General features: G+C 40.9%; 21 protein-coding genes across 34 annotated transcripts; 12 read left to right on the top strand and 9 right to left on the bottom strand.

Moving 5' to 3' along the window:
* The first annotated feature begins 1,444 nt into the window (after positions 1-1,444).
* foxd5 (forkhead box D5) lies at positions 1,445-2,811 on the top strand. Its single transcript, XM_034118062.1, has one exon. The coding sequence runs from the start codon at positions 1,575-1,577 to the stop codon at positions 2,619-2,621; it is 1,047 nt and encodes a 348-aa protein (XP_033973953.1). The 5' UTR covers positions 1,445-1,574; the 3' UTR covers positions 2,622-2,811.
* A 1,575-nt stretch (positions 2,812-4,386) lies between these two features.
* Positions 4,387-30,825, top strand: pgm5 (phosphoglucomutase 5). Its single transcript, XM_034118061.1, has 11 exons — positions 4,387-4,644; positions 6,440-6,602; positions 6,746-6,892; positions 6,988-7,113; positions 7,229-7,419; positions 8,341-8,495; positions 16,591-16,706; positions 19,353-19,488; positions 20,131-20,314; positions 26,339-26,476; positions 29,934-30,825. The coding sequence occupies exons 1-11, from the start codon at positions 4,387-4,389 to the stop codon at positions 30,021-30,023; spliced, it is 1,704 nt and encodes a 567-aa protein (XP_033973952.1). The 3' UTR covers positions 30,024-30,825.
* Positions 30,826-31,957: 1,132 nt separating this feature from the next.
* Positions 31,958-34,108, bottom strand: LOC117473054 (transmembrane protein 252-like). The gene is made up of 2 exons (XM_034118528.1): positions 33,661-34,108; positions 31,958-32,809 (listed from the first exon to the last, which is right to left on the bottom strand). The coding sequence occupies exons 1-2, from the start codon at positions 33,930-33,932 to the stop codon at positions 32,551-32,553; spliced, it is 531 nt and encodes a 176-aa protein (XP_033974419.1). The 5' UTR covers positions 33,933-34,108; the 3' UTR covers positions 31,958-32,550.
* Positions 34,109-48,435: 14,327 nt separating this feature from the next.
* Positions 48,436-99,292, bottom strand: LOC117472743 (zinc finger SWIM domain-containing protein 6-like). 2 transcript variants are annotated; one of them, XM_034118118.1, is made up of 14 exons: positions 98,860-99,292; positions 69,085-69,441; positions 67,666-67,814; positions 65,416-65,566; positions 63,471-63,650; positions 62,837-63,007; positions 62,572-62,718; positions 61,917-62,063; positions 60,878-61,159; positions 59,774-59,909; positions 53,747-53,904; positions 53,459-53,622; positions 52,198-52,279; positions 48,436-52,093 (listed from the first exon to the last, which is right to left on the bottom strand). In XM_034118118.1, the coding sequence occupies exons 1-14, from the start codon at positions 99,290-99,292 to the stop codon at positions 51,228-51,230; spliced, it is 3,423 nt and encodes a 1,140-aa protein (XP_033974009.1). In that variant the 3' UTR covers positions 48,436-51,227. The 2 variants fall into 2 exon arrangements, with proteins under 2 accessions (XP_033974009.1, XP_033974010.1); XM_034118119.1 differs by having other exon boundaries at positions 51,228-52,093; positions 60,878-61,138.
* A 2,360-nt stretch (positions 99,293-101,652) lies between these two features.
* smim15 (small integral membrane protein 15) lies at positions 101,653-103,808 on the top strand. The gene is made up of 2 exons (XM_034118426.1): positions 101,653-101,761; positions 103,043-103,808. The coding sequence occupies exon 2, from the start codon at positions 103,074-103,076 to the stop codon at positions 103,296-103,298; it is 225 nt and encodes a 74-aa protein (XP_033974317.1). The 5' UTR covers positions 101,653-101,761; positions 103,043-103,073; the 3' UTR covers positions 103,299-103,808.
* Positions 103,809-104,301: 493 nt separating this feature from the next.
* ndufaf2 (NADH:ubiquinone oxidoreductase complex assembly factor 2) lies at positions 104,302-118,201 on the bottom strand. Its single transcript, XM_034118425.1, has 4 exons — positions 118,006-118,201; positions 108,236-108,325; positions 107,222-107,262; positions 104,302-105,040 (listed from the first exon to the last, which is right to left on the bottom strand). The coding sequence occupies exons 1-4, from the start codon at positions 118,118-118,120 to the stop codon at positions 104,804-104,806; spliced, it is 483 nt and encodes a 160-aa protein (XP_033974316.1). The 5' UTR covers positions 118,121-118,201; the 3' UTR covers positions 104,302-104,803.
* A 113-nt stretch (positions 118,202-118,314) lies between these two features.
* Positions 118,315-129,828, top strand: ercc8 (excision repair cross-complementation group 8). The gene is made up of 12 exons (XM_034118781.1): positions 118,315-118,672; positions 119,991-120,086; positions 120,297-120,398; positions 120,744-120,867; positions 121,981-122,062; positions 122,925-122,993; positions 123,230-123,296; positions 123,845-123,948; positions 124,607-124,731; positions 127,134-127,331; positions 129,068-129,163; positions 129,552-129,828. Exons 1-12 carry the CDS (start codon positions 118,596-118,598, stop codon positions 129,615-129,617), a joined length of 1,206 nt encoding a protein of 401 aa, XP_033974672.1. The 5' UTR covers positions 118,315-118,595; the 3' UTR covers positions 129,618-129,828.
* A 2,081-nt stretch (positions 129,829-131,909) lies between these two features.
* On the top strand, positions 131,910-139,504 carry elovl7a (ELOVL fatty acid elongase 7a). The gene is made up of 8 exons (XM_034118108.1): positions 131,910-132,018; positions 134,804-134,932; positions 135,372-135,562; positions 137,165-137,245; positions 137,344-137,400; positions 137,508-137,613; positions 137,710-137,846; positions 137,955-139,504. Exons 2-8 carry the CDS (start codon positions 134,830-134,832, stop codon positions 138,201-138,203), a joined length of 924 nt encoding a protein of 307 aa, XP_033973999.1. The 5' UTR covers positions 131,910-132,018; positions 134,804-134,829; the 3' UTR covers positions 138,204-139,504.
* An 8,700-nt stretch (positions 139,505-148,204) lies between these two features.
* On the top strand, positions 148,205-322,626 carry pde4d (phosphodiesterase 4D, cAMP-specific). Of its 5 annotated transcripts, XM_034117982.1 has the most exons (17): positions 148,205-148,340; positions 172,046-172,104; positions 186,142-186,368; positions 299,588-299,779; positions 301,518-301,554; positions 301,640-301,716; positions 302,170-302,219; positions 306,464-306,576; positions 313,280-313,373; positions 313,649-313,824; positions 313,973-314,071; positions 314,185-314,349; positions 314,671-314,770; positions 316,148-316,302; positions 316,397-316,519; positions 318,266-318,448; positions 318,807-322,626. In XM_034117982.1, the coding sequence occupies exons 2-17, from the start codon at positions 172,060-172,062 to the stop codon at positions 319,389-319,391; spliced, it is 2,421 nt and encodes an 806-aa protein (XP_033973873.1). In that variant the 5' UTR covers positions 148,205-148,340; positions 172,046-172,059; the 3' UTR covers positions 319,392-322,626. The 5 variants fall into 5 exon arrangements, with proteins under 5 accessions (XP_033973873.1, XP_033973872.1, XP_033973874.1 ...); XM_034117981.1 differs by lacking the exons at positions 148,205-148,340; positions 172,046-172,104; positions 186,142-186,368 and adding an exon at positions 194,246-194,544; XM_034117983.1 differs by lacking the exons at positions 148,205-148,340; positions 172,046-172,104; positions 186,142-186,368 and adding an exon at positions 235,237-235,505.
* Positions 322,627-324,751: 2,125 nt separating this feature from the next.
* On the bottom strand, positions 324,752-336,414 carry rab3c (RAB3C, member RAS oncogene family). 2 transcript variants are annotated; one of them, XM_034118503.1, is made up of 5 exons: positions 336,261-336,414; positions 334,384-334,608; positions 329,965-330,083; positions 327,344-327,468; positions 324,752-327,117 (listed from the first exon to the last, which is right to left on the bottom strand). In XM_034118503.1, the coding sequence occupies exons 1-5, from the start codon at positions 336,276-336,278 to the stop codon at positions 326,927-326,929; spliced, it is 678 nt and encodes a 225-aa protein (XP_033974394.1). In that variant the 5' UTR covers positions 336,279-336,414; the 3' UTR covers positions 324,752-326,926. The 2 variants fall into 2 exon arrangements, with proteins under 2 accessions (XP_033974394.1, XP_033974395.1); XM_034118504.1 differs by lacking the exon at positions 336,261-336,414 and adding an exon at positions 335,683-335,861.
* An 8,774-nt stretch (positions 336,415-345,188) lies between these two features.
* On the top strand, positions 345,189-356,510 carry si:dkey-190g11.3 (uncharacterized protein LOC567059 homolog). 4 transcript variants are annotated; one of them, XM_034117995.1, is made up of 6 exons: positions 345,189-345,214; positions 354,425-354,604; positions 355,113-355,217; positions 355,324-355,464; positions 355,554-355,604; positions 355,696-356,510. In XM_034117995.1, exons 2-6 carry the CDS (start codon positions 354,437-354,439, stop codon positions 355,882-355,884), a joined length of 654 nt encoding a protein of 217 aa, XP_033973886.1. In that variant the 5' UTR covers positions 345,189-345,214; positions 354,425-354,436; the 3' UTR covers positions 355,885-356,510. The 4 variants fall into 4 exon arrangements, with proteins under 4 accessions (XP_033973886.1, XP_033973882.1, XP_033973883.1 ...); XM_034117991.1 differs by lacking the exon at positions 345,189-345,214 and adding an exon at positions 350,524-350,762; XM_034117992.1 differs by lacking the exon at positions 345,189-345,214 and adding an exon at positions 350,524-350,799.
* A 239-nt stretch (positions 356,511-356,749) lies between these two features.
* plk2b (polo-like kinase 2b (Drosophila)) lies at positions 356,750-362,637 on the top strand. Its single transcript, XM_034117990.1, has 14 exons — positions 356,750-357,310; positions 357,405-357,512; positions 357,619-357,735; positions 358,019-358,148; positions 358,318-358,501; positions 358,690-358,888; positions 359,017-359,164; positions 359,410-359,504; positions 359,762-359,894; positions 360,064-360,144; positions 360,509-360,668; positions 361,039-361,168; positions 361,319-361,429; positions 361,594-362,637. Exons 1-14 carry the CDS (start codon positions 357,125-357,127, stop codon positions 361,783-361,785), a joined length of 1,974 nt encoding a protein of 657 aa, XP_033973881.1. The 5' UTR covers positions 356,750-357,124; the 3' UTR covers positions 361,786-362,637.
* A 47,882-nt stretch (positions 362,638-410,519) lies between these two features.
* Positions 410,520-417,740, top strand: mier3b (mesoderm induction early response 1, family member 3 b). 2 transcript variants are annotated; one of them, XM_034118167.1, is made up of 13 exons: positions 410,520-410,603; positions 411,434-411,458; positions 411,706-411,851; positions 412,242-412,364; positions 412,507-412,630; positions 413,615-413,688; positions 413,813-413,885; positions 414,005-414,153; positions 414,361-414,442; positions 415,106-415,200; positions 415,304-415,431; positions 415,541-415,692; positions 416,186-417,740. In XM_034118167.1, exons 1-13 carry the CDS (start codon positions 410,595-410,597, stop codon positions 416,623-416,625), a joined length of 1,620 nt encoding a protein of 539 aa, XP_033974058.1. In that variant the 5' UTR covers positions 410,520-410,594; the 3' UTR covers positions 416,626-417,740. The 2 variants fall into 2 exon arrangements, with proteins under 2 accessions (XP_033974058.1, XP_033974059.1); XM_034118168.1 differs by having other exon boundaries at positions 410,563-410,586.
* Positions 417,741-419,063: 1,323 nt separating this feature from the next.
* Positions 419,064-426,810, bottom strand: elac1 (elaC ribonuclease Z 1). Its single transcript, XM_034118169.1, has 5 exons — positions 426,565-426,810; positions 425,677-425,880; positions 424,805-424,863; positions 420,122-420,332; positions 419,064-419,931 (listed from the first exon to the last, which is right to left on the bottom strand). The coding sequence occupies exons 1-5, from the start codon at positions 426,719-426,721 to the stop codon at positions 419,444-419,446; spliced, it is 1,119 nt and encodes a 372-aa protein (XP_033974060.1). The 5' UTR covers positions 426,722-426,810; the 3' UTR covers positions 419,064-419,443.
* Positions 426,811-428,423: 1,613 nt separating this feature from the next.
* Positions 428,424-443,342, bottom strand: me2 (malic enzyme 2, NAD(+)-dependent, mitochondrial). Its single transcript, XM_034118250.1, has 15 exons — positions 443,182-443,342; positions 439,359-439,512; positions 436,516-436,649; positions 436,218-436,367; positions 435,688-435,763; positions 434,116-434,277; positions 433,816-434,029; positions 433,513-433,610; positions 432,646-432,759; positions 432,394-432,505; positions 431,719-431,861; positions 431,465-431,567; positions 431,219-431,289; positions 430,551-430,649; positions 428,424-430,227 (listed from the first exon to the last, which is right to left on the bottom strand). Exons 2-15 carry the CDS (start codon positions 439,470-439,472, stop codon positions 430,060-430,062), a joined length of 1,758 nt encoding a protein of 585 aa, XP_033974141.1. The 5' UTR covers positions 439,473-439,512; positions 443,182-443,342; the 3' UTR covers positions 428,424-430,059.
* A 9,086-nt stretch (positions 443,343-452,428) lies between these two features.
* Positions 452,429-466,494, bottom strand: mapk4 (mitogen-activated protein kinase 4). Its single transcript, XM_034118756.1, has 9 exons — positions 466,039-466,494; positions 463,227-464,618; positions 462,488-462,663; positions 457,649-457,793; positions 456,384-456,466; positions 456,090-456,168; positions 455,626-455,845; positions 455,265-455,430; positions 452,429-455,112 (listed from the first exon to the last, which is right to left on the bottom strand). Exons 2-9 carry the CDS (start codon positions 463,591-463,593, stop codon positions 454,162-454,164), a joined length of 2,187 nt encoding a protein of 728 aa, XP_033974647.1. The 5' UTR covers positions 463,594-464,618; positions 466,039-466,494; the 3' UTR covers positions 452,429-454,161.
* Positions 466,495-471,204: 4,710 nt separating this feature from the next.
* tspan36 (tetraspanin 36) lies at positions 471,205-477,184 on the bottom strand. Its single transcript, XM_034118325.1, has 7 exons — positions 476,971-477,184; positions 473,978-474,169; positions 473,721-473,795; positions 473,496-473,591; positions 472,917-473,066; positions 472,621-472,704; positions 471,205-472,390 (listed from the first exon to the last, which is right to left on the bottom strand). The coding sequence occupies exons 1-7, from the start codon at positions 477,028-477,030 to the stop codon at positions 472,310-472,312; spliced, it is 738 nt and encodes a 245-aa protein (XP_033974216.1). The 5' UTR covers positions 477,031-477,184; the 3' UTR covers positions 471,205-472,309.
* Positions 477,185-481,898: 4,714 nt separating this feature from the next.
* On the top strand, positions 481,899-484,788 carry LOC117472928 (macrophage-expressed gene 1 protein-like). The gene is given in 3 exon segments (XM_034118378.1): positions 481,899-482,210; positions 482,213-482,406; positions 482,660-484,788. Coding segments are annotated over 3 exon segments (2,118 nt in total). The 5' UTR covers positions 481,899-481,957; the 3' UTR covers positions 484,331-484,788.
* A 1,537-nt stretch (positions 484,789-486,325) lies between these two features.
* Positions 486,326-489,421, top strand: mpeg1.1 (macrophage expressed 1, tandem duplicate 1). Its single transcript, XM_034118633.1, has 2 exons — positions 486,326-486,786; positions 487,061-489,421. The coding sequence occupies exons 1-2, from the start codon at positions 486,337-486,339 to the stop codon at positions 488,645-488,647; spliced, it is 2,037 nt and encodes a 678-aa protein (XP_033974524.1). The 5' UTR covers positions 486,326-486,336; the 3' UTR covers positions 488,648-489,421.
* Positions 489,422-490,825: 1,404 nt separating this feature from the next.
* prf1.5 (perforin 1.5) lies at positions 490,826-494,099 on the top strand. 2 transcript variants are annotated; one of them, XM_034118104.1, is made up of 5 exons: positions 490,826-491,284; positions 491,636-491,911; positions 492,057-492,328; positions 492,633-492,774; positions 492,913-494,099. In XM_034118104.1, exons 2-5 carry the CDS (start codon positions 491,642-491,644, stop codon positions 493,798-493,800), a joined length of 1,572 nt encoding a protein of 523 aa, XP_033973995.1. In that variant the 5' UTR covers positions 490,826-491,284; positions 491,636-491,641; the 3' UTR covers positions 493,801-494,099. The 2 variants fall into 2 exon arrangements, with proteins under 2 accessions (XP_033973995.1, XP_033973994.1); XM_034118103.1 differs by having other exon boundaries at positions 491,616-491,911.
* Positions 494,100-494,314: 215 nt separating this feature from the next.
* On the bottom strand, positions 494,315-507,416 carry smarcad1a (SWI/SNF-related, matrix-associated actin-dependent regulator of chromatin, subfamily a, containing DEAD/H box 1 a). Of its 3 annotated transcripts, XM_034118100.1 has the most exons (24): positions 507,293-507,384; positions 506,938-507,111; positions 506,272-506,407; positions 506,069-506,198; positions 505,758-505,827; positions 505,398-505,492; positions 504,894-504,995; positions 504,307-504,385; positions 503,451-504,178; positions 502,711-502,907; positions 501,941-502,031; positions 501,414-501,513; positions 501,122-501,181; positions 500,863-500,938; positions 500,607-500,742; positions 500,322-500,453; positions 499,914-500,009; positions 497,864-497,981; positions 497,637-497,752; positions 497,287-497,475; positions 497,055-497,173; positions 496,720-496,902; positions 496,397-496,503; positions 495,473-495,534 (listed from the first exon to the last, which is right to left on the bottom strand). In XM_034118100.1, exons 2-24 carry the CDS (start codon positions 507,038-507,040, stop codon positions 495,473-495,475), a joined length of 3,225 nt encoding a protein of 1,074 aa, XP_033973991.1. In that variant the 5' UTR covers positions 507,041-507,111; positions 507,293-507,384. The 3 variants fall into 3 exon arrangements, with proteins under 3 accessions (XP_033973990.1, XP_033973991.1, XP_033973993.1); XM_034118099.1 differs by lacking the exon at positions 507,293-507,384 and having other exon boundaries at positions 494,315-495,534; positions 506,938-507,040; XM_034118102.1 differs by lacking the exon at positions 506,938-507,111 and having other exon boundaries at positions 507,293-507,416.
* Between the last annotated feature and the right edge of the window lie 1,026 nt (positions 507,417-508,442).

The following is a 508,442-nucleotide window of genomic DNA, read 5'->3' as shown; positions in this document are numbered from 1 at the left end:
GTTATTTTAACACTTGTGACTCAACTATTGTAGGTCAAGACATGTTTCACAAATTAAGTTTTCTAAAAATGCGTAAAATGTAGTAGCTTTAATTATTATGCCTAAAAGGTTACCATGCAAACCTGTATTGTTTTCATATACAGATAAACTGGTTGGTTCGTTTACTGTATTCAGCTTCCCCTATAATGAGACCTTCATTAAAAACTATTCTTAATTTGTACCTATAATAATGTAGTTTTCTTGCAATTAGTACTTTCTAAGCATCAACTCTGCTTCACTTAAGACTAAATGTAGAATTTCAGATTGAATTAAGTTGGTGCTTGTGATACTTGACAAATCACAGCCATTCGGGTATTTGTTACTTTGGGCTTTATTGGTATGCAGTCATGTGAGAGCCATCTCTCACACAGTAGGCGCAGTAAGGTGAGGAAATAGGTGGAGTTTTCACAACGTAGTCATTTGCAATGGAGATGGTTTAGCAGCACGGTTTTAGCACATATCCGCTGTAGGACCGGTTTGCTTTGAGGATGGCTCAGCTCATTCATCCCGGTCGTAAAGCCGAGCTGAGCCCTGTAGCCCAGAGCGCAGCGTTCAGCTGAGCCGTTTCCTACTCGATTCTGATGCTGATGGCCTCGTTAAGGCGACTATTGCCTCTTTTCTCTCCTGCCTGCGGGACGCCTCACCACGGCCATTTTCATGGTCACACCACCCACGGGCATCCAGAGGTGGCAAACTAAACGAACCCGCGGGGGTTCCGAGGGGGAAACACTTTATTTCTTAGCGGTGGCTAGGCGTGGTGTTAAAATTCCCAAGAGCATCCAACCGCCGACTGTGATGCTGTAAGACTTGTAATATCAGATGATTAAAATATCAAGAATGAACTTTAACATATTTTTAATGATTTTTGTTTGTGTATCATATAAACGATTGCATGCCCAACACAGAATGCCTACACCGGACTCAAAGTGGCTTGAGCTAGACAACAATCACTGAATGGGTACCTACTGTGTATGCTGCAGGAGTGAAAAAAGAGATAAGTCAAAAATAAACCTGTGGTGATTTTTATGTGTAAAGCCCATACTTATCGATGGTTATTTAGGCTGAGAAATTACATCAAAAGTAAGATTTCAGTATTGTTTTTTAATATTGGACATTTAGTTTTATATTATGTAATTTCGTGATGGCACTCACTTTAAACGTTGGGCAATTTCAATAAAACACATAAATGAAATAAGGAAATCTAAACGTTGAGCTTTCTTAGGCCATATGCACTTCAAGACCCCCTAAGCCCCCCCACCTGTGTGATCGCATCCTCTGGCTCCCCGCGGCGAGGGGCTCCTCTGATAGGTCCAGAGGGTTAATGGGACTGGCCTGCAGGGCAGCAGTTTCCCCTCATATAAAGCCTCAGCCCTTCTTATCACAGCAAACAGCCAGTAAACAAGGTTTAAGGAAGAACCAAATGATACATGCGCTTTTACGCATGATCAGAGGCCTTTTGGTATTACGCACGGCGAAACATTAATGCAGCTTTGGCACAGAGTTTTTACGCGTTTTTGACCACTCTGCGTGTGAACATGACTCTCTCCGGTGAATTTGAGGCTCCACAACACCCTACTTCGCTTCTAGAAGAGGATGAGATTGATATAGTGGGCGAGGACGAGCCTACCAGTGTGCGTATTTATAGAAACAAGTGCTCTACGGATCCCGGTTCCTCGGCTGAATCTGGTGCTGAATTTGACTCTTCCGAGCCAGACTCCTCGGGGGAAAGCGAGAACAGTTTCTGCGCAGACGCCCCGCTGTCCAGGAAAGCCCAGAGCAGCTCTGTGAAGCCTCCTTACTCCTACATCGCCCTCATCACCATGGCCATCCTGCAGAGCCCGGTCAAGAAGCTGACGCTCAGTGGCATCTGTGACTTCATCAGCAACAAGTTCCCCTACTACAAAGACAAGTTCCCTGCATGGCAGAACTCCATCCGGCACAACCTGTCCCTCAACGACTGTTTCATCAAGATCCCGAGGGAGCCCGGAAATCCGGGCAAAGGTAACTACTGGTCTCTGGACCCTGCCTCAGAGGACATGTTCGACAACGGCAGCTTCCTTCGACGCAGGAAGCGCTTCAAGAGAAACCAGCCCGAGTTTGGCAAAGACGGACTTATTTTTTACTCCAACTTGAACTGCTACCGGCCATACGGGCAACCGTATTGCGTACAGGGCCAGGTAAGCCCCCCACCCGCTGCTCCTATCCGGTATATGCCTCTGCAGGAGGGCATTATGATGCCTCCCTCTTCCTATCACATTCTACCACAAACTTTGAACAGTCACGGGAACAGCAACGGGCCTAAAGACTTCAGAGCTCAGCTTTGCTCCACAGACCCTGCTGAGCCAAAGCCTCGCCTGCAGGCAAAATGCTCCTTCAGCATTGACAGCATCATGAGCAAGCCCTCTCCTTTCAGTGCACAGAACCTGAATCCACCTCGCAGCTCTCTCGGGTACGGTCACCTGATGTCTGGCCCTGCTGCCCGTTTAGTCCCCACGCTGATGCAGGCTCCATTCTGTCCTCCTGCCATGCTGAGCAATGCTCCTTTGAGAAACGAGCACCTCAGACTCTCTTACCATCACTGAAGCCTTCACAGTGTCTGTGTGTTAGATGCTTTGTGAAGACAAGTTGGTGTAGATTGTTTCTTAAAGAAATGTTTTAATTGCATGATATTTATGTGACAAAGTTATGTCTTAAATGAAATAATTGTTAATAAGATGGTTGGTAATATATTTGTGAGACATGCTGCAGTGGAAAGCGTTTTGTGTGTTTTTGTTATTAATTAACTTGTGAAAATAAATATCTGTAAAATATCTGATGTTTCATGCTCTTTTTTGGTTACTTAAAGCACTATTTTAGTTACATCATCATTGTTTGGGTCAGGCCAATGCCAAATATAAAAGTAAGAACAACAATATAACAACAGTCTAATACATTTGAAAAGCCCCTGATAAGTATTGTGTTCCATAGCATGTAGTGAAAAATGTATTGTATCTTCAGATGATGCATAAACTGTCAATGTACGAAAGTTAAATTCTCTGACATAATTTTACATTATCTCCAAAATATTATATGTAATATAAGTCCAAACTCTCAATAATTCTATATTCTCCAAGTCAGATATATTCACTTATACTGTCATTTGTTATTGATATTTAAAGATGATTAAAATGGTCAAAAATCCTGGTTAAAACACAATCAAAATGTTGTAATGGAGTTTCAACTATTGAGATAACATCTTGAAAAAATTAACGTAAAACAACATTTCTAACCAGCAGATTAAAAAGGGTCATGCCAGCTCTAAACTAATGTCCCCAAGACACTTGTTGATTTGATAAAGATTAAGAGACTGTTTCTGCATTTATTGCTCTTGATTTTAACAATAAAAGCCCACACTTTTATATTAGAACTATATAATTAATACTAGAATATCTTTTAATTATAAATGATAGATACCAAATATCTGTTAGGTTTCTTGTTTGCTGTGGAAGGAAAATATTTTTTTTAAGAGAACTTTATTTCTTCCTTTCTGTCACAAGGTGGCACTGTTTACCATATTTTGGCTTCAACACAGTGTCCTTCATACTTGCAGTGATGGCCTAACCCAGACGTGTAAAGGGATTGCAAACTAATACATGCAATGTCACAGATTACACTTTTGTATTTAAAAAGAATATGCCTACTAAAACGATACGGAGATAAACTTCAATCAGTAGAGATGGAGATGTGAAACAAATTAAATTTCAGTGACAATTCAAAACTTTACTATCAGGAAGTACAGGTTTGCTCATTGCGTTGTCATGCTATACTTATAAAGTCCTATATGTGCCTGCCAGGCTTATATGCTTTTATACCGGGCAGTGTGGACAGCACAGACACAAACAGTGTCCGGTTGCAGACCGGTTCCAACACAATTCCCCTCTGCCATCAGTCAAATGTCTATTTTGGTCCATGGGGCTCAGCTGATTGTGGGCCTTAAGGTTCTGGCCCTCCCTGCTCTTTTTTTTCTTTAGTCAGTTGTTCAGGCTTATTAGGAAAAGAGGGAGGTCTGACAGCAGAGGAGAGTGGTGGATGTTCAGTCCAGTGCTGAGGGGTGTAGCTCTGTAGGCTACAACAGAAGTCGCCGAGGTGAGTACATTTTGCTGGCTGGCTGTTTCCTGCCATCCCTGTGCGGGACTAGCTGTCACCCCTCCTCGGTTGGGACACTGCACCTTCAGCCTGACAGGACCCTCAAGTGCTGTTTATTCTCCAAACTAAGACCACTTTTACTCAGTGGTCGAATACCACCAGAAGCAAACTTCAATAACCAACTTCAGGTTATTTAATCCACGTCCTCCCATCTGGTGGAGGATGGAGACGAGTCCCATCCCGGTGGTGACGGTCCAAACCGCCCCCTTCGAGGACCAGCGGCCCGGTACCAACGGGCTGCGGAGGAAGACAGCGGTGTTCGAGGGGAAGAAGAACTACCTGCAGAACTACATCCAGAGCCTGCTGTCCTCCATCGACCTGCGGGACCGGCAGGGCTGCACCATGGTGGTGGGCAGCGACGGCCGCTACTTCAGCCGGGCTGCCACCGAGGTGATCGTGCAGATGGCAGCTGCCAACGGGGTAAGCAGGGAGGGGGACTGCCATAGGCCCGCTGAGACTGGATAACATGTGTTGCATTATGTCAACTTGGGTTCTGGAAACACTTCTTACTATGCACAAGACCATCGTTTCAATTATATTTATTTAAGTGTTAAATACATATATTGGAGTGAAGGCTATTTTCACTTTTCAAGTAAGTAAAAGTGTATGACAATACAACAAATAATCAGTTATCAGCAAGTTAAATCCAAATGAGATTTAAGTACACTAAGAACTAAGAACTGTAACTAAGAACATGGATAAATAAACTTGCCATTAATGATTTAAAAGTTGTACAGTGTTTAACCCAAGGGTAGTATTATTACTACCTGTGTAGTAAATGTAAATCAAAACTAAATGTTATCTTTAAAAAATATATATATTTCTCATCTTTACTGCACTATACGGTAAAGCTTCAGGTCTTTAAAACTATGATAATAAAAGTCAGAGAAGTGAAAATCAATACTTATGATTTGCTAACAACTCATATGCACCTTAACATTGAATTTTAAATAAGGGAAGCACTGCCAAAGTCTAAGCAAGAACAGTGATAAGGTGACCTAACTTTGACTAGATTGTTGTTACACACCTTCCTAAAAACATAGTGAGAAGGACTTGTCAAAATGTATTACATATGAAGACACTACATTGCATTGGTCAACATTTGTCCAGAATTTCAATTATGACTGATCACCTCATGCCACTACTTCTTGTACACACTTGAAAGCTTTAGGTTAGGTTAAAGTAATAATGTGTGATATTAACACATGCAAACCCATCCCAAATATGTGTTTAATGTCAACAAATAAATGAAATAGGAAGACAGAGTGAGGAAAGTCCCTACAGCTCATTTAAAATGCTGGCTCGGAGATCTCTGTGATTGATTTGGATGAGTTTCAAAGGAATCTGAAGAGAATATAATGTGTTTTTCGAGATCAGTCTGTGTTTTCTGCTGTCCCGGCCAAATGTCCCTAGATGTCGGCCTTATCAGCACTTCCATCCATCCTGCTCAGTTTTCCTGCCGACGTATGTTCCCCGTCTCTCGTTCTTCCTTCTCTCCAGGGCCAAACGTTATGCTTTTGAGGATCCCCTTTATTGAACCAAAAGTCAAGATAGTAGCATCAGTTGCAGATAACCCACACACTATGGACTATGTTTCTACCACTAGTTATTGAATAATATCAAACATGGTGAGTAATAAGAACATTTATCATTTATGTTCTTAAATCATTACACAGAACAGGCTAAATATGTTCTGAAGAGTACATTTCTTCGGGTTGTCCCTCACTTTTCTTTACAAATACAACTTGCCGGATGTTAGGAGGATCCACTGACGTAAGGAGAATAAATTCCTCTGCAGTGAGGACACTTTTATTTAGAATAGCTGTTATGCAGGGGAATTATGGGATGCTGGTGGTATTGCCACTTTAAATGTAGCATACAAATTATAAATAAAGAGGGCAGCTCTGTTATTTTGGAACCCTCTTGGGGCAGATCATTTGCTTTTTTAAAGCTGGCTGTCATTTAGTCACCTGTAGAATGACGAGATGCTTTGGGCCATGGTTGCCTTTTGTTCTAGTTGGACAGATTGGCTCTTGAACTTTTTCAGGTCAGTGTAGGAAAATAAATTCCACCATAGATGGGCAATTTCCCAAACATATTAACCAGCATTTATGAAACATTTGAGGCAGCCACAAAACAGAATGATCCCCAGAAAGCATTACATTACTGTAGGTGACATCTTACTTTGCTTCTCTTTATAATCTGTGCTTTGCAGATTGGTCGTCTGGTTATCGGCCACAACGGCCTCCTGTCCACCCCCGCTGTTTCCTGCATCATCAGGAAGATCAAGGCCATCGGTGGGATCATCCTCACAGCTAGCCACAACCCTGGAGGCCCCAGTGGAGACTTTGGAATCAAGTTTAATGTGGCAAATGGAGGTGAGGACTGCTTGTTTAATGATTTTTCCCATAGCTTCTTCTTCCAATGGAGAATGTATGAGTCAAATGTAGTGGTTTGAAGTCATGATCTAAATGAATGCCATTGAAAGTCATATGAATGCAAGTCTTTCTTTCTTGGGCAGGCCCGTCTACGGACACAGTGATGGAGAGGATCTGCCAGGTGAGCCGGACACTTGAGGAGTATGCCATCTGCCCCGACCTCCACATTGATCTGTCCAGGCTGGGAAGACAAGAATTTGACCTGGAGAACAAGTTCAAACCATTCAGAGGTACAACCCTCATTCACTCCTTTATTCTTTCTTGAATGCACAAATGCATACAACCAAAACAACTTGACAAAATGACCTCTTCTCTGTGTCTCTAGTGGAGATTGTTGACTCAGTTGAGGTGTATCTACAGCTGCTGAGAAACATCTTTGACTTCAGTGCCATTAAAAGTCTTCTCACAGGACCAGATCAGCTCAAGATACACATAGATGCCATGAACGGAGGTGAGACAGTTCATCATGTACCGTATGTAACCCCTTTAGTGTTGTCAATGTTATTGAAGAATAAACTGTTGCTGTCTTTTCTCCTCTCCTCGCCTCCCCTGATGTATTGTTCTAGTGATGGGCCCTTATATACGTAGGATCCTGTGTGAAGAGTTGGGAGCTCCGGCTAACTCTGCTGTCAACTGTGTCCCTCTGGAGGACTTTGGGGGCCGACCCCCAGAGCCCAACCTGATCTACGCCACCTCTCTGGTAGAAGCAATGAAAGGAGGGGACTTGGGCTTTGGAGCTGCATTTGACGCAGATGGGGTAAGACATCTGATGATAAGCATTTGTTAAATCCACTTGTATTCTCTTTGTATGAAAAAGTGTGATAAGGGTGGTAAATATGCCTCAAGCCATAAAGCAATACCTTTTTGTTACTCTTAATTTTCTATGTGGAGATTGGAAGACGTTGATAACATTTGGTGGTTTAGCTTTGTTTACAAATATTAGTATGGTAATTGATTTGTGCTAAATAAATGACCTTACATGCCGTTGCATATCCTGGTTTAGGTCACTAATGTTCAGATTTGTTTTCACCGATTAAGACTGAATTAATGAAGTTAGGCTCCACCCATAGATACAAGAGAGCAAATTATTTATTTTGTATTTGTTTTTGCTCATTGATAACAGGAAGACATGCAATGGGGGCTGAATAATACTGTATCCATGATGATCCAACAAGCAGCTCACTTTTTCCACAATGTCATCCAATAGTCATTTCTCACACACACACACACACACACACACACACACACACACACACACACACACACACACACACACACACACACACACACACACACACACACACACACACACACACACACACACACACACACACACACACTTTGCAGAGTAAATTAGTCAAAAGAATTGTGTCATATCTGCTCTGTTTCTACCACCAGGATTGGTCGCTGTTTAATAATACTGTAACCAATATTATACACAAACTCTAAAAGGACATTTTGATTGTTGGCAAAAAGAACCTTGTTTTTCACTTTTATGTGACTTACTGCTTTTATGTCAACCTAAACGTTCTGCTGAATTTGATATATTATATGTTTAATCATTTGGGGAACATTGGAAGTCTGTGGCACCGAGGAGCAAGTTATTAGTAGGTTTAGTCCGATTGCAATTCGAAATGTATGACTCATCTCACATTGTACCATATTGTGCTGCTTTCAGGACCGGTATATGATCCTGGGAGAAAACGGCTTCTTTGTGAACCCGTCGGACTCTGTGGCCATCATGGCTGCCAACCTGTCCTCCATCCCTTACTTCAGACAGCTGGGAGTCAAGGGCTTTGCCAGGAGTATGGCCACCAGCACCGCCCTCGACAGGTACAACACACACTTGCACACACTCTCAGGAGTCAATCTGAGGGGTTCAAGGGGAAGAGGGACTGGAGATTGATATACAGCCGTTTATAGGGAAAACTGACCAAGGTTTCTATGCTGCTGTTTTTTCTTTATCAGAGTCAAAGACGACAGAGACATAAAACAACAATTTAAAGTCAGCCAAGATCACTTACCAGATCAGCTTCATGCACTACAATCACATCAGAAACAATGAACACAAATATATCTCTGAAGTTACAAACGCAGTGCAAAAACTAAAACTACTGCATCAATCAAATGCCATAAATTAGAGGAACCACACCATAGGGACATTTCCTCATGTTGACACATCCTGGGACGCTGCAGTTTATGTTTTTGCATTCTGTCACATTACCTCGATCTCTCTACAAAAACTCCTCAAGCAGCCCAATCTCTGGAGAGGGGCCACACTTTCAGATTAAGACTCACCCTCTATGAATAAGACTGTGAGGTCACATACACACAACCCCCTCACACACATTTACTCACCACCTATAAATATTGTCTGTTATGTACCGGGTGCTGAGTGAAAGGATGTGATCATTGCTAAAGTCACCCTCATTAACATTGTTCCAGTAGGAGGGATCCCAGCACTGCACCCCAGTGACACACAATGAACGTAACGCCGCCCCATAGAAGTGTGTCATTCAGTACAAAGTGAACCAGAACAAATCTACTCTAGTTAGTATTGAAGATAGATTATGTTTTTCTCCATACATTATCATCAGTCCTTCAAACCTATTCATATATGTAATAATTCACTGACTTTACCAAAAACAAATGTATTGTCCTAGTAAAAAAAGATGTTCAGTGCTTTACTTGCTTAATTTTTTATTTATAAACATATATTTTTCAATTAATAGAGGTAGCTATGGTTAGGTTAACGATATAGTTTGGTTAATGCCACTCAAATGTTAATGTATAGAATATTTCAGATGTACGTTTTTGTACACTTTAATCCCAGAGACAACTGTAGCAAAAATGTGTAGCTGTCAGCTCATTCATCACAGTACCCTTGATCCCTGGAAGACAGACGGGCATTGGAGTCTGTCATATGGTCTTTTTTAAGAATCCCAAAGAGGGAGGCAAAGTAAACCGGCCTCATGGTTAAATAACTCAAATGTCAACATTGACTGATGGATCCGAAACATTCACTTATGTTTGATGCATTATAAGAGCATCACATATGTTTCAGTATTGGTATAGCCAACAGGATTCATAGGTTGACATATGTGTGTTTGTGTGTGAGAGTGCGAGTGCATGAATTGGTATGTCAGCACTATCAGACATCAAGGAAGTGACCTCACTGCCAATTATGGTCTCTCTGGGTTTCACAGCTACAAGAGAGAGATTCTGCTTAGATATGTGAGTGTTACATCACTGGATTACTGGTTATCATTTTAGAGTAGAGACTTGCACGCATGTACACATACACATACAAACACTTCAGACTCCTCTTTGCCTGAAGCACACACACAGTCTATTGTCTATTTTCTCAATATTTGGTGTTTTGTATTAATGATAGCATTAATTTAATTTCCTTGAAACTTAGTTGTAAGATCTCCTGAGAAATGGAAATTACTCTTTACAAAAGAATTACAGATAATACCTAAACCACAGACAATATCATGCTCTGGGCTCTCTGAAAAACTTGGTCAGAAATACATTGTCTCTGTCAAACCATATTTCACTGGGGAATGCAAAGCACCGACAGTATCATTCCAATGAACACTTACTGGCAATGTTGCAGGACAGGGTCACTTTGTTCAGCTTCATATCCCCTACCTAATTCCCTGAATGTAACACTTCTCTCTCTGGATGGGAAATATACATATCTGCAGTGTTGAAGTACTGAGTAGTGTGTTCTTGGACCCTGGACTCAGCCCAAGTGTAGGCCTTTTTAGGGGAGTTAGGGCCTGTGTGTGTGTCTGCGTGAGTGTTTAGACTGAGCAACCCTCGCTGCTGTCTGTTTATGCATAGTCGAGCAAACTGTGTTATTAAAGCCTTGATAAATGTGACGTGTATATACTGTATGTAGTTGTGTGTATTCAGAGGGGAGTAAGGTAAAACGACAGAGAGAATGTGTTTGAGTTCAGATTTACATGAGTTACAGGTGTCAAATGTGTCAGAGAGGTCCGTCTGTCTGCTTTTATGTACTGTATGTGTTTCTCTCACATATTACAAATAAGGCTGATGAATAGAGGGAGGGGACGGAGGAAGAGAGAGTGGGAGGGAAATATTGGTAAAGGAAACATCTGCCTCTCCTTTAACCGTTCCAGAGGATGTAAGGAGAAGAGAGGCTGACCCTCTTGTTAGCCAGGGTGAAGTCCCAGTTGTTGTACCAACTATCTGATTAGCAGAGGGAAGTAGAAGGGTTACATGTTAAAGAGGACATGTCATGACAAAAATAACATGTGCTGGTGCAATGTGCTCATAGATGTCTGTAGTGTCTACCAAACAAAAACAGAAAAAAAAACAATCCTGTCTGTTTTTGTGGGCTACCTCCCTTAGAAATTATGGGATTAAACAAGCTATTCAGACTTGGTCCCCTTCCTACAATGCATGCATGAGCATTTAAATATGGCGCCCCTCTTCTAAGTATTTCAACAAACTACAGAACTACCTTTTGAACTTCTTCTCGCAAGCCAATCAGAGCAGACTGAGCCTTTTCTAGAATTGGAGAGACAGGTATCTACAGGTATATTCAGACAGGATGACAAATGTATGTGTATTTTGAACACCACAATTAGTTTACATGATGTATTAGAAACCTGAAATACAGGTATAAACCTAAAAAAGAGAATTATTATGTCTCCTTTTTTTCTTCATCCATTTTTTTAGTTGTTAGGATGACCAAGGCAATCAAAATATTATATTGTCTCACAGCTGCCAATGCTTAAGCCATTTTAAGTGCTACTACCACAGGCTGTGCTTTTTGTGGATTCATTTTAATCCTACGCACCCCTTGAGTATTGTGGTATTTGTATCATGTTTTCATAATGTTTTGCTGGAAAAATAGCAAAAAATAAAGAATAAACACAAACGATTGGCACAGATGTTGAAGCTTGCAACATGAAGTAATTGCCCTATTATAGACCCGTGGCCCATTTTAGGTCCACAGCCCCATCAGAAGAAGTCAACTACAGATACCCCCCTACTCATCCATTGTGTCATTTAAAGTCCCTTCAAACTGGATGACTGTTTTTCAGTAGGTTTGGTTTTCACATTCTGCCTTCTGCCTTCAACCAAGTGTCCATTGTTTTTAGCTTTTTTTAAACTTCTGTGCTTGCTAAATTGTCATGCACTCATCATGACAACCTGTGGGGTCGAAGGTGTGCAGTCCGTCTGTCATAGCCTACTAGTTTATTTGACAATAAATACATACTTGCATTATTTTGTAATCCTATTTGTGTATTAGTTTGACCTTTTCGAGACCTAAACCTCCTTAAAGAAATACAACCTGACTGATACTGCTGTTTTGGATTGAATTGTTATAGTGTACTTTGGGATGGATTATAGGCATTTTCACTTTTACAGCAGACCATATCAGACCAATTTGGTAGGACTGTGTGTTACCATGTAAAGTTTCCAAGACTTAGTACATTTGTGGAGCTGTGAAAAAAAAACAAAGAAATGCTAATAAAACCTACTAGAGAAATATGTGAAATGCTGTCATCAGGCTTAAATGTGGTATTATAAACAAGTATTTTGATAGAGAGCAATGTGCAGAATCTAGCCAAATCAAACATTGACCCAGCAAGCACACTTCTCAGTCCGACAAAGTTATTATGATAAATATATATTTTGACACAGTTTTGGAAAATTCCAGAAAACAGTTTTGAAATTATGTCTCAAAAGTATTTTGATACTAATCCCAAAAAACAGTGTAGGTAACAGCTTTGACCATTTACAGAAATCATCTCAACTTTAATTTGCATTCTTCATTTTGAAGGAATTTTCTGAGTTGGCCACCAAGGCAACATCTTTAGTGTTCTACATTTCTGCGTTGTCCAGATAGGGGTTCTAGTTAAGGTCAAGAAGAACATTTCAAGACCAAGTAAAGCCCCAGCATGCTAGGCTTTTTGCCTGAATACCATTCTTAAGCTGGTAATTCCGGGATGAGCTCTCTTCAAAAGAAGCTGTGAGGAGAGAGGCCGCTGGACGCTATGTTTGGTGAAATAGCGAGTCAAGGCCGAAAGCTGTCAGTATTTCAGTCCGCAGATGTAGAGATTTTCATACCTCACATTACTGCTTAATATTTCTTGATGCATGAGAGAGATACAAAGATAGAGCTAGAGAGAAAACGAGGTAAAGGTATTGCTTTAACGTGTGTGTTTATTGACAGTGAAGTCATACTGTAAGTGTGTGGATCAGTTTGTGTGTTTATAATCCTGGGAGCCCAGAAAGTGAGTGAGTTGGAGGGAAGCTGAGCGTTGTTATAAAATATCTGACTGCTTTTTACCTTGAAGTGGACCTATCATGCTATATTTGAATAATATATTGTAGGGCCATACCTATATAAGGTATATTTATACGTTTTCTTTTTCAAAATACCAAGCAGATCATGCATTTTAGCCATGCCTCATTTCGCTCTATTTTGCTCTCCTCCACCCTGTCTTTGCATGCGCTGCAGCTGACCACGCCCCCCTGCAAAGGAGGGGGGCGAGTTAGGAGCGTCGTGTTACCATGCTGTTACCATGCTGTTACCATGCCACGGCAACCTCTCATTCCCCTGATAGGTCAGCTCCTCCGTCCTGACGTCAGAGAAATGTTCAAATCTGGATCAGTTTTTATCAGATCCGTTGCAGCCCCGTTTTTAGAGATTTGGGTATGGAGGAAAAGAGAGAGGGTTGTGTTTTCTGACACTTGGTGAGTTCCCTGGAACACCGGGGACACATATTCATGTATAAAAGACATACAAAAGTGCATTTTGCATGATAGGTCCCCTTTAAGGGGTCAAAGAATTATAATGATGGACCTTTTCTGCCTCTGTTCAATAGAATTTCAACTACAGATAGGATGGGTATTTGTAGTTATTTTTTCATTGTCGCCTCATTTCTTGCTGTAGTATTCTCCAGCATGAGAAAGGTTGCACCAGCCATCTTACAATATGTATGTGTATTCAATATAAACTGTATTGCACTGCTGGAACAGTTCATAATTTTATGAAACCATTTACTTTTTGAAAGCCTATTCTAAAAATTACTTAAATCTATAAAAATTAACTGGCACTTTTAATTACGATTACAATGATATTGATATTTATTCTACCACACACTCAAACTTACATGCCTATATAAGTTATTTTGATCTATCAATGAAATGTGTGGCTACTGACTTCTTTGAAGTCTGACAACATAATTATCCTGCAGGCATAGTCCAGCTTCCATACATAGTCAATCCTTATATTCAGAACAAAAACATATTTAAAAAAATCAATACAATATTTATTGTTTTGCCTTCAAGCTGCATGATTAAGTAACTTGAGCACACATTGACTCTGTATACTAAGTCTGCCTGTTTCTAGTATATAATAATGGACATTGATAAAGCCTTACAGTAAAGTGGTCACACCTAAACAAGGGGGATAGCAGCCCTAAACAGAAACGTCCTTATTGTGTCTCCAGAAATACTCATCTGCCAGAGAGAAGCAGCATCAACCGAGCCATGGTTTGATTATGATGATAGTTCCATGTATTGTTTGACTTCAAGAAGCTTTTACTAATGAATCTAAATGAGAATGAAAAGGGATTGTTGATTAGGCCTGTTTCCCTGAGTTTGTGTCTGTACATCAAGGCTATGTCTGAGTATGAGTGGGCTTTCCACCCCAGTGGTGATGCTGTTGTCCAGGTAAGGCCCACCTGGGCAATTATCAAACTTGGGAAAACCTATTTTGCACTATTTTCACACTGTTGAGTTCCTGCATTTTGCAACAAAAACAGCGCTGCTAGGGGTCGTGCTTATGTTGGCTGCGTACGTGCCGTTTGACAAGTCAAAGGCTCGTCAGAAGGCCAGAGTTTCTGTTTTCATTTAGGAATGCCAGGCTTTCCGTTCCAGCTCTGGCTTCCCCAGAGGGGAATAAAGCTAGTTACTCTTTTTGGTAAATGATCCCATCCTCATGTAAACAACTGTGCTGGGCACTGTGAAGTTTATTTATGTGCATGATGATTGGGTGGATTTGTACGACCACTTCAAAACTCTGAAATCTACCCACATCCTCATATATTGTACCAGGAAATTCAACAGCATCCCACAGTATAAGCTTATGAGTTTGACAGTTCATGTTTATTTCTGAAGGAACAACAATTGTTTATTGAATTTAATATTTATTTCGGCATTTCGTAGCCCTGGGAGTTGTGTTTACATGTTGCAGTGGTTACTGAGGAGGTGTGGTTGAGGAGTGAAATGTTTGGAATGAGAAGGACACTGTTTCGCCGTTAGAAACTAAATATCTCTGCAAGCAGGCTTCGGGGTGGTAACTTCATAAAACATTATTCAAGAGGTTTTCTGAGTCCTTCTCCATCTTTTTGCTATCACATTTCTCACTAAGTTCTAGGACACAATGGACCAGTGTTTTAGAAATACGCAGATAATGAGTCCAATATCCCCTGCTGAACCACACCCCACTTTTTAAACTTCTAAATATCTGAACTCATAGAACTTTAAAAACTCTATCAATGCTTTCTTTCCACACTGTCAAAAATGTAATTCTTGCACATTATATAAGCAATATTTTATTTTTACTGTTATTAAATCTAAAACATGGTAGGATTTGAACTTGCATTAAGTGGTTGTTTGATCACTGTGCGACTGGTAGCCAGAAAAAAGGTTGTAAAAACCAACACAAACCTTGTCTGGATGGTATATCAGAGCTTTTTTCCCCTGAGAACAGCTGCCTGCTGCTAGAAACTATGCTATGAGAGCATTAGTGAACCGAAGAATGTGCGGGTTGTAAAATCAACACAATGAGATGAGAGTTGCTCAAATGCTCTGTAGAGCTGAGGGAGAGGCAGATAGGAGTGATAATGGTCTGTGGGTTCAACACTACAAGTGACTTCTCTCACATACTAGTCTCCATTGTTGTTAACATGTTGATTATGGCACCTTCAAAGATACTGCTCCTCAAAACCTGGCGTGGCAGCATTCGAAAATCCACAGTGTACACTTTGTGCGTGTAACTGTAGAATGTAAATCGTTTCCAGAAAGAAAAATTAGGACATGACCTTAAGAAACCAGTGCAAGTGGCTGACTTGCCATAATTATAATGATAGTTAGTTTACAATATGGACAGAAAACCCCATGAACAGCTTTTTAGTTGATGCTAGCTAGAAGACGGGGTGGTCGCATGTCTAAGTACTCTGATCTGTTTGATTTGAATTGAGGCTAATTTATTCTCATGTTATTTTATTTTAGGTTTTGTCGACGTGTGTCAACCCTATTCTAAAATATATTATATCATGTTACTAATAATTCCATTGTATAAAGCCAGTTACTTTTCTGCTCATTTAAAAAAAAAGTTGTATTAGTCTTTTTCTTTGCCCTTTTCCCCTCTAGTCTGTTTCTTTGCACTCACCTCTCCTTCCACATATTGTACTGTCTTCATCTTTGTCCCTCCCTAGGACTTAAACATACACACACACACACACACACACACACACACACACACACACACACACACACACACACACACACACACACACACACACACACACACACACACACACACACACACACACACACACACACACACACACACACACACACACACTCGCTCTCCTTCATGGCTCGGATTCAAAGCAAACATCAGCTAAAAGGTTAACTCACTTTCTTCTCGCTGCCTTTGCCTTATTAAGTTATTGGATGAGCTGCTGGCAGATGAGGCTTGTCATACAACATTTGGTTTGCTTTATTTCAAAGGTCAGATCATGGTTTGTAAGTTTATCTCTATATCATAACTGAGAAAGGCTGGCGGGACATATTAGAGAGAGATAAATCCATTGTATTCTTGTGAGCATAGAGTAATAGCTTTGTTTCTCTTTGTGTCTCTGTTTGTTTGCAGGGTAGCCAAAGCCCTGAAACTGGCGCTGTATGAGACTCCCACAGGCTGGAGGTACTTTGGGAACCTGATGGATACTGGGCGTTGTTCCCTCTGCGGGGAGGAGAGCTTTGGGACAGGTACTATCCCTCATGCTACAGCACACAATCCAAACTACTTCACTCATCATACTCAATGTCATCAATACAGAAATCAGATGAATACAGATACATAGCAGAAGCAGCCTTTTACCGTGTGAAGAGAAGGAAACTGATGTCAATCCATTGACAAGCTTGGGAAATATGAGTGGGTGGGTGACACGGAAATACCCTCCTCTCAGCAGCAACTGTTGTTGAGGTGCCTGCAAACAAGGCCAGGAATGCGCTGGCCAGCTGCTGCTGACAAATACAAAAGTGTCCAGTAAAACTCTGTAAATTCAATTGAAGTTGTCAGATATTAACCTTAATTTGACTAACCTTTTAAAAAAAACCTTTATCATCCTTTGACTACTTGTATTTTTTGCCACGTACCTGGCAATAAACTTGATTCTGAAAAAGGATCTAATTGTTTAGGAAATCAGCATTTCCTTTTAGATTTTCTCAAAATGTCCCTTTTCCTTTCTCTTCCTCACACACTCCCCTGCCTGTTTCATGTCCAGAGTTGTTAGCAGTGCATCCAGTCAGACTTGTATAATAGATGTGAGGGCTGTGACCCTGACTGCATGTGTAAATAATCTCCATTCTTCTGCTATAAAAGGAGACGGGGCTCCGTGAATCACTGCAACATGGAGACAGGCCTCCAGTGGCAATGTTGTCTATGAATGCAAACGCAGATACACACATACGTGGTCAGAAAATATAAACAATATGCATGCACAAAAAATGCACACACATCTGCTCTTGCCCTCCCTCTACATCCTTTCCACATTTTATTTTCCTCTGCCCTTGTTTCACTTTCTCCCTACATCCTTCTAAAGCTAATTTAATTTTAGTTTTATCCCTCTCATTCGATCTTTCTTGGTTTAATTGAAGATGTTATCTTAAGCTTTACGTGAGAAGAAACATAAAAGTAGGTATGAAAAGAAGAGAGAAGAGAAGCTTGTAGGAAAGAAGGAGTTGGGAGAGTTTAAACATGAGAAGTATTGACATGGTGGAGAGAAATAAAGAGAGCAGACATGCGAGAGAACAGAGGACTGCGAGAGCTTACTCGTTGTCTACCCATGTAAGGATAAAAGCTCAGCGAGAGCCCAGAGTAGTAAATCATCAGAGCTGTACTCCACTCCTGCTCTTACTACCTCTCATACACATATTCTGCCCAGCACAGCCTTAGCTATTGCAAGTGAAGATTTAACCAGTTCTGTAACACTTTATGTAGTTATTGTTACTTTGATTGTATTTCACTGGTTTGCAGATTGATAAGGCCATTGTCAGAACTTTAAAGTTATTGCTCACAACATGCAGTTAAATGCCATCTGAAAAAAAAGACTCATTTGCATTCTCCCAAGAAACATTTGGGCTCTGCTGAGGAAAAGAATGAATCGGCAAAAGCTAAAAGGGTCAAGAAAGTATGTAGGCAAACAAATAATAGTTGTGTATTACATTTTTTTTTTTTTTTTTAAAGCAAACCGGTCTCCGTAAAGCAAATGGGATATCTATAGCTTCGACATCAGCAACCTCCTTTTTTCCACAATCAAAGCATAGCTAGCAGGATAGAGAAAAGGGGCATACTTATGTTTTATTTCACACTGTAGTTGGAGGTCTGAATTTGGTTTGGTGGCATAATAAATATTTCAGTTCCACTGTGTGCTCTCTCTGTTCTGAGAGTGAGACACAGGGAGACAGACAGTAGAGACGGGATTAAATAATGACAACTGTCAGTTTTCCTAACGCCGTATAAAGCTAGAGCCGGACACAGAATCTTAGAAGTATGCTTCTTGTTTCTTAGTGTGCAGTGTAGAAGATAAAGCAAAGAAAGGTGTCATGCAATTAAACAGAATGGGAAAATAAATAAATATAGCCTTCATGCTTGTCTATATAAAATAAACAGGCAAAGTAGTCAATTTCCTGCTCCAAACTCGGGTTCGGAGACATGTGGCCCGCTTACAGATAACTTTACGGGTCAGCTGTTTTCCAAAACCAGACACATAGACTTCCCCAGTGCAGTGTGGCGATCGTGTGTGTGTGTGTGTGTGTGTGTGTTGGTGTGGTGTGTGTGTGTGGGTGTTGTGTGTGTTGTGTGTGTGTGGTGTGTGTTTGTGTTGTGGTGTGGTGTGTGTGTGTGGTGTGTTTTGTGTGTGTGTGTTGTGTGTGTGGTTGTGGTGTGTGTGTGTGTGTGTGTGGTGTGTGTGTTGTGTGTGTGTGTTTGGGTTTGTGTGTGTGTGTTGTGTGTGTGTGTGTGTGTGTGTGTGTGTGTGTGTGTGTGTGTGTGTGTTTCAGGGTGGGGAGCAGCAGACAATATTTGTGTGGGGATGTTTGTCTCCAAGACCGAGCACTCTCCTTGACCTTCTGTTACTTAGAGTGGAGTTGAATACTTAGATTTAAGTCATCATTATAACAACACCATCTTTTAAAAACCCCAGCATTTTTAAATATGGCTCAGTAATTAGTGGAATATTTCTCTTGACCAGCCTTTTGAAGAAACTTTACTCAGTTGTTTGTTCTTTCTTTGACACTTACATACGCTTTACGTTATCTTGCAGACAATAACAAATATACAAGCCACCTAACAGAACCTCCAAAGCCCACTAACAAGTACATCATGTGCCACTTGTTTTCTTTCTCCCCCAGGTTCAGACCACATTCGTGAGAAAGATGGACTGTGGTCGGTGTTGATGTGGTTGTCCATCATGGCCGCCAGGAAACAAAGTGTTGAGCAGATCGTCAAAGAACACTGGGCCAAATTTGGACGTAACTACTTCTGCAGGTAATCTGCAGAATAATCTTTGAACTAAAGCTGTGACTTCACAAGTATGTCTTCAGTCAGGTTCATTTGGTTAATCATTTATCTCTTTATTGGTGTACACATGTTTCAATCTTGAAGCTACTTTTTCTGGTTTGAATAATGATTGAATTTCAACCAGCACCGGGATTGACTTCCCTTTTCCCAAAAGTCTGAATTCCTAGGATCCCTACCAAAGCCAGATATGTCTCCCAGGGCTTCACCTTCATCCATTTCTCCTCCAGGCCTCCTCACTGGTCATCACTTGTTCTTATTTTAACCTCTCCCTTGTGAGAGGCACAGATAGTTGCTGCAGTCAATGTTCCCACTGACAGTTGCTGCAGCATTTCATGTTCCCACAGAGATCTTTCCTAATTTCATGTAGATTTTCCCACAACTTGTAGATGGAGAGGCCAACCAGGCCAGGCCAAGTACCATATCCTTCAAAAGAGAACCCTAAAACACACCCTGACAAATCTTAAGCAAAACATTGATATTAAAATGTATATTTATCCCAAGTAAATTATTTCCCTGAAAGCTTTTCCCCTTAATGCTTTTCTAATGCCAATCTTCTGTGTGTGTAAGTAGGCCAATGTTTCTGAGCATTTCTTCTTTGGTGCTTTTCAGGTTTGACTACGAAGGCCTGGAACCACGCGCAGCCTTTTACTTGATGAGGGACCTGGAGTCAGTAATGTCAGACAAAGCATTCACCAGCCAGAAGTTTGCTGTGGGAGACCACGTCTACAGCGTGGAGAAGGCCGACAACTTTGAATACATCGACCCCGTGGACGGAAACGTGGCTCGAAACCAGGTCAGTCTGAGCTAAGAGTACAACAAGGAAAACAAAACAAATGTGGTATATAGGATATAGAAAATGCTAAGAAATTAAAGGAGTTGAACATTTGTCGTATTTCCCTAAGCCTCCCACTAACACCGTAAAAGAGGCTATACCTGGAACAAATGTGTTACATTGATATTTCAATACACAAAACAATAATACTGTAGATTGTTGTTTTTATTGAATTGTTAAGATTCGAAGAAGAGGATAGCAGTGTGGTGCTGTATCATATTATGAAACATGATGAAGCCATACATTCAAACCAGTCCATTTTATAATCTGGTTAACATTTAGTTCATGTTGCTCATGTGATCATGTTAAAGGGGACCTATCATGCAAAATGCACTTTTGTACGTCTTTTATACATGAATATGTGTCCCCGGTGTTCCAGGGAACTCACCAAGTGTCAGAAAACACAACCCTCTCTATTTTCCTCCATACCCAAATCTCTAAAAAAGGGGCTGCAACGGATCTGATAAAAACTGATCCGGATTTGAACACTGTCCTGACGTCAGGACGGTGGCGCTACGGCTATTGGGCCAACTCCACCAATCAGGAGGAGACAGCCACGGCCATTGCCGTTCGAAAGCGCTGGAGACACTGTAGTACATATGCCAGGCCTGTAAGTGGCGCTGTAGTGTGCCACAAAAGCAGCGAAGAAGACTTGGTTACCATGGTTACCCTTCTGTTTATTCTCCGCTGTGGCTTTCTTTCTCCCTCCCCGAGGCAAGCGTTTGCTCCTTCTGCTGCTTTAATTAAATGCAATCCCTCCCCATCGAGGCAAGCACTGTAATTCTCTCCGGTTAGTCCACCAGCAGATGACAAACACCCACCTCTCCGCCTCTTCCAAGGAACGAGGGGACCGTGCGGCAGAGTTTCAGTTTCAGTTTCTTTCGCCGGTCAAGATGTCCGTTAAAGTTTAAATCTTCCGGACAAAATTAGGAAAGTGCCGGTCAAAGGTCTTCTTTGTTATTTATTGAACTTTAAAACAAATGAATAACGACTCTATAGGCCTATAATAACACGGAGGACGGAGATCTCTTTTTCTCCCCCTCTTCTGACAGCCCAGCAGCTGATCAGAGCACGTCTCCCCTCTCCTGCAGGGGGGCGTGGTCAGCTGCAGCTCACAAAATCAGACCCGTAGACAGCAAACAACACATAGAGCGAAATGAGGCATGGCTAAAATGCATGATCTGTTTGGTATTTCGAAAACAGAAACGTATAAATATACCTTATATAGGTATGGCCCTACAATATATCATTTAAATATAGCATGATAGGTTTCCTTTAAGTTCTTGGATTTCTCTCAGTTACTTAAGAGCTGAAGCAATTTAGGTCATAGCTAACCGGAAAATGAAGAAAGTGGGGTTCAAGTCAGGTCTAACTGAAGCCACCTTTAACATGCACACACACTCACACCAACACCTTCTCTGTTGTCTCTTTAAACATATGCACTCTCTCATCTGCCAGCAAGACCACCCACTCAGCTTCAATGTCGTCTCATTAGAGAGGTTCCATGTTTGGACATGATAGTTTATCTTTCCATTCGAACCATAAACAAATGCATACACAGACACATTACATACAGGACATATCCTTACACACACACGCACACACACACACACACACACACACGCACACACGCACACACGCACACACGCACACGCACGCACGCACGCACGCACGCACGCACGCACGCACGCACGCACGCACGCACGCACACACACACACACACACACACACACACACACACACACACACACACACACACACACACACACACACACACACACACACACACACACACACACACACACACACACACACACACACACACACACACACACGTCCCTCGGTCAGTATACCCTCCCGGTCTTCTCCCTCCCTCATTCTCTGTGAAGTTTACCCAGCTGACTCTCTCTGTTCCGTCCAGAAATGTGTGGACTCATTCCAAGCTTCCTGGTGTCAACACTTCTTAGCCTGCACCCCACCTATTACAACACGCACACACACACATACGCACGCACGCACACACACACACTGTAAACTCTGGTGTGAGTACTGTCCGTCATTCCAGTTGTCCCTGTACATAGGTGTCGACCATACACTTGCATGGCCTTCACATGTTCACACTTTTGTCAAGGTTGTGCCCGCAATTTGTCTGACAACTTAACCTTATGTGTCTTAAAGTCTCACTGTCCCACTGGAAATACTTCTCTGTGTTACCATGGTTACATCAGCTCCACAGCTAGTCACCCCAAAATGCGATTTAACCTCAGTGGTAAACCCTCAGCATCCCAGTCGCCCCAGTGTGTGTTATTACAGCACACATTCCTCTCTGGACAGAATTATATCAGCTGTCGTCTCACTCGCAGTGTCTCCCCCTGCAAGTGTGTTTGAAGGAGGGGAGAGTTGACACACACACACACACCCACACACACATACACACACACGAAAATACGAAAAGACGAAGCATGGGGGATTTACACAGCAGTGGCATGGCAGCCTTTTGTAGTCGAGTACTGAATTAATTCTACATTGTTTCATATATATCTTACACATCGAACAGACAGCTAGACAGACACAAAGACAAGTTGGAGATTCCAGAAAACAGTCTTTCCCTCAAATTTGATGATGTAGGTTTTAAGGAGCATAACATCAGTTAAGATGTAATGGGTGATTTCAACATATTTACCAAGACAAAGTTGCATTAAACATTTGACCTAGGGTAAAAACATAGCTGAGAACATAACATTATAAAAGGTCCTTAATGTTCCACATTTAGATAATATTTAGCTAGGTAACATATGAACCTGGGAACATACAGCAGATACATTTGTCCCTTGCCAAATGTATGACTATTCGACCCAGAATATTGTATTTCAATGGCATCCTAATTAGTAAGTAGTAGATGTCAAAAGATCAGGACATTCCTCAATTTTGACCTTCATTGAGTTAATGTGTTGCCTCTACATAGCTGAATGATTGCCAAGGAGGAAATGATCCACAACCTCCAGTGAAACAAAAACGTAGTGCCTTATTTAATGTTTTGGTTCATATTTCAGGTACAGGTACAGCGGCTGGTACACGCTCCACTGAGGGCCTCTGAACTTTGTATCTCACATTGTTTCTAACAGGCATTAGTCAGACTCCTGATAACTGCTCCTCTATTGTTAGAGATGAGCTGACACTCACAAATAGAAAGACAGACAGGCGGACGGACATCTTTCATTATCACTGGCTCCTCACCCCGACTCTGACATGTTACACTCCCGAGCCAAACTCAGATTAGGAGGGGGGTGAGGGGTTTACTCTACTTTTATTATCTCTGTCCATAAACTACGAGCTGGGTCACAGTTTGGAGAGGTACTAGGATAAGGTCACTGTCATACTTGGACAGTGTACCAGAATGTTTTAACTCCTATAATAGTACAACACTTCTGTTGTACATTTAAAATAAACTATGCATCATTTGTCAATAACAAGACATGATATACTTTTTTTTAGCCATGATGAAAATGAATGACCGCACTACTTTAGATAACTATCAACTGATGATCCTGTAGTGTGGAGGGTTTGTTTTATGGAAACTATTCGCACATTAAGCCTATCTATGCTGCTGTCCCTCCCCTGAGCTTCTAATGGAATAAGGGAAGAGGCACTGTGGAATTTAGGACGGATAAGTCATCACAGATCCATTAGTCAGAGAGTCTTATCTTCCTTATGTCAGCCAGCAACAGTTGTCGTTGGTTACCCCAATGCATCAATATCCTGTTTTTCCTGAGAATGTTGAGGTTAAATTGAAATGCTAAAAAGAACTGTTAACACTTTCAAGTTCATGTAGCCAACACTGAAGTACTGAAGTGGTTATGACCTCACATAACTTTACAATACTAGCATGTTCCTGTAAAGGAATCCAAGTTGAACACATTTACAACAAATCACACAATGACATCTAGTGGGTGTTTGTAGCTACTGCACCTTAAAAAGCAGTTTTTCTGACTTAACCATTAATGTTCTATAATGCCTGTATTCACAATTTGCATGACTGGAGTATTTACACTTTTAATATGTAATAGTCTGACACTCAAATGATTTATATGGTTTGATGCAGCTCATCAAGGTTTTTATTTTAGTAGAGTAAAGTTGTACATTACGTTTGGTATGCAATGCCAAAAGGGCTATTTTATGGATCTATAAATCATGTTGACAATTTATCAAGCAGATGTAACATGCACTGAATACTTTGGTAGAGGTTGTTCTTAATTGTTATTTGTTACAGCAATTATTGAGTTTAAAGGTCACCTATTATGCAAAAAAAAGATTATCTCACTTTTTGTCCTGATCCATTTATATAAAAACCTGTCTGAAAATAAGCTGATCAGATTTTGGCCACTCTATGATGTCATAGCGATGTTTTGGCTTGTGTAAACATTAGCCAATAACCAACCAAGGTAACACCCCCCCACCTTATCACCTGAATCTCCTCCTAGAGCACCATTGTGTTCTTTTTAACCAAATATCTCTCTGATGCCCCTTTCACACCAACGTGTTTTCAGCGCCGGCTCGGAGCTAGAGCCTGAAAAGTACCGTTTTTTCCTGTTCACACCGCAGCGGCGCCGCCTCTTAGCTCCGGAATACGGTTCACTTCCAGCTCCAAAAAATTGTCGGTCTAGAAGCAAGAGCTTCGGAGCTAAGAGGCGGCGTCGCTTACGTCTCTCTTATGTCGAGGCGTGCAGGAAACTAAACCCACCTCCCCTGAACATGGGTCGACTGAAGAGTCTCGTCATGCCTGCCTACAAGCAGTAGCGCTGAGCAAAGTGACTAGTAGAAGGCAACCACACACTTGTAAAACAAAAACACGCTTTATAAAGTCAGGCAACACTAACCAGGCTTCGTGTGATTCTGTTTAATTGTACTTTACTTTGACCATCCGTTCGTTGTTATTGATCATTGTGGAGAGCAGGCAGACGTTTTGTTTGTTATTATAGCAGCTATCGGATGGAATCAATACATGGGCTGCACAGGTTGTCATGTCCGACTATCACAAGTAGAATCATAATGATAAATACGCCGGTAAAATGTGCCTGTAGAAAACGGCTTAGCAAGTAGTCAGTTTAGCTTCGGTTGCTATGCTAACATCACCCATGTTATACCAGAGAAACTTTCATAACAGCGTTGTGATGCCAAACAGCGTCAATTCAGACTGACACACATTCACTTAAGGGGAACTGGGGATATGTATCAGCTGCTTGTGTGACAGTCAGACAGTGAATACTTTAGAGCCGTGTGAGCTAACCCGGAGCTAACGGGAGAATAAACTCCCGTGGAAGAGCAGCCAGCACTGCAGCGGTCGGTAAATGCCGCTGAAACACATTAATAAACAATGAACCACGGCACTCTGGAGAAAAGTATAAGGTTGGAGAAGTCGTTATTTAATTTAATCTGGCTTCGTATGATTTAAGCAACACGATCATCGACCCGACGCAGTCCCCCGCTGTTGTTGTTGTGAGCGCCGTTGGGGAGAAAATCAGCGATGTAAACGGTGACGTCATGACGCAGCAGCGGCAGCACCATCCCGGCTCTGGGCGGTGTGAACAAAGCGGGAGCAGAAAAGGGAAACCGGAGCTGAACCAGAAAAGCTCTAGCTCGGAGCTAGAAAGGGAAAAGCGCTGGTGTGAAAGCCGCATAGGGGCGTGGGGAGTGGCCCCTTATTTTCATCTAAAGTAACAGACCCAGAATCAGCACTTTTGAAACAGAGGGGATTATGGGATGCTAATGCATGATCTGTTTGGTATTTCAAGGCAAACACTTCAGAGGCATGTTTTGTATATATCTGAGACCTATAATATATTGATGAAAAACAGTATAATAGGGGACCTTTAAGCAGCATTTTTTACTTGTGTTGGTCATTGGTCTAAGAGAAGGGAAAGTAAGTCAATCAATTACAAAAAACATAACTTGTGAAATTGTAAACATAGTTTTTTCTGATTCTAGGGCTTAAGGATCGTCTTCACGGATGCTTCCCGCCTGGTGTTTCGGATGAGTGGGAGCGGTGGAGGGACGGGGGCCACCGTCCGCATCTATGCAGAGAGCTTCGAGAGAGACCCTGAGAGACACAACAGAGAGACACAGGTAGAAGGACAATAATATGACCCTAAATCCTCTTCCCAAAATGACTCTTTTGCCATTTTTCATTCAGATATACCATTTTATTGACTTATATCGGACATAAGTATAACAGGATAGACATCATTGTGCATACAAATGTTTAATAGCGCTGTCAGCCGTTTACAACATAAAGGCACTAGTAAGCCTACATTTAAAAATGAGACAGGCTTCTGAGCTGGCATAATTTAAGAACGTTGTTGCCTTTCTTTCTTTCATGCTATACATTTTCCTCATATCTTCTTTTGTTTTATATTCACCTCCCCTGCAGCCTCTTGAGTTAAAGGGGAATTCTGATCTGTTGAGTTTTGATAAAATTGAACACCAAGCAGAAAACACTGAAATGCCATCTCATGATCATGTGCCATGCAGCTTCATGTGACACTGTTGAAGCTAATTGACCTGTAGACTTTGGAGAGATTAGGAACCCTAGCTTTTTGTGTGGTCATGAATGTTGGGATAGGTGTTGTACTTTAACCATACCCAGGGGTTGTAAAGGTGCAGTCATGATGGCTAGACTGCCTCATTTAGAATTGGCCACCTAACCTCACAGCTTTATCAAACAATGTCTGCTAACTGAGGTTAAACCCCTCCTCCATTTTGTGCAATTCTTTCCAACATCTACAATTCAAAAGACTACATTCACGCAATACCAGTTGGTGCAAGCTATTATTTAATCTTTATTTAAAGGGGATCTATCATGCAAAATGCACTTTTGTACGTCTTTTATACATGAATATGTGTCCCCGGTGTTCCAGGGAACTCACCAAGTGTCAGAAAACACAACCCTCTCTATTTTCCTCCATACCCAAATCTCTAAAAAAGGGGCTGCAACGGATCTGATAAAAACTGATCCAGATTTGAACACTGTCCTGACGTCAGGACAGTGGCGCTACGGCTATTGGCCCAACTCCACCAATCAGGAGGAGACAGCCACGGCCATTGCCGTTCGAAAGCGCTGGAGACGCTGTAGTACATAGGCCAGGCCTGTAGGTGGTGCTGTTCTCACAGAATCAGCCCTTGCAAAAACAGGGCTAAAAAAGTGCAAATAGAGTGGCGAAGTCCCTCCCCTTCCGGTTGAGCCCCATGGGACCTTATTTCGTTATGCATTGAAGTCAATGGAGAGAGAAAGATTATCTTTCGATCCCGTTTGAATTGTGCCACGAATTACACATATGATGTTTGTCAATTTAAAAGATAATTTTGCAAGTAAAAAAAAAATAAATGTGTCGTAAAACTGTGAAGTAACACATTTGTTTGTGTGAAACGCTAAATGAACTACATCTCTGGTCAACCACACACGTCACCAAGATGGCCGTCACTACTGTCTTGTCAACAAACGATTGACTATCACCACAATGAAACACGTCCTGAAGAATGTCATGCAAAGCTGCCTGCCTGCCTTCCTTTGATTCTCTCTGAACTGCCTGGTCGTTTTAATGTTTAATGTCAACCATTTGTGCAGATAGCATGAAGTAGAAAAGATCGCCGATGCTAACGTTAGCGTTAGCATTTCTCCCCCGGAATTAAATGGTGTATTATAGAATGATCACACCGGTGACAGTACTATTCAAAGGGTTCACGAAATATGACTACTACTCTTACTGTTTAACATTTTGGGTTACTTAATGTTACTTCATGTTAAGGCTAATAAAAATGACAAGGCTGTAATGCTAACTAACGTGCTATCTACTAGCTAGGTAGCTAACTCGATCAAGCCACTCCTGGTCGTTTCATCAGACGGGAAGCAAAACAACGAGCAAGACCCATTGCTGGTATAATAACAACCTGGTACTAAGCACACAGGCATCTTGTTAAAGTTATCTTATCTTAGCCAGCGCCATATAGATAGATTATATCTATATTGCGCTGATCTTAGGTATCTGAATGGTGGAGGTAAACAATTGTGACATCACTTACGCGACTCTGGGATTTGTAGTCTTTCTAGTTACGTATTTTTCATAGTCTTATATTTCAACAGTTTTACGACAAACTGTGACTTTTTTGACATGGAAATGATTTTTTAAGATTGACAAACATCATATGTGTAATTCATGGCACAATTCAAACGGGATCGAAAGATAAGTTTTCTCTCCCCATTGACTTCAATGCATAATTTTTCCGAAATAAGGTCCCATACCCCGGAAGTAAGTGGGAGGGACTTCGCCACTCTATTGAGCGAAATGAGGCATGGCTAAAATGCATGATCTGTTTGGTATTTTGAAAAAAAAAAAGTATAATTATATTATTATAATATAGCATGATAGGTCCACTTTAAGTACAAGAACTTAAAACACATGGGACAGCCTATTATTCTCTTTGATATATAGGCAACTTGAATATAAAATGTATATATCAATGTTTTCCAACTTATAACTTCAGGATCCACCCATGAGGCATGCACCATTTATTGATAAGTAATACATAGAAATACCTGAATGAGTTTAGTTTATATATTTGAGTCAATTAAACTGTGCTGTTGCTTTGGCACTATCATAATATTTGTCCTTGTGCTTATTGTGTGACCTACACTTAACCCTTGAACAATCTGTAATTGGATCATAAATGCAATGTTTAATCATTCTGCCCTTTTAGCTGATGCACATAAATCACAAGACATGACACGAATCATTACTATTGATACAAAAACACAACCCTGTGCGATGAAAGGTTAAAAAAAGTAATGTCATACAAGTTTTGAGCAATTTTGGTGACGTGCAGCAAGTAAAGACGTGTTTTAAATGTTTCAAGATATTAAGCTGCACATCGCCCATGATACACCTTTCATGAAACATGTCCTCATATCTTATTTCTTTATTGCACCAATGTGTTCACATTGTACATGATTTATGAAAGTAATAACAGCTGGTTAACATACAGAACTAGGCTCTGTGAAATTATCTGGAAGCGCATGTTGACTCGGTTTGTCTTTTTAAAAGTTCAAAGTCAAACTCTGTTATCTGATCTGGAATCTGTTTAGCTATCATTCCTTCTGCATCGTGTTTTTAGACCAAAACTTACATGATATCTGCCATATATGAGATGTTATGCACAATGAAAGAAAGATGAGGTTGATGTTGTGTATTTAGTTATTCACTACTGTGAATTGGTGTAAGATCAATGCTCCTATAGCCAAAGCCTCATAGTTATTTGTTTAATTTGCTGTGCTAGGGATTCCTTTGATATCTTTTTGGATTATAAAGGAAAGTGTTGGAATGTCAATTGATATCATACAACATGTAGTGATTTCTGCGATTGAACACATTTAAAATACATCAAAAATGCCTTTATTATTACAAAATGAGTTAAAGGTGCAACACAATACAGCATATTCACTGAAGCAGTAAACAAAACAACAGTGACACTTCATCAAAAGTCTAATTATCATTGTTAAACATGTATTCTGATATGTTCCTCTCTGCAGGTGGTGCTCGGTCCTCTCATCGCCATCGCTCTGAAGATCTCCAACGTCCATGAGAGGACTGGGCGCCGTGGTCCTAACGTCATCACATGAGCAACCAGGAAAACTCACAATCACATGCACGCACACAACTAACTGCTCACACAGACATAACACATTTTCCTTTACCCTCTGCCATTTTGAAAAGTCCTTTTTGTGTAGCTTCATAGTCATTTTTATTCTTTAAATGAAACTTGATGGGGTTATTTCGCTAAAAAAGCACAATGTTTTCTCAATTGTTTATAGACCACTAACATATGTCAGCCATAGAAAACACCAGTCTAAACCAGGGAGGTTCTTTCATTATTGCCATGAATAAATAATGAAAATTAGCAAACAGAAAACCTTTATGATTGTGCAGACTTACTGTTAATGTTTGTAACTTGCAGTTGAAAAGACTTCTTGGCTAAGGGCAGCCTTAGATACTTTTTTAAATTCACCATGCTGTTTTTGTATAAAAGTGCCGTGTTCACTTGTCATTTAGCTTGTATACCTGTCCTGTCATATTATGTAATTTTCTTTAACCATTTCATGCAGAAATAATCACTTGTCTAAGTGTAAAATAAAACATGTCAAGCATAAAACCTAATCAGTGAATTGATTTGCAATTAGTTTATGTTTGATATAAAATAACGTGAATGCTCGATGAAGAAGCGGGAGGATGTTAGACTATTCAAAATGTAAGATAACCAAGTGAGCCCAGAGGCAATGAAAAAGAAAATATATATTTGAAATATTTTTGCTAATCTGGCATTATTTTAAATGTATCAGTTTATGCCTTTCGGGAATGCTGTATAACCATATTTGAATATATCAATTCCTTTCTTTTTTAATCCAAATAAACTTTTTTTGTGTGTAGCATGCATCTTTTTTAAATGAATTGGACAGGTTTAATGGTGACAAATTAAAAAAAATCAGTGTGAGATATGATGCCTTTTGGGATTTTAACTAAACGTAGTCTTCACAAGCACCATGTTTTGCTGATATATCATGCGGTAATTGAACGTCCTTGAGGAAAAGGAAGCTTTTGTTTGTCGAACACAGCACCTGCTTTTGTGCTGAGTGTGAACGTGTTGTGTTGAGATAAGAAATAAAGAGGGCTGATCTTTAAATGGCCTGAATGAGACGCAGAGAGCAGGAACTCATAAACACACTGATTGCCGTCATTATGGGTCGAGGATATGCCAGTGGATATCCACAAGGAAACGTTCACTCAGTCAGCCATTACAGCTTATTGCCCCACCCAACCGTTTTATATTGTCAGGATTATTCCTGAGGATCGATGCCAGTTTATCACCTTTGAATGTGTCACTATGAAGACGTTACACAGTAGCTGGAATGTGTTAGAATCTAGTCTCTAATTGGCAGGGGCATGCTTACATGGATACAGTCCTTTAAAGTACGTGGCAATTTAAATGCTGCCAACAACCCCCCCTCTTCTTTATAGTATGCATGAACATCAACAAGCTGTGAAGGTGCAGAACATTGTTATCTTTACTACGCTGAACTTTTCAACTAAGGTACAGGTGGTGCTTTAGAGAGAACCTGTAATCTATTAAAACTGTTTCTTTGAAAATATCAAAGTCAAGCACATTTACCACACAAACACATTCTGCACAGACTGAAAAGTCTTGTTTGCTTCGCACGTCTGTGGGAAAACTCCTGTTTTATATTTGCAAACCGGTTGTCTGTCCCTGACGTGTAGTGCTGGGAACGAAACTCTTCATGTTTTCTGTTCCAGCCAAGAATAATTATTATAATAATAACTTTGTTCTATTTTGTACAATTTGGACGTTTTATCTGGAATGTTTTATCCTTCAGTGTCCAAAAGAGGTTTATCATCTCAACAAGACTTGCCTGGTAAAGGGAACTTTGTTTACATCTTGAGAATCAGCTTATACATCTTGACAACTCAGCTGTTTAAAATATACAATTTATTGTAGATTTAACTTTGATTTACATTGACATTATATCAGGCAGACTGGTGACAACATTTACTTTTAAATGATTCTTTATGAACAATTGTTAATTAAAAATTGTCTTGAGGAAGGGGAGAATAAATTATCATTATTTATATATATTATAAAAAATAAGTCTAGCATAGGTTGGCGATATATTGAGAAACACATTTTATACAAGCAGCCCTCAGCTTCCTTCAGTCCTATACAAACAGTTGTATTACTCTTGTAATAATTTAAAAGTATACACATTTAAGCTACAGTGCAGGTAAAAGTCAGTGCTGTTTGTCAATTCAGACATCCATGGATCCAACTGCATAAATACTGTCCTCGGTTATTTGTCACACCACCAAGCAGCAACTCCAATGTGCAGCTCATCCTTACTTTAGGAAACCAGAGACTCGAAACAGAATCACCTGTTAGTGCTCTGCAGAAACAGGCCTGCAACTCTGTGTAGGGTCAGCACAGACTTCAGAAGTTGGGTGTAGACTGATGGCCCAAAGGTGGTATCAACATGTCTCGGAGTTTCTTCTAGAACGTTCTCTCTCGTCCCAATCAGGAAATAATGTCTATCTCCATTCCTGCATTTCTCCCAGCCAGTTAGATCAAAACATTTCTTCCCTTCAGTGCTCGGCCACGGCCTCCCTCTGCCCCCCTGCGTCCCCCTCCCCCTGCTGAGTACGCTCCACCTGACTGTATGGAGGAGGCAGCTCCCTGCTCCACCTGCAGTCTGTAGGGTCCGAGCTGTCCTGGCTGTACAGAGGGGGGGCGAGGCTCATCACCACCTCCACCCCGTCAACCACAACAACAAACTCCGGCGCTGAATCAGGACCCTCCTGGCTGCCCTGGGACTCCTCGTAGGATGGAGGGAAGGAACTTGGTCTAGGGGGAAACACGTATAAGACATCAGGGGCATTATTGAAGTTTGGTTTTAATAATACATTTTAAAGCTCATTGATTAGCAGACAAAAGAACAGTGAATTTAGAGTAGCAGGATACATTTGATCTGTTTCATCTGGCAAGATGTAATATAAAACACACTATAAATATATAATAATAGTTAAAAAGACATTTGGGATAATCAACAAACAGTATGTAAGAAATGTTATTGACAAAAAGCAAACATTTATATAGTGTAAAACAAACAGTGCAGTCTATGGAATGGAAGAGTGACTTTACTTTATAGGTTTGATGTGTTTTTTAACAGTTACAGTAAATATTTTACAATTGGGTATACTTGAGGGTTTACCTTAGTAAAATATACTCATTGTGCATTCAAAGGTCCATGTCTAATGCAGTACATAATTATAAGATGTTTGGATTTACTTTAAAAACGATTGGTTGCTTGTTTTATCTACAGTAATGGATCATACAAATATTGCCCTTTTTTTGTTCAGCTGCGTGACAACTTCTTAACTAGCTTGTTATTCTTAAGAAGTTAGACAAATATTTTTATCTGAAAAGGGTACATTTCATCACAAACATTAACAATCACCACATCCTTGAGATGTTTTTCCATTGACAGGATAGGAATGAAATATAAATAAATGTACTTTCACTGGCCCAAATATTAAGACTAAAGGTTGCCATTTTCTCAAATGAATTTGAATGTTTTAAGATATTTCTTTTTCCATAAAGGCCGCTTTGTTGCTCTGTAATTTCATTGAAAGTAAATAGGCCATTGACATTTTGTTGTTGTTGTGTGTCTGTAGCTACAGGGGTAGGAGTCTTACCTCTGGATAGTGTAGACCTCCATGTGCTGTTCATGTCCTCCTCTCTGGTACATCTTGCTCTTCATGCTGTGGCAGATGCTCCAGAAGACTCCGATGAGCACAGCTAGGACGCCCATCAAAATCATGAAGTAGGCAAGCATGACCTTCAAGGTGTACTTGTGCTCGATCTGCAGGGACACCAGGTAGGCCCCGATGCAGGTCAGCACACACCCCACAGCGAGCAGGGCCATGCGGGCCAGGGACCACAGCTGCTTCCTCACCTCTGTTATCATTTTAGCCCAATTCTTGCTTCTTTATTGAAGTGTTCAGGTTCCCTGTTCTTCTTGTTCCTGTCTTCTGATGGAGAGATACACTGATGGCAGGCGGGAGGTTTTGTGGTTTAATCTCCTTAGTACCTGTTCAGGGTTTAAAAAGTTCAACCTGGAGTAAATCCTCCTACCAAGTTTGAGTACCAACAAGTTGCTGTTGAAGGTGTCTGAGAAAATGTCTTTGCCTCTCCAGACATGAGGGGAGGCGGCTGGGATGTTCCTGCCTCCTCGGTTGTATATTAACACAGGCTGATAGTTGATTCGGCAACAGGATGACCATAGACTGAACTTCATTATAGAGCGGTGTGTATTCAAACCTCTTCCTTTTGCGTGGTGAAATCATTTTAAATCATTATTCGTTTATGGTTGAATAAAATAAAATATGCTTGGTGCCATATTGACTGTGTATATGCACACAATTGATGTAAAATAGATTTATGATGCTGCAAACAGGAATGAAATGATTTACAGTACATCCATGTCAAAGTCTTTCAATAATGTCAAATGTTTCAAATCTATAATTCAGCCCAACCTCACTGCCAAATACTATAACGAGCCATATTACAAATAGACCAACAACTCCAGTGGAACATTTTGTTTGCGTTATCTCATATTGGTATTATTCCACTGCACACACTGGACTAATTCTAACTTTTAAAAAAACAACCAAAACAATACAATTAAATAGATTTCAAGCAGGTCTATGAACATCCAAGTAGGGAAATTCCTTTTTAATTTAATGGATGGTCTTTAGTCATGTCGGCCAGCTGATAAAATAGCTGTGTTGCACAACGTGTCTCTTTGGCCCAGCACAGTGGATTGGATACAACATTTGTTAGCATGTGTAACTTCTCCAAATGCCCTGCATGTTGTTTGGCCTTGATGCTTATACCAAGCTGTAATGTTTAAACTTATTTACAGTTTATAGTATGACTTCCTTGTTACATAAAGCTGAGTAATAAAATAAGGGGTTGAAGGGCCACACCTGGAACAAGGTCAGGTGCTGAAAACATATATTCTTATGTTTACCATGAAGACACTTGTTGATCTTTTCTTGATCATCCTCCTAAGTGTAGGTGTTGCATACATTTATATGCACATGGACTGGATATGTTTTTGTTGTGCTGCATAGGCTGCTTCGAGTGTTGTTTTATTATGGAATATACTACAACATTTACTGTGTTTTGTGGATGGTTCTCTAAATGTACACAAATCTTAAGCTTTGCAAAGACGGATAGCATGCAGACAGTATTTAAACAATGTAAAGAAATTGTAAATGCAAAAGAAAATATATAATTATATTCTGATTCATGACATATGCAACTCTTTTTCCTTTAGTCTTTTGCTCTTTGCACCTGGCTCATATAGGTCAGCATTATCATAACTCATCATTTAATAGGGCTTCATTATGAGTAGGCCAATCTTGGCTGGCATTATTCATGAAAATAAATGCTTGTTGTGAATGCAGCACATTCATTTGAGCTCTTATTGGCACTCTGAGAGTTTAATGGTGTAATGGTTTTATGGGCCTTATCAGTGTTATCAATGTGGAGTTAATCCTCTGAGCTCAGCTTGGGTAGTATCTAGAAATGGCTCCAGTGTTTCTTTTTCGACAGGTTAACACACCCGTGTGTCTGATGCCCATGTGAGATAGAATATTGGCTTCCTAATTGGCAGAAAATACCAAGTAATGTGGCACTTATAACTGTTAAGTTGGTTATAAATCTTTGTGGCTGCACATTCAGCAGTCTGATGTAGCATGCAGTGCCCTGAGATGGCAAATTGTGATACTTTAATACAGGAGGCATTTCATTGATGGCACGAATGAGCTAACATGTAAGAGAAAAGAAAAGAGCAGAATCATTGCAATATGCCGCATTGACAGTATTTAGCAAAGCGTCAGCAAATAATCAGAAACAAGTGTTCACCTGTGATGTAGTGTGATTTTCATCTGGGAATGCATTATTGCTCATGGGGATTTCAGTGTCTGTTCATCATAACAGATCCACTGTAGGTGAGAAATGCTATTTCAAAGTGTTTTATCTCTGTTTCTCTGGAGGCTTGTTTTATTTGTGTAAAATGACTGTACTGTATGCAAGTGTGTGTTTGGGCCTGTGTGACCTCATTGTCTCTCGTTGGTCTTATATGCACCTGTTTGAGCCCTGCTGAAAAGTGGGGGGAAAACCGGAAGAAATACTGATGGGGACCCTCATTACCGGCGCCACAGTCTCATTATAAGTCCATCATTAACAGATTAGGTGACATTATCTCTGGTATTACAGCTTTACAGCTACTCCACACAGTAGCTGTTTAATTACAGTTTTTCAGTGCAAAGCATGTCGTATTATATGGATACAGTACCATTGTTGAATATTGTCCCCCATCTCTAAACCTTCAAATTAAGCACTCCCTTACCCTCACATGCACACACACACACACACCTTCCTTAAGAGCTCATTATTGAGTGATAATTATAGACAGAGAGAGACAGCGAGCCATTAGTTGTGAGGGAAGGAGTGAAGGGTCCGTTATTAATCAGCTGGACTGATGGGGACCTGCCATCCCCTCCGTCATTAATACACATCAGGGTCACACTGCACACTCAGCAGTACACAAGATCTCTCATTATAGGTTCACTAAATCTGCATAGAAGACACACAAAGAGCAGGTGTATATCCATTTTGAAATTGTTTAGATGATTGCATGTACATGGTTAGTTTATGCAGTGGTTATTTGCAGTAGTATTACCATGAGAGGTCCAGTGGGGGCGATGTTGCATTATTTTCTTTCACTATAGCCAGTGACTGGTGAGCAAAAGCCAAGCAGCACGGCCTGGTAAAAGAAAAACTATTCAATTAGGGAAAATAAAGATATAAAACGATGGTATTTTCTTCCCTCACAGTGGGTGCATCATGTGGTGTAAAGGTTTCTCCCAGTCCTTCAGTCACACATGATACTTTAATATGATCCATTTGTAGGCAGGCTGAAGGTTCCAGCCTGCCTGGTTTCGATAACCATGATGCTCTGTTTCACTGGGGATTGTGGTTTTGATTTTCTCTCATTTTGTCATACATTATAAATCCTGTGTTGGATTACATCTTTCTTCTGTAAAACCATTCAAGCCGTGGTGTTACTTTATCATTTAGGAGATGCTTTGAAAGATAAAAGAGATATCTTAAATGTGAGCAGTGTGTGAAGAAAAAGAAAATAAAGGGAATGGGGGGGAGAAGAAAATATGCAAAAATGAGGGAACGGAAGGTTTTAAACTTGTCAAACTTTCACTCCCACCGTATTCTTTGTGTTTCGTTTTCTAAGTGGCTCTCTTACGTCTCTTCCCATGTCTGTCCTCTGGTGTTTCATGTGCTCTTGCCTGTAGTAGCTGTATAAACCCTCGCAGTTGTCTGGACTAGCCTAGGCAGGAGGGGATCAATGAAGAGATCGATAGGGTCCCTGGGAGTCCTAATAGCCCTGTTACTGCTCCCTGACTCCCTGCCTGGCTGCCTGATACAGCAGCACACTGGGGGCTAAGCACAGTGTGTGTGTGTGTGTGTGTGTGTGTGTGTGTGTGTGTGTGTGTGTGTGTGTGTGTGTGTGTGTGTGTGTGTGTGTGTGTGTGTGTGTGTGTGTGTGTGTGTGTGTGTGTGTGTGTGTGTACAACCCCTCGCTGAGTCTGTACTTACACTCATGTCATGATACAGCAAAACAAGTTCTGTAATTGTGCCTATCGATGGAGCTGATGGCTGAGGGTGATCTGTGTGTGCTATAGGAGGGCTTCTACTGTGTTCCCTTTCAGTCTGCAAAACATGTTCCCATGAAGAAAGGAACAGCTGGCAAACCAGTGATGGAAAAACCTTTGTAGTGTACTTAAGAAGTAGGGATGTGGAGGTTGGTCTGGTGTGCAGCACATATGACTTTCCTGCAGGAGAATGCTTTTTACCAAAGTCTTTCCCAAACCTTAACTGTACTGTATTTGCCAGGTGCAAATTATGTATGAAGTTGGCGTAAGATGCACAAGAAGTGTCACTGCTTATACTGTGAAAACAGCTGAAGAGTACAATGTATTTTGAGGCGCTGGAAGGTACTTTTGGATTCAAAGCCAAACTATCTAAGCCTATTCTGCATCAATTTGGATAATTTGGACCTTTCTTTGTTACATGGTACTTGATGCTACATGTGTTTCTGTAACTGTCTGTGTCTAGTCTGTCTCAGTTATTCAGTGGCTTTAGGTTACATCATGCTATTGTTACATAAATACATTAATGGAATACTGCTTACAATACTTGCTGATGTCCCAATTTTAAAGTAGAAAAAACGATATAAAGTCACCATCAGCTCCACCTGGTGTTCATTTGGTACTACTGAGGTGTACAGTGAAACGTTTGCAAACTCCCTGTGTAGTGACAAAATTCCCACTGAATTAAGTTGCTTAAGAGGCTAAGTTTGGTTCTTCATTGTGACTAGTTCCCAATAGGCAAGATAAGGAAACAATCAATTACAGCGAGACCATACAAAAGGTATCTGAGCCAAATCACCCTCTTTGTCTATCCCACGAGCCCGGCACACAACAGGTGGACTAAATACCTTAAACCAGGAAGTGACTAATTACAACGGTGTGTGGTATAAACAAATAATGATACAAATATAAATAATCTACAATGGCTGTGAAATGTCCAACTTGCAGCTGATGTAGTGAAGCCTTGTCTGCTACACCCCCACTGCCCCTTGTGTGCCTGCATTGATATTTTACACCATACAAATTAGGTTCTCACAGTATACCCACCCAGAATTAGTTGTGAAAAAGTACAATTTATCACTACTGCCAAAGCTTGCTTCTCTATGAAACACCCCGCTGATTTCCCAGATTATCAGGCTTCACACTGGCAACTCAGTTGTAGTAATAATAAACATGTGTAATGGAGGTGTGTTGGTCAGAAAATGGGCAAGAAAAAAGTGTGTCTAACATAAGTGATTTGACCATTTGTACCAATAGGATCAGTACATTAGATAAGAACGCAGTGTTTAGTTTAGTAACCAGATTTCTCTGCAGTTGGGTCATTGCTGGGTTTCCCTTCAACATCAAAAACAGATGGGGAGAAAAAAGAACTACAAATAAGCATGTGGAGGCAGCTGCATCCGAGGGGCCAACAGGAAAATATTTCTGCAAAATGTGGGCTTCAATCACACTGCAGACACTTTTATTTGAGGTGTGGTGGAACTTCTGAAAAGCAGACAGACTGAGTTACAGGGCATGCAACACACCTAAGTGGGTTTCAGCTTTAGTGCCAGAGAGGGAAAGTTCATAATTTTCCTGATGTAAGGATCAGGAAATCTAATTAAGTGTAAGGAATATATACAGAATGCCCACACTACCATCAGCCAATATGCTTCTGCAGACAATTATAGCTCTCCACAAACAATCCTGTGATCCAAGTCATTCACCACATCCATCACATGCTCTGGATGTGAGGATGTAAAGTTCAAAGATCCGCAGTGGAGTCATGTTGAAGGCAGATGTTGCGCTGTATATCAAGACTTCCCGCATTACGTTCCTCCTGGGTAAGATGATAGGATGATAAGGCCAGGGCCGTCCTGCAGGGGCCGGGGGGAGAGGTAATAATCGCAGCGTATAATTCAGGGTAATGAAGGCTCCGCCACTAGATCAGCCATAAAGAATGATAGGAGAGGCAGACGGGGAACCGCTCATGTGTTTGACCTCCACTGGCATCCGTCCACCTTCTATACATTTATGCTGTGGTCTGACTCCAGGCAAAGGAAAAGCGAAGGCGAAAGGAATGAGATGGACGGATGTAGAGGAAATGGAGAAAGAGGGAGTGGAAAAATGAGTGACAGGGTAAAAGAGAGAGAAGGTGAGCATGATTTAGCCTGAGCTCAGACGCAGGTCAAACGTTGTTCTTTGATCTTTGGAGAAATATATGTGCTTCCCGTGTCCTTAGAGACTTCTGGTCCCAGAGAAACGCCTCATCAAGTCAGGATGTAAGGCCTGTGAGAGGGGGGGGGGGGGGGGGGGGGGGGGGGCGATGAAAGGAAGAGCCTCTTTGTTTAATTCCTTGTGATTTCAAAAGTTTAAGAATGTGCGTAACAGATGAAAACATCCCCAAAATAAACTATGGCATCTTTCACCATCAAACAAGGAAACGTTGAGCCATCTCTCACACAACTCTCCCCCTCAGTGTGTCACTCCCTCTCCGTTCATCGGTATGCAGGCGGTGTGGCGCTATACTGTGGGCAGACTGGGCTGCGCTGCTCTCCTCTACATGTCTGCTAAATGACAGTAATTATTTTCCTGGGCTGCAGGCGACTCATGCATGTTTTATTTCCACCTCCACCTCCCCCATCTGCCTGCATGGAGATGCACACACCGTTGTGGAATGAAAGAAAATACAGCGGAGCATTTTATTTCTCTCCATACCTTCCTATGAGTCCCCACTGGGTTCTCCAGCGGCGGTTCCTTTACTGAGGGGGCCCGCTCTTTTATGGTACCAGAGGGGGTTTGCAGGGTCTGACAGATGCTGTTAGGCTGGTCTCATGATGGCCCAGACACAGATAAAGATACTTAATGGAGGTTCACGTACACTCGCTGCAGTTGTAAGCATTTTGCCACAAAATGGCCACCGTGTTTCAACTCAGGTCCAGGTGTCACTAGCACACTAGGTGTTGGGGGGACATCCATCCATGTTGATTTCGCCAAACCTTCAGTGGGTTCTAAACAAGGATTGAGAAACTGCAGGACTAACAAACATTTTCAGCGTAGACAGAACAGTTGAAACAATAGAAAAAACCAAGCCTTTCAGAACTCAAGGTTGCCTGATGAATTCATCCTATTAAATCTGGAGAAGGTTGTATCTTTTTCCCTCTTCATGGCTCCGTGTTGTGTGTCACGCCGTCCTGTGACATGCAGCTCGTTTAGTGTGACTCAGGGGATCTCTAATACCCCTGCAGCTTTCATAATGAACATGTGGCTTCTCTCTCTTGGGCACAATTTAGCGTAATTCATAAGCAGAGGACGGGGCATTAGCCAGATGGTGCTGTGGGTGGCATCCTTTCTCTGGCCATCCATTAGAACTGTGTTGGTTACAAAATTCCAATGTGAGGAGACGGACAAGGTATTCGATTTCCGCATCCATCTAATTGTGTGTATGTGTGTGTGTGTGTGTGTGTGTGTGTGTGTGTGTGTGTGTGTGTGTGTGTCTCAACAGTGAGGGTGTTATAAGTGGCTAACTGGGATCTCTGCAGCCTTGGTTTCCTCAGGAGACAAGAGTAAAACTTGAGAAATAAATAAACACCGTAATAAATTCAGATGCAATGAAAATGTGTATAAATATGTTATGCCGTCGCTAATCTGCTAAATAGAAAATAAAGATACAAAATATCCCAGCAAGCCACAGGGACTTGGAAAGGCTTGAAAATACCAATTCATACCAGATTAATTTGGGGATTAATTACTCATCTTGTGTCCCGCCTTTTGGATGCAAACCCTTTAACCAAATGATTAAACAACTAAACAAAATAAATAGTGCTTGATTTGGGGTGGTTCAAATGTATATTCATTTTGGTAACAGAAAAACACAGCAAGATGGATGATGAAATTAGCCAGAAATCTGATTCTTAATGCTGTCAAAATTGAACATTTTCACAAGAACAATGTGACAAATGAGATCCTGTAATGTGAAAGGCTTGTGTGTAATAATGAACAACTATTCATCACAAAACTACAGTTCCCCATAGCTCTATATGAAGCACTTCTAGTATTTTTCAGCGCATTGTTATGATTTTACAGGATGTGACTTTACTGACCCGGTTTCATAATGAAAGCTCTTTTTCTCATTTTTTTAAGCAAAATTGCTCTTATAATCCTCCTGTACACTCCCTTGCCCAGCACCAAATGGCAGGTACACGGAGGTTATGATTAGCTGGTGAACTGAGTGCAGCATTTACATGGCAGCTAAAAGCCAGAAAATATTTCAGTAACCCTGTGCCCTACAGAATAATGTTCAAAAATAAACTGCATTCTCAAACAAGTTCAAAGCAGAATGATGTAAAGGAGAGTTAAAGGTACAGGGCCCAAAACATAACTGCAAATGAATTCTACTATGCGAGTATTTTTCCTAATACAGCTTTAGAGACTTGAAAGCAACAAGTCCATCTTGTTTCTGAAATGAAAATTGATTTAAGTTATAGACCTACAATTGGAAAAAATCCCCAAGGGCAAATCCTTAAGACTACTTTTATATGTTTGTATGTTATTTTCTAAATCATTTTAAACCAGGGCAGTGTTCTGCCAGCTGTCCAATGTTTTTGTTTATTTCATTCTGTCTATGTGATTGATTTTTTTATGATTTTTTTAATTCTGGTTTTCTGCCACTGTACACTGAATACCATTATCTGTATTTTTTTTTTTAAAACTTGAGGGCACATTTTCCTTTTTAGTTAAGGAATTTATTGTATTTGAAAACCAATAATAATGTTACTATTTAAAATATGCAAGCTGAGAACAGAGCTTTTTATATTGTGGAAAGGTACACATTTATAAACTATGTGTTATGCCTTTGTTTGTGGATTTCACCATATACCAGAAAAACTTTTAAATTAAAAAAATATTTAAATATAAAGTGAAGTGCTGATGAATAAAGTGCCTGTTTCAGCTGAAAATGAGTAAAAGGCACCAATTATTTCAATGTGTGCATAAATTGTTAGTGATACACACACACACACACATTCTGATCAGCAGCTCAGCCTTGCGTGGCTCTCACTTCGTCAGTGGAGGTGTCAGGGTCCCCATGGCAACTGTATAATGGGGCAGGCCTAATTCAATCCCAGGGGCGAGTGGTGGGTCTGGCGGAGACGCAGAGGGAGAAGTGGTCTGGGTCTGAAACCTATTCAAGTCAGAGCTGATGCGTTTTAGCTGCTGGATGCTCAGTCACTGAGGAGAAAACATTCTGTCTCCACTCTCACCAAACTTTCGCATCCACTCTTAATCTCTTCTTTTGGAATAAATCCTCTCCACTCACTTCTTCCTTTCACTCTCTCTGATTATTTTCACCTTGTTCCTGCAACAATTTTCTCTCTTCACATGACTACGCTTTCTTGTTCGTCACTCCCTCCCTCTCACGCGCTGGTCTCTATTCAATCAATACCTCATACACTCTTAGTCTCCTCTCTCTACCTCTCTCTCTGACATTCAGACTCAGAAACCTGATAGGATTTCATTAGTACCTCAGGATCTTGTTGTATTATTGTTATCCCTCCCAGAAGAAGACAGGGATTAGCGCTGGGGCTGGAGACAACTTAAAGTAATAAGCCTGGAGCTACACATACACAGATGTACTCACGCATGTAGAAACATACACCCACAAAGGTGAGCGAGGAAAGGGAAGGGAAGACGAGGCCGTTAAGATCCACATGCAGAATGGAGGAGGCAGCCAGCACATCATTCCCGTATTGTTATGACCGTGGCAAACCAATCACATAGCTTCATACATGCAGCTCAGTGAGAGCGAGGCTTCCAGCTTGTTAGGGAGGGAACAGTTTGTTACAGGGGAAGAATGGTGCGTAACTCCTGTCACTGCTTCTGCATATAGAAAGGCCTGGGACTGGCCTGAGGCTATCTGTGTTTGCAGATGGGGGATGGGAGGAAGGAAGTGGGTAGATTTGCATCCCTTTGTGACTCTATATCTCTAAGCACCAGAGGAAGAGGAAGAAAAGAGGAGGAAGGAGAGGAGAAGATGTGTGAAAACACCAAACAATGATACTGAGCAAACTGTTGGTTGGTTTGTTCGGAAGCTGTTGCTGATTGGCGCCGTCGAGCTATACTCATGCAAGCGTTTAATCCAATCTGATTTACATATTGTAGTGTTCGCCACAGTTGCACTTGACATAAAGTGTTTTTCACTAATACAAGCCCAGCCACACTCATGAGAGGGAGAGAGAGAAGATCTCGAGCCAAACTGTTCACACAGCCATGCACAGGCGCAGAGATTGGCCATTACATTGACTTGAATAGATTTCTTGTGTGCATGAATAGCCCAGTGAGAAGGAAAAAGCCATGTTTCCTCTCTGTGGGTTCATATTGATATTCATAGTGGCTCTCCACACCGAGAGCACAAATGTCACTGAAATCGGCCTTGATATATGCTCTCATTCTCTCCTCTTCCTGTCGCTCCATCCCTCTTTCTCTCTGTCTCTCTTCACCCTTCTTTGTTCCCCGTTCGCCGGACGCTCTGTGCCTGCTGCTGCCGGAAAGAAAGAAAAAAAGAAGCAGACTGGATGATGGAGCGGGTGGGGGACATCACGCTGTTACTCATTTAGGCTTTTAATCAACCAGCGCTGTAATGTTAAAGCTGTCTCTACCTGTGAAGACTGCTAACCTTGACTATGGTGTTGTTTATTCCTGCAGTGCAGATCCAGAACCTCAGTCCATGCTGCACTCACTACTAAATGTCACAACACCTGGATCTGAAGCTCTGTATTGGCTTTGCGTAATAGTCTTCAAAACTAAAAGAACATGGAAGCTGACATTGAAATGTGTCTATTGTGTCTTTATCAAAGTCTGTAACATTGTCATGATATAGAAACATTGTCAAGTGGGTCTTTCCTCAATTTCTCAGCATTCATTGTGACATTATAAACACTGGCAGACAGATTTAGAGTCTTTGGACAGGCATCCGGCAGAGTGCTGGCAATAACAGTGAGAGATGAAGTGAAAGTATTTTGGGTGGGAGCACTCGGGTCGCAGGTGCATAAATCTCTGTATATTTGTTAATTGTCCTTGGAAATCATTGGATGACAGCACTGTTGGCTCAGGTTTGTTGCTGGGGCTGGGAATAGGCAGAGTGCAGGGATAAATCAAGAGAAAGTCATCTTTCTTCAGCATTTGTAACGAAGCTGTGAAGAAAATGTTAACTTACCTATCAAGATGCTGACATTTCACATCAAGCCTTAAAAACTACACTAATCATTTTGATACTGTGCTTCTAAATTAGCAACAATCTGTTTCAGTAACGTGCATTTAAAGAGTACAAACTTGACTGTGAAAGAATGATGAGGCACTGCAGTAAAAAAGATATGCATAAAACACTCACCAGATGAGGCCCTGCAGAGTAGCTGCATATTTCAGGGCGCATCTCCCCCGATCTTCTGGTAGTTCAAATGACATTTGGCTGACTTGTTTTACATAGCTTAATATCTTCCAATAGCTTACAATGATTACCGATATTGGAACCAATAAAACATTTGTGGGCCAGAAATTGTGAAAGAATAAAATTAAATGATGTGTGTAACTTTGTTCTAACATTTTATGTCCCTCCAAGGCTCGTTCCGCTCTGCCTGAAAACGGCGGGAATGTCAAAAGAGGTAAAAAAGATGGCACCACAGTGTGTGCTCAGGGTGTAAGTTATGGCCGTAACTTTCTCACTCTGTCAGGCGCTTTAACCGCCTGTCCTGGAGGACACATTAACTTGGTATCCTTAAATAAAGTCCTTTAAATAAAGCTGGGGGAGTTAAATAATGAGAAAGCTGCTCCCACTGTCCTTTCTGCTTTTAAATGAACCTCTGCCTTTCTTATTAATGTCCCCTTATCGCTCATCACGGACACTGACCCGCTGCTGTAACCCCTTTCCACTCAACCACATGAGAAGCTCCGGCAAGTGGTCGCCGCAGAAGTAATTGAGGGCAATTTTCAAATTAAAAATTAAACCCCTCGTCCATCTTCATGCGGTGGGAGGGGGCGGAGGAGAGGGGTTTTGGGGCTGATGACTTGATCAGGTTTTGCGAGCTGGGCAGGTACTCAGGCTGGGCGAGGTGGGATGATGAACGAGGGGCATTAATCTCTGTGACAGAGAGAGAGGAGTTAGCAGCAGTGATAGCAGCGCTAACGGCTTTAATTAGCATTTAATCAGACGCCTCAGGGCCGATGGAGGGGGAGAGAGGAGATCAAACTCCAACGGCCTTGTGTGAGAAGAGGAGGAAAGGAAGACAGTCCCTGTCGTGGCTGGGCCGATGCTGCTGGCTGTGTTGAAGAACACATGCCTGTGATCCTTTTTGTACTCCTGGAATGATAGCAAGCGCGATGCACCACAAAGGCCCTGGACCTTTTGCAGATAGAGGTAGTGTTAGTAGCACATACACTGTCCTAATAGCCTACTGTAAATGTTGGGCCTGGGCTTTCCTTGATTGTTTGACTCCACATGTACTTAAAAATCATTTAAAAGATTATCGCTTTCAGAAAGGGTTGATACACAGTGAGGTGCATATTCATGGCCCCCAAATAAACCAGGATACAGGGTAAATTGTTTTTTAGAGCAGGTGGACTTCCTAACATTTTTAAATGATGCAAAAGTCAACAAGTAACTTGTTTTTTCAATGCAGTAGTGCCATACATAAGTAGCAGATGCTAATGGAGAGCGGGTGCTAAAGCTAATGCTAATACAACAACGAAAGAAAATATCAGCTACTTAAAACAGTAGCTTTTCACTTTCATACTGTATCAGTTTTGGATACAGTTTGCAGCTATGTGGCAGTGTTTGTTCCCAATTGTAACAATGAAGTGTTAATGAACACTGATTCACAACTCTGTCTGATTTGTTCTCCATAGCAGTGACGGTTCAGGCTGAGCAGGATTTCTCAACCACAAAAGAATAAAAGTGATATCTGTTGGGCAAAACACAAACGCAGACTATTATCGAGGAAAGGTCTGTGTTTTAATTATTTAAAAAACATTAAGCATAATAATGAAAACTTCCAGAACCAGTGCAGCCCTGAACCACCATAGCTCTTGTCAGGGGACTCCAGCAGAGAACTCTATAGAAACACCTGCAGATAATGACTTTTAACGTCAAAAATAAAATATAAAATGCACTTCATTATGCAGCATTTGGCTGCCACTATCTACATCCTATACAGCACATTTGAAACTCAGATTCAACACTTAGCTTTTTGAAAATATGTTTTCTATAGGTGACACTATAAAGAAGAAAAGATCTGCCGTTCTAGAGGAAAGTGTCAAGGCCTTGATGTGTTGTGGAACCGGGGCAGAGTAAGTGTGTGTGAAAGAGAAAGACACAGAGAAAGAGGGGGAGTGAATGCTCTAGATAGAAGTTTTGATGGTGATGGTGAGGAAGAGGGCTTTTGGCATGAAAGAGGCCGGTGTGTGATCATGATGTCATTAGGAGTATACAGTGAGACAGGCCGGAAGAGGCTGCTGCACCGCGCTGCACCCAGGGGACGTCATTACCAACTGGAACCGAGCAGGGACCTGCGCACAGGTCAGACACACAGGAAGTGGTCTCGCACACACACGAACAAGTGTAGGCTTACTTGCATGGATACACGTTTGCTTTTATGCTCCGACACACACACACACACACACACACACACACACACACACACACACACACACACACACACACACACACACACACCACACACACACACACACACACACACACCACACACACACACACACACACACACACACACACACACACACAAACACACACACACACACACACCACACACACAACACACACACACACACACACACACAACACACACACACACACACACACACACACAACACACACACACACACACACACACACTTTTCCTTGCAGGCAGGCATCCATCACATAACAAATGGACAGTTCTGTCTGGTCTCTGTCAGCACGGGTGCTTTTGTTGCTAAACCTGACGAATTCCTCAATATCTAAGCGGACACCTCTATGGACAAATGTGCCTCATTAATGAGCGCACACAGATGGACAGCGTACACACACACACACACACACAGACTGAAAGCTTGTGCTGTGCTAAGTTGCAGTGTGTATACCGGTGTAGCCGTCTGCGCTTCATTACTGTTCACACACAGACAGTTGCAGTGTTTTTGTGTCAATGTTTAATGAGGGGCTGGGAGTCTGGGGACCTTACTGCTGTCAGGAGCTCCTGTAGTCTGGAGCTACCACCTGTTCACGTTCACTCCCTAAAGGCCTTAACACACGCACACACACACACACAGACATGCAAACAAGATGGAGCACACACAAAAACATGTCTATACAAACACACACACCTGACAAACATACACTGATTTAGTCGTCCTGTGGCCCCACTGTCAGTGTTAGAGGCATGTAAACAGGTTACTGTGGTTGGATGAGCCGGGCTGCCTGACAGAAGCTACAAAGACCATGGGAATATCAATTGATACGTTTCATATTCCTCGTCGGCTCGCATGAGATGACAGCATGAAAGCTGCTGCCAGTGAGAGTGATCTCTCTCTGACGTTTTCTGACACCAATGTGTGATGGAGATCTGAACGATGCTGACTGATCGCCGCTCAATGATACGCAGACCAACTCTCAGGCCACGTCCCATTATAATCCATACAACTCTGTGAGAAACAAAAAGGAACATGTATCTTGTCAGGGTGCAAAACAAAAAGCAGGGAGCGTCAATATACATTTCAAAAAACTAACTTTTATTAAAACAAAAACAAAAAAAAATCAATTATTGACTCATTAACAAGATTATAAAACAGTGATTTAGTTACATAAATAAATTGATATCGGTGTATCAAATCTTAATTTCATAAGCATGTATACATGGGTCATTGTAATAAATAAAATGGGAGCGCAGAAGATTTCTACACAAAAAAAAAAAGAAAAAAAACAGCTAGAAAGACTCAGAGGAAATTGCTTCTGAAGAGAACAAGAGACACTGGACAACGTATTGTTTCACCAAACACACGTGAGGAATTGCTTTGTTAAAGCATGAGTTACACAGCCATTCACTTACTAATTAAGGACACTAAAGCTGGGACCAAGGTGGGTTGTCTCACCTCTTAGAACGCGTTTGGTTGTTAGATAGATCTCCTGTTTGGTTACTTTAAAGCGTTAAGACAAGGCAAGAGAAAAGGCTGCTTTTATCTTTAGTGAACACAAGATAGAAAAAGATGCACAGAAAAAGAAAAATCAGACGTATGAAGAAGGTAAAAAGGCAAGTAATGATAGGACAGCTGAACATTGCGAAGGAGACACCGGAAATGCTGCGTTGAATGAAAGGGAGAACTGAGTAGTTTTTTTATTCTTAGCTGGATGAAAACTGTGCATAATTGTCAATGCAAGTCTTGTTGAGCTGCACAACTATGAAGTTGCTCTGACAAGCATTGCACCATGAGGCTGACATCAGCCAACGTATTTAATGCATGTAAGGCTGAACACAAAATACATGATTTTCAGGCAGATTCATCTCCAATCAGCTCCTGTTTGAAGTACATTACAGTTTTATTTCCCCATAGCATCCTATGGAGAACTAGGCTAGTGCAACAGCTTACATGCATAATTAAGTTCTGTATTGTGTTTTCAAACATTGATCAACCAATTGTCAAAGGTAGTTTATGTCCACCCCCCTTTCCATGATTTTGTCGGAAGGAATGAACAACATTGTTTTCCCCCGCCATCCCCAATTTGAATCAACCTGCATTTCATGATGAGATCCAGCGTCCCACATATGAACAAATGAGGCCCTGTGAGTCCAAATCGCCATCAACAAAGTCAGTCTTTCTGATATGTTCTGTTTTCAACAAAAGAGAAAAGAAAAGAGAAGACAAAAGAGAGAAGGAGAACGAGAGAGAGAGCAAACTACAGCGGCTTCAAGTATTTCACATTACATAGAATACTCTGTATAAATTAGTTAACATATACTTTCAGATCCTCCATATTCAGACATATACTATGGCATATATACAGAGTACAATAAATGCTCGCTCATGTTGTGTCATGTTTTTGTCTTTTTCCTGTAGTCAGTCGTTCATTTGTTCCGCCTTTTTTCCTGTGTAGAGAAATCCCTGAGAACGTTCTGGTTGACAATTACTGAAGGTTCCACACAATGAACTTTAACAGTAGAGAGTCTAATTTCTATGATTCACATGCACAGAGGGAAATGACACTGGCCTAGTCTGAAAATACCGTACAATGGTGGCTGTAAGAGATGAGAGGGGACTGACATACTGAAGCATCGTACAAGTCTGTTAGAGCCAATTGTGGGGGTGTAAGTACCGATGCCGGGGCAGTGACGTACAGCAGAGTCCAGCGCAGAAAACACTCTAACTCCACATCTCCTCATAACCTCACTCGTGACTCTCCTTAACGAAAAATGTCAGCTATCATAGATGATACATATCATGATTTCAACCAAAAAAAAGGAGGGTGGGGGGAGCAGGTTTAATACCATTTCATGAGGTAGTCGTCTCCCTCTGGGTATCTACTTCAACTAGAAAACTCAAATATAAAGTGTATTAACTCAAACTTGGGGTGTAAAGAAAACACAGCTGTACTACATTACGTGAATGTAACAATAATACTCATTATCTTTGTGTAATGTGCCATCACTGTATTGCCTGCGTACTGTCCTCTGTCTTAAACAGGTAGTCATTATGGAGGTGGGTCGGGGGGGTTTCGACAATAACATGAGTTAGCTAAGAGCATTGTTGTGTGTAATGAAGCTAATGCCTGGGACCCAGAGAAAACTAATGGCTGCTCAAGTGCTGCTGCTGCTACTGCTGTGTCTAAAGAAATGCTGATGGCGGCTTTCTGTCAGTGCTAACCCAAGCTGTGCCGAGCCGAGCCGAGCCGAGCCGAGCAAAGCTGTGCATTGCTGCCCAGCGCCCACTGCTGAGGGCCTGGACAAGGGGAGGTGCTCTGTGAGGTTTAAAGCCTTAGTTTCTCTTTGAGGGTGCCGAGACTTAGGTTTTTTTTCTTCTTCTTTTTTATGTTTTTACATGAGCGCTATTGAAGAAGGGGCTTCAGCCACTTGACAATATATAACTCAATGTACACTTAAAAAAGGGGAAAAAGGATGCTTTAAATCATAAACATAAAAGAACTAAAATTTAAAAAAAGCAATTTCACTTTTCATTTTCCTCTCACACACATGTAGAGAAATACATACAACATTCACAACGTGACAAATTTCCTCTCTTCTGAAAAATAAAAACACTTCTGTACACATAGTAGTAATAATATTATTAATAATAATAATAGTAATAATGTTTATAACAATAACAACAGCAAGAACAATAATACCGCGTGTGGCTCTGTTGATTTTTTTGTCATCTTTTCCGTTCTCTTTTTGCTTCATTCTACAAGTCACATCCCTCTTTTTATTTGTCTATTTTATAAGTCCAAAAGAAGTTCAAAAGGCAGACTCAAGTTAATATAAAAGTACTAGATGGGGAGGTCAGCCTCCCTCTCAGCCGAACCTCTCCCTCACTAGCATCATAAGTTTCTTTTTGCCCTTGTAGATCTGTTTTAGGTTGTCTATGAACTGGGTGAACTGAATGTGTCCGTCGTGAGCCATCATGAACGTCTCCCGGGCCTTACCCAGGAACTCTATGAACTCACTGTAGTGGCGCGGGCTGATGTGTGTTAGCCGCGAGTGTGTGGTGTTGATGTAAGCCCCGATGGTTGCGTCCAGCAGCTGCCTGAGCGGCGCCTTGTCCAGGGACATTAACTTCCCAGAGTTCCTGCGGCTGTGAAGTGCCGACACCATGCCCGGCGTGGTCAGCGTGCACCGCCGCAAAATGTCCGAGAGCACGGTGGCGCACTTCACGCTCTTGACCACCAGGGGGATAACGGCAGCTAGCTCGTTTTTCCCCAGCGAGTGGCTGAGCGCACAGGCCCACAGCACATCGTTGATGGCCGGGTGTGTGTCCTGGTTGTAACTGAGGTTCAGATGAGCCATGGCTAACGTCGCCAGCTTATACGCCCTCATGGGGTAACCCCGGTGTTCCATGTAGCGTGCTATAGTGAACAGCTGCGTGTAGCTCATCCCCGTCGCCGCTGCGTCCAGTACAATCTGGTAGGCTGTCTCAAAGGCAATATGGTCCTTTTCACAGAGTGTAAGAGCAGAGAGGGCGCAGTTTTGGGGGTCCTTCATGGCACACTGCAGGGCGAGGGTCCGGGCAGACGAGGCCAGGTTCTCCTGCTGGTGGCAGTCCAGGTGAAGGCGGACGATGGTGCTGTTGGACATGACGGTGGTGGCCACGATACTGGTGGCTTCTGTGGGGGTGAAGAGGGTGAACCAGCTCTGCATGATGCTGTCCAGTGCATACACACCTGGCAAACGCACACGGGACAGAATGAAGAGAAAGGGATTAAATTAAGTACATTTTACATTTAAACAATCAAATGGAAACCTTTAAGGAGCCAAGCACACTTACCCACTTCAGTGGCACATGTGACTAACCAGCGCACCATCTCTCTCCGCCTCCAGTTTAATGTGGATAGAGTTATTCTCATGACCTAAGAAGGATGGGAAAAATGGGGACGCACAGTTGAGTTTCGGAAGAATTAATTTAAACAACAATAAAATCTCTAACTTGGGGCCATCTGCACAAGGAAACTGAAATATCTCTACCATTCCCATTGAGGCCTTTTTTTAATATAATATATTATACAGTAGGGCAAAGATTGTATTATAATTCAAACAGTCATTAAACAGGGACTCATTTTTCGGTGGTTGATTTGTCATCAGATACTTAAACCTTCTTTATGTTTTACTTCACATTTTCACACAGCTGCTTTGGGAATGACAAACCCTTAGGCAAACCTTCAAAGTAAATACTTGTAAAATGGAACACAAGGGGAGTATTAAAAGGAATGTAGTCTGTCCAAGATCGGCTTATTTCACTACAGCAGTGCAGGCTTGCTTCACAAATGTCAATGAACTATTTAACAATGAATTCTACAACTTCTTTGTGTATGTGAATCAAATGACACCATCAACCCTGCGCACAATCAAAAAAAAGTATTTTATGTAAGCCTTGTTTTTGCTTATGACAGAAGGAAACAATGACAAGCACGATTATAATCAGTCTAATCAGATAATCATTTGTATCCAACATCAACTTTTGGCCAGGATCTATTAATGTAGTCCTCAGAGTCATCTTCAGCGTCTTTTACAACACCCAGAAATGTTTACATTTTCAGAAAGCTAAAGGATACACATGGTCGGATCAGTAATGGTATGGTTGATATTTCACAGGAACGAATGCAAATACTGTTCCTTCAAGACGATAATGCCAACACAACCTTTTTCATGAAGTTTCATATACATCCTTGAACCTAACATCATAAGTGAACCATCCTGGCAGTAGTTTTCATCCTCAAAGGCTGTTAGAGCTCCCAGTATAAAAGTTATCATACAGCTAACATTTCAAGAATTCAAAGGAGTTTCATGGGGGTCTCTATTTTAACTTCATTTAAGTAAAGCATCACCGTCACACATACATAAGCAGAGGGGTGTTATGAATATGTGTCTGGTTTCCTTATCATTTCTATCCCAACTAAACTAGTAAACCTAATAAACCTTAACATTATTAAAACCCTAATGTACACACTTATTTGCAATAACAGCAGGACAAGCTCTTTAAAATGTGCCAGTAAATATACATCAGTGCCCATTTTGGCGTGGTCACGTACCTGCAGTCCGAGCTCCAGAGAGACTTTGAGAAGTGTGATGTCAGGAAGGCTGTCCATCAGAGTGGCGATCTTGAACGCATCTTGTGCAAGTTTGAAGATGTGAGACGAGGAGTGAATGTTTTTCTGGATGGACTCCAAGACTGTCTCCAGCCTGCGACTGTCACCTGGAAGGGATTTGAACATGAGAAAGCTTTAGACTAGGATTATATGTGTATGTTTCTCATACTTCCAGAGAGTGTTCACCAACAGTCTTTTCCTGTGTGTATTATATTGTGAATATATGCGCACCTTTGGCAGCAGTGAGCATGGTGGAGGCAAGCTCACACTGCTGAGACTCTATGTGGCTCAGGGTGAACCAGCGGGGGTATCGGTTGGGCACCACAGACACGATGTGGTGGGGTCGTGACAGGTCACCAGACGAGGCCGTCGACTCCAACACAGGCAACCTGACGGAATCACAGACAGAAAATTAGATCCATGTAACGCTATTCTGCGGAAAACAATTAAATACATGATATCATTCAAAGAAAAGTTTTTAGACTTTGATTATCATATTAGGTGAGCATTGAATGGAGTATGAAAGAGAATAATGTAAGAAAAACAGATGGGCTGAGAGATAGAGTGAATGAGAATCAGAGAGAAACACCAAAGGTCCAGGAATGATCAAAATCTTGTGGAAATCAGACAGAAAGAACACTGTTCAGACAGAAAGAAGTCTTCATTATCATGGTCTGAAAGTGACTTCAAAATGAAAATGACTTTAGTGATCACAAGGGGATTACAGTTAGCCTATCCCTGCAATTTACTTCCAACCTAGTATTTAATCACCTAGAAACCACGGTATAAATAGTATTTTCTTCATTCTAATTGGTCATAATGAAGTCAGAGCTGTGCAACACCTGCTAGTGGATGAAGGGGCTTCTCTAGTTTCAGTCTCTCATTATAATAATACTGACAGGGCCAAGTCTTCACCAGCACCATTACCACTGTGGCCGGCTCATCTCCTATTCTGCTTCACTTCTCTTCCCTCCGCTCCCACCTCAGTTTCAAAGGTCTTCTTTCCCTCAGAAGACAGCACAACCTGGCCTTCTCTCAGCCAATCACAAAGCTAATTGAGTCCACGGGGAAATTAAGGAATTCACCTTCCAGCCCCGTAAGGCTGGACACACATCAAACAAATACCGACACACATGAATGAAAAGTGCCAACACACACACACAAACACATGCTTGCTCACACACACACACACACACACACACACACACACACACACACCACACACACACACACACACACACACACACAACACACACACACACACACACACACACACACACATCACACACACACACACAACACACACACACACACACACACACACACACACACACACACACACACACAACACACACACACACAACACACACACACACACACAACACACACCACCAACACACACACACACACACACACACACACACACACACACCAACACACACACACACACACACACACACACACACACACTTTTGAAAACACATCAAAGCAGCCCAGTAAAAGCAATGTGATTCTAAATGCCAGTTTCAATTTCAGAGCAAAGTGCATGTGATACTGTTGCCACTTGAGTGAAGGCATATACAAAAACAGCCTCCTCTTCACTCAGTTTGCCCAAGAGAGCACAGGCAGGAGAGAGAGAAGGCGACAGAAACCTAGCCAAGATGCGTGCGTGTGAACACTGACATTTGGTGTAAAATGGAGATGTTTGTAAGCCTTAGCAACAGTCGGGTTCATTCCCCACACATCTAAAGAGCTGCTAAAAGCATACACCACACTGGGGCCTTCTGGAAGATTCCTGGGGTGTAGCAAAGCAAAAGAAAGTTCCTGGGTAAAGATGGAGGCCTCATCAACATTCCTGTCTTTGTTTGGTTTTCACCAGAGAGCCAGAGGCCTCCATTGGATAGGAGCTTGAGAGGCCTGGGTTGCTGAAAAATAACCCTCCTCAAAATGTTGGGAGGAAAATCCATACTGGGCTACTGTTCCATGAGAAACCAGCGAAAAAATAAACGATGAAAAGATCCGAATGGACAGCTCTGAAGCATTCAATCTCTGCCCGAGTACGGTATATTTCCTTCTGGGTACATTCTTATCGAGCCCCTTGTAAACTACTGTAAAATGGTGCACACTGGTTATAAACATGATCATATTCTCTATGCAATAATACTATAGAAACTCTCAACTCAATTTCAAGTGTGCTTGAAACAACAAACTAGGCATATATTTCTTTACAGCACTGCCATGGCTTGATATAAATATGTACTATCAATGATATATAAAACACTAGCAGGGAGCTGGAAGAGGCTATCAATCCCTCTGTGAGGAAGTGAGGGAGGGGGGGGGCAACTCTGGTATCAAACGGCACTGCAACACCCTGTCACATCTGAGAGTGACACAGCAATACATATCGTACCAGAAATATTTAAGGTGGCGATGTGGAGGGAGACTGAAAGTGACCAGGGAAGACAGACACTATACAATCAGTGGACAAAATATGTTAATTATATATTTTGGAAGGACTCATGGTAGAAGTTTGAGCATATTTGGAGTATAGAATAGTAGGTAGCATGTACAATACATACTGAGATGTATTAACATATAAAATCGACATATAGGATAACGCAAAAGAAGTGAAAGCCAAGACGTACGAAGGAGATGTTGATAAAAAGCAGTCCCGTCATGTTTTACCTCAATCCTGACGCTCTTTGGGAGTTCTGGTCAGCATCACCATGACTACTGACCTCTCTACATCATGCTCCTTTCCCCTTTTCACTGTAAACACCCTTCACTTTTATAATCCACCAAGCACACATCTATCAGCAAAGTGTCGCATCCGCTGGATGACCTCCACTCTATACACAAACTCAGAGTCTGAAACCTTCATAAAGGCTGACAGGAGGGATCAAGACATACATGACCCAAATGTAACCCCTAATTTTAGTTCACTCCTCTTAAGTGCCTTGGATGCTTGAAATGACATGTATGGTTTGGGTGAAGCATTGTTTTTTATACAGAAAGTAGTTCACCAGAGAGCCCTCACTGTCAGGGGAATATCTCCAAAATATCTCAGTCCCACTTCTCAGTCATCTTAGAAAAAAAGCCTTATTTTTAGCTTTTTTGTAAGGGATGTCAAACAAGTTTTTGAGCAATTAAGGTTTAAAGGATTGTCTCCAGTATAAGTACAGTTATTTTGTAGTAGTTTTGGTCAGGTATAAATGCTTAGTTATAACAAAAATAAAAACAAAATGCAGATTATTTCGCACCATTGTTTTTGACAAGTAGTCCATTTTATCATTAATATAACCTGTGTGTGAATCTGTGACATTATACCTCATTTCGCTCAAGTTTAGTAATAAGTTAGAATTGTGAGGTAATTTTCAATTAACTTCATGCTACCATTTGCTGCAGATAAAACCTTAGTACATTATAGAAATATATACATTTTTAATCCACTACATTTATTTTCCAGCAATAGTTACTAGTTTGCTTTCCAATTAGGGTTCTAAATAAAAAAACTTCTTTACTTTGATGCACCGTTACATAAGGCACAACCCAAGAAGATTATGTTGCAATCAGCTTCACCTCCGGCAGAACACTTAGATGCTGCTGACATGTTATGCATCAGTAATGATTTATTAATAATGCATTTTTAAATGCTGAAACCTTACTTGAAACGGAAAATGTTTACATTGTGCTGTGCATACTTTCTATAACTTCAGAAATCAAAGATGATTTCCTCTACTGCTGCATCTACAGATTTCTAGTGTTTTGATATTAAATCTGCAGGATTGGAGGATACAATTATTAAGATAATTCTTTTTTATAAACTGAGTATGAAACTTAAAGGTGGGGTAGGTAATTTTGGAGAAACCAGCTCGAGGGAGCTAGAATTTGAAAATACACAGCCGGAAAAAATCTGCCACTTCCTTACAGAGCCCCTCCTCCAACACACACGAACGCGCACATGACCAATGAGGGCACGAGATAAGTTTGTGCACAGATGGAAGGCTGACAGGCAGGTAGGCCATCCAGTTATTTTAGCCGGCCTGCTAAAATGATTGGTCGTGCTTTTTACAGTATTACGGCTTCCACAGATTACATTTTTTTATGGATTTTTTGTCAAAGCACTTAAGATATTCATTGCTATCGGATGTTAAGAGCATTCCATGGAATATAACAAAAAGTGTATCTCGAGCCGGTTTCTCAAACTTACCTACCCCACCTTTAATAGGGCTACAAAGGTTGGCCTACCTGCAACCTGTGAGTGTCATTGGTATGTCATGCTATTGGTTTATCCTCATACTGCAGTTTTATTATGCAGCGTGGTATATTGTAAGATTATGGATTATGCAGAGGATCAAAGGTTGTGGATTACAGAGGATCTAGATTCATTAGCATTGGAAGACTCGTATCTCATATGGAAATCTCAAATGATAACAGACGGCAGGGATTTGTCTCTGTGGCTCTTCCAAAGAGTTGCGATAAGGACAGTCTCCGGAGAGCGAGCTTCTTTTTACTGAGGCTGCAGTCAAATTCTGGGCAGCCTGTGAACCAGTAGGCAGCTCCTCTGTTTGTGTGTTGGCCGCTCACACCAAGCTATCTCACAGCATATGCTGCTCTCACACGCTTTAATTAACTTCATGCGCAGCGCATAAACACATCTTAAAAGACTAAATATGCATTTGTGTATGATGAAGGCAGTCTGACTTCCTTGTGTACAAAAAATGTAAAAGAAAAGCTGGCTTATGAGCAACTGCAAAGGAGAAGACAAATAGAGCAAGCAAGTGAAAAGGTGTGTGTGTAAATGAGCGATGGAGCTAGACTTTCGCTCTCTCTTCGTACCAATGATAGTGTTATAATAGGTCCATTAAAATAGCCCTGGTTCCTTTACCTCCTCCTCTATATTTAACTGTCCGCCGTCCCGTGGGAGCGGGGAGGTATATGCTATCATATTACACTACGCTACATTACACACATTCATTATGTGCTGAGTAGACACCCGTGGCTCCCAGGAGCACCCATAAGTGGCCATATTATTCTAAATCGCCGGTTTCACACCACAGGAGTGAGGATGGAGGAGTTGAGGGGAGGAAATGTGGAAGGTGAAGGGAAGTAGCGATGGAGGGAGGGGAGTGGCTGACTCAGGGAAAACAGGTTTGGGACTTTGGTTTTGAGGTGAGGAAGGGACACTCAGCGGTGCAATGTGCAACCTTAAAACCACACAGCCCCTCATAGAGAAACCCAACCATGTTGTTTTGGTTTTGTTCGAACGCTATTTCAATTCCTGACGCCTCCCAACTGGTTAACTGAAGGGATATGTGAATGATGCGTTTGTTTTCCTTTTGTTCTCCATTTGTGCGACTGTGACACACGATGGTACAAGCCAGGAAAAAACGCACTCCTTATTCATTGACTAATCATTTGCCAGCACCTCAGCGATGGACTGTGTAGAAACACAACAAACATCTTCCTCACACTGCCCTCTCCCTGCTGGCCCTGCATGTGTGTGTGTGCTTCCTCCTCATTACAGCCACACTAATTACACTCTCATTAATGTAATTAATATTCACTGATCCAGCTCCCACTAGTCACAACATCAAAACACAGCAGCGCAGACTGATTAACACACATACACATGTACACATTGTCCACAGAGGAATACACGCAGGAGCTTAATATAGAGAGAACACGTGGAAAATGCAAAGTCAGACCCACAAACAGGACAGGGCCCCAAAACTAGAAGCAGAATCAAAGGCATACATAAAAAGACAAATGCTCTAAACCTCTAATCACCATGATTGACTTTAAAGTTTGAGTAGAACAAGGATGTACTAGTTGGCACAAGGAGAGGTCACCCCATATTATGTTTTAATGTTGAAGTTAGTTACTTTATCAAAAGTATTCACATGTTTAGAGTTGGAAACTGGACATGTGAATAGGATTCTCCAGTTTAAGGCGTTCAAAAACGGCAATTTTAGTGCTTTTAAAAGGAATTCTGACTCTATTTACAGTCTAATGACTACAGTTTGAGGTTTTAGTAATTGCTTTGGCAAAACCAGACATATTTTGTGTGTAAACAGTTTAATAGTTTGCGCAGTATTCTTTTCAAAAAGCCTCAATTAGCCCAAACTTTATCCAAAGATTAGCAGTAAAATCTTTAGATGAAAATCAATCAAATGTGATTAACAAAGTGTTGACATGATTACAGCAGAACACACACAGACATAGACTCAAGCACACACACCCACACTTCAGACCTACCGCATGGCTCTCAGTGCAATTTTGTACGACAGTTCAGCGTCGTGAGGTAGGAGCGAGGTAAAGAGATAGCGGGCGAAGGTGTGCATGGGAACACTCTCTCTGTGGACGATCTCTCCGAGGCCAGAGTACGGGCCAGCTGTGCAAAAAACAAAGAAAACACACACATATTTTTAATGACTCAAGGAAAGAGGTGGAATAAATTCACTCATAAAACAATTATCTGTCTCGTCAGGTCAATAAATGTTATGGTTCGGTGTTGAAATTGATGTTATCTACAGTATAAACAGACAACAAAAAGCAAGTGAATTTTTATTTTGTTGTATATTGACTTTTTCTATAACGCACTGGGGAGTGACTTTTCCCTCCCAGCCAGGAAGAAGCAAAGCCACGCGGCATTAAAACAAACTGTGACGCGAGAAACCATATGGTCGTGTGTGTTCAGATTTTGCTTTCCCTTCCCTCCCCCTATCTCTTCGTGCACTTCCTCCCGTCTCTGGTGGGTTATTTTAAACCCCAACAGGCTCCTAAGCCACAGACCACATCACAGAGCGACTGCAGCCTCCAGGGGCCCGCAGAGGCCTCACAGCCTGGTGCTCTATTAGCAACGGAGCCAGAGGTGGGTGGTCGCGCCGGGGCCGAGGCAGAGCTGGGGTTTGGGTGGGGACAGGAGACTGGGCCGGGCCCTTCAGGATGTGCCACCTCCCCCCCCCTTCTCCTCCTCCTCCTCCTCTCTTTCCCATAACCAAACCTCATTCTGTTCTAGCCCCAGCCCTGTAAATGTACACACTGTTGTGAGTGCACGCATGTGTGTGCTAACACAATACCCCTGGTGTTACTGTGTAAAGAGCTCATTTTGGTCTGGCCCAGGGCAGCTCAGCCTCTATTTGCACCACAAAATGAAAGGATAATAAATAGTGAGACAGAGGCCAATGTGTTTTTTCCTGTTTTAGCAAGAATGTGTAGGGTCTTGGTGTGTGGGAGGGAGAGAAAGGGAAGAGAGGAGGTTTCTCTATGCAGTGTATGTCTGAGAGAGTTGAGTCTGCTGGGACATGTGGTGAAATAAAGGGACAATAATGGCGAAATATTATCCGTTAGCTCCCTCACCCTCTAGCAGAAAGACGGCCTGTTTACGGAAGATTTTGACCAGGGAGTCGTCCACTTCCACTTCCTGCAGCTTGGCCAATAGCTGCTCTTCGTTGCGACACACCTTCTCTTGAGCGTACAGACCGTCGGGCATCACCCGTTGCTGGCCTAAGCCAATCAGAGCCGTCTCCACTGCCAGTGCCACGTACGATTCCCCGTCTCCGAGTAATCGCTGCACGGGCATTCGCTGGAGCTCTGCTCGGCTTACGACACTGGAGCAGTCTGCAAAGAGGGGAGAGAAAACTGAATTGGCATAAAGCGGTAGTCAATGTCTCTGAGGTTTTGGGCAATAGAGGAGTCTGTCTCCTGTGGAAAACCACTGTGTCAGTCACACAGTGAGGTCTGAACCCAACAACCATCCAAAATAAAGATCAACGCCTCAGGAGCATTCCTCTGTTCACTTCTGTACCTCAGAGGACAGAGGGCTATTTCTGGGAGCAGAGGAGGCAATGAGGGACCTCGGAGCGTAGGAGAGGAGAATTGAAAAAACACAAGAGGAGTCGAGATAAAATAAGACAGAGGGACTGGAGGTGAATCTGCACTCAAACTATTCTTTCTAACTTAAAAAAATATGAAAGTCCTGAAAATAAAAGTCTTAGTATGCAGCTAAACTTAACAAATTAACTATAGTCAACAAATTAACTATAGTACAAATCATTTATATTGGCATTCCATATTTAAAATCAACTCCTCTGAATAATATACTAAATGTTGAAAAATAATATCGTACAAGCATTAAAAAAAGCAGAGATGGGCCGTTGTATAACTCAGTAGGTTGAGCTGACGGTCCATGTACTGGGGCTTTGGTCCCCAAGCGAAGGACCCTGGTTCAAATCAAGCCTGAGACCATGTGCTGTGTGTTACACCCTCTGTCTCCCCCTTTCATATACAAATATATACAGTATATAGTATGATCTTTTTGGATCTTTTTGTGTGTGGCTGGCTCAGATGTGAGTAGAGTGTGTGGGTCTATTTGCTTCGTTCAGGCATTCAGCAGTACCTGACAGGTCTAAGCAGGTGTTGGAGCCCTCCTCTCCCCCTCGTCCCGGCTCTGTCAGGGTGCTGAAGAGGGTCCCGATGGGATCCAGGGGGTGTCCCACCCAGCCCTCCATGTTGGTTATGGAAGTATGGCCTTTATGCAGCAACTCTAAAAAAACAAAAAACACAACAGATAAAGACACATTAAGCAAAGAGTGGCAACAAACTGACGCTGTTAACACAATGTCAACACCATCAACTCTTATATTAATCAAGGGCCTTTACAACTCAGAACAGCGGGGAGCATAACTCTATAAAATGACCTGCAATAGGAAAGTGAACAGTTCTTAATTAAAATGCAATGATAACAATAATGATTAAAAATGAAATGTAAGAAAGACTTTTGAAGCAAAACTGTTATTAAAAACAGCCACACAACATTTTTCTCTTTGGTATTGCAATTAAGTCATCCAGCTTTGAAAAATTACGACTTAAGAAAAAGCTTCTCAGTATGATGAATGTATCTTTCTCTCTTTTATTTACCCTTGGTATTAGAGGGTTGTTATGTATGGAATGGAATGAGGACAATGGGGTTAATAAGTATAATAAATGATAATTATTTGCTTTCTAATTTGTGTTCTGACAATAAAAAATGTGACAATAGAACCTAGCTTCACCTTTCTTGTGTCTGCGGAAGTGCTCAAGTTGCCTCTGCTGTTGCCGCCGTAACGTGTTCACCACGGCGATGGCCAACCGAAGGGCTTCTCTGGGGTAACCATGCGATCGCAGGGCGTCCACCCTGGCACAGGCCGTCGGGACGTGTTCTGAGGGAAACACTACATTTTAACTCAGATATTCTACACTTTAGCTACTGCACATTCTCAGTCCATTGTTTTGTGTATTAATAACACATCACACACACCTACATGCACCCAGACTCACCATGCCACAAGGGCCAGCCCCGTGTATCAAAAAGGGAGCCGTCCTGGTTGTCATGGTAACAGTAGTTGGCATAGAGGTCACTGGCAATAATGTGCTGGAGGTGTCGGTCCTGCCAGTGCAGGTCACAGGCCTCAATGGCCCGTGTGAACACAGTCCTGTGGGGGCGCATCTCTGCAGAAGAAGAAGAGGGACAGAAGTGAGGAGGAGGTGTGAGGAGATTTATGCTGCCTCATCTTTAGGGAATGGCAGGAACACTCACACGCCTGGTCATTTGGTTGCTTTTCTTTTCCTATATGCCCACACATTTTAACATTTATTAATATCATCATTTATTAGGGAATTAGCATCATTTTGATAAACAAACAGAACAGTCACCCACAAAAATGGCAGCCTGTCCTTGCTTCTGATCTCTAAACTACACCTCCAATAGGATGACAGTTTGTTGATAAGGATTAGTGAAACAAAATCAAATAAAAACCCGAAACGTTTTGATGCTTGGGATAACAGTAGTGCTCCGTGTGTGTCAGAGAGATGTTTACAAATTCTTTATGCATTGACAACCCCTCCCACTGAGATACGTTTTAGCAATGTAAATAGTTTACTGACAGACATTCAAAACTTCTCAATCTCTGACCTTGGTTGCCATGGGCACCCTGAGGCAATGAGTGGGTGAGGTTGGGCAGTTCATTGCCGTGGTTACCATCCTCCCAGGGGCAGACGTCCACGCTGTTCCATCTGCGCAGCTGGCGCAGCCACGATGACTTCTGCTCCGATTTGCAATGGGGGTTCAGTACGATGCACATCCACAGGGCACCTGGACACCCACACAAACATAAGCATCATACACAAAAACACACACACATTGTAAGTCAGCTGCCCTACTTCTATATGTGTGACCACAACGTCCGCAATGAGTCATACAATACAGGTAGGTGTGTCTTTTAAGTTTCAAAAATCCTAAATACAATAATCATGCAAGAACTGAGAGCTGGAGGCAGTTTTCGAAGATGTGGAGCATTCATAACATTCTTCATTTAGTGCACATTTTGTATGCTGGCGCCATCTTGCACTGGAATACAGAACTCTGTGAAAACAGAGAACTTAACTAGTCCCGAGGCAACGCTGACTGCACACACATCATTTTGGAGTAAATTGGAACAAACAGAATATGAAAAGTGGCTTTGTCTCTGGGGATACAAGCACATTCAGGGATTTTACTCTCAATACTGCTGGAGATATGTACACTCTACAGTGTGTGCGCGATTGTGTTGCACGTATGCATGTGTGTATAAAAGCAGAGAGAGTTTCGGAGGAAGGACGAAGACAAGGACAGAGTTAGAACATGAAGAAAGAAACAGAATACAAAAGGTGCGGAACAGAGGGAGGGTAGAAAAAAAAAGGAGATCGAAAATGAAATAGGAGCGGAGATGATTTGGACAAGGAGACATGGGTGAGGACAAGTGAATGAGGCTTGGCTTTGTGTCTGGAGGAGAGCGGTAGCTGCTGCTCAGAGTAGAAAGACAAAAGAGGGAGAGAGAGAGAGAGAGAGAGAGAGAGAGAGAGAGAGAGAGAGAGAGAGAGAGAGAGAGAGAGATAGATAGAGAGAGAGAGAGAGAGAGAGAGAGAGAGAGAGAGAGAGAGAGAGAGAGAGAGAGAGAGAGAGAGAGAGAGAGAGAGAGAGAAAGAGAGAGAGAGAGAGAGAGAGAGAGAGAGAGAGCGGCGCCGAGAGGCAGCATTCACCACACATCAGGGGGAGTGATAAGGACTTGGGAAGAAGGGTTTGAAGTGTGGACTTCAAAGAGACCGTACACACACTTCCAAAAATACGTGGGATTGAAACAGATGAGATCACTGTGCTGTCCTTACAAAGTGCAGAACAAGACCAAAGGGAGAAAACGAACATCATCATCAGCAACAACAGCCGCAGTTGGAGCAGCAACATCAAGCGAGACATTAGAGGAAAACAACAAAGACAGGAGACAACACTGCTGCTGTCCCGGTGCCTGTTGGTTTTGTGGTGTGTGAAGAAGTGTTTCGCTGTAGGTACAGTACATCTGTCAAAGCAACCGCACACTATATCAAACCCAGTGACTATATGGCGAGCAGCTCTCTGTCACATCAACTAAATATATAATGTGAAACATCACGGAGGTCACAATATTTGGGGTTTTGATGTGGCGCGGTGTGCTGCATTAAACGGATTGTGATTCAGAGAGACACTCTTGCTGTGCTGCCAAACCTGCATTCACAGTGAGAGGGAGAGACGGGGCTGTCAGTGACGCCTGTGTGCGGCTGAGAGTGTGTGTGTGTGTGTATGTGGGCTGTCTCTGACACAAAGGACACATAAACAAACAGGAAGAAAAAATGTGTGTGTGCCTTTGTCTCAATGTCTAGGTTCGATCGCCCACCTTGCTAAATCTGTCCGTGACTGTGCATACTGGGAAGGAAGTGTGTGTGTGTGTGTGTGTGTGTGTGTGTGTGTGTGTGTGTGTGTGTGTGTGTGTGTGTGTGTGTGTGTGTGTGTGTGTGCGCACATTTGTGGGACAGTCATTGTGTGTGGTGTGCGTTTCCTCTCTCACCTAGCTCGTCCCAGAGCTGTCTGTACTTGTCGGTCATGGTGGTGCCCTGCTGTCTCCACAGCGCCAGCCGAGGGTCGGCCATGAACTGCTCTGTGATCAGTGTTAACATCCTCGCTCCGTTGGAGTCACGCATCTTCAGCATCTCCCTCACCTGCAGGGGGAGAGAGGAGGAGACAGGGAGGACGCGTTACATACACACCCCAACACACATGATACATAACAGAGAGCAAAGATCACACACAGTGACACACACAGTAATATAGAGACACACCAAACAGCTCTCACAACTCAGGGAGAACACAAACAGAACGTTTTTTTACTGCATGCTCAAAATAAATGACAGAAGTATGCAAACTTTATCAATGATACAAATTAAGTGGTTATTTTATGCTTTTTTACAGACTCATTAGTTAAGTTGTGTATCTTTGTAGTATTGTTTTTAAATATCTAAGGTAATTTATTTGTGTATTAATTACATTTTTCACAAAGTTGTTTTTAAATTAGCGCATACTTTGTATTTTAATGTATTTAGTGTTTTAACTGCTGAATACAATTTTGTTAGTTACTGTATCTTTTTATTATTCTTTTTAAATATATATGCTAATTTATTTGTGGATTAATTACCTTTTTCACCAAGTTGTTTTAAATTACTGCACATTATGTCTTTATTTATTTTGTGTGTTAACTGTTGGATACAATTTTCATTGGAAGGATAAATAAAGTTGATTTGAATAGAAAAAGGTCTTCATAAAAAAAAATCCTGCTTATTTGCATACACAGTTCCACCTCAGATTACATTTTCTTACAATTTCAAAACAACGTGCCTTAAAAAGGACACTATTCTTTTACCAGCTACTGAATGTCTGTAGACAAATCAGAGTCAATGTCCCAGACTGGGCAGTGGTCTGTTATTAAGAGAGGAGCGTCTGACATTTAACTTTCATGGTCAAATGAAATTTGCCTTGAAGTGGCACAAACCCTCAGAATTAGGAGCATGTAACTCGAGCTAAAAAAGGATTTTCTCAAACCAGGAGAATAAATTCCTCTTGTACTGTCAAGTACAAGCACTTTCTACACATTCTGACTTGAAAGATCCAATTCCATTCAAACTACTTTTATGCAGTCTAAATAGTTGTGTAGTTTTACTTTAGAAATATTCTTCAAAACTAGAGGTCACAAAGTAAATCCATTCACTTGCAATGAACACAAACAGACAGACACAATTGTACAAAAAGCTAAATAGTTTCATTCTTTTCAAATCAAGAAATGTGTCAACGCTATTGAACTATTGTAAAAAGGAATTGTTAAAGATCCAATAATAATAAAAAACAGATTCCATAGACTGTTTTAATTTTAACCAGTTTCTTCTTGCAAGTGGTTCAAATATTTGTATCTTAATTGCAACAGGGACTAATTTATTGTAAACATAAGTGATCAGCATCTGTTAGCAACAAAAACATACCCACTCTTGGGTGTTTTAGGAATATAAAATGTTGTAGGCTACTTTATGGACGTGTGCACACAAAAGCACATCAATTCTGTGTATTTGTCTATATGGTAAGAGCAGTGAAACATTTATTTACAAACACACAAAGAAACACAGATACACAGGAGCACATACAGTATATACATAACGCATATTCAGTGGGCGTGTGTTTATCATTTGAGGGCAGTTCGGTGTACGTACAAATGGGTACGTGACTCTCGCCGTGGGTGTGTGAGAGACAAGCGTATATGTGGCTGTCAGTGGGTGTGTGTGCTGTAAAGAATAAAACAAGCATCAAAGAGCATAAAGCCCAGAGACATTCTAAAAGCAGGCCAGGGTGGATGATAATGGCCTTGGCTTGCAGTTTTTACACAGTGCACAACATTAATGCTGGCCTAGCGCTGCCACTGTAACAGAGAGAAGCGCACATCTCTCATGTAATCGCTTTATCGCGGGTACAGGAGGATAGTACATAGTGCAGGCTTTCTCTCTCTTTATGTTACACTTCCTTTCTGCAATTAGCCGCAGCTAAGAGGCAGCCCGCCTTTGAATGTATGTGCCAATATATGTAAGTTGTTTTGTCTGGGGAGAAGCAGAGGCTGCATGTGTGTGCTTTTGTAGAGAGAAGAGAACAGCTAAAGGAGGGATGTGACACAGCAGGATACACTGCATGTCTGTAGCGTTCAGGGTCGGTATGTGCTGTATGTGTGCTGCGTGTGTTGTAATGTTCTGTATGAAGATGAACAATGCTGCTGGCTCCTGACCTTGCTGAAGAGCAGGTTGAGTTGCTTGCCCGAGCCGTGGTATCCTCCCTGCGACAGGAAGAGCTTGACTTGCTCCTGAACCTGCTCCTCGTCCAGATGCCAGCAGTTCTCATCGTCCACACTGGCTCCTGCTGTGGGGTCCGGGGCCCCTACACACATACAAATACAAATGTTGAATGTGCAGTTTGCCACCTGGTATATCATGGTTCATGCAGGCGTATACGCTCATACATAGTATACCTTACAGATGCATTCACATTTCACTTAACCTTGTCCTACTGAATGTACATTTTATCGTTATCTACCCTGACTTAAAATCATTTTAACATGAACATGAAAATATAAACCATTACCCATATTTGGGAGAAGATGAAATTGTCTCAAGTTCAAACACTAGTAATTTGCAAATATTTATTTTGTGTCATTAGAATTACAAGATAATACACTCACACTGAAGGCAGTAATGTATAATTCATTTCACAGAAAATGAATTAGCAACTATTTTGATTATGGATTCAGTGTTTATGTCAAGGATTTGTTTTCTTAATATCTTTAGGCTTTTGACGGCGTGTTGTACAAAGCATGAAGCAGCACCTTGGAGTTTAGGAAACCATGGGATTATTTGAGAAAATAATCATCAGTTTGTAATCAAATAAAAGGGTCATTTCAGTCCAGTCTGAACAGGGGTAACATAACAGCAGCAGCAGTAACTATTATTAATATGAATCGGCATACCCTCACTTGTTCCATCTTCTACTAATATTATTGACAGTTATTTTGCACAGAATTCATACGTAATTTGTAAAAAGGACCCCAAACAAATAATCCATTACTTGTAATACATACATTGATTTTAACATACCAAATAATGTGGAGAGCATAATAAGCTTGGAATGCAATAAGCTAATAAATGTCCTTCTAGGAGAAACAAAATAAAAGGACTGTAGTTCTGAATAAACGCAAAATTAAATGATGACATTTCATTCAGTTTTCACAGTTTTAAACACATGCTTTTCAGACCCTCCTCTTTTGCCTGTTTTCACTCATTTATTTCCCTGTGTTGCCCTCCCTTCAGTTTCTCCCCTCTTAATAAGGTAAGTGCAGTATCGATAAGAAGAGATATGCACTCTTCTTTACCTCACAGAAAACTCTAGGCCTCTGTCTCTGTATGGTTCTCTTGCTCTCAGAGGTAAATAACGGGTCTATAGTGTTGATTAGAAGCACACAGTCTCTCTTTTACTGTCTGGATCTCACTAATGAGTCATATTGATCCTGCCACGCTTTACCTTCATCATGCAGTCAATACAAGCATGCATTTAGAGGCAAGAACACACAAATGCACACGAATAAACACACCTGCATGGTCATAAACATGCCCCACACCTACTCTCTGACACACACACACACACTTTTCCTCACCGTGGACCTGGTTGATCTCCGAGTTCTGCGACAGGATTTCGTCTGCCAGTTTCTGCGCAGTAGGCAACACTTCGGTGTGGTGGACTGAGATCAGGTACTGGACGAACTTCTGCAGCTGGTCTCTGCTCATCTGGAACAGTGTTTCTGAGATGGGCAAGTGCAGTTTGACCTGCTCAGGCTTCCGTACTCTGTAAAGCGACAGCGCCACTACATGGGCGCAGTAAAATATGTCTTTGTTGCCGCAGGTGCATGTTACTGCTGTGATCTTGCAGCGGTCGAAGCTGACGCTCACGCTGCAAACTAGTTCTGGGGCGGAGGGTGTGGCGGGGTCCGTCACTGTGCCGCTGAGATGGAAACCTGAACAAGGGAGAAAGAGAAGAACAAAATGTCAAGAAAGATATCTTGTTTTAAAGAGATTAACAATATGTACAGGTATTCCTTCAGTTACAGCTGTCTCATCCTTACATGTTTACTCCATAGCATAAATTAATATTCATTCAAATTAAACCAAGCTACAACATTTTGATGATCTGCTGAAATAATTTCTGAAACGAAAATGTCCAAATGTAACTGGTTCCAGATTCTCAGATATCTCGCAAATGCTCTTTGTCTTGAGAGTTCAATGAATATCTGGGTACTGTGAACTTGTGATGGGCTTATGGGACATTTTATAGAACATATATTAATTGATTTATAAGATAAATGAATCACCCTCACCCCAATCACTGATGCAAATGTTCATTAGTTGAATCCCTGCGCCACTCAATTTGTTTGCTTTTACTCAGAAAGAGATAAACCAATACAGCACATTTGAGCTATTAAGTTTCAAGCAGAGCAACTTTGATTATAAGTACAATGAGAGGTACATCATCAAAGTAATTCAGAGATAAGAGCTGGCATCTATTGTCTCCATACAGAGCCAACAACTGGAGGTTTGTCCTAAACATCTATGAAATGAAAATTGGATAACTTGATCATCTCATTGACTGTGCCCTATAGTAAATGACATTACTGTATAAATGTCTTTAGGAATGAACACGCTCAGGATGAAACAGACTCAGTTGGACAGTCACCTGCCAAAAGGGCCCATTTTTTCTTATCTTCAGAGCACGATCAGGACCAGCTGCAGACTTCAGTCATGAATGTGAAAGTCAATGAAAGCGACAGAAACCTAGATGCAGGGTCTCGGATCGGGGATGCACTGGCAGGGGAACTGAGAGAGATATGAGGAAGTGAGCCGTGAGCACGGCTGTTACAGTATGAATTATACAGCCTCTTGTTTGAATATAATGTTTGATCTCATCTTGACTGCGCTATCCGGAGGCGCGGCTAGTCATTATGCGAGGATGAATATGAATGAGCAGGGCGGGGTCCCCGGCAGTGGCCTAAAACACACACTGATGAGCATATGAAAGAGACACACATGTACGCACACACCGCGAAGCTGTGTGAGATCATGCATTTATTAATAATGGGAGTGGTTAGGACAGGCAGAGAGGAGCTTATGAATGCATTTATGTGCACAGGAGAGATCTCTGAAATGCATGTGGACCAGGCAAAGACATACATCTCTTAAATACTTTTATCAAAGGACTGAGCACACGCATTGCTGTGATATCAAGCATGTATTAACGCAAATATCAAAGTGTATTCTAGGCCTCTATATTAAGTAAGAAGGGAGGGATTTGAATATTTTATAAGATATAGATGGAAATGGGTGAGGGGAACACAAGCAAGATGAACAGAGGTCAGATTCAACCACTGATGGTTAAGGGTTGCACTAAGAATGCAGGTGCATAAGAAGAAATAGAGAGCAGAAAGTAAATAGGGTGACAACCGTTAGCTATAGTGTGCTGATGCCCTTAGGCTGGACAGAAAAATAAAGCAAGCTGGTTATATTTCTCTCCCTAAAGCACAAAGACTCAGTCAGGAAACCCTTTTAACCACCATATACACGAGTGAGACCTAGGCCTCATACAACATTAGAAATGTAATATTCAAAAAGCTCCATTAGCACAGATTTTGCAATCCTGCATATTTGCAAGAGCATCACAACAGAAATAGCCATGTTTGGTTATTGTATTATAAGTGTTAGCTGCAAATATCCAACGGTGCAGAACGGCAGAACATTGCCATGGAGATATGCTTTTCCATTGTGAAAGCCAGCTGGCAGAGGAAGTACATGTTAGTTAACAATATCCACAGAAGAGGGGTATGGCAGCAATCTGCATCTGCAGTGATCATAGCCTATATACAGCTGAGAGAGGGAGAGAGGGAGAGAGGGAGAGAGAGAGAGAGATACTGAGTCACTCTTAAACGAGACAAAAAGGTTTACATGGTGCAGCTGGTTGAAGAAAGGAGAGCTAACTTTTTTTCTGTAATGACATAAAAATTAGCAAATGCTTTTAATATTTGCTACTACATTTAGTTTGTGTATGTGTATGTGTGTGTGTGACAAAAGCTTATGTTTCAAGAGTGGCCCCTGGTCCAGAGAGGGGAGAGAAAAAGAGAACATCAAAAACATGTGGGGTTGAGAGAGCTCATAGAAAAATCAACCTCTGATACACACACACACACACACACACACACACACACACACACACACACACACACACACACACACACACACACACACACACACACACACACACAGCACACACACACACACACACAACACACACACACACACTCACACACTACACACACACACACACACCACACACACACACACACACACACACACACACACACACACACACACACACACACACACACACACCACACACACACACACACCACACACACACACACACACACACACACACACACACACACACACACACACACAACACACACCACACACACACACACACACACACCACACACACACACACACACACACACACACACACACACACACACACACACAAATTTTCTTATTTCTTTTTTACACTTGGAAAAGAACAGGAATACTTTACGAAAAAATTAAATGCATGTAGTATGAAAAGTGTTTGTGATTAAAGACTTATCCTTGTTGGAAAAGTCAGCTGTGTTGCTTTAACAGACACTCTCACTCTCTCCACTTCCAAGCCCTTTTCATGTGTCCCTCCCTCCATCCACATTCCCACAGCTCTTTCTCTCTCACTCTCTGACAGATGGGTAGGTAATGAGTTTCGCCTTCCCTGTCCATTCGTCTGGGCACCAAAAACTGCCCCCCCCCCCCCCCCCCCCCATGCCAAAAATGCCCTTTTAATTTAGCCAAGCACTGGGTACAGGGCTATTACTGTTTAGGTACACTAACACGCACGCACACACAAACCTCCCATGACTCCTGGATGGGATGGTTTGAAACCTTCAATGTCTCATGTGCTAGCTATTAAAGAGCTTGGTTCCCCCCTCACCCAGTTCACCCAGCTCCCCTCCCCGAGTGCTGCTCAGGGCTCTTTTCTGTGAATGTTCATGAGGCCAGGGTTGGCTTTCAAAGTAACCATGGCGGCCATTTTTAGAACAAGGCCTCTGTGAGGTTGCCCTAGAAACCCCTTGTGACCGCCCTGGTGAAATCACACTTGGCCCTAGGAGCTATGTAAGGCAGCGAGAACTGTGTGTGAAAGAGTGAGTGAGAATTAGCGTATGTATATATATGTTCAAATCCCACAAAGAACTGCAGACCACCCACACTTTTTTGGAGGGATCCACATCAAAGCATTCCCCCAAATAGAGCTTCACTCTATCTTTCTCTCTGGTTTTGAACTTGTATAAGTGCCGATAAGCTAGCATGCGCTCTCTTGACCAGCTAGGGCCACTTCTATCTATTCAACAACAAGGGGTCCCAGAAATACCAGATTCCTGCTCTTATTTCAGGGAGGAAAGGCCCAAACTAAGACCTGCAACTCCTTCACCATACATCTGCTGTGATGGAAGAATGCCGCCTTTATACGCCGCATATAAAACAGGATTTAGCTTCCCACATGAAGGCAGGCGGCGAGTATCGGGGCCGGGCCAGAAGAGTTTGCTTGCCTAAGCACAAAAGTGCTCAGTGTTCTAAAAATCACTGGAGTAAATTAGATTGAGCAACATACATATATTTCCGCAATCAAATTAAGATTCCAAGTCCATGGAGAAAATTCTGGCCCAGCAGTGGGGAGGTCATTACGTTTATTGGCTGAATTGGTCCGTGAGTGACTGTCACCTAAATCTAATATGGCACCATGCAGTCCGGTGTGTGTGTGTGTGTGTGTGTGTGTGTGTGTGTGTGTGTGTGTGTGTGTGTGTGTGTGTGTGTGTGTGTGTGTGTGTGATTCTGAATACATAAGTGATTTCAGTAGGGGGAAATAGGATGATACAAATAGGCTGGTGTGAAAGTGAGTCAACAAAAAGAAACAGAGAAGCAAATAGATATGTAAGGCCCATCTGCGTGTGCCCATTAACTTTAGCCTTGCACATTAATGAAATGATCTTATGAGCTTCAGACAGGAAGGAGAGCAACACCTAAATCCGACTCTGCCCTGTTAGAGCTTCTATGATCTACAGGAGACCACTTGCAGCAGTTGGAGCTTTAACGTGGGATCCGTTTGACCAAAGATAGCCTTCTAAAACTTCACTGAGAAAAGGCCACTGGACTGGAATCCAATCTGTTTGGTTGGACTGAACTGAGAGGCCCTACTGAAATGAGATCTGAACCACAACTGTAGACAAGCAAGGCAGTTCGAGGAAAGGTCCCCCACCTCTAACACCACCCCCATCCCACCCACAGCTAAAGGACGATGTTCTACCAATGGGGCTCCTTGAACAGGCCCAATTAATAATCCTATAAAAGACAAATACAAGGCCTTTCAGCCTCTTACAGTGTAGGTCTGCGTAAGTTACAATGAGTACATGCTTGTGTGGTCCTATAAGGAAGCACCCATACAGAGACTATAAACAAAGATCAATGCTATCCTGCAGGAGACCTTGCTCCAGGCGTGCGTGTGCATTTCTGTGTCTCCTAGGTGTGGGACGGGCTGGAATAACACAGCTGAGCTCCAGAGGCGGCCATATTTATGCATTAAGCCCTCTGAACGACGAAAAAAAGGTTTTCTCAACCACCCGCACATTCACACACATGCACCAAATGAAACTCGTACTACCTCTGAATACTTATCCCGACAGACACAAATGAGCATGAATTAATGTCCATTGGAATTCTATGAATTTCAATGCTTTTACTTCCGCTTGAGATTCTGACAGCAAAATATGCATGTTAATCATAGGGATGGGAGGTAAAGAATACGTGTGTGTGTGTGTGTATCTGTGCGTGTGCATTGACGGCTGTATGGGTGATTGGAGTTGTCATCAGCTGGCGGTGGAAATGACAGTTGACTACTGGGCTGCTGCCACTTAGTTGCCATGCGGTATATCAGAAATGACTTGCAATTTTCAAACTATCACTTTCAAAATGGATTCAAATTTTGCTGGATTGGGCCTGTCAAGCAGAGCCGATGCTACTGCTCTGCTGACTGATCCCAAAGGTTGGCTTTCAGAAGGCTATCCAGCACAGAAAGACAGTGGAGCCTCTGTTTAAGGATGTGATAGACACAAGACAAAAAGGCTAAAGTGATGAGAAAATGAGATATGCAAGTAACACATTAAAATCCTGTGTGCAAGAATTCTGAAAAGAAACTGATTGACATTTAGGGAAAAACACTATCTTGCAGCAAGTAAAATGAGAAAATAGAAGGTGGAGCCAGCACCGAGTTAGCTTAGATTAACACAAAGACTGGGAGCAATGGGAAACAGCTCGCCTGACTTCATCCAAAGACAACAATATTCTCTTACCAGCACCTCTATTACACATACATGAATGCGTAATCGAACAATATATGTATGCAACTATTTGTTACCCTAGTAACAGAGCCAGGCTAGCTGTTTCCAACTTTTAACATACTAATGCTAGGCTATGCTAACTGGTTGCTAGCAAGTTTGTATCTTCCTCTCGGTAAAAAAGAAAAAAGCATATTTTTCAAAATGTCCACTATTCCTTCAAATGCAGATAACATATGTTAACATAACTATACACCACAATGTCGAAGCTATTAACACAGATAACATTTTCGAATACAGCTACTTTATGCTAAAAAGGAAATACAATCATAGATTTTTGGTGGATATAATTTACTACAAGCCAGGCTTTTTTTTTTGTAGTTAACTAATACATTTTCATTTTCATTATAGTCTAAAATTAGTATTAGGAGTTATTTCAGAACAGCATCTGTGTGGTATTGGGTGAACCGTCTGTAAAGCTGCTATTCAACAAATCCCTGTCACTGGAGAAGCCATAGCCTGCTAATTCTGTCTCCTGGCTGTACATTAACTTTACATTACCCCAATCCATGTGCAAGGTTCATTAGTGTGAATGAAATTACAGCTGGCTGGAAACGAATGTGTGTAATTAGCAGAGGTCTTTCCCAGTAGAGCCAGGCAAGCTATGGACGTAGGTAATGGGATCCATTGAAAAGCCATTGTCTGCTACTTGAGGGCTTCGCTATCTTTCTAATGACAAACCTATGCAGTTCAGACATAACAATGCTAGCGTCCTTCATCTTATGAAGGAGAGCATGGGTTGAGATGGGCCAGGCTGTGTCTGTTAAAAACACTGCACACAGAACGTGGTTAAAAGAATAAAGAAAGAATATGGCCATGCACAGTTTTTAATGATTTTGTAATGTGTGTTTGTGAGGCGGAAGCTGTGTTTGTTAGATCTTGCACATCATTTGCAAGCAGAAAGTGTGCCAAAAGGACATTTGCTGTGGCTGTCAGAATTGATTACAGATGTGTTTCTCTTGTTTAATTTGAACTCTGCCCCATAAATCCTTTTGAGATTAATCTTTTTGATAAAACAGCTTTCAAAAATTAATCTTGACATCAAAGCTGAAAACAAAAAGGGTATGAAAATGGCTGAACAAAATGTAGCAAAAATATTCTGTAAAGCTAGTAAAGCACACAGACAAAAGGGCTCTGCTATTGAGGCTAACATGGCTGAAAGTGAACAGAATTCATTTGCATATGAAAATAGCTAGCAGGGCACCATCAGCACTGGACTGAAAATTACCGCATGACTGTGTGAGCACATGGGCGAGTACGTGTGTGTTTTTAGGTTCACTTATCCACGCCAGGAAATAACCTTACACTCTTTACCCTTCCCATTTCGTTTGGAAAGTCAACCCACACACTCCACCACATACACACACACCCACACAAATGCACACTACCCCACCCTTTGACACACTCATGATGCCTTCATGCATGCACGCATACTGGCTTCAGTGACTCCCTGCAGTCAACCTCCTGCTCACAAACAGCCCCTCCTCTTTCCCTTTTCTCTCTCCAATAACGGACTCCTCCCCTGTTCCCCCCTCCCATGACACACACACACAGACACACAATGCCTAGCCCTAAGCTGACCCGTTGTGTGTACTGACGTCACACACTAGACAAGGGGAGGCATCATCTCACACACACACACACACACACACACACACACACACACACACACACACACACACACACACACACACACACACACACCACACACACACACACACACACCACACACACACACACACACACCCACACACACACACACACACACACACACACAACACACACACACACCACACACACAACACACACACACACAACACACAACACACACACACACACACACATCACACACACACACACACACACACACACACACACACACATCACACACACATCACACACACACACACACACACACACACACACACCTAGTTTTAATCTACATTCCAGCACATTCACACATACACCATCACCACGCCTGTCTGTGGGAATCATTTGTAGCGCTCAGCTTTAGCGATGATGATGGCCAGGAGTGCGAAGGGGTATTTCAGTGAAGGGAGGAGGGAGTGAGGGCTCTGAGCCAGTGTTCCTCTGAGCTCAGCACTTCCCCTTTCAGCTCCAGCCAGCCGCCAGTTTGCGTAACGCAGCCCATGCAGGCCTGCTGGCTCGTGCTTACCCCTTCCTTCCTGGAGTCACTGAGGTCACACTCGCTGTTCTCTGTTCAGCGGCGCATGCCACATCCTGGCATAAACCCGCCCCTGCTCAACATCCCCCAACATCCCCCTTCTCAGGCTTACCCATAATACCACCGAGCACACTGGCCCAATACCCATACATCCACATTATTACCTGACAGAGATGGGAGGAGATACACACACATGTTTAAACACAAAGAAAAACATTCACCAGGAAAATAGGTTAACCTTTTATGTGCTACTTTCTTTATTCAGTGGCTGAGAAAATCCACCATTCTGTGTCTTCTTTCTGATTCAATGAAGGTCGGAATAATCTAAATACATAGGTAACCTGTTTGGGAGTGACCTGATTTACAGCGACATCTCTCTTTGAAGACAAAGACAACACAAAAGCACCGCAACCACTTAAATACACACTCATTTGTAAGCAATTACCAAGCAATTATCATTCCCACAGATTAATACGCAGCGCACATAATGATAACCTTAACACATAATTGTTTGGATTATGACAATACAAAGAGTAACACATTTGTAATTTAGATTAGGTAGAGCATGTGTACACAATATCTATTCAGATGTATAGGCATTGACCTTCCAGGAGCTTATGTAGGCCAACGTGTCTGCTATACCCACAGAGATGTGAGGCCTCATACATCAGACGTGGCACCTTCCCCCCTAAAAACCCCACTGAAAAGTGTCATAGCTCACACTAACCACAGCAGACACAGTCCACGGCGGAGGGATGGGCAAAGCAGAGGGGGGAGTGAATGAGGGAGGAGGGGAGTTTCTCTCACATTTAATATCACTTGACACGCGTCATCCAGCATCTCTCAAAAAGCCGCTGAGCCTGTGTCAAAGCTGCGGCCCTGCCGAAAGATATTGCGCGCACGTAAACAGGGCGCACCTTGTACACACACGACACACACACTGTGCTTAGCCCCCAGTGTGTCTGTGCTTAGCCCCCAGTGTGTCTATCAATATCTTTATTTTCAGATTAGCGAGGACATAACATATTTATACACATTTTCATTGCATCTGAATTTATGAATGTGTTTATTTATTTCTCAAGTTTTACTCTCCTGAGGAAACCAAGGCTGCAGAGATCCCAGTTAGCCACTTAGAACACCACACACACACACACACACACACACACACACACACACACACACACACACACACACACACACACACACACACACACACACACACACACACACACACACACACACACACACACACACACACACACACACACACACACACACACACACACACACACACACACACACACACACACACACACACACACACACACACACACACACCACACACACACACACACACACACACACACACACACACCACACACACACACACACACACACACACACACACACACACACACACACACACACACACACACACACACACACACACACACACACACACACACACACACACACACACACAGGCTCTGTGATGGACGGTCTGCTGCAGTGAACGGGAATTACTGGGATGAAGACAAGTGAGGGAAAGAGGAGAGAGGGGGTGCAGGAGAAAGGTTGAATAAGTCTCTGCTGAATTGTGGTGGTCGATTCTCTTGCCTGCAGGCTATTCCTGTAAATATTGACGTTGATGTTAGGACCACTCTCTTAAGGATAAGCTATAAAGCAAGGGGGTTCAATTTACTCTGTGCAAACTGTAAGCATCTGAAATCACACGCTACGCTTGGCCTTCTCCAAGCGTGTTGAGGGGAAACGGTGAGAGACTTTCAGGGTGATGCACAGAGCTGCAACCACATGTGAGCTGGGAACTGAGCTCTCTCAGTAGGTTTACAGCTTGCTCCTCTCTCTCTCTCTCTCTCTCTAGATGGTTTAGGTTTCCACTCTCAAGCTAAAAGCAGGCAGCTGACATCAAAACCTTCAGAGAGACCCCTATTTCCCAGAAACGGCTCTCGTTTCATGTAAATAGCTGCTTTTCATGGCTACATTGGGATAAATTGCACCCTGCTGGACAAGACGGAGACAATCTTCACCCTGGAGCTTATTTTGTTGACATCTGTATGAGTTACCATGACAACACATTTCTGCCCGTTGCTTGCGTGAATGTACCTGTGTGTTTGCTTTCATGGGTTGTATTTGTGGGGGGAAAACACATTGCATATTATGTGAGCAAACACACAGGAAAACAGGCAGGTAAAGAATTCTGGTACCCTTCTTGTTCGTACTCAAACATACACAAGCAGGACTGCACAGAAAACAACACATGAGTGTGACAAATACACTGAATGAGGTTAGACTACTTGTAACTACCATGTCCTCGTGGGAGGCTGCAGGCACAGAAGTTTATTACTAATCATCTTCGCGCTAAAAAGGGCAAAACTAATCCAACTATGACAAAGCCTTTTTCCAAAACCCTCAAGAGGACTGTGTGTGTCCAGTCAGCTGGGATTAATCTGCTAGAGGAACACAATGATGCATGAATTATTTTAAAACAAGTGGGTTAAAGATGCCACTCCCCCTTTGGGATCACCAATGCTCTATAGACTGCAGTCTAACTTTAACTTCTAACCATCTAACTTTGCTGAGGGAGTACAAGCCGTCCAAGCAAAGCATTTCTACACTGTTTAATCAAAGTTTCTAAAGTTACCATTTTCATTGCTGACAGAAGAATATTCATATCCGTATGCAATTATGCTGATTATGTCTCCTCTGAGACTTGTGAAGTCAAGGACTATGCCACCTCTGAGACATTATTAAACAATGGCCAACTGCTTTGTTTATATTTGACCACGTGTCTGTACCTCCTCATTACGTTCATTGCTGAAGGAGGCTATGACAGGGGGTCTAATGGGGGCTCAAGGAGAGGCTAAAACACAGCTGAGGGGGTATATGCCCAGCGCCATAGCAACCAAAAAGCAGGTTGAGGTTGTGCATATTAATCATAAAATAATAGTATGTGTGTATGTGACTGTATGGAAGAGAGGATCTCCTCCCGTGGGCAAGTCAGCATTCACCCATGAAGTAGGTCAATGAAATTTGCCTAAATTAGGTCAGTGGCAGTCAATGGGTGCCATCCTGGAAAATAGTAAGAAGAAAGGTGGAAAGAAAGAGAGAGAGAAGGGAAGAGAGAAATCCATACGGTTAGGAGAGCAGAACCAAGCGGCTTATTTCATCTTAGCTTTAACACTTAGTTAATTACTGCTGCGATGGTCCATGTAGAACACACATACTCCAAACACACGCACAACAAAAGCCTCTGAACCAAAGCTCCTCCCAAAGCAGAGAAGTCTTCACAACTTCAAGCCGTCACTTTTTCTCTACTCAAACATCCCAGGTATCAGAATCAGTGCGCATCAAAACCCCGTTTTGATTGAAAATGCTTTTGAAAAGCAGTCCGATTTGGTTACATTGCTTAGGTCTGATTATTTAGCACCCCTCCTCCTCCCTCATCTCCCTCTAGCTGTTTGAATGCGAGCTTCTTTGTCAGCTGCCTCTGTTTCGTCTAGCTGTTTCCCTCCCTGTTTTGAAGAATCCACACCGGGAGAGAGGTTGTTGTGCGTTGTTGCCAATAAACGGAGGAACACAGGAACCTTTGAAGTGTGTGGCACGTTGTGATTCGCTTTCATCGTCCCGCATCTGTCAGTCAACAAGAGAAAATGTGACTCCAAAGGAAACTTTTGCTGCTTTTTTCCCCCAATTTCCTTTTCCACACATATACACAAAAACAAAACAACACAACATGACAACAAAGACGGCAAGAATGACAAAGGCTGTATTGGGCATTAGACAGACAGGGAGTGGGCTGAATAAAAATCTGAGAGGAGCTGCGAGATGTTGGAGAAGATTCTGATGTTGCTTCAACCGGCGCAGAACTCCTTCCTGCCGGGGCTTCCTTAGCCCACTTGCACACAAAGGGTAAGGGTGCGTGTGTATGCGTGTGCATCTCAGTCTTGCTATGCAGTGCTCTCTGAACTTTATTCTGTCAGCCCTCTGTCGCTCGTCTCAGAGCAGTTGGGTGTCAGAGAGGAGGAAGAGCATTGACAGGTGTCTTCTGTGGGCAGCGTGTGTTCAGCAGAGTGATGGCGGACCCTGGGCCTGCACCTAATCACACACGCCTGCAGACTTGCTCTGACAGCCACCGAGTGTGGGGAGGGGGGACGGACGGACAGACGACAAAGGCTCCCATCCCTGGGCAGCGATCAAACTCGAGCCCAAGGCTTGCCTAGAGATGTGACAAGGCCCACTTCCTCTTTTGCTGCTTCCCCCCCCTCTTCCCCCTGCTGCCAATCATGTGTCGTATGTTTCACACTCTTGCACGCGTGTGTGTGCTGAGCGTTTGTGTTTGTGCTAAGGCTAAGCCTGTCTACACAAGTTAGGAGACGTATAGAAGCGAGAGTCGAGGAGACAAAGAGACACACGAGGAAACAAAGGGCTTAGCAGGAAGTGTTGAGCCAGAAACGACAAAATGTACAAGCTGACTGTGGCTTGGAGTAAAGCGAGCCACAATGAGTTACAGTGAGAGAAAGATGCCTGGCCAGAGAACTGAACTGCAGCCAACCTGGATGAGGCTTGGTCCAGATACGCTGGGACAGTACTAGGGGCCCAGCTTCAGTCAGTTAGAGCAGGGGGGGGGGGCGGTAAATTAGTAAGAAAATACAGAGTGGGAAAAAAAAACAGAAAGACAGAGAAGAGGGCAGGCTTATAGGCAAACAGGGAGAGAGAGAGGTTCTGAGGCTTTTCAGCTCCGGAGTGGGATGGAGGGGGGGTGGACTGCTGAGAGTCAGGCAGTGCTGGAGCCCAGGCTCAGAGGAAGGGCCAGGGCTGAGCAGGGGCTGCTGAGAGAGGAGCCAGGGCTGGAGGCCAGAGGAGGGAGGGAGGGAGAGAGAAAGGAGGGCTGAGAATAGGAGGAGGCTGTGGCAGAGCCGAGGCTGAGGCCAGGGCCAGAGCCAGGGGCCCGAGCTTTAGATTTAGTCAGCTGTTCCCCTGGCCAGCAGCTGGAAGGACGTGAGGAGAGAAAGGGAGGGGAGGTAGCAGGGGAGGAAAGGGCAAAGACTCAGAGAGGGAATCGCAATGGAGAAACGGAAAGTGAGAAGAGATGGAGAGGCGTAAGAAAGGAAAAAAATAGCCCATCAATAGAGAGGGAGAGAAAGAAGAGAGAAAGGGGGAGATGGTGGTGGTGGAGGTTTGGAAAGAGGACAGTGGAAAAGCCATTAGATTCCTATGAGAGAGAAAACAGCGCTGAGAGCAGACAGACTAACAGAAGGTGGTTAAGGCTCACTGGCTTTGCAACCACTCTTCCCTTCCTCCCTCTCTGGTCCTCCTGTTCCCTCATTCCTCTCTCCCCTCCCTCCATCCATCTCTCCATCGTCCTCCTCTCCTTCCGTCACCGGTGCACTATTTACTGGCTATACTTTTCTCAACCGGTTGTGCTTCTGTAACAACCCTGCTATTCATTGCATACGACCTGCAGGCATGACCCTAAACACACACTGAGATCCCAAACAGGTGCCCCACACACACACACACACACACACATACACACAGCAGGAGCAGCAGCAACGGGACATGTGACTGAAGGGGGGAGGTTCACAGGGAGAGTAGTGAGAAGAGGGAGCTCTCTGTGGCTGCCTGAGAAGCAATGCAGGAGAAACAACAAGGGAAGAGGGGTTGAAAGAAGAGAACAAATGGAAAGGAGAAGGAAAAAAACGATGTAATTAAAGCACAGCGCATACATGCTTTGTTTCTATAAAAGTGGTGAAATGAGATTTGGAGTAGAAGAGCAAAGGGGCAAGGGTTTGCCGTGGGGCAGGCAGCCACTGCTAGCAGAGCACTTTATAGCCTATTATATTCTATTCAGATGGACCAGTCTGGAATAAAAGCGTTAAGTCTGTGTGTGAGAGAGTGACTCAGCACTTAGAGCCTTTCCAGGTGGACCCCTTCATAACTACACAATGCATATGAGTGAAGTGCCCTGCTTTATGCATATGGTCACTCACTCCCACACCTATGGCTCTTTTTTCTTCTCCTCCTCCACCTTTTTCCTCCTCAACCTTTTACACATCCTTGAAGAAACACTTATCTGTTGTTTAGACTGTTTTCAGCTGGATTCAACTAATTCCACCTGTTCATATGTATAAGAAAGAGAATAAGCGGAAGTGGAAGAGAATCAATGGGAGGGGTGTGTTCGGAAAGGAAAGCAAAAAGCCTGACACATGCATCCCTTAGCAGATTTCCTGCAATGTACTTTTTCTTTTTAACTTTCATTCAAATTAGGAGAAGTGATTTTTGTGCAAGGCCCTCCTCTACTCCTCCATTTCCCTCCCCTCAATTGCTTCCTCTCCATCACTCTCTTGTCTCTCTACAGCTCTCCCTCCACCCATCTGCCCTTTCCTCTTCGTTCTACCGCTGCGCCTCCCTATCCCCTTCTCTCCTCCCCTTGGTGGTGGTTAATGGCAGAGGGATCCAGCGTGGAATATAGATCAGTGCGAGATGGATGGGGCACCAGGAGCTCAGGCCAGTCCCGTAGGTCCCAGACCAAAGATTAACTAAATATTAGCTGACAGGAAGAGAGAGAGAGGCAGAGACGCAGCTGCTAGTGCCACTGCCCGCAGAACAAACGACAGAGACTGTTTTTAACCCCATTTGCTCTCGGGAGAGGGAGAGACGCGTGCGATAAACACACAAGATGCAAAAATACACACAACGCATTGAGCATACATACTGCTGTGCACGTGTACACACATGCTATCAGAGGCACCCTGGGGGAAGAAGTCCACTAATCACATTCTCTCCTTCCCCTCTCTGCCCTGCCAAGGCTGATGGCGAGGGGGGGAAAAAAGGAATAAATCTTTATTAGGCGATGTGTCCCTGCTTTATCGATTGCTTCGCTCCTTCCCTCCCCTCCTCCCTCTCCACCCCCCCCCTCTTTCTCCACCCTCCTTTTGTTATTTTAGGCGTGTGTCTGCCATCCAGTCCAATTGAGTCAGGCTGTACATCAGAAAGGACCATTACCCATGTCTCCATGGGCTGGGCTGTCACTGGATGTAAGGGGGTGGGAGGTGAGGTGATGTAGCCACCCAGGAGGGACAGCTAGCTGGATAACGGCTAGCCTGACAGCCAGGCAGACAGACAGATATGAGGTTTTGAAAAATTAGGGAGACTGAAAGGGTGGCAACAACAGAGAGGGACATCCTCAACAATAGGAAGTGAGAACAAAGGTAGATTTGCACCTAGTCTTTCAGCATAGTATTGTGCAGACACTCCGTGATTTATGGTGCTAATTTCCCAGCCACTATGATAACAAAGTCACAGCTTTTTCCCGCTTACTGCAAAGGATGTACCCTAAATGATTTAAACTGGTTTTATTTTGGATACAAAAGTGTTACTTTTTACATTTTGATTTATATGAAGAAAAAAAAAACATTAACACATTAACATCGTACATGTTACATATTGTATAACACAAGCAGTACAAGGACTTGTTAATTCAAAACAAAAGTCAGGATTTATCTGAAAGACCAAGTAAATGGGTTTATAAAGTGGACCAGAATTTCCAAATGCAATACTCTGGGACCAACATAAATATTAAGGTATATAGATATTGAGCAAAACAGTGAACTTCTCATTCAGTGCATCAGCTAAATGGCTAGCATAAAAGATTTCCGAAGGGTAGGCCATGCTTACATCTGAAAAGGTTCCAGGAAGATCACAATTCAAGGATCATTAAAAAACGTCTGAGAAAGACACAACAGCAAATAGGCCAAGTCCTGTTACTCTCCTCATTCCACAGAGAGGCAAACAGAGCTCCTAAATGTAGAAACCGTGATAGCCCCTGAGGTCTGGATGCAGACTAGCACTGAGCAGCAGCTAGCAAGCGGGCTAGCTTCCCTTTGGGAGTTTAGACACAGGAAACACTGTGGAAACATGTTGTATCTAGATAGGGGCAGTGTAAATAAGATATGAGTTTATATTGCCTTGGCTTGGGAAATGAAACTGGAAAATTGAGACGGGAAGAAAAAGAGATCATGAGGGCTTATAAACACAAGGAAGGAATGCATAAAAGAGAAGGAGGATAGGCACAGGTATGGAGTGATTAGGAGTACAAGGGCAAGCAAATAAGACTACAAGAAGATGAAGGGCAGGAATGAGGAAAGAAAAAGAACAAAAAAGCAAACCAGCAAATGAGCAAAAAGAAAAGAAAGAACTCCTTCAAGACAAAACTCTTAAGAAGGGCAAGAACTAGATTCCATAGTCAGTTCAAAGCCGCCATCTCCTTCCCTTTGAATTTCTCTCATTCTCTTTCTTTGTCTGTTTCTCTGTCTCTCATGCCTGGGGAGCTTTTCTAGCTCTATTCAGCCCTGCTATTCTACAGAGCAGTGAATGCATGTCTCACATGCCACACAGCCACGACATCGTTGGACCAGGCACAGCCAGAGGCACCTCACACTCTCAGGACCTACTCCTCTGCATAGCTCACACGGCACTTGAGCCTGCCAGGCAAGAAGAGAAGGTAAACTCCCCCTCTCAATCTGGCTCTGGTTCCCAGTTGTTCCACAAAAGTACAGACAGGCCGGGCATGTATTCTGTCCCCTCTCTGACGATCTCTCAGGTGAGAAATTGCTTATTGGGGCACGAGAAGCACGCATCCACCCATTCAATCAGGCAAGCAATCTTTTCCTTTGGTCAGGTGATGTTTATTGGAAAACAATAATGTGAGAAGGGTTTCGTCTTTCAAGCAGAGGAATCGGCCACTGGAGGGACAGTCTGACCAGATTGACCTTTGGCTTTTGTAAATCCCTGGGGGTCAAGTGAAGTGGGCCAGCTCAATGCTGGGGAGGGACCAGTCGATGTGTGTTAGTGTGGGTGGGGGTGTGTGTGTGTGTGTGTGTGTGTATGTGTGTGTGTGTGTGTGTGTGTGTGTGCACATGCGGCATGCATGAAAGTGTAAAGGGGAGAGGATGATGAAAGACGGGAATGTCGTCCACCCTCTTATCATTAAAATGCCTTTATTGAGCCTGACACACACCGCTATCAACACACTCACTGTGCCATTAACACAAGTCATACACACACATGCTCACATTCACACAAAGATAAAAACAGGCTAAGGAATCTTCGTGCTCAAAGTCCTGTGTAAGTATGTGCTAAAGAATATGTTTGTCCAGGAAGCAGCCTGAACAGATAAATGCACACTCCATTCTTATGGGATTAGTTTTGTTTCATAAAGATAAAGCAACACTTTCTCAGAATCAAGCAAAACTAAGAGTTTAAGAGAAAAAAAACTGAGTCAAGCAAAATACATTTAATTGATTTAATTGATTTGCAAACAAATCATTTGTGTGATCATGTAAACTATAAGTCTTTTTTCTTTGTTTTAACATATCTTTTTGTTTGCAGTTCTCTTTGCTTCTTTCTCAATGATCAGACTTTTGCTCTCGCTGCAGCTCTTCTCGTTTGCGCTCCCTCATTTTTTGTTTTCGATTTTGACACAAACGTCTCAGGTGGGCGGGACTTTCAGGTGTGCGTCCCCATTGGCTACTCAGTTTTTGAGTGACAGCCCAGTCCTCCAGCGATTGTACAGTGCAGGCAGCTGCGGATAGAACACCCCCAGAAGAACCAGCATTTCAATTATTATAATACTACAAGTGAAAATATATGTAAGTATTGATCATTTGTGTTGTTTGTGCTGTACTATACGGTCTGTTTCTTTATTGTGTTAAGTGAGAAGTAAAGAAAAGCTGTGCTATGAAAGTTAGCTTTTGCTACCTTTAGATCCATAACAATAGAGTGGCGAAGTCACGCCCACTTACTTCCGGGTAATGGGATCTTATTTCGGAAAAATGATGCATTGAAGTCAATGGGGAGAGAAAACGTATCTTTCGATCCCGTTTGAATTGTGCCATGAATTACACATATGATGTTTGTCAATCTTAAAAAATCATTTCCATGTAAAAAAAGTCACAGTTTGTCGTAAAACTGTTGAAATATAAGACTATGAAAAATACGTAACTAGAAAGACTACAAATCCCAGAGTCGCGTAAGTGATGTCACAATTGTTTTCCTCCACCATTCAGATACCTAAGATCAGCGCAATATAGATATAATCTATCTATATGGCGCTGGCTAAGATAAGATAACTTTAACAAGATGCCTGTGTGCTTAGTACCAGGTTGTTATCATACCAGCAATGGGGTCTTGCTCGTTCTTTTGCTTCCCGTCTGATGAAACGACCAGGAGTGGCTTGATCAAGTTAGCTACCTAGCTAGTAGCTAGCACGTTAGTTAGCATTACAGCCTTGTCATTTTTATTAGCCTTAACATGAAGTAACATTAAGTAACCCAAAATGTTAAACAGTAAGAGTAGTAGTCATATTTCGTGAACCCTTTGAATAGTACTGTCACCGGTGTGATCATTCTATAATACACCATTTAAGCCCGGGGGAGAAATGCTAACGCTAACGTTAGCATCGGCGATCTTCTCTACTTCATGCTATCTGCACAAATGGTTGACATTAAACATTAAAACGACCAGGCAGTTCAGAGAGAATCAAAGGAAGGCAGGCAGGCAGCTTTGCATGACATTCTTCAGGACGTGTTTCATTGTGTTGATAGTGAGGATAGTCAATCGTTTTGTTGACAAGACAGTAGTGACGGCCATCTTGGTGACGTGTGTTGTTGACCAGAGATGTAGTTCATTGAGCGTTTCACACAAACAAATGTGTTACTTCACAGTTTTACGACACATTTTTTTTTTTTTGACTTGCAAAATTATCTTTTAAATTGACAAACATCATATGTGTAATTCGTGGCACAATTCAAACGGGATCGAAAGATAATCTTTCTCTCTCCATTGACTTCAATACATAATTTTTCCGAAATAAGGTCCCATGGAGGTCCACCGGAAGGGGAGGGACTTCGCCACTCTATAGAGAGGCGAAGTCCCGCCCTTCTACTTCCGCCCCATGGGACCTTATTTCGGAAAAATTATGTATTGAAGTCAATGGGGAGAGAAAACGTATCTTTCGATCCCGTTTGAATTGTGCCATGAATTACACAGATGATGTTTGTCAATCTTAAAAAAGAATTTCCATGTCAAAAAAGTCAGAGTTTGTCGTAAAACTGTTGAAATATAAGACTATGAACAATACGCAACTAGAAAGACTACAAATCCCAGTAAGTGATGTCATAATTGTTTTCCTCCACTAAATATAAGAGATAGCTAAGATAAGATAACTTTAACAAGATGCCTGTGTGCTCTGTACCAGGTTATAATCATACCAGCAATGGGTCTTGCTCGTTCTTTCGCTTCCCGTCTGATGAAAGGACCAGGGGCCTCATTTATAACGCCTTGCGTAGGATTCACATGGGAAGGTTGCTTACGTAGTACAAAGCAAAAAAATAGGTACAGAAATGTTCCGACATTTTCCGATTCACAAAACATTGCGTACCGGCGAGGGAAGTGCGTACGGCACTTCCTACGCCTGTTTCCCTTTATAAATCACAATCGACTTCGGGCTTCACGTAACGCCCATATTTGCCTCTAAATAGTCAAAGAAACGCCCATTCATTCATTCATTTTGACTGACTGCATGAAGAAGATCGCTGGAAAAGAGGACAGAACAGCTAAAAAAGACATCTCACACCGTGTCAGATTTTGGTTATTTTGGGGAGGTCGAGATAAATCATATTGTTTGGTGGATGCAGTTTGAACCAGAGTAGCAGCATGGAGGTCGGATCGTCACCAAAATAAATAAATAAGTGGTCCGAAAAAGGTTAATGACAAAAAAAATACACATAACCTTCCTCAGGCAGTGTATTTGTACCGGGGACAGGAGACACCCCCTTGATGAGAAACTCTAAGAAATGATCGGGGAATCCCTCCGGAGTGGAGTCATGACGACTGGATCTGAATTATTTTGTTGTATTTGGTGGTTTGTGTTCCAGCTTTCGATCAGCAACTATATATCCATAATCCACAAGTTAAAGGAAATACAATGTGTTGTGTTATATTAGCTGTACAATTTACCACATATGGTGTTCTTAGTTTCCATACCTCCTGTGTTTTACGCGCGACTTATCAAGTCTTGGCAAACGGCATAAAACACGATTAAACGTGATAGTATATAAAACCATGCTCGTATCTACAACCTATAGAAATGCAAAACGGCGTCAGTTTAGACGTAATTCTGTCCTCCTGCTTACCGCATCATTTATGAGAAAACATTTCATAACATTGACACAACATATTCGAGGTGGTTTTAAATAACATATCCGTATTTATTTATTTCTCCAAGTTATGTTTTTGTGTGCGCTGAGGAGTCTCAAACAGGCGTTTGTTTAATCATTTTAAGATTGGCTTTAATCAATGTTTGAAAATGAATTCTTTATATATGATATATAAATGAGAGGTATTTTATTTATGGTATTATTTCCACATATTTCTCTCCATTCTTCCTTCTGCCAACGGTGTCGCAGTTTCTCGTCTCTCCCGTTTTTGTGCTTAGTGCGTACGCATGGGTTAGAGTTTGCGTGGAGGACCGCACATTTTCCCGTCAAGTTAGTATTTTATAAATCGCAAACATTGCGTAGAAACTGGCGTACGCCATTTTTTGAGCGTATATCCCTTTATAAATGAGGCCCCAGGAGTGGCTGGCTGGATCAAGTTAGCTACCTAGCTAGTAGCAAGCACGTTAGTTAGCATTACAGCCGGCTTAGCCTTGTCATTTTTATTAGCCTTAACATTAAGTAACATTAAGTTAACCAAAGTGTTAAACAGTAGAGTAGTAGTCATATTTCGTGAACCCTTTGAAGAGTACTGTCACACCGTTGTGATCATTCATCTATAATACACCTTTAAGCCCGGATGCCCCCGAGGTAGACATGCTAACGCTACATTAGCATCGGCGATCTTTTATTACTTCATGCTATCTGCACAAATGGTTAACATTGAACATTAAAAAGATCAGGCAGTTCAGGGAGAATCGAAGGAAGGCAGGCAGGCAGGCAGGCAGGCAGGCAGGCAGGCAGGCAGGCAGGCAGGCAGGCAGCTTTGCATGACATTCTTCTGGACATGTTTCATTGTGGTGATAGTGAGGGTAGTCAATCCCTTGTTTGGCAAGACAGTAGTGACGGCCATCTTGGTGACGTGTGTTGTTGTGCGAGACCATAGATGTAGTTCATTGAGCGGTTTCACACAAAAAAAGTCTTACTTCACAGTTTGACGGCAAAACATTTTTTTTTTTACTTGCAAAATGATCTTTTAAATTGACAAACATCATATGTGTAATTCGTGACACAACGGGATCGAAAGATAACTTTTCTCTCGCCATTGACTTCAATACATAATTCTTCCGAAATAAGGTCCCATGGAGGTCCACCGGAAAGGGAGGGACTTCGCCTCTCTATGCAAGCTAAGTAGCCTACAGTTAGCTACATAGCTAGCAGTGAGTGAGCGTTCAGAGAACTTCAGACACCGGCGCACACACTCAAACGGACTCTACCAAGTCCAACAGGCTTTCATGATTCTGTTTAGATATGCAAGTATAAGCCATGATAGCTTATTTTATTAACACGCTAATTTGATATGAAAATCAATGGACGCTGAGTTAACTTTGTAGGAAAACCTACCGTCCATGACTGCCCCTGAGCTGTGTTTTATTTGTTAACTTCATATTTTTCATTTCCTAAAACATTTATTTTCCTCTCATATTAACAGTGTGGATCATTGAGACAGCGTGGTGTCCAGAGGTCTTCTCCCGTTTTCCCACTTCCTCTGAGGGGACAGCACGGAGGGGGGGCATGAAGAAAGACCTGGACCAGCTTCATCCACGCTGGGCGTTGCTGTTATCACTGGCTCAGTGTCATTTCATTTGACCAAATGTCTTTACATATACATTTAATAGATGTTATTATTATCCACCTTTTTGTTTTATGTCCTTTTATTTAAAACATTCTTTGAGACTTCATCTTCTGGTTCAAATTTCAATAAATGTAATTTGTATAATCACTCTTTTGTCTTTATTCTACATGAAAATGTTAGAGATTCCATTAAAATCTGTTGATTATTCATATCTTCCTCAGGCTCGGAATAGTATGTCGAATTTGTCATGCTAAATGTATATCATTTTCTCACAGGATATAGAATGAGACAACACAACATCCATTGTGTATGAATAAATGCTTCAGCTCTTCAGACCAACATAGTAAGATGTGAGCATGTTCCTAATTGTGTTGGTATGCAACCTAGGTCTGGTCTGTTTAATAAAGCAAATCTGCCACTTTTAAATTGTAGAATTTGTTAAATTAAAGCAGTCTTTAATTGTTTGTCCTAAACATAGCAATATATGCTTTTGAAATGTAACATGTCTTTGAAAAAATAACAGTATACAGTTTATATTGTGTATCACCTTTAGCTTGAAAATACATAGATGTGGTTTTTTTTATCTATAAAATAAATAAATAGACAGACAGACACTTTATCAATCCCAAATTGGGAAATGATTTTACAGCAGCAGTGTGTTCAGGTATTAAAATATTTAAAGTTGGAATAAAGTATAAACTACACTACACAAGTATAATGCACAGCAATCCATAAGATAAGTCCGATATGTTCATGAAAACTCCCCAGGAGACACCAACACAAACGTGGCCGAGTGGACTCCGGAGTTTGCTGCATGAGTTGCAATGTATGATCTGTGGTGTAGTGGACTGTCACTCAAAAACTGAGTAGCCAATGGGGACGCACCCCTGAAAGTCCCGCCCACCTGGGCCGTTTGTGTCAAAATCGAAAACAAAAAATGAGGGAGCGCAAACGAGAAGAGCTGCAGCGAGAGCAAAAGTCTGATCATTGAGAAAGAAGCAAAGAGAACTGCAAACAAAAAGATATGTTAAAACAAAGAAAAAAGACTTATAGTTTACATGATTACACAAATGATTTGTTTGCAACTTATAGTTTTATTTTTGAAATTACATTTATTTTGCTTGATTCTGAGAAAGTGTTGCTTTATCTTTATGAAACAAAACTAATCCCATATATTCTCAGCTAACACTCATTTACAATAACACCAAGAGGTCAGTTGGTCACAACAAGGAAAGATCCTTGTTACCTTGGTTAAAGTTAGCTTAATGTAGACAAAACACTACAAGCCAAAGTCCTGCTATTCTCTTATTTGTCTTTGATAGATCAAAAAGATTGGCCTTAATCTGGGACAAAGTGGTAACTTTCTACTGTCTCAGTAAAGTATAAAGTGATTATCTGCACACACAAATACACAACAAAATATCATTGCTGATCCAGAGCTGTTTGGCTTCTGGCGAGAAACAGCTGTTGACCAAACTGCACAGAGAGGCTCTGATCTGGGGCAACAGTGAAAGCATATGTTGTCTCTAACATGTATTCTCATAGTCATGTATTAACTACACACACAAAGATTACGCTTTAAACCTGCCACTGCAGTACGCAGAGTCTTGGCCTGCTTTGTGCTTATTTCAGCAGCCCATTGGTGCAAAGAGGAATTCATTAAAAAGAAAAAAAGTGAAAGGAAGCATGAGATAGGAGAACGCTGAGTGCTGCATTCCCCTGTTGTTATTATTGCCAAATCGAAGAGAGAAGGGCGGCTGGTAATAAAAGTCATTAAATGAAATAGAAAAAACAGCTTTTAATAGGGCCTTGTCATTGTGGATTTAGTATCCTTTCTATCGCCTGCTCCCTCTGCTATGTTCCCTGTGCTCACAGTGAAGAGAGGGGCAGAAGCTGTGTGGAAGCACTGGATTCCTAGACAGAGTCAGCCAGCCGAGGAGCTGTGCTGACGCACACCCAGCAGCCAGTCTGGGACATGAGACAAGTCAAGCTGGAACAGGGACTAGAGCAGACGTTAGAGGAGTCATGCTGGAACTTTATAACTTTAGCTGGTTTATTTTAACAGGCTCGATGAACGCTGATCTTGTAAATTGAGATACTCTGAAAATAAGCCAGTATTACCACGCAGACTCATTTTGAAGTGTGGTCTTGGGGCAACCTGGTAATAGACCTGAGAGTGTGGCAGAAACAAGGAGGCCAGAGCTGGAACTAGGAATGGTTATTTAAGAGGGGTGGGGAGGAAACGGCTACAGTAGGATATGTGGGACCAGGAATGGGGTGGAGGCTGGCTCCAGTCAGGTGGAAAGACTGGAAATAAGGCAGACAGCTAGCTTGGGATGGCAGAAAGACTGTCTAATGGTACATCTTGGGGACAGTCTAGTAAATGTGAATAGCAGGAGACCATTATGACTGGGTGTAGAAGATGGAACATAGCAGAAGTTATGGTCTGTGGTGGGAATAATCTATCTGAAAGCACATCTTGGTCTGGGAAAAGGAATGGTTAGATTGTGTAGTTGGGACTGTGGCGAGCTTTGGGACCTTCTGGAAACTTCTGACACGCTGGGAACATGACAGAGCAGGCATAAGAGCCAGTGGTCATCTATCACTTGATGAGCACAGCAAGGATAACGGATTTTTCTTTGGGTTCAATCGTTGAGGGGGCCACCCAGACTGAAAGCTCCCCGGGGCTGACTGTCTGTGAGTAATCGAAGGTGGAAACTGAGCTTGTGCTGAAACTCATTATAAGAAGAATGAAAGTAATTATCACGTAAACACGTTTCAGATTTACAGCCTTGCTTACTCTAACTTCAGTTTACATTGATGACATTCTGCACAACTAGATGTGAACAAAAAAGTCATTACCTGGATTACCTCAGTTCAATGTCACCACGATGTAACATGGACAACATTGACGGCTATATACAATGCATAATATTTTGTCAATAAAAAAACATGTGCACTAATAGACACTTTTGCACAAAGAAAGACTTAGCTTACACGTTTTCATTAAGCGACGGCTGAAATGTATCCTATCTTTTTCCATTCAGCCAACATAATGGGACAAAGGCCTGGAATCTGCTTCTCTCAGTCTCTCAGATACACTCAGTTAGCCAAAGAGAGCACTTTCCCTAAAGAATCAGTGTCTCTTCACATGGATGTGGTTGCTGCCTCTTTCTCTCTCCCTCTTGGACAGCCATTTGTTTACACTAGTCCTAGGCTCAGCCATGTTTCCATGACGATACAATCCCAAGGATAGTCACATGGCTGGGGTAGACCTGAGGCGCTGGCTCCAGGACCACTGCTCCTTCAAGACTCCAACCTTCGAGCTCGGTCCATAAAAGATATCCGACAAACTGACCTTAAGGTTTACTTTTCCAGTTTTACTTTGGGGAATGATTTTCTAAATTCACGAGTCATAGGGTCACATGTTGAGCCTCGTAACATCTTGGTTTTCACAACAGCATTAAACAGCATTTTCGGAAGTGTTCAGTCTTTCTCCTTCTCTGATGGTAGGCATGTGGGCTCATTCTTCTCTTTTCTTGTAAAAAGATAAAGGAACTCTCTAACCTAACAGGAAAATAAAACCAGATCCACCCACATGAAAAGAAACAGCCCACACAAAAACAGAAAGAATAAGCCCTCACCCACCAAAAATCCAGCCTGATAGCGTCTTGCATACAACATGCTCATGCAAGATTTACGTTTGGCATCTTAAATTCTGCACCTTTGTGGACAAAATGCTTGAAATGTCGATGTAGGTCCTCAAGAAGCTCTTTGAAAAGCCTTGTGAAAATAGTTGAGAGTACAAAAATGTGTTTGAGTTTGTGTGAAGAGTGTGTTCTTGCACAAACATCCTCAGTGTTACTTTGTAAGTGGTTCAGATCTCTCCTTGGTATTTGGCTTAACGCTTTGTAACGCAAACAATAACCTCCAAGTGAATGTGAATATTCTTTGTTGTTTTATCAGCCCCTTTGTTTTGTGGGTGTGTTTTATTGTAGTAAATGATGTCTGATATTTCGATGGTTCTGCCTGAATGCTAAGCAAACATGTGATTTAAATTCAATAGGAAATGACATATGGCGCTACGGCTTCTCTATTCTCACACCTAACACATGCCTTTTACGAGCCAAACATAAGGGTTAGGAGAGTTTATGTTATGATTTTTACCATCTGTGGTACAAAAAAAGGAACAGGTTAAAATACAGGGAACCACCGGCCTGGTTGTTATTTCACTGTTTCATTGACATCATGATGAAAAGAGGGTGAGAGAGAGTAGATGACGCAGAAACCTAATTAAGATTCTCCCGAGCGTGAGCAAATTAACCTGAGTTATGAGCTTGCAGAAGCACAAGACTGACACACACATTCACACACAAATTTGTCTTTGAAATAGGTGGAGCAGATGAGAATGGCATTCACACTCAAACAGGCATGACTGCCATGGACGTTCAGTGATATTTTAAGCAGGGTAAAGACAAATATTATAGGCCATCTAGTCCAAAACCACTACCATGGAAAGTACACCAAAATAGGCTACAGGATATGCATATCGGTTTTCATTCTTGTTGAATTTAAAACAGCCTCAACAGCCTCATCACTCAGATTTGGGGCAGCAGCATGATAAAATGACATGTAGCTTCATGTGAAAAATTAGCCTAACAAGGAGAGCTGGATAAATAGGCTGTAGCATGTACCGTACGCTAATGACATTGCAGAGAGCGACATATGCCAGGCATCAGTATGTCACTCCATAGGGACATGGGGCTTACGGTAAGAGGATAGTAAGAGAGAGGTGGTGCTGTGTGCGTGTGTGTGCGTGTGTGTGTGGGGGGGGGTGGTTATGGTTTATTTACCTCTTGGCACAAAGCCCTGAAGGCAGACAGAGGGGGTGGGAGTTAGAAATACATGGATGAGGGGTCAAAGGGGGGAGAAGCAGGACAGCACATGTCATATATGAATGAGAGAAGAGGGGATGAACTTGACCCAGACTGGAGGACTAAAACAGGAAGGAGGTAATGAAGTGCAAACATGCTTTGTCATGCCATGTTAGAGCCATAGGATTAGAATTCTATAATTAGAGGACGGGGCACCATAATACTAGCCTTCCTTTCAGCATGATGAGCTGCCGAGTCTAAATTACACAAGGGGGCCGGAGAACAGCTGCTGTGATCAGAACAGGCATCTCGGGAAGTATTCTATACCGGTAAAACGATGCTCAGTTACGCCCTGGTCTGATTGAAAACCAGAGAAGAAACTTGGCACAAAGGTGAGATTTGTACTAATATTTCTATGATCAGCTCGTGACAATGTAATGTTTATGACAGACAGTCTTCCAGGTCCAAAAGCGACGTGCATAGTCATTGTATTCATCTGCAGTTTTTGATGTATTATTACACACAGGGTCTCATGCAGGTTGAGGTTACATGTGTTTCACTACCTGGTCAGCGGCTGACAAATTCATCACTGATTCGACGGTAGAAAGAGTGCAAGAGAGCTGGAGCTGGGTGGTTATAACACTGCTATAACAGGAGGAGCAGTGGACTGCTAGATGACACTTGCTTTCATATATGAATATTTATATTGAAGGCTGGCATTGGAACAGATGAGCTCGCATGGGAGAGAGAACAACCAATCCATCTCACTCTCTACCATTCTCTGTGCTTCATTCTTTACTTTCAGACATCCCCATCTCTTGCAATCACCATTTCAATGCCTCTTTCCTCTTTTGCATTTTCCACCCACTTTTTCCCTCTAGGCTTCCCCTCTTTTTCTTGATATCACCCAATCTATTGCTCTTCCCCCTAAACGCCATCCCCCTATCCATTGGCTCTCTGCAGCACTGATGTATCGAAAGAGATGTAGACAAAAAAGGAAAAAAGCGTGTGATTAATGTCTTTGAGAAAAAGATAAATAATCACAGGAGACTGGGGGCTGGTAGTTGGCCTTAGGGGAGTAAATATGGAGAGTTTTATAGCTGCTCACTTGGGAGAGAGGGAGGTAGAGGAGATGAGAGGGGGAGGAAAGGAATACAGCGACAGCAGATCCATTCAAGTATATTAGCTTTCCCCCCCATACACAATAACCTCCACATCTATTCTATTTCTCTACTGTCTTTCATCATCAACACTGAATCCCATCCTACTGACAGCACACACACACACAGGAAGCCACACAAAGCCACACACGCCTGTATGCAGACACACACACCCTCACAAGCACCCTGCACTTTTTTCCAGGGCCAGACCCACTGTATGTATTTGATGGGCCAATACATGTGGTGTGTGATGTGGCTGACAGCCCCCTCCCATGCTGCCCTGCTTTTAAGCCCTCATCCTCCAGTGGCTGCCTGTCCCCTGGAGTAGATTGCATCTTTTATTTATCATTTTCTCTTCTTTAGCTTTATTTCCCCTAGCCCCCCCAAACAAATGCTGTGGCGAAAATTGCAATCAGCATAACATGCCCTCCTCCTGCTGTGTACTCGCCTGTCATCCTCCACTCTCTGTGAGCATGCAGGATGAGACTGACAGCCCGTGCAGACGAAGACACACACACATGCACACACAGATGCATGCACAATCCCCCTCAGTGTTTATCAAACCCCCACACATCATCTTGTCTTTCTCTTTCTCTCTCACACACAACAAAAACACATGCATGGCCAAAGAGAATGAACCCGTTCCCCTCTTTGTCTCTATTTTGAACTATTGCAAAGCACACAAACACACATGAATGTCCTCACTGACGCCCTTACACTGTTTTACTCCGTGCTGGGTGTTTAGCTTCCTGAAGCCCCAAAAGAGTGAGCACATAAATGAGTCTAATGCTGGGGAATCTGGTAAACAGGCCAGAGAGGGAGGGAGAGCTGCCTGCCTGTCTGCCTGCTCCATGGCTACTATTGTGCACTGCACATTCTCTGAGCCCACAAGAGCTGAAGCCATCTCCACACAGATTCTTTGGAGGGATAGTAAGCCAAGAAGTGAGAGAGGGAGCAGGGGAGAGAAAATGAGAGGGTGAAGGAGGGAGGAGGAAGAAGATCATGCATAAAATCTTGTTTGGAGAATGCATTAAGATTCAGATGAACTGGGGAGGGTAATGGGATTAGAATCCTGAACCGTTTCCAAGGGTGGGGAGTCGGATTGACAGCTGAGTCTATTGCACTGACGATTGCAGTGAAATATTGTGGCTCTGGCAAAGGCAGCTAGCCAGGCATGGAGGCAGGCAGGGAAGCAAGGGATTGCTTAGCCTAGTACCTCTGTTTACTCCAAGCTTTACCACAAATAATACAGAAGACAGGGGGGAAAGCATCTCTGCCTCTATCAGCTGCACATAGCCTGGGCTTTAACTGAATATTGGGAAAACAGCAGAAAAGCTTCAGTCTGTCTCACAAAAGGTGTTTGGCAAACAAAACAGAAGCACTGTGGCTTTAAATCGCCCTCCCTCCCACCCTTTCTAAATATCTTCTATTTAGCCAGCGGTGAAAAGATATAGGGGGCTTTTGTCTGCGTACCCATTGGTGGGGGCATGGAGAGCTGGAAAGACATAAAAATAGGAACAAAGTACTAAGCTTCCAATTGGGATGGCTCTGGGCAATTCAATGCGCTCAGCTCAGTGGGCAAAAACAAGGAGAAGTGGGCTACTATTACGGGCTTATCTGAAAATAGGCTATTCTCACACAGCTATAGTATAGACTGGTGTGGAAATACCCTGCATTGTTTATAATACACACGGCTATGGGAGGCAAACACAAGCCCTGTAAAAGTCTGCCATGGCTCCATAGAAAAGGGCAAACCGTGCGAGTTAGACGTGTTGTTCATTGTCGTCTGTTTTGCTGCATTTCTGTAACGTTATAGTCCACTCACCGACTTGCAATACGTTGTCCACCCAGCCACCCTCTAGCAGAGTGACACCCCGTAGGAAAGGCAGCTGGGTCTCGTCGTTATTGTCCCCGCTAGTTCCACTTTCCTCTCCTCCGGCGTTGAAAGAGGAATACATACAGATCTCCTTCTCGCTCCTCGGGAATGACCAATATACGATCCTCCGCTGGACGGGTTCCGGGATCCTCTCGAACCGCTCCTCCACCCTCTGAAACGGCCACTTCTCCGCGACTCTGCGTGCCGCGATGTCGAGCAACGACTCGGGGTTATGTTTTTTTCCGTTCCCCGACCCTCCCGGAGCGGACCCTGCGCCGCCACACAGGACTCCTCCAGCCCGCTGCCCCTGCCTGCATGCCGGGTTGTAGCCGGGCCTGCAGCAGAGCCGCTTGGCTGGGGGCTGCTGGACTCGCTCGGCCATGATCGCACCGCTTCCAACCTGAAGCGCTGTTCCTCTCCGATCATATAAACGGGATAAGGAAGAGAAAAGGGCAATCTCGCACCGATTGTTTGCCGTACATGGAGAGACTGCCCTTATTTGGAAAGGGAGGCGGCGCCTGCGAGTTCCGTGAAGTCCTTTGTGTTGTCAAAGTAACCGGGAGGGGCGGGGTCCTGGAGCGCAGCCAGCGCACGAGTGGCGCTATAAAAGGAACTGGAGGCGGAATTCCCGAACGTCGGCAAATCCTTTGTGAAGCCGTTCGGGAGCGCGAGGGCGGAGCCCCGGCGGCCGACGGCCTTTGAAGTTTCCTTCTTATTTGAGTTTAAAGGCGGGGACTTAATCCAGGGGCGGTCTCGCAGTTTCCCACAGGGGTAAAAGGGGGCAAGAAAACTGACTTTTTTCCTTTGGAGCCTGTGCTACCACCCCGGGCTCTAGCTTCTTCAATAACAACGTGATGGTTGTTTTCGAGGCTTAAGTCCAAAGGACTCTCAGCTGTCAGAGACAGAAAGGGCGTGGGAGGAGGAACATAAAGATATGGAGCTGGACATGCTTGTCCTCTGTATTCACTACTCAGGCATGTTGGTTAGTGGCTGCTGCAGCTTATGGACAATTAATTGTACTCGAAAATAAAGGAAAAATATCTTCCTTGCTATCTCTCTCTCTCTCTTTCTTTCTTTCTGTCTCACACACAGACACTCATTTAACTTGACTAAAAAACAGGGTGACTTTGACTTATGATTAAAGACTTAACAAGCACATATTTGACACAGAGCTAAGACTAAATTAAATAAAAGTTGCTGACATTAAAACGAAGCCTGTGAAAAGAAAGGCCTCTTCTGAGGTATGAAAAAAAACGATCCCTGGTGATGGTGGTATATTCATTCATTTTACATTTAAATATTAAACAGTCAAGTCATGCTCTATTGAGGAAATTACTCAAGGTCTGGCCAGACAACTGGGTTTTCTTGTAATCATTATGACACACACCATAGCTGGTTAACTATCAAATGTGGTGTAGTCGTTTTATGGTCCTCCTTCCTGTCTGTTGATAATGCTTGTTCCACAGCTTCGTCATGAAAAGGGGGCCCACTTCTGTAGGAGTCAAATAGTCATCAGGGGTTTAGGGTGCGGCTGCATTGCCCACCCCCTGGGTTCTCCCAGGGAGACATGTAACAGAAGCTAATAATTATAAGCTAAAGCCATAAGATGGGGGTGGGGGTTAAATTGTCTATAAAACTTGCCCAAAACTATGCTGGCAAACCAGAAAGTGTGTTCGCAATGTGTTTATCCTCTGCATGTGTTCCCAGCTGCCCCTCTCTTTCCTCTGTGAGCAGGGCTAAAAGGCTGGCCTTTGAACTGCTCTGAAAGTGATCCATGCCGTATGGACAGAGCAGATGTGGCCTAACCTGATTTGGTTTCAATACTTCCCCACAGGAAGTTCACAAAGCCAGCAGGTCCATCTTTGTTATGTTAGTCATCTTTCCCAGAGGGCCAGTGCAGCCTTTTGCTTCTTTCTTTTAAATAGCTATTTCCTTATAGTTTTTTCTATTCTTCAAGCAGAACAGTTACACACATGGTCAGTTTTAAGAACTAGACGTCATCTGAACAGAGTAGACCATATTTGTCAATCTGTATCCAATAATTTAAGTTAGCATATTCGTAGCAAACTAATCATATTATTTCTAAGTAACCATGACCAACAAGAGTGTGCTATATCCAAACAGATAATATTGTAGCTTCAACCCCACAGGTAAGCTCTACATATTATCAAACTTGATCATAATGTATCAAACACATTTATGTACTCACTCACAAAGACCCAACCATACATATTGGTGCCAGATGTTTAGTGCATTTATATTAGCTTTATTTATTTATTTATAATGATCCTGTTATGTCTATCTATAGCTTTTAAAAGTCGTTTCATTTATTTTATTCATATTTATTATCTTATTCTGTTGCACCTACTGGACCAGCTCAGAAGAAATGTCTCTGTGCCCTAACAATGACAACAAAGTTCTTGTATCTTGTATTTTTCACTGAGATATAGTTATTTTTTTATCCTGCACCTTAAGGAATAGGTTAAATAAAAATCTGAAATGCTATGATTCAGAGTATAGTATGGCTCCCTGTTTTTAAAGTTATTTCAAGTGCAATTATTCCTTTTGTTATGTTCTTAAAATGTATAATATACGTTTTGCAGGCAATGTGATACAATATACAACATTATGGCCAAACACTGCATAAAATACAGTTTACATTTTGCTCTGTATTTTGATTATTTGTACGCTACATCTAATTTCCTAGGCTTGAGGACTACATTTCCCATCTTTAAAGCGGCGCGTCATATCCAATCAGGGCGAGGAATAGGACCACATCACGTTACACTACCCGGAACTGGGAGGAGGTGGTACTAATTATCGCGGATATAAACACAATCTCTGCACATTGGTAAGTTTATTTTGTATCTATATCGTTTTTACCACCAATAACCAATATGAGAATATATATTATTTGTTTTGTCACGTTCACACGCATAGTTGTTGAGCAGTTTAGCCGAGAGTCGAAGCTATCCTGCTCCTTAAAGTTAGGCCGTTATGAATGGGCAGGTTAGCAAGCGTCGCTAATCGCAGTAGAGAGGTTCATTTCTAAACCCGCATCTCAGATATTCAGATCAAATACTACTAGCAGTCTAGGCAAATGTGTCAAATGAGCTTGAGTATATAAGGTTTTATCTAGAGTAGATAGTTTGTAAGGGTTTTCGGAATGCAGTTAACGGAGCTAGCTTTTGGCTCAGCTTGACGCTACTTAGCTGCTGGAGATTAACTCTAGCGGTTCATCAGGCGGCTTTTTGGCTGAAGAGCTCAACAAGTAGCGATAACCAAGGTTAAATATATTGGTTTAACCATATTGATGACGATAATGATGGATTTTTCACTGCACTGATGCCAGTGGGTAGCATTGTGATAACGATGTCTAATGTAACGTTACACTTTCTGTGGTAGCTTAAATAATAAGCTACCACCGTTTATAAGTGACTGTTATTTTGTATATATTGACTGTTGTGGGTTTTTATTTATGCCTCTTAATGTGTATATGTGTGTATATATGCATATTTTCGAATATGTTGTATTCCTTGGGATTGTGAGAAACAGCATTTCGATCTCCCTGTCTGTATCTCACACACAGAAGATTTATAATAAAGTTGACTTGAAATGAAATGAAATATTTTTTTACCTGGATTATTAAAAAACCCTAGTATTATTTACCCAGTGAAACTTACCTCCCTACAAGCAATTTTACGACACATTAATTCTGATGAATATCAATGTAGATTAGACGATATGTACCATGGGATGTAGCAATTTGTTACTTTCAGAAAGTGTCTAAATACTTAATTACCATGAATGCTATTATTAATGTTCATTATTCGTAATTTTTGTTTCAATAAGACAGTTAAGAGGGAGCAACAGGAAACAATGAATCACATTTTCTTGACTCAGTTTTATAAAGTTCCTTAACTCGTCAAATCTGCATTTAGCTGATTAACCAGAAAGTAAAAATGTCTGTTTCATTACTTTATAGGGGTGTTTTGTCCGTAAACAGTTTCGTGAGATTGAACGCATAATAACAACTCTCCTTCTAACATATTAACCTGTTATTATAATTTGTACATATTAGTTGCTTTTCCTCTGGATATTCATTGCTTTCTCTCTTGGTACCCTTTCTCAGGTCTGATTGCGCCTCACTGTTGCTAAACAGGATGATTGACGTTCGAGCATGGGCAGAGTATGTGGTGGAGTGGGCTGCCAAAGACCCCTACGGTTTCCTCACCACTGTCATCCTGGCTCTCACACCTCTCTTCATTGCCAGTGCACTGCTGTCCTGGAAACTGGCCAAGATGATCGAGGCACGTGACAAGGAACAGAAGAAAAAGCAGAAACGTCAGGACAACATAGCCAAGGCCAAGAGGACCAAGAAAGATTGAGCCTGTGGGTAGGATGAGGGCATATACAAGGAGGAGCATCCACTACACATGCAGCCCTCCTTATTCCAAATAACTTAACAACGTGGAGCCCTTTGTGTCCCAGCCCTACTGTCAGCACAGGGCCCCTCAAATCTGGGGTGGGAGACTGGCCCCACAGGCTAACAGTGCTGAGACGGACAGTACTGCCCGAAGGAGGCTCGTCCCAGTGGGACTCTGGTCAGCAAGAGCACAGTGGTCATCTGTATCATGTAGTTTTACAGAAATCCGCTGATAATAATGTGCAGCTGTTGCAACTCTTTGCATTCCATTGTTATCATCCATGTTCTTTAGAATTGAAGATGTAATAATGAGCTTACTGGAACTTTTTCCAAAATATCCAAAATACTACTTTCTAATCAATAAAGTTTTCATGTCGAATAATATGATCTAATTTCCTCATTATGGATTTTATATTGAAATGGAAAAATTATGTAATTCTAATTAAATGCAGATAAAGTATTCATCCCCTCATCTTTAATTGTATTGTAACTTTGAGCCAGAGTGCATCATTCAATGTTTATGTTCAGATTGACAGAAAAGCCTCGGAATGTCAAACAGAATGACATACAAATCCATAATCCATATAAATGAATCACAAATGTTTAGCAGCCAGTCATATTTAGCAGTTGCAAAACTGCATGTGAGAAGGGAATTTGGGTGAAATAGACACATTTAATGCAAGCTTAGTTTAAGCTTCTCGCCTTTTCTGATTACAGGGTTTAATTTAGAGTTAAAAGTTGTGTTTTATACATATTCCAACCCGATGAAACATTTTTTTTCCTTGTGCTTCATCAAAAAAAATTATGCTTTTCATCTTGACAAAGTAAAATGTTGCTCTTTGAAGAACATTTAAAAAGGATGCACAGTATATTTGGTCATGGCTGAGATCTGCTCTTCTGATCACCTTCAATTTATACATTTACAATATTTATATATTTCATTTTGAGATTAAGCAGTCAATATAGATATTACCAAAGTCACAATTTATTAGAAATTATTTCTTGCAATATCCACAATGCATGATACAGTATCTATAATTGACTATTGTGAAGTACAAGCATTCCACTTTTTCTTTGCTTTATTAACAGACCTTTTGGCTCCATTGAATTATTACTTAAAGTCAGCTTCAAGATGAGTGACGCCTATTGTCTTGATTATATACAATATATGTACACCAAGGGACTACGGAAATAGAAACCTGACAATTTAAAACAATCCAATAAAACATCCTTGAAATGATTACAGCCGAGATCAAATTGAGAGATTTAAACTCTGGTTATTTCTGAAGTCGCAGGTTGTGGTGTGGACTTGAATGGCATTATACTGAAAGTTGCTTCTAAAGTTACACTACAAAGTTTCAACTGAATGGGAATATCAGTTTCACATAGGTAGTTCTTTATTGCAGGGCTTATCTATTGGATTGTGTTTTATTGTACAGCGGTCTCCCTGAATGTGGATGTCTCAGTCTATTTCTTGGGCAGCCAGGAGCCGGGCTGAAAGGTGTTGGCAGTGCTGCTGGGGTCCTCGCTGATCTCCTGCTTCCCGAAGTCGGTGGAGGCGGCATGGCCTTTGGCAAGAGTCTTTGCAGGAGTCGTCACGAGACCATCTTCATATTCCTTGGCCTGTAGGATCAGATCTTTCTCCTCCACCTCCCTGGCTTTGATTTTCATGTTGTCCCTGTAAGACTGATTCTTCAGCAGCTCCTATAAAACACAGAGGTGGACATACATGCATATTCAGTGTTTTTGCAGTGTTCAACACATTAAATATAAGATAGTATAACACGTTTTTAATAAATCGTGAAATTCAATTAATAAAAAATAAATAAACAGTCAAAAGAATGATGGAAAATCAGTAGGCAGGATGTGGCTTAGAATCAGAATGTATTGACATTCAAAGCAGTGCTTTCCAGACATACAAAACAATAATTTCTTGTGATATAATCAATTTACATCACCCGATCCCAGATAAGTGTCAGAGGATTGATGGATGGATTAACCTATTGAAAATTGAATTAATTTAAGTTTTTGCTGAAATCAACACTTCCTACTTATGAGTCGATAAGCTTCCTTCCTTCCGAAGCTGGCAGTGTTTTCTACAGTTTTTTCGTTGTTGACTAAAACTCCCATGCTCCTGAACATGCAGTCCACTTTCAAAACAAACCCACGGTGAGTTATAGATGTAAAGTCTCCAAACAGCATACAACCTGATTAAAAAATAGTTTGAACTAATGAGACTGTATATAGAAGACAAGGAAGAAAAATAACCTACACGACATGTTGATACTTTACTTTAATTTTTTTACGGATGTTATTTCTTGAATTTATCCTTGTCATAGTCTGTGACCTCTTATAAATTGTGGGCTTTATGGGTCGGTGACCCTTCATTGTAAAACATGTTTAAAATCAATAGTAAAAACATGCTTATACATTTCTTGATAGATTACATATAGCAGCCATGCAATATTGCCAACGATAGCCACCAAGGTAAATTAAAGGGGCAGCAATCACAGTTTAAATGGCATGGCATCCAACACTTCACAAATGAATCATGACCAGACAGCATCTACCAAGTTCTGTGATGTTGGAAATGTTAAGGTGGCAGTTTCCTAAGAAAAGAGGATTACCTATTTCGAACCTTCAAACTCACCAGACAATAGAACCAGTTATAAGTCCCCTGCTTACTATTCTAACCCTGTTTGTCCGAAAGGCACAAAAAGTAAATTGCCTAGTCAAAAGTAGAAAGATATAAAAATGGATTGGAAATCTTCCAGGGACAAATGTGTGTGTGTTTGCGTGTGTAGAGTATAAAGTAAGACATTTACTAGCAGAAGAGCAAGTGTGTTCAGTTAACCTGCAGTATATTGTCCAATAAAACCTGGTTAAAAATGTAGTGCTTGGAACAAATTGGTAAACTAACATGACAGGAGGCATTCGCAGTATAAACAACCAGTCCAGCTCATGGAAACAATTATAGCCTGAAAACAGTCCACCAGTGGAATAGTTACCCACTTGAGCCACAACTAGTGTCCAGTGATGTTAGCCTCTCCCTAGCATGAGAAGCCAGAAAAGAAGGGAGGACTGGGCATAATGCTGTTGTGTGTTGGCAGAATTGAAGGACTGGAAAAGAGAGGGGAGAGCTGTGGCCAAAAAGCCCCGCTTTGGGGAGAGAGACAAACATACTGAGCTGCTTTTCCAGCCTGTTAATGACAGGATTTAATCCAATCAATTTATGTCGGCTTGGACCGGGAAGAGAGGGAGCGTGACAAGGGGTAGGGTAATGTGCTGGGAGTGAAGCCTTGGCCACATCAACACTGTCCAGCTGTCGATGGCAGCTATTGGGCAGACGCAAGGCAGAAAATTGGAAGAGAATGTTCTGGCAATAGAGACAGGGGATGGCATTGGCCACTGGCAGGGAGAGAGGACAGAGAGACAGAAAGAGTGCCTCGGTATCGGCCTTCCAAGGGATTTCCTATAGACCTACATTTCGCCGTCCAAATAATTTCCAGCATTCTCACATTTAAAGAGCAATAAACCCAGTGAGAGGTACGCGAGGGGAAAAACTGCAGTCCTTCACCATTCCCATCCTAGAGACTGCCAGAAATACAACAAAAATCAGGCTTTTACTGGGAAAAAGAAAGTAAACTAGGACATGGTGTCAGTGAGCCGCTTGTTCAGAAGCTGTCTTTGCTCTCCGCCTCGCCATCAATGCACTTCAGCTGCTGTTTATTTTAACACCTGTCCCCCGAAAGTTCCAGGATTCAGTTCCAAACTGTAAGATAAAACAAATCAAAGCCGTTCCTTGCTTCTATCTTTCCCTCCCTTGTAACCAGCCCTCTAGAGTCCAACCATCAGCACAGCGGGGAGGCTGGGGGGGAGACGTACCTCGACAGAGGGGGGCTCCTTCCGTCTGCCTCGGATCCACGCTGCAGGAGAGAGGAGGAAAAAAGAAGAGTGAGAACACCCACACAAACATACGCAGCACAAACAAAACCTGCAGTGATATTTAAAAGCTGCTATGGCATCGCTGAGTTTCAGGGCACAATGGTAGCTTGGTGAAAACAGAGTTACCAAGCAAGATGGGAAAACACACAGTATCTAGGGTTTTTATCATTTCATTTAGTGAACTATAGGGAAACATGCAGAATGGTAAAAGTTACACACATGATAAACTCAAAACCATAATCCTGCTTTAGTTTAGGCAGAGCAGGGCCACTGAGTGCTGTGTCTCAGAAGAGACAGTAGGAGTCTGCTCTGATCTTTGAATTTGAAAGTAGACGCTGTCATTCTCCATCAGTAGCTCTGTCCTTCTTTCTCCTCCAGAGTAGAACTGTGTATGTCTGTCATATTTTTTCACTTTTAAAAGGAGCTCTATTTTGGCTGAGCTGGTTGCACAGCAGAGCAGGTTAAAGGGAGCCAGAGAGAGAGAGAGAGAGAGAGGAATGAGGTTTTCTAACTCTTCCCCCAGCTAGCACAGGGATTCTGGGCCTCTTTTATCCCTTTCTTATTTGCATCCTGATGAAAATGCATGAGGGATGGGGCGAAGCAGGATGAAGGGTTTAAGGTGGATAAAGCCAGTCTGAGACAGAGGGAACAGTTTGTATCCAGTTGTAAGACATTTGAAACACTATTTTATGATACGGTTGTATAACACCAGCAGAAGGCGTCTTTGATAAACTCATGAATACGCTTCTCCCAACCCCCCCTCTTGCAGTTTGAGACAAAAAAAAGAAAGAAAATCAATGGATTAGCCTAGGCCCCAATAGATACAGGCATGCATTTGTTATTCCATTTTATTTGTGCAGCCCTTTATATACTCTGATGGGTAGCTTTCTTATTAACATTCATCCATATTAGTGATATTAAAAGTATAACAGTGATGCTGCGGTCCACACTTACAGTCCCACTCCATTGGTATGCTGCCTTCCACATATTCATATTCTGTAGCATTAGCTGCCACCACCATCCGCCTGGCACGGACCGACCTGCCTGGGAAACAAAACAAAAAGAAGAGAGGAAGACGGCGAGAGTGAGATGGAGATGCTCAACAATGATGCATACAAAAACGCAAAGGAATATAAACAAACACAAAGAGCAGACACAATGCTCTCAGACACACAGATACAGACGGACGCACAGACACACAAATACTCAAGAGGAATGACAGCACTGTGACAGGCCATGGATGATTACCTCGTGGCCCTCGGGCCCTTCTTCTCAGATCTCGCTGAGTGGCTCCAAATCTGGGCTAAGCCTTTATGCAAATCAGCCTGACTTTAACCCAACCAACCACAGCCCCCCTCACTCAAAGCCTCTTCCAATCACAGCGCTCTGGCTAACAATGCCCTCCAAAATCAACATCAAGCCGAGCAGGAGACAAAAGAGGTCAGATATCACAGAGAACAGGAGAGGCACGAGCTGCGTGGAATATTAAGTGCTCCTCTGCCTATCTGTATACAGCACGATGCTCGCTAGCAGCAAGGCCACCGCCAATTATTTTTGGTCGAATCTGCTGATTAGACAAGTTTGGCTGGCACACAATGACATGGAGATGGAGGTATATAGGGGGGTGGCAATGGAGAGGGATGGAGACAGAATAAGAGGGGACAAGATAATTAAAAAAGAGCACGTTGTATCTTTGTGTGTTGCTGCAGAGCTTTATACAGTGTTCAGAACAAGTATTTCCATAGTTTCTCCTCGCTGGTAGCTGGATGTCCATCGCTCGCTCCCATCCTTCTGAGAAATGATGAAGCAAGGACGGAGGAGGTAGGAGGGAGAGAGAGAGAAAGAGAGAGAGAAAGAGAGAGAGAGAGAGTGATGATGCATGGCAAACACGGCTAGGAGAAGAGAAATGGATGGGCAAGGAAAACAACACGCTCCAAAACACAGACAATCTGTCAGGATTCCATCACCGTTTCTCCGCAGATGACTGGACATGGACAAATGGAGGCAACCACCTCCATGCACAGCGCAGACTGATGGCCTTAATGTTTACTTCAGCCATAACATATAGCTACTGCACCGAGATGGATGAATGATGACATTTCAAAGTGGCTAAGTGTATACGGGAGTGCCTTATAATAAAAGCTTATCTGTTTTCTTCCAATGAAGACATTTTTCATGCATGTGCTGCTCTGCAATTATGCATTATAAAGTGATGATTCCTTCCCATACTTTATCCAGCCTATTTAGTAATCAGGTCAGCTAATTAGGCTAGCATTGCTTTGGTTCTGCTTTGGTTCCCACTAGATTGTCACTATAAGGCCTCACAGGCTCCAGCTTTCTGGTATCCAGGTCTCACAAAAACACTGCATTCTCTCACCTAGCTGGCCCAGCGACGTGTAAAATGCATCCTATGATCCTCACGTTTGTTTACATGCCTTAAAATGTCTTCTGAGAAACAGCTTTCTAGAAAACCCCCCATGATAGCAGAACAAAAACAACTGCCAGCAAACAAAAGACTGTTCTCAAGGCAATACTCACAAATACATTTAACAGGTATGCTAATTAAAACAGATTCTATCCGTATTTGCATTGGTGTGGGTGGCAGCAGACTGAAATGGAACAATTATGATACAGTCCCCACAAGCAATGTGCTTAACTACAACTAATGCCTAGCTAATAAGCATCAAGAGGCACCCACCTTTTCTCCATCTCTCTCCACTGCGGTGCATCCCCCCCCCTCTTCATTCTGTCACACTCCAACCGAGCGCTCCTCTTGTCTTGTTGCTTTTGCAGCATGACTAAACCTCTTCCACCATGGCTTTTATCCTTGGATTTGAGTAACAAATACAGTATGTACATATATTTATGAAACATGGCTGATCCTCCCAACACATACACATTGGGAGGAGGCTTGTCAGTGGGATTGCTGTGAATATCGCTCTCTTGGTAATATTTTAGATGGTACAACTCCAGATAAACACACACACAAGCTAAAAGCTTTATAACGTGCAATTCTACAAATATATTGCAACATTTCAACATAAACACATCCTGTTACCTCATGTGAGATGATTGAAGATGTAGTAAAGAAATGTGATGACTTGTGGATATTAGGTTTGTGATTACAGATGTAATCTACACGTAACATAGCATAACAGAATTGGCCTGGCACATTGTTTGCATAGTGATTACTCAGCTGAGGGCGGTGCCTGCAACTAATGATTACTATCATTACTAATTAATCCATAGATTATTTAAAACAAAAAGTATATTTTCCAATCTAAAAACAGACCATAAAGTCATACCTTAAAATTGCTTACTTTGTTTGACCAACAGTGAAGAATAAAAAAATAATTGAGTGTTATAATAATACATTAGGAAAAAAAAATAAGCCCCTTATATTTAAAGCTGTAGTAATAAACACTGTGTTCAAACCCCTCCCCCCAATCATTTTTGTTATGGATTAACCATTTGTCTCTGAAATCATAGAAATTATATAAAATGTTGATCATAAATTACTAGAGTCCGAGGTTGTTTTTTTAAGTTGATATCCCAAAATGGTGTCATCAGGTTAAGCTGCCTTCACAATACGATAAATCAATGCAATACCATTTTCACATTGACGAGATTAAATCATCAAATGTTTTGTATTTTACCTTGTTAAATATTAATCAAGACTAGTTGGCTATCAATCAGTCAAAATGCTTGATTTTCCTCATTATCGACTAACTGAATTATAGACTCCTTAGTGTTAGTTTCATAAAGTTTATCATATATAGTCTTACAGGATCCCACATCCAGCACAGTTCCGACCTCAGACAGATATGAAAGGTGTTAGGAGCTCTCCATCTCAGCAGGCCCCCATGTGACAGGTCTTCCTTCTCATCACTCACAAGGGGAAACCACCCACACACACACACACACACACACACACACACACACACACACACACACACACACACACACACACACACACACACACACACACACACACACACACACACACACACACACACACCACACACACACACACACACACACACACACACACAACACACACACACACACACACCACACACACACACACACACACACACACACACACACACACACACACACACACACACACCACACACACACACACACCACACACACACACACACACACACACACACACACACACACCACACACACACACACACACACACACACACACACACACACACACACACACACACACACACACACACACACACACACACACACACACACACACACACACACACACACACACACAGGGAGATTAACCTGAGGGACAGGAGCGAGGACGCAGTCTCTTACCGTGAAGGACAAACGCAGCGCTGCGTTGTTGAGGGGGAGGGGCCAGCGGCAGGAGGAATGAAATCCCAATGCATAAATATTCATGAGCCATCTCACCTGTCTGAGCGCGACTCATCTGTGAGCCTAGCTGTGGAACCGGGGGGAGGAGGGGAGAGGTAAGGAAGGAAGGGAGGAGACAGGGAGGCAGGATGGGTGAGGGGTTGCCTTGGCAGCCAGATCGGGAGCCAATCAAACGGCAGGTACACCTATCTTTCCCGTTCGTTAGAGTAAGACGTGATGCGCTCTGAGGGCTGCTCTTTGAACCCTGAACACACCCCGCTAAACTCCATCACCTGCTTCAACAGACACACACACACACACACCACACGCACGCACACACACACAACTTCACACATCAGCTCCCAGGTGAGAGCTGCTCGGGGCGACCTGAGAGGTTTCTCACCTCCACATTGTCATTCCGGGGCGTCTTGCTCGCTGTGTGTCTTCCTCCTCCACTCGTCTTTGATTACAGACACAGTTCTGAGGGTAACACACATAGAATGACAACATCCGGGAAATGGAGAGCCCAAAAAAAAAAATCAGATAAAAACTAAACGGATTTCCAACTGGTGGACCTCCTGCTCCTCATCAACACAGACTTCTTCTGCACCACCACGTACACTTGCTTTTCAACAGATTGCAATTTAGACAAAAGCTCCCATCTGGAACTCTGGAACTCAATCTCAAAATAAAGAGCTTCTTCACATTCTGCAAGATAGCGAGAGGTACACTAAAACAGTGAGTGTTGGGCCTGACACTGTGGTGCAAAAGCAGCAGTCCCATCATCCTGTTGTGAGCCTAGTTTAATTCTCTCCAGCTGAGCCGTGTGCAGAGGAGGGATGGGGGACCAATACCTGCATGGTAATGGACAGCTTTATGAAGATGGAGTGATCGGATAAGCATCAGTGATACAAGGACAACCAGGTACCAATACCAGCACCCTGTCCTTCCCTCCTCTCTCTCCTCCTCCAATCTCTTATCCTGTAAAAAAATAAGAATTGAGGGGATGTGTGATGCCTGTAACCATGGTTACCCATTAGCCCTGAGCCTAGTGAAGCTGGTTTAGAGGGAAAAGGCCAGCCGTTGTTTTTGCCTCAATTCTGGTAAAAGGAGGGGCTTACAGGCGTAAAGTAGGCCTGCCACTGCTGCTGCTCGCCTTTTTTATTCAGCCCTCATTCTGTTTGTCCCTGTTGCTGTCGATCCCGCTGAGGCTTGAGCGACTCACGGCAAAACAGAGAAGAATAATTCATAAAAAAAGTAATAACATGCTGAAAAGAGTACTCTGATTTCCCCTGCGTGTTACTCTTAACTAAACGCAAGCATACTCGAGGGTGAAAGGGATACTTTACCCCCTTCCACTTACGACCACCCGTCCTCTTGAAGTCCCGTCTCTGCACGATGGGTTATAGAAAAGGACCGTGGCGAGCCAGGAAGTCAGCGTCCTTTGTGAGGCTGTGGAGCGGTGTGCACCCCCCCACCACCTCCTCCTCCTCTCCAGCTCCTCTGAGGCCCATACGTGTGATGTCCATACAACAAGCTGTCCACCCCTTTCTATTCACCTCCATCACTCTCATCCAACCCCCTTCCTTTCCCTTCCATTGCACCTTCAGTCCCCCACTCTCTTCCTCCATTAACCTACCTCCACCTTCTCTCCCCCCCTCTATCTGTCTGCCTGTTCCACCCACTCATTTCACCCTCTTTCTGTCAGAAACCCTCCTTTTACTTTCACTCTCTCCATTCTTCCCCCCACTATATAATTTCACCCCGTATGTCAGCATCCCCCTTGTTGTTTGTCACTCACTTTCTATACCCCACCTTCTTTTGCACCCTCTGTGAATCTCCGTCGGCCTTATCTTTCCTTCCTTACTGCTAGCCTTATTTCTCTCTGCCTGTCTGCTTTATTAAAATATTCAGGATTGAATAAGCAGCGGCGGGCTCCAGGAGATGTCTGCTTTGTGTTGGTCTGTCTATCAGCCTTTCTGGCTGAGTTTCTGACCGACAAGGAGCCCCGAGCCACCTTACTGGCCATTTGACCAGAAAGACACACAAATGCACTGGACAGCGAATCAGCGCCTATAATTATTGTAATTAATTTGTTGGCACCATCAACTGCCTAGGGTTTTTCACCACGTCGCATCATGTTAAATGTGTAGGTAGTGAATCAAACATGTTTACAGATACAGGTCTACTGTTAAAGCAGTGTTTAATAGACCTGCAAGATGCTTAGAGTGCCGATATTGGAGCTAGGCCCATTTGTAATACTCTACCGTAAGAAATAAATGTGCCTGTTTCTTATTGTGAGCATCCATCTTTTCCAATGCCTTTTTAATGAAGTAGTTAAACCACTCCATGGTGTTCCACCACATACACATACAAACACAAACACACACTTGGCAAACGGTGGAAAGCAAGATGAGCTAAACCCACGTGGTTTCGTTAACGATTAAACAACCTTCATTTAAACCCCATGCATTGCAAAGCTGCTGATCAATTAACATGATTTACTGTGGCTGCTCTGGACATAGCTGCTCCATTGCAAACACTGACTTGGTGTCCTACTGTATGATAGACCTTCCTTCATCACACCCTGGGGATGACTTGTGGCAGAATAAACAGCCATTTGGACCCTCGTCTCTCTCCGCTGTGACTCTTTCCATGGAAATATGCGGCTTGAATCAACGCTCTGATGACACACAGCCATCTGTTGTTGTGTTAAGTGTGTTTGGGCATGAAGTGGAGAGAAAACACACTTGCAGTTTTATTTCCTTTTTTAAAATACAAAGCAGATACTAATGTGCACATACACACAGTGTGTAGTTTTTATGCCAACACATGTACACAACCACAGATGCACACACTGATATCACAACACACACACCTCCTAACTCAGTCCCCAGAGTCACCCAGCCTGAAATAGCAGAATTGAGGCCTTTTCAGTTTTTCACTTCATAGAACATAGCTGGGGAATCAAATAAATAATAGACAAAGAAAGAGGGATAGTGATAGGACGACAAGTCAATGCATCTTTTCTCTGCAACAGCGTGGCGCACCTCGGAAGAACCTCTGAATCCCTCCAATTCTCCACACGGTGGAGAGGACCAATAGATTAAAACTGCATGGCACACACTGCTAAAATGAATAGCGCTAAAAATACATCCTTTTTACTAAGACATGAAAGGAAACTGCCTTTCCTCTGTCCAGTATTGAGCAGCCATTGATTCCAAGACAAAGGCTACACCTCCTCAAAGAGGTAAGAAAAATAGCAATCATACAGGCAATTATTTTCAAATGTGCCTGCAGCGGCCGATAATGTCAGTGCGCCTCTCTTCCTAAATAAAGGGAGGGAAGGCAGGCGTCAAAGCTGCAGGCCCACTGCTGAAGACGAATGAGCCCATCCGCAGAATGCTGGGCTTTCATCTGGGCAGCATGACATGGTGCCCCATGCAGTGTGAGGCAGCGCTGGGCCTGGGGGACAGACGCACACAGAAAGAGAGAAGAATATAGATTCTCTATTCAGCTCTATAGAGCCAACACCAAGGCAAAGACCCTCTAAAGACCAGTGGCCAGATTGCCAGTGGCTTTATCTTGTAGCCCTGCCATAGACAACAATCACTGGGGCTCCACAGCCTATAGCACAGTTCTCTCTGTGGGGAAGAAGCACAGTAGGCCTCTTAGCTGGACCGTTTCTAAAGACACGGACAGACATTCCCCCTCTCTAGGCGTGTACTTCAGACTCAGGCCTTTTCATTTTGATGTGCAGCAGCATCTGAGGAGAGGGGGATATGAAGCACTCTGCTGGGTATAACCCTCCACACTGCTGAACTACTCCAATGTTGTGAATAGAAATCTTCACCAGAATGTCTTCAAAGGAGGAAAATCGAGAGGCAGCAATGGTAGGGAGGGGCAACGGAAGGAAAGACTAACTAGAGGCAAATAAAGAGGTCACCCGAAGGAGAAGAATGGGCAGTTGTTGAGATTAGATAGGACACAGTCATGTAAAAAAGCAGCGGCTTCCTTTTATTTTTCTGTCTTAGCAGCCATTAAAACCCTCATATATAGCCTACCACACACAAGAAATTGCTTACGCCCCAGTTTTCTAAAGTTAACAGATTGAGAGAGGTAGAAAATGGGAGCAGCAAAGCATAGATAAAGGTAGAGAGGGATTGCCTGAATACTAGGGATGGACAAATGAATAGAAGAACTAGGCAGAGTTGAGAGGGAAAGAGAGATAGAGAGAGAGTCTCCTCACCTACTTTAACCACTATGCGCTGCAGTGGAAAGCCCTGCGGTCCATGCCTTAAGGCCCTGAGCCCACGCTTGGCCTATCAGTTTAAGATCAAAAAGAACCCGCTTTAGCAAGACATATGGACTGAATAATGCATCTGCTTTATTTCCACAAGGCTGGACTGGGTGAGTGGTAGAAATAAAGAGGAACATGTGTGTGCCATATATTTTTATTTGTGTATTATAAACGTATATGAGGGTATACGTGTACGCACCTGCCTTGCATTTCTGAGTGCGTTTGTTCAGAAACCAGTTTTTCCACAGGCCATCCAGCCACTCCACAGTGTCAGTCATTGTGATTGGGCAGTGAATATGGTAGCCTGTCGCGTGCTAGAAAATGGTCTTGTGTGATGTCTCATTTAAATAGTCTGACAGCCAGGGGTTGAGGAGCAGCCTTGTAATGAATTATAAATATGAGGTGGGCACACGTTTCCCTGCAAACTGCTGAGAAAAGGTGAACCACAAAGTCAAGTTCAGTCAGAAAGATAGCAGGCCTGGGACCTGCCAACGGTCGGTCCAAAACTGAAAGAAAAAACTCTTGGCTTCACTCTCTGAAAAAGCATCACTGAATGTTTGCACTGTAACATACCTATTCAGCTCATGCGTTATTGAAGTTGTATAATGTGGCACCAAGAGAGGGAGACAAACACATGGGTAGGAGGGATTACTGCTGTGTAGTGTGTATCCCATATTATAAAAAAGACAGTGTCTGCAATGGAACTGAACTCATTCTCAGGCATAAGATTTCTAATGAATATCACGATGCATAATATCACTTCGCTAATAAGTCAAAGGTCCATGGCTGGTTAACCAACAGTATAATGTCTGGAAGGTTGGCTCTTTGACCTTTGACCAATGCCCTCTATAGGGACCAAAAGGGGAAGGGGAAAGTGGGATTAGCTGTGATTCTGCTAATCAAGTTCCTCTGCAGGTGTGGATCTGACATTGACACATAGATAATGTCAATGCTCTGAGTGTTTTTGTTGTAAACCTCTCATTGTCTCATTTTAAAATGACACTCAGCTATGATGGCATCTCCTCCTTGTAAATATCTTGCAAAAACACAGGGGTGATGTGCTGGGCTTCTCAAATAAAATCGTTACTATTGGTAAGTTGAGTCATACAAATTGCCTATCTCTCTCCATCTCCTAAAGTTAGGACAACTGAGGAATGACTCACGGTAAGACCAGACGTTGAGTCCACTAGGCCTACAACTGTGTCCTTGGCCTTCAAGAAGGTGTGAAGGACACCATTGGCATTCCACCATGGATTAGCCTGATGATGACACAGTTCTACTGCTTGGCTTGAGCATGACAAACTGTAGCACTGCCATGTCTCAGTAGGGATATATGACCTCCTTCTAAAACCTCATAACAGACAAGAAATCATTTCCCCTGCAACAGTGGAGGACATGCTTTCTGCTTTTAAGGCCAGTGACAGTGGAACTGCCATGTTTTTGGCAGCGGAATTACCGCTCCTATTATTTAAAGATTTGAGAGAATATATTATTGATAGAAGCAATAAGGGTCACTTGAGGTCATATTTGTCAAATAAAAAAAAATACACTGAAAAGGGAATGAGGAGGACCCTTTCTGCTTTGAGGGCCCATGACAGTGGAGCTGCAGTTATTGTGGCCCCAAAATGAGTTAAATGTTAATCTTGCTCAATTTTAATACAGACTAAATCTATTTTATACAATGAGATGTTCTGGGTGAGGTATTTGCCCCATCTACTGGCGAGCTTTTTACACTACAAGGGTCAAAGGGAAGAAGGAAAGTCATACATGCGCAATACATTACATACAAATAGATACATTGCTGGAATATCAATATGTAATATGCAGTATTCTTAACTAGATATCAAAACAATCAGGCTAAGAAAGGCTAAGTTTGTTATGGAGTAAACAAACAGGGCCAGGGACAGAAGAAGCTTACTGAAGTTTAGACGAGGCTTTAAAAAAGCATGCATATCTGTAGGGATCAATACTGTAAATACATTCATTACTGGCTAAAGTAAGCACAACAAAGCTTGATTTAGAGGACATGTTACATTATATTTACCTGTCCATGTCTTCTGTTCTGGGATATGGTAATACTTATTCCCCACAAGATCTGTCCCGACGTGCTCGCGTACTATTCCAAACGTACGCCGTAAAACTCCAGCGACCCTGTTCATATTTACAGGAAAACTTGAAGGTTTTTGAGTATTTCGTGTCCCTTGTTAGATGTGTGTCCTCTCACTTGGTTGTTTATGCAAGACTTCTTATGTTGGGAATAGAATGAATAAGCCGTTTTGTGATTGGACGCTTATTATTGAACAGCCAATCATCGCATTTGTCATTGAATGTTGTCATTACGTTCCAACATGGCGGTTCATTGTGTTGAGCAGCTGGGAAGTTAGAGAAATGTTATGTTAAATAAACAAGACATTATCAAAGCAAAGTGGCCTTTCGACATTTAAGTAGCGTATTTAGTTATTAAGAGGCTCTATGTGCAACAACATGCCTTGTTGTTTGTGCTTCTTTTCAGTTACGATTGAAAACTTAATTCAATGTAGTCAACATGCTAGCCTTTGAGCTAGGTTGGCTAACGGTAGGATAGTTTGGAGACTAGTCCTTTTATTAATATAGTTTCATCTTCAAATTATAGCAATGTTGGGGTTTCTTACAGCCAGGCAGGCTGGTGTGGATGATCCTCTGCGACTGAGGCGTGCAGAGTCAACGCGGAGGTGAGAGAAAACAATAATGTCCCCTGCACACATATAGCAACAAAGACTAGAACACCTCTGTTGTGTAATATATAATTTAATACAAATACCGCTTTATAAATATTATTACTGGCTGCTTTATCTTTTTTAGACAATGCAACTACTGTAATACATTTGTAAATAAACAATATATATACTTCCTATTTCACTACTGTGACTTGGCTGCTATCAAACTGCTTCATACATCCAACACTTATTTAAAATAATATATTGTTATTGGTAATTTTTGTAGTCCACCTGGATGAGTATTTTTGTAATTTGTGTAATTTATATGTTTATATTTTATGATTTTATATATTTGATATTTTACTTTTGCTGTAACAATTGTACATTTTAATAACTTTATTTGTAAATGACGAATAAAGGTATTCTGATTCTTATTTTGAACCAGAAAGGAAAATAAATACTGCTCTTTAAGGGGCACATTAATGTATATGCATACTCAGATAGCTCATAAACCTATAATCTCAACATATGTGATTGTAAAGTCTAATTTTATGATATATTTAGCTGTTTGCATTGAAAAGATTTGACTAGCTAATGTTTGTAAATGACTCAAAAACTAACTGTGATTATCCAAATATCAAAACTTCATTTTCTTTTGATTGTCTTAGTAATTAGTCTAATAATAACTTTATTTTATTTGTAATCTGTGTGGCACCTTTCATCCAGGACAGGCAGAAAAAACATAACAACGATATTAACATAAATAAAAACTAGTTACAAAAATAAAACAGAGTTCGATCACAATGCAATAAATCATGGAAAATTAGACTAGTAACCTTTGCCTGAATTAAAAGCCATAACTATGAAATAAAAAATGTGTAAAATTCAATAATACAAACCTGTTATAAAAAACAAAACAGAAAGAGTTAAAATACAATAGTAATGGTATTAGTCCCATTGTTTTGTCTCATTATTATTAGGTTTTGGTAAGTGAAAGAACTGCATTCATATATAAGAATTAGGTGGACTAAATTACAAATAAAATGTTATTTGATAATAGCATTTTCAGTTCCACCCTACATATGTATTGATTTAACTACAATGTAATAATCCAATGTAAATGATCATTTGTAAAACTATAATATAAAGATAATGTAAAAAATCATAAGGCCATTTTACTTTTTAACACCAACTCTGTCAATTTCTAGATTGCAACATTGTGTATTTCCTTTGCTGTGTCTTTTTATCCACTTGTGCCTCAAAGGTTTGATGCTAAACATTTTATTGGTTTTCCAGAAATGCTTGACTCTTCTTCCTTTCTTAATCTCCAAAGGGTCCTGGGTCTGAAGTTGAATCCTGACAGAGATGTTGATAGAATCCATGGAAACGGCATCAACACCATTGACATTGAAGCAGTAGAGGGCAGATAGTAAGTCCACTTTTGTCATAGTTTGTCATAAGACCCCAGTAAAATGGAGGTATATGATATGTAGTTTTCAGCTACACAATCTTAATCCAAACACCTTTCTGTGATAATCTTCCATTAAGAATGACTGCAGGTTTACCTTTAGAAAGCAATGTGGCAGCTGTGTTGGAGGAAGTAACTCAGTCTGTGAAGTAAACCCTCTCTGTTGTTTAGCATGTTGTCTGGCGGCGCAGATGGAGTGATTGTCATCTATGACCTGGAGAACTACAGTAGGAAACTACTGTACACCTGCAAGGCAGTTTGCACTGTAGGCAGGTGAGTGTTGTTGCCTTTACTCATTCTGTCCTCTAGAGGGTAGCACTGCCTTCCCCAATCTTTTGTTTCCTATGACTGCATTTTAATGGTAATGTGAACAGATAAATCATACTAATTCTTGGTTCACTTCAATACATGGCTCTGAAATCTAATTTGTGACAATGTGGGTCTCACCATGAACAATAATGTCATCATTTAGTTACTGTTGCTCCATGAAAGTTTAATGTGGTTGTGCACTATTCTCCATTTGTTCATTTGATATTTCAAACATAACTGGGGGGTGCAGATCACTAAAGACATAAGTATGAATCTGGTCACATGTTATGTTTTTTATTTTGTATCTAGGTCGAGTCGGTATGTCCACAAATTCAGCGTAGAGACAGTCCAGTGGTATCCTTATGACACGGGCATGTTTGTCTCGAGTTCCTTTGACAAGACCATGAAGGTCTGGGACACTGAGACACTGAAGGTAAGACTGTCACCCACAGACTAGGTTACTCCCTATTACATGTGATAAACATGTGTTATATAAACCTAGGCACAATAAAGCTGAATCAACATATAAACCTATGTGGATGTCAACATTAAACAGGTTACTTGGTGCACATTTCAAAGTGGTTTATCACGCCACTAGCTGACATTTGTATTCTTATAGCTCCACCACCCTTTCCCTCGCTTTCTAATGTTCTGCTTCATGCTTTCTAAGTTTCTATGCAAAAGTCCCATATGGCAGGCCCGAGCTGCTCTAGAGTTACACTGGCACTGCGGTTACCTCAAAGGTCAGGGAAGGGACAGCAAAGAGCCAACGACCATTCATTGGTTTAGCTTACTAAGTTAAACTCTACGTGTTTCTGTCTCTGTGTTCCACATAAACACACACACTTATGCCTATTACATTATTTATTGTGGTCTGTATTTGCACATTAATGTGTGCTTTGCATTGTTGTGCACAAAGTCCATGTGTATTGGTGGTATTTTATGCAAACAGAGCCTCCTCTGTGTGAGTGCCCATTGGTCGGTGCTGGCACTCACTGACAGACGGGGCACAGAGAGGCTTTTTATGTTTGCTGAAGAATTTGCATTGTAACCGCCACTGCTGCTCGGGTGAGCCTTCTGAGCCATGGTATCCCTTCTCTCTACTCTTCTGTTTTTATTGAAGTCCTTCCATTAACTTTTTTTCCGCAATGTCGGGAATTTATATAATAGTTACATCTTCAAGGCAATGGCTTTGTGTTAAAGGTCATGGCTGTATATTTGTATTATTAAATTAAGATATCATTCAGCATACATACACATAATAATAATAATAATACATTTTATTTATAAAAGCGCCTTTCAAGGCTCTCAAGGTCGCCGTAAAAGGTACAAAAAACAAAACAGCACAAAAACAAGACAATATAATCAATAAAAACCGAGCACGTGTGATCAGGTTGGATATGCAAGTGTGTAGAGATATGTTTTGAGACGTGATTTGAAAATGGAGAGAAAGAGTCAGTTTTCCGGATGTTTACTTAGCAATTAACTCAAAGGAAGCTGACTACAGCTAACTGTACTCCCTTTCTTTCCCTTTGTTATTCTTAAGCCTGCAGAAGTCTTTGAGTTTGAGGGCAATGTCTACAGCCACCACCTCTCCCCCATCGCCAGGAAGCACAGTCTCATTGCAGGTGTGTGTCATAATTCAACCACCACTGCTTTCTATGGGGAATAACAAACTGTTCTTTGTCATCAGATACCCTGTGATCAGTTTTGTTTCTCCAGTCAGTGTACTGCATGCTTCCACACAGTGCTGTGTACCCAAGTTTTACCCCAGGTTACAATGTGCTATGTACCTTGAGGCGACAGAAGCGTGAAAGATTTCAGGGGGAAAAAATCGTAATAATCTTTGTGCCACCTCACCACGTTGCCCAACTGGACAAACAGGTTTCTCGTGCCTGCTATTTGTGTGTACTCATACATGTCCATACCCACACAGTTTCTCTGACACACCTTTTTCTAATCCTGGGACAATCACAGTGTCGTTTTTTTTAGCTTGATGTCCGCCACTCTCAGGGGTGTTAAATATCCTTGTCAAACATTAGTTTTCAAAAGGAATCTGTTACTCGAAAGCATCACTACATTCATTATTCTTAATGCTGGCTGTTTCAATTTGAATGAACTCCAAATCATCTTCTTTGTTCTTTTGAATGTTACTCAATATCTTGCCCCCCTCTGATGTATAAATGGGTGTGTTGGCTCACGTTTATCAGGTGTTGTTATCAGTGATTTTTCAAGTTTACCACACCTGTTCTTTTAGAACCTAGGTCTTCTGATTTGACTCTTTTGAAGTGCCTCTCCCATACACGTTGTAGGAAATTATACTTACACATGTACTAGGATCTGTACACTTTGATAATGATGATAAGAAGGAATTTAAGATTTGAACTACTGTCCTAACCTATTGCAAGGAGCTTTCAGATTTTACGCCAGCCTTGTAATTCCCTATTTTAAGGGTCTTTAACTTCAACTTTTTGTTTCTGTGTTTTCCAGTTGGCACCACAGACCCTAAAATCCAGCTGTGTGACCTGAAGTCTGGTTCACGGATTCATGTTCTTCAGGGTATGTGAGCTAGAGACAATAAATGAAAGCATGGAGTATTAGAGCCAAATATATTTTTTGTATTGGAGCTGGGGGAGCTTGTAAATAACTTTATTAATCTCAGAGAATATCCAAGTTTTTTGGAATGTAACCCCCTTCGCCGGCTCTGTTATTAACAATTTGTTTAACCTACAACAATAATCATTTTCCGTTATCGTTTTTCTTCACACGCATAAACAATAACTTTTTCCCTCCAGGCCACAGAGCAGAGATCCTGTCCGTGCGGTGGTCGCCCCGATACGATCACATCTTAGCCACTGCCAGGTAGGCACTGTTAACTGCCAGTCCATCTGTAGAGAATCAGCATCACCTGGTTCTCCCTCAGATCAAAGAAAAGTGTCAGACGCAGAAAAAATCCCCACAATTCCGTGTCCCAGCGGTTCCTGTCTTCTCAGTGTCTGCCCATCTGGCCACAGTGCAACCCTGAGGCCAGTATAATGCCACTACATCGCCAGCAGACAGGTACTGTGGCCCTCTCAGCGCAGCATATGGTAGATACAGTCCCCACCTGTGCTATGCTACATTAGACATGCTAATTAACCTATTGGGATTACTGTGCTGCCTTTCCCTGTGGACTTTAAGTGATTTTGAAAACAACTGGCACAGAGAAGTGTATGCTATTCTATTATGGAGCAGAATGTTAATTCCCAGCAGAAATCTGACCTTTAAAAACAAACACTAGTGAACATGAAGCTGTATTAATCCCTGTACCGGACTCGATCAAACGTTTTTTTGAATTGAATGAACAGGACTTAAGGATAATTAACCAGGAGAGTGTAAAACTAAAATAATTCCCTCATTTTCCTTCTAAGTGCAGACAGCAAAGTGAAAGTATGGGATGTGCGTCGGGCTTCTGGTAGTCTCTTCACTCTGGACCAACACAATGGAGACAAATCAAAAGCATCCTCTGAGGCAGGTACTGTCACCTCTCTCCTTTTCTTACTTTTCCAGTGTTTATTTATAATCCTGTTGTAACAATATCAATTTGCAAAGCACTGTCAAAAAAGTCCTTTTAGCATCTCCAATGTGCTGCACTGATGGAAAAAGCATCATGAAGTACAAACATTGATGTAGAGTCACAGAATTCATATTTTCTGGTAACTGATGACGATGCATTCAATGGCTGGTTATAGTAGATAATCAGTCAATCTTACAGATCTAATAATAATAATAATAATAAATTGAATTTATATAGCGCTTTTCATAGTCTCAAAGTCGCTTAAAGTCCTAGCTTGTTATTTTATTAACTTTCAGGTTAGTCCGGTTAACACAACAGCGTCTGTCTCTATCTCTGGATGAGATGTCAACATTCTTACAGGATGTGTTTTCCTTCCTGAGGCCCTGTTTGTGTTTCTAATCAAATGATTCAATGTCATAAAACCAGTTTGCACAGTTTATCTAAGCCTTTCTGTGTGATAAGGAGACAAGAGATGTTTAACAAACATTACACTAAAAGCATGCCATTTATTGATAATCAATTGTATAAAATAAGTATCTACTATTGGTTTTTGATAAAGATGGAGGATGAAAGACATGATAAATACATGTTACCATGCTTCATTTGTGTTTATCAGTGAACACGGCGCATAATGGCAGAGTGAATGGCCTGTGCTTCACTGGTGATGGCCTCTACCTCCTCACCACTGGAACTGATGACCGTATGCGACTATGGAATAGTGCAACTGGGGAAAACACCCTGGTAAGTTGTGTGTGTGTGTGTGTGTGTGTTTCCTCCTCATAACATACCTGGGGTAACCTGTTTTTACTATAGTACACTGTTCATCATGTACTCGCATAACATCAATGTTATGTCTCAGTTTAAAACTTTGCTTTGACTAAGGCAGCAGCTGAAAAGTTCCATATGGCTTAATGGTTGGTCCTGTTTTAGTGCCGCCTACATGCCTTCCCTTGGTTGATGTTCTTTAGAAACATAGGAATATTAACATTATTTAGCAGACATCATGTAACTGTATTTCTGTTATTGTCATAACATGGTTTCTGATGTGCTATTTAGATAAGATAAGATGGACCTTTATTGTTCCCCGTAGGGAAATTCAACTTAAAGCTGCGTTACGTTAGCTCTGACAGAGCTATCACACGCTCATTGGTTTAAAAGTCGTGATGAATGTAATGGGTTTTTTTTCTAAGAAGGTTACTTACCTGAATTAACCTGGAGGTATCTCAGTGGCAGCCATCATAAGCAGCAGGTTGAAATCTGTAAATGATAAGGAGTGGCGCTCCAATGCTATCCCACATTTCCTTGCAGCAAACAACACACAGCAATAACATCTATCGTTGCCAAATTACACAGCCTAATCAAAGTGCAAACAGACTCTCAACAATAAGGTTGCAAAACTTTAACAATGAGCAATGTAGGGGAAAGAAAACAAAGAGTTGGGTGTTGTTGTATGTAGTGCATTTGGCACTGTGGCAACCTTTCTCCAATAGTGTCATTCGGTTCAATTTTAAAACCATAATGTTGATCAATATTCATTGATTGATTAAAGGACATCACATGTTCCAGTGTTTAGGGTGCTACACGTGATTTATGCACGTATTTGTCATCCATTACTCAACATTTTACCTTACATTTAAATGTTTTTAATTTTGAAGAACACTCTCAAAATTAGCTGCAAATTCGTTTTTCTCTTATTTTACCTTAAAAAGTCATGGTTTTGGTTTAAAATATAGATGCTGCATTGTCACTTTTTTACGATTATATTCAAATTTCAATGACACAGGGGATACTTATGAATGGCAAAATACTCTTTGTATGATTTAATTTTGGCAGAGAGAGGTTGACGAATTGCATGAATGTTTGTCATTCTTTGCTCAGATTGAGTAAACAGGATGCTACTGCTACTCTTAGAGAAACAGTGTTTGATATTCTTGGGTCTACATAAATGGAAAATATATTAGCTCCATCTCCACAACCTACAAACATGACCTTACCCTAAAGCTCAGGAAAGTTATGCTATTGCTCCTGTTCTAATTTTCTGCTCTGCTGCTTCATGCTGAGGTTGCCATGGCGGACATGTTTCCATCTTCGGGCTGTAACACTAGACGACTAGACACAAGGAAGGGTTTGACCTTCTCTCCCGGCAAAGATAAGAGTTGCAATGAAGATGTCTGGTGTACGTTTAGGGGGAAATGCTAATGTTGAAATGCTAAAATGTTAAAGGAAATGCATTGAACAATTCAGAGCTGTTTCATCGGCATGAATAAAGCCTTGTAATTCTACACCATGAAGGTGAATTTATTTGCTTGCTTGTTCCTGTTCGTCTTGATTTCAGGGTCATTGCAAGTCCTGGAAAAGTCTTATATTGTCTGAAAGTATCTAAATTGAAAGCATCTGGTCCAGCATACCCTACGTTTCAGTTTCAGAAGCCTTAAAATGATGGTTTCCTCTTTACTGTACTGTTCTTCTGGTAAAAAGTATTTATTTATTTCTGAGTGGTTGTCACACTGTTCCACAAATCTACATCCATGTTAATGCAGCAACGTGCCAACGAAGGCAGTGAAGAAGAAGACAGCTATTTTTAAATAGTATGAATGTATTGTTTACATCCATCTAACTAACTTGCAGAGGAAATACAATTGTTAGACTTCAAGGATACAAGCGTTTTGATGGCAAACACTGAATGTAGCTCTGGTTGTTTTGGTATAGTGCTTGAAAGGCATAACATATTATTGTTACATAGAGATGTATGATATAGATATGCTGAAATATCCTGATACTATGTTTTGTGATACTGTATGAACTCGGAAAAACATGGTGACCATTTTTTATAAAAATGACATGTATATACACCGATTTTATTCACATGGCGATATGAATAATGTTTATACAATGACATTTCCAGGTAAAAACAGATGTTTCCATAAATCGTCTTGATTACAGTATCGCAATATATTTAAAATATCATGTCCTCTGGATCATGATACGTATCATATTGCCAATACAAGAAATTGTCAGTATGTTGTCTGTTTCATAAAAGAAAAACATTTTATATTCATCCCACATTGATTAGCTTCTATAAAATGTATATCCTGGCATACACACATGTTCTGAACCCTGTGTGTCTTCTTTGTGTCCTTCAGGTAAATTACGGGAAGGTCTGCAACGAGAGCCGTAAAAGGCTTCAGTTCACAGTTTCCCGTGGCTGCAGCCCAGAGTTTGTGTTTGTGCCCTGCGGCAGCTCGGTGGCTGTGTATGCCCTCCACACAGGAGAGCTGGTCACCATGCTCAGAGGGCACTACAACAACGTGGACTGCTGCGAGTTTCACCCAGACTACCAGGTGAGAGTCAATGCAGTGGTATTAATTGCACCATTAAAATGCAGTAGTCGAAAACGAGTTCACTCTTTTGTTGAATCAGGCACAATGTAAACAGCAGCAACTAAAACAATGGAGGTTTTCTGCATCTGAATAAACCCATCTCTCTGCAGTGCTGCTTTGTTTGTATTTCCATCTAACTATTTCTGTTTGTTCAGCTAGTCAGGTCTAGCTGGTCCCTCTACAACTCGAGAATTGACGTTTCTTTGCGTCCCCTTTTTTAATCTCTTCGACTTCTTTGGTGTTGCCATCACAGTAAGAGCTTTTCAAAATGTGCGATCACCATGGCAGTCCAAAATGAGCCGCTTGCCCCAGTACAGATAGCACTGTTAACATCTACTTAGCTATACTGAGCTACTATAAATGCAAATAATGGCATCTCATTTGTTTGAACCCATTTTGTGCTCCCGACCTGAATGTCGACTGTTGCAGTTGCATAAGTCACAAGGTGCCCCTGCACGAAAGTAAATCTACTATCTCCTCTTTCAGAGTTAAGTATACAGTAGGTTTTCGTTTAGTGTCACCATTATCTGTAACGTAAACTTTTTATTGAGCAAATGTACTAACACACAGGCAACAACTGATTCAGGATTGCAATATTTAAGAATCACAAATTGTGATGAAATTCATTAAAAAACTAATATTGAGATAAATGCATTTTGATGCAATAAAAACACTACATTTTATAATAGTACTGCATAAAAAGTACAAGTGCTCTCAAAATATGTAAATCTATATGACACTTATTTGCCAAACGCAGCATAAAATGCACCTTTTTTATTTTTTGGGTTAATTGGATATGTACTATTTTTTGCCCATATTTGACAATTGCAATATCAGTATACATACTTGTATACGCTTAATAATAAACAGTAGGGGAAAACAATGTTAAGAGCCTATTCTTTTTATTCTGTTGCTGATTTTACAATGGACCAACAAATAAGCCAATGGCCACAGATTGACGTAACTATAACATCTGACTCAAACCATTATTCACTTTCATTCAAGCTGTTGGTTTGAATCAGGAGTCTGCCAATACATCTGCAAATCTCAGGTGTTTGCATCTTGGTCATACAATTCTTTCATATGCTAAACTGACAAAGTAAAAGTTTATCAATATGCTTATTCAGTTTTGTATTTGTACTTACTCAAGTCTAGTATAAAAACTGCCTAATATGGCAGTGTCCCACATTTATTTGTCAGTATTATCTTTTTAATTGTAAGGTAACTTTTGCAAGGTATAATCATTGTAAATGAAAAGCCCTATCAATGCCACGCTATCTGCCCACGTAAACATCTGGTTACACTCGCTGGTTTGACAGGTGAAACATAGGAATGCAGTTTGTCAGCTTGTCACTCTGGAAAATTCCGGAAAAGAAGATTTCGGTTTTCTTTTTAAGTGTTTCGCTTCTTACAGGAACCTCTGGTCAGATGTAATGAAACTGAGCAGCCCTTTGACACACAGAATGTGTCCCATGTGTTCACTCCTGTTGCATGGACAGTTTTAAGCGTATTCATTATTTTACTCTTGGTCCCTATCATGCTTGTTAACACGACTGTTCCCTCGGGGCTGATGTCATTGTTTGGAGGCGCTTCAAGGTGAAAGTGATGCTGTGACAGCAGCTCTTCTTTTGTTCCCTGTAACCGTGTGTGACTCAATTAGTCAGAACTGAGTTGTCTTTGTTCTTGTTTATGTTTAGGAGCTCTATACTGGAGGTAAAGACTGTAACATCCTGGCGTGGGTTCCTGCCCCTCGTGCCCCAGATGTGGAAGAAGAGTCAAAAAGTGCAAATCAGGTACTAATAAAATGAAACTAGATATAGGAAAGACAAGACCATGACACTCTGTGGATTAAATTAACTTTGTAAAAGTAACAGTTAAACTCTATTTCAAGAGTCAATATGTTGTTATGGCAATCTGAAAACAATGTCTTCATTTTGTTATTTGGTCTTCATAGTGTTATTGTAGATAGACTGTACATCATCTTAAGAATTTAGATTATGACAATCACCCAGAACATACTGATTTAGATATAACAAAGTACATTCTATCAAATAACAACCTGTCATTTTCCATTTGAACTTGATTAATTTATACATTTATAAGATAAGCCACAGTGGTCTTACCCATGCATACTTTTTTATTCAGGGTCAAGTATCTTCATTCAGTGTTGCTTCCTTACAGGCTGCTGCTGACCAGTCCTCAGTGAACCCGGCCTTTCAGGATGCATGGAGTAGTGATGAAGACTAATGCTGTTTTTCTTCGTGTGGACATACAAAGTGTCTGACTATGGAAATGTGCACACATCTTGAAGATGATCCTCTGGGGATAAATGTGAAGATAATAACGAATTTGGGGAAATATCTCTTGTTTCATCATTGCAGGCATAGATAAAGATGGTAAATTGGAATGTGTAAATAATTGTATACTATTATAAAGATGCACAAATGTTTTTTTTCTACATTCGATATTACTTTGTTATGATTTTTTTTTATTTGGATGTAAAACTGACATGGTCCTTAGCATGCATATCAAGTCTTACATCTTGCCAAAGTCCTGTCACCAAGTTCCAAGCCAATTTTGTATTTTGAATTATTCAAAGTAGTAATTGGGGGAATATCTGCCATTTTTTTCGGCAAATAAGAATATATTTATTGTTAGGTTTCGAGTAGGGATGCTCCGATCGATCGGCCGCCGATCGTTATCGGCCAATATTCACTCTCGGCCGATCGGTGCTCTCTAAGGCCGATCAGGAGAGCCGATCGGCCCCAAAATACACGATCGGAGCATCCCTAGTTTCGAGATCAGCAAAATACGTATCTATTGTCAGTTTAAACACCCACACACATGTTATGGTGCTGACATTATACCAGTTTGAGACATTTTGTAACATGTATGTATACATATTATACATACTACATATTGTACACATGTGGGGTGAGTCTTTCTAAGTGTTTTTTTCAACACATTGGAAAGAGACTGACCACATGGGAGTAACTAATAGGTACTAAATAGCACCCATTGTCTTATCATTCCCAGCTAAATTTACATTTCTTTGTTAGTTCTTCTGACAGCCGTTTAAAGGGGACCTATCATGCAAAATGCATTTTTGTACGTCTTTTATACATGAATATGTGTCCCCGGTGTTCCAGGGAACTCACCAAGTGTCAGAAAACACAACCCTCTCTATTTTACTCCATACCCAAATCTCTAAAAAAGGGGCTGCAACGGATCTGATAAAAACTGATCCAGATTTGAACACTGTCCTGACGTCAGGACGGTGGCGCTACGGCTATTGGGCCAACTCCACCAATCAGGAGGAGACAGCCACGGCCATTGCCGTTCGAAAGCGCTGGAGACGCTGTAGTACATATGCCAGGCCAGTACATGGTGCTGTTCTCACTGAATCTGCCCTTGCAGAGCAGAGCTAAAAAAAGTGCAAATTGAGAGAAATGAGGCATGGCTAAAATGCATGATCTGTTTGGTATTTTGAAAAGAAAAAAGTATAAATATGCCTTATATAGGTATGGTCCTACACTATATTATTCAAATATAGCATGATAGGTCCACTTTAATGAAACTAGCTGTCCTTGTCTCTGTCCCACCCTCCTCATTGTTATACCTATTGCCTCAGACACCTTGACCCAAATGAGGCTTAAAGGTGGGGTAGGTAATTTTGGAGAAACCAGCTCGAGTGCGTAGAATTTGAAAATACACAACCGGAAAAAATCTGCCACTTCCTTACAGAGCCCCTCCTCCAACACACACGAACGCGCACAAGATAAGTTTGTGCACAGATGGAAGGCTGACCGGCAGGTAGGCCATCCAGTTATTTTAGCCGGGCCGGCTAAAATGATTGGTCGTGCTTTTTACAGTATTACGGCTTCCACAGATGACATTTTTGTATGGATTTTTTGTCAAAGCACTTAAGATATTCATTGCTATCGGGATGTTAAGAGCATTCCATGGAATATAACAAAAAGTGTATCTCGAGCCAGTTTCTCAAACTTACCTACCCCACCTTTAATACTGACGCCAAAAATAACAATAACACATCAGTCATTAATACAGTTATCTTTTGGCATATCTTTCATGTAATTTTGAATATGAAAACATTTTATATCCAGTATACTGTTTCTGTCTCTAGCATAATATCATGAAGCAGTAATTTATCTTTATCTCACATTACCTGAAGTGTCTTGAATTGTACAGTTTTAACTATTATGTCTTATAATAAAAACACTGGGAATGTTACCTTGTTCTTTTATCAACTTCTGTGATTTGAGTGTGGTTTTTAGGAGTTTATGAAGAAAAAAAACCTCCCTTTTTTGCACTGAAACCAGTTATTAACCAAGTTTGAACAGGATATTCTTTCTGTACTGTTGTACATCTTGACAACTTTCGATGAGGCATCACTGAAGAATGAACTAGTATTGGGCCCAAAATTGACCAATCAGGAACAACATGGAACCGTAGCTGGGAGACAGGCCACGCCCTCCAGGGGTGCCCATAAGAAGGGAGGAGAGCGCGCCCTGTCCGCGCGTGAGCAGAACAGGAGGCACACCTGTTGGGCAGGTGAGTTGTGAATTGGGATACAAAAGAGTGGTAACCGACAAAAAGGATTTTCATCGAGTGGCTGCGGTAATTCAAGGTTTGTAATGTGACTTTTTCTTAACTGAATTTGAGTCAAGTGATAAGACAAACCAAAAATAATACTGACGATTATCCAATTAAAATGTGATGGCACCAGTGCGTCGAAGCACAAGCGTGCCCGTGATTACTGAAACATTTCCTGGCGTTGGGAGTCGCTGGTACTCGTTGGACCTGTTTTTCATCAGTTGTCTCACCTGCTCTTCATCATCAGTGATTACAGCGATACAGGCGTGGAGATGTATCTGGCTATAACTGTATCTTGGCAAGACCATTTGGATTGTTTTTTTATTCATAAAAATGGAGCACAATTTTACTGAGTATAGTTTTATTACATCCTTCCGTTGGAATGGCTTCTAAAAGACTTTGCAATGTACATTTAAATGTAATGTACCATGTTCAAGGCGGTGTTTTGGTTTTATCTTAAATACTGCGTTTATTGTTTTTAACCCATAAGGACCCACCGTGACACGGGTGTCACATGAACTTTAAATGTTCTGGAAAGTTCCTTATACAGCTTTAGCCTTTATTTTATCTCATGAAGTCCCTAAGTGACACACACTGAACAGTCTGGTGGGTCATGGTCCAGGACATTTTATTTTTGTGTTCCCATAACATGTCCAAGATGTCCATGTGCCAGGCTAACACATGTGACAGAACTAGCTACATTTCAAAAGCTTTTTTGTTTGTTGCTAAAGGTACAATTCAAGCCATTTAAGAATTTAAATTAAAATGCTTAAATAACATGTCCTTTATTACATTTAACATTTATTGATCAAATTTGATATGAAACAAATGAGATAAATATCGCTGTGACACTGGTGTCGCATCGGGACTTTAACCCTAAACTTTCACAGTAAACCCAAAGTGACATATATGCACAATAGAAATATTATTATGATCTGCTCAGTTAATTTAGCTGATTCAATTATATTGAGTTAATATGTTCTTCTTCTTCAATTCAAAGAATGTTCAAACTAATTTAAACTAAAAAATCATCCTCATTAATTAAGTTAAAAATAAGAGTTATTTTACCATTTAAAGCCCAATGTCATTTAAGATATTTGACACTAGAGGGGGTTTCTTGTCAGAAATGTGTTCTAGGTGGTCTATTTAGTCTGAATTATGTTCCCCTTAATTTCCCCAAAAGTAGGTCCGGGTTCTTATGGGTTAAAGAATGGCTATTCTATCAATAATTTTCTTTCCGTTAATAATTTAGCACCCACTAACTGCATTTGTAATGTCTTTTGACGATCCTGTACTATAACGGCTTTTACACACATTATATAATGAACTTTATTTACTTTTGAGATGCTTTAGGACTACAATTCAAACATGTTATAATATGTGGGAGTTGACACTTAATGTACACAGCATAAGTCAGGTAGCCTTTACATTAGGATCCCTGACTATAATGTTTATTAAGCCTGTGTCGAGACATGTCTTCATTAGTGAAGAAACTCCAGACAGCCATGCCTTTTTTTTTGTTACCGTTCACCTAATGACTTACTCATGCTCAGTTCCTGTTGCATTCAGCTAGACACACCCTGTCATGTATTGTTCTGTATACACTTGGCAGAATACGGGTAATGGGGGTTTATTTATAAAAAAATGGCAGTGTCTGACTGAAAAAAAAAAAATCTAACCTGTATATTGACTTGATAAGGATTTTATTGTATGTCCCTAACAAAGGAATATACCCTTGGCATATTTTCCAAACTACAGGCAAGTCTTTAAACCAGTCAAGCCACTAACTGGGAGCCTTATCTCAATAGAACAAATGTTGACCCTGACACTTTTCCAGTCACTGTCCCCTCGCTGGAAACAGATGGGTTGCGTTTTACACAATTTGTAACTTTTAAACCGTTCCTGGCTCATGATTGTCACCCTTTGGGAAAGTGTCCAGTTAAAGCTTAGTGTACTGACCACATTGCATGGTGTGCCGTTATAAACATCTGTACTAAAGTGGTGATGTCAGTCAACCGTTTCTTGTCATTGTAAAGTTATTATTATTTTTTTATGCAATAGTATCTGCCCACTTGCATTGCTTCCTGCCAACTCTTAAAATGTTCCCATTGAGAAAACATTATGGCAAAGTTTTACTTGAGTATCCAGTATTGAGTGCCAGTGTTTTGTTGACACAAGCCTTTACAAACACACGATTATAACTGGACACTGTTTATTTTTTTATACATTATCCATGTGTACATTTTTCTTGAATAAATTAGTCCTACCGTTTTTGCACAGTGACTGCTACTCATTGTACTGCCAGTACACTCTTGGCTTTGTCTTTCTAAGATGCTCAGAGGGGCAGCAAAGAATGGCTTTTTCCTATACAGTCCAGTCTTTTAGCCATAGCAGTTAGATTTTTAAGTAAAACAAATGGCAATTTTATTTTTGCCACCAGCTACTTGGGTAAACATGGTTTAGATGTTGAGCAACAGTTTAAAATTCCATCCTGATTATGAAAAACCGGTTGCATGTGGAGGAAATGTGAGCTCTTTTCATTGAAATTTGCAGCAGTTGTTTGGGAGAGGCCTACATACATCCTGGTGGGAGTTTATAATGAAAGTGGAGGTATTCTGGTTGTGCATTGTGACATTGTATTGTGATTATTTTCTAATGTTAAACTTTCTCAAATAAAGTGTTTAAACAGTTTAACAGTTATGTAAACGAATAACGTTTTGCTGGTTATGGACCCTTCTAACTAATTGTTTCTGTGCCGGGCTTATCATAATGCGAGTGAACTCATGTCTGACTTGTTGACTTTGCCTTTGCTCTTCCAGGCAAACTGCAAAAATCTTGTTTGAAAATGGAGATTCTTGGTAAACTGCAAGGGTCAAGTCTCAGAATGGAAATTGATGACATAAAGTCCTCAGCCGCACTCATGTATTCAGAGTTCATCAAAAATGCAGGTGAGTCCTAAGCATTCAAGGTGGCTGTATGACCCATTGTGATCACTTGTGAAAGGGGTGTCCAAACTACGGCCAGGGGCCAAGTGCGGCCGTGGTCCATTTCAAATCGGCCCGTGGTCCATTTCAAATCGGCCCTCAGCAAATTCAAAAAGTATAATGGACTATGGCCCACACATGAAACCTGTGCTTGTATTGTACTTCTTGAATATACATATTCAAGTATAAAGCATCATTTACCTACATTTGATTGATTTTGCTAACTTGAACTATAAGGCAATATACCTCAACTCTAGTGAGTGGCCCAGCCTTTTATGTTTTTCTGTATGTGGCCCTCAGTGAAAGAAGTTTGGACACCCCTGCGTTGTGATTTTGTTTCTCTATGTAAACATGATTACCTTTTCTCTATCTGAACCTTGTTGATCTCACCAACCTGTTGCAGACAGACGGACGGAGACCTGGTTCCTCATGTCGTCTCCTCTGCCCCAAACGTTCATCATTGCAGCGTACATTTACTTTGTCACATCGCTGGGGCCACGGTTAATGGAGAACCGTAAGGCCTTCGACCTGAAAGGAGTTCTCATTGTCTACAACTTCAGTGTGGTGGCTCTCTCGCTCTACATGTGCTACGAGGCGAGTCGTGTTATCATTTGGTTGGCATGACATTTATGTCTGTGGAATTCATCCTTCTGAATGGAAGATTTTACACAGCTTTGCATACCACAGGATCATAGTAGTCTGTACTTGTGTTGTTCCCTTTGTTAAGAACAAATACGCGACACATGCCATCAGAAGTCTTGTGAAAAGCTTTTCATGTACATTTCTTGTTTTTGTTGTTAACATGGGTATTGATGTGAGGTTTAAACCGGAGGCCTGTACTACGAAGCCGGATTTTCCTAACCTGGATATGTTTGAGTTAGCCGGTTGGCCCAATCCAAAACATACGCGCTCTCGCTAAACTGTACTACGACGCTGGTTATCAAGTGGATCGCTCAAGCCAGCCATGTCCTATCTAGTTAGGTGCGCGTTCACATGAAAGGGGTGGTATTTGGAGCATTCGACCAATCTCAAACATGGAGAAGCGTACTGACAGCGCAGCGTCATACTTCCTGAATGAAAAGTGAACTTTAATATTAGTCAAATATGAAGAAGTTAAACTTTAAACATCCATGACTTAAACACTTTATCCAGGATAAAAGCCACATAGCTGCACCTGCAAGGTGAATACAGCTGGTAAAAGAAAAAGCGTTTGAATGCGTACATTAACAGGTTTATGAAATCACTGCCCCGTCCAAGACACGAGTGGATCTGACTTTTTAATTAGGAGAATTTGACTCGAGTGTTTCATCAACTTAATGTGTTGCTTAAAATAATACTTCTGCATACAGTATGTGACACTGCGAGTGTTGCACGGCCAGATACGGCTCAAGAAGCTGACTCAGATAAGGAAATATATGATACATTATGATGTGATGTGATATGAATGATAATGGGACACATCTACGTCTGCACTCACAGTGCCGCGGACTGTACTTAATGTTACTCTGATCCGGTTACTTATGTTGTGGCAGATATTTAAGTAAGCTTTCTTAACGCTAATGTTATAATAGTCAGATTGCTCTGAAGATGGGAGGGGATATTCTATTAATTTTCACGTTCACACAGTCAGTTGATTTTGGCCTGCCGTCTTTCCTGCAACGGCAGTTTTTCTGTATTTCCTCTATCCTGTAATATGACTTGATAGCTTTAAACTCCGCACACGGAGCTCTGATTGGTCAGCAGGCGGTGCTTTCACTGAGTTGATCTCTTAGCCTGCAACCTAACCTCCTCCCGAGGTTAGCCGCTCAGCATAAGTTACCATGGAGATCTAGCCCGCTAAAAAGAGAACCAGCGTCGTAGGACCGGAAAGCCCGAGTTTTCCCTGAAGTCAGCCGGCTAAGCGAAAATCCGGCTTCGTAGTACAGGCCTCAGTTCTTCGGGTGTGTTCTTCCCATGCAGTGGTTTCAAAACATTGCCTAAAGAGCTGCATGACCTAATCTTGTACAGCATATTCCTTATGGAAAACTACTTATTTGTGTTAATGAACTGGATTTCAATTATAACTGACCGACGCAGCTTTAGTGTATTGCAGTCAAACATTGAGTAACGCCAACATTTTTAGATCAGAACTAAACATGGAGAAAAATCAACAACCAGTTGCTTGTGAGTAACCAAACTTTGCATTGTTCTCTACAGTATGTGATGTCAGGATGGGGAACGGGATACTCTTTTCGCTGTGACCCAGTCGACTACTCGGAGTCCCCCCAGGGTGTGAGGGTAAGCTGGTGTTTATACATCTGTAGGCCCATGTTGTTGTATCTGATATGACTCTATTATTGTACCTGTACTGAAATACTATTTGCTGTCTCCTCTAGATGGCGGCAACATGCTGGCTCTACTATTTCTCAAAGTTCATTGAGATGTTGGACACCGTAAGTTGAAAGATCAGTCAGGCATTTGACTTTGACATATTTCCTCATTGTCTTGCACAAGATTCAGATTGTATCACACAGCAAATCTTTATTTTTCTTTTTTTCAGATCTTCTTTGTTCTGAGGAAGAAGTATAGCCAGGTGACATTTCTTCATGTGTACCATCACTCAATCATGCCATTCACGTGGTGGTTTGGAGTATGCTTTTCTGCAGGTAGGATTTGCTCAACTTATAGTTTTAATGATATTACTTTTTTCTTTTTAAAAGGTTGTCTTGATATTTACCCCTAATACATGTTTCTATTTTCAGGTGGAATGGGGACATTTCACGCCCTGCTTAACTGTATTGTCCATGTTGTCATGTACTCGTACTACGGCCTGACTGCTTTGGGCCCAAACTACCAGAAGTATCTGTGGTGGAAGAAATACCTGACTTCCATTCAGCTGGTATGTTGGTCTGACTCAGACTGCTTGTCTCTCTCCTTTTCAAAGTGTACCATGAGAATCTGTGTGAAATCTTGACTCAACCTTTTGTTTTGATCTGTTGCGCCCCAGATCCAGTTTATGATGGTGACTACCCACATCTCCCAGTATTTCTTCATCAAGGACTGCACCCACGAGTTCCCCATCTTTATCTACATCATCGCCTCCTACGGCCTGATTTTCCTGTTCCTCTTCCTCAACTTCTGGTACCACGCCTACACCAAGGGCAAGAGGCTGCCTAAAGTGCTGCAGAATCAGACATGGGCACACCACAGCAACGGAGTTATGAATGGAAACGCCAATCATGAAAAAGAAGAGTGACGCAGGACTCTGCTTGTTGGGGCTTTCGGGGTTGACCTCATTTACGTAAGAAAACTTCTGCAGACTGAGATTCAAACCCAACATGTTTGGATTGTATTTTCTGATTGGTTTTCTACATGCTACTGCAAAAGACAATCTTTGAATTTTGACAAACTATATTTAAGAGGTTTATTGACTAAAGCTGAAGAGTTTTATCTTTTATTTGTGTGTCTACAAAGGAAGGTAAAGCCCAAGTCCTGCTATGGTAGATCCCATATATCCCTCCTTTCTGCTACTTTATGGTTTTAAAATAATTTCAAGCGTCCAAAATCGACTCCACTATTCACACTTGAAGACTGTGAGACCCTTGACTATACAGCCAAACTGGGCTTTCTCTAAAGGCTTCTAATGCTGAGATCATTTTAAACTTGTGACTTGATCTTACTTCTCAGAATAGACTTCTGTTTTTAGGAAACCAGCTGAGGGTTTTTCTATTTAAAAGTTGTGCACTAAAGTTGTTTATTTCACCTGGCCAAAAAAAGTGACATTGACTGTTCCAAGTCGATATATTTTAAATGGTGTTCAGGCTACACTTATCCTGTTATTCAGGTCCTTGTTAAATGGTAACACGCGCACACAGAACAGGGTGTTTTTGTTTTGAGGTTATCACGTATACAGGCCCACTTCTCTATGGTTTGAGTCACAACTGCTGCTGATGGGAAAGACATTCAGTAAAAAGAGCCATCTTTGTACAGTGTTTCTTCCCCCGACTAAGTTCTCCTATGAAGCAATGATGTGACAGAGATGCCAGAGGAAGGCTGATGGACCACTGTGGTTTTTTTAAGATCCAGAGCTTGAGCTAGTTGTACTACTTATTGCAAAATAACAGTTTTACATGCACACTGTATTAAAGGACTGCATTATGCATTACATGGATTCACTATTTAGCCAACCAGTCCGAAAACATGAGCCTTGCTTGCCTGCTTTGCTTCATGTGTTGACGTTCTGTGGCTGACGGTCTTCAGATAGTGCCTTTGGACTGAGGTCAGTACGTTTATATTCAGTTATGATGATCTTAAACTAAAGGGAATGTAACACTGAGCTCACAGGATTGAACTTGATGTTGAAAGAGTTCCAACTAAATTCAGGCGCAAGCCATGTAACACTAAAGATTTACAGATACACGTTGCGTACAAACATATTGTTTTGTTTTTTATAGTTCCTTGTCAGATCCCCCTCATATCAATAGTTAATACTGCATGATGTGAAATGTTTATAATTTATATGTATTTATAAGAAAATAAATGATCTATGTACTTTAAGAAAATGTTGTTGCTTCTTTTAATTTCAGTTATGGATGGTCTCTAGTCAACGCTGCCTTGTAAAACTATGATATGTTTTGAATTTATTTGATGGTTGGATCAGACTGTAAAGGACAATTTCTCCACTAGGTGGAGGTGTTAAACTAAGACTGGAGAAGGTTTGCTGTGTACTATATTAGTGCCTCATGATAAGATGCATCAACTTTTAAAATGAGTTTCTCTTTCAATTCGGCACACTGTTGGGTGAAAAGATGGTTTACTTTACTTTTTGTGCTTATATATTTATACATATACATTTCAGAAGATGTTTTTTGTAACCAGACAAAGCCTTTGTATCATAGAATGATGGTGAATGTCCCAGTGTCCACATGCGAACCCTGAGAAACCTTTTTTCACAGACTGCTTCCAAAAGTGCACACACTTAATACTGACTCGGTGAATATATATATATATATATATATATATATATATATAAAAAAATGTGTGTGTGTATATATATATAAAAATGTGTGTGTGTGTGTGTGTATATATATATATATAAAAATGTGTGTGTGTGTATATATATATATATATATATATTCGTATGCATTGGCTTTTAAATTTGCATTCATTTTCAAAAGCCACATTGTAATCTACTTTGTGTAAATGTTGCAACACACCATTAAAACATCAGGTGAATGCAAGGTATATCCTCCAAAAATATACTTACATTTTATTTGTAGGAAAACATACACATAATTTCCTGTCAGACGCCCACGCTCCCTCCTCTCCGTCACAACCAGGAAGCAGGAGAGCACCCTGACCTGTTTGAGTCCATCTGCACTAAGTGGGTACATAACGATTACGCCTTCAAAGAGCCCCTGTGCTTTTTATTGAATGACATCCAAATATAAGAGCTTTCATACATAAAAGGAAACTCACGTCTGTGTGAGCCACAACTACAAATTATAGTCTGTTGCTTTCGATATAAATAAACTGTTACATGAGCGCTGATTTTAACCAGTTGAAAGAAGAGATGAGATGAGATGAGAGACAGGACAGGACGACCTAACCCTTGGAGGGCACGGATGTTAGAAACAGTCATGTTCTTTTTATAATAGTTTTCAGAGTAATAGTCAACATCTGCCATCCTACTCAATTTTAGTGACTCGATTTGTTAGAAAAGTAACCTCTGGTTTGTCCCATCCATCTGGATTCACAGGCTAGTTCCTTATCTGGAACCTTAATAAAATACATAGTTATATGTGCCGTGACTTTTTCCTTTATTTGAATGCTTTTTACAAACCGACAACTAACAGTAAAAGCATCAAGACTTATACAAATGCAATTATTTCGATAAGATATTTTAAAACAGTAAATTCACAGGAGAGATTTCATGTTTTTTTTCTTTTCTTACTGGTTATAAGTGACACCCAGCACAAATGGCAGGCAGATCATCCTACAGTTGTGTTTCTATAAACTCTTCAATGGAGCCACTATTGAGCCTATAGCACTAGTTATCTGTATGCACATAGCTCTGTATGTACATAGCTTTGAAACTTCCACACCAGTCATGTGCTTGTACCTGATCAAATTGGGTTTAATGGTTAAGAAATATACATTTATTGGTACTCTTATGCAGAAGTTTCCAAACATCTGCTATAATTGACATAAATGTGAAACTAAATGTTGTTACTGTCAGAAAGACTCATGAGGCTTTTGAAATGGAACAGTCACAGTTCACAGGAGGAGAGAGAGAGATAGGAAAAAGGCTAATGGTAATTGCCTTTCTTTGTGGACATTGTAACTCACCAGATCACGATGCTTCCAGGCAGCGACACTATCATTTTAGCATCTGTTTCTTTTCATGACTGCACTTGTCATGACTCCTTAGAACAGTTTGTAAAAAGTACATCATCCATATGTCTCTTGATTTTCTCACTTGTAGAGGGGTGACAGCACCTTAGACCCTTTCCAGTAAAAGACAACAATGGGAGAGAAAATAGGGTGCTGCAGGGGGAAAGAGACCTCAAAGTACAACAGGATAAACAAAAGATATGACGCAAAACGTACTCAGTTTAACTGTTAAGATTGTATAAACCTCTGTGACACGAGTGTGTGGATATACACGCACTGGCTCAACTGATGCTATTATGGAACCTCTTAAATGGGGATTGTGCAAAGTGAATTTTACATTTTGTGAACAAAGTGTTGCCATAGGGCTTTTAAATTAACAAGGTCAAAACTGTGTGTGTGTGTGTGTGTGTGTGTGTGTGTGTGAATAAAAACTGGCTGTCCCTGGAGTGCCGTGAACTTCATCCTAGCACTCAACCAATGGATGAAGTGGATTTACCAGTGCGCTCCTCTGCATGTCAGGTCCCCAAATCCTGTTCAAGGATACGCTGACGACGTGCAGGTGTCGTCACGACAGGAGGATGTCATCATTGGCATGCTAGCACGCACTGATGAGTTCCTCCAATGGTCAGGGCTGGAGGTGAAGCAAGCTAAGTGTGCCGTACTCCATGAGCGCCGCAGTGGAGGCAACCGCTGGTATAAGGCCAAGAACGACAAGCCCCCCTCCTTTCTTGTAATGGGCCAACCTATTAAGGTGTATTCCCGTAATGAGACCTACCCATACCTTGGCTACAGGTTTAACATCGCTGGCGAGTGGGGGGAGCAGGTCGAGGAGCTCACTACAGAGTTTCTCCATCGTCTCCACCTGATTGACTTGTCCCCCCTCCCCGTTCTCATGAAGTTCCAGGCTGTGAGACAGGTGGCTTTGGCTAAAATTCAACATCTCTTTGCCAATGTACACATCCCTCTCAAGGCACTGAGAGAAATGACAAACAAAACTGTCCAGTTGGTCAGAAAGTGGGTGGGCCTCAACACACACTCCACACGGGGCATGATCTTTCTCCCATGTGGAGAGGGGGGGCTGGGTGTCCCCAATGTTGAGTGGACCTACATAGCCACCAGGCTAGCCCACCTGATCCACATGCTTAACAATGATGATGTCACCGTAAGAGAAATGGCCAGGGCCTCTCTCCTGCTGGATCTACAAAGAAGGAAGATCCCCCTGGCCAGCGCAGACCGGAACAACTTCCTCGGCTTCAGGAGGAAGGACTCTGGGAAACTGGACTCTCAGGCCAAGGGCTTCGGGGTCTGGTCTGACTGGCCAGATCTCAATGACCTCTGCAATCGGACTGGAGTCCAGCTGAAATGGACAAGACTCAACACACAGACTGAAGTCCCCGTCTCTGATGAACTGATCACAGACCCCAGTGTGGTTGTGAAGGCCGACATCACAACACCTCAGGAAGAGACTGTGGAACTGCACCGAGACTCTGCAAGGAGGGTTCTGCTCAGCATGAAGCAGTCTGAGATCAAGCAGCACTGGTGTGGACTCAGATTACAGGGAAAGCTAGCCTGTTTGGGGTTTGCTGACCACTCAGTCTCACACTCAGTGTTTAAGAACGCCGCTGTTGGTGAGGATGTTCTGACATTTACCATCAAAGCAAGACTGCAGGTATTACCCACTAAGTACAATCTGTCCACCTGGTACCCTCACATTCACACTCCATTCTGTTTAAACCATCAGGATTCACAACAACACAGAGAATCCATTGCACACATAACAAATGGATGTAATGCATACAAACGCCTGTACATAGCCCGTCATGACCGTATTGTGGACATTGTGTCTGATGCGGTACAAAACATCTTACCATCTAGCGCAGCAATGTACAAGCACACTAGAGTGTTACCCGAATGGTTTGGTTTTACCAATTATGTCTTTGCTAACATCCCAAATACACCTGATGTTGTTTTTGTTGACACCAACCACAGGGAGGTGCTAATATTAGAAGTAGGCTGTGCCTTTGACCTGTACATGGACCAGGCTTTCCAGGACAAGTATATCAAATACCAACCACTGCTCGATGTGATAACCAGCTTTGGGTACAAGTGTAGATATAGCATACTCATATTCGGAAGTCTTGGCCATGTATATAAATGCACCATGATTGGTCTGAGAATTGCTGGAATGTCAAAGAGAAAAGCCAAACAAATTGCCAAATATTGCTCTGTTTCAGATATTATTGGCAGCTTAGCCGTGTGGAGAAGGAGATGCTATGTGTTCCCTTAAGGCTGCTGCTTAGCCGTGTGGAGAATGAGTGTGTTCCCCTAAGTGTTCTGTGCTGCTTAGCCCCGATATATTTGATTCCCTGTCTTATGTAATATAATTTGTGGAACCAAATAAAGTATTCAAATGTGTGTGTGTGTGTGTGTGTGTGTGTGTGTGAGTGAGACAGTGTGTGTGTGAGCGTGTCAGTAAAGAACAGATGGTTCTTGGAGAATAATTATTGGTATTTTAGATAATTGCGGGTGTTCAGATAACCTTTTCTCCCTTAGTCTTTTTCCCCCGTCTCTTTTCTCCTCTTAAGATCCTTTCAGCATAAAAAATAATAAATATAATTTGGCTTATTACAATTTTAAATAACAGACACCACGCTCCGTTCTCAACATAATCCGCTTTCATTTGCTTTGCCATCAAATTGAAGATGTCTATGTGTGATTAGAGTTTTCAAAGCTTATTTAAAGGGAAGCTTGGTTTTCTTTTTGAAATACTGCTATAGCTGGAAGAACTCTTGCTCTGCAGCCAGACAGGTTTCTCAGAGTCTGTAACTTATCATTATGTCTCTGTGTTTATTGTCAGTCACCACAAAAAGATAATCTATCATGTTGTGTTCTCTCTTTAAAGACAGATAGCACTGTGTAATCTGATAGTTTGATGTCAGACTGGTCTTGAGGTGGAACAGATCCAGACTGTAGTGTCAGGGAATATACTTTGATTATGTTTAGGGCTGAAAATGTCTATTATATATCAGAGAATAATGAAAACTGTCCTTTATGATTCGTGCAAATCCTCAAATTCCAACAGCTCAATTGTTTTTGCATTCAACTCCACAGGCCTCTATGTGAACCTGAACCTTACATCTCCAGAAGCATGTTTTCCACTGCGTTCGTCCCTTCGGGCGTTTTTGCAGAGTCTCCACACCTCACAGGACCAAAAACATCTCCTTCCCCTCTCTGTGATGGTTACTGTCAACATCTTCTGCAGCTGCTATGGGTGCAAAGCAGCGGAACAAAATACAGGATGTTTTCCAGGTACCTGCGGGTGCTGCAGTATATCATTCATCCCAAAGCAGACTTATTGATCACAGTCTTGTCTTCCATAAGGCCTCAGTAGACAGAGTCTCTGCTGTGTGTGTGCTTGTGTTGGGGTGTGTGTGTTTTCTGTGTGTGTAAGCTGTCATCTCTGCTTAGGGACAGGCAGCACAGAAAGGTTATTTATTTAGCCTACTTTCAGATTTCCCATGTGTTAAAGGAATTTTCAGATCCTTCAGGATTCATAGATCAAAGACTAAACAATTCCCCTTTGCTCCGACAAATAACAGTTGTAAATTTGTAATCATTTTCTTGCTGTTTGTCCAATTGCTAAATGTTTTCAGTACAGCATAACAAAGCGTACACCCTTTGCATAGCATTTGCATAACCCTTCCACTCCTGTGAGTTTTGACGAGCCTTGGGGCCAGACAGCTCCGTACAGTAGCACTCAGCGTGCTTTGCTGAATCCCAGGCTGCATGCATGTTTGCCTGGCTGCTCCCTCAGGGCCTGCTACTGCCTGGATTTCTGTCTGCCTGCCTTTTCTGTGTTCTCGTCATAAAACTCAGTTTACTATTTAAATATACAAAGTTAAACCTTCAAGGAATAATTTGACAATTTAGGAAAAATGCAATTTTACTTTCTTGCTTCTAGTTAAATGAGGAGATGAATAACTGTCTGTTGAATATAAAAGCAGAAAACGGTTAGCTTAGCTTAGCATTTAGACTGGAAGGAAAAATGGCCAGCCTGGTTCTGTAAAAAAGACTGCGCATTCGAGGGTCCCTGAATCGAGTTATAATGTGCTTATTGGTCGGCTTTAGAGGTGCTGGTATATTTATTGTGTTGCATTTGGACAGAGACAGGCTAGCTCCCCCCCCCCCCCTGTTAATTGTCTTTATGGTAAGCTAAGTTGAGTCTCTGTTTAGTCACAGTCATTGTTTCCTGCTTCCAGGTCAAATGTAAAGGACCCCTTTGAGAGTGATATTGAGTTTATAATATAACTCTCACAGTGAAAGTAAAAAAACGTATTTCCCAAAACAATTCCTTTAATTGCTGACCAATCTTTTTGTATTACTGTAAACCGACACACAGCCTTGAATGAAACAACCTGTGACTCAAAATAAGCTCAGAAATAAATAATCTTGTTTAAAAATATGCAGTTCTGTCTTGCACAGGAGGTAGATGAGAGATGCTGAGATGTAGTCGGATTCAACTGTCATCACAGTGTGAAATATGGTGGGCAGTTACAGCTGTTTATGCTCCTAGTCAATATTTGGATGAGGGAAGAGGTGAATTACCCTCAGTGTGTATTTTTATGAAAAAGGCTCTACACTCAGGGAGCAATGGGAGCATTAACTCAAAATGTGCTCTCAGAAATTCTAGAAAGCAACAACAGCAAAGTAACATTTGCTGGCTGCTCTTTCCAATTATCTCCTCTCTGAGTGTTTTGTTTGGTTGTATGGACTCTGAGCTTTGTTCATTCTTGTTATTGTAGTTGCTGTTTCTCATACATTTTAGTTTTACAGTGAACATGGACAGAGGATGTAATGCCACAGCAATCAGCAATACAAACACTGTGAGCAATATGATGTTGGGGATGTTGGATGAGAGCCATTAACTACATTTCCAGATATGTGAAATCAGACAGGAGGCAGATTTAGCAACAGTTGTCCAGAGAGGCCTATCATAAGGTACACACTTTAATTTAGATTTGATATTTACTGTATTTGCCATGTACTCTTTGTTAGCATTCCAGCTGTAAATGGCCCAGAGCTTCTATAATATTCAACCTATTACCCTGGGTGAGCACTGAGTGAATTTAAACTACTTTGACCAGTGTAATTTAATTGTATGGGATGCTCCAACAATTGAATGCTTAAAGATATGCTTTTATTTAAAGTCCAAGCTTTAACTCCTTTAGGTCAAGCACCAAAACTGCAAGATCATACACTTGCCATTATGCAATGATGCAATAATGTTACTTCATCAGTTCTTCCTGTCTGGTGAAAACCCATGTCTTTCAATGCATATGCCACAAAAACATGAGGCTTTCTGGCCTATATTGAAACCCCAGCTTCATCCAACCTGATGACAACACTATGATATCAATAGAGTCATTTAAAGACCAGCTGCTTCAAGCTCCTGAAGTTATTATACCACTGTTACAAAAACACCGGTCCATTTCATAGCTTTCTCCCAGAGCAAGTAACTGCAAGTTAAAAGGTTGAGTGGAAAAGTTGACCATGAGTTTAAGAGTTCAATTCAATATTTTGGGGAAAAAACACTTATGTGCTTTCTGGCAGATAGTTACCTCTCTCATAAAGATCCTTTCATGCAACTGGTAGCAAGTTACCAAAGCTTAACACAAAGGTGAGGGGAACCTCTATCTCTGTACCCCTGAGCTTTGGCCACTTCACTCTTTAGAGAACACTTACACACATTACCTTTGTCCAAACACAATATGCACACAAACGTTCCAGCACAATCTCAGATGTTAATCCAAATGTTGCAGATAACCATGTAGCAGCTCAAAGTCCTGCCTGTTTATATTCACATCTTGAATGAGGAGAGAATCTCTCTGGAACAAACACCATGGCTCCAGTCCCTCCAGGGAGAAAATAAAGGTGTCTGAGTGTGTCTGAGTGTGTGTGAATGTGTGCGTCATTGTGTGTGTCACAGATAGCTTTGGAGCATAAATAAATAAGACAGAGCAGACGTTCATTGGCTTTGCAACACAAGCCGTATCAGTTTTGTCAATGTTTAGTTACATACAAAGAACATTTTGCAATTAATGTTTTTTTCAGGGCTGTATTCCCCGTCGTCACTGAAGCACGAGAGTCACATCACCTCTGGGAATTACAAGTGCATTTGAGTGTACTTTAAATATGTCAGAAATGATGAAATCTTTTTTTTTCAATATGGCAATATAATTTATACTCACATGAAAATATCCTAAGAAGTCAGCCAAGGATTTATTTAAAGAGTCATTGACCTGTCATGTATCTCTTTTCGCTTCTCCAAAAGGAATCCACAATTATCTTGTTTATCATGGGAGCCAACATTAAAGGAAAAGTTCATCAATTTGGAAAATATGCTTGTTTGTATTCTAACTGGAAAAAAGCTTCCAATATAATAAATAGTGGGTAAGGTATTCGTAGATGTATAAACTGGTTTAATTATTTTTTGGCAACCACTAGCAGTTTACACAACAGCTTCCAGAGTTTGGTCATCTTACTGTGTCTGACATTACTCTTTCCCTAATGGAAATGATTTACAAACGCTCCCTTCTAATTCTTCCATACTAAATACTACATCAGTTCTTTCCACTTCTTTCCCTTGTACTCCCTTTCCACTCCTTTCGAGTCTGTCCACAAGCATGGGAACTTTCAGCAGGAGGGGGTGGTGTGTAGGCCGGAGCCTGAGAGGCTCGTCATTGGCCAAGAGGCAGGAACCACTGTGACATGATTGGCTGTGAGTCTGGGAGCTGTGATCAGAGTTCCCTCCTTATTCCAGAGAGCATCAGTGAGCAGCGGAGGGGGACTGGCTGTGGAGATGCACACCAGATACTTCTGTTTGTTTTGGTTTCTTTGACTGGGACTTTCACAGAGGAAATAGAGGAACAGAAGATACTGTACGGAGCCCAGGAGTGATCCACTCTAACCTCTTTCTGGAACTTTCTCAAAAATATATAAAGTAAGTTTTATTTTGTTACCATTGTTCTTCCCTGTCACTAGTTATAACTATAACTAGGAAAGCAGATGTTCTTGCTGTGGGTACTATTGGAACAAAACTCACATCATAACACATAAAGAGAAACACATCAGTTATTGTGATGAAAACATTTGATACATAAATAATAACACCAATTTACCAAGGTTTTATATTCTGAAATTAAAAGGTATGAGTGCATGTGCAATCGTGTGAACATGGTACATGCATGAGTGTTTATGTATATGTACACATGCATGGGGATGCATGTCATGCACTTAGCTGTGTACATGTGTACATGCACTGAGAGTACTAACATCCTGTGTCTTTGAGGATGTAGTCTTGTGCTTTATGGTAGGCGACGGTGCAGTGCGACTTCACGGTGACCAACCTCATCTGCAAACTTGTCACAGCAATGCTTTGCATTGACTGAGTAGCTCAAGGACTCCCCTCCCAAAATCTCCTGGTGTGACTTTCAGGCTGCAGGTACTCGGCTATAAATAGGCCTGCTCCAAACTGTGCTGCAGTCACACATACATTTAGAGGTAACAAGAAATGACAGTCATTGTTTTGTTTTTTCAAGTTAGGAGCATTTTGATTCAGCAGTCACAATTTGACTCCGGTGTAAACACCTAAATGGTAAACAGAGCTAACCAGAGATGGACAGTTGAGTTAGACGATGAGATGATGATGATTAGAAGATGAAAGCATGTATCAGTCAGTCAGTGTGTGTGTATGTGTGGGTGTGTGTGTGTGTGTGTGTGTGTGTGTGTGTGTGTGTGTGTGTGTGTGTGTGTGTGTGTGTGTGTGTGTGTGTGTGTGTGTGTGTGTGTGTGTGTGTGTGTGTGTGTGTGTGTGTGTCAAGTGTTAGCCTGTCTCAGAGTTGAATGTTTAACAGTAGAGCAATACTCAGCATACTCCCTTTAAGGTTATCACCTCTGCTGCTCACTCAAACAACAACTCCCTTGATGCCATGGAAATACTTATCAATAACTATTCAAAGCACCTTGCTATAGCATGCGGCAGACAACCTGTCACAGTCCAGGATTGTAGCTCTGTCTTGTTATGATGTGTACTTCTAAACACAAGAAGAGTGGGTTCAAAAACGTACATCATATCAGTACACACAAATTAGACCAAGGAGGATTTCATGTTTTAGCCAGTTAACAAACATTTAAACCTGTTTCTGTGTTTATGTGTCATAAGGAGAAACAGTGTGTTTTCACCGCTGTTCTCCGGACCTTTATTCTTCAGAACAGGGGACTCAGCCCGCTGTTTTTACCCGTCTGTCAGCCTGATGGTCTCAGAGCTCTTTTATTGCAGCGTAGAACACAGGGAGCCTTGTGTTGTACCTGACCTCGACTATGCAAATTATACTGTCGTACTGGCAGCCAGCGATGCACTCCACCTCCACGTGGACGAGTCCTCAAGATGAGAGCACAACACAGAGATCATTGTTTCACCTGAGCATCACCTGAGTGCAGAGATAGAGACTCACAAGCTGAGACAGACTCTGACCTACAGTATATGACAGAGGAGTACACACACTCCTCCTCCCTTCTAGTTCTGTGATGAAGCGTTTCCTGCGCAGAGATATGAACAAATCAGAATTAGCTGCATAATGCATGGCTGTGCTGATTTGGCAGTTATTATAAAACCACACAGCATCAGAGGAAATTCTTATGGAGCACATATTATTTTTCTTCTTCTTATATTATTCGTATATACTTTTTGGTTGCCCTAGGTCGGTTTTCTGAATCAGTGTTGTTGCTTGCCAGAGCGAATGAATGGGAGCAAAGAGTAATGAGCTTGGCTCGATGTACTTCATGTGTACTCTAGAGTCTACGGGGACAAACAGCACCTGCGTTGCTACTGATTTATTAGTATCAGTCTTCTGAAAAACGATCCCTGGAGCTGTGTGTGGATGCACTTAAGCTATTGTCTCAACTGTTAACAAGTCTTTGTTATATTCAGATGGCTCAAGCAGCTGAGTTATACAGAGCGATTGGGCTTTTATGAGTTTCCAGAGGTAAAAGGTCAGGGAGCAACATTGGAAGACTGCAGCGTGTGGTGCCAACAAAGTCAAATGTCACAGGTTTCCCTGAGCCATTCTTGACATTTTATAAGTGGGAGTTAATGGAAAATGTTTATATTTGCTTCCCAAAGCATATTCATTACTGTAATAATGTCAGTGTTTGTTTTCCTCCCTTTTTCTGGCAAGGGTAAGCAAAGGTCCTCTAAAGCAATGTGCATACATACACACAGACAAGCACACACAAACACATAAGCAAGCAAGGCCAAAAGCATTTACTTATCTTTTTTATTGGATACTCTGTTCCCAAAACAATGAGCAGGAAATTGCTTGTGTTCTCAGGGCTTTAAGCGGCCATTCTTGGACTCTGCTGGTGTTTGGAGCTTCAGTAACATTTACTAGGCTGGTTGATTGATTGTAAAAGTCCGAGCCTTTTAAAGAAATGCTTGAAACACATCTTCATCAATTACCTTTATATCTGTTTTTAACTTTAAAGTGACAGGAAACAGGTTTTTGGAATCAAGATTGGTTTGTTGCTTAGGCAAATGATGTTCCCTGCCTCCAGATGTTTGGCAACATTGTCATGAATCCCATGACGAATGTGCTGTTTGATATTTAAAACAAGATGTGTGACTTTTGAACCTTTATTGGAGTCTCTCCCCTTGCACACCCTTAAAAGGCAGCCCCAAAGGCATGTCTTGAGACCATCCCATGACACATAATGAGTTAAACAGAACAGCCATGTCCAAAACTTGCACAGAGAAAAAGATACAAGAAGATACATTGTCTCCCTGTTTTCCTCTCTGTCTTCTTCTCTCTCTGTAGTAGAGCCAAACATACCCTGACCTTCAGCACAGCTGGATGGTATCAAGGAAACCACAACACACTGTCTTAGTATCAATCTACTGTCATGGTCAGCATTGGGGCTGCGTCAGATAGCCTTATACTGATGTCATCCACACCAACAGGAGCAGGGACTGACGAAACAAATGACGAGGATCTCTGCCTCTGCAGCAGCATCTGTGTGCGATAACTTTGTTTCGTTAGGCAGGAGGAATGACCTCTAAGGGACCTGAGAAGAAGTGTAAGAAGAGGAGAGAAACAGCTTGTGCATACTACTCTTTTTTATTTCCCTTTCCCCTTGTCACACAGGAACGCCTGTCAATGTGTTTGTTAGTTATTTTGTTTTTTAAATAAAGAGCAAAAGCCTAGCCTACTTTTATAGATGCAAAGCTAGTGATCTGGGATCTGCCATTATCTGGATTGTGTAGGGAATAGGCGGGGGGGCCTGATAATGTCTCGAGAGAATGATGGTATGCACTGGTCATCTTTTGGTCATCTCTCGCACGGCATATCCTGGTGCTTTGTTTAACGGACAGAGAATACTTTGTTTTCCAAAACTTTCCGTTAGCAACTGTTGACATTTTCTATGTTTAGACTGGGTCATGGCAGTGTTGCTCTTAAAAACATGAGACGCAGACAGAAGACGACAGAAGCTTTGTGCTTGTACACACACACACACACACACACACACACACACACACACACACACACACACACACACACACACACACACACACACACACACACACACACACACACACACACACACACACACAGTGGAAAGGACAGTGAAATGAGTGCTTCTCCATAGAGATCAAGCACCTGGACAGTGTTGTACTGTAACATACAGTTTGAACTTGTCTCTTACTGAGAAGTGTTGGCAGTTCTTAGAGTAAGCACACGCCGCAGAGTAATTGGAATTAAGTGCCTTTGACAGCTAGTGTTTGTGCAAGGAAGGGATGAATACACATATGGGGTGGCACATGGATAATTTGATTTCCCTGCAACATGGCCAAAAAAACCGCACTCGAGCTCATCCCTAATATTTGCATTGAGCCTTCACCTTCTTCTGCATTATATCCACTAGTTAAATGCTTTCTAGTTTGCAAGAGTTTTATTCAAACAAGGCACTTAGTCAGGTGACCAATTTTATATCATTCCATGGGCCTGATAAGAACCCTGTTTGATGTAGGACTGTGGATGGAGTAGAGCCAGACTGGAATAGTCTGCAATTAAAATGGAAACTGAGCAATCTGGTGCCACTCAATGTTTTTAAAGCTCGGTTGGATGCTACTCAATCGGAAGCTGTTGGTACCTGTGCATGTGGATAGTTATGTAAATTGTAATCCCTGTAATGCTAATGTATGATGTCCTTTTGTTGTTCTGTTTATGTTTTTAATGTTTCATGTGGAACCTACTTGAGCAGGTCTCCCTTGAAAAAGAGGTCAATGATCTCAATGGGATACAACCTGGATAAATAAAGGTTTGAAATGAAATGTAGAGAGTAACGAAGTAGTGTAATATATTACTTTTTTTTAAAGTAATATGTAATATGTAATATATTACTTTTTTTTAGTAACAACCCCATCTCTGCTGGTGACCCAGTGGTGAGTAATGGTGAGTCGGAAAAAGAAGAGTGAATATCATCAACCTTTTTTTCAAAGTAGTTAACAAAGTCGCTTGGAAGAAGGGTGTTACGGTTTTGTATTTATGTTTTCATTTTCCACCTTTTGTTTTGAAATGTTTTCCTCCTTGTATCTTCTCTGTTCCTTCTTCCTGTGTTTGCCTTCCTGTCGTTAGTTTCCCTGGTGTGTCTGATTGTGTTCACCTGTTGCCCTTGTGTTTCTGCCTCCCTTACCCCAGCTGTGTCTTGTCTTGTGATTACCCCTCTCTGTATTTAGTCTTGTCTTCCCCTGTGTGCCTTGTCAGTTCATTGTTGGTTTTTCCTGTCTCCCTCCATGTTGGTCACGATCGTTTTTGGTATTGTATCTTCCTCGTGTTACCTATGTGTTTCATGCCATGTTATTTACGTTCATCAGCTTTTTTATTAAAGCTCACTTTTGTTTTGAAACCCGCTTCCCTTTTAATCTGCATTTGGGTCCTACCTTTTGCCGAACCCTAACAGAATGAACCGACCAGCTTTGGACTCAGCAGATTCAGATTTTTTGATGCTACAGGCGGAACGTCTTGGGTACTCTCTAGAGTACCTTTTTTATACCTGGTATGACGCCACATCTATACGGGGTAGAGTGGCTGCTTTGAAGGAGGCACGCCAGGAGGTTGCTCGCAAGCCCTGGCTCAGGGGTTTGTTGCCTGAGTGGCTACATCTTTTTACATGTAGTCCTGGAAACTTTTCTCAAGCCTCTAACCCTTTCCTGGGATCCGACTACTGTCCTGTTGGAGGTCCACGGCGTCTCCAAAAGGCCTCTAAGAGACACAGGGCCAGGATTCCAGCCCGTGCCCCAGCAGCCATGGTTTCAGCCCCAGTTCTGGCCCCAGCAGCCATGGTTCCGGCTTCAGTTTCGGCTCCAGTACTGGCTCCCCGGCCGACGCCAGCCCCCCGTGTTTTGTCAGTGGTTCGGCCCACTCCAGCCCCTCGTGTCCTGTCGGTGGTCCGGCCGACTCCAGCACCTCGTCTCCTGTTGGCTCTCCGGCCGACGCCAGCCCCCCGTGTCCTGTTGGCTCTACGGCCGACGCCTACTCCATGTCCTGTCCCATTGGGGGTCCCGCCGACTACTCTTCTGCCGGGGGTCCTGCCAACCCTATGTCCTGTGCCGTTGGAGGTCCCGCCGGGGGTCTTGCCAATCGTATGTCCTGTCCCGTGGGGGGTCCCGCCGACTACTCTTCTGCCGGGGGTCCTGCCAACCCTATGTCCTGTGCTGTTGGAGATCCCGCCGACTACTCTCCTGCCGGGGGTCTTGCCAACTCCATGTCCTGTCCCATTGGGGGTCCCGCCGACTACTCTTCTGCCGGGGGTCTTGCCAATCCTATGTCCTGTCCCGTTGGGGGTCCCGCCGACTACTCTTCTGCCGGGGGTCCTGCCAACCCTGTGTCCTGTGCTGTTGGAGGTCCCACCGACTACTCTCCTGCCGGGGGTCTTGCCAACTCCATGTTCTGTCCCATTGGGGGTCCCGCCGACTACTCTTCTGCCGGGGGTCTTGCCAACTCCACGTCCAGTATCGTTGGGGGTCCTGCCAACCCCATGTCCTGTCCCGTTGGGGGTCCCGCCGACTACTGCTCCGCCGGGTTTCCTGCCAACACCAGATCCTGTCCTGTTGGGGGTCCCGCCGACACCTGCTCCGCCAGATTTCCTGCCTACACCATATCCTGTCCTATTGGGGGTCCCGCCGACACCTGTCCCGCCGGGGGTCCTGCCAGCTCCATGTTCTGTTCTGTTGGGGGTCCCGCCGACACCTGTCCCGCCGGGGGTCCTGCCAACTCTGTGTCCTGTCCTGTTGGAGGTCCCGCCGACACCTGTTCCACCGGGGGTCCTGCCAACTCTGTGTCCTGTTCCGTTGGGGGTCCAGTCGACACCAGCCCTTGCTCCATCCGGGGTCCCATTGACACCAGCCCATGTCATGTTCAGGATCCCGTCTACGCCTGTCCCGTCGGCTCCGGTTCCTGTCCGGCCGATACTGGGTCCTGCCCGTCCTCCGGAGTTGTCCCATCAGCGCCTTCCTGCCCGGCCTCCGGAGCTGTCCCGTCAGCGCCTTCCTGCCCGGCCTCCGGAGCTGTCCCGTCGGCGCCTTCCTGCCCGGCCTCCGGAGCTGTCCCGTCATGGCCTTCCTGCCCGTCCTCCGGAGCTGTCCCGTCGGCGCCTTCCTGCCCGGCCTCCGGAGCTGTCCCGTCGGCGCCTTCCTGCCCGGCCTCCGGAGCTGTCCCGTCATGGCCTTCCTGCCCGTCCTCCGGAGCTGTCCCGTCATGGCCTTCCTGCCCGGCCTCCGGAGCTGTCCCGTCGGCGCCTTCCTGCCCGGCCTCCGGAGCTGTCCCGTCATGGCCTTCCTGCCCGTCCTCCGGAGTTGTCCCGTCAGCACCTTCCTGCCCGTCCTCCGGAGCTGTCCCGTCGCCGCCTTCTTGTTCACCCTCGAGCCCGGCCCCCTGAGTGCCGCGGTCTTCGCCCTCGAGCCCGGCCTCTTGAGTTCCCCAGCCGCGGTCTTCGCCCTCAAGCCCGCCCCCCTGACTCTTCCAGCCGCTGCCTTCGCCCTCGAGCCCGGCCCCTTGAGTTCCCCAGCCGTGGTCTTCGCCCTCGAGCCCGGCCTCCTGACTCTTCCAGCCACTGCCTTCGCTCTCATGCCCGGGCCCCTGAGTTCGCCCGCTGTGGCCTTCGCCCCTTTTTGGACTCTGCCTTGCCCCCGGGCCGTCCGCCCGGGACCCCTTCCGGGCCCGTCCTCCGGACCCCCTCCACCCACCCTTTTGGTCCTGGTTGTGCTTTGTGTTTTGGTATTGTATCTTCCTCGTGTTACCTATGTGTTTCATGCCATGTTATTTACGTTCATCAGCTTTTTTATTAAAGCTCACTTTTGTTTTGAAACCCGCTTCCCTTTTAATCTGCATTTGGGTCCTACCTTTTGCCGAACCCTAACAAAGGGAGGAGGGGGAAGGGGCTCTGGGGGGGTCGAGGAGGGTGGAGAAGATAGAAAATATTTTTGGGGGATTGGAGTAGGAAGATTGGATCTTATCTTGAAAGAAAGTGCTTTTTGCCTGAGAGATTGAAGATGAGGAGAGGAGAGATTGATAGAGTAGGAGGTTGTCAGGGTGTTTGGATTTCCACCATTTCCGCTCGGCTGCCCGAAAGATGGTTCTATTAGCACGCAGTGCGTCATTTAGCCAGGGAGCAAGAGGGGACTGATGAGCCTGCCGAGATGTGAGAGGACAGAGAGAGTCCAGAGAGGATCAAAGAGTCGAGAGGAGAGTTTCTGCAGCAGAGTTTGGAGGCAGAAGTTGGAACGAGTCAGACGAAGGGAGGGCTGAGAGCACCGATGAGGTAAGAGTAGAGGGGGAGAGGGAACGAAGGTTATGGTGGACAGGTGCAGAATTAGAAGAGATTAGTTTGTTATGTTTGAAAAGGGGTAGAGAGAATTATATGAAAAAGTGATCCGAGGTGTGGAGCGGGTTTACAGAGAGGTTAGAAGTAGTGCAGTTCCTTGAGAATATGAGATCAAGGACATTGCCAGCTTTATGAGTGGGTGGGGATGGAGACAGTAAGAAAGCAAAGGCGGTTAAATATTAATTCAGATATCTTCTCTGTCTGGAGGTTGAAGTCTCTGAGAAGTACAGTGGGAGGGATGTGTGAGAGGAGATTATCTAATTCCTCCAAGAAGTCTCCCAAGGCGCCTGGTGGACGGTAGAGAACAACAATGGTTAATTGTATAGGATGGGTTACTGTGACGGCATGGAATTCAAAGGTGGAAGGAGTGAAGTTATGTAGTTGGTAGAGGGAAAAGCTCCATTTGGGAGAGACATCAGGAAGGCTTTGCTGGCTAAGTTACCACTTATGTAAAACTCACTCTGAAACACACATCCAATGCATCTTTTCAACTGGGTTGGTAATCAAACTAACTTTGCTCTACTGACTCCTTTACTTTGCAAAACAGAGTTGACAAGAATCCAATTATTTTGCATCCGGAAAGTTCTTGGTAGAATAAATGTGTTTTCCCAAATGTTCTGCTGAATTGCTATGGGTTTCGCTTCAAAAGAAATAGCTGGCACAACGTGTTCAATATGTGTCTGCTCACATTAATAGGCAAACGCCTAACAAAAACTGCTGTCATTAAAGGGGAAAACATTTACTAATTGTTTAAATATGGGGCGCATAACAGGTTAACACTGGGGGTTGACTTATGGAACAATATTTAATGTAAACTTGCTCTGGCCCCTTCACAACATAATTTGCCATTCTATGAAGTTCATGGTAAACACAACATGGCTTGCTTCACACATTGTCTCATTGAAATACTCCTTATCGATGGACAAATGTTTGATCTTAAAATAAAATGTTCATGTGGCAGCTTGCTTTATCTTTGACATCATCATAACAATGAATCTGCCAAGCTTGTTGGTTTATGCTCTTGCTTATGGCAAGCCATTTGAGTATTTATTCCATATCCTTGATATCAGACGGCAGCTGCCTACACTAGTTGGCTCTTTGATTTCACTTGTTAGATATATGGTCAAACTAGTTTGGCACTCTGCTTTACTAGTTAAATAAAAAATTACACTAGTCACTCTTTTTCAGCAACTAGTGGCACTTTTGTCCGACTAGTTACCACATAAGCCTTACTAGTGACGCCAGGAGCAGCACTTGTAGCACCAAAGTCCCAACTTGTAAGCCTTTTGATTAACTAGTGACCCTCTGACCGTACTAGTGACGCTAAAAGTCTTACAAGTTAACTAGTGCGCTGCAAAAGCTCTGACATGTTAACTAGTTACAAAAAAGAAGCAGAACTAGTTAAGTAGTGGCATACATTTGTCTACACTAGTTAACTAGTAGCACCCAGAATCACTCACTAGTTAACTAGTAAAGGCAAGAGGTTCACTAGTTAACTAGTTGACGCCTCTTTTGACCTTACTAGTTAACTAGTGGGGCTCAAAATGTCTACATGTTAACTACTGAACCCTTTGCCCTTTACTAGTTAACTAGTGAGATACATTTAAATTCAACACTAGTTGCACAGAATGCTAATGAGGAGGAGGGGAAAGAATGCATCGAGGTCTCCTATTGGCTCTAAGCTATAGAGCACCACCCAGCCCAAATAGTTTATTTAAGAGCTTAAATACACTGTGTTTTAAAATACAGTCATAGGACCATATTTACAAAAATATAAAACAAAAGTATTTTTGTAATTATGATCATATGACTGTTTATCAAATTAGGTAAGAACATTGAAGACTTTCTTAAAATTAGAAAGTTGCCTTAGGACTGCAGACAGGAATATAGATCCTTTTAAAAACATTTTATTAAGCTGCAATTTGAAAGGTGCTTGGATTAGAATGGCATTGTGATAACAGAGTGACATTATTGATGGATAGAAAGAGGAAGTAACCCTCTTCGGATCACAGCTTTGAGAGATCGCCGTGACTTCCGTAAATATTAGTCTAAGGCAAAATATGGAGAGGTTGTTTATCATACGGATCTATCGTTATCCTGATTTTAAAGGAGACGTGTCATGGCCATTTCCACTGATCATAATTCCATTGTTGAGGTCTACTAGAATAGATTTATATTGTGCAATTTTCCAAACTCACATTGGTTTCTCATACAGCATCTCTGTAAACTACTTGTATTCACTGAATTTCACTCTCTGCCTTTAACGGCTCGTTGGAGCTCCAATAGCTCCAGCCCCCACCCTCCCTGTGAGCACAGTGTGCTCTGATTGGTCGGGACGTTGTGAATCGCGCTGAGCTCCGTGGAGGTGTGGTTTCCTTGTTTAGCGATACACAGCGAAACTCATCCTGAGCACACACAAACTCACAGCCGAAGTAAAAACAATAAGTGTGGCTTGATATTGAGTAAGAAAAAGGTTGATAAACGCTGTGAGAATGGGTCTGCAGAGAGAATTTCGCCGCAATCCCAACTGTCTGTTATCAGCCTGCAGCCAGGGAGGAGAAATCAGCAGAGCTGCCTGCACTGAGTGTGTGTGTGTGTGTGTGAGGAAGTCCGTGGATTGGTCAATTTGGACCAATCAGCGGGGGCTTAACGTAACGGCTCCGCGGACGTAACGTAACGGCTCCACGGATTGGTCCATTTGGTTCCGGGTACCGCATGACCGTATCGCGTCATAGCTCTGGGCGTGGCTACTGGGTATCCAGACGTCACGATGCCCAGGAAGAACATGAGAAATCTCCAACGAGGCGTTTTGGGGAGGTCTTTTCTGTGTTAGCGTTTTACTCCCTACAGGGTGTACTTTGAGGGTTTTTGACTCTGCAGACCGTTTACATGCATAAAAACCTTCATAACACACAAGGGGACGGGTAATAACCGGAAAAGCATGACATGGGCCCTTTAAAATATTGTCCGTGGGAAGTCAGTCAGTGTGTGTTTTGCCTAGAAAAATACATGTTTCTGTTTCTGCTTTGTTCTGCTTTGTGTGTGTGTGTGTTTTTGTTGGTGCGAGTGTGCGTATGCTTGTGTGTGAGAACACCGGCACTCGAGACACAAAAGTATATGATCGTGGGACATTTTATAAGCGGTGCTCATGAAATTAATAAAGCAGAAACACTGGACAGATCTTAAAATCAGGATAACGATAGATCCGTATGATAAACAACCTCTCCATATTTTGCCTTAGACTAATATTTACGGAAGTCACGGCGATCTCTCAAAGCTGTGATCCGAAGAGGGTTACTTCCTCTTTCTATCCATCAATAATGTCACTCTGTTATCACAATGCCATTCTAATCCAAGCACCTTTCAAATTGCAGCTTAATAAAATGTTTTAAAAAGGATCTATATTCCTGTCTGCAGTCCTAAGGCAACTTTCTAATTTTAAGAAAGTCTTCAATGTTCTTACCTAATTTGATATACAGTCATATGATCATAAGTAAAAATACTTTTGTGTAACTAGTTAACATGTCAGAGCTTTTGCAGCGCACTAGTTAACTTGTAAGACTTTTAGCGTCACTAGTACGGTCAGAGGGCCACTAGTTCATCAAAAAGCTTACAAGTTGGGACTTTGGTGCTACAAGTGCTGCTCCTGGCGTCACTAGTAAGGCTTATGTGGTAACTAGTCGGACAAAAGTGCCACTAGTTGCTGAAAAAGAGTGACTAGTGTAATGTTTTATTTAACTAGTAAAGCAGAGTGCCAAACTAGTTTGACCATATATCTAACAAGTGAAATCAAAGAGCCAACTAGTGTAGGCAGCTGCCGTCTGATATCAAGGATATGGAATAAATACTCAAATGGCTTGCCATACTTGCTTCACTCGCTGCACACATGGCCAAACTAAAGCTTGTATGGGATTGTAATCAGTTAAATATTTTAAAAGAGGATGTATATTGGTTGGATTTCAGGATTTGGTTAAATCTCCCTAATTTTACTTGACACATATTCAGAAATAGTACTTTCCACACGTGCACCCTTTAATGCTTATTTTGACATCATACATTGCTGAGTGTGGCATGTAGGTGGGTTAGGGTTAGGGAAAGCCTATAGATACATAATATTAATTTAACATCATTCAGAGGTTTAAAATTATTACACGTAATCTGCTTACTGAAATAGCATAGAATAAATTCTGCCCATCTCTTTCTCACACATGTTGTCAGTGCCACAATACAGTCCCAATAATAGTACATCCTCACTTCTATCTGAATAAACACCATAATATTCACATCCGAATGTAGCTGTTTTTTATTCATACAAAAAGGTGTGGGATGGAATTTCACTTTACACAGATAAACAAAATGTTTCCTCAAAATGAGTTTCCACTCTTCCTGGTTTCATCTGTCTGCTGGTTCAGACTAGATAGATGATTTTTGCAGTAAAATGTCACTCTCTATTTTGCCTTCTCTCTGTTTGTCTCACCACAGTGGGCGGAAAAGTATTCAGTGGATATTCAGTGTCTAATTCCATGTGACTGTCTGAGGATGTTGGCTAACAGGCCTTGGGCGGCAGACATAACATGTAACATACTGTAGGGACTTGTTTGCATGCTCTGTCTCATAAATCGGTTAAACAAATGTTCAAATTATACAGGAGCAGGGTTTTAAAAAACGTACCATATACCATTTGATGAATAGAGTAGATGTATCATTTTACTGAATGCATGCAGTATGGACTGTGTGCTTTACTGCATACAAAGGTCACCTATCATGGAGTTAGTGTAGTTTTGACTGAAATTAGCTTTTGTGAAGTTTAATTAACCATATAATTGGCTTGCTTACAACACTGGGTTGAATAATGTTAGTTTGCTTTACATTATGCACTAATTCCATGGTTTAAATAGCTGAGGGGAATAGAGAAATAAATCTGTTCTGCCATTTTACTTTGAGCCCTTAATTAATGGGAAATGCTTTCCATGGATGAGCAAATTGGGTTACCCTATCTGCTGGAAAATAGTTGGTTGAATGGTTGTCTGTTATTACATAGACAAGATGTCAGCATTTCTGTGGTTTGATTCTGCTTCAAACTGGCAAATCCGATCATTGCACGGGTTCACTGGATAAATCAGCCTTGCCCTAACTGTATTTCTGCCACTGGAAATGTTTTTATAAAAACAATATTACAGATATGTAATCAGCTTTCTGGCTCCTCTGATATAATCCAGGGCGAACTAGGCCTCAGAGGGTGTGCCTACTTTACATAACATGACGATAAATCAGCAACAGCATCTCACCTTTTGAGCAGCAGAGTTTTGGCAGCCCTTTCTTGAGCGGAATGGTTTGTTTACTTTGCTTATCTTAACCCAGCATAACAATCACACAACCTGCTGAGAGAAGGGAGCTCCTCCACAGGCAGAATAAACCACCACCTCACACACCATCATCGCTGTGCATCACATGTTTAAGGACAGCTCAGCTGATTTTAACCACCTTATGTCCAATTGTGAAACTGTGCAATGTGTTCTTGACTACAGTTACATGGAGTCAAGTGACTTTGTTTAAATCTGATGCTAAATGTGATTTATCTGTGGTTTGTTATACATAATAAAAAAAACTGGATGTTGCTAAAACCCAGGGCTGGAGATGAGACTTTGAACGTAGCTTAATGACAAACAGCCCCTTAAGATACAGTACACTAAGATAAATTGGTACAACAGCGATTTGGTATAGAAACTAATAAATTTGTTTTTTGTGATTGCCTGAAATAACTGTTCACCTTTTTTTATTTTTTTTAAATTGTATTCATTATGAGGCTTTATGGCTGGATATACATGATTGGCTTTTCTCAAGAATTGTTCTCTAAATGACATCATTTATTGACTTACTTTAGACATCATTTTGAATAAATAATATTGTTATTCTATGTACATTTTATATTCATAAATCCAAATGTATAAAAGCAAAACCCTAAATTGTATGTAGTTTTTAACTTGTTTTTTTAAAGCACTTAAATTAATGAACAAAAATGCAATCAACCCTTAAAGCATAATTGAAAAATAAGATTGATGTAAAAAGCCCTGGCCCTTTGTTATACTTACTTAACTTTAGTTTATTACTTTAATGTCGTGTCAATGTTTGTGATGTCAATTATTTTCCTCGGTAGGTAGGCCAGTCTCTGAAGGCCATGTTGTTTGTACATGCTTTTTTACAATAAAGATTAAAAAAAAAAAGCTTCACTTAAATAGGCCTACTCATGTGCGTGTTGTAGACAAGTGCACGACAACAAGAGATTGTAGTTGTTCTTCAGTGGAAGACACGCCCCAAATATAGCCAATTCCTTAATGAAGGGTAGCCTACTACCAGGGGCTCAAATTAGCACGCCAGCTAGGATTTACAAATGTAAAGATAGCTAGTAATGCAGCTTTGAGAGCAGGATGTTTTTCTCCTTCTATGGTGGAGGCTAACCGATGAACGTTAGCCATATAACTTCAACCCATGCTCCAAGCCAACACATCTCAGAGCAGCATGCTGAGTTGATACTGTGAATCTTCATCACACTTCCGGTAAGATAGTGAACTCCTACATGTTGAATTTACTTAGGCATAGTTCGTGTTGCAGATTTAACGGTGCTAAATGTTGTTAGCTCACACAAAAGTTAGCCTAGTTAACATGACTTGCTTACTTAAAAAGTAACATTAGTGTAACATATCAAGTTAATAAACGCTGCAAGAATAACACAGATGGCTTAAAACAAGAGTTACATTTATAATATTTAGTTTTCAAATGTTCTTCTTCTAATGCTATCAACCTGCATGAGGCTGCAGGTGAAAATGTGCCTTCCTACACCTTGCGAATAATACATTCAAGTCTTTATGTTAGTTATTGTGCATTGTCCCTTCTTTTTTTTTGAACTTTTTTAAAATAAAATGTTCACATAATAAAAAGAGTAAAGAAAAGGAGCACAGACAAGCATAGAAAAATAAGAAATAAAATAAGAAATTCGGTCAATGAGTCACTTATTGTTTGTATAGTTAAAGAGAAGAAGTCAAGCTTGGGAGTTTCATTCCAGTCTGTTTCTGTTTCTCTTCTGAATCGTCTTGTCAGATCAGTTTGTGTCAATATACACAACAGCCCCCTCCAACGAGCATTGACAACACCAATAGCAATAAGCAATAGTTCCTCTTGTATGACAATACAGTGAGCATTGAGAGTGCATTTCAATTAAAAGTCCGAAACAGAAGTTCAATGTCCAGTTTGTTGGTGTTCTCAATGCTCGTTGGAGGGGGCTGTCTTCTCCATAAACATACATAAGGAATACAAACCGTTGCTCTTAAATGCATATGCATAAATGCACAGACATATTTACTTGGACACATACATGTGCATTGTCCCCTTTACAAATAAAACTTTGTCTAAACCCAGAGCCTCTGTTCAGATAATATCCAAAGACAGAGCAGGGTAATTGGGAGCATTGTGAATGACTGTAAAACTACCATACCGCAGATCTAAATTTGGACAGTCAGCTTTCTACATTTGGGTTGTCCAAAGGTCCGAAGTCCTTGTAAAAAGCTTAATTTTATATTTGTTTGGCAAATGTCAGTTAATTAAGGTTTATTGTTGTAGCCTAAAGTAATCTTTTTTTGTATTGGTGTATTTGTGTAGGTTATGTGTGTAGTGTGATCTGTATTTTATTGTCTTTACTGATTTTGAAGTGTATTGTAGTTTTATGATCCTGAAAGCTGTACGTATATATTTTAATTATATTTGTCAGAGCACTAGGGAAAAGAGTTGGAAATTAGCATTCATACACTCTGTAATAGTGTGTGTGCATCATGAAAGAAAGGCTTTACAAATATTGTTAGACGAAAGGTGTAACACTGGCAGAGCAGACACATTCACAAGGACTGCAGCTATTGTGCCAAAGGAAAAATGGTGTCTTGCCTTGGGTGAAATGTTTCTAATGTGCTTTCACACACTGTCAGGTTTGTTGTGTGTCTGACCCTATATATCGGTGTGTGTTGCAAACCTCTGTGTGCTGTGAGCTCCACAACATGCAGAAATGCGCTGGAAAGTAAACCAAAACTCTGGCCTGGATTGATATATAAAGACACTACAGTGCAATTATTACCGTTCCAGTTTCACTTGCAGTACAATATATGAAAGGCTGCCCCTCCTCATGTTTAAATTAATTTGACCCCTTACATAAAAGCATCTGTCTTTGCATCTCTGCTTAGTCTGGTACATGATACCAAGCCTTTGTATGGAAAAAGACTGGCAAGGCACCCAGCATTAATTAAGCTGCCAGTCATTCTGTAACTAGCCTCATCATTAGAGGGGCACAAACCACGAGGACTGGGTTTGCTGCTTTTGCATTAAGCTGCATTGCTGTGTTCAGTCAGTCATCTGTGTCCCATATTGAATCATATCAGATGAGAGAGATTCGCCTCACCACTGCTTGCCTGCTGTTTTCTTCTAGGCTGTACGTATAGTAGTGAGTCATCCCCCCCCCCCCCCCCCCCCCCCCGCTCTGCAGGGGCTACTTCTGCCTGGGGTCAGTGATGTCATTAGGCTGTCGTGGGCCATGTGTATGAGAGAAACAGGATAGTAAATGCCTTGTGTGTAAAGCGATGTGAAAAGAGGTTCTTCTTTAAGGATAAAAAGAGACACATTCTAGAAATGCTTAATATGGTGCGGCTGTGGTTGTGGTTGTGCAGTATAGTGGCAGCAGCTTTGTAAGCAAGGCATAGTGTGCATTTACAGCTAATGTGGATTTAAAAAAGCAGACAGATATTTCGTATGATGTTTGCAAATAATATCAGAGGACATAAAAGATAAAAGGAGTGTAACTGGTGTGAGACAAATAGGCATCTTAATAACTCTGGTGACCTCTGCTGTTATAAACAAGTAGAGCAGCACATTTGTCATGCATCTACACTCAGTATGCCTTGAATAATGTAAACATCTTTAAAATATCGTAGGAATGACGTTCTTTACATCTGTTAATTGACAGTCTGCTGTTTCTGCACAACACACCAATGTGGCTTGTGGCTGCTGCTGACTGGGACACTGTAATTGACTGCAGGCTTTAATTAAACAACCTTTCTTTGGTTTAACGGGTCCGGTGAGCTATAAACTGGTGTTAACACAAAGGCTTTCCTAACTCAGTGAGCACTGGGAAGAAAAAAGTACATCATTTTTATAGGCGACAGACAATAGTCCAAGCCACCATTAAGCCTTTTATATTGGCTCTTTAAACACATCCCAGTAAAATAAGGGGCTATTTATTCTGACTTGATAGACTACAGTTCATGGCCAAGACTACTGAAATTACAGTGTAATTAAAAAGAGGTTTGGTAGAAGAGACTAGTTTTTGTTCACAAGTATATTAGCATGAACATGTATGGTGACTGCTGACATGACCTTGTATTGAAGGAGTATTATTTGATTAATTTGTTTTGTTCACTCTAGGGACTTGAGGTCCAACATGTTCACCAGCTAGTTGCTAAATGGTATGTCAGCCATTTGGTATTATGGAGGTAGCGTCTAGTGGGTTTACCTCTTAGTGGATTAGACAAATAGTTGATCTTTTGCTTAATCCTGCCCCTCGAACGCAGATTAGCCTGTCACGCTGTAGCATCAGAGATCTCCGCCTAGAGTCCTACAACTATACGACCCCGCTCTGTGTAGTACGGATACTTGTTAGCTAAGCTCAGAAGGAGATGTGTCTACCAGCCCCAACGTACCTTTGGATCTAACATTAGCAGATTACGTTAGAACATCTTTTACTAGCTGATGAGTTACTGAAGGTAAACTTAATGTATACACTTTTTAATGATTGCGAGCTATTCTGCTTTACAGGAACAGTGTTTTTCATTACTATCAATGTTGTTCTTCATCTCCAGGTGATATGGGGCTTGACTTTTAACGTAAACTGTTTTAGCTACTATACAAATAATTGTATACTATTTGAATGCATATTGTGGACTTTCTGTCTGCTTCTCTCTGACATACTTTTCCCTTTTCAAAGAAATGAGTAAGAATCAGGGAGTGCAGTTAGTGTGGGCTCCGTGGTAAAGCTTTGACAGCTTGACGAGGCAGCAGCGGGGGGTAAGGCTTGGAGAAGGGCAGTCAATTGTTTTTTTTTATGCTTTTTGCATGCTGAAAGACATTTTTCCTAGAAACACATGATTGATTGATTGATTGATTGATACATTTTATTTCGAACAAGTAAAATAAATAATTACAAAAAACAAAGAAATGTTGCAGTGCATAGTCATGTAAAAGAAAACAAACAAAGTGACATTTACAACAACAACAACAGCATTAGCCGCATAATAATAACATAACATGATCACATCTCTAGTACACACAACATTTAAAATGAATCTTTTGCAGTATCCTTTGTGGAGGATAACTGTTTTACAGTTCTGTCAATTATTAGACTAACTAAATAATAAGTCAACAAAACCGTATTGGGGTTTTGTTGAGGAAGGCCCTAGAAAACAGCTGCATGAAGAAAGGTAAATGTGTGTCTGGAAAGTGAACCAAACAGTAAAGTTGCTAGCCGTCTGTCGACACTGAGCTTCAAAACTTGTGATGATGTACTCTCATAAATGTAAAGACTATTGAGTTAAGTTATGATTATACTTGAAAGGCTCCTGTGATTTAGTATTGCTCTACTATTAAATTGAGGTACTTGTAAGAGGTCAGATTGTCAAAATATGAACGGATGTCCTTTCACATTCACATTTTCAAAGTGGAGGGGGTGAGAAATGGTTACCGAAAATTACCTCCAGCCATCACACCAGATGTCAACCTGGGTAAATGTCATCTCACTTAGTGGAGATTGGAAGCTTTTCTCTGTTGAAGCCACACCATTTTATGTAAAATCCTTTGAGTTAAACTGAATGTTCAATAGGCCTACATGTATATACAGTGGAACTTACTTGAATAAAATAAACCTATTCTTTTAAACAATATTTATTTTTGTAACATTTTTACTATAAAAATAACGTTAGTCATTCTTAAACTAAGGGTTTTGAGCCCCAAGTAGTGAAAATTAACATATTCCTTATAGGTTTTTCAGCTTTTTAGGGAAATATCAGTAAGTGAATCCCCTCTTTCAGTGGTGAGCGATCCAACGAGTTGTCTGAAGTCCTGCAATAGAAATCATTTGAATCAAATAGTCTTTCATTGTCGACGCACAGCTGAATATCAAACTGTTTTCAAAATACTCCCACATCTGATCACCCCAATTTCACAGCACAAAAAGCAATAAAATGTGTGACTCATACTTGGGTCTGATAAACAATAGGTTGAATATAAGACAATTATGTTGAAGGAGCTAGAGGTGTGAGAGCTCATTTACATTTCAAGTAAATGGTATTGTATTTTCATCGCCGGTCCACTTGCTGTGAAATTGTTTCGAGCTGCTACAAAGGGCTCATCACTGTCAACAAAGTGCCACGGGAATTAATGGAAAGGAAATCGAGCGTTTTTTTTAAAGATATGGCTTCATAACAGGCAGTCTCAATTTGTCCATACTTGAGAGTGAATTGTAGCTCCTACATTCACTGCATGTGATCAAGTAGAGTATAAGGACTATCATAATACCTCCTGAAGTGAAGAGCCTGTCCAAACATCACATGTCTATCATTTTCAAGATGTCTTTCAGGGATGTGTGTGTGCACATGTGTGTTAGTATGCCTTTGAATTTGAGTGCAGGGGTGTTTATGTGAGGGTGATTGTATTACAGGATGTGACAGCCCCCCGCTGGTTTGATCCTGGCTGATTTATGTGACGTATGGATTGTTGGATTGCAGTGGCAGATGTTTGTCCTCCTCAGCATAAAGGACAGGTCAAGGTCAGGCAGCCACTCTCACTATAGTCTCTCCAAAGAGAATATCGAATAGAGCTTGAGTCTCTTCTTTATTATTTCTACTATCATGTCTTGTGAGTGCAGCACCACTTGGAGGAGCCACTGCTGTATTTCCGCTCAGTGTGCATGGCTGCTGCCCAACAGCTGAGGCTGAGGCTAAAGGCTGAGGCTAAAATGTCTATTTATTTTTTCCCGCTTCAAGAGCATATCTTTCCTCAAAAGTGATTAAGCAGTGATATTTAAGCAGCAATCAGTGACCAAAGTACAATGACTAAATCAATAGGATAATCATTTGCACTGCCGTCTTTAGATGAGAGAAGGAACTCCACGAGGTGGAAAAATCCACTTCAGTCTATGGCTGGGAAATGAATGAGATTCATTAGAAGGAGCACAGCAGGGAGCTTTTGGTAAGCATCAAAGTGTCACTGCATATTGACTTTGAAAACACTGTGATGTATAATTACTTTAATTTATTTTAATTTGAAGAATGATTTTAGTGTTTACAATGTCAGCTTGACTATTAATCTTCCAGTGGCATCTCTCTGCAATATAAGCATGATGACACATTCAGAAAAAAGCTTACTTGATTAATATAGTCTGTGCAGATCTGCCTACAAAGAGATAAAAGAAACCGGCTATTCGAACAAAGCCACATAGCCCGCTCATCTCGGCTGATTGAATGGCTACAATAAAAGGCTGAGATACTTTTGAGCGATTATTCAATAAGCAGCTGTGGGAGTTAAACAGAAAAAACGAGACGTTTCACGCACTGAAATTTAAAGCACATTAGACAGCCATGACCTTATCCTGCCGGGTGAGGAGAAACCATAGCTCAGCTCAATTTTTGCTCACTCTCCTAATGTGATCACACGGGATAAACTCTCATCGCTCTCCTAAAGATGGCAGGAAGTTAATTGAAAAAGCCAACGGTGGATGTATCAAAGGGACAGGGAAAGAAATAGCATCTGCACAGGGAAGTTTTCATATCTGTGTCTCTCTGGTGGGGGATCTCTTGGTCTAATCGCACATCACATAACTAATACTTGACAAAAACCAACCCCCTGTGGTCAATCTGTAGACACACACCCTGACGCACTGATCCATCAGACACACACAGACTCACAAACAACAAGAGCTCCCTACCTGCAAACCAAACAAAACAAGATCTGTTTGTTTCAGTGCACAAACACCGCAGTTGCTGACTGGCAGGATCTACAACCACCAGCTAGACCAGTTGTTACCCAATGATGCTGTCTGATGGAGAAGATTGTCGTGTGACTAGTTATTCCATCTAAAAATATACTTTTGTCTCAGAGAGTGCACACAGCCTAATTCAGATCACTGTGGTGGCGACGATTTAGAAAAACATGAGTGGGGCTTTGCTGCAGTTTTCATTTATATTTGTGCATGTCCAAATACTGCTTTACTCCTACTGCAGCTTTCGGGAGAATGTGTTAAAGGTGACTTATCATAATGGCTGGCTGAGATCAAAAGTCTGATGTTGTTTATCATTTATATCTCCCTCTGCGTACTTTGCATCTGTGCTATGTCTCCTGTTTATTCAGTTTTTGCTTAATTGCCCTTGTGCTCTCAAGGCTGAAATCCAAATTATTTTTGAGAATCATCACATTTGAGCTCTAGGCCCAAGAGATGGCAAGCAATTGAACAAGGGAGAGTTTATATCAGTCATTTAATCAGCTCCTTAAAGCCATGATAGACCTTTTAGCTGCCAGCAGTTAATCGTGACACTGGAGTTTTATAAGTGGTGCTTAATGACACATTGTTGTGCACTAAGACACAGAGTTCTTGACAATGGCCAATGTTCTTGCAAAATGTCAGCTGCGCCGCCACATTTAGGAACGGTTGTATCACTCTGTCTGTTAATGAGAGTTTTCTCAGTCTTTGCCTAGCACCACCCGGAGAAGAGTTGGATTGACGGAAATAGTCGTTTTAAAATTGTAGTCTAGTATGTACATATGCTACCTTCACATATTTTCCTGGCTGTGTTAAGACAAATGAATCACGATCCTCCAGCCTGTAACTGCGGTTCACCCTTGCAGCGATTTGAGCAAAGGTCAAGGTTGTGGTTTGCCCTGAGGTTTCTGTGTGCTTTGTGCTCATGAATATTTGCTTTGTGTGCAGATTACACTCTCACTGCACCCCACTGCTGTTCAATTACAGTTAAAGACAACCAAAGCTACATTCTGTGTGCATTTAAGCTTTGCATTTATCCTGTTCGCTATAACTGCACATGGTGCTCTGTACAACATCAACACAATGCAAAGCCTGTGCATCACGTCCAATCGCTCTCCTCTCCTCTCCTCTCCTCTCCTCTCTTCTCCTCTCCTCTCCTCTCCTCTCCTCTCCTCTTCTATCCAGTGTTGCTAAGTTGACTATCTGGCTGACTCGCAGGAGGTGCCGGCAGTGTGGATTTCTTGAAGGGGCTCCTGAAAGCAAGACTGAGGGTGGAATACACCTATTATCACATGGTGGACAATGTGCAGGCTGTCAGTCATCTTTGGGGGGGATGGAGAGCTGATTCTTAATCCCTAGTGCTTTTTGATTGTTTACTGGCTGTGTGTTTTCTGTATTTTTTTCGGTTTGTTGTTTTCTTCCCTCAAGTGATGAGGTAAAAGTGGTATGCTGAAAGTAAAAAAAGGGACTTTAAATACCCCCAAAAACCTCTGCTCTCACTTCTCCTCTCCTCTCCTCTCCTCTGCTCACTTCGCCTCTCATCTCCTCTCCTCTCCTCTCCTCTCCTCTGCTCTGCTCACTTCGCCTCTCATCTCCTCTCATCTCATCTCCTCTCCTCTCCTCTCCTCCTCCTCTCTCCTGTCCTCAGAGCCAAATCGATGGACTCTGTCCGGCCAGCTCTCTGTGGTCTGTGGTAATTACCTGGCTGTCCTGTCACTCCACATCTATTTAGTGTTGATGGGCTTGAGCTGAGGGACCGGAGGAGAGGATAATGTGTTACCCGTTCGGCTGATTTCTCATTCAAACTACATCCAGTGTTACTGATGAGTCCTGGTAGACGGGGTGGATATGGTGTTGTTTCTAAGCTCATGGACCATGTAAATGAAGGCTTGTGTAGTAAATAGCAAGTGACATCACATTACATTACATGTTACTTGTTAGATGCTTTTATCCAAAGCGACTTACATACTGCAAACAGGAGCAATTTGGGGTGAAGTGTCTTGCCCAGGGACACAACGACATGCTGACTGCAGTGGGGTTTGAACCTGTGCTCCCCTGATCCGAACACCAACGCACTAGTCCACTGCGCCACATGCCTCCATGCAGGTAAATGTATTGCCTTGCGTGGAATAGGCTGATAAAAAGACATTGTTAGACAAATTTGGAAGACAGACAACCAGAAAGAAAGTCACTGTTGTAGGAAATATGCATTATTCATCGACTGTTTATATGCATGTGCACACAACCTGGTAGAAATATATAAAGAAAGGAGAGTGTGAGTTGTTATGAAGAAGCAGAGCAAAAATGATGAGTGCTTTCTGGATACTGCTCGCTGGTTGATAACAAGACAAAGTTGGATGTGACAGGAATGCCAAAACATAAATAGACTTTCTGTATGTGTTTCAATCAAACCAAATCAGAAGTTGTTTTCTTATTTCTTTGAACTTCCTCAGGATTTTTCCACACACGTACCAACCATAGACTGTATAAAGGGTACCAACCCTTTACAGTGTATAAAGCGGTATTGGATTTTTCATTGAGTAAAAAATGTACTTACTCAAAGTAACCAATCTGTTTGATTTGCTCTTGAAAGTTGACATGCACAGTTTGGGAGTGGGTTGAGATGGGCGTCCAACTCACAAAAGTATTATCTTGATATTTCTTTGTGTGTATGTATGGGACTAAAACCTGTCCATTTTCAGAGGTGGCACGCACCATGCAAAAGAATGACCGGTCCGGGGACGACGGCCAGCAGGACAATGTAAGTGAACACAGCTTCTCTTTGTCTTTTTATTTTCCTCTTTACATCCTTTTATCTTTCATCTTTACATTACTCTGCACCTTGTTGGGAAAACCGTTTTTACACCATGGTGATATGGTTAGAAAACCCAAACGTGGCACATTTAGGAAATGTGAGATTCAAATTTGGAATGAGATATTTCACATTTGCAATTGCATGTACACCTCCGGATAAGTAAGAATTAATTGAACTGATTTGAGTGCAAATCATGACTGATCTGTTATGGAAAAAAACATAATCACGATTACTTCGGTCTACTTTAGGATCACGACTACTATTACAATTACTCATTCATTATGGCCTACATCTTTATTTTCATTCTGCATCAATCTGCTGCTTTTTGTGAGTTAAATTAAGCTGCTATCTGTATAAAGAATCTTGTCCTCCTGTAATTAATTTAATTGTTTACACATTGATTGTACCGATATGAATGGTGATGATAAAGCATAAAGAGTCATATCCATGGTAGTCATTGTAAACAATACATTTTCAACAGGGGTCATACTGTAGCTATGCAACATCAGGTAGATTAACATTTACTATAGAAACGGAATGGTTAAATTGTGTTTAAAAAAGAACTCTTAGCTAAATATTTCAGGTGAAATCTATTTAGTCTTTATCCAGTACAGTCAGCTGTGCTATTTTTTGTCACGCTAGTTTAAACTGGTATTTTTCTTTCATTGCATATCTCCTACATGATGACCCATCCCCCACAGCAGCTACACATCTTTAGGACTGTGTGTGTGCTCTCACACGATGTTGTTGGGGTTGTGTGCAAGCTGTATATCACCCACCACTATCCATCTGGATTATATAGGCAGGTTCCTGGAAATCTTAACAAACAACTAGAGAGATCAGAGCTGCTGGGTTGAACTCGAGCTGGAGCTGGGATAGAGCAGCAGCAGACACTGTCAGGCTTATCCCCCATGTCTCAATACGATATCCAATCAGAGTCCTTGGTTCTTGACCTTGAATTGAAGTGCAAACATACAGCCAGTTTGCAAGTGTTTTAAATTGGCTGACATTAGAGATGAAATACATTGAGTATGCAGATGGAGCATTTCCCATTTCAGCATAGCAGAAAAACACATTTTTGCGTGAGTCATCGAGAAAGATGTCAAAATGGCCATTACAGTCATTACTGCTGTCCACACATTTCCACCTTTTCTTGGCATGAATGGAAACCATATTTTCATCAGTTCTACAGTTTTTATGTACCACTGCCGAAGACTCATGGGATATAAATGCACTACACCTGTGTTGTATTGAACAGTGTTTTATTATTTATTGGCGGGGACCCTGACGCGGGCAGGGAAGATAGTGGCCGACCCCTCCCACCCTGGACACAAACTGTTCACCCCCCTCCCCTCTGGCAGGAGGCTGCGCTCCATCAGGACCAATACCTCTCGTCACCTGAACAGTTTCTTCCCCTCCGCTACCGGCCTCTTAAACAAGGCCCGGCCCCCCAACTGACACTTTACCTCTGCCACATCAGACTATATGCATTACATTAATGCACACAATGTTCATACTCCTTACTGCACATATTCTTATTCTTATTTCACATTTCATAGTTTATATTCTAAAATGCATTCATAGCATTCTATTTCCATGTAAATTACTGCTTTATTTCAATTTTTATTGCTATTTAACTATATTTTATTACGGTGTAAAATATTTTTAGTTTTATATTAGATTTCTTGTTTTTTATATTTTATGTATGCACCATGACATCAAGCCAAATTCCTAGTATGTGCGAACCTACCTGTCAATAAACCTGTTTCTGATTCTGATTCTGAACAGTGATCTACTGTAAACTGTCATTTCAAATTCAGAAATTATGAATTGCTGAAATGCTTAAGCCAGAGGTCACCGTTATAAAAAAAATCAAAAGACATGATTGCCGGCAAGATAAACTGCTCAAACTGATGCATAATATTATATTAAAACAAAAAGCATGTAGTCACATTGGCACAATATTAAAAGGCGGTGCATAAATGTTTACAGAAAAACCAGGAACAAAATGACCTTTAGAATGAAATAAAACCACAGCTAATGGAACAAAACCGATTGATGATTCACATTTTGTGTCATTGAGAAGGCAATGTTTTTTTTATATTACACAACTGCACATTACCTAAAACATCTCCCAGGGAACAAATATAACATTTTTAATGTTTTCTCGCTTCGTGAGTAGTGGGAAGCTGGAGAGAGCGGGACTTGTGAGCGAGCAGCAGTATGAGGTTGTGATGAGAAATAATTCATGTCCGATTTGCCTTTTCTAAATGCCTTCGTTAAATAAGGAACAATGAACATAGCAGGGCACGAGGGCAGAGAAGAGAAGGGACTTTGCGAGGGGAAATGGTTGGGACATTAACAGCGGTCAGCTAATTAGAGAGAGGAGAAGAGGTTAAGGGGGGGGGGGGGGCGCGAGGTTAAGAAGAGAAGTCATGTGAAAAACAAACTGAGAGCAGCAGAGATGCTCCCTCATCATCCTGAGGGGCATATCGAGGTAGAGCAGGGACACAGGCTGCACTGATGAATATGTTTCGCAAAGGCTCTCGGGGGCTGTCCAATCAGAGAGCGCCATTGATGAATAGTCATGAGTCACCTTATCAGCATCACCATGGTTACGCAGATGTGTCTGTGGCCCTGTGAATGTGATGAGGGAATAGAAGTGGGCCAAGCGCCGCTCAGTCTCCTTCCCGCACACATCTTGATGGCCAATCAGAGCCCAGTAGGGAAGCATCCAGGCAGTGTGCTGGGGCCTCTCTGGCCTTGAGGATAGGGAGAGTAGCTTCTGAATGAGAGGACAAACGGTGGGATGTGACGCCGATGATGGTTAAGGTTTTAATGAATGGGAAGAGTGCAAAGTGGGAGGAGGAGCTGGATTTAGAATGTGCTTGAAGTATTTGATCATTTAAAATCAAGTGAATCGCCAGTAAAGCCAGTTGACACTCAGCACATACAGGTGTAGGCTGGCTGGATGAGAAGAAGGGAAGTGGATGACAAGATATTAAATGAAAAGAGCAGGGAAATTAGATTGAACAGGATCAGAGGAGGGGAACGTTATTACAGAAGCGGAAAAGTGACAGAAGGATGAGCAGGACATGAGACAGCTGCAGGAGATCAAATAAAGAAAAATGGACGAAGGATAGGGACTCGGACAACACATAACAATTTGTATAATTCACTAACCTCTCACACAGACACATTTTTAAAGTGCGGTTTTGTGATGATCATTCCACAAAAGCCCCTGCTCTGGCTGTGTACACTTGTTGGAAAGCCCTTCAGGATTTGAAGGCGTCATTTAAAGAAAGGTACCACTTATATTATCCAGTATTGTAAGGATGTCTTTTTAAATGTCTCAGGGGGAAAGGGCTCCTAATTTTTCACTCAAATGAACATTTTACTGGATCATACAAATCAACCGTTATTTCTAGCATAAACTTGGGCAGTATTCTTATCACTCAATTGACATGCTCAGTGCAAACAATGTTGATTCTTTTGTAGCCACTGCTTATCTGCCTGCTTATTTATTTATGAGACAGTGGAGCAATCTACTGCATATTACAAACATGTGATGAGATTAGAAGGCAGCTCCATACAATGAGGACAAACTCAGGCACTCAGAGAAATTATATGTGTTTTCCCTCTCAAGCCTGCCAAAAGTCGACAGTGCAAATGACTTTTATTTATCTGGTCCACTTGTCAGGGTCTGTCTGCCTGTTCTGTTGTCTGTTGGGAGGCTGCACTCAAAGGCCAATCCACGCACATAGGTAGGTAGACAGGCCAGTAGCGTAGGCAGAAATGTACTTTAGGGCGGGCCTGTATAAAATAGGGTGGGCCAGCTTTTTCCAGGGCGAAAAATGACTTTAAGGTAGTAATAATAATAATAATATATAATAATGCCCATTGTCAAGCATCGTTGTAGCATTTCCCTCTGAATAATGGTCGAAGACTTGACTGATGATATGAATTTATTGAAATCTCCAATATCAACGTAAGAGCTATAAAGACACAAACATAACCAATACATTTAGGCTCCATCCGTATAAGAATCACTTTAGCATACTACCAAATTTTAACTGTAAACAGACAGCAAAGCTACAAAACAGCATAGCATTAGCCTACAAACGAATTAGGACACAACCCACATTTTTATATTATAGTTAATACCAACCTTGTGCCTCTTTGGGGGGTGCTTAACTTAAACATAAACTTTATCCTTTACTTTCTCCGTCTTTATATGTAGATATTAATCCGTTAATCTCCGCTCCTTTTCTCCGTCATGTTGTTTCCATAGCAACAACTTCCTGTCAACAGCGTAAACTCGCCTTCAAAATAAAGGCATCTAAATAAAACAGGAAGTTAACCTAAATTACATTTAAGAAATATATACAACTGCAACGAAAGTAACAAAAACAGTGGGAGGGAACACTGCTAGCGCCGTGGAGCAAGCGGCCGTAACAGTATAGTCTCCGGAGTCGGAGAGCCTGGCCCTGGATCACTGCTAGATGAGAGCATCATTTGCAGGCAGCTCTCTCACGTTACTAATTGGGCGCGCGCCGAAACCAACAACCAGTTTTTACCGGAATGAGTTCCGTTCAGAGGATAAAACACATACAACATTAATTCTACTCGATATTTGTTCAATTAAATGTCACTTTGAATGCTTGGATATTCTCAATGGGTGAATAAAAAAATGTATAATAATACAAATAAATAAATAAAAATTACACCGAAGGTTTCTCAGAGCGGGCCAATGAGTAAACTGGGCGGGCCTGGCTACGCCACTGAGACCGGCTCAATATTTATTTATCTTGCCACACCTTGTGCAAAGAAACATTACCACCCGCTCACCGTTCTCATTTCACAGCCTGTTGACTACGTTTAAAGTGTGATTAATCTTGCATAAGGTGTTTGGCAGCGTGCTCAGTGTGGATGTGGGCCTGATGCATGAAGAGTGGTGTGTGAACTCTGCCTGGGAAAGGTCGATATGGAGGATTCATGGAGAGACAAATCTGCCATCCTGTCCCAGTTTAGCTTGATTTATTCATGCATGACACATGGTATATTTCTCTCTCTCTTGGCTATTACACATCAAGCCATACATTGATGCTTTATTATATTAAGGAGCGCGTTTACTGCGGGAAGATAGAAAACAATGCAAGTAGGCTTCACTTTATTTCCTTCTATATAACAGCACAATGACCCTGAACCTTTGCACTGATGTGGAAAAATAAGAATAATGGTGGTGTTAATAAATTAGTACATTAGCCAGTGTTATCCAGCGTTTCTTTCTGAATCTGCTTCAAATGTTTCCCCCTTGCTTTGATTTAGGGTGCCTCCAGGGTATTTCATTGCTATGTGTTGCACAGACCAGTGCATCACAGAGTTGTGTCAGAAGCCGAGGCCGAGTCCAGGTCCCTCCCAGAAATGTCTTCTCGCTTCAGGCTACAAGAGGGGGGGCCCTTTGAAACAAATTGATTCATCTCCCTCACCACGAATTTGACACTTCAGTGCACCATTGTTACTTCCTGATCAGCTGTCCTGCTAGTTTTAATCTTTTCTTACTGTATGTGTCATTTTTGTCACTTGCTTTCCCCTGCTGAGATAATCTGGACACAAGCGGCTATGTGTTACTATAATGTCCTCTGTGTTTGTTTTGCCTTAACAAACTCACATATTCTGCTATCATGCTGCAACACAGGATGTTTTTTCCCACCTTTTGAGAAACATATATTAAGGCAGGCTATATAGAAATTAACATGTTAACAATTGGACCTGATGGCATCCCTGGCCGTGTTCTCAGGGTGTGTGCAGTTCAGCTGGCAGAGGTGTTCAGAGACATCTTCAACAGGTCCCTGTTGTAGTCTGTAGTCCCCACATGCTTCAAACACTCCACGATCGTTCCTGTCCCGAAAAAGACAATAATCACCTGCCCCAACGACTACCGCCCAGTAGCACTCACCTCCATCATAATGAAGTGCTTTGAGCGGTTAGTCAAATCATTCATCACCTCCTCCCTCCCTGACTCTCTGGACCCCCTGCAGTTTGCCTACAGAGCAAACAGGTCCACAGACGACGCCATAGCCCTCACCCTCCACACTGCCCTCTCACACCTGGACCCGAAGAACAGGAACACATATGTGAGAATGCTGTTCATTGACTACAGTTCAGCATTCAATACCATTGTGCCCTCCAAGCTGGCCATCAAGCTCAGAGACCTCGGGCTCAACAGCGCCCTCTGTGACTGGATCCTGAACTTCTTGACGGGCAGACCCCAGGCAGTGCGGGTGTGAAACATCACATCCTCCACCCTGATTCTCAACACCGGAGCCCCTCAAGGCTGCGTGCTCAGCCATCTCCTCTACTCCCTGTTCACTCACGACTGCGTGGCCACACACAGCTCCAACACCATCGTGAAGTTTGCTGATGACACGACCGTCATCGGCCAGATCACAGACGATGACGAGACGGTGTACAGAGAGGAGGTCGAAAACCTGACATCTTGGTGCCAGGATAACAACCTCCATCTCAACATCAGCAAAACAAAAGAGCTGATTGTGGATTACAGGAAGCAGCAGGGAGAGGGACACGCCCCCATCGCCATCAATGGGACTACGGTGGAGAGAGTCAGCAGCTTCAGGTTCCTTGGGGTCCACATCACCGAGGACCTGACATGGTCTCTTCACACCACCACCATCACCAAGAAAGCTCGACAGCGGTTCAAAATGGATTCCAGGATACTCTGCAACTTCTACAGGTGCACGATAGAGAGTATCCTCACTGGCAGCATGACGGCCTGGTACGGCAGCTGCACCGACCTTGATCGTAAGGCTTTACAGAGGGTGGTGAAAACTGCACAGCACATCACCAGGACGGAGCTGCCATCCATGGAGGACCTTTACTCCCAGCGGCTCAGGAAGAAATCACTACGGATTATCAAAGACCCCCATCACCCCAGCCACAAACTGTTCTTTCTGTTGCCGTCTGGCAGACGTTACCGCAGCATCCTGGCAAGGACAAGAAGATTCGGAGACAGTTGCTTCCCGCGGGCAGTGAGACTGTTAAAAAATTGAACTGTTGAAACAACTTCAAAACATTCTTCAGCTACTCAATAATATGTATCTAATACCTAATATATATATCATTCCAATAACTTGTATATAGACTCGTACTGCACTATTCCACATCATCACTTTATTTTATAACTATTTTTCTTTTTGTATTGCTCTTGCTCTTATTGTTATTATGTTATTATGTTGCATTGTTGGAGAAGCCTGTGACATAAGATTTTCAACTACATAATTACTCTGTAGCTATGTCAGATTGACAATAAAGAACCTTGAACCTTGATTGTACAGCCATAGGGGTGAGGCAAACGTGGATGGAAATGTAAGACGGCGTTACTTGAGATAGAAATGGGGGGGGGGGGGGGAAATCTCATGCCTTAATGTATGCAAGAAATGCTTCTATATTTCTATTCTAAGAATAGAAAGTCAATTAGCATATAACACAAGCAGCATACACCAACAGTAGCAGATGGAGGTGTTTGATATCCCACACAATGGAAGGTAAATAACACAAGAAGGTTTGAATTCTGCATTACTGCCACATGTTGTGAAGCATGCATGCACACTGTGTGATGAAACTAAGGTTTGCCGATCACTGATGGAGAATAAAGACCTTCCGAGAATCACTAAAGGTCTAGGCCACTGACTACCACTTTCAGTAAAAACATTATTGTCTACAGTGCGCAGTAGAAATCACCTCATTATTTGATGTTATTTTTGCTCGAGCTGTAAACCCATAGAAGTATTATGTTACCTATAGGTTTGAAATATAAATGTACCTGTAAAGTCAATATGACCTTGTTATTTCTATGGAATCATTCATAATGTGGATCCAAGGCAAGAAGAGGAGTGAAGCTAAACAATGTGCCCAACAAACCACCCCTTTTTTCCTTTATCCCCTGATAAATCTGTTGTGAAGCTGTGAGCACTGTGTACTGAAGGAGATGAACTGAGTTAATTTTTATCAGCCCATAGGTCACTGTGTTTTATATCTAAGTAAACAATTAAATCAAGCAGTAAAAACACACACCCTGGTTGTAAATAGCAGTAGCTCTCAGCATGGAGCGATAGATTAACCTCTGTTGTTGAGGCAACCCTTTCAAAAAGATGGAATGTGCCAAGCAAACCTATGATTGCACGGTAACTTGAGTCGAGGTTATCAAATTTGCCTACATTCATTATGCAGCATACAGAAGTGTTTCCTTGAAAGACAATTCAGGCTTAGGAGGTATGGTTGTAGATTAAACCTTCTTTCTCCTTCGTTTGCATGTAGAATGTAGTATGGTCTTCCAGGAAGCAGAGAGCTGCCTGTGTACCATCAGATAAATGGAAGGACTACATTGTTTTTTCAACCAGGTGATTTACTGCTCCTCCTCCTATAGCAATCTTTATCCCTTTCATCTCCTCTCTTTCTCTCTTCCCTTTCTCTGCTTGTGTTAACTTTTATCCCAGTCACTTCTCATGTTGCCTCTGGCTTTAGCCAGAATCCATTTAAGATTCATTTTCAGATACAAATCAATCATAGCACAGAGATGAATAATGGCACTGACAATGAAGGGTTGCACATATTGAGTAAAGTGCAGGTTGTCCACTGGCTTGATGGGATGATGGTGCATTTCTTTAATAGAACACTTGAAGCATTTCATTATCAAAGGTTTTTTGTCAAGTAGCTTACGGCAAATCCACCATGCTCAGTTTAATTCTGAAGGGATGTTCTGGACCTTTCAGCTGATCCAGTATTAATAAACCTGTTATTTGGAACATCTTAACTTGGATCTTGATTTAGTGTCTGTAGCTTTGGAGTGTGAAATGGTAATGATTTAACAGAGGAAGTGGGGGAATGCCTCTCAGCTCGGTAGATGGTGTCATTGATTCAAGCTGCAGAAAGATAAAGAAATATGCAGCGAAGGAGAGAGGCGTTGACACATGTTGTGCATCTGGATGATTTCACCTTTTTTATATGGTCACAATTATTTTATAAGAAAAAGAGCTGACAGGGTTGAGGGGCTGTCCAGATGTTGTCTTCACTGTGAGCTCATAGAAAAACAAAAAGGCCGACAACAGACCAATGTTGGTGCTCTCTCAAAAGGTCAACAAAAAAGGTTCTAATGAAAAATTCAGTTTATGAAAAAGGAATGGCTTCCTGTTTGCTGAAAATTGGTCTAATTGATCATAATTAATTCATAAATCATGCGATGGTGGGACTTTAACAGCAGATTCCCATGTGACAGTCTGATCTAGTGATGTAGCTTAAAAATGGAACGTTGGGGGGTAAACAGAGAGGCCTGATGTTTGTTGATCAAACGCTACAACCCTTAGCAGAAAAAAGCTAGGGAATTATTATTTTTGTAATTGTATTTTATGTTGATGTGCTAACATACAGAGCTCATGCTAATAAGCTAGCTAGTGGCTACAGCTGATAATGACGTTAAAGCTGTTATTTCAGCCTGCAAAACTGTCCATACAATAATACACAATGTTCCAAGATAACTGTGAATAACAGTTAGTACATCTGCCACAACTGTTCATGTACATTTCATAATGTCATGTTAGATTGATGGGGTGAAACAAATGGTTATTTTGATAACTGACTACAAATGAAAATAACCTAATTTATTGACCTTTACGTTTTCACAAAAGATCGAAGAATGTTTTAAAAAGGCTGCTTATTTCACAAGATCTGACCTACCAAACAGACCACCAATGGATTGCACATACAGTTCACAGAGAGCACAGAAGAGTCACAGCAGACCAATTAACCTTTCACTGATCCCACTTATCATAAAGGGCCACTTCAGTCATTAGGAGAGACAGCACAAGTGATTGAAAATGAAGGACTGTGTGTATAATCTACAGTGGGAACACACACACACACACACACACACACACACACACACACACACATACACATACACACACACAGTCTGCTGTCCTATCCTTTGTACTTTCTGCATTCTCGTAGACGTGACAAAAATAAGATATTTTACCCTTTTATTTTTCTTTGTTTTTTTTTCTTTAGGGAATCTATTTATTATTTAAATGTTATTATTTTACTTTCCTCAGATGTCAATAACTTTATAGATCAAACATTAGTAGTCCTTACATCTTTCATTTGGACTCTGTAAAGGAAAAATTAAGAAGAAGGTGAATACGCTTTATACTACTCTTATTCTGCTCTTAACGCTTTTAGTGACAAATGTACGTTCATACAATCAATTTAAATACAAAAAGCAAGCACTAATGAATTGAAGTGCTTACATTATTGCTTGAGGGATTTAATAGAAGGAAAGTAGTACTAGTGTAATGTAACATCAGTACCCTGTATCACTATAAGAGTAACAGAAAGAGCAAAGGAGGCCATTACATACGATGTTTAGAAGTCTGTGAATATCCATCATTCCTCTACTCTACCATGATGAAAAGTGAGGGTTAATCATGTTGGCTCCCTCTCCCTCTCTGAAAGCCACCGTCTGCAGCAACAAGGCTAATACAGGTAATTATGTAGGCATGAAAGGCTCCATGGCTTCCTGGATGATGATTGGCATCTTGATGGATGCAGGGGAAGACAAGGTGGGGCGAGGTGTTTTGTTGAACAATGGAGGGGAAAGCAGAACAGTCATGAAGGAGAGAGAGATATGGGGAAACACACACACACACACACACACACACACACACACACACACACACAGACACATACAAAGCTGTAAAGGACAGCGTATATGACAAACTGCCAGGATAATTTATTAGTTTGCACCTGGAGGGCAAATAGGTGTTTTTATCCAGCAGGCTGCCCCAGGCCATGCGCACATTGAGCGGCACAGGCCAACATTATTAATTTAAGATTTAATTTGCCCCTGCTTTTGTTATTTTGTGATTTGTTTTAATAATGTATTTGTGATATTGCCTTCATATTTTAGGGATTTCTTGACTTTGAATTGATAGAGCAGCAGTAGTGAGACATGTGGGGGGTTGATGAAGCAAAATCGAACCCTCTTTTGTAGAAAGCAGTTATTGATGGGAACTTGGAGGCAACACATGCATCACTGTCGGTGGGATGAAACGTAAACTTTGCTATATATATCTGAGATGGGTGTGTATAAAGGAAATGTACAGTAGTAATGTAAAAGGGTTGGCCCATTTAAAAGAGCTATGTGGAGTGTAATTGTTACCAGTAGAACCTTACATGGGAGGTAGCTCCTAACTCCCATGGTTTGCGACAAGAGTAATGGCACAAAATCAGCCTCAAATTATCATACCGTCTCCCCAGCTCACCCCGTGTGTGTGTGTGTGTGTGTGTGTGTGTGTGTGTGTGTGTGTGTGTGTGTGTGTGTGTGTGTGTGTGTGTGTGTGTGTGTGTGTGTGTGTGTGTGTGGTGTGTGTGTGTGTGTGTGTGTGTGTGTGTGTGTGTGTGTGTGTGTGTGTGTGTGTGTGTGTGTGTGTGTGTGTGTGTGTGTGTGTGTGTGTGTGTGTGTGTGTGTGTGTTGTGCCCTAATCAAAGATAGGAACCACTCAATACGCAAATAACCGATCACCTCTGAGCTTTCCCCAAGGACAGTGCGCCAAAGAAACAGAATATTGAGCGTCTTATAATCCACTTTTGTCCGGAGTCTTCGTGTGTTATTTGTTCAGGCGGAAAAAGGCCTTTTGTGCTCAAAGAAAGCAAAACAACAATTTGCATATTAAGATAGTCATTTGCATTAAGCAATGTGTTTAGTCTTTGTCAAAATGAGATTGTTATCTCCTAATGGATTTCCCGGTCCATATAGTCAGTGAAACATCCAACTATAATGTAGGGGACCTGAAGCAGTGTTTTTTTAAAGGTAGAGTCTGTGCTTCTGCCTTTACCGCAGCACAATAAACTTTTCCAGGAACTACTTCATGGTTCATTGACCATCTGATGTCTTTCCTCCAGGATGACTTTATATCCCATCACACTGGTCTAACCTCAAACGTACACAGTCTCAGCCTTCAGATACTGACCTCTGTGTGATGTGTCATTTCCACATGGAGTTTCGTTTCTTTCTAGAGCTTTCTGTTTGAACTCAACAGTGAGAGTAACTCATCATTTTCTTTCTCTGTCTTAGCACATCTCTTACACTGGACGTCACATTCCTTCTAAAAAGCCTAATAGTCTTATCTAAAAAAACTGCTGATTTTCCACATGAGGCATTTCATATCATTCTCTCATTAATCAATAATGTGATGAATACAGAAATGTGATATACATTAAAGGTCCCATGTCATGGCCATTTCTACTGATCATAATTCCATTGTTGAGGTCTACTAGAATAGATTTACATTGTGCAATTTTCCAAACTCACATTGGTTTCTCATACAGCATCTCTGTATAGTATGTGTATTCACTCTCTGTCCTAAACGGCTTGTTGGAGCTCCTGCCCCCCCCTCCCTATGAGCCCACTGTGCTCTGATTGGTCAGCTCGCCCACTCTGTTCTGATGAGTCCACCACCATTACAGTGGAACATCAGTGATTATGTGTTACAATGGCGTTAGCAACCAGAAAATAACACCAGTAATGACAAACCGATGAGAATGCTGCGTGGGGTCTGGGTGCCGTGTTGGCGGGACGTTGCGCGGCTCGCTGCTGCGAGGAGCGGACAGTGTGCGCTGGGTTAATTTCCTGCTGCGTGGGTCTGCGAGACAGCGAGACATCTCGAATGGACGCGGGAAGGGGGGGGGGGGGGGGGGGTGCTGAGGGGGCTGCAGCACCCCCATCTGCGAGGCTCCACTAGCCTTCATAGCACACAAGGGGACGGGTAATAACCGGAAAAGCATGACATGGGACCTTTAACATTTATGAGATACATTTTGATTTAAATTGCTTCTGTGAAATGGTCTCAAATCATGATTGCAAATCAAATATAATGCAAAAATGCAAGCAAAACTATTTCACATACTAAAGTAAGACACCAGGCATAAAAGTCTAAAGGACTCTAGGTGTTTAAGCAAAAATAAGTTTTTATTCAGTTTTATTTATGCATGAGAATATATAGGCTGCACAACTGTATCTTTTTTATGGAAGCCCGTTGTTCGTATAAATGTATATGTTACACTAAATTAAACACTAATGTATTGTAAGCAAATGTTTGCTACTGTATGGTTGTTTCTTGGATTGCGTTTGAGCTCCACTGGAGCGAGCTAGCTGAAAGCCGCATATTGAAAATAAACAACATCCCCTCAGGGATCCATAGAGTCTATTTTTACTATTTAGCATTTACTCTGTGGCTTACCTCCTTGTATACAATAATTTATTCTGAGTTGACACTATTAATCTTGGTGTATTTAATAAACTGACCTTGGGCGTGTCTTATTCTCAAAAATTATAGGTCATAAGAAATGGAATTGAGTTGTCCTTTAAGGTACATATTTCCTAAAACACAAAGTCAGTTCATTATAATCCTGTGTTGTTCAACACAATGTATCACTGCTGCAGCTAGGTGCTTCTTAATTAGAAAATGGCTTCTTCATAACTAGAAGAACATTTTACTTTAAAGCAGATAAGGCAAATATGTGCTAAAACAGAAAGATAAAATGTACAACATTGTAACAATGGCCTTTTATGGCTATATCAAATAAAGAATGTTATTGCACTTGTTACCCTCCAACCAAAACATATTGCACGGCTTGGACTCATTTAATAACTGAATGCTGCATGGACAAAACACATTTACTGGCCACTTTCCTTATAAGGTCTGGCTGTTAATATGCTTAAAGAAAATATACCCTTCCAAACATGTTGGGAACTGCACAAACACACACTTTGGGCCGCCAGTTCACACAAATTGAGCTACAGCCACCCCCTTAGTTGAAGTTTTATGAAAAATATCTGCATGCTCTAATATTCTGATGCGGTCTATATTTTTCTTTGAATTCAACTACAATTATTTTCTCTTCATCCAGGTGTACGGTGATTCATCCGATTCCCCGGAGCCAGTCACCTGCATGGAGCCCTACTTGGTGCGGAGGCTGTCTTGCCGGACTATCCAGTTGCCCCCTTTGGCCTTTAGACTGGCCGAGCAGTATTATTGTGATCGCAAGTCCGACTCAGACACAGTTCCTACACGGCCCACAACACTGCTGCTACGCACCCCACCACTCATCGCCATCACCTCCGCTGACAGCAGCAGGTAGGATTACCTTTGTGTGTGTGTGTGTGTGAGTGCGTGTCCCCTTTCACTCCAAAATGTATTTTAGTGGAATGGGTAATCAGAGCAGAGTGGAGTGGTGCAATCAATACAGAGGCTGCCTGAATTGACTGAGGACACATCCCTTGCTAAGTACCTGACACTGTGCTTACATGTTCAAATGTGTGTTTAAACATTTACTGAAGGCTCTGCAGTGTTTTTTTATCCCTACAAATTGTGTGTAGTTAACATGTTGCAATCAAAAGCACTGCATGGTTTGAGGTTATGTGCTTGTTCTCCTCATAAAGGTTAATAGCATATACAAATCTGCTTAAAGAGACTCTAAACTTGCAATCCATCATCGTTAACATTTCATCACCTTTATTTCTTGTCGGAGTTATGGTGTTTTTGCAATGGAGTATTTAAGGTCTACTGGGCGAGTTTGCAATTTGTAATAGTCAGCTGCTCAAAGGCATTGTGACAACCATACTTTCACAAATACATTTAAGACTGGTCCATTGTGTTAAGACAGTCTTCATTTTGCTCTTAGACTATTCTTATGCAGGTTACACTGTTTCATACCAAACGTTGTCCAGCCAACTCTTTTTTTATTTTCCAAATGTACTCTGACAACAAATGCTGTCACATGACCACTTAAAAAACCCCACAATGAAACAGAAAATGCTTTTTAAAGAGGACAGAATGTTCATGGTTACGGATTACCAACCCCACCCAACTCTCTATCTTCTTCAAATTGGGTTAGAAACCATAGTGAAATTAACAGAAACTGTTGGCTGCTTAAAAATGAAGGTATGTGTTGGAAAAGAGTTGACAGTATTGCCTGGGGTGTTGTAGACTAATAACATGCAAACCACTGGTATTTGAATCATCTTTGACTGGCTACATGCTCTTAGTGTGACTCATGGAGAATGTTATTCACCATTTAAAAACATGATGCACAAGATAAAAGCAACCTCTCAGACGACTGCATTAAAGATGTGTCCCTTCTTGTTTTTGAAAAACCTTTTCCTAATGTATTTTCACATAAAGTACAATACAGTACCAATGATATAATTTATTAACATTTTCTTTTCAACTGTAGGTATATTCAATCTTTGCATTTGAAATGTTTCTTTAGCATATTATAGGTGCAGAAGACCGCTTCTGGATTCAGTTCCAGAGGCGGTGGAAATGCTTTTATTTATGACACAGAAAGAGCACAAACAGTGTTTGAGAATCGGTCAGTATTATTTGTGTGCACTCACAGTATCTCACGCTTGGAAAGCATGACCATACAACAACTGAGAAATACAATCACACCCTATCCTGAAAACGCCGCATAATGTATCAGAGAGGTTTAAAATGAAATGAGGTTTGCCAGAGACAGGCGCCAAGTCTCCAACAGTCTTGTCTCTGATGGGAAAAAACAACAACCTAGTAAACAAAAAAAGCTGTATCAAAGACAGTAGTGCAATGGAGAAGGTTTAGTGTTGTACATGTAAACAGATGGGAGGTTACTCGTCAATCAAATAGAAAGTGGTACTCCAATGGCTTGTCTTTGATCATGATGGCATGCTTCAAACAGCTCTGTCTCTCACTCATCAGCACCATGCTACCTCCATAACATAGTTCAAATGCTTGGCATGTGGCAGATGAGAAAGAAATGCATCCTCTGTCCCCTTAATGTTCCTGTCTTGTCCCTGTTCTTTCTCTTTTCCTCTTTCTTTAGAGACTAAAGAACTGAGGTACAGCTTTCTAATATGGACTAGCTTGTTAAAAGGGCTTTAATTAGAGAATATGTTAGAAGGCGTTGGGGAGAGACTTTAAACAAGAAGAAAGTGGTATTGACTTGTAGACTTCTTTAGAGGGAAACAAGAAAAGCTTACTCAGAGTCACTTAGTTCTGAATGACATTATCAGGCAGCAAGAACAATTTTCATGGCCACTCTGATGCTGAGCAGTACGGAAATAGATTCTGCTGCTTCAAAATGAGTGTTTTAATATCAAGAACCTTTTGACTCCAACTTCATTTTCTGCAGCCATGTGTGTTGAACTTCTACATTTCTCACAACAGTGTCTTCTGAATCACTGACAGAAACGGCTAACCAATATGTTGAAACATAGTCAATACTGAATAATTTACTCTAAGTCATTGGGAATGTGATAATGCCATAAAGTGTCAGGCATTAGATGAAGAGACTGCCCTTTCTCTCTGAATAATTGTCAGGAAACTGAAATGTGAACTTTAAAAAAGGGCAAACTATTTCCCAAGTGTGCGCTTCTTCTCCCCTCTTTGAAAACTGTAACATTAGCTGGATAAGTATTGGGTTATTTGAAGGAAGACAAAGGCTAGACTGTGTCTGCGACTTGAGACATTTTTGTTGACGATTTTGAATTGTGTCATTGCATTTTTTTATTCAAAAGCTACTTTTTTTTTGTCACATACCGTTGCCTGCAGCTTTTATGTGTAATATAGTTTATGCTCTACAACATTTTGACAACCCTCTGACTTCAAAATTAACCTACCTAGTAAACAATCAGTCATGTTCCATCATCAAGCAAGATTGACTGCTTTCATAAACTGAAAATACTATGTATATGCAGTTTAAAAAAGACTGAACTGTAGGGAGAAGAATGGGTGATGGGGAGATTTTAACAAAGGCCATACATCTTAACTTTGCTTCAAGCTGAATTCATCTATAATTCAGCACAGCGGTGAGGAAGAAATATACGGTTGTAACCCATTAAGGATGAAAAGCATGCTGCACTCAATGGTCCAATTGCAACTTTTTGGAGAATTTAGCGACATTAACTTTGTATGAGGCATAATGAGACTGTCTGCAGTATTAATCTATGGGCCAAGAAGTAGAACAGAGTAGTGCACTGTTTCCATTAGATCAGTGGTTCTCAAACTTTTTCTGTCATTCCCCACTTTGAACAGGTGGGCCTTTTCAAGCCCCACCTGTTCCTCATCGCTCCAATAAAATGGTAGGCCAAGCTTAAAATTGTCAAATGTATCGTTCTATAACAGGAGTCTCCAACCTTTTTTAGGATGAGAGCTACTTTTTATTTTTATTTGCAGTGTATATATTTAGCACATTTTAACATTATGATATGCTTACCTTTAACCTTTGTGTTAAATGCATCAATCTGGTGCACTTTGAGCACAAAATGAATTTCTGGATACAGCTCTCAACACTCAGATGAAAGGGAGCTGTATACTTTTCAATAATCCAAACATCTTTAGAATATGATCACAACCAATAACAAATCATTTAAACTGGTTTATTCTTATCTTATGTTACCTAGTTAGCATTCTTTCTTTTTATTTATGCATATTTTACTAATCACTCCCCTTTTAAACTGTATTTGTTTTACTGTCCTATAGTACACATTGGAATGATTTCTTACTTTATTTTGTACAACTATATTAAATAGATAAAGGTGTGCTCTCTCTAGCTCTCTCTCTGTCTCGCTCGCTCACAGACGCTGTGTGCTCCTCCGTGGCGATGACGGCTTGCGTTAAAAAAAAAAAATAACATATTTGTAAAGTGGGGGGACACAAACGGGATTTCGAAAAGTGGGGGGGACATGTCCCCCCTGTCCCCAGTGGAAATTACGCCATGCGGATGTGTGCGTCAAGTGAAATAAATATATATGCAAGTTGCAACACACACACAGTAACACTCTGCCCCTCATGTGTCGTATAGGCTGGCACGACTAGGCTGTTCAATGGGGCTGATGTGTTGTGTAGATTCTGCCAGAAGGAAAATCACGGTCACACTCCTTATGAAGTGGTGAGGTGCTGCTCCACATTGCCTTTCTTCCCGACTGCAACGCTGGTCCCGCAAATCAGGCAAGAACGTGATTGGTCGATATTCATTGTGGGGGGTGGGGGGAGGAGGGGTGTTAGATAGATATAGAGTTGTAGTAAGTAGATAGAGTTAGCTATGACTGAGGTTTCGTTTATGCATAGGGTATAATAATCCAAAAATCTTTAGAATATGATCACAACCAATAACAAATAATTTAAACTTGTTTATTCTTATCTTATGTTACCTAGTTAGCATTCTTTCTTTTTATTTATGCATATTTTACTAATCACTCCCCTTTTACATGTAAACTGTTTTTTTTTTTTTTTTACTGTCCTATAGTAGGCTACACATTGGAATGATTTCTTACTTTATTTTGTACAACTAGGCTATATTAAATAGATAAAGGTGTGCTCTCTCTCTCTGTCTCGCTCGCTCACAGAGGCTGTGTGCTCCTCCGTGGCGATGACGGCTTGCGTTAAAAAATGATAATAAACATAGACCTATTTGTAAAGTGGGGGGACACAAACGGGATTTCGAAAAGTGTCACGGTTAAACTCCTTATGAAGTGGTGAGGTGCCGCTCCACATTGCTTTTCTTCCCGACTGCAACGCTGTTGTGTGTGTGTGTGAGAGATTTTTACTTACGTCTGTAAATGATTTTGGTTTCAGTTGTGTGTGTGAGCAGGCTCGTATTGGCCATCGGGAGATTCGGGACTTTTCCCGGTGGGCCGCTGCCGTTGGTGGGCCGCTGCCGTTGGTGGGCCGCTGCCGTTGGTGGGCTGCTGCCTTCGGTGGGCCGCTGGCTCTGGCATAGGTGGGCCGTGGACTTTCACAGCGCCGCTGCGCCGGTACCGCATCCGCCGCCACCGCATCCGCCGCCGCAAACACCCGCCGTTGCGAGGCTCCGGCGGCTTCGGCGGGTCCGGCGCGGCGGCGCTGTGAAAGTCGCGAGTCTCCGGCTGTAACAGTCCACTACCGCCCGCGAGGACCCAGGTTCGATTCCGGCCTGAGGTCCAAAAAATAAAAAATAAAAATAATAATCTCCCGTTCATCGCGTCCATTCGCGACCCACCTATCACATCTCTGCGCCCCACTAGTGGGGCGCGCCCCACACTTTGAGAAACGCTGCATTAGATGCTCTCATATCGGGAATAATAAACAATGATTCTGACCATTAAACAGTTCCAGTGCTCTGTCTCTCCCCAGTGACTAGCAGGCACTTAGTATGGTGACTTTTGCTGAATATATATATATAGAAAAGGCACAGATTATACATAATTGAATGCCATCAGTGCCTCAAAATTCATAAACATTGATTGTGCCGGTAGATGCAAGTCTAAAGAGCGCCTGATTGGCTGGTGCTACGAATAACATACAACATGTTTTGTTCTGTTTACATAAATGAATAAAAGTATGATTCAAGAGAAACCCTATAATTGCATGACTGACAATGCTCACGGGGGAGCACAACTCATTGTAAAACATAAAATGATCTGACTGAGTCACTGACCAACAGATGTTTATAATCTTATTAATATGTGAAAATGTTTAAAGATATTAATTTATACTGTCCAAGTCTTGGCCAATATCAACACATTTTCTTTAATATTGGTTCCATGCTGAATCAAAACTCAGTACATTACTAAATAAATGTTCCTACAGTAAACACAAACATTTTAATGTTAAAGGTGGGGTATGTAATTTATTTCAGAAACATTTTTTGTTATAGTCCATGGAATGCTCTTAACATCCCGATAGCAATGAATATATTAAATGCTTTGACAATAAATACATAAACAAATGTAATCTGTGGAAGCCGTAGCGCTGTAAAAAGCACGACCAATCATTTTAGCCGGCCCGGCTAAAATAACTGGATGGCCTACCTGCCTGTCAGCCTTCCATCTGTGCACACACTTATCTCGTGCCCTCATTGGTCATGTGCGCGTTCGTGTGTGGGGCTCTATTAGGAAGTGGCAGATTTTTTCTGGTTGTGTATTTTCAAATTCTAGCGCACTCGAGCTGGTTTCTCCAAAATGACATACCCCACCTTTAAGAGTCATGTGGATTCTGTCAGGGATCAATTGAAAATTCACTTTTTATCTTGGTTTATTTTTTCGAAAAACCCATGCATGCAGATTATAAATAAGTATGCATAGGTACAACTTCTTTCTTTCCTCATACCAACTTCGACATCTCAATTCCGATACCTATATTTATCGTACATATATTTACTGGGGAAAAACTAATTATCTGAAACATTAATAGTTATCTCAGTCATTTTCCCATTAGTGCAATATGAAATTCTAATTCACCATAAGTAGGAAAGAAAACAAAAACGAGAAAAAAATAATGAACTGCCTTATAGTATGAATATAAACTCAAACTGAAGATAATGTATATCAATATAATAAGGATATTGTATTTTTTTGGTGACGAAGTCCTTCTTATGGCTAGAAGCTCTGATGTTGTGTTTACTACTGACATATTGACATGTCAACAAGATGGATGTTTCAAAATTATTAAATCCAGTGGCAAACATATTTGGAAGGTGTGCAGTGTAGAAAGTTACCCGTCCGGTACTTTGTTTGTTAAAGTTGACTCCAGCTGCATGATGAGATATGATCTTCCCAATAACCTTGTTTAGAAATAATCAAACCTAAATGTGATTAGTTTACAAATTAGGTTTCAGTTCAATGTCTCTGTATGTGCGGTATTCAGTTCTGCTGTTGCATCAGTGCATCGCTGTGGGGAATATGGTTTCCCTCTGTAAGTGAAGGTGCCAACACAAACTTCTCATGTGTTCATGAAAGGAATACTCGTATTTCTCTGTGCACTGTCCTGCCACCATCTCATTTACCTGTCACTTCTGTTTATAAGTTACCTTATTTCTGAGATGAAAACATTTCTGCCTTGTAAGCAGATACGATTGCATTTCCCTCACTTGTTAGCTACCAGAGTAATGGGCCTGAGCAGCAAGGCGAGTGTAGAGAGAGAAAACAAAGACATCAGACCACTTTCCCTGGAAGTGATGACAAACATAACAGAGTAGGAGAGGTTTAGGATGGCTTCATGTTTGCGCTCCCCTCTACCCCACATACATCACGGGCACATACTGACCTTCTGTAACATCTATTACTGTCAAGGTGAGCTTTTTTACCTGCTGTGTCTTTAATGCCCGTTCTTACTGATACCTTCTCATATGTTTAATTCTATCAAGTGTATGCCAACTCTTCAACAAACTGATAATTTTGTGAGAAGCTGCAATCTTTATTGGTCTATAATACAATAGGTTGTTGTTATATGATTTGGCCACCTGACTCTCTGCCCACTCCCATCTCCTGCTCTTCACTCCTGGAGGATTTTAGGGGAGGTGCTTTGGGTGGGTCCCTCATGTTTATGTACCACAGTGCTCCCTATATCCCGTCGCAGCCTGTTCCTTCCAGGGGACTTGAGAGGAGAAGGACAGTATTGGATGTTGTCATGTCCGCATGGTTTTACGCACATCGTGGGCTCAGTTAACCAGAGCCGCGGGGGTTTGCATGACATTGTGGGGACACTCTTCGCCTGTGTGGACTGTCCTGGATAGCTATTACCGTCGCAGCAACAAAAGCACCTTGCTGAGATGGGCGTGTACGGAGAACACGGGGAACATTTGGAAACCGGACTAAACTGAGTTCCTCCTCGCAGCTCTGTCCGGGACACTTCTCCCCTCTACACCGTAGTTCTAGGTCTCCCTCGTGATGTGTAAATGGATTAATGTGTGGCTCTGTGCGATGTGTTTCTGCAGGGCACTGAGGATAAAGTTGATGGAGTTTAACTCAATACGTGAGCCCCAAAACTCAAACTGGACGGAAATCACCAAGAGTAACTAAAAGTTGTTTCTATTACTTAAAGGTTTATAATGTTGCATTCGGAGTATTCTTTTGGTTTCTAAAAACACACTTTTACTCGGAGTGGTGTTAACCCCCCCGGCCCCCCTCCCACATCCGCCTCAAAGTCATTCAATTTGAATTTAAACTGTTTATATTTATTTTACAAAATATTTACGAAGCAACGTTGCGAGGAGGATGGACCCTGCCGGCGGGAAAGTGGGCACGGCGACGTTGGCCACCGGCGGCGGAACCGGCGTTAGTGCGAAGGCACCGAAACATCTGTGGAGGCAGCAGAACCAGCCCGCGCTCTCTCCGCTCCACCACGCGCTGGTAGTGCGCAAGAACGACCGCGTGAGACAAAGAGGCTTTTCGGACACCGAGAGATACCTCAAGCCGAGGAACATGGACCGGACTTACGCTGTGGACACGGGGCACCGACCCGGGCTGAAGAAATCCAGGATGTCGTGGCCGTCGTCGTTTCAAGGTCTTCGACGGTAAGGGCAAAGAGGAAAACCGCTTTTGTTCGTTTTGTGTGTCCTTCTAATTCCTCTCGATGAAGATGGGCGTTGTGTGCATGACAGACGCGCGAGAGCGGATAAGTATTTTGCCTCGTTTTGAGTCCTAACTTTGAGGAGGTTAAACATTTTTTTGGTTAAGCCTATGCTTGACCTCTGTATAAGATCACTTTTTGTCTCGCTCTGTCGAAAACATTTACTATGTAGCGCACACTACTGTGAAAGAAAGAAAGGATGGATAAAGTACATGGTGGGTAAATCCAAGGTAAAGAAAACAATGGAATACAGTCGCAAAATGATCTTCACTTTAGAAATGTGTATGCTTTTTTCACACACATACACATGCCATCTAATAACTTATATGTTTTTCGAATAAAAGAGTTCACAGGCGCATACAGTTGACTGTTAAAATTAGGTCAGAAAGATGTGTCAGCCCGAAAAGAAGAATATGCATGCATTTGTTCAAAATCAATAGGAGTCTTGGTAAACACAGTTATCTTATTGTTTTTATGTTCATATCTATAGTGAGGGAACTATATGTGGCACATGAAGAGATGCACTAGAATGAGAACAGATACTGATGGAAATTAAAGGTAGGCGTGAACCGAGCAGGTCACAGGGATTATTCAGTCCCTTTATACCTTTTTTAAATAGTGTTAAATGAGGTTCTAGCGATTAATACCACTGAGCTTTGGGATCACTGGGTAGCCTAGTGTTTCTGTTTGTCAGTGAAATTACTCTCTGCTGTGTATGAGGGAAAGCGATACAATAGGAGGGCTTTACATCATCACTAATACAAGATGACCACATTCCCTGAAATTAACCTCACAGTAATCTGACTCACTACAAATGACTACATGGATAATGTTAGTGCATGTATGACAAGTGCTGTCTCTTTAGACATTGCTTGCACCTCAGGATTTATCAGAGTTGATACGATAAAATGACAGCTGTAATTTTTGCAGTAATAACAGTTTTAGTGAAGGCTACCTGCAGAAAGACAGGCACAAAAGCAGCTTTGCTCTCTGACAGCCCGGATGTGTGGGGAAATGTTTCTGCTCTAGTTACTCACTGGTTCTGGGAAGGAAGGAGAACAAAAAAGACAAACTGAATTGAAATCTGAGAAGGTCACCTCAGATCCCTAGCTTGAGTGATTGTTGCGGATGTAATCTTTTGTCAAATGGCTTGCTAGTTTCTTTCTTTCTTCCTCTTTTAAACAAAGTGGTTGTAGACATGAGTGATACTTGCCTGCAGGAGCAGTCAACTCAAGACTGCACAGTGGCTTGCATGGTCGACAGAATGGTCCCTGTCACAGTGGCAGAACAGTCACATGGAGAAGAAGCCAGAGAGAAAGAGAGGGAGGGAGCGAGCGATGAGAGCACAGATGGAAGTGACATTGCAAAGTGGTGTGCTGGACTAAAACACCCATGTGATGTTAAAATGTTGCATTGAATTCATAATGTATTCCAACAAAGATTTAACTGGAAATGTTCATGTAATTCAACCACATTCAAGATTATTCAAACACTTTTTCCCAATTTGCTTCAGGGGGGTAATTGCACATAGATTAACCCAAACAAATCAAATTGTGCACAGGAGGCTAATTATGTAAGAGGCACATTTCACTCCAGCACATATTCAGGAACACTAACAGCAGGCTAAATCAAATTTGACCCCTTTTACACCATGATCCCAGCACACCATTATTTGCAGTTGGTCGATAGTGTTATTCTTATTTCAACCTCTCCTGCCTTTGGGACTAGCAAACTACTCTGATCATTGTCCACAATAACAAAGCAAGTGATTACGCGATGCACAACATATTGCAAGACAATCGGAGCAGCAGCTGTTGTGTGAAAGCAGAACAGCTGCAGTCAAAGTGTGTATAGTAAAGGGATGCAGCTCTATCTCAGAGTTACTCGAGTCTTTTCATTTGGTGTAAATAACATTCCACTGAAACCTTAAAAATAGCTAGTTAGTAAGATAAGGAAGTGACACATTTGTAACATTTATAATCCGTTGTCATAAAAACAACAGTGTTTGGCACATTCCCTTATTGATTGTGTTGATCAAATACCAGAATCTTCTCTCTTGGCGTTGGATTTAAAGGCCTTTGACACATTTTGCAAGAAAGACAGCTATTTTTTCTCTATACTGAAATTGTTTAAGCATTTAAATATAAAGGTGGCGCTTTAGCTTGTGTTCACATTAAGGCTCCATGTTTAATTTTCTTTTCCAACCAACAAGGGATCAAGTCACATATCTTCATATAGAAATCTTGGCATTGAAATCATGTTTATGCTGGAAGTAAGATAAACAAGACTTATTTAATGAGTGTACTGTAACAGACAGATAGAAACAACTTCTAGGGGTATGTCCCCTGTAGGAGAATAATAAGATTTGGCCAGCTACTTGCTCAACATACAGCTGACGTCAATCATGCATATGGAGAGAGACAGCAAATCTTTCCCCCAGATGACTATGGATGTGGCTGTGTGTGCCTGAGCGCCTGGTGTGCCAAGGTCCAGCAGCCCCAAGGTAAAACACATCACCCAAATGTGTCACAATGTAGGCTAGGCCTGGGCGCTGCTCAAGGCGTCTGTGAGACCTCAGTATGAATCTGGAGCATCCTTTGAAGAGGAGATGGCAAGCTTCCCATTTCTCTCCAGCTGCTTGCTGGAGAGAAGGAGAGAATAGCCCCCCATCCTGCCATGGGGGGCTTCTTTATCTGTCACTGAAGAGAAGGATCATGACTTTTGTTGTCTCTGTCAAATTACATTTAAGATTTGATGATATACTGTTTGGACAAGTGAACACCAAAACAAAAAAGGATAGAGCTTGTAAAGAGAAGCAAGAAGGGATGGAAGGTTCTCCGCTGGGACAATTTCTCTCCTCAGGAGCAGCAGATAGGAAAACGTACCCTTGCTCGCCCCTACTATGCTGTTGTTAACAGCCGTTGATTTTCCTTCCGCCAGTCCTCCTCCTACTGTGACTGACTACTGGAAGTTGGCAGTGAGGTTTTTAGCCAGTATGAAGCATAACCCCCGGCTGTGTCATTAGATCCTAAGGGTGTTAGTGAGCGAGTCAGAAAACGCTATTTGGTACTTGGCTATATATAACCACGGCCATACTTGCAGTCATACTGCATATATTGCTACAGAACTGGCACGATACACATCTACTGTATGGCTATACTCCCAGGCATGTGAAACATTTCCAGAACATGTTTATGAACACATTGTGGACATGCTACCAAACATTTAATTAACAGAGATCAGCATCAAACACAATGTAGCTCGGGTAATGTTTTAAAATTGTGAGATGTTCTTCTGTGGTTACTGTCACAGTATGAAAGGCTGGCAGAGTTGATAATTATGTGAATGCAGCGCCTTGTCTGGGTCTTATTGACCCGTTCATTCAGGAGGAAAAAATATGATGAATTGGAATACGTTCCTTAGGCGAGTTCTTTGACTTACCTTGGCTTTGAAACAGGAGCAAGTGCAAGTCATTGATGCAGACAGTTTAAGGGAAGTACATTTTGGTCAAACACGGAGTAAAGCCACAGCTGCTTAAGAGAGAGCCAAAAAGTTATTTGGAATTTGTTATTAGTGCTGCAGCCTTGATCCTTATCGAAACTTCCTGATATGTTTATAATAGTATCATGGTTGTAGATGTACAATTAATATCAATACTGAAAAGACTCATATTGAATCCAGAAACTTTATTTGTTTTGTATACAGCTATAGATACTGAGTTTCTGCATGAGGAAGGGATTAGATTTCTCCCCCACGTCAAGTTTTTGATGCATCTGGGATAGGTTTCCCACATGCATACACACAAAACAAATGCATGCGTAGTTGTGAAGCTGACCATTGAGCGGCCCGACCAAGCAAGGAGGCAGAGGCAGAGAGTTCAAATACAACCCGGTGTGGGCATTTATTCATCCTTGTGGTACATGATACACAGCCTCAATATGACTGTCTCACGTGAACACAGTCACCAGCTACAAGGATCTCACACACACCCAGACTAACAGGAAAACAGAACCTAAATACACCCAGGACTAATCAAACCAACAAGACACAGGTGAGGAGGGAGGAGAAAACACAGGGCACCAGGTGAACGCAATCACCAGCAACAGACAAGACGGGAGGGGGAACACTTTTCAAACTAAAACAGGAAACGGAGACAGACAAACTAAAACATAGACAGATCGTGACAAATATATGCATAAATTACATATAATCACATGCTTCCTGTGCAATGTTTTAGTGTGGAACAAAGTAATATACTTCACCAATAATGAAGCTATATAATCCGTTACATTAGTAATGGATGGAATATGGTTATATTCGATTCCTTTGTGGAGGAAATATGACACAAAACACTCATGGGAAACCATACAAATCCATGCCACTTGACAGCTACTCAGGAACCATTAGCCATTAGCCAGTGTACAGTCCCTATTTCAGTCAATCGTCCTGTCAGTGTCTTATAATTCCATCATGAAATGACCTGCTTTATGTTAAACTCTGTTCAAAAAATGTCCGTACCTGCATCTATAACACCAGAGTGCTCCATAGAACACTGACCTTGTATTCTACCGATTATTTATTGTATAAATATTAAAATCAGATAACAAATACTTTTTATTGCTTCATAAAAGGACAACATTCACAAAATTGAAAATAAGACCCAATAGACCTCTTTTAAATAACATACAATACTCTAAAGTAAACACATACATAAGCATTTTCTGAACAATTGGCAACAATGTTTTTTAGTAATTTACTTACACTTTATTGTTTTAGTCCTACGCCTAAAGGTTTAAAAGTCTTGGTAAATGTTGTGGCGATAAAAGCATGCTTCATACATACACATCATGGTTGCCTTGTATATTTTTGCCACTGCAGTGAAAGTTTAGCAGCCTCTGATGCTTCTTTGTGAAGCGTGCAATGACAAATCTGGCTTAAAGGTTGCTATCAATCTCGGTGTCACATCATATAAAATGGTAGCAGAAATAGCTTTCTGTTTTTCTCAAGTTATTACAGACAGTTCTCTGATCATTAAATTACCCAACTACTCTCAATCACAACTGCATAAAAAGGGAACAAATACAATCTTGCAGGAGTCAAAGCAGATACTGTTGAACATTTTATTCCTAACTTATTTTGGACAAATCTCTTGTGGTGCAGCACTGCTGTAAGACACACAAAGTGGGCTGCTTAGGGAACATATTTGTCCAATGCGATAACTGGGCAATGTCCAGCAGGAACCGCAGGCCAGTGATTACGACTGCCTCTAGGAAAACATTATTGCTTCAGAAGACTGGAGCTGTGCAGAAATGGGGATATCTCAAATACAAAACAGAGCTCCAACAGCGTATTTGAATCAGGGAGGATTGGCCATATAATTATCAGCAGGAACAGGCTTTTTTTTCATTGCTCTCATCTGGCTTGCCTTTCCTCACTGGTCATCTGCTAGGCTAATAAAATCCATTTTGAAGGACAGCCTTGGAAAAGGATACGAGCCAAAGCCTCTCTAGACTGCCTGCTTGATGCTGGGTGATTCCCTGAGCTCTTGGCAGGCTGTGCTGATCACATTACACTCAACAGGGGGATAAAAACTCTAGCTGTGCTAGTGACTGCTCTGGTCTACAGACTGCTGATAGCTTTGATAAAGACCGTACAGACGCATTAATTATTGATTGTTTCTGTCAGGTTATCTGTATCAAAACTGTGTATCGAACTAAGAACACATTCATTTATTGACAGCATTAATGATTAAAAGACACATGGTCTTTTTAGGGAAGAACTCTACTCTATTGCATCTACTTATATTAATAATTGCTAAACTTGTTTTCAAAAAGTCATGAACTACTGCAATGTAAAACACTGTCTACAGTATGCCATACATGAGTAGGTATGTGTTTTAATAAAGATAATAATAATGTTTTATTGAGCTGCCTAATTTTCAGTTTTCAGTTTATATCTGTAATGGTTAATTAGCAAGGAATACATTGAAGGACATACTGTATGTCTCTTTTTACCTTTAAGATTGGATAGACAGATGTTGTGCTGGTGATCAGATTCTTTGTGGAGGTATTGGTATTTATTATCAGTATGAGCGGGCAGGAGTGATATTGAAAAGGGAAAAAAAAACAGTTCTGTGCACACATGTCATTTTTCAATGGCATGCTGACAAGTACACACATTACTGAGCAATGCATTTCCTCCCATCCAGTAATATCACATGTAACCATCCATCTATTGCTCATAATGGCTGCAATTGGGTTGCAACCAATGGGCCGTCGTCTAATACTAACCACCTGCTAAAATAATTCTGCTGACAATAAACATCCTGATAGTAAGTAACAAGGTTTCACGAACAAGAGCAGCATTTCTAATACTGTACTGTAGTGAAGCGAGCTGTTGTGGGAACTGTCAGTCCCATGCATGGTACTTGGTTTCTCAGATTATTTCCCATAGCTATTGATTTTCCTTTTCTTCCTTTGCCAATTGTCTTTCTTTCTCTTTCAATCAGTGCATTATCTTGAGACATATATTCTTTTCCATCTCCTGATTCACTGACGCAAACACGAATAACAGCATTGGTTTGCGCACATACTGACAACAGTAACTCCCATGCTTTCATCTTCTCCCTCCATCTTCCCTTTTGTCTTTTTCTGCATCTCTTTTGTTGTCACACTTGTTGTTTCTATCTATGGATCCCCCTTCCCTTTTCAGCAGATTGGTCCTGAACACATTGATAAAATAATATTTGCTACATTGCATGAATGGAAAAAGCAGAAATTGAGGAAAGACGATACAAAAATGTGCGAGGTAAAGATTATTATTAATTATTTTGGAAAACATGCCCAACTGATGACATGCATAAATAATGTATGGGTCATCATTGTTCCTGTGGATTTACTGTGTTAGAAAAGCAATTTGCCATGCTTCATATTAAATCAGCTGTTAAAACCAAACCTGCAGGCTGCAAATAAAGCTTGTTTATTCATATGTATTAAATATTTTGCAAAATTGAGTAAGAAATTCTGCTGAACATAATAATGGACAGAACAAAAGTGGATTGTGCGTCAGGAGTTTTATTTTATTTTAGGGGTAATCCACTGACATGAATTCAAGATGAAATACTTAACTGATAATTTACAAGCCTGCAAGGTGAGTATCTTTGATATTGAAAACATTTTAGGTGGAGTAGCAGTTTAAGACTGTGTCTTATGAGATGATTTCATGTTACTGTGGGGATTTGACTATCGAATAAATCGGCCCAGAACCATTTGCTTATTAACAGCTGATGGATTTTGTAGCAGACCCATGGGAAAGAGTAGAGGGGCTGGTCTTAATGGCTTCTATTACAGAGCCATTAGTAGAAATGTTCAGATTGTGTAGCGATCTTTGTTTTTGCATCAACATAAGAGACTGTGAAGCTGTACATTATCCAGGTCTGCTTTGGTTATCACCTTGAGAATGACTGTGAGCTACACCATATATATAATGATGTAGACACATTTTTTTTTTGTCCACATCATAATTTTTTTTTTTTAAATAGTTTTTTATTGAAGACACATAGAAAAGACATTTGGTACATTGACAGGGACCACAGTTCAAAGCTACTAGTAACCATTTAGTCTCTACTATTGTGCATCCATACATGGTTAATTTTCACTTGAAGGCATACAGTATTTAAGCCACCTTCATAACTTAAACAGACCAGATAGCCAAAATATAAAGGAGTAGTGTACCGACTAACAGAACTAAACAAGATAATAATAATAATACTAAAACAATACAAAGACAAAAAATTAGTATACATACATAATAAAGAGGAAAAGGGGGGGGGGGGGGGTGTCCATCAAGCAATCAGTAGACAAAAATGTGAGAGATTGGAAGAAGGTTAAGAAGGGTTGCCACTTAGGCGCCGTTTACACGAGGAGAAAACGGCTTGTATCTGCATAGTTTCGCGTGCGTATAGCCCTATTATTTACACGAGGCCGATAGAAACTGACCCCACAAACGATAACGGGTCCCAAGGTGGATAGATTTGCAAACGAAACGCTCTGGGGGGTCAACCGAGTCCGTGTAATCACCTCTATACGAATATTTCCTGAAAAAATAGCGATAGCCCCACCTTTCCTGCTCACTGCTGTAGCAACTATCAAAAATAGCTGAGTTAATTAAACGCACAAGGGGTTCTTGAATGAAATAATATTATAAAAGGCAAACCAGAATTGTTAACGCCCAATATACTCCTTAAACAAAATAAACAGAGTCAGATTTCATGCATTGATCCATTATATTGACAAAGGAGCATCTCACCCGGTGTTTGTAGAGAATATCTCTCTTTCTGAGCCGTCCTCTCCACAGAGACGTGCTTCTTGGTCGGTCGATGCAATATCCACAGATTCGGTTTCTTTCAGTTAACTTCCCCGTTGCATTTATCCATATGCTGAGGAAATGACTATATCCCGCTGAATACCAGCAATCGCCACACACACTGACTTCCTCCTGTCAGTAGCTACTGCTAGTGCTACTGCTACTGACCATGCTACAGATATTAGTGCAAAATATACAGCTCCTCTACCACAACCATCAGCAACAAGTGGACATGGAGAATTACATGAACTACATGTTGCTAAATACACCGCGGGGCTTAAACAGAAGGGTAGCCATGGCAACATTGCGGCGGGGCTGCTCGGGCTGCTCTTCTTCGCGGCTTTTGGTGTATTTTGGCGGAAGTTACAGCGCCACTTACAGTCCCGGCATATGTACTACAGCGTTTCCAGCGGCCTCGTTTGAACAGACACGTTAAATGAAACGAATGCATGTGAACGGAAGACTTTTTTGAATACGCATACTGTGCATAAACGCAAACGTTCCCGTGTGAGTGGGGCCTTAGTGTAAAACTTAGAGGTTCCGCCTCTTAAGGAATATTTAATTTTCTCCAAGTCCACATCATTATTGTAAATGTTGTGTAAACCTGGACTGTATTTTTCGAAGTAATACTCTCAAAAACACTTTGTATTAGCTGAGAAATATATATATATGAGATTGTAGCTCTGGTATTTCGTTATCTATGGTAGAAACATTTCATTTACTAAACCCTTGCAGTAGGGTTGAAAGGTGTCTCGGAAGAAAGTGTCAAACTCCTCGGAAACTTCTTAAACTACTCCTACTTCCAAGCCCACACAGGATGAATGTTTTGTATTAAAATATTTTGGGTTGAGTGCTATTCCTTTAACTTGTCATGAGCATGCAAAAATAGCCAGTTTTTTCTTTTTGCATTGGTGCTTTTGGTCTTTCATTTGAGGTTATAATACGGTTCCACTACCCGCTGTCACATACATTCAGAAGTGTCTGAACAGTACTCATAAACACCTACTGCAGCTTAGGGGTCCTGTTGTGTCTGTTACTGTTGACCTCTATTAGCCGCTATTCTACTCTTCCATCTTCTTTGCTGCTATAAACGGATCCATCTGTTCAATTTAAATCTTGCATTGCAACAGGCTCCATATGCAAAGTGTCTCTCCTGGCCCAGTTGTGGCACACTGACTGTCTCTCTGCCTGAGTTTCTGCCTTTGCAAAGTATTCTTGTTGAGTTTAACATTGGCCATCTGCATTAATACTCACTTCTGTCTGGGCTATGACTTTAAATGTCCATGACAACAATTTGATCAGTCTGAGCCATGCCTTGTGAAGTCTGAATCCAAAGACGAATATTTTGCCATAAACATCACAAATGTCAATGTCACTCCCACAGAAAGTAGGGTCTAAAAACCGCTAAGTAAAGACTGTCGCTTTCACCTTTCACAGACGGTGACTTGACAGCACACCTTCAGCAGCTTTTCAGAGTAGACAGAAACTAGTCCTTACCTGCCAATCTTATAGAGTGAGAGTAATAAGGATGGAAAACCTGAGGAAACCAGTGCAACCTTTGAGCCCAAGTAGACTAAATGTTGACAATGACTTCCACGCCTTCACTTGGGCTGTGAATATGCACAGCACAACTTCAGGGCCAGTTGAGCATTAATTGGATTTATTAGGTTGGAAAGAGATCTGTCCTGTATTGAGGTGAAATATAATCTGCCTGCAATTTCCCTTAATGCTTTCACGGAAGTTCACGGTGCTCATTTGGGACATAGTCGCCATAGCTACAGTAGTTGGGGTGTGCTGATTTCATTAGTGATGAGATCTCATGAGGGTGATTTGAGGAGAGTGAGCAGAGTGCAGGAAAGAGGAGTATAGGGAGATTATTTGTGGAGTGTTGAACAGTATGACAAAGTTCTTGTCAAAAGTCATTTTAATCAAGAGCTTAACTGGGAGCTCACTTTATTGAAAAGTATGCAGCATTTCAAATGTAAAGTTACCCTTTGAAGCTTTTGAACACTACTAGTGCTTAGGGCTGCTCGATTATGGCAAAAATCATAATCACGATTATTTTGGTCAATATTGATATCACGATTATTAAATATGATTATTCATTGACTTTGAAAACATCCATTTATTGAACTATTAAAAAAAATAATAATAATAATTTGAACAGTTTGTAACAGTTGATTACCCTGAACTTTAAGTATAATTCAACTGCAAAGTAATCTGCTGAAGCTACATCTTTTTCAACTTCCCCACGGCATTTGTCATATAGGGCAGGCAGTGCATATCTGGTGAAATGATGCCGAGATGGCATCGAGTAACGCTTGTCCATAGTGTTAACCAGTTGTCCATAGTGTTAACCAGTTGTCCATAGTGTTAACCAGTTGTCCATAGTGTTAACCAGTTGTCCATAGTGTTAACCAGTTGTCCATAGTGTTAACCAGTTGCTTAAACCCCCGGTTGCTAACTGGGCTAACTGGGCACATGTATTTAGCTATGTAGAATGTGATCTGTTATATCTTTGTGTCTGTGCAAGCTGGTTGAGTAGGCCGTTGCACTGTAAAGCGCGTCCTTAATTGATGACTGTGAAGTGGTGGATGAATTAGAGGGGGCACGCTCGTGAACTGTCAATGGGGGGGGCAGGGGGAGCCTCGCTGCGGGGAAACTGTGGACCTCTGTCGCCTGTCAGCGCAACTGAAATGATGACGTTTCAAAAAAGCGGGCCGGCCCGGAATTGGTTTTACCTTTCTTGTTCACGAGTTGCTCTTGTTCTGCCATCTTCGCTCGCGCTGAACTCACACAATTATTGTCACTCACAACCTGGCCGAGAGGGCTTTTAGGGAGGGGCAAAAGCAGCAAAATAATCGTTTTATTTCGATTACGTTGTTTTCGTAATCGTTGCAAGACAAAATAGTAATCAAGATTAAAATACGATTAATTGCACAGCCCTACTAGTGCTATGTTGTAGTCATGTTTTTACAAGTGGGGTCCTATTTTGTTTGTAATTTATGAGTGCATGATGGGGCACATGCATGCACATGATTATGCAATACAATACACACTCCCGGCCGAAACGCTGTAAACATTGCACAATTTGAATGTTAACGAAAATTGGCTGTGCCTCAAGCATGCACACAAAGCATTTTTATGAGAAACACAGTTTTTTCACTCATTTGAAAATCATGTCAAGAAAAGTTTGCTTGGCAGTTTGTTTTGTGCAAGGAAAGAGTCGAAGAAGGCGAGCCAATACAGGAAGCGCAAATGCCCTGCTAGTTGTGTCACACCTTTTTACTTGGCTATCTATGCACACAGCAAGGCAGGGCAAGGGAAGTGTGGTAGTTAGTATACTTTTTTCTAAATGCAAGAGGTGATATAAAAACCCCTGATGTTTCTGCAGTGCTTCTTGGAGCATCAAATGACTGTGCCCTACTTCCATCCCCTCCCTCCGGTATGCCCTACCTGTCTCTTTGCATCATTTATCCCAAGATAACTCAAGGCTCAACATGTCAGATATTCACCTTCCAAAAGCTGCAAAAGTACAAAAGTTGGAAACACAAAATGATAAACCTTGACCATTTGAGACAGAATTGCTTTGGTAAGTAATGTGCTGCAAAGAGTGTTAGATTATATATTCAGAAATCAGCTTCCTAGTCTTTTTTTGCAATGGTTATGGATGCTGACACTGAAGGCACAAATGACAAGTTCCTCTTCTTAAATCTACACTTCATGCAACGTACTGTGATCTACAGGTCTACCCTCAGAGTCTGCTTGACTTATTGTCACCATGCTAGCCTGACCTGAAAATCTAAAACCATGCCATCCCCATACAGAGAGTGCACCATAAGGGAGTTAAATCTCATCGGCATTTTAACCCATTTTTCTTCTCTTGTCCTGCTCCCTTTGTCAAACACACCCACTGCCAGGACTCGCACTAGCTATGAATGGGCCGAGGATATATGGAAGGAGATTAGTTGGATTTATGTCACATTGTTGAAAGATCCGGTACATTTACAATAAGAGTATACTTTTTCTAACAAAACAGCAAAATACAAGTAGGCATTGGAGAACTTAATATCTAATACGCTGCTTCAGCACTCCTCTTACCAACTTTAGTACCTTTAACATATCTTTACAGTACACAAACTTGATGTCGAGCGCCTGTGCCAAAATGAGTGAGGTATGCCCTCTAGCATATTTCCCCTGAGTCAGAATTTAATGAGACGGCAGGTCTGTCCATCATATTGAATTATTGTAAGTCTTCTTTTTGCCTACAACTTTAAAAAACCTGGTGTAAAACTTTAGGACTTGGTACATAAATATTAAGAAAGATAATGATTTTCATCTCCAAAAGGCATGTTAACTGGTAATTCAAAATATAAGAAGTCTTTATAAAATAACCACCAAACCTATTTTTATATACTCCTTTGTGAAGCATAAAGCTGGTAAGTGGTCTTTCTCCTGCTGCTTTTTTTCTGGGTTTTGTCCTTGCCTGCGTAAGCTCAGTGTTCCTATCACAAGGGCATGACGCTGATCCTGTTTCTAAAGCATTTAATTATTTTCTTTATAGTGAGAGTGACAATGTGTGTGACATTTAACCAAGCATACCCTGACCTTCTTTGAGTTTACTGGGCTAACTGAGATAGATAGAGAGCAGTGTTTCCGCCAGACCAGAGCTGAGAGGGCGACCACCCCGGGGGTGGTGTGACGTCACGTCGTGTCACGTGACTTGAATTTTGAATTGAGCCGTCCCTTATAGACACTATCTCTTTACGTATTAGTGATGGGAATTCCGGATCATTTGGCTCGGCTCACTAAGAAGAGCCGGCTCTTTCGGCTCCTAAACGGCTCTTCATTTTACCACAGTTTACCACGGAGCCTCAGTTTCGCCGCTGCGAGGCTCCGGTGCTCGCAGTTCACGTGCCTGCTCCACTAGCACCCCCCGTCAAGGCTCGTCGGCAGTACACTTTCCATCAAAGGAACACGCTTTGCTGGCGGCGAAAATAATCCCACCAGACTCCTTTGCCCCTCCAACAGAGGGATGTCCTTGTCCTTTTTCCTTTTCGTCATTTCAAGCGATAAAAACTCTCGATCTTCTCTCGAATTATTATTTTTTTTGGTCAAATGACGGCAAGACGCCCCCCTGGCGGAAACGCTGATAGAGAGTGATAAAATCACAAAGGGCATTTCAATTTATAATATGTTCTTCGGAGTGTGAATATTTTCAGCTCACTCTTTACATACAACGACCCTAGCCTCTATATCTTTATAGTCTCTGTTGGCTTACAACAGAATATGTGCGTGTGTGTGTCGGGGGCCGGGCGTTTTGAGATACAATGTACAACGCAGCTTGAGTAATTTTGTTACATAGGACATGATACCCTATATATGGTGGAGAAATTCGCTTTTTGAGAATTTGTTTAATTATGTAGCTATGGTTGTCACTGATTGGTCACCATTGAGCCAGAAGATACATATACTAGACTTATAATAATAGTCTTTTTTTGTTGCACAAATAAATAGTTAAATGTATTACGAACAAAATCCTAAATTCCTTGCTGAAGTGGACATTAAGATGCACAATGCAGGTTTCAGAAATGCATATACATTGTTGTATGCTTTATTGAGCTTTGATCGGACTTGGTTTATACGATTTATTTTTTTCTTGTTATAATTGTTTTGTGGACATCTTCTGTTAGTGTAGACCACACTTGATGATATTTACCAACTTTGCTCTTGCTTTCTCTTCAAGCAACTTGCTTCTCTTTCTCGTCCGTACCTATTGCTCTCTTGAGTGTTTCTAGTCTTCCCGAGAGGAGAGTTGTGTCTAACTTTCCCCCCAGTGTTCTTGTGTCTGCTCCCTGGTGTCTCTGAGTTTTATCTGGTGATGTATAAAGCTGTATAGATGTGAAAGCACTCAGGATTTAAACTGCACCGAATACATGGTGGCTATAAACCACTGTCCCTAGGGTGCCACATTAGCAAGATGCATTGCAGCCACATTGACATTTAAAATGCTGTTGCTGTACTGAAAGCAAATATGGGCCTGTCTGGATGTGAAGAGTTTACTTAGTTTGGCAAAACTCATGGTGTCATATATTTTAGGCCTCTCTATTTCCTTGTTTCAACTGGTGGAACCAACAAAAGATCAATAGGCGCGTTCACACCAAGTACTTTTCCCACAATAGTTCATGAGAACTTTAGTTCATGAGAGCTCTTTTAGTTCTGATGAACTAAAGCAGATCGCGTTCATACCAAAATGAGTTCCTGGGGGTGGATTAGGCAAATGAACCGCTGACGTCACTTCTTCTTCTGCTTTGGGTTTACTGGCAGGCCGCAAACAACTTCACGGCGAGTACAGTAGGTGGCGGTATGCACCTTAAAGTTGCAATCCGCCAAAAAACCGAGAGAAAAAGAAGAAGAAAAACCTCCCGCGCCCACTTGCTGTAAATGAGGCGTCTGTATACCTTCCGACCTCAGACATGAGCTTCGTCTGCGTTATTTAAGCAAACACAAATACAGATCGTCGACCAGTCAAATGCAATAGCAATGCTGATTCGGAAGCGAAGGCGGTTAAGAAGGATTGACAAAAGGATTGGACGACGACATGCACGCGCTACGCTACGTGTGAAATGAATAAACTGTGCCAGGTGTGTCGTATGCACACTAAATAGGCTCAGCAGCTAACACACCTTTATTATATATCCTCCTGAGAGCAACTGCATCTGTCTGCCATGAACCCTACAGAAACCTACGTGTTAGTTTTGGCCCATAGTGGCCTCCATTTGTGTCGTGTAAAATGGGGGAAATCAAAAGTTAGCAAATCCCCATGTTCATAAAAACATTTAGTTTTAAGTCAAATAATTATTACACTGCTCTGAAACTCACTACACTAACTCCTAAGATGTTCCCTTACTATAATTAATTAAAAATATTGAACTCACAACACTGGTAATAACAAACTTAACCATTTCTCTTTCTATAAATAAATAGTCCTTGTGTTGGACGCCATTTTGAAATACAATGAAATTATCTTTTTGAAAGCCACAATAAATAAAGCTTCGCCAGTTTATAACCGATGAAACATGATGTTATCAGAATAATAAGCAAGCTTAGTTACATGAAATGTAATGAAAAATTTAAGATACAGGCTCTGTTTAATCGCCATGTAGGTTCTCTTTTATTGCACACTCAAGACAATATCAACAGCATCACGCTGTCCCAGGTGTGTCGTATGCATGTAAATAGAAGTTAACATTTTCAATATCAAATAAAGTGTCAGTAGTATCAAAACATATATATATATATAATAACAATAGATAGGCTCAGCAGCAGACACACCGTAGTGCAAAGTGAAGTGTCAGTATTAATAACAGTGGCATATATATATTAGGGATGCCAGCGATTATTCGATTATTCGAATATTCGTTACAGTCTCCATAATCGAAGATTATTTTTTAAATTCGATTTTATTTATGGGGGGGTGGTTGTCGAATAATCGATTAATATTCGCCAGGGCTGTCCGATTTTCGATTTTGATCATGGTCAGTTTCTGACATCCCTAATATATATATAATCACAATAATACAAAATTAACTGTCCCAGGTGTAGGCAATTTGGGGTGAAGTGTCTTGCCCAGGGACACAACGACATGCTGACTGCAGTGGGGTTTGAACCTGTGCTCCCCTGATCCGAACACTAACGCACCAGACCACTGCATCACACGCCTCCCAACAAGTCATCGTACAGTTTATCAACGACGACAAGTTTTTCTTTATTTTTTTTATTGAAGGCCTGTTGGATTTAATCAGCTCGCTTTGCACTGCCAGAAGTCCAGCCTGAAAGGTATTTTGTTGCTCCACCTGGCGCGCTGACACCTCCACCTGGCGCGCCGCCGAGTCAGCATGGCGCTGCATCACCATGAGCAGCTGGTCGTCCGATTCCTGGGCCTTGTGTGAATGCAGCAGCCGTTCGTCGTGCATTTCCTTGGCACGCAGGTCCTCATTCTCCTTGCTGACCATGGCACGGCGGTCCATCGCCATGATGGTGTCAAGGAAGCTGTCATCGCGTGCCCGCTTTCCTAAGGTGAAATAAGCAAGATACAAGATCAGTTTAATCGCAACAACGAGACAACATTGTTCAACATTGGACATGGTGCAGGCAGGGACAGTGTACAAAATGCAGGTGTAAAGTAGAAGATAAGATAGGATCAAATAATATCAAATAAAAAATAAATATCAATGTGCCCTTATTTATTGTTTTGTGCTTAATGTATGCTTGAACTTTGTTTTATAGGGATTAGTGGACATCAGTTAGATGTGTAACCTTCTTTCAAGGCCAGAGTAGTTACAGTGTAAGTGGATTGACATCTAACATAACATGGCTGAGTACAATTATAACAATCAATAAAAAAAAAGGAAAAATAAATAGAATTTCAATTACATTTCTACTTAAATGTGCAAAAAATATTAGAACATCAGTCTTTGTGGCATGCAGGTAATCAACTGTTTAAGCTTTTACCATTAACATGTAGAATGAATGTTGCAAATGACTTTAAATTATAGCAACTACAATGTATTGTTAGAGGTAGCATTATGTCCAGCTAGCATGCTAATTGCTAACGTTATATTATCGTTTTATCCCGGAGGGGAAAACTAGTTTCTAATCCAGAGAGAAACACCTCGCCTGAAACACACGATTAGTGCCATGAGTTAGTGAAGCAAATTACAGAACATTGCACACTTATTCACAAGTCAAAACGTGTTCATAGCGGTTACGGCTGAGAATAGCTAGCTAGCTAGATGTTGTTAGCCAGTTTGGAGCTATGATAGCAAGTTCTAACATGGCTAGCTCGATCTACTGAGCAAATAAAAGTACATCTAAGACCAGTATTGTGCAGATTAAAACAGTGCAGTGCATGTATTTTATTTTACCTTCGTAGTCGTCCCGACATGACTTTGCCAGGTCTGCTAACTTTGCTGAGCCACGGAAACTGCATTCAGTAGAAGCTTCTGAATGCGGCGCTTCGCGTCCTCCGAGTAAATCGCCAGAAGCACCGACACATCCTCATCACTCCACCGCTCCGATGATTTATTTAGTGTTGCTATAATAACTGCTTTCACAAAAGTAATCTCTTCGGGTGCGCTGGCCGAAGCGAGCAAATACAATGGCCGCTTACAAAAAAAAATTCAGAGTCAAACGGGCGTGGTTTGCATTCTGCACAGCCAATCAGACGTATGAACTATTTTCTCCCACGACAGTCCCTGCTCTCTAGCAGGGACTGAAAAGCGGGTCAGATGAACTAATTTGAACTACTTTAGTTCCTGGGGCTTTTTGGTGTGAACGCAAATATATCTTAGTTCTGATGAACTATTGTGGGAAAAGTACTCCAAAGTACTCCGGTGTGAACGTGCCTAATGTCTGTTTAATTTCCCCCCCGAATGGAATTGCATTAAGGTGTTTAGAGTAGTGTCGCAGCTGAGGCTGTGTTTTTGCAAATCTGAATCAGAATACCTTTATTCGTCCCACAGAGGGGACATTTACATTTGTTCCAAATCAAATCAGTTAATGCTAGCATTTCCCCCCCTTACTTTAGCTTAAAACTGTGATTCTAACAGCTTTTAACACACCTCTCATTGCCAAACCAGTGGCAAAGTGCAATTTGTATTCTTTGCGAGCCAAGACACAAAATGAAACCTTGAAAGCCTTCATGTATGTTAATTATTGCCTCTTTGATCTATAGTATTTAATCTAGTAAACTTTTTGGCATTTTCCCCTGTTCTCTGATAATCTATGGACTGTACAATTACATCATATAAAGATCAGAAACAACAACCTTTATTTTGCTTTACTACATTTTAGTTTGACTAGAAGAGGCACCATTTTTTTTCACATGTTTTTTTCTGAATGCAAATTTCAAACACTGATTTCTCTGATCAAAGCTGAAAACAATCTTCTATCATTTGAAAGGATTGTAATGTGAGTTGTTGGTTCAAGCCATCATGTAAATAGCTCAAACACGCCATTGATTTTCTCTCAACTTATCTCAGTTATGGTCTGGAGTTATTTTGCTCATGTTAACATTCTACAGGGAGACCAACAAAAAAATTGATTTCCACACATAGAAACTTCTCATTGACACAGACTTCAGTGTTTAATTCAGTAATAATGCAAAGGATTCACAGAGAGAAAAGCAGCAACAAATTCTCCCAAGCTCTTTGAGAGCTGAACCATTCTGGAAATGATGAAAATGTGGTCGGATATCAAAGTTGACACCAAGAAATGTGTTTCTTCATGCTGGTAAAGTGAAGCTGCCAGTGGAGGGGTTCAGGCAACAGTGAAACGTTCTCCTCTTGATAAGGGTCTGGGGTCTATAATTGGAAACAGCCTTGTCTGTGGTGTTGTTCCACAGAGGGGGAGTAGACACAGACATGGCAATGGATTAATCTGCTGTTGGTGTATCCTTGCTTTTGCTCGATTTCTGAATTTCACATTTTATAATGCCACTTCGTAAATCATACTTGGCTTCATGGATAAAGAAAAGAACATGGATGTTTCTAATGACACGGTATGTAACCATTCGAGGTGGTGTGGTTTAGTAACAACATAGGGAGAGGCCTACAACATGTCTACTCGTATGGGCCAGTGTTTCTGTGGTGGGTCTGTTCAATAATATACCTTTTCTCATATGAAAACAGTTTTTTTGTAATCCATTACATTTTATCAGTGTGATTTGTATGTCAGGAGTTGGTGTCAACTTCACCGTAGGACAAGTGAATTGTGAACGTTTTACCTGCTAATGTGTGAAATGTTTCAGTTTCTAAGTGGTGTCTGTTGGGTCCATCATGTCAGATCCATCTGGCTTAAGTAGTCGAAGTGTTAGGTTGTTTGGTCTTCTGCAGATAAGCAGCTCTTTGGATCCTTCCAAAGCTGTATAACGAAAACCTATCGAATGAGACAAAATGACATACTGTATGGTCCTCAATCTCTTAAAGAGTTGTCCATGCGACTTAAAACGCATGGACAACGATGGAAGTTAATACTGAGTTTTATTGAACAATGTAGCATAATTACTAAGACGTCTTACTAACACATATGACACAGCAAATTCTATCCTTTTTGTAGATAATTAAATTGTGGAAAGTTCAACATTTAAAGAGCAGTTGTGTAATGTGAGATCGATGCGTTGCAGTAATGCCACAACTGCCAACTGATTTAATTGTTGGCAGTGGAGGGGTTCAGGCAACAGTGAAACTTTAGCAAATCACATATCAGATATTTTCTCAGTGACATCAGCTGTGTGTCATCGCTTTGTTTCTGTTCTGCTGTCGATTCTTCTTATTGTTTTTGTTGCGAGTCTGATGGATACCTAGAGGCCTGCAGTAATAGATGATATCCCTCTGGGGTGTAAATGTGTTGTCATCAGAAGCAGTGTTGGAGATAAAAGCTTGTTGTACTTTTCTAACAAACAGCAGTTTAATTGCACCTCAATTGTTTCTTTTGCCATTATTAAAAAGGAAATGAATACAAATATTTTATTTCATAACTCTCAGTGAAAGACGTCAAACTTCCCCTTAAAAGTCGATAATTAATTTAAATGACAAGGCATTAAGCGAAAGAACACCTCTGTAGACAATTAACCTTCTTCAAACAAATCTTTCTTTCGTTTATATACAATTACAGATGAGACAGACACTCTTTTATGGGGGAAATCCCATGTCTGGATCACTGCCACACTTGGATCAGCTGTTCCTTAAGTGTTTCTTTTGTGGTTTTTCAAGACATCCTGCTTAACCTGTTAAGCCCGGAGCCCAGCGTTTCCGCCAGGGGGGCGTCTTGCCGTCATTTGACGCTCTTATTCAGCTCGGGACGCCCTGAACTCGAGCCGAGGGCGTCCAAAAATATTAATAATTCGAGATCGAGAGTTTTTATCGCTTGAAATAACGAAAAGGACAAGGACATCTCTCTGTTGGAGGGGCAAAGGAGTCTGGTGGGATTCTTTTCGGAGTATTGAAGATCGTTTCCCCGACATCGGCGGTGCCTGCTACAGCACAACACGGAACGTGCGCGATTTGGACGCGATGAGTGGTGCTAGTGGAGCACGCATGTGAGCTGCGAGCACCAGAGCCTCGCAGCGGCGAAACTGAGGCTCCGTGGTAAACTGTGGTAACATGAGGAGCCGTTTGGGAGCCGAGCCAAATGATCCGGCTCACTAACGTAAAAATACAGTATCTATAAGGGACGGCTCAAGTCAAAATTCAAGCACCCCCCCCCCCCGCTCCGCTCTCGGGGTGGACGCCCTCTCAGCCCTGGTCTGGCGGAAACACTGCCGGAGCCTGTTTTTCAGGCCCGCGGGCCTTGAGTTTGACACCCCTGATCTAAACATTACCATTGAGGAGTTAGAATGATGCGCACGCAGTTTGCCCAAAACCGGAAGCTCCGTTACACTCTATATGAAAAATACATTTATTGCCATAAATATGATGATGGATTATCAGTAATCATTTAAAAGTGACACAGAGACATTGGATTAACCTTCAGCAGCGTTTATATGCGTTTTAATGCCATTGAACACAACTTTTGATCAGAAAACAGCTAAGGTAAGACGTATTTGCCGTTTTGGCCCCGTAAAGTGAAGTTGTGTGTTGTCTTTCCTGGCTTTCGCTGCCTTGAGTTTTGGTTGCACAGTGATGATACTTATACCAATGGAATCTGTGAAATCTCAGCTTTCATATAATATCTAGTTTGTGCATATAGCATGAAGTATACAATATTGCTACCGTGAGTTATGTGCTAAGTGCGTTAGCACTCTTTCGCTTAGGGCTGATTCAGACGCTTGGCGTTAGACTTGTGTTTCGTTTAGGTAAAAATGGTTCATATCGTCAGTTAGCTGAGTTTCTTCCCGTTAAGTGGGTATGACACATTAATGGTTGTTGAATGTTAAGAAGCCCTGAGACACAGTTTCGTGAATATTGTTGTTGTTTGCCCCCGTCGGCGGCGGCATCGGGTTTAACAGGTTAATGTCAGATTAATTCACTACCGGGGATGAAAATGTAATCCTGATGGAGAAGGCAGTACTCAGTCACCGTATTCTGGCATAACAGTGGCTTTACTTTGTATGAGCTCCTATCTCTGTGAGAAGGTGACATTCTCAAATTTTAAATGGTAAGATGAAGAGAGGGATGCCGATGCACGTGGGGAGCGAATGGCTTTGTAGAGGTTCTCCTACCTGAGAGATGAAAATGTGCATGCCATGTCTTCACAAAGGGGATATTCCCTAGAGAGGAAATACGATATATTGAGGTCAGCTGTGGTCACATCATAGAGGTCATGCAGCTCTTTGCTTACAGGTGATGTATATCAAAGCTGTGTGACATGTAATAGTGATTTTCCTGCCAACACAGATCAATTCTGGCTAATGAATGTGTGGCCATAGTTAATGGGTTGCTATAAATAAATTGATGGCTCGTTGCTAAATAAAAAAAATAAAAATACAATATAAAAAAACGGATTCAAAAATGAAAATAAATAAAGACGGTGACAAAAACGTGTTACACGTGTAGCATAGATTGGTATTTTTCTTCATCAAATGTTTATTATACAGACGGAGAGTGAATACATATTCTCTAGGGCGCTCATTAATATCCACACTCCAATGTACACACAGAGCGTAGTGTAGTGTGCGTTTGTGTGGATTGTGGCTTTGTCCTCTTGGAAGCAGAAGGTGGGCTATACTGTAGGCCTGTCGCGATAATCGATTAATTGACTTATCGTACGATAAATAAAAATGGACTCGATACATTTTCTGAGCTCGATAAATTGCCGTTTACATAAAGATGTGACCAGCATTTTAGCCAGGAGCGCTGTGGCTGCCAGGAGCGCTGTGGCTGCCAGGAGCGCTGTGGCTGCCAGGAGCGCTGTGGCTGCCGGCCACGTGCGCTGTGAGGGGCGGGGCTGACACTCCGCGTGCACGTGCAGCAGCGTAGCAGCCAAATTAATAATATAGCGACAAGCGGGAGACAACGTGTGACTTACTCGCGGGGAATTTAAAGGAGAGGTGTCATGCTTTTCTGGTTATTACCCGTCCCCTTGTGTGTTATGAAGGTTTTTATGCATGTAAACCCTCAAAGTACACCCTATAGCGAGTAAAACTCTAACACAGAAAATACCTCCCCAAACCGCCTCGTTGGAGATACGTCATTGTCCATTTGATTCTTCCGGGACGGCATGATGTCAAGCCGTACCCGGAACGAAATGGACCAATCCGTGGAGCCCTTACGTTACGTCCGCGGAGCTGTTACGTTAAGCCCCCGCTGATTGGTCCAAATTGACCAATCCACGGACTTCCTCACACACACATCTGTGTGCAGGGAGTAGGCAGCTCAGCTGATTTCTCCTCCCTGGCTGCAGGCTGATAACAGACAGTTGGGATCGCGGCGAAATTCTCTCTGCAGACCCATTCTCACAGCGTTTATCAACCTTTTCCTTACTCAATATCAAGCCACACTTATTGTTTTTACTTCGGATGTGAGTTTGTGTGTGCTCAGGATGAGTTTGGTTGTGTTTCGCTATGTATCGCTAACAAGGAAACAACACCTCCACGGAGTTCAGCGCGATTCACAACGTCCCGACCAATCAGAGCACACTGTGCTCACAGGGAGGGTGGGGGCTGGAGCTTTGGGAGCTACAACGAGCCGTTAAAGGCAGAGAGTGAAATTCAGTGAATACACGTAGTTTACAGAGATACTGTATGAGAAACCAATGTGAGTTTGGAAAAATGCACAATATAAATCTATTTTAGTATACCTGGACAACAATGGAATTATGGAATTATGATCAGTGGAAATGGCCATGACACCTCTCCTTTAAAGTGAAATGGAATTGGTTACAAAACCTAACTACACATCTCGATTCTCCGGTGTGGCAGTATTTTGGATTCAAGCCAAATCAACGAGGCGAACCTACAGACTTGAATGAGCCGGGCGGTGTGTCGCATTTGTTTAAAAAAGGTAGCGACAAAAGCAGGCAATACCACGCATTTTAAACTACACCTAAAACACAACCACCCCATTCCGTTTTCCCAGCTGGTAGCAAACACGGCAGCTGGTGATGGAGAACCCCCACCTTCCCGACAGTTTACAATCAAAGATGCATTTGCCCGACAATGCAAACATGTTGGTGTTCCTTGCTCGAAATCTTTGAAAAACAGATTTGGATATGGCCTGTTGAGGCATCTGGGTCTTTGTATGGACAGTGGACTGTACACTTGACTGTTGTTGTAAGGAGGGTTTTTTTTGCTTGTGAGACAATGTGTGCTCATATTTATATATATATATATAAATATATATATATATAGATGGATAGATAGATAGAGAGAGAGCTCTGTTTTCCAGCCTGAGTCTATTTAATTTATTGTTTTGGTTGTGTGTGATTTAATTTATTTATTATAATTTAATTAATTTGTTTTATTTATTATATATAATTTATATATTTTAATATTATTTCACATATCATTTGCAATGTTGAATGTTCAATAAAAAGTTATGTTTGAAAGGATGTACTTGAATTATTATTATATATTATCATTATGTCAGTGGTCTAAAATGGTCTTACAACAGTGCCGACAATATTATTGTTTATCGCAATAATTTCCAGGAAAATGTATCGTCCAACAAAATTAATTATCGTGACAGGCCTAGTGGGCTATCCAGAGCAAGTCAGACAAATCAGCCATATAACCAATTCCCCAGACGAGAAGAAAGCGAAAACAACAGCCAGCCAGCCAACCAGTCAGGTGACTCACCATCTGCCATCACCGAGGCATTCAGTCAGCCAGTGTTCCTCCGCACTCTTTCAGTGGATAATGGAATACACATTCTCTCTGTCTGTCTTGGGTCAGTTACATTAAACATCTCACATGAGCTCAGCAGCCCCGTCCATGTCCATGCATGCTAAAACACCTTTTCCTTTGTCTCCCGGTGCTGCACATATAATGTAGGAGAAGCAGCTTTCCATGACCAAGAATCCAGCGAAGAGACTGAACAGATTTATTTAAGACTGGTTTGAATCACATACACTTTGGCACATTTTTGAATGAAAACAATGAGCTGTAAACGCCTCGTCTTTTCTCAACCAATATTGTTGATTTGCTTTTGAGCAAGGCACTTAACAGCGAGATGTATCTAGGAAGGCTGCTCAGTGGAAGAAGAAGGCTTAGGCTGTTCAAGTTTATCCAGTGTGAAGCAAATCCCACTAATAATTATTGCATAAGCACTTGTTGAACTATAGAAATTGGCTGGTGCTTATATGTGCTCTGAAACTCTGCAGCATGCATTTGTACTTTAACTTGATCCATGTAAATTTGATTAGTTTAATATAATCACCCAGGGCTAAAAGGAATACAGTCAGGAACTACATTGATATATGTGTGAGAGATATCCGCTAACCCAGACTTCAAATCATATGAATTAGTTATGACCCTGCCAAAACGTGGATCCACTGTACATGGATGTGCTAATAGGCTATACATCAGGGAGAGGCCCATTAAGAGATGTGGTTGTTGTTTGAAGTGGATGGAGACAGCTAAATGCCTGATAGCTTTACACCAGCAGAGATGAAAGTGGAGCAGATCTGAGAGAAAGAGCAGGGTTTATTTGAGCTGGCGGGTTGCAAGTATTTCTACGCAACTTGAGTGTGAGCACTCGACTTCTCCTGCCTGTGAAGATGCAATCTCTGACATTCTTCCTCGTCTTGTTAAATATCATAATGTTCTTACTAATACCTTACTCTCACTAATTCATCTTTAATTAGTAACTGAGTAACTTTTAATATAGTCAGAAAGATACTCTATGTAGAATTTTCAATTTCACTTGATTAATTCAAAACATGGCGAGCAAAGCACTTGACATTTTTCTTTGAAGGTTCTGTATCTCTGGGTGACCACTCAAAGCTCTCTAGAGAAGGGCTAGAGAGCATTTTCTACTAAGTAGTGCAATATGGCCTCTCAGAGGTCAAGCAATCCTTGTATTAGTGTGTTTGGGAGAAGACTTTGAGAGGGTCCTTAATATGACTTCATGCCTCAGATCAACAGGAGGTAAATGCATGGTATGCTGCAGCTTGGTCGTTTAAAATAAGATTATTTTGCCGTTTGACTTGATACTAGATAACATAATAGCAATGTTTGAGACCATAAAGGAATAGTTTGACATTTGAGGAAACACGTCTGTCTGGTAAATATAAAGTAACAGCTTAGAATAAAGAGTGAAAGCAGGGGAAAGAGCTAGGACAATGTCTGAATGTCAGCCTTATCTCCACACTGCTCTCTGAATCTGTGTACACAGGCTGGTGCTTACAACTTAAAACGTTGCAGCCCACGTACATCCCAACCACATGTGACCTACCGTTGGGATAAACGTAACTCCTCTTTCTAATATTTTTTGTCATCATGTATTTGTCATCTGTGTGCAGTGTGCTGTGTCTTTAAGGGCGTACATTCAGAAGCCAGTTCATTTCTTTTGCATGTCTCTTTCCAGCTGTGTCCAAATCATAGTAATGCTAGCACTAGCCCAGCTCAAAAGCATGAGGACAAAAGCCCAGCAGGTTTGTTCAGTAATTACCTGGTGCTTGTGGATGGATTGTGCACATATGAGAAAAAGATGGCACATGCACACACAGTGTCCTCCTGGTGTGCAAATAGGGAGTAAAAAGGGATAACAGGAGAGAGGACAAAGAGCCCCACCTCCCCTCTTCACTCCTCCACCTCCACCACCACCACCACCACCATCAGGCTTAGACAGGGGTCACACCCACCATGTCCACTGGGGCCACAGAAACGACAGCGCGTGTTGAGAAGTAGACAAGGATACAAGAGAGGATAGAGAAACAGTGGCGGGGAGAGTGGATGATTCTGTACTGTTAGGCTCTGAGGAGTCGAGGGCTGGAGCACATGTGCTGCTTTGAAAAGCTAAGAGCAGTACCACTGATAAAAAGCAATCAATGCAGTGAGTGCATGTGGTCAGAATTAGATTAAATTCTCTGTCTTCTCCAATAGGTTATCATCTATGGAATATATTATACAGTATGCAGGAAGAGTCATTAATGCTCAACCCTGCAGTAGATGAACACTTTCTCACATTTCTGCCTCAGGAGAAATATGATAATTTAAAGTGGAGGTGAGAAAACCTGCTTTTTTCTATTAATTAATTTGACGGATTATCTGCTCATGACACTAAGAATAACAATACTGCTGTGTGACACCCCACACTTAATTATGGGGGTTTCCGAATTTACGTAGATTGGAAGGCAAATCAGGTTCCTGAGATCATTACCGTGTTTTGTCTGCCATAACGTATTGCAGCTGAAGATAGACAGTAAAGAAGAAGAGAGGGGGGTGGCATGCTGCAAATATTCTACTGTACGCCTCTGCTAGTATGGTTTTTCATTATCCTCAACACATACACAAACAAAGATACTCTCCTGCTAGAGCATGTAGTTGAAGGACTGAATTAATATTAGCGAGCACAGGTAGTTTCTATGGGAGTACAAAATAAAATGTTCTTCAAAGTATTATTAAAACTGAATTGTTGCATTTTTTTCTATTATAACAAATGATGCTCACAACCAAGCACTTTTAACAGAAACTTACATTTTTGTTTACTATACAGAAAATTACAGACAATTTCTGCATGACACATTAATGAGCTGACAACACTTTATGCCTGTGTGTCCTGTCTCATCGCATGTCACATGCATCTCCACTAGTCCTGAAGGGCATTGTTAACACTGAATATAATTATCACTCAAAGTGCAAAAAAGGATCTTCCACTATTCGTTTAATGAGTAAATGTATATATTACATTGTCATATAATCGCACAAAAAGCAAAAGTATAAACATTTAATCATCACTTTGTTTATATTTTTAGGCAGTGCCTTGTATTGCCCTATAACAGGGGTCTCCAACCTTTTTTAGGATGAGAGCTACTTTCAAAAAATAAAACAAGTCGTGGGCTACTTTTACTCCTCTTTTTTTTGTTTTTTGGAGTGTATATATTTAGCACATTTTAACATTATTATATGCTTACCTTTAACCTTTGTGTCCCCAGTGGAAATTACGCCATGCGGATGTGTGCGTCAAGTGAAATAAATATATATGCAAGTTGCAACACACACACACAGTAACACTCTGCCCCTCATGTGTCGTATAGGCTGGCACGACTAGGCTGTTCAATGGGGCTGATGTGTTGTGTAGATTCTGCCAGAAGGAAAATCACGGTCACACTCCTTATGAAGCGGTGAGGTGCTGCTCCACATTGCCTTTCTTCCCGACTGCAACGCTGTCAAATCAAGCAAGAACGTGATTGGTCGATATTCATTGTGGGGGGTGGGGGGAGGAGGGGTGTTAGATAGATATAGAGTTGTAGTAAGTAGATAGAGTTCGCTATGATTGAGGTTTCTTTTATGTATAGGGTAGATTCTTTTAATTACATTTCCTTTTTTTGTGTGTATTTTTTACATTTTGGATTTGCTTGGCAAGCTACTTATTGAGGGCTTGCGAGCTACCGGTAGCTCACGATCGACGTGTTGGAGACCCCTGCCCTAGGGTTTAATGTAATATGTGTAAAGGCCACATTTTGAGATGTGTATTTGAATACTTCCAGAATACCACAGATATCACAGACATCACTCTCCTCAATTCATTATTAGTATGCTTCAAAATATATAAATACATGTGTGTTTTTATTCTGTTTCCTTGATAAAACATGCTAACATGGTATATGTTCCAGAGAAACAATGCAAACTTTTTATTATTTTTTTGGATTTACTGACCAAAGCTCTATTAGGGATCATTACTCCCCATTCCCATGACATTTTTACCTTCCCAAGGTCATACTGGTATTCTAACATATTCTCCTTTGTTAAAAAAGGATGAGATAGAGTTGGTGTGCATGTAAATATCCTGGGAAGTTAATCTAACAGCTCGTTCACTAAAGCATTCATTGTTAGTCTGATGTGTCTGTAATGATAAATAAGGTTCCAAATCCAGGTGGCCAAAGCACTTGACTTTGGATTTTCAAACGATCTTGACCTCACACTGAATTTGATTACTCCTTCAGTGAAATTAACTCCTAATTATTTTTCATTTCTAATTCACTTTTAGTTTGACATGCTATGTCTGTCAACCGTGCAGTATCAGAAGCGCAAAATGTAATTTCACCCCTATTAAGGCGACATATATACCTATATTTACCCATGAACCGCAGGCCTTCAATCTGCCTTCACAGTGCTTTACAGATATTTAGAGCTGGCACTCGCTGGAAACAAATCAATTCTGTCAGCCAGCATCATCAAAGTTTGATATTATTTTTTTGTGCAACCTGGCAGCAAATATATTAAGAAACCAAGATGTGGACATTTTCGTGTTCAGTAATTTAAGATAATGAATACTTTGTAATGAAATAGGGGCTTCATTACTGAAAATGCATATTTCCAACTTGCATCATTGCTTTGTAGAATTTAATTCCACACACACACACACACATTACCTAGGTGATATGTTGAAAATAGAAATGAAAATGTCTTTACTCATTAACGATTCAGTGTCAGTTTTGAGGAGTAATTAGCCGTGTCGTCATGCATCACTGGCCCCTCCAAATCCATGTCTGCAAATCCCAGCATCGTGCCGGTTTTATTCCACTCCTAATGAGCCATATTATATTAGATTTATCTCATTAAACACATAATTTGTAATGAGCATAGTAATTTGTTTGTTTTTTTGTGTTTACTCTAAATGCTGTGTCTTGTGTGTGTGTGTATGTGCATGGTTTGGATGTGTGCAGTTAAGCTTACCATAAGACAATCTTACTATTTTATTGTTAATACCAATGCCTTTTTGAATGAAAGTGTTTCTATAATCATAAAACCATTAAAACTGCTTTCACAGTAGGGCTGAACGAGATGTTGAAATAACATTAAAGCGTTTTTTTTTCAGTTTGTCCATTGATCAAAAATGTTCCTTTATGTCTGTATTGTTTTAAAATCAATGACTAATTATATTGTATGACCAACACAACATAGGATAGAGTCCACATTTATATACATTTGTGACATATAACTGCTCCTACGTGTAGGTCAGACATACGTGTGAGATTAAATGAGATGAATTGTTGCAGATGTGAATAACATATTAAGCTATTGATTCATAAAAAACATAATTAACAGTAATAAATACAATATCAATAATGATAAATTCAAGCCTATTAAACATGTAATTTAATCACTATGACTTCACTTTTTAGTAAAACAGGAACAGGAAAAAGCAGCGGTGTGAACTGTAATATAAGAAAAACTAATATGAATTACTGACCTGGCTTCAGTTACAATAAAGATAACTGAAGTGCAGTAATCCTTAACACACTTTTTATTTATTATTTATTGCAATACAAATCGATGAACGACTCTCCCTTTTAAGGCACATGGTCATAGACCTGTACACATCTGAGGCTAGAACACCTACAATACAGTACAGTGTGTGTCTGTTATTGTTATATTCTGCACACAAAGCATGGTATATGTTACAGAAAGACTGTTACTGAGTAAATTGTCTTAGCAAATGCTTTCAAATCTAATATGGATATTCAAGTTACAGGATATACTCTTATTCACAGTTCTCTTTGTTTGATTTTTGATCCTTTATATTTTTTTGCAATACATTTTTTTCATTCTACATGGCAAGGCCGGTTTGAATTCGATGACATTTTTAATATAGTACATGACCTTAATGTTTGAAGTGCCTTAAGGCCTCCTTTCAATTTCCACCACATGAATAAAGCTATGGTATTATCTGCTAATTCATAGAGGCACATGAACACAAAAAACTGGCTTGCACATTTAAACATGCATTATACACAGCCATGCTTATATACTGTATGTGTCTGAACATTAAATGCATACAAACATGTGTCCACAGACCCCCACACGCAGAGAAACAGGACCACCCTATTTACAACCATGCACTATTTATGGATCTACTCTGATCATCCTGTCCTCCTCTCTCCCCTCGTCCCCTCTCGACCTCTCTTCCTTATCCCTGTGGTCATTTGTATTCATCCATGTCCATTTACTGTCACCATGCTTCAGTTACAGCCTGCTGTGAGCTCTTCTCTCGCTTTGCCACTCTACTCGTTTCCCCCTCTCACTTTCCTCTGTCCCTCTGTTCTGCATCTCCCCAACCCATTTCCTCTCATCATGGCAGGCTGTGTGCAGCTCAGTAAATAACAACTATGGCCAATGTTGCAAAATAAGTGCAACTGAATCACTAGACAGATACACAAAGACTACCATTCACCAGCATACACGCTTGCATGCACACATTTAATCAAACGTTCCTGTCGATTATTCTGATGGATTCCTGGCTAGAGTCTATATTACTTCTTTTATATTTCCCTGGCAGGGAACCCAGTAATAACTGAAGACTCCCTGAAGTTTGAGCTGACGAGGTCATTACTCAGTCTGGACGCGCACTGGTCGAGTCATAATGCTTTGAGAATTGCACTGCTGATCATGGCAACACTAATATATATATATACAGGGTTTCCCACACATAGACTTTACTTTTTCTTTTAATACATTTTTTTATTCGTCCGCGAGCACGACGCCATCTGGGATCGATTAACTAGTGGACAGTGATCCCTCGCTCTACGCCTCCTGTACCTGTTCGCTCTGCTATCGCGTGAAGGGTCTGCTAACAAGCGACTAACAGAAAGGGAGACCTTACGAGAAACAGAGAAGACGAGAAAACACAACCCATACACGGCTGCATTTACTGCCCACAGGCAAAAATAACCCAATTACCGATTTGAGTTTTAGATCTACACATCTAAAACTGTAACATTGGCATGTATGTGTGTGTAGATTTAGGCCTGGGGAGGAGGATGCAACCGTTGACCATTAGTGGAAGAGAGGGAATTATACACAGTCCCTGTCAGGATCACTATAACAACTATGCTAGCCAATTAACTATCTATAAGATAGCCTCACTGCGGCTGAGACATCATTACATGTCTGCAGGAAGCTCTACCTTGATAATAATGAGAGGGAACATACAGTAGCAGGTAGAAATATAAGGATGGAAACAAACAGGAAAAGTAGGTTAAATAATCAGTTTTACTAAAGTAGGAGAGCCTTAAAAGGGGAATACAAAATACTTTTTAATACTTAGAATATGTGGTCCAACGATTCAGATTTTAAGAAAACAAAACCATATCAGTTCATGAATATAAATATGAATAGAACAGGCACCATTCAGTACCGTTAAAGTGAGTTTGAAAGGGATTTGCTTTGATGACACACTTACATGCAAGACAGGTTTCAGTTTTCCCTCGTGAGCCAGTGCTGGCTTTTTCATTTGTGATGATGAGCAGTGATAAAGAACTATGGTTCATTTAATGACTGCCTGCCACATCTGATGCCATTTGTAAAAAACCTGGAGTGGTGCTAAGATTTCAGCCTCAATCTACAGTTGTTAAGGAGTGGACTTGTTCCATTTTGCATTCACAAGGCCAGCAGCTTTCACCGCGGGCAGTGAGTCATCCAAAGCAAAGGCTCTGTAAATGTTAATACTATAAAGAAAAATGTCACTGCTCAAAAGGAGGAGAACACAGTGCTTCTTAACTGCCTTGCTTGGTCAGGTTGACAATTATATAACAGTTCATATAACTGAAATTGTAATGACATTATCGCTGTAGTGACCCCACATGGCCTGTGCTGGAAACGAGCCCTGAACAAACTGTGAAATATATCCAAACCTAACAGGGTGTAACTGCCGTTCCATCACTGTGGGACCTCCAGCACCCGGTCAGGGACACACCAGAGTGCTCTGCATTTTTAAATCAACCTGCATGTAATTGTGTTCTGCATCCTTCTGATAACTTTCTCTTTTCAAGAACATATTTCTACACAGATGCTGCCATCTATTGGTCAAACACCTAAAGATAACTCTGTGCTTGACATTGGATTCTCCACCAGAAACAGTTTTAAGACTTTGAGGTTATGGTACATGTCTCGCTCATTAGAGCCTGTTAAGCATTGCTATCATATCTATTTGATCATCTAAGGCACTTTCTTCCATCTATTACTTGACTATGACAAATACATATAAGTACAAGGGTTAGTGACAGCTATAACGGAACATTTGAAATAAACAATCCTGTAGTATAAATGTAAACCCAAGTGCAGACTTTTTAGTGCAATGACTGGAATAATCTGCATGCCTGAATAAATAATAATACAGTTTTTATGGTAAAAAATATTCAAATGGATTTTTTAAGTTGCTGTGTGGAACCAGGGTGGCCTGTGGTGCGCTTTGAAGACTCTGATGTGCGTAAATAAGTTTTCCCCATTTTCCTCTATGGCTCAAATAGTGTGAAGGAAGGCTGCAATCAAGATTTTGAGAAAGTGATTGCTTAGTTGTTTTAAATATATATATATATATAATGTAAATATGCATGTATACCTAGATACATACAGAGATATTTGCTCAAATGCGCAATCTATTTTACAAGTGCACAGAGATTTCGTAATAAAAACATTTATTTTAAAATAAACCTTTTCAAACTTATAATGGCAATCTGTACACCAGAGAGAATTTAATATATTTTCACAATTTGATTTCCTCAAGTGCTGATCACTTAAATTTGATGGTGTGAACTAAATCATGAGTACCAATCAGAAGTGATAGTTACTCTGGGTGAAGACATAGGCCCAATTCCAATCCACCCCCTACACCCTACCCCTACACACTACCCCTCCGTTTGCGCTTTCGTGCGGAGGGTCCGCCACATTAAGTGCTGTTCCAAACCAACGAGTGTGGAGGGGGAGTGGGTTATCAAGCCCTCAAACAGCGAGTCTGCATCGGTGCTGACTTCACCTGCTGCCATACCTGACCGGACTCAATGCTGTGTGTGTCCGTCAGGAAACAAGCTGTGTACAAACAGTTCCTGCAAACATTCACTGATAAATTGCGATGTTAAGGGTCATACCTGTGTTTAGTCATACCTATGCATTTTATTATAAAGTTGTGTATGTTTACAGAATGTTGCAAAAACTAAGAAGCTCATAAACATCAGGTTTAAAACTAAAAGAGCTTTACAAAAAAGTAACACAATTAAAGATGTTTGGAGTTTTATTTTAGTTATTAATTTACATTTTTTGTCCAAGAGATGCTGATTGGAAACCGTTGTTACATACAGTTACGGCATTTCCTGTTTCTGCCGGAGAGAGGGGAGTTTGTCCTAAAGCTTGCCGCTGTATTTACTCCCTCCATCTGACAGGAGGGAGCCTCATTCAGCTGCGAGTGTGTGATTTGTAATTGGGCTATACTCACCACTGTGGTTCCTGGACCTGTCACTGAGTCTCTCAGTGGTGTAAGATGTCCACTTGAGGGAGGCAGAGCTGCAGTAGGGCTTTTGATGCATTTAGTCTGTTAGTAACATAATGGCTTGTAGACTCTGGTCTACATTGAATTGTAGAGAAACTGTCTTTTAATTCAACCTTTAAGTCACCCCTTTTGTTAGCTATTTAAAGATCACCTATTATGCAAAATTAACTTTTTCATATCTGTTATACATAAACATGTGTCCCCTCTGTGTAAAGAGATTCTGAAAGTTTCAAGAAAAAAGATTTGCTCACTTTTTGTCCTGATCCATTTATATAAAAACCTGTCTGAAAATGAGCTGATCAGATGTTGGCCACTTTATGATGTCATAACGTTTTTTTGGCTTGTGTAACCATTAGCCAATAACCAATCAAGGTTACCTTATCACCTGAATCTCCTCCTAGAGCCCCATTGTGTTCTTTTTAATCAAATATCTCTCAGAGGGGCGTTGGGAGTGGCTCCTTATTTTCATCTAAAGTAACAGACAGAGAATCAGCACTTTTGAAACAGGGCTGAAACAGAGGGGTTTGTGGGATGCTACAATGCACGATCTGTTTGGTATTTGAGACATGTTTTGTATATATCTGAGGCCTATACTATATTGATGATAAACAGTATAATAGGGGACCTTTAAATGCTTGCCACCCCCTCTCCTTCCAATAAATACTATTCCAATATCAATCCAACACTATCCCCTCACAATTCAAATGTCTGCTAGACAATTACTGTACATGTATTTAAGTGATACCTATAGCAATATGTACATGCTATAAAGGGTCCATCATCGTACGCATCTTAAAAAATAACCTAATATACATTTTACTGATTTAATAAATGAAATGTCACACAGGGAACCCTTAGCCAATAACATCCCAGACTCCAGACTGTGCTCTCTGAGGTGTCAGTAGCCAGTGTCCTGCCAAAGAAAAGGCAACCAATCTGTCAAGAGTAAACAATATTTAGCAAGGAGATCGGGACTATGAGCTCAGATTTACATACAGACTTGAGGTATGTTTTGAGCGGATAGTGTGCCCCTTTCATTCTTCACAAGGAGGTTTAGTTTTTCTAAAGAATACAAATGGAAAATGAAAGTAATTAGAAAGAAGATTTGTCAAAACTGAGTCAGAGTTTAATTTTGTGTGAAGGGGAATACAAACACATGGACTAAAAAAACTCTGCGGATGGTGTAGTTCAAAGACAGATCTGAAAATCAGGTCTGAATCATACACCCGTTACACTTTTGTAAAGCATATACGGTTCATTTTTTGCTGTTTATTTATATATATTTTCATTTTTGAGGCCCTGGAGGGTTTTTGTCAATACAAACTCTATTGTATTGTATTAAGCTATTTTAGGAGTATTGAATTACATTTCAATGCTAGGTATTTTTCTAAATCTACTATTTTATACCTCTGTTTTTGAGAAGAGAATAAATCACAACTGCACTGTGAAGGAAGATACAGAATATATTTCTTTACACAAAAACTTTGAAAAAAAACATTAGACCTTGTGTTGTGTTCGGCTGCAACTATGGATTATCGGTTGATCTAAAAAAATGTGAGATAAATGTCACTCCCAATATTTTACATGCCAAGGTGATATGTTGACATTTCTTGTTTTGTCAGTTCAAACTCAAAGCTATTAATTTTAATAAGATGTACATCGTGAAACACTTTTTCTGCCAGTTTTACATGAAAAATGTATTTATCGATTAATCAAATTTTCCAAATCCTTTTTTTTATGTTGAATGGCTAATGGCATAGTCATCTAATTGTTGCTGTTCTACGCATATTCCAGCTGCGCTTTGTGCATTCATTTGCAATCTCAGTGCATGTCAGTTTTGTGTCTCTGTATGTTGTAGTGTTTGTGTGGTATGACTCTTTTTACTAAATGCATATTCACCACTACAGATTTGCCCTGCAGAATGCCTTCCCTTTCTTTCTTTTGTTCCTCCAGCCCTTAGTTCTTGACAAATCCACTTGTATGTTGCCCTTGGTAACCAGGGGGAAATGCACATAGACGTCATGCGCAAGAATAAAACATTTTTACAAAGAGAAGGAGAAAAGCAGAATGGCTGTAAGACAGGTAGTAAGATAAGATAAGATAAGATGGTACTTTATTGATCCCAATTTGGGAAATGTTTGCGTTATACAATACAAATTCAAAGACTAGAAATAAACAAGAAAGTAGAAAATATACATGTTGAATTTAACAAAGTATTATATATACATAAATATTAGTTAGTAGGAGAGAAGTAAAAGGGAGGCAAGGATTGACGGTAATGATCTGTGTTCATCATGTGAGAGAGAGAGACAAATAAAACATTAGGTGAAAGAATGGCATTCTTCTCCTTTCACTATTGTGAGTTGATGATGGAGTTACAAGCTGTCAAAAGAAGGCCAGCCGCTCTCTGTTGCTGTCATGGCTGTCTTTGACTGCCTGCCATAGCTCTGCAGCATGGGATCCTTCAGTAAATGAAACATTTAGAAATGACCATGACTGGAGAACAGACAGGAGCCCAAACAGGAAGATTTGGTGAGAGGCGATAAGGACACAAACACAGCTGACTCTCTACTCTCTCACAATTCTGCAGTGTTGTTGGTCGTCAAAGACTTTATGAGCTGTCATTGGGAGGTGGACCCCAATATTTATTTTTTCTTTCTATTTCTTTCTTTCTATTTCTTTCAATCTTTTCTCAGTTAAAGTTTGTTTTTTAAGCATAAATTACAAGTAGTACACCCTACATGTACCTACTGAGGATTCAATGTTTTTCAAGTTACTCTGTCTGAAAGAAATAGGTGCAACGATGGATTTAAAATGGTTTTATTGGAGGGCAATTTATGTGACTGCTATACTATGCTATTGTTCAAGGTTCAAGGTTCTTTATTGTCAATCTGACATAGCTACAGAGTAATTATGTTGTTGAAAATCTTATGTCACAGGCTTCTCCAACAATGCAACATAATAACAATACAGATAGCAAGAGCAATACAAAAAGAAAAATAGTTATAAAATAAAGTGAGCATGTGGAATAGTGCAGTACGAGTCTATATACAAGTTATTGGAATGATATATATTAGATATTAGATACATATTACTGAGTAGCAGATGAATGTTTTGAAGTTGTTTCAGCAGTTCAATTGTTTAACAGTCTCACTGCCCGCGGGAAGAAACTGTCTCCGAATCTTCTTGTTTTTGCCAGGATGCTGCGGTAACATCTGCCAGACGGCAACAGAAAGAACAGTTTGTGGCTGGGGTGATGGGGGTCTTTGATAATCCGTAGAGTTTTCTTCCTGAGCCGCTGGGAGTAAAGGTCCTCCATGGATGGCAGCTCCGTCCTGGTGATGTGCTGTGCAGTTTTCACCACCCTCTGTAAAGCCTTACGATTAAAGTCGGTGCAGCTGCCGTACCAGGCCGTGATGCTGCCAGTCAGGATACTCTCTATCGTGCACCTGTAGAAGTTGCAGAGTATCCTGGAATCCATTTTGAACCTCCTCAGCCTGCGGAGGAAGAAGAGCCGCTGTCGAGCTTTCTTGGTGATGGTGGTGGTGTGAAGAGTCCATGTCAGGTCCTCGGTGATGTGGACCCCAAGGAACCTGAAGCTGCTGACTCTCTCCACCGTAGTCCCATTGATGGCGATGGGGGCGTGTCCCTCTCCCTGCTGCTTCCTGTAATCCACAATCAGCTCTTTTGTTTTGCTGATGTTGAGATGGAGGTTGTTATCCTGGCACCAAGATGTCAGGTTTTTGACCTCCTCTCTGTACGCCGTCTCGTCATCGTCTGTGATCTGGCCGATGACGGTCGTGTCATCAGCAAATTTCACGATGGTGTTTGAGCTGTGTGTGGCCACGCAGTCGTGAGTGAACAGGGAGTAGAGGAGAGGGCTGAGCACGCAGCCTTGAGGGGCTCCGGTGTTGAGGGTCAGGGTGGAGGATATGATGTTTCCCACCCGCACTGCCTGGGGTCTGCCCGTCAAGAAGTTCAGGATCCAGTCACAGAGGGCGCTGTTGAGCCCGAGGTCTCTGAGCTTGATGGCCAGCTTGGAGGGCACAATGGTATTGAATGCTGAACTGTAGTCAATGAACAGCATTCTCACATATGTGTTCCTGTTCTTTGGGTCCAGGTGTGAGAGGGCAGTGTGGAGGGTGAGGGCTATGGCGTCGTCTGTGGACCTGTTTGCTCTGTAGGCAAACTGCAGGGGGTCCAGAGAGTCAGGGAGGGAGGAGGTGATGAATGATTTGACTAACCGCTCAAAGCACTTCATTATGATGGAGGTGAGTGCTACTGGGCGGTAGTCGTTGGGGCAGGTGATTATTGTCTTTTTCGGGACAGGAACGATGTTTGATACTTAGTTAGTTATACAAGATGGATCCAAGGTGATGCTTAATGGTGGGTCTTACTAGAAGATTGCGCTTGTGGATGGTTGGTGGTTGCTAGGGTTGTTACTTGGTGATTGCTGAGGGACGCAGTAAGGTAGGTGGTTTTGCAACATGATACTAAAAAGGTGGTTTCTAGTGTATTTATGAATGACTGCTAGGTTGTAACCATAGTCTGTGTAAAATAGGTGAACTGGCCTCTATTCATTTGTGTACTATTATTTTAAAGCGTCATAGCGGCAAGACAGACTATAAACAATCGTGCATGCATGAGGATAAATGGGGTGCCATTAAACTGTACATACATGAAGCAAAGGACTTAGCCTTTGTACATTGGCAACACAATCCAGCTGAGCACCCCTAAAAATCAAAACATTTTGATTTAGTGCCGCTAACACATTGACACTTTTTGTTGAATGTTAAAGGTGTCTCGACGCCGGCAAAACATGCTACCTGCCAAACTAATGACATGCCTACAAGCCCCTGCTAAACTTTGTGACATTATGCCTCCCAAACAACAGCTTGTTAACAATGTCACAGCATTAAGGTTACAACACTGCTGTGGTGCCACTGTGCAGAGCAGCTAGCGTGTTTCCCCTCAGGAATATTAACTGTAGTGAGAGAGATCCACAATCGTGTTTGATGTGTCATTTCACAGTTTTTTTGTTACTACAAATCTGAAGTGCCTTGAGAAGAGGAAGCTTACTGTTAAGATGCAACTTAATAATTCCAACATACTAGTTTCTGTAAATGCACAATATGCAAAGATATTCTATTCATTAAGTAATTAGTTGTTTTGCATTTATATTGAGATTATTCAGCAATGAATAGCCTTGATGAGAAATGCTTAAAATGTGACTCTTTAGGTTTGGTGCTGGGCCAGGTTAACATTACTCATAGAAATAATTAAATGATGTGTTGCTGTGGGGCACTCGTATGAAGTGGATATATAAAAATAGTACAGTAAAATTGTTGTCACAGAGAGGCAGCTTTTGGTTGAAAGTGGAACGACTTAAAGCTGGTTAGAGGCAGGTACACTGCATTCCAGATAAGCTGCTGGTTGCTAGGCTGAGGAGGGAAAAGGCTAGGGAGTAGCAAATGAGATTCAGCGGATAATGCTTCCATATTTACCAGCATGTCTACCTTCATTTGGAAACCTAATAGAGTGAAAGGGAGTGGCAGAAGACGGAGGATTGATGACGTTCGTTGCACGAAACCTTCCTATTTTTTCTTGCGTATGTGCAAATGCTAGTAAAATGAAAATGCAAATATGTGCACATGCGCACATACAGTGTACACCCATGGCATCATTTGCTGTTCCTTGGGATATCCTCTCAAGCTGAGAATGGAGTGTAGGTTACTCAATAACTAATGGGTGCTTTTAGTGCAGTCTGCTGCATTGACAAATGCACCCTCAAAGATTCATGTGCCTCTGCTCCCAAGCGCATGCATGCATACATCATTTTTGTACAGTGTTACTGAAGCTTACCATAGCTCTCCTCATACCTCCTTGTTTTCCTTCTCCCCATTGTGTGCACACACACACACACACACACACACACACACACACACACACACACACACACACACACACACACACACACACACACACACACACACACACACACACACACACACACACACACACACACACACACACACACACACACACACACACACACACACGCTCTGCTCAGCTCCAAAGGATCAGTAGCTTATAAACTGGCTGCAGTCAGCATTCAGTCTCTCTGTGGAGGGGGAGGAAGAAAGGATAAATTGCTTCGACTAGATGGAACGGAACTCAACACTGATTCGCTGCTGGGGTTTTTAATGGGTAACCATCCCATATTCCCGATTGGCTTCTATCAGATTGGGATGTTTTGGACTGGAGGAGACTGAATTAGTTCAGCTAAACTCTTGCTGAGCTGTATTCCACTGGACTGTGTTGAGTTTGCATGCAGGCCTGGGGAGGCAGAGCTGGAATAGACGGAATTCCCTTTTTTTTTGTTGCATCCCGCCCTCCCTCTCTCCTTCTTCAATCCTCCCCTCATGTTCTCTCTAGCACTTCCACAGCACACATCCAGTGTTGCAGAGCAGGCAAAGGCAGCCATCCTCAGTGCTTCTGTTCATCTGCTGGCTCCTTAAACGACGGAGAGGAAGAAAGGGAATACGGATTTGTCTTCTCTTTTATATTCCCTGCATTTCTACAGAAGGATCTGCTGGTGTGAGGAATTACCATCAGATCTTTTTTCAGTTTATCATCCAGAGGATTTTTGGATGTGTCTTTTTTTCCTATTTTATCATTTTTCCTACATTTTGAGGAAATTGTTGGACTCTGACAGGAGAAGCATTTATTAGCGCCTGCATTTCTTAATTCCTCGTATATCTTGGCTGCCTTTACTGTCCATTCCTCTGGCTGGTGCTGGTGCCGGTGCTGGTGGTGGTGGTGGTGGTGGTGGTGGTGAAGCCGGGGCAGGCATGGCCCAGGAGGCAGGCATGGGGGTGACCCTCCAGGACACCCTGGCAGTGCCCCCCATGCCCAAGCACTCCGGCCTGAATGAAGACCTGGTGAAAATTCTGCGGGAAAACCTGCTGCAGCCGGAGAGGCCAAGAGGACAACGGCGATCACCGTCTTCCATCTCCCCCCGCCTCTCCCCCCGCAACTCGCCACGACTGCTTCGCCGCATGCTGCTCAACAACAACACCCACAAACAGAGGCGCTTCACTGTCGCACACACATGGTGAGACAGAGAGAGTAGACGATTGATGGCTATTGTCACTGTGCTGTTGGATGTGGAGCTGCATGCAAAGTGCATATTCATGTTTGTCTTTGTCAGACATGTGGTTTAAACCGCACCCTGGCAAACTTTCAAGGTCGGGACTGTGTTTGCTGAACCATGTTTGTGAGGGAGGTGGCCGTGTGCTAAGCCGTTTCAGTAATTAAACTTTGTTTGCGGTTTAACTTGAATGCGTTCCTCTCACAGAGAAATGACAGGAGTGTGCATGAGCAAATCTATTGTAGGTTATTCACGTCCCATCTCCGAGGAGACCCTCTTCTCACCTTAGATAATGAGTTTCTCTCTCTTCCTCTGTCCAGCTTAATCTCTGTTAATATGTCCCCCCTTGTGTGTCCAATCCTCACACCTCTCACTCCACATATCCCCCCTGCCCCCCCCCCCCCCCCTTTCCCCCTGCCGACTCTGCCTTTATCTCTATGTGATAAACAGTAGTGTAGTGTGTGAAGCTGCCTGTGTTGTTAAATAGGTAGAATAGGAAGCCATCCATCACTACATGTCTTCCCTCCAGCTGTGCTTCTCTCTCCACACCTGCCTGCCTGCAGTTTTTGACTATTAATTAGTCTTCTATTCCTGGCTGTCTATCAGCCTGTGCTGCACCCGCCCACGCCTCACCCCCTCCTTTCGTCTCATAGCTCTTCCCCATTCACTCCCCGTCTCCCCCTGCACCCATTGTTTCCTCCCCACTCTCATTTTTTTCTCCCTTTTTAAAATGTCAGTTGTTACCCTCCACCTCCTTCCATTTGCCCTAACCACCCATCATCTCGAATTTCTTATGATTTAGATCTCTTTCTCTTCCATCTCTATTTTTCACAAGACCCCCCACTATTATTCTGTATGTCTTGTGTCCCACTTCTTTTAGCCCACATCTCTCCAAGTAGCCCTGCCTTCTGGCATCTGGATCTGTCTTATGATGTAATTCAAAAATCCTGTTACTGTCCTCGCACATAAATTCACATTTCAGAAATACTTTTCATTTCTCTCCTTTATTCACCCTTCTGCTTTTACCTCAAGGTCTGTTTTATCTCAATTTTTTGATCTTAGACAGGTGCTTTGAGTTCCCTTTTATATTCTCCACTTACTCTTCTGTCTCAACCGCCCATTTTCCTTTTTTCTAGCATCCATCTTTCCTTGACTTTTTCATATTAACACATACATATTGTATAATCTCTCCTCCCTCCTTCTCTCCCCTGTTTGCTTCTTATAACTGATGGTGCTATTAACGTAGGGAGATACACAGCATCTCATGGCTTCTACATCACTTTGCTCATTTAGAGGCACAGTTCTTCTTGTGTCTGTGTGTATAATTTAAATGTTTGAATTAATCATCTGTGTGCACAATTATACCGTGTGTCTCTGTGTGTGTGTGTAGGTGCAAATGTGATGATTTATATGGGCTTGTTAATTCAGTTTATGTAATTTCACACACCACCACCATTGTTCTCCCATGTGCCCCTTTAAGCAGAAAGCTATTTCTTGCAGTTCCACATTGAGGAGCAAAAGCACTTGAGTACTTGGAATGGATTTTCCCTGTTCTGATATGATGCTTCAAGTTGTTAAATATCTGCAATGATGAAGACGGCAGGGGTGAAAAGAGCAAGTGGCACTTGTTGCATGACGTTTGCATTTATTATAGACAAGAGAAAAGACCAAATGTTGCCTTACATAATTTTGATGACATGTTGCTCAGCGTATTCTGTCATGATGTAACGCAGTACACGCATGGAGGGAACCTTCTGGCCCTTTTTAAAATGTGTCTCTACTGAACCAATGATTAAGTGTCAACGATTCACACCTGCTCATGCTTTGAGATGCTTTCAAGCACGATGTTTGTAATAGCCGGTTGTCTCAAGGTTTCCAAGAATCTTATTTTGTAAGTACCGTACTATGACTGAGTTGTTTTCCCTATCCTTTCATACATCCATGCAAACCCATGCAGTATACTTCAAGGTTTCCAGATTGCTATGACCTAAAGTAGCTCATCAGAAAACTAATGTTATGAATCTGAAATCGCAGAGCTATGCCAGAATAATAATTGGAAATGAAAAAAATGCTCTTGTCTGTCATTGAGAATCGTGTGTTAAGCATTGCTGTACATAGATTACTTTAATGAAATACATTCATAAGATCAATGTTGGCATTTGTTTACTCTTTTGATTGTTATGAAAGATGGAGAGATAGCAATACTTTATTCTGTGATCAAGAATGGTCTGTGCAGCCAAAGCCTGATAGAGATGATGTCCCCAGGCCAAAGAATGCTACTGCAGACCAATACATATTTAAAACACATAAAATGGCAATACTCAAACTGCATCAGTAAGCATGTTCAGCAGCATCCTGTAAGAGGTCTACTTTAAGAGATTGATAGTGAAGTAGCAAATATTGCCAGCCATTCTTTAAAAAAAGGTTTTTATTAGTTTTGGGGCATAGCGATTGTGCATTAGAATGTGGCTTTACAGAATAAAATGCATTTCTTGATAGGAATATTAAATTACAATAAGATTAGGGCACTATTTGAAATGTAGTCTTATGTTTGTTTTCATTGCTATCCCTCATTGTGGTGTTTATCCTTGACTGCAACATTTGAACAAAAGCCTTTTCTGGTTTCCACTCACACATTTGTCGCAGTCAGTATTTGATGCTGTTTAGCCTTCACCCGAGTCTGCTGCAGAAAGCATCTCCGTACAACAAATAGAAAAAAGTAACGTGTTGTTTCTGCATGATCTGTGGATCGGAAAGTTACATGTATATTTTGTTAGACACTGCCATTTGCATCATGACTGTTGACAGCAGTGACCATTTAATCACTGAGTAACTAGTGGGTCGTGTACCTGTGTTGGCTCTTGACATTCGAAAAACTGGCAGACAGAGATAGAGAGAGTGGGGAAGGTTAGGAGGAAATTTGCTGTGTGTGTGCAAGGGCACTGGAGAGAGACTATTTGTTTATGAGAGAGAGATAACATCAAATGGCTGTAAGCAGGAGGGAGGTTGACAACTGCAGTGCAATTTACTCTAATCATGTCCTCATTGTTTTACAGCTGCAGGGAATCACAGGGCCACTGTGCAGTGAATCTGGTGACATGCATGGCCCTCAGCGGCTCCACTCCACACTTCATTAACAAGATAATCCTTCTCTATGGACAGATTGGCCTGATGTACTGTTCGCTGTCCTTATCAGCACAGCACCGTTAAAACCATACACAAATTGTTTAACAATTACTTAGAGAATACTTTAAAGAATGCATCCCATATGCTGTTTACTACAGTAAGTAATAAAGGATGTACATTTGGGGATTAATGTAATATAATGATTTGTGGGTTCAGATCAAAAGATTTGAGTCTATGTTTTAACTCTAAACAGTCCCAATTGAAAATGTGATAATGGAATTTTGAAAGCTTAACATATTTGAGCATTGCTGGGAGGATTTCAAGTGTGGTATTACCATTATTTATACTAACAAAGCTGCACAGCACTACCTCCAACCGCAGCATTAGTTTGGTTTTCTGTTTGGAATTCAAGTCAGTGTCTGTAAACCAGGTGTGTTTACAACATACATAACACTGTGTAGGATCAAGCTGTTTCTGGCAAAAAGCTAAACCACGTTAGCGCTGTAAGAGTTGGAAATGTGAAATCATCAATTTGACAGGGACAGAAGTTGACGGTTGTGATATGTACACATTGGTTCTCTGCCAGAGACACTGCAGTCGATAATACTTTCTTTTATATTTGATGTTTGTGACATTGTATTTGTATTATCAACTGTCTTTCCGATGTAGTGACACATCACTAGCATCATCCCCCTCTCTGCCATCCTTACATGTTTGTTCCTGTGAAACAGTATTACACGATGTTAATTGTTTTCAAGCGTCATGTTGTGTCTTAATGCTTCATAATAACTGTGTGTTGAGAGACCCTGATGGACATGAATAAATGCCCCTGCATGTGCGCACATAATTTAAAATCTCTTAGAAATATGATAATTGCTTGCTCTCAGCCTCACAAAGGCACGACACATAAAGCAGGAGTGAGAAGTCTGTGCGCTCACCTTCAAGTGACCGACAATACTCACGACTCAGTTATTGTATTATCTCCACCAGAATAACTCTGTTGTTATCCTGTTTTCCACTTTCTTTCTCACTGACCCTGAGGTATTTTTTATACTGTTGCACAACAACAACAACTGATGCTGCATTGTAACATCGCAAGTGTCTCTTTATGTAACATAAGAGGGTGCTCTCAGCGAGGGGAATACAGGTGGCTCTGACTGACGGTACTTATGCCAGTCCTTCTCTGGCTGAGTGATCTGACTGAGGACATTTGGTGGGGACGTCTGGAGGGTGGGGGACATGATGGATGGATGGATAGCTGGGTGAAAGGTTTATGATAAATGAGGGAATGCATGCAGGCAGGGTGGAATGGATGGAGGAAAGGAGGAAGGGAAGAAGAGAGTGTGGGAGTAAGCTGAACACAGAGAGGTGCTAATCCAGGCAGAGGATGACTCTGCTTCTCACTGGGTTTATATCATCTCCCTCTCCCTCTTGTATTTCTTTCTTCAAGGCAGCAAATTACGTTTTTTCATTAATTGTTAGTCATTATATTTGGAAATGTTTTCAGGTACGCTCTTAGTGCATCTGACTCATCATCTGATTTATTAGACAGGTTTAGAATCCAACAAAATGTGCATTTCTCAAACAAATATTAGTTTGATGGTGATTTGAAGAGGCCTCTGCACCTGGCCAAGAAAACATCTGGTACATCGTCTCTACTCTCTTATCTAAACTTTTCCTTGTCACACATAGGTGTTTTGTATAGATTAACCAAACAAGATATAACATGCTAATTTGTGGCAGATTCTTACACGCTAGTTGTTGGTTGTACACATATTACATTAAGCACATTTCCCAAAACTATTCCACTACCTAAAGTTGTTAAATAAATGTGGTAGGATTATTATTTGGCTGGATGTTCCTAATTTACCACACATTTTTGGCTACAAATTATTTATAGATCTATCTTTTAGTTAACAGCAAAACACCTAACTAAACCAAATCACTTAAGTGAGTGTTGGTCAGGTAAATTATCCTTACATAAGTCAAAAAATATTAAGCTTGCAAGAGCAATGCTAATGTGTTTAGGGTAACCTTAGAGGTGATACCACTCTGTAAAATAGTGCCTGAAATCCCAACTGCCCCAGTGGTCCAAATATAAGATGTACCCGCCGGTCCACTTTCCTGGTTAATACAAGGGAAATATGCGGTGGTTCAGATGGTTGAATTCTGTACTACTGACTGTCAGAACAATGTTTTTGTTCCTCAGTACCTTGCTGTTGACATCGATTTGTCCATCGATGTTTACCCTTTACAACTGAAGCCCTCTTACTGCCTCCTCAGTGTCCGCAGAGAGTTTTTTCAGCCATTGTGAAGTAGCTGTTCCAGCTGAAATAAGACTCTATAGGTTCCTGTTTGTTGCGTGAGATGACATTTCTATTAATATCCAGCGCCATTTTGCCTGTTCTTTTTTTATTTCCAGCCTCCCAGTCCATTGTCCATACATTCCTATCATTCTTTGTTTTCAAGGTGTAGCTTTGCTCAAGTAATTACTTTCCATTCCTTTGAGGAGGCTTTGGATTGCAGCTGTCATCCTGCTGTGCAGCCTAGGAGGATTTTCCAGGTTTTATCAGACCAAACACTGCTCTCCACCCGGGAGAATAGAGCGTCTGTGATTTGCATACATATGCTACTGCTACTATGCTAACAGTGCTGGCTGCGTGACACACCAGCACAGGACAGGCTTTTCATTTGCAAAAGCAGGCACATTTGGACTAATCAACAAGATCTCATGAACATAATTTTGCATACATGCAGGCAAATGTACACTAATATGCACAAACACTGTATGTTATCATCTCACTGTTAGAGATAAGACAGGACCCTGGTTATGACTCAGCTTTGACTTTGTATTCTGAGCTGGTGTCCAAGTCTGTGTTGGCTGAGATGAATAAGAAAATTAAGATTATATAACAGTGTTGCTTGAAGAGACTGTGAAGAAAGAACGAGGATAAGTAAGTGAGACAGGGATAGAAGAAGAGTTATTTCTCATGTTTTTTATGCTGATAGTGTATTTTATTTCCCAGGAACTGTAATATATCGCAAAAAGGAAGAAGACCCCTAGGGTTGATGTTCAAATTCAATTATCCTATTTATTATGGAGTTATTCAACATAGCTGGATTCACTCATCACCTGTCCATGTTATAAATAGACCACATGGTCATCTACTCAACTCTGTGTTCTACCTTTAATTCGAGTGAAGTGGCCATTGACTGACCTTAAATGACTGCAGAGGGGAAATACATTATCATAAATACATTCAAGTTACAGGAAGGCTCCAAAGCTTACCTCAGAAACACCTTTAACTGCTGCAAAGCTTTTACAAAGGCTCCTTACAACTCAGATATACTGTCAAGAACCCTTTCATTTCTTTTTGGGGATTTGGAAACAGATCCTTTCTCTGTATTTTTTAGCGCGTCTGTTTTTTCCTGGAATGTTTCAGTCATAAAACTTTACAAATTAAATCACCAAAACAAAATTAAAGGCACAAATGGAAGGACATTCTAAAGTAAGGGACTAAATTAATAATGTTGAATCTGGCATGGATAACTGGTTGCACAGAGCTGAACCAATACCACAGTTAAATAAGTGTAAGTAAAGTATCTTCTAATATATGAGCTTCTCCACGCCCAGGGTAATGCCAGAAGTAGTCAGACTCACAACCAATACATGTCAAATTACATAACTCTTTTGAAAATTCAGCATGGAATCGAACAATACATCCAGTTCTGCTGGCAGATATTCTTTTCTGATATAAAACCACACTGAATGGAAGATTCTCCTTAAGCATATTGATCATCAGGGTTGTATGCATATTCATAATGATTTGCATTCAACAGGTCCAGACACATAAAAGTGTGTTAGCAGTGGTTACTGCACTACCTGATTTAATTAAAGGACAACCAGAATGAATGTGAGTTGAAGAGGCCGCAGCTGCAGGGCTTCATCAAAGGCCTTTTGATATGCTGATGGATTTTTGGTTCTACAAAATAACTGATACATTCTGTTAGTGCTTGCTCCAACATGTCAGTCATTCATGCATTTTTGTCTCTATTTATATATATATATGTCTATATATACAGGTATGTATGTATATACACACTGTCTTTTTTTTATTCTCTTCATTATCCTCAGCTGGGTTTCTTTCTGCTGATTTCACCACCAAACTTGATTGCTAATGGATATTCATTTACTGATTATGAGTCTGCTCTGAAGAATGCATCTGCACCAGAGCCTTCACAGAAGAGCCTGAGGATGGAGTAGAGAAGAGGACAGCTGATATGAGGAGATATTTTTAAATAGCTAGGAGTATCTTGGACTGCAGATTGCCATGTACCCTTTTGAGCATTTTCTGATATGGCCTCTGTGAAAGTGGATGGAACTCGCTACATATTTGTCCCTTTTTACAGCCCCAGACCCACTGTAGTGACTCAGTAATTAAGATTGTCCTTATCCCAGAGAGAAAAGAACATTTTTACCAATCTAAATGAGGGCTGGATGTGTCATTGGCTTCCATTTGTGTCTGTGAGAGAGAGCCTTATTAGCCTGTGGTGAGATCCACTAATGGTGCATGGCTGTGGTAAATCCATTGGTCATGTCTTGATTATAGTATGCAGGCTCAGCTTATTAAAGAACAATTTAAGTATAGCCCTAACAAGCAATAATGTCTATCTAGAACATTTTAGGTCCATGTTGATTTGTACATACAACAAACATGAAAATGTCTCTATTGGGTTCTCTACTGAAATTATTTCCCCATTGTTTCTATTTGGATAGCAGAAAGCTGATACACTTTAGAAAATATGTTTTAAGGAGTTATTAGACAGTAGTTTCCTATAAGGTATCTCCAAATGAAAGAATGTAATTTCAATATTTAGGTTAGATATATTCCAAAGATGGCCACAGAGCCATACAGAAGACACAGGCTTGTTTTGAAAATGATAAATGTGTATGAGAGATATCTGGTTAAGGATTTACATTTAGAATTCAGGAAATAATTTTGACCTAAAGGAACTATAAAATAAGAAAACATTGTCGGCCCTTGCAAAGAAAGTTGAGCATTTTTTCCATCTCTTTCTCTAAATCCGGCACTTGTTCTTTCTTTTATTTTCCTTCCGGCTTATACTGATCAAATACCTTTTCTGTCTGCATCCTATATCAGCTGTTCAAGGCTAAGTCTGATATTGAGTATATGCAAACAGAGTCATCGTATGTGTTCTCTGAGTTCAGGTCATTTTAACATGATCCCCAGGCCTGTTTCATCATTTAGAATTCACTTCACTTCACTCTAGATGTGAATGTGTATGTGCACGTAATGACTAGGCAATTTGAATTAAGTCATCCATGCAGAAATTCCAAAGACGATGTAGGACAGGAGTAGCACATAGGACTTGTAGACTCCAGAGGCTTGTAGCGGTCTAACCCTAACCCACTGTGACTGGCTCTTTCATTATTAGTGAAGAATGTGAAGTAAATGCTCAAACATGGTTAAACTTTGGGTCGCATGCATCACCTGTCAGAGAAATCCAAAGGGATTCTCTCCCAGTTTTGCAACCCCCTCCCCTTTTACATCCTCTGGCTGAATGGAGCCTCAGTGGAGAGTGTCCACCTCCAGCCCTTCTAATGAGTTGCATTTCCAATTAAGATGCAGCTGCCTCCTCTGTTGTGAGGGCCATCTTGTCATTGATGTCATCCCTTGATCATTTTTCACAGCTGCTTCCAATATCCTGTTCTTTATGAAGGTTTGTTTTCATCTTTTATGTGCTCTCATTTGTGTGCATATGTTTGTGCAAATATAGACAGTGCAAATACATCTGCACATTTGCGTGTGTGCTTCTTTACAAGTGTGTGTTCTTGTTTATGTCAGTGCCTACCCTGATTACTAGTCTTCTGCTTACCGTCTGTCTGACCACTGTCTCCTCTGATTGCATCGATTCAGCCCGAGGGTACATATCCTGCATTGAAACAGCAATGTAATATTTGTATTATGATTACATTCAATTCATTTACATAACCTTTTTAAGGTAAATTGTTAGAGTGACGTTATATTGTGACTTTCTTAAACATTTCCTCACAACATATAAGCCATACAAAAGCAGATATTTAGTTTTGCAGCATCACATTGCTGTGCAGAGGCTTGAGTGGCAGGTTTATCTTTGAGCGAGCAGATGGTTTCGAGGGATGACCGTGGACCGAGATGGAAAATAAGAGTGGAGTCGGGATGGATGGTATAATTTTCTCGCACCATGAAAATTAAGAGTGGCAGATTATATTTGTTGTAAGAGGAATCCCTAACAACCTGGCCATCTACGGTCTTAGGTCTATCCCACTTCCATAGCACTCTTCATGCTTTGTCTAGACATGTTTCAACAATAGGAGTTCAACAATCTATGATACATTTCAATGGCTGTTCCAACACTGCAAGATTTATTATCATAGACTCGAATGCAGTAGGCAATTTTGAGGTGAGATGCTATTGTTGTTTTTAGCAAAATTACCAAAATGCATCCCCTTGATAACCCTTCCATCCCCCAGTAGCAGAGAGAGTTTAGGGTCGGAGTGTTTGTTTAATTGAATGTTCGTCTAGTCTGCCTGCCTACTTGATCCTCACTCGTCCAGCTCTCTGAAATATCAGTATCTGAAAGGACTGCCCACACCAATAACTATAAATATATTATCATCAAAATTGTTCTCAATCAAGTGGATCGTGGTGTCCAAACCACAACTATGCCAGTGGTGAATGATATTGTTAGGATATCTTGCAGAGTTATGAGGCAATAATAACACTGACAGTTTTATCTTGGATCTTTATAAGAAGGCAGTACTAAAAGTTGTTCCTGGGGCAGGTGGCTTGTCACATGTGAGCAAGCCATCCATTAACACTTTGCCTGATGGGTGGGTGTGTGCTGGTTCTGGTTGCATTAGCAAGGATTTTTGGTAGCATTCAAGGAATGTCTGGATCTTGACCTGGAGAGGAAGGATTACTGCAGGTTATAAAACAGATCAGCGCCTCTGACCACTTCTCAATGCCTAAAAAGGCTGTTCTGGCAAGAGCTAATGTCATGCCACAGGAGAGTGAAAAGATAGAGAATGGGTATTGGAGATGAGTGTGTGTAAGCCATGATCTGCTGCAGGTTTTACAACATCAATCAGATTGTTTCCCTCAAATTAATACAATTCACCTGTACTGTATACACCAAATCTACTGTACCTAAAAGCACAACATTGGTTACATCACTTCACTCACATAATGCTTTGTTTAACTAGCTGTGACTGTGTTAATAGACAATGAAAAGGTTCATATGGTGTCATTTTTATACTTAATTAATTGGCTTCAGTTGTTTCTTTTTGACATTACCCAGTGATTATAGGCAGCAATCTGAACAAAGCCAGCTCTTCAATCCCAAAGGCTCAGTAGCTTGGCAACATGCACTGCAGTAATGCCCACACATAGTGTAAACAGGAAAACAGGAAACACACAGGAAAACAGTTACATCACACTTCCCCCAGAACACACACACACACACAACACCACACACACACACACACACACACACACACACACACACACACACACACACACACACACACACACACACACACACACACACACACACACACACACACACACACACACACACGCGCACAAACGCACCCAAATCCACACTCGATATGTGAGATGGATAGCCAATAATACTTTTTGCTACTTGTTAAGGTTATTAAAAGGAAATATATGTACCTGTCTCTCGCATATAATGGATACATTTGTTATGTAAGCTGGCCAAAGCTGCATATTTCCCGGTGAGCATGAAGCTTTTCAGAGTGGGGTTTTTCTCAGCTACGAGTTCTTTTGGAAATTGCTCTCCTTATCCGCATGCCCCCTGATTGCTAGGCCCTGTCGGGTTAGAAACTGCAGACAGCGCAGTTGCTCCATCATTCCATCTCTTCTTTTTTCCTGCTCAATACGCTGTTGTTTGACAAGCTGTATGTTGACTGGTGTTTGACTGAAGAAAGCGCACTTTTTTTTAATACACGCTCTGTGGAAATTAGACTTTTCGTGGCTGTCCAGGAGGCTTGGGCACTTTTTCCAGTTATTAACTCCGATATTAACAAAGCTATCATCTCCACATTTTGAGAAAGTTACAAGCCGTTTGACAGCAGCAAATCTGCATATTTCACAGAAGGCCCGTTTAGTGGTTTTGCAAATAATGAACCACTCTCTGTTTTTGTACCATTCTGCGTTGAAGTACCTTTCTCTTTGCCCAAATAATCTAGCGGTCAGTTAGCTGCAGCTTTACCCGTCTCAATGTCCCGACAACAAACCTCCATGCAGTCAGAACCAGCCTGTTTCGGTTCAACGACGGCGGTGGCGGCGGTTTTGACAGTCTCTGCGGCCGCAGAGCTGCTGCTTTTGGGTTTATCTGGCTTCGCTGGTTCTATGATTGATGAAGGTCCAGGCTCCGGAGACGTGGATGTCAGGGATGTGACCTTCCAGTTGTTAATTTAAGTTTAGATTGACTGTATTTAGTTTTCTTCTGCGCTGGTTCTTCTGATGTGTTTGCTGTATATATTTTTTCTATCTAGGTTAACGGCTGACACACACAGAACAACGTAACAAATAAAGTAAACAACGTAACAAATAAACAAATCTAAGCTTTTTTATTGGTTGTAATTTACATGGATACATTTGAATGGTGTGACAATGTCCTATTTGATTGGGTTAAAATGTACATATTCTTCCTGTTATGTCTGCCTGCTTTATTTTACCTAATGCAAAGTGACCTGCTCCATTGAAATCAGTCGCATTGACCCGAAGACACATTTTGAGTTGTATACACTGTTGGAAAGAGGAGATTCATAGCTTTCTAATGATATCAGGATTGTTGTTGTACTCCAAATATTAAGCAAAATATGTCACATTATATAATAACTGTTACAGAGTCATCATTTTGAGAAAAAGGCCTTTAAAGTTTCCTCTTCTCTGGATCGATCTGATTGATTATTAGCGGAGCAAATGATCAAAATAGTACGAAGGGAAGATAGGGGAAGCCCGTGAGTGTGTGCGTGTATATACGTGTGTGTGTTTGTGTATTTTTGCGTTTGTGTGTATTGTGTTTGTTTCCCGGGGAAAACACTCACGAGAAACACCGGCTGTTATGCCTGCAGTGACGTAAAGTTACTCCGTTGCTTGTAATTATGCCGTTACAAGCTTCAAAGTTGTATTTATCATCTGAATTTGCCGAAACAAGTTTAATATTCTGAAAGCCAAGACTTTGTTTATTTGAAATCAGATAAAAACAAACTGTAACGGACCCTGCCGTGTTATCTATGATTACTATACGCCTTACATTCATAATTTCAGCAGAGGGAGGGGAAGCGGCGCTGTGGAACAGCAGAGTGGCGAGTGAGAGCTTTACAAGCTTAAAAAATGCCTGTAGCTAATGAGATTGAATATAACAATCAAACATAACAAAATATACACAGCTATATCAGATCGCGTTTTAGATGCGACTTTAGAGTAGAGGGGAATTATTGAAACGGGATTTGTACAGTGTTCCACGGCATCCGCCGCTGCGAAGATGTGGGGCAGGGCTGAAAAGTGGGGGGGCCAATGGCCCCCTGGCCCCCCCGCTTCCGGCGCCCTTGATGTGTACGGCTCCTTATGGGTACTGCAATTTGTGAAGTGGCGGAGCGGCGTTCTGGTGCTCTCCGTCAAAACTGCACCCCTGTCAGACAAGACATATACCACGTGATGACACGTTAGGCTCGTGTTGTGTTCAAGGACCCTGACCTTGGCCAGGAAAAACAGGCACTCGCTTGTTTAATTATTTTGCGGTCTAGATTTCTTTCATTTTTTTATTTTTTGCGTGTGTTTATAAATTATCTCGAAGGCCGTACCAAATGGTCCGTATACGGCCCGGGGGCCAGAGGTTCCCCACCCCTGCTCTAGAAGATCATTTAGATTCATTACTACATGCTTCTGCTATTTCATCAGTGGAACAGGAAAAACCTCCACCTCTGGCGTGAGCATTGTATTGTGTGGTTCTCACATTTTATGAAAAGCCCGATGGCAGTGTAATCCCTTATGATGCATTCATTCAGCCTCCATTTACAGAAGCAGCACTGCACGTTTTCCCAGTGTGCAGTAACTGTTTTCTTTTTAAACTTCCATTACCTTTGTGTTGCCTCTGTAAAGGCTGCAGCTTATTCCGCAGACCCCCAAGGGGAAGGAGGGTATTTGGTCTGTAAAAAACAGCCTCCAGATGCTCACCTTGGCCGAGCCTCATTGCTAAGAGGGGGAATTAGCTGTTGTGCATAGCAGTGCACAAACGAGGCATCTGGGGTTGTCTCCTTAATCAAACTCTGCATTTCAGATGTGATAATAAGGCAGAGGCTGGTCTCCTCTACATGATGGTTTTATTTTTAAATACACTGTCACTTGAAGCAGCAATGTTTGCTGTTTCAAGCAAACAATGGCTTCGAACAATATCCTGCGGCTCAGAGGGAGTTTAATCTAGCTTTCGAAGGTAAACTTTCAAATGTGTTTTCCATGAGATACTCCTCTTTGTTTACAATGACGGATCCAGCTGTCAGACCGACCTAACTTCAGTAAACAGTGAGCGAGGACATATTTATTCTGCAGATTTTCAGTGAGCCTCTTGTAGCATCAAGTTATTGATATCTGCTTTTGTTATTTATGCGAGAATAATAAAACAAATCAAGGTGGTTGCCATGCTGGTTCCTACTATTATCAGTCTTTATTGTAAGCTATTGTAAGCTAACTGCTGGCTGCTGCTTTATAATAAGTTAAGAGATGAGAGTGGTATTGATCTTCTCTTCTAACTCTGGGCTAGAAAGCAAATAAGCGGATTTTTGTTTGTGGATATAGCTCATCTCTCACTTTTTTTTGTGGAGCTACTTGCCATCTACCTGACATTAATGTGAAAAAACATAATTAGTGGTTTATACTCACCTGTCAAAAAGATAATTTTCTTCAATACGGCTTTCCATGAACTATTACAGATTGTTGTGTCTGCTGTCACAACAAACTAATGTGACAACATTGTTAAAAATAAATAAAAATATGGCTCATCCTTTCCATCCTGCCAGTCTGTCCAGTGTTTTAACATTGCTCAAGGTCGAGAAAGATGCGAGTAACACTGATGAACTCGGAAGGACCTGCTCATGCATTTAAAGTCTTTAAGACCTTTTACATCCACCACAGATGTATGGTTCTGATTCAGTGTTTTTCATTCAAGTCTATGATACAGGATACACTGAGCCTCTCAATGAACAGAGCTGTGGATTTAAGGAAGCTGTAAAGGGATGTGTTGATTGATTTCTAAGAACATGTGCTTTCACATATCAGCTTCTTTAAAAAATACTCTTTACTGTCTGTGACAACAAGCAGCTAACCTTGATATGAACTCTTCAGCATTAATGAACTGCTGTGTGTCCAATCATGCTGGAAGACTGTCAGTTCAAACCCACTCTGCTTTGTTATCTCTTGTGGAGAGATGACCTTTCTGTATCTCTGTGTGCCTTCACTCTTCTTGGTTTGCTTGCGTGTCTTGTCAACAGTTTCTATTCTAAGGTGCTTAAATTACAGTGCTCACTCAGGGCCTTAAGAGTATCTGTTCTCTTTAGTTATTTGAGAGATTGCTCTGTTTTCTGACCTGCAGCTTGGATTTTACAATAATTGGGTTCATTTCCTTGTTTTACTTAGCTTAGAGAAACAGGAGTGGTAGCTGTTGTAATATTGATAGTGAGGAAGAAATAAGAAGCTTATTTTAGAATCTAATTTTCCTCGATATTTGGCTAAGAAAATAATGGCTATCGTAACACAGCTTCTCCTAATTACCTCTGGTGTGTGTTTGATTAATGTGCTGCAATGCCATGTCTTCTGTGTGTGTAGGACTGTGCGCTCAGGCTCTTGTGTGCTGGTGTGTATGCGTGTGCACTTGTCTTCATGTTGCGCTGGGGAGGTTAAAATTGTTTTGAGAACCAGAACTGCTTAATCTTCTTTTAAAATTGGTATTCGACAGAAAGCTTATCTCAGAAGCCAGAGAGAAGGAGATGGAGGAGGGAGAGAAAACGGAGTGGAGGAAGGAAATGAAAGTGTCTTTTGCGTCATTCGCCCGATTCTGCATTGCTTCCTTTGTTTAGACTTAACTTGACCAGAGAATGGTAATCTGTATGTTTGGAGCAGAGACAACCAAGTAGCAAGTCTTTCACTATACTCACTGTTGAAAATGGGTTCAATACTCTCATTATTAAAGGAAATAGACATGGTTTTCTTCATCATAGTGAAAGAGTTATATAACTATATCCTGTGCTGACTAACCCTCATGGTATGAAACCACACAAAAATAATTTGCCTGCACAGATGAAGAGACAGATAAAGTATTATCTTGTCTTTGACTCTTTAAAAGTTATAAAACATAATATGTTTCTGTAAATGAAAATACAGCAAAGTAGAATGATGTCAAAGTGGACATTTTCTCACTGAACAATATGAATGCTAATTCAAAAGTAAAGGGAAAGTGATGGAATGTTCACTCTAGGTTGGAAGTTCCTTTCTTGAGTGAAGAACCTGAAGTATTTTGGGGTCTCGGATTCAAACAACTAAAATAATTCTTACTTCATATCTTGGGTTCGGGCTGGATAAATGTATCCGGAGTATGTGTACTATAGGAGGTCATTGGGGCGCATCCAACTAGGAGAAGACCCCAGGGCAGACCCAGATTTTTTTTGGGTGGGATAACATATGCCAGCTGGCCTCAGAGTGCCCAAGGAAGAGCTAGTGGACATGAAATGATATATCTGAGCAACTCGACCAGCCGGCTGCCACCACAACCCGATAAACAAAAAATGAATGAATTTATGGATGAAAATAACCTAGACTCTTGTTCTCACACTCCAGTTTCTTAAAAACAAGCACATGATTGCTGGTACTTCTCTGGACTCTGTTCCCTAAAGAACTGAATCTGAAATCAATGAGGATAGCTTAGACCAGGGGTGGGGAACCTCCGGCCTCCGGGCCGTATACGGTCCGCGAGACCATTTGATACGGCCCCTCGAGGTAAACACACGCAACATTCTTTTTAAGAAACCTAGACCGCAAAAGAATTAAACAAGCGAATGCCTGTTTTTCCTGGCCAAGGACAGGTTCCTTGAACACAACACAAGCCTAACGTGTCATCACATGGTGTAGTGCTGACGGAACGCACCGGAACACCGCTCCGGCACTTCAAAAATGGTAGTACACATAAGGAGCTGTACACATGCTGCAGTTTTTGCATGGCTGTGTCTTTGGTTGAAAGCCCAGTGGCGATCTATTCATCTGTCATACTGATCATACAGTCAATAACGCCATCGAAAAGAATATGATACATTACAGTACAAGTACTTCTGGGTCTTTGTGTGTCATTCAAGCTCGGCTGTGTGTGTGTGTGGCACGAGCGCATTTTGTTTGAGCGAGCGAGAGAGAGAGAGTGGTACTGGGGATTGTTGTTATTAGCATCTGGTTAGCTAGCTATGCTAACGAATATAAGAAGCTTTTTCTACAACCAGGTGGAAGAGATCTCTCTCCTGTCAGACTGAGAGGCTGATAACCTCAGCTCAGTGAGATAAAGGCACACCTTTATAGGATCATTATAGTTATATAATAATAAATATATATATATATATAAAATATCCATAAAGAAAAATAAAATCTGCTTACAGTTCTGTTTCATATGGGTGTTGAGAGATGTATCCATAGATCTCTTCATTTTGCTCTCAAAGTGCACCAGATTGATGCTTTTAACTTCAATCTTCACGGGGGAGCATGCCCCCGGACCCCCCTACAGGAGGTTAGGTCCTCCACCCACTTAAATCATGTTCACATGGATAGGATACTAAATACATTTGCACACATCTTGTGTCCATATCTTTCTGTTTTGGTGGTCATGCCACAACCGTGCACGTGCATGCATGCGCGAGTCATGGCAACATATCTGGATTAAGAGGTTGCTTTTTCTTTGCACAGCATGAAAGAAAGGCCAAATGAATGGGCTGTGATTTTAAATTTTTTAAGCAGAGGTTGAGTTCAATCATTTGCACGGCCCTCGGAGGATGATGTAAAAATTGAAATGGCTCTTGAGAGGAAAAAGGTTCCCCACCCCTGACTTAGACAGTTAACTGTATGTACACAATGTCATGTCTTTTTATAATTGCTGCTGTATGATGCAACTAGTAATATAATGTCCACTATTTGGCAGTTAGAGCAGAATGGATCAGGCCTTTCCTGTGTCTCACGGTAAACATCATTTTAGAAATACTGGTATTATGCCAGTGCGTTGAGCCCTCCATCGGGAATAGAGACATAAAACATACGCACACCAAGCATCAATCAAAGTCATATTTCTTTACCAATATTATTAAATAATTGTTATGTATATATATTAGAGATGTCCCGATCCGATCACGTGATCGGGGATCGGAGCCGATCACGTGATTTTCAAAAGATCGGAATCGGGAGAAAAAAATCGGGGATCGGGAATTTTTTTTTTTTTTTTTTTTTTTTTATAAAATATTTTTATTATTTTATTTAATGTTACAAAACAAAAATGACCATGTCTTAAAGTCATCCTGAGGCCTTAGTTTTGGTTTAAAATTACACAACATCATGTATGTGTTGCTTCTTTTGGGCTTGTTTTCATAGACCTGGTTGCTTATTTCTCACAAATCTGGCAACAGAGTGGGCGCAGTGTCTAATAGTAGCAGTAAGCTAACGAGAGGCTACGTTCAGCTGGTGACTCGGGACAGAGAAAATGTCAGGAGTTTGGAAGTATTATAAAATTGAAAGCGAAGGCAGTGTAACAGCCAGATGCAATGTTTGCAAGGCGGAGGTTCCGCGTGGTGGAAAGAACAGAGCTACGTTCAACACGACCAATATAATACAAACACCAACAACAACACGACGAGTACACAGCGGCCACTCAGGTAACGGCACTGAAACAACCGACACTTTCAGAGACTTTTAAAAGGAAAGAGAAACTGCCCCAGAACAGTGAAAAGGCCAAAAAAATAACAGCCAAGATAGCTGAATTCATCGCGTTGGATGACCAGCCGTTATCTGTTACCTTTTTTTTCTCTTAATGCATTGCATAAAGATCGGATCGGGAAAAATCGGTATCGGCAGATTGTCAAAATCAAATGATCGGAATCGGATCGGGAGCAAAAAAAGGTGATCGGGACATCCCTAATATATATACTTATAAATGTAATAGAAACTAACATGAATCCACATCTGTAAAACTGTAATTAAAATCTATAAGATTTGATCCATTAAACTGAAAGTGAACATGAGCTTTTTTAGAAAAGTCTGTCACAGATGATGTAAATTAACATTTTGTAGGGACCTCATTTATAATTTTGGCATTCACAGACATGCCACATGAGGAAAGAGGGCCTGCATTATTCATGAAGGTGGCAAAAGGCTGTAACAAGCTGTGAGAGTAATCTGATGATGATCATACTGATGATGATGAATATGATATTATCTCGGAAGACATTCATTGTGTGACAGGTTGTCAGTTGACATGACAAAACAAACAATAAAGCAACACCTGTAAGTATACAGTAATCCATACAAGTCTTGAATAACTTGTATGGAGTCAGTATGCTGTGTTTTAACCTTTTAAAACACAGCATACTGACAGGCACATAATCCTCCCATCATGCTTTATGAGGCTGACACACCCTGTGCAGCTCATATTTTCAGTTTAAAGAATGAGCTGGTTCATTACCAATGATGAATCTCGCTGGCTGCATTCCCATTTTCTTTGATCTTGTCTTTGTATCTTCCTGTTGCAGAGTGAAGCCATGCAACAAGAAATTATGTGCTACAAATGAGAGGTTATACCTCTCTTAACTCTAAACCCTAACCCTCCCTCGATGTTTTCATTTCTGTCTTCCTCACACATCCTGTCTCATCAGAATATTGAACTGAGAAGTGATCTGTAGGGTTAGCTCACTCCTCAAGAGTTAGTCCCTTAGTCTGTTTAAGGGGTGAATACAATTATGGAATTGGAAGGTAAGAAAGGGGCGACACAGCAGTATTTACTCTCAAATGTTCACCCCTCTTTCACTGAAGGACAAATGGTTTGGGAGATCAGCATGATTCAGAATGTTTAACATACAGTAGTTTATGCAATCAGATATCTTCACTACTGCTCCCAATATTCAAACTGCGTGAACCATATATCATTTATGACATAGTATAACTAAGGATAACTGTCTCCAGAGAATACAATAAAAGGATAAGGCAAGATGACATCCTGATGTGGAACTACATCGTTTTTCTGACACATTTCCAATTGCACAGGAATATAATCAATTCTGATGACATTTGCTTTTTCAAGATATTCCATTTTTCTCTGGGCATTGCAGCTCTTTTCATTCAAAGCAGCCACCTGCAGGTTTGTTTGGCCACTCAGCGGTGGTGGGGGAGGGGGGGGGGGGGGTAGCAATATGTGAAAGAGTGACGTCAATGCAAACGTTCCCGATAATCACTTCACCACCTCAGGCGTTTAGTGTTATAATATGTATCCACATAGTTCCTGCATTAGTTCCTCCGGGAGAAAGAAGGAGTAGGAGCTTGCTGAATGAATTGCAGACAAAAGTATAAATCATCAAAATCTCCCAAAACTAATTTGAGTATGTAGCAAGCCCTTTGTTGATGTTATGCAAGGCTTGTACATACAGAATGTGGTCATACAGGGCGACAGTATGCCAGGAGAGGGTGTGCTGACATGTTTTTGCAGGTTGACATAGATAGACAAAGGGTAATTGTCCGTCTGTATATGAACATGTGCATGCGTGTTATTCTACGTAAGCATGAGTGCATATACCTGGCATTACCTGCATTTGTTTGTAAGCATATTCATGTATGTTTGCTAGTATTGTGTAAAAGCCTTTGGTGTGCACTAGCAATGCCTGCCAGTGGTGGGAAAGCAGCTATTGGTGGGTTCCCAATTGTAGAACGAGTCATGGGGAATAAGCTGCTATAGCTCCGGTCTGGTATCTTTGTTTGTTGTGGAGCTTAAGTTCTTAAGCGAGTACTGCTTAGAGGTGAGGCCTCAGACTTGCATTCCTTCCTCTTCTTGCCTTTTTTTTTCCCTTTACGTCATCCTCCGCCTCCCATCATTTTTTCTGTTTTCCTTCCTCTGATGCCCCTTAGAAAGGACAGTGAAAAGACACGATAAGAGGCGTTCATGCCAGAAGACAAAGACAGTGTTTTATTTTGTGGTAAAGCAGGATGTGGTAATAGACCTCTTTGCGTCACTGCTGTATTTGGTGCATTCATTGTGGTATTGACGATAAAACACAAGTGTGCTTACTGTAGAGAGGCTGCACGTACATTACGGACACTTAACTTGCTGTGCCCGGGAGCCACTTATGCTAAATGACATAATGCCAATGGCCAGTTAATACAGCTCTGGTCTTAGCCTGGACCTCTGCGGTGTGGCACTTCATTTTTTAAATAAACTGAATTAGTTTATTTGAGACATTTCACAGACACACACACAAATAGAAATACGCCTGAGATATGCACGCAAATCCATCATGAAAAGAGCAAAAATGCAGATACAACTATGCATTTGTCTTTTCATGTAACTCCACGCTGTCTTTCTCTCTCACACACACATGTGCACTCTCTCCTCTCCGGGACTAGTGATTAAAAGCCATCATTATCTCGCTATGGCCGTAATGAGAAGCACACACCTGTTTCCCGCAGCTGTTCTCCATCACAAGCTGTCGTCATTCACTCTCAGACCAGACGCTTCGGAGGTGATGACTATGTGATGCCATAAATCACCAGCCGAGAATCTAGTCACCACGGGAACAGGGCTCATTAGAATCAGCTAACCGAAGACAGTCGTCCTTTTTACCCTGGACGCAGAAGTCCAGGAGCAGAATGGGCTTTAGTCACTGTAGCTTTCAGCCTAGCTTCTGGCATGGAATGGATGCAGGAGAGATGTACTGAATTCATTGTTCAATTAATGTACCAGTAATGACCATCTTCATGAGTCATGAAGCTTTTGCAGCGGACACATGGGTTTGGCGTGGCTGACATAGTGGAGCATAATATATATCGCAATTCTCTCACGGCAGTCAAGCGTGCAGATACATTTGTTTTATCTTTTTACCATTTTTTTATTTTGAACACACAGGAGAAATGGGCGAGGCTTTTTTGCCCCTTGATCAGAACAATTTTCGGACATTTGTAAATAATGACAATGAAAGTTTTGCTAAAGTTTCCATTTCATTTATCTTTTTGAGCTACTTCTCATTAGAGCGAATCTTTCTGGTTTATATGTAGGCCCACTGTCTAGACTGTGATGAAATATACTTATCTGCCAAGTTATTTGATAAAAAACAAAACAATATATTACAATTTTCTATTTTATAAATATCTACTCTGAAAGCGAAGTAAAAGTCATCAAGCCTGTGTTCAAATACTGTGCACGGCCAAGTGATGTGTTTTGAATTGCTAAGCCATGGTTATTCATTATTTTAAGATGTGTAAATGTCCTCATTTTACGTCTGTGACTTTTCCTTTCTAGCTTCAACATTGACAGTGGGTGTCGAGGAGAGTTTTAAAGGAACATTTTACAGCCAAATGTGGTTTGCTGCTGGCTCCAAGCCAACTGAGCAATTGAGTTATTTTCCATACCTGTCAGTGTGTCTGCCCTTTATGGCTTTTCATCATATCAATGTGCCTGGCCTTCCTCTTCTGTTTACCACTAATTGTTTGTGTTCATAGAAGTCAACCGCGCAATATATATTTTAGCTGCATTTTACTTTGAGTATGCCTTTCCTTCTGATTACATCTTCAAGCTTTGTCTGCCAGCGACCAACATCACACACAAGAGAGAACAGAGAAGGAAGATACAGGGAATATAGACGGGTAGGGGATGAAAGGGGGGTTAATGGATTGAAAGACTGAGAGGTTAACTGGGTTATTAATACAATTAGGACTTGATACCACTAGAGTTATATTATATACTGTACCTGGAGGTGTAGGCACCAAAAATAAATCCTCTGACATATTTCATATCACTCTATATATTTTTGATTCATACAATCTGTCTTCTAAATTGTCTGCAGGGTGTCCATTAACTCCTGATAATGGACACCTACTAAGTAGTTCAAGTGAAACGGTGCGTTCCCCATTCTAAATGAGTGTGTTGGCTGTAGCTAATAAAAACACAATGTATTGCAATTATTTCACGTTAACAGGCTATCTAGTTGCAACAAAGTGTGACTATAACATTTCCTTAACCCATTAAGATAATGTGAACATGGACGACTGTTATGCAGGTAAAGATAGAAATGGTAAAAAAGGGAGACGGCACAAGGAGTAAACACTTATCCAATCACATAACAGATTATAAATATGGAATCAAGACAAAGGGAACAAAATATTTTTATATAAATAAAACTTGATTTGATTTGAACAACAAAATGGACAATTAATACACTGAGAGGCTTCATTGCACACAAATGAATGGACACCAGCTTTGAAAAGCACTGCTGATGAGACCCTGCAGCGCTCTTACACTTCCCCTCTGAACTATCTTTGTATCACAAAGCAGTGATCTCACATTCCATTAACTATTCAACCTACTTCAGGCTGACAGTACGCATTTGTTTGTAAAATACATACACAATGTTATGGCCTTCCACAGCGGAGCCAAAGTATTCGCTATGGAAGTCAATAACGTTCTTTTGAGCTCAGCGGACTAGATATAGTATCTACTGCTATTTCGTATATGGCTGGTTCTATTTAGTGGAGCAGTGAACAATGCTAGTTGGGACGTAATGGGACCAGTGTGATGGGTTAGCACAGACATCCTGTTTCCTCCACATCCTTAGCAAAACTCAAAGCCACCTGGGAGATGTAGTCCCCCCAGCATACATCAAAGTGTGTGTTGGTCACTTAAGTGATATGTGCTTTTAATCTGATGTAATATGAATGTCACTGGTATCATATTTGTCATTTTCCTCCCTGCAAGTAGGCTCGTTCTTATATAACCCCTTATTAGTTGTTGTTGACATCATCTGTGAGTCGTGATTCTACATTTAGTTAACAAAGGGAGAAGGGTTTGGGGAGAGATGAATATGAGAGGCTTGATTTGATCAATGGGCTTGCACTGGAATGGAAAGAATGAGACAAGGAAAGAGCAGTTTTCTCACCGCTGCAGAATATTGACATACACTCCCAGTCTTCTCATTACGTGTGTGTTTGTGTGTGTGTGTGTGTGGTGTGTCCACTTAGCCTCGCAGGAACAAGCGGGTCAGGAGTCATATACAATGTGCCCCGATGCTTGTTAAAGCACAAATGACATCTCACTGCAGTCAATAGATTGTCCTGATAACTTCTGTCTCTCTCCCCTTCTCTCTCTATGTTTCCTCCATATCTTTTCTCTTTCTAGGTAAGTTAAGCAAAAACAGCAGAGGTTTTATCTGAACATGAGATGGCTTGAAAGGTAACACAATATTTGTTTTTGTGTTTTATGGGCATGAAAAGTACATCTTTATGGTGGCTAAACTCAACTCCAGGAATTGTATTAAACAATATTTTGCATCAATTGACTATTTTTGCAAAACCGCACTGATCTTGTTGACACACTAGTGATGCATAATAATAAAATGCATACAGAATTATCTTTCTGAATCAGGCACCAGCGACATAATAAAATGTCTTCTTATTTTTATCACCTACTGTAAGGTTGCCAGTTTGTTTAATAGGCCTGGCATGATCAGTATGAGCCCGCACTGCTTTCACCTAATGGTGGTGTTGTGTTTTGCTGCTAATCTGTTTATCTAATCAGATGCTGAGGTTAGGGGGTCTATCTCATTAACTTGCAGGATATTGATTTCCTGTATTTAGTGCAAAGTGCTCTGCAGCAGCCTGCTTCTACATTCCCAGATGGGAGGAAGAATGCAGGTTGCTTCCCTTGTAGCGCATCAATCTACCCCGCCTCAGCCCAGGGTTGTTGTGCTGTGTGAGTTTGTGTACCTGCAGTCATGCCTAGGTGTAAAAATAGATACCAACGCGGATTGATTGTTAGAGAGACATGTTTAATGTCAACGTGTCGACACAGTTTGAGATAAAGACGGAAAGGTGGATGGCGTTGAAAAAGATTTGGCGATGAGCATTGTCTTAACATTCTTCTTCATGGTATGATACACAAATCATTACATAATCACTGTGCTGAAGCATTTTGACATATACAAAATAGTCCACACTGCTGGGGTCTTACACAACATAAATTATGTTAAGGAAGAGCCTCCCACACAAAATATTCGATGGTTGAAAAGGTTCCTAAATACATGTGTATTGGAGAGCCCTGCAAGCTTGGCGCCCCATGTACATGTCATGGGTGTGTGTACATCAGTAGATGGATCGTAAGCTTCATTTCTTTTTGACAGGGACATTTGCAACCAAAAAAGATCAAAGTTAGTTCCACTATTTCTGCGAAGTTCAAAATCCAGCACAAGACATCCAGCTGAGCAAAACTTTCTTAATCTCACCTGTCAGAATCACACCAACAAGGAGAGGCATAAGACACTGTTCACATTTCTGTCTTTTTCTGGTTTGGTAAGGAAAGGCCATTATTTTAGGACTCCATGCCAACAGCAAACAGATCTAAGGCTACCTGTTAATCTGACTGTATTGATTTAATATTTGATGGCCTTTAAAACTTCCACGGGTCAAACTGTACATGTTGCAGTCTTGCTCTTCTGCTGCCAGGCAGTTTTGTTATGAATGGATTGTTGCCCCTGCTGTCGCCTGCTAGATTATGCTACATTTGCTGGAGTGGCATCTATTTTATAGAGCACATTAATGTGAATGTGTGCCATTTACTGCAATGAGGGTGTGTGTATTTATGTATGTAGTAGGTGTGTATGAGTGCGTGTGAGAGTGTGAGAGTGTATAAGTGTATGAGTGCGTGTGTGTGTGAGTGAGGGCAATGCGTCATACTGCGACTTGCAGAAGCCCAGGAGCTCCCCTCTGGTAGCTCCCATGCTGCTTCTATCCGTTATGTAACTACACTGTTCTCACACTATTGCCCTTTTCTAACTCTAGCTCTCTATCTCTCTCTCGCCCCTTCCCTCCTCATCCCTCTCTACTTTTTTTTTTGTATGTGCAGAGTGTTGCATTTTCCCAGCCTTGGAGATGTGATACTGTAGGTTGGGATTTGGGGAATCTTTTGTGCTGATGTGGAAGTTTGTGCCACAATGCAGAGGACAGCAACTTGTAGAGGCCAATCAGCATTCAGTTTATTCTCTCATTATGTCTCTGCTTCATTCCCTCTGTATCTTTCCATCTGTGTCTTCCTTGTACAGTAGTATAACATTATTCTCTCTGCCTGTGAATCCATCCCCACCCACTCATTCTCTGCAGCATACCTTCCTTTGATAGAGCTACAGTCGCAGCTAGAGAAAACAAGATTTATTATGAGTACTCACTTTTAACCAGTCAGTTTAAGAGAATTCAGTTCTGCACCAGGGATTCATTACTTCTCTTAGAAAGAAAATTGACAGAGAAAGTGGTTTGGAGAGGAGGAACAGGGGAGAGGATGAATTGAAATCTTTAATATACAGGAAAGTTAGTGGCAATGATTCATTTACCCAAGTATAACCATGTCTTACAGATATATTCAAACATGTTTTTCTGATATTAATGAAATTAGATGTTTTTATTGTACTCAAAAATGGTTAAATTACGACTTGATGACGTCTGCACCGCGCTAGATTCCCACTTCACATTACTCTGCCCTGGGAAGCAGCTGTTTTACAGTCAGTGGGAGTAGGTTTTTGTTAGCATGGCATACCCATTACAGTACCTTTATGGACAGTTTTATTAGCAGTAACATGATACTTTGTTGATCTCTGTGGTGAAGCTCACTTTTTGTTTGCAAAAGTAGAGGTCACTGTGTACAGTCACATAGAGAACAGCACACCAGAAGACATGTGTGAAAATCCAGCCTAAAACCTTGATGAATGGCTGTTGGAGATGTACATGTACCTTGTATTTCTGCACAAGTCCTATTATTTGGTGAATAGATTATCTCTTGACAACACATAGTAAATTCATGATGGTATGAAGATTTGGGAGGGGATTTGAGAATCGTTTTTTGATAAGAACCCAATTCTAGTTGTCCCTCTGTTACTACCAACTACTGAGTAATGCTATACACTCTGTATCATGTTTTAGTTTTTTTGGGACTGGAGCCATGGCTGAGAGTAAAAAAAAGAACTCATTGAGTCACAGATAAACCCGTATGTACCTGTTTTTTTACACAACACTTCATCTTGAGTTGATAAGGGAATATGATAGCAGAGTGTGACAAAAATCATGTATTTCTCCAGCAAACACTGGAGTGTAGTTTTGTGTTCATTTACCGGTAAGACTTCATCTCTCACAGTAAAAAATGATCATGTTGTTAGAGAGTGGGTACACCACTTCATTATAGAATAATTCCTCTAGCGCTCTAAACAACAGGGAGCTTTATATAACCTATCCGAGGGTGAACTATTCCTCAGCTTCTCTTCAGGGGGCTGAATACCCAGTGATTTTGCTTAGTGCTTGTCCTCATTGTGTTATTTTCCACATTTCTGTCATTTTTTACCAAAAATATCTACTAAAAGGTTATAGTTTCCAGTCAAGCAGTAGGATTTCTCTTTGATCTCATGTGACTAAAATGTAGAGTTGCGGTTTCTGCCTCTCTGCAGTCGCCTGCCTGTTCGAGCCTGCAACTACATCAAACACACAGATGGTACACAGAGGCATATCCATATGCTTGTGCACACAGGCAAGCACGCAGCCTCTTACATAGTCATTTACATTTGAATGTTTTTAACCACAAGTTCACATAAGCGAAAGTACAACACACACTTGAAAGTCAGCTGTGTTGATGTCCTCAGGTCTCATCATCTGTTTTTGTGTGATGGCAAGTTTACTTTATTGTGATCCGTTTCAACATTTCATCAGCTACTATGACAACACTAGTCACAGTCTTTGCTTCTTAGACAGAGAGCAGAGTGAGTGACACTGAATCAGTTGCTTTCAGTTCAGCGAAGGATGTCGTAATTTCTTCCTCCTGCCAACCTTCACCTGCACCAGCCTCACACAGATTTCTCACAAATGTAACACAGATCGCTTCTCACGTCAATCCCCACACTGACTTTCAAAGAATCTTAACAAGCCAAACTCCATTTCCCTCCCTTCTCATCTACAGTACAACACTGCATCTTATTAAACATTTACTGGAACCCTCTCCACTCTGGGGTTTTCCTTTTTCTCCTTCCTCTCTTGCTGAAGCCTCCTCCCTCCTGTGAGCCATCACAGCAGCTGACAAGACCGTCTCATTATGCTCCTCAGCTTTTCGTTTAAATTCAGTCAAGAAGCAAACACAGAATGCTATCATTGCCTTGATAGAGAGAGATGTTTTTCTACTATTGTAGTAACGTGAATACCAAAAAAAGAAGTTGATGTGTTCATAATCTAACTGAGCAGTCTGCTTTTTTAAAGTTATGAATTCTTGTGGCGACAAACTGCCATTGGTTAAGCATCTTGCCTAGACCTATTTAAGTCTCATTACTTCCTATTTGGTTAAACTAGGCCAATTCACAGCAGTCAGAACTACCGTATCATTTTCTCTGGAAAAGTAAGAAATCTCTTCTGTTGCATAAACTCCATAAAATGGGAAGAACTTTGATTCATTTCTTGAAATAAAAGGTTTGGAAGTTGCTCTTTAAAATGCAGTAGTTTAAAGACAAAGAAAATATTGTTTCATAATGTCTTGGAGCAAGAAAGGATTTATCTTCCGTCTCACATGCACACTGGGAAATAAGGTCTTTCAGAAGTTGAGAATGTATTCATTTTGGTTTTAGCTTCAGAGTGGGAGTTTGAAGATCAGATATGCAGCTTTGTATCAGAAGCTGATCAGGGAGTTCATTTGTCCAGTTACATTTCACAATAATGCATCATTCCATTCATTTTGCAGGCTCTTAAATCAATTACACGTTAGACTTAATTATTCTACAGGCTTCTTAATGGTTATCCATTAGGCTTAGGACAAATCTGTTTAGGTGGACTGCCCACATGCAATATTATGCTAATAGATCTGGAAATCTCACAAAATGTTCCATCATTTTTGGGTTACAATGCTTGTCATTAATTCCATAGAAATGTGACACATTTGAAGTATAGTCCTCAATTCGGAGGCGTGTGGCGTAGTGGGTTGTCCGTAGGTGTTCGGATCAGGGGGTCACAGGTTCAAACCCCACTGCAGTCAGCATGTCGTTGTGTCCCTGGGCAAGACACTTTACCCCAAATTGCTCCTGTGGGGATTGCCCACAGTATTGAGTATGCAAGTCTCTTTGGATAAAAGGGTCTAACAAGTAACATGTAATGTAATGTAAAGTTCATTTCCATTCAAAGTGTTTTGCTTTATAATTCGAAAGCCCTGCATCCTAGTGGTTTGTTTTATATGTGTTATGTATCTGCCCTTACATCAGTTACATACACACATTGAGTAATATGACATTTGTGTAAACAAATCCCCTTTAACAACCTTAGGCCTTAAACCGTGCATATAAAATGTATATTGTGTGTTTTCAACTAGTTTTGTGTTTTGCATCCACACTGCCCATTTGATGTTGTTTTATATTCGTGCATATACTCTCAAATATGTGGCCAATATGCACGTATTTGGAAGGGCGTGTGCTGGTCTGTGTGACGGAGTTTGGTGGTTTCCTCCGCAGTGTGGAGACTGAATGTCACAGACTGAGCCATTTTCAGAGTAAGATAATTTTATAGCCTCCTAACCCGTAATTACTTTAACAGTTTAATGTCACACAAGTCCCCCGCAATACTCTTTCCCACATTCTGCGCCCTCTTCATAATTCATGCCCTTTAATGGAATTTAGGGCAGTCAGAGAAAATCATGAGACAGAAGAGCTTAGCAATGCATTTCAATCACACAACTTTCTTTCAAAAATAGTCAGCCCCATTTGTTGTTCATTCAAAGAGTTTTCAGGTTTATCTCAATAGCTTGAATGAATATTTTCTGTGTCTTTCCTTCTTCCTGGTTCTCTACAAATCCACCACCACTTTGGTCCAGACTGAAATATCAGCTATTTGATGCTACATTATTTGGTACAGACAATAACATTCTCCTTAGGATGAATTGTAATGTGACTCTTTATCTAGCCCCATCATCAGGTAAAATAAAATCCAATTCTAACCCAAAACCTGCGAATGACATTCCTATCAGCTTAGCTGCACTTTGTGTTTTTCTGCTTGTTAACCAATCTTAGCACTATAACATGGTAAACTATCAGTTAACATGGGTTAGGTTTTTCTTTAGACCCTTACACAGTTGTAAACATTCTGTATTTGTTACAATTTATTTCATATTATCAGTATGTGACTGAAGTTGTCATGGATCCAAGCTGTTGCCCAGCAATGCAATTTCGTTAAAATAGCCCAAGATAAGATGTACTTTATTATGATCATGGGTACATTTCTACCACACTTCGTTCAACTTGAAAAAACTATATAGCCAAAGGCACAGTAATCAACTACATACAAAGACTATACAAACAGTATAGAAGAATGAATACAAAATATTACACATGCCTTGTAAGATAAAAGCAATTACTACTTAGGCATTAGCAATCTGATATACCCAGCCCACTAGCAGCTAACATGCTAGCACCGCAAATTATATTAATTATAGTAAAACTGCTGACATTGTCAACCTGAAGGGAAGCCAGAGGCAGGGCGCTTCACTTTCATAAATGCTGTATATGGAACCTTTGATTTGAATCATAATTAGCATCAACTTGTTGTTGTTTTTTTCAGAGCTTCAAAGAGTCACCATTATAGCTTTGGACTATTCGTTTGGTTGAGTTATCAATAATCAAATGTTTGAATTGGCGACAACAATTCGATGTAAAGATTATCGATACCCTAAAAACCAAATACAATGATCAGGGATCTAAGTTAAATAATGTTTCAATCCTGCAGTGTGACAGCCAGCATTGTTTGTCCCTTGAGGCTACAGTAATTAGTGTATCACCGTAGGTCATCATTAGGTCATATCATCCCCCAGAAGAATCACTAATCTCCATCAAATAGACACTCAGTCTATCCAGTGCTGTGATTAAGGCTCAGACTAGTCAGCCAGTGCAGGGGGAGCCAGTGGAGCGCCGCGGCTGCACCAGTGACACAAGGTTGGTGCAATGCAGGAAAGTCTATTTTTGGAGGGGTTGAGCAACAGAGCTGACACCATGGCTGGGAATGGAGGTGCAGAGAGTATTGGATGGGATAGATACTGATATTTAGGGGGTAAAAGTGGTAGAAAAGTGTAGATCTATATAACAGGGTTACAGAGGTTGAGAAACAGGTAGCTGCAGTACTGAGATTGTGTATGACATCAGTGTTCACAATAAGCATGCATGTATTTTTGTCAAAACACCTGTAAACAAAAGGTATTTGGTCACTTGTTTACATTATTTACAGCCTTAGCTTAGTGAAATGCCGTAGTTTATAGGTAAAAACCACAACACACACAGTTGACATTTGAAGCCAATCCATTATTTAAACTAATTTCACTGTTGTCCAAAAAGAAAAGTCATTGCAATTAATAGCCCAGTAAATTATATTAATTTCTATTTTGAATTTGAGCAAGGTACTTCATTCACAAGTTTTCTTTAACAAAAAAATTACAATAATATAAAATATTAATAATTGTATTAGTTTTTTGTCAAATTCATGTTTTATTGATTCTTTATTAATGTATGTAATGGTCTTCATATATATTTTTTATCATCTCTGTAATGTGCAACAATTAGACAACTTTTAATTCTAGTTTTTCAGTTTAAGATGTTAACCCACACTGCTCAGACATTTTATACAGTGCACACTTTTTACTTGTCATAGCGGAAAAATCACATGTGTAATTAATTCCATTTATGATGGCGCTGTTCATTTAATCACCCTAGAAAACGTCAAGCTAAATAGATAGCGTTGTGTATTAATGTCAATAATTACACCTGTGCTTTACCTGCAGCGGCATGTTAAAGTATTTCCCTCTTGTCACCAAACTCTTCTATCAAACATCACTTGTGTTCACTTAAAACCGGCTACATCTGTCATGGATTATTGTCTCTATGGTAAAATTGCAGAAGGGTGACTGGAGGTGACATTAATGAGATACATAATGGATTTTAATGCACGCCCCTCTTATTGAAATGTGCAATGCAGCATCTAACTGGTCCTATTTATTCCCTGATGGCTGCAGATAAAAAGTACAATGCTGTGAATTGATAGACCACTCGATAATAAGTGCTTAAGCCTGCAAACTGGCATTCATATATCAGTTAGGGGAAGAGCAAACAGAGGAGGTCAGACACAGTGTGTGACCCTAATCAGTGCCCTTGTTTTTATAACATCAGATCAGCTCCAAAATAATTCAGACATTTTGAAAAATAGAAAAATAATCGTATCCAAAAAGCCATCAAAAAGAAGAAAGAATATAAATATATCGTCTAAAACTGAGAATTTGTAATAAGCCTGTGACCTAAGATTTTCATTGTCATAACTACACTGTAGCTATGCACACATGACAATAAAAGCCTTGAAACTTGAGAAGAGATGCGTTTCCTCCGTCTTTATCACTTGTGCGGACACACCTATGCAGTTTGTGGTAAATACCAAAACCTGCAATAAATCAATAGTAGTAAGGAAACTCTTTGCACGTACACCCTTGTTAGTACATTGTGTATTAGCCACTTGGTTTTTGATTTCAGTGTAGGCACTTTAACATAGTAAAAGTGATGTTCTCTCTGTCCATGTAATGGGATAATGAAGGCATCAGGGGTAAGAGCAGCGTTGATTGCTTCCACTGTTAGTGAGTCCCATGCTCAACAGATGGCGTTGTAGTGAGATGGCCTCGGGTATGGACCATTGATGTTTATGTAGCTCCCATCTGTACCTGCTCTAGGACAACCTCGTCATATAGCACTCACAATAAATATCACCAATTAAACGGGTGGTTTTTAACCAGATATTCATGATGCTTTTAACCATGGGGTCTGGCTCGCCATCTGATTGAGCCCATTTTAAAATGAGGGCAGATTTAGTGCGCTTTCTGTTGCGCTTTGTGAAAGTGGAGCAGTACACGTTGTGACATACGCGCCCTTAAGCTTTATATGTTGGTGAAAGGTTTCGAGAAGACATCATTATCTGTGCCTTTGCCTTTTGCTTTTGCCTTTGCTGATTACAGCATAAGCGGTTCATTTTGTAATATAAATATTTGTAACTATTTGATAGTTCTATTACGCACAATATATGCCTAATAACCACTCTCAGATGGAGCCTAGGCTACTGTATGGAAAGGTACAGTAGGTGTTTTAAGACAGTTTTATTTGTAAAAACATTTAAGAGCTTAAAGTAAAATATATTGTGCTCATGTAAAATGTTTTTATTTTCTTATTTGGGAAATTCCACTTTTTTTACTGTTATATACGAAGTACATTTTTCACCCATATACAGTAGCAAATGAAGTCCCTCTGCCTGCCTTAAATCAAAGAGTCAAAAAGCCTCTCCACAAGTGAGCAATTTTTTGAACACTTGAACATTCTTCACATTCTACAAATGGCCCTTGAAGCCTCTGTGTCCCCATTAGATGAGGGGATCTAATTACAAATATCTGATTTTGAAGGGGAATCAGTTAACCTTTGCTCAAATGCCACTGCATAACCATCTGTGAATGGCAAGCAGGAGGACCGGGCCCAAGGCGTTTCCACAGCGACACGCAGAGTGATGGACAGCTAGCCTACCTCAAAGGAACAAAACGTGGAAGAGGCCTGTTTTCCTGGCAGTCTCCAGAGGGATTTGCATGTGTTTTAGAATATAAAGTCCATTATATTACTAGGCATCAATATGCAACACAGTTCATATATTGATTTGCATGTAGTAAGGCGTACCTTACATTCCTCCTCAGGTTTTGTGACCTGAAGAGTTTCATTATACCTCATATATACATCTGGCAGGCCGTGCTGTCGGAGCAGCTCTGTGATGTGACTGCAGATTTTGTTCAGCCTGTGTTCTCTGGACATCGATCTGCAGATAAATGAAGAAAAGTACTCTTCTAAATGTCAGTACATGTGAAATCGATATGTACTTGTACTGCTGTGTAATCCGGCGTCTTCCCCTCTGAGGCCCAGTTACAGAGAGCTATTTCAGACCACTAATGTCATGGGAAAGGCCTGCTGATTCAAATATGATGTGATATTTTGTAAATGGAAAATCATTGTCCTGCTTACAAGCAGGGGTCACAGATGATGATGGGTTAACACTGTACCTAATGGCTGTAATATGTCATTGTGTTAGCTTTCTGCCTGGCACATATCGCCGTTCCAAGATTTCTGTGTCCCTGCAGCATGGTTGCATTTGATCTTTAATTTAATCCTCATCAATCTTACCTTGATTTGTCGCTGCTACACTTTCACCCTCCATCTTTTTTTCTCCTGGTCCCATCGTAAAATTAACGAGTAAAGCCTCATCATTGATCTTCTTGTTCTAAAGATGCTAGCATATGCTAATCCGTCGCAACTCTCCTCGCCGCTTTGCTTTTTGTCTGTACTCCTCTATTTCCCTCTCTCCCCCTCTCCTGCTTTCTATATTTATTTGACGCTGCCTTTACACTCTCTCATCCTGGCTTTTTCTCTCAGGTTGAAGGATGAGTCATGAAGTCAGCTTTCCAGTGTTGAGTAGAGCAGGGGCAAACAGCCCCCAAAGCAGGGACTCAGTTTATGTAATAGCTTACACATGCGCAAACACACGCACAGGGTCATACAGTGTATATTATATTATTCCACTACTGGCCCCCGTTTCATCCGATGTGAGTTGTGTGAAATGATATGATTGTTTAAAAGGATATATCCAAGAGACAGCTGGAGTGTTGATTTTTTTTTTACTGTGTATACATAATGAATAACAGGTGCTTCAGAGCTTTCTAACTGTGTTCTTGCTTAACTTTTAAAGCCCATTTTATTGAAAATGCTCTCCCTGGTGCTGCCTAAGCTGTCAACCCTGCCTCTTTACACACTTAATCTACCCACATTCCCCCAGAGAACTGCTTTTCTGTCTCTATGTTCCCGCAAGCAGATTCCTGAACATGCAGCTTCCCTCCGCCCTGTTCAACCCTGGCTGTTGTGGCTGAAGGTGCAGGCTTTCAGAGGCTGTGAGGTGGTTTGGCTTTTGGCAGGAGTTGGGAGGCTGCTGACGTGTTTTGGGCAGGATGTGTGTAAAAAGCAGAGCTGGATCCTGTTTTTCAGACCGCAGCAACTGGAACCTAGCCACAGCTATTGACTTTAATGCAAAACACACACAGACACAACTTTAGTGTGCTAACCCCAACCTCAACTCATAACTTCCTCGCCAACACCACTTGATCACAAATGTGCAAATTGATGTGTGCATGCAAAGTCACTTATACACATGTGTATAAAAACACAGTGTGATACATAGACAGACATGCACTCTGAATAACATTAAATATAATGAATTGCAGATTTGCTGTGATTTATCTTATCTTCACAATTGATTACCGACTGGGGCCTGCAGCTGGTGCTAAGACAGAGGAATGCATTATTCTGCAACCAAGTAAGACATCCTGTATAACAAGTAATTTAAAACAAACATGCCTCGAGAGGCCCCCTGCATGCTTTCACACTTACACACGCACAAACTATGTCACACACTCACATAAACACAGAGAAAAATAAGATGGCATTTGTTGTGCGGTTTGACATTTTATGGTTCACTGGCATGCATGCAGACACTGGAGACAGACAGAGGGTGTGCTTGGAGTAGCAACAACACAAAACAAACTTACATGGCAACAGCAGCTTTAAGGAGGACTAAGATGGATCCAAACACACATTACTTAAGAAAAGAAAAGTACAGCGGAAGGTGGAATTAAAGGAAGGAAATGAGGGGAATTACTTCTGTCAACACTTTGGCCATATAACTTAACCTAATAGAGGCTCGAGGTGTGAATATGAGCACTCCTGCGTGTATGCAGATTGTACATGTGCAGACGTGTTCTTCTCTGAATGAAGTGCAGCTGCATGTGGTAAGAGGATCAATAGGTTTAGCTGACTGGATACTGAGAGTCAGGCACACCTCTTACACAGGGTCAGGACATCCCACTTACTCGAGCAGGGAGGGAGGGAGGGAGGAAGGGAGAGACGAGTGAGACAGAAACTGAGAAGGGGAGATACCGAAGAGACACTTCACTGTTTTTTCTTCTCTCCCTGTTTCCTCACTTCCCTTCCTGGGAGGTTGTTATAGGGCAAGCACAGAGAGGGGGACGCAGAGTAAGAGACAAAGAGGGCAAAGCTGAGAGAATGAAAGCGAATGTGAGCGTGTGAGTGACTCTGTGTGTAACATGCTCTGTCATGCTGGTGTGACTACCACTGCCTCCCCGACCGCCTGTCAGGAAAAGGAATGTTTTCCGGAGGACTGAGTCCCTGAACCAGTTCACCATGTGGATGTGGGACAGTAATTTCCAAACCTTTGCCGGAAGAATTCCTCGGAAAAAGGAGCAGCGGCCGGAGAGCTTAGCTGGTCCTGCTGGGTGGCCGCCTGTGTGCTCGCACTGCTGAGACTCCCGCTGAAACCCAGAGTTCACACTGGGCTCAACTCAACTGCCAGTTTCGCTTTTTTATTGTCACTTTTATTGGGATGTTTATTTCTTTTCACAAACTCAACGGATTTTATGGTGTTATGTAGTTTGAATTTTTAAGATTGCCTTGTTGGATGTAAGCCGGCACTTTTGACAGTGATGCACTAGGACCAAACCAGTGAGGTTGGAAGTTAAGAAGGGGCTCCTTACTGAAACTGAATGGGTTTATCACAGCAGTGGACTGCAGTATGGGACACTACATGTTGTGCTGTGGCCTGCGGATACTGTGGGGCAGTGTCTGGAGATAGATAGCCAGATAGAAAGGTAGGGGGATCAGTCCTGACCCAGCTGCAGTATGAAGCCTGGACAATGTCCAGGTGTCCACAGTGACAGGTCCATGATGCACCTCAGCCATTTCCCTTTAAGAAGACACTCTTGGATATGGTGAGTAATGGAAGTGATGATGTTTTGAAAATAGGCCTACATGTGAAGTTGTTTACTTTTTCTATGTTTTTAATTGGTCTTTTAATGAATTAACTGCTCTTCCTTTATATATAGGAAAATGTTATGTGAGTTCATTTTAAATACATACAATTGGCATGCAGATTAATTTGTGAGCGGGTGTGTTGTTTTTGTGGTGTGGTTAGAGCTCCCTTAAGGCTAGCCCAGCCCAGTGTTTTTTCCCAGCTCAGCTCAGATGTATTCAGGGACATTTATTGTTAAATGGGCCAGACATTTCCTGTCATTTTCTCCCACACTAAATCTACAAGTGGGTCAAATTGTGTGCTTATCCCAAATAGCAAGCACTCACAGGTATTGCAACGCTGAGATGCTTTTCAATAGCAAAATGATATGAAAAACATCTGGACATAGTGCTGTATAGTTAGTTTTATAATGTGTTGTTTTGATTAGTCATACTAAGGCTGGGTATCTAAGGGGAATAATTGTCTCAAAGCTATGTTATGAACTGGGAGGGACACAGAGGACTTAGTGATGACATCACGGTGGGCCATTGGGATTTGAGCAAAACAATGTTTTCCAGTCATTTGAGTTCTTTGTGCTAATAACGCAGTTTATTTGACTCTTTCAACAAACGGTAGTAGGGTTAGTTATGTTGCTGTCCAACTGGTTTTCTTTGACATTAGTGTCTGTGGTTTTAACCACTTGTTTTGTTTTCTTTCAGTCACAAACAGCCCTAGGCCTTTGGGTATTCTCTATACTTTGTTTTAAAGCTAATCCCAGACATGTACACCATATTTGATATATGTGTTCTCTTGTTTCTCTCTACACTGGTGAATGGTGATTGTACAGTAAAGGAGGGAGGATGTGGAAAGATGAGCTTCAGGGCGGATGTCTATGCAATCTACAGTATGTGGCACAACTTGTACTCATAAATAGCAGCGATACATTCAACTGATACCTCCGCTCATATTGCAGAGTATGAGATGTTCCTGATAATGCAATATAATAGGTTTAAGTGTTTTTACATAACATAATACAGTTCAAATAACTTGACTTGAATATATGGAGGGTCAGATGAGTGTTAGATAACTAAATGGAACACAGAGGAATAGATGCAAACAAACAGGTGAACTTTATGCAAACATGCACATTCAAAAACCCTCTAAAGCATATTCACCCAGCCACTTAGACTTACACATGTAAGTAAACAAAAGAGGGCTAGGCTCAAATCAGGAAGCATTGTCAAATAGTCCTTGGTAATCCATGAACACACTTTAAACGACAACACATCTTTATTTCCTCTACACACACACACACACACACACACACACACACACACACACACACACACACACACACACACACACACACACACACACACACACACACACACACACACACACACACACACACACACACACACGACTTACATCTCCTCTTGCTTTGATTGAAATGCATAAGTCTTGCACAATACAATGTTTATCATAATATATGCTACATCATAGGTTATAGCGTTAACTGTTATGTGTTACAGTTATTGCGTCATACAGTTGTCCCTTGTGGCTGTAACTCCTTAAACTAATTTGAGAGAAATCTGTCTGAAATTAGGATGTAAATCACAGTCTGCTGGAACGTGTTGTGTTGCAGAATTGGATGTAGCAAATGTAGTGAGTGTTGCAACAACAATTCAGAGCTGTCATGGTTGTCATAGTCGAGCATTAGTCTCTGAAAATGGGGGATGGGCCTGTCAGACTCCATTCAAGCGTCAGACAGGGTTTTATTTTTCTCTTTCTCTACACAGCAGAGCTATGCTCTATCGTAGTGTATGGGGTGTGTCTATTTAGCTTAAGGGGGATCTTTATTATTCATTATACCCTGATAATGGACCAGACCCTCTGTATGTGTCACAGCTGAGGTACACCAGCAGAGTAGCACTGAGAGAATAGAGCAATACATACATCTGTCTAAAACGTGCAGTCATATGTGCACTCACCTTTAGACATTAAAACACAATTGTATATGTTGTATTCATTTGGGCATGTGCATCTCACTCCAGAGTGCATTGAGGACAACATAATTGCCCCCTCTCCTCTCATCAGGCCATGCTGCATCATAGGGTTATTTTTACAGTCAGCATCTTTTATTGATCTTTAGTCTAGTGCGCATACACAATCGTTCCATGCAGAGTGAACGTCTGGACTGAAGCAATTATTGGCACGCTCATTTCATTCTACATTTGAAATGAACAGGGTTTTGCCTTCAGCAGCACACTGAATAAACTGAGATGTATGATTGTCGAAACTGCATCAAACACTGACCAGAACGGGAATGAAAAGTGTGTGTGTAGTAATCCAATTAAGTGAATCCAGTGCCTCAGAGACCAGGGGAGAGGATAGACGAGGCTATATTTAGCTAACAGGGATTGGAGATGCATTGAGGCATCACTTCCCCCTTCCTGAAATATTGGAGGGAGTGTAAGTAAGAGAATAAACAATTGTTGATATCTGTAATTTTGTTGTATTTTTTCAGTTTGTTTCTAAGTGTTAGAGGACACCCAGTTTGACTCTCCCTCTCACCTTCCCTCTTAGTGACTACCTCAGATAACAAGACACTAGGCATTGTTATCTGTTTTTTTTTTCACACTGCACATCCTCATTGATTCTACGGTCCTGGGTCAACCTCAGACAAACTTTAGATGACTATCACTCAAACTTACTTTGTTTGGACCTTTTGAAATGGGCTGTGTGTGTGTGTGAGATACTGATGCATTTCTCACCTCCAGCACTAATCCCTGCCAGTTTACCATGCAAGGTTATGCAGATTTACTCTTATATTTAAGGTGCTCTCCTCTCACACCCCCTGATAGAAACACACAGTTAAACACTCTCTTCTTCACACTTTCTCTTCCACTGCATTCTCCCTCAGAAACCAGGCTGGTATGTGTGAACAAATGTGCGGATACAAATCATTTTCAGGACACAGTGTGCTCTCTCACCTCCTCCAGTTTAAGTGTATTTTGATACCAGACTGACATAATTAATTTCTCTATATTTATTTGTAAAAACAAAAGTCACACATTTACAATCAGAAAGGTTTTTGATAATTGTTCCGTTTTGTGCATTATTCACTAAATGCTAGAACACAATTTTGATAATGTTGTATTTGTCAAAAACAGTGTGAAAATATTTGCTAAGCGGCTCCCTTGTCATTATTTAATATTATTCATTATGTTCATGTCTATATATTGCAATTTTATTTAGCAAATGTCTTATACATTCAAGCAGCACCGAGCGGTGTGAGAATAAACCAAACTAGTATTGGTGCGGGCCATTAAAACAAAATTTATTTTAAATGATTTAAACATTTCATAGTTGAGAAAACTTCTGAAGCGTGACACTAAACATAGCATTTGACCCTTTTACAAGTATTGATAATTGCTGTTTTAAAAACCAATAGTGTTGTCTTTCCTGATTATTATTTAAAAAATTATTGCAATACGTACCTTAGATCAGTCTGTTAGAGAACTGGATGTACAACAACAGAATGACAAGGCAATGCTCACTGCTCTGAGTCATACACACAGCCTAGTCTGACTACATGAAATATGACTGATAACTAATCTTCTCCTGTAGAAGATCCTGTTAACTCGGTTATGTTTCACTTAATATTACAGTCAGATCAGTAAGGTGTGAGTAAGAGCTGTGATAGTCAGAATGAACTGGAATGTGTTGTTACTCCAGCTTTCCCACAAGGCAGTGCGGTGTTAAATTGATTATGAAGTTACTTGTAGCATGACAGACATGTTCTCACCGATATGTTTGAGGCTCTAACATTAATCTGCATAGAGAGTAGCATGCTGCACGATGCTCACAAAGACTCCTCTGTTTCACCTTCTTTCTGTTAGGGGACTTTCAATTAGCCTCTCTTTGGAATTGATAAATGTTCAGTTTGTCATTTCACACTTCTTTAGGACCACATCTCGCTGTGTGTTTGTCTTAGCACACACACAGTCAGTTACTATTGACTATATTAAGATCTTCGTTCCATAATGAGTTCTATTTATCATCCGATATCTCTTTCACATATGCTCCTTTTGTTTTCTTATTGTGCTATTCTGCAACTTATTTACAGTTGATTCTTTAGTGTTGCACAAGAACAACATAAGAATACATAAACATACCCCTTAGGTCAGATGAAATGGCAGTGGAGAATGAACATTATCTAGAGACAGTGTTGTCATCGCTTATTACTGCATCTAAAAGTCGGTTTGTCAGACAGCAGTAAACAAACACAGTTTGGACCTACTGGCATCATTACAAATAATAAATTATATAAAATGAGTCAAACTGTGTGTATATCTACCTGTGTATCTACTGTAGTTGATGATGGTCTGCTTTCGGCATCATAATATTAAACTAACTTGCCGCAATGCCAAATCGTACAATAGCCCTTTCCCCACCCTACCCTCCGTCTTCCTGCGCCCGTGCGCAAAACACACCCATCTTTGAACTTAAAATTCATTTTCATCTAAACTATACTCTTCTAAAGTTTCTTGACTGCTTCTTGCACTGTTGCAGCAAACACAAATATAAACCCTCAACAAAGTAATTAAAACTGTGTCTGTGAAAAGTCGATCTACAGTGGGTCTCTTCAAGACCACATTTTACCATGATGACACACACAGACTCACAAGGTGATAACAAATATGTCTCATTTGTGCTTTTGAATGGATATTTTGGCTTATAGAATCAGAATCGGTTTTATTTAAGTATTTTTACACAAAAGAGGAATTTGCTTTGGTATATGTTGTGCATGCAAAGACACAGAAAGAAACAAAACAAAATAAAATAAAAATAGGACTGTTATGACAGCTTTTTTTTAAAACGATTTTAATACTATTATAACAAATTAACAATATTTATATTTATATACTGTATTCAAAGTGTAGAGCCGTGCTGATTTAAAAGAGGTAGTGTGGAGAAGAAATGTACAACATGTGCAGGATTTACACATTTTAAAAATGACAAGATGTTGTTCACATGATGTGCATTAATGAAGAGAAATCACTGACTCTCTTTTCAGTGAGATATTTTGTAATGCTTATAGCTGTCAAATATAGCATGTGATGTAATAATATTTGTTTTATTAAATGTACAAAAACAGGGCAACAAGGCCTTCTTGCCACTGGCTTCAACAGTTGTGGCTGCAGTATATGACTCCATAGTTACATAACTTGCTCCCTGGAGTACACAGTAACGCATACAAGAAGCACAGTTCTGAAAGGCCTGGAGGCAGCTTTGACATCACATTCATTTAAAATATCTATTTCATTTCAATTTTATTCGTCAAGGCCGGTGCTGTCTCTCAGCCATGTCCACACAGCAGCTGCAAGATGGGGCATTCAATCATGTGTTCATCTACAGGACAGAAGCAGTAAGATGGACACATCAATAAGAATTCAAGAAGGCAGCCAGACTTATTGGAGGCAGGGGATAGCCGCAGGTGCTTATATGAGCTCAGCGTAAATCAGAAATAGAAATATTACAAGCTTAAGCTGGGAGCTAAGGGAGCAGGGACTGCCCCGGATTGGGATGTTAGATAAATCTAGAATAAAAGCAGGTAAATCACAGCCTCATTTTAGCTTGGGGTCTGTGCAGTCAGAGGTTTCGAATGACTGTGATAGTTACATTTTATAATTTGACAGTGTACATCTGGATTTTATTAGTAACTGAGGGGGTGTTTGTGTGTTAATAATTGTAATTCAAAAAAAATCAGTCCATTAATTAGACAAACAGTTTTCAGACTGTCAAATTGTAAGATTTGATTGATTATCTCTGTTATATTTTCTTTTTGTAAATTCAACATATTTATTTTAGACTGCTGGATGACTGAAACAATCTTAACATGTCCTCTTGAACTCGTTGTCACTATTAATGGAAATATATAGAATTAGAAACATATTTAAGAATTTTTTACCATTGAAATCCCATGAAAACAAATGTTAGTTGCATCCCTGACAGCAGCTACGATATGCACCTTGAAAGGTCATTATGTATTACAAAAGAAAGTTGGCACAAACCGGAATCAACTAATTTCCCTGATATTAAAATGTCATTGCTGATTCAGGGATAAAGTACAAAGACAGTAGGAAATAGCATTACTCACCCTGTGGTACGCTGGAGTGCCGCTATGCAGCCGTGTACGTCACTATTTAACCCAAACAAAAGCTGCGGCTAGCCAAAAGATGTTATCATGCCAAAGCCCTTTCCTGCAGGAACAAAGCCGGGCTGCTTGTTACAAACTCCCACCACAGCTATAAAACAAACAGTTTTAATGAAACAAAAAGATGTGGAGTTTTCAAGAAAAACAGTTCAGAGGCCTAGCCCTTGGGTTTTATTTGAGATACACAAAGATTGAAGGGTTAATGCGTCAATCCTCATTCTCTGTCTCTGTTTGGAGGTAAAGAGTCATCTGGCTTTGATTTCTTGGCTGCTGCTTTAGTGAGAGGCCACAACCCCTTTTCTGATATCAAAAGGTGTCTTTATTTATCCAAGAAAATTGCACTCATTTTTAGAAAAACTGTCAGCTGTGTTTAGCTCAACCACCTCCCTTGTGGTCTGCGTTTTGGACATTAGACATGACAAACATTTTGAGAAAGAGCTCTTACAAGCAGGGAAGCAGGACAATGTTTATATCAGGAGGGAGTTGCTTGTGATAATGACGGTGATTAGGATTGCCATGATGACGTATATGAGGACGCATGCAAACAGATTAGAAAAGGCTTAGACTAGGAGGGGGAGTCCCCACAAGCATACAGTACACACGCACCCACACAAACACAAACACAAACACAAACACACACACACACACACACACACACACACACACACACACACACACACACACACACACATGCGTTCACACATACCTTGCCGGATTAAGGTTATTATGACTTTTACAATATCATTTGATCTAATGCTTGCTAGGAAACCTGTGAGAACAGTAAAAGTAAGGTGTATGTATTTGTCTTTATTGTAGTATTATATGTTGGCAAACTGTGAGTAAAGCTGAAGAGTATAGGATCAAACGAAACCCTGAACAGTTGAGTGTTTTCTTCTATATTTGTTGCTGCTCCGCGTTTCTCATTTGTCCAGTTTTATGGTGCATTGTGTCAGACTTCCTTTCCAAACTGCATACCCAAGCTCGTTCATAAGCAATGTTTGGTCTACATATTTCACCTTCCTCTGTATTATCGCACTCGTAAATTATGAATGCAGTTGTACAGTGCTTCTTTAGAGGAAATACACTCCCACTTGCAAAACCCAACTGTTACACTTCTCATCCATCCGGACTGACAGACTCTCACATTGCAGGGTGTAGAATAACACTCTCTCAGCAGGACAGGAATGAACACAATGACAGATTATTTGTGACGGCAAGGAATATCTACAGTACACTTAATTTCAACTTTCCACCATCCACTTTATTTGGTACACTCCAGTACCGACCCCATTTTCTCCACAGGGAGTTTGTTCTTTCCAGCAGCACATTTATGCTACAAATATCCTGTCTCAAAAACCTCCCAGATGTGCTTTTATTGAGGTTAGGGTACATTGTGGGTTGGTCTGCAGATAAGTAAGGGCACATAAGTACTGTAAGAACAAGTTGTTCTGTAACATCTTGAAAATATCAACAAATGGAGTATAGCCCCAACAAGAACATTTGTGGCTATAAACTTGAATCAGCTTTTTAGAATCCAGATATTGTAGTTCAGCATTCTAAGGAGTGAAAGACAATATAATCAAACATTTGTTCAACATGGTTTTATTTTCTCATGAAATGAAAACTAAGCAGTAAGAAAGCAGCTCAAAGCAGCTAAGCCTTCCAGGATAAAAGTCTCATTTGTGTTTTAATTTGTTTAGCCCTTAGATGTACCGATTTGATTTCAAGAGGTCCTTAGCAACAATTATACAATATAAGCTAAATTAGACAAAACACTGGGTTAAAGTTGTTTGATTGGGAAGGTGTTATAAATAATCTGCATATGACGACATGGTGCAATGATCCCCTGTGACGATGGTGCTCCCTGAGTGTGATTTGAGGAACCTCTTAACCTGGATTACCTGGACTGGGACGAGGACACCCTTGGCAATGACTGGCAGGGTATCCCTCCCTCCCACACACACACACAGACAGGACATTACCTGTCCTACGAACTTCTCCGTAAGCAAGGGCTGAGCTCTAACACTCTCACAGTGTAATGATGTCACCAGGGTTTTTAATGGGGGATTACTTTGACATCACTGGGACTGCTGCCAGTTAAACCTATAAGCTTCACCACACAGTGTACTACACTGTGCTAGAACTGTGCATGTCTGTGTGTTATATCCAAGAGCCGATTGAGAAAATAGTGCAGTCCATTCATCTCTCCATTCAATTGTCCTTCAAAGAAATTTGAGTCCCAGTTTGTAGGCCAACAATGTGTCTGATTTACTGAGTGTGCACTGTGTGGTTTTGAGATAACAGCAGCTCTTCAAAAAGCATTACATAAGTGATCTTCAGCCCTGATAATGAGAATCAATTAAACACACACACACACACACACACACACACACACACACACACACACACACACACACACACACACACACACATAAACATGAAACTGACCTCTTCATAGACAAACTATAACATACAGGCATTTGAAGGCATACCCAAAGAGGCATTTCATTTCAGGGTTAGTTGTGCTGTTCTATGCTCATCTGGGCAACACATTTAGTTTATTGTACAATCTTGCTTTGAGATTAATGGCCAACACTTTGGACAAGGTTGCTTTTGTGGCTTAGGGACTTTGTATGGTTACTGCAGTTGACTGTTTTAAACAATCTGTCAGATATCAAACCCCGCTCACAAATTAACCACAGGTCCATGACTTTAAGCAGCACTTATTCTAAACAGCACTGCCTCCCATTGACCTGTAAATTACTGTAAGTCAATCAGAGTGGTAACTCCCATTAACTATGTGACTTTTACAATAATTAACCCTTTTAGATCAAGCAAAGAGATAACTGTTGGGCAATTGTATAACAGAAGACGTAATTGATAGAAAAATCTATAAATAAATCAGTCAATAGTGGTTTACTACACCCATTCATGAACTGGTAGGCTGTTTTTCTATGTTTCTGAGGTGGATGTGAGAGAAACAGCTGTGTTGACACGAGTGTTTATTTGCCTTTAAGCCACATTTCTTCATGCTGGCCTCATCGTTCTTACATTCATACTGTCCAGCGTTAACACATCACGACACACTCATGTTGACAGTGTATGCAGCCAGATACACAAACACTTGCAAAACACACATGCACAGCACAAGCAGGAACTTTTGTTGGTCATATTATCAGTGCTTACACTTCAGACTTTCTGTGGTGGGGGCGACTTTCTATTGTTCTTTGTGTCCTGGTGAGTCTGTGAGACTAACAATAGTCCAGCCAGTCGGTATGCTCTCTCCAGTCTGGGAGTCAGCTGAATGATCTAATGAAGCACAGGTATGTCAAGCACAGCTGCTGTCGATAGTTCATTTATTGTCATGAACCACAGGCATATTTAACAGTGTTAGGGTTTATCATTTTAGCAACATTTATACAATTAAACCTCAAATACAACAGTTAGTGTTGGTTGCTTCTCCCCATCTTTCTTTTCTTGACCATGTAAGAAGCCCCCTGTCAGTCTCTTTTTCTCATTACACAATCTGCCGCTCTATCCTTAGCAACTGCAGGCTGATTGGTCGTCAGGACCTACCTGTCCCTTTTGAATTCTGCCGGGTCACCATGGCAACCACATCATAAACACGAATCTAGCAGGGGACTGTGAAGGCAGGCAGGTAGTGCGTGTCTAGCTGCGGCGAAGGAATTGCTCCTTGACACACATCATAACAGCTGTTTTGAAGAGGCAAGAGTGGCTGAGTGTGGTTTTATTTATGCCTACACGGTGCCACACACATCTCTTTTGTTGTCTCTTAATCACATTGCCTTTGCTGATTTGCATTCTATACAACAAATATCAAATCATTGTATAAGATTCCAATTATTTCTGCGGTGGAAGTGCAGTTGCCATGGCACTTGGCTGCAGCAGTAGCTTTAAGGCACAGTTATACCTTATTTGTCATCATGCTATATCACACTGTTGCCTTTAACCATTCAATGAGCTGGAAAGACGACGCTGAACCTGAATGATGTAAAACTGTCACTGCTATGGTTACATGGTTGTTATTTACTTGAATAAGATGATCATAGTCAGTGAATCAGTGTCTTCATCCAAACTGCTGCCCCTATTTCATTCTCCTCTGTAGTCTTTCGGCAGCTGAAAGCACTTTTTACACTACATGTCAACATGTTAACCACAGACCCACCAGTGACTATGCGTCCAATTTGCAGTTCAGTATCTTGCCCAAGGACATTTTCCAGTCATTGTAATTATATTCACTGTTGTTTGCAACATCCGTGAAAGTGCAGTTGCCATGGCTCTTGAGACCAGGGATGCACTGATGCAACTTTTTCTCAGTATTCATTGAAATGTCTCAACTTTGAAATACATTCCAATGCTCTCTTTGTGCTGCATGAAACTCATGGGAATCATTTTAATTAGTAGTTAGTGGTAAGGTCACCTGAGGCCACTTATAACTATGGTCCTAAAAAGGATCAATGAATATTATAATGACATTGACATAGGATCTGTTTTTGTATTTTCTTGGCCAATCCCAAGAGAGAGAGAAATATGTACTAAGATATTCAAATTGTTCGTTTGAGTTTCAGTACCAAAACCCAGCATTTCTATTCTAAGCACTAGTAATAGAATACAAAATAAAAACGATACATCCAGTGCTGACAGGTCTTCTGTTTCTGTTTTCGCTCTCTCTTTTCTATCAGCTAGTCTCTTATATGTGTTCACCTAAAACAACCTTACACACCTGATTCTACCATCAATCTTAAGCCCCTAACAAGGTGGCTGACCCTGACAGTCCTGAGAGAAGAGTGCTTCACAAAGCCGTCCCCGGCCATTAGCTGTTTATGCACTTCTGTACTTAACCTGCACAGTCTGCATCCCTGGGTGCTCATTTATATCACTCATTACTCTATCCCAGCGGTTCCCAACCTGTGGGCCGCGGCCCCCTAGTGGTCCGCGAAGGCATTGCAAGTGGGCCGCCAAATATATATATATTTTTAATTTTGTACAGGCTAAAGACACAAACATGGACATAACAATAACATATAGGAGATGACATTCCCATCTCAGACAAAAACAAAAACAAAAACAGAAGAAATAAAGATACAGTCAGTAAGATCACTTCAACATTTCACAAACAAAAATAGGTTGACAACCATTGACTGTATATATAAATGGACGTAGGGTCCGTGACGTCACCCATAGGATTCTGCAGAGTTGCCGAGAAGCCCTTAGTAGGCGGAGTCGGCCACTAACGGCTCGACAGTGACGTCAGAGTTCAACTCCCGCCTGCTCCAGCCTGCTCCAAATAAGGGCAAAGAGGCGGAGCCGAGGCGGGACCTGCTGCCGCCAGGCTGGAAGTTCCAGAGCTAGCTGAAGCTACCAAGCTAAGCTAACATGCTCCCCATCTGCACACTACACTGCCGTCGCATTTTACGTTTCTAAGGTAAGCGGACATGAAACTATTCAGCAAAACTATAAATAATAATCTAAGTTATTGAATTTTTAGCATAATACTTCAGAATCTTAAAATCCCTTAACGTTTGTATGCAATTGTGCTAAATTCAACACTGGAATCAAGCAAATATTAATATGTTTGCATGACATTAGTTATTTATATTTTGATATCACTTAATTATACGTTTAATACATTTAAGTCAAGCTAAGGTACATGTGATGATAGCTAGTTAGTGCTCTTACTTGTGAGGCCTCCTCCAAACAGCATAATAACCAGACTGTATCATTACAACTATAAGTACCAGTTCTAGATCCTTGACTTTAGACAAACAATTCAAAAGACAAAATGTATTTAAAGACCAATCTTTATTTGAATGTGCCTCTTAACCTGAGATACACGCTAACCCAAGCCTTAACATTCTCTACGTAGCTGATTAAAATCATAAACACATAAATAAAGTACTCAAATTTCACTTACCGCAAAACCGCATTCATGCACCGTCTGTTTTAACCGCAGAGCGAGTCACAATAGTCCGATATATAAGCATGAAGAACAAACAAACACGGCCGGGGTCAAGTTGTGTTCCCTGGATGAACTGAGCAGGCAGAGTCCCTGTAGCTTCACGGAGCAGCTAGCAGAGAGACAAGAAGCTAACAGCAGCAGTCACTTGACAGAGCTGTCACTCAATGTGATCACGCCCTAATTTATGCAAACACTTTAAGACCTAATATAAATAAAAGGGTCATGTTAGAAAACAATTCACTCACAGATTCATAATCATGAAGGTGGAATCTAACTATATCCATAATAATATGTATTGCATCCAGGGCTAGAAACATATTTTTTTCTGCTGTAAAATTGGGCATTATAACATTGGGGTCTATGGAAATTGCTCCTTTCTGCAGTCATCGCCTATCGGCCAATATATGAACTGCAGTTTGTGGCACTTCCGTATTTGCGTCCCGGCTCTTCCCCAGAGTTTGCCGCTTGTTGACAACCAAATACCACCAAAAACACAACATGGCAAGCATATTTATTGTTCCTTTAATCCCACTCTTCGTTAGAGCTAATTATTTCCCATTTAATGGAGTGTTGAGCCACCCTTTGATTTGTTGTGGCAATAATTTTGTCCAAAAGAAATTGTATTTTTATCGACTCTTGAAACACCGTAAATTAAGATTACTCCTTGATTGACTTTTAAAAATATGTATTTTAGCCAGAAGAATAGTTATATTTATGAACTGTGTGCGGTCTTCATCTAAAAGCCCAAATAAAATATTAAAGGGTGTAAATGTAAATTCAATATTTGCCGCCAAATAATTTGCAAAACATTATGATTTGTGTGGAAACATTTTCATTATTAAGATTTTTTTTTTTTATTTCAACCTCTTTTCCTTTCTCTTTCTTGATCCTCCTTAGCAACGGTCATTACAGTCCTTGACAGCGGTCTGTTCTACTGGATTTACAACATGTCACATGTTCTGAATTGACCAATCAGAACTTTATTTAGCCTCCGTATTGTTTATGGTTGAATGTGGGCCGCGAAACATTTTTGGATTCTTAAGTGGGCCCTGAGTTGAAAAAGGTTGGGAACCGCTGCTCTATCCAGTTATTTTCATGTTTCATTCATCATTTATTTCTATGCAGCATTGAAATATACTTTCTTATTGTCTTCTTCCTTTCGCTACAACAATGTTCCTATTATCTACATTTTCAATTTGATTTATCATTTATCATTGCAATAAAACATTCACAGTTGAACTGTACTGCCCACGCCTAGTGTTCACAAAGATGTGGCTGCTTGTATGTACATGTTTCAGCATTCACATACTGTGGTTCTGCTGGTATGCATTTGAGCCTCAGGGAGACAGAGTGACGTCAGTGACTCCGTCACTGTGCGCTCCGTCACAGCTCACCGCTGCCACTGACAGTGTGTGGCCGTGTCTGGCAGCCTGACACACGCTTATGTTACAGGGTGTGTGATTGTCAGAGGGAGCAGTTGATCTGTGAAGCCTTGTTGCATTGATCTCTGTGTGCATTTCATCTGGCGGTACATATTGTAGTGTGCTTCAGTCAGCACCAGTGTGTCTTTGTGTGCTTGTGTTTGGATGTTCAGTGTGAGTGTTGCAGCCTGTTGTTTCTGCCGTTGTGTCTGTGACTTTGACAGCCTCCCTGTCCACACAGGGCTGTTGTCACATGCTGGCTGCTTCTGTCAGAGCGGAGCAGGAGCCGTGACTCCGCAGAGAGTCTCGGCTCTGTGTGCTCGAGCTGCTGATGTTTGAACAATGGTTCCTACCTTTTCTCGGCGGAGCACACTGCCCTCTGCTGACAGCTCGCAACACTTCAGAGATTTATCAGTTGGAGTGATTGAGATTTTATCTTGATACAGTTCTAAGTGTCTGAAAAGATAGTACAGGATAGGAAATGACAGTAATCTTATTTGAAAGATAAAGAAAAAACTCTCTCCCAGTTGATCCTGTTTCACTTACAGCTCTTATTCCTAGGGCTGCTCGATTATGGCAAAAATCATAATCACGATTATTTTGGTCAATATTGATATCACGATTATTAAATACAATTATTCATTGACTTTGAAAACATTTTTTTTTATTATACGTTGTTTTCGTAATCGTTGCAAGCCAAAATCATAATCGAGATTAAAATACGATTAATTGCACAGCCCTAGTTATTCCTTTGCCGTACTATATACAAACACATCTGCTTTAAAAACATTTAAATTCATATACTACATCATGTGCTCTAAAAAACAAATCTGTATTCTGAAATTGCAGTTTTCATTTGAGATGCATTTCATACAGAGTTTGCTGACTGACTCAACTTTGTTTATCGTGGTACTTTGCTTCCCTCTGGTGGTGGCTTTCAGGTAATACAATTGTTGGGGAATGAGAGAGGCTCAGTGATTTGGTCATATTATTCTTTGCTTTATAACTCTATATTTGTATTCAACCTGCAAGTTGTTCTCAGGTTACAAAATATAATAGGTATCGTATTATATGTGCTGCATTGTTCACTATTGTGCAAATCAGCAGTTAGTTTGAAATTCAAATATTGTGATATTTGGCTTCATTGAGAAAATGTCTTTTTTATATAATAATGTTATTGTACAGTGTGACCTAAACTACATTTGGATGACAGCTAATCATTTAGAGGGGCTCTCCACATTTGTTTAAATGAATGGAAAACAAAGATAAAAGCACATTTTAAAACGTGTAAGGAACAGTTAATATGATATCCTGCAACAATACATCAATATGTTTTGTGTTAACATCAAAACAAATGAATCAAACACACCTAACCCACAGTATATCCCAGTGTGCATGGAGAAGTAGGCAGTATTGAAGATGAGAACTCCAGCATTTTATGAAAGGAACTTCATGATTAAAACTGGTGTTTCATTTTACTTGTGGTAAAGAAAGAGAAGTAAAATGACAATTATTGTCTCACTGCTGCCATACTTTTTCTGTACGCTTTTCATCTTGCTCTTCTATCCATCATAAAGCTTTACATGAGGGAAATTGGCGTTCTGCATACAACATGATTATGAAAGTCTACAATATCATTATAACAATACGATGTCGCAGCCACTACTGACTCTTGATGGTTATCTGAGAGAAAAGACAAATTAGTTTGCTCTACATCTGCACTTTGCTCCTCCCTCTCCCGCATATCTCTCTTTCGCTCCATCTTTTTCCCGACCAAGACACACCCATACTGAAACCCTCTCCCCTCAAACCCCTCCCTCCTTTCTGTGCAGTAAGCTTTATCAGGCTTTTCATTCTATCATTTCTTTCTCTACATCTGTTTTGACACCAGTGTGTGTGTGAGTGAGGGAGTCAGTGTGTGGCAGTGGTTAAGAGCCTCAAAATGAGTTTACCTGTGAACTCAGATTATCTCTCCTTGGAAAGGATAGCCCGTTACCGGCATGCCTGCTCCAACGGCTCACCCTTCGCAACAAACAAGCCAATCGACATCAAACCTCGTGGCAGGAGAGGGTAGGATTGTTTTTTGGGACTGAAACTGTGTTTGAAAGCAGGGATGGTGATGTGACCTTAGCCTTCCTTGTTTAGTCTTGTAAGGATTTGTTGTATTTGTTTTCATGTGAACAATTTAGTTGTTATGCATTCAGTAAATCGTCAGATATGACTTATTCTAGCTTTGTTTGTGTTGCTCTTTCTCTACATGTAATATCCAACTGTTGCTTGCATGTAGAAAGTTGAGATGGAGAGTAAGAAGTGATCACAGGAGGGAAACTTGCTGAAACTGAAAGTCAGCTGAGCTTAAAATCTGTAGTTGTTATTGCTCTTTTGGTTGTTATTGCTCTTTGGGTGTATGTGACTATGTTCTGTGTGTGGATTCATGTGTTTGTATGACTCGCATGAATGTACACAAAGTGTGTGTTCTCTCTTATCAGAACATTAGCTGATGAAAAGCTCCACCTGGACAACACAGAGCTGGAACAGTGTTCATAAGCAAGCTTTGTGTAAATGGTTGCTTGGTCGCTGGTTATGTTGTTAGAGCTCTGTAGCAGCTGTAACTGCTGTTTACTCTGATCAACCTATAGTGTCCACCTGAAGTGTGTGTGTGTGTGCGGTTGTTTGTGTCTCCGTGTTCCATGAGAAGCAGCTACTCTGTTTTTACCGAACACGGTTGAGAGCCAGGTAAATGATAAATAAGCAGGTTCCATCCAGTCATCGCCTAAAGCATCAAGGTGATGAAGAGGATAAGTCCGTTCACTAACCACAGCACAGCGTAAGCTCATCATCAGAGCACTCTCTGTCCATTAACGCTCACACACAAAATGTTAAGACCTTGTTAGACCCATTTTCATGCTGCATTTCTCTGACTCACATGTACTCAGCGACCTCAGACACAACTTAGACGTGTTATCATCTGATGAACGTGTCTGTGCATTAACATAAAGTCACATTGTGTTTGTACCTCTAAGGCATTTGAATATGAACAACGGTAATGACTGGTGGTGTTTGTAGACATATAGATATGGATGGAGGATGTCAATACTGTGTAGCAGCCATCTGTGCTCACTGCCTGCTCCTCAGTTAAGTGCTATTTATATCAGCATTCACCGAGTGTGTTTATTTGCACCCTATACCCAACATGCTTCTTGGGAGAGGCCTTTTATTAAACAAAATCAATAATTTTGTCAATTGCTGTGGTCGCTTAATCTATGCAACTGCTTTTTATGACAACAATTATACCAATGTTAGCACTAGGTGGCAGTGGTTCTCAGAATTGCATAAATATATAGTATATATCAGAGAATTAAGTGTTGCAAATACATGGCGCAAAAGTGTTTAATAAGTAACCATTATACAATTTGTGTAATAGCAGTGACCTCCTCTTACATAAACTATGCCTCTGTTTTACCAATTTAATAATTCACTAAATAACTAACTCATTCATTCATTTATTAACTGACATGTTTTTTTTTTATTCCAGAATATAAAACAGAACTTTTTATTACAAATTACAAAGAAATTGGAAATGCAGTGAGTAATCAGTGCAAAAGCAAAAAAAAAGGACATTATTAGGAAAAGATATTTAATAGGAAGATATTTGTTTTGTACTGGGGAGAAATATATAAACAACATCATTGCATTGGGTTATTTCCTATATTTGGTATATCTAACCTTTTTGTTAGGGGTTAAAAAGTATTCACCTCTAACAAATAAATATTGTGTTAATAAAATAAATATATAACTACATTGTCTCTTAAATTGAGGCTGATTGATCTGGAATACATGGAGTTACATAGTGTTGTAAGTAGTGCGAGTAAGATTGAATTCATGCTGAAGCACATTCCTGCCTCCAGCACATTTGACTCCTGTTGAGCAGGTTCATTATTTGTGTTTGTGTTTTACACCACTGCTTCCTGGGGATGGCAGTAGTGTAGCCTAAAAGTAAATACTCATTATGTGTGAGTGTGTGTCTATGTGGACAGTGACCTACATTACTTGTAAAAGTGATAGTAGAAAGAGTACAACCAGAAATGTCAGTGTGCATCTCATTTAAGACTTGTTGTATACTGAAGAGAGGCAGTTCATCACTTGTTAAGACCCAGTTTATTGATTTAAAAATGTGGTCCAAATGTTTTCAGTTTCTCAAGTATTGAACCCAGAACGAGGACATGGGATGAATAGAACTTACATGGGTTATGTCATCATGTTTTCTGTTTTCATCTTAAGGTTTTCATTTGCAATTCTCGTAGGCGAGGAAAAAGTTTTCCTAAGGCAACTTTTCCCTTTCCTTGTTATTTCCCTGACTCAATGGAATGTGTAACCGTGGTAATAAGATTAGTTTCACCACTTTCACAAAGCTATAAACTCCATCATTCTTCCAAGCTGCACTCAGTGCTACTTACTTCTAGTGCTCATACACATGGTCATATTTTTATATGAATGTAAACAATCTGGTATCAACCATCAACTCCCCCAGAGGTGAAATGAAAAGCGTTAATTGTGTATTTGATTAAGTAATGTTCATTCTTTTTCTGGCATGACATTTAAAAATGATGGACGTATGTCGGCATGAAAGGAAGCTTTCCTTTAAATTAATACATGGTTACACAGCAATCTGCTTTTGCAACCCAGTCTCACAAATCAAATTTGCAAGGCTTAGTTTTTGTGCACAAACAAGTATTTATTTGAGTTGAATAAGCGGTGTTAGTATTTGCTAAGAGGTGTCTGCATATAAAGTGGCCATGCGTTTGTCCATGAGTCATTTGTGCAGGTTACCGCATGTGAACCTGTCTGCATGTGCGTAATCAAGAAATTAGCAAACATCATCTGTCTCGCTGTTTTCTACGGTCTGCCTATTTTCTTCCGTGACAGGAAAGCACATCTGCGTCATGTCCTCATCAAGTGGATGACCATAGTAGGATCAGTCTACGGGTGCAATGAGCAATTTATTCTTCCTTTTTAAAAGAGCTGCAGATGGATGCAACTTCTTCTCTGCTGCTCTTTCTCTTGAAGCCATCCCTCTCAAAGAGGAGCATCCTCTGACTGATGTCCATCTCTTGTTACTAACGCCTACGGCCAGTTGCAGTATTGATGACATGTAAATAATCGCACTGCTCTCAAGATGAAAGGGCTGGCATAATATGTATGCTGATGCGTCTGTGTTCATGTTTTGTTTTTTTCTATTTGTATTTTGTTATCGGTTTGATTTAAACTCTTGGAGAAGGGACACAGTCATTGTTGTTATGTTGTGTTCATAATCTGGTGCAGCGTTTTCACTTCATCCTCAAAACTTTAACAGAAAGAACTACAAACAATTCTGAAATAATGTTTGCAGTGTTAAAGCAGGATTTATAGATGCAGGATAATGCCTAAAACCACAAACACCTTATAAATGTCTGTGTATGCATGTACATCTTTTATATTGTATACCAGGCTCAAATTAATTAATTAATTTAATCGTTTATTTGGCAGGGACAATGCACAGTAATGAACACTTAAAACAGTCAAATGTGTTAAGCGTAACAGTGCCAGATTTAGCTTTGAGCTCATTTCCATCCGCAGTCCCTTACATAAAACATTTAAGAAAATTACATTTGACAAACATAGCAATAACATATGCCTACACTTATACTCATATATTATTTTTCATTGTGATCGTCCTACAAGCTGCACACATGAAACACATGCATACAGAGGATGAGTAGCGTGCTTGGTTCTACCCCTTTATGTGTGATTGACATGCAGACAGCTGACACACCTGCCTGCCTGCTGGAGGATGCTAATGTTAGCTTGTTTTTCAGAAACTGTGACAGCAGATAGTGCCATCTGAGCTCCACACACTATTGTGTTGCCAACAGCACACGGATAATGTTTATTATTTTTTTAAATAACCTCCTTTGTCTTTGGTATGATAAGACACAAAGTAAAGCCCTTCTGTTTAGAAGGAATATAATAATAAGTATTTGGAGAGAGTGCTGGAATACGTTTATTATAGGGCATACAAATCATGACTCCATGCAAATACATGAAAGTTTGAATGTTTCTAAAGTAAAGATAAACTTAGTACCTGTATGCTGTGTGCTACTATTCTCTCTCTTCTGTGGCTAGTGTAGAGTTAAGTGGCTTTAAAAAGGGTGTCAGACTTTGTGACACATTTAAGCCGTAGAGCCTTCCTTCAGAGTGCTAACACTACAGTAAACCTGTTTGCTCTTAAGTGCTTCTATTGGTGGGCTGAATTAAACAAATTGAAACTGAAATATATATACATTCACACTATACAAATATTCTAATAGATTATTATACTTTACATAATAAAACGTTAAAACTCTTGGCAATTTGGAAATATGCTTTATATAATAAAGTTTCAAAACTTTGCAAGTTAGCTTCAAATTGCTTGCTACGATTAATAGGTAAATAATCTTAAAAAGTATTGCTTATTTCAAGTGTTTTTAGTGCTAACATGTACCAATACATTCTCAAGCATGTTCACTAGTTCTACCTCTTATTTGTGTACATCCCTTTTCTCAATATATTGCTTTTCTCTTTGGATCTGTTGAAAGTTCACCATTACTCTCTTGGTACACAGTCTCCAGATCATTGAAATGCTTTAGCTGTTAGTTTTAGGTTACTGTGGCAGCCGGGTGATTGGCATTTGAGACGATTGTTAGGATTGCTGGAGGATACAAGTCCCGCCCTTCAAGGAATTACTACTACCAAAACAACCCCTCCCACTCCAGACATAGCCAAGCTGCAGCTCAGGAAGACAGATAGGCAGAGAGACAGCTCAGGAGAGGCGTGTAACTCAAAGACAGGGACACAGTCGAAAAAAGAAAAAAAGAGAGAGACAGAGGTAAGGAGGGAGGGGGAAAGAACGTCAGAGAGGAGGGGATCTTATTTCCTCCAGTCAGGAAAAAAGAAAACATAGGGACGTGAAAGAGAGGAGCAGAGTGAGAAAGTTGAACAGAGTGTGAGCCAGGCTGCATTAGTGAAGGCAGATCACACGCTTACCTAACAAGAAAGATAAAGCAAGTGAGTGACAGAGAAAGAGAGGGGAAGGAGGGAGGGAGAGAGGGCGAAAGAAACACCTACTGTCAAACAATCGCAGCTCAAGGAGAAGCAGCAGCAGCAGCAGTGTGGAATAATTTTGGACGCAGGATTTGTTCTGCACTCCAATCGACTGACGCTAAGGAAAGGAAGCTCCCACTGGATCACCTCAGACTGTGAGGACTGAGGTCAGACCCCAGCAGAGGGGTCCGAGGGCTCTGCGTGGCCCCCAGGGTGTGTGTGTGTTTGCAGATGTAATGTGGAAGGAAAAGCAAGACCATGAGTATCATTCTTAAACCGCGGTCGCGCTCCACCAGCTCATTGAAGAACACTGAGGCAATAGGGTAAAGAACTTTGTCCTGCTGGATACATGTCCATGTTGATCCTGTGTGTGTGTGTGTTTCTCTATTGTTCTCCATCCGCCTCTTTATGACCAGCAGAATGAATATTTCTCCGACTCCCCGGCTTTGCGACAACTCCTTTCTTATTAGTTGTTTGTCCCTGCTGGCTTGATTTGCTTTGTGTGTTTGTGGACCCTTTAAACTATCGCCTGAAAGCCATCACTTTTCTTCTCAATCAAAAACTTTCTGCCTCTCCTGTGGTTTGCTGCAGAAACCTGCTGAACCTTGTAGGTGTGTGTTTGTGCACAACATGTTCTGTAGTCAGCTTATGTTTGTTCTGTCCTGAACTCCAGTGTATTTGCTCTCATCAGACAGACTCAATAAGGACAAGGCACTTGCTGTAGTTGTCATGACCCTGGTGTGTGCTTTTATTAGAACTCACTGTCTATTCACTCAGTACAATCATCTATAACACAAGCAAATCATGCATTAAGGAATGTGTTGTATCGCTGTATACATTCTCCTGTCTGCACATGGCTCCAGATAAATGCAGGATGCAGAGTGCAATGCCAGGGGCACGCATTGCCCTGCCCTCCCCCTCCTGTCTTAACTTGTCCTTTCCTGTCAGCACTCATTTCCAACTAAGAAACTGCCCTATAGCCTTAGCTGTAGAAGGTAATATTCACAGTTTTCCCATTGTGGTACTCTGAGGCCAAGCTGTAAATGGATCAGAACAACCCTGGACAAATACGCAGTGTTTGTGGGGGGGGGGGGGTTGGTTGCCCGGCAGCATGTGGGACCTCCCTGCAGGGTTCACAGTGTTCACACATTGTCAGTTTATTAATCTGCTCTACAACGTCCCCAGCAGGAAATGACGCTTGTGTGAAATGAAGACATACTAATTAGGTCTTTGAGGGCAGAAGTTCTCTATGCAGGCGGTAGAAATCACAGACAGTACGTGTTGTTGTTGTTGTTGTTGTTTGAGGATGTACAACCTAGGGAATCTACTCAAAAATCACATACTAGTGTTAGAGCTTCCTGCAGAATTAAGCATTGTTCTCATGTTAAAAGCTGGGAATCTGGCAATGTTAGCTTTGTATGAGCCATCTTCTTGAATGATTACCAAAAGCAGTACTCAGCTGGACGAAGCATACCGCCTCCTCCATCTGGCCTGCCCTCCTCTCGGCTGTCATTTACTGTTGTATCAAGGCTTCTTTCCCTAATTCTCATCATCGCTCTGCCTTTCATAATGTTGTCGCTGAGCTTACAGGATTTATAGTAGATTTATGAGTACATTTGTGTTGGGGATAGTTGGTGATTAGCTGTTTGTGTTGGGTATGAGTGTTTTGCAGTGTGTGCGTGTGTAATGCAGACAGAGGTGAGTGTTATCTTCCTAAGTTGGATCATTCTCATCAAGATAAATCAATTAAACACAGCTTAAATGTGTGTGTGTTTCCTGGCTTTATGTTTGTGACAGCGTATTCGTCTTTGTGTGCTTGCATGAGTGATTGTGTACTCGCGTATTGAAGACAGTGACGTGGTCCCGGTGTGTGACGTGCCCCCTGACGTGAACAAACGTAGACCCCGCTCCACCCAACCGTGTAAATGCAGGTTTGTGTACGGAGAGTTTTGAGTATCCACTTTTAAGTGAGCTTAAGTTTGGGAGAGGGGATAGATGAGGGAATGATGTTTATGAAATCCTCTTAGCTTCACACCTATTGTAGCCCCTCTTTCCCACTTTAAAACCCCAGAGTGTGTTAGGGGCGCTGAGATAGAGCATGGTGAAGTGGGGAATTTGTGACTTTGAACTCAAGTGCTTGCATCTGGCCTTTGTGAGTCTGCAGTTGGGCATCCCTGGTGGATAAATGTTGAAGGTTACCTGTTATCTTTCCTCTCACAGAGCTGACAACATGCCAGTTATCTAACATATTTTCCAAATTTGACCTTAAGTAATTCAGATGATGAATAGGACTGAGAATAGGTTCATGGTTGAGTGGACGTTTATGTAGACAGAAGCACGACTGGTTTGCTTTGCTCTGAACCATGTGACCTGAGTTGATGCTGCATTGCCATAGTGACCTCTTTGTATGTCTTTCATGATTGACTGAGTTTCCTGTATGACAGCGAGCACTAAAGTTGTACCACGACTACAAAATAAAAGATTATTCTTTTATTTGTACTTTACAGGGCAAGAAAAGGGAAGAAAAAAGAGAGAGAGAGCAAAAGCTTTAAGAAAAATACCCACCTTTTTCTCAGAACTGCTTTCAGGATTATGAGTAAAATCCTAAAAGTTTATTAGAGCCAGCCACCATGACCCAGCCACCATGACCCAGCCATTATTGATTTATTTTCCAAAAAACAATTACTAAGAAGGAGTGTGTATAAGTACGGGCGAGATATAGAAAATGTGTCTCGGTGGTCTCCAGAGTAGTCAGTCACGGATCTGCTTGGCCTGGCTGCCCTCTGCTCAATATGTTTTCTGTGTCTTATTTTCTATTGGTAAAGTTTGTTTGGACCACTTCTCTGTTGAGTTCCCTTTCAAAGATAGCGAGGACAGTGCTGAGAATTAGAGGTTTATGAATCCTAACATGTAGCCCAATGGAGTTCTTTTTTGGGCCTCTGTGTTTATGAATAAGCTGCTTTGCTATATGTCCTGCAACATTAAGTTCACAATTGTATGTGCAGGGTAAGGGAAACAAAACATATCTGTACTTAAAGTCATTTGATATTTGATTTTACAGACACAATTTGGTCCGTACTTAGAAGATGCTGAGGTGACATACCTCCTCCAACTTTCAACAGTACATGAATCACATAAATAAAGTCCCACATTGCTAATCCATAACAATGTTTTTGTCAGTAGTAAAACCAAAAAGTCTTAAACTGTATATTTATTTTATGCTTTTTTGCACTTTGTAAAGAGACAGAAATATTACGTTAAAACGTACAGTCTTGAACTCTTGTATAGTTGGGTATTTTTCTGTTCCACCAACTCTGAAATATCTTTGGAGAACAGAGCCTCACTATCTTCTGCCAATTACAGTTATGCCCTGACCTCTTCCTCCCGTGCGTCTCCTCACAGAGCTATCACATCAACTCCTGTGGGGTTTATAATTGCTCCAGTGACCCAGGGCTGAAAATGAATGAGTCATTGATCTATGCCATTTGATGTGTGTGTGTGTGTGTGTGTGTGTGTGTGTGTGTGTGTGTGGTGTGTGTGTGTGTGTGTGGTGTGTGTGTAGTGTGTGTGTGTGTGTGTGTGTGTGTGTGTGGTGTGTGTGTGTGTGTGTGTGTGTGTGTGTGTTGTGTGTGTGTGTGTGTGTGTGTGTGTGTGTGTTGTGTGTGTGTGTGTGTGTGTGTGTGTGTGTGTGTGTGTGTGAAGATTGAAAGACAGACCCAGAAGGACAGAGAAGATCAAGACAGAAGTGATAGTGAGACAGAGAGGATAAAAGTGATTTGCTTTGTCCTGAGGCCCAGCAGCATACTACAGAATAAAGTCAAAATAGGCACTACTCAGCTATCTCAGTGCCAACATGTGTGTGTTTTAACATAGCAACACACTGTTATAGTGCAGCTGAAGTTTTCTAGCAACAACACTCCTTGTGTTTTCCCTGTAACCCTAACTCCAGCATCAAACTCTACCCCTGTGGGAACACTGTCCCTACAGGCCATTTCTCCCTCTACTGACGTAGCTGCAGACTGTTGTAGCTCATCAGGTTACTGCAATACTAATCTTACTTGTGTTGTAATTTTTCAGTGAACCATCTCTAGATATGAGGCAGGCTTTGATTACAACAAAGATTAGCTATCAGCCCCTCATGTCTGTTATCATCTGTCAAGTCTACGCAAAGTATGATTGTTGCACAGCTTATTCAAGATACATTCATGCTTTTAACACTTGAATACCCGGATTTTGGAAATATTTTATGAAATGTATCTTCCAAAGTCCCAAGCCTTTCCAGGATAATGTTATTAATTATCAGGTAGCAACCAGCAACATGATTGAAAGCAGTATCAAATTAACATGTGTCAACATTTTTGGCTAGGCTTCTAATACAGTCATTTTGAGCACTCGTTGAAATTCTTAATATGAGTGCAAATCAGTGCAGATTTGCAGCGAGTCTATCTTTCATTTAGTTATTCTACAATATGAAGTTTGAAGAATAGATTTGAAGCTCTCCAATATCCCCTTAGTGTCTGCAAATCAAATATTTCCTTCCTTGCTATTTATATCTGGGTTTTGAATAACTCCCTTTTTGGGTAAACTATGGCTTCTTTTTGTCTGCCTCCTAAGTGCCAGATTTACTTTCCATCTCCACAATAATCCCCTCTGAGTTGTACTTGTGCTTTTTGATGATTCTCACAACAGAGTCATATGGGGTGTTGTCCTTTTTCTTTCAAGCTCATACTTGTTCATCAAAGCCTGCTGCTTTATGTCAGAGCAGGGAAAAGGCCAGACATTCCCATTGTGATGTCAATACTGGTGAAATACCTCAGTAAAATAGTGACAAAGATTCAATAAAAAAAGGCGTGTCTTTGGAGTCAAACTGTGGCTCGCACACACACACACACACACTCAGAGGTTTGGCTGAGAATCATCGTAGGCTGTGACGTCATACTAAGTGTGAAAATGAATCAGTTGTGAAACATATGCTGCTGTGTCTTGTGTTTTGGCACTCTCACCATCTCTCTATCTGTGATCTTTATCTTTTTCTATTTTACCTCATACGTAAACCTTATACACACAGCCATACACACTTTTAACACAGAACAACTGCCCTTTGTCTGGAATGAAAGTTTATACATCACTTTTGTTCCTGTGGCTTCACACCTGCAGTGGAGAAAACAGATGGATCACTTGATGTGATGAGGGTGTGGATTGGATATTGGATTGCAATGTGTGTGTGTGTGTGTGTGTGTGTGTGTGTGTGTGTGTGTGTGTGTGTGTGTGTGTGTGTGTGTGTGTGTGTGTGTGTGTGTGTGTGTGTGTGTGTGTGTGTGTGTGTGTGTGTGTGTGTGTGTGTGTGTGTGTGTGTGTGTGTGTGTGTGAAAAACAAGAGCAGAAGGCCAAACTATCCCACAACTATAGCTCACAGACTTCACACTCACTTAGCTGCTGCCCCTCGGAGAGATCACAGAACAGATAGCAAGTGTTTAGCCTTTTCAATTTGTCATGGAATGTATGCCTGGAATGTCCTGTGTGTCGTTTAGAGACCTCCAGTAAAACAATGTTTGTGCAAAGCATAATGACTTCTTCCTCTTAAAATGACTCTCCCAAACCATGAGTAGGCCCTACAATCCCCCATATTCTCACAACCTACAAATCAACTTTGCTAATCATGATTTAAAGTGATAATAACTTGCATCTGTTGGTCAGTGAATCATCTATTGAGGCAGTGAAATACCCTGCAGAAAACATACCAGCTCAAGAGGATTACTGATACAAATGTTAGTCATGAATCATTGTTGACAACAAGGAATGTGTTAGTTAGCTGTTTAATAATGCTTTTCTACCATGTGCAAAAACACGTAAATACCCCCTCACATTGTTCACTCTGTTCTAAGAACATCCTCTGCTCTTCCACATGCACAACTACCAACATTAACAGGGTGTCCTGACTTGGCAAAGTTGTAAATGATATTGGATTAAGCTTTTGGTTGTTTTCTGTGGTGAGGATGATGGTGATGGCAAGGTGGGACGTTATCCCAACACGTATGAATCCCCCCTGACCTTAACATTCACCAGATGGGATTATGGGATTGCCTGAAAGCTTTAGAGATGAGGCAGATATCCCTGGTCACTGGCGTTAGTCATGACCTGAGCGAACAATCACTGAGGAGATTTACGAACTCATCGTGACGTCCCAGTGAGAAAAAGTGTCACAGGTTTAGAAACTCCATTCAGCAGTGAGTCAGCATCATTTCAGAGCAGAGGTATTCCCTGTGGCGCTGTGCACAGTTTAAACTAAGCATATCAATTGTACTTGTATTAACAGGCTTTGAATATTGCTGCATTCGTTTGTGATGCTGCCAATTATTTTCCCACCAATTATAATCACCCAATAATCTGCCAGATAATGAGTGACTGATTTATTATAATGTCAAATGGTAAAGCAAATTGACGTCATCCAGCAGTGCTTGAGTAGCTTAGTGCCGTCATGCCTGCATGGTAGTCATGTTATTTTATGATTTGAATGTCACAGCTTGTGATCATAGTCATCCAGACCTCTATAAGTAATTAATGTTTGTATCATATATATTCAGATGTGAAAGGACGATCCACATCACACAGCTATAAGTACAACCTATTATAGACCTTATTAGAAGTTCATATATTTAGTAATGCCTGTGTACTCTCTTATAAGAAGTTGTGTGTCAAAAGACCGGAGAAATTGCATAATTGCATGTAGCGGTCAGATTTGTCACTTCATTCATTGTTTGACTGTTGAAAGAGCAACAGAGATTCAGCACCAGGAATCTTGGCTTGGAAAATATATTGCTTTGCCTTTCGAATTTCGTCAAAGTTTAAATTCTGTAAGACTTTTTTCCTGTATGACGTAACCAATAAGTATCAGCTATACCAAATCTGATTCTAATCTTTGTGTCTTTCTCCCTCTCTTTTTCCTACATATGTAGCTTCGATGTGGACAATGGCACATCATCAGGTCGCAGCCCCCTGGACCCCATGGCCAGCCCGGGCTCAGGCCTCATCCTGCAGGCCAATTTTGTCCACAGCCAACGGAGAGAGTCGTTCCTCTACCGCTCTGACAGTGACTACGACCTCTCGCCCAAGTCTATGTCCCGAAACTCCTCCATTGCCAGTGACATGTGAGTCTAATATTGTCCGATTCTCCTTATTGTGCTCAATGTGATACCTTCTTTCCTGCTTCTCTAAATCTGTGTCATGGCTGGCTGTTGATTAGACCAGATCTCAAAGCCGCCTCGCAGCTAGCTTGCCCCAGTGGGATGTGTGCATGACCGAATCCTGATTGTGTGGTGTCACTTCTATTTTTAGCCATTTTCAGGGGCATAAACAAGGTGGTCAGTCACAAAGTGTCCACAATCAGAGTTTGTGTGACTCTGTAACTCATAAGAATAATGGGGTTGATTTGGGTTGTGAGTTGGTCTGTTCATTTGTCTTAGACACTAACTCTCCACTGCCTTACAACCATAGCAGACTGCAGACATGATGGTCAAACACACAAACCAGCTGGTATTTTCTGGCTCAGTGTATATATCGATAGCACATTCCTCTCTTCCTACACAGTGGTGGCATCCAGTTACACGTACTGTTCACTACAGGAAATAAAATATTGACTGAAAATATAGCATTTCAATTCAGCCTGAAGGAAAAGACAAATAGACTAAAGAAAGAAAAACAATGTCATGCAGTAACCTTATATTTCCTACTTAATGCAGCCTTTGCTCGAGTCTAAAACCCATGGCCCTCTCTTGACCTACGACCACTATCCATTTACCATTGTAAAAACCTTTAAAGCCTTTGACCTTAAAAAAACCACTTAATACTTTAGGCCTCATTCTTTCATGTTTTATTCTGCTGAATTGCATAAATTAGGAAACTTGAGATAGCTAGCAGGAGGCAGCATGTCTTAAAAGCTCTCCTTGCAAAATGAATAATTCAACACTACTAAGTTTAATGTGTATTGTTGATTGCATACTTCCTTAAACACTAAGAGACATCCTCAGAATCCTCTTACTTTGTCAGAGTAAATTCTCACAAGAAAATATCAAAAAAGGGATAGCACAGCCTGTATGTGCCGCCAAAAGGCAAAGGTGAACAGCCATATCATATCTCATATTCTTGCCTCTCCTCTTATCTGTTCTCAAACATTCTTTCTGTCACTCAAAGGGAACATGGCCCCTCATCTTTACTTTAAATACCTCCTATTTGTCTTGTGATAGGAGCACATGACAAGCCTGTGTCTCTTTTGACTTTCATGCCAGACGTGTCAGCTCACGTGTCGGTGGGTGTGTGCATGACGTGGCTGCGGCCTTGTAGAACAGAGCAGGAGGAGGAGTGCTCCGTGACAACATTACCCTGCTGTCACCTGAACAAATGTTGACAGTGTTCACAGTCATAATGTAGCTCAGAGGTCAGCAGGATTCTGACTCAAAGAGCACGGTTTAAGATTCCTTTAGTTGAATGAGTAATGCTATCAACACCTTTAACAATGCCACTGGGGTTCCCTTTGGCAGGACTCTAACATGTGTGTCCAAGGGCTGAATAACAGAGACAAAGTCAGGAACATGCTCACCATTGTGTGTTCAGAAACATGTCCACCATCACATCCCTTATTAAACCTCCAACTGTTTACAACTATTACACACAGTGACGTAGGGCCTCAGCTGGTGGTGATGTGATGAGTAAACATGTCACTGTGATCGAGTGCATCAGAGATGCCGAAACTAATCTAATGTGATGACCCCCCCCCCCCCTCTCCTCCCCTTGACCCTTTCAACACATGAACAAACTCCTCTGTTGCTTAATATTAATATATTGTAGATCTGCAGCTGATGTTAAAGCCACTGTCTTTGTGTTTTTCAGTCATGGTGACGATATGATTGTAACGCCATTTGCACAGGTGAGCGCTGGAGCCCAATACACATCTTTTTTACATTTGTCTTCATATTTGTCATTAATTAATGTATGGTACATTTTCCCTACAGGTTCTGGCAAGCTTGAGAACAGTACGAAACAACTTTGGTGCATTAACTAATCTATCACAAGACAGAGCGGCCAATAAGTAAGTTGCTTGCTTAACTGTTTTTGTTTTTGTGTATCAAACAGAAATGAAATCTGTCATAGTGGGAGGAGTGACTGTATCACAGACAACTGTTGTCAACATGCCAGCAAATCACACATGTTTGATGACAGTCCCTTTTATGAGTAAGAAGCTGCAGAGATGTTCAGGTATTCACATGCTGCACTTACCTGCACTGTGTCTAGAGCTCACTCACAGTCTGGCCTTGCTCGCCCTCTGCTGTTTATATTGAGTACTACAACAACAGTTGTCTGCGAAGGTACCCTCTGCTGCAGTGTGCTGCCTACATGTGTAGAAATGATTAAAAGGAAATGGTTCTCCTTTATTGGTAAAAGTCGTATAGAGAGTTATAAAGGAACTATTTTCATGTAAACTGCTGATTCTATTGTTTTGGTAAGGAAATGTCTCAGTGTGTGTTTGCCTCCCCCATCACAGGAGATCACCCATGTGTAACCAACCCCCCATCACCAAGACCACCTTCACAGGTACGTAGACAGCTTAATGGCGTGTGTCCTCGATGAGTCTATGTGTGTGTGTGTCTGGAGATCAGGAATAGATAATGCTATAGAAAAAGTCAACGTAATTAATATTGTTAGCATTAGATGTGATACTTTACTTAAAGTCCAATTGTTTGGCAATGTATAAACATAGAATATATGGTAAATAACATACTATAATGTAGAAGCAGATATAACTGTTCATGTATTTCTCAATAACTATAATGTAATATGTCTTCATAGGAGAGGTTATAATTGGTGACAAATACTGTAAATGAACACACACTTTGATTGTTATCAAACATGCCTATTTGTGTTTGTCCTAAACCATTTATTACATATTTATATACTTGTACAGTAAATGCTAAATAGGAGGACCAAAGGTAAAGTGATACAGCATTAAACGTTTTAGTATTAGAAACATTATTGTCTATTATGGGTTTATTTATTCAAGCTGCTGTCAAATCTTCTGAAAAGGTAATAACAGTTACAGAGGTTTGTTCACTTTTGAATGAACGCTCAGTTTCTGCTTATTTTGTGGGACTTTGCAAGTTGCCATATCACATCTTTTGCAGGACAATCACCCAGTTTATATGTTTCTAAAAGCAGCTTTATAGTGGATGTTAACTTTCAGTCACTGAAGCTCCAGATCTCCATGTTTTCAATCCACTTACCAACTTAGAGACACGTTTAAGAAAGTATTGTACATTTGTTTTTATACAAAACAGATGTCAGTTCGGAGCTTTAGCCTGCCATGTTTTAGGATTTTGTCCATCACCATAAACTTTGATAATTGAATGAATGAAATGAATGAATCTTTGTTGAATGAATCTTGAGTTCTTGTTGTGAAGAAGTCATGGTCACAGTGTTAGACGGCTAGAATAGACTTGTCCTTGACAGTCACTTTTCTTTTTATCAGTATCAATGATTGCAACCTACTGTAGCTAGTGATGCAGGAGAGGCCGTAAAACAGCCACCATTAATAAATTGTTTTTGTTTTTGTTTCACACAAACATTCAAATACAAACACACATGCAGTATGTGCATATTTTACAGTGGGGTAAAAACAATTATTTTACCTATGTTGTATAAAAATATGTGTTTGATCTTGGCATTCCTCACAAGAATCACATTCTATCCTAATACATCTCCTCTGCTTATATATTAGAACCTGGTGACATTGTGCTATATTTAGAACACAATCATACTGGTGTGCAGCCATTATGTGCCCTGCCATAAACTGGTGACAGCTTTGAGTCATGAGCATGATTGTTTGAGAGTATTGACTACTTGTAATGCAAAGGTTTGCTGAGGCGTTGACTGAGTCATCTTGCAGATAAAGACAATTTCGGGAGAATAGGTAAAAGTCATTTAAATCAGTCATTGATAGATTACTAGTGAATTAAAAAAGGATTACATGTAGTAATCTCTTTACTCTTACTTTACTCTTTTTTCTACTTTCCTATCTGTGCTCATCCCACTGCCATCCTCTCTGCTTCCCATTTTTCTGTCATCTGTTATGGACTCACTGTTCATATGAAGAAGATCTTTTGGAGCCATTTTTTTATTTACAAATTGAGGCATAATCATTGAGCATGTGACTATCATAGCAAACAGGATGACAACTCATGCTACAAAGTTTCAATGTATGTTTTAACATTGAACATCCCATACTCTCAATCCGAAATGTTATTGCAGTCTTTTAAACTGTTGGTTTATATTCTAGATATGACATTAATATGAGTGAGGCCACTTCTCTGAATGACTCCTTTCTCTCTCTCTTGATATTGCATCTTGTACTTCATCTGAAAACAACATGGCCAGATCATTTAAAACAGGGCTTATAATTGTAATAATTTAAGTTCCCAGATAAATGGGATATTTTATTTATGTCCAAGACCTCCTCAAATCTATTAGATGATTTATGATGAACAGTTATTTCTTTATCCATATGGGGCATAGTGCCAAGAGGGTCCTTTCTCTTTCATCCTTATCATTTGAATCCCCACAACATAGGTTTGAAGACATATTAAAACAAATGAAAACAAGCATTATATTATCAAATTACACATTGCATCAGATTGAGTATGTTATGTGTTTTTTATCATTTGCACATGATATCTTAAACCGTAACTCAAGATGCAGAACATATACAAGTAAGCATAACAATTGATATCACATCAATGTGATTTATTTGTGGTCCAGCCTCCCCTCTCTGCATATTTCTCTCCTTCTCTCTCATGTCCTTCCTCTCACAGTCCGACTTCACTGCCGAGCTGCTCCGGTACATAGTTTGGCTGCAGCCCTGCGTCTGTGCAGCAGAGTGGCCTCTCCGAGCGCCGGTGTCTGATGTCGCACTAAGCATGAGAAGAATGTCATTGACGTCAGTGCAGTTGCTGTCAGAAAGAGTAGCACCCCAGCCACTGACACCACACCAGGGAGAGAGACAGAGAGAGAAAGGGAGACTGAGAGAAAGAAAGAGGAGAGAGACAGAAGGGATACAAAAGAGGGAGGAGGAAGGTATTTCAGAGATCAGCGGAGGAAACAAGTGTGGGAGAGGAAGGGGACTATGGGAGGAGGGGGGATTTGTCAAAGACAATAAAGCAGGACGGGGGGGATATTGAAAAAGAGAGGTTAAGAGATGGTCATGCTTATACACTAAATAGTCATATCAAAGTGGTGTGCATGTTTCCAAACATACCAGTTATAGATGTCTTTGAGGGGGTCTAATGGACTGAAAATGTACATTTAGCTGAAATGACATCATGTGATTGTAATCTGCTTTCTCTATATGTCACTTTAGCTGTAACTGAATTACAGTTAAAGGGACCCCCCTAGATCACAGATCACATAGCATTAAGAGCCTGTGCTTTCCCAAATTAGTCAAGGCATCAATATGAATTGGCTTCTGACAAGGTGACATTTTCTTTCAACATAGGCTGACTTTGAGGGATGCATGTCTTACATTTCTGATACAAAATAACCAAAGGATGCTTTGATGTAGGGCTAACGCTCTGCCATCGTTACCATATCGTCAGCAATCTACTTGTTTACCTCTGTTTTGGTGGATTTGTATGCTGAACACATATTACTGTAGCATGCAGGCACACATAGTATAGGGAGCTCCTAGCTCTGCCTCTACTCCTCTTTTATTCCAGTCCACAATTTCTCACTCTCCCTTCCCCATCCACAGTGCAGTCCTCTCAGGCTTTAGGTACAGCTTGGGGAGAGTAGCACGTTTGGCTACCAGGGACGCCGAAGCAACAGAAGCCCACCCCCATATACACAGAGCATCTATAGGAAACTATCCTAAAAACACAGCTACGGATTATACCCTTTGCTTCCCGGACACCATGGATAATTTCATCCAGGCTAAGAGGACAAAATGATGATGTGTTTTGGTTAGCATTTTGTCTTGTGTGAGTGTGTATGTGTGTATGTGTGTATGCATGTGTGTGTCTGAATGCGTCCGTGTGTGTTTTGGATGTCTTTGAATTCGTTCACCATGTCAGGATGCTGTGAGCAATCTGGTGTGTGTTCCTCGCTGGACAGTATTGACGTGGATCTTGACTGGTTCTGATCCTCTTTTCCACCTCCCCTGTCTTCCCTCCATCCCGCCTATAGCAGACATGGGCCTGCTAAGCAGACTGCTGTTCATCCTGCTACATGACTGGAATTACATCTCTCTTATGAATAATAGCGAAAACCTTACACACCTAGATCACTGACTGTGATATATGTGCTGTGTATGGGATATGGTGAATATCTGAGAAATTGCTTGTTCTCCTTTTTCTCTTTGGGTTACCTCTGTATTCTCTGCTGTGACCCTCTTCCTGTTAACATTTATTTGGACACCCAGAACTGGCTCAGGGGTGGCTGTTTGCCATCTATCACCTTTACTGTCCTCCCTGGGATTGTATCTAACTCACTCTTAAAGGAAGAATCCAGGATTTGAACTGTAGGACTGCACAGGAGGTTTTTTTTTTCCAAGGGAATCAGCGAGCTCTGCCCCCGCTGACCTGTGACTGCTCCTCTGTGGGTCAGGACACAGGACCCCCCCCCCCCAGGCCCGCAGCTGGCTCACCTGTCCAGTATGAAGAGTCACCCATGTGTCTACTCGGGGTATCCCAGCTTAGCTGTATGTGGGGTGGGAGACGCCGGGCCTGGACCGTCCCCTAGCCCTCTGAAGCGGGCCCTTACTGACCCATTGCCCTCCTGTCTTGCCCCTGCAGAGGAGGCCTACCAGAAACTGGCCACTGAGACCCTGGAGGAGCTGGACTGGTGTCTGGACCAGCTGGAGACGCTGCAGACAAGACACTCCGTCAGCGAGATGGCCTCCAACAAGGTAAGCATCACAACAAAAAGTTTATAACAACTTGTTACGTTTCTTTCTGGTGGCAAACATGTCGGCATCTGTAGGACTTATTCATCAAAGGATTTTCTTCGGCAAGACTTGAATTCCCCAATTGTGTGAATGCACTTCCAGTGTTATTTATTGAAACATTTTCCAAAACTTCTACCCAGGATTCAGTGGGGTCTGTTTTGTTGCTGATGAAAACAGCACATATACGTTATCTACATATGTTTGTTACAGGTTTAAAAAGTATTTGTGGTTGTCATTAACATCTGAAACATGGCTGTAAACAGCATTGTGTCATTAAAGGATAACTTCAGGTCTTATAAATAATAATACATTTGACTTTTTTTGTTAGTATCTACAAATACAGCCATACATAAATGAAGAAATATAGAATGCAAATGATCTCTATGTAATATACTGTTTGGTCAGTCAGCAGCAGAGAAACAGTGTTCATTGTTAAATGACAGATAATGCTGATTAGCAGCTCAACTTTATAAACATTTCCAAGAGCAGAGAGATTTAACACATTAAAGATTGTTGATTTTATATATTTTATTGGCTGTATTACAATATGTAATAGACATTACCTCCTCGTTGTGTGACGTGGTCCATTGGCATAAAGCCCTTTTCCTTGTTCATTTGTCAGGTGTATATCAAACCAACCTGACTCGCTAATATCTCATGAAAATCATTATTTGGTTATTTATGTTTATTTATTTTTATGCAGTTTTCAGTCTTATACCATCAATAGGGACATAGGACTTTTTGTCGTATATTTTTTGTGTGTTAGTGATCGCATCGCCATGTAGGCAGGGAATTGTGCTGTGAGCATGTTCAGTCGCCTCCGGTGTGTGTGTGTGTGTGTGTGTGTGTGTGTGTGTGTGTGTGTGTGTGTGTGTGTGTGGTGTGTGTGTGTGTGTGTGTGTGTGTGTGTGTGTGTGTGTGTGTGTGTGTGTGTGTGTGTGTGTGTGTGTGTGTGTGTGTGTGTGTGTGTGTGTGTGTGTGTGTGTGTGTGTGTGTGTGTGGAAAGAGGGAGGCTGCTATGCCACTCTGAATGCTGATCGGCTCTGGTGATGTCACACACTGTGATGTCACAGGAGGGGGGATGGATGGAGAGCAGAGGCAGGGAGGACGGACAGACAAAGGAATATTACACACACACACACACACATTGCTGATGTTACCATCACATGCATGACCCGGACATCTGCTTCATTTAAAAGGGATTTCTTTTTATTTTAAATAAGTACAAACCTGTAACACGCTCTGTCTCACTATTGCTTACCAGGACAGCTATCTCTGGTTGTCATGGCAACAGCTAAAGGCCCAACCAGCCTGTTATCTCACTCCAGCAACACACACATACACATCGTAGGAAATACAGTGACTACATACTCCACACATAGTCTTTGTTTTGTGTCTGTATCCTGCACACTTTAATTTACATTGAACACTCAACACAAGCTATTCATCGATAAAGCAAGAATTGAGATGAGAAAGAAACAATAACATGGAATACCCTTGATGTAAATTGAATTGAGTTACTAAAGAAAGTGCTCTCATTTCCTCTGTTTCCTGTGACATTCCTGTGAAAGTCACCACCTCTACCTTTGCTTTAGCAGTGTCGTTTAGCGCTCACATTTGTTGGTGTTTACTCTGTGGAAGCTGTGCAGTTAGTTCTGCTTTTCATGTCCCCAAGTAATGACCCCAATCAGATTCTAACATTATCTAGAGAAATAGTGTATGTCATCTCTGAATATCAGCGTCAGGGGCAGTTATAACAGTAGGTCAAACAAGGTGACATAACTGTTTGCCTAAAAGGAACTCAAACTATGGAGAGAATACATGTTTAGTATTACACAGCAGCTGATAAACATACTCAACAAACAAGGGTTTATCCGTGTCAACATGTCCTTCCAAGCATACCTGTTTTTTTACAGAGCCCAGTAATACAACTGTCAAATTATGATTTAGTTCACTTTTTGTGAGTTGATATTAATGAAATAGTCTCTATTGACCACATGCCCCTGAATTGATTTAAAATATAAACCCCATTTTATCAGACTTTGTGATACAAACTGATATTGTATCACTGTCCAAAGAATATGTATCACATCATATTATGATACAAAAAAATGTTGACACCCTTATTAGGAATGTAGTACAATTCATTATACCTCTCATATTTCTTTTGAGATGAATGCATCTCTCTTTAGCCGAGCATTGCACTGGTGGTTTATCTGGTGGCTCTTGTTTAGGACGTTCTTGTTGTGTGTGTGTCGGAGTTTCCAGAATCAGCGACTGGTCTTCCTCTTGCTCGGCCTCAGGAACAATGTGACCGGTCAAGTTTTCAGTCTCTTCATGGTCTAATCATTTAGGACAGTAAGAACAGGAAGATACTCTTGATTCACTGCTTGGACCCACTTAGGGTAGAAACAATAGTTTTAAGGCCTCAGCTTGAAAATACTTGGTGTCCACTTGATCACTGCTGTGTCCCTAAAGTTAGATTTATTTGTCTAAATTGTGTCATAAGTCCGTTTTAATTCTTAGTCTCATACGTGCAAGTCAAAGTCATTCTTAAGTAGCTGATAGGTTTTATCGTTTGGATTTTTTTTACTGAGGGTTGAATTTCTTTACGGCTGTTTGTCAGTACTCCTACTGAATGATTAGAATTGCTATTTTATTAATCTATGTATCTTAATAGTTTAAGATACATACAAGTTTTTCGTTTTTTATATTTTGCTCTGATTCCTTATAATTATCATTTAACTTCTTACATACTCTATATTTCCTTCTCCATATTTTGTTAGGGTCATAATTGGAAAGCAAATACACTTGTCAGTCAGTGGGACAGCAATTAAAGTCCCTGGTCTTCTGTAGGGAGGGGGGGGGGGGGCGTCGCCACCATAATAGATGTGAACTGTGAAAAAATAAAGAAATGCTATGGAGCTCTGGAGGTGTCGTGGGCTATTTACAGCAGGGAGTGGATATCTTTGGTCACTCGAAAAACTAATTACACACAAGTCACAGCTTAGCTTGGTGTGACACTTTCCAATTCCTATCCGATAGTTTGTGTTCACACCTCTTTGCTTAGCCATCAATATGTGTATGTGACAGAGAGGGAGCATGTGTGGAAAGGAAGGGTATCTGCTGGTGTTATATTTGTGTATACTGTAAACTTGTGAGTGTGTGTTTGTGTGTGTGTGTCCCTGGGCCTGTGGTGGCCTGCTTGGCTCAGAGTCAATCAAAGCTACTGGATGTCAGTCTCATCTGCTCCAGTGTAGCTGTAAATTACTCAAAGTACCAGGATGAGTGTGGAGGTGGGGTGAGAAGTAAGCTGAGACAGGTTTGGTCCCTTTTTGCTGCTGGACCATTAAATACACATGACACATGCATGTGCACAAATGCGCTCACACACACACACACTAAGAGAAAGAAAGAAGAACTGTACATTCAAGATTAAGGACTTAACTTTACTTTTCTGTATAGAATCAAAATCTGTCTTTTTTTTTATTCTAAAATTATTATATTTTGTGATTCAAAGGCATAATGCCCCACCATCATTACAGCGGCTATAATCAATATTTTTATAATATTGATTATATAATATACATATTTTCCGGCTTGGCTTTACTGAGCTTAATGTAGGATTTGTACTTTATATTCTTGAAAAGGATTTTGTAAAATGCAATCCCATCACAATGGAAGATAGCCAAATGGCAGTAGAAATAGGTAGATATGATTTGTTTTTGCTCATGGTTGATTTTTTTCATAAGAGAACCATTCGTACTGTTACTGATGATACAGCTCCATTCAAACTTCTCTTTCAATCAGCGTCCATGATCATTGTTAGTAACTAAAGCAACAACCTCTTAAGCTCAGTGACACACAGCAGCCTGTGTGGAAACAGTGCTTTCAGATAACGGGGACGCTCGCTCTTTTTGCAGGATTAATTGGTTTTCATGAAGAACATCATTTCAATAGTGATGTTTCTGTGACTCATCTCGCATTAGCACTAAAAGCTGACCTCAGTGTTGTATGATGTTGGATGAGGTAACCTGTTATTTTTCATCATACTACAAACAGGGTTAGGTCAGTCATTCAAAAGCATACACTCACAAACCATGCCATGTTATGTAAACATGTTTTGCCTACACACAACAAAAACATATACTGTGTGTACACACACATACAAATGCAAAGCCACTAATTCCTGCACTACAGGAATGGAAAGAACGTGAAGCAGTACATTTTCCACTGACTTTGGTCCCAGCCAATCACACAGCAGGTGACTTTGAGTCTGTTCCAATCTAAGCCAATTAGAGGTGATGAGCTCACACTTCTTCCATATCTGGGCCCTGATTTGCTGCTGTTGTGTGACAGAGTTCAAGTACCGTTGAAACAGTTACATACAGTTACGGCATTTCCTGTTTCTACCGGAGAGAGGGGAGTTTGTCCCAAAGCTTGCCGTTGTATTTACTCCCTCCATCTGACAGGAGGGAGCCTCGTTCAGCTGCGAGTGTCACTCCACGGAGTTCACTCCGTCACGGAGTGGGACTGGGTAGGGTGTAGGGTGTGGTTTGGAATTGGGCCAGAGTGAGAGAAGCAGCCTGTGCTCTTCACATGAGAGCTAGTGTCATACACACAGGCAGGAGCTGTTGACAGAATTTATTTTGCTGTCCTGGTGCTTTGGCATCTACCAAGCATCCGCACCATCATCAATTATTCACCACCTCAGCAGTGTGTCCTGTATATGTGTGTGTGAGTGTGTGTGTACGCATGCACATGTCATGTGGATCTCAGTGTGTGTGGTCACGATATGCTCTCATCGGATTTTTGGATTGCTGCATGTTTCCTCTCTCAGAAGCTTCTTTTCCTCTGCTTTCTGCAACATGGGCTCACTTCTGTGGATATTTGCAGGACAGGAATATGATGCTTCATTTATGGACATTGAAGGCTCTTCAGGTTGAAGTCTTTTACTGGCCACAGCTGCGGACTGTTTTCGTTCGCTAGCGTTTTCATCATCCAAACTATATTCTTGGCTGTAAACCTGAACCTTTGTGGATCTATTTTGTTAATTTGTCAACATGCCTGAAGCTAATTATCTACGCTCTGTGTCCTGGGGATATATAAAGGTAAGAGGTTGTCTCCGATTGGTCAAATGTAATTAATTATTCAGGTATTTTTTACCACCCCCTATTTTAATATGATTGTTTTAATTATTTTCCAGGGAGTGGAAGTGTTTTTTTTGTTACTGAGGTTAATCCTTGACACAGATTTGGAAGCAGGGTTGTATGTTGTAGCTCCTCGCCCACTCGTTGAACAATGCTTTAAAGGTGTGACATTTCTGGATCCATCATCCATTTTGATGTATCTGTGATAGGGACAGATGGTGGTACTTGCACTGTACTTTAGAACGCCTAAACTGTTTGGATTTACAGCAAAGAAAATAAACATATGTAGTTAACTTTTTAAGTTAATTTGTATTTTAAAGCACAAACATTTTTACTACTTCTTGCTCATTTCATGTTTTTTTTTATGCCACAATTGCCCTGCTACATGGAATAATACAGTCACACTCTTTAGACTTTTTTAGATCCTCTGGGTTGTTGAGTTGCTCGCACATTTCTTTATGTTATGAGGGATGTTTTTAGGGTGGCTGCAATTTGTAATTAAACAATCAGAGATATTTTTTTCTTAAATGTATAACAGTGATTGTATCTCACTGCCATTTCATTTACTACTTAATAATTATGTGTCAAGTAAATACATCTGCACATGACGTGCATTTGCCTCTTTTCTACTCTATTGGCTCTTATTAGCTGAAAAAAGCACGCTACAGATGGTGCTTTGCCTCTTGGGTGTCCATTTTAAAAAGCCACCTAATGAATGCCTGTGGGTGTTATTCAATAGAATGTCAATACTCAATTGCGCAGTAAGCATTCTGCAGTGTTGTAATGGTCTATTTTAAGTGATCAATATTGATATATATATACTTAATCAATATACATAAATTATGCATTTGGTACAAAGCCAGAATGATTTACACAATGCAGTGGCGTTTTTTGTCTTTTCGTTTCGTAACTCACTTTGGAAGATCCCGGATTTCAAGCATTCTCCCTTAAGTCAATCAGTTTGATCCTTAAATCAAAACCTGGAGCTACATTTGTGTCTGCCACTTCAATTAGGCACACAGAAGAGACAAGAGAGAATTGGGTGAGGGGGAGGCAGGGAGGAGCAGGCAGTGCTTCAGAGAAAAACTGAAATTGGACATAGGAAAGTGGGTTCCCTGATCCCTAACCCTTTGAGCTGCTGTGTGTCAAGTGTTAAACCAGAAATGGTGACGTACCTGGGTCTGGCTCTTGTGATGTGATTGGAAATGTTTGCAAATCTCTTGCAGGCAGCTGCATCCAACAGGAGAGTTCATACCGATTAAATCATTTGATTTCTTCACTGCCATCCTGAAAATGTGTTTCAAGGGTTTTCCGTTCACGGCCTCATGTTTTGCCTCAAATATATTTAGGGTACTGTTACAGTCAAATGAGCATAGTGTGTTTGGCTCTTGAATGGTGCTTGCCATTTCCTTGCATTATTTGGGAATCTTTATTTAAATAAGTGTAGGTGTATGATGGCTCTACGGTACAATTAAAATTGTGTTTCTGTGTGTGTGCGTGTGTCCCTCTTTCAGTTCAAGAGGATGTTGAACAGGGAGCTGACTCACCTGTCAGAGATGAGCCGCTCTGGGAACCAGGTGTCTGAGTTCATCTCCAGCACCTTCCTCGGTGAGTTGTGACACATGATAGACTCACCGGTTAAAAAAATCAAACAAACAAATCTCTTTATGCTTGACGGATGAAAATCATGTGGTGCCAAGCGTCAGCGTCAGCCTGTGGTGTCATATGTTTTACTTGGCAAAACACATGCAGTATTCATTTTTTTGTCTGAAACCTTGTTTAACTTTCTGGTTGAACCTTAACAACATTAACCCAAAACAACAACGATTTTATTCACCATCCTCATATTTACTTGCCAATGTTGTTTCACTGCGTCACCCCAGACAAGCAACATGAAGTGGAGATGCCTACCCCTCAGACGCAGAAGGAGAAGGAGAAAAAGAACAAGCCCATGTCTCAGATCAGTGGGGTGAAAAAGCTGCAACACTCCTCCAGCCTCACAAACTCTAATATCGCTCGCTTTGGAGTCAAAACGGAAACTGAGGATGAACTTGCTACGGTGTGCAAACTACTGAAATACGTTACACACTCGCATAAATGCAGCCACTCTCTGAAATTGACTTTAGGGTAGTTCTGATAATAAGGAAAGAACAGAAGGATAACATGGGATGTTTTGTTTCTAATTGTGTCTATAATTCCTGTTTCAGGAGCTGGAGCATGTGAATAAATGGGGCCTTAATGTTTTTAAAGTCTCAGAGTTCTCTGGGAATAGGCCACTGACAGTCATGATGTACACAATATTCCAGGTAAGGGCCGTCTCTGCTTTCCTTTTTCTTAATCGTTTAATACAAAATGAATGCTTGTTGAATCTTGAATCAGTTTTGACCATGATCTCTATCTCCTGTTATTGTGTTTGTAGGAGAGGGACTTGTTAAAAACATTTAAAATCCCTCTTGACACCTTTATAACATACCTGATGACCTTAGAAGACCATTACCATGGTGATGTGGCCTACCATAACAACATTCATGCTGCTGACGTCACCCAGTCAACTCACGTGCTGCTATCCACCCCTGCCCTCGAGGTGAGACATACACACACACACACACACACACACACACACACAACCACACACACACACACACACACCCACACACACACACACACACACCCACACACACACACACACACACACACACACACACACACACACACACACACAGTCAATGTACACTTGCACAGACATAAACATGAATGCCCAAGCAGATGTCCACACTAAAATCAGCTTCCATCAAACTCCTGCTCAAAGTCCAATCAATGGCTCTTACTTGCACGGATATTTTTGTCCAACAATTTAATTCATGCCCTCCCTGCTCCCCCTCTGTGCCTGCTTCTTTTGTTTCAGGCTGTATTCACAGACCTTGAGATCCTAGCTGCCATCTTTGCCAGTGCAATTCACGACGTGGACCATCCTGGTGTCTCCAACCAGTTCCTCATCAACACCAGTGAGTCTAAATATGGCACTGGCTTAGCAGCTACGTCAGCGCCTCAGCAGTGCGTATTAGTGCGTACTCACTGACAGCAACACACACTCACACTCTGATCCCCAGGTGGGAACATGCACACACACACACACACACACACACACACACTGTAGCCTGGCACACACACTGTAGCCTGGCACACACATCCTAGCAGATGATGCATATTTACTGTACGTGACTGGAAAAAGCAATTTGTGTTGGTTTTTTTTGTCGTATGTGATGGCTTTGACAAGTGATTCCAAGAAAGAGGAGTTCAAAGGTGTGATCAATGTCGTCCACAATAATACCCTTTCCTTGTAACACAACATAATTCAAACTAACATGATTTAATGAGAAAATAAATGTCCCCAATATATTGATGTAGTAGAACACACTGCATAGGAAATCTTTGTGGTTTAAATGATGTTGTTGGGTTAACGAGGTCGTACTCATTACAAAAAGACAGATAAAGACAAACAAAGAGAGACAAAGATATCTTAAAATTAAGAAATAAGCAGCTAAACTATCTGCATGAGTGGATACTACTGAGGGCAGTGATGTTGATGGGTGAACGGAGCCTGGTAGGCTTACAGGGTTCATGGAGTTGAGCTGGTATCTGGAGTGTCCTCGAGCCAGAGATTGAACCTCTGATGTCTCTCTGCCTTCACAGACTCACTCGCCCCCGGCCGGAGAGGCCACAAACAAGGCCTTGATTTGGAAATGTAGAGGAAAGCGCAAACAAACAGAGTTTACATGCACTGAGGATCGCCTTAAACTTTAAAATATGTATGTTGCATAAGGGTATTAGTAATACCATATGAGTACTGAAAAGACACTTCATAGTCCCACACGCTTAACACACAAAATGTGTTGTGCTTCCCATAAGCCCAAATGGGTCTTCCCTGAAGGAAAGGCAGTGTGAGTCATCCTAGTTAGGACTGATCTTCTGTCAGCCACAGAGCGACAGAGCAGGATCCCCTTTCTCCCTCTGCTCATCTGCTCCACTGAGGCCAAGACTAATGCATCTTAATGGAAAATCTAAATACAGCAAGAGGACCTTCAAATGACGCAGAGTGGGGAAGCCTCTGAGCAGAAAGCATGCTGGGGGATTCTTATGTCTCTCACAGAGCAAGTGATGGATAATACAGGCGTCACCGCAGCACATATACATTTGGACAGGCCTTTTAGCAGATAGTTATCCCTTATTCTGTTGAAAAGTTTGACCTTGTTGAGTTACAAAATAATCAAGGCAAAGCAATTACATATTTCATGGTGGAAAAATTCTGATAATTTCATGGTTTTAGAAGTTATTTCAATTTTGAACAATCACATAAATGATCAATGGTGTCCTCCTTGCAGATTCGGAGCTAGCGCTGATGTACAATGACTCGTCGGTGTTGGAAAACCACCATCTAGCAGTCGGTTTCAAACTTCTACAAGAGGAGAACTGTGACATCTTCCAAAACTTGACCAAAAAACAAAGACAATCACTGCGAAAGATGGTCATTGACATTGTAAGTGAAAAGATAAGAAGTCGAATTAGTTATATGTCATTACATCACCTTTTTCTCGTATTGATAACTAATGATTTTTCCCAATAATTCCCAGGTGCTAGCAACAGACATGTCAAAGCACATGAATCTACTGGCTGATCTGAAAACTATGGTTGAAACCAAGAAGGTGACCAGCTCTGGTGTCCTGCTGCTGGACAACTACTCAGACAGGATACAGGTCAGGACTAAGTTCACCATCAGACACAACAAGATGTGTGCCACTCTGTTTGGCTGATGTGCATGTATATTCAAAGAATACTGCGGTCTAGGGATGCTCCGATCGATCGGCCGCCGATCATTATCGGCCAATATTCACTCTCTCTATAAAGGGCGATCAGGAGAGCCGATCAGATGATGCAAAATACATGAGACTTTTCTCTGTGCGCGGCAAAACAAGCTCGCCAAAATGGCTTCACCGGTCTGGTAGTTTTTCAAGGTGTCCTAAAAAGACAATAAAATAGCTATATGCAACGTGTGTGAAGCAGAAAGAGAGAGAGAGAGATCAGAGATCACGATCAGCTGACGGAGAACACGCAGCTTCACCGGATCACAGCCGCAGCTCCGCCCGCTGTGACGGACCGGTGAGCGGAGCAAAACACACACTTCAAGTTAGAACTAACACACTTAGCTATTTCATCTACCTCTGGAACAAGCTAATCTAGTTATAATATGTTTATTCTTCATTGTCGGGTCACTCATTACTGGATCAGCGAGCTGCATGAGTCTGATACTGACGGGCTGTCAGGAGAGAGAGAGAGAGGAAAAGAGAGGCTCCGTTTATTTCTCCGTTGTTAATAACCAAAGTGAATGTAAACTTTTGAATAATGTACTTCATCTAGCCTACTATAAGTAGTTTGTTTGAATGTAATAAGTATGTTGTTTGTTGTTTGTGGAAGCGCATCATTTATTGAAAAATGAATCTGAACTTTTCGATCTGTTACGATTATAAACTGAAGCAATATTAAAATGAGCCCCATTAACTGAGTTTTAAACATCAGCATATATTACCGGTCATAGTCCGGTAATTACCGGCTAACAGAAACTCTGCTACACAATTCACAATAGAACACTTGAAATGGAAGATCCCCATAGCCCCCACGCACCCTGCGATCGGTATCGGCCGATTCTGATTCCGGTGATCGGCGATTGGTGATCGGCCCCAAAAACCCTGATCGGAGCATCCTTACTGCGGTCCCCTTAAATATTCTGATTAACTTGGGCTTCTAAACAAATGTCACCTCTGTATAAAAATACATCATTAGTACCTCTTGGTTATTTTAGAAAGCTACACAGCTAAATGTGTTGATTACTTGCAACACAGCTTCCTCCATCCTCAAATTCCTCCATTTTCTGTCAGAGCCACAAATGAGTTGCATCAAAGTTCACCAAGATGAACTCCATGTGTTAAAACCACACAACAGTTGTATTGTATTTCACCTCTTTAACCAATTATCTATTTACCAACAATTTAATTAAAATCACATGATTTAGCCTTTTAGTTCAGAAATCCTTTATTAGTCCCACAGCAGGGAATGTACAGTGTTACTGCAAAAAAAAGAGACATGAAATAATAAAAAAGTAAAGCACACAAAAATAAAGACAAATAAGTACACAACCATGGCTAAATGGAGTAGCAGTATTTTCAGTAAACTAAGGGACATACTGTAGATGGCATTGAAGTGTTGTTACCTTAAAAGAATATAGGTTAGGACATTTATAGAAGGAAGTATTTTCGACATTAAAGTGATTATAGCGCCGTACAAAATGCACATAGTGTTTATTTTGTACAAGTTTATTGTACAGGATTGCAAGAGTCTCTATTGTTGATGCTTTGAGAGAGCCCTTGTGTGCCCCTCTGCTCTAAATCATGCAACATGTGGCTGGCATGTTCCCCCTTTTTTAACCTTTTATTTGTTATATCCAGGTTCTGCAGAACATGGTGCACTGTGCAGATCTGAGTAACCCCACTAAGCCTCTCCAGCTGTACCGGCAGTGGACGGACCGCATCATGGAGGAGTTCTTCACCCAGGGGGACCGAGAGAGGGAGAGGGGCATGGAGATCAGCCCCATGTGTGACAAACACAACGCCTCAGTAGAAAAGAGCCAGGTAACACACACACACATCTGCTATACATGCATAATGTGCATAGATAAGATAAGATAAAGGTCACCTATTATGCAAAATCCACTTTTTCATGTCTTTTATACATAAACATGTTTCTCCTCTGTGTAAAGACATTCTGAACGTTTCAGGAAAAAAGATTCGCTCACTTTTTGTCCTGATCCATTTATATAAAAACCTGTCTGAAAATGATTTTGTCCGATACATGTTGAAATACAAATGTACTGTAACAAAATATAAAGCAGGATATTATATATACATTAAGTGTGTAAGGAATGGAATATTAAATAGATTTAATAGACACACACTGAATGACCTATTTCCCCCCATTTCCCCCATGTAGGTGGGTTTTATAGACTATATCGTCCACCCTCTGTGGGAGACGTGGGCGGACCTGGTGCACCCAGACGCCCAGGACATCCTGGACACGCTGGAGGACAACAGGGAGTGGTATTCAAGCACCATCCCCGCAAGCCCCTCCCCCACCCTGGACGATCCCGAGGATGGAACGAGACCTCCAGGAGGTGACAAGTTCCAGTTTGAGCTCACGCTGGAGGAGGACGGGGAGTCGGACACTGAGAAAGACAGCGGCAGCCAGCCGGAGGAGGAGGAGGAGGAGGAGGATCTAGAAGATGAGGATGATGAGGAGGAGGAGGAGGAGGAGGATGAAGACGAGGAAAACAGCTGCACTGACTCTAAAACACTCTGTACGCAGGACTCTGAATCTACAGAGGTTCCTTTGGACGAACCGTTGGGGGACGACGAAGAGGAGGAGGAGGAGGAGGAGGAGGTGGTAGCGGAAGAGGGGGAGACACCCTGCACACAAAGCTGTGTGGTGGAGGAGGAGGTAGCAGAGGAGGGGGAGAAAGAGGAGCCCCCCCCACACATAGCAGTGTCTGGACAGCAGCTGATTAACTGTTCTTCTTAGTAATGACAGATGATTATTTATAGAATATTTTTTGGGTTTCGTGGAGTTTGTCTGTATTTTTTATACATCTTTGTTTATGGTTCCAAAGCGTGCGCTGCTCTTCACCTTGGCCACTCCTCCTGTCCGCTTCGTTCAGACACCGGTACTTCTTCAAGTTATTTTGCACTCAGGAAAACTCCTCTCCATTCCCCTTTGTACTAAAGTGGTGTGTCCTTATTTCTCTTGTAGGCCTCCCCTTTACAGGCTTAGGTTTAGAACATGGACTAGCAGCTCTCAGTCTGCTCAGAGCTGTTCACACCATACATAATATCACATTTTCCTTCCCTCCGCTTCGGCTCAGCATTGCCTGAAAGTTTAGCAGTATTTCTGTGTTTTATCAAGTGCCCATACTTGTGGTTATCAGTGTGTTCAAGGAGAATCTCCCCCTCGGTTAGGTCACTCCCTCCCTCTGAGAATTAGGAGGCATTATATGCTGCCGTTCTGCTGAAAACCCGACGGGACAGAGATGAAAGCTGCAGCACACGGGGACACACGTTTCTGATGTGGAAGTCTTCCTTGAAAACCTGACTGATACAAAGCTCAAATCTGAACAGCTGAGATGCTGTCCTAGACCTCTTTAATGTTTGTATCGTACTGTATGTAAGATTCAGATATTTTCTAGTATTTACTTTTGCAATCCTAGGCTTTGTTTTGTTAGCAGAGAGGATTAGAGAACCAATGGGAAGACATGTGTCACAGATATTCAGTGTTTTGAAGGGGTATCTTCACCGCTGGATTACATTAGGAGTGTTTGCACTTGCTCCAATAGCATTTAAACTACTATTACCATGCCACTATACCCATATTCGGTTAGTCCTGTGAGTGAAACTTTGAAATTATTCATTACAACTATTCGTTTGGTGGGAGTTTTCACTGAGAAGGAGGCGGGACGTTACTGTATGCTTTACTTTCATTGAAATTTGGATGAAGCCTTTATATTTTATTATTGTTGCCTGCAGTTCTTTTGAACACATCCTGAGACAATGCAATGCTTTGTAGTTGATACAAAAAGCACCTTTTTTTAGAAGCTTGATTAGTGCTTGGAGTATACAGAAACACTGTAGTAATGGTGAGTAAAAACTACTGGGGTGATTTTATACCAATGTTATGAAAGCTTTTACTGTCCTTTCTTTTCTTTTGCTCATTAACAGTGATGTACTTATCACCATCAGCTGCTTGTTTTCAGCTTCACTTCATTTTCTATTCAGCGGCATTCATTTATTTTCATTTTGCCAACACAATTAACCCAGTTGCTGTCTTTGTTTTCGACAAGACAATCAGCTCCGTTGCATAGTCTTCAGATAAGACGATCCTCTACGTAGATACTCTTGATGCACTGATATATTCATATATCACCACTTTAATATTTGTAATGTTTCAACTCGCCAAACCCCTCACTCATGAATATTTAGGCTAGACCAGTGCTGTCTTACACCTCGTCCAAGACTTGCTTCTTTTTTTCATGTTTTTTTTATTTTCACTTAACACCTGATGCTATTATTTATTGGTATATTTTTTATTTTTTTAGTATTTTTTGCAATATAAAGGTGGTACAGTAAATGTTTGACTGTAGCATAGACCACAGTGCAGGCTTGGCAGTTACAATACTCAAATATCCCTTTTATTTCTCTGTGTACATAAAATATAGAAAACCCACAAATGTAAAAAAAACGAAAAAAAACACTTGAAATACTGCACACTGCTTTTTTTAACAAGTGTTCGTCATTTCAAACGTTAATTTTATCTTTCATTTTGTGCCAAGTTTTTTGTTCCTCTTTTTTCATCCTCACCCAATGCCCTTACCTGTAATAAAATGTTCTGGTTTTATCGCTGTTTACAAACATATATTTATTGTGCTGTATATAATATATAATTATTAATGTTATTACTATCATAATGCCGTTTGTTGTAAATGGTCGATTCTTATCATCCCTTTTGGTGATGGTGTGGCTGTATTACGTACCTCTTGTTGAGAGAATGTTTATAACAGATGAGCTTTGGTGTAAAAAAAGATCCATGGACATGTTGCTTACCTGAGAAGTAGCTCAGTGAAGAGAGGGGGAAAGCCAAATTGTTTTTTTAAAGAAACTGTTCCTTGGCCCATGGGCTGTGCCTTAAATTCAAAGCATGTCATTTACTTTAGCCTTTTTTTCTATTTGATTTCCTAGTTCTCTTTTGCTGCATTAGTGGATCTTTTGGCTTGGGTTGGCCCGATCTCCTGCTGTGAGTTTGAAAATGTTGCTTTTTTTTCTCACAGCCAAACACATATTTATCTATCAAAAATGTGTTCCTGGGTCAAATTGTGCAGGATTCAGGTCAATCACAAGCCATAGATGTACTCCCTGAGTGATGTGTGGCCTAAAGCCGGATGTCCAAGAGTCGTATTTGCTGTAGACCTGGTGTGAACAACTGGCATTTCCTTACGCCCTGACACTACACTCACTGTGACACACCCGCTGGGATGTAAACGATACGGGAGTGACTTTGTCCGTGCAGAGGTACTGCAGTGTCGTCTCCATGCGTGTGGGAGTGTCACAGCTACAAACACTGAACGGGGTGCAACAGGAGTGTGTCCCGCTGCTCAACCACAGCCTACAAAGCACAGAGTCTTTGAGACACATCTGCATGTTCAGCCACTGCTGCATTAATTATGGCTGAAACACTGACGGTGTGTTGCTTATCTATGCTCGGCCCACACTTTCACTCACATGACTTGCAATATCCAAAACCACTGATATCTTTCTGCCTGGACGGGAGAAGGGTTTAGTATATTTCTGTAGTGAGGGGTGGGCTTGGGGGGGTGGGCTGGGGTAGGGGTTTTGAGTGCATCTTTGTCCAAAAACAGGGACACTTATTTTGACACACATACTGTAGATTCTAAACAGCCCTGGACCAATGGAAACAGTGGGTTCTTTTATCATTATGTGTTCTATTTTTTATGGTATGAAAGGAAAACACAAACTGTAACTTAAAAAAAGGTCTTCAGGACAATTATTTTTTGGGTTATGTCTTTAGAATGCCAACTTGTCTGGAAGTTTCACAGGACAATTAAAATGTTATTTTAATGGATTCCTTGTTAATTGCAGTCTATTGGATAGCACTGTAGATCATACAACTTTATGTAAAAAACAAATGAAAATAATGAAAAAAAAGTTTTTATATGCAATGGATTAAATAAAAGCATGGGTTGATTCTGCCTACTCACTGGTTTCTTCGTGTCATTGTTTCAGAGGGTCATACCATACACCATGCATTTGTTTCACAGAGAAAACATAATAAAGCCTGAAAGAACATTTTCAAAAACATTGTTTTGGGTTTTGGCATTTTTTTTCATACCCAAAGCCAATCTGTATGTTTTCTTGTTCTTCTGCTCTAAATATTCTTTATTATTGACATGATACATAGATCTATATTATTACAATTTTGGAAGATTGCTGTCACCACAGCCTTGATAAAATAAAAAAAGACTGTGATTGGCATGTATTGTCACGTTTCATTTGTATATCTAATTTATAATAGCTTTTTTTTGTATTCATCCCCAATCAAAGATATCGTGCATTAAAGACATACTAAAATATGTTGTATGTGATGATCAGTTGTGATCAATATGCCTCCTCCTGACATATTAACAAGAAAGCTGGTCAATTGTGTTGACACAAAAATAGAAATTCAGATTCTTAACTTGAAAAATCTCTCTGGTGACACCACTGCATTCAGATATATGAATATGTTTGTATAAGGACGGGGGAAATAAAAACAAAAATAACGAAATTACAGAAATATTCCTCCGCTGATCACAAAGGGGGGTGCCTGAGAGCTGTGGAGGAGAGGAGGTCTCACTCTACTACTGAAAGAGAAAGAAGTGGAATCTGATCCGGCTTATGCACCAAGTTGGATTTTGGAGGACTTTTTCCGGTCAACCAGGCTGTTTTTGGAAGTTAGCTGAAGCCAGGAGCTGGTGGGATGAAACAATTCAATCTTAAACATCATCTTTTGACCTGCATCTGATCTGTGATCTGGCCTGCTTGGACCTCAAGCTAAGTGTCTCTGCCTCTTTAGAGATTTCCATTTCCTCCACCTAAAACCCTACAAACCTGCAACCACTCACCTCACTCTGAGCCGGTCGGACTCTCCATTCATACATTTCATACACATATCCACCTGAACTGCACTGGAATTGAACTGGACTACTTTCACAGTGTAAAAGGACAATACAAACTTTTAACATACTCATTCACACTCTCGCCATGGTTTGGTCTGTTATTTAATTAATTCATGTTTTATTATTTGAACTGACATATTTGGTTTTTGCATCTTTTGAGTTTACGTTTTTTTGGTAATGGGACTGTGTTATGATCTTTTACTTTGTGATGTATTAATTATAATTTTGGTCAAATACAGACATCTTATTTTGACAAAGATAAATTGATTGATCTGCTGATTTTGTACTTTCCGTTGCTCGGTCATCGGGCTCTGTTTATTTAAATTGACCTTTTAATTTTTGCAAATAAATATTTTAAATATTCTTCTGTCTGACGCCCAAATGTAATGTCATACTTTTGGGATAAAACCTACGCTGCATGTTACAACTGTAACATTAACATGTAGAGGAGTAATGATAACATTCGAGTGAATTGTTGGAAAGTGTACATAAAAATGAACTGAACATTTAGATACCAATCTTCAAAGTACTTTCTGTACTTGAGTAAATATATTTACAACTCAGGTGTCATATTATTGAATGTTAGATTATTAGACTGAAGCATAAATATGTAAATGCATTTGTTATGCTGTTTAGGCTCAATGTACCTGTACTGTTGGGTAGTTTAATGTACAGACATTTATTTTTGGTAAACACTTCATTGTAGATTAACTAATTAAAATAGCTGTCAAATAAATGAAGAGGAGTTAAAAGTCAAATGTAGTGAAGTATATAAAGTGTAACATACAAATGTGTATTTTAGTACAGTATTTGAATGTACTTTCCATCACTGCATTTGAGGCCAGTGCAGTATAATGTCCAACACTAGGTGGCGGTCACTGCCCGCGAATGGAAGGAGGCGTCAGCGCTGCAGAGACAGCAAAAGGCAGCAACACACACACACACACACACACACACACACACACACACACACACACACACACACACACACACACACACACCACACACACACACACACACACACACACACACACACACACACACACACACACACACACACACACACACACACACACACACACACACACACACACACACTGCCCTCCTTCATACTCCTGTAGCGTCAGCAGAGACAGAGAAAGAGAACACGGACACCCACTGATAGAATCTGATTTATTTCCTATAATCTGAAAAACATACATCTTACTTTGCTTGCACTCTGAGAAACATATATATTCAGTTATATGTAAAGTCATACAGTTCTAAAATGACATTTGACCAGAGTGACAGATCTATTCCTCTATTCAATGAATCTTGACCGGAGATCAATACAATAATTTATTTCATGGCTACTGGCTTAAAATGATAATATCACATACATACACAGATGCACACGCACAAAGCACTTGTACACACATATGCTTTGAACTTGTTTGTGTATCCCTTTTCTTAGAATTACAACAGAATGGCATATGGCATGGACTAAGATATCTCCCTGACTATCTTTCACAATAACACTGCATTTTGACATGATAATACAAGATCAATCAACACCCAACAGTTAGCAGGAACAGCATATAGTACGTGAATACATTTGTACAAAAGGTATACACAAACAATACACCATAATACGGAATTTGTCAGTTCAATATGGCAGGTACACACACACACACACACACACACACACACACACACACACACACACACACACACACACACACACACACACACACACACACACTAAGTCACACATTCAGAGGCTGCAATTACCATGAAGCACACACTCACTTTTTGTAAAGAGATTGTACATCAGTTTCAGAGCCTTTCTGACCAAACTCACTCACACACTGCAGATAGAGTCATTGTACTCGAGCACAGGAGAAACTATGTACAGGGTTTCATTCATAAAATATTGCACTTATTGGCCCATTGCATCTCACAGCACGTGCTATGATGATGCGTCTAAATCTGTAACACAGAGTGATATATACACTATCTTATTATATAAATCTACATAGATAACTGGTACATGCAATTTTTGGGAGTTTTTATTCAACTATGCAACAAACAACTGACGATGCTAAAAGGAACTGTTTGTTTTGGCACAAATGTGTTTTTTAAATTATTGTAGAGTAGAACTGAAAGGCTTTCAGCAATGTTTTGACTTAAGTTTAAGACCACTGCAGTGCTGTATATGCCTTCATCCATATTTTGGACTACTGTATATCTATGTTTTCTACGCAGCTTACTCAGATTCAAACATGACATTTTAGCATGCTGAATTAAACAATATTTTTTTATTTATATGGCTGTTTATTCCATGCCAGAGCTGATCAGTTGTTGTATAGCATACACTGTGCGGTGCCTTGTCAGTGTGACATTGGTGTTAAATGAAATGCTGATAATTGCTATTATATGAAGTCGAGGATGTTAGGGTTCTATCTCTAGATAAAACAGCACATAAGATTTTTTTGGCAGCATGCTCATTGCATCAAACTATAAAGGGTCATCTTAGAGGCTAAACACATATGAATAGTTGCTTTTACGATTTACAGCTATACTTATCAGGGAAATCACACATCTACAGACAGCAAAAACGTGGAATACTACTCACATCGACATTAAACGTACTGGGTTCATTCAGAAAGTTAGCATGACAGAGGAACTTACAGAGGCCGTGTGGGAGATGCTAAAAGGACACTTTTTTTATCCAAGGTAGATGATTTTTTTAGATGACAAAGTTGCACTCATTTGCGACTCAGAGATAACACTCACACTCATGCAAACCCACACTCACTTACTGTACAGTCACACAACAGCCACACACTCATTACACAAAAGAAAGTGGCTACGTCCTATAGTGCACTAAATCATGGATTTGGCAGCTTTAGGAGACAAAATAATTCTATAAAAAGGAAAATACATCATGTACAAAAAATAAAAATTAAAGCATTCACTGACTCACTCCTTCATTTATAATTATTCTAGGTCTTAAATATTTTAAAGGTCTTTCCCTCATTATGAAACATACTTGGTTTATGACCATACTAACTAGTTGAAGAATGAGAATATTGTGTCTCTATATTCTAGATATCCTGTGATATTACACATTTTACAATAGCCATGTCTGGTTGTCTGGTTATTTGCTCTTGATATAAGGTGATAAAGTTAAGAGTTAATACGACGGCATTTTGTAATTCTACTACTAAACAGGGTTTGAGCTGTAGTCCAGAGGAAGCAGCACTAGCAGGAGTGATAAGCGAGGACAAAACTGTGCACACTCTACCAGCTGACGGACCTGCGCTGCCCTGCCTCTGCTTCCTGACACCCGTCACTAACAGTTGCATCCGGACTGCTGCAGGGGCGGAGCGCTGTCTGTGAGTTTGGCAGTGGGAGCTCCTGTGGTGACGGCCGGATCCGAGTCCAAGCTGTCGGACATCTTGTCGCAAATTAGGTCGACGAGACGTTCAAAGGTCTGCTTCACGTTGACGTTGTCCTTGGCGCTGGTCTCGAAGAACTCAAAACCTTGAAGAAACGGAGAGCAAGTAACGTGAGAAAAAGACAGGGCAGACTAAAAATATGTTTTAGGAAAAGCTATGATCTTTATTTGAAACAAAGCTGCTTCTATGTAGCAGTATTGTATGATACATTAATACTTTATTGTCAGATTAATTCATTACATGCATCCCTATCACAGTATTTTGTACAATACCCAAAAGGCATTAGGGTTAAATGTTGCTCCAAGGCTTACCCAATTGTTCTGCCAGCAGTCTGCCATTGTCCACTGACACAACCCTCTCCTCTTCCATATCACACTTATTTCCAGCCAGCACCACCTGCGCATTATCCCACGAGTACGTCTTTATCTGGGTTGACCTGAACGCAAAAAAAGAAAGAAACTGAATCACAGTCAAATAAATGCTGTTGCTGCGCTCTTAGACATCATCTCAGGATCGTTTTTGTGAAACGTTTTGTTGGACAGGATTCTAAAAGATACTAAAATGTGGCAAATCCTAAAAGATTGCAGATAATCTTTCGTAATGAGAAATTCCTATTTGGAGCGGGCATGAACGATGATTCCATCACTTTGTGTTTGGCGTTGGGAAATGTAATATATGAGTCACGGATGGCAGCAGTGGAAAAGTAGGTCAATTCTGGTCTGTGCTGAAAACATGTCATTATTTCTCAGATATAGGTTCAAATGTGCTATTTTCTACAAATGAGTCATTGATATTTGTCATATACATTGCTTTTCCTCCCTTTCCTTTAGATGTTATTCTTTGGCTCCTGCTAACTTCTGATTGGTAAGTCATGAACTGTATGTGTTGAAGGTATTAGTCACTGACACGACATATGGGAAACGTTGGTTTATTACTGAGTGAATCAATATTTGAGGACTGTGTCTTTAGACTTTAGGCCAGGAAATGAGTTCATTATTTGCTAGATACAGTTCATGAAATGAGGCATTGCATTTTCCAGCATGATAACAACAATAATTAAATGAATCACTGGAGAGGTTCCACACTGTTCTAACCTCCAAACTCATTTTGAGAAAGCATTTAGGGAACAAATATCTCCTGTGGTGTTGCAGTCTGACTAAAAGTAGGGCAGCTAATGCACCACGGGCTGCAAACAGCAGAGAAAGAGCCAGGAAGAGAGAGAGAGGAAGACATTAGGAGTCAGGAAGAGAGCAGCATCATGTTGGCTCTCCTCCCTCTGTCCACTTCTGACTTGTTTTAGTGTTTCATAATGCTCTGTCAGAGAAACATTGTGTTTGCATATGCAGCCTATAAAAGATAAGATTGACTCATGCTTTTTGGAACAATGTAGTCTATGGAGAACAGAGGAAAAGAGCAACATGGAAAGTAAATGCTTGGAGATTGTTGCCATAATAAAATGTCTTATGTGTAGCGTAGCACTTCACTTGCATGATTTCTTTAAAGCCCTACATTTGATGTCAGCATTACAATATTTCCCTGTTTTGTCTCGGTCACAGGCAGGAAATGAGCACGTCACAGGCTTAATTCAGCCACAGTCGGTCGGGGAAGGAGACGTTGCCATGGCAACCTCTTTTTTTCTACAACCTTGTCACAAGGAACAAGGGAAAGAGAAAGTAGAATTGAAGCCCTGTGGCAAAGGCAAAAAAGGAGAATTGTGGCTAAATGAAGGGTAAAAAGGGCCTCTCTTGTACACAGCGGAATGATCTGCACACTGTCTGCTAGGTAAGCACACAGGTCATTCTCTCAGATGAATGCTGGCCATGAGACAATTGGCTAAATACATTAAGATACCCACCACAGACAGTACACACTGACCATAAGTGTCGAAGAGGCCATAAAAGGTTAATAGGTGGGTCTGGCTTCAATCTCTTTTACAAAAAGACTCTTCTTAATCACTGGAAATCTATATCAATACAAATCAGGCAGATGATGTAGATAATTCAAGCTAATAAAAGTGCAGCATCTCACTATTAACCCTGACCTTAAACAACCAAAAACGAAAGAACACCAGGCTTTGAAAACAGTATGTGCTTACTATAAATGCAGCTGCTCTAACCGTGACAGGTGCAATCTGAAGCAGCTGTCAAGCGCTGCTAGTTCAGTGATGAGGGCCGAGTAGACACTGGCCTTAATACTGACTGTCAGAAATATGGAATGCAGGTCAAGTGTCAACGGCAATGAGGATTTGTTTTTTCTCCTATAGTCTCCTTCGGCTGAGATAGATACAGCAGCTGTAGGACCTCATGTTATAAGCCACATTTCTTAACACAACATATGTGTAGGGTCGAAGTGTAAAATAATCTAACCACATATATTTCGAATCGAAGTTCCTCTTTGTTTCAGCAAATCTTCCTGGCTGTTGTGCTGTGCTTTTTTTGCTCGTTTCTAGAGCAGCAATCCTAACCCAGAAACCTGGTTTTTGCAGCCATTTCAACGTGGCCTTCCAAGTCCTTTTATAGACACGGATGCATCATAATGAACAACATTTAGGCTTGGCTCAGACTTGCTCTTCAGCCTGCAGACTCTGTGTGTGACTCATGAATGGACGAGCGCCATGACCTTGACAAGATTCCCTCAGATCTCCAAGCCTGACAAAGAGGCATGCACAAAACCTAACAACACTGTCACATAACAGGGAGAGAGGGAAGGGCGCTATCTGTTAGGGATCATTTCAGATTTGTCTTGGAAAAAAGGACAAACCATGTACAATATCAAGTCGGCATGATATCAACGAATTGCATTATAGCAACAAACAGGAAGTCCTTCTACTGTTAATCTGATTCTCATAATAGTACAATATATTCCAAAGAATACAGATATTACAATTTACATTTAGAAGGAAATTGTCATAAACAGCCCAACATGAACTCACCAGTCCTGCACAGCGCCGAAGGACTCCTCGTTGGTGATGTCGTACATGAGGATGAAGCCCATGGCCCCGCGGTAGTAGGCGGTGGTGATGGTCCTGTAGCGCTCCTGGCCAGCTGTGTCCTACACACACACACAACATGATTTAGCACCGCTGTTAGCCCACTGACTGTTATTCACACTGTCAGCCTCGGCAACATTGACATGACCCTGCAAAGCACATATATGCAAGTCCATAATGATAAATGAGAAGCCACATAGATAATTAATCTGCAGCTATTTATACATACAGTACTAAGAGATTCTTCAGGTCAAATCCGAGCACAATTTAGGTTCCACACTTTAGATTTACTTATGGCTTTGTTTGTTGTGTTTGATGTGTACATAATCATTATGCTCACTGCCTCACTGGCTTTGCATTGATGAGATGCCAAAAAACACTGAATCAGTTTTGGCTGATGTGATTGATTCTTTCCTCTCCTCGCTCAGCTGTTAAACACTCGATGGTGCAGTACTCACAGCTCAGCTCATGCATGGCATCTAAAAATAGAGATGAAATTATTTCAACATTGGGAGAATGATTGCTGTTCATGATAAGGCTGAACTAATTGCTCCAAGGCAAAGCAAGCAAGTGATTACACAGCATTTGATGAGTAGTACATTGTACACAGATTACCCTGGAAACAAGCTCCCCCTGCAGCATTTGCTACTAGATGTCAATGAAAATGCTAATAGCTCCCAATGCAGAAAGATGAAGGCGTTCTGAAGTGAGTGTGTCCATGAGGAAGGAAGAGAAATGAGGCTGTGAGCAGTACATTTCATGTTTTTTGATAAGGTATATAATAATGAATCCCAATGATGTCCTTCCTGTTTATACTGTGCTGTGGTTCCACCCACAACAAATGTGTCTGCAGGCTTCTGTGGATCATGATGGAGCACTTCTGGCTGCTCCACTTGGCTGATGTTAAACAGAAGCTGGACAGGCATCTCTGGATTGTATTTAGCACAGTGGGTTTTATTTCAGTCAGTGTGCACATGGCTGCAACAGTGTTCCTGTTATAGCCAGAGGACAGCTCTGACCTTCACTTCACAGAGGCAGAGCTCACAGCCGGCCCAGCGTCGGCACACACACACACAGCCAGGACCTTTTGTCGGTGTACAATAACACCTAAAGTGCACGTGAATGTTTGCATTTTTAATGGCTGCTTCTAATGTGTGTGTGTGTGTTGTATAAATAGCATTGTTTGTGGAGTTGCATAAAAGGTTGAATAGTGTGTTTAATCCATTTTATTTGTATTGTTACTATGGGTGTATGGACAGTATATCCAAGTTATCTGAATGCTGTTTTAACCTCAGCATGTGATTTTTCAGTAGGTTATTGATTCAATGACCTTTGCATTTCCAGGCTATTACTGTGAGCAGATTCGCCTATTCTCAGTTAAAAAGACAGGACGGAAAAAGAATTAAAATGCTGAGTCCCGCAAATTGGAGCTCCTTGAAAAGCTTCGCTTGACTCTGCAGCTCACTAGAAATCAATCCAAGAAGCTGACTGCTTCGAGTGGAGAGCAGAGAGTGCTGCCTGGCACACGCCTCAACTCTTTTTCATTCAGTAAAGTGAGTTTAAGACTTTCACAAGGCTCATCTTGGCAGCACTCAGTGATGTGCTTCATTCACTTCAGTCTAATATGACAACGGGCACAACTCTATGATGCATTTTGACACTTTTATTTCTCTGCAGATAAATAGTGAAACTAACACAATGTCAATAGCTAATAGCCATCACTTACTGTAAGTCTGAGCTCATATTTAGCCCAGTTAGGACAAATAAAGACAGATTCATTGGATGGCAATCCTTTGCCTAAAGCCCCTGTCACACTGTCCCGAAATTGACACCAGATGGACACACGAATATGGAATTGTGAACTTCGCACGAAGATGGCCCCGACGTTGGTCAACAGCCAAGTAACAGCCGAAGCAAGTACGATGCCTACAGAAGGCCACACGATGGCACCCGAACCACACACGAAAATATGGTCGTAGACTTTACTGATGATTTAGAATGTATCCAGACTCAACGTAAGAGCTTGTGCCTCTTCGGGGGGTGCTAACATTTAAACATACACTTTATTCTTTACTTTCTCCGTCTTTATATGTAGATTAACTTCCTGTCAACAGCGTAAACTCGCCTTCAAAATAAAAGCATCTAAATAAAACAGGAAGTTAACCTAAATTACATTTAAGACATACAACTGCAACGAAAGTAACAAAAACAATGTAATATCCTTTTCAGTTTCACAGAACACAAATTGGATTATTAACATAATATGTTTACATGATTTTGTTGTGCAATAAATGCAATCTCGATGTCATCGTACTATAATACGATGGCTACACGACGGCATTGCGAGGGCTTCACGTAGTCGTGTTGCCTTCAATCGGGCAGCTTCTTGTTTCCTTCGTATTGTCTTCGTGAGGCGAAAAATGCCCGATGGCACCGATGATCAGACGAAGATGACACGATTTGACGAGATGCCTTCACGATGGCCTTACGAAGGGCAAAATGGACACACGAATTCAACACGAAAATGAACCTTCGCAAGGTCCTTCGGCAATTTTTTGGCATGCCAAAGATTTTGCCACCGCTCACAAAGTTGCTGCCGGAGCCTGAGAAACTCCACCGGCGGTCATACGATGGCTTAAGATGCCCTCACGAATGGCCCGATGTTGTTACGATCAGAGCCGAATTTGAACATTTCCTTTATCGTGTGTCCATCTGGTGTCAATTTCGGGACAGTGTGACAGGGGCTTTACTGAATACTTGTCTTTGCTGATGATGAAAACACATTATCCCAATTAGCCACTGTTCAAATCTAGATTTCCCATCCTACTGGATTGCTTCTTTTGGCCTCTTTATGTGATTAGCAAACACCAAATGTCTGGGGATGGCTAATTGCTGCAAAAGACAACCGTCATAACAACAAATAATTAAATCTCTGAAGGAAAGTTGCCATTTGGTAAAGCAAACAAAACATGAGAAAAAAAAAGAAATAGAGTGAAAGAGAAGGTCTTTGACATATCTATCCCTGCACTATTTCAGAGATACAAGACAATCTGCTTCTGCAGCTCAGATGAACTCCTAATTAAACAGCCTCAGACATTCGTTCCCCACACATTCAAAGAAAGGTGTTGCTTTTTCCCGCTGTGTGACAAGCTCGCACTTACTAGTCTCCTGACAGTAATGTTAAGCCTTCCATCTGTCTCCATGTTACATCCTGGTGTGTTAAACCGAGGAAACACAATACAGCTCTTGAAGCGCACACAGCTGAGGTGACATGTTTTTTTAAGTAAGAGTAAGAAATGAAAAAATGTTTCAATTGTTTTGTAGAGGCTACAATCCAAACTCTAGTATTAAACATGGGCTAATAAGATTTATGAAAAACATCACTTAATGAGTGCAAAGTTCCTTTTTTGTATAAACTGATATATTTTTTAAATAGCTTGCAATGACATCCAGGTATTTTAATGTTAACAAACCTATCTATATATACCTTAAAAAAGGTGGAGTGGTGAAAGCAAAAGGATTAGCTTTGAATGTACTTTCTAAACTTTGAATGAAGTGTACATAACATAATGGAAAAACAAGAGATGAAAAGGGAAGTGTATCCAATCATAACAAGTAGGGATGAACTTTACTCAGAGATATAAAAAAAAAAGGAATTAATGCAAAGGTGACCCTGTATAAGGAGGACTTTTTAATGGCCCGTATACAACGATCAAGTCCCAACCTGTCACAGGCTTTGAAATATATTGATCTACAGAGAAAGATATGGGCAGGGGTCAGGGGAACGTGAGCTCTGGGCTGAGATTGACAGTGTTTTACAGACAGGGAGTCACTCTGCAGGAACACAAAGACACAGAGAATGGAGGGGGAGGGAGACTCTGAAGAGCCCCTAGCCCCTCAGAGTTGAGGTAGTCCTCCAGGAGACCTTGGAGGACAACAGGAAAAAGATATCTTCCACACATTAGCTATGTTTCAACATGCAAATTATCTCCATTTCACTGATTAAATGGAAATGTGTGCATGGTTGGCATGACGAAAGAAACTGTGACATGAAAAGGAACCCACAGTTAATGCTTCATGTATTCTGCTATAATGTAGTCTAAAAATCGTTTTTTCTTCCTTCTATAAATTAGCATTATTAAATAATCTACAAATCCCATGCTGAGTTTAGAAAGATTAATGTGGAATTGGCAGGTTATTCAAGAGTTAACAGCAAATAAGGAAGAAATCATCTTGTGTTGACTAGCCAATGACTGGCAAAAGTAACATATCTTTAATAGCTTTAATCCACTGTTTTATATCTGGTATGGTCAGGAATCAAACATCTTGTGGCTAACTTCTAAATAATTTAATATTTCATACCCAGATCTGCAGTTTGATCCTCTTGTCATTCTTGTACACAGTCTTCACTTTGAAGTCGATTCCCACTGTGCTGACGAAGGCCGAAGTGAAGGCGTCATCGGCATAGCGGAACAGGAAGGACGTCTTGCCTACGCTGCTGTTGCCAATGATCAGCAGCTTAAACATGTAGTCAAAGTTTTGGTCCCCCCCCTCTCCCTTCCCTTTCGCATCCTGAGTGGCAGCCATCTGCAAAAACACAAAAGAGATGCTGAAAAGAATTTATTCAAAGCTTCACCTTGAGCTACTGTGAAGCTTTTCAGAGCTGTGCTGCTTATAATCTTATGATAAACACAATATTTGTTTTTCAATTTAATGTGGATGTTATAAACAGAGTACAGGCTCGCTGAGCAGGCCCCAGATCAGAACAGATCAGTGACAGAAGGCTGTGTCAGACAAATCAGCATGACCAACGCAGCAAGCTGTTGTATTGATGAGTATTAGATAACCAGGATTTTAAAGACCTGACTTTGTCTTTTCTATAGCTAAACTGATTGGTTAAATGTTGTTATAGCCCTTATTCCCTTAAAAGCTCATGAATTAGATTAAGTACTAATACTTGGTAAAACACACCCATATTGTATTTGAACAAAATATGTCAAACTAAAACGTAGATTTGCCAGTTAAAATGTTACAATTAAAAGTGTGTGATGTTTCCATCTTACATATTTACAAAATAGCTTTCATATGAGAAAAGCAAGGCAATTTCACCAGCCATTACATTTTCTTCCATTTTATTATGAGCTACTGTAGGCTACAATGTAAATGCACATTTCACCTCCAAAAAAAACACATTTACACCGAGCATTTGCGTGCTGTCAGAGGACAAAGCGACTAAGAACAAGATGTCAAGAGCACAGTCATCTTTGCTCCAAGGTGAATGTTTTCATAAAGCCACTGCGCTTAAAGACCAAACATGGGCAGCCGAGCTCTCCTTGTAGCCAAGTGGTTATGAAAGATGCCGGAGCTCGATCCTGCACCGGGTGTATGTTCGCTTCCGTGTATGAAAGAAAAATACCACCGATGCAGCATCTGTAAGGACGTCTCTTTTAAAATATCAATGCAATGCTGGTATTTACGCACACCACGATCAAAAACAAAAGATCCAATATGAATTTACACGGTATAGCTGAGCAAGAAGCTACATGCTAATGCTCGAGCAATTCTGGGCAAGAGGTCATTTTATGTATTCATGACATTCTTCCACATAACTATTAATAAATGAGAGCACCGAAACGCGTTAAGGACATTGAGTGAACAAACCTGTGTTGAAGGCCTCGGCTCTATCTGTATCTGCCCCTGTTTTGCAAATACGGTTTTTGGTATTTGTGTCTATCGCAGGCGTTGGTCTTTCCCCCCTCTGTGTCTCTTTCTCTGTGAGCGTCGACCAGTTTCAGCACCTGGGAGCTGTCCCTTCCACTTCGGATATGGCACGCGCCCCCGAGCTGACGAGGCTGCCTCGCGTGAGATGAGCACGAGCAAAGGAAAGTGCGTGTCATGCGTTTCTCTGACGTAAGCGATATGGTCCAAAACATGGGGGTTGTAGTTTTTTCACGGTTTCGAAGGGCATCCAAATAATAGATTCTACTACATTACCCAGCATTAAGCGCAACACATCTGTCAGCAGCTGTGTAATATACTCGGGAAGCGCAGGGAAAGCTTTGTAGTTCGTTATTAAATATGCATCACCAACACACAATGTCCAAGAGAAACTGCAACAAATGGAAACCTCTGCTAACTGCACGGTATATCCACGGTCTAAGGTTTAACCATTTCATCATGTCCCTATCTCTCTCCCTCTGGATCTCTCCATGGTCTTACAATAAAATCACACATCTTACCTTCCCATACAAGTCCATTTCGTGTCTGTTTTCGAATTCACTCCAGCTATAATAAACTCCCAGCTGGACTGTATAATTTCCTCTTTTTTTTCTTCAGGAAGCTAATATAATGGCCTCTCTTTTTGCGTCACTCTCGGTTGGTCTTGCAGGCGCCTCCCCCCCCCCCCCCCATGCAGCTCCTCTTCAGAGAACAAGCGGCTGAACAAATAAGAGGCCTGAGTGCTGATGAATATTATTATTGTGAGCCTTTCAATGGGAGCAAGTGCAGGATGAGGCCGCGTTGGAAGTGAAAAAAGCAGCATGTTTGTAATTATAATCACATCGGCCCTCTCCAGGTTTAAACGACAAAAATTCCTTTGAAATGCATAATTAATTAAAAAAGGTGCAAATGCAAAACAGTACCATTGTCATAAGAATGCGAGGACCAATATGCGTATACAAGCAATGTATAAGTATCTCATATGAGGATATGGGGCGGGATAGTGTTGACAGCCCTGTGTGTGTGTGTGTGTGTGTGTGTGTGTGTGTGTGTGTGTGTGTGTGTGTGTGTGTGTGTGTGTGTGTGTGTGTGTGTGTGTGTGTGTGCGTGCGTGCGTGCGTGCGTGCGTATTTGCAGGCAGGCGGTTGAGTGTATGAGGTGTGATTTGTGCCAAAGAACAGATAACTAAGCTCACTGAGCGGAGAACTGACGTGTCAACGTGCGCCAACGCCTCCATCAATTTTGAATGGGTTGACGTACGATACAGGCGACGTCACGACGTTGTCAGACGTCAGACGTAACGGCGACGTATCATTGGTGCGCTCAAAGTATGCGCTCAAAGTACGCGCTCACGTGGCGGCGGCGTAGCTTTGAAAGTGCTATCTTAGATATGCGTGTTGATAACGTACGTGTGGATATGCGCGTGAATAACGTACGTGTGGATAAGCGCGTGAATAACGTACGTGTCGCCTCCGTTAGTATTGTATAGCATTATCCTATATTATATTTTTCGAATGATTCCGCTCCTAGTTTGGAGAGTGTTACAGGTAGCCTACACTTTCTCATCGGCACAGTATTGGTATCAGAAGAGAGGGGAATAATAATTAATAATCATTAGTATGAGAATATTTGCTGGTGTTGTACTCGAGACCGGTCTCCAGACCACTTTTTAACGGTATTGGTCTCGGAATCGACTGCATTTGGTTTCGTATTGTCTCTGTATCGGACCTATAGGACTCGAGATTGTATGTCAAGACCGGTTAAGACCATGGCTGTGGCTGGGGATGTGATGAGGGTCGGGAACCGAAATCCGGTTCCGATTTGGAACAAATAACAATTGTCCGGTACGGGGATTAATAAGAGTTGTGTCTAGCAGCTCTCTCTCTCTTTCTCTGCTCGGGAACAGCTGATCGCTGCACGGCGATCAGCTGTCGGCGATCAGCTGTCGGCAATCAGCTGTCCCTCCCTCCCTCAAGGTGTGTGTGGGTGTGTCTGTGTGTCTCATTCACTGTCCCTCAGGTTGTAGCATGTTTCGATTGCCAGTTTGTGGCTTGTATGTCTTGTGAACGCAACGCTGGCATGATGTGATGTGGCCTGCTGACATGGCCTCTAATAAACACACAGGACTAAAATAATACGTGTTTAATTCAGCCCAGATGCAGTGACTGCAGGCCAAATCAATGAATGCGGCATATATTGAAGGTGTTCAAAGTTGCACCGGTATGAAGCGCAGTGAGAACCACGCACCTGTCAGACCAGACCTTTATATATACAGTCTATGCGTCAGGAGAATAATGAAGATGTGATTGGTTGTTCCACTCTCCGTTTCTCACGAGACCAGTGCGCTGCTGTTTACATTAGTGTGGACTGGACCGACTGAAACTGACGGCAAGGTTAATTATTGTGGAAGGATGGACCCCCATCCTGCAAAAAAAGGCAGCGAAATGTGCTAAAATCACTGATTTATTCAGAACCCCCTATGGTATAGAATGACGAAGCAGAAAGTAAGTGAGCGAACATTATGAGCCACATTTCTTTCTATATAATTGTAGCCTGATGTGCACATCGACTGTCAACAAAACAGTTTCTCAGTCCAATGCTAAGTTAGTGGCAGGCCCTGTGTGACTGGAGACTATAAGGCTACACAAAACCCAAACATGTCCTTAATGTTACTCAAGGCAAATATATGTAATATAACCGTTAGACTGCAGCTAACTGTGGGGCTACAAACCCCTCATACTGTGAGTGAATAACTTGAGATGGTTATGTTGTCTAAAGGGGAGACAATCATTATGGTATTAGGCCATGCAAATACAGGGTCAACTAAGTGATAAAATAAGTGTTGCATAATGTATGTTCTTGAATAATGTTATTTCATAAATAGTTGTTAATGTAATGATTCAGTTCCACTATCAGATGATGCTGATGGTGATGACCCTGAGGGAGAGATGCAGACAGAGCTCAGTGGACAGAACTGGCAGGTACAGAGGAAACTGTTTCAATAGGCTATGTCTATGAAAACACTGAACAAACCAAAGGAAATGTAATGACAACAGTATAAGCAAGCTATGTTCATGTTCTCTCAATAAGTTACTATAGTTATTGATCAGAGTTTAATCCATTTGAGGTCCACCCCCAAATAAAACATGTTCACATTGAAAGGTTCCCAAATACATATGCACACCTTTTTTTTAACAATATCCTATGTCCATATGTTTCTATTTAAGTAGTAGATTCAAACTGTAGGGCTATCACTAAGGGCAGCAACGTTGTAAATATTGACGATACATGGACATCCAGCAAAACGCCCCCAAACAAAACTGGTAGTGGCCTGGCTGGGTGTATAATTCCCGGCCTGACCTATGGTCCCAGTCCGGCCCTGCTGACACATCACACTACACACATTACTGATTAACTGATATCACAATTGAGTTACTCTCTTTAAATAAATATACTGTAATTGGAAAATAATCATGTGTGGTGTCCTTGTTTTGTCCGTCCTTGAGCCAGGGCTCCCTATTGTTGTATGTAGGTTATTCTTGGTTTTAGAATGAATTCAGTAATGGTGTGTGTGTAACACAAACATAATAAATCATTGGATAGTGTTTCTATATAATAGAAATAAAGTAATGTATTAAGACTCAGTGCGAGTTATTACTTTCTTCCTTTACTTGGCATTCTTCAAAAATATACAGACATTGCAGCACATCGTTTCACGTCTTTGTACAGCCTTTCTCAGCATTACGGGCCGTCTCCACAGCAGCGTTAAAAAATCTTGAAACGCTTCTACCCATTCACTTTGAATGGGGTGACGTCACTTTCCCTCACTTTTCGCCGAAATGCATTGTGGGCAGGCGAGCGGAGATTCTCAGGATTTTCAAGATTCAAAGTTGAACAATGTTCAACTTTTGAAGCCGAGGTGGAAGCCGCAGCCAATCAAATCCCGTGTACGCAAATCTGGCAGTTCAAGCTCTAGCCAATCAAACGGCGTGTATGCTGGGAGAGACATACCGCAGGTCATTTCCTCATATTCCAAAAAATGGAGGAGAAATTAGCGGTAGCGAATCAATCACCCGGTGCTTTATGACCAGGGGCCTCATTTATAACGCCTTGCGTAGGATTGACGTAGGAAGGTTGCTTACGTAGTACAAAGCACAAAAATAGGTACATACATTTTCCGCCATTTTCCGATTCACAAAACGTTGCGTACCGGCGAGGGAAGTGCGTACGGCACTCCCTACGCCTGTTTCCCTTGATAAATCACAATCGACTCGTAACGCCCATATTTGCCTATACATAGTCAAAGAAACGCCCATTCATTCATTCATTTTGACTGACTGCATGAAGAAGATCGCAGGAAATTACGATAGAACAGCTAAAAAAGACATCTCACACCGTGTCAGATTTTGGTTATTGTGGGGAGGTCGAGATAAATCATATTGTTTGGTGGATGCAGTTTGAACCAGAGTAGCAGCATGGAGGTCGGATCGTCACCAAAATAAATAAATAAGTGGTCCGAAAAAAGTTAATGACAAAACAAATACACATAACCTTCCTCAGGCAGTGTGTTTGTCCCGGGGACAGGAGACACCCCCTTGATGAGAAACTGTAAGAAATGATCGGGGAATCCCTCCGGAGTGGAGTCATGGTGGTTTGTGTTCCAGCTTTCGATCAGCAACTATATATACATAATCCACCAGTTAAAGGAAATACAACTAATGGATTGTGTTATATTAGCTGTACAATTTACCACATATGGTGTTCTTAGTTTCCATACCTCCTGTGTTTTACGAGCGACTTATCAAGTCTTGGCAAACGGCATAAAACACGATTAAACGTGATAGTATATAAAACCATGCTCGTATCTACAACCTATAGAAATGCAAAACGGCGTCAGTTTAGACGTAATTCTGTCCTCCTGCTTACCGCATCATTTATGAGAAAACATTTCATAACATTAACACAACATATTCGAGGTGGTTTTAAATAGCATACCCGTATTTATTTATTTCTCCAAGTTATGTTTTTGTGTGCACTGAGGAGTCTCAAACAGGCGTTTGTTTAATCATTTTAAGATTGGCTTTAATCAATGTTTGAAAATGAATTCTTCATATTTGATAAATGAGGTAACATTTTATTTATGGTATTATTTCCACATATTTCTCTCCATTCTTCCTTCTGCCAACGGTGTCGCAGTTTCTCGTCTCTCCCGTTTGTGTGCTTAGTGCGTACGCATGGGTTAGAGTTTGCGTGGAGGACAGCACATTTTCCCGTCAAGTTAGTATTTTATAAATCGCAAACATTGCGTAGAAACTGGCGTACGCCATTTTTTGAGCGTATATCCCTTTATAAATGAGGCCCCAGACCTACCGGGATATAAACCGGAGGAGCCAGGTGGCAGAGACAGTGGTATGTTTTCGCCTGTTTTGGGGAGTTTATATCCAGTTTACTTCGGGCTTTTTGGCTTCGTATGTCGCGGGCGGGAGATTCATGTGATTGGTTGATCGCAAAAAAATCCCCAAGCCTCAGATACGCCCACCTCCAAGATTTTTTTAACGCTGCTGTGGAGACGGTACGTTAGAGTGCAATGTGTTGGCGAACCTTTGTTTCCTCCTGACAGCTCACTTAAAGGTATATTCAATTCAATAGCTTTATTAGCATGACCTCAGTTACATATAGTATTGCCAAAGCTCTGTATAGTTGCAACATCTATACAATATATATACACATACACACACACACACACACACACACAATATATATATACTCCCCCTTGTGGCTAAAGGGGGACACAACTCTTGTCTTCAGATGTATGCTTGAGTGCAGCAAAATGTAGCACAGTGACTATTTTGTCAACTAAACATAAAAAAACAATACATATTTTAGTAAACGGGACATTATAATCTCCGCACATTAACTCTATATTTGCCTCTGCCATGGTGCCAAAATGAAATGAAATAAAACAATATATAGGGGTTGCCTCTTCTCTGAACTTCTATGTATACTGCATCACTCCAAATCAAATAAACCATAAACAAATACATAAAGTCGTGTTCACTGCATCGATCTATTTTACACACAAAACTATATGAAAACTTGGTGATATACAGTGGCGTTTTCTCCTGGAGACCAAGGGTAGACAAGCTTCTCCTTTTTTTTTTATCAGCCTTTGTTATCATTTTGATAATTAAAAATATATATTCTTGTCTGTGGTTGTTTTTGCATTCAGGGCATATGTTACGTTCCCTCCAAAATCTAGGGGTACGAAGGGGAGTAACAAAACACAGAACGACCAGCACGAGAAAAAAGAGAGGAAACTGATCTCTTTGTTCACACATGAGATTTAATCCAACAATAAATGGACAACCAGGTCCCACACAGAGACCCAAGACGACGTGCTGCACCCATGCAGCCAGAGGAGAAAGGGAGAGCGACTGCAGCCTTCCTCAGGTCCTATATGGAGGCCCTGATTGGGGATTGGGAGCACCTGGGAGAGAGGCTGCACCTGGAGACAATCAGGCTGCACCTGGAGAATCAGAGGGAGAGAGAGAAAGACACACACACACACACACTACGGCACGTAACACCCCCCCATAAAACCAAACAAGTGTTTGGCCACAGTTACCAAAAACACTCAGACTATTGGACATGAATCGTGACCCATTGTAATCGTGATCTCACCCACAGTACAGTACATCGGCCACCACCTTATCTGCTCCCCTCTTGTGCTTGATGACGATATTGTAGTCTGGGTGCTGGTCTTTTGACTTTTCCGTAGACTGCTTGGAAGCTGCCACCTGCTGCTTCCAAGCTACACACCCTGCCACTAGATGACCAGGATCAAGACAAAAGAAACATAATCTCTTGGGACCTCGAGTTCTGGTCAAAACACAACCTGCAAACACCTTCGGATGAGTCTGAGCTAGGTCACCACCTGCAGCACCAGGGACTGAAACGTCTACAACCTCAGCAGTAGGATACACTTTACCCCCGGCTATATCGTTACCCATTATGAAATCCACTCCGTCGACAGGAAACTTGGGCAGCACAGCAACTGGAAAGAAACCAGTAGCCAGTTTAGACTGTACCTGGATCTTGTGAAGAGGTGCAGGCACACAACCCATCCCAATACCTCTTACCACCGCACTTGCATCACAGGCAGACTCAGCACTCAAGGGCAGGACACTGGCAAGAATGAACGACTGTGAGCCACCACTGTCTCGTAACACCGTGACCTGCCGCTGGTCCTCCACTTTTCCTGACAGAGAGACAAAAGCAGTAGAGATGAACGGTTTCAAACACTCATCAGGCCCTTTGTTAACAGTGGCCCGTCCACTATGACACACTGCTGTAACCAATCCCACCCCTTCTGGGTGCTTGCCAGCCGCTGTCTGCTCTCGCTTCCAACCTGCACAGTCTGCTATCACATGACCTGGGTCATGACAAAAAAAACAAGCTCTGTTTAGCCTGGGATCTAACACTGGAACACTGGCACAGGGAACGTAATTGTCAGGAGCTCTACGATAAGTGTCTCGCTGAGGAGGGTCACGCTGAAAAAAACCGCTCTTGTGTATCAGTGCAAACTCGTCTGCCAGAGTGGCAGCCTGCTGAAGTGTAGTTACTTTCTGCTCATTCAGGTAGACTACCGTACGCTCAGGTACACAGTTTTTAAACTCCTCTAACATCATTAGCTCACACACTGAAGTAATGTCGTCAGCTTTACAAGCTCTACACCACCTGTCAAAGAGGACTTTCTTCTCCCTCGCGAAGTCCACGTAAGTTTGGCCAGAAGTTTTCTTCAGGCCGCGAAACCGCTGCCTGTAGGCCTCAGGCACAAGCTCATATGCCCTGAGAATTACACCTTTAACATTCTCATACACTAAACTATCCTCGACAGAAAGAGAAGAGCAAGCCTCTTGAGCCTTGCCGACTAGCTTGCACTGTAAAAGAATAGCCCACACGTCTTCTGGCCAGCGCAGAGCAGCAGCAATGCGCTCAAATGCACCAAAATAGATTTCCACTTCTGATTCACGAAACACAGGGACCAAAGAAATATGCCTACTCGCGTCGAAGGAGACAGCAGGACCAGAAGATGTAACGGCAGAATCACCCCCCCCCAGCTGCCTGAAGCTCTAACTGACGCATCCGGACAGCAGTGTCTGCCTCCACTTTCCTGATCTCCAGCTCCCTCCGGACATCAGTGTCTGCCTCCAACTTCTTGATCTCCAGCTCCCTCCTGACATCAGTGTCTGCCTCCGACTTCCTGATCTCCAGCTCCCTCCTGAGCTGAAAATCCCCATCACGCTCCTCCTTCTCCCACTGTAGACGAGCCATACGCACTTTTACCCTGGCATCTAATTTAGACCCCGTAGGTGAGGACCCTGCCGAAAACGAGTCCAACTGAGGCATGTTGAAAAGTTTTGCCTGTTCCGTAGCACTCTGAACACCTGGAGTAACACCAACGCGGCCTCCACCAGGAGACTCTGCTGCTACAGATACAAATTTTTTTTTTTTTTTTTTTTTAACAAACTTCCCCAGATCCTGCCTACCAAACTTACCTAACTATCTTCTGGAGCGTGCCGGGCTCGAGGCGACTTTAAAGGCAAACATCAGCGGCCGAAACCCTGAAACGCCTGCCCCCAACAGGGAATAAATCCCCACCCAGGATTACCCCGAAAATAAAAAAGGCAAAATAAAAAATGAGTGCCTGAAGGAAAGACTGATTCAGCCCAGCTAGACACTCCCCTATCTAAACTGAGGAAGCTTTTAAACAGCAAGAGACTTCACAGCCAATGCTACCAAACACAATATCAACGCTAAACCACAAACAGATACTCACTCTTTGTCTCAAAGATCGGACGAGCCCCCATTTGTTACGTTCCCTCCAAAATCTAGGGGTACGAAGGGGAGTAACAAAACACAGAACGACCAGCACGAGAAAAAAGAGAGGAAACTGATCTCTTTGTTCACACATGAGATTTAATCCAACAATAATGGACAACCAGGTCCCACACAGAGACCCAAGACGACGTGCTGCACCCATGCAGCCAGAGGAGAAAGGGAGAGCGACTGCAGCCTTCCTCAGGTCCTATATGGAGGCCCTGATTGAGGATTGGGAGCACCTGGGAGAGAGGCTGCACCTGGAGACAATCAGGCTGCACCTGGAGAATCAGAGGGAGAGAGAGAAAGACACACACACACACCCACACACACACTACGGCACGTAACAACATACAAGAGGTGTAACATTATTTTAATACCAAAACTATATTGAAATAGAGTCTAGCTTGAACAGCAACTAAGTAGCTGTAACATTACTGGGTTATTTGGTGATAACTACCAAAGTAAAGTAACTTCAGACGCAGACGTCACGTAGCTTCTCAGACGAGAGGGGTGGCGACGAGAGTGTCACGTTACTTCTCTCGCGGCATAGTTCACGGCATGATAGGCGACGATCGACACGATTGTCTGCTCAGTGAGTTCGCTCTTTGGCACAAACCTATGAGGTGTGATTTGTGCCAAAGAGCAGATAACTAAGCTCACTGAGCGGAGAACTGACGTGTCAACGTGCGCCAACGCCTCCATCAATTTTGAATGGGTTGACGTACGATACAGGCGACGTCACGACGTTGTCAGACGTCAGACGTCACGGCGACGTATCATAGGTGCGCTCAAAGTACGCGCTCACGTGGCGGCGGCGTAGCTTTGAAAGTGCTATCTTAGATACGCGTGTTGATAACGTACGTGTACATAAGCGTGTACATAAGCGTGTGGATAAGCGCGTGAATAACGTACGTCTCACCTCCGTTAGCATTGTATAGCATTATCCTATATTATATTTTTCGAATGATTCCGCTCCTACAGTAGTTTGGAGAGTGTAACAGGTACACTTTCTCATCGGCACAGTATTGGTATCAGAAGAGAGGGGAATAATAATTAATAATCATTAGTATGAGAATATTTGCTGGTGTTGTACTCGAGACCGGTCTCCAGACCACTTTTTAACGGTATTGGTCTCGGAATCGACTGCATTTGGTTTCGTATTGTCTCTGTATCGGACATATAGGACTCGAGATGTTATGTCAAGACCGGTTAAGACCACGGCTGTGGCTGGGGATGTGATGAGGATCGGGAACCGAAATCCGGTTCCGATTTGGAACAAATAACAATTGTCCGGTACGGGGATTAATAAGAGTTGTGTCTAGCAGCTGTCTCTCTCTCTCTCTCTGCTCGAGAACAGCTGATCGCTGCACTGCGATCAGCTGTCTCTCCCTCCCTCAAGGTGTGTGTGGGTGTGTCTGTGTCTGTGTGTCTCATTCACTGTCCCTCAGGTTGTAGCATGTTTCGATTGCCAGTTTGTGGCTTGTATGTCTTGTGAACGCAACGCTGGCATGATGTGATGTGGCCTGCTGACATGGCCTCTAATAAACACACAGGACTAAAATAATACGTGTTTAATTCAGCCCAGATGCGGTGACTGCAGGCCAAATCCATTAATGTGGCATATATTGAAGGTGTTCAAAGTTGCACCGGTATGAAGCGCAGTGAGAACCACGCACCTGTCAGACCAGACCTTTATATATACAGTCTATGTGTCAGACTGGCGAATGGGCACATTTAAATTTCAGGAGAATAATGAAGATGTGATTGGTTGTTCCACTCTCCGTTTCTCACGAGACCAGCGCGCTGCTGTTTACATTAGTGTGGACTGGACCGACTGAAACTGACGGTAAGGTTAATTATTGTGGAAGGATGGACCCCCATCCTGCAAAAAAAGGCAGCGAAATGTGCTAAAATCACTGATTTATTCAGAACCCCCGTATGGTATAGAATGACGAAGCAGAAAGTAAGTGAGCGAACATTATGAGCCACATTTCTTTCTATATTGTAGCCTGATGTGCACATCGACTGTCAACAAAACTGTTTCTCAGTCCAATGCTAAGTTAGTGGCAGGCCCTGTGTGACTGGAGACTATAAGGCTACACAAAACCCAAACATGTCCTTAATGTTACTCAAGGCAAATATATGTAATATAACCGTTAGACTGCAGCTAACTGTGGGGCTACAAACCCCTCACTCTGTGAGTGAATAACTTGAGATGGTTATGTTGTCTAAAGGGGAGACAATCATTATGGTATTAGGCCATGCAAATACAGGGTCAACTAAGTGATAAAATAAGTGTTGCATAATGTATGTTCTTGAATAATGTTATTTCATAAATAGTTGTTAATGTAATGATTACATATTCTCCTTATTCAGTTCCACTATCAGATGATGCTGATGGTGATGGCCCTGAGGGAGAGATGCAGACAGAGCTCAGTGGACAGAACTGGCAGGTGCAGAGGAAACTGTTTCAATAGGCTATGTCTATGAAAACACTGAACAAACCAAAGGAAATGTAATGACAACAGTATAAGCAAGCTATGTTCATGTTCTCTCAATAAGTTACTATAGTTATTGATCAGAGTTTAATCCATTTGAGGTCCACCCCCAAATAAAACATGTTCACATGGAAAGGTTCCCAAATACATATGCACACCTTTTTTTTAACAATATCCTATGTCCATATGTTTCTATTTAAGTAGTAGATTCAAACTGTAGGGCTATCACTACGGGCAGCAACGTTGTAAATATTGACGATACATGGACATCCAGCAAAACGCCCCCAAACAAAACTGGTAGTGGCCTGGCTGGGTGTAGAATTCCCGGCCTGACCTATGGTCCCAGTCCGGCCCTGCTGACACATCACACACCCGTACACTACACACATTACTGATTAACTGATATCACAATTAAGTTACTCTCTTTAAATAAATATACTGTAATTGGAAAATAATCATGTGTGGTGTCCTTGTTTTGTCCGTCCTTGAGCCAGGGCTCCCTATTGTTGTATAGGTTCAGTGGCGACTGGTCATTAGGGGCAGGTGGGGCACAGCCCCACCTAGTGTCAGCAGAAAGTATTACAAATAATGATTACAAAAATGCAAAAAAAAAAAAAAAATATATATAAAATATATTTTAAGATCATGTTTAATCATCTGATTCGTCTGTACATTGCTGTTTTAGTCTGTGTTCTTCTAATTAGTGTGTCTACAGTCACAGTGTGTGCCTATTGAGCTGTTTAGAGCCATGTGGGACAAAACCTGATTATGCCCCTTCCTCTCGCTGTGAAGTCAACGGTGACTGTAAAAACTTCACTGCGCATGCTCAGAGTATTTTGTAATGAAATGTGTGTGGCAAAAAAATAATGACCAGAGGGGCATGGAGCTACCATCCCCACCATACGTCATCTCAAATCATTCAGAGCTGATTGGCTGTAAGTAGGTGTGCCGCGAAAAGTGTGCTGTGTGAAGAGGAGACGAGAGAGCTGCAGTGGCGCGTCCTAAAACCAGGAAGTAAGCACAAAAAAGCAATGAGATTTCTCCAGAGGATTTTAGAAAATAGCTCGAAATAAGATCTGTGGGAAACGTACCTGTTAGATAAATGCACGTTTTGATTAGCCGGATAACATCCACATGTCTACCCTACTTATATAATTTTTTTATCATAAATCTATGGATTAGATTTATGATAGACTTTTGAAACTACAAGAACATAAGGAGGACTTTTACAAAAAAGTAATAGAAATGTTTGTCCAGAAGGATAGGCAAATGGACTTCATCTTCAAGTCAAGGTAAGACCGCCATTTTATTGAAAATGGGATCTTACTAAGAGAGAACAATTCAATATTTAAATGATAAAATGACATTTTTTGGGTATCCTTTTGTTGAACTGTCTGTTTAAAATTAATCGAAGCATCAGACAAAAAAAGCTTTTGAAAATAATATTATATTTTGGTTTAGGTCAAAATATAATATTTGTAAACCTGAAGAGTCAGTGCCAGTGCCTCACCAGCCATGAACCTCACTGCACGTCACTGCAGAAGCTTATATATAGACATCTAAGTTTTTTGTGCCCCACCACTTTTGTACATATAAAAACGCCACTGTATAGGTTAATGGTGTGTGTAACACAAACATAATAAATCATTGGATAGTGTTATATAATAGAAATAAAGTAATGTATTAAGACTCAGTGCGAGTTATTACTTTCTTCCTTTACTTGGCATTCTTCAAAAATATACAGACATTGCAGCACATCGTTTCACGTCTTTGTACAGCCTTTCTCAGCAGTAGAGTACAATGTGTTGGCGAACCTTTGTTTCCTCCTGACAGCTCACTTAAAGGTATATTCAATTCAATAGCTTTATTAGCATGACCTCAGTTACATATAGTATTGCCAAAGCTCTGTATAGTTGCAACATCTATACAAAATATATATACTCCCCCTTGTGGCCAAAGGGGGACACAACTCTTTTCTTCAGAAGTATGCTTGAGTGCAGCAAAATGTAGCACAGTGACTATTTTGTCAACTAAACATCATAAAACAATACATATTTTAGTAAACGGGACATTATAATCTCCACACATTAACTCTATATTTGCCTCTGCCATGGTGCTGAAATGAAATAAAATAAACAATATATAGGGGTTGCCTCTTCTCTGAACTTCTCATTCCAGAATTGGAGGACATTTCATGTACCCCATATAAAAAAATCTAATAATCCATGCCCAAAAAGCTAAGACATGCACTTGTTGTGTTAAATATACTTGTATTGAGACAAGATGCATATAAAGTTGTAGAAAAAGTGGTTTCAAAATATTATTTAAAATATCAAATAGCTCTCGAACACCCCCTAAAATTGCCCTTTTCTCTTGTCCCAGCTTCTTGGTGACCAACTTGCATGTCAAATATAACATTTAAAATAGGGTTTTTATTTACTTTTTTGGTATTATTCTATTGATATATGTGTCTTGTAATGGTAAAATCAATTTGTTAAATCATAAACACATTTTAAATAACAGTAATTTTGCACAGAAGGTGTGTCCCTCAACATGCGCGCAACCCTGTTACCGAAACCTTTTTAGCTTGGCAGAGGAAGTGAAAAAACTGTTTGTCGCATGACACAGTGGAAAGGACATCAGCAAGCCATGTGCTACTACCATGGGTAGACCAAAACTAAGTCCTCTCTTTTATTTGTAATATATTTCCAATCTTGTCACTCTTGAAGGAGTGTGGCACTCATACAAACGCAACCCTGTTACTCAAATTATGAGACTAAAACAAATTAATTTCAAATGTATCTTTCTTTAGTTAAATATCTAAGTGTGTCCATTCCTTGACAATAGCATTACATTGTGCAGCTAGCATTAATTCCTGAGGTAAAAGCTAAAATTAGCATTGATTTTCAACCCTGTTACTTGCAACCCTGTTACTATAATTAGAGTAACAGGGTTAATTCTTCATTGGAAAATATACATTTGATGCCTTAGCTGGGCAAATCACTTTTTTTGATGGTTTATTATCTGTTTTTCCTAAATACATAACAAAAAATAATAAAATTAAAGGTTCATTTTTCAAAAATGTTGGTGTCTAAATTGTCCTCCAATTCTGGAATGACCCGTATACTGCATCCCTCCGAATCAAATAAACCATAAACAAATACATAAAGTCGTGTTCACTGCAGCGATCTATTTCACACACAAAACTATATGAAAACTTGGTGATATACAGTTTTCTCCTGGAGACCAAGGGAAGACAGGCTTCTCCTGTTTTTTCAGCCTTTGTTATAATTTTGATAATTAAAAATATATATTCTTGTCTGTGGTTGTTTTTTGCATTCAGGGCATACAAGAGGTGTAACATTATTTTAATACCAAAACTATATTGAAATAGAGTCTAGCTTGAACAGCAACGTAGCTGTAACATTACTGGGTTATTTGGTGATAACTAAGTAAAGTAACTTCAGACGCAGACGTCACGTAGCTTCTCAGACGAGAGGGGTGGCGACGAGAGTGTCACGTTACTTCTCTCACGGCATAGTTCACGGCATGGTAGACGACGACTGACACGATTGTCTGTTCAGTGAGTTCGCTCTTTGGCACAAATCACACCTCATAGCAGCGCATAGAGAGGCGGATCAGGTAGGCTGTAGCACCATGTCTTCCTCACATTGAGATAGTGAGTTATAACTTCTAAAATGTTTCAAAGCTGTACATATGTGTGTAAAATGCTCGTCAATAGTGTATATTTTGCATCTGGTGGTTTACTTTGGCATATTTGCACCGATGTTGACAAAAATCTGAAATCTTACAAATCTGTTGGTGTGTTTAAAACGTATAGCTTTGTACTAACTCGATGGCCAATGTAGCGGAGCTCCTTAGCTTACCTTTCCGGGAATGCGAGTAATTGATATCGGCTACAAAGCCGTCCTTCAGACAGTTTCAGTACATGACCTACGTGGTAAACACACTTTTCTAGAAGGCTGCTACACGAGAAGGCCTCAGTGGCACCATCTGCTGTGAGACATGGTGCTCTGGTGATATGTATGTCTTCTGTTGTACTGTTGCCATATAAGCCAAACTGACCTGACCAGAGGCCTGTACTACGAAGCTGGTTCAACCTAACCTGGATATGTTTGAGTTAGCCGGTTGGCCCAATCCAAAACATATGCGCTCTGGCTAAACTGTACTACGACGCTGGTTATCAAGTGGATCGCTCAAGCCAGCCGTGTCCTATCTAGTTAGGTGCGCGTTCACATGAAAGGGGTGGTATTTGGAGCATTCGACCAATCTCAAACACGGACAAGCGTACTGACAGCGCAGCGTCATACTTCCTGAATGAAAACTGAACTTTAATATTAGTCAAATATGAAGAAGTTAAACTTTAAACATCCATGACTTAAACACTTTATCCAGGATAAAAGCCACATAGCTGCACCTGCAAGGTGAATACAGCTGGTAAAAGAAAAAGTGTTTGAATGCGTACATTAACAGGTTTATGAAATCACTGCCCCGTCCAAGACACGAGTGGATCTGACTTTAATTAGGAGAATTTGACTCGAGTGTTTCATCAACTTAATGTGTTGCTTAAAATAATACTTCTGCATACAGTATGTGACACTGTGAGTGTTGTAGAGATGGCAAATCCGGATCATTTTACGGACTCAGGGTCTTCTGAGTCAGTCATTGAAGAGATCCGGATCATACGAGTCATTTGAGTCATATGAGTCAGCATGACCAAGACCGTAGAAATCCTATTGGTGAAACCGAAAAGTTGTTGCATTTCACGAGCATATTATTATTCCATATATTTTGAATATATATATATATATATATTTGTATATATATATAATATCTGCATGTATATTTTCTATTTCGACATGTATATTTTATATTTTATTTTATTTTTATTTCTATTCTTGTATATTTTGTAGTTTTGTTTTATTGTAAAATGCCTTATGCTGCTGTAACAACAACAATTTCCCAATTTGGGATCAATAAAGTACTATCTATCTATTAAACTGACGTTATATTAACCTCCGCTACACAGTGTATTTTGCTTTAATAAAAAATGTTGATCACAAAAAAAAGGGTTATTTTGCGATTTGGCAAATCTGAGTCTGCTGTTGACTCGTGCATGAGGACGAGTCTGCTGGATCTCTGGATCTGCTGCTATATACGGCTCCGAGTCCGCACGAGTCTGCTCTGCTGTGTGTTGCACACACAGTGAGTCAGGATTTGCGAATCCGAGTCTGCTGTGGACTCGTGCATGACGACGAGTCTGCTGGATCTCTGGATCTGCTGCTATACGGTTACGGCTCCGAGTCCGCACGAGTCTGATCCGCTGTGTGTTGCAGCGAGTCAGGATTTGCGAATCTGCGAATCTGCGAGTCTGCTGTTGGAGCCGTCGGCTCCTCTGAGTCCCCACGAGTCTGCAGGAAGTTTCACTGATCCGCGTCCCCTCCCCTGAGCCAAACGATCACTTCTGGCAGCTATCCTGTGACTGTATACTTGCTAAAGGGTAGGTAGATGGACTTGGGGTACGTTGTAATGTGATTTTACATGTTATAAAGAGAGTAGCGAGTGACGCAATTTATAGTTTTAATTTGTACGTCACACCAAGTGTGGGACTCAAGGACTCGGGTTAATGGAGAGGGGAGACTCGTCATGACCAGCTCATTTCTAGGATCCGGGTTAATGATCCGGATGAATCAGGACTCGCCCATCTCTAGAGTGTTGCACGGCCAGATACGGCTCAAGAAGCTGACTCAAATAAGGAAATATATGATACATTATGATGTGATATGATATGAATGATAATGGGACACATCGACGTCTGCACTCACAGTGCCGCGGACTGTACTTAATGTTACTCTGATCCGGTTACTTATGTCGTGGCAGATATTTAAGTAAGCTTTCTTAACGCTAATATTATAATAGTCAGATTGCTCTGAAGATGGGAGGGGATATTCTATTAATTTTCACGTTCACACAGTCAGTTGATTTTGGCCGGCCGTCTTTCCTGCAACGGCAGTTTTTCTGTATTTCCTCTATCCTGTAATATGAATTTTAAACTCCGCACACGGAGCTCTGATTGGTCAGCAGGCGGTGCTTTCACTGAGTTGATCTCTTAGCCTGCCACCTAACCTGCTCCGGAGCAGGTTTGCCGCTCAGCATAAGTTACCATGGAAATCTAGCCTGCTAAAAAGAGAACCAGCGTCGTAGGACCGGAAAGCCCGAGATTTCCCTGAAGTTAGCCGGCTAAGCGAAAATCCAGCTTCGTAGTACAGGCCTCTGAAGTGAGCTAGGCTATATCTATTCACACAGGTAGACTGTTGTTTATGTAATCCTCCTTAGCAACCTTGCACTGTTTTAATCTTAACATAGTCTTTTTTTAGAATAAATGGTTTGAGATCCCACCTTTATCTTTATCATAAAAGGAATACATAAGGTCTTGTTTAAACAGTTTTTACATAATGGATTATTTGGTCACATTAATTTATACCCACTATTTCTTTTTTATAAAAGCGTAGTGATGACATATATTCTTCAAAGCTACATGGCGACTGATAACTAGTGAGTTCATATTTTTGGCTATGTCATTTTTAGATAACATAAAGACTGCTTGTAACAAATTGTTCTGCACCAATGTCAACCATGCTGCTCAGAATTTGACTGTTGTCATTGTTCATGAATGTGGCTAGCTATTCTGCTTAATGGTCCCCTTTCTGAAATCCCCTTCTATTCTCTGATTAGTCAACTCAATTCTCACAAAAATCAAACAAATATCCCTTTTATGTTCAAAGTTCCGAGACTGCATTTTGTTACAAAAAATAACTCTCCACAGAGACAGAAATATAAATTCCTGGCAGAGTACTCAAACCACTTCTGTGGTGGTTCCTGCTACAGTAAGTGTCTCCAGCAACATTATGACACACACATTTACACAAACTGAAAACAATACCAGCTCTGCTGTCGCAGCTGTTAAAAATACTCACCTAGGCATCAGTCAGTTTGTTTTTTTGTACCCCACCAATGCGTCTGTACCCTCTGCTTATTTTAGGCTACTATTTAATATTCCAATTGATACAAACTCAAAGGAGTTCTTGAACCCATTCATTTTGCACCACTCAACTCTTTACTGTCTACCTGATAGTAACAGCCCATACTGAGGGAACAGAATATGGGATTGATCATAGAGGATTATTTTCTTTATGTTTAATGTTTTAATCACCTTATGTTTGATAAAGTGATTACAGGTTTCAGTAATCTAATTCATTTACTTTATTTTTAACCTGTATTAGTGACCGTTTGTAATGGAGGACTCCATTGACATGATTCTGCAAGACCCTGGCAGGGTGTGTTCTACCAGCAGACCCCACCCCGTCCTGTCGGCCTGTACAGGGGCTCTGCTCACTGGCCTGTATGGAGTCTGGAGAATGTTTTGTATGCCTGGATCACGCAAAATCCCATTGAACCTATTGGTGCTTGAGATTTACTTATTCTGTGTTTACCTGTTTGCTACCTGCTTGCTTTGCCTTTCTTCTACCCTTTCACATAACAAATGGTGCATGTTTTTGTGAACCCAAGAGAGAGCTGAACCATCTTCTACGTTACTTATAACTACTTTATCTGAACTGCATTTTGTCCATTGTTGTAACGTAATGGATCAAGCAGTTGTTTAGTTGTCGATAAACATGAACAAAAACGGAAAGATGATCCGAATGTTATTTAGACTGCATTTTTTGATGCATGGAAAATCTGAATTTGATTTGACATTTTAACATTTAAAAAAAAGCCATATTAATGTTTGCATGCCTGAGTAATCTCAAATCTAAAAGGGAAATATTACATTATCAGATATTAAACCCAGTTTAATCACAGCTAGAGATTAGAAGCAGCCCTGCAGATGTGTCACCTAGATAGTGCATTATTACTGAGACTTGTATTGAGACTTGTATTGATTAACTAAGTGTGGGTGCTCTGGTCCAGGTTCCTTATTTGCCCTCCAGTAAAGGGCAGACGATGAACATTATGCAGCTGCTTGAGGGACGAACAGGACGCTTAGCAGATTTGGGATCAGGAGATGGAAGACTGGTAAGCGAGCTGATGTTGTTTCAGAAAATAATCAATTTATATGTGGCCAAAAACTCAACTTAAAATCTTAAATTCCTGATTAAAGTGTTTTGATGTGGTTTTCTAGGTGTTTGCAGCCTCTTCTGCTGGCTTCCGATGCACAGGGTTTGAGATTAACTCCATTTTAGTGGCCTATTCCAGGAGCAAGGCCCACTTTAGAGGAGTGCCCTCCAGCCAGGCAACCTTTGTTAAAAAAGACTTTTGGAAAGTAAGGTCTAAACAAAAAAGTATTGCTTTTCTCAAACCTACCTGATCAAAGTTGGTAAATGACTAATCTGCTAAATGTTTCTTTCACAGACTGATATGTCTTCGTACAACAATGTGACAGCTTTCCTTTCGCCAGGTTTGGTGAGTATTCCTCCTTGTGAAGTATTATGTATTTTCCTTTTCTTAATATGTATAGATCATATAGCATATAAAGCTTTTGATTGGTTTACAGATGGAGGTGCTGGGTGAGAAGCTGTTGAAAGAGCTTCCTGATGATGCGTGTGTCATCGCCGCTCGTTTTCCTTTCCCCAACTGGCCACTGCGACAGTCTGTTGGCTCTGATCTTGATGAGACTTTTGCTTATGACATAAGCACTGTGCGTTCACACCTGAGAAAAGGACCCAAAATTGTGGAGTATTAATTCACAGTCTTTGGGTTATTTTCTCTTCTAGCACATCATTTGGAGATACAGTTTCTGTCAGTTACGAGCACTGATCAGGTGTGATGGAGAGGATGAGAGGGACTCTGACTTGACAAAATGTCAGGATGATTTTGACATTATTGTCAAAATCTGCTGCTGTATTTCATAAACCAGTGCATATCCACAACAGACTTAGCCTTTGTAGTCTTGCTGACAATCGTGTTATAAATACATTTGTGCAACACTATTTACAACATATGCTATTGCGCTCTTTCTAAGAGCGATTCATTTGCAAATAGTTTAACTTCCACATCATGACATACTCAGTAGCATGTTTCAGGTAAGTGAGGTATGTATGTTATTCTATTTGTCCCACTTTGCTCTCGTGGGATTGTAGCTAGATTCATATGTTGTGCTTGTGTTTATTTATGGAATGAACACCTAGGCCTCCAGCTTAATGCCATTCTGAGATTTACTCCATGGTTCTCACAGCCACTGAAGGTTAGGCACAAATACCTTTGTATGTTGTGCACGGACTAGAAACAGTATCTGTATCTCCTGACCTGTCTGAAAGAAAGGGAATCTCTGCACTTAACAATCCAATAAAGTATCAGATGTCAGTGTTGCATTGTATTGCAGTATAGTCTTTGGTGAACAGAGATTTAAAGGCTGAGCAGGTTTGTAACCTTTACTCCAGCTTCTTAATATTATCCAACATGTCCACCTGAGGGTGCTAGTGCTCCAGACTGAGTTTGGTGCCAAAACACAGAATGAGGTGAGCCTGAATGGAATACAGATAGTGGTATCCTCTGGATATGCTATCGATAAAATGCATCAGACTTCCAACACATTGAATTATATTATGCACACAAATATAAAAGGACCATTCACCTGCCCAAATTACGATTATATATTATGATATTATGATATTATATATTGAAACTAACGAACATGACATTGTTGTTGCGAGGCTGGTGTTGCAAATAATAATATGAATCCGTATAAAATATGAAATAACAGAATCCACCGGATGTTTAATCCCTTTGATTTCATGTCTCTGCCATCATCAACACCCATGCAAGGCAATCGATGTCAGGCAGACCTCATGCTCTGATTTCACACTGTGACGTCAGAGAGAGGGCGGCAGACAGAGGGGCTGGGTGGGGAGGGTGCCAGACTATAAAACCTCAGAGACGAGCTCCGGGCTGCATTCTGAGTGCGGGACGACTAACCACCTCAAATGGAAGTACAGAAAAACACCGGTCCCCAACAGACAAACAGCAGCAGTATGTGTGAAGCCACGCAAAGGTCGAGCGAGCCTCGCAGAAAGAAGTTGGATGAGCACAGTGCGCCCTCGGAGATGGCCAGGATCATCACTGACCCTGCCACGGGGAAGTGCTACTGCCGTGGGAAAGTTTTGGGAAAGGTAGCGCAAGTTTCATCTCTAGTAATTTCTTAATGGATTTACAACTTAAGCCGAAGACACAGCATGTTAACGTAAGTGTTTTTATTCTTTCCAGGGTGGGTTTGCTAAATGCTACGAGATGACTGACCTCTCCACCAGCAAAGTTTATGCAGCCAAAATCATCCCGCATTCGCGCGTCTCCAAACCTCACCAACGAGAGAAGGTAAGCGCGCGGCTCTGGTCCCGGCGTGCACTGGTGCGCCTGGACAGCAGATATCACAGACATGCCTCTAGTTCAATTCGTAACCATTATGTTTCTCCCCTGCCAGATTGACAGGGAAATTGAGCTGCACCGAGTTCTGCACCACAAACACATTGTGCACTTTTATCATCATTTCGAGGACAAGGAGAACATCTACATCCTGTTGGAATACTGCAGTAGAAAAGTAAGTTAGTTGGTACTAAAAACTCTTACCATTGTTATTTGTTCTTGCAGCAGCCGTGCTTCACATTTTGATAACACCTGCATTGCACCTAAAGTCAATGAAGCAGCACTCAGTCTGCCCCTACTATAAAAGACCTATACTGTGTTATTTATTGTTATGATTCACAGAATGAGAATAAAAGAAAACCACAATGTAAAAGTTTTGGTTAGAGGAAACTGTGTTTTTATAGATAATTAAACTACAGGAAACTAATTATCTTCTCTATATTTTTGTCTTTTTGCAGTCATTAGCCCACATCCTGAAGGCTCGCAAAGTGCTAACTGAGCCCGAGGTGCGTTATTATCTCAGACAGATAGTATCTGGACTGAAATACCTGCATGAACAAGAGATCCTTCACAGAGACCTTAAACTTGGTAAGGAATTTGACTGAAGCAGTGACACACTGCATTGCTGAGACACTTTATGCACAATTGTAAAGATGCATTCTGTACTCAATACATCAGAGGATCAGTGCAGTATTTATCCTTTGATCCTGGCTTGAATATCAAATGCTCATCATATCATTCCCTTTCTTCCCTACAGGTAACTTCTTTGTGAGTGAGTCGATGGAGCTGAAGGTCGGGGACTTTGGTCTGGCTGCCAAGTTGGAGCCAGCGGGGAACAGGAGGAAGACGATCTGTGGAACTCCAAACTACCTGTCCCCTGAGGTGCTCAACAAGCAGGGCCACGGCTGTGAATCAGACATCTGGGCCCTGGGCTGTGTTATGTGAGTAGGCCAACTATACTTACACCATTTAGTTCGAAAATATGTTTTGTAACGATGTAAAATATAGTTAAATATCAGTCAAATACTGGATAATCAGCTTGAAGAGACACATTGGCATCATATTTTATGAGATTGTCATTTCCTCTTTTGCCTATATCCGCTCACTTTTCCCCTCCATCCTTCTCCAGGTACACCATGCTGTTGGGCAGGCCACCTTTTGAAACCACCAACCTGAAGGAGACGTACAGGTGTATCAGAGAGGCGCGTTATTCTCTACCCTCTTCCCTGTCGCCACAGGCTAAGCAGCTCATCACCAGCCTGCTAGCCAAGATCCCAGAGGATCGGCCAAACCTGGACCACATTATGAGGCACGACTTCTTCACACAGGTTAGAACCCATGATTGCCTGTCTGTCTATTGTCCTCACTGTCTGTCTCACTAAATGTCACTGTGTAGGAGTATAACAGTGACCCTTTTCCCACCCGCCGCACACTGACCCACTTTTCTTCTGCACAGGGCTTCAGTCCAGAGCGTCTGCCTGCTAGCTGCTGCCATTCAGCACCAGATTTCCACGTCTCTAGTCCAGCCAAGAGCTTTTTCAAGAAAGCTGCCGCAGCGCTCTTTGGGGGCAAGAGGGACAAGGTCAAATACTACGAGACTCTGAGTGAGTATTATATAAAACACTGAGCTCTCATGTACCATTTCAAACACCACATGTCACAGCAGTTATTTATCGTTCATGCAGCACAGTTGTGGTTGCGGCAAGAGGCACTGTTAGTTTATTAAACAATTGCAAGCACATTTCACATTTAAATGTATGAAATGTACATAAACTGCTCTCATGTTTGTTTAGCCACTGGTTAAAAGGTCTTATTCTGATATGTTCTGTGCTTCATTACCTTTTGATAGATAAGTTGACAAAAGAGGAAGAGGAGATCTACAAACTGCAGCACGACCTGGAGAGAAGTGTTATCAGCCAACAGCAGAGCAAAAATATTTCTGAGGTAAGAGATCATTCAAAACACAGTTCAGGATATTAAAACATCACACAGGTGATGCTAACCCTTGAGATATCATGTTTGCGAGAATCCAATGAGTAACTACGAGGCTGTATTACAACTAACAAGCACAATTTTAGAGCAAACTAACAGCATTTATTTTCAACCTTTTAAGCTTCTGTGGGGGAATGCTTAGTCATAGTAGGAAGAGATTATCCAAATGTACAGTATTTAACCGTGGCGTCAATGATTCTCACCTTCAGAGTGGAAGTCTACCTCTGCCATCTGCCGAAAACCCCGTTGGCCCGGCAACGGAGAGCCAGTCACCGACGACGCGTGATACCATCCGTCTGATTGTCAGGGGAAGTCTGGGGAGCTGCAGCAGCAGCAGCGAATGTGAGTTCTCCAGACTTGTTTCCCAGACACAGATACATTTCTGTTATTTTACACACAGGAGGTGCATCAATGATAGAGTGCATTTATGCAACAGCTAGATTGCAATGTAGTTTCTTGAACTGCACTGAAATGATGTCTAGCTAAATGCCCCCTGTTGTTGTTCTTTAAGGCCTGGAAGACAGCACGACAGGGAGCGTGGCTGAGACTGTTGCGAGCGTGTTGAGAGGATGTCTGGAGAATATGCCTAAAGGTGAGTCTATTTGCCAATTCAAAGCCTATACATGTAGTTAATAATCAAATTATTCCACACTGGAAGGTTTTGTTGTAAACCAAAAGTTCATTATTTGTATTTGACCTTGAAATGTCTTAACAGAGAAATGTGTTGATTGAAGGACTGTTTTATATCTCAAAGATAGACTCCATGATTTTGTTAACACACCCTCATTCCCTCCAAGTTTATTATTGTTTGTGTGTGACCGTGAAGGAAATATTGATACATTGATAAGCTCTTGGTTGCTTTAACAAAAGCAAGGATTTATAGAGGCTTCTTTAGTTCTTCAAATGGCCTTTGTTATTGTATTGTAATCCTCCTCCTCTGTGTTTTCACCCTTTAGCCGATGACATTCCCCAGGGCTCAAACAGCTGCACTCTTCAATGGGTGACTAAATGGGTGGACTACTCCAACAAGTACGGCTTTGGCTACCAGTTGTCTGACCACACCGTGGGAGTTCTCTTTAACAACGGCACTCACATGAGCCTCCTGCCAGACAGAAAGTAGGCACCATTCTATGCTTTCACAGCACTCCACCTTCAGTTTCACAGTTATTAGTCACTACATATAATGGAGAAGGCTTGTTTAAGCATGCTCTAGTAGATACTTTGAAGAACCTGTTAGTGGTTTGACTTAAGTACTAAACTGCAAGGATAGCTTGCCTTGTCATATGAATTTGCAGGCTCCTTTTCAATAAGTACATGTTGCTAGACCCTGGCACTTCATCATTTTCAAGCAAAAGCAATATTTGTTATCAAGAATACCAACAGATTTTGAATGTCAGAAAAATTAGTTGTATGTTTGTTCTCTTTTTGTAGTGTTTATCTGAGTGGTTGCATAACTCTTTTCACCTCCTTATGTCCATCTCTTCAGGACTATCCATTACTATGCAGAGCTGGGACAGCGCTCCGTCTTCCCCACTTGCGAGGTACCTGAACACTTTGTGGGCCAAGTGACTGTGCTCAAGTACTTTTCACACTACATGGAGGAGAATCTCATGGATGTAAGTAAATATCTCTATTTTCCCACTCTTCTTTCTGTAATCTATCTCTCTTGCTATTATGTCTCTTTTGTCTTTCCGTCCCCTGAAGCATTATGGCATCTTTCATGTTGCAGCCTGTCTAATCCTGCTGTACCTTTTTTGCTTTCTCAGGGCGGGGACCTTGTTAGTGTGGCAGATACTCACATGCCCAGACTCTACCTGCTGCAGTGGCTCAAGTCAGACCGCGCCCTCATGATGCTTTTTAACGACGGCACTTTCCAGGTAAACACATGCACTATCACAGGAAACACAGCAGTTATTAGGTATGCATAGAGGTGCACATCTTAGCATTGCATTACACAGATAAAGAAAAGGATAGTTAGACTACAAATCATATGAGAAAACAATAACTTTCAAAATAACATAAACTTTTCTTATTTCCACAGATCAACTTTTACCACGACCACACCAAGATAATCCTGTGTTGCCAGAGCGATGAGTACATGCTGACATACATCAACGAGGACCGTGTCTCCAAAACCTTCAAACTCAGCTCCCTGCTGACATCCGGATGCCCCCCCGACCTGCGGGAACGCATGGTGTACTCCCTCAACATGCTTCTGCAGAGATGCAGCTAATGTGTGTGCTTGACATTACACACACAGATATACGCATTGTCTGCTGCAGTGCTGCAGTGGAGCCATGTTTCAGAAGGAATCTGTGTGGGAAGGACAAGATTAAGGATAGACTTGTGAAAAGTTAATTAACATTCCTTCATTGTTGCACCTCGAATGACTCAGCAGAGGTGAACAAATACCATGGACAGACTCTGCTGACTGGAAATGAAATGTAGCACAATGACCGTGAATGATAAAGGGCTGACTTGTATGTTGAAAGTTGGAAGAAAGACAATACTGAGCATGTTGGAGCGAGTATGTTGGTACGAATGTGAACCCAAGCAATTTGGGTAAAAAGAGGGATGTTTGGGAAGTAAAGACAGATGCTGGGCTGGTACCAGCTTTAATGTGTATAATCTAATTGATGCTGTTTTATACAGAAAATACATAACAATATGCTCTGAATATCACCAGGGCTAGACTGTGGAATATTGTAAATAATGTACAGTGTATGTCACAGCCACCTCAGCAGTGCAGACAAACGATGTGTTAATGTGTGTGGATGCTCCGGAGTTATGCTGTTTATATGTGTGAGTGTGTGTGCGAGTGGTATGTGTGTATCATCACATTAACTTTAAAAACTGTGATTTATTCTCTTTAATGGTGGGTAGACTCGGCACATTGAGCTTTGAGGGTTGATGTGAGGGAGAGAAGGGAAGGGGAGAGAACATTTGAAAAACAGTACCAGGGGTCCTTAAGGATCCCGTAAAAGCCATTATCACAGTGGTTGAAAATGTCCTGAATAACTTATGTGTAAAAAGTGCAGTATTTATTTATTTAATAATAAAAAAGCATTTTCTAAAAAAAAAAATCTACTCCTGAGTACTTGTCCTTTTAATTGAGTGTTTTCAGCCATTTACATTTTCAGAAACACAATGTTGTCTGTCAGCTCAGAGATGTTGTTAGATGTTTACTGCTTTTACATTTCATGTCTGCCCTCAAAATCTGTTGATGCCTGGTATTGATGTTTCTTTTAATGCAGTTATACAAACCTGAAAAGGAACAGTGTCCTTGTTCATCGTGTAAAGAGTACATCCTGAGAACATGTTGTGTACAGTTCAATGAGAATGATATACACTCACTTCTGTGACCTTTTTCCAAATCAAAGTATTTCATCTTTAAACTGCAACAGGAAATTGACACAAAGAGAGAGAGAGATATAATAGAGGGCAGGTTGACAGTGAAGTTATATTCTCTGGCTCAAGGCCTCATCTTGTGTAGAGTCTTCCTCCCTAGTGATAAATGGAGGATTCAATTTGGCTGACCTCGTCACACACAGACTCACACAAAGGCACACATTGCTTGGCATACAAACAAGGGCACTGAGCATCAGCTAGACAGCCAAATAGTGACATGCAGCTAGAAAGACAGACATACTAATAAAGTGAGAGACTTTGTTGTACTATTTCAATAATTACATCATAGCTTTTGAGGCATAGTGACTATACATTCATTCTTAGAATTCTGTTCACATTCACTCACTGTAACCATGGAAACAATCCACCAGTGGCCAGATTGGTTAGAGTCGGAAATCAATGAGAGCTTCGAAAAAGACATCTGGCACAGCTTCTCCCTGCTTATGTCCTTTGTTCAATAATTGTAAGTCATGTGTTTTGTAACAGATTGGCTTCTCTGCTACACTGCTGCCGGAACAAATACTGGACAAATGTGGAACACGGAGTATTTGTTCCGGCAGTCTGCTGAACACCTCTTCACCTCTCTAGTTTATATAATGATGGAAGTTGAACATGGATGTTTGAGTCATCCCATTGAATGTTCACTCAGAATATCTGTGCTCTTCAGAGTTCAATAATGAATGTCTCATGCATAAACATACCCACACAGACAGAAGCAGAACAGGAAGTAGCCTACAAGAAGACGACACCTCAGGTGTGTGTGTGTTGACAGTAATGGCCCCTGGAATGGATGCTTTAGTTAGACAGAAATAGGTTGTATTGTACATGAGAGCTCAGTGTTTCTGTCCTTCGAGGGTATTTTTACACACGGTCCTAACATCTGAAAAGGAGTGCAGCAACTTCATCAAATGGATGCCATGGGATGACACACATTAATAACAGACTGCTGCCTCTTTCCCAGCAAGCCAGATGAAAAGTGACAGTTTCTCTGAGGTTATGTAAGGGAAAGCTCTCTTCTGTTACTCAGCAAATGTTAGCTGATCAGCGTTATTGGCCTCATGAGAACTTTCGTCCCATCTGTGAACATAACACCAAGATTAAGTAATTAGAAAACCCTGTGGAGTTCAGAAAGCAAAGAGTGCACTTCATGTTCTTAGTGTCACTGTCATGTTATAACTGCTAGTTTTCAGTATCGCCCACACAAAGCTGGTGCTCCTCGGTCATGTCACGTTGGCAGTGGGAAAAGTCTTGCAGCATGCGGTCAGGCTTAGCTGTGGAAGGAGAGTAAGCTGGACTGATAATGTGGATCTTTATACCTCAGCTCATATTGTAAAGTTCTCTTCCGGCAGAGGGGTGAGTCAGTTTTGGCATTTAAAAGTGATAGTAGGCGCATTCTGCCAGAAAAAAACATGCTTTGATAGTGCAAACACTGGGATGCACTTGGGGGATTAGAATGCCTTTGCATATCAAATGTCAGCACTCCTCCTCCTACTATGTGGACAAAAACAGATGTACTGAGAGCTGGGATGTTGTAGCCTTGCCCATTCGCTGCTGTAGCGTACAGTATCGACTAAAGATGAGTAATACACAGCACTCACTCTTACTTACTCTTCCTACTTTGCAGTAGTTTAACCAAGAAAAAAAGTGTTGAAAGTCTGTCCAAGAATGTGAGAAGCATGTTGTGTTTACGTACGTATGATGTTGAGTCCCCTTGCCTGACTCAGTGGCCACTTAGTGTACTGTTCTGGCTTTTTTGTCTGAACCATGTAATTGTCTTCACTTTGCTCCTTCAATTATACATTTTCCAGGTTTCCAGGTCCATAGCTGTAGGTCACACCAATCCGAAATGTGTATTGTTATTGCAATAAATGGTTAAACCTGAACATGATACAGTCATCACTTAAATGGTTAGAGTCACATGTAATAGAGGTTTTCTTTTTTCAGACATTAATCACACTATCCCAGCTGGAGTGTCCTGACATGAACCAGAACCTTCGTCACATTGATGCTGGTATGATGCAGCAGCTGTCATGTGCAGTGGAAGAGCATCACAGCCTGATCTTTATAAAAAAGGGACTGATATCTTCTTCAGTTTTTCTGATAACTACCTAACTGTGATAACTGCACCATCACCCTCCTCAGTGATGTCAGTAGAGAATGTGACTTCCTTGAAATGGAGTAGCAACCTGCTGACTTCTTTAATGAAACATCAGATGGTTGTGTGTGGGCAGACGAAGGGTGAAGATAAGACTGAAGAGTAGAAAAAGAGAAAAACCTTGGCATGAGCTGCCACAGCAACGAAGAAACTTAAACGTTGAGCTTTATGTGGAACTACTGAGTTCGATACAACAACATTAAACAGTATAGGGGCTATTTGATTGCTAAGTCGTAAAACAATTTAGTATTAACAAATAGTATGCCATGTATACAGTATTCCAAATGCAGTGATTGTGTCCCTAGTTCACTGACCTCCTCCAGTTCCTCTATACTCAAAATGATAACCCCTGCAATATCAATAAAGGTTACTTGGCCAGTCAATTATATATCTGCTCCTATTCCTATAATAATCATTTTAAAAGTAAAGCGTTTGTTCCTAAACCCATAGTTCAATACGTGGCGGGAACAATTGAAGATCCTGTCACTGCCCGCAGAATTTTTGTTTATCAGGTTGCAATTCCTGTGGAAACCAAATCTTCATGAAGTCCAAAATTCCTGCAGCAGCTACCTGCCCATCTTGTCATTATAGCTTAGTAGTTTTACAGATGATCATTGAAATGCACTGGGTTGGGAGATAATTACTGTGTAAGCTTGATTTTGGAATAGCTGCAACAAAGTAGACACGCATTCCATCCATACCGGCAAATGAAAGGGTGTGCTGCGGGAACTTTATGAAGTTCCCTTCCCCACTCAAATTCCTCTTTGCAAAGATTCAACTTGTTTCAGAGTAAGCAGCTTATACAGGATGGAACTAGCCACATTTTATTCATTCCAGCATTTTTTCTATTTCAAAAGCTGCTCTGTGAAGTCTGTGCAGGAGTTTTCAAATTGTGAAATGTTATTTTTTATCTATCTATCAATCTAAAAATCTAAAAATCTAAAAATCTAAAAATCAATGTGATATACAAAGTTAATGAGACGCAAGTAGAGCAAAACGTGATCTTTTTCCCATTATCCCATCTCACTGCCCCTTTTTCGCATATACTTAAAAGGCGTTTTAAGCTGAGTAATGGTCACTAAATGTGGAAAGCAAGGCGTTTAGCAGAGATCCCTGAAGTGTGGCAAGTGTTTAACAGCCCTGCCTTGTGGAGGGAGGAAACTCTAGGGGCTTTAAAGCAACGTTTCAATCCTGTGACTCAGAGATAGAAGGATAGAGCAAATCCAACACACTGCACACACACTCTCTCACTCACACACACACACACACACACACACACACACACACACACACACACACACACACACACACACACACACACACACACACACACACACACACACACACACACACACATACACCATCTCCCTTTGGATTTAGGTGTGGCTGTGTTGCTCAACAAGTTAATTGCCGTATGGTAATGTTCATCTCTGAATTCATGCTGGAGCTTAACATTATACAGCAATGTTTTATGAAACAATCATACAACATCTAAATCATTGTTCATATAGAGTGAATGCTAGCAGACCAGAGGTGTTGACACAGGGTTATAATGGTGTCTTTTGTTCATCTATTACAACAAATCCCTTTCCCATAAAGTTTATTCGGAGATTGTATCTAAAAGGTCACACACAACCCATGCACCTTTGGCATTTCTCCGAGCCCACAGATACAAGCTCGGTCTGGTAAATGCCAAAGGTATGTTATCCAAATTGCTGTTCTCCAAGCATCCACAGACAGAACAGAGGCATGGGCAGACAAATGGACTGTGGGATCGGATGGAGAAGGATCAGATTCAAGAGGTCAGCTGGAAAAAAAAAAAACAGCTCCACAGGGCAAACTCTTATACTTTGATGACGCCTCAGAGTGCTGGCATTTCAGGGGCAGCTTATGTTGAAGAGGAACAAAAGGACATTGTATTTATTTACAATATATTTTAATGAAGAGGAATTTATGCGATGACAGACAAACATATTTATTTGTCTTCGCTGCGATATAACTTTCTAACCACACCATGAATCTTTGTTCATTCACGTGTTGCTATACATGCAGCGTATTAACTGAATGTTTTTATCAAGAGCACAAGAAAAATAAAAAACTCTCATTATGCAGCTACTGAAACTGCTTCATGAATTACTGAATGAAATGTCCTGTCATTGTATCGCAGACGGCAGTTTCACAGCAATCATTTCTGTCTGTTGCACATGTAGCTGCCCTCCTTGTGTGTCAAGGTGCTCTCATTCAGAAAAACTGCCTGCCTCAGCGTGAAAAAGAGGTAAAAGGCCAAGGCAAAGAGGAAACGGAAGACTCTGGCATGGGGTGAGCATATAGGGCAGTGTTTCCGGGGACTTGTCGTACAGATCCATCAAAGAGCCAATCAAAGCGTCATCTCTGATAATACTCTGACAGTCTCCACTTGCTCTGCCATTGAGCTGAGTGGGAGACAAAACTACTGTTTCCATGGCAACTGCTACTCTCATCTTCGCCCGCATGTAAACCCCCGGCTGCAATTTATTTGGCTGTTCTCTGTTCGTCATTCTGTATTGCGTGCACAAGTCCTTGGTTAAGCATTTTTATCAGGTTATTTCTTAAATTGGGTGAATACGTTTGTAACTTATTGCACATTTGTAATAATGGTTACTGGTTACAAAGGAATGTTCTGCATTCTCACACACTCACCATCCAATCCATTCAATACCTGTTGATGCAAAATGTTATTGCAAAATAATGCCCAATATTATAATCTAGGCTTTGGTAGTAGCATTATCATTAATCCACTTGTTTACAGAATGTCTGGATTTAATACAGTTGTACCATGGGATTTTTTAGGAACTTGTGCTAAACATACAACTATCTTAAAATAGTTGTTTTGATGACAGTAATCATTTTTCAATTACCCAAGTAACTGCTGTCTCCCTCTCACTTTGCGCTATCATCATCCTATTGTGTTACTCTCCAAATACCCACAGAAAGTGTTGACCCAGATAAAATCTTTGCAAAGTATGTGGCCGCACAATGTCAACTCATCTGTGGTAAATTGTGATTCTAATAACATCTTATCTGCTATGTATGCATCCATTAGAATATTAAAGGCGGGTACAATATGTGTACTGTTTGTATAGAGATAATGGGCTGAAGTAGCTGCTGTATAGATGATTGACAATGACTGACGCAGGACTGATGGCTATATGTGTTTAGGAATAAACCCTCAACTAGCCAAATCTAACACAATAACTGTTGACAAACTGTCATGCAATTTACTGTTAACCATTTGGCAGGACAATAGCTGTTCTCACTGTTTGTATTCTTTTCAGGGGAAGTGAACGGGAATACATCCTACTGGATATCCTCTGTTTGGCCTGGCTGCGAGATAAGAACAATAAGCCAGATGAGTTTAGGGATGGATGAGGAGGCGGACTTCAGCTTCTTAAAGATCCCTAGTGGAATAACAGGACTATTAAGTGCAATAGAAAGTAGCTATATGATAATCAGACGTACAAATCCCTAAAACACAGGGAATACAGCATATATTGTATAAAATAAATGTACTTACAAACAAAACAATATACATCCAGCAACATGTCGTACGTCTAGTCTTATACAGTTGATGTCATTCAGGTGATGTCATGTGATGTCATTTCTGATGTCATGGTGACATAAGGATCACAAGATATACATAAAGGTTACAACATTATTAGATAGGACAAAAACAAATGTATTCTCCCCAAAGATACATTTGGTTGGCAGCCATGATAGATAATTTAGTTACATAACATTAAAAACTGACACAATATCCTTCATATAACTTGTCTTTCTTCTTCATGCCTTGAAAACATTACCATTTTAGATAAACTCTCAAAAGGTGAAAATGATTCTGACTAATAATAATTATTTATATAAAGTTTGTTCCAAAAAAATAAATGTGAATCTTCATTTTGAGAGTGAAATTATCTAGGTTCTTCAAAAACCATAGCCACAATTCTTCCAGATAATTTAAGTGATATCTCTATAATGTATGTATGTATACTTTGGTGTGAATCAGCAGCAGCGTGTATTTTAACATCCATACAAGGACTTGCTGTCTGCCTTCCAAGTGAGTTCCCTTCCGTGCGGAGGAGCAGGTGTTAGCATGCACTGCGGGGCTCTGCTGAGTTCACCTGTGTGACTACAGCAGTTTAGTGCCACAACACAGACAAACGGCTTACTCACCCTGACTTCAGAGGGATGTGATGATGTTAGTAATTGTAAGTTTTGTCTATGCATCTGCGTGTGTGTCAACTAAAAGCCCACCTGCAGACCCATATCTCAGCTTGACTAACACATTTAATTGTAGCTGTTTGTCATGTGCTTTGGCAAAGATTTGCACAAACAGGTTGACTGAAAAACAGTAAATCAGTACATTAAAACCTCAGCTATCTCACTGTAGACATGTTTTCCTGTTTGTGTAATGGGTCTTTCCCACATTCAAAGACTTACAGCTCATGCAAATAAACTCTGGATCTCTGACCTTTCTCAAGGATGATTACCAAATGAAACGGCCTATACCTTGATTCAAATTATGTATTTTTCAGGGTTTGAAAATTGCAAGAAGATTTTGGGATAGCATAAGTTAACTCAACAAAATATATTACTTAGATCTAGTGGCTTTTAAACATTGTATTGCTAAAAAGTAACATATGTTACTGTTACTAAGTTTTTCTAATATTGCTGAACTTATGCTTGTGTACTTGAAATTCAACTGCAGTACAATTTGAAGGCACCTATTTATATTGTTGTATTTGTTCTTTTACCTGAGTAAAGGATCTGGAGATGTATCCACCACTTAGCATATAATAACTACTGTGAATCCACACAGGAATGAGTGTGCTGAGAGCTGGTGTTGAGAGAACTGGGTGTGCTGGGACAGTTTCGGCTGGATAACTCGTCTCTCTGACTTATTTCACTGCACACCCTGTACACACATGCTGTGATGGCCCCGTGTGGCCCTGAAGAAGAATAAACAACTGTAGAAAATACAGTAATGGATTTATGTTCATTATCTGCCTTTGGATCTTGTTATTTACGTTCTGCTGTACCCTGCACAAATAATTCCTGCTCTCTCAGCTATCAATCATTGGATAGCAAACATTCTCCTTGACTACCCTCCAAAAGAACAAATACCTTCTGCATAGGAAATGATGTCGACAACCAAGCCTTTGCCACAGTAGCAACAGGTCCAGACACGCCTCAGTCCAACCCTCACACATCACATATCAAGAATGAGGAAGACACTTTATGTGGTTGGTCAATCTCTGTGCCTTGCAATGTTTTTATTAATCTGCCTCTGCAATCTCTGTTCTGAGCTGTAGTTCATTGTTTTTTTGATGTGAGGATGCATTGTCCAAAAAAAAGATAATGATAAGACCATGTTCAGAAGCATGATGTCTGAAGTCACACGTCTCCCTTGAGACATGGGGGATTAGATATCTATCAAGCTGATTACTGTGTCCTCACATCCAGAGACCTCCAATAGGAATACACTAACAAGGAGAAAGACACACACAGAAACACACACACACACACAACACACACACACACACACACACACACACACACACACACACACACACACACACACACACACACACACACACACACACACACACACACACACACACACACACACACACACACACACACACACACACACACACACACACACACACATACACATACGTCAAGACCTTTCTAAACTCTGGAATTATTTCCGGCAATCAGAAGGTGCTGCAAAGATCATCGTAATTATTATATTTTTTGTGACGCTGTCACTGAAATTCAAGCAGGATTCCAAAAATAGAAGGCAATTCAAGGAGAAATGTTATCTGTGATTCAACACCTGGAAATGAATGCTGTCTTAGAGCATATTTCCGTTCATTTCACTAAAAGCTTCTGTCAGGTGTTTTGTATCACTTGATCTTTTTCTAGGATTTGACTCAGCCCCCTTGCAATTATCTCTGAAAGTTTGATGCAATGAAAGACGGCAGTGTCTCTCGTCTGAATTTCTTCATTTAGATGATGTCATTACTTCTCAGTCATTGGACACAAACAAAAACAGATCACATGTTTACACGTCGTCTCATAGTGGTGGTAGGTTGACTATTTTCCAGCTGGCAGTAATATTCAAATTTGAAACTGTGGGCGTAAGACATGTTGTCTATCTATGCCTATTTCTTACTTAAAATAAATGAAATCTTCCCTCTGACGCATTTGCTGGAAAGCGTTACAGACTTCAGCATAAGTGTTTGTGTCACATCCTCAGCCATAGACATTTTACTGCCAGGGGCCTCAGGGGACTGATGTCGGTACCACTTTACAATAAGACTACCCTTATAAAGGGTTTACGAATAGTTTGTAATTCATTTATTAATTAGGTTGTGAACACTTTATAAGTCATTAATAAGCTTTTATAAGGCATGAGATAAACAGTGCAACTGTTGCTTGCCAAATAGTGAGCCTACAATTATCTGTACTGCTAAGCCTTATATTGGCTACTTAGCTTACTTCGTCTTCTTCATCAGCCAGCATCCTTGGTATCTCATTGAGTTGATTCTCGCTAAGTAGCCAATATAAGGCTTAGTCATCTTGCCAAATAGTGAGTCTGTGTTGATTTATGAAAACTTTGTTAGAACTGGTTTATAAATGGTTCTTAATGATTAATAAAGTGTTTACAACCTAATTCATAACCTAATTATAAACCCTTTATGAATCCTTTATAAGGGTAGTCTTATTGTAAAGTGGTACCCTTTCAGTTTTACTGGAGTGTAATATTATAGTAGCTACTTATTCCCCTTCTGGCCCTGGTGTGAAGTAGCCACATTTCTGTTTAGTGGACTTCAATTTAGCATCATTGCAGTCATTTTCCTTCGGAGGTTGAAAGTGTGTCTCTCAAAAGACAATAGAATGTCCACATGAATCAAGATGTGTGTGTTGTGCCTAAGACAATGTGTTTGGCAGTTGTGGAATCAGGAGATGAAAAGATTGTTGGAGGAGGGGGTGAATGCCGACTGGGGGAGACTTGAATGACAATGATGTGACGCAGAAGCCTCACAACATGTGGTTACAGTCTATTAGCAATCAACTGTCAGAACACTGTGGAAAACAGAAAGCTATATAGCAAGCCAATTAGGGCAAAGCATGTAGTGGTGTGTATGTGTGCTGGCATGTGTGTCACTCCGTTCTATATTATATTTCTAAGAACAAAAGAGAATATAATATGAGACCATGCAATCCAATTGTCAGAATAGACAGTATTCAGTAAATTAACAAATTAATCTGAAGCACAACATTACTGAAAAGGTAGTCATAGTGTTGTCATGTTTAGGAGATCCACTGCACCTGACCTCACTCGTAGCAGATTGAGATGCCCAGCGCTGAAAGGTAAATAACCAAATTACCAAAGAGACCTATTTGCTTGCCAAATCTTCATTGTAGTGGGACACATTACATGTTTTTTTAATCAGAGGAGACCTTGTGAATATTTTGTAGGATGTGAATAGGGTTCCTTTTGTTCCCCAGAATAGACTGCAGAGACACAAGTTCACTAAAAGTGCAGCTTTGAGCTTATTCTGCAAGGCTCTGAAAGATGTCAGCAGAAATGACAGCTTATTACTCAGCTGTGGGACCAAAAATTAAATATTCTTCACAACTTCAATAGCTTTTCTCATGTTTATGCTGAATAATTTTGACTGACAAGGAATGGGATGGGGGCTAAACAGACTGCTAACTGATACGTTTCTGCATCACTATCCCACGCACGTGTACAAAATACTATTTAACAAGGCAACAAAAATATGCTTAAGCTAAAAGTTGATAAATGTGGTTGATAAGTCACTGATTAGTGCTTTAGAAATAGAACATGAAAAGAAGTTACTTTTGGGTTGCTTCTGTTCGTCAGATATAAGAGCCTGCAGCTGCAGATCAGTGTGTGCGTAAGTGATCACACCTTTCCTTCCAGCAGAGAGGACTTGGCTGTCTAAGCATAGGGCTTCCTGCAGCCTAAATTAACCCACTCCTTGCTTTCCTGCCATGCTGTTTCCTATGTTAATGAGCTATTGCACAATGGACACATACAACTGTAGAGAATTGCATTTTCTTAATAATCTTTTGAATAAATTAACTTTTTATTTTATTTGTTAAATGAGCCACATTTGGTTGAAATTAGTCTCGTTTTGTTTTTTATAACACCTCACTCACTTCTTGCCTCCCTTTCTCACTCGCTCCTGCTCTCTATCTCTCTGTCACATGCAGTGTTTACCCTCTGACCAATGGGTGGAGCGGATTAGGCTACGCTTCCTGCACAACAGGAAGCAGAGAGCAAGGCAAGAGAGATGGGAAGGGCTCAGGGGAGTTGATGGACGAGCTCCTTTTAACCCATTGTTTCTTCCTTCCTCAACAGGTGCACTTGAGTCTTTCGCAGGATAGCAAAAACAGTATGGTGGCTTTTCTGTTTGTTTTCAGAAGATTCAACATTATTTTGGCTTGGAAGGGTTATTTGGGTTGAACTGGAAAGGAAGAGACTGCAACTAGGACTACTTTTTCTACTTTTTCTCATTAAATGTCAAATAATGTTGAATGAACATCAACAAATACTGTAAAGTAGATGGGCTACTGCTACCTTCAATTATGTACTGCCTCACATATGTTTTAACAGTTTAAAAGCAATACTCTGCACATGCTCAACGCCTATCATTACCTACTGTAACGACATTAACTCATCAATTAGGTAAATCTTGTTTAAACAGATGACATTGATCTAAGTGAAATGTAGACAAAACACTGACTCACATCAAGTAATGTGAACTATAAAGACAATGTGATTTGCAAGAGATAGCACTTTTTATCACAGCTGAAAGCAGTCACTGAGTAGGTCACCTCACAGCTCCAAATCGTTAACAATGACTTCTCAAGAATATTATTCAGGAGCATAGCCAGAGATGGTGGCATTTATGATATCACAAAAGAAAGAAGTAGTGAAGCAGTAGTGAAAATGCATGTATTCTTTGTTTTATTGTGTGATAATTTGATCATAAATTGACTGTAGTAAAATATCTTTAGGCACTATCACCGGTGTAGCTAGTAGTGAGTTGTTGTCCTCATTCATTTGTAGGAAGTAACACCTTTGAACAGCAGACATCACAATGTGCTTCACAGTAGGAAAATACATAAAATGTGAACAATGAGTAAGTGTTACAAAAAGAAGACCGTGCTTTTAAAGTAGTAGCCAAAAAAGCACCGTATTGACTCAAAGTGGCGTTCAAATGAACAATGTTCTTAAATGGTGATATATTGAAAAATGTTAACCCCTTGTGATAACTGTTTATCTGCTAAATGAATACAATAAATGGTGAACAGCTTGTACATATTAATGTTGTTGGGTGTAAAACAGATCATCAACCTAGGTTGTTATTGTTATGAAGGTGTATTTTTAAGATCTGTTCCAACAAGTCAGTAGCTATTTGGTTGTCAGTGATTGGATACATGTGTAAATCTCAGTGTTTATGTTCTGACAGGATCATTTGACTGCTTTGCTTCAGCTTGATTTGAGCTGCAGTTCAGAAAATGTCTGGGCATGTCTGACATGTGTAGAAGAATAAAAGTCAGATTTAAAGCAAGAACAAATTCCTCAACTGTTTCTCAGGCAGCTCAGAAGTTATGCAAACTGTCTTTCCTTCCTTTACACCATCACAGCCTGGCAAACTGTACTGTGAGCTCAAATTAAAATAATTTGTTGTAAATTTGAAATTAGACAACATACAGTATATTGTGACAAACTGCAGATTTATCAGTGCAACATAACCCAGTACAAAACAAGAGAGCACACATCCACACACAGCACATGTCAATGTGTTTCCTGTGGCATCGTTATTGCTCTGCTCCTTTAGCTTGTTCATACCAGTCATCCGTTGCTCAATAGCATACCAACAATACCAAGGCTGACTCACTTGGTAATGGAAGGCAGAAAAAAATAATTAAGCTGAGGCTGCCCAACCTTTCCTCGTGAGTGTTTTACATTTATAAGAAAAATATAAATACAATAAAAAATCTAACATTTCAACAACTTACAGCTTTTAGTTTTTTTCTTAAACCACATTCTAAAAACAGAGGACAATTGTCTCAGTGCTTGGATGGCGTATCAGGAATACAAAGTGCATCTCCATCTGAAGAGACAAGTTGATTATTTTGTGCTCTACCAAATAAGTAGATGGACAGTACAGGCCTCAATGAAAATCTCAAACAGGAGATGTCAGGGTCATGCTGTGAATGGAGGCAGCAAGTGTGATACTGTTGGTGACCTATGTGTTCCTACCATCTGTGCTAATTTTCGTTACACATACAGACACACAAGCACCCTTTTAACAAGTAATGAATGCATGGAAGTGGACACAGTTCTGAGTATCCAAGCAGTGAAGTTTACAGGGTTCATTGTATTGATTATTCTGAGGAGCAGACCGAGGGATGTTCAGCAAGGAATGGATAAGTAGTTTGGTGGGTCTGATCATGTCCCTATAGCTACAGAAATAGGAATGATAGCCAACTAAAATCAGCGGCAAAAACTGGGGGATATTTTAAGATCCATCTTATTTGTCAGACTACCATGTGCTTTTCTGCTGCATTGGAACCATAAATGGCCCAACTCTTGTCTAATACAAAAACTGGCAAAGAAGTCTTCCACATACAGTTGAACGGGGAAGCTATAGAGACCAGTTTTTTGTGAGGGCCGTAAACATACCACTGTAAAGTTGTGCATAGGGTTTATTGTGGATTGACCCACTTATTAAGCTATTCTCATTCTCAAAGAAAACTGATATCAACTGACAACACCTGTTTGACAAGACTGTGACAAGTTATGTTTGAGGATTGTACTGAAAGTGACACCTAGCTGACTGAGATCACACATTTTGTTTTGTGAAATAAACATCTACAAAATCCAGCCCTGGGCTGTGAACTGGTGCCTCACAAGATGACAGTGACAGACAACAGAGAAAATAGTTTATACTACATGTCAACACATAGTCAAGACCTATGACATTGACATCATTAAACCTTAGAAACATTTCACAGCAATGGCCTGAAGGTCAGATTTCTGCTTAACTGGCTTGGGAAATCATGGAGGCTCGGCTCCTGCAGCTATTGTTATCCCGTTTCCCCAGCACGACTTGAAGAATCCTGCTTTGCTTGAGTTGGCATTGAAGTGAAAATTAGCATCTACTGCTCCACTGAACATTTGAATGTCATTACAAGAAAAATATCTGTGTTACTTAGATACAGCAGGTATTTAGTTAGAAAAAGCAATGCTACAATGCAGTCCAATCCTGCAGAGTAGTATACACTGTGTTTGGATTTCACATGAAAGTCCCTCTGGAATAGTTAGGGTGGAGCACTTGCATGACACATTCACAATTTATTTCTTGTAAATAAAGCTGTTGTGATTTAGTGCGCTGTATTTTTTGGGGTCATTCTCATTATGATGTGTCGTTCTGTGTTTCCCCTTTTTTTCCTTCTTTTGCTTTGTCGTGCTGTAAAGTGTTGTGCCCTATACGGCTTTGTTTTGTGTTGTGCTGTGTCGTGATATCTCGGGTCTGTGTTGTCCTCTAGGACTTATCAAGGCAGAAAGTGAGACAGGCTGTATTACAGCTTTAATGAAATCTGTCAGCACCGACTGCACTCAGGGAGCTCACAGTGCAGCAGCACTTAGCACCACACAGGAGAGGGAGAGATATGGGGGCTTGGGGAGGGGTGGCACATAGATTTAGGTAGAGATTTAACAAAGATTTAATGTGTGAAATTGTTTGTGCATGTGGGACTGTTTGAGTAATTACACATTGATGAATAAAGCGCTGTTGCTTGCTGGGGTGCCTCACTCCAGTGGGTTCAAACCAGAGGAGCAGACAGCCGTCCTGCTAAGACCGTCTGGGACTGAACAGAATACTAATGTGCACAGGAGGCAGAGGGAGAGCGACAGACAGAGGGATGAGGGGGGGTGAGAGGGTGGAAGAGGAAGTTAATGTGAGAGGAAAAACACAGGGGGGAACTTTAAAGACTGGGCGTAAAAAGAAAGTCCTTTAAAGGCTGTAAGAGGCAACGAAGGGATTGAAGAAAGGAGCGGTCACAAAGGTGAAGCATGAATCTTGAAAGAGATAAAATGTCAAACATAAGTGAGCACAGAAATGATCAAACCATCATGCACTGACTAACAAATAGTTTAGAGACATGCTTACAAAGAGCACGTCTTCTCAAATACACCAGAGTCATATTACAGTATTGACGTCTGCTAATACCTATAAATACATAATTAATCATGAATGCCATTTTAAACATTAAACTGGTTTTCAGTAAGTTGAAGAATATATTTTGAATTCAGATACTTTTAATAGCTGCGATGGAAAATGGAAATGTGTTATCTGGGTATAAATCATGAAAATAGCTTAAAAAATTACAAAAACTTGGAAATGAACGTAGTCTGAGAACAGAAGGGAGAAGAAAGTAGCCTGGGGGGATGTGCTGAACACAAATCCTGATACCATCTCGCTCTCCACTGTGCTCCATTTATCTCTGCAGACGGCCACTCATTGCGATTCAAGTTATTAATTAAATAACAAAACAGAGTGATGGATTGTACAATTTGTAACTGGGGAAGTGGCAAGAACGGTTGCAAAGTAAAGGAGAAAATATGACATCATGCTGACTGCTTAGCATACAATACATTTTCAGGATGTCACTTAAGGACTGATACCTGCAGAGTTAGGTTGTTGAGCTGCATTTTCAGAATACCACAGCAGATACTTTCGACTGTTCAATGATTCGGAATGCTACCATTGCTCTGATGCAGGGAGTCACTGTGACATTTTCATGTCAGGGATGGGTAACTTACATTTTTGGTGATTTATTCTCCGTCTCTTCTGACATTTTATGCTCTTTTACTAAGTTCAGCCCTTCATTTTTTATTAAAATGTTTGGATTTGTGCTGCCTTTGCCTGAGTTGCATAGCAACTCCTGCAATGATCATGGCCCCGGAGGTTAAATAACTTTGGCACACATTATGCAACGTCAAGGCAACACTTCCACTTTTTGTTGTGGTCTTTCCCAAGGATGTGCTGAAGTTTATAAACTCATATTAAATAATAACCCCTTTGAAATTCACAGGTTTCACCCGTAGTTACTCATCATTTTTGGAGCCCGGCATCACTTCAGTGCCTATGTTATCTTTTAAATTGTAATAAAGGACTATGACACAATCAAAATGATTTTGTTTGGAGAAAATGTTATATAGGTGCTAGCAGTGTACTGTTTACTTGCTAAAACAGAGCTGAAACACATCAAGGAAGGGCATGGCTGCATTATGAGACAATGGGTTGCTGGACCAAGGCATGTCATTGAAATGATTTTAATAATTGTATTGTACTGTTGTAGGAAGGAAATAGCACAAATCAAAAAGTTAAATGAAACTGTCAGCAGACACTCTGAGGGTAACTGAGGGTTCAAAAGCAAAACAGGGTGCTCCTGAGTCCTTAGTCTTCTGGCCCTGTTACTGGTAGGCCTGTTTGTCAATCTATTATCTTGGATGGCATTTGTTTCACTTGAGGCTATCACTTAGGAAACGGGTATATCAGTTTCGGATTTATTCTGGTATGGTTGCTGAACTGCTGATCGAATGTGAGTCTTCTGAGGGGCTGTGGTTGATCTTCTAATACTGCATCTGGCCATGATATCAAATCAAATATTGTCATATCTTTTGACAGAACATTAAGAAAAATACACCATCAAAGACACGGCGGTATAAAGATAAAAAGGTTGTTGTTCCTAAATAGCTAAACAAATGTATATATTTAATAGTGATTGTAATCAATTAAAAGCAAAAATAATTCTCAAAGAACTAGTGCGGCGACATTACCAAGACACGTGCCTCCCTTGTCAGTCCACAGCATTAATAAACGTGTCTTCCTGAGACACTAAAAAGTAAAACTTCTTATCAAACAATGCCTTACAGTCTCATCATGCATTGCTTCAAGGCTTGTTACCCGAATGAACTCCAACAATGCAAGTCACATCATTGTGCACTTGCATTAGATCATTATAGCTCCACTTCCGGTCGCCGTATCCATGGAGACACACACACAGATGATGTATCAAGAAGCCGTTTATTCTTAAGGTCACCTCTGTCAACTACTGCCTCCCCTGCTTACATGAGTCACTCATGATGCTGGTACTGCAGCATTTCAACACTCACTTCAGAATACAATACAATCCTGGCTCTACACAAATTGTAACAATAAACCTGTGGACATGTAATACAGTTACACACTTGGCACACAAAGATGATGGGATAATTAATTAGGTAATGTGTTTGTATGAAAATGTTGGGTAATATAAACAAGCATGCCAAGTATGATGACATAATATATACAATGATGAGACTAAAAGAGTATTTTTTTTTAATGTAATGTAAGAAAATGTTTAATGAATATTTGCCAAATGAAAATGATGGTAGTATAATATTATGAAGACTTGCAAAGATTATGCTGTGATGATTTTTGATCATTATAGTATAATAATTTAATTGAATTAAATGACAATGTTATCCTGATAAAATTAATACATTTAATGACGATGATAAATTATCATTTTAAGAAGAATATGCTGATAATATAATGTTCCTTTCCTTTGTGCAAGCTGCTCCATGCCAAACAGTGGTTGGTCATACATTCAAAAGTGATGAATTTGCATCTTGGGTATTAAACAGTAACATCCTGCTAATCACGCTGCACAGGAAGTGGACCCTTTTTTACTTGAACGACACTGCTAGTCTTTATATGTTTGTGCACAGCCTCTTTTCAAACATGGGGTAAAGTTCAATCTAAGAAGCTTGCAGTACCGTCTGCTCCTCTGTATCCTGCTCCCAACACACAGACTCACACAGACACAATGTCAAGAGACATCATATTCAACCACCAAACACGATAGCCACCTTTGCCCCATGTCGCCCTTCGTTATAACCTTTGGCTAACACACACACACACACACACACACACACACACACACACACACACACACACACACACACACACACACACACACACACACACACACGCGCACACACACACACACACACACACACACACACACACACACACACACACACACACACACACACACACACACACTCACACACACACACACACCGGATGCGAGGTGGCACACACTTGTGTATTAACAGACTGCAAGTGCGCAGATGCCTGCTACACACTCATTCACATTCACAGGATGTCCCTAGTTCACTCTCTCTTCCTTTCTCCTGCACCCACACACAGACACACTCGAACACTGATACGTTCACACGGCGATGGAACATTTTTATTCAAGCACTGTATTTCAGAACGGCACTTTCATTTTCACTACTGAATTTCAGGATGAAACATTGCACATGTGACATTATTTTACAATCATCTGATGATTAGTTTACAGGGATAGAGCCCAGAAAGGCACATTTCAGCAATAATATGACACCCTTTAAATTAAATATTTATCACAGTGAGCACTTTTACTGATTACCGTACATTTTAGTGCCAAACATTTGATTACAGACAGAGTACTTTTTCTCTACTCTAATGATTATAAAGAAACAAAGGGTACAGTTGCTCCCACCGCTCTGACCTTGCTGACTGCTCTTTCCTCTCATCCAGAGTAACATATAATTACAACCAGTTAAGCTGCCCAAAATCCTCTCTGACTCTTTAGGGAGCTTGAAAAGATAGAGTTCTTTCCAATCTACAGTCTGTCTGCAAAAGGTCGCCCACTCTGTTCTTTGTCTGCTCTCTCTCCTCCATCTTTGTTCTTTTCCTGTCTTCTACAGACCTTAATGCACCACTCTTGCATAGTAACAACACAGAAGACAGTGTGCAGATTGACCTTTTTGGTAAGTATATCAAAACTTTTTTCTAATGCACCAAAGACAACTTTTTCCCGCATCTTGAGTACCACTGCCAAATATGTATTGTTTAAGAAGTCCTCCTACAATATGTACAAATTGTGTCTTTATCTGAAAACTGATGTGTGGTTGAGCGTCAGTGGTCTTTGACTAAACCAGGGGCTTTCTGGTTCGGTGAACTCTTCTCCACTAACCACAGGGTTCAGGACAACAAGCCCCAGTGTGTGTTGTCTAGCCAGCTGCACTCTATGTTTTAATGAGGACATGTGTAGCTTTGTAAACAGAGGTGGGAGCCAGATGATGGGTTTGATGCTTGGGTAAACATGATGGGGAGCAGGTCTGGATAATAGCTGCATCAGGAATATAGTGGGGGACAAATATTTACAAACCCAAGCTGACTCATTAATCAAAGAAAATTGCTTACAAACATGGTCAATTTAAAAGGATATGTGTTGTGGGGATATCTAGCAAAAGTTGTTAAGCAGTATGTTTTTGCTGTGAGGTGCTAGCAAATCTTCCGACACTTGTATGCTGATGCAACATGTGTTAGATTTGAGCAATTTTGAAAAGAAACCAAATGTAAAAATAGCCCGATTCAACATCTCTTTTTCATTCACAAAAAAAGAATGACATCCTTTCACACTGGCTGCTTAGTCATCACAAATATGATTCCATAATGCATAGGTGTTGGAGTGCAATTTTATTTTGAATGCTGTGAGCCAAAAAAATACACTTGTGATAACAAAAGATCCCTTTTTAAAGACAGTTTCAAGATACACATGATAAGCATGATAGACGACAGGGAATATGGCATTAACAGGTTGCGACAAAGTGAGAAACACACGTTGGAGGCCAAGAACATTGATCACCCACCCACCCACCCCTCTCTCTCACACACTCTCTCCCTTCATGTTACAGTTGCCACTGATGACTCGGACCACACCGGAAGCTCGACTACATACTGAGATAATAAGATAATAACAAGAACAATGACTCTTAATAAGCTTTAATTGAACTGGTGATTTCACAGCATGTATCATTACAATGAAAGGACCTCACAAATATCTGGAAAGATTGTATGGTCATTATTGCACGTAAATAAGAAAATTAATTATAATCAAACAGGATTTATACAACAGACAGAAATTGCATTTGTATATAAAAAACGATATACATAATGAAGCATTGATCCTGTCTGACACAAGGTGGTTGCAACACCAGTGTACATGTACAGTTATGTAAGAGAAAATTGAGGATAACAACAGGACTTATGTCCAATGTGGTCCATAATGTAGATGACGTAAAAGTGTGTGTGTGCATGTGTGTGTTTGTGTGTGTGACAATAGATTATACTCAATGCCAAGACTACCCGACATTCCTATCCAAAAACGCGTACTTTCTGGCCAAAAACTCTCTTTCATTCTTCCTACCACTTTCAGGGCCTTACAATACCTGTACCCCCTGCATTCACATAGAGCCCAAGTGCTTCACTGAGGTTTTATCAGAATGTAAGTCATTCTTAAAACTTATTACTAAAGCCTAAGCTTTGTTAAATATGGGTTTAGAGCCAAACAGTATGTTTCCAAGGGTGTAAGGTGATATAATTATCACAGAGCCAAACACTGATTTTGGTCATCTGTTTATAAGCCTTAGTAAACATGGAAAGATTAATTTTAATATCAAATGTCATTGCAAACCTCATGTTTGAAAAAAATAATGGAATCACCAAATCCGCTAGGGATCATCAATGTGTGCACACAATTCCATGGCAATCCATTCAAAAGTTATAATGACCTTTGGCTATATCGAGTAACCTGTGCTTAGAAAAATGGCTTTGAAATCCAACTTTACTGACAGTTTCAAGTGATAGATCGCCTTAACCACACCCTCTACTATCCTGCAGGTACCACAGGGACTTTCTCATGGGATTGGTCATGTTTATTCCTTTTACTGTTTGTTTCACATTATTGTTTTGTTCCTACAGCTGCACAGAGTCAGTGGGAACCAAGGCCTACAAGGTCCTCCCCTTCCTCTCCTCCCCTTCTCTTTTTAGCTGCCCCAACCCCTTCCTCTTTGTTCAAAACATCCCTAGAAGAAAGGCAATTTTTGCCTAGAACAATTACCTCATAGATTGTGTCTCAGGCTAACCGCTGCAACACTGTTAAACATTATCACACTGAATGACGTCTTCCTTAAGGCGTAGGCTCCACGAGGACGAAAACTGGTTGAATCCGCATATTTCTCATGCGTATAGCCCTTTAAGCTCGACGACGCCGTAACAGAAACGTAGAAACAGACCCCGCAAACGACAACGGGTCCAAAGGTGGATAGATCTGGGAACGGAGCGCTCTGGGGGGTCCAACGGGGTCATGCGTTTCATAGCCCCGCCTCTCCCCACCTCTGCTGCTCACCCCCGCAAAAGTACACTGCACACTGAATTCAGATTATTTATCTTTATCTCGATATGAACATAAACGCGAGTGAAGTCTAATCTGACAGGACGGAGACACGCAGCTCCTCCGGCTGTGATGCAGCGGGAGCAAAACACACACTTCAAGTCAGATCACCACCCTTAGCTATTTTAATTACCTCTCAAACTACCTAAACTAGTTATAAATATGTTTATTTTTACTGTCGGGTTTACTTACTGGATCAGCTGCTGCATGAGGAAGCATGAAGATTTCAACTTTAACACACATTGACCGGCGAAAAACTCTGCGCGGTTCCCTCGGCTCCCACCCATGGATGTGCCCCCACCGCGGAGAATAAACAGAAGTGCAGCCATGACAACCATTCTTCTTCGCTGCTTTTGTGGAGGAAGTTGCTGCTTTTGTGGAGGAAGTTACAGCGCCACGTACAGGTTCGGCATATGTACTGCAGCTTTTCCAGCGGTTGGATGTAAACGGAGCCGTCTCGTGGAGCTTGACACAATCCGGTGTATATTGCGTGTGGTCGGAAGGTTTTTTGCGGTTGCGTTTGCGTTACTCCGATGCGTTTTGCCGTATTTGTCCTCGTGGAGCCGGAGCCTTAGACTGTATCTTGTAAACAACCTGCAGTATTTGTTGATAGAAAACACTGCATGGATCACTGTGTACCCTCAACCTTTAACTTATCACCAGTTAAGCTCTAGACACTGCTGTTGAGGCAACTGTGCTTGAATATTTTCACAGTAACTTATTTAGCAAAAATATTCAATCAAAATAATATAATACATGTGTTCTAAATAATAAAAACAAACTCCAAAGATACTCCAGAGCAATAAACAGAATATATAAAACAGAAACTACAAATCTAGATACACATCTGGATAGACTGTTTGAAGTTTTTCTTCCCTTCCCAAAATAGCTTTCAAGAGATAAACAAAGAAAGCGCACACAACAAATCCTCATCCTGTTTTGTTACAGGACTTTTTGACCTCAGCTGTTGCAGAGATGCGTGAATCAGACCTTGACGAGCCTGAGGGAAGTGAGTATCACAAAAAGATCTGTAATTCAGCATCTGTCCCGGGATGTCGATCCACTGATATATTACACTGAATAACTAGAAACATGTAAATATAGTTTGTAAACGTATTATACTCTGGTTTGCATGCACTTTTTTTTACGCTGCTATGGACAATCTTGCACTAATGTACATTCTCAAAGACATTGAAGTGACTGTTATTTTGTATATATTGACTGTTGTGCTTTTATTTAGGTCATAATGTGTGCATATGTATAAATGTGTCTTTTGATTGTGTATATACAGTATAGGTATATACAGTGGCGCTGCAAGACACTCTGGGGGCCCCAGGCAGAAGACCTTCTTTGGGGGCCCCCTTCTGGTCCGGGGCCCCAAGCAGTTGCCTGCCGGCAAACGGCGCCCCTGGGTATATACATATTTGCATACATATTTTTATATATATTTGTTTTTGTATTCGGGATTGTGGGAAAAGGTATTTCGATCTCTCTGTCTGTACACACAAACTGAAAGATTGACAATAAAGTTGACTTTGACTAATATGGCAGACTTTGAATTGCCCAAAGGTGTAAGTGAGAATCTGACAGAGATTTTAATTTGCTATATGATGGACTAGCTAAACTTATCCTGGATGCATACAAGCCTTTCCTCGCCTGCATTGTAATGCATCCATTAAGCCTAAATAACAATCAGTTGATACACATTTTTCCCCATTTACAGTGAGTATAATGTGGACATTTCCCTCATATATCTTACCATCTAGAAGTCAGCCAGTTTTGGGGGGATTTCCCCGGCAATGCAAGAAAAAACATTATCTTCAGAGTTAATATTTAGATTTATTTAATTGCTTTAAGATAAGATAATCACATTCCAGACCAATCTCTATGTTGCAACATGATGGCCAAAATAGTGTTTCCTGAAATTCCTTCAACCACACAAAATACACATACAGTAGTATCATATATCCAGAGTGATGCCATACCTAGTTCTCCTTCAGGATCCTCATACAATAACTCACCGACAGATTCCCTTTATATCCCTCTTGCAGAGGACACCCAGGTAAAACAAAGCTATAACAGACTTGAGTAACAGCCTTTGGTGTAATGCAGAACAATGTCTTAACAAAAACAAATTAAAATGTGTTTTGGTGTAGATCATAAGACCAACTTTGATGTGCCTCTTTAATTCCTATCTTGAGAATAGCTGAGCCTGAAATCACTCCCTTGTTCCTATGTTTAACGTACAAGCAATATGAATTATACAATAATAATACAGAGAAATTATTTTCTTGAGGTAAAGGGATGGGGAGGGTGTTTGACTGTATGTATCTATGTATATGTATGTGTATGTGTATACATATATATATATATATATATATATGTGTATGTGTGTGTATGTATGTGTGTATATATATGTGTATATATATATATATATATATATATATATATATATATGTGTATTTGTATATATGGCAATCAACAAGTAAAGCAGATTAATAATTATAATAATGATAATTATTTATAGATATAAATAAATAATTTAGGGACAAGGGGGTGAGATTAAATAAGTGATACTTCTTCTCACTCCTTTTCGAACACTAGATGTGGGACTGTTTATGTTGCTAATGCTGTTGTTGTTGTTGTAAATGTCACTTTGTTTTGTTTTCTCTTACATGACTATGCACTGCAACATTTTTTGTTTTGTAATTATTTATTTTACTTGTTCGAAATAAATGTATCAATCAAACAATCAATCAATCAATTATGAATTATGTATGAATCAGAGGAGGGTGCACATTTCCTGTTAAAGAAGGCGTTCAACATTCTGCAGCCTTAGGAATGTGACACAATCATCAGGCAATGCAAAGTTGACCCTCCCTTCTCTGAAATGCAATTCTGGTTAACCTTTAACTCATTAGGCTCATTCAGAAAGCTGAATAGTGTGAAGGAAGAATTCCATTGCACAACCTCACCTGGCACCCTGGTGACATATCAGTTATTATGTTATCATGAGCATTTGCTTCTGTGGCGGGGTTTCCTGTACAGTATGTTCCTGTTAAAAAGTATATTCCTAATCATGTCCTTGATGTGTGAGGATGTCATCACTCTCCCCCTCATTTCCTCTGCCATCAGGTATGTTAAGCTAGAGATGGTAATGAAATGACAGGGATTTACAAATTCTGGCTTGCTACAGAGACAAAAAGGTGTGTGAAAACTACGCATTCACACAAATGGTGTTTTTCGTGCAAGCCAAGGCACCTTCACAGATACAGACATTCCCACAGAAGTGTGAATGATCAGCATAAGCCTTGCAGAGAATATGGAGTCATGTTTAAAATATGCCATAAATGTGGTCATGGAGCTATTCAAAACTGAGGGAAATCTTGGTATGAATGGTTTTCTTTGCCGAAAGCAACACAGCACCACTAAAATCCAAATGCCTTTTCACTGTTGACCCAGTTCAACTGCAGATATACAACTTCCTGCGTTACTGAACTTGCAATGTGCTAAAGCATCAAGGTGATTTACAGTCACTAAGGAGCAGTTCCATTGCCACTTAACATGTATGACCCATGCTTCGTCCACACCTTTTCCAATGCACATGTCCTGATCTTCTACTGCGAAGGTGAATGTTCCCCACCAAGACGGAAGTTCCCTGCCTCTCACCTATTCACCCTGTGGGAGAGGCTTCCTCTGGACTTGTTAAGGGGGAGGCTTCACCCTGTGTGTTGATGGGATCCCAATGATGATTCACTGAGCTCGCTTGGAGCAAGTTATCCTCTCCTCTCCCTGCCTGAGCCAAGCAACGTTTCACACTCCTCCTCCTCCCCTCCCTTAGTCAGAGAGCCATTGCTTTTTCTGAGTGAGTCACAAACGGATCAACAGATATAGATGTTCTGGGTGGGTGGATGGTGCCCCTTGTGCTCAACTGCTGTTATTGCAACAATGAAGCTCATCCAGCCTCCTTTAGAGACTATAAAAAAACTCCCCCACATTTCCGCATTTACACTAATGTTTAATGTGAATCTTCAGCAACATGACATTTGATGTTCTCCACTAGTGACTAGTCTCTCAATAAATGGTTTTACAAGTGGAATCACCACACACTGATGCACAAAATTCAATTTCCTTAAAAACATGTGTTTGTCCCTGGAGTATTTTGCAAAGTAATACACCATATAACCTGCAACAACTCTGTGTTACATAACATTGAGTTTATGAGAGAAGTGATATGACTATTAGCAATATTGAGATGACACATTGTCTCAGAGTTCATTTGCTTTTTACTCTCAACTCTGAGGTAACTTCACTCTTTCCACAATCCCTCACAGAATCTAAACACCAACAGTATCCATGCACAGAAAGTATGTATATGTTCACCTATTCTTGTTCTTCACACTCAAATATGATCAGGACTTAATGTACAAATTAGGGCGAGAATACTGCACACCCTATCTTCACAGCTGAACTTGACTGGGCGATGGGTTTGAAGGGAGGAAAGGGTGGACCCTTCAGACTGGAGGAGGTGTGATGACATCCTTCCTTAAAGGAAGCATATGGATGGTTGAAGAGAGGATACCAGCTCCTCCAGAGGGTAAAGCAAAGGATATGGAGAGGAAGTCTAATTAATTACAGGAATGTGAAAGATTTTTTTACAATCGTTGGGTTATGTAGGCCTGGAAGATAAATATGAAATACCTTGTTACAAGTTTTCTTTCGGATACCAATCATAAAAAGTGAAAAGCAATTATTAGCTTTGTAAGTCATTTTATAACATTACTCATGTTGTTAGTCATCTAATGGAGAATGTTCTATTTATGGTTATCTGCTTAGGTAAAGAGCTTCTTTGTTGCAGTTTATATATGAAATAAGCAATAAGGGCTCTAAGTCGTGATGGCAGAGGAGAAAAGGAAATGAGTGATCATAATAAATGGTGATCAAATCTACAACCAATGTTCAGCTTAGTGTTCTACAAATAGATTGTGAAGGTTCTTTATATATCCATGAGTAATCAAACATGTTAATTAAGGACAAAACAACGTCAGTGTTCATTAGCATTAAAACTCTTCCAAATATCCAAAGGAGATAATTAAAATAAGATTCTCCTCTTGTTTTATTGGGTTCCCTCCAAATCGTTCTGTTTACACCCACACTACCAATCCGATGAGCCGAATAGCCTACAGGTTATGTGAGGGTGTATGTTCGGTCTGATAGAATGGCCACATGTCCAGGGTATTTTCCTGCCTTCCACACAATAAGCTCCAGTCGCCTGAGACGCTGGGAAAAGTGGGCCAAGTGCGACCGATTGCAGTGTAATTTTTAAATATAACATTCAAATTCAATCATGGAAATCAGTTCCACTGGCTCCAGCAGACTGTGAGCATTTAACAGTTGATTGGAGTGTTTGTTACATGAGTGATAATGAGCAGCAGATTGGCATGAAGAAGGAACGTCATTCAGTCTGCTCAAGTGTCCGGAAACCTTTTCAATCTCAGCTGTTCTAGCCCTGGCTGATATGGATTATGATTGTGTTACATAAACATTGGTCAGCATCAAATAATGAACATGATCTGTGTGTGCTGTATATCTTTATAACTCCCTGACTCTGGTTATTAAGATGACTTCAAATGTGCTAAGAGGTCCAGGGATTATATGGGCCGCTGCACAGAGGCAATACTGGCAATGATAAAATGCCTCATAAATGTTATTATATATGATGCCAAAATAATATTATAATCTATTTTCAAGAACCCTTTCAACATGAAGACATGAAGGCATTAGTCTCTTGATAATAATGGGGTCTTTAGGTGTTTTCCAATGGCTGTTTTTTGCCTTCAATTAAAGATCTGTCTGGCATTCTGGGGCCGAGAATAACATGCAGGTTGTTCGAAAGCTGTTACCGTTCATGGTGTTCGCGGGTCAATTTTGACCCATGATTTATTTCAGTCCAAAACACACACAAAAATTGACTATCATCCAATATTGTTTTAATTACATCATAACTAACTTATTATGCATTCATAGCCGTACAATCCTGTTGTAATTTTATTTTATGGCCCCAAAACACATTACACCACATATTGCACACGTGCATGTGTGTGTTCAGGTTCAAGTGTTAGTGTACATATTCTTTGAGAAAGGTGGAGTTCCCGTGGGGAGGGGGGCAGAGGGATGGGAGACCAGGTGCATGTTGCGAAAAATTATTGTTACAGTGGAAGAAGGGGGTGGGGTGTCTAAAGTCAAAGATGAATCTTGATTGGGGCCAAATTTGACCCAGAGTCACCCAAAACAATGCTGCTGGGTCTTCCCAGACCCGAACACCAAATTATACCACTTTACAATAAGACTACCCTTATAAAGGATTCATAAAGGGTTTATAATTAGATTCTTAATTAGGTTGTAAACACTTTATTAATCATTAAGAACCATTTATAAACCAGTTCTAACATAGTTTTCATACGTCAACACAGGCTCACTATTTGGCAAGATGACTAAGCCTTATATTGGCACTAGCTTATTTCGTCTTCTTCATCACCCAGCATCCTTGGTGTCTGTTGTTCACTGAGTTGAATGGGTGCAGATCTTGGTGGTAGTAGCAAATATTCAAAATGTTAAAGTCCAACACTTCATATTTTAGTGTGTGATGATGTGTTCTTATCTAAAAAAAGCAGCAATACCGGAGACCAAGCTATCGGCACGTTTAGAAGAGGCACAGCACTAATTCAAAAGTGACAGTATAGTACAATTCTTTGTTTAAAAATTAGGAGAAGATTGGAAATGTTCCCATCCATCTTGATATTTCTTGGCATCTCTTTATGACCATTTATTTATGAGTTACTAACATTTATAACTGCCAAAAGGGAGCCTTATTGTAAATTGTAAAACACATTCCCATTTATTAATGAGTTACTACCATTTATAATAAGGCTTAGCAGTACAGATAAATGTGGGCTCACTATTTTGCAAGCAACCGGTCATGTCTTATAAAAGCTTATTAATGATTTATAAAGTGTTCACAACCTAATTAATAAATGAATTACAAACTATTTGTAAACCCTTTATAAGGGTAGTCTTATTGTAAAGTGGTACCCGTAAGGGTTAAATTCTCACATGGGAGAGACATTGCTTTAAAACAAAGAATCACAGTGATATAAAGGACAGGTTGGGGGGATTTTTACAGGTTAACGCAACCTAAATAAACCACACAACCTTTATAATCTTCCTACAAACAAAGACCTCAATTACATTTCTGATTACAGTATAGGTTTTAAGTTACATGTGTTTTTTGTTTTTTTGTATGAACACATAAATGACTTGTCTTTAAGGCTATACAAAATAACCTCCATGTTGCAATATTCTTGAACACTTTTGCACACTTGAAACTCACGTACAGCCATTTATTTTTTCTTGGAAAGGAAAGCAGACGTGCTTTTGGCTTCATCCCATCATCCCCTGGGGGTCATCTTCAAATCAGAAAGGGGCATCCTGAAACAGGCTGAGCGGAACCATGGAGGAAGAGGATGCTGTATTCTGTGTGTGTGTGTGTGTGTGTGTGTGTGTGTGTGTGTGTGTGTGTGTGTGTGTATGTGTGTGTGCGTGTGTGTGCGTGTGTGTGTGTGTGTGTGTGTTGTGTGTGTGTCTGTGTGTGTGATGGGTGTGTGTGTGTGTGTGTGTGTGTGTTTGTGTGTGTGTGTGTGTGTGTGTTGTGTGTGTGTGTGTGTCTGTGTGTGTGTGTGTGTTTGTTTGTGCCTACAAAGCTCTTTAGTTCACAGTGCTGGGAACAGCTGCAGGCAGGACTTCCTTTTCTGCACCGGAAACAAAATGGCGGAGTATGGGAGGCCTGGAACAATGCTGTGAAAGTCAGCCACCACCCAGGTTACGGAGCGAGGGGCTTGTGAATCAACGGAGAGAGAGGTGAGCAGATCACGTCCCATTACTGCTGCAGGAACCATGTGTTGGAAACACCTTCCCACCTATTGCCTTTGTGTAAAATTCAAAGCAGTATACTTGTTGGCAGGTCTAGATGAACATAACATAGATCATGTTTGAACGTGAGCAAAAGCACTTTTCACACTTGATGTAATATAACATCAGGTGTGTCAACGTCAAATGTTGAAAAAACTCTTGGAAAATAATATAAGCACCAAACTCTATGTTCCCTACATTGCAGACATGGACATCCACATCCTGACATTGCTAATTTAACAGCTGCTCTTCCTGAGGGGCATGAGATACCTAAAATAATGGTGGAGAGTGTAGTAAAACGATACATCATTGTCTAATGTCTAAAGCACATTGCAATTCATGTTAGCAAAACTATTAATAAAATAAATTCCATTCAGCAAATTAATGACACATTATTTGTCACTTCAATTCAATTCAGGCTCTGTGCCAAAAATAGTTTTGTCGTGAGCATTCTCACGTTTCAAAACTGGTCAGAATAGCACAGGGTGGAAGTTTACAGCCACGTCTTTGTTTTCAGGATGTCACAAAGGCACTATATTTAGACCCTCACAGATATAACTAGAGAATGCAATTCCTGAAGAAATTGCTAGTGGGAATGCTTTATGCTGAAAATCTGACGCTAAACTGCTATGCTGAAATGTAATGTGTAAGAAGAAAGTGAAGAATTTAGATTGAAATGATACATGAACACTGGGGGCTTGAATGTGTGATGAGAGAGAAGAAAAGAAAGTAAAAAGGCTTGGAAAAGCAGCAGAATATTTGAACTGCAAACTTTTGAACTAACTTGATGGTGAATGATCTGTCGCCATGGCAACGGCATTTGATGACACCCCATAATACGGTTAGATGCGTTGATGGCTGCATCGTTACCAAACCTGTGAAGTTTTGGGCCGTTTGGAGAATTTTCACTGAAGTTATGAGAAAACCGTGTTTCATGGCGAGCATTGTGTTGCCATGGCAACGGCATTTGAAGAAATCTCAAAACTGTCTTGTACATGTCTTCACGGCTGGACTGTTAGCACACATGTGAATTTTGAGCACTTTTAGGAGTTAAAGGGACATCGTGTTTTATGGCGAGGGATGCGTTTCCATGGAAACGGCATATGGTGAGATTTCAAATTTGGCGTAGAGCTGTTGAGGCATGGACCGGTGATATACAAGTGAAGATTGGGGGACGATTGGACCGTGTCCATTGGACTTACAGCGACATCGTGTTTCATGGCGAGTGGTCTGTCGCCATGGCAACGGCATTTGATGACACCCCATAATACGCTTAGATGCGTTGATGGCTGCATAGAGGAAGATAGAGAGAGGAAGATATTGAGGAAGAGGAAGATATTGAGGAAGAGAAAGATATTGAGGAAGAGGAAGATGGAGAGAGGAAGATATTGAGGAAGAGGAAGATAGAGAGAGGAAGATATTGAGGAAGAGGAAGATAGAGGAAGATATTGAGGAAGATAGCGAGAGAGAGAGAGAGAGAGAGAGAGAGAGAGAGAGAGAGAGAGAGAGAGAGAGAGAGAGAGAGAGAGAGAGAGAGAGAGAGAGAGAATGAAATGAACAGTTAGAACTGACACTTGATCGCCCTCTCTCTCTTCTCTTGAACGGCATATGATGACACCCCATAATTGACGTAGAGCTGTTGAGGGCACGACCATTAACCATTATCTGAAGTCTGCTGCTCTGGGGCCTCATTTATAAAGGGATATACGCTCAAAAAATGGCGTACGCCAGTTTCTACGCAATGTTTGCGATTTATAAAATACTAACTTGACGGGAAAATGTGCTGTCCTCCACGCAAACTCTAACCCATGCGTACGCACTAAGCACACAAACGGGAGAGACGAGAAACTGCGACACCGTTGGCAGAAGGAAGAATGGAGAGAAATATGTGGAAATAATACCATAAATAAAATGTTACCTCTCATTTATCAAATATGAAGAATTCATTTTCAAACATTGATTAAAGCCAATCTTAAAATGATTAAACAAACGCCTGTTTGAGACTCCTCAGCGCACACAAAAACATAACTTGGAGAAATAAATAAATACAGATATGCTATTTAAAACCACCTCGAATATGTTGTGTTAATGTTATGAAATGTTTTCTCATAAATGATGCGGTAAACAGGAGGACAGAATTACGTCTAAACTGACGCCGTTTTGCATTTCTATAGGTTGTAGATACGAGCATGGTTTTATATACTATCACGTTTAATCGTGTTTTATGCCGTTTGCCAAGACGCTCGTAAAACACAGGAGGTATGGAAACTAAGAACACCATATGTGGTAAATTGTACAGCTAATATAACACAATACATTAGTTGTATTTCCTTTAACTGGTGGATTATGGATATATAGTTGCTGATCGACAGCTGGAACACAAACCACCAAATACAACAAAATAATTCAGATCCAGTCGTCATGACTCCACTCCGGAGGGATTCCCCGATCATTTCTTACAGTTTCTCATCAAGGGGGTGTCTCCTGTCCCCGGTACAAACACACTGCCTGAGGAAGGTTATGTGTATTTTTTTTGTCATTAACTTTTTTCGGACCACTTATTTATTTATTTTGGTGACGATCCAACCTCCATGCTGCTACTCTGGTTCAAACTGCATCCACCAAACAATATGATTTATCTCGACCTCCCCAAAATAACCTAAATCTGACACGGTGTGAGATGTCTTTTTTAGCTGTTCTGTCCTCATTTCCTGCGATCTTCTTCATGCAGTCAGTCAAAATGAATGAATGAATGGGCGTTTCTTTGACTATTTATAGGCAAATATGGGCGTTACGAGTCGATTGTGATTTATAAAGGGAAACAGGCGTAGGAAGTGCCATACGCACTTCCCTCGCCGGTACGCAATGTTTTGTGAATCGGAAAATGGCGGAAAATGTATGTACCTATTTTTGTGCTTTGTACTACGTAAGCAACCTTCCTACGTCAATCCTACGCAAGGCGTTATAAATGAGGCCTCAGAGCATGTCAGTTGGAGTGATGACATCATCGTGTTCCATTGCACAGGTGTTTATAGTTGAGCTAACGAGGTGCCTAGACTTCAAAGGTTTCATTGTTCTGAATGAGGGATGAACCTCTTACATGTGAACGTTTTGTGGAAGAACGATAACAGATATCTGTGAAATTTCAAAACGTGAAGCATGTCAAGGAAGTTGAGTATCTGAAGTGTTATTTTTGTGTATTTTCGGGTTAATAATGTGGCCTTTTTGGCAGTTTAACTAAAGGTGTGCGGCTGCTGCTGTGAGGAAATATCAGCCTGAAATTACAATGGGTTTTAATGGAGACATGTTGAACGTTTTTGTCACTTCATGCCCTCAAGAGGCATTTTGTTTAATTATTTAGCTTAATTATTTGTCATTTTTCAAGCTACGAGATGTTTTCCTACGTTTGTCATGAAAAATTATGTCTCAGGAATGTAGGGTTTGGGAATTATGGCAGTTTTAAACAAATATATGAAGGCAAATTTCAAGATTTGCTCCACTCTAGCTGTGACATCACACACTCTGCCTTAACGAGCTGCGCAATGTTAAAGTTAAAATGTTAAAAATGTGATGAATTATGGGATGTATCTCTGGAATTATGAAAGTTATGAATGAGAAAAGTAATAGCCTGCGATTCCCGACCGAGCTGAACGTTTTGATGTTTGAACGGAATTTCTGCGATGTTGAATGTGGGAGGAGAAGAAGGCCAAAATAAGTCGGTGGAATAATAAACTTTTTGTCCGTAGCATAACATGTAGTTGGAAAGATGTTATCAGCATTCCCACTAAATAATCTGCTTTGTGCCCATTTTGTATCCTTTGTGGATAAAAAACTGCTTTCCTATCTGCCACTTTTCTGTGGCCAGAGCCTTGTTCTCAAATAATTGACATAGATGGTAACCGGAAAACAGTTGAATATTGAGTGCCCAGTTTAAATGTAATTATCCAGTTTTGCATTAGAGATAGAGGAGAGGAGGAGATGGAGGCAGTGTGGACATTTTGACAATGGAAATGTAGGCCAAGTTTAGTTATTACGTAATGTAACACTTAATACTACTCCACCAGAGAATTACGTAGGCTTTTTTCTTTTTCCAATCCAACCACCTACAGTCTCCCGATAGTGCATACAAAAATAGAGGTTTGATAAAACCAAAATTACAAACCTAATGGAGGGACACACACACATGTTGAACATTGAGTTGGACTTCAAAGACCTTATTATCGAGGCTCAATGAGTTGCCTTTTTTAATAGTTTTATTGTAATGCTGGATATGTTTTCCAATATGCTCCTTGAGATTTCTTGGTTCACTGCAGTCTTAACAGTTCACTCAGATATATCTGGAGCTATTGTCCTTGGAGTCAATGTTGAAGAAAATGTTCCTTTGTAGTTTCTTCACTCTGTCTTTCTCTTTGCAATTTTAGCAAAGATGAGATATTTTGGAAGATAACAATCTGATATCTGCAATACAGAATGTTCCCCCATCAGACATTTTTTGGGTGAGATAATGAAACGGTCCAGAAGATAGCTGCTATGTCTCCTTCAGCTGAGTGGCTCAGGAAATATCATTTTTCAAGAGAGGAAATCATTTAGACACTTTTTTGTCCCCTTATGACACTTCACAGATGGCTTTAACTTTCAGACACACCTGTGGAAACATATGAACTTTCTTTTTACATAACCAGCCTCAGTAGAGAGGTGGGATTTGAATGTACAATGTAATGGATTGTGTCACTATAAAGAGATTCATATCAGATTAACTGCCAGCAAAAAACACAATATATGTGTTAGGTTAACTTTAATGGCAATCTTCTCAGATTATTTTATGTAATTATCCTTTAACAGTTTGGCTTTAATCTTTTCATCATAATTTAACTTTTTGAGCCAAATAGCCACCGTGAGCCAAATGCCCAATCATTAAAAGCTCCTGTCAGAGAGAACTCATTATTGGTCTAGATTTAAGTCCTGATGGTCTCTTCAGCGTTCAACTTTCATAACTCCAAAATTAGTTTCATGGTGTTTCAAACCAGATTTAGAAAACATCATAGTAGTTTTAGATCATAATCTCATCTGTCAGCTCTTCTCCCTTTTAAATCGGCATGCACAATACTGTACCAACCTTAAAAATATTATGATGAACAACATAAGAGAAGTGACATTAAGGCCCCGTTTACACGGAGACGGAACGGAGACGAAAACGGAAACGAACCTTAGTCGATATCAAAAAAGTCTTCCGTCCACACGGACTCGGCTCAAGAAACCTGTCCGTCCACACGAGACCGCTCGACCCGCTGGAAACGCTGTAGTACATATGCCGGGCCTGTAAGTGGCGCTGTACTTCCGCCACAAAATACACCAAAAGCAGCGAATAAGACCTCCCGAGCATGGTTGCCTGGTTGCCCTTCTGTTTATTCTCCGTGGTGGATTTAGCAACATGTAGTTCATGTAGTTCTCCATGTCCACTTGTTGCTGATTGTTGTGGTAGAGGCGCTGTAGATGTTGCACTAACATCTGTAGCATGGTCAGGAGCATCTGGAGCACGAAAGCAACCCTGTGATCCGCCATTATTGTTGTTGTTGTTGTTGTTGGCGAAACACATCAGCAATGACGCGGGTGATGAGCAGGAGAGGTGGGGAGAGGCGGGGCTACGACGTCATCGTTATCAGGAAATGATCGTATAGGGCGTACACACGGAGCCGTTTGGCCCCCCTGAGCGTTTCGTCCGCAGATCTACCCACCTTGGGAGCCGTTATCACAGGGCTATCGGATCGGGCACCGAATCCGCGTTTCCGTGTCGGCCTTGTGTGAACGAACCGTCTATACGATAGAGAACAGTAGCGGATACGACCCGTTCCGTCTCCGTGTAAACGGGGCCTAAGTCCAAAACAGAAAAGGGACAAGGCTTTGAAATGAGCACACAAATAGGGCTTTCACACCAATGCGATTCCCATTCTAGCTCCGTGCTAGAGCTTTTCTGGTTCGGAACTGGCTTTTCTTTTCAGCCCAGAGCCCGACTGGTGCTGCCGCTGCTGCGTCATGACGTCACCATTTACGTCGCTGATTTTCTCCCTAACGGCGTTACGGCGCTCACTACAACAACAACAATGGTGGACTGCGTCGGGTCGATGATCGTGTTGCTTTTAATCATACGAAGCCAGATTAAATTAAATAACGACTTCTCCAACCTTATACTTTTCTCCAGAGTGCCGTGGTTCATTGTTTATTAATGTGTTTCAGCGGCATTTACCGACCGCTGCAGTGCTGCTCTTCCACGGGAGTTTGGAGTTTATTCTCCCAATAGCTCCGGGCAGGGGCGGACTGGCCATCGGGAAGTTCGGGATGAAACCCGATGGGCCGGTACTGAAGTGGGGCCGGTCGGACGATTTGGGCCGGTCGGATAAGTCACTAGCCCCCCCCCCCGTCGACAATTTACTAGCGGTATTTACTTGCGGCACCGAGGTGGGCCGGTCGGATAACTCACTTTTTTATAAGTGTGTGGTTGCGTTCTAGTCACTTTGCGCAGCACTACTGCTTGTTTCAACTTTTATTTGCCGTATTTTTATTAAAGATTGTCTTACAAGGACGAAAAACGAAGAGTTTAATTGTTTTAATATGCATTGCTTTTTTGGCAAGGTTGACAAGCTACAAACTGAAAAGTTGTATATAATACCATTCTGGCTTTTTGCAGATAGTAGCTTATATATTATATATACACAACCTGACCATGTGGAGCAACACTAGCATCATTTTCCAAGGAAACATCTAGTTCTTGAATCTCCTAGACCCAACATTGTGTTCGGCAGCTAGTCACGTTTTCTCTTTGCTGTTTGGTGCTGTGCAAGTAGTATGCAATTGGCTTATCAGAGGTGTTTTGCTAAAGAAATTACTTACTAATGCACCCTCATTTGAACCAAAACTGAGTGGTGAACTTATAAACCAGTGCCATTAGCTAGACAATGTTGAAAAGATGTGCAAAGCAAAGGGGGAACGCAGAACTGGGTGATTATAACCACTACAATCCTGTTCACATTACATAGTCATTTGTTGACTTAGTTTTCCATAATTTGATGTTATTGCAAAACTTTTAGGCTCAACAAAACACAAATGAAAATGTCCTGTGCAAGTATATGAATGGCCTTTTTCATTCTAAAAACTAAAGATGTCAGCAAAAGATAACTGTATATTTTGTTCATCCATTGTTCTATAGTGCCACAACAGTTTATAAGGCAGTTGTCAAGTCAGTCAGAAACTGACAATGTCCTGAAAAAAGATACGATTGTCTATTTTTGATGGCCCTGACTGTTGTCTTAACTAGTCTTTTTCTTTCAGCATTTTGAGAGCCAGTGTGTGGGAGGCTAATAGCGACAGCAGTCCTTTATAATTTGGCAACTGTCAGAATGGAAGTTGGATGTGTGACATCCGAATTCATTCGTACAAGAAAAGTGAGAATTTCCCAAGTTTTCAGCCTCTACGTCTTCTGTTCTCTGCTCTTCACAAACTGTTCCTGTGGTAGAATCTCGGGTTGCCATGGAGACAGAATCACCCACATGCCTCGTCATGAGGCGCTTCTTATGCATGACAACACAGCTGTTTCCTCCATCCTGCACATTTGGTACGTTGCTCATCACTTTGCTAATTCTGCACAATACTTCAATCAAAGGGCTGTGGAGCAGAACATCCTGCTGTAAACTCAGTGATAAGTGGCTCTTAGAATTGCCACTGTTGAGGAATCTTTTAGCAAAACAACTACATACTGACTTAAAGAATACTTTAAAAAGGCAAATTAAGAAAAGGGACAGTGTTAAGGTTTTTGTTGCTGGAACAAACACATCTAGATTTTAATGTTTTGCCTTTTTCCCATACACACACAGTAGAAAGAAAATAATGGGGGACTAATTCATTAGGATTACATTCTCAGGGAATTTATTTTGTCAACTCAAAAGTGTTTACTGTGCGTCATCTTCACAAATATGGGCATTTCCAGAGTCGCTGTTAAAAACAAGTCATTCAAAGAAGTAATCTCATATGAAACGTGTGAGCACAAAGCATGACGCAAGTGACGGATATATACAAACACCTACACAAGCAATGCGTCTGACTACAGAAAGAGAGGAAATTGCATTGCCCACTCACTGTTACTCTGCCTTGAAGTGAGCTCTCGCTGTTCAGTGTTCCAAGCATTTAAAAAAAAAATGAACAACTGCCAACTTTTTACTACAGGATTTATACAACATTGCCAACCTTTGAGGCTGCCTTTGTACTGATAAACATTGTAGTGGGATGGATTAAAATGCATTTATCAAGCACTTAGTGTTTTTATACCACATAAGAGCCTTTTTGTCTCTCGACCTGTCTGTCGGTCTGATTCATCAAATCAGAAAGTGAAAGGTGGACTCCGCTGTGCTGTGATGAAAAGCTCAGTGTGGGACCGGGAAGAAAAGGAGCACTGCTAATGGGGAGAGTGTTGGTTGTTGCATGCCCCCCTATACCCAACCACCGCAGCTGCATCTGATGAGACATGACAGATCCCCAATAGGTTTGTGCACTCGCTCATAATGGCTGCAATAAGGTAATGGTGATAGGTGCTTTATGAGCTCATCATTACACAGTAAGCCACAAAGGCTTAACACTGATGTGAAAATGCACAAAAACTTATATTTTTTCACGCCCATTTCACTTGTACATTAAAGACTTGTGTAATAGTGCTTACTATGAGTAAGAAAAATAAAATAAGTAAAAGTTGACAAGTAGAGTAAGACTTTACAAAACCCATCATACCCATAGCTTGTACTATTAAATAGGAATAGTCATTGCAAACATTATAAGCTCTATGGTTCAATACACAACAGATAATACAATTAAATAAAACATTAATACATATTCAATTTCATAAATTAGGGAAAATAAGGATTTCAAGTTTTGAGAAAGGGCTTATCTGTGGAACAATGTACTGCCTCTGAGAACATTCTGCAGTGGTTATATTTCAACAAACAAGTTTAAAGATGGAGCCCTATTGAGCAAAAATAAAATATCTCTGACACGCACTTGTAGAGATACGAATCCTCTTCATGGAGAAGTACAGTTCCACTGCAGGCGTTACAGTAATAGCCTCTATGTACTTACTTATGGGTGCTTATGTAATAGAAAACCTCTTCAGGAACTGAATGTGTGCATTGTCATTATAAAAAAATACCTTTTGGGGATTTAATTGGCAGCTTTTTACAAAAACATGTTCACGTTTATGTTTATGTTGGAGATCAAAAAAATCGAACTACTCTTTCAGCTTTGATACATGAAATATGTATGAAACTGAAAGAGTTGTGAAAGTGGGCCAATAGCTGCTACACATCACCAAAGCTTTATATGTCACTGCTCAAATGAATCAATATGTGAAACACAGTATTAGCTTACAGTGTCAGAAATATTAAGCACCACTAAACACGTCATGATCCATGTTTCTCTCCCCACTGATCAGGATTCCTATGATTTTTCCTATGAGTGGCAGGTGGATTTTTAAACTATCCATTACTGATTTTACTTCCCTTCTTCTTGGACATTTTACTGCAATGTACACCTTATTGATGTATGTGCTGTACCTTACAAAATCAAAGATATGCTATTAATTAGATGATGCTTTATAGCAAAGACTTATCATGCCAAATCCCAATAATTCATTCTTCCTTATAAAATATAAAAAGCTACTGTGTAGATGTGTTGCAATAGCATAGCAGCTTAAATTGTTGGCCATCAACAATGCAAATCAAACTGTTTTTTCTCCACAGTAAAGTTGTTAATAGACCTGATTTTAATTTACAGCTGCCAAATGTTTACTTTCATCTCGAGCAGTTACATGCAGTATAATATAAATATATACAATGTGCAATCGCTTGCCTTTCTTGGAAATTATATCATACTACTGAAATGGCAACAGCTTGTTTATATGACTCATCCATTATATAAACTTTAAGTCCCTAGGAAAGATCTGTTCACACCGCAGGACTTTCTCCACAGCTGCTGGCTGTTTAGTGATCCGCATGTTCGGATAAATACTGTAGTTGGAAACACACACAAATCTGTGTCACTGCACATGTTGGAGTTTCACATGATTCACCCAAGAAAATCAACACAACACAGCATGACTGAGGGTGGTGTTTGGAGCACAGAGTCAATGGAAAATGCTAAAGCTGAGTCATGAAGAACCCACAGCTGTCACACATTGCCACCTGGTGGCTTGTATACTTTAGTCAAATTCTCAATGTCAAGTACACAGTGAATTATATTATTATTAATAGAGATACTCTTAACTCCAGCTACATGCTTGCTGGGATCCCCGCTCAATGGCATAAAATCAAAATTTGCAAGTAAACTTATAGCCCTAGCATGCCTTTCAACTAAACGCCTCATTCTTATGAACTGGAAAGTCAGAAAGCCCAACTGCTTCAATTTAAATAGATGGCTGGAGGACTTCCTAAACATCTTAAGTATGGAAGAAACTGCTTTCTCCCTGTTATATTTGGTTAAGCCAGACAACAGGCTTTGGGATAAGATAAGGGCCTTCCTGGACTCAAACCATCTCGGCTGCCAATAATAAATATACTAATTATAATAATATTAATAAATAAATATAAATAAAGAGAAATAAGCTATGAAGAAACAGAAAAATAATGGTATTTTGTTGTCTTATAATAATAATGAGGAAACAATTAAGTATATCTATATTATGAAGCAAATCATGTATAAATACAACGCCATGCATACATAAAATGTAACTGACACTGTAATCCCCATACCGCCCCACCCTTCATGTTATTGTCCTGTCCTATTTGTGATGTGTGTGAGCCATGTCCTTGTCCGTATGTCTTTGAAAATGTTTAATAAAATATAAATGTTAAAAAAAAGTACACAGTGAATTATTTCACAATGCTGACTTGACTCTATAATGGCACAATGTGATACAGTATAAGAAAAGGGAGACATGTCACTTGTTAGAAACTTTTATCCAAAGGAGCTATTGGGGCTGAAGTGTCTTGCCCAGGGACACAACGACATGCTGACTGTAGTGGGGATAGAACCGGTGATGCCCTGATCTGATGATCAACACAGTATCCACTGAGCCACAGCCGGCAGGTTTACCATGTAGAGTCAATTAAAGTAATCCAATTTGAGGTTAAGTTTCAAATAATTGTAATTTCTGATCAAGCTCTGAGGTTAACTGTTTCTTCAAACAGTTTTATTGGATTAGACACATGTTACCAGCGAATATTATACAAGTGTTATCTGATGCTCAGCATCATCTAAGTGAATTTTATATATTTTTTCCCTTGCAATCAATCTGCAAAAAACTATGCATCATCTATATAGAAATGTTTTTTTTAGCCACAGTTTTCCTCTTCTTATGTGTGTAGGGAAGCAGGAATTACAATAATAATGTAATATTCTGACTAACCACAACACATATCAACATTATAAAAAAACTAGATGTTTTCAAGGCTTGCAGTTCATTCAATGCAATATCCTCCAGTGACGTGTAGTACAAATTAGGATAATTTGTTATGCAGCTGCTGTGTCCATTTGTTCTGGAATATAATTGATAATTATGAGCAAGTTATTAGTATTACAATGAGTTTGCTGTCCCTCAATCCCTCCAGTAGCACATGAGATGAGTGGGTAGTTGCTGGAAAATCACAAAACCAGTGTAGGTGTGGGCCGGTGTTAATCAGCCACATCCGTTATACATTGCAACAATGGATTGTGACCCTGTGTCACCCACCTCTCCATAGTCTACGTCAGAGGATAACATGTTGACCTGATAGTTTCAATCATTAGTTGAAGGCCCACATCTTCCTGACTACATTGTTCTGTAAAGGTATAGGCTTTAAATGGGCTTTCACATAACTTTGGTAATCATGCACTGCAAAGGAAAGAGAGAAGAAGAAGAAAAAGTACTTATTACTTACTTATTTCCTCTTAATATTCCTCTTAATAGATGCACCGTCCATTACACTAAGGCAAACTCATTAAGTGAAAGCTTACTTCGTAATAAACCTTACCCTGATTCTAACCTTAACCTTGTTCAACCTATTATGGTCCATATTAGCTCAGGTAGATGTTAGCAGATGTGGCCTGTGGAGGGATGTTCCTCTGAACTGTCTGAAAACAGTGACTCATTTGTTTTCAGAATCCATTAAACAAAGCCCACACTTCCCTTCCTACGCCTTACGGGGGTTTCTGTTTTCCAAACACATAAGTGTTTACTTGCTGCAACAAGTTTAGAAAACAATGATCCAATGACAAATGAAGTAGGACCAACATGTAAACCAATAGCCTGTGTGACTCTTTGCTATAGTTTAACTAAAGAGTTGGACACCCTCCACTTGCAACCAATGAGTCAGCATGGGTAATAGTTATATTCTCTACATTAAGATAAAGATGTGTTTATGCAAGAAGAGTACATATACAGCAGTAGCACTTGCAATGTTTCTGAATGTCTACGTTAATGTTTGCATTGGTCAGGTCATTTTTGGATAGGAATTGAACTGTGTTAATATGAGTAAAAATGTAATAAACAAACACAAAGGAACTTAACAACATCATTGCAGCTCAACATATGTGACAATCCAGAAGCTCCTTATAAAAGAGACATGTTCGCCTGTCTCCTACACATTAAAATGAATTGACAGCAAAAGTTTGAAACAATTGTAAAGACAGTAAAAACACAAAGGTTTATGTTATGCTGCAGGAAGTACATCCACCTCTTCATCAGGATGATCTAGGAGGAGGTGTATCTGTAGTGTCCTTTGCACAAACATCTGCAGATTCCCTGACAGCAGCTGGTGTGGCCTTTGAGCTAAAGTAACCCTTAAGTGTCTTTAGATTCTGTCGTGCACAGTATAACTGTGAAACGTTTTCAAGCCCCATACAGAACCAAACCACAGATTATTGGGGAACATAGCTGGACAAAAAAGGGTATAGTAAAGTCTACCTTAACTTGTGTCTACCTAAAACTTCAACCTGATTTCACATGTGACTATGATGAAACATGAGGAGGTTACACAGTCATCAAAACCAGGAGGGAGGGTGGATAAAGTAAAGAGGGAGTGGATCAGTGGTGTAATAGTGTAGTAGTCATACTTTTAAAGAGTACTTTTGCCCTCTGCTGGTCTGTACACATTCACACATTCACACACTCACTCACTCACTCACTCACTCACTCACTCACTGTAATAAGAGATAATTGGGGTAACACTTTATATTAAGGTACACAAATTAACCATCAACAAGTTGTTAATTAACATGCATATTAGCAGTATATTGGCTCTTTATTAGTCATTATAAAACACTTATTAATGCCTTATTCTACATGACCATATTCTACAAGTAATAAGCCATTAGATGAGAGTTTTTCCTCAATAACCCTCTAATTAGTGCTTATTTATTGCAAGTAAGGAGGTTGTTGTACATGAATGTTGGTCTTAATATGCGCTGCTCAATATGGGCCTAATAAGGCAGTAATACCACAAGAATAGTAATTCTCCCATAATAACAATTAACACATATGATCTATTCTTATGTAACAAGACATGAAACTATAAGTGTTAATTGTGTAAATAACTCAAAATTAGGTATTTATATCTAAGAATATGTTTTGGGGTAGGCCTATTGACAGTTCAGCTACCAATAGCAAGGTGATATTGACCTGTATGTTTCATATTTGCACATTTATATTTTTATAAAATGTGTACTGAAGGTTAGACAGGAAACCGGGTATAGGAAGTAGGAGAAAGTGAACTGAATAGCATGGCAGGTAGACATCCATGAGTCCATGCTACTAATTTTCCCTATGCAACCTGAAGAGTAAAAGGGTCAAGTCAGTCAGAAAGCAATGACTGTAAGTGTTAGCCTTACACTTACACTGTAAGGATTAGTAACATGTATTGTGTTTATGTGATGACATGTGGAGATGTTTAAACACAATGAGAAAATGTGTTAGCATTTGCATTCGCGCTAGCGTTAGCATACATGCTAGCGTTAGCCATACTAGCCTGTATACATGCTTATTGCAGAGCTAGCATTAGCTATATTTACCTTGTTTACACTTAGCAGTCCTATGTGTTAATCTGTGTATGTTACACTTGCATGTATGAGATCATTAAGTGCCTTGTAACTTCTTCTTTTTTATAGTTTCACTCCGTTTTAATGTCAGTGGCCTGCAAATAAGTCAATAAAGGAGCATGGCTGCTCATTCCCTGGCTCTCAAAAGAGTTTGTCTGGCTGTTTAATCTATGTTGTTGTAGCAAACACCGTGGTGGTGGCTTAAAGCCCACCTCCGCTACGCGCCGTTCGTTAGATGAGCCTGGTTATATTTAATAAAAGAAGGAATTCAAAACACCGGAATAAAGGTTATAACAATAATCTGATTTTACTGGTAAAAAACAAAACACTTATACAAGTTTACAGAGTACTCTGGACTTCCAGTTCTACTGCCGTGCGATACAGGTATCAGGACCAGCCAGTCAGAAACAGGAAGCATTTTACATGAATAAACAACAGTATTCATATACATATTTTGGGGCGGAGATGTGTTGACTCTTCCTTCCCATTTTACTCCGAAGCGAATCAAAGAGTCCATGGGGAGGAGCTGTGTGAGCTGCTCACTCCCCCAGGTGTTTTTACTGGTTGGATTCACTTCTGGTCGGGTCCAATACAGCGAATCAGAGTTCTGGGAAAAAAGTATGTTTCTTCTGAGCAGAGCGTGAGATTCGGAAGTACACAAGGACAGAGTCAATCTTTATCTCTGCACCTGTATTCACTCCTTTACTTTCCCAAGGAATATTTCACACAAACTATTCTTTCCCAGACAACCAAACATTGTACACAGATATATTGATGCCCAGAAAGGACCTTGAAAAGAATATGTGTGTGTGCTGGTGGGAGGAGATCTATGTGTGTGTAGCAAGATATCTGGGTCAGTGAGTGCAAGTGAGGATTACTTAAAACAGTTCAAACAATACATGTTCACTAAAATACAGTTCAAAATAATACATGTTTACTTCAATACAGTTTAGAACCATATCTGTTTACTTTAATCCCTCTTTTGATCTCACCTCACGAGATCAACATATACACAGCATTTGAAACATAACCACTGTCATTCTTTTCTACTGTGTCTGTCCCAACATTTATATAAATCCATCAGAAGCTGGGATTTAGAGCACTTTAAACCTTTAGGAAGAGTCCACCATAACAACTTCTTATGACAGTGGAGGGAATAAAAATAAACAAATCCCTTAAACAATGGGCAAAAAATATACAAATCCCTTAAATTATGGGATAATAAAGCAAAGTCCAAAGTTCCTCAAAAAATGGATTGTTAAAACAAAGTTCCTCAAAAAATGGATTGTTAAAACAAAGTTCCTCAAAAAATGGATTATTAAAACAAAGTTCCTCAAAAAATGGATTATTAAAACAAAGTTCCACACCGGCTATATCAACCTGTTTCAGCGGGAAGTGGAGTCACCTGTGCCGTCTTGGTTTGCCGTGTCTTTGTCCCCCCAGCCCGCTGACGGCGGCTTCTGGGCTGCCTGCTAGAGAGATGTCTTCTGGATTCTCCTCCTCCGGCCCGCTGATGGCAGCTTCCGGGTCGATGCTGGAGAGATGTCTTCCCGATCCTCCTCCTCCGGTCCGCTGATGGCGCCTCCTGGGTCGACTGCTGTAGAGATGTCCTCCTGATCCTCCTCCTCCGGTCCGCTGATGACGCCTTCTGGGTCGACTGCTGCAGAGATGTCTTCCCGATCCTCCTCCTCCGGTCCGCTGATGACGCCTTCTGGGTCGACTTCCTTGACGAGGGCCAGATCTGTCCTGATGTCGTCTAGGGTCCTCACAGGTGTTTTCCCGACCGCACACTGGCTCCAGTGGTACCAGTTGTCTCCCTTTCCTTCTAGGCGGACGGCATGGGAAGTCCTTTGGGTCACTCGGTAGGGGCCGGAAAACCTGGGGTTGAGCCACTTAGGCCTGATGACTTTCAGCCAGACGAACTCTGCAGTCTTGGCCTCATGTTTCTCGGGTCCCCCTTTGGCATCAGCAACCTGTGTGGAGAAGTCTCATACCAAGCCCTTAAGTTGCTGGAAATATGGTTTTGAACTCATCTCTTCTACTTCTTTAGTGTTTATTGGCGGTTGGCAAACCAACTTGTAGATGCATTACCGCCACCAACTGGACTGGAGTGTGGACAAGAGACTATGCAGAAAACAATAAACAAAAGAAATAAAACAAAACCAAACAAAAAAAAAACAATAAAAAAAAAACAAAAAAAACTCTAGATTATTTTAAATGTATCAATTTCTCTTAAAAACGTAATAATCTCACATACATATTGCCTAATGTTTTTTCCTAACAGCCCTGATAGCGACAAGTCATGGAATTTTGCTTTCTTCAGTGTCTGGAAAAGCACATCTCTCTGAGTACTATATTTCTTGCAAAGCAGTAAAGAGCCTGCTTCCTGTGCTTCTTTAAGAGTGTCATCTGTTACGGCGGGCAGCAAGTCAGTGGACTTCATGACGAGCATTTGGAACTGGGGTACATACCCTGCCTTTGCTTTGGCCGCCCTATCTGCTGCATTGTTACCCCAGGCCAAGTAGTTGTCTGCCGTACTGTGGCCTTTTTGTTTAAGATACGCGCTGTACCGGCTGCATGTCTTGTGCACGGAGGTTCTCTGTTCTCAACTCTGTCCAGTGTGATACTTATGTACATCAGTATTGACCTACATCCCCCCTTTTTCTGAAATAGAATGCCGTTAACGGTGTTCTCATTTTCAGAAATATCAAGCCTTATATATCAGTTATTAAATATCAGTTATATATTATATATTATTATTACTTATATATCAGTCATTAAATATCAGCCTTCTTTCGGTCCCCCAGTTTGATCCCACTAACGATCAATCTCTCTGTCTGCCCCCACTGTTCTCGTAGACTCCCTGGTACTGGGACGCCTAGTTGTTGTTCTTCTCGTTCAAATTCTCCTTCCATGATTGACTTCGTCTCTATTATCTGACAAGGTTGATATGTGTTCGCTTGTATTTATTTAATATACTGGACAATATGTTGGTGGCTTAAAGCCCACCTCCGCTACGCGCCGTTCGTTAGATGAGCCTGGTTATATTTAATAAAAGAAGGAATTCAAAACACCGGAATAAAGGTTATAACAATAATCTGATTTTACTGGTAAAAAACAAAACACTTATACAAGTTTACAGAGTACTCTGGACTTCCAGTTCTACTGCCGTGCGATACAGGTATCGGGACCAGCCAGTCAGAAACAGGAAGCATTTTACATGAATAAACAACAGTATTCATATACATATTTTGGGGCGGAGATGTGTTAACTCTTCCTTCCCATTTTACTCCGAAGCGAATCAGAGAGTCCGTGGGGAGGAGCTGTGTGAGCTGCTCACTCCCCCAGGTGTTTTTACTGGTTGGATTCACTTCTGGTCGGGTCCAATACAGCGAATCAGAGTTCTGGGAAAAAAGTATGTTTCTTCTGAGCAGAGCGTGAGATTCGGAAGTACACAAGGACAGAGTCAATCTTTATCTCTGCACCTGTATTCACTCCTTTACTTTCCCAAGGAATATTTCACACAAACTATTCTTTCCCAGACAACCAAACATTGTACACAGATATATTGATGCCCAGAAAGGACCTTGAAAAGAATATGTGTGTGTGCTGGTGGGAGGAGGTGTATGTGTGTGTAGCAAGATATCTGGGTCAGTGAGTGTAAGTGAGGATTACTTAAAACAGTTCAAACAATACATGTTCACTAAAATACAGTTCAAAATAATACATGTTTACTTCAATACAGTTTAGAACCATATCTGTTTACTTTAATGTTCACACTGAGACAGTACAACACAGAGAGAGAACAGTACACCTAGTGTGTAAGTACATACAAGCAGGTCACACAGTATGATCACAAATAGATAAACTCTGTTAAAAATCTGTTTTTATTAAAAAGTACAGGCTGCATGTGTGTTCTCAGCCTTGGAGAAACTTGATATGTTTTGGTATGTGTCTGAACCACTCTTTAGTGGTTCATTAATAAAACAGATATTTCAACGTGTGCCTACTTTGTTCATGTACTGTTGAGGTTAATTTCAGTAGTTGTGTGCTATAATGTATTTACAAAGTGTGAAGAGGAGGCAACTTTAGAATAGGGAACCTGTTTAAGTCAAACTACTAGCTTATTGGTTATGAACAAGATTTCACTTTAAAATAGGGAACATATTCTTAGATAGAAATACCTAATTAGAGTCAAACTACTAGCTTATTGGTTATGAACAAGACTTCACTTTGAAATAGGGAACATGTTCTTAGATATAAATACCTAATTTTAAGTTATTTAGACTTAATTAACACTTATAGTTTCATGTCTTGTTACATAAGAATAGATCATATTTGTTAAGTGTTATTATGGGAGAATTACTATTCTTGTGGTACTACTGCCTTATTAGGCCCATATTGAGCAGCGCATATTAAGACCAAAACTCATGTACAACAACTTCCTTACTTGCAATAAATAAGAGGGTTATTGAGGAAAAACTCTCAACTAATGGCTTATTACTTGTAGAATATGGTCATGTAGAATAAGGCATTAATAAGTGTTTTATAATGACTACTAAAGAGCCAATATACTGCTAATATGCATGTTAATTAACAACTAGTTGATGGTTAATTTGTGTACCTTAATATAAAGTGTTACCAGATGTGTAAAACAGCAGTAAGGCGAGCAGGAAATCAGCTGGGATGTTCAGAGAACATTCTAGGAATTTCGGAATGTTCTGGTAAATGACATCGTGTGAGGTTTTTACAGGCTCAACGACATGATATTGATTTAAGTTGTCAAGGTATTTGCGATTTTATTTCTATATTTATGTTTCTTATATTTCCATACATTAGATTTACGTTACCGTTTATAAATGTCTGACCAGCGGTTGCTCTGAATGGCGTCACGACTACAACGGACACCTGGATCTCTGATTGGTTCAGAGCTCTCATCCGGGTACTGCGCTAGAACGAGCCCATCAGCTAAAGGTACCAATATGGCGGAGGTAAGAGGGAAAACAGGGGAGAAGCAATCGATCTTAAGTCGATATTTTTAAATGTTGTGTACTGTATTTTTCATTTCTATGTTATCGATTGAAGAAACAATAGTTTTTGCCTTCTTTATAGCGTGTTTCGTGTCATAATGCTCATTTTAATTCCTCTTAAATATGCTTGAATGTCTCGACTGATCCTTCACTACAAGGCCGCTGCGCCTCGCTCAGCTGCTTTGGTGTAGCGGTTGTGTAAATTGATACGTAAAATGTACGTTAGCTTGTTGGTTAAAGGAAATAAACGATTATTTCGTGTTTGTTATGAATGGAAATACAGTTTTTCTATTTGGGCAAAATAAGCAGCACATGTATAGTAAAGACCTACCAACTATATCGATTGCCGGACCGAGCAAACGAAATTAGTGTTTACATTTTTCGATGCATAACGTTACCAGTAAGCTTTGGGGTTAGCTTGCTGGCTAGCTAACTGTTTCAGGAGCCGACACTGCGTAAATCATCATGTCCTTCTAAATAGGTTTCTCTATTTTGAACTCGGCTGTCTCGTACGAAACGAATTGTTTCAATTTCAGAGTAAAAAGGCATATTTTGCTCACAATTGTCTAGCGTTCAACCGCGGCTAACATTTCATTAGCCACCTATTTCAGGTAACGCTAGCGGTAAATGCCGCTCTTCTGACCTATTATTAACTCTCTTCGGTTGTCCTAATACAGTCTATAAAATGCAATGTTCATAATCTGCCTAATGGAATATCTCAGTCTAATATGTGGCATAATAGTTGATTCGTGTCTCAACTCATTTTTTATTCTGGTTTTATTAATTTGCAGGCTTCCCTAGGGAGTTCAAGTCCAGGTAAGAACACCTCTGCCATAACAGTAACAGTATACACATGTACTTAAGTTAATGTATCTATATTCTAAGGACACCACTTTGCATCCCATTGACAAAATAAGAAAATGGCTTTCACATTGATATGATGCTTTGCTAACTGTAATACAGTAACTATGTGAATGTGTATGTTTAAGTATGCATCTTTAGTATAAAACCAGAGTATATGTGGGAAGCATTCATGATTTTTTTTTCTTTCCCTCTCACTCAGTTGGCTCTTTATCGTCAGAGGACCATGACTTTGATCCAACAGCAGAAATGTTAGTTCATGAGTATGATGACGAGAGGACTCTGGAGGAGGAAGAGTCTCAGGAGGGAGGGAGGAATTTCAGCTCAGAGATTGCAGATCTTGAAAAGGTAAACTAATAATTCACCAAATGTATTAACACAGGATTTACCTATGTAAATGTAACAGATTCTGTGATTTTTAAATAGTAAAATGTGTGTGCCAATATAAAAATGTATGTATGATGACACTGTTGTTACTGAAAAAAAGGGAAGACATTGTAACAAAATTACATTTGGTTGTGGGACCTTAATGATGTTAAGAAAAAGTTGTATAATAAGTAGCTTCAGATTTAGCAAACACAAATATAGATCTAGTATATAGTGGAAACCAGAAGCTTTTTCATTTGGAATGTTTTAGTTTTGATCACATAGGGAACATGCAATAATGCTTTACTTAATTTATAGTTATAAATACAATAAAGTATTAAGTACTAACTTGTCCTTTCTTGTTTCCACCAGGAGGGGAACATGCCTTTGGAGGAACTGTTGGCTATCTATCGCTATGAGGCCTCTGCGGGCTCCAGTATAGACAGCTCGTCTGGAGACCTCACTGATGAGCTGCCTGACATGACTCTAGATAAGGTACATAATTGCTGTAGTTAATTCATTGTTTTTGAAAAATAATTAGATGTAATATGTATTCATCTTCAATTTATTTTTTAATATCCTGTTGTTTACCCTTGGTCTGCCCCAGTATACAATGGATATGATTATTTTTTTCTAGGAGGAAATAGCTAAAGACCTGCTGTCCGGGGACTATGAGGAGGAGACCCAGTCCTCAGCTGACGATTTGACCCCCTCGGTCACCTCCCATGAGGCGACCGATTTCTTCCCAAGAACACTCAGATGTAAGTGGCATGTGCTGAACATTTATTTCTTGTCTGTAGCTTTTCAGGATTACAGTTTTTCATCCAATGCCATGCAATAACTAAAAAAGACATTCAAACAACTACTATCTATTTAATGAAAAATACATAATTTATTAATTCAGACCATTTAGTTCATTACTCCCCTTATCTTTTTGCCATTTAAATGTCAGAATAGAGTTTCACTCCAGTTTCCTGAAGCCCACAGTGACGTCATAGGTTCTCTTGTATCAGATCCTATTTCAATACTTAGAGATTCTCTGTTAACTTTAACATGAGACAAAGAAAGGCACCAAATCTTCACAATTCAGAAGCTGAACTAATTACAGTGGTATTTTATTTGAAAAATTACAAACATTAATCAATTATTAAAATAGTTGCTGCTTAAGTGATGTTAGTTGACTTATTGTTAATTACAGTTATGTAGTTACTCAAATACAATAACATATTTAAATACATTTGTAATTTTAAATACCCTTTTCTTTTAAATAAAAAATAGCTGCACACACAAAAGGTAAAGAGCCATCTCTCACGTTTGGGCAAATAATCCATATATATGTTAAATGTACAATTGATACCTTGAAATATTCACAATTAAAGTGCTGAAACCCCAGCAGTTTAGCATTTTTGGTTAAGCTGCTTGAGTGCGATAAATATTTTTTTATAAAAATGCAATTAATTTTCCGTCTATTTGCCTAATAGACTAATTGTTTCAGCACTGGGACATATTTGTAAATGGTACAATAGTATGTGTATATATATTTACATATAATATATACTTTGAGCTTACCAAGCAATTAAGATGAAGTTGGTTAAGTTAGATTACATTTTCTTTAAATTATTATTATTATAGTACCAAAATGGACTCAACGTTTGGGTGGTAAATCATAAATCCTTGGCACACATGTGGTGCCATTTCAATTCATAAATGTCACGGTATTAATATGTTGTTTATTATTCCAACAGCCAATGCAATCTTTGATGGTGATAAAGAGTCAGAGTGTGATGAAGATGGCCCAAGTCCAGAGGACTCCAGAAAGGTAAATACAACTTTCTAGAACACATTAAGAGAGGAATACTGAAAGATTCATTAATGCTTAAGTTGAATAAACAATGGTTTGCTAAACATGCTCTGTATTGTCTTTTGTTGTATTTTTATCATAGGAAATAATGGTGGGAGCCCAGTTCCAAGCAGAGGTTCCTTCTGGCCTCTGTCACTACAAAGATGGAGAGAAAGGTGACTGCTGCTCTTCTGTTTTCAGCCATGTGTCCCTGCACAATGTTTCTCTACATACAAAAAGACAACATGATATGAACACGGTAACTAATCTTTCTGTAATGTACTTTGATACGCAGTTTATGAGGATGAAGACGAGTTATTGTGGAGGCCAGGTATATTGGCAGAAAACAAGGTTAGGACTTTCCTGTCAGACGTTTTGTCACGGACGTCAGATGAAAAGATGGGATGTGACAAACCATGGATGCATGTTCGAGATAATGAGCAGGTCAGTCATGTCTTTTATTTATCAATCCTTTCATGTTGTAACACAATGATGAGCATGGCAGTAGGAATGTTTGTGACTTCAGTGTTAGACTTTCATTCACAATCTACTGTAAGAATTCTGCTGTTCAAAAATATTTGTTTTTTAAGGTACACCTTATTTATGTTTGCAATATAATATAGTCTTGACCTCTCCGCTTTTTCCACATAGGCTTTGTTTGAGCTTGTCAAGGTCAACTACAACACTCGCGAAGCACTAGAGAGACACTGCAGCCGTGTAAAGTCCTCAAAAGGTAAGCACAGGGAAGGATGTCCCAATGCATGCAAGAAGAATATTTCTGACACGTGAAAAGAAGAATTTATGTTAAACTGCCACTATTGGCGAATCTTGTTTCCCAACGTTTTCATTATCTGTAAAGTAGCACCTGCAGACTTGGCTATTCTTTGCTCACCTTTTTCATATCCAACACATTTGCACTGGTTCTAAAGTAAAAGGAAGCATTAACTGACTGATTATCGTGCAATGAGCTACACTGGCAATACATTTGATGCAGCAATTAAAACCCATCTTGCAGAGGAACACACAGTATTGACAAATCCATATAGTTGTGCATGTCTGTACCCGTTGTGCTGTTTATTTAGAACCGTAAACCCAAATGGGAGAGTACTTATTATGTGTCCCTAATTTACTTAAGGAGAAGCAAAAGTTCCAGGACCACCTTTTGTGTCCAACAACAATCCAATACCTCGACATTGTTGCTCTAAAAAGAAAATGATGGGTTTCACAGATGTATTTTGGATTACAAGGCTGTTGTCTGTCATTAAATTGAACGATGTACAGGGGAAGGTACTTTTCATTGCAATGATTTTTTATTAGTATCATGTGTTTTACATTTTTTGTCAGGATGTTTTGAATAACTAAGGATTGGTTTAACAAATGTCTGGTTTCATTTCAGAAAAATCACCTCCATGGTCAGAAGAGGAATGCAAAAACTTTGAGCACGCACTACAGATGTATGACAAGAACTTTCACCTTATACAGAAACACAAAGTGAGTATTATTTCATGTTATTAGGTGATTTCCCTTCTACAAGCGCGAAAAGGTACATGTACATAGCTGGGAAAGTTTCTCATGTCTGTCTTTCCCCCCTCAGGTCGCAACACGAACCGTAGCTGAATGTGTGGCGTTTTACTACATGTGGAAGAAGTCGGAGCGCTTTGACTTCTTTGTGCAGCAGAATCGGTTTGGGAAGAAAAAGTACAGCAGCTATCCCGGCGTCACGTAAGTTTCATAATGAGTACATTGGTGTTTCATTACTTTATGTTTATGCTCACGTGTGATACAATGAGCTCTGAAGGAACGTACAGTTTACATGACCCTCTGTTTCCAGAGACCTGATGGACCGGCTGGTGGACGAGGCGGAGGGTCTGGCCGTGGACAGTTCCTCCTCGGTGTGTTCAGGAGCCGGAGGAGGAAGGATGGAGAGTACCACCGACCAGCAGCTCAGCCTCCTCAACTCCATCACCGCCAGCGACCTCACAGGTCAGTCCTGGCACTTAGTGAAGCATACTACACCCTTGGATTTTTCTCCTAGTATACTGTAATATTACATTTTTATGGCATATTCTATAAGATAAGATAAGGGGTACTTTATTGATCCCAAATTGGGGGAATGTTTGCATTGCAACAGCATAAAGAACAACACAACAAAACAAGGCATTGCCCATAAGTAGACATTTAAAGAGTAGAAATAAGCAATAATAGAATTTAAACATCTCAAAATTGAATTAAAGCACCATTAAAAGTAGAAAATATACAGTAGACCGAGAAGATGATACAAATTCTATAAACTCTGACAATAAAACACTATTGAAGGGCTTTAGACACTATATATAAAGCAGGAAAATACAATATAAAGCAGGAAAATGATGCTATGACATTCTTCATACTATACTTTTAAACAAAAAGTTGTATGACTGGAGTCGCTTACTGCTTCCAGTTGTTGATGGTAACTGAGTGTCCTGTCTCTTTGCAGCGTTGAGCAACACTGTAGCCACAGTGTGTAACCCAGCGGAGGTGGGCTGCATGGACTCCTACAGCTTCCCTCCACTGGAGAGTCTCCATCGAGGGTCCCTCAACCACGGCGAATCCCTCGGGTTCCCTTCCAACGGTGCAGACCCAGACTGCCTCAACATGCTGGACGCCGGCTTCTACCACTCGGACTGCGAGCGGCCCTCCAAGAGACTCAAGATGGCCCTGCCTGACTCCTTTATCAATGACGTGTCTGTGGGTAACCTTGGGGTGGACTTCGAGACGCGGCGGACAACGACGCACCACCATCGAATCACCGGCGCGAAAATGGCAGTGTCCGTCACAGACTTTGGGAGCTTGGCTGGGAGCGGCGAGCCCAACGGCTTTCTGGGAGCACACGCACGGCACCACACACAGCACAGCGCAGCACTTCAGTCAGAGTGATCTTCATCCCTTGTTCTTCCCTTTTGAAACCCCTTATCCCGCTTGTACATAAGACTGACCTCACTGGGGGATCTGATTTGTTTAAATTTTATTATATATATCTATATATCTATATATATATGTATATGAATATACTTTTTGTTTTCATTTTTTGTGTAATATGACATCAGTGATGTCTTATCATATAGAACTAAAATCTTGATTTCTCTCAAGAGTTTATATAGCCATTTATTTTATTCTGTTTTTGCGGTCTTGAGATGTAACGTCCATGTACAGTGGGGCCCAGAGGCTGCAGTAGGAGAGCTGTGATTCTTCCTTCCTCACATCTTCAGAGCTACAGTATGTTATCCTGCCATTCTTTACAGCTGCCAAAAACGGCTCAGTATTTAGTTGCTTGTCTTTGCTGTTTGAAGTGGTACTTTTTTGTGTGTGTTTGGTTTACAGGTACATTTAGGTAACCAGGCTGGTGCAAATGGTTGTATTTGCCCCCATATAAACCTGGCTAGATATTGTATGAAGAGCAACACTAGCATGGAGATTGGCTTGAGAGCAGGACGGTGGTGGCATCAGCTGCTCAGGCCTCCCAGAATGTTTGTTTGTTTTTCTTTTCTCCTGTGGAAGCCTGTCTGCAGTTGGTCTGCTTGTTTACTTTGAAACTGTTTAAAGTGGCCAAACTGGAACATGTGCATGTTTGCAAAAGTTTTAAACAATATGTATATTTCCATTTAGTGAAACCTAATCCTTAGACCTTTATTCATTTCCAATTCCAAGCTGATGGAGAATTCCTGTGCAGAGGAACATATTGGCACCTTGTTCTGCAGTTGGATATCAAGTTATTTTTGTAATCCTGCTTCTTCGTAGGAGTGTAACATTCAATCAATTAAACCATGATTGCAATGCAAAGATATTAGTTAATATCATTTAAAGGTGGATATCATCAGGCACTGTAATGTGTGTATTTATTACCATATACTTTAACTTTTTTGTGAGATTTTGTTAATCCTTTAATTCATGCTAGCTATTCTTAGGCAACTGTACATGTTTTAGTTGCAGAAAAACATGTTAGATCTGCTCCTAAATCAAGTAATGCCATTTCAGACCACTGAGCAAGCGTGGGTAAACCTGCTAGCAGTATTATCTTTTTATTTTATTTAAAGCCACTCAGTTTTGTATTTAACCTCTGCCTAACCTGTACGGCCTAGAGAATGCCTTGTATAATCTAGCCGACAGTTTCTTGGAGTTTAGTAGCAGAAATGGAGCTGTTGTCTCTTGACTGAAGTCCATAATTGTGAATTGTAAAATGTTTAGCAGGTCATTGTCGGTTGATTGGATGCAGTAGTAGTGTTTACTTAATTTATCTATGCATTGTGCTATGAATAATTAGTTTATTTCAGGGGTACATCATGTTTGTCATGTCCATAGATCTTGTTCTCCACCATAATGTGTGTACAGACAGAATTCATGCTTCTAAACCATTACGTTTGATTAATTAATTTTTAAGCCCAGCATCAGAGGAGATATTCACATCTGTGTTTCATGTAAATAATTAGCAAATAGCCTTTAAAAGTCTATGAACTGACCTCTTAAACTTGTGAATCTATGTTGATACAAAGGTTTTAATTTGATTCCTTGTCAAAAGGCAATAATTTGTAGATATGTACAGATATTATGGGTTTTGCATTTTACCAGTTGACTTGGTGTATGAATTAGTTTCTCCTTGGAGAGTCAGGACCCCAGGACTCAGCTGAACCCACGCATGCCAGCTGTGTCTGTTCTCAAGTGTACCACTGAAACGGCTTTACCTGGACACGTATTGATATTATTCAATGTTTCAATTTTGCCTTCAAAACATTCAGCCATGTGTAAAAGGCGGTCATCTCTCTTTACATCAAATTTTCCTCCTTTTTTTTCAACATGTCGTCTATGTTTGTCTTTTTGGTAAAGGGATGGTCGCTGCTCAAAGTATGTGGAGAGCTAGTTTCTCTTTTAATGCAATGTGCATAATGCAGTAGGTCCTCCAAGCTCTTCTAGCTTTAGCAGTGCAGTGATATTTATTTCACCTGTGGTTTGTACAAAGACTCAGAAAAACTGTCAGAATGTAAAGGCCATTACGTAGTAGAAGTAGGTTTTTCAACACCCTGTGAACTCTCAAATGTGATATTTTATTGATATCTCTGGCTTGAGACTTGTGTGTGCAAGAAAGCACTTAACACATTTATTTTATATTTTGTATTGTGTTTTGAAGATTTAAAAAGGAAAACAATTATAGCAGTTGTGGTTTTCAAACAGAAAACTGAGTCCTTAGATAAAAACCAAAACACCTTTATGAATAAAAACCTACAAAACATAAAAATGTATATCCAGAAATATAGACAATCAAAAATTCACTAAGAGAAATGTTCGAGAAGCTATCTTTATTGTTTATAAGAATTGTACATAAACATTGAGTTTTTTTTTTTTTTTTTGTTAAACATTATTTTGTATTTTCTGTTGTACTTTAATACCTTGTGTACAGATCCAGAAATAAAGCTCTGGAAAAAGTTAAAAGATGATTGCTTGTTCTTTAATATTCCAAGGAGGTTTCACCAATAAGGAAGGATTGTTTCTGTAAAGAGTTCCAAACTGATATTGACAGTATGATATAGTTTTCTGAGCAACAGTACATTGGATGTAAGCCGTGTGAATTGGTTGAAAGAAGATTCAAAATCACCCAAAAAGTGATCGTCTCCAGTCTCAGGACCAAACTGCATATTCTGTTGAAGCTAGTTAGTGCCTTGAGCGGAGATAATCAATATAAAAATGTACGTTAATTAGTTTCTCAATTAGTAGTTGATGGTCTTCTGACAGGAATGGGAATAGTAAGAAAGTCCTCAGCCAGGGTCACTTCCACACCAGTGTCCTGTAGAGCGTCTTCCGCCTGTCTCTTGAGCTCTGAGACTTCGTCCTCGTCCCCTTCCTTCTGCAGAGAGCAGGGTTTGTACCTCTGGCTGAAGTGGTACAGCACCAGCCTCTGCACACAGCACGCCCGAGCCACTGCTGCTGCCATCCCAGGAGTACTGTGTCCGTGGTCCACGGCCTTCTCTCGGTGCTCGTCCCCGAGCGTGGCCTCGTGGACCAGAATGTCCGCTCCCTTGCACAACAGCAGTGCTCCGTCACCAAGCACTGAGCTGCAGTCCCCGAAAATGCAAACTTTCCTCCCAGGAATGTTTCCTTCCAGCACCTCTTGAGGCAGAATGACACGCCCGTTCTCCATGGTTACAGCCTCACCAGCTTTCAGACGCCCGTAATGAGGCCCTGGCTTCACACCTGCGGCACACAAAAAATGAACAATCACAATAATCCATAATGCAAAATGTAACAAAAGAAGTCACAGAAATGCAAAGGGAAAGAAGTCAGTATGAAAACACTCATATTTGGAAAGGTAGCTGTGGATTATCATGCAAAGGTGTAAACAAAATAGTTTCCAAGCACGGATAAAGACACTGAGCTCACTAACCTAGTTCCTTTAGGAGTTCCGTCTTCAGTCTTCCCGGTCGATCATGCTCCTGAATGCAAAAACCAAAGGAGGGGATGCGGTGGAACAACCTGAAGGCCTTGACCACAAACTTCTTGTCTTCAAAGAGGAAGTACGAGTCAGTGGAGACATCCAGCGAGATGGTCCTGCCCGGCTGCTCCTGTGGGTGCAGAGGACAGCTCTCCGCTGTCATCTAAAGACACAACACAAAACTTCAAAGATAAGACATGATTTGTATTGGTGAGGAAATGTTCTCTTATATATTTAAATAAATACATGGAAACCAAGGTAAAATAAGGCTAATTTAATTAGTTCACATTGGGACAAAGGTTTTAAATTATACATATTAACAATGCAAACTAATGGCGCATTTCCACTACAGGGCCTCGCTCGGCCTCGCTCGGTATGGCTAGGCCTCGTTAGGCCTTGTTAGGACTGGCTCACTTTATGCTGCGTTTCCATTACAGTTTAGGAACTGGGGTAGTATCTATAGTAACGCAGTGTAGGCGGAGCCGTGACGTAATCTTCAATGAGAACCACAGAAAAACAACATCAGCCGTTAGCTGTTAGCCCTCAGAGCTCACAGCTCCTCATATCTGTTCAGAAACTAGACAAAAGTTAAACAAGTACAAACCACAGACTGTCTGTGTCATGGCGAATACAGTCGCTGGTTTATTTATGTCTGTATAGGCCGTTGTGAGTGTGGACGGTCGGAGCATATACTGCGTTAGCTTCGCCGATCGCCATTTAGAAAACACGCATTTAAGTAAGGAGATTTGTGTTTGGTAGATTATTTCTTTGCTGTAACAATGCTTCTTGGCAATATATCTTATACCGTTGGAAAGCCTGTTTTCTTACCTTTCAAATGGTGCCACATTTGTGAGGAACAAGCATTTGTGGGATGAGCAGCAGAGCTTAGTAGGTGGGTTGCACCCATGAAAAATGTGACAAATCTCCTCTGCCAATGTCAAACAGCAGCTACTCTCCGGTCTCGTACGGCTGCCAGGAGCCTCATTATGTTCAGAGCACTGGAACCTCAACATGTGGAGGAACATTATGTTCAGAGCACTGGAACCTCAACATGTGGAGGAACATTATGTTCAGAGCACTGGAACCTCAACATGTGGAGAAACATTATGTTCAGAGCACTGGAACCTCAACATGTGGAGGAACATTATATTCAGAGCACTGGAACCTCAACATGTGGAGGAACATTATGTTCAGAGCACTGGAACCTCAACATGTGGAGGAACATTATGTTCAGAGCACTGGAACCTCAACATGTGGAGAAACATTATGTTCAGAGCACTGGAACCTCAACATGTGGAGGAACATTATATTCAGAGCACTGGAACCTCAACATGTGGAGGAACATTATATTCAGAGCACTGGAACCTCAACATGTGGAGGAACATTATGTTCAGAGCACTGGAACCTCAACATGTGGAGGAACATTATGTTCAGAGCACTGGAACCTCAACATGTGGAGGAACATTATGTTCAGAGCACTGGAACCTCAACATGTGGAGGAACATTATATTCAGAGCACTGGAACCTCAACATGTGGAGGAACATTATGTTCAGAGCACTGGAACCTCAACATGTGGAGGAACATTATGTTCAGAGCACTGGAACCTCAACATGTGGAGGAACATTATATTCAGAGCACTGGAACCTCAACATGTGGAGGAACATTATGTTCAGAGCACTGGAACCTCAACATGTGGAGGAACATTATGTTCAGAGCACTGGAACCCTCAACATGTGGAGGAACATTATGTTCAGAGCACTGGAACCTCAACATGTGGAGAAACATTATGTTCAGAGCACTGGAACCTCAACATGTGGAGGAACATTATATTCAGAGCACTGGAACCTCAACATGTGGAGGAACATTATATTCAGAGCACTGGAACCTCAACATGTGGAGGAACATTATATTCAGAGCACTGGAACCTCAACATGTGGAGGAACATTATGTTCAGAGCACTGGAACCTCAACATGTGGAGGAACATTATGTGCAGAGCACTGGAACCTCAACATGTGGAGGAACATTATGTTCAGAGCACTGGAACCTCAACATGTGGAGGAACATTATGTTCAGAGCACTGGAACCTCAACATGTGGAGGAACATTATGTGCAGAGCACTGGAACCTCAACATGTGGAGGAACATTATGTTCAGAGCACTAGAACCTCAACATGTGGAGGAACATTATGTTCAGAGCACTGGAACCTCAACATGTGAAGGAACATTATGTTCAGAGCACTGGAACCTCAACATGTGGAGGAACATTATATTCAGAGCACTGGAACCTCAACATGTGGAGGAACATTATGTTCAGCGCACTGGAACCTCAACATGTGGAGGAACATTATGTGCAGAGCACTGGAACCTCAACATGTGGAGGAACATTATGTGCAGAGCACTGGAACCTCAACATGTGGAGGAACATTATGTTCAGAGCACTGGAACCTCAACATGTGGAGGAACATTATGTTCAGAGCACTGGAACCTCAACATGTGAAGGAACATTATGTTCAGAGCACTGGAACCTCAACATGTGGAGGAACATTATATTCAGAGCACTGGAACCTCAACATGTGGAGGAACATTATGTTCAGCGCACTGGAACCTCAACATGTGGAGGAACATTATGTTCAGAGCACTGGAACCTCAACATGTGGAGGAACATTATGTTCAGAGCACTGGAACCTCAACATGTGGAGGAACATTATGTTCAGAGCACTGGAACCTCAACATGTGGAGGAACATTATGTTCAGAGCACTGGAACCTCAACATGTGGAGGAACATTGTATTCAGAGCACTGGAACCTCAACATGTGGAGGAACATTATGTTCAGAGCACTGGAACCTCAACATGTGGAGGAACATTATATTCAGAGAACTGGAACCTCAACATGTGGAGGAACATTATGTTCAGAGCACTGGAACCTCAACATGTGGAGAAACATTATATTCAGAGCACTGGAACCTCAACATGTGGAGGAACATTATATTCAGAGCACTGGAACCTCAACATGTGGAGGAACATTATATTCAGAGCACTGGAACCTCAACATGTGGAGGAACATTATGTTCAGAGCACTGGAACCTCAACATGTGGAGGAACATTATGTTCAGAGCATTGGAACCTCAACATGTGGAGGAACATTATATTCAGAGCACTGGAACCTCAACATGTGGAGGAACATTATGTTCAGAGCACTGGAACCTCAACATGTGGAGGAACATTATATTCAGAGCACTGGAACCTCAACATGTGGAGGAACATTATGTTCAGAGCACTGGAACCTCAACATGTGGAGGAACATTATGTTCAGAGCACTGGAACCTCAACATGTGGAGGAACATTATGTGCAGAGCACTGGAACCTCAACATGTGGAGGAACATTATATTCAGAGCACTGGAACCTCAACATGTGGAGGAACATTATATTCAGAGCACTGGAACCTCAACATGTGGAGGAACATTATATTCAGAGCACCGGAACCTCAACATGTGGAGGAACATTATATTCAGAGAACTGGAACCTCAACATGTGGAGGAACATTATATTCAGAGCACTGGAACCTCAACATGTGGAGGAACATTATATTCAGAGCACTGGAACCTCAACATGTGGAGGAACATTATGTTCAGAGCACTGGAACCTCAACATGTGGAGGAACATTATGTTCAGAGCACTGGAACCTCAACATGTGGAGGAACATTATGTGCAGAGCACTGGAACCTCAACATGTGGAGGAACATTATATTCAGAGCACTGGAACCTCAACATGTGGAGGAACATTATATTCAGAGCACTGGAACCTCAACATGTGGAGGAACATTATATTCAGAGCACCGGAACCTCAACATGTGGAGGAACATTATATTCAGAGAACTGGAACCTCAACATGTGGAGGAACATTATATTCAGAGCACTGGAACCTCAACATGTGGAGGAACATTATATTCAGAGCACTGGAACCTCAACATGTGGAGGAACATTATTTTTAGCGATGAGTCCAGATTCTGCCTACGGCACTTGGACTGTAGGGTCAGTGTGGAGAAGACGTGGAGAACGTGGATCAGCTTGGGCTGCTGTCAGAGTGACCAACACAACCACGTTGGCTGACTTGGGACAAATGCTGGTTGAAGAATGGGATGCCACAGCAGTGTGTGACCAGCATAAGGAGGAGAGGCTGTTGTGGCTGTGTGTGGTTCTTCCACATGCTACTGAGGCTGCTTGTTAAATGAATACATTGTTAATAAATCAATTGTTGCCAATATGTCTTGTTTCATCAGACTTGAATCATCCAATCTACCAAACAAGAGTCAACAGAAAAAAGTTGTTTGACATTCTTCACCGGCGCACCCCACATACTCAGCTCGGCTATTCTTCCCACAAATGCATGTTCCTCACAAATGTGGCACCATTTGAAAGGTAAGAAAACAGGCTTTCCAACTGTATAAGATTTACTTCCAAAAAGCATTGATACAACAAAGAAATAATCTACCAAACACAAATGTCCTTACTTTTTGTGTTAAGTATAAATATATAGTGTATATTGAAAGTGAGTTTTATTCTGTGTTAATAGAACTATTAAAAAGGTATGATTTATTATCAGTCAGAATAAAACAAAAATCAGCCACATACCTCCAGGCTGAGCTGTCCCTCCTCTGGACTCTGCTCAGCTGTGGGCTCCAGCTCATGTACTACAGAAAAATAAATGATTTATATAGGAAAAACACCTTTATATAGGAAAACATATATATATATTAAAAAAAAAATTCTTTCTTAAGTACAACAAATAAGGAACGAAGGCTGAAAAAGTGTTACAGTATTCCTAGAAAGACAAATAAACGTTAACATGAAAGCCAAAGCATAGATGTGGCTTGCCACTGATAACTCACAATCTGGTGACAACCACTTTAATTACTAAGGTAGTGGTTCAAATCTTAATGTGCAGAATTAAGAATGGAAGTACTGTACTATCTTGTCCTTAGAGGTGGGGTAGGTAATTCACTTCAGAAACACTTTTTGTTATATTCCATGGAATGCTCTTAACATCCCGATAGTAATGAATACATGAAATGCTTTGACAATAAATACATAAAAAATGTCATCTGTGGAAGCCGTAGTACTGTAAAAAGCACGACCAATCATTTTAGCCGGCCTGGCTAAAATAACTGGATGGCCTACCTGCCTGTCAACCTTCCATCTGTGCACAAACTTATCACAAACTTATTGGTCATGTGCACGTTCGTGTGTGTTGGAGGAGGGGCTCTGTAAGGAAGTCTGAAGGAAGAGGCAGATTTTTTCCGGTTGTGTACTTTCAAATTCTAGCGCACTTGAGCTGGTTTCTCCATTCTTACCTACCCTACCTTTAAGGTAGCACTGACAATCACAAATGCATAGAAAGTGCAACACATAGTTTACTTTGTTTGTGGTGAAACTCAGATAGCCAGTGTTTTTAGACTGCAGTAGGGCGGCCACATTAGAGGTCAGGTTGTTATTTTTCGACATACCTGCATAAGGGAAAAGCAGCTGTGATCCTGTGAGTCCCAGTGTCACCCTTAAAAAGTGCCGGAGGCCCCGGGGTCCGTAGATGTCCACACAGTTCAGGTTTTGCTGCTCGGGGTTGGTGTTGAGGCTCACAGTGCAAAGGAGACCAGGCAGACCGAACAGGTGGTCCCCGTGCAGGTGAGAGATGAAAACCTTGGTGATCCGACCTGGGTAGAAACACGTGACAGCATGACTTACAACAGGTACCTTAAGTGGAGAGAGCAGCGGACAGTTTGTCTAAAAAAGTTAGATTGGAAGTAGTACCATTGGATTCAAATGCAGCAAAAAAAGAAGGCTAAAATGACAGAATTGCACATCTTACTATACTATGAAAAATCTAAGGATTTAAAAGGTTTTCTTTGAAAATATAAATAATATGTATAGTTTATCCATCTCCCTAATCCTTAGAAACTTTGTAGTGAAAAAAGTCAGTGTACAAAATGACTTCTTAAGTAAATGTTTGTAAAAGTAGTAGTGATGAAAGTGTACAAGTATTACAGCTGCCAATGTTGTTGATTGTTATTTAATTTAAAAAATGGATATCCTTCATTGTATCCGATATGTTTTCTGAACTGTTGTGAAGTTAAGTCTTAGCTTTTTTGTAATGGAAAAGTATCAAGTTTCCATGACCATATGAGTTTAGTTTGTTTACCTTTTTCATGTGCTTGAACAAGTTTCAAGTACAGACGAGAATAATTCTAAAATATGTTGACTTAATGCAATTGTCCTCCACATTTAGGAAGGAAGTATGAACTTTCAGAGAAGCTACAACTTGCGGGTGGTAGGTAAGTGTTACATTAAAAAACACAGCATATTGTTTTGCAGCAGGACTGGGGGATCCAGGGACTCACCGGCTCGGAGCTGGCTCTTCATCAGCTGGGTCTGCGTCCCCTCCCCGCAGTCGAACAGCCAGCAGTCCCCCTCTGACCGCAGCACCAGAGCCGAGGCCCCGCGGTGAGGGGAGGGGTAGGCCGAGCCCGTCCCGAGGAACGTCATGTCCATGGTCATCCTCCAGCAGTGACCGGACAACAGGGGGAAACTGCCTACAACTGCATGCCATGCAACTGTAAACAACAGTCACACAGTGATGACGTAACACACGAGACGGTGCGGCGTTGACAAGAAGGTAGGACGTTTCTTGTTATATTAAAGTGTAAAGTCGAGTCTAAAAATGTAAAGTATGTAATAAAATATTAGGCCTACTAGGTTGAAAAAATATATATGAAAAATTCATAGTATAGTTTATCAAAAAATATTTAAAAAAGTTAAAGTATAGTTTGTTGAAAAATATTTAAGAAATGCCAGAATATAGTAGCCTAGGCTATGTCGAAAAATATATTTAAAAAAAGTCATGGTATAGTTTGTTGAAAAATATAAAAAAGTCATAGTATAGTTTGTTGAAAAATATATAAAAAAGTCATGGTATAGTTTGTTGAAAACAATACAAAAGGCATAGTATAGTATAACATATGAGAAAAAGTAATAAAATAGAATGTGAAAAATGTAATGAGGAAAGTAATAGTAGTCTATAGTTCTGTGTAAAATATTTTTTAAAACTCATAATATATATATTTTTTAAAAAGTCCATTATATAGACCGTAAAAAAATAGCAAATATATTTTAAGTAGCCTATAGGGTAGCATCTCGAAAAAATATAAAACAAGTCATAGTATTACTATGTTGAAAATATCATTTTTTTTAAAATCTCAATAAAAAGTATATATTCATAGTATATAGGGGTGTAATGGTTCACAAACATATCGGTTCGGTACGTTTTCGGTACAGCAAAAAAAAATGAGTAACATGCTTTTGTGAGCACAAACTAGAGGGGAACAGCCAACACCAGTGTGATTTTGGTGACGTTGTGACTGTCCTGGACAAAGTTGTAGGGGGGGGTGCCATATCTGGCAGGAGAAATACCTGCTCTGCTGAACATGTTATGTAGAGAACAGTGCAGATCTTCTAAAATAAAAAACATTAATAGTGTGATATATGCACAGATATAAGATCAATAATACACTTTATTTTAGTTAAACAATGCCGACAAACAGCTTTGGTTCGGTCCACCTGTCTTTGTTCGTCATCCTTGTACGTAACTGCGAAATCAAAATGTTCCCAAACCGGAGACTTCAATGATGCTGGAGGATTTTCGAGCTCAACTTTATCTGCGTTCGCCATTTCAACAGTTCCTCAAATGACTGACTACATTTGAACGCATCCCTGTCACCAGCCATAGTATGCCTCTCGTCCAATGAAATGACTGTTTCTATGACGCGTTGAACCCAATGTGAGCAAATTACACTGAACGCTGCGACGCAGCACCTGAGATTACTTCCAAAAAGTTGTTCACGTTCTCAATTTTTAACGTTATATTCGTTCGGTACACTTCGGTACACACGTGTACACACGTGTACCGAACTGAAGTGCCCATACCGAATATTTTCGGTACGAATACGTATACCATTACACCCCTAATAGTATAGTTACAGTATGTTGCAAACTTCATGAACAAAGTCATGATATAGAAAAAAGGTATAGACACCAGCCAGGTATAGAGATCTTTTGTTTTGACTGGTGAGCCTTCACCCCGGCTTTGCTGCCCACTTACAAAAAAGGGTTTAAGCATTATAACATACAAAGACTAAAACTACATAGGTATAACAGGCACTGCCTAAATCTTTATCAACACGGAAACCAATTGACAAAAGGATCACGTTTTAAAACTGTTTATTCTGCACATATTCTCTCTGCGTACAAATGCTAAGGCAATAGTATTTTGTAACAAAAATAATCTTCAGAAACACAGACTTGAAGGACACATCACCATATAAGTGCACAAACTACATGGAAAAAGCGATTACATTTTTATTATGGGGACGACACGACTTGCATGAGGAAAAACAACCACGAAACATACAAATTCATACTGGACGATTACAGTCAGTAACAACAGCTGGATAAGAGCAAACACTTGCTGAGGTTAAAATGGTTCTAATAATTTAATAAATGTGTGGAACTTTGTAAATTTGCCTTCAGTACACAGTCACAAACATTTCTGTACGGTACACAAAATATATTTTAAGGGAAAATACTGTGTATCCAATTATTTAATACTGCAAATTGTTCACTTAAACATTTAGGGATAGTTATATTGAAATTGTATATCACAGTTAAGCAAAGCGTTGATTTTTAGGGATAGATGCTTCTAAGCACAATTCATTAAAGGAGTGTTGATGTAAGGGTTTCTAATTAATATACAGCACATCTTAAAACATCCCTTGAAAATTAAATTAAATAAATTCAGAGAAATAAATACAATTTGACAAAAGCATTCAAACACATGACATGCTGGAGTGGACATTGGTTCCTTGGCTGTCTTCATAATATCTCATTGTTTGTTTCCCCTCCGTCTCTACTTGTTTCCACACAAAGCCATGAATGTTAAGCGTGTTTATACATGGGTTAAGAAGGAATTTTGTAAACATATATCTAACACTGAGCAATGTTAGATCATTGAAGAGCTCAATCCATCGAAAAAGGCAACTTTTGTACTTTATGCTAATGTGTGCACTAATTGTAGCTATATTTAGGTAGCCGAATAGTCATAGTAGTGGGTAGTGCTCACCCAAGACCAACCCGTGTCAGAAGTTCAACAACAACTTCTCTGCCTCAAATAAGACTCATCTTTAAATGAAATATGGAGTGTACCTTTCAAATGGGTAAAGATAATAATATTGTTTATTGTTTATTCCAACAATAGGGTAACTCTGTTTCAGGATATAAATGACTGAGAAGAAACACAAAACAGATCATGGAGTCATTTCTAGTATCTTGTAAAAGCCATCTTGAGCTTAGGCGGAGTATAGCATTTGGTGTTTTGGTTCCTGTTTGCAAGAGTGTATTACAACCACAGAATGTTTCTTTATAATTTACTGTAATATACTTAATTTAGAGTTATTTCAGTTATTTTTGTTGTAAAACTGAGTATTGATAATTCAAATCTTTTCTGAGGTTTCAACAATTAAAGCAGATTTCCACTCTGCCTTTTCCTACCACCAGGTGGCCCTTCATGTGCTGGTTACATGGGATGTACTGTAGAGGTGATAAATAATTAGGATTCTAAGTTAAATTGTCAATTTCTGTTTAAATTTGTTCTTTCAAATGTCACTTTCCACTATACCTTTTTCACAGATCTAATCAGAATGATTTAGTGCGCATGCAGTGACATGGTAGCACTACTTACTACTATCTGTTTTAATAAACAGATTTTTGCACTAAGATAATCATGATCCTCTCATAAGACCTGCGATGAAGAGTGAAGTGGAAAACGAAGGTGAGGGTTTGGTCTATTTCTCGTCAGTCTTGGGGCTGTAGCTGACACCTGGCCATTCGTAAGTGTCTGGCAGGAAGGAGTCGTAGTGGGTGTCCCACACAGTAGCCCGTACAAAGCTCTCCTTGTCCACAGGCTCAGGGTAGCGAAACGCCATGCCTTTAGCATAGACAAACTCCACCACCTACAGAAAGAGAGAAGGTTTAGCATGGATGCTGGAAAACCTGACACAAAAAGAAAACACAGACATCGAAAGATAAACTGACCACACGTTTTTGGACATCTTCGACCAAATTTGACTGGGAGGAAATACGTATCATGGCATCAAAATTCAAAGCGAACTAGCTTAATCTTACATATTATTACATTTGTCAAGGTGTGGTGCAACACATCCATGGATTTTAGAAATCAAATAATGATAAAAGAGTCTACATTTAGGCAAGAAGACTTTGGATTAAAAGGTTTATCAAGAGGTGAAACATTCAGATGAATTTTCAGGAGACTTGCCTTGACAGCCATCTGGATAGAGACCTCTCTGATGTTGGAGAGCGGAGGATAGAGTCTGCCTTCTGCCAGCTCTTCATCGGTCAGCTGCTCTGCAAGGGTCTGGAAGGAGTTTAAAAACACTTTTAGGCTGAATATGAAAAACAAGACACATAAAAACCACTAATAATATTTGCCAACAGCATATTTTTGAAATGTGAAGTCATATATTAAATATGTGCTTTTGAGTAAGACAACATTTGAATACAAATATATCAGAACAATTATAAAGGTTAATTCAGATTACAGAAGTGGCCAATCAACAACTACTCATATTACAAACTTGCAAATAATAGTGTCTTATTCATGCAAATGATTTCAATATTGAATAATAAGTTCTAAGACAGTGTGGTTTACATAAATATTGCATTTATCAATCTAAACAAGTCAAATGCAGCCAAGTGAAAAAGGGAGGAACACAGAAGGACAGAGGGCAAAGCCGGATCAGCCTTTTAAAAGCTCCTCATCTGTTAGATGTTAGTCTAGGAAAAGAGGGAACAGGAGACGTGAAAGGGTTAAAGAGGGTCTCTATAAGATCATACAGCGGATGCATACATGACAGAGTCAGCAAGAAAGAGCAGGGTGGGGTGTAAAGAACTTGAAAGGAGAAATACATAGCATTGACTTCAGACCTTGGCAGCCTCTAGGAACACGGTGTCACTGATGTGTCTCACTCCACTCAGGATCACAGCCAAGGCCACACCTGCAATCCACATTCAAAAGGTTTTCAAACAGAATACAATTACTCTTTGTAATGTAATGATGTTGTCCATAGTACAAAGATGGTGAAAATACTAGGCTTTGTCCACTTCTCGCACTGTATCTGAAAGTCAGTCTTATGTACATGGAATCACTCAGATAAAAAAGCATTTATTCACCTGGGAAGATGTAAGCGTTGTTCCCTTGTCCAGGAGTGATGACGCGCCCATCGCTCAGAGTCACTGGACCGAAAGGACTGCCACTAGCAAAAAGACATCTGCCCTGTGGGACCAAAAAACAGATTGTTAAAGAGTGATAGTGATAGTGATAGTGGGAAAAAGAACAACAACAACATGACTGATTTGACAACCCGGGGACACTTAATTTCTGACTTTCTGTCAAATGAAACAAAGGAGAGGAAAGAGCTGTGTACATCAGTTAGTGTGTAGGCGTCCTCTGCTGTGCACTCTGCTTTAGTGGTGGGGTTACTCAGGGCAAAGATGATTGGTCGGTCGTTCATAGTTCCCATGGCTTTGAGGACATCGGGAGTGAACAGACGTCCAGCTCCGGAAACACCTGGAAGGAATGGCAACATTATTTAAATATTAAAAACACATTGAAAAAATATGTTTGAATGTTATTAAACACAGTCATTAAAGAACCAAGTTAACAGAAAATACAAAACAGACTGGTATAAAATACAAGACAATGGTAAGAAACTAATTATGTGATTTAAGAAGTCAGCGTAAAACAGAAATTTTAGAAAGACCTGATCTAAAGACCTGATCTAAAGGCCTAAAAGTGGAAGAAAATGTTGTTTTTTTAATATAATTTCTGCACAACCTGAGCAAGCATTTACATTGACAGAATGCTTTAATGATTGGATGAATAATAAAAAGCCTAAATATAAAATATAGTTATTCAAATGACCTGATCAAATCTTGTGCTTTCATAAAATTGAATAAATCATAACAACAGCATAATAAACAAGAGCATGTGAGCATATTTTATTCAGTCTCTGATTTTTGATTACTGGCTCAAACCTAAAAACCCATTTTCCAAACAAGGCTTTACAGTTACACAAATAAGAAGATGGGAAGTTCCTCACCAATAATAGCTGTGGGTTTGATGGTGTTGACGGCATCCAGGAAGCTCTGCACGGACCCTGGACTGTCATGGACAAACGCCTCCTGGTTAGAGTCCGTCTCCTCCTGTCGGCCCTGATTTCAACAAGACATCAAAACAAAAGTAAACTCTTTGTTCACTAATTAAACAGTATACTAACAGTGAGCCAGACAGAAAGCCACACAGACAGGTAATGCATGTTCTGGTTGTTGATTTCTGCATCGCACAAACTAACCTTTACAAGTAAGCCATGTTTATCGAACATCCAGATCTTATTTCTGGCCTCAGCTTGGGACACTCCCTTCTCCATCATCGCCATGACGATCAGATTGGCAATACCAAGCGCAGCCTAGGAAGGAAATTACCAAAGTTAAATACCAAAAGTAAAGACAGTGTTTACAACATTAAACCATCACTTCTATTTGTTGACATATTCTTTCTTTATTGTTGTAAAAGAAGTTGCACAAAAATGACGAATGGTTTTGTAGATGAAGAAAACTATCTCTGAGCTCAGTCAATTCAGTCATGTTTCTTCCCTTAATCCCAAGAAGATTCAGAGAGGTCCCCATTCTCTTTCAAAAATACAAGTCCTACCACCAATACAGTATCTACATTTCACTAAACTGTAGACATCAGATAGTAGATTTTTACAACTAAACAGAAGGACATTTATTCCCAACCCACTCTGTCATTATAGCCTTTCTAGCCTTGTACACTTTCAGAGAATCCTTTATAAAAAGGCAGAAAAGCAGACTGGGGAGCAGATCTCCACACCTGCTTTTTATGTACTTTTATTGCACTCCAACAATCTTTTAGCAATTAGGAGAATTTTCAGAAGCTTTTGTTTGAAAATGAATCTATTTTGTAATGCAGAATTAAAACAACAAGTAACAGAACCTATCAAACCTACCTCCAATATTTCCTTGAAATGTAATTGTCAACATTGGCAATATTTTCTTTTAGTATTACCGGCTTTGGTCAGTAGGGGGCAGCGTAGCACTTACAAATTGTTTTGATATATGGGAATTTCTCATTAGAAATTGGAGAGAAAACAGAGAAAAATGCCAAATTGACTAATAAATATTAATACATATTATCATACCTCTCCAGCTCCCAAGAAAAGCACCCGATGTTCAGTGATGGGTTTGCCAATGGCTCTCTGAGCTGCCAACAGACCAGCAAGGGCTACAGCTGCAGTGCCTGAAAACATGCAAAGAATCCAACAGTAAACAATAACATATCTGCTTTGATGACAACAAATTAACCACTTTCTGTTTTCAGGTAGTAGGACTCATGAAAACTGAAATGTACTGAACTTAATTCAATTATTTTATTTGCTTGAATAGGTAAACTGTATGGCATTATAATAAAGTAGAACTCCTAAGTGCAGTATTTAGGGCCGAACCTTGGATATCGTCGTTGAAGGTGCAGTACTTCTCCCTGTACTTCCTGAGGAAGCGGAAGGCATTGTGGTTCCCAAAGTCTTCAAACTGGATGAGTGTGCCCTGCCCGTATTTGTCCACCACAGCTTCCATGAACTCATCAATCAGATCATCGTAGACCTGAGAATTATCTCGCTCCTGGTACAGGCCCATGTACAGCGGGTCTTTGAGGAGAGTCTGATTGAAGGGAAAGAAGAAGCATATGAAGCATAATGGATGTCCACACATACAATATATAGAAAACATACACATATCTGTCCTACCTCATTGTTGGTGCCAACGTCTATGGCCACAGGCAGACATCTCTCAGGTCTAATGCCGGCGCAGGCTGTGTACAGACAGAGTTTTCCAACTGGGATGCCCATTCCATAAACACCCAGGTCCCCTAGTCCTAAAATACGCTCTCCATCAGTAACCACTACCGCCTACAGGAAGAGGCAGGTGGAAAAGAAGTACACTAGTCAGCATAATCCCAGATATCACACAGATGTAAACAACAGGAAACTGGACCTTGGCCAGAGGCCTGTACTACGAAGCCGGATTTTCCTAACCTGGATATGTTTGAGTTAGCCGGTTGGCCCAATCCAAAACATACGCGCTGGCGCTAAGCTGTACTACGACGCTGGTTATCAAGTGGATCGCTCAAGCCAGCCGTGTCCTATCTAGTTAGGTGCGCGTTCACATGAAAGGGGTGGTATTTGGAGCATTCGACCAATCTCAAACATGGACAAGCGTACTGACAGCGCAGCGTCATACTTCCTGAATGAAAAGTGAACTTTAATATTAGTCAAATATGAAGAAGTTAAACTTTAAACATCCATGACTTAAACACTTTATCCAGGATAAAAGCCACATAGTTGCAGCTGCAAGGTGAATACAGCTGGTAAAAGAAAAAGTGTTTGAATGCGTACATTAACAGGTTTATGAAATCACTGCCCCGTCCAAGACACGAGTGGATCTGACTTTAATTACATTTGACTTGAGTGTTTCGTCAACTTAATGTGTTGCTTAAAATAATACTTCTGCATACAGTATGTGACACTGTGAGTGTTGCACGGCCAGATACGGCTCAGTTGACTCAGATAAGGAAATATATGATACATTATGATGTGATATGATATGAATGATAATGGGACACATCTACGTCTGCACTCACAGTGCCGCGGACTGTACTTAATGTTACTCTGATCCGGTTACTTATGTTGTGGCAGATATTTAAGTAAGCTTTCTTAACGCTAATGTTATAATAGTCAGATTGCTCTGAAGATGGGAGGGGATATTCTATTAATTTTCACGTTCACACAGTCAGTTGATTTTTGCCGGCAGTTTTTCTGTATTTCCTCTATCCTGTAATATGACTTGATAGCTTTAAACTCCGCACACGGAGCTCTGATTGGTCAACAGGCGGTGCTTTCACTGAGTTGATCTCTTAGCCTGCAACCTAACCTCCTCCCGAGGAGGTTAGCCGCTCAGCATAAGTTACCATGGAGATCTAGCCCGCTAAAAAGAGAACCAGCACCGGAAAGCCCGAGTTTTCCCTGAAGTCAGCCGGCTAAGCGAAAATCCGGCTTCGTAGTACAGGCCTCATTCGTAGTACAGGCCTCAGGTGAATGTAGACATAATGAGTTAATTAATCATTCTTCCCTAAATGAATGTGATGTCTATAACTGATTTATATTAATTTAAAGTTGTGTAGCCACAATTCATTTTTTTTAAATCCTTTGTCTGCATGATTTTGAGGGATGAATGGTCCTAGTAGACTCATTTAAACAGTATTATAGACATTAGCTTCAGTTAGACGTGGTGTTACTGTGGTGATGTTCTCAGCTACTCACTGCAACATCAGTCTCTGGCCAATTGTCTAGGATGGAACGAATGTGTCCTTTGTCCCGAATGGAGATAAACAAACCTCTGGTGAGAGAAAAAAGCCAAATGAATAATTTCAAGATTCTATTCACTAAAGAATAAAAACAAACAATAATATTTTCACAACAATAATATCCTCAAAATTATTTCAGTCAGGGTGTTGACACAAACCCAACCATAAGTCAACAGCTCAAGTCAAACACTGTATATATATATATATATATATATATATATATATATTAACATATAATAGATAGATATTGTATACAGAAAAATCCTTTTAAATATTTCCAGTTATGCCTTTAAATGAAACTCCTAAACAGGAGGCTCGATTACAGGCACATCAAGCCTTAAGCAGGTACAAATGTAAACTATAGGTGCTAAGTTCAATGTTCTTCTTCATAAAAGGCTTAGACTATCGGAAAATAAAAAATCCTTGTAGTTTTTTTACGTGTTCTCTTTCAGTAGTCGGTTATTGAAAGCTTCACTGCATGCTTACTTGGGTCTTCTGAAGATGTGTCCATAATGTGTGCAGGCCAGGCCTACAGTGGGAGTGTAAACTATTGGCATCAGTTCCTCGATGTCTTCCATCAGCACCCTGTAGAAAAGCCTCTCATTCCTTTCCTGGATGCCCATCAAGTAGATGTACCTTTGTGGAAAAGGAGAAACAATGTAAAGAGAAAGAAAAGTTCAACTGTATGGAAGGAAATGTTTCAGACAAACATGATTAATAACCAACAGACAATAACATGCTGTGGGTATGTGTTCCAGTACTTTAAGATATGACATGTCCTTACTTCTGCAGGGGATCAGTCATGTTCTTGAGATTATTCTGAAAGCGCATGGCCTGAATGTCCTGAGTCTCCACTTTGGGAGGCAGCAGACCATGTATCCCCAACATCTGTCGCTCCTGGAGAGTGAAGGCCATGCCCTGCAGAAACACACAGAAAACAACTGGAAATGAGTAGGGAGACAAAGAGAATGTGAATAAAACAACCACTTAGAGAATAACTTTATGACAAGTTACCTTTAACGGGCAGGATTGTTCATAAATTGTGGTTGTGAAAATTGAAAAAGATAGCCTGTTTGGATGTTTTGTTTTCTCTGAGCTTCTAAACTCTTCTTGTGCAGAAGCATGTTTGCGCTCATAGTATTTCTAATCAGTTTACTTCACATTGTTGCTTGAATTTAATTATGGTATTTGGTATGCATATTCACTTACAGGATATGACTAATAACAGATATGACTGAAATGCACTCTGTTAGAAAATGGCAGAAGATTGGTTCCTCCTTTGAAAGTTGTCTCCTTAAGAAGCATTGCTGCAGGAAATGGTCAGGAGAGGGTATTACCCATGAGCCCTCAGAGGGGGGTGACCACTTGACCATTTTACCTTTTACAGTAAAGTGAAATGTGGAGGCCAGATGAAAGCATTTTGCAGTAGGGGAAAGGAGGGTAAAGGGGTAAGAGAGGGGAGTAGCCTCAAAGAAGCCAATAAGGAGGATCCTGGGCAGAAACACCCCAAGTGCTGTATAGAGGAGATGACGTGGAGGAGGGGTACAAAGTGTTTCATGATCCTGCAGTGTATGTAAGCCTGTATGTAGGTTTACGAACCCAACTCTGAATGATATATGTGCATAACATTTGGAGGCCCTCACATCTGTGGCTGGGGCTGATTATTCTGTGATGAATGCTGGGGGCTCCCCTGGCAAAGTGCTGAGTCATGCTGATGGAGGATTTCACTTCCCTCAGCTCCTGTACTCAGTTCCTCTCAACAGAATCCAGCAAACTGCAAACCTCTGATATCTCCTATTTCCATTTTTACATAGAAATGTTCCCTCAGATTAGTTTTTTCCAAATTGCGGTTTAACATTTATTTTGAGTATGTCAAGTGATTTAAACCCGTTAAAGGAAGCCTAACCTGATTTCCTAAAAACACGTATTTGTACTGTTTTGATATGCGTTTCTCATTTTATCTATACAATGGACATGACATTGGTTTCAATAATCATTTTATATATGCAAGTAAAACACTTTTGATTTGTTAATAACATTTAAGAAATGTGAGATCACTGAGATCATATATATATATCATCTTAGAGACTAGATTTTACCATCTGGTGTAAGTTTGCTGACAGTGTAATGAAATGAACAATGCATGTCTGCAACACTATGACCTTTGCTGTTGAGGTATGAGGAGTCATGACAGTCACAGTAATTCAGTCTGCTGATGCCAGTCACTTCTAATCTGGCAACACTTCCTATGAGAAACCAGCCGTTGCCGTCTTTGTCTTGTTTCATGCAATTTTAAGTGTTTTTAAATATAAGACACAATAAACTTAGTGACTTTTCATACTATTAAAAAATCCAGAATCTGCTCAAATAGATAAAAGGAACACAATGAGGAAGGCCAGAAGTGCATTGTGAAATAAAGGTGCTGTGAGTACAGTATTTGTAGGACTATCAGCCAGTTAACCTCTGACCAGTATTTTTATATTTAGCACAACATGTGTAGTGCAGGCCGTAAATTCAAGCAGCTACAGCCTCATGTTTCAAATGTCATTTGTAGCTTGCAGTAACCTGACGAGACACCCAGTCAAACAATTCACATCCTCTATCAACAATATGAGACACCGTTTTCAATTGAAGTCCCCACCTTGCAACAGGAATGCAAAAGTGACACCCTGTTAGGTGTGGTTACGTGTTTGTATAGCACAACACAAGGCAGTTTGCAGCTCTTTACATAAGGATTAGCACATTGTTTCAAAAAAGCAGAGAGAAGTCAAATAAAGACAAAAGGAAAAATAGACATACATAATCAAACGATTTAAAACACACTACTTTTAAAAAGCATTTGCAGTTCAGAAAATAAGACCCCAAACTTAATAAGCAATTGCACAAAAAAAGTTTTCAAACTTGATTTAAAAGACATTTCTGACCACATCGAGCAGTGATACTGGGTTCAGTCAGAAATCCAGCAGAGGTAAAAAGTGATATTAATGCATTTCTGACTTTAAACAAGCTACACTCGACCAGATTATCTCAGCAATTCTAGTTTAGTAAAGGTTTCTAAGAATCACCGTTTTTCATAAATAAACCTAATAAGATTTTAGGTTTATGAAAACGGTGATTAGTTTGGAAGCTATCTAGAAATATATATTTTCAGTATAAAGTACAGTGGCTTTGAAAAGTTCAAATTCAAATATCAATTACTGTAGTTTTGCAGTGAGCCATCTGTCTAAAGTCTGTCAAGCCAGGCAAAGTCAAACAGCAGAAAATGAACAGCAGCCAACCAGCTGCTGAAAAAGCATTGGCACTGATGGGAAAGTTGTTCTAGTTATAAGCAGAACCAACCACTGGCTTAGGGATAAGATGAACTGATGCAGTGCTTGACAGGACTTTATAATACCATGTTGTCTGCGTGTTAAATAATTCATGTGGTGGTTGCATTATACTCACTTTTTAAAGCAGCTTTGTATATGATCATGGTTTGCAAGACATTTGTTGGTATTTCTGTATTTCATTAGCAAAGAATATTCTGAAACTCAAACCAATTATTTTCCACCAGGGCAGCTTATGACATGTTAATAATGCTGTTTAACCACCATGTGTTTTTTTACACATTGTTAGTAATCCACTCACTTTGTTGGTGCGCGGGTTGAGCATGAGGGGCTTGCCCTTATCTTTGGTGTGTGCCCATCTGCAAACAGAGACACAGGGCCTCAGAGACCAGGTTGTCTTCAACCTGGACAACATGGTGGACTGTCACTGGTCTGGAAGGTCCACTGGGGAAAAGCTGGAGAAAAAAAAATGAAAGAGAAACAAAGTTAACAAAATAACCTAAAGTGTTGTTATCTTTCGACATCGGAGGAAAACAATGGATATGTATGTTGGTCATAATAGGTAGCTGTTCTGGGATGCTGAATAATACTAAGAAGTCTCCTATTTATGTTTGTTCAGTTGTAGTTTATTCTTATTTCAAAAAATCCAATCATCAATTATTAAGCTTGCAGTCTGAGTGCATGTGAATATTTTCTCTAGTGTCATTGGGTTGTTCAAAATGATTGCTTTCACTACTCTTCCTTCTGCCAATCAGGACAGGAAGTGCAATGCTGCCACAACCTTTGAACATATGACATCATTAGACTTTATGCTATCATGACAGTAAGTTATCCCACTGATGCCCTATAAATCCCAGAAGCCTTTGAACGTACACTCGATGATTAGAAATGCAGACAGCAGCATCATTAATCTGGGTGTAGAGAGAAGTGATTTAGTGCGTCATCTGACAAACAAAGCCTTGAGAGATTGTCATAATCCTTTTCGCACAGAGCTCCACATGAAGAGAGAAAACAAGTTACAGTAAATCGAGATGACATGAGTCGACAGATAGGAAAGACAGGCTGATATAAGTATCACAAGAAAACCACTAACAAATCACACAGAAAATATGTGCCATTTTCAGAGCATTTTCAGAATAAGTAATGTCTTTTATTTTGGGAGAGAAGAAGATAAAACAAGCTCAAAAACCTTTCCTACCAAAAAACCTTTACTCGAGGGCCCCTACCCTACTGTCAGCTGCTGTTGGTGGCCTGGAATAGTCTTTGTGAGAGTTATATCATGCATGTGACCTGTGATTCGCAGTGATGCGGACTTGTCTAACCTCTCTAAGTTGCAATTCAGAGTGGATTCCCCCTCATGATAAATATCGTGCCAAAGGGTTGTATCCTGACTGAAACCAGAAAGTAAATGCTGCTTTTCCACCATGGCCTAAAAAAGCGACCTTAAATTGCCTACGCAATCTTGTGCCTTAAATGTGAATGTAAAAAAGGGCATATTGTTTAAGCGTCCCGATATTACAGATGGAGCCAGAATAATATCTTAATCCAACCTTCTGAATTCTGCTCTGGCTCTGGTGTATTTTATTTTCAATCCCAAAATACTTTTGGCCTTCCTAAGGTCAAGACATGACCCAGAGGAAATGCAACTGGACCTGTAAGCAAGTTATGTGGGCAACAACGACACAAGCATTTTCACAGCACGCACAGTTTCTATTTTAGTTCCCTGAAGTCTAGTGCTGAGACCAGAATGCTGAAAGAGGTATTCCTTTAAAATACAAGATAGATGTTACAGTCAGCTGTTACAAAAACAATATCAAATTAAATATAATTTTAACCTATAGGCCGATTAAACAGGGGAAAGGAGTTGAGAGCTGGCTCCTTTGAATGACTTCACGGCCTGGACCACATGCAGCTGAGCTTAGGTGGCAGAAGTCACATCTATGAGCCAGTTATTGTAACAGACAGCACCCATCTGTGCTGTCAACATTTGCATACCCCTGCTCCATTCATCACTACACTACACTTACTTTCAACTGTCCACCCATGTTATTATAGTAATAATCACCCTCATAAGAAAATATGAATGGAGATGAACAAATATATCTCAAAATGCATTCAAACAAGATGCCACTCACATGCTCCATCAAGTAGTGCTTGCAACAATTATATAAAAGTCCCTGCGTTCAATCACGATATGCTATTATACTTTTGATAAGCAACCTTTTCAGTTTATAAATGATGTTTATGGATAAAATGCATAAACATAATGTATAATGTGTATGGCAACCATGGATCTAATTCTCTATCAGCCTGTATTTCTTGTTAAAGAACAGATTCAGAGTTAACACTGTGGTCTGATTCTGTTCCCCTCGCTTTGACCAACATTACTCATTTTTTTTTAACATATCACAGGCATTGCCAGCTTGCAAAGACTTGACTTACAACTACATATCCAGAAAACATCAACTAGCAAGCATCAAAGTCAGGGCCAAAGTGTCAGACTGTATAAGCAGCACCCACAATAATTGGACATTTTAGTGCTCTGATGATTTGATATTCAAATTGAAGCAGCCTTGATGCAGCCTCTATGAATTACAGTCTTTGTGCTGGACAAAATAATATTTTATGGTTGTTCACATTTATTTTAGCTTCCTGCCTGTTCATAGAACGCCTGAACACTTGGTGGGGTGAAGGGACTTGATCAGCATGTCAGCTCCAAAGGAATCAAACATGCTCAGATTGTCTGTAAATGTGTTTTCTACTTTGTGTCTGACAAGTACCAGACAGAAACTGTCATGAGCTTTGTATTCATGCGAGTGCAACTACTGTAAATGTCCTACTTCGACACCTGACTAGATAAACTAGTGATTGGTTAGAAATGTTTAACCCAATGCTATACAAATCGCATTAAAGCTTGCGATTATTATTGCTTGAAAATATGTGTGCAAACAATGTGAATTGACTCAGTAGGCACAATGTAATCAAACCCACACACATGCTTTCAAGTCTTGACCTTCTATGGTTTCAGAGGGGAATTTTACAAGGACCAGAGTACACTTGTATGAAAGCAAAAGCAACATTAATATGCTGCCTAAGACATTCTTAGTCGACTTGTGTAATAATCAACTAGCTGATTTATTGAACGTTTTCTCCAAAAAGAATCAAGCATTAGCACCATTTTAAATTGTGTGTTTAACAAAGATGTTCTATTAAATTGATTGGAAATAAGTTATTCAGCCTTAAAATAACTTATACAAATAACTTAATGATCAACTAAAGATATCCGAGTGGACTAAGACCGAAAATACCCATTAGTATATTAACTGGTTTAGAGGGGCATCCCAATATATTAGTGTATATTAGTACAAGTACAACTATGTCTTAAATAGTAATTGCAGAATTCTACAAACAGGCATTAGCCTAGTGACAGCTGGGTATAGTTTTACTGACAGGTGTTTTTATTATTCCCTCCACAACTTCAGATCTTGTTTCTCCTTTTGTGAAAGTGTCGGGCCATGATGAACATGCTGCTGTGCTAATGTTGTAAATGTGTTTTTAACCACAGCAACATGTGTCGCAACATCGGGTATCCTTGTTCTTAATGTGCCTAATGTAAAAACTGATACAATAAAATAGATATGTATCCCTCACTGTCCCTACTTCCCTATTCTGTCAGAGGTGGAAATGGAGATAATGAATATATCTGCTTAGTGTGAGCATATTACTAAGTTTACATAGAAAAGTCTAATGGAAATGTTATAAAAACTGAATCTCACTACAGTGGTAAGCTAACCTGGTATTTAGCCTAGCAATTTCAGCCAGATACAAACATGAATCTAACAACTGCTACAAGCTAAAGCTAGCCAATAACTACTAGGGACCACAACAACCTGTGTCGTTATTTGAAAAAAACCGTTACAGCGAGCTGGTAAAGGAAAGCAAAGTCTACCGACCCAATTTTAGTAAATATTGGAACATTTGTAATCGCACGCCAACACGAACCAGATATCCTGATATGCTGTCATTCATTCTGACCCCCCGCTCACTAATTATTGGCTCAACGCGAAGTTCTTTGATGACGCACAAAGACTTTCCATTTCAAAGAGAGAAACTTCTCGGCTTACCTGCTCTTGAGTATTATAATATTGCCGGTTATTTCCGTTGAAAAGGTTACTGTTTAAACAGCATATTTCTCCTGGAGGTCGCTGTGTAAATGCGGTTGTTTGACCGCTTGGTGTATCCTGTTAACGGCAGCCGCAGATGCAGCAAAGTGAGGAGACGCTCAGTGTGGAGGAAACCTCGACGCTCGTCCAATCACGTGCCAGGATTTCCTCCTTGGTTACCGTAAAGACTCGGGCATGCGCAAGATTTTCTTTTTAGTGTGAAGCCCATCCGTCGTAGTTACTGTAGAAGAAGGACCTCATTCAAGTGTTTATGTTTTTTGTTAAATAAGTAATAATAATAATGTTTTGTTTTTCTGTGGATTATTAAATATCTGTATTTTTTGTTATGTTTTTTTAATCATGGGCATGAGAGAAACAATAATTCATCAGATGAACACATCTATCATTAAGATTATATTAAGTTTTTTCAGCGTGAAGTGATTTGTTTGTGCTAAATACGCACAATAAAAGACAGGTCATAAGCAATGATCATAAAATTAGGGCATTAAAGGTATGCTTTTAAATGGTTTCCTAACCTCAGGTTTAACAATGCATGGGTGCAGGGGCGTGCACAGACATTTTGGGGGGCGGGTGCTCAAGTGAGAAAAAGGGCACTTCCCATAATCATTTATAAAAAAATGTTTTAAAACAAAAAGTTAAATATAGTTGCACATCTCTGACTTACTGACCGATTTATTTTAATACCCTCACACTCACGCAATTGTTTAATACTCAACAGAATTCTACCAAAGAATCAGCTAACACAGAGACAATGGTCTTCTTTAGTATTCACAATGCACAAGAGCAGACAACAAACTAGTCAAATTAATAGTTATTAAATGAGCAGCCAACAATCAAAATTATGAAGTTACTGTTTAAGGCAGGACATTACAGGCAAAAAGATTGTTTTTTCATGTACTTGTTATTTTTGGTCTATTTTGCTTCCATGTTTTCTTTCACTCTAATGGAAATAAAACTTCCAAGAAACACATATAAATGGTGTTCGTTTTACTGCATTTAAACATAACATTTCAGGGGAAAATACTGACTTGACGTAAGTAACTATCTGGGGAAGTTGTGAGGTGATTTTTTAGTTGTATCCTTTTCACCTGCAATGCCTTGGTAACTGCATGCAAATTAGTGCATTTTAATTAGGCCTAGTTAACGCCTAATTTGCATATCAATGTGGCGATTGTGATGACGTTATTAGATACACATTTTACTGTATTCACTTTAAGTGTCTCCCCTTAAGTACAGTACATTAGCCTGTATGCCCATGATAAATTACCTTAGCTAAACCTTGAGCTAATTTATCCATTAGCTAGTAGCCTACCTTAGTTAACTATAATTGTTATTGTCTTTTAGCTAATTAGCTGTAAACTCGAGGCACTGGCAGTTTAGTAATTTGTTCATCACCACTCACCTTCAAAATAAGCCAAGAAAAGCCGGTGTTGTGTCAAATTATGCACCCCTGTCGTGAAATGCACCCCTTGACACGGGAACGCGCATTTGAATGTATAGTCCACTATTCTATGTTGTCTCTTTGATGGTTGGGTTGTCGAATCCTGGATTTTGCATTCATTCGTCACTTATTTTTCAGTTCATTTTGTATTTAATATATGTTTTTATTTAATTGTGACGTCCTGTCTGTATAATTGTGCTTGTACTTGTGCTTTACAATGTATTGTTTATTTTTTACATCAAGTGCTTGAGGGTGGGATTAATAGCATTTTTTTTATTTTGGGGGGTGCTTTTTATGAGCAGCCTGGTTGCCACGATATGCACCCCTTGCTATCTCTGACAATAAACGTGTCACATACATGAAACTTGCTCCATTTATATATAAACTGAGCTCTATGGGGGTCTTTGAAACTAACGCGTGCGCACGCATGCACACACACTCAAACTCAATCACACACACACACACACAAACTCAATCACACACACACACACACACACACACACACACACACACACACACACACACACACACACACACACACACACACACACACACACACACACACACACACACACACACCAATAATAAACATATGGACAGGGGTTACTATTTCAAAAAAAAATGCAAATGTATTTGGGAACCTATCCATGTGAACATATTTTGGGGGTGGACCTCAAATCCTCTAGGGGGGTCCGGGGGCATGCCCCCCCTGGTAAGATATTTTTTAAATTTTGGAGTTAAATGCATCAATCTGGTGCATTTTGAGGGGAAAATAAAGAGACTAGATCTATGGAAACACCCATATGAAACAGATGCCACATCATGTAGACAGACAGTCACCCTGTGTGAGGCAAACCCACATTTGCGCAGCGTTGCGTTCACAATAGCCTACATTAAAAAAAAAAGATCGCTAGGCCATCGGGAAACCTCCCGGCCCTCCCGATGGCCAGTCTGGGCCTGCCAGCAGCCCTCTACTTGCTACAAACTTAAATATGAAAACATAGCCGTGGGAACATGTTTCAAATGGGGGGTGCTGTGGGGATGACACCAGGGCCGGTTCTGACCAATTTGCTGCCCTAGGCAAGATCTTTGCTGGTTCAATTATATCTTATTTTATCAGTTAACATTTATTTATTCATCCATATTTTTTAATCTCTCCAGTTTTAAAGGATATTGTTGGTTTACTGTCCTATAGTATACATGTGCCAAGAGCAAGGACTGTCTTAGGTAAGACAGCTTTTATGTGCGCAGCTCCACTTGCTTGGAACAATCTTCAGCAAGAATTGAAACTGAGCAATCTCATTCCTCTGCATGTTTTTAAAGCTAGGCTAAATGAAATGCTCGTTGATACTATGGGTACTTGAAAATGTCTATAACTATGTAAATGTATCCTGTAAATATAATGTATGATGTCCTTTATTGTTTTATGTTTCATGTGGAACCTATATGCTGCAGGTCTCCCTTGAAAAAGAGATCTATGATCTCAATGGGACCAATCTGGTTAAATAAAGGTTTGAAATGAAATGAAATGACATTGGAATGATTTCAAACCTGTTTTTATTTATCCTAATAATTATAAAGGTGTGCCTTGGAAATATTTGTTTACATAAATTGTGATAAAACCGTTTGAGACACACTGAGATAACTTAGACTAAAGTGAGCAAATGGAAAATGTAACCGGGGTGAAAAGGGTGTTACCTTTACTTAATTATGAATGTGAACAGTTGCATCAACAGCTTTTTCAATGTGCTGCTGACTGCTGGAAAGTGGTTTTACTTGAATGTATTTGTTTCGTCCATTGTGCTAATGCAGGTGGGGCCGACCAGTTATACAAGAGGTAGATAATAGCTGTACTTTTTTTGAGCCACATGCCATGATGCACCAACATAATTGTATTATTTAGACTGACATTAAGAAGAGAGAGAGAGAGAGAGAGAGAGAGAGAGAGAGAGAGAGAGAGAGAGAGAGAGAGATGAGAGAGAGAGAGAGAGAGAGAGAGAGAGAGAGAGAGAGAGAGAGAGAGGATATCAGACAAAGTGATATCAGACAAAGTGATATGAGTGATAGTGAAACGTTTTAACTTTCATTTAGCAAAAAATAGCATGAAACTTTACATGCTAGTTCCAAAGTAACTTCCTGAAATGTAATTGTCTGCGGTGATTCTACGGAGTCCCCAAAGGCCCAAAATTGTGCACACAAAACATATTTTCGGCTGCCCGGGCATAAGGAAGTAGCTTATGAAATCTCTGTTAGTTTAAACTCCCACTTCACTACTTTACATTCAAAACAAATAGCTTATAAAATGTGGCACGGCATTATTGATAAAGCTACATATTAGTCTATAAAATAGTTACATCATACTTATCTTACCCAGCAACACCAATAAAATACTGCTTCACATAAATGCATCGCAAATAATCATCAGTTTTTATTCAATGCATATCGAGGCAACTGAACCACACATCAACATTTCATCCATGCATTTCTTCACTTGTCAGTTGTTGTTCAAGCTCTCAAACAAACAAGCGGGCAGTACATCACATTGGCTCTTTTTGCTGCTACTTTGACAACATGGTTGCAACCGGTTTTGTTTTTGTGCTGTTGATGCCAATTTTCATTTTTTTAGAAAGTGAGTTGATGATTTCATAAACTAAGAGTGAGGTACATTTTCACCTCGCAAATTTTCCATCCAAATGAAGCAACATTTCTAAATCATTTTCAGACAAATTTGACTACACATGTTAGTGTTGTTAGACCTTGTTGTCTTATATTTTTGTACAGCACTTTGAATTGCTTTGTGTTGAAAGGTGCTATATAAATGCCGAGTGATGATTAATAAATGTCCAAAGTGTCTATTACGTTAGTAGGAAATCCAACCTAGAGCAATTGAGCATTGGAATAGAACATGTTGTTTCATAAGGCCCAATGAAAACAAACACGAGGCAGAATCTAAACAGGAAAGTGTAAAAACATGTTGAATCATTAAACATCTGATAGAACAAGAACAAGACACAATTAGTTTTTGTTTTTCTAAAAACAAAACAATGAGGTAGATACTAGCTGTCATTTTTTTTAAGGAGGGGCAGCTTGGGTGTATTGTTGTACATAGCCGTGGGAACATGTTTCAAATGGGGGGTGCTGTGGGGATGACACCAGGGCCGGTTCTGACCAATTTGCTGCCCTAGGCAAGATTTGTGCTGGTTCATATATATCTTATTTTACCAGTTAACATTTATTTATTTATCCATATTTTTTAATCTCTCCAGTTTTAAAGGATATTGTTGGTTTACTGTCCTATAGTATACATTGGAATGATTTCAAACCTGTTTTTATTTATCCTAATAATTATAAAGGTGTGCCTTGGAAATATTTGTTTACATAAATTGTGATAAAACCGTTTGAGACACACTGAGATAACTTAGACTAAAGTGAGCAAATGGAAAATGTAACCGGGGTGAAAAGGGTGTTACCTTTACTTAATTATGAATGTGAACAGTTGCATCAACAGCTTTTTCAATGTGCTGCTGACTGCTGGAAAGTGGTTTTACTTGAATGTATTTGTTTCGTCCATTGTGCTAATGCAGGTGGGGCCGACCAGTTATACAAGAGGTAGATAATAGCTGTACTTTTTTTGAGCCACATGCCATGATGCACCAACATAATTGTATTATTTAGACTGACATTAAGAAAGAGAGAGAGAGAGAGAGAGAGAGAGAGAGAGAGAGAGAGAGAGAGAGAGAGAGAGAGAGAGAGAGAGAGAGAGAGAGAGGATATCAGACAAAGTGATATCAGACAAAGTGATATGAGTGATAGTGAAACGTTTTAACTTTCATTTAGCAAAAAATAGCATGAAACTTTACATGCAAGTTCCAAAGTAACTTCCTGAAATGTAATTGTCTGCGGTGATTCTACGGAGTCCCCAAAGGCCCAAAATTGTGCACACAAAACGTATTTTCGGCTGCCCGGGCATAAGGAAGTAGCTTATGAAATCTCTGTTAGTTTAAACTCCCACTTCACTACTTTACATTCAAAACAAATAGCTTATAAAATGTGGCACGGCATTATTGATAAAGCTACATATTAGTCTATAAAATAGTTACATCATACTTATCTTACCCAGCAACACCAATAAAATACTGCTTCACATAAATGCATCGCAAATAATCATCAGTTTTTATTCAATGCATATCGAGGCAACTGAACCACACATCAACATTTCATCCATGCATTTCTTCACTTGTCAGTTGTTGTTCAAGCTCTCAAACAAACAAGCGGGCAGTACATCACATTGGCTCTTTTTGCTGCTACTTTGACAACATGGTTGCAACCGGTTTTGTTTTTGTGCTGTTGATGCCAATTTTCATTTTTTTAGAAAGTGAGTTGATGATTTCATAAACTAAGAGTGAGGTACATTTTCACCTCGCAAATTTTCCATCCAAATGAAGCTACATTTCTAAATCATTTTCAGACAAATTTGACTACACATGTTAGTGTTGTTAGACCTTGTTGTCTTATATTTTTGTACAGCACTTTGAATTGCTTTGTGTTGAAAGGTGCTATATAAATGCCGAGTGATGATTAATAAATGTCCAAAGTGTCTATTTAGTAGGAAATCCAACCTAGAGCAATTGAGCATTGGAATAGAACATGTTGTTTCATAAGGCCCAATGAGAACAAACACGAGGCAGAATCTAAACAGGAAAGTGTAAAAACATGTTGAATCATTAAACATCTGATAGAACAAGAACAAGACACAATTAGTTTTTGTTTTTCTAAAAACAAAACAATGAGGTAGATACTAGCTGTCATTTTTTTTAAGGAGGGGCAGCTTGGGTGTATTGTTGTACATAGCCGTGGGAACATGTTTCAAATGGGGGGTGCTGTGGGGATGACACCAGGGCCGGTTCTGACCCATTTGCTGCCCTAGGCAAGATTTGTGCTGGTTCATATATATCTTATTTTACCAGTTAACATTTATTTATTTATCCATATTTTTTAATCTCTCCAGTTTTAAAGGATATTGTTGGTTTACTGTCCTATAGTATACATTGGAATGATTTCAAACCTGTTTTTATTTATCCTAATAATTATAAAGGTGTGCCTTGGAAATATTTGTTTACATAAATTGTGATAAAACCGTTTGAGACACACTGAGATAACTTAGACTAAAGTGAACTATCTAAACACTCAGAGTCCTTTACCTCACTGAGCCTCTCAGGGCACATGGAAAATGTAACCGGGGTGAAAAGGGTGTTATCTTTACTTAATTATGAATGTGAACAACCTCTGTCCGCACCGCTGTGCAGGAGATGGGGAGGGAGGGTAGAGAGAGCATCGGAACTTCACAGTCTAATCTCCCGACCTGATGTTTTTATTTTGTATTCAATCAATATATTTGTGTAAAGGGAAACAGCAGTAGATATATATTCATTTATTAAAATTAAAAAAAAGGGGGAAAAAAAGGGCACTTTCTCTGGAAGAAGAAAAAGGGCAGGGGCTCAAGCCCACTTTTGATGTGGCCGTGTAGTGGAAACGCGCCAATTTGGCGCGTTTCCACTACACGGCCTCGCTCGGCCTGGCTCGGTATGGCTAGGCCTCGTTAGGACTGGCTCACTTTATGGCGCATTTCCATTACAGTTTAGGAACTGGGGTAGTATCTATAGTAACGCAGTGTAGGCGGAGCCGTGACGTCATCTTCAATGAGAACCCCAGAAAAACAACACAGCCGTTAGCTGTTAGCACTCAGAGCTCACAGCTCCTCATATATGTTCAGAAACTAGACAAAAGTTAAACAAGTACAAACCACAGACTGCCTGTGTCATGGCGAATACAGTTGCTGCTTTATTTATGTCTGTATAGGCCGTTGTTGTGAGTGTGGACGGTCGGAGCATATACTGCGTTAGCTTAGCCAATCTCCATTTAGAAAACATGCATTTTAAAAGGTTTTTCGCCTGCCGTCTGTCTGCAGACTTGTCAAAGCATTAATTCATGGTTTTTACTAACCGGTATCAGTATGTTGCTACTTCGGCATCATTTTGAAACGTGTATTACAATTAAATCACGGTCAAATATGTCCATCTTGTTGTAGTTGTAGCCCCCTTGCCAGCGATGCTCTCTCTAGTTTAGCATACTCAGCCCGACTCAGCCTCGTTGTCTCTGGCCCTAGACCCACGATTTTATGAGGCCAGAAAAACTGTGAATTAGGACCCGCCGGCCGGTACTAGGCCAAGTGGAAACGCAACCAAAGACGGGCCGCTGACGTCACAGCCCTCTTAAACCGTGCTCCGCGCTGTAGTGGAAACGCGCCAATATGTGTGCACGTGCCTGCATGGGTGGCCTGTTGCCACTTGGCTACATTACATTGTTGGGGTGGATTACCAACCTGGTAGTGGGCAATAGCCCAAGGCTCCCAGACCCCCCGGGTCACCAAATGCCATACATTATATATGTTTCAGTTGGCTTAGTTGTAATTTGATTAATTGTTCTTTTTTGCAGGAATATGCCATCACCTGTTCCAACTGTGTCGTTATGGCTAATCTTCTAGTATAGTTTTGTGCCTGACACAAATTACATGTGCATCAATGCAATCATTTTAGGGATGGAGGTTGTCAATCAAATTAACTTGATAAAAATCAACCATACAAAATGCCCTTAAATAACTAATCCCATCAATATTAGTTATTTGAATTGGCAATAAGCGACAACATAAAAAAAAGTAAGGTCAAATAACAGTTTAAATATTGTTTTATTAATTATTCACCAAAAAGAGAAACTGCAAAAAGAGAGTTATTTTCTATTAATATTGAGCATTAAAAAACCTCACAGCTTTTCTCAAATGAAAAGCAGAAGCTTCTTTGAAGCGTGAGTACAAAAGAAATAAAAGCGCACAGAAATCTTTAAAAATAATGACACATTAAAACAGCTTAACTATTTGAACAGTTGTGAAAGCCATGCAGAAGGGAGAACATATGTTACATTCAGCAAGCTGGAAGCATCAAGGTGTACTGAGGCACATTTTGTACATTTCTTCCACACACTTGAAATAATTAATTACAGTATGTGTTTTTTTTCCGTCAATGATGTTATTGCTGGCTTAGTTTACTTGCAAAGGAAATGATCTCCTAAATACAAAATGTGATTTTAAGAACTGTAAAGGTTAAAAACTAAACTAATTTAATTAGTTTGACTGCAGCAGAATTTGTGCCTATTTTTATAAATAGAAAAATGGCTCTGATCACAAACATGGAACGTTTTTTTTCAGTTATTCCAGAAAACCGGTATTATTAATACCTTAGAGGTACCTTTTTGATAACAATCAACATTAACAGTCGTGGACTTTCAGTTGTTGCTCAGGAAAACCTGCATTTCTGAATGTACTAATGACTCTGATGTGCTTGATGTCTATTGATAATATCAAATAATTTACCTGGCTTTGCTTTATCTATAGGCCTACTATTAGTAAAGTCCGGCAGTGGCTTAGTCTGGCAGTGGCTAAGTCAGTAGGGGCTTGGACTCTGAGCCGTAGGGTCGCCGGTTAAAGTCCCCGACCAGACCTAAATATGGAGTGTGGACTTCTACTTGGAGAGGTCCCAGTTCACCCCCTGCCCTGCCGTGGTGCCCTTGAGCAAGGCACCGGACATCCCCCTTCCCCCCTCACTCCCATTGCTCCCCGGGCGCTGTACAATAGCTGCCCACTGCTCCTAGTACTAGACTCCTGGTACTAGGATGGGTTAAAAGCAGAGAACAAATGTCACTGTGTGTGCTGTGTGCTCTGCATGTGTGACCATCAAAGAGGGTTTCATCCCTCCCAATTCTTCTAAGTGTTCTGTGTGATGGTGTGAATTGAAAATTGAAATTATTAGAGGTTGTTTCTGAGAGGTTTTTGCTGGCAGTTTGTTTTATGCATCTCAGTATTGTGCCTCTGGAGTTCCCAATATACAGACTCTTGTTGTACATATACATATACATATACATAAGCTGTTAACATGTGGTACATCCACAGCAGAGCATTACATTTCAAACAGGGAAACCAGGAAAGGAGATGCCTATTTCGTCTAGGTAAGATGGATTTAACTGTATACCTTTTTGGCAAAAGCTCAACAGAATCATTTGAATGCTGTTTCCATGCCCAGTATGCAGTTAAGAAAGAAAGAGGCACAAGCCAACAGCCTACATCTCTTAATTCATTTCCCTTGACTGTATCTTTTACCTGATTTGGTTACCTTTATTAAATAACATTCTGACAGGCTACTGTCTTCCACATTGGATAGAAAAGTATTTCAAAATATATGTTTTGGTAATGTTTTTCTTTCTTCTCATGATATGGTTACAGGGCAGCATTTGAGTACAAATCATTTAGATTTTCAAGGATCTACGTTCTCCAAAATATAAGTAACTGTTGTTTGCATTACAGCTGTCTTGGGCTAATATTAAAGTGAGCAAAATTGTAACAGACATCTGACTGTCTAGTACAGAGAAGATAGTATCTTTTCAGTAAGTGGGATGACCTTTGGTGCACCAGGCAGACTTTGCGATTGAACTAGAGCATACATTATTACGATAGATCATTCCACATTAACCAAAATACAATTCACACCAAATAAACAGAAAGGTGTGCTCTAGAATTCAGAAAATAATATTTTAAGATAAATGAACATCATAAACAACAGTCTTGGGAAATATAATATAGAATTAAATATTTAAATAGTTTTATACAAGTTTACAAGGCATGTAGCACTGCAGTGACAGAGCTCATTAAGTCACTGTGGGAGCATTAAAACAGCAACAAAAGATCCTTATAGTTTACCACGCAGCATCATTTGACTGATTCTCTTTAGTTAATACATTCAGTATTTTACGTGTCATAGTCATTATTGGGTGTACATCATCATTGGAAGACTGTCTGACTTTTGGAAAATTAACTGACCGATTCCCACACAGCAAGGGATCTTGTAGAAACATACATTTAAAGCAAACTTCAAATAAAGTGACTCCTCTAGATAACTGTTATCCAGCACGCAGTAGCCCAGGTAACTATTAGTTTAGTCAATTGCAGATAATTCTATAACAGAATTAGTCGCTATCAAGTCAAGGTTTGACCATCTTTAAGAATGACAGCAAACCACAAATACCATAATCATTAATTGGCTGATTATTTCAAAAATATTCCCATGTTGAACAAATACTTGATATTTGAAATGCTAAGCATGGTTATTAATTTTCAACCCAAATACTTTTTAACCACTTATTGCCTGAGAGTACACTTGACAAAGCGGCATAATTGCTTTTTTAAGTGAGGGTTTTATTCACAGCATGTGGCCTGTCGTCGCTTTAGTAACAAGAAGACTGCTAACACTTAGGTATAATGTTTAAGTAGCACTATTAACAGATAATCTGTACTATTGAAAACACTATGAGCATTTGGAAGTGCTAGCCATTATGATGCTATACTGAAGAGGACCTGAAGTTGAAATTCAGCATCAAGAGTTTGGAGTCTGGGGTGGAGGAGTCCTGTGCTCTGGGAGCCTAGAAACCTTTCGGTTAATGTTTGGCTGTTTGCTTTCTTCCCTCCATCCTCCCTCTTTTCCTTTCTTCCCGTCTGCTTTCTCCTTATTCTGCCGACACAGTTTCAATGCTCGGGATATAAACACGTCCAGGTCGAAAAGCCGCTCTCTTTGCTTGACAGGTAGTGACTCCAAGGAGTCATCATTTACTGGCTGAGAAATGAAGGAAGTAGAAGAAAGGGGTTGAGATTCTAGGGAAGGAAAAAGTGTCGAGGTGGGAGAAGATAGTGTTTGAGGTGACTGAGGGGGGAGTGGAGAGCTGGGAGATGAGGGGAGAAGTGAGGGGAGGGAATTAGAGGAAGACGTGACAGGAAGAAGTGGGCTCAGTCTATCTTCATCATATTCAGATGATGGTTGCTGCACAACTTCCCCGTAGTGGAAAACTGAAGTTGGGAGGTCAGTCGGGGTGAGAGGGAGAGGGGGAGATGAGACGTAACCCGAAGGTGAACATGGCTCCACAGAAGGACTGGGTGAGTGAAGATGAGACTGGGTGCTTTCCACCCAGCGAGAGATCTCTTGGAATAAATCCCCGGTCTCCTCTTCTTCCTCCTCTACGGCTTCCTCCTCGTTCATCGCTCTCAGGTCCTCCATGCTGCCACTAAGTGGCTCGGAAGGCAAAGGAAGGCTATTGGTGTTACGCTTCCAATGAGACAGATCCAGGATCAGCTTAGGCTCTGAGTAGTGTTGAGGCTTGCCCTCCTTCCAGGCAATTTTATCCAGATAAGAAGGAGAGCCCACTTTGTAGTCACAGGAACGACCACAGTCCAGTTCCCCATACCCCAGACCACAGGCCCGCTCCAGGGAGGAGGGAGAGTTTTCCAGGAAGCGTTCAGCTGAGCTGCTGTGGGAATACTTGCGTGGATCCACCTTTAGAGCACAGATGGTGAGTAGCAGGGGGGAGGGAGAAGGTGAATTGTGTGTTGAACTGCTTTCATTAACTACACACTCTTTTCATTGTGTCATTAATAAATGGTTGTATAAATCAGTCAGTATATGGGAAAAATGAAAGCATATCCAACCTGTGCCTCCTCTATCAGTGCCGTGGAACTGGCCCGGGGGTCTCTCTGCACCTCCTCATCCTCTGTAGTGTCTCCTAGGTCAGAGGTCATGTGGGCAGGGGGCATGCAGCGACACCTCCCGCCCGACAGCTGCCAGGACACATCTGTTGATAAACTGCTCTCATACCTGCAGGAGAGCAGAAATGACTTGTAAAAACATTGCTGGTAAGTACATATTCGGTCCTTTTTACATTAGGAATCTTTAGTAGTTTCTTGAGCTTCAGTTTTATACTATTATTGGCATGTTGGCTCTACGTTTTTATCTTTATCTATTTCTGTAATCTATATAAAATACTAGTGTAAGAAATATAAATGCACACACTTTTCCCAGTGGATGCTGGAGGCCTGACTGTTGCTGTTGCTGAGGCTCTGCTCGGTGACAAGGCTGTCCTCTAGTTCGTCCTCGATGCGGAAGGGATGCGAGGAGGTGGGTTCATCCTCAGGACAGGAGTACTGCTGGAGGAAAGGGTGTGACAGCGCTGCCTCAGCTGTGAGCCGATCCATGGGGTTAAAGGTCAAGATACGCTGAAGGAAGTCCACAGCTGTGAAGAGAAAAGAAAGGGATCAGTGAAGGGAAGAGGATTAATAGAAATCAAATATATGTTCTTCTTAACTTTTATTCATATCCCTCTCTCAGGGCTAATTTATGTAGGTTAGACATTCAAAACTCTACAGGTTACTCTATCGCCTCAACACCCTCACAGTTTAGAAAAGTTAATGTTTGCTGTATCTTTATTTACATATTCAATTTCTCTTGTTTGTCCCTGCTGTATTTTAGTATTGCACCTTGAGCATCCACTTCAGGCAGCAATTCAGAAAAGGGTTTCTTCACTTTCCATCCATGGCTGACATAGGAAGGTATCACCTGGGAAAAAGATGACAGGGGGGTTAAAATATGTGTATAACTCTGTTGTGGTTATATATTTTTGCACATTTCACAGCACCCCCCTAGGTTAATAAAGCTTATTGTAGTTGAAAGCAACACAAAGGCAGGGCCTTAGAGAGAAACATGACATAGATGACCGTATTAATAAAATCAGTTTGCAGACATATGATTAGCAGCAGCCACTGAGGCGTCACCTGTAGCAAGTCCTGCCTGTCCTCCTCTCTCAGCACCGGCACTGTGTCGAGGATCAGCTGCATCTGCTCCAGCTCATGAGCGCCTGGGAGAGAGGGAATCAACCAATCAGAGACAAGCAGAGAAGAGACGAGCATCGGTTACATAAGCAGAAGAAAATGTGACCAATTAGAGTCAAACAGGATCACTTGGTGGTGTGAGCTGTCGAGTGAAATAAATGACAAGGTAAGGGTGTTCAATAAGAAATCTGAAGATAGAATGGAATATGCAGCAGTCTCTTTAATTTAATTTTACTTCAAATCTATGAACAGAAATCACCACTCTAAGAGCCAAATATTCAGACAGAAGAAATCAGATTCTGTAAAGCTCAACTTTTGTCCCTGAATGTGGTGTAGCCAGACATGCAAAATGCTCAAACTTTGCAGGTAATAGCAGAGCTGTAGCTCTCCCCACCCGTGTCGTCATGCAGGGTGGATTTGCCCTTTAAATGTTTCAATCAATCTAATGGGCGCCAGTAGGTGGTGCTATATAAACACACTCACCACTCTGAGTAACAAGCAAGCAGTTGTATTGTATTGGGATGAAAGTGCATTGCTTTCCCTGTCTAAACAAAAAACATGTGACATTTAAAAACTGCTGCTTAAGTATGGCAAACATCTCTCACAGTCCATGTGTGAAATTCTAACAAAGAAGAACACCAGGGAACAGATGACGCTATTGAGTTTATGGCACCATCTCTCCTGTGGTGTAGAGGGCTGCTGGAGGTCAAATCAGCCTGTCAGGAGGAACTACATCTGCTTTAGACAGAGAGAATGTTTCTATCATCATTGTTATTCTGGTCAGGCAAAGAAGGAGTCTGCAGAAAAAGAATAATGTATCTTTGGTGGAGGACACTGTGTACAGGAAAACTCTCCATAGCCCTCACTAGATGCTACTTTGTCTTGTTATTCTTACATTTCTACTAGTAACAACTTTAAATGGCAAAGGACACAGAGGTGTGTTTGAATACAACTGATTTACCGGATTCTATCACTATATTAACTTGAGAAGTCTTGTTTAAGTCTTCAATCTTATTTTGTTTGGTGTTTATTATATCTAAGATGTTAAATAGAGGTGTTTGAGACTCCTATGTTTCTGCTCAATACTAAAAATATCTTTGTATTTCTCCATGCAATCAACAAAAGGATGTGCATAATCAAAATGTTTTTGCAGTACATCAAGGTCATGAGTGTGTTAAAGGACACAGCATGACAAACAGTAGAGGTACCTGCAAACAGCATGCGTCCTGTGAGCATCTCTGCCAGTATGCAGCCAGTGGCCCACATGTCGATGGCCTTGGTATAGTTGTTAGGGGACAGGAGCAGACGGGGGGAACAATACCACTTAGTTACCAGACCCTCAGACAGATAGCCCTGGAGAAGGAATTGAGGGTGTGAGTGAGAAAAAATACAGGGAAAATAGGGAGAGGTAGAGGTAAGTGAAATTAATTATTTACAGTAGGTAAAGAACATTAGTGATGCACATGCAGAGAATTCGCTTGTGAGATGTTCTTAACATTTAGTGTGTACTTGTTAGTCTGCATGCACGTGTCTAATATTTAAAAATGATGATTACAAACTAGTTGGTCGTGTTTTTGTTTGAGCGCGAGCCTCATTAAGTCAGTACGTTCAGCCACAAAAAAAGGAAATGTAAGCTCATATTTTGAGTTACACCCACAAGGCTTGGGTTTTTATGTCAGCTACATGAACAGGCTTCTCGGTACTCTCTGTAGAAAACATTCGCCTTATCTCTACCTTCATTTATGGTGTTTCATTGAGCCTTTGATGCTCTACTTTTTCAACAACACATGTCCTCTCATTACTTCTGCTCCAACAAGGCGCCTGTCTGCTTTTTCTTTTGTAAAAGTTCACCTTGTGAATAATACTGATAATGAGGTGCATGGAGATGAACAGCAGCCACATGTATTCACATACAAACAGGATTTATCTGCTGAGTAATGAGAATGTGCCTGTTGCTATCATTAATGCTCTCGTGGCCTCTTATAAATCACTTCACCTCCCAATCTCTTTAATAGCTACATTCTCTGACCTTACAACATCTCAACATCCCTGCACTTACTACATGATATTTCCATTATTTTCCTGTCCATGAATCTCTCTTCAGCCAATTTTCACTGCTCTGAGCTCTTAAACTGATACAGTATGAAGACTATAGACTGCAGAACAATCCTAAGATTTAGGCTTACATATTCTTACACATTTGTATATTTCTGGAGGCTGCAAGCTAGTTTCATGCTGTCTGTGGACATATAAAGGTAACTTCCTTCCTGCTGACATACTATTTGTATCACTCTTATCCCCAAAGAAAACAAGATTTCTGTGTTTAAAAAAAGCGGCCCCACAATTTGTCTTCTGTCTTTTTCTCCCTCCATTCTTTGTCCTCGCTGCACTTCTTCCCTTCTGTTCTCCCATCACCACTTTTCTTAAATCGTGTTTTTTCAGGCCACCAGAGTAACATCTCTCATATACTTCTAAACCATATCTTGAATGAGTTGGAATTAAACAGCATTATTGAGTTGCTGTGAAAAAGGAGATATGAATTGAAGTTCAGTTTTACTTCGCTCTTCTTCAGCCTTTCTGTTTTCTCTTTGCTCCTCCTGTGTGTCCTCTCCTCTCATTTCAATCCTCTTTGCCCCTGTATCATGTGTAGCCTTATCTTTATGCTCTCTATTCCCTGTCTTCTGCCCTCACTTCACCTTTCGCACTCCCTCCCCTTCCCCTCCAGGCTCTCCCTCATTGCTGCCAGGAGATGACAGAGCAGAAACTGATGCTGAGTGTTCAATGATGCACACACCTTGCCTTCTATCTGTCTGTCCCTCTGTTTGGATGACTCTCTCTATCCCACTTATTATTTGATGGACAGTGTCTTTCAAGGAATGTGTCAAAAGTACAACATTTTGTAGAATGTAATTGTATTTGATGATAATTCATCTGATCCGAAAAATAAGCAAATGTAGGTCTCAGTTTCAAAGAATTATGCACAGATGTGCCCTCACCTTTCATTATGTAACTATATTAAGACTGAGTTTAGCACACAGCTATTCCCCATTATGAAATGTTTGTTGGACTTCTTTACCCCTTCCCTTTTCTCTCATCCTTCTCCCCTCTTGTCACCACCTCCCACTTGCCTCTCCATCCATTCCCTTAATCTCAACTCATTGTTTCTCTACGTCAGCATCATCAGCTTTGACTGTCACTTCTTTTTTTCTTCACACTTCACCCCATCTCTCTCTTTTCGCCCACATCCTTTCTTCTCCTCCTTTATCACCTGTTCCATCCCTCGCTCAGTTCTTGTCAGTTCCACTTTACTCATTTGGACCTGTCTACTCCTACTCCTACTGCCCTCTGCCTCACTTCTTTATCTTTCATCCATTTATTTCTCTTTCTTTTCCAACACTTTCCCCTTTTCACCTTTCCCCTCCGTCTTTCTCCTTTATCCAGGTCATGAATCATTTCTAGGCAGATCCAGTGCCGCCATAAACACTTCAAGGTGCTACTTGTGTTGACGGTAAACAACATCACCAATTATCTTTTCTCTGCCTCTGTTTCCCTTCTCTCTTTTTGCCTGTATAAATGTTTGTCTGTGTTGTCAGAGGACCGCATTTAGAGCGATTGTCAAACAGCATTTGAAGCACTGTAGAGTCAGAGTGTGCTGACAAAGCATCTGTTATTACACACAGACCATGTTACTGATAAAAGATAGGAGTGATTTCTTTGGAGCAATTATTATAAACCATACAATCTGAGCCACCAGCTATGTTTTATGGCCAAACATGAAAGTGAAAACTATCTGTCGCTTTCACATCACAGTTGGAGTAAATACTGAACACGTCTATTCTCACAAAAATGTTTTAAAAAGCAGTGATTTGGTTCTGCATTATTAAATAACAGAGAGGAGGCTAGCACATTCACTGCAGGCATCTGCTTTGGTGTGAACACTGCATCACAAATAACCCAGCCTTATCTTACACACACATTGCCATACACACAGGCACATACACACACATAACTCTGGTGACAGACACATCAGCTGGAGCAGACTCTTCATATCCAACTCAGAACAATCAAAGCCACGTCAGCAGTTTCAAATTAGAGTGTAATGTGCAGCCAGCACTCTCATTGTTTAATAATGCATCCCCATAATCAAAGCTTTGAGGCAACGTCTGCAAAGGAAGAGGCTCATATTGCAGCACCCGACAAGGGAAAAAAATACATAATATATCCGGAAGAGCTCAAAGTACTTGGTGTTGAATAGTCCATTTATGCATTCATTTGTTCATGTATCCATTCATCTATCAATCTATCTTTATATCCATCCATCCATTCATCTATCTACCTAGTGGCAGTGGGTTGGCTGAGCATTTTCTGTAGCTACACAGTGTGAGAGCTATATGCACCTAAACACAGAAAGGGGAACAGAGTGAGAGTTTCTGCTGTCATGCAAGACCCAAACCATCTTCATCGCTCTTACTTTTTCTCTCTTTGATATCTTATTTGTACCGATTTTCCCTATCATTCCTATTTGCACTTTCTCTCACCCTTCTTTTTTTTTTGCCGTTTTTCTGCCCTGACTGCATTGTTCTTTTCACCTCCCCTCCTTTCACCCTTCCATGACTTATCATTTCTCATCCTTGCTCCTCATCTGTTCTCTTCCTACCCCCCTCCTCCCCTCAATCTAAACCCCCTGTGTCTGCACCCAGCTGATCCCCAGTCCCGTGCTCTGAGCTGACAAAGATCGCTTTTCACAAGAGCTCCTCTCCCTCTCCACATGCACAGACCCGAAGAACACACACACACACACACACACGCACACGCACACGCACACGCACACGCACACGCACACGCACACGCACACGCACACGCACACGCACACACACACACACACACACACACACACACACACACACACACACACACACACACACACACACAGTCCTGCCCTGCTAGTGTTACAGTATTGCTGTGGGATCTTCGTGCATAATAAAGCAGCACCATGGGGCGGTAAATGGTCACATCCATCTCTCAGAAGCCTTTATCTACAGTGGACAGGCTAATCACAGGGTTTGATTTGCACAACACTTGATACCAGGTTTGGGGAAGAATATGTTAATAGTAACAGGTATGGTAATAAAAGATGCAAGTATAGGATAAAGGAGACAGCTTGGCAGTGCTGCTATAGCAATATGTAGAATCCTAGTGTAGCGGTTACACATTTTTAAATGTCAAGTTTGAAATATTGTATTCTGTTTGGATTCAGCCAGCTAGTGTTGATCTTTGTCAGCATCTGACCAATGAAGTATAAGATGTCACCTAAGATAACGCACACACCAGACAGACAACAATTATTCTGTTTTTCAATCAACCTGCTGATATTCTACGGGAGGAAAATCCCAGTTTATAGAGTATCCTTTGCCACACTAGTGCAAGGGCTTGTGCACGGCTGTCTGACTATCACACTTTCTCTTCCTTCATTGAGAGTGAGCAGCGATAATGTTTAATATTAAAATATTCCTGGATTCATCTATCCTCAGCAGAGCAGCCCACACTATGTCAGACTGCAATGAGAAGATTGAAAATCCTCCTCATTTTATCAACTTTGCTGGCTTGAATATGAACAGTCTGATTAATTTTTGTAAAAATATTAAAAAAGCACAGAGACAAAAAACACAGCCAATATTAGGTGGACAGAGATCATAACTTGTATCCTGGCTTGTCTTCTGAAGATTATGGCTTTATAAAAATTATCGAAACTTGTTGAGAGATCAGGAGGCTTAAGAGAGTAATGATCAAAGGCATTTATTGGCTCTCCTCAAAAGAACACTTGGCACACTTGCCACATCTACATGTCCTACGTAGATCCAAAGAGTAATAAGCTAATAGCTGGAAATATGTGTACAAGTGTTGCTGATTTTAGAAACTTCCAGTGAATATTTCATCTTTGATCATCAGTCACAGACTTTTCATTAAAAAAGCGTGAGTGTAAATGTCCCTGCAGTTGGCCTATGTGTGTGTGGGTGTGTGTGTGGTAGGGTTTATTCTTCTCTTACCTTATGAGAATAATGCGGGTCGACTATCCTGGCCAGTCCGAAGTCTCCAATCTTGAGCAGCAGTTGGTCTGTGTTGAGGAAGATGTTGGCAGGCTTCAGGTCTCTGTGCAGGACGTTAGCTGAGTGAATGAACTTCAGTCCCCTCAGCAGCTGGTAGAACAGCAGAGTAGCATGACCTGTTTAAGGGAAAAGGCTCAGATATCAGGAAACACCACACCACTTCTCTTTTCAGTCTTTAATTTCCATAACGATGCTTACTTCTAGACTTAGTGAATATGCTTCATTATGTGTTATTGTGTACAACTTGTATGGATAGCTTCTCTACAATTTAAATAATTTAAATCACAAAAGGAATAAGGGGAATATTCAACGAAAAAGCACATTTTGTGGAATCATTTCCTATGGGCAACACTGTTTTGGCACATAAAGTCAAAAAGCAATTGCATCACTCAAATAGTTACAAAACATGTTTATTTAGAGGATACAAACAAGCTGAAAGAACGATTCAAAATGTTCTGGGCAGGATTGTACTGTGACTTGTGGATAAAACACTATCTCAGTAAAAGAGTGTCTCAAAAGGACAGCGACTAATCCAATAATTCGCAGTGTAAACAAAGCCAGCAGTGCTGCAGAAACAGAACAGTAGTGTTTCAACAAACTGTGAAATCGGGTTTAGGAACATCAAATGTCGTTTCTTTTTTAAACTTTCATCTTTCCATTTCCTTTGTATTTCCCATACCTGTGGGTAGTGGTCCTTGTTCTAGCAGTCGAGCCAGATCTGTCTCCATGCACTCTTGCACGATGTACAGGGCACTCAGCTGGGTCGGGTCTCTGGGCAGCGGTCGTCCATACGGCGCCAAAACCTCGTGAACACTCACCACGTTTTCATGGAGCAGCCGGCGGGTGATTTTGACCTCCCGCAGAGCATGCTTCACCGTCACAGCATCGCGCATCACCAACTTTTTGATTGCCACGCGCTGGCCGGTGCGCTCATCAACAGCTGAGAGGACCAGGCCTGTTACACCTGTGCCGAGAGGTCGAAGGTCAACAAAGTGACCACCCAGGTCAAAACCATGAAGGAAGAGGGGGGTCTCTTGTCTAGCCATGATAGCTTCGTCTGCCGGTGTTAGGGACAGATGATAGATGGTTGTATGTACTTTTAAATAGCTTGATGGATCCCCAAAATATCACATTTAAAGGTGCTTTGGTTTATATTGTGCACATTAACTGACGAGTTGATATTTAGTTGTGTAGCTGGTGCATCTAGATGTCCGTTATCTTGTAGAAAATATCCAAATTAAGTAGTCTGCTAAAAGGTAGTGGCAGTTTGAGGGGCACCCATATGTTCCAGTAGGGTTACTTATTCCAGATTTGGGTCCAGAATTTGGAACTGAACCAAGAATTGCAAGCCGGTTAAAAGAAACACAATTTTTCCTTCAGGCCTACAAAGTGTCTTTGTGCATAATCTTCACCTCCTCTGCTGGTCCTGTGTGGGCAGATTATTTTACTGTAGCAGCTGAGAATCCACTATGTTCCACATTAAAAAACAACCTATGAGGTTAGTACGTGCTTAATAAAACTAAAATGTACTTTTTCCTCATGACACTTGATGAAGATGTCTCTCTGTTCCAAAGATGTGATGTGACGCTGTGCTCTGCTGGCAGGGATGCACTTCTAATCTCTCACTGCATTTTGTTCTTGCGCAGATAGTAAGGATGTCAGTGAGTCCTATTAACACTACCCAGGGCAGGGGTATCCATAGAAACAGCCCTCTGTGTGGCTGATCCTGCTTTTACATGTGTAGATGCATCATGGGACAGCAGCAGGAGGACAGCCAGTAATCCTCATCGATCAGTCTTCGATACTGAGGTAGGAGGTAGGAGGAAGGAGGCAGGGTTAGGTGAGTTAAATCAATTCTGTCAGCTCCTCCTCTTGTTCCATGATACCAGAGTCAGTCAGTCCGTCAGACAGACAGTCAGTCAGTCAGTAAGTTCATTCAGTGTGAGATCCACAGTTGGAGGGTGGTCAAATCCCAGAGCTGTGGTACTGTTGCATGTGTTTAATCCCTCAGTAATCTGCTTCCTGTTGCCTTCTGATGAATGTAAGGGGTTTCAGCATCAGGTCGTGGTCACTGTGGAGAGATAATGCTATTAGCTGAGTCGCGTAACAAATCTGCTGCTGAGGATGAAAAGAGGCGAACAGAAGAAAAGCTAAATATGAAAGTAACAGAGGAACAGAGCCAGTGTGATAACAGGGTCTGTGTTGCAGGAGAGTTGCCATTACATAACACTAAATGGCAGAGTAACCTAATCTACAACCTAACGTGCCCTAGAGAGGATAATAACATCTATTCAGTGACGCCTTAATATCTGCTATGTGATGCTGTTGACATTTCAAGCAGAGAGACACTCACAAGATGAAGTGGATTACCATGGCAGCATTGTTTTCAGTGATAAGCCATTTCATTTTCTGATGGCATCACACAGCATAACTTTCTGATTAGACGTGAATAAAGCTAGCCGACAACTGAGTTCTATACCCACAACTTCAAAGGTCATATAGTGGTAGAAAACAAAGGATTGGCTTTCTCACACCCCTGGATCCCAGGGATGCAAGAATTCAAACAATCCATAAAACACATATCTTTGCTGTTAAAGGCCTGAGGGCATGTTTGCTTTTCTTTCTAGACGGGGGGATGTGCACTCAATAACTTCTCTTTAACAGCCTTCAACTTAATTACAAACACACTCCATGTCCATGTGAGCCTCGGTCAGGCAGATAGTCAGAGGCTGACAGCGTGTAAACTGAGAACAGAGGATGGGAGAGAGGGAGCGTTGACAGTGTTGCTGGGTGGGAGGCGCATCGCTGGGCTAACTTTATATATAATGCATAACCACTGGAGATGGCACTGTGCCTTTATTCTGCACATTTCTTCAGCTTATGCAACCAGAATACATGTCATAAATACAGATAGTTTGCCGTTTGTTGATGCAATGCAGTAAAATGCATTTAATTGCAATTGTGAAGTCTATTGTCAACATTTTTTTAAATGTAACACTGGCTTAAAAAAAATATTTGAATTCAGGTTAAGGCAGAAAATGAAACCAAACTCTACACAATACAATATGATGTGGTGATGGCAGATGAGAGGGTAACTAACACATCACTCTGGCTTTGTGTAGCTGCTTTTGTGTCCCTTATTGTTATCTTCCTCGTTTTACTCCCCAACAACAGGCGTTAATGTAGTTACAGTTCAGATGGAAAACACTGCATCCTCTCTGCACACTGACTTCATGCGGCTGCCTTTGTGTGTCCCCACAGTAACGCCCCTCTGACAGAACAAAAACAGTGAGGTTGAAGTGCATCTAATAACTACATAAAGCTCTATTTAAAATAAGAAAATGAAAGTAAACCAACGACAACCAGACTCGAGCTCCTTTTAGCTCCTCAACCAGCGTCCCGCTATCTTCATCTCTATGCAGTATCTGTTCGCTGTGCAATAACAAGAGGAAGAAGAAAGAAAGATAACAGCAGCAACCAGCGGTACTCACCGGGGCTTTTACGCAGCCGCAGCCTGCCGTCCAGAAACAAAGATCGGGGGAACAGATGTAAGAGATACGGGTCCCTCGGAGGAAAGAAAGTGAAACACGACCGGATCTCTCTTTTGTGTCCCTGTGATTCAGATGATATGGGGGGGGGGGGGCGGCCGGTACGGGTCGGCACCGGGGAGATCCGCCGAGATAAGATAAGCCACAGGAACTGCTATAGAGCCGGTTATTGTGGGAGACTGTCCTCTCTCCGTCAGGGGAGAGAGTTGAGAGAGGGAGGAGAGGAGGGATCACCCAGATCAGATAGCAAACATGTAGCAGACCTGAGAGTGGACACACTGCACCATGACTGACTGAGTATCTCTCTCTCTTTCTCTCTGGATGCTGAATTCATTGGTCTCCATTTCAACTTGTGAAGAAAAAAAGCTAAATATTCCAATCAATTTAAATTAAAGCCCAAACCAGCCTCCATCTTGTTCTAGCTGAATTATTATTGTTTGATCATTATAGTAATCTGCAACCCGCAATGTGTTTGTTTTTGAGGTTCCCCTAGCCATTGTGTTGTGTTCGAAAGCTGTTACCGCTCATGGTGTTCGAGGGTCAATTTTGACCCATGATTTATCTCAGTCCAGAACACTCAAAAATAATGACTATCATCCAATATTGTTTTAATTACATCATAACTAACTTATAATGCATTCATAACCGTACAATCTTGTTGTAATTGTATGGCCCCAAAACACATTACACCACATTATTGCACACGTGCATGTGTGTGTTCAGGTTCAAGTGTTAGTGTACATATTCTTTGAGTAAGGTCGAGTTCCCGTGGGGAGGGGGGCAGAGGGATGGGAGACGAGGTGCATGTTGCGAAAAATATATTGTTACAGTGGTTGAAGGGGGTGGGGGTGGGGTGTCTAAAGTCAAAGATGAATCTTGATTGGGCCAAAATTGACCCTGAGTCACCCACAACAATGCTGCTGGGTCTTCCTAAACCTTTTTTATTTAGAGACCTTCAGGCTTGGCTAAAATTGTCAAAATCAGTTTTGTAGTGTTTATATAGCTGTTGTGGAGGATATCATGAAGAGCCTTGTTCCGATAAAAAAAACTAGAGCGTAGTTATTATATAATTTTAACTTGAAACGGGTCACGGGAGACCCGAACACAACATAAGGGCTAGAGAAGAAGATGTAGATTCGTGAAAGGATTGTACAGCTATACAAACAATTGGTGAAATTAAACATTTGAACTTATATTGGTCAATATAGGCCTACTGGTTTTATATATTCCTAGTTTTTTCATATTCAGCTCTGAGAGTCATTTTGTGATCAGTTTGTCTTTTCTACTTTGCAGATAGCACTTCAGGCAAACCAATGGAACCCTTTGTGAACTTGATGAACTATGGGTTTTTGGCCCTTGTGGGGGTGTATGTTTACAAAGCCTGTGGTTAGTCTATCCTTATTACAGAGAATAAACATATCACAGTTACTTATTTCATTGTTAAGTTGAATAACATTCATCTGTCTGCATCTTAGAAATTATTTATCTAATATATCATATTCCAATTACTTGTATATAGACCTTGCACTATTTATATTCTATTTTATTTGTGTTACTTGCACTAATTGAACTATGTTGTCTGTTTTATTATGTTGCACCGTTGGAGGAGCCTGTGACCTAAACATTTAATTGATATATCCAGGACCGTCCCTGGCCAACTTGAGGCCCCACGCAAAGTTATATGATGAGGCCCTCTGTTTCGCGACCGTCGACGGGGACGGGTGCTAGTGGAGCCTCGCAGTAGCGAAACCATGCCGCTCCACACTATTTGCGCCGCATAAGCGCATAGGTGCGCCGCATTTGAGAGGCCCCCTCCACAAGATGAGGCCCCCTCCGCAAGATGAGGCCCCCTCCGCGAGGTGAGGCCCCCTCCGCAAGGTGAGGCCCCACGCAGTCTGCGTGATCGGCCTGTAGGGAGGGACGGCCCTGGATATATCTACACTGTACCTATGTACAAATGACAATAAAAGCCTTGAATCTTGAATTGTACAATAGTGATGCAGAAATCTGATGAATACTCTGCTAAATGCAAAAAATGAGATGCTTGGTCAGTGGTTCCTTTGTGACTATAGAGGGGGGGGGGGGGGGCTGTAATCAGAGTGCTGTTGCTGTTTAGTACAAAATAAAGTAACCCAAACAACAACCGTTGATGTACATTATATGCTTTAAAGAAAAGCTTATTGGATTTAAAGCCACTCTACATCTTTACTAATAGAATATCCTGCTTAATCTGAGGTCTGTACTTAATACGATTGTTGGTGGGATTTAAATATATGCACAGCTAGTTACACACATATATTTTTTGTTATTATAGAGCAGATTTAATTGCACTACATTTGAATCTGCTCCGAGTTATTTTGGTCTGTGTTGCAGGTGAATGTCTGCTCCTTCTCCTGGGTGTCAAGTATAGATAAAACAGATTATAAGCGGAATGTAGTGAAGAGGAAATTGTAAAATACTTGTGTTGCTGTTACGTAAAATCTTTTTAAAATGTTTTTATTTGGTAACAGGGCAGCTACCAGAACATGTAATAAAGACAATTTTGCAAGGAAAGATGATCTGTTCTTTTGAAGACTGCACCCTATTGTATCAGCTATAGGTGAAATGTACCCAAACCTCTTAATAGCACTTTTGAGTAATTTGGGACATCTGTGAGTTACATTTCCTGGAACTATTTCCAAGGGTGGATTAACATTATTTTATATGGACTTCAAATGCAAGCTAAAGGCAGGAGGAGAGTCATTAGCCACTGAAGATTAGCCAAGCTAGATACAAATCACTGGCATCTTTATAATAACACTGCTCAAAAGACTGAAAAGAAGCAGAACAATTGAAGTATAAAGGAAGAGCGAATATCAGTCAAGCACTTGGATGTGATCTATTTCTGCCTTTTCTAATTAACACCGATAGTATCTGACAAATAGAGACATCACAGTGTCAGCAGTGGGTGGCTACAAACACACACACACACACACACACACACACACACACACACACACACACACACACACACACACACACACACACACACACACACACACACACACACACACACACACACACACACACACACACACACACACACACACACACACACACACACCTGCTGACAACGTGTGGTTATGATTGTGTCGTGCAAAGAAAGGTGAAAGTGAGAAATCCAAATAACAAAATGTTGACACCCTACTAGTTCTCTCTTTGTTTCATAAAAAGGTTCAAGAAGTCCATATTATCTACCTGGCAATTCAGTTCAAAAGCAAACGGTTTGGGGTAAGCAGGGTTGTTCTGCTGCTTGTTTGATGTCAAATATTGCAGATGTGGAACGATACAAATAAACCCAGGAATGAATCTAGTATTAGAAATGTGACGTGAAGGAATTCTCGGGTCAAGAGTCATCAGATCTCTGAACAGACACACAGAAAGCAACTGTCCGTCTATCTCTGGCACATTGTGAGCAGCAGCATTGTGTGTGTGTCCTCCTCAGATTACCTCCCTCCAATAGATCCCTGTCTAAGTAGGAAAGGAAATAAATAACTTAGAGGTCAGGCTGAATGTGACAACATCTGGCTAAGTCTGCCTGTTGGTATGTAATTAATGTTTTTCAATATATGTAAGGCCAGGGAGAGAAAGACGAGGGCACATCTGTAGGTGTGCAAAGATGACTCATAAGGGAATAGCAACACTGCACGAACAAGCGGTTCTTACCCCAGTGAATTCAACACATTTCAGTTATTTTTTTTACCGTAAGGCTGAACACAGTAGATGTTAAAAATGAGCGAAGCCCAATGATATCTCAGTATTATTATCTTGGAAACATTTTAAAAATACACTTTGTTGTTTTTAAGTATTAGGTCCACCTAATGTGTTTCAGGAAGCCTACAAAAAACAGTTATATAATATTGAAAAGAGTGGGGGCATCAGGGTTATTTCAAAGTTTGTTCAGACTTAAGACTAAAATAAGCAATGTAAAAATAATTGACGCTCTTTTTAATTGACATAACCCACAAGCAATCACCCCTCTGTTCCATATAGAGCAGGCTGACAATGTTTGAAAACAGAAGCTAATAATGAATAAAGATTTTCTTAATTTATGTTCCTGCATTATTGACTGGCAATTTATTTCAAAAGACAGCTACTCTGTTCAGATTCATTTTTTATTATTTACAGAATAAGAGCCAAATCGTCCTTGCTGCACCACCTGAATTCAAAAGTTAACACTTCAGAAAGAAGAGAGCTAGGGGAGGTCAGAAAAACATGAGCACAGCACAGAAACAGTTGGGTGGTCCTGGTAGGTAATAGAGATGCAAATACACCTCAAATGTAAAAAAAAAGGAAGAAAGAAAAGATAATACATTTGTAGAGAATTATGCATGACAAGAGAGGGAAGTCATACACAGAGAGATTAACAGACATGTGAGTGAAAGAAAGAAGCGATAAAACAGACAGCTTTGGGAAAGAAGCTGACAAGGTTATCTAGCCGAGTGTGTGCTGACAGTCCTCAGAGGACGGGCCTGTCCAAATGTCAACACAGACCGGAGCAGAGAAAATGCACTGAATAAGATATGCAGCAGAGATACAAGAGGTGGACGAACTGAGACAGGGCAGTGGGGTCATTCACATCAACTGAGGCCATTAATACTGTCCCAAAACACAGAACTATTATAATAAATACTAAAGATGTAATGAAACTCCAGTATAACAACTGTCATTAAAGTTTTTCATTTGAAATCTAAATTATTGTCTCTTTAAACTCTGAAACATCTGAAATTCGTATTGTTACCAGTGTTTGAAAACATATTTTCAACATATTTTCTGCATTTAATTTATTAATATAATATGTCATTTCTCTTCTACTGCTTCTATATGGAGAACATAAGAGTGTTTTGTTTTGCCTCTGTGACCACGGGAAGTGCTGGATGGACTCAGTAGGATTCTTTATCACCGCCTGCAGGATTTCCTTTATTACTGCAACTACACACACAGCAGCAACAAACCTGATAAAGCACCAACAAATAAACATTTGTTTTAAGGAACAGGGACTGGAAAACAGGAAAACTTAGCTTGATACATAGCTGGTTTGAATGTGTACTTAATGAAAAAAAAGTCAAGGGTACTTTACATTTTAATGGTTGGAATCAGTTATATGACAGCCTCATCAACAGCTGACCAATTCTGTAACCTGTGCTGTAAGGATCAATGACTATGATGAACCTAGACATGCGTTTACGTTCTCATATATCTTTTTGAACAGTAAGGCTTATGTAAGATAAACACTCCTAGCTTGCGTATGTCTACGGAAATAAGGGCCTCTTTATCAGCAGAGTCAGGAGGTAAAAGGGGAGAGATAACCACTGTGCGACATGTTTCATATGATGTTCCAAATGCAAACTGCAATACTGGTCTAGTGCAATACTGGTCTAGTGCAAAATAACCAGCTTTTTGAAAATAACCTAGAAAGGCGTTTTTGCATAACAATGACTATAGGATTAGACACAACTGTGTCCCCAAAATTCCATAGTTACATGTAGTATATGTGCGAAACGGTAAAATCTTTGAAAACTATTTAAAAATTACAGGATGTCAAAAACACACAAAAAACAGGGAATACAAGGCAACAATAATGTGATAATGTGAACTCCACACAACACTAAAGTACTGTGAAATGTTCACCTTTTTAATTTAGAAATATAATAAACACAACCAACGTCATGCTATGTAGAACTGTCACGTAATCCAAAACAGTTAACTGACCTTATATTTAAATATATATATACTGTATTCAGTTGGCTATAAATATTGCATCCCTAAATAAGGCATTACACCGCTGTGCTTTCATAATCACAAAAGGTTAAAATATAGTTTAAAGCCCTTAGTCACCATCATTTCAAAGAATGATACAGTAGTTGGGCTGAGACACTATAAGACCTTGGGCTGCTCAAGCATGAAGACGCCTTCATCATTACAAGGGAGAGAAATTTAGAACTTAGAAGCCACTTTAAGCAAAATTATTTCACAAGTCCAAGAATATATTTGTGTTTAAATGCTCTTGAGGGATCCCCTTTATGTTGAGAAAAGTTCTGCCAGTTATCTATTCTTCATATGCCATTATTACTATTTTTACAGTTATTTGCCTGGATGTGGACGTGCACTGCTGAGTGAGTGATCAGCAAACCTAGTCTAGTAAAAGAGGTGGTTGGTGGTTGCAGGAAGTGGTTCAGGCATACAGAGGCTGGTAGCCACTCCTCCGGTTGTCAGTTTTACAGGTGATCACACACACGCTCAGCATGCCAAAGAACTGCAACGGGAAACATAAAGACAATCAGACTCATTCGCTTCAAGTGTATTCTGGAGGTCCAACTGTTATGTCATTGGACAAGCTCAAGTACTATAATTGCTATATTTTAACTATTTCTTTAACATATCACACAGTTAGAGCTTAGATAGCAATTTGCATTGTGATAACAGTGAGTGGTATTTAAAGTAAAGCTCTTTCACAGCTGCTGAACTGTATGTGACCGCCTTTACCTTGATGATGGCGACGCCCAGAATGACAAGCATGGCGTAACTCAAGACGTCCTGCAGGAGCTGATCCAGCTTCCTCTCACAGCCCTGAAACACATGCAAGTACAGTGAGTGATCACATCCTGCACACACACTTTGTAAAATGTCTGCCTGAAATATTGCCTCAGAGGTGGGCGTTAATAATAATACAAATAAAATCATTCCATAAAAGATCATTCCTGTCTACAAATCGTTTTAAAGTGGCAGATGGAAAAACATTAATGCAGTTATAACAAATATACCGCTTCTGTAAGATGTACCTGTGTGTTCAGCAGGTCTGGTTGGTCCATTCTGCCTGTGCACTGCGATGTTCCGTTTTTACAGCAGGACAGAGGCACGGTGTTGTTGTGGCTGTTAGACCAGGTGGTATTGGACCAGCTGGTGTAATTCATGACACCACAGCACTGCAACTGGAGAGAGAGAAAGTGAACATACAAGAGGTAAGGTATTTAATTTAAGTTAAATACAAAGAACAGGAAAGCTTGACACTATATCATCAACCTTATGTCTGAGCCAGTAGTGGTGGGCTACAGAGGGGATGTGTGAAGACTTTTTTTCTCATTAGGTCGGCTTGATTTTTGTGATCATACACCGTGACATCGATATACAGTACTAATACAAATACATCACCATACTAAGATTTTGCTGTTATGGTTTTGAGATGGCCTTTTTCTTAAAAGTCCAGCAAGAAAAAAAAGGGGCAAATTGAAGAACAAGAGAAGGAAACGAAAGCAAGCATGCAAGATAGAGTGCAAGCAAAACAGGAAGAGGTTAAAGTGAATGAAAATACAACTGAGAAAAAGCTAAGCTAAATATACACAGTAGAATATAACACCAACCTGAGTCTGCAGGTAGTGAACAGCTTTGGTCTCAGTAGTCTGTCCATCATAATGCACAAAGACTTCACTCATAGAGCGCTCCAGGTCTGCGTTTATCTGGACACACACAGACACAAGGTTGGTGGCCATGTTCAGAAGTAACATAGCAAATTTAAAATAGAGATGAAATTCTGAGTATAGTTTACTGTCAGCACCAAGCATTGTGTGACGCAATCTGTGACTTACCTTGCCTTTGTAGATAAAGCTAAACACCAGAGCAGCCACTTCAGCGGCAAAGATCGCCATGATGATCAGAAAAAACTGGAGGGGAAGAAGATGAAAGAAGGTGTGATGAATATAAGTGGGTAAAAAAGAGTGATGGGATCAACAAAAGCTAAAATGGTAGCTAACATTATAATAAGTTTGCCTTCAGACACTAAAGCTAAGCAGGCAGTTGAAGAGCCTGACAAACAAACGTGTGTCCGTGAAGAGAGAGCACTTACAAAGCTGAGTCCGACTTTGGACTCCCGGAGTGTAGCGCAGCATCCAACCAGGCCAAAAATAAACATCACCACGCTGACGCCGATGATAATAGCGGCTGGGACCAGCGTGTACTTGTCCTGGATGAAACTGCCAAAGTTGTCATTGCTCTTGATTACATAGGCTCCGACGTAGGCCAACACCGCTCCTGCAGCCTGCGGGGAAACATGTAACACATCAAGGTGGGGAGCATAAACACTTAACATGCATATCAGAATGGTTCCTTATCACATATGATCACTAACAAGTCATTTAAGAGTAAGCTAAACTAATGTAAGATTTATTTATTATGTCATCTAATTATCCCTAGACCCTTTTTTTCTATGTTTGATATCGAGTAGTTGGTATTCCGGGAATAATACAACCTCAGTATACTCAGACTAAGCTACTGCAAACACAAGGTCCTGCAGAAACAAACACTTTGATAGAATTCAAGCGATTTGTGACATAATGTGTGTTTCTAAGATGATAATGATGCTTTAGATGAGAGTGCCAGCTGAAAAACTGCCAACATCTAAAAAGAAGAAACCTTCCTTTCATGAATAGCGATATAACATTTGAGTTTGTTCGTTTAGTTTGATTCTATCACCACAACATGGTTAGTTAAAGAAAAACAGGAAGCAGAACAGCCTGGATCAGCCCTTTGTTCAAACGCTATAACAAATAAAATAGATGTTTTGCCTTTATTATCTGCTGGGGTCTCATGTGATGAACACCCGATGTGAAAGTCATTGATGGTCTTTCAGATGTGGATTAGGCATTAGGTCACACCATAATCATGGCTTTTCTTCAAGTCATGTTTGAGCAGTGAGCTAATCAATCATAGGACTGTACATGGGCCAATTGTGTCCAGACTGTACTGCAGTATCACATTGGGTGTGTAAAACTGGTTTCTAATTTTATTGTAGAATAACACAATTCTGTTTTCTGTATCTGGTCTAAAAATAAAAGTTGAGAAGGTCAATACAAAACAAAAACTTCAAGAACAGAGAATGTAAATAAAAAATCAATGGCTCTAAAGTATTAATCTTATCACCAGCACTCTTCACTTCCCTTTGCCCTTTGAAACCCTGTATCAGATTACATTCAGACTCTAGTCAGTGATGAAAGAAAGCCAGCAGTATGGGAGAAATTGCAAAAAACTAAATCTGCTGAGTGACGAACACTATATATTAAATAACACTTCAAAATCTCAACTGAAATTAACTAGAATAATATATAGCTGCTTTTATACACAGCAGGAAGATGAGAATATATAACATTTCCTTTGATAGATGGAAAATGTCTGGCGAAAAGACGTTGCAACTGTGCTTTATGCTGAAAGTCAAAAATCCCCTGCATGTGCCATTCTCAGTATCACTTCCCCTGCAATAACTTGGGTTAAAGATTGTGTACTTGTCTTTGTTTGTACGTGAGCAACTGAGCATGTGTGTTTTGTGCGGCCTAACAATCATTGAACCTCCACTTCGGCCTCATGACTCACTGCTCCTAATCACTCCACAGTCACGAGATCGCTGTGGGGTAGTTTCTCTACCCCCTTCCCCACCTCCACCACTCACCCCTAATCTTTTCAGAAATTCTGATCTTGTTTCTAAGAAGCAGCACAAAGAGGATTATACAACGTATAGCCTCCTTTCTGGAATGTGAGAAACCTCTGAGGCTTGATTGTAGCTTGACAAATGTACTAGAACGGTCTCAAAGATCACAACAAAAACTTGAGGGGGGGGAGGATTGGTAGCCTACAGTGTGTTCAGCTGCATAGTATAATTCTGTAAAGACAGACCTACCAATGGTACAGTTCATTACATTACATTACATTGCATTTAGCTGACGCTTTTATCCAAAGCGACTTACAATAAGTGCATTCGACCAGGAAGATACAAACTTGAAGAAAACAGAATCATATAAGTACATCAGGTTTCATAGAGCCAAAACATTTCAAGTGCTACTCAACTAGCTTTAGATAAGCCAGTCCTTTATTAGTATAAGTGCTTTGTTAGAAATTCTTTGTTAGTAATTCTATCGCTCGAAGTGGAGTCGAAAGAGATGAGTTTTCAGTCTGCGCCGGAAGATGTGTAGGCTTTCTGCTGTCCTGATTTCAATGGGGAGCTCATTCCAGTTCAGAAGGAATATTTGATTTTTGTTTTAAAAGGAAATAAAATCCTCCGAAAGCGTCCGTTATGCCCACATTCATCTTGTTCCAAATGTGTGCTTGCTCATAGTTCAAAGCAGCACTGTTGATACCCTTTATTCAGTAATCAGATCAGTGATGATAATGAAGCTCATTATGAAAGCAATGACACCAGAAACAACCAAACAAAAAACACTCTTCTTGTTGTTGACCGAGATAAACCATGCTTCTGTTTCCCTTTGAAATACACACACAGGCCAGTTCTCTGACTCAATAATCAAATTACCTAGACATCTGCGAAAGACAGGCACTAAAGTGTACTGGTTCCCCTCAACACTCATTTCCTCTGACAGACAGAGGAGAGCTGACAGCTGGGCAGAGACATGGTGAATATGATGATCCAACAAGATATGCAAACTTTGAAAATGAGTCAGAGTTCCAGCTGACTGGCTGGCTGCGTGACATTATTACGGAAAATATGGTCAGTAGGCCTACCACTCTCTGGAACTATTACTAATATCCTTTAAGGAATCATGTGACTTCATAACAAATTACCTACGCAGATGTGAACCACATACAGTACAAATGAGGAAGTACAGTTTAGTGATGGCGACTGCAGTGGCTAGAAAACGGGCTACCAGGATGTTTACTCAAGTCACAACTCTGATTTGTAGGATGGAAACCTTAAAGCGCAGGAGGAACTGACTACTAAATAATAACAAATAGCGATGTTTGACAGAAAGGGCAAAACACATAATGTCGCAAAGCCAATAAACTGGTTTGTTAACTAAAATGTGAGTAGGTGGATATAATTCAGCGCCTTACCCAGAATACCAGGCTGAGGAAGAGCAGGACGGTCTTGGAGGTGAAGATCCCGCAGTCCATGTTGAGCGACGGAGGTGCAGAGAGTGAAGGAAGGCTGGGAGTCCGGGTACACTTGTTATCTCACAGGGCGCCGAGCTGCTTCTCCTGATGTTTTGGTCACAAGTTTCCTCGCTCTGTCTGGCTGCAGTGACTCTGATCACATGGTCACATGCTTCGGGGAGGAGAGCGATGCAACACAACCGGTTCAAGCGCGCTCACCGCTCAGCCCCCTGCAGGGAGGCTGCGTCACACCACTCCCTCAACTAGAGGGGAACAGTCCCGCACAGAAATATAGCCTAAAACCAAATAATGTTCAGTAAGGTAATGTGATAATTAAAACTGAATGTATTGTTTAGTATTGCTGTTTTTTAAATTGTGGTTTGAGCACTTGGAAAACATATTGAGTAACATGTTAATATTGAGTAACAAAATATATGTTGATCTTATCTTTATCTCAATTAATATGCTTTAGGATTTACATTAATGTGAACATATTTTAATCCAGTTTTTGGAAATAAGACTATGAATGCACCCCCCACTTAGATATTATTATTCTGAAGTCAATAATGAGGCTGTCATGAATCTGTAAACTCATTCAAACGGATCCTCAGCAGTTAACAGCAAATGATATCCCTTGGCCCTTTTGAAACAGAAAGAGAGTAGGCTACTGTTGAGATACAGCACAGGGGACCTTAGGCCAATAAACAATGGTTGTATTAACTCTGCTTCTGTTGGTTGTATGTTTTATGCCTCGGCTGAATTACAGTACAAGGGGTTAATAGTAATGATTAAATCCAATTACATGTTACTCTGGAGTGAGGAGCACATTATATAGGAACATCTGCTCTTGGGAACATGAGGGCACTTTTTAAAATCACAACACTTTAACAGTTTCGGTTACTCTTTGCTTAAGGAAGTAAAAGTTCTGCTTTAATCAAAGAGACAGTCAAAACAAAATCCAATCTGTATGCAGAGTATGATAATGAAGGTAAACTGACTTTCCACTGATAAGCTATTTAACCCTTCTCTTGCGTTAGGTCATACCCCCCTTCCCATACTATTTTCGGTCAAAATTGACCGGTGTGTTTTGCACAGTGATATCTCTGGAACCCCTTATCCAATTTTGATCATTTCAACAGTCAAAGCAAGTAGAATCAAGGGGTGACAGACAGGAAGACACCAGGGGTGAATTTCATGTTATAATTGTGCAGTAAGTTCAAAGATAGTGCTTACTGTACATTAGTGTATATTATAAAAATGCTTGCCATGTAGGCTGTGTTTACTGGAGATGGAAATGCTTTAGTTGGTGTTGTAGCTGAGATTCTTCCCGTTCCAATGCTGTATGGGATGTATTGATTTGATACAAGCAAGTCATTGTTTCATTGTGTAGGCTACTTTCAACTACAGTATATGGTCCGGACCCACCGGTGGGCCCATCAAGTTCAGCATTCACTGCATTCACTGTGATCAGTGGCGGCCACCCCCCCTCTTCCCACATTAAAAATTAAAAAAATTAAAAAAATTAAAAAATATATATTTAAAAAATATATATATATATATATATATATATATATTTTTTTTTTAATAAACAAGGTAAATATGATATAATTGGTATCAGTAAAATGTATAATCTACAATAAAATCTCGTTTAAAATTGTGTTACGATGTCTAAAGTTACTGATAAGTCACATGTTTCCTGCCTGGCCTTGCCCGTGTATCATTACTCCCTCTCGTCTGGGCGCTATGCACAGCGCCCAGACGAGAGTGCAGAAAGTGCAGCAGAAGCCAACTGTTGCTATCTTTAAACTATGCCGCCGAAACATAATTTCAGCCAATCAGCGTCGTCAAATCTGATAGTCACAGGGCTCCTACGTGAGCGCCCGGTGCAGTCTGTGAGTTGTTTGTACTCGTATCCAAGGAGACAAAACAGGAAGCTGTCATACACTCTGGAAGCTACCATTAGCAGCTAAGGAAAACTCCGTTTTTGACATAAAAATGGAATTATGGATCATCAATCATTTTTCAAAGTGACAGACACATTGGATTAACCTATGGATTAACCTTCAGCTGCGTTTTTCTCGTTTTTGATCAGAATTGTTATTCTGCAAAAGGTGAGCATATCTCCATGTTTTGCTACCTAAAGCTACGTGTGTGATGTCTGTATTTGCTTCCCCCTGTCGGGAGTTCTGATCGCTCAGTGATGATACTTATATTTCTAGAATTTGTGGAATCTCAGCTTGTAGCTTGTTTGTGCATATCGATAAGTATATCGATTGATTATAACCTAGAGTGCATTAGCATTTTTTCGCATCAGGGCTGAAGTTATTGAGAGGTATTAGAGGAGAGAGAGAGAGAGAGAGAGAGAGAGATAGAGAGAGAGAGCGAGAGAAGAGAGAGAGTTCTAAAGCGAGATAGAGAGATAGAGTCGAGAGATAGAGAGAAGATTCAGATCTATCGAGAGCTCTTCACTGCTATACTCTCTTCGAGCTCTCGCGCTCTCTCTCCTTCGCTCTCTCCTCGCGCTCGGTCTCTTCTTCTCTCAGAGCGAGAGAGAGAGAGAGAGAGAGAAAGAAAGAAAGAAAGAAAGAACACGCACACACTGCGAGAGAGAAAACATTGCGAGAAAGTGAGAGGTTCCCGTAACTTGCCAGCAGCCAATAAAACACCTAAGAAGAAGAGAAAGGTTAAGAGCCCCAAGAAAGCACCGAGGCCGACTGCGGCTAAAAAAAACCCCAATGAAGGTAAAACGCAGGGTTGTCAAGTACACCAGGACCAAGTCCGCTGCCAGGAAGTGAAACCTGAACACTGAATGCGATGTTTACCTCGTCTAACATGGACCAACATTCTGCATTCATTTCATAAAACACTGAACCTGACACAGGTGTCTCTGTCATGATCTGCCATGGTTTGTAAAGATTTGAATAGCAATTGTAGAACATGATAAACATGCTTTAATATAGAGTGTATTGTGTGGTTTTATTTCACTAACTAATCTGTTGCATAAAATAAACTGAGGAAAAGCTGAATTAACTGTTCACCGTTGAGTCTCCATCATATGGGGAGCAGTAACTGAGTGAAGACGTGTTAGATTTCGGAGAAAGCCTAGATTCACTTGATTCAAAGGGACGCAGTAGACGCGCGAAACGATTGGAATGGCGCTTTTACGCACTGTTACGCACATGGACCACGGAGTCCAACCCTTTCTATTCACACACATTTAATCACCAGTGTTTGTTGTAATGCAGGCACAAACAGTCGTTGTTTTCACAAGTTATTCTGTACAAAACATGTTCATGTGTCTGTACAAAACGCTGCCTGATTCAGCAATTGAGTTTTGTCGCGAAAATATGCTGAATAGAGATGGTTGAAAAATAACCTGGACGCGAATCGTCCATTTGTAACGTTTTAGTTTGTTTTCTTCTCGCCAATTTGAAGATTGATTGATATCAGCAGATATAGGCTGCTTATAACACAGCAGCTGGTGACTCCCCAGCTGCTTGCCAAATGCAGCTAATCTTCACTGACAACGGGCATGACAAGTCGTGTTCGAGTCTTTCTTATCTCCTGCAGAAAAAAACACATGATGCCAGCCAGGGTTCACCGCGGGAGAAGAGATTACCCAGTCCCGCGGTTAAGTATAACCATATAGTACCGTAGTCATCTTTATAATATAATTTAGGATTTAGTGATTACTCTCTTTGATTGAGTTGGGGACAATTACAGATTAGCAGATGGATGGTGTTCAGCTAATGAGTCAAACAAATAAAAAGTACACAACTCATTGCCGTTTTGATATAAAGTAGCCTACTGATGAAGTAGTAGATCAAGTGTAATACATGTTGTGTGCAATGTGGTGACTCGCACAGCTGTAGAGTTGAGCAGCTTTATGGCTTGTGTTGCCATCTACTGGTCAGACTCAGTAATCATTTATGCTCTGCAGAGGAAGCAGGGAAGGCCTGGCAAGGTTCAGGTCAGTTTTCATTCGTGTTATACTTACTGTAACAAGAAGAATGTGGTAACCGTAGAAAATCTGAAAAGATCTGTACATAATCCGTCAAATGAAATGATATTGTGCGATATATATATATATATATATATATATATATATATATATATATATACATAGAAATTAAGGTTGAAAGATGAAAATGTTTTGAAGATGATTCATAGAAAAACACTGATTATCTAAACGAGCACATAATTGAGTTTGGCTATTATGAACACTAAAATATAAATTTGCACTCAATTGAAAACATCAAAGCAGTAGGATAATAAACGGTGTAGTATACAACAAATAATTATGACGTACTAATACAAATGTCATGTAAACACGTTTTAAAACAGGATCTCTTACATTTGACTTGCATTGGTATTTTAATATTTGTAATCATTTTTTTCACTGCCAAGAGTAATTTTTTATATATAGTGTGTAGTTTAGTTTGTTTTGTATTCCTCTTAGTCTTAACATGAATTTCCAGAGGTGGTGCTTGGTAGGGGTTGTGTCACAGAAGTGTGACATTGATTTATAACATGTCACATATTAGACCAATATTAAAGACATTTAGAAAATAATGAAGTTTCCTACTTAATATAGAACAGAATATTTATTTTTACTAATATTGCTCCAAATAAATAGTGCATTTATTGTTATCTGATGTTTGGTTTATTCCTATGTACTGTTTTTCCTTTTAACCTAGGCTCAGACTTGTGACTCAGACTGTGAAATTCTAAGGACATTTCCAGTGATGTACCCTCATGTGACAAACATGTCAAAAAACATTGCCACTTCCTTTTAATTGTTGCTTTCATATCTCTTTTTAAAAAAGAGGAACTCTGTAAAGAAAATAAGATTTAAAGTTCCTGTTTGTCATATGATAAAGGGGGTCAGAGAGGAGGAACCTGGCTGTACCTTATAGTCAGTTGTCTGACCCGTTAGGACACAGTCACCATGAAGGTATCAGCCAGCCTCCTGGCTCTCTCTCTCCTTCAGGTCTGCTCTGCAGTCCCCATCGGCCGCCCCACCAACTGGCTCAGACAATGTCGTGCCACCACCAACCTCTCTGTCCCAGCACTGGAGGTGCTGCCAGGCGGAGGCTGGGACAATCTCCGAAACATGGATACAGGTCGAGTCATGAACATCAGCTACTTCCAGTGCCAAACCACCGAGGACGGGCTCTACCTAATCCCAGATGAGGTGTTTGTCATCCCCAGAAGGAGACGGGTGTGGAGACCAGCTCAGAGATCATCAGCTCCTGGCTGGAGCAGAAGAGCTCTACATCTCACAGCATTAATGCAGACATGTCTTTCCTATCTGCGCTAAATGGAAAATTCTCAAAAGAGAACCAAAGGATGAAAACCCACCAGGTCAAAGATTCTTCAACAACAACCAGAGTGCAAGTAAGTTTCTATTGTCATGGTTTTAATTAGTTGAATAAAAAGCACTAGATGTTACGGTGGCGGTTATGAATGAAACAGATATAATAATTATTTCACCATCATAGAATTTCTTTTTTTAAAAACATTACTTGATGGCTATTTTTTCAACTGTAATTCTGGACAGATTTTACAAATGTTACCCCTCAAAAATATGAATAGTAATTGAATAAGTTGAAATAAATACCAACTTAATATGTTGTCTTTTTCTTCAAAGGTTCGTAACTTCATCTACACAGTAAAGGTTTATCCTGACTTCACTCTGGATGCACGTTTTGCTCAACAAGCCAAAGAAATAGCCGATGCAATTGAAAACAACCAAACAAGAAACGCAGACTACCTCTCAGAGAGGATGGTGCTGGACTATGGGACCCATGTTATCACTAGTGTTGACGCTGGGGCCACTTTGGTGCAGGAAGACTACCTCCGTTCTTCATATGTGTCAGACAATTTGTCAGAAAGTTCCTCTGTCAAAGCGCAGGCAGGCCTAAACTTTTTTGACAAACTCAAGTTTGACATAAGCAGCCAAAATACCCAGCAAAGCTCTTCACTTCAAACATATCAGTCCAATATTCAGTACTCTCTTATCCAAAGCCATGGTGGCGGCACACCTTTCTATCCTGGCATCACTCTGCAGAAGTGGCAGGAAAGTACCAGGAACAACCTGGTTGCTATTGATCGGTCTGGATTCCCCTTACACTACTTTATAAACACCAACACCTTCCCTGATCTGCCTCAGCCTACAGTTGGTAAAGTGGCCATTGCAGTGAGTCAGGCCGTAGAGCGATACTTCAAGGTCAACACACGGCCCGGGTGCGTCGACGTCAACTCTAAGAACTTTAACTTCCAAGCCAACATTGATGATGCATCATGTGAGGGCCCTGCTACAAACCTCAGTTTTGGAGGTGTCTACCAAGAGTGTGTTCATCTCAGCTCAGACGCAGGTCCACTATGTGATGCCCTGGCCCATAAAAACCCTGACACAGGGGATTTCTCCTGTCGTTCACCTTACACGGCCACCTTACTGAGGTCAGAAGTCAGACAGCAGGGCTACAAGACCTACGATTGCTATGACCAAAGCCATAGGTGTAACCTTTTTTTTACTTGCCATCGGCAAGTTTGTCAGGACAATTACCACGTTCGCTCTGCTCGCATCAACACTTACTGGTGCTCTGTTAGCGGGAAGGCCCCAGAAAACTCAGGCTATCTGTTTGGAGGCATATATAGCCCCTCTCTCCTGAACCCCCTCACCAAAGCCAAAAGCTGCCCCCCAAACTTCATCCCATTAAATGTTCTCTCGGATGGCCAAGTGATCTGTGTGAGTCATGATTATGAAACTGGCACCAGGTACTCTGTGCCATTCGGAGGTCTCTTCAGTTGTCAGTCAAACAACCCGCTGGCAGGGGGTCAACATCGCTGCCCTCCTAAATTCAGCCAGCACCTCGCATCAGTGAGCGACGGCTGTGAGATTCTTTACTGTGTCCAGTCAGGCCTGTTTACAGATGGGGAGCTGCTTCCGGTCCGTCTGCCTCCTTTCACCAAACCTCCACTTGTCAGCATGCAGCAAACAAACACAGTTATGGTCATGACTGAAGGAGAGAAGAGCTGGGTCAGAATAGGGCAGACTAAGGCGTGGAAACTGGCCAACACAGAGGAAATCAAAGAATTTGTTCAGAAGCTTAATCCAGAATTGAATCAGGTGTCTAGTGGTGAAAAGGCAGGGATAGTCTTTGGGGTGATTGGTATGATGGTGCTGGGGATAGTGGCAGTTGTTCTGGTGAGGAAAAGGAGGAGGTTGTCTGGGTTTAGGACAGCTACAGGCTATCAGGAAATACATAGTGAGATTAATTGTGCTGAAGGAGAGAGGGACACACAGCAGGAGGCTTGAGATAAACACACGTTAAAGGCTTGGCAGACAAGCAAGGGAAATTTGGTGTGACTTTCTTTTTTTACTTTCTTTTCAGTTCTCACCTCAGGTATCACTTTCATCCTTTTTACAATGATTCAATACTGCCCTCAAAAGGGACGAGACGCATTACAGTATGTCATGTAGTATATAAACATTGTTAAACCCCATTTAGGAAGCTGTATGCTTTGTATAATGTTTTTCATTGTTGTACCATTTATAAAACATGTTGTCTATACATATTTTTGAACAGATAATTGTTTAAGATAATCTAAAGGCCTTTTTTATCCAATATATAAATACAAGGACTATTACATATAGGATTTATTATGTACTGTACTTAACTTTCGTATCATGCTATTGAAATTGTAAGTATTCATAAATGTCAGTTAAACTTGTCTACACTGCACTTCACTACTAATAAAAGTGGCACAAAACAATGTTTGTTTTGGTCTGTCTGTTAAGGTAAGAAAAACCCTTAATTCTCTAAATATACGTTGGTCAGGAGTTACTAAAACAAAGAAATGTAAATTTAAAGAATAATGTTGAAACAACAGTTCAGTTCAACACATAGTTAGTACAAACTAACTAAAATAACATGTAAACAAGTTGGGAACTGAGATGTATTTTACAGTATTAAAAACTGGATTTCTAACATTTCACTTGCACTGTTATATTTAAATTGTTATTGATGTATATGATAAACTCAAGAAAATTATGTTTTTTTTATTAAGGTTTATTAGGGTGTAGTTTTTGTTTTGTTTTGTAATCCTCTCAGTCTTAAGATGTATTGCCAGAGGTGGTGCGTGGGGGTGAGATCAGATTAGTGTGAACATTGTTGATTTATACCATGTCACATTTTAAGCCAATAACAAAGAACTTTAATATATAGCTATAGTTTCCTAGGTTATATAAAACTGAATATTTATTGTGTTCCTCATATTGCTCCAAATGAATAGTGCATTTAATGTATCTGATTCTAGGTTCATACATGTTACTGCTTTCCTCCAGGCTTGGCTGTTTGCTTTGCTGTTGCCTGGTGACTTGATGTCAGTCTACATTCCCAGGATATTTACAGTGAAGTTCACTCATGTGACTGTTCACAAACATGTGAAAAACACTGCCACTTCCTTTTAATTATATCTTGTTTTCATGTCTGCTTTCTGTTCCCTTTAATAAGGTTTTGTGAAGAAAATAACTTTACCCTACAAGTATTTTAACTATGTGAAACATTGAATTTATCAACCAAAGCAGTGTACCTTTAAGGTCAGTTGGGTTGCTGTTGTTAAGCCTAAGTTTTGTTTTGATCAAGTTGATACTGAAGGCAGATCTCGTGACATGGTCTACCTGGACACATTTGTTTCACTTTCACAGGAGTTCCAGACACTCCCTTATTGTCGCACTTACAAATGGCCTGATCCTAAGGGCACATGGAAAATAAGTTTCATTCCTTGATATATGCATATCAGGGAGTTTAGTTTTTTCTCCATTGTTCGATGTTAATAATGTGCCTGTATTATTTTTATTATTTATTACTCTGTACCAAAAATCACCCCTTTGGAAATGTAAACAATTTTCAAAGTCTAAGGTCTGAGAAATCCCATCTTTAAATAACCTGAACAATTATTTAACATAAATCACAGTAATTGCAGTATATGAAACATATGTTATTGCCTCTTGTTGTAGGTTTTAACATTTATTTTGTATGTGTTTTTTAAACCGTAAAGTTGTATTTCAATTGAGAATAAGCTTGGTAATAATTTAGGAAGAACATCCCGATTTAATCACATTTTGTAATTTTTTTGTTAAATAGCACGCTTAAATATTCTTTGGGGTAAAACCAAAAGGCACACTTACAAACAAAAGTAAAATGTAATTTTCACCCAACCGGTTCTTAAACATGTTTGTCATATGATAAAGGGCGTCAGAGAGGAGGAACCTGGCTGTACCTTATAGTCAGTTGTCTCACCTGTTAGGACACAGTCACCATGAAGGTATCAGCCAGCCTCCTGGCTCTCTCTCTCCTTCAGGTCTGCTCTGCAGTCCCCATCGGCCGCCCCACCAACTGGCTCAGACAATGTCGTGCCACCACCTCTGTCTCTGTCCCAGCACTGGAGGTGCTGCCGGGCGGAGGCTGGGACAATCTCCGAAACATGGATACAGGTCGAGTCATGAACATCAGCTACTTCCAGTGCCAAACCACCGAGGACGGGCTCTACCTAATCCCAGATGAGGTGTTTGTCATCCCCCAGAAGGAGACGGGTGTGGAGACCAGCTCAGAGATCATCAGCTCCTGGCTGGAGCAGAAGAGCTCTACATCTCACAGCATTAATGCAGACATATCTTTCCTATCTGCGCTAAATGGAAAATTCTCAAAAGAGAACCAAAGGATGAAAACCCACCAGGTCAAAGATTCTTCAACAACAACCAGAGTGCAAGTAAGTTTCTATTGTCATGGTTTTAATTAGTTGAATAAAAAGCACTAGATGTTACGGCGGCGGTTATGAATGAAACAGATATAATAATTGTTTCACCATCATAGAATTTCTTTTTTTAAAAACATTACTTAAAATCTGCAAGTGTGAGACAGATGGCTATTTTTTCAACTGTAATTCTGGACAGATTTTACAAATGTTACCCCTCAAAAATATGAATAGTAATTGAATAAGTTGAAATAAATACCAACTTAATATGTTGTCTTTTTCTTCAAAGGTTCGTAACTTCATCTACACAGTAAAGGTTTATCCTGACTTCACTCTGGATGCACGTTTTGCTCAACAAGCCAAAGAAATAGCATATGCAATTGAAAACAACCAAACAAGAAACGCACAATACCTCTCAGAGAGGATGGTGCTGGACTATGGGACCCATGTTATCACTAGTGTTGACGCTGGGGCCACTTTGGTGCAGGAAGACTACCTCCGTTCTTCATATGTGTCAGACCATTTGTCAGAAAGTTCCTCTGTCAAAGCGCAGGCAGGCTTAAACTTTTTTGACAAACTCAAGTTTGACATAAGCAGCCAAAATACCCAGCAAAACTCTTCACTTCAAACATATCAGTCCAATATTCAGTACTCTCTTATCCAAAGCCATGGTGGCGGCACACCTTTCTATCCTGGCATCACTCTGCAGAAGTGGCAGGAAAGTACCAGGAACAACCTGGTTGCTATTGATCGGTCTGGATTCCCCTTACACTACTTTATAAACACCAACACCTTCCCTGATCTGCCTCAGCCTACAGTTGGTAAAGTGGCCATTGCAGTGAGTCAGGCCGTAGAGCGATACTACAAGGTCAACACGCGGCCCGGGTGCGTCGACGTCAACTCTAAGAACTTTAACTTCCAAGCCAACATTGATGATGCATCATGTGAGGGCCCTGCTACAAACCTCAGTTTTGGAGGTGTCTACCAAGAGTGTGTTCATCTCAGCTCAGACGCAGGTCCACTATGTGATGCCCTGGCCCATAAAAACCCTGACACAGGGAATTTTTCCTGTCATTCACCTTACACGGCCACCTTACTGAGGTCAGAAGTCAGACAGCAGGGCTACAAGACCTACGATTGCTATGACCAAAGCTATTCGTGTAAACTTATTTTTACTTGTTATCGGCAAGTTTGTCAGGACAATTACCACGTTCGCTCTGCTCGCATCAACACTTACTGGTGCTCTGTTAGCGAGAAGGCCCCAGAGAACTCAGGGTATCTGTTTGGAGGCATATATAGCCCCTCTCTCCTGAACCCCCTCACCAAAGCCAAAAGCTGCCCCCCAAACTTCATCCCATTACATTTTCTCTCGGATGGCCAAGTGATCTGTGTGAGTCATGATTATGAAACTGGCACCAGGCACTCGGTGCCATTCGGAGGTCTCTTCAGTTGTCAGTCAAACAACCCGCTGGCAGGGGGTCAACATCGCTGCCCTCCTAAGTTCAGCCAGCACCTCGCATCAGTGAGCGACGGCTGTGAGATTCTTTACTGTGTCCAGTCAGGCCTGTTTACAGATGGGGAGCTGCTTCCGGTCCGTCTGCCTCCTTTCACCAAACCTCCACTTGTCAGCATGCAGGCAACAAACATGGTTATGGTCATGACTGAAGGAGAGAAGAGCTGGGTCAGAGTACGGCAGACTAAGGCGTGGAAACTGGCCAACACAGAGGAAATCAAAGAATTTGTTCAGAAGCTTAACCCAGAATTGAATCAGGTGTCTAGTGGTGAAAAGGCAGGGATAGCATTTGGGGTGATTGGTAGTTTATTTCTGCTGGGGACATTGGCAGTAGTTCTGGTGAGAAGAAGGTCTCGGTACTGAAGGAGGAGAGAGGGACACACAGCAGGAGGCTTAAGATAAACACACAAAGTTTAAAGGCTTGGCACCTAGAGGTGCCGGTTAATCTGGTCCGACTAATTAAATGTTTTACTTTTTTCAATTCTCACCTGAGAAATCACTTTCATCCTTTTTACATAATCGGGAAATTATCCAATGTTTAAGGGCTTCCTGTTTGAATCAGTTGGACTGTGTTTTAATTATTACTCTTTTGATATGCTAGAAAACCATTTAGTAATTCACATAAGTATGTCATATAAACAACTGCTAAGGACTGTAAATGTAATAGTTCTCAAAATTCATAAACATTTTTGGGAATGTTTTAATCATAAGTAAGCATTTTTGCATTTTCTACAAAAAACAATGTCATATTATGTTGGATCCGGATGGAAAGTAACATGAGACTCCAGACCCTTTCTTTTGAAACACTATCCAAAGTGTACAGTGAATCAGTACTGCCCTCTTAAGGACGAGATGCAAAATGTCATGTAGTAAATAACATTTAGGAACCCGTCTGCTTTATATGACTTTGAACCTTGTAACATTTATAATAAACAAGTATATCCTTTACAGATACTTGGTAAACATGTTTTGGGGGATTTCTTCTTTATTATTTAAATAAAAGAAAGATTAGATTCAGGTTTTTTTTAGCTTCTCTGTAATTTCTGTATCATGTTACTGAAATTGTGAGGATTTACGAATGTCAGTTAAACTTGTCTACAATGCACTTACTAATAAAAAAGTGGCACAAAACCATTACATGAATATATTTCTTAATGTTTGTATTATGCTTTGTATATCTGTTGTGGTGGGAATTTATTTATCAAATGTGAATAGAGAATCAAACCATTCAGCTGTCTTTGTCGTATTTGATTTGTTGCAAGAAAGTTCAGTCAGTCATACAGAGAGCATACAGTCTGCAGTGAAAGACCAAGAATAGAGTTTGGGTTGCATATTTAAACACAGAGAGAAGACAAAGGGAGGGGTGAAGCTTGGTGATAATGAATGGAGCATTCTGGAAGTTTAGGGAGGTAGGGAGGCCATATGGGGGCTCAGTGGAATAGTGCGCTGAACTTAGTGCGCTGAACTTAGTGCGCTGAACTTTGAATCAGGGGATAGCAAGTTCGAGTCCCACTGCAGTCAGCATGTCGTTGTGTCCCTGGGCAAGACACTTCACCCCAAATTGTTCCTGTGGGGATTGTCCACAGTACTGAATGTATGTAAGTCGCTTTGGATAAAAGCATCTAACAAGTGACATGTAATAATAATATCAGGATGTTCTCAGTTCAACTGGTGCACATGGAGTGTAACTAACAACATTGCAACACATCTTCTTAATAAGGAATTTCCCCAAGCTTAGCTAAGAAGTGTGAGAAGTAGTAAATATAGATAAACATTAGCAAATAAGAATCACACAATTATATTATTTAAGTAAGCAAGTATAATATTTTTCTATTACACTGTTCATGTAAGAAAAATTATCTAACAAATACCTTGGTCAGGGGTTAGTGAAACAAAATAATACACCTTTTAATAGAGCTGTTTAACAAGCTTGCATCTTTTTTTATGTTGCACGCTTAACATACGGAGCTATATCTCCTAAATAAATGTTCATTATGCAACATAGGCTTGCATGAGGAAAATACAGTTGCAGCCTAATTCGTTGTGCCACACACAGAAAACATGACTAAACACAACAGAACAAAAACACATGCACAACAAACAACATGCAACAGTCTCAGTTGAAATGAACTCACACTCTTGAAGCATGCATAAGCCTGTAAACTGCACATACTGATTCTCTAAATAGAAAAACATTGAATAAAACCTCCGGCACAGAGCGCAAAGAAACACGGTTATCTTCCCTGAGAAAACGCAAACATTCCACCCACATCCAAAAACAGACAATGGCACGGCTGACCTCACACTGTTGGTCAGGTTATCCGCACATAGACAGGACAGCTCAGACATTATACACACAAAAACAGTCACTTCAACAGACAGACACACATGCACGAACATACACATAGCCATTTCCCGTAATAAGTGCTTATCCTAGTGTCCTTTCTTTTCTCTCGTGACTACACACAACTCTCCCTCCCCCTCACATGCACTTGCACACATGCACAATAGCATATGTACACTCACAGACACACAGACAGCTGTGCAGGATTCAAAGAGCTGGGTCATGAACATAAAAACAAACCCACTCATGCTGAGGAAATTGTTAAGGCCTGGGGAGAAAGAGAGAGAGAGAAAGAGGGACAGAGAGCGGGACACAACTCTGAAGCAGGGTAACTCCCTCCTTGGTCTTTTTCATAAGGCGTAGGACGGACAAAAGAGTGCACCCAGCAGGCTTTCAGCACGGGCAGTAAAGCCAAAGCTCTCTCAACCGGGATTTCATTTCCAGCAGGATCAAGAGTTTAGTCAGTTTGCAGTTCATCTTTTACAGTGAGCTGCACCACCAATTGGGTTAGTAAAAAGAAGGAGACACAACAAATGTGTTTTTTTGGCTGTTAAAATCTGGGGAGGACTTTCAGTAGACAGAGAAACCTACAGAGTGAAAGCTCCCAAAAGACGACACGGACAATCTGAAGGGCGATACATATAATACAGTCCAAGGTAAGGCTACATGTCTATGTTGTGTTGTACAGTACGTCTTTGTTGTGCATGTTTTTTTGGAGTCGACACCCAACATCTGTGGGAGGATTACTCCAGTTTTTAAAGCAGAGAGGATTAGAACCATATCTGCATTTAGTGTGTAACACATAATTCTGCAACTATTCAGCAGTCGGTTCACTGACAAACCTGGGGAGATTGTTTTTTAATGCCAGACAAAACTTGCTGCTTGTTTCCTGTTAAAGGGAGTATTTCATAGCAGAGAAGTCATCTCTAAAATGCACACTTTAACCACTACTTTCTCACTTTGAACACGTTGCCTTTATTTATACAGTCTATGGTCGATACCTTTAGGCAACCATGCACGCTGGAAGATACCACCGGAGCGACATCCTCCTGTTTACATTGGCTTTACTGGTCCTGTTGGGGGTGTGCAGCATCCGGGGCTGTCGTATAGGCTCAGGCTCAGAGTGTGAGAAGGCCCCTTTTGTCCCGGGCCACAACTTGGCTGGAGAGGGTTTTGATGTGGTGCGGATGCGTCGAACTGGGGCATACGTCATCAATGTCAAAGCTCATCTGGCCGACAACCACACCTGTACACTGTGTCCAAACCGCTTCCAAGACGGACAGGTGAAAACCCCCAAACTCAGCCTTCTCTTTTTAATGGCGTCTTCAATCAATCTCAATTCATTTCACCTAATTCTTACCAATAACTCTCTTGTGTTCCTTCTTCCCTGTGCTGTACCCATCATCCTGCCTTCTCTCTCCTCCTCAGATTCAGAGGCTCCCAGCTGCAGTGCTCGACTGGCGTCCCTTCAGCCGCTGCAGTAAGCAGCTTTCCAGTGCCCTCCACCACTCTGTGGAATCCCTGCTGCGCAGCTCCAACTCACTGGTTAACAACAACTGGGGCCTGGGTCTAAGTTTAGATAATATTGGCAAGGCAGTGCTGGGAGGAAGCCGCTCAGACTTGGCAAAGTTTGCTCGTTCGCAGCACAATGTGGACAAGGCCACGTTTGCCACCCATGAAATCAGTTGCACCTACTACAGGTAAAGAGAAGGGAGGCTGGTTAAACTGGTGCTTAGTAAGTATATGCAATTTGATGATGATTTGTAAATACCTGGATTCATTCATATGCAGCAAGGCCAGTAGCCAAATTAGTATTACAGTAAATGCAATCTGCAGATACTAGCTTTTAATGTTTTTCCTGTATTTATAGAAGGCAAATATATGTTTTCCATATACACTGTAGGGCAAAGATGTGTGCAGATGTTTTTTTTGTTTTTCTTTAAATAGACTTTAGATTAAAGTCTTGTGTTATGGTTGAACTGCACATGCCTTTTGTTTTTTCAGCTACAGGCTGGCTGATCACCCCCAGCTGAGTGCAGAGTTCACAAAGCATCTAAAGAGACTCCCACAGAGCTTGAATACGACCAAGAACAGAGCCCTATATAGACGGCTGATAGACACCTATGGAACACACTACATACACCAGGTCAGTGGAGAACAGTGTTCTTTTTCTGTCTTGGTACTTGTGCTGCAGAATGTCTTTTCAAAGAAATTGCAAATACTGCTGAAGATAAGGATGCAGGGTGGATATGATGAACATTTTCATATTTGTTCCGTCTCCTAGGTCCAGCTTGGTGGCAAGGTGAGGCGAATCACTGCCTTCAGGACCTGCCTGGCCACTCTGAAAGGGTTCTCTGAGTCCGACATCAAAAACTGCCTGAACTTTGAACTCCGAATGGCTCTAGGTTTCCTCCCTGGCAATGTATCCTTATCCAACAAGTGCGATAACCTCCTGAAGGGTAACATGAGTATGGGCTTCTACCAAGGCTTCATGACCCATAAGATTGAGGTTATCGGAGGGGAGAGGTACTTCCCCGACATCCTCTACCAGGAGGACCCATCTGAAGCGTACCAGAGCTGGATGAACAGCCTCCACGATAATCCAGACGTAGTTTCTTACGCCATCTTCCCCCTGCATCATCTGGTGGATGACTCACAGATCAGTGATAATCTGAGAGGCCTTGTCACAGAGTATATTAAAGATAACCAGCTGCAGGAGGCAGTGCTTGGTTTGAAGAACTGCTCCCCGACTTCCAACTTGGACCACAACTGCTGCCCTCTAAGAGCCGGCAGAGGAATGCTCAGGCTAGAGATCCACAGAGCGGCAGGCCTGAGGGCAGACACCTTCACAAAAACCGACGCCTTCGTTAAGATCTTCTACAATGGCATGTACGAGGAGACGGAGACAGTGATGGACAACAACGACCCGGTGTGGAACGCGACTTATGACTTTGGATCGGTAGAACTTGGTCAGGCGTTGAGGTTTGAAGTCTGGGATCGAGACGTTCTCTACAATGATGTAGCGGGTAGATGTGTTGTCTTCCCTGAGCGAGGAACTCACTCTCTAAGCTGCCAGCTGAGCAAAGGAGTTCTCTATTTCACCTACACCATCAAATGTGATGCTCACTTGACAGGCTTCAGATGTGGACGATATTCCCCCAATGCTGAGTAATTATTAGATTACAATGCGTTAATGTAGATTTGAGCATTTCCTTCATACAAAAAGGGACACTTTTAATTATCAAATATCTTTCAGTAGCAGCTAGTAAACTGTAATGTCCTATGTTTTTTTAACTGTAATGATTTGTCAACATTTTTAAAGGCAGAACTCCCCCTGATATGAAATGCCACTTCAGTAGGTTTTGGTAGGTTGTTTTCGGAGTCATCGTCTTGTAATATTTCAGTAATAACTTACCAGTCAAAGTTCTTGTGCATCGAATGCACAAACCAAAATAAAGATTGTCGCCTATAGTTGTCTTAAGTCTGACACAATTACATATTCCAATGCATTGATAACCAAAAGGGCTACACACAATCACCATTTCAAGTAGCAGATGCACCATATACAATATACTTTTTTTTGTTGTTCTTTGTAACTCTTCACGTTACATTATTTAAACACACTTTCTCCCCCTCTTTCCATTTGCGGGTTTTCCTGATTAAACAATGTAGGCATGACCACACAACCATTTATTCAATTTTTTTATTAATCACTTTTAAACAGACCTTAGAAACATACAAATTACTTATTAAAGCTTTTACACTCACAATACATTAGCCAATTTGAATACAGTACATGGATGCAGCAGCTGTTTGTTCAAATCCTTTCCTCCTTCACTGAGCTCAAGATATTTAAAAGGAGTAGAAACAGCAGAGAAACCAATTAATGCACCGTTAAAACATTCTATTTCACATTTTTCTAGTTTTAAACTAAAAAAACCTGGAATAATTGCTTACTAAATGCACTGACTACAACCACACAACCATGTTACATCTGTATAAAAATGTAATTCGGTCTTTGCCAAGAAAGGTGAAAACTGGACATATAACAGAGAATTCAATGAATCAGATTCTTGGTTAACTTTCTGATGAAAAACTGCTATCTTGAATATGGTAACACAGCAAATTAATGTAAATGGGAACAATTTATGTATAGTTTTCCAATCTGCTGTTGTGGACCAAATAAGCAAAACACATTTGATGTAAACAACTCTTCTTTTTAGAAGCTGGCAACTAAGAGCGGTAGATTAGGCACAATGCAACACTTTCGGGTAGGAAAAATGTTAAAAAGATCTTTCATCCTACATCTTCTGTACTAGAAGTTCAACATTTCCTCCATCCAAGAGCGCCAGTATGTATCATTTACCCAATCGGCATACACCACCTTGATGCGAGTATAATGATATAAGACTGCATGTGTTCTGGGAACTTAGAAGATGCTTTTGTTCGAGTGCAGTGTACTCCCAACACTTGCTGCATTACTAAAGGTTTGATCTGAAATTCTTAACCCTTTCTTTCAAGTTTTAACAGAGAATCCTTGTGTAACATATGCAAACATTAAGAAGGCAGCATTTTAGTTGTGCCTCTATACTGCTCTCGTATTTAAAGTAGGAACAACTGATGTGTGTGCATGTATAAAAACATGATTTTAGGCACAGCTCATCCATGTAGATTAGATCTTAATATCAGAACTTTTTTCTCTTTAATGGCGGAATATGGTTCTCAGTAGTTTTCCAGTATCGATACAAAAAATGTGTTCCGTCAAAACACTGAAGTCTGCCCAGAATCACAGGGATGCCATCAAAAGTCTATTTGTTCAGGCTCAAGGTTCATCAGTTTGTGTATCACAGTCCCAGTGAGGCTTTGAGCAAAGACGCCATATCTTCTGGTATGGTCCCCTCACCACCTGAAGAAGACACCATTGTTTATATCTTTGTCTTATTTGCATATAATTCAAAAGGTTAGGATAAACGCAAGTCCCCTGATTCACTGTGTGCCCAGAAATATGGCTGAGACACAGATTGGTCACTGCTCTTAAGCTTTTCATGTATTGCCTGCAAATCTACGCCAACGCAAGTAGGCACCTGGAAGTTGCCTTACATCTTTTCTGATCCACATTTTTCATACATAGCTTTACTTTATCTATTCAATGTTTAAATTGTTTCTACATATTGTAATGCAAGTATTATTTCTATATATAAATAAATAGTTATTTCTATATACATAACAGTCATTGTTGTACAGCCTGTAGGACCTGATAGAAGTTATTCCTTTCGTGCTTTTCCTGAACTACTATGAACATATTATCAATCCCAGAAATGTTCTGGAACAGTTACAGTTTAAAGAAATCTGCTCAAACTGTATTTGCACTCAATCATTTCAATCCTGCTATATTTATCAGTTCTTACATTTGGAACTGCCGTTTGTTTTTTGAGTATAACATTCATTTTGATATATCCTTTTTCTTTCCCAACCAGTAATTCTCGGCATCTCTGCAGAGTTTAGGACATTTCTTTATTGTTGGCAAAGCAGTGCTGGAATCCGCTCGTCCTCATTCCTTACCTGCTGTCATTGATTTGTTAAGTCTGTTCTTTTTAGAGTAAGTTTGTGCTATAGCATTGGCCCAAATGGCAAATCATTACTGCTTTTTTGTTGTCATTTGGATTATTTAGGTTACATAATCAAATTAAAATCTAGAAGATGTCTTCATTACTAAGATTATGACCATGCGGTCAATAAAGCATATGTATGTGTAGAAATCTCCTTACCTTCAGCAGCGGTCATGTCCTGTTCCAGCTTCAGTTTCTTCTGGCCCAGCTGCAGCATGATGGCCTCTATGCTGTCCTTGCTGATCAGCTTCGTCACCTGTACAGTCCTGATACCAACAAAGAGCTATATTAGTCATTCAGGAAATCAATAGATGAAGCATTGCTCTGGAAGGAGGAGGTCCTGTGTTTTCAGAGAATACATCAGTCTGAGATTTCATCAGAATCTGCAGAAGTGTTTTCAGTCAAATTGCTGATATAGTAAGTTGGTAACTAGACCTCATTGGATAACACTCCAATAAACAGATAAATAAATCCAATCTTACTTGGTCTGGCCTACACGGTGACATCTGTCCTCTGCCTGTTTGTCATTGTAGGGATTGCAGTCAATGTCATGTAGGATGACAATATTAGCGGATGTGAGGTTGATGCCCAGGCCACCAGCACGTGTTGACAACAGGAACACAAATATGTCAGGATCCGTGTTGTACTCATCAATCAACCCAATCCTGCAGGAAAAAGAAACATTTCAATTAAAGACTGTTTATTATTAACAGCTACAATGAAACATGTGATAGACTTACTGAATCCACTGAAGTCTAACCAATATCTACACATTTGAATAGGATTGCGTTTCATATTTCTACTGTAAAACACTGACCTGTCGGCTATGGGTGTGGATCCATCCAGTCTGACATAACGATGCTTAAGATGTCGCATCAGCACCTCGACAATATCCAGCATCATGGTGAACTGACTGAATAATACCACTCGGTCACCCTGTAAGGTAGTAGAAAAGTGTTGGTACATGATAAGATGTTTACTCTTCAATACATGCATCTGCGCTCTTCCTGCATGCACCGCAGACATGGTTCTGCACATAATTTATTTACCTTGTTTTTATGTGAGGCGAGCAGCTCTGTGAGGTGGTGAAATTTCCCTGAGTCAAGCAGGAGTTCAGTTTCAAGCTGGTAAGAGCCGATGGAGGAGAACTGCTTGCACAGCAGATGTAGCTCAAAGTCTGACATCGCTTCCATGTCCTCCTGGATCAGAACAGCGTTTGCATCGAAGTGAGTTGGCTCCTGTGGGGGGAGGGAAGAGAACGTTTGTTTTAGAAGAGGCAGAAAACAAGGGGTAGGAAAGGAGGGGTCAAAGGACAGATATACAAATGGAAACACAAACAAACAAAGAACATGGAGGCCATACGACCCAGCGGAAAAGACATCCCGGCATTCGGACCCACCTTGAGCATGAGTTTGCTCATTGCTTTGAGCTTTTCTGTGGTGTAGTATTGTCTATGAAGCAGAGGGTGGTTGGCCATTTTCCTCAATTGCATCATCACATTACACAACTCGCGCCCTGCAGAGAAAAGCGCATGAGGACAATTATTAACCATACATTTATTTCTGTTATCTGAGAAAAATACCGTAACACTCGGATGTTCAACAGGTAGCAGTAAAACAGGCTTACTCTCTCCTATAATGGTAGTCTTGAGTTTTTTGAACATGTTCTGGTAGAGAACCTGCTGCTTCTCACTCATTGGGCAGGCCTCGACCTTCTCCACCTTGGCTGGCAGCTGCTTGAGGACCTGAAACAAAAGAAAGTACATTACATATTAACAATACTTACCCAGGGTTTGAACTACAATTACCCTCATGTGACCATCATTTAGCAAATAGAGACGTTCTACAAAATCTATGTTTGCACTTTGGCAAATGCTAAAGTGTGTTTAAGACAATTGATTCTTCCCTAACAGAAGGAATCAACATGTTCATTGGAGTCTACTATTTCAGTTCATAGCTGGATGCAGGGAAAGCATGTTTTGAGACCAAAAGCTGATGACTGAAAAAAAAGAAATTCTGCCAGATTTACCCACATAACAGACTTCTCACATTCATTATATTTACCAGGGTTCTTACACCTTTTCCAAAGTCAAATTCAAGCACTTTTCAAGCATTTTCAAGGTGCATTTTCAAGCTTTTCAAGCATCTTACAGCTGTTGTAAATTACATATTTATATACACATACTTATACTCAAATGATTATTTCCCTACCTCACATTAAATCAGATGTTCTTTATGCTATAAACAACCAAATGTGTGTTTCATAATAGCATTCTACATGAGGATGAAAAATTAAAAATGTTAGAAAAGAAAACTAAGTTTAATATTTCAAAATGAGTGACCCATCTGTACGTAGACTGGGCATCCCATATAACCTGGCTGAGCCAATATAAAACAATCAGCCAAATAACTTTTCAATATATTATTGATTACTATTTTTGAGGTACTTTTAGGTTGGCAGTAAACATAAGTCAGAGGTAAATGGTGTACTTTGACTCCACTACATGTATTTAATACCTTTAGTTACTTTACAGATGTGGATGAATGATGTGAAATATAATCAAGTGTTAAATCAGACTTTAGTTCCACCTGGAGTAAATTCACAAGCTACTCTGTAGTATACAAAGTCATTCAAACTAGCTGCAACTTTACCAGCTTTGATAACACTTTCATGATCAATCATTATAAAACATATCATATACAATTATTAGGGATGCTCCGATCGCCAATTTTGGGGCCGATCGCCAGAATCAGTATCGGCCGATACCGCTTTCTTTTCCTCTCTCCCCCTCTCTCCCCCTCTCTCTCTCTCTCCTGACAGCCCGTCAGTATCTCCTGCAGCTCACTGATCCAGTAATGAGCGACCCGACAGTGAAGAATAAATATATTTATAACTAGTTTAGCTTGTTCCAGAGGTAGATAAAATAGCTAAGTGTGTTAGGTCTAACTCTTAATGTGTGTTCTGCTCCGCTCACCGGTCCGTCACAGCGGGTGGAGCTGCAGGATTTCTGCTTCACACACACGTTGCATACCGCTATTTTATTGTCATTTTCGGACACTTAAAATACTGCCAGACTAGTGAAGCCATTTTGGCGAGCTTGTTTTGCCGCGCACAGAGAAAAGTGTCATGTATTTTACATGCAACGATAGCCTAATCTAAAATGCTCTACTCTGGCGTACCTTTCGTGTGGTGTGTGGCTCGTCAGCGCAGACTCTCGCATCGTTATTGTTGCACACTTTGCAGGAGGCTACTCTTGGGCTTCGCTTGACCCTCGTCTTAGCCATGGCTTGTATTTGTCTTCTGCTAGCCAACGCTCGTTGAAACGGCAACCTCCTGGCATACTGTCATCTATCACTCTCATCAGAATGCCCAGGTCACACACGTAACAAAAACACTTGCCGGTCACGCGCATTGCGCGGGAAGGCCGGAGCGAGCTGTTTTATGTAAAAGCGAAGCAATTAAGCGCGCTCAGACTTCTTTATTTTCTTTTAATCTAAAAAGCGAAGTAAAGCATTTACAATTTCAAGCACTTTATCCCAAATTCAAGCACCATTCCCAAAATTCAAGCACTTTTCAAACCTTGAAAACACCTCGTACAATTTCAAGCATTTTCAAGGATTTCCAGCACCCGTACGCACCCTGATTTACACAACACAAATGTGTAGCTTTAACTCACCTCGCTCTTGACTCTTCGGAGGATAAAAGGTTTCATGATGAGTTTAGCCTGAGAAATACGGTCCCTTTCAAAGCGGCTCTGCTCCTCATGGGATTTCTGTAACAAAACAGAAAACATTGACTCCTTTGGTAGTTGGCATTACATTGTTCTGGTCTGGTTTAGTGAAACAATAGCTGCTGTTTTTTTAAAGTTTGATTTGAAAAAGGGACTCAAAGAAACCGCAGATAAGTTGTCAAAGTGAAGATCACTTCCTTCAAGCAGCCTGTTCAGTCAGGTGTTGCTTTAATCTGACCAGCGTTTCAGCATTTAAAGCCGTCACACAATGTTTTTCCCCCCCATCTGGTTGGCGTGCAGTTATTTGTTGTTATTCGGCTTCAAACAGAACAGGGTTTTCACACAAACACTGACCATTGAAAACATTTTGGAGAGCTGGTGAGTGGAGCTGGAGAACAAGGAAGGCATGATGAAGTTCAGAAGAGACATGAGCTCCAAGAGGTTGTTCTGTAGAGGAGTTCCAGTCAGCAGCATGCGATGTTCTGCCTACAGAACGAGAGAGGGAGAAAGAGACATCCCACACTGTGATGTGCAATACTTTGGACAGAAAGGCACATCATGTGATGTCAGATATGGAGACACCACAGAAACATGCTGATTGTGGTTGTAAAAAACATACAAAAACGTCAGTTAACTAACATTAATAGACATAAGGTGGCGGTATCGAAGAGAGTTCATGTTCTTCAGCATGTGACCTTCATCAAACAATGCATATTTCAGACGCAGTTTACGGAACACACCGCGGTCGTTATCGTTTCCTATGGCCATGTTATATCTGTAAAACAAATCAAAAAAGCAATATAGAATAAAACAATGTTGAGGTGTAGGAGAAAAGTTATTTCCACCACCAGCACTGAAATCTGTCAAATATGATTGAGAGAGTGCGTTTGCTCACGTGGTCACAATGACGTTGTATTCAGTCTTGTCATCGAGGAGTTCGTGTCTGAGGTAGCGGCGGTCCTCTAAGGATCCTGCGTAAACATTTACATACTGCTAAACATTTTGTAAAGTCCCTGAATAAGACTGTGTACTGTAACAGCAGTACTGCATACAAAACTATGATTGATAACATTAAACACAGTTCACACATATGCTCGGTTCATGGAAAACCATAGGAGAGATTTCAATGTGAAAAGATGAAAGAGGAGACATACCACAATAGACTACAACTTTGAGGCTTGGACACCACAGCTTCATCTCTCTGACCCAGTTATCTGCAACACAGAGAAAAGGAAACCACCAAAGGTAGTATCAATGGCAAACTCAAACAAACGTTTACATACACCAAAGCAACACAAGAGTTGACAACTTTATTTCTTACTGACAAAAGGTCCTCTTCCATACAAATAAAAACCACATGCAGCTACGCTTAACATTATAATCTAAAAGTGTGTTGTTCAAATGACACAATATTCAGGAAGGTAGCAAAGTGCTTAGGATCATTACCCAGTGTGGAGGCTGGCACAATGATGAGGTGAGGACCCTCTATTCCCATCTGGTACAGCTCGGCCAGAAATGCTATAGCCTGGATAGTTTTCCCCAAACCCTGAGCGAAGGAGAGAGTGAAAGAGAGAGAGAAAGACAGTCAGATAACAAACACAGATAAAGAGGTAAACAAAGAGCCAGGTGGACATACAAAAAAGATATTTGAACATCTGCGTTTCAGATCACAAGCAGCAAAAACCTTGGCAGATGTCAACACTTCCACACAAATAAAAGGTTCTTACTTCTTTAACTGTCTTAGGACTAAATCAACAGGATGAACTGTCGGCTGCATGTTCTCTCCTTTTCTAACAAAAATGTCACCTGCAGGATGGCTACATATCCAGACAAAACACTCTTTGATAGTGGCACAGTAACACTCATTGAGTGGTGACAAGTTGTAAGCCCCCGCCGTCCTGCTGGCTTAGAAAATGTTAACATTTATATGTTTATGAATTTGATCAACATCTCATGAAGGCTGGATGTCTTACCATTTCATCAGCGAGGATCCCACTCAGTTTGTGCTCATACATAAGCAGCATCCACTTTAGACCAATCAGCTGATAGGGTTTGAGCTGGTTACTGAAAGATAAACGGTAACTGACTGAGAACAAGAAATGGATTCAACAATTAAATAAACAACACATACTGTATGTCATCCTTAAGTCCTAATGCATATTTTATGTTAACAAATATTAAAAGATGTGACCCTTGTAATATCAGCTGGGTTTTGTCTAAACCAGGTGACAGGGGCGCCGCGCCCTCTTACTTTCGGCGTGCGCCCTCACAGCAAAATGCAGATTTCCCCCCGTAAAATAATGTAAAGCGATGCCAGAAAACAATATTTCTATTCATAAAAAACTGTATTACTAAAGAAATATGAAAATCGTGTCAAATAGACCGTCAGACAGCTTTGTTTTTATGGAGTTCCGACATGGTGTTGTTGTTTACGTCTGCGGCGCCATCTTTAAAACGGGCGTCATGTTCTCGCGAGAATTAATATATCTTATTTACAAGATCAGCACCACAGTATTGTCCTCATACTATATTTTTCTAGAAAAACCCCTGATCAGTGACACTGTTAGAGGGATCTACCATGACCCTCTCAAAAAATGAAACCCAGGAGATTTAGAACATATAATGAGAAAAATAAATGCACCTATCAGTCTCATATTTGCCGAATGAAAGTTTGGAACAGCTCTAAATCCTGGTGGGTACACTCAAATGAATTATGGTTTTTTGTTTATGTGCATTTACTCACTTTCTGTTGAGGAGTTTGGGCTGTTTCATGGCCGCTGTGCCCCTCTCCATTACCGCAGTGACCTGTTTGACCATTTTTGAGGAAATGGTCTGACATTTGGACATCAGCCCCAGGACAACCTTCCGCTCTTTTAAGACAACTCTGCAGCCCATCAATAAGCTCTCTGATAGTCCCTTGTCCTTAGTGAAGACATCAACCTAAAAGAGGAAAGAGCAAACTGTCATGACTCACACAATATGTGGAGTATCTACACAGTAACCATTAACACAATCTTTTAGTAGTCCTTAAATGTCCTGACAGTGAAGACCCTTATAGGGCCAAACACACTTCATAAAAAGGTGCTAAAACACTGCTAACATTATTGTTAAGTTTGATATATTAAAAAGATAATGAAGTGTTTGGAAAGTTAAAAAACTCAATCTAATAAAAGAGAGCAGTATGAAAGATGTGCTATGAGCTGAAAAATAGTTTAGCTATTCAATACATTGTGCGAATGTCTTGTCTCTACAAGACCGTGGAGTAGTGCACTCAATAAGTACATAGAGTGTGAATGAACATGTCACACATTTTCCAGGTGTTTGGATGGAAGGTTTTATGACCGACTGTAGTTCTTTGTATTCACAACTTTTCCTATTGATAACTTTAGCAAACTGTTTAACATGACATGAAAGAAACACCCGTGTGTCTATTTGATGTTTCTTGCCTCATTCATTCCGAAACACACAAAAGCATTCCCTCACCAGACTTTGCCAGCCCTCAAAGGGCCTCCGTTCCAAAATCTTCTTGGCCTTTTTAACAGAGCACCCAGAGATTAGCGACAGCTCATCGATCGTTGCGTCCTGGAAGAACTGGAGCATCTCTTTCTTCAGATCCGTCATGCCACCTTTACAATCCAGCTCCTCATCCGAGTCCTCAAACTCACTGCTTACCGGTTCCTCTTCATCGTCATTTTCACCCTCAGAACTGACATGTTCATCTGAGGCAAGAACCTTCTTCTTTCTCTCTGCTGCCTGCTTCTTAGCTATACTGGTCCCACTGGCAAATCTGGAAAGCATCTGAGCAGGAGAGGTAGAGGTAGAGGAGGATGGCATCAGGAATGCTGAGGTCGTGAATTTCTTGACAGAGGATGATGAAGAAACCAAGTCAGGACTTTTTACAAGTGTTGAAGTGCTTCTTTTGTTTCTCGAATCTACACTGCTGTCGGAATCTGGATCCTCACTGTCGTGTGTAACTTCTGCATCACCTTCTGGATCACCTTCTGGATCACCTTTATTGTCCTCCTCTGATTCACTTGATATGTTGTCTTCGGAGTCTTTTCGATCTTTTCTACTTTGACTGTCTCTGTGATCTTTGTGTAACCTCGACTTCCTGTGGTCCTTGCTCGACTGGTCCTTGCTCGACGTTTCCTTGCTCTTGGATTTCCTGGATTTGTTTTCATCTGTGTCAGGAGAGCTGAAACTGGATTCATCTGACAATAGAAATAAAGAAAAAGTCTTAGCCTAAATCTGTGTCAGAATGAGTGTAGATATACACACACACATACACCAGGCCAGTTTAAAGATGGCTAGATTCAGATGACAGCTGTTTTGTACATACCAGGGTCTGAGAACATCTGTAGAACCTGCAGGGCATCCTCTACATTCCAGTCGTGTTCCTGCAGAACCATACGCAGCTCCTGCAACAAGACAGACATCAGCAAGAGTCAGAAGTAAAACATAAGCTCCACCGTTTCCTAAATCAGCCTTGCAAAATAAATACATTTTTTGTCATTGTTTCTCATGGTGGTCTGTCCTGGATGTTGAACAGTTTGTATTCTTTTTTTCAGGGCAACCAGTGCCTTTATTGTAGAGACAGGCTTGAAATGGGGAGACAGAGGGGATGACAGTACACGGGCCCCCAGCTCTACCAACTGAGCTATACGGCAGCCCAGCACACCCACAGTTTTCATGTCATCATCAATGCCTGAACAGTTGGGGGCAAAGTGGGGGGCACTTCTTACAGCCCTACCACGGCTCACAAAATAAGTCCTTAAAGTACAACTTGCTCTGTGGTAGTTCTTGCTACAGTAAATGTATTCAGGAGCACATTTTGCAATGATGACACACAGACTCATAAGGTGAAAACAATACTACTGTCAGTAATGAAATGTCCGAATGCTTCACAGACAGTCTTTCAGTCCTCACCTCCTTGTCCTGGTCAGGAAACTTTTTCTGCAGTTTTCTGACCATGGCTTCCATCTTCTCCCGGCTTGGACCTTTGTCTTCCTCATCTTCTGCATCAGAAACCTTTTTTGGTTTACATACAAGCAAGAGTAAATACAAGCAAATGGGAACCCTTTTTACCACCTTAAATAAATAAAAACCTACTGAGACCCGCATTTGAAATGGAGGGTAAGCCAAAAATGGTCATGCAGACTGTTATCATCATCAGCCTTAACACATGACTAATATTACAATCATTTTGTGGAACATACCGGTCAAATAATAATTTGTGTTGCTGTTATCTATATCTGCAAATGTTTGCCTGTTAGAAAATGTATGTTAAAATATATTTAAAACCTTCTTAAGCGCAACAAACCAAAAGTTGTGTTTCTCTGCAGTGTATGATGAAATGGCTACTAAGATAACAGGAACTTTAATTGTTGTGTAGATTGCTTTAAACCATGAAGTTATCAATCTTTATCTTACTTCTAACGGCCTGTTCTTCTTGCTGGGTTGATCCTCACCACTGTCCTGAGAACTGCCGGATCCATCCTGCTTTCTCTTCCTGCCTTGGTCTGGGGCTGAGGAGACAAAACAGCCAGTGCTCTCAAAATATCCAACTGGAGGAGAAAAGTTGCAAGCTAGGCAGGTTTTTTTTATTTTGTGTTTTTACTGTGTATTACTTGTGTTTCTGGTTCTGAGCAAGCATCACATATAAATGAATATTAAATAAACAAAAAGTAAAACTTCCGCCGATTACTTTTCTCTAACTATGAACTAAACCTTCTTCATGCTACAACGACATGCAGGAATTAAGCATGTCCTTATAACAAATAAATGATTTACCTTCTTTATCACCAAATCTTAAAATGCATTCAGCTGCAGCCGCATCCAATGTGCTTGTGTTCTTAATTACCTGAAAATGAGACAAATCAGAAAAATACAAAAGGGATTGTTTTTTTATGAACAGTGTCCATGTTATAGCTGGCCATTACATAAATGAAATACTTTATGATTCTAACACATAAAGCTTAAATCGGTGTACATTAAAATCAATCAAGTAAGACCACAATACAGATCCTGCAAATGGGCTTTTCCTTGGAATCAAATTAATTTGGTCAATGCCCAAAACTTAAAAATCCTCAATCTCGACTCACCTCCAGTACCTGCGTTCTTGTCAACTGAGGAAACATCTCCAGTAATCTGTCAGTTTTCTCCTTCAGTTCACAGTCCTCGTCATCTGTGTGATCTGATGCCACATTTTTTGATGATTTTCCTATGGGGTTTCTATAAAGACAACACAACTGTAAACCAGAATGAATCAGAATGAATGTGAAAAGTTATTTTAGTTTACACTTACTTGAACTTCCTAGCTAATGTTTTGTTTTTTGTTTCAGAGATGAGCTCATCCTCCTCTAGGTCAATTGTAAGGACTTCCTCAAAAACCACTCCTCGGGCATTGGACTTTGTTTGGGCTTTGACCGGTTTCATCTTTGCTGTAAGGCAAAATATTAAAACAAGTTAGCAGATGCATTCAGCTATTTTGGTTTTTATGGCACATGTCAATGTTCACCTGCTTGTCTCTCATATTAAAATGAGTGTCCATCATGATATCTGGATACTATAGAATTTAAAACTAGATTTCATTATTATTTCAGTGCAGCTCTGGTTGGATGATAACAGTGAGAGTGACTCCTGAGAATAATGTCAGAACCTCCTTTAGGGTTGGGGATTTTGTATACTAGATTATTCAATGCCCACACACAATTCCCTTTCCAAACGACTTGAACTACATATGATATATTGACAATTGAGATATCATTCATACATTTCAATGAAAACACATTAAATCAGAAACATCTACTAGGTAGTGAATGCACTGTGGGTAAGAGTCACTTTGACCCGTAGCAAAAGGCTGCATGATAATAAATACCATCTTGTTTTAACTACTGCTAACGATAGCATATATGACACATCTGGCTAACAGCACAGTAGCCTAGCCTTTACAGCAGCTAGCTATCGTTACCTGGCTTGTTCTCCTTCTCAGACTCGGGACTTTGGGACCCACTATCCTCTTCGTTGTCTTTTGTTGTCTTCTTATCATAACGAAAACGGTCTAAGTTGAACATGTTAACAGTCTGGTGCGTGTCTGACAGCGGCAGCCCTTTGTCTCCTTCAAGTCAGTAGTATTCTCTCTGTCCTGTCGCATGAAGCACAATGTTCCTGTTAGCCAATAAGACAACCTAGCTAACAAGCGTCGGGTGTTAGCAAAGCAGCCAGGGCTGCATTCATAGAAACACGGCACTTTTGAGCTGTGTCACTTCCCTGTTTTAACCGTAACGGTTTTAAATAGATGGAATTATAACACACTGATTGATTACCAAAGACAGTCGTTTTGTCCTGGGTCCTTTCTCGTATCTCGACTAGAGCCGGTTTCCCGCGAACTCCAGCGGCCCTGGAGGATGCTATCTATGCCGCCTCCGCTGATTGGTCAGAGAAGGGCTGGGCGGAAACTGACGGAGGAGTCAAGACAATACACTGTGGTCTACTTCCGTTTTTGCGCTCATAATGTTTTTCCGGCTCAAAAGTGACCAGCTATGCATTTATTGCTTCTATTCTCCCCCTAGTTTTAAGGGATTAACGTGGTGTAATCTAAAATAGAAGGTATTGTGGTGTCATTTTGTAACAGAGTGTTAAACGGTTGATTCCACAGTGGTATTAAGAGTAGGAGGGGAACTATCTTGACAGTCGCTCCAACATGGCTTATGAAACCTTTCATCTCAGTGCACACAGCGCTGTGGTGACTATTTAAAAGTGATTTAATTATGAAAGGTACAATTATATGAGGTCAAAGAGAACTTGTAGGACGGATTTACCCTGATTTAGCCACATTATTTGTGTGCAGCGTTGGAAAGTAACTCTACTCAAAAGGCCTACTTAAGAACAATTGTTGTTAGGTATAGGCTTGGCTTTTAATTTGAATATTTCCATTAAATGCTATTTACTGCAGTGCTATCTACTCCACTACATTAACTGTTTAAACCTATGTTTTACTCCACTACACATAGCTTGGATAATATTAGTTGCTAGGCTTTGCAGATCAAGATTAACATTACTAATTGTACTCAACCAGTAAATGATGATGCATTATTATAGATAAAAACTGTATTGCTCCCTGGGAGAAAATGTAAAAGCTACACATCTTTATAAGCTTTTTACATTGTAAGTGTAATAATGTTTCCATGATTGGGATAAATAATATTGTCCAAATGTAAAGCTGACCTTATTATTCTGAAATTGAATTATTTACTGTATGATTAAATTGTGTTCTGATTGCCCTGTTTGAAGTGTTATTACCTGATGATCTGTTGGAGAAGTGTCTGAATACTGGGACTTTAGCTAGTCTTTCAGCTATTCCAAGTTTTTCTCCTGTGGATAAAGATAATAATAGAAGTAAATCAAAAAGCAATCTCTATATATTTTCTCATTCATTTGTCAATTTTTTTCGTCATCCAGTTTGGTACATTTTCA

This window comes from Trematomus bernacchii, unplaced genomic scaffold, assembly GCF_902827165.1.
Source record: "Trematomus bernacchii unplaced genomic scaffold, fTreBer1.1, whole genome shotgun sequence".
NCBI classification, from domain to species: domain Eukaryota; kingdom Metazoa; phylum Chordata; class Actinopteri; order Perciformes; family Nototheniidae; genus Trematomus; species Trematomus bernacchii.
The sequence above is the reverse complement of the archived record's forward strand: the minus strand, read 5'-3'. Positions and strand labels throughout refer to the sequence as shown.

Bases quoted from the DNA above. Each gene is read 5' to 3' on its own strand.
- foxd5 (XM_034118062.1), top strand. From the start codon at position 1,575: ATGACTCTCTCCGGTGAATTTGAGGCTCCACAACACCCTACTTCGCTT.
- pgm5 (XM_034118061.1), top strand. From the start codon at position 4,387: ATGGAGACGAGTCCCATCCCGGTGGTGACGGTCCAAACCGCCCCCTTC. The intron at 16,707-19,352 runs GTACTATCCCTC...TTTCTCCCCCAG, and splicing joins GGAGGAGAGCTTTGGGACAG to GTTCAGACCACATTCGTGAG. The intron at 19,489-20,130 runs GTAATCTGCAGA...GGTGCTTTTCAG, and splicing joins GGACGTAACTACTTCTGCAG to GTTTGACTACGAAGGCCTGG.
- LOC117473054 (XM_034118528.1), bottom strand. From the start codon at position 33,932: ATGATAACAGAGGTGAGGAAGCAGCTGTGGTCCCTGGCCCGCATGGCC. The intron at 32,810-33,660 runs GTAAGACTCCTA...GTTTCCCCCTAG, and splicing joins GAGGTCTACACTATCCAGAG to ACCAAGTTCCTTCCCTCCAT.
- LOC117472743 (XM_034118118.1), bottom strand. From the start codon at position 99,292: ATGGCCGAGCGAGTCCAGCAGCCCCCAGCCAAGCGGCTCTGCTGCAGG. The intron at 69,442-98,859 runs GTGAGTGGACTA...TCCCTTGTTCAG, and splicing joins GGACAACGTATTGCAAGTCG to GTTTCCATCTCAGCGGCACA. The intron at 63,008-63,470 runs GTCAGAGATTGA...CTTCTTCTGCAG, and splicing joins GGGTGCCCATGGCAACCAAG to AGATGCGCCCCCACAGGACT.
- smim15 (XM_034118426.1), top strand. From the start codon at position 103,074: ATGATTGACGTTCGAGCATGGGCAGAGTATGTGGTGGAGTGGGCTGCC.
- ndufaf2 (XM_034118425.1), bottom strand. From the start codon at position 118,120: ATGAACAGGGTCGCTGGAGTTTTACGGCGTACGTTTGGAATAGTACGC. The intron at 108,326-118,005 runs GTAAATATAATG...TTTGTTTCCCAG, and splicing joins AGAACAGAAGACATGGACAG to GCAGGTCGGTCCGTGCCAGG. The intron at 107,263-108,235 runs GTAAGTGTGGAC...TCTCTCCTGCAG, and splicing joins CATACCAATGGAGTGGGACT to CGTGGATCCGAGGCAGACGG.
- ercc8 (XM_034118781.1), top strand. From the start codon at position 118,596: ATGTTGGGGTTTCTTACAGCCAGGCAGGCTGGTGTGGATGATCCTCTG. The intron at 120,868-121,980 runs GTAAGACTGTCA...GTTATTCTTAAG, and splicing joins GGGACACTGAGACACTGAAG to CCTGCAGAAGTCTTTGAGTT. The intron at 127,332-129,067 runs GTGAGAGTCAAT...GTTTATGTTTAG, and splicing joins AGTTTCACCCAGACTACCAG to GAGCTCTATACTGGAGGTAA.
- elovl7a (XM_034118108.1), top strand. From the start codon at position 134,830: ATGGAGATTCTTGGTAAACTGCAAGGGTCAAGTCTCAGAATGGAAATT. The intron at 135,563-137,164 runs GCGAGTCGTGTT...TGTTCTCTACAG, and splicing joins CGCTCTACATGTGCTACGAG to TATGTGATGTCAGGATGGGG. The intron at 137,847-137,954 runs GTATGTTGGTCT...GTTGCGCCCCAG, and splicing joins ACCTGACTTCCATTCAGCTG to ATCCAGTTTATGATGGTGAC.
- pde4d (XM_034117981.1), top strand. From the start codon at position 194,246: ATGGACCCTGCCGGCGGGAAAGTGGGCACGGCGACGTTGGCCACCGGC. The intron at 314,072-314,184 runs GTAAGGGCCGTC...TTGTGTTTGTAG, and splicing joins TGATGTACACAATATTCCAG to GAGAGGGACTTGTTAAAAAC. The intron at 316,303-316,396 runs GTAAGTGAAAAG...AATAATTCCCAG, and splicing joins GAAAGATGGTCATTGACATT to GTGCTAGCAACAGACATGTC.
- rab3c (XM_034118503.1), bottom strand. The intron at 327,469-329,964 runs GTGAGTTCATGT...TTTTGCGTTCAG, and splicing joins TTCGGCGCTGTGCAGGACTG to GTCAACCCAGATAAAGACGT. The intron at 327,118-327,343 runs GTAAGCCTTGGA...CGTTTCTTCAAG, and splicing joins ACTGCTGGCAGAACAATTGG to GTTTTGAGTTCTTCGAGACC.
- si:dkey-190g11.3 (XM_034117995.1), top strand. From the start codon at position 354,437: ATGGAGGACTCCATTGACATGATTCTGCAAGACCCTGGCAGGGTGTGT. The intron at 355,218-355,323 runs GTAAGCGAGCTG...GTGGTTTTCTAG, and splicing joins GATCAGGAGATGGAAGACTG to GTGTTTGCAGCCTCTTCTGC. The intron at 355,465-355,553 runs GTAAGGTCTAAA...TTTCTTTCACAG, and splicing joins TTAAAAAAGACTTTTGGAAA to ACTGATATGTCTTCGTACAA.
- plk2b (XM_034117990.1), top strand. From the start codon at position 357,125: ATGGAAGTACAGAAAAACACCGGTCCCCAACAGACAAACAGCAGCAGT. The intron at 357,513-357,618 runs GTAAGCGCGCGG...CTCCCCTGCCAG, and splicing joins AACCTCACCAACGAGAGAAG to ATTGACAGGGAAATTGAGCT. The intron at 359,165-359,409 runs GTGAGTATTATA...ACCTTTTGATAG, and splicing joins CAAATACTACGAGACTCTGA to ATAAGTTGACAAAAGAGGAA.
- mier3b (XM_034118167.1), top strand. The intron at 413,689-413,812 runs GTAAATACAACT...TTTTTATCATAG, and splicing joins GTCCAGAGGACTCCAGAAAG to GAAATAATGGTGGGAGCCCA. The intron at 413,886-414,004 runs GTGACTGCTGCT...TTTGATACGCAG, and splicing joins CTACAAAGATGGAGAGAAAG to TTTATGAGGATGAAGACGAG.
- elac1 (XM_034118169.1), bottom strand. From the start codon at position 426,721: ATGACCATGGACATGACGTTCCTCGGGACGGGCTCGGCCTACCCCTCC. The intron at 425,881-426,564 runs GTGAGTCCCTGG...GTTTCTACCCAG, and splicing joins GAAGAGCCAGCTCCGAGCCG to GTCGGATCACCAAGGTTTTC. The intron at 424,864-425,676 runs GTATGTCGAAAA...ATTTTTCTGTAG, and splicing joins GCTGCTTTTCCCTTATGCAG to TACATGAGCTGGAGCCCACA.
- me2 (XM_034118250.1), bottom strand. From the start codon at position 439,472: ATGTTGTCCAGGTTGAAGACAACCTGGTCTCTGAGGCCCTGTGTCTCT. The intron at 431,290-431,464 runs GTGAATAAATGC...TGTGGATTGCAG, and splicing joins CAACGCTTACATCTTCCCAG to GTGTGGCCTTGGCTGTGATC. The intron at 430,228-430,550 runs GCAAGTCTCCTG...CTCTTTCTGTAG, and splicing joins CTATCCAGATGGCTGTCAAG to GTGGTGGAGTTTGTCTATGC.
- mapk4 (XM_034118756.1), bottom strand. From the start codon at position 463,593: ATGGCTAGACAAGAGACCCCCCTCTTCCTTCATGGTTTTGACCTGGGT. The intron at 455,846-456,089 runs GTGCAATACTAA...TTCTCTTCACAG, and splicing joins GCCTGAAGTGGATGCTCAAG to CTGTGGACTTCCTTCAGCGT. The intron at 455,431-455,625 runs GTGTGTGCATTT...GCTCTCCTGCAG, and splicing joins TCCAGCATCCACTGGGAAAA to GTATGAGAGCAGTTTATCAA.
- tspan36 (XM_034118325.1), bottom strand. From the start codon at position 477,030: ATGGACTGCGGGATCTTCACCTCCAAGACCGTCCTGCTCTTCCTCAGC. The intron at 474,170-476,970 runs GTAAGGCGCTGA...GTTTCCCCGCAG, and splicing joins TCCTCAGCCTGGTATTCTGG to GCTGCAGGAGCGGTGTTGGC. The intron at 473,592-473,720 runs GTAAGTCACAGA...GTGTGTGTCCAG, and splicing joins GCTTTATCTACAAAGGCAAG to ATAAACGCAGACCTGGAGCG.
- mpeg1.1 (XM_034118633.1), top strand. From the start codon at position 486,337: ATGAAGGTATCAGCCAGCCTCCTGGCTCTCTCTCTCCTTCAGGTCTGC. The intron at 486,787-487,060 runs GTAAGTTTCTAT...TTTTCTTCAAAG, and splicing joins CAACAACAACCAGAGTGCAA to GTTCGTAACTTCATCTACAC.
- prf1.5 (XM_034118104.1), top strand. From the start codon at position 491,642: ATGCACGCTGGAAGATACCACCGGAGCGACATCCTCCTGTTTACATTG. The intron at 492,329-492,632 runs GTAAAGAGAAGG...TTGTTTTTTCAG, and splicing joins ATCAGTTGCACCTACTACAG to CTACAGGCTGGCTGATCACC. The intron at 492,775-492,912 runs GTCAGTGGAGAA...TCCGTCTCCTAG, and splicing joins GAACACACTACATACACCAG to GTCCAGCTTGGTGGCAAGGT.
- smarcad1a (XM_034118100.1), bottom strand. From the start codon at position 507,040: ATGTTCAACTTAGACCGTTTTCGTTATGATAAGAAGACAACAAAAGAC. The intron at 496,903-497,054 runs GTCAGTGTTTTA...TTTTTCCTGCAG, and splicing joins TCCACACCCATAGCCGACAG to GATTGGGTTGATTGATGAGT. The intron at 495,535-496,396 runs GTAAGGAGATTT...TGTCTTCTTCAG, and splicing joins GGACATGACCGCTGCTGAAG to GTGGTGAGGGGACCATACCA.